The sequence below is a fragment of the Triturus cristatus genome, chromosome 9, assembly GCF_964204655.1.
Source record: "Triturus cristatus chromosome 9, aTriCri1.1, whole genome shotgun sequence".
NCBI classification, from domain to species: Eukaryota; Metazoa; Chordata; class Amphibia; order Caudata; family Salamandridae; genus Triturus; species Triturus cristatus.
Genome location: NC_140592.1, coordinates 556,183,920 through 556,760,635, shown reverse-complemented (window position 1 = coordinate 556,760,635; position 576,716 = coordinate 556,183,920).

The following is a 576,716-nucleotide window of genomic DNA, read 5'->3' as shown; positions in this document are numbered from 1 at the left end:
ATGACAGACTGGCAGGGCAAACACTCTGCTAAGTCTGTATGGGACATAATGGAGGTACATGACCTGATCGATGAGTGGAGGACGTAACACCCCTCTACTATGGCGGGAACGCACCTTTCATCAGCCCACAAAACATGCTCGAGACTGGACTACTGGCTGGTCTCAGGGGAGACAGGCACATGGCTTGGCTTTGTGTCACACTAAACTAGGATACTGTTGGAGCATTCCCCTGTGTTGTTAGAAATTAGCATACCCACGCACCGGCCCCTACCATTCCAGTGGAGGCTCCATGCCTCCTCTCTATTGGACCCGGTTTTCAGAATCAGCATATGGGAGGCAATTGTGCATTATGTTTCTGAGAATAGTGGCTCAGTTGAAAGTATAGGCATCCTATGGGAGACATTTAAGACCATCAATAGAGGGGTGTGTATGGGCTGGACTGCTGAGGGCACTTCACTCCAGAATGACAACTATTGAGAATAGACTTAAAGACCTTGAGAGGCAATATGAGGTGAAACCCTTGTCCAGCACTGTAGCAGAAATAAGAGTACAGATCACTGAATATAATGACACTGCTTCACAGGAGGTGAAACATACATCTAGATGCTGGGTGGCAAGAGCATATGGGGAGTACGGCCGGCCTGGAAGCAGTCCAGCCTCTAAAATCAATAAAAAACGGATGCAGACTTATATAGTGGAAATAGAATCCGAAGAGGGGGTGCTGCTCCTTGATACCCCAGATATTAAAACACAATTCATGATGTACTCCTCCCATTTATATGGGGCTCGAGATGCTGTAACTACTGCATAAACTTGCATAGCTCGATGAGATGACCATGGCATAACTCTGCCCAGGCCAGAGGAAATTCTTGGTGCAACCCATAACCCTAGACGAAGTACAAAAAGCTATAGCTGCTATGCCAAATGGTGAGGAGTTGGGTAGTGATGGGATTCCTAGCGAATTCTATAAAGGGTTTGTGGACCTATTAGCGCCACAACTACATGCAGTATATATAGAGGCATATGAAAAGCGAATGTTGCCCCAAACCCTGCGTGAAGCACTCATAATAAACCTCTTAAAGCCATGCAAATCACCTACACAATGTGGATCCTACAGACCACTATTTTTATTAAATATTGGCAAAAATGATTTCCACCAGGCTGCAACCACTACTTCCAGGATTGGTGTTGCCGGATCAATCTGGTTTTGTGCCAGACTGCTCCACCTCACACAATCTCCGTACATTGTTCGCGGTCCTTCATCAGTTCGACCACACGGTAAAAGCGGCAGTTATCTTATTAGATGCTGCTAAAGCTTTTGATTCTATTCATTGGGAGTATATGTTCGCTATCCTGCATCGGATGGGGATACCCAAAGGCTTTTCACACTGTTATACACAGATCCAGTGGCTAGATTAGGAATTAACAACAATATCACGCATTGCTGTAGATTAGTAGTTCAACGCAACAGGGTTGCCCGCTGTCTCTCATACTTTTTGCTATGGCACTAGAACCACTGGTGTGTATGATGTGCCAAAAATACTCAGACGACGTTCTGGGATTTTGCAGATGCCCCCTCGCCATCTTCCTCTGCGAAGATGACATGGTGCTGTATGTCCAGGACCCCCCCGAGAGGCTAGCTACTCTCATACAGGAATACAGAAAAAATTAAAGTTATTCTGGGGTAACTATAAATTGGGATACATTTGCCATATTTCCCCTCATGCCAAACACTGAGCCACACACCCTGGATTTCCCCTTTTAATGGAGCACGAAACCTGTCTAATATCTTAGAATATGGGTGTTGGACTTGGCCCTTCTGGCAGGTTCACCCCTGAAACTTTTTGCTTTTTATTGTGACCTGGTGTTAGTGATTTTTGGCTCCTGTGCACTTTACCACTGTGTCCCAGGGTAAAGTGCGTGCGTGTAGTGAGGTTGGCCTGCCCTCCCATAGGAATGCATGGGGGAATGTATGTGTCCCTGGTAGTTCCTGATGCGTGGGGAGTGCAGGTGTGAGTTTGGTATGTGCGAACTCGTGAGATTGAATGCTGCGAGATGATGTGTGCGGCGTCACTGTGGCTAGTGTAGAAGTGCCACTTCTAGACACTGGGGTAAATGTGCAGTGACTGTCTGGCGCGTGATTGGCCGGTGTGCCTGGCTCCAGGAGCCAGGTTGGGTCTGCCCCAGTGGTGGGTGGAGAGCTCTGCCTGTTGATGAGTGGGAGGAGTACACCTGGGACCTGAATAGGGCTGGGCTTTCCCCACACAATGCTGGCTCCGCCCCCTGTGGTGCGACTGATGACCCTGGCCTGTTCTGTGAATAGGGAGAGGGGCTGAGCAAAACAAAGTGCTCAAGAACCAGTTGCATCTAGTTCGCCCCTTCCCTGCACCTAGAAAGAAAGGAAACCTGTGTATAAAAAGGGGCTGTGACCCCATGTAAAATGTTCTCTGCTGATCCTAACTGGGGGGGCCTGCTGCTGCTGCTGGGCGCCAGGAGAGACCGCCACTGGGGACTGCCTCCCTGCCTGGAGTGCCCTGTGAGCTGGCCCCTGGGCCCAGCCCTTGCCCCCCCTTTTTCATCCTAGAAAGGGCTCCCTTTGGACTACAGCGCTGGGGAGCGCTTTACTTTGCCTTTCTGAAGAGCGCTTTACTTTTTGTCCTTGGGAGCGCTGTGTTCTGCCCCAGGAGGACTACTGGTGGCCTGCAGCCCAGGTTGCTTTGGGTGGGATTCCCCTGATTGGCGTGGGAAGGGCAGGAGCCCACCCCGCATCTATGTTGTGTTGTGTGGCAGACTTATTTCTAAAGCGGGTGCCCACCCCGCATTGCGGTGCCGTTGGCGGGTGCCCACCCCGCTTATTTCCTCATCTTTAACGTTAAAACGAAGGCGGGAGCCCACCCCGCGCTTCGGTGTAAGGAGAAGAAAGAAGATCACCGCCGCGGCCGGGCGAACCAGGAAGTCAGGTGCCTGGTGTTGGGACGTAGGCGGGGCTTAACCAGGAAGCGGACGGGAGCCTACCCGCGCTCCTGTGATCACCACCGCGAAGAAGCGACCTCGGGATTCACCGCGGCAACCCGGGTGAGGAAGACCAGGCCGTAGCCGACGGGAGCCCACCCCGCACTCCGGGGAACTGAGGAAGGCCGTCCAGAGGGGGAGCGAGAGAGCCCCCGAGGAGCGGGAGCTCTCTTGTGATTCGTACTGCCCCAGAAGAGTCCGGTGTGCCTGGAGCCTCGGAGGCTCCCCAGGAGAAGTACAGACCTGCAAGAGAAGGCGGAGGGGGCACAAGGCACCTTGTCGGGTGCCTGGCCACGCCGCATATCAGCCCCGTGCCGGCCGCCACCAAGAAGCGAGACGCCACCGCGGGAGACCAGAGGGAGCACCCTGGAGTACAGGTGAGGCGCCCTGTTGTGCCCAAAGTCCCCGTGCGTCTGGGGACATTTCCTGGCACCCCCAGCCTGTTCAGTGCCAGTGAAGAAACAGTGCAGTTCTGCCTCGCTGTTCTGCTGCGTGCGCAGCCCAACCCCGGGGGCATTATTTGTTTAGAGTCCAGAGGGAACTCCACCGAGGGGGGCATACTCGTTTAGAGCCCAGAGAGGCTCCAACAGTTGGGGCACATTTTCCTTTGAGGGCTCACAAGTCCCCCGAGCGGGACTCCAACCTTTTGGGGGGCATTCTTCTTTTAGAGCCTAGGTGGCTCCAGCGCAGCATAGTGTGTTTTAGAGCTTGCATGCTCCAACGTGTGGCATACTAACTTCCAGAGCCTAGGTGGCTCCCGTGCTGCATATTTGTTGTGAAAGGCACAGTGGTGCCCCGGCTCATTGTCCACAGCTGCCCAGCACTTCGTGGGCAGCTGCAACGTTTAGGTGGTGCCCCTGTGCGCTTTTGCTTGCGCAGTCCAGCCCTGACATTTGGACAAAGGGCGTTTGAACCCCTGGGAGGCCAGGTTGGCCTAGGGGACAGGTCTAGGTGATCTGTGCGCTATTTGTAATTATTGCCTAATGTGATTTATGCAATGCCTTGTGTATCCCTCTAGATGTATTTTTATACCTAGGCGGTTGTGTTACCTAGTATAGTGATACTAGTGAGTTCATGGGTCCCTGCGTAATATTTTCCTAAGGTGGTTAGGGTTGCGTAGGTGGTACTTACCTGTTACCAGTGGTTACTGGTTGTGCGCTACATTTTCTAATTGGTGCTACAGTGATTATATGTGCTATGTTCTAAAGTTTTATTCCTACAAAGTGCTTGTTCTATAAGTGCTTATTCCTGACAGTGGTCCATGAGGCCATGAGGTCCTGTCCCATGTCGATAATTCCCCTGTAAACTCTGCCCGTGTCAGTGGCACATTGTAAAGTGTGTATTTATTATCTAATGTGTTTGGTATAATACAAAGGCTATTTTCATATATAACCTTGTGTGGAGTTTCTTTTGTGGTGGGCCTTGGGTGTTGTTGCTGGGTGCGCGCGCAAACGCTTTACACATTGCCTCCGGGATAAGCCTGACTGCTCGTGCCAAGCTACCAAGGGGGTGAGCAGGGGTTATCTTTGGCGTGTAACTCCCCAGCCCTGACTAGAGTGGTGGTTTCTGCCTGGCTTTGGCGCAAGCCCTAGCCAACCAGAAATCCCATTTCTAACATTGGTGATCAGCGGTGGGATAGGACTTGCGTTTGCGCTGTACCGCAGCAGCAACTGGCTGCACTACAAAACTCTGCATTTTAGATAATCACGTATTTGTTCCATTATTTCTTCTCCTAAAGGTGTCCTTTGTGAATTGTGTACTCCTGTTTTAGCTCAGACACCTAGGTTCCTTGTGTTGAACTTTTCTCGAGAACGTCCGCCAAAATGGAGCCTGCTTTTAATTTCTGTGGTCTGTTTAGATACAGTATGTTAGAGTTGGTCAGATTCTGTGAAGAGAGAGACATAGAGGTGGGTGAGTCAGACACCCAGTCCAAACTGAGGGACAACCTGATCCTATGGCAAAAGGATGAAAGGGAACGTGAGCGCAGTGAGGAGGAGAGGGCCCGGGCCGCACGCCAAGAGGGTGGTGGGTCTGAGGGGAGCCCTGAGGAGTCGGAAGAGGAGGAAGAAAGTGACAGGACAGGGACGCCAGTAGATAGTGAAGACCCCATAGATAGGCAGTCCCTTGCTGGGTCCAGTGTCAGGGGCAGCGCCCCATCCCTTTTCCTGTCCCCAGAGGAGTGGGTAGATAGGAGGGAAGAAAGAGAGCATTAGCTGGCTTTGGAAACGCTCAGGTTAGAGCATGCCAAGGAGATAGCGCAGCTGAATGTGGAGGAGAAAAAGTTTGAGACCGAGAGGGTCTTAGCTCAGAAACAGATGGCGGAGAGGGCATTTGCCAGAGAGAAACTAGCTCTGGAGGGTAAGTTGTCCCCTGAGCGCAGTTGTAGTTGTCTGGATTCCCCAGGGAGGGTAGAGTCCAGTGGTGGCAGCGATATAGAGTCCAGTGCAGGACGCCCCATTCCCAGTTCCCCGAGTATGGTACCTTGTCCCCGAGAGGAGGAGTACAGGTTGAAGTTCAGGGACAGTAAGAAGCAGCTGTCTCACCAGGATTGGGGGGAGTTTGCGGATGAATGTAATGATGCACTGGTTGATTGGATAAGGGTTAACACGAAACAGGATTTTGAAGGACTGTTCAATCTGGTTATCAAAGAGCAGATGCTCAGTTGTTGTTTTCCCGGGTTGCGCCAACACCTGTTGGAGTGTGGGTTCACTAGTCCAAGGAGACTTGCAGAAGAAGTTGACCGCTGGGGAAGTGCCCAAGGTTCTGATGAGGTATGGGAGAGTACTTCCAACAGTAGTGGCTCAGGTATCTTCCCGTCCAGTATGGGGGAAGAGGCTCAGAGTAGCCCAGCTAGTTCCCAGAGTAGTGAGAGGGTTGTAGGGGCTCACGACCTATCTCAGTGGAGTAGGAGTGAGTGGGTGACTTCGAGTCCCCAGAGGCCCGAAACCCAGTCTCAGAGCCTGGATGGTTTCTTCAGGGAACACCAGGTTGGGGGCCTAGGCTGTCCTGTTAGTCCATTTGAGGAAGATCACCTAGTGTATGGAGAACCTGGAGCATCTGTAAGTAGAGCTCCAGTGCTTCTGGTGTCTGGCAGTGCCGCTCCAGTAGGGAGGGTACAGAAGTCCAGCGAGAGGGGTGGCATGGGGCTGTGTTCCCCAGTGGAGAAGCCAGTGGGTCAGGGACCAGCCGGGAGGGCTGAGTCTCCTAGAGGTGACCATGGTGACCACACGTCTGTCCTGGGGGATCTTCGCGCACTGTCAGGTGGACAGGGGACGGGAGATCTGCGCCAGGCAGACTGTCACGCAATATATGAGGCATATATTACCCTTGGGGGGATGGTGTGTAAGTCCCCAGAAGTCATATTCGCTATCCTGCATCGGATGGGGATACCCAAAGGCTTTTCACACTGTTATACACAGACCCAGTGGCTAGATTAGGAATTAACAACAATATCACGCATTGCTGTAGAATGGTAGTTCAACGCAACAGGGTTGCCCGCTGTCTCTCATACTTTTTGCTATGGCACTAGAACCACTGGTGTGTATGATGTGCCAAAAATACTCAGACGAGGTTCTGGGATTTTGCAGATGCCCCCTCGCCATCTTCCTCTGCGAAGATGACATGGTGCTGTATGTCCAGGACCCCCCCGAGAGGCTAGCTACTCTCATACAGGAATACATAAAAAATTTAAGTTATTCTGGGGTAACTATAAATTGGGATACATTTGCCATATTTCCCCTCATGCCAAACACTGAGCCACACACCCTGGATTTCCCCTTTTAATGGAGCACGAAACCTGTCTAATATCTTAGAATATGGGTCTACAGCGACCCTGAGGTTGGTATTAAACAGAATTATGGCCTAGCAATCTCCAGACTGGAAGACAGGGCCGGACTGGCCGTAGCGGGCACCGGGCAATCCCCCGGTGTGCCGCACGGGTGGGGACCGGTTTTGGGCCCCTGGGGGCTGTTTTTGTTACAGGGCCGTTTTTGCAGCATAACTGCAAAATCGGCCCTGTAACAAAATCGGCAGAAAACCGGCCCTGGCAAAGAGCTCGGTGGCTCCCCCAAGCCCCGGGGAGGGAGGGGGGCCGCCGTGCACTTTGCCAGGACCGGTTTTGGTTCCCAGTCCGGCCCTGCTCCTCATCTGAAAAAAACAGGGAGTCTGCATCTGAGAGTTCACCTTACTGGGGGGAAGACTGGCTGGGCTTGTCCATGTCACGGGCGCCTGCTGTTGCTAGCGAGTCACCTGTTGAACAGAGGTTATATTGTCAGCATGTTCAGTACATGGCACAACTTTGATGTTCATGTTTAGCACATTTCATTTGAGATTACGTGACTTTTGAGCTTGGCATTACTTGGAATTCATAACAGTTTGTCAGCAATCGGACATGATGTGGATGTAAATACATTGCTCATTAGCGATGTGACATGGCTGAAGCAACAATTTCATATGTGCAGATATTGTATTTCCGAAGACATGTCCTCAGGTACCAACTTGTTGCTCACCCACTTCACTTCATGCTTGGACATTTGATACTTTTCTATGAGTATCTGTCTAGTATGCCGCAACTTCTTGATTTGTGTCCCGTGGTTTGTGAGGTTTGACTGAGTCTCCATGCATGTGTTGTGTTGACCTGAGTCTTCCTGCTTTGAGGCACATTGGATTTTTGTGATTTCGTTCTTGTGTTTTGCCTGGTAGTTACATGTAACTTCATCAATGACACTGTGAAACATGTGACCTCTGGATGGGATTAGCTATATGTGCACTGCCTACAACTTATGGGGGTTTACAGAGTTGGTTACCAAGTGTGGGATGTGGTGGTTATATGGCTCCATGTTGTTTGGGAGTGAGGCCTGAGTGTTTGAGCTGGCTACCTACCTGTTAAGTGAAGCAGAGTAGGGTGATGGCTGCCACATAGCTGTGGGGTGGGGAGGGTGTTCCATGCTGTTTGGGAGGGAGGACAGAGGGCCTTGTGGGAGTAGTGGTCTTGCTGGCAGGTCCCAAAAACCCCCTCCCCAGTAAGATGGCTACCTGCCTGTTAGAAGGCAATGTCGACGGTGATGGCTGCCACATGGCTGTGGGGTGGGCAGGGTTCTCCATGCTGTTTGGGAGGGAAGACAGAGGGCCTTGTTGGAGTTGTGGTCTTGCTGTCAGGTCCCAAAAACCCCCTCCCCAGTAAGATGGCTACCTGCCTGTTAGAAGGCACTGTCGACGGTGATGGCTGCCACATGGCTGTGGGGTGGGGAGGGTGCTCTATGCTGTTTGGGAGGTAGGCCAGGGCGCATGAGCTGACTACCTACCTGTGAGGTAAAGCAGAGGAAGGAAATGCTAGCCTGTGAGACATTCCTATTGACAGCGTGCATTCTACATGAGTTTGATTTGCTCTGGCAATTAAGGCTCACTTGTTGTGTCCCTGCCCTAGTCCCAATTCATCAGATTGTTCTCCTGTTCTACCCACCGATCCTGTTTTAAATTTGTACATCACCTGTTGTTCACTGAGACTACCCTCGCTCTCCCTCGCAGCTTGGATAGGGCGTTTAATTCCTCACTCTCGCCCCCAATATACCTATGAGGTCTTCTGTGCCGCCACTTTAACTATCCCTAGTCTTCCTCTTGCACCCGGACAGCCAGTAGCCCCCTTGGATTCCTATTTGGACTATAACAGTCGGTTGTTGTCTGTTCTATACATACAGGTGCCCGTTGAGACGCTATAGAAGCGCACACGCAACTAGCGCTTGGACGCAACACTCATCTCTTGGACATCCATGAACCTGAGCATTGTGAGGTTCGTTTGCAACTCCTGCGCACCTCCTGGCGCGGCGTCTCTGTGACTGACAAGTATGTTGCCGTTTGTTGATATATACCCCCCTTGCCCATTCCTCTAGATGATATTGATCCATGGTGAAGTGAGGATAAAGTGCTGGCATTCTCTTTTATCTAACCTGTGCCCATCCTATATTTTTCCTTTAGATATGTCATCAGCCGTATTCTCATATCCTTTGAATACCCGTCCCTTGATCTGATCGGGCCGAGAATCTTTTCACGAATACGCCTGGCCACTATCTCTGACGTATAGCAGTTTCTTTGAATATCAGCATCATATTGATAATGTTCCCCTTGACCCCTATCTTGTGTTTCGAATTTTAAGTACGTATAGCGATAGATATTTTCTCACTCCTTTTACATGTTTATCTGCTGCATGATCTGCACGGGGATTTGGTTTGGTATTGGTGGCGTTTATTTGCTTTCGTCTGTGACTTAGCCTATATCTAGCTGCACATTTTTCTTCCTAAGTTCCCCTTTCTGTTCTCAGATATATCTTTTTCACTCCGTGTTGATCTTTTTACTCGGGGGTGTGCCCCTTTCCATGCTAACTTGGTACCTGTTGGACCTTTGTTAATTCTGATTTTTCCATACCCTTTGCCAACTGGAACTGATTCGGACAGACAGATGTATATTTCTATTTTGTATCACAATGCATCAAATTATATGTATATGTTTTTTAACTCACTTTGTTTGATTGTTCATTTATATCTGTTCGATTGATTCTAGGTATTGCTCATGTCCCCTACTATCTATTGGTCTAGGCCCTGATGAAGGTGGGGCCCTTGTGTGGGTCTTATACCGAAACGCGCGTTGGCGCCTGAATTGTCGGCCTTCCGTTTCCCATAGTATCGCCTATGTCCATCTGGATGACACAGTAGTCCACCACCTACTCGAGCACCACTGGATAGCTTTACCATCTTGACCGGAATTGTTGTTTTGAATGTTGTTTGGAATGAATGTCTGTGTACATGATTTATATTCACGTGTGGGACATTGAACAATGTATTGATTTACATATATATGTGTTGTCTTTATTTATTCTTGAATGTATGTGTATCCGTCGACTAAAAAGTATTTGGAAAAAAGGAAAAAATTCTATGTTTAAAAACAAAATAAACAAGAGATATATATTTTTGTATCCATAATCTTTGTCTGGCGCATTATGTTATCTGTTCTGTCTGCTCTGTCCCAGTTTAGTCTTATGTGGATTTAGGGACCTATATTTTAGGCCCACGTATATACCTTTTGGACAGGTACTTTTTCTGATTTATTCACTTGTTGTGCACAACAGTACATTACAGTGGGATGTGATCATTTTGTTTGTACTTACCAGCCTCCACTCCCCCCTCGATTCCTGTGAGACTCTCAGGATGCAGTATGGCAAGCACCTTCTCCTCCCATTCAGTGAAGGTTAGTGGTGGTATGGGAGGGCCGACACCAGTACTTTGGGCCGCCTAGTGGTTCCTCTGGGCCCGAGCCTTGACTTGGGCCTTGAGGTCGACCCACCGCCTTTTGATGTCACGCAGTGTGCGTAGGGTGGTCCCTACAGCAGTGACTTTGTTGTAGATCCTTGCCCACATCTGGTTTTTGCGCACAAGTGGGGTCTGTTGAACCAGTTTCCCATACAAATGAGGTTCTACCCTTATTATCTCGTCTACCATCACTTTCAACTCTGTGTAGGAGAATTTGGGCATTTTTTGTTTGGCCATAGTGCAAAGGTAAGAAAAGTGCAGGTTGCGAGGTGGTGGTGGAGATATGTGAAGTTTGTCAGGTGTGTGGGTGGGAAGTGGTGTTGTGTGGAGATGGGTGTATGTGATGTTGTGCAGTGTGAGTAAATGGTATCCTGTCTCTGTGTGTGTCTCTGTGCCAGCTTCTTCTGAGCAAAGGATGCTGGTCCAGGAAGTGGTTGGTTTTATACTGTGGTATGTGGGTGTGTCCATATGAGTGATGTCCTCCAGGTGTTTCTTCCATGCTGGGTATGGCTTTCATTGCCAATAGGCAGTTGGGGTGTATCATTGGGGCGTGTGTGATGTGATTGAGGGTATCGTAGAGTATAGGCACACTTTTAGCATTGTTGCTAAGTTTGTTCTGACCGCCATTCATTTTGCCTATGCGCGATCACAGCGATCGGAATGCAATGCTGGGTCTGCGAGCTCCGCAAACTCATCGTAATTAGCCGTGCGGTCATAGCGCACAAGGAGCGGACTTTTCAGTCTGTTGAACTGCTTTCCCCATCCGCCGTGGTCAGATTTGCAGCTTTTCTGACCATGGCAGACGGTCTTTTGTGAGTTCTGTCCACCGTGGTCGGATTTTCCGTGCATTGCATCATAATTTGACAGACGGAGATGCCGAGGGTCATGCGGGCGGATTTTTGCCGCGAGCATGGCGGACGGAAGCCTTTTACGTCCGGCATTGTAATGAGCCCCTAAGTTAAGTAGCTAGCCAGAAAATGTACAGCTCAGCTTCACACAATTTAAATGAGGCGTCACCTTTGGCCTGATGGGGAGGCAGATGATATTACACGAAAATCTTTGGTACACACAATGAAGGACCTTCATGGTGTTCCAACAAACACATCTGTCCACATCAATCCTACATGTCACTCACTAAGGCATGTTGTCTGTCACTCTATACACCTTCGGAGTACTAGTTTAATCTTCTTACACATAAACACAAAAATACTATCGAGAACCGGTGTGTGACACAGAAAACAAACTTGATTAACAAAGCCTAACATTGCCTCAGCAGTAGAACAGGAACTACAAGAGAGACCAATGTAACTAGCATTTACATGCAAAAACACCCATGTCTACACACTCCTGTGTGTAGGTACTGATGGAGTGGAAGTTTCATACTGCATTTAGTCATTTGTAGGGGAACATCATAATCATGTATAGAGTGCACCCACATATATTCGTGTGTTGTGTAAATGTGAGTTTTGAAATTGTGGACCGTTTTAATGTATCTATTTGACATATTTTAGTTTATTGATGAGTAGTATGAAGAGTTAACACAGGAAATAAATGTAACTAGCAGAAACCGTATTGTATAGTTTGACATTATTCATGTACAAGATGTGTTAATTTATTTTTTTTCTACGGAGTTTTATATAGCGCGAACTTGACCCGAAGGTATCGGGTATCAGAGCGTTTTACAGAGCACCAGATGTGTTACATGAGGACACATTAATTTTTGTTAGGCACGGGGAGATTAAGTGATTTGCCCAGAACCACCGGATGTTCAGCGTCATTGCCGAGACTCAAACCCAGTTCCCTAAGGACTCATTAGGATGGCGGGTGGAGGCACATCCGCGGTGCTGGCGGAAAATGTCATTTTCCGCACTCCAGCAGTGGTCCCCGCACCCGCCATATTACAATGGGTAAACATAGCCCATTTCCAATCTGCCGGGGTGCGACATAAACAGCCAAAAATTTGCCCCCGCCACCACGGCGGTGGGAGCCAATAGAGATCCACCGCTGTGCGGAATGACGTCCCGTCCGCCGTACAAATCAAGATGCTCCATACAGCCCGGCACACGGCAGCGGAAAAACCACCCAACTGGAGATGGCGGAAGCACAACAGCGGAGCGTGAAACCAAGCCTCCCGGTCCCCTCCACCTGGTCCCAACCACAATGGACCCAGCTCTACAAGCCTTTACGGTGCAGTACCTGATACACTACCAGCAAATAATGGACCGTTGTGGACAACGCCGCAGGTACGCAATCACACAACTCCGCACACAACCACAATACACAATTCCAGGGCTGAAATACGGTTCCTGTCCACATCAGACACTCTAGTGGGGACAGGAACACATCCCCAAGTGTACCCACACAAGCCCTACCTTTAAGAAAATCACCCCTCCTCATCCGTCAACCCATCAACTGCAAAATCACTGCACTGTTGCATTGTGCAGACGTGGGATAAACCTGTGCACAATGTAGTAGGTAGGGCCAGCACCAGGCATGGGCAGTCCACAAATATTTACAGGGCCCCACCTCTACCCTTCACACACTACGCCCCCCACACCCAGTTGGGGACATGTTGTGTGCTCCTCCTGTGCTCCCTGCACAATCGTCTGCCAGGTGTACCCAGACCCTGCACCACACACACCAAACAACCAGGGAACCTGTCTTAGAAGGTGGGGGTGAAGAGGAACACCCTGCACATAAGCTCAGGGGCAGGGCATCCCTCCTCACACCTACCTTCCACTCTTTTTCAAGCAAACTGAGTTGAATCACAAAATGAAGACTCACGCTGCATATGAACATCCACTGAACTGTCCACACTGCCTGTCAAGTCACTCAGACACACCCCAAACTGACACACAGCCACATACACATACCAGATGTCAGCAGCAATGGAGGACAATAAATTGGCTAGCCAAAAGTGAAGTGGACAGTGATGGAAAGCCATGGAGCAAGCCACAAAGCATGAGTACATCACATGCAAGAGAAGGAACATATCACACCACCCTTAGGCCATCAAATCAGACATTAGTGGCACAGTGAGTGACATCAAACCAAAGTGACCCCCATGCAACAACTCAGGGAGACATCAAGGCAAGCCATGCATCGGAACAGGAATGATAGGAAGTGTCTGAATTCAAACAGTGATCAGCCACACATCTGTTTCAACTTACTTGACATGTGTATGTCATCAGCACAACACACATGGCTCATTGTCACACTCCATGACTGTCAAGCCCAAGTTGGACCTTCACACATACGCGTCCTCTACCCACCTCACACCTGCAGCACTCAACACCAGTGTTAAACAAACAGAATGGTGCAAATGATGTCCTGTGAGTACACTGACAACCAATCACACTCCCTGGGGTGCATTCACAAACATCACACCCACACTCAGGGATACCTGAGCCGATGCAGACACAAAAACAATAGCCAAACACAAACCTCACAAACAACATACACAGAAGTCCAACAAGCCCACATATGGCCACCCAAACATTGGAAAGACAATGGGACCCCAGACAGAACAGGAGTACACAACATTGTCACTCAGGACCAATGCACAGACACCATACCCCAACAGAAACAAGAAGTGCATCATCTCAAATCAATCATGAACACAAACTGGGATCAATGGGACAATAAGCTAACAGAGACAGAGAAACCACACCACCCATCAAGTCAACATGGTGTCATAGTGTACCACAAGCATGCACATGCACAATTCTGACAATTGACAGGTCAAATATAGGAGGACACAACACTAGTGTGCACTCAAAAGAAGCCCAGTAACAAGAATACACCTTGCTGCATGTGACTGACACACAAGTAATGCACATTATATTTGCAACACATCAGAATGTATCACAATGCAAAACCTACTCACACACAATGTCATGCAAATAGAACATCACACACACAGAGCCTCTGTCAGCAGAAAGAACCAACACAGCCCAAACACTGCATACATCCACAACAAAAACACAACTGATGTACATGCCAATCCATCACATTGCAAACTCCGATGGACATCAGGGGGATGCACACCAGGCAAGTACAAGGCAACGTACACTGACAGCACTGCATGCAGGCCAAGCAGTGTGTGCACACCAACCAAATCAGTAGCACACACATCTCAGTGCCACAACATGTACACCCACAACACAAATCAGCACAGCACACAGACAATGTCACACTCAGGAATGGTAGCAGTACCTCAGCAAACACACATACAGCTTACCCAACACCCACAAAACAGTTGCACTGCACATGAGCAACCATGACTGCAAACCAGTACAAGAAAATCACACATAACTAATTGGGAAACTGTTCTGAGTGGCACATTGGTCCTGTGCACAGATCAGCATCACAAAGCATAGTGTAACAAATGAAGTGGTGGGGAGGCTCACACACTGGCAACCCAAGGGGTAGGTAACATGAGATTGAGGTGGTGTGTATGTCAGTATTCCACAGGTCAGGAATGTACTGTACACAAACACATAGAGGAGTCACTCACAATGGGTAGGCATCAGAAGCGCAGATAGAGGATGGTAGGACTCCACATCCCACATACCATACTGGAGCCAAAAATGCCTCAAGTGACAGCAACGCATGGGAAAACTCACCAACAATGTCAGTGTGGCTGAGCAGGTCTGCATAGTGAGCACACACAGTAACAAGACACTTGGCTGATCCACAAAACACAACACAGACTTGGCAGTCACACACTCTGCATACTCACAACTGGCAGCAACATCAAGTAGGTGTCCCCCAGGATTGCAAGGACACACCAACACACTGCACAGTGCACAACCTGCAACTCCTACATGTGCCCACAATCACAATCACAAGCACAGGGCTGACAATTCAAACACACAGGCACTCTGCTCCTAGGTCATACATGTGTGCAGTGGCATTGCAGGGGCACACACACATCAACATCACTGACCAAGTCACCTCTTCACACTTTATGACCACTCAAGTGCACACATTCAAATGTACCCATGTGACTAGAAAGACAGGCCATCACAAGATGACCATACATCAACACTGCTGTTCACATATCAAGAAAGATCAAACAGAAAATATGGACCCTGGCCAGCCTGCATGTAATCCTGTGGATAGAATTCCCTTCTGTGCTGGTAGTGCATCCTAACTAACATGCCATGTGTACAAATTAGCAAACCTGACCACAGAATGATTAGGATAACCGTAGATCATCACAAACAACCATCAATGCACCCTCAAGCTTCAGAGTCAAGAAGACCTGAAGTGCCTTGTCAGCTCTAGCAAACTCTGAAAAAGTGAAACACGCCATTGGCAATGTTAAAGTGGCATACAGAGCATGTGTCACATGAAACCATACCCATACAGAAAAGGTTTTATCAAGAAAAGACACTGCCAAAGCAGAGAACAGGAGTAACTGTCTTTATTACATATTACCCAGATAGGCAATAAAAGTAGACAACATCAAGGCCAGTGGCCAGTCCATAGTTCAAAGGAGGTACATGTGTGCATGACAACCTGCACAGGGAATGAGCATCCACATTACAAACAGCAAGGTCAGTGGCCAGTCCATAGTGCAAAGGAGGTACATGTGTGCATGAGAACATGCACAGGGAATGGGCATCCAAATTACAAACAGCAAGGCCAGTGGCCAGTCCATAGTGAAAAGGAGGTACATGTGTGCATGAGAACCTGCACAGGGAATGGGCATCCAAATTACAAACAGCAAGGCCAGTGGCCAGTCCATAGTGCAAAGGAAGTAAATGTGTGCATGAGAAGCAGCACAAGGGATGGGCATCCAAATTACAAAGATTAAGGCCAGTGGCCAGTCCATAGTGCAAAGGAGGGACATGTGTGCATGAGATCCTGCACAGGGAATGGGTGACACTGTATACTGCCATGGTCACCAACACAGCTAGGGCGATAACAATGTGCAGTCCAGGCACCGCTGTGGGAGAGATAGGTTTGGGAGGGGGACTTTTCCTCAGACTTGGCTGTCAGTCGAACTGGGAGGTGGCTGATTGTCGGGGCAAGTGACCTGGGAGAGAGAGGACCAACTGAGGCAGAGGCATCAGTGGCTTTGGGAGCGGGAGGCCTGCTTGAACCTGGCAGTGTGGTGGCAGGTGGAGGCGGAGACGTGCTGCCGTGAGACACAGTGTGTGAGGGAGAATGTGGAGGGCTGCCTTTTCACTTCTTGGGGATTTGATAGGTAAGGATTGTCTTGGTAGGAGTGGGAAGTGGGGCGGGCACAACTGCCTCACTCTCCATCACAGGTGCATCAGGTACAGGTGGTGCCCTCCCTCTGGGGACCTGCTGGATCTGGTGGTACGCTTGGTCTGGCCTTGCCTTTTCCCCTCCATCCCCTGTTGACCAGGTGAACCCCCCACAGTGCCCTCCTGTCCCAGCTTCACAGGGGTGTGGGGGGGAGTTGAGGTTGTGGGTGAATCTGCCTTAGAGGCCTTTTTCTGTGGATTCTTAGCAGGCACCAGCTTCACAGCAGGCACGGCAACTGTTTGCCTGTCTTTGGGAGATGCTTTTGGGATGGGAGTGTCCTTGGATGGGGCTGATTTTGAGGCATGTGAGCCTGAGGCCTGCTTCTTGGCTTGATGCCCCTGAGTGTCACCTGAAGGGCTTTTGCCTTTGCGCTTCTATGTGACTTTAGTTTGTTTGGGGGATGGTGTCTGCGCTCTGGCCTGCTTGGGGTGCTGCTGTTGTGTGCTGCGTGTGGTGTACCTGGAGCCTGTGGGCAGTAGTGTGTAGTCACTCTCGTCAGATGTAGCTACTGGCAGGGGAGTTGTCGAATGGACTGGAGCTGGACTCTGAGCCTGTGACAGCTGAATGGCTGCCATCACTGTGGAGGACAAAGACTGGACAGTCCTGTGTAGCCCACCCACGTCAGAATGAATGCCCTCCATAAAGACAACTACCTGTGCCAACTTCTTGTCATGGTCTTGGAAGGCATTCAGGAGAGTTGTCTGACCCACACATAGCTGACACAAAAGGTCCACAGCCTCAACACTGAGGGCAGCAGGGGAGACAGGGGCAGGGGCAGCGGTGCCGGGGAGAAGGACACTCTTACCTTCTTACTGATGCGAACACATGCAGCACTAGTGGAAGTAGCTGGGAGTGTGGGCACTGGACGATGTGTGGTAGAAGAGGAGGCAGATTTCCCACTCCCTGTTCCCGCCAACATCAAGGAGTCACCACTGGCGTCAGATGACGTTGAGGTTGGTGTTTCTGGGTGTGATTCCTCAAGGGCACTCCTGTCCCCCTCTGAGGTGCTGGTCCCATCAGTGTCAGTGAGCTCATGTGTAGCAGTTGTGCCCGAAGCTTCACCACTGGTGTCCATCCCATGTCCTTCTGTGCCCTCGGTAGATGCTGCAAGAGACAGAGACGTAGGTACAGTTTAGTACCACACACACAAACATCATAAGCAAGCAAAGCACAAAACAAGATCATGATAACCCCATGTTGCACACCACCCTGTGCAGTCTGCATGTGCAACCTTAATGCAAAAAGCAAAAGATGCACGGTAACCTGCATACTTGCCATTAATGACCCATGTGATGTTCACACAGCCAAAATAGCTTGCCCGTGCTTCCATGTAACCTGACATACAGATTCCTGTGAGCATACCTACATCCCTGTAGGTGAAAAAGATGTACATCAACATGTTGTCACAGTCACATATGGAGTCACCTTAAGGGGACAACACAGATACAGACTCCCAAATGTCCTTTTGCAATGGCCATAAACTCCTTCTATCCACCATGTTTTGCTTTGGGGCACAACTACAGTTGCATATTGATGTCAGATGAGTAGTTCTCACAATTTTGAGGTCAGTCACTGCACCCATCGACGAAAGCACACTAAGATGAGGCACACTGCCGTTCACTGCCAGGGGATGTCCATGACTCCCCTAATGCAGCCGATGCCATAAGGCCACATCTCAGCATGCAATGTCAAGCGCCATTACATTAAAGACATGAGACAGTACATGTAGCGTAAATGCATGACAGCTGGACTCAACACAAAGGCCACTTACAAGCCATAGCATCACACTAGAAACATCACAGAGCTCCGCACTGGCTCAGGGTTGGGATACATGCAGTCACTCACACCCAAAGTCACCCTTCGCAGAATACTCACCTGCAACTTGCTGTTGATGAGCCCTCAAGCGTCCATCCAGCTCTGGCTGTGTCACTGCCAAGATACGGGCCATTAGTGGTGTCATGTGAAACAGGGTGTGCTTCAGGATACCTTTGTCTTGTCGTCATAACATGCCGTTTCATCACCTGATAGCACCCCAATATAAGGACAAAAATTGAGAAGGAAAAGCAAACAGCGTGCTTCACGTCAAAGGAAGTTTACCTCGCTCGGATTACGGAAAAGTCACTAATAAGGACTGTTAATTTCTAATTATGTTCATTTGACATGCAAACACGTTTATGTTTATTACACTTGTATTTATACAACAAAGGGTGATTGTAGCTAAGGTTTCATTTGAAAAGGGTTGTGGTTAATGTAGTCAACACTTAAAGGGATTACACGGATTGGGAGGAGTAGCTGGTGAGAATACACGTGATGTTTTACACCAATGACCTCAGAGGTGGGGTGAGTAATATCTATTTAAAGTTTGGGAGAGTTAGCATGGTTGCAAAATAAGATCCAACAAGCGCGTTTGAGGAAGGCAAAGCACTGCGCGTTTTACATCAGGTATGCACGGGGAATGGGCATGGTGTTTGAATCTGTGATGGGTAGTGGTTTATATTCTCGGGGGTAGTTAAGCAGGATAGAGGTAATTAGAGGTTGATAGGGGTTAAGAGGTTAGAATGTCAGGGGGTCCGTTGATTTAGGGCGCACAGGTTAGAGGATATGTTTTTTTTAAAATTAGCATGTAATGTTCACCATTGGGGTTTGATGGAGGGTCACATGTTAAGATTTGGAGTTCGTTGTTGAGAAGGGTGATATGTTTAGGGGAATGAGATTTGGTTTGATAGGCACTTTTAGTAGAAACTGGATGGGATAAAATAAGTATGGGAAGTCAGGCAAACAACATCTTGATATCACGGGGGTTGTAAATGCAATGTGACTGACACACGTATTTTTAACTTGTAGATACTCCTGATGAAGGTTTTTTTCAAACCGAAATGTATTGAGTAAGTTGTGTATCGAACTGAGTGGAGGATTTGAAAATTCAGGACAAGTTCATGTATAGGCCTGGATGGGCAATACATAGAATATTAATACGCTAAAAGTAAACTGACAAATTTTATATCTTTTGACGTGATGAAAAATAAGGAAAAATGTTGAAAAAGAAGTAGAAAATAAAACGGATAAAAAACGGATTACTTTGGTGGATGTGTACTACTTTGACAACAATGTATATACGGCTGTGCAACCTGATTGTGACCTACTAGACGTTGGCCACTACTTTCAAATGAATTATGCTCAGGTGCGTAGGAACAGCGCACTATTTCAGGTGGTGCACGCTAAATGGGAATAAAATGAAAGGAAACACGAACTACACAAGAAGAAACAGGGTGTGCTTCAGGATACCTTGTCTTGTCGTCATGCTCCTGCACGCCAACTTGCCATTCCGAGGGAGCAACCCCAGCATCATCTCTGCCATGTTTTTGCTCAGCCAGCAGATGTCATCCCACCTCTTGTGAAAGTGTGTGTGCCGTCGGTTGGAGACACCCAGTGCCTGCACCTTGCGTGCAATGGCCCTCCATTCGGCCTTACGCTGGTGGACTTTAAGCTGCAGGCATGGGAGACAAGAGGAGGAAATGGATGTATGACGTTACAACGCGTGCTGTTACAACGCATGCTGTTACAACGAAACTGTTACAACGCAAGTGGATTTACAACGCATGCCATTACAACGCAAGTCTTTACATCGACTTGCGCTAGATGGCGTGCTAACATTAGAAAAGTGTAATTTACTATTCCAACTCCAGTCCACTTAACAGTAGGGAAGGTGTTGGGATAGTAAACTACACTATTTGTAATGTTAGCACGCCATCTAGCGCAAGTCGATGTAAAGACTTGCGTTGTAATGGCATGCGTTGTAAATCCACTTGCGTTGTAACAGTTTCGTTGTAATGGTAGTGCGTTGTAAAAGTTGCGTTGTAAAGGTTGTTCCCCAGGTATGAGGATAGACACAGTACCTGGCCATCTCATACACATGCAGAATGCCAACACGGAAAGCAAGGTGAAGATGGCCCAAATCTGCAATGCGGTATTTGAGGGAGCAAGACATACATTGGATTGCAAATGATGTTTTGGGGCAGACTCACTGTGTCCAACAGTGCACACCCCTCAATGTCTTTGGCCTGTGAATGGCTAACTGTGTCATGGAGGTCACATATAGGGACATGATCTTACAATCTCACACCCTAACACAGGGTCTGTCTTGTGCAATCCACAGGCCTAAGATAGCTCATTGAGGAATAGGGTAGCAGGCAACACATATGTCTCACTCTGTCCATTCAGTGATGGGTCCCTGACAAATTGGGCAGTAAATGTGCAGGCCAGGGGGGCTCATACTGTGGTCTAACGTGGGCCATCAGAACTGTCACATGCATGTACAATATGAGAGGGCAAACAGTGCCTACACATGCGAGTCAGTACACATTATGAAGAAAATGGAAGGGGGATGTTTCATAAGTACAACAATCTAACGTATCATAGGTGAATTTCCACCAAGAGTGTCACCCTCAGGCATTTCACTCTTGTGCATAATGCTGACATATCCATGGTGACAATATAAAGTCAAACACACTTCCATCAGTACCCTCTGGATGGAAAGTCTTTGTAATGTCACAGATGAGCCTGTGAAGAACCTCATGGACCCAAACATCCATTAGCACCTGCAATTTCTGTCCTGACTCCCACTTACCAAACTTGCAGTGTCACTGTATGGCTGCAAAAACACTGCATGTCCCTCCCATCATGGTATGCAGCCCGGGAAATGTGTAAATTAGGCTACAAGCCCCTTTCCCCTGAAGTCAGCATGCTATGCAGTGTATCACACAAACCCTCACTCTCAGGCACATACTGCAGCAGATCTACTTCATGTGTGCGGTCCCTGCACTCCCCTACTTTCACTCTGAAACACTTACCATGACATCAGGAGCACCATATAGCCTCTCATACTGTGTGAACACCTCGTCCACCAGGAACTCCAACTCTTCTGTGATGAAGGGACGGGCCCTGATGTTCCCAGTCCTCGACATCACTGGGTCCAGGAGACAGGAACAAAAGCAGTTGGTGGTGAAGGGTGTCAGTCAGCAGTGTCTGGAAGCAGTGGCTCTCTCCCACACATATATCACCCCCTGGGGTTGTTTCAGTGGCACTAAGCTGCTGCAATTGGTGTTCCAGCTCAGCTTTTTTCAAATGCATCCAATGACCGGCTCTGCGATTTTCAAAATTGCATTTGTTTACCGCTATTCCAGTTCCCATTGGCTGTATGGGTATGGGCATTGGCGGTGACACACTGCAGGGGCCAGGCAGTTGCTACCGCTATCGTTCATCTTACAATTGCATCCAATGACCAGCCTCACGGTAGCGGAGCACACCCACCGTGATCTTCAAAATTGCATTTGGCTACGATTGCGGTTCCCATTGGCTGTATGGGCATGGGCATTGGCGTAGACACACCGCAGGGGCAAGGCAGTCGCTGCTGCGATTTGGCCATTTGGTATTGGTGCCTATGGCCGTGATTGTGGTGGCGGAGCACTCCAACCGCCATTTCTCAATGTGTATATCACTACCGCGATTGGGGTTCACATTGGTTTGAGGGCATGGGCATTGGCGGTGACACACCGCAGGCCCAGGCAGTTGCTACCGTGATTTGGCCGCTTGATATTGGTGCCTATGGCCGTGATTGTGGTGTCGGAGCACGCCAACTGCCATTTCTCAATGTGATATCCCTACCGCGATTGCGGTCCACATTGGCTGTGAGGGCATGGGTATTGGTGCTGACACACCGCAGGGGCCAGGCGGTCGCTACCGCAATTTGGCTGCTTGATATTGGTGCCTACGGGCGTGATTGTGGTGGCGGTGCACGCTTATGGCACCTATGGACACATCATGCTGTGGCAATGTCAATGGCCAGTTCTCAACATTGTACAGTAGACACATGAATCCTGCCACCAGATAGTGCAAACCAATGCTAGTGTGATATTTGGCCCACTGATGACCACACATGCCATGTCAGTACACAGGATTACATGCACGGGCATGTACTCGCTCACATGTCACTTATGAAATAGTTGTGCATGTACACAGGTCTGTGGTGTGATGGACTCTCACATGTGTACACATTTCAATGTGTGAGATGGCTCAGCAACACGCAGTAATGAAGGTCTAGCCACATAATGTGCCTATTTCACTGTGTAGATTGCTGTACTCATGTTAATACGGTAAAAAGACATAATATCGAATTCAAAATATCGAGAGGACAGAACATCGAGTTTTTAATATAGAATGGACAGAATATCGAATTGCCAAAATATAGTGGTGAAGAATATCGAAAATCAGGTAAGAAATAAAATATCGATTTAAATAATATAGAAGTAAGTAATATCGACAGTTATAATATAGTTGTTAAAAATATCGATTTTTTTTATAGTGTTTTAAGTGTTAGTATATGTGTTAAAAGTATGTATAAATTTTTGAATGTATGTTTGAATATTTTTAAAGTAATGAATTTTGTTATTTAATTTTTGTGTAATTTAATTCCGTAGCGGGTTGTGGGTTTATAGGGGATTAGGGTGGGAAGTAATTTAATTATAGTACATTAAATAATAATTTTTAGGATTTATTAATTATTTGTAATATAATTTTGCGTTTTACTTCTGTAGCAGGTTGTGGGTTTATAGGGGAATAGGGTGGAAAGTAATTTAATTGTTATTAGCTAATTATTAATTGGTATTGAAAATTAATTGGTTGTTGATTAATTATTAATTGGTAAATAATTTGTATTAATTGGTAATAAATTAGTATTAATTGTTTAATTGATAATTATGTTAATTGTATTAATTGATTATTTGTAGCGGTTTGTGGGTTTATAGGGGAATATGGTGGGAATTAATTTAATTGGAAATAATTAATTATTGAAATAATTTTTGTATATTGCTAATTAATTTATTCCTAATTAATTATTAATTGGTATACATTTTATTTATTAATTTTTGGTATTGAAAATTAATTGGTTGTTAATTAATTATTAATTGGTAAATAATTTGTATTAATTGGTAATTAATTAGTATTAATTGTTAAATTGATAATTATGTTAATTGTATTAATTGATTATTTGTAGCGGTTTGTGGGTTTATAGGGGAATATGGTGGGAATTAATTTAATTGTAAATAATTAATTATTGAAATAATTTTTGTATATTGCTAATTAATGTATTCTTAATTAATTATTAATTGGTATTAATTTTATTTATTAATTTTTGGTATTGAAAATTAATTGGTTGTTAATTAATTATTAATAGGTTATTAATAAAAAACATTGGCATTTATAAAAAATTAATTTTTAAATATTGAGTGATTGGTAATTAATTTTAATATTTTTATTTGGTATTAATAATTTATTTATTTGTAATAAAATATTAAATTAGTATTTTCCCTACTATTGCACTCACTGGAGTGGGAATAGTAATTTTTTCCCCTACGCTATCCAACGCTTTCCCTACTGTTACACTCTTTGGAGTCGGAATAGTAATTTTTACCCCTACGCTATCCAACGCTTTCCCTACTGTTGCACTCTCTGGAGTGGGAATAGTAATTTTTACCCCTACGCTATCCAACGCTTTCCCTACTATTGCACTCTTTGGAGTGGGAATAGTAATTTTTACCCCTACGCTATCCAATGCTTTCTCTACTGTTGCACTCTTTGGAGTGGGAATAGTAATTTTTACCCCTACGCCATCTGACGTTTTCACTACTGTTGCACTCACTGGAGTGGAATAGTAATTTTTCCCCCTACGCTATCCAACGCTTTCCCTACTGTTACACTCTTTGGAGTGGGAATAGTAATTTTTACCCCTACACTATCCAACGCTTTCCCTACTGTTGCATTCTCTGGAGTGGGAATAGTAATTTTTACCCCTACGCTATCCAACGCTTTCCCTACTATTGCACTCTTTGGAGTGGGAATAGTAATTTTTACCCCTACGCTATCCAACGCTTTCTCTACTGTTGCACTCTTTGGAGTGGGAATAGTAATTTTTACCCCTACGCCATCTGACGTTTTCCCTACTGTTGCACTCACTGGAGTGGGAATAGTAATTTTTACCCCTACGCTATCCAACGCTTACCCTAGAGTTGCACTCACTGGAGTGGGAATAGTAAATTTTACCCTCCCGCTATCCAACGCTTTCCCTACTGTTGCACTCTTTGGAGTGGGAATTGTAATTTTTACCCCTACGCCATCTGACGTTTTCCCTACTGTTGCACTCACTGGAGTGGGAATAGTAAATTTTGCCCTCCCGCTATCCAACGCTTTCCCTACTGTTGCACTCTCTGAAGTGGGAATAGTAATTTTTACCCCTACGCTATCCAACGCTTTCCCTACTGTTGCACTCTCTGGAGTGGGAATAGTAATTTTTAGCCCTACTCTATCCACGCTTTCCCTACTGTTGCACTCTTTGGAGTGGGAATAGTCATTTTTACCCCTACGCTATCCAATGCTTTCCCTACTGTTGAACTCACTGGAGTGGGAATAGTACATTTTACCCTCCCGCTATCCAACGCTTTCGCTACTGTTGCACTCTCTGGAGTGTGAATATTAATTTTTACCCCTACGCTATCCAATGCTTTCCCTATTATTACACTGTCTGGAGTGGGAATACTAATTTTTACCCTCCCGCTATCCAGCGCTTTCCCTACTGTTGCACTCTCTGGAGTGGGAATAGTAATTTTTACCCTACCGCTATCCAACGTTTTCCGTACTATTGCACTTACTGGAGTGGTAATAGTAAATTTTACCCGCCCGCTATCCTACGCAAAAAATATAGCATTTTTGTAATAAATATTACGTTAATATATATGTATTATTATTATTTTTTTACTTACATTAATTCTTTATTAATTTTAAACTAATTTAAGTATTTTTAAGTATGTTTCAGTTAATTATATGTTTTATTTCATTAATTTCACATTAATTTTAAGACATTAAATTTTTTTCGATATTGTGACTAACTATATTTTTTACAACGATATTTAGGATTCTATATATTTGTACTTACCTGTTTGGAGATAGGGCTTCGATATTTTGGCATTCTATATTTTTCCTTCAATATTTTGGCAATTCGATATTCTTCTTCTCGATATTTCGTCAGTGATCCGTTAATACTTGCTCTTTATGCACACACTGTGCACATTGTGTGGTTAATGTGTGCCCTGTCTGACTTACGCAAGAAGATGTGGCAGGTACAGCAGCTACGTAGAAGATGGCAGTGTTGCTGTCTCACACATGTGCTGTGTCAACTACTCTCAGGGCTGGTGACACAAGGGGGCCGATTCCGATCCTGGAAAAATGTTCCCCGTACGAATCGTATCCGGATTTTTTACCGTACGAATCGTACAAGTAGCGTACAAACTGCCAAGGACGATTCGCATGGGAAAAAGTCCATACGAATCGCATTGGGAAAATTTCCCCACACGTCCTCAGGTCGGAAAATGTGTCCGACACATCCCCGGACGATTTACCGTACGATTCAGAAAAATGAAGTCCGACCGCGCAAGTACGATCACTCCCGTCCTTTCGATTTTACAACTGTATGGAGAAAACACCATACGGACCGAACTCCTATAGCAACCATGGAGACATGTGCCCGCATACGCGCCGAACACCCCACCCCAGACCCCGTATGTACGCGCAGAACACCCCCCCAGCCCTCGTATGTACGCGCCAAACCCCCCCATCCCCCGCATGTACGCGCCAAACGCGCCCCGGCCGCGGATGTACGTGTCGAACCCCCACCAGTGTATGTATGGAATGTACTCCCACCCGTGTATGTACGGACCGCACCCCCACCCGTGTATGCATGGAGCGTACCATCTTCCCACCCATGTATGTACGGACCGTACCCCCACCTGTGTATGTACGGACCGTACCCTCACCCGTGTATGCATGGAGCGTACCAACACCCCACCAGTGTATGTACGGACCGTACCCCCACCCGTGTATGTACGGACCGTACCCCCACCCGTGTATGCATGGAGCGTACCAACTCCCCACCCGTGTATGTATGGAGCGTACCCCCACCCGTGTATGTACGGACCGTACCCACACCCTACCAGTGTATGTACGGACCGTACCCCCACCCGTGTATGTAAGGACCGTACCCTCACCCGTGTATGTACGGACCGTACCCCCACCCGTGTATGCATGGAGCGTACCAACACCCCACCAGTGTATGTATGGACCGTACCCCCACCCGTGTATGTACGGACCGTACCCCCACCCGTGTATGCATGGAGCTTACCAACTCCCCACCCGTGTATATATGGAGCGTACCCCCACCCGTGTATGTACGGACCGTACCCACACCCCACCAGTGTATGTACAGACCATACCCCCACCCATGTATGCATGGAGCGTACCAACACCCCACCAGTGTATGTATGGACCGTACCCCCACCCGTGTATGTACGGACCGTACCCCCACCCGTGTATGCATGGAGCGTACCAACTCCCCACCCGTGTATGTATGGTGCGTACCCCCACCCGTGTATGTACAGACCGTACCCACACCCCACCAGTGTATGTACGGAGCGTACACCCAGCCCCCCTGTATGTACGGTGGGAAACACCACCACCGATGGACGGTGCGGACCAACACCCTGCCTGTGTCTGTACGCACCCTACCCCAGGCCCACACACCAGCACCCTCACCCAACATAGCGCATGTACGAGTCGTACTAAGCCATAGCAAAGGACAGCACTGTACAACAACATGGCCCATGTACGCACCGTACAGACGCAAAAAACACTCGTACTGAACCAGGACAAACCAAAAAAACACAAGGAGAGTCAATTCGATGCACACAACACCACTAAACATATCCAACAAGCCCAAATACATCCTATACACTGACCTGCAACTGACAAACAGCTAAACAGAGGCCCAAACCACTACCACTCCTTATAACACACCCACCCAAAGTTCAAACACAGCCACACCCACAAATGGACCAATAAAAAGGCCCAGCACACACAAACCATGATCCTTTGCAACAGATCCCCTACTGCCAGACCACAGAGAAAACGCACTGCACCATACTACATACATCAATACACTTGCACTCCTTCACACAACCACCATCACAAACACCCCCTCATCACATTCACACACACACCTGCACAACCACACTCACACACCCACAACCATCCACACCCACACCCCCACAACCATCCACACCCACACCCCACACCATGCCCACTAACAAGAATCCAAAGTTCACAAAGGAGGAGCTGGAGGTCCTTGTCGACGAAATCGTCAGAGTCGAGCCACAGCTCTTTGGAACATTGGTCAGACGGACCAGCATATCCGAAAAATTTGCCATGTGGGAGAGGATAGTCAATTCTGTGAATGCTGTTGGGTCCACCAGAAGGACCAGGCATGAGTGCCAAGCCAGGTGGTAAGCTCTGCGGAGGACGGTCCGCCGCAAAATGACGGACGAGCACAACCAGGCCAACATCACTGGAGGAGGGCCTGCCCGCAGACCGGTACACTACCATCCCTGGGAGGAGAAGGTGATGGCCACGCTGCTGCCGGTGGGAGTAGACGGAGTAAGAGGAGTCCGAGAGCCTGGTGAGTACACAAACAACTCACCTCACATGGGGGGAACGCCATACACAACCAAAATACCCATCATGCACGCAACCCCCCCAAAACCTGCACCGTACACAACCACACTCCAAAAACACACACATGCCACTAGCGCCTCCATGCCCCATGACCCAAGCAAGGCCATGCCAAGTCACAGGCCCCACAAAACACCAACACGAGACAGGATGTCCCCGATGCCGGGAGGGTGGGCCTCAAAACTAACATAGAGCAACTCTGAAGCACACAACAATGCCCTCAGCCCATATGGCTTAGGGCACAGCCATACAAACAGTGTGTCCCCACACAATACTGTTTTTCCTGCTAATGGTGGCCGCGTTGCAGGACAACATGGGTATGAAGGCACAATTTGCACATAACAGCAGCTAATGAAGACGCATCACTCTGAAAGAGTGTCAGCACACACCGCCACAGCAGCAGCGCAGACTCAGACACTCCGCCCAATGGGTGACCGCAGAGAAGAAACAAACCCACATGAACAAGCCAATGGCCTTTGAAAGACCTGCAAACTGTGTGTGCCCAGGAAGCTGGGCTGAGGTGACAGAGGGTGACACACAGAGGGAGGGAGAGGGGCAGAGAGAGGGACAGAGACAGAGGTGGACACAGGGAGACAGACAGAGGGAGGGAGGAAGCTGACAGAGGGAGGGAGAAAGGGAGACAGAGGGAGACGGACAGTGGGAGGAGGGTGACAGAGGGAGGGAGAAAGGGAGACGGACAGTGGTAGGAGGCTGACAGAGGAAGAGAGAAAGGGAGACAGAGGGAGACGGACAGAGGGAGGAGGCTGACAGAGGGAGGGAGAAAGGGAGACAGAGGGAGACGGGACAGTGGGAGGAGGCTGACAGAGGGAGGGAGAAAGGGAGACAGAGGGAGACGGACAGAGGGAGGAGGCTGACAGAGGGAGGGAGAAAGGGAGACAGAGGGAGACGGACAGAGGGAGGAGGCTGACAGAGGGAGTGAGAAAGGGAGACAGAGGGAGACGGACAGAGGGAGGAGGCTGACAGAGGGAGGGAGAAAGGGAGACAGAGGGAGACGGACAGAGGGAGGAGGCTGACAGAGGGAGGGAGAAAGGGAGACAGAGGGAGACGGACAGAGGGAGGAGGCTGACAGAGGGAGGGAGAAAGGGAGACAGAGGGAGACGGACAGAGGGAGGAGGCTGACAGAGGGAGGGAGAAAGGGAGACAGAGGGAGACGGGACAGTGGGAGGAGGCTGACAGAGGGAGGGAGAAAGGGAGACAGAGGGAGACGGACAGAGGGAGGAGGCTGACAGAGGGAGGGAGAAAGGGAGACAGAGGGAGACGGACAGAGGGAGGAGGCTGACAGAGGGAGGGAGAAAGGGAGACAGAGGGAGACGGACAGAGGGAGGAGGCTGACAGAGGGAGGGAGAAAGGGAGACAGAGGGAGACGGGACAGTGGGAGGAGGCTGATAGAGGGAGGGAGAAAGGGAGACAGAGGGAGACGGACAGAGGGAGGAGGCTGACAGAGGGAGGGAGAAAGGGAGACAGAGGGAGACGGACAGTGGGAGGAGGCTGACAGAGGGAGGGAGAAAGGGAGACGGACAGTGGTAGGAGGCTGACAGAGGGAGGGAGAAAGGGAGACAGAGGGAGACGGACAGAGGGAGGAGGCTGACAGAGGGAGGGAGAAAGGGAGACAGAGGGAGACGGGACAGTGGGAGGAGGCTGACAGAGGGAGGGAGAAAGGGAGACAGAGGGAGACGGACAGTGGGAGGAGGCTGACAGAGGGAGGGAGAAAGGGAGACAGAGGGAGACGGACAGAGGGAGGAGGCTGACAGAGGGAGGGAGAAAGGGAGACAGAGGGAGACGGACAGAGGGAGGAGGCTGACAGAGGGAGTGAGAAAGGGAGACAGAGGGAGACGGACAGAGGGAGGAGGCTGACAGAGGGAGGGAGAAAGGGAGACAGAGGGAGACAGACAGAGGGAGGAGGCTGACAGAGGGAGGGAGAAAGGGAGACAGAGGGAGACGGACAGAGGGAGGAGGCTGACAGAGGGAGGGAGAAAGGGAGACAGAGGGAGACGGACAGAGGGAGGAGGCTGACAGAGGGAGGGAGAAAGGGAGACAGAGGGAGACGGGACAGTGGGAGGAGGCTGACAGAGGGAGGGAGAAAGGGAGACAGAGGGAGACGGACAGAGGGAGGAGGCTGACAGAGGGAGGGAGAAAGGGAGACAGAGGGAGACGGACAGTGGGAGGAGGCTGACAGAGGGAGGGAGAAAGGGAGACGGACAGTGGTAGGAGGCTGACAGAGGGAGGGAGAAAGTGAGACAGAGGGAGACGGGACAGTGGGAGGAGGCTGACAGAGGGAGGGAGAAAGGGAGATAGAGGGAGACGGACAGTGGGAGGAGTCTGACAGAGGGAGGGAGAAAGTGAGACAGAGGGAGATGGGACAGTGGCAGGAGGCTGACAGAGGGAGGGAGAAAGGGAGATAGAGTGAGACGGACAGTGGGAGGAGTCTGACAGAGGGAGGGAGAAAGGGCGACAGAGGGAGACGCACAGTGGGAGGAGGGTGACTGAGGGAGGGAGAAAGGGAGACGGACAGTGGTAGGAGGCTGACAGAGGGAGGGAGAAAGGGAGACAGAGGGAGAAGGACAGAGGGAGGAGTCTGACAGAGGGAGGGAGAAAGGGAGACAGAGGGAGACCAAATAACCCTTGGGTGGTGTGGCCATGTCCGCTCGTCAGCAGGTGGACTGTGTGCATGTAGACAAGGTTTGGCAGTGCGTGAACCCCCCCTTCAACCTTTGATAAACACTGGGCCATGTGTCAATCTGTGCACGAGTACATCCGTGCCGCAGGCACAAACATAACCTTACACCCAGTATACCCACCCACTGTGTTTGTCAGAACCCTGTCACAAATGGTTAATTTACCTATCTGCATTCTCAAATAGCATGGAAAAAACACCATTTGGCCACGTACAGTGCAACACGTAAGGCGGCTCTGCATGGCTTGCTATGCCCGCTCACTACACTGCTGACTGCGTTCCCAAAAGATGCATCAACTAAGATTGTGTCACACATAGGTAAAGTGTCGAAAGCTGTGGCCAAGGGACATACCCATGCACAAGTGCACTGTGAGAGGAATGCTAGCCAAATCCAACCACCCAGAGGAACTGTGCCAACTCAAAAATGAATGAAACATGGATGTCGCATGTAACACAATTAACACTGTCTCTCTCACACACAGGTCAACGTCGTCGATCTCCCCCCAACACTAGGGGGAAAGACTCACAGGACCAGGCTCTGAGTGAAGAGGACCCCACCGGCAGCGACGATTCTCACCACTCCGTGGATGACCCAGACCAACCTGGCCCCTCTGGTGTCCAACCACCTGCAGCACCTGCGTCAGGTACAACTGTGCCAACCACCACCCCCATTCCTGCCACATCCCAGGAGACACCCAGGAGCCCTGCCCGCACACAACAACACAGCAAGTCTGTCCAGGAGGGACAAGGTTCTCCGGGCACCCAGGAGGAGGCAGGCGACACCGCAAATGCCATCCCTCAGGGGTCCCGGAGACCCGATGTGCCCACAACGGCAGGCCAGGCGCAAGTGGGCAGGAGTGGTGGGAATGGAGGACGGCGGAGGCGCGAACCTGACCAGTTGGCTCAGGAACCGGTGATGTCACACGTCAGCAACATCCTCGACTCATACCGGCGTGACGCCAGGGGCATGGTCCAGATTGCGTCCACCCTCACAGACATCAAGGGGACCCTCGAGGAGATGAAGACCCTGCAGGCCGAGCAACATGCCTGTCAACAGCGACACCAAGGACGGATGGAGGCAAGACAGGCTGAGCTCGTGGCGATGCAAACGGACATGACCCGTGTACTCCGTCGGATTGCCGAAAACATGGGCAACCCTCCCTGTGCCACCAGGTGAAGAACATCACCACCCACAGGGAGGGATCAGGAGGAGGAGGGTTCATCCGACGGAGCATCACAAGCATCGTCACGGCCTGCTTCTGAGGGTCCCCGCAGGAGGGTGGGTCGTCCACGCAAAAGACCGTGAGAGTCAGCGGAACATCACCATCTCCCAGGTCACCTGGCCTGGCACCTGGCCCTCTGGCCCAACAGCAGCACATCAGCAAATGACATTCTCTTCCACATGGCCTTGCTGGTCACTGTCTGACCAATGTAGACAAAGACTGTGGCATAGACTCTGATGACTTTCAATGGCAAGGATACTAACTCCCCCTGTGAACTTTGGATTCTACACTCCCGCCAAGCACCTCTTGTCATCCCCCCAAACACGTGCCCCACCACAAATAAAAATCATCATAATCACCAGATGATGCCGTCATTTTGCATTATTACACTACATGTGTGTGTTGTAAAGTCAAACCATGCTTGATTTCAGAAGTAACTCCAACCATCCATACCCTGGGGTCTGAGTCTGGCACAGGACACACATGGGTCACAATGTATCATCCAATACAGACATGGAGCACCATACTCACCCGTGATGGGCCCAACCAGCTGAGGGGGTGCCCGCACAACTGTGCCTACACACCTATTTAGAAGAGCAACAGTCATGCGCAGAGGTCAGGGATCATGTGGAGTCTCCTGGGGTGGGAGTTCCAGGTATGTGTAGACACGTGGCAGAACCATGTCCTGCATGCTTGACTCAGGTGAGTGTGGAGGATGGTGGGCCGGCCAAGGTTGGATGCATGGAGATGGCACAATGGGGTGTTGGATCACAGTGCCACAAGGTTGTGTTGTGGTTGTGGGCTGCATCCTGAGTGTGTGCGTGGATTGAGAAGGTCATCCTGCAGCTGGCAGTGATCCACTCCCCCCATCTCTGTTGGACGTTGATGTGGCCTGGTCGCCGGATGTAGAAGCAGAGCTGTGCAGATGCACCCTGGATGTGGACAAGTATCATGGGATTTGTAGCGTACATGTCCGTAGAGTGCAGGGTAGGATTAGACACGGATGTCGTAGTTGACCTGGGGGATGGTCTCCCTCTTGCCTTGAGGTGGATGGAACTGGGGATCTTGTGCATAATGCAGAGTGTGCTGCCGCATGAGGCACAGATGCTGCTGATCAGCATAGCACATGTCAGCAAGCAATCCATGATGAACACCAGCTCGTTTGCGTGGACACTGGGTGCCCTTGCTGCAGGGCCTGCAGCAGCATGCGCCATGTCAAGAAAACAATGCCACAAGTAGCACACAAAGACAAGGATCTCAGGAAGGAACTATGCAAAAGGTGTATGTCAAGGAAGGAATGTCTGGTTCAACATGGCACACACACACACAATGGATTCACATGCAGCACAGTGGCCGTCTTGGATACTGACATGCCACAATACCTACACAGCCATGGACATCATGCACAATACAGATTCTAATCCCTGACAAACAGCTTGCATCTTGCTACTCTACACATAGACTCATATGCACCATCTCTGAGAACAATGCCAGACATGCCGCATGCACAGTGGCAACAGACCACCATTGACAGAGATGAGGCACCTTGGAGGCAGAGGGACACCTTTATTACTCATGTGTGTCGGAATGCTAATGCAACTCTGTCAACACATACACAGGTCATGTGGATGAACACGTGGGACCAACACTGGCACCCCCCTTTGCACCACAGATGCTGGAAATCCATAGCACTGGCACACAAGTGACGGGTTACAGCTAAACACCCCCTGCTGCTCACAGAGAGGCTGGTATACACCATTGAGCCCCTAATGGGGAATTCACACACCATGTCAACCCGGTGCAACCCGTATGTTTCCGAGGGCAGTGTTACACACATTGATGGCTTCATCACAATCCACAATCCCATTACAGATGACTGTCACCAAGTCTGACCATCAATTCAGGTGAATTCAGCTCCATGTCATGTGCCCCATGGTGATTCTACATGTATGTAAAGTATCCAAACATGAACAGGAGCAGTGCACACACATTCAAAACAAATACCACTCCCAAAAAGCCGTGCTGCATCCCTTACCCTAGGAGATTTTCAAACTTGTCCGTGCATGTAACGCTGATTCAGCACATGTTGCTGTGTTCATGAGGAATAGCAGGAGCACAACAGTCAGCCAAAAGAAGCACATCCGCATGCATGTGCATGTACTCGACACTTATAAGGTTGTCTACATGCTAGGTGACAATGATGACTCTGGAAAAACATTCTTCCATTGCACCATCACTCGAGTGACACATCCAAACACACCTCTGACTCACTTGGCAGACATGCAGATGGACACACACATTGCAACATGCCACACACGGCCCAATGCGTGCACACTCAGACCCTGGAACTCACCATCAAGCAAAGAAGTTGCGTATGAGCCGTCTCCGGATGTCCTCTACCGCCTCCTCCTCCTCCACATCACTTGCCTCGTGACCAAGCCCTTCATCCTCCACGGGTGGATGGTCCTGCTCATCTGGATCCAGGATGAGTGGCACAGCTTTCTCCACTGCCATGTTATGCAGCATGCAGCACACGAGGAAGATCTTGCAGACCTTCACCGGTGCATATGGGAGTGCGCCACCGGTCTAGTGGAGGCAACGGAATCGGCTCTTCAGGAGGCCAAACATCCTCTCTATCACTCGCCTGGTCCGCCCATGGGCGTTGTTGTAGCGGTGATCGGCAGCCGTGCTGGGGTTGCGGAGAGGCGTGATCAGCCATGGCATGTTGGGATAGCCAGCGTCCCCTACATGGAAACATCATGGACAACAGTGGGTCAGGAGAAGCAGTAAAACAGGAAGATGACGTTAAATACAGGACTGCCAGAGTATACCCACCAACAATACATGCTCGTTCGTTGCGCAGCTGCAGCATCATTTCAGGCACCCTACTACGCCTCATGATGTAGGCATCGTGTGCTGATCCTGGAAAACGAGCACAGACATGTGAAATCACCATGTTGGCAAGACACACCACAAGGGCATTAATGGAGTGGTAATGCTTGCGGTTCCTATACGCTACCTCCTGTGCCTGTGGTGGTACCAAAGCCACATGTGTTCCATCTATGGACCCAATGACATGCGGCATCCCTCCCAGGGCATAGAACTCACGCTTGACACCTGTCTACTGCTCAGGAGTTGGGAATTTTATGAACTCATCCAGGTGATCTAACATGGCCTCTAAAAAATCATGCAGAACACGGCTGAACATGGTTTGGGACATGCCACCGACATGGGCAATGGTATGTTGAAAGGTACCCGTGGCAAAGAAATGTAGTGCTGCCATCACCTTCATCTTGTGTGTCAGTGCAGTAGGATACCTGTGTAGCGGTTGGAGGTGTGGTGCCAGCCGTGTCGTCAAGTCCTCAATCAAACATTGGGGGAAGCGGTAGCGGCGTATACAGTCATGTTCCCTCAGGTCAGCCAAGTCCGGAATTGGTCGAGGGAGAGGCGGAGCCCTGCAGTGAATTAGAAGGGACAACGAAGCGTGAGTACAGTACACCACCAATGTCAATGTACTGAGCACATGTTCAACCGGCAATACACATATGCTACATACAGAGTCAGGTCTGTGCAATATGCCCTGGACACGTATGCCAGGCAGGTGACACTCCTACCAAGAGCCAGCTACAAATGTTGATTCTTGTTAGAAGGGCGACCTCCGGGGAGTCAGATGGTATCGGACTGACCACCCCGAGAGGCACCGTTCCGTAAGGAAACAGCCGAGCGCCGCTGAGAAGCCTCCTGGGCGAGGTCCTTCTCCTAGGATCGTACAGCCAAGTAATCCCGGCGGGAGGCCCCATCGAAACTCCCCTCCTCCGGGATCTGTGGAGTGGCCACTCGACCCCCTTGGGTCGGGTCTTGGCGCCTTGATGTTGGGGCTTCGCAGGGACCGAGGCCCGGCGGGCCGCGTCGCGAAGGCTGGTGCGGGTAGCGGGGTACAAGCTCGGGGGGCCCCGAAGGGTTGGGGTTGCCCCCGTTTGGTCTGGTAGGAGGGTTCGGGACCACGACACGAGACCGGGTCCAACAGGCGTCCCCCCCAGTGGAAGGCAGGGAGAGTCACCCATCTTCTTGGGTGTTCTCCTCGCCGAGGCGGAAGAAGCGGGATAGGCCGTCGGCGTTGGCGTGGTCGTTGCCGGGCCGATGGTCTACAGTGAAGTCCATCCCCTGCAGAGAGATGGACCATCGCAACAACTTCGGGTTCTCGCCTCTCATCTGCATTAACCACCGCAAGGGCCGGTGGTCGGTTTGGACCCGGAAGTGGGTGCCGAAGAGGTAGGGCCGGAGCTTCTTGAGGGCCCACACCACGGCGAAGGCCTCTCGTTCAATGGTGCTCCATCTTTGCTCCCGGGGCAGCAGGCGCCGGCTGATGAAGGCCACCGGCTGGTCAATCCCCTCAGAGTTCACTTGGGACAAGACAGCCCCGACTCCGTATTCCGAGGCATCAGTCTGTACCACGAACTCTTTGCTGTAGTCGGGAGCTTGTTGCACGGGGGCGGTACACATCGCTGTCTTGAGGGTCTCGAAGGCCGCCTGACAGAGGGGCATCCAGTGCACCTTCTTTGGTTGCTTCTTTGAGGTGAGCTCCGTGAGGGGGCCCACAATGCTTCCGTAGTTCTTAATGAACCGCCTGTAATAGCCCGTGAGTCCCAGGAAGGCCCTCACAGCGGATTGGGTAGCCGGGGGCTCCCCGGCCATGATGGCGTCGATCTTTGGCTGGAGGGGAGCCACATGGCCGCTCCCCACTTGATGTCCCAGATAGGTTACGGATCCTTGGCCTATCTGACATTTGCTGGCTTTTATTGTGAGCCCGGCCCTTTGGAGGGCGGTCAGGACCTCCCAGAGGTGCCTCAGGTGTTCGGCCCAGTGGCTGCTGAACACCGCAATATCGTCCAGGTAGGCGGCGCTGAACGCTTCTAGGCCGGCCAGTACCTTGTTCACTAGTCTTTGGAAGGTCGCCGGGGCATTCTTCATGCCGAAGGGCATCACTCGGAAGTGGTAGTGGCCATCGGGGGTGGAGAAAGCAGAACGCTCTTAGGCGCCCGGGGTGAGCCTGATCTGCCAGTATCCGGCGGTGAGGTCAAAGGTGCTAAGGTAGCGGGCTGCTCCTAGGCGGTCGATCAGTTCATCTTCCCGAGGAATGGGATGGGCATCGGTTTTGGTGACGGCATTTAATCCCCGATAGTCCACGCAAAACCGGAGCTCCGAGGTGGTGCCCGGGGCGGCAGCTTTTGGCACCAGGACCACAGGGCTGGCCCAGGGACTGTCGGAGGGCTCGATGACCCCCAGGGCCAACATCTTGGAGACCTCGGCGTGGATGCAGGCCCGGACTCGGTAGGCTCGGTGTCGCACGGGGGGGCTGTCCCCGGTGTCGACGTCGTGGACGCACCATCGGGTGACTCCGGGAGTGAGGGAGAAGAGCGCAGCGAAGTGATGCAGCAGTCCTTGACACTCTTGGCGCTGCTCCGCAGTCAGGGTGGCGGAGAGGATGACTCCCTCTACGGAGCCGTCCTTTTCGGAGGTTCTCAGGAGGTCGGGTAGGGGCTCGGAGTCGTCCTCGGCCCCATCGTCCATAGCCATCAGCAGGCTAAGTTCCGTTCGGGCAAAGTGGGGTTTGAGCCTGTTGGCGTGGAGAACCCGGAGGGGGTTCCTGGAGGACTCCATGTCGACCAGGTAGGTGACGGGGCTCTTTTTCTCTACCACCTTGAAGGGCCCGGTCCATTTGTCCTGGAGAGCACAAGGGTCAACGGGCGACATGACCCAGACCTGCTGGCCTGGCTCGAACTCGATGGAGGAGGCGTTCTGGTCATACCAGCATTTCATTTCCTCCTGGCTGGCCTCGAGGTTGGCTTCGGCCAGTTCCCTGAATTTCCGGGTTTGATTCCGCAGGGTCAGGAGGTACCGGTAGACGTCGGGCGGAGCATCCTGGATGGTAGTCTCCCAGCCTTCTTTGACCAGGCTGAGGGGGCCCCGGACAGGGTGTCCGTACAAGAGTTTGAAGGGGCTGAACCCCAGAGACTTCTGTGGGACCTCCCGATAGGCAAACAGGAGGCAGGGCAGCAGGACGTCCCATTTGCGTCTTAGGGGCTCCTCCAGGCCCTTGATCATTCCTTTCAATGTCCTGTTAAATCGTTCGACTAGTCCGTTCCCCTGGGGGTGGTACGGGGTGGTGAACTTGTAGGTGACCCCGCATTGTTGCCACAGGGACCGCATATATTTTGAGATGAAGTTCGTGCCTCGGTAGCTCACGACCTCCCGGGGGAAACCCACTCTGGAGAATATTCCCATGAAGGCCCGGCCCACTACGGGGGCCGTCACTGTTCGGAGAGGGATGGCCTCAGGGTATCGGGTGGCATGATCGACCAGGACGAGGATGAAGCGATGTCCTTGGGAGGTTCGGGGGTCCAGAGGCCCCACGATGTCGATCCCTACCCGCTCGAACGGGGTGTTTACTATTGGAAAGGGTTGGAGAGGGGCTTTGACTTTTCCCCCACTCTTCCCGCTGGCTTGGCAGGTCGGGCAGGTGCGGCAATGATTGTCCACGTCCTTCCGCATTCGGGGCCAGTAGAAGTGGGTCACCAGGCGGCTGTAGGTTTTGTCTTGCCCCAGGTGCCCGGCGAGGGGCACATCATGCGCCAGATTGAGGAGGAAGTCTCGGAATCGAAGGGGGACCACCAGCACTCGGCCGGCCCCCAGTTCTGCGGTCTTCTGCTTGCTGTAGAGGAGGTCATTGTCCCAATAGACCCAGTGGGTCCCCGTTTGTTCTCTGGTGGCCTGGGCGGCTGCTTGCTGTCGGGTCCCTTCGAGGGAAGGGCAGGTTTTCTGTTCTTGGCGGAACTGCTCCCTGGTGGGGCCACCTTCTTGGCGCCATTGGGCGAGTTCGGGTAGGTCGCCGAGCGCGGCGACCTCGTCCGGGGGGATTTCTGGCAGCTCGGACTGGGCGTCGGCTTCTTCTTCGATGGAGGGGGGTGGCGGTTCGGGCCACTCCGGATCTTCGGGGGGAGCAGGTATGCTCGGCTGAATGGCCCGGGCGGTCGTGGACCGGGTGGTTGCGCAAACCCACTCGGGCAGTCCCAGCCTTCCCAGATGCTCTCGGCGCTCGACGTGGGCCCAGGGGGAACTTTCCAGGTCGTTCCCCAGGAGGCAGTCTACGGGGGCGTCGTCGCGGACGGTCACCTTCAGCATGCCCGACACTCCCCCCCACTCAAAGGGAATCCGGGCCATCTGGCACAAGCTCTCGGTGTTGTCTGCCGACCGGACGGGGCACAGTACGTTAGGCAAGATCTGTTCGGGGGTCACCAAGTGGCCGCGGACGGCTGTCACGCTGGCTCCGGTGTCTCGGAGGGCTTCGGCCCGACGTCCATTAATGGTGACCCACTGTTGGTACTTCTGGGTGTTGCTCGGGATGGGAGCCCGGGGCACCATTTCCCGGCTGCCCAGGCATACCAAGGTCATGGTGGCGGGTTCCCATTCGGTTGGCTCTGCGTCGTCGTTCTCTTCATCTTCTCCCCCTTCTCCCAGGGCCGCGGCCGCCAACTGGCGGGGGGGTGGCCCGGTGGTCCCGGCTCGTCGGTTCACGGGGCAGGTCGGGTCACTGGCATAGTGCCTAGGCTGTTGGCAGTTGTAGCATGTTACCGTCGGTCGAGGCCCTGGTCGGGCTAGGGGGGTCCCTCTTCGGGCGAGGGACGGGGACGTGCGGTTCGGGGGCGGTCCCCGGGGAGGACTCCGGGGCAGCCCTGTTGGAAAGTCTCTGTTTCGGTTCGATCCCCCTCCTCCTCTGCCGCGCTGGCGGGGGGGCCCCGGGTTGTTCCTCTGGTACTCCCCCATCGAGTTCCGAGGGACCCGGGTGTTCACCCATCGATCGGCCTCGGCGGCGAGCTTCCGCGGCTCGGTCAGCTTGCTGTCGAGGAGGTGCTGTCTCAGCTCGATGAAGCAGTTGTTGGAGAGGTGCTCCCATACAATGAGGTCGAACAGCTGTTCGTAGGAGGGGACTTTGCTGCCCTTGATCCACCCTTCCAGGGCTCTGCTGAAAAAATCTATGTATTCCACCCAGGTGGTACCGGGGAGCTTCCTGTAGTCCCTGGCGGTACATCTCTGGGGTGAGACCATAGCGGGTGAGCAGGGCCTCCTTCATATGGTCATATGGTCATAAGAGGTCATCACTGCATCTGGGAGCTGTAGCAGGGTGTCTCTGCCTTCGCTGAGGAACCGTCCCCATAGGCCGGCACCCCAATCTTTCCGGGGTACCCGATGGGCGGTCATGGCTACCTCGTAGGCCTTGAACCATTGTTGGATGTCGTCGTTCTTGTAGTACTCTTTGACCACATCCTTGGGGATATGTACCTTCGCCTCGGCCGGCGGAGGGTTGTCCCTGTTTCCGGGGGCGCCGGTCTCTCCATTTTTGGACTTGATTTCAAGTTCTTTAAGGCCCCGCTCATGCTCGAGGTTTAGCCTCCTCTCTTCCAGTTCTCGGTGCCGTTTTTTCTCCTCTATTTCTTCTTGCAACCGTAGTTGCTCTAGGGCCAATTTCTTTTCTGCTAGTAGGAGTTCGCCGTCGAGGCGGAGTCGGGCGAGCTCTAACTCGTGGGTCCGGACCCTCTCCCGTTCTCGCATCTCTTCCGGGGAGAGGCCGGTCTCCATGCTAGTTCTTCTCCCATCTGCTGGGGCTGCGGCTGGTTGCTGGTGCACGCTTGGCACCGGGTTTTCTTCGGTTTGGGGGGAAGCCGCTTCGGGCTCTACCCAGGCCCTTAGGGCTTTCTGCAGGTCTTCTTTTGTGTTTAATCCGGTGGTCGCGATGCCTTTGTCTTTACAAAACTGTTTTAGTTCCTTATGGGTATATTCCTCCAACCGTTCTTGTTGGAACTCCGCGGTTGGGGTGGTCTCTTGGTTGCGCATAGTTACTCTGTGTCTGGGTAGGTAGTGGGTGAGTTACTCGCTGTACGATTTGCGTCGGGCTCGGATCGCACCGCTGGCCACCAATGTTAGAAGGGCAACCTCCGGGGAGTCAGATGGTATCGGACTGACCACCCCGAGAGGCACCGTTCCGTAAGGAAACAGCCGAGCGCCGCTGAGAAGCCTCCTGGGCGAGGTCCTTCTCCTAGGATCGTACAGCCAAGTAATCCCCTCCCACCACAAAGGGACTCAACCAGGGTATCAATGCTCACAAGTCGTTTATCAGAATTAAGGGTAGGTCTCCGTGGCAATATTTACAGGCAGATCAAGGGATCCAAAAGAGTCTCAGGGTTTGGTTAGGAACGGGGGTAGTGGGACAGTCTCAGTATCAGCCCGGGACGTCGTCCGCAGGGTTCGAGGGGTCGCTTCGGTGAGGTCGAGCCGCGACGAGGTCAGCAGGGCTCCGGTGGTTGCTTCAGCGAGGTCGAGCCGCGACGAGGTCAGCAGGGCTCCGATGTTCCGTGAGGGTCTTCTTCCCAGCAAGGGGGAGCCGTGACGCAGTCAGCAGGGCTCGAGTTCTCAGTTCCAGGCAATGAGTCTCTCTCCGTAGGGTCAGCCGCGATCCGATCAGCAGGGCTCTGGACTCCAGGATACAACTGCCGTCCTGGTTGTGGGCTGCCCCAGATATATGGCTGGAGCCCTTTTATGTCCGGACACTCGTGCCTGGGGGGCCGGAGGGGCCGGGATAAGAGAGTCCAGACACCCAGACAGGTTGCGGAAAACTAGAGGCACAGGTCACATGTCATAGAAAAAGGACAGACCACACACCTTGCCATGAAGGATTACATGTCAAGACTGATCACACATACATTGAGAGTATGCAGATATGTCCTTGTTTTGAAACTCTGTGTCGATGCATATATACACAGCTTACGTTGGATTACACATGTGTGCTGGTGTGCGTAACAGTGTGCCATGCCCATCTACACACAGACACATGTTGGTTGCAGCAACTGCAGATGCATTTGACCAAACACCTACAGCAAACCTATGGGAACACATGACACACACATGACATAGTTACAGCGTGCAACGCGGGCATTCACATGTCAGGGGTGATATTCCGTGTAGCTGGCATCAGGGGACATTTGCGGGTGTCGGTGACTGTGCCATGCCAGTGACGCATGGCTCAACAAGTCTGTACTACATGCACACATGTCAAAGGAGTGAAGGGGATGTGTGGCACATAGGGCACCATCACACATGACATGTGTACACAGCTCATCATACTTTTATGAGCTTCACACCTCAGGAGTATAGTGCCACATCACAGCCTGACCCACCTGTGCCCGACACATGTAGTACTGCACAGACAATGCCTTGATGTCCAGCCTTGGCCAAGTATGACAGCTCAATTCCTTTCTGTGTGCCGCCTGTCACCACTGTCAGGTGTGAAACGCACCGTATGTAGGAAATGGGACCCCCGGCCGGCCAGGGCTTGCGCCACAGCCAGTCAGAGACCACCACTCCTATGAAAGGTCGACCCCTGCTCGCCCTCTAGGCAACGCGGCGCGGGCAGCCAGGCCTATCTCGGAGGACATGTGAAGCATTTGCGCACGCACCCACCAACAACAACCTCCCGGGCCTCCCACAAAGGAACTCCACACCAAGTATATATATATGAAAAATAGATTCTGTATTAAGCAGGACACATAGGAACACACATCGTACAAGGTGCCAGGGGCACGGGTAGGGGCTTCGGGGAAGAAGGTACAGCACAGGGCCAAGGGACCACGGCCAGGAATCACATAGGGGACATCTGGTATTCAAGGGGGGAAAATAGGACAAGGTACACAACAACAGGAGCACCCGTAGAGGTGCAACACAGAATACGTGTAGGGATCACATTAGACCTGGTCCATGGCAATCCACAGGCCAGCGGGCCTTTCTGGGGCAAGGTGCCCAAGTGTCTCGATGTTCATGGCAGGGAGCCCGGGGCAAAGCTAAACGTAGCAGTGGCCCACTAAGTGCTGGGCCACTGAGGGACCCCGTGGGAGCCTTACCGGCCCTGGGGAAAAGGGTGCCAACGGGTGGGGCCACTCGGGCTCTGGGGGCAATGATACGGTGGAGCCTCTTGGGCTCTGGGGGCAATGCCACAGGTGGAGCCTCGCAGGGCTCAGACCATTGGGGGGGGCACGCGGAGTCCCTCTCGGGGGACTGGGCTTCGTGGGAGGCCTCCTGGGCCTCGGGCACAACCGGAGATTCACTCGAGGGGGGGCGGACACCGACAACGTGTCCCGACGCCCCTCCTCCCTGGGGCTCGCAGCAGCACTCACCGGTTTTGGTGCGCCGGTCTCCTTCGCTGCGCCAGCCTTCTCCTTGTGCTCCGGGGCTCTCTCTCTCTCGGGAGCCCCGGGGAAGGTCAGCAGCTTCACGGGGGTATCGCAGGGGCGCGGAGTGAGCTCCCGCCGCTCCTGCTACGTCGTTTTCCTTCGGCCGGCCTCTCCTCCTTCTCCCGGGCCGGCAGCCAATCACGGCGCGGCCTGGGGGATGACGCCAGTGGGGAATCCCGGGCCGGCAGCCAATACCAGCGCGGCCCGGGGATGACGTCACTAGGGTCCCGGGCGGCGGCGGTGAACTCGGGGAGAAATCGACGAGGAGTGGGCTCCCTCGTAAGGCACACGGGCAGGGAATAAAGCGAGGTAGGCACTCGCTGGGGGTATCGAACACTGGGAGCACGGGGTAGACGCCGGGTGGGCACCGGCTCGTTGAATGTAGCGCTACCAGCGCTGGTGCAGGAGTGAAGGACCCCAAAGCGGCAGGGGCAGGGAGCAGCGCTTCCAGGCGCTGGGCAGAAGGGACAGCGCTCCCCCAGCGCTAGATGCAGGCTACCAAAGTCCGTCGGTAGTCCAGGACCTCAGGGGGGCCCAACAGCGCCAAAGAGGGGAAGGGGCCATCCTTAGTCCAGGAGTAGGGCAGGGCCCAGGGAGGCACGCCACCCCTGAGCCCCAGCAGCAGCAGCTCCGGGTAGATTCAAGTTGGAGAACAAGAACAAGTCCAGGGTGTCCCAGCACCCTTTTTATACACACATTCTTGGTCTGAAGGGGCAGGCAGGGGGAGAACCAGCTGGAACTGGTTATGGGGGATTCTTTACACTGGCCAGGCTAGGAACATCAGCCGCACCCCAGGGGGTGGAGCCAGCAGTGTCTGGGGAAAACCCAGCCTCATTCATGACACTCAAACCAGACGGTCAATCCACAAGCAGACCCAGGCTCACTCCTCCCCTCACATCAGTATGCTAAACACTCCATTCACCACCGGGCAGACCCTCCCAGATCCTGGGAGCCAGGCTCACCAGCCAGCCCCGGCCAATCATACGCCAGGCACATATTCCACAAATATGCCAACTTCCAAAAGAGGGACTTCTGCACTAGACACACTCATACCTCATATACCGTTGCGCAGCATTCAACCTCCCGAGTTCATCCATACCAGACTTGACCCTGCACACCCTACGCACCGGGAACTACTGAGGACTCATCCATTCCCCATGTATTCCTATGGAAGGGGAGGTCGCTCTCTCCTCACACTCACTCAGAGGGGGAATCACCATCCCCAGGTTACATATAGCATAAAAACTTCAGGGGCGGACCTGCCAGATGGGCCAGGTCCAACACACGTCCCTCCCAGCCCAAAGGCAGGGTAGACCAATCACTACCGTGATGGACTTCCCTGCTTGCAGGGCGATAGAACATGGACGTGGCCCGCGCTACCGAGCCACCCTCCAGTTCAACGCCTACCTGGACCGATAGACACACACAGGCTAAAAATGTGAAAAAAATGAAAAACAATAAAGACATAGGCCCAACCAGGCTATCCTACTGGTACGCCTTAGTTGTCTGTGACTAGGACCAGGCCCTGGGCTCCCCAGATACCACTGGTCCCTGCTAATCCGGAGTGGGGGGTGGTAACCCCGGGCCCACAATAGCCCTTCTCCACTCCCTTTCTCAGGGTAGCCACGCCTACCACTGTTCCTTCCACCTAGGGTCCGCACCCTCAGGCTTGCCAGAGGTCACGGGCAAGAATGCCCCACCCTACCTCTACTTCTGAGGTTCCGCGTCCTCCCAGGGGGAACACCCTCAGAACACACCTTCCTATCAGTTTTGGAACTTCCTCCCTCCACTGGTCTTCCACCTGGGAACTAAGCGTTCAGCTCTCCCCAAGGCAAGCCGCAGCAGCGCCAGCGGTCTCCCTTGTCCAGGATACAACTTAACATAAATTCAATAAAACGAGCCGCGGCAGCACTAGCCGGTCTCAAGGTTCAGCTCTCCCCAAGGCAAGCCGCGGCCGAGCCAGCAGGTCTTCCTTGTCCGGGATACAACTACCATAACTTTCACAAAACGAGCCGCGGCAGCGCCAGCAGGTCTCAAGGTTCAGCTCTCCCCAAGGCAAGCCGCGGCCGAGCCAGCAGGGCTTCCTTGTCCGGGATACAACTACTATAACTTTCACAAAACGAGCCGCGGCAGCGCCAGCAGGTCTCAATGTTCAGCTCTCCCCAAGGCAAGCCGCGGCCGAGCCAGCAGGTCTTCCTTGTCCAGGATACAACTTAACGTAAATTCAGCCAGGGCGACACCTGACGCCTAAACCATATTCAGCGGGGTACGGGGGGGACACCTGACGCATCAGACACATTCAGCGGTGCACGGAACACATGATGCCTCCAACACATTCAGCGGGGTAAGGAAGGACCCTGACGCATCAGACACATTCAGCGGTGCACGGAACACATGATGCCTCCAACACATTCAGCGCGGTAACGTAAATTCAGCCAGGGCGACACCTGACGCCTAAACCATATTCAGCGGGGTACGGGGGGGACACCTGACGCATCAGACACATTCAGCGGTGCACGGAACACATGATGCCTCCAACACATTCAGCGGGGTAAGGAAGGACACCTGACGCATCAGACACATTCAGCGGTGCACGGAACACATGATGCCTCCAACACATTCAGCGGGGTAACGTCAATTCAGCCAGGGCGACACCTGACGCCTAAACCATATTCAGCGGGGTACGGGGGGGACACCTGACTCGAACACATCTTTCACAGAGCGGACATTTACGTAACCCCTTAAAACAATAATCTCCTTTCTTTGCGACCATGTACAATACAGAGTTTTGCAGGGAGGCCAGTTATCGTTGGGGTACTGCGCAAACACAAGTCCGGATCCCACTTCTGACACCAGTGTAGGAAATGGGACCCCCGGCCGGCCAGGGCTTGCGCCACAGCCAGTCAGAGACCACCACTCCTATGAAAGGTCGACCCCTGCTCGCCCTCTAGGCAACGCGGCGCGGGCAGCCAGGCCTATCTCGGAGGACATGTGAAGCATTTGCGCACGCACCCACCAACAACAACCTCCCGGGCCTCCCACAAAGGAACTCCACACCAAGTATATATATATGAAAAATAGATTCTGTATTAAGCAGGACACATAGGAACACACATCGTACAAGGTGCCAGGGGCACGGGTAGGGGCTTCGGGGAAGAAGGTACAGCACAGGGCCAAGGGACCACGGCCAGGAATCACATAGGGGACATCTGGTATTCAAGGGGGGAAAATAGGACAAGGTACACAACAACAGGAGCACCCGTAGAGGTGCAACACAGAATACGTGTAGGGATCACATTAGACCTGGTCCATGGCAATCCACAGGCCAGCGGGCCTTTCTGGGGCAAGGTGCCCAAGTGTCTCGATGTTCATGGCAGGGAGCCCGGGGCAAAGCTAAACGTAGCAGTGGCCCACTAAGTGCTGGGCCACTGAGGGACCCCGTGGGAGCCTTACCGGCCCTGGGGAAAAGGGTGCCAACGGGTGGGGCCACTCGGGCTCTGGGGGCAATGATACGGTGGAGCCTCTTGGGCTCTGGGGGCAATGCCACAGGTGGAGCCTCGCAGGGCTCAGACCATTGGGGGGGGCACGCGGAGTCCCTCTCGGGGGACTGGGCTTCGTGGGAGGCCTCCTGGGCCTCGGGCACAACCGGAGATTCACTCGAGGGGGGGCGGACACCGACAACGTGTCCCGACGCCCCTCCTCCCTGGGGCTCGCAGCAGCACTCACCGGTTTTGGTGCGCCGGTCTCCTTCGCTGCGCCAGCCTTCTCCTTGTGCTCCGGGGCTCTCTCTCTCTCGGGAGCCCCGGGGAAGGTCAGCAGCTTCACGGGGGTATCGCAGGGGCGCGGAGTGAGCTCCCGCCGCTCCTGCTACGTCGTTTTCCTTCGGCCGGCCTCTCCTCCTTCTCCCGGGCCGGCAGCCAATCACGGCGCGGCCTGGGGGATGACGCCAGTGGGGAATCCCGGGCCGGCAGCCAATACCAGCGCGGCCCGGGGATGACGTCACTAGGGTCCCGGGCGGCGGCGGTGAACTCGGGGAGAAATCGACGAGGAGTGGGCTCCCTCGTAAGGCACACGGGCAGGGAATAAAGCGAGGTAGGCACTCGCTGGGGGTATCGAACACTGGGAGCACGGGGTAGACGCCGGGTGGGCACCGGCTCGTTGAATGTAGCGCTACCAGCGCTGGTGCAGGAGTGAAGGACCCCAAAGCGGCAGGGGCAGGGAGCAGCGCTTCCAGGCGCTGGGCAGAAGGGACAGCGCTCCCCCAGCGCTAGATGCAGGCTACCAAAGTCCGTCGGTAGTCCAGGACCTCAGGGGGGCCCAACAGCGCCAAAGAGGGGAAGGGGCCATCCTTAGTCCAGGAGTAGGGCAGGGCCCAGGGAGGCACGCCACCCCTGAGCCCCAGCAGCAGCAGCTCCGGGTAGATTCAAGTTGGAGAACAAGAACAAGTCCAGGGTGTCCCAGCACCCTTTTTATACACACATTCTTGGTCTGAAGGGGCAGGCAGGGGGAGAACCAGCTGGAACTGGTTATGGGGGATTCTTTACACTGGCCAGGCTAGGAACATCAGCCGCACCCCAGGGGGTGGAGCCAGCAGTGTCTGGGGAAAACCCAGCCTCATTCATGACACTCAAACCAGACGGTCAATCCACAAGCAGACCCAGGCTCACTCCTCCCCTCACATCAGTATGCTAAACACTCCATTCACCACCGGGCAGACCCTCCCAGATCCTGGGAGCCAGGCTCACCAGCCAGCCCCGGCCAATCATACGCCAGGCACATATTCCACAAATATGCCAACTTCCAAAAGAGGGACTTCTGCACTAGACACACTCATACCTCATATACCGTTGCGCAGCATTCAACCTCCCGAGTTCATCCATACCAGACTTGACCCTGCACACCCTACGCACCGGGAACTACTGAGGACTCATCCATTCCCCATGTATTCCTATGGAAGGGGAGGTCGCTCTCTCCTCACACTCACTCAGAGGGGGAATCACCATCCCCAGGTTACATATAGCATAAAAACTTCAGGGGCGGACCTGCCAGATGGGCCAGGTCCAACACCGTACATATGCTCTGAGGGCGTGTGTAGGGTCCCTATCACTGTGGGAGTGCTGGCGTATGCGTACGCCACAGTGATACGGACCGTACACGCGTGTGTAGGGTCGGTCCGTATCACTATGGCGTACGCATACGCCAGCACTCCCATAGTGATAGGGACCCTACACACGCGTGTACGGTCCGTATCACTGTGGCGTACGCATACGCCAGCACTCCCATAGTGATAGGGACCCTACACACGCGTGTACGGTCCGTATCACTGTGGCGTACGCATACGCCAGCACTCCCATACTGAAAGGGACCCTACACACGCGTGTACGGTCCGTATCACTGCATTTGGGGTGCCCTAGGGCCATGGAACGGACTGTACCTGTGTGTAAATATTGAAATAACATAGGGGACACATGAGGGACAAGTATAAGGGCCTAAATGCATGCTGGTTGTCATGGAGACCCAGTTAAAAGTTTGAATTATTGCATCAGGTGGCCAGCAGCAGTTGGTTGGAAACAATATACTTTGTTGCAAAGTGGTTGTTGACTTGACATCATGCTCAATTTTTAAACCATGCAAAACAACTCACTGGGGTAGGTTTGAAGGGATTGGAGGAAACGTAGGATGCTAATGTGACTGACCAATCACTCTGTACTCCTGTAAATGAAACAGGCCAGCAAGGCAGATATAAGGCAGCCAGGTCCCATGAGAGAGCACTTGCCTGCACATCCTTTCATTCCACAACACTGCTGCTGCTCGTGATTCCTCTGGCACCATGTCCAGGTCTGTGGAGAAGGTCCAGCCATTCACCATGGAGGAGAATATGGCGTTAGTGGATGTGATCCTCCCACAGTACACCATGCTGTATGGTCGACCAGGGGAGCAGGTGAGTGCAGACTCCACTAGCTTAGACAGTGCCCCTTTTTTGTGACTGTGACTTCTGCCATTGTGTCCCTGTGTGACAGACATGCAATGTTTGGAGTGGGTCACAGGGTGGGGAAGGCCTCATGTCTCCCATGCAGATCATGCTGTGGTTCCTGTATGCACTCCTCACTTGCATTGTGCTTACTGTGACAATCAATGCATGGTGCATGCCACATTCTGCCTGGCTACTCCTCCTGGGAATGTTGTTGCTACAGTCCTGATGTGATTCTGTGGTCCCCCCAGTGTGACAGGTGACAGTACCCATAGATGTGTGTTTGTTTAGTGTACCTGTGCTGTGAGTGTCCAAATGATGTGTTCGTCCCCTGGACATTGGTGTGTGTGTAAGTCCCCTGTCATGTGGGTGAGTGCATATGGGGAGTGTTGCACACCAGCTGCATGAGGGATGGATATACCCTGCCCATGTGATGTGAGCAGGGAGCAGTGCTGTGTGACTGCCGTGCTGAGCCAGCCCCACACCTGTGACACCCCCCAGTCTAGTGGCACATGGGCAGAGTGAGGTTTGTACCCGCAGTTGGCAATGGCAGGTGAATGTCCTGTGCCTGTGTGTGTCTGTGTACTCTGCTGAGGTAGCGTCAGTGGGCTGGGGCATGTGACTGCTTTGAGGTGCTGTACATAATCCTTGTGCAGCTTGTGATGCACAGTGTGATCCAGGATCATTGATTGTGTGGCACCCCTCATGCCACCTGTGTACTTTCAATGCCACGTAGTGCATTTTGCCTTCCACAGTGGATTATGTCCCTATGACAAATGTGCAATGAGTTGCCTGCATACCAGGGACTGTTCAAAGAAGACAATTTGTTAATATGTGTGTCTCTGTGTCATTGCTCAGGTGAAATAAAGTATTCTCACTTTTGCATCCTCACAGGTAGGCGTCCATGCCAAGGGGGAGATATGGAAGCAAGCCGTCAGTGCCGTGAGGAATACGGAGGGTCGGAAGTGGCGCCTAGCCCAGGTGAGGAAACGCTGGCAGGATATCCGGTGCTGGACGAGGAGGATTGCACGGGTCCTGCTGGGGGACTCACCTGAGAGCCGGAAGAACCGTGGGCGCCGGCGTCTGACCCACATCCAGAAGCGTGTGCTGGCGGTGGTCTTCCCCGACTTGGAAAGGCGCTTACAGGAGAAGCAGCAGCAGGAAGGGGGTAGGTACATGTGTGTTTGTTGTGTGTCACCAGCTTTTGGAAGTGCGCAGTTGCATGGATACACTGCCAGGGTTTACATGTGCAGTGCATAACCAGTTCCCCAAAGTAAACCGGTGCTGTTCTTCCTCTCTTCCCCTCCTTGCCATGTGTTCCCTGGTCTGTGTGTAGTCACTCTTGCACAAGGTAATATAGGCTGGCAGTCAATCCAAGTGCCCAATGCTTGCAGCATCATGTGTGGGGGTGGAGTGTAACAGGTTTTGGGACCTTGGCTGTGCCCTGGCCAGTTCAGTCATTGTGGGGTCCATGTCAGTTCGCACTGATGCTGAGTCCCATCATAGGAGTGTGTCTTTAAAGTGTACTGCCTTCCAGCATGCATGTCCAATGTTGTGCCCTCTGACATGATGTCCATGAGTGGGATTAATGCATAGTGCAGGGACGGTTGCTTCAGTTGCAGTCATATCCATCCAGGACCATGGAGGTGTGTGGCCACTACCGTGCCCTGGGGCACCTTTTCCTAGGTATCATGTGTGTCATCCAACTATGTGGACATTTTCTGTGTCTTCGGTATAGGTTGGGCTCTGTGGCATTGTACCCTGGCCTCATCTGTATTGACGTAAACTGTGCTACATGTGTCCACTGTACAGTGTGACCCAATTTTGCTTGTGCATACTAACAGTGGGCAGTGCCTGTGTGTCTTGGAACGACAATCTGATGATGGTTGATTGTCAATGATATATGTGGACAGGCGCACCAGGGGTAGTATGTGTACAATCAGGATTTAATGCAGGCCATGTGTTTTTACCATCCACACTTCCCACTCCCATGCCTGTCCAAAGCACACCCAGACGTAGCCATGCACGCACCCCACCAGACACAGGCACCACACCACCAGGGAAGGCCAAGCGCACACCTCCTGTCATGCACACACAGGGTGAAGTAGGCACACCCACTGGGTTGGGGGGCAAACGGAAGACACGCAGCCACAGTGGGAGTCCACATTCATCACAACCCACTACCTCCAAATCCACTCCCCTCAGCTCTCCTGGCCAGGATTCCACCAAAGAATCCTTAATGGCGGCTCTGTCCCTGAGCCCCAAAGTGACACCACCCCGCAAGCGGTCAAAGGAGTCCCCGGTCAGGGTGGTTGAGTCACCCCCCCTGTCCACACCCTCCCCCAGTAGCGCTGCGACCCATCCCTCTGACCCCCCCCTCCTTGGGGCCTGTGGTTCCTTCGGGTGCAGGGGAGACGCTGGGGGACCTTGCAACCGTGTGCAGCGCCATTCTGACCTCCACCTTTGGCGCTGCCCCACCCTCTGTGGTGGAGTCCTCCGTCCCTGCATCCACAACACCTACCCTTGCCCCTCCTGTCCCTGCGGTGCCTGGTCCTTCCCCCCACATGATGCCCCCCCCCTGTGGAAGGAAAGGAGGTATGAACTGTGCAGGCAAGCTAGGGGACACACGTCCCTATGTGTCCCCCACCAGGAATTGGACTATGGACTGCCCTATGGGCCTTGTACATATTCAACTTTTAATTACAAATCGTTTTTTTATGCTGAATAAAGCTATGTTTTGTTTTACCTGTGCACACTACTGCTTTTCTGGTATTGCTGTTGGTGGTGCTGCTCCATGCTTGGGGTGGGGATAATGTGTTAGGTGTCTGGCAAATGTAGTGGTGTGCTGCTCATGGGATGGACCCTGGTATCTGTGTGCCATCACAAGGTATTTGCCAAATAACTTTGTTCATGTATGGTCTTACTGCATGGTGACATTGTCCCAAGGTGTGTTCCTTCCTCTGTGGACCCTGACATCTTCCCTGCAGGGTGTTTCCTAAATGTTGTGCTGAGCTGTGTCTACATATCCTTGGTGTATGACGGATCCGTTCTACTTTGGCCATGCATGCTGGGCAATGTCTCCACCTGAATCATTTGTGGCATCCTTGGTGGTCACTGTACTTGTGTGTGGAGTGTACTGAAGTTACTTCATGTGGACATGTTCCCTTTTACACACTATGCATGTGTGTACTCCCAGCCTCGCACACATGTTACGTGTTCTGCAGGGTCTTTGAGCACCTGACTGACTATTGTGGGTATTGTATCTGTGGGTACTGCACCCTTTTTTATTTCCATGGGCACTACTGGGAGGACTCTGCACCCACCCCTCTTGTGTCTGGGCACTGCTGGGAGGATTCTGCACACACCCCTCCTATGTCTGGGCACTGCTGGGAGGACTCTGCACACACCCCTCCTGTGTCTGGGCACTGCTGGGAGTGATAGGCACCTACCCCTCCAATGTCTGGGCACTGCTGGGAGGACTCTGCACACACCCCTCCTATGTCTGGGCACTGCTGGGAGTGATAGACACCCACCCCTCCTGTGTCTGGGCACTGCTGGGAGGACTCTGCACACACCCCTCCTGTGTCTGCGCACTGCTGGGAGTGATAGGCACCCACCCCTCCTATGTCTAGGCACTGCTGGGAGGACTCTGCACACACCCCTCCTGTGTCTGGGCACTGCTGGGAGGACTCTGCACACACCCCTCCTGTGTCTGGGCACTGCTGGGAGGACTCTGCACACACCGCTCCTATGTCTGGGAACTGCTGGGAGGACTCTGCACACACCCCTCCTGTGTCTGGGCACTGCTGGGAGGACTCTGCACCCACCCCTCCTATGTCTGGGCACTGCTGGGAGTGATAGGCACCCATCCCTCCTGTGTCTGGGCACTGCTGGGAGGACTCTGCACACACCCCTCCTGTGTCTGGGCACTGCTGGGAGGACTCTGCACACACCCCTCCTATGTCTGGGAACTGCTGGGAGGACTCTGCACACACCCCTCCTGTGTCTGGGCACTGCTGGGAGGACTCTGCACCCACCCCTCCTATGTCTGGGCACTGCTGGGAGGACTCTGCACACACCCCTCCTATGTCTGGGCACTGCTGGGAGTGATAGGCACCCACCCCTCCTGTGTCTGGGCACTGCTGGGAGGACTCTGCACACACCCCTCCTGTGTCTGGGCACTGCTGGGAGGACTCTGCACCCACCCCTCCTATGTCTGGGCACTGCTGGGAGGACTGTGCACACACCCCTCCTATGTCCGGGCACTGCTGGGAGTGATAGGCACCCACCCCTCCTATGTCTGGGCACTGCTGGGAGGACTCTGCACACACCCCTCCTATGTCTGGGCACTGCTGGGAGGACTCTGCACACACCCCTCCTGTGTCTGGGCACTGCTGGGAGGACTCTGCACACACCCCTCCTGTGTCTGGGCACTGCTGGGAGATCTCTGCACACACCCCTCCTGTGTCTGGGCACTGCTGGGAGGTCTCTGCACACACCCCTCCTATGTCTGGGCACTGCTGGGAGGACTCTGCACACACCCCTCCTGTGTCTGGGCACTGCTGGGAGGACTCTGCACCCACCCCTCCTATGTCTGGGCACTGCTGGGAGGACTCTGCACACACCCCTCCTATGTCTGGGCACTGCTGGGAGTGATAGGCACCCACCCCTCCTGTGTCTGGGCACTGCTGGGAGGACTCTGCACACACCCCTCCTGTGTATGGGCACTGCTGGAAGGACTCTGCACACACCCCTCCTGTGTCTGGGCACTGCTGGGAGTGATAGGCACCCACCCCTCCTATGTCTGGGCACTGCTGGGAGGACTCTGCACACACCCCTCCTATGTCTGGGCACTGCTGGGAGGACTCTGCACACACCCCTCCTGTGTTTGGGCACTGCTGGGAGTGATAGGCACCCACCCCTCCTGTGTCTGGGCACTGCTGGGATGACTCTGCACACACCCCTCCTGTGTCTGGGCACTGCTGGGAGGACTCTGCACACACCCATCCTGTGTCTGGGCACTGCTAGGAGGACTCTGCACACACCCCTTGTTAGACGGACCGGGAGGGTCGGCCGAGGACAAGGGGAGAGGTCTCCGGGGAGAGCCGTCTCCAGCGATCGTACAGATGAGTAACTTCCCCCCCACAGATATACACCACACAAGGATAGGATTTAACGTTCTTTATAAGCGATTTCTTAAGGTACGATGGAATGGTACAAGGAGGTCTGGACTCAGGGGTCCCCTCGATTCTAGTCTCTTGGTTGGGGAAAGGGGGTAGCGGGACAGTCTGATTACCAATCTGGTAGCTGAGATGGAATGGTGGGTAGCTCACAATCCTCGAGCTCGATGTTCTAGCTTGGACGGGCCGCGGCAGCGCCAGCAGGTCCCGGTGAAGGTGGTCGTTACACGGTCCGCGGCAGCGCCAGCAGGTCCCGGTGAAGGTGGTCGTTACACGGTCCGCGGCAGCGCCAGCAGGTCCCGATGAAGGTGTTGTTGCAACGGTCCGCGGCTGCGCCAGCAGGTCCCGACGAGGAAGGTGGATGCAGAAGGCCGCGGCAGCGCCAGCAGGCAGGACGATAGTTCACAAGGTAGGGCTACGGCAGCGCCGGTAGTCCGTCAAGGCTGAGTTCTTCTCGGTGTCTCTTGACTCCAGGATACAACTGCCTTCCTGCTCTGGAGCCGCCCTAGTTATAGGTCTGGCGCCCTTTGATGTCCGGACCCTCGCACTTGGAGGTCGGGGGGTCCGGGATGAGGGAGTCCAGACACCCAGCAGGGGGTGGAGCCAGCGCCTGGGGGAGCTGGAGGGCGATCGGCACCTGGCGGGGGAGAGCCATCGACACTTCTTTCTCCCATTGACCTGCCAAGTGGTCCGTTCACCTCCTGGGTGGATGGTGGTGCCGGGATGTCGGGGCCGGGCCAGGCCCAGGGTTAGGGTCGGGCTGAGGCCACGCGGCCTCGTGGCGCAGTGTCCAAGATGGCGGCTGATCCGGCCGGGGGAGCCGGTAGTGGTTCGGCCCCATGATACATGGATGTCCGGGGGCAGGAGTTCCGTTGGGAGACGGGGTGTGGGTTGCCCTTGTGGGTAACACCTGGGAGTCCGGGGCTCGGGCCTTGTCATGCGGGGGGGAGCAAGCCCCTCATGTGGCCTGTCCAACATGCGTCCCCCCCAGCTGAAGGCGGGGAGAGTCACCCATCCTCTTGGGGACTCTCCTCGTCGAGGCGGAAAAAGCGTGACAGGCCATCTGCGTTGGCGTGGTCTTGGCCCGGTCGATGTTCCACAGTGAAGTCCATCCCCTGCAGGGAGATGGACCAGCGCAATAGTTTTGGGTTTTCCCCCCGCATCTGCATTAGCCACTGCAGGAGTCGATGATCGGTTTGCACCCGGAAGTGGGTACCGAAGAGATAGGGCCGGAGCTTTTTGAGGGCCCACACTACTGCGAAGGCCTCCCTCTCGATTGTGCTCCAGCGCTGCTCTCGGGCCAGGAGGCGTCTGCTGATGAAGGCCACCGGCTGGTCAAGACCCTCGGGGTTCAGCTGGGAGAGAACCGCCCCGATGCCGTGGTCGGAGGCTTCCGTTTGCACAATGAATTCCCGACTGTAATCGGGGGCCTGGAGCACCGGGGCGGTGCACAGGGCGGCTTTCAGCTTCTCGAAGGCCGCTTGACAGTCGGGGGTCCAGTTAATCTTCTTCGGGTGGTTTTTGGACGTGAGACCCGTGAGGGGCCCCACAATGCTGCCATAGTCCTTCACGAACCGCCGGTAGTAGCCGGTGAGTCCCAAGAAGGCTCGGACCTCGGTCTGCGTGACTGGGGGTTGCCAGGACTGGATGGCAGCAATTTTGAGTTGCAGAGGGGCCACCAGACCGCTTCCCACCTGGTGTCCGAGGTAGGTCACGGACCCCTGACCAATTTGGCACTTGCCGGCCTTGATTGTGAGGCCGGCCCGCTGGAGGGCTTGCAGGACCTCTCGGAGGTGGTGGAGGTGGTCGGACCAGTGGCGGCTGTACACAGCGATATCGTCCAGGTAGGCGGCGCTGAACTCTTCGAGCCCCGCCAAGACCTGGTTCACTAGTCGCTGAAAAGTAGCTGGGGCATTCTTCATGCCGAAGGGCATGACCTTGAAGTGGTAGTGGCCATCGGGGGTAGAAAAGGCGGACCGTTCTTGGGCTCGGGGTGTGAGACCGATCTGCCAGTAGCCCGCTGTCAGGTCGAAGATGCTGAGGTAGCGGGCAGCCCCCATGCGGTCGATCAATTCATCCGCTCGGGGGATGGGATGAGCGTCGGTCCTGGTGACAGCGTTCAAGCCCCGATAGTCGACGCAGAATCGGAGTTCAGGAGTGGTGCCGGGGGCAGCGGCTTTGGGGACCAGCACGACCGGGCTGGCCCAGGGGCTGTCCGAGGGCTCGATGACCCCGAGCATGAGCATCTTGGACACTTCCGCTTGGATGCAGGCCCGCACCCGATCTGGTACGCGGTAGGCCCGGTGTCGGATAGGGGGACTGTCCCCAGTGTCCACGTCGTGCAAGCACCAGGGGGTGACCCCTGGGGTGAGGGAAAACAGAGGAGCAAACTGCAGCAGGAGGTCCCGGCAGCCCTGGCGTTGCTCTGGGGTGAGGGCATCGGAGAGCCGGACTCCGTCCACGGAACCGTCTTTCTCCTGAGTCTTCAGGAGATCAGGGAGAGGCTCGGAGTCTTCTTCCGCCCCACTGTCTGTAGCCATCAGGAGGCTGAGTTCCGAGCGCACAAAGTGGGGTTTGAGTCTGTTGGTGTGGAGGACCCGGAGGGGGTTCCGGGGAGACTCCATATCGATGAGATAGGTGACGGGGCTCTTGCGTTCGACCACTTTGAAGGGCCCCGTCCACTTGTCTTGCAAGGCACATGGTTCGGTGGGGGACATCACCCACACTTGTTGACCAGGTTCAAATTCGACGGAGGAGGCATTCTGATCGTACCATTTTTTCATGTCCTCCTGACTGGCCTCAAGATTCGCTTTTGCCATTTCCCTGAATCGCCGGGTCTGATTGCGTAGGGCCAGGAGGTACTTGAAGACGTCTGGAGGGGTCTTTAGGGGGGGCATCTCCCACCCTTCTTTGACTAGGCTGAGGGGCCCTCGCACACGGTGCCCGTACAGGAGTTCGAAAGGGCTAAATCCGAGGGACTTCTGGGGAACTTCCCGATAGGCGAAGAGGAGGCACGGAAGTAGTACATCCCACTGGCGACGGAGGGGCTCTTCCAATCCCCCAATCATTCCCTTGAGGGTGCGGTTGAATCGCTCCACTAGTCCGTTCCCTTGAGGATGATAGGGGGTCGTGAATCGGTAGGTGACCCCGCACTGTTGCCAGAGGGACTTCATATATTTCGAGATAAAGTTTGTGCCTCAGTCGCTGACGACTTCTCGGGGGAAGCCCACCCGGGAGAAGATCCCCATTAAGGCCCGGCCGACCACCGGAGCTGTTACAGTTCGCAGGGGCACAGCCTCGGGGTAGCGGGTGGCGTGGTCCACCAGTACCAGGATGAACCAATGTCCTTGTGCTGTGCGGGGGTCCAGGGGCCCCACAATGTCTATTCCTACCCTCTCGAACGGGGTGGTGACCACTGGGAAGGGTTGCAGAGGTGCTTTGAGCTTGCGGCCGCTCTTCCCGCTGGCCTGGCACGTGGGGCAGGACCGGCAGTGGTTGAGGACGTCGTTTCGCATCCTTGGCCAGAAAAAGTGGGTCACCAGGCGACTGTAGGTTTTGTCCTGGCCCAGGTGTCCAGCCAGGGGGACATCATGGGCCAGATTTAGCAGGAAGTCTCTGAAACGGAGGGGCACCACCAGCACTCTACTGGCCCCTAACTCCGCGATTCTTTGTTCACTGTATAACAGGTCGTTATCCCAATAGACCCAATGGGCTCCGGTGGAGTCCCCTGCGCTCTGGGCGATGGCTTGCTGGCGGAGTCCCTCGAGGGAGGGACAGGTCTTCTGCTCCTGGCGGAACTGTTCCTGGGTGGGCCCCCCTTCTTGACGCCACTGAGCCAGGTCGGGAAGGTCCTGGGGCTGGGCGACCCCTTCGGGGGTTGGCTCTGGGGGGTCGGTATCGTCGGTGTCCTCTACTGGAGCGATCGGTGGAGGAGGTGCAGGCCATTCTGGTTCTTCTGGCCGGGGGATGGCACGGGCGGCCATGGACCGGGTGGTTACGCACGCCCAGTACGGGAGGCCCAGCATCCCCAGGTGCTCTCTTCTTTCGACGGCGGCCCACGGGGAACTCTCAAGATCATTCCCCAGGAGACAGTCCACGGGGGCATCATCCCGGACCGTCACCTTCAACATGCCGGAGACCCCTCCCCATTCGAAGGGGACGCAGGCCATCCGACATAGACTCTCGGAATTGTCGGCTGAGCGGACGGGGCAGAGAATGTTCGGCAGGATCTGCTCTGGTTTTACCAGGTGACAGCGGACGGCCGTCACACTGGCCCCTGTGTCACGTAGGGCTTCGGCCCGGCGTCCATTAATGTTCACCCACTGGCTATAATTTCTGGTGTTGGCGGGTAGGGGAGCCCGCGGGACCATGTCTTTTCCCCCTAGGCACGCTAGAACCATGGCGGCCGGTTCCCACTCCTGTTGTGCCTGCTCATATTCTTCTTCTTCCTCGGAGATTTGTTCTCCCCCCAGGGCGGCGGCAGCTACCTGGCGGGGTTTTGGCGTTTGGTTCTGCGGGCAGTTCGGGTCATTGGCGTAGTGGCCGACTCGCTGGCATCGGTGACACGTGACGTTGGCTCGGAACCCCGGGCGCATCGGGGGGTTGCCCCGGCCGGCCGGGGGCGGGGTGCTGGCCGCGGGATTGGCCGGGACGGTGTCTCTCCCTCGCCCCTGGCCTCCTCCTCCTCCTCGGGGACGGTGCTGACCTTGGTTGTTCCGGTTTTGCTCGTGTGGCCCTCTCCGGCCCACTCGGGTGCTTTCCCACCGGTCAGCTTCGGCGGCGAGTTGCCGTGGGTCAGTCAATTTACTGTCGAGGAGGTGCTGCCGGAGCTCGACGAAGCAGTTGTTAGACAGGTGCTCCCACACCATGAGGTTAAAAAGTTGCTCGTAGGTCGTTACGTGGCTTCCCTTGATCCAACCCTCGAAGGCTCGGCTGAAATAGTTGACATATTCCACCCATGTTGTACCCGGGATCCGGGTGCAGTCCCGAAACCTCTGGCGGTACATTTCGGGTGTGAGCCCATATCGGGTGAGGAGGGCAGCCTTCATGTGGTCATAGGATGACATCTGATGGTCTGGGAGCTGCAGTAGGGCATCGCGGCCTTCGTTGACGAACCTCCCCCATAGGCCGGCTCCCCAGTCACTCCGATCGATCCGGTGGGAGGTCATGGCGATCTCGTAGGCTTTGAACCACTGTTGTATGTCGTCCTCTCGGACATACTCTCGGACAACATCCTTGGGGATGTGGACTTTCTTTTCGGTTGCTCCCGGGGTGCGCGGTCGCTCGGGCACCTCCGGTTCTTTGTTCTGCTTCCGTAGTTCTATTTCTGCCAGTTTGCGCTCGTGTTCGAATGTTAGTCTTTTTTCTTCGAGCTCTCTCTGCCTCTGTTTTTCTTCCCGTTCTTCTCGGAGCCGCAGATGCTCTAGGTTCAGTTTCTGCTCGGCTAATTTTAGTTCACCGTCCATTTTGAGTGGTGCCATTTCCAATTCATGTAATCTGTTTTTTTCTCTTTCTTGGATCTCTTCCTGCGAGAGGCCCGTTCCTCGCTCTTCGGGAGCCGTGGCGTTCCTCTCCGATGCTGCACCGTTTTGGTCTGGGGATCCGGCGACCCCGGTTTCCGCCCACGACTCAATGGCGTGCTTAAGATCGTCTTTGGTACTCAGGCCGGTGGTAGCAATGCCTAGTTTTATGCAGAATTGTTTCAGTTCGCGATGGCTATACTCTTCCAATTTATCCATCTGGAATTTCTCGGTGGATCCGCTCTCTTTGGTTGACATCGTGGTTTTGTCGTGGGGTGAGCTACTCTCTGTACGATTACGCGTTGATTCGGATCGCGCCGCTGGCCACCAATGTTAGACGGACCGGGAGGGTCGGCCGAGGACAAGGGGAGAGGTCTCCGGGGAGAGCCGTCTCCAGCGATCGTACAGATGAGTAACTTCCCCCCCACAGATATACACCACACAAGGATAGGATTTAACGTTCTTTATAAGCGATTTCTTAAGGTACGATGGAATGGTACAAGGAGGTCTGGACTCAGGGGTCCCCTCGATTCTAGTCTCTTGGTTGGGGAAAGGGGGTAGCGGGACAGTCTGATTACCAATCTGGTAGTTGAGATGGAATGGTGGGTAGCTCACAATCCTCGAGCTCGATGTTCTAGCTTGGACGGGCCGCGGCAGCGCCAGCAGGTCCCGGTGAAGGTGGTCGTTACACGGTCTGCGGCAGCGCCAGCAGGTCCCGGTGAAGGTGGTCGTTACACGGTCCGCGGCAGCGCCAGCAGGTCCCGGTGAAGGTGGTCGTTACACGGTCCGCGGCAGCGCCAGCAGGTCCCGATGAAGGTGTTGTTGCAACGGTCCGCGGCTGCGCCAGCAGGTCCCGACGAGGAAGGTGGATGCAGAAGGCCGCAGCAGCGCCAGCAGGCAGGACGATAGTTCACAAGGTAGGGCTACGGCAGCGCCGGTAGTCCGTCAAGGCTGAGTTCTTCTCGGTGTCTCTCGACTCCAGGATACAACTGCCTTCCTGCTCTGGAGCCGCCCTAGTTATAGGTCTGGCGCCCTTTGATGTCCGGACCCTCGCACTTGGAGGTCGGGGGGTCCGGGATGAGGGAGTCCAGACACCCAGCAGGGGGTGGAGCCAGCGCCTGGGGGAGCTGGAGGGCGATCGGCACCTGGCGGGGGAGAGCCATCGACACTTCTTTCTCCCATTGACCTGCCAAGTGGTCCGTTCACCTCCTGGGTGGATGGTGGTGCCGGGATGTCGGGGCCGGGCCAGGCCCAGGGTTAGGGTCGGGCTGAGGCCACGCGGCCTCGTGGCGCAGTGTCCAAGATGGCGGCTGATCCGGCCGGGGGAGCCGGTAGTGGTTCGGCCCCATGATACATGGATGTCCGGGGGCAGGAGTTCCGTTGGGAGACGGGGTGTGGGTTGCCCTTGTGGGTAACACCTGGGAGTCCGGGGCTCGGGCCATGTCATGCGGGGGGGGAGCAAGCCCCTCATGTGGCCTGTCCAACACCCCTCCTATGTCTGGGCACTGCTGGGAGGACTCTGCACACACCCCTCCTATGTCTGGGCACTGCTGGGAGGACTCTGCACACACCCCTCCTGTGTCTGGGCACTGCTGGGAGGACTCTGCACACACCCCTTGTTAGACCCGGCCCTCGTAACATAGTCAGACCTGACCCCTGCACCTCACACCAGACCCGAACCCCTGGCCTAGCCGATCCTTCCCACCAGAACCCACACACCCGACCCGGACTTCCCCCGTCCGTAGGCCTTCCTCCTTCGGCCACCCCGGGCCCGCGTGCCCACTTCATGCACCAAGATGGCCGCCCGGCCCCAGCGCGACCCTAGCCTACAGGCGCCACTCCGGCTGGAGGACATTGCGCTCCCCTTGGGATGAGAAAGGGAGGAGCAGTTTCCATCACACCTCTGCGCTTCCCTGGGAAGGTGGGTTTCGATTGACCCGCCGGCCTCCCCGAGGGCTGGCTCCACGCCTGCTGGGTGTCTGGGGCTCCTCCCGACCCGGCCCTGAAAGGATCAAAGGACAATGGCAGGAAACCCCCAACAAGCGACCCCCAGATGACAAGACCCCTGCCTGCACAGACTCCGGACATCAAAGAGGAGTCGCCCTATAACAAGGGGTGCCCTGGGACTGTCCGGCAGATTCGCCTTGGAAACACCTGAGCCCTGCTGAGTGACTCGCGGCTCCCTGAAAGATCGTAAGACCTCCGAACTTGTGCTTGAGCCCTGCTGAGTGACTCGCGGCTCCCTGAAGATCGTAAAACCTCCGAACTTGTGCTTGAGCCCTGCTGAGTGACTCGCGGCTCCCTGAAGATCGTAAGACCTCCGAACTTGTGCTTGGGCCCTGCTGAGTGACTCGCGGCTCCCTGAAGATCGTAAGACCTCCGAACTTGTACTCGAGCCTGCTGAGTATCTCGCAGCGCCCCCAGACTCCCTTGGTCCCGCCGGACCCCACGACGACAAGCGTATCCCCCAGCTCGAGGATTGTGAGCTGTGCGCCGGATACGCTCCTGCATTTGATCCATTCCCCCAAAGACTGTCCCACTACCTCCTAACCCCCCTCCAAGACTTTGTGAGCCCGCGCTCTACTTGTATATATATTGCCTTGCTGATCATAAAGATCTTACCACTCCGATCTGATAAAGATTTGCTCTTAAGAACTCCCGGTGTGGTGTCTCTTTGTCGTGTGGTGCCGAGTGTACGATCCTAGATACGAGATTCCTCCCCTAAGGAGTCTCCCGCCAGTGCCCGGCTACGATACCTCGAGGGTTGGTCTCAGGACAGTCAGGGCCCCCTCCGGGCCCCTCTGAGGTCGCCTTCTAACATTGGTGACAAGCGACGGGATTCGGGCCCATAATCTAGAGATCGTACTGTGGAAATTTAGCGCCCCACTCTCTCCCCGCTCATTTTCGATCATTTTCGATCACCAGCGTTTTCCCCTAGCGCTGCGAGCATCCCCCCGCGCGCCGGCCACCCCCGCTCTCTCATACAGGCCATAAACTCTCTCCTTCTGCGCGACCCTGCTACGGAACCACATCCGACCGACATCCCATACATGGTCATGCCTCTCCTTTGATAAACCCCTTCCTCTGCGCCCCATTGTCCGAACTGGTCCCAGGCCATCACCTAGCCCTGCGGATGCAGTTTATTGCCCCTACTGTAAGGGAAACACCCCGCATCAAAGGGATTACAGTAGATCAAAGCCCCTACCCCCTGAGACCCGGCCGGTTGCACACACCCCCGGGAATTAGCGGAATTCCCTGCTGCACGATAGCCATCTCCCACTGTGGGTGGGGTGGGAACTTCTACTGTATCTATGTATGGGATCGGATCTGAACCGGGGCTTCAGGGGATATTCCCCCATGCATCAAGGGAATCTCAAGAATGTACTATGTGTAATAAAGCAATAAACCAGTGTATAAGAGACCAGGTCTCAGAGATGCAGTTAGAGCACCTCGTGACGATACCTTGCTGTCTGATCTGATGTGTTCTGCTCCGACGGAATAAAACCTTGTTTCCTGCCTTCCAGTCTCCGGCGCCTGCCTCTTTCATTGGTAAATTATCGAGTGGTATAAGAGGCGATTACCGCCGGGCAAATACTTGAAAGGTTATCAACTGAAACTGCCGCTACCATTTAACAATTGGCGCCCAACGTGGGGCCCATCAGCGACACGTGGATCCAGTGGGAGAGGTCCCGACGACAGAGTGAACGACTGCAACGATCGGGAGAGCTCCTGCCCAATAGACCCTCGTCTGGCAGCCGATCATCCGAACTTCACTGATTCCGAGCAGACCTCTCTCGAGTGATCTACGGTCCTGACTGGGAACCATCAGGAGTGCCGCGGTAAATACGGAGAGTAGAGGACGATCGGGCGCTGGAGGCGGAAGACGAGAAACTGTCCACGCGGTCCGGGTAAGGTCGTGATACACGACAAATTGAGAAATAATTGATTGATTGTTTGAAGCTTTGGAAATACTAGTATTGCTCATTGATTGTTCTTTTTGAGATATTCGCTGTCTACAAACGGGGAGGAGTAGAAATACTCTCTCTCTCTCCCTTTGCAGATAGTGAAGGGTAGGTAACGCAGACTTTTGTCCCCGTTGAAACCCGTCGTGCCTATCTTTATCTCCCCATTGATTGATTGTCCGAACATTGATTGTTTTGAAGAATAGTGCTTTTTGAGATATTCTCTGTTTGCAAATAACGTAGAATAGGAATATTCTGTCTAGTCTTTGCAAATAGTGAAGGGTAGGTAACGCAGACTTTTGTCCCCGTTGAAACCCGTCGTGCCTATCTTTATCTCCCCATTGATTGATTGATTGATTGTCCGAACACTAGTTGTTCGATATTGGTTCTTTGGAGGTATTCTCTGCTTGCAAATAATGAAGAATAGAGATATTCTGTCTAGTCTTTGCAAGCAGTGAAAAGATAGGTAGTGCTGACTTTTTTCCCCGTTGAAACCCGTCATGCCTATCTTCTCCCCACTGATTGGTAGTTGGTTCTGCCCGGACCGCTTATTAGAGGTGAACCACCCGGCTCCACTGGAAGGCACCCCTAATAAGGACATGTTCACTAAATATGGACTAGTCGCCGTAGCTTATAGCAAGCTGTGGCATAAATATACCAAGAAGGACCCCGAAAGTCAGTGGCCACTGATGGGATCCTTCGACGACCATAAGATAGAAGCGCTAGAAATAGCTCTGCGTAGCAATAAGACGACGCCTACTATGCTTGACAGTATCGGCATGTGGCGCAAAGAAGCAACGCAACGGAAAAAGAGGGAAGAAGTAAAAGCAGAAAAGGAATTACGAAAGGCAGCTCACCTTGCCGCTAGAAGGTTAGAAGAAGACATAAAGGAGAGAAGGGAAACTAAACTAAGACAGGAGCCCGAAACCTCAGGCCAGTATGCTGTTAGGACCCCTTCTTTGCTCTACCCTGAGTTGTCCTCCAAGCAGCGAACGAATGATGAATTACTGTTAGGTCCCCCGATCATTTACATGCCCCCTCCATATGCACCCTCCCAGTCAGTAGTGCAACATCTACAACCCCCGAACACGAGCGAAAGCAGTACAGAGGCCTCGGCCCTCACAGCCTCCGCGCCGGCTGAGCCTCTTGTGCCGAACCCAACGTCGACTACAACGCTAGACGACCATGAGATAGGAAAGAAAGAGTCCACCAGAATGAATCGATTAACTAAGGATGAACGAGCAGGAATTGACAAGATAGTAGGGACGCTGGTGGAGCGAAAAGAAAGTGAGGAGTATATAACAGACGTGTATAACTCGTATGCCGACAGCCGCAGACGACACTTCGTCGTACGGCTCTGTTATCACGCCCTGAATGCATATGAGGATAGGTACCACGATAAAGGTCCCGAAGGCTTAGCGGCCCTATATAGGAAGGTAGACATTGGGGAAGAAAGAGAGGGCGATGTAACAAACCTCTTCACTCGTACACTCGAGGTCTACCGACACCTTAAAGAACATGGACAAACCACCAAAACAGAAACCCCCATAGCAACTAAACCCCAGGGAGGAAGGGCTGATGCCATGATGCCCATCAAAGAAGCTGCCCCCTACTGGGTCCCCCCACGGGGTCAGGGAACACACGACGACATCAACCACCAAGATGCGAAGGGAAGGGTTGTATATAACTGGGTCTATCAGCCGTGGGACCGGCAAGATATTTTGACTTTTAGAAAGACTCTACCCGACTTAAGAAAGAACCCGACTGCCTTCTACACGGAATTGGGTACAGCCTTAGGCTCAACGATAATGACGTTAGCAGATATCGACTTGTTCTTTGGGCTATGCCTGCCGGCTGATGTGTGGAAACAAATCCGGAGAGTTGACCACGCTGAGCCGTTCGGATATACCTGGGTACAACTCGATACCATAGATAAACAGCGAGAACCAGGACAGAAACCCCCGAAAGCCATCTTAGAGCTCCCAGACAAGATTGTACAAAAGCTGAAGACTCTAATCCCAGAAAGAAAGGTAGACTGGTCGATAGTGACGGCTTGCCGTCAGAAACCCCAGGAAGATGTGTCTGAATACTTCTCCCGATTCGAGACTGTGTTTTCCGATTACAGTGGCCAAGACATGACCACCGCAACCGGACACCACCTCTTTGTCCAGAATTATGTAAAGGGTCTGTCACAAGAAGTTTCCCAGAAGCTACAGACCAGCGAGAGTAGTTGGGCAGCCTCCAAACCCGCAGCAATTCTCCAGATGGCCCAATACTACGAAAACCAGAAGAACGAGAACGATAGGGCGTCAGAGAAGAAGAAAAAGGAATTAAAGGAGAGGGTGATGATAGCACAGTTGCAAGGGGTGACCATAGGAAGGGAACCCCCAAAAGAGAATTACCAACCAACCGCCCCTAGAAAGCTACCCCCTAGAGACCATACACCTACACCCTACAACGGACGGAGAGACTTAGATGGGAATCAATGTGCGTTCTGTAGAGGGTTCGGACACTGGAAATCCCAGTGCCCGGTCCTTTTGGAACTGAACAAAAATAGGGACCCCAATAGACACAACCGGAAGTTTGTTGATACCCACCATCAACGTCACCACACTTGATTAGGATCACGTGCAATCGAACAACGCCATTTTCCGAATACGCTAACTAGATCGCTGATACGTACAACGCTCCAACAAAATAGTATGGTCAAACATTTTTAATAACTTATAAGTAAACCAACATTCCGACAAGATGAACAGGTTAAAACATGTTTTGAACAACTATTTACATGACAGTCTGCTGCAACCTCCATCCCAAAGCCTTAACGTCCACGTGACACCGTCCTCGCCTCTCCTTCCTCGAAATTGCAACATTGGCCTGTTTTGGGCGGTTCTTTTAGTCGGCTTTGGGCTATAAAAGCCATGCAAAAATCCATTGACCTCAGTGGCGGACGACTGTGCGAATAGGCCGGAGGCTATACGAAGCGCCGAAGTTCTGGCAACCCCAAGGCGGAGCCCGCCACGCTGTGCGGGCCTTTCCGCTTTCTCTTCTTCTTTCTTTAATGAGGGCTGATGCCCTGGCGGGGGGAGGCGACGCAGACGGGCCTCCCCCACCTCCCCAGGTGGAGGCTCGCCAGGCACCCCAACCGTCTTTGACTCACCGGCCAGCTAAGCTGCACCCAACCGTCTTTGACTCACCGGCCAGCTAAGCTGCACCCAACCATCTTTTTCATCGGTCTGCTGGATCGCACCCTGCCACGTCGAATGGATCCTCCCATTCTTTTCTTCTTCCTTCAATAACGGAGGGGTGCCCTGGCCGGGGGAAGCGACGCGGACGGGCTTCCCCCGCCTCCCCAGGTGGAGGCTCGCCAGCAGACGAGGGCACCCCAACCGCATCTTTCACACGTCAGCCAGCTGAGTTGCGCCCTGCCACTTCATTCGCCGTTCGGCTGAGCCGGCGCCCCTGCACGCGGCCGCCAGGCAACCACCCAAGCACCGGGTTCACCAGTACTGCCGCTAGCACCCGACGTGAGGAGTGGGCCCCCGCAGCAAGGTAATCGGGGACCCACCCCGGTGGTGATACCATCCAAACTGCTGTCGTCGCTGCTACTGGAATCACCCCGGTAGCAGTACCATCCGAACTGCCGCTGTTACTGCTGCTGGCTCCTCTCCGGTGACTGTACCGAAGAGCTGCTGCTACTGCTGCCCTTGAACTCCGGCGGTCGACTCCTCCGGATCCAGGCCTAAAGCCCACCGTGAGACAATTCTGGACTCGAAAGCTTGTCTGCTTGGGCATGGGCCCCACCCTTGACAAGATGCTCCCCTCAGCCTTGCAGAATCGGCTGGAGTCATTTGACACTCGACTCCCGCGGACTTCCGGTAAGGACAAACCGCCGCCATTGCTCTTTGCCCCGGACGGCAGCCACCTTGCCTCCGCTTAGTGCAGTGAGAAAGACTGGTTCGAAGCGTTGGCGGAAGAACCCGCCTCCTGCCCCGCCCCAAGAACGAACCATGGCATTTCTACGGGGTCGCAGTGACGCCATGCTGACGCAAAATTGACGCTAACGAAAGTTCTCGAACTACTGAAAGGGATTCTGGTCCAACAGCAAATTCATGGAAAGACTTAGACTGTACTCTGGCCCGACTTCGCCCCAAGATGGCGCCGATGTAGGAGAGGCCTACACACCCTTGTGGCGTCCCAGTCACGTGACATTTGTGTTAAACAGATATATATATATATATATATATGCGATGCTTCCACACATGATGGTCGGGGAGGGGCGGCAAGGGAACCGATTTTATGCCGTAGTAGCGTTGCTCATGACACTCGACGCCTCCCCACCACGTGGCCGGCCTGAACGGTTGTAGGCCCGTATCTGGTATGCTGACATTGTTTTAAATAAAGGGTCTCTTGAAAGAATTACGGAATCAGTGCCATGACTAATCACATAGGTTGATAGAGATCTCTTCATTTGATTAAATGATTGTTACCCCCAAGCAATAGAAAACAGATAATGCAGTCCCCATTTGCCTGAATCTTTTTGATTAACGGAATTTGTACCCATCACACCTATCTTTTCCAAGAGTTGTTAAACCATGGTCAACCATAGCTCAGGGTATATGCCGAACGCAAGGTATGGTATCTTGCATCCTAATACACGACCGATTGAGAAATGCATATATGACAAGGGAACCCGAATTTAGGAAATGAAATAAATTAGAGCATCTTTGTCTCGGACAAAGAGAATAATAGGTCTGTGGTATTCCTGCGACTAGCCTGGTACGTGGTAAGTAGAACTTTTTCGTGTCTACGCGCGCTGGGGTACTTTGAATACTGCACATCCCCTCCCCTCTTTTTTCCCCTCTATAGGTCACGACAAAGTTCCGACTGAAGAGTGGAATGGACATGGACCGCACAGAGTTCAATATCAGGGAAAAACATAGACAAACGTTGTGAGATAGTGCGTAAAATTACAGACCACCATTAGGAACATGAAAAAGTGTATGATATGATTGTGCGTGTGTTCTACGATTATACGGCATGAATGTGTATGCGTTTTATATTTGGGTCACTTGAAGAGAGCGTCACTGTATGATTGAAGCACTCGTCCACCGATCAAAGGGAGGAGAATAAAGGGTCCGACACCCCCTAGGATAAACTACAAAATACTGAAAGTACGCAGCATAGAAAAAGAGGACAGGAAAGGAGAGGTCCCGATGCTCAACGTAGCCCTGAGTCTCCATCTTAAGTTTCTGCACTTGATGCATGTACTGTCACACCCTATCCGGCATTTGTGTGTACGTGATCACCGAACTTATGTCTTTTCCCCGCTTGTGTTTTCTTACATGGAACAGACCCATGCTACTCCATGTTGTGTGTGCACCAAGTGGCCTATTTTCTTACCCATGTCTCTCTCGTTTTGTGTCGTATGTATGCCAAATAGCCTACTTGATGCACATCTCTCTCTCTCTCTCTCTCTCTCTCTCTCTATCTCTCTCTCTCTCTCTCTCTCTCCCACTCCCTCCCTCACTAAAAAGCCTTCTTACCCTCTTTTCTGTTTGAATAAATTAACAACACATACCTTTTCGGTAAGTGTATAATTGGCCTGAACACGGTGGTGTTCGAACAAATTGACATAAACAAAACGACCATACTTTACCACGTTACTACCTCTCCTTTTTGCAAATGTTGAGCCTAATCGGCTGAGAAAGAAAGGACAGGTAAGACGACTGATGTCCCCCAATCTGACCCTCAACACGGGGACTATATGTCAGTGGTTTTTGTTCTTAAAGGATACCATCTCCACCACCCAGAATTACCCCTGACCAATTAGCCCGAAATAGAATGTCTAAAGCACCCTGCTCTCCCAAAAATAATCCCAGCCCTATACTAGCCGTCTCAGAGTATTTCGAACGAAACGGCTGATGGCCCTATTTTCTAATAATCCATCGCCTAAACTGATACAGGGTTACCTATTGTCCCCAACAAAGATAATGCTTAGCTTATGTTCCTCCCCGAAAGGGATACTCGTGAACGCATGACAGTAGCACCTCGCACTTACTTTTTCATAAACTTAGTAGTCCTCGGAGGAAGATGTGTACTACCAAACCTTATGTTGAGGCGAATGAGCCTCCACCGGAGAAGCCGGTTCGAATTTTTAATAAACCAGAAAGTTGACAGATGTCAGGCTTCCTGCAACGATTATAGGGCGCAGAAACCGACACCTAGAAGGCCAGACGATGGACAGGGACACCCACAGAACCCTGCACCACAGCAGTAATTAATAGATTAGTAACACGCACATTAACATCAGAATTAATAGACACCAATGATATAGTAACAGATAAGAGCATTTCCGCAACTACTCGGTGGTTGGGAGAGAGGATGAAGTATGTAAATGTCTTCCCTGCCAAAATCTCTAAGACTTTCGTTTCTTATAACCCATTCAAAGATAACCTGCAGCCATCGGAAGAGAGGGGTCGGACGTGACGCACAGCCTGGCTGCGGATCATAAAGCATCTATGACATCGACCAAGGGGGAAGCGACGAAGCAAAAAGGGCGTGAGACGAGACACCATTATCAGAACGATAAGCGCGAAGGGCTACATCGAGGCCCCTGCTCACTGACCAGCGTGCCTGAAGTCTCAACCCGTCGGGCCCGATTGATGGGCCCAGTGCTGAAAGATTCTGCTCTCCTTGGTCCGCATTTTTGATCCGATCCCACGCCACCCCCTTATCTCTTCCTCTTTCATTTGGACTATGACTTTGACCTACTACCGAAGAACAAAAGGCAGGCACCCTGTCTCAAAGTACCTATGGTGAATTGTGTTAATGAACAGGGCTGTGATCGGAGAACAATGAATGATCACACCCTGCAACGTGAGAAATTGGATTTGAGCTGGACCTTAGCTCCACCGCCGGTGCTCAACAGTGCCAACGAAAGAAGAACAACAATGAGAGCTTACCAGTGATAGCTCTTCATAAAAAGGACACTGGAAAGAAGAACCCATGTCAAAGTCGAAAATCCTCTCCCAACCACCTTTTTATACTAACTATCTTCTTATCAAGTTTTTATGGTGTTGCATCAATCACTTCCGACTGTACACTGAGAAGTTAAGGAAATGTAACTTTGTATAGTAACATCCATACAACACCAGCCATGTACACGACTACACTGTAACTCTGTATGTATTACCTCCCCGCCTACTTTATCACCTGTAAATAACTATAAGCTAATATGTCAGATTACTCCTGCATGCCCTAAAAACTCTGTATCTTTAAGGAATGTACGAAAGACATTAACGATATTATAGCTGAAGGTTAACGAAGAATAAATGACGGCCAGGCAAGCTGGCGAGACATGTTAAAAGGGAGGACTGTGGAAATTTAGCGTGCAAACTGAACATTATCTGCGCCATCTTGCCTCTCCCCAGCACCACGCACCGCGAATGCACGGCCGCCATTTTAGGCACCCCACTCTCTCCCCGCTCATTTTCGATCACCAGCGCTTTCCCCTAGCGCTGCGAGCATCCCCCCGCGCACCGGCCACCCCCGCTCTCTCATACAGGCCATAAACTCTCTCCTTCTGCGCGACCCTGCTACGGAACCACATCCGACCGACATCCCATACATGGTCATGCCTCTCCTTTGATAAACCCCTTCCTCTGCGCCCCATTGTCCGAACTGGTCCCAGGCCATCACCTAGCCCTGCGGATGCAGTTTATTGCCCCTACTGTAAGGGACACACCCCGCATCAAAGGGATTACAGTAGATCAAAGCCCCTACCCCCTGAGACCCGGCCGGTTGCACACACCCCCGGGAATTAGCGGAATTCCCTGCTGCGCGATAGCCATCTCCCACTGTGGGTGGGGTGGGAACTTCTACTGTATCTATGTATGGGATCGGATCTGAACCGGGGCTTCAGGGGATATTCCCCCATGCATCAAGGGAATCTCAAGAATGTACTATGTGTAATAAAGCAATAAACCAGTGTATAAGAGACCAGGTCTCAGAGATGCAGTTAGAGCACCTCGTGACGATACCTTGCTGTCTGATCTGATGTGTTCTGCTCCGACGGAATAAAACCTTGTTTCCTGCCTTCCAGTCTCCGGCGCCTGCCTCTTTCATTGGTAAATTATCGAGTGGTATAAGAGGCGATTACCGCCGGGCAAATACTTGAAAGGTTATCGACTGAAACTGCCGCTACCATTTAACAGTACCATGAACGGCTGACGCACTACCGACAAAGATGGCAGAAGGAAACACCGTGGTTCTCGTAGAAGACGACGCCAGTACCATGTTCCAGGTGGAACAGCTGGAAGAGTACACTCACAGGGAACTAAAGCAATTCTGTAAGGAACTCAGAATCGCTACCACTGGTCTCAACACCAAAGAAGATATGCAAAAGGCACTGAAAGCTTGGGTGGATTCGGGAGCCCCCCGCCCAGAAGGAGCGGTGGAGCCCCACGACGAAGCAGGACCCTCCCAAGGAGAACGCAGCAGCAACCAGGTGCGAGGCTTCGTACCAGACGGGGGCCTAACCCCGGAGGAACTCGCAGACAGAGAAAAAAGTCGCCATCACGAGCTCGAATTAGCCAAACTCAAAATTGAGGGCGAGTTGAAATTAGCCGAGTGTTAGACCCGGCCCTCGTAACATAGTCAGACCTGACCCCTGCACCTCACACCAGCCCCGAGCCCCTGGCCTGGCCGATCCTTCCCACCAGAACACACACCCCCGACCCGGACTTCCCCCGTCCGTAGGCCTTCCTCCTTCGGCCACCCCGGGCCCGCGTGCCCACTTCATGCACCAAGATGGCCGCCCGGCCCCAGCGTGACCCTAGCCTACAGGCGCCACTCCGGCTGGAGGACATCGCGCTCCCCTTGGGATGAGAAAGGGAGGAGCAGTTTCCATCACACCTCTGCGCTTCCCTGGGAAGGTGGGTTTCGATCGACCCGCCGGCCTCCCCGAGGGCTGGCTCCACGCCTGCTGGGTGTCTGGGGCTCCTCCCGACCCGGCTCTGAAAGGATCAAAGGACAATGGCAGGAAACCCCCCAACAAGCGACCCCCAGGTGACAAGACCCCTGCCTGCACAGACTCCGGACATCAAAGAGGAGTCGCCCTATAACAAGGGGTGCCCTGGGACTGTCCGGCAGATTCGCCTTGGAAACACCTGAGCCCTGCTGAGTGACTCGCGGCTCCCTGAAGATCGTAAGACCTCCGAACTTGTGCTTGAGCCCTGCTGAGTGACTCGCGGCTCCCTGAAGAACGTAAGACCTCCGAACTTGTGCTTGAGCCCTGCTGAGTGACTCGCGGCTCCCTGAAGATCGTAAGACCTCCGAACTTGTGCTTGAGCCCTGCTGAGTGACTCGCGGCTCCCTGAAGATCGAAAGACCTCCGAACTTGTACTCGAGCCTGCTGAGTATCTCGCAGCGCCCCCAGACTCCCTTGGTCCTGCCAGACCCCACGACGACAAGCGTATCCCCCAGCTCGAGGATTGTGAGCTGTGCGCCGGATACGCTCCTGCATTTGATCCATTCCCCCAAAGACTGTCCCGCTACCTCCTAACCCCCCTCCAAGACTTTGTGAGCCCGCGCTCTACTTGTATATATATTGCCTTGCTGATCATAAAGATCTTACCACTCCGATCTGATAAAGATTTGCTCTTAAGAACTCCCGGTGTGGTGTCTCTTTGTCGTGTGGTGCCGAGTGTACGATCCTAGATACGAGATTCCTCCCCTAAGGAGTCTCCCGCCAGTGCCCGGCTACGATACCTCGAGGGTTGGTCTCAGGACAGTCAGGGCCCCCTCCGGGCCCCTCTGAGGTCGCCTTCTAACATTGGTGGCAAGCGACGGGATTCGGGCCCATAATCTAGAGATCGTACCATGAACGGCTGACACACTACCGACAAAGATGGCAGAAGGAAACACCGTGGTTCTCGTAGAAGACGACGCCAGTACCATGTTCCAGGTGGAACAGCTGGAAGAGTACACTCACAGGGAACTAAAGCAATTCTGTAAGGAACTCAGAATCGCTACCACTGGTCTCAACACCAAAGAAGATATGCAAAAGGCACTGAAAGCTTGGGTGGATTCGGGAGCCCCCCGCCCAGAAGGAGCGGTGGAGCCCCACGACGAAGCAGGACCCTCCCAAGGAGAACGCAGCAGCAACCAGGTGCGAGGCTTCGTACCAGACGGGGGCCTATCCCCGGAGGAACTCGCAGACAGAGAAAAAAGTCGCCATCACGAGCTCGAATTAGCCAAACTCAAAATTGAGGGCGAGTTGAAATTAGCCGAGTGTTAGACCCGGCCCTCGTAACATAGTCAGACCTGACCCCTGCACCTCACACCAGCCCCGAGCCCCTGGCCTGGCCGATCCTTCCCACCAGAACACACACCCCCGACCCGGACTTCCCCCGTCCGTAGGCCTTCCTCCTTCGGCCACCCCGGGCCCGCGTGCCCACTTCATGCACCAAGATGGCCGCCCGGCCCCAGCGCGACCCTAGCCTACAGGCGCCACTCCGGCTGGAGGACATCGCGCTCCCCTTGGGATGAGAAAGGGAGGAGCAGTTTCCATCACACCTCTGCGCTTCCCTGGGAAGGTGGGTTTCGATCGACCCGCCGGCCTCCCCGAGGGCTGGCTCCATGCCTGCTGGGTGTCTGGGGCTCCTCCCGACCCGGCCCTGAAAGGATCAAAGGACAATGGCAGGAAACCCCCCAACAAGCGACCCCCAGGTGACAAGACCCCTGCCTGCACAGACTCCGGACATCAAAGAGGAGTCGCCCTATAACAAGGGGTGCCCTGGGACTGTCCGGCAGATTCGCCTTGGAAACACCTGAGCCCTGCTGAGTGACTCGCGGCTCCCTGAAGATCGTAAGACCTCCGAACTTGTGCTTGGCCCTGCTGAGTGACTCGCGGCTCCCTGAAGAACGTAAGACCTCCGAACTTGTGCTTGAGCCCTGCTGAGTGACTCGCGGCTCCCTGAAGATCGTAAGACCTCCGAACTTGTGCTTGAGCCCTGCTGAGTGACTCGCGGCTCCCTGAAGATCGAAAGACCTCCGAACTTGTACTCGAGCCTGCTGAGTATCTCGCAGCGCCCCCAGACTCCCTTGGTCCTGCCGGACCCCACGACGACAAGCGTATCCCCCAGCTCGAGGATTGTGAGCTGTGCGCCGGATACGCTCCTGCATTTGATCCATTCCCCCAAAGACTGTCCCGCTACCTCCTAACCCCCCTCCAAGACTTTGTGAGCCCGCGCTCTACTTGTATATATATTGCCTGGCTGATCATAAAGATCTTACCACTCCGATCTGATAAAGATTTGCTCTTAAGAACTCTCGGTGTGGTGTCTCTTTGTCGTGTGGTGCCGAGTGTACGATCCTAGATACGAGATTCCTCCCCTGAGGAGTCTCCCACCAGTGCCCGGCTACGATACCTCGAGGGTTGGTCTCAGGACAGTCAGGGCCCCCTCCGGGCCCCTCTGAGGTCGCCTTCTAACATTGGTGGCAAGCGACGGGCTCGGGCCCATAATCTAGAGATCGTACCATGAACGGCTGACGCACTACCGACAAAGATGGCAGAAGGAAACGCCGTGGTTCTCGTAGAAGACGACGCCAGTACCGTGTTCCAGGTGGAACAGCTGGAAGAGTACACTCACAGGGAACTGAAGCAATTCTGTAAGGAACTCAGAATCGCTACCACTGGTCTCAACACCATTGGGTGGATTCGGGAGCCCCTGCCCAGAAGGAGCGGTGGAGCCCCACGACGAAGCAGGACCCTCCCAAGGAGAACGCAGCAGCAACCAGGTGCGAGGCTTCGTACCAGACGGGGGCCTATCCCCAGAGGAACTCGCAGACAGAGAAAAAAGTCGCCATCACGAGCTCGAATTAGCCAAACTCAAAATTGAGGGCGAGTTGAAATTACCCGAGAAAAAGCTAGCAGTAGAACAGTTGTGAGTGCAAGGAGAACTGGAAGAGAAGAAACTCCAACGAGAACACGAGGGAAGGAGACTTCACCTAGAACATGAACGCAGTTTGAAGGAAATAGAACTGAAAGCAAGAAGCGAAGAAGCGCGGCCCCCGGGGAACCGAGAGGCGGCCGCCCCGACGGAACAGAAGGTCCACATCCCCAAGGATGTGGTCAAGGAATATTACAAGAATGATGACATTCAGCAGTGGTTTCGGGCCTACGAGGTCGCCATGACCTCCCATCGGGTCCCGCAGAAGGATTGGGGGGCTGGGTTATGGGGACGGTTCCTGAGCGAAGGAAGAGACACCCTGCTCGACCTACCCACCTCCATGCAGACCTCATATGAACACATGAAAGCGGCCCTCCTCACAAGGTACGGCCTCACCCCGGAGATGTACCGCCAGCGGTTCCGGGACTGCCGGAAGATCCCGGGTACCACCTGGGTGGAATATGTGAATTTCTTCAGCCGTGCCTTCGATGGGTGGATCAAGGGCAGCAAGGTAACCACCCTGGAAGAACTAACTGACCTTATGTTATGGGAACACCTGGCTGCCAACTGCTTTGTGGAACTACACCAGCATCTGCTCGACAGCAAGCTCACGGACCCGAGAAAGCTGGCTGTCGAGGCGGATCGCTGGACCAACACCCGGGTCTCCCGGGGCCCTGTAGGAGAGTACCCCCGAGCCAGTCAGGGACCACCCCGCCAGAGAGGGGGGGGAAACCAGGGAGGGCAGAGAGAGCCCCAGACTAGTCCCCCGAAGTCCCAACCTCCGCCTTTCCCGGCACCCCCACCAGCTGTATCCGGCCCCCCCCTGAGACGGGGGCACCGGGTAACCATCACTTGTTTCCGTTGCCAGAAGCCCGGGCATTACGCCAACGACCCTGAATGCCCCATGGCCCCACGCACCAACCAGGCAGCACCCCCCGCTAGACAGATAGCCAATGTAGCCCTGGGGGAGGAGGTTGAGGAGGCCGAGGAGTGGGAACCCGCCGCTATGGCCCTAGTGTCCTTAGGAGATAGAGAGATGGTCCCTGGGAGCCTCCTGCCCTCTAACACAAAGAAATATGGGCAGCTCGTCACGATCAATGGCCACCAAGTAGAAGCCCTCCGTGACACCGGGGCCAGCATCACCGGTGTCCTCAGCCATTTAGTCCACGAGGACCAGGTCCTCCCCAACGTATTTTGCCCGGTCATTTCAGCCGACAACACAGAAAGCCTATGTAAGGTAGCCCTGGTGCCTTTCGAGTGGGGAGGGGTGGTCGGTAAACTGAAGGTCGCAGTGAGAACATCCCAGCCCGTCGACTGTCTCCTGGGGAACGACCTGGAAAGTTCCCCCTGGGGGCAAGTTGAGCGCAAGACCCACCTAGGGATGATGGGCCTCCCTGAGTGGGTGTGCGCCACCACTCGATCCATGGCGGCTCGACTGACCCCCCTGAGGGACGTCGACGACGCCCCGACCCCTGAAGATGGGATGGTCCCGGCCGAGGGCCCCCACATCCCCCCACCGGAAGAGTCGCTCGCCAGTGACGAACTGCCGCCTTCCGACTCCACCCCAGACACCGAGTTAGGCGATCTGCCCGAATTAGCACAGTGGCGCCACGAAGGGGGCCCCTCCCGAGAGGAATTCTGCCGAGAGCAGGCTACCTGTCCCTCCCTGGTTGGGCCCCGGCAACAGGCAGAGGCCCAGGCCGTAGGCGACCAGACGGGGACGCACCGGGTCTATTGGGAGAATGACCTTCTGTACAGCGAACAGAAGTCGGTGGAGCTAGGGTCCGGCCGAGTGCTGGTGGTACCACTACGCTTCCGAGACCTCCTCCTGGGCTTGGCCCACGACGTCCTCCTCGCAGGCCACTTGGGTCAGGACAAAACATACAGTCGCCTCGTGACTCACTTCTACTGGCCAGAATGAAAGCGGATGTAGAAGCCCACTGCAAGTCCTGTCCCACGTGCCAGGCCAGTGGGAAGAATGGAGGGAAGCGCAAGGCTCTCCTCCAGCCCTTCCCTGTCGTCAGTTCCACCTTTGAGCGGGTCGGGATCGACATTGTAGGACCTCTGGACCCCCCAACTTCCCAGGGGCACCGGTTCATCCTCGTCCTGGTGGACCATGCCACTCGTTACCCTGAGGCCATCCCCCTGCGCACCGTCACGGCCCCCGTGGTGGGCCGGGCGCTGATGGGGATCTTCTCCCGCATGGGTTTTCCCCGCGAGGTCGTGAGCGATCGCGGTACAAACTTTATCTCCCGATACATGAGGTCCTTATGGCAACAGTGTGGGGTGTCCTACAAGTTCACCACCCCGTACCACCCCCAAGGAAACGGCCTGGTAGAGCGGTTTAACTGGACTCTGAAGGGGATGATCACGGGCCTGGAAGAGCCCCTCCGGCGTAAGTGGGACCTCCTGCTCCCCTGCCTCCTATTCGCATACCGAGAAGTTCCCCAGAAATCCTTGGGTTTCAGCCCCTTCAAGCTATTCTACGGGCACCCCGTCAGGGGGCCCCTCAGCCTGGTCAAAGAAGAGTGGGAGGCGGCACCCCGAGGTACCCCCCGAGACGTGTTCCGTTACGTCCTGACCCTCCGCAATCAGACTAGGAGGTTCCGGGAAATGGCAGAGGCCAATCTGGAGGCGAGTCAGGAGGAGATGAAGCGCTGGTACGACCAGAATGCCACGCTAGTCGAGTTTCAGCCGGGCCAGCTGGTGTGGGTCATGGCCCCCGTGAAACCCTGCGCTCTCCAGGATAAATGGACCGGGCCCTTCAAAATAGTTGAGCGAAAGAGCCCGGTCACGTACTTGGTAGACGTCCAGTCACCCCGGGACCCCCTCCGGGTCCTCCACGTGAACCGCCTCAAGCCCCACTTTGTGCGGACAGAGCTGAGCCTCCTACTGGCCACTGATGACGGGTCCGAAGAAGAGTCGGATCCTCTCCCTGATCTTCTATGCACCAAGGAGAAGGACGGCTCCGTAGAAGGAGTGAACCTCTCCCCGTCTCTCACTCCCCAGCAACGTGAGGATTGCCGCCAGCTCCTAGGGCAGTTTCCGGACCTTTTCTCCCTGGTCCCCAAGGTCACCGACTGGTGTGTCCATGATGTGGATACTGGGGACAGCCCACCAGTGAGACACCGAGCCTACCGAGTCCCCGATTGGGTCCGGTCCTGTATCCAAGCCAAAGTCTCGAAAATGTTGACCCAAGGGGTGATCGAACCCTCAGACAGCCCCTGGGCCAGCCCCGTGGTCCTGGTCCCAAAAGCAGCCGCCCCCGGGGTCGCCCCGGAACTCCGCTTTTGCGTGGACTACCGGGGACTCAATGAGGTCACCCGAGCCGATGCCCACCCCATTCCCCGAGCCGACGAGCTCATTGACCGGCTCGGAGCTGCACGGTTCCTCAGCACCTTCGATCTCACCTGCGGCTACTGGCAAATTGCGCTCACAGAGGGAGCCAAGGAGCGGTCCGCCTTCTCCACCCCGGATGGGCGCTATCGCTTTCGCGTAATGCCCTTCGGGATGAAAAATGCCCCGGCCACCTTCCAGCGACTGGTAAATAGAGTCCTGGCCGGGCTGGAAAAATTCAGCGCTGCATATCTCGACGATATCGCAGTTTTTAGTTCCGAATGGAGCGAGCACCTCCAACACCTCCGGAGGGTGCTAACCGCCCTACGCCAGGCGGGCCTCACCGTGAAAGCCAGCAAATGCCAGATTGGGCAAGGTTCGGTAACCTACCTAGGGCACCAGGTCGGAAGCGGGCAGGTCGCCCCTCTACAGCCCAAAATCGACGCCATCCTAGCCTGGGAACCTCCCACTACCCAAACAGAGGTCCGAGCCTTTCTGGGCCTCACGGGCTACTATCGGAGATTCATCCGGAATTACGGCAGCCTGGTCGGTCCCCTTACGGGGCTCACGTCCAAGAAGCAGCCCAAGAAGGTACAATGGTCCCCTGCCTGCCAAGAGGCGTTCAATGCCCTGAAAACGGCCATGTGTACGGCCCCCGTCCTCCAGGCCCCCGACTACTCCAAAGAGTTTGTGGTACAAACTGATGCCTCCGAGCATGGCATCGGGGCCGTCCTCTCCCAAGTAAATGACCAGGGTCTGGACCAGCCCGTGGCCTTCCTCAGCCGACGGCTGTTGCCCCGGGAACAGAGATGGAGTACCATCGAGCACGAGGCGTTCGCAGTAGTCTGGGCCCTCAAGAAATTACGCCCTTACCTGTTCGGCACCCATTTCAGGGTCCAGACCGACCATCGCCCCTTGCGATGGCTCATGCAGATGCGAGGAGAAAACCCCAAGCTTCTGCGGTGGTCAATCTCCCTCCAGGGGATGGATTTCACCGTGGAACATCGCCCTGGTACGGACCACACCAACGCCGATGGCCTCTCCCGATTCTTCCGCCTCAGCGAAGAGAACCCCCAAGAAGATGGGTAGTTCTCTCTGGCTTTCAGCTGGGGGGGACGCGTGTTAGACCCGGCCCTCGTAACATAGTCAGACCTGACCCCTGCACCTCACACCAGCCCCGAGCCCCTGGCCTAGCCGATCCTTCCCACCAGAACCCACACACCCGACCCGGACTTCCCCAGTCCGTAGGCCTTCCTCCTTCGGCCACCCCGGGCCCGCGTGCCCACTTCATGCACCAAGATGGCCGCCCGGCCCCAGCGCGACCCTAGCCTACAGGCGCCACTCCGGCTGGAGGACATTGCGCTCCCCTTGGGATGAGAAAGGGAGGAGCAGTTTCCATCACACCTCTGCGCTTCCCTGGGAAGGTGGGTTTCGATCGACCCGCCGGCCTCCCCGAGGGCTGGCTCCACGCCTGCTGGGTGTCTGGGGCTCCTCCCGACCCGGCCCTGAAAGGATCAAAGGACAATGGCAGGAAACCCCCAACAAGCGACCCCCAGGTGACAAGACCCCTGCCTGCACAGACTCCGGACATCAAAGAGGAGTCGCCCTATAACAAGGGGTGCCCTGGGACTGTCCGGCAGATTCGCCTTGGAAACACCTGAGCCCTGCTGAGTGACTCGCGGCTCCCTGAAAGATCGTAAGACCTCCGAACTTGTGCTTGAGCCCTGCTGAGTGACTCGCGGCTCCCTGAAGATCGTAAAACCTCCGAACTTGTGCTTGAGCCCTGCTGAGTGACTCGCGGCTCCCTGAAGATCGTAAGACCTCCGAACTTGTGCTTGGGCCCTGCTGAGTGACTCGCGGCTCCCTGAAGATCGTAAGACCTCCGAACTTGTACTCGAGCCTGCTGAGTATCTCGCAGCGCCCCCAGACTCCCTTGGTCCCGCCGGACCCCACGACGACAAGCGTATCCCCCAGCTCGAGGATTGTGAGCTGTGCGCCGGATACGCTCCTGCATTTGATCCATTCCCCCAAAGACTGTCCCGCTACCTCCTAACCCCCCTCCAAGACTTTGTGAGCCCGCGCTCTACTTGTATATATATTGCCTTGCTGATCATAAAGATCTTACCACTCCGATCTGATAAAGATTTGCTCTTAAGAACTCCCGGTGTGGTGTCTCTTTGTCGTGTGGTGCCGAGTGTACGATCCTAGATACGAGATTCCTCCCCTGAGGAGTCTCCCGCCAGTGCCCGGCTACGATACCTCGAGGGTTGGTCTCAGGACAGTCAGGGCCCCCTCCGGGCCCCTCTGAGGTCGCCTTCTAACACCCCTCCTATGTCTGGGCACTGCTGGGAGGACTCTGCACACACCACTCCTATGTCTGGGCACTGCTGGGAGGACTCTGCACACACCCCTCCTATGTCTGGGCACTGCGGGGAGGACTCTGCACACACCCCTCCTGTGTCTGGGCACTGCTGGAAATGATAGGCACCCACCCCTCCTATGTCTGGGCACTGCTGGGAGGACTCTGCACACACCCCTCCTATGTCTGGGCACTGCTGGGAGTGATAGGCACCCACCCCTCCTATATCTGGGCACTGCTGGGAGGACTCTGCACACACCCCTCCTATGTCTGGGCACTGCTGGGAGGACTCTGCACACACCCCTCCTGTGTCTGGGCACTGCTGGGAGTGATAGGCACCCACCCGTCCTATGTCTGGGCACTGCTGGGAGGACTCTGCACACACCCCTCCTGTGTCTGGGCACTGCTGGGAGGACTCTGCACACACCCCTCCTGTGTCTGGGCACTGCTGGGAGTGATAGGCACCCACCCCTCCTATGTCTGGGCACTGCTGGGAGGACTCTGCACACACCCCTCCTATGTCTGGGCACTGCTGGGAGGACTCTGCACACACCCCTCCTGTGTCTGGGCACTGCTAGGAGGACTCTGCACCCACCCCTCCTATGTCTGGGCACTGCTGGGAGTGATAGGCACCCACCCCTCCTATGTCTGGGCACTGCTGGGAGGACTCTGCACACACCCCTCCTATGTCTGGGCACTGCTGGGAGGACTCTGCACACACCCCTCCTGTGTCTGGGCACTGCTGGGAGTGATAGGCACACACCCCTCCTGTGTCTGGGCACTGCAAGGAGGACTCTGCACCCACCCCTCCTGTGTCTGGGCACTGCTGGGAGGACTCTGCACACACCCCTCCTATGTCTGGGCACTGCTGGGAGTGATAGGCACCCACCCCTCCTGTGTCTGGGCACTGCTGGGAGGACTCTGCACACACCCCTCCTATGTCAGGGCACTGCTGGGAGGACTCTGCACCCACCCCTCCTGTGTCTGGGCACTGCTGGGAGGACTCTGCACACACCCCTCCTATGTGTGGGCACTGCTGGGAGTGATAGGCACCCACCCCTCCTGTGTCTGGGCACTGCTGGGAGGACTCTGCACACACCCCTCCTGTGTCTGGGCACTGCTGGGAGGACTCTGAACCCACCCCTCCTATGTCTGGGCATATACGGTCGGGACCTACACGGGTGTGGGTACGCTCCATTCATACACTGGTGGGGGTACGCTCCGTACATACACTGGTGGGGTGTGGGTACGCTCCATTCATACACGGGTGTGGGTACGCTCCGTACATACACTGGTGGGGTGTGGGTAAGCTACATTCAAACACGGGTGGGGGTACGCTCCATTCATACACGGGTACGCACCTTACCCAGGCCGTCAGAGCGTGGGTACGGGTCGTACCACGCGTACCCCTACATCACCCCAACAATGCTGGTACGGCCCGTACCCAGGCCTTTAGAACGTGGGTACGGGCCGTACCGCCATTGTTGGGGTGATGTAGTGGTGGGCGTGGTACGACCCATCCCCACGCTCTTAAGGCGTGGGTACGGTACGTACCGGAATTGTTGTGTTGCCGGTTTGCGTCAACATCCACTTCCGTTGTGGCGGATGCTTGCGTTGCTGGACACGCCCCCACCCCCTCGAGGTGACCAGGTCCTGCAGGTCAGGTATGTCCAGGGCATGTGTAATTTGTGACTTGGGTGGGGGTTATGTGTCCTGCCCCTGCCCCCCCCTTTGCCCCTGGGTGTTGTTCTGACCTTCTGCGGCGTCTGCGTCGGTTCCTGTAGAGCAGGTGGACTGCTATGAGGGCTGGGATGACACGTAGGTTCGGGTCCATAGCTGTCCGTCGCGTACAGGTGCTCCTTGTGTGCATCGTCCTGATTTCCCGGCTGTTTTTGGCAGGCGGAGAATTTTATCCGTGCGGGGTGACGTCGGTGCGGATCGTACTTCCTGGTTCGTGAACCGCAGCCTGAATGCGTCCCGACGTCACGTCGGCGCTGTCTCGGATCACATTGGTATGTATTTTTTCGTCGGTCGGTATTTTTTACGATTCGTATGGAAATGGTGTTTCCGTGGGAATCGTACTTGCATTTTTGTAATGTTTATTTCCCGGGTGCGAGTCGGACGGAGAAAACGCTCCGACCGACGGTTCGTACCCGGTTTCTCCAGGATCGGAATCGGCACCAAGGTGTTGAAATGTACCTTTTGGAATTCATATAGTCTGAATCAGTTTTGGGGGTACTCACTGTGTGAATACAGAACAAGTGTATGACTAGTTTAAATCAAGGCGTCCCTACATGTAAGTTGTGCTGTAAGCTGAAGTTTTTGCTAGTCATTGTTGTCACTGTCTCAGTCAATACGTTGGACACATCTCATTGGGGGATTGAATTGAACTGTGACGCCTTTCATCTCACCTAGGAGGCGACCAAATGTGCATCATTCATTCACAGTGCCGGCGGACATGGAGGATAAGGAAATCATTCGTAAATTGCGTCTGGATCAACCTACCCTTCAAGACCTATGTGCTCTGTTGGAGCCCCATCTGAGGCCTCGCAGAACCTATCCGACTGCTTTGACACCAACGTATAAGGTGATGGTGGCCCTGCATTTATTTGCTACTGGTTCATTCAAGTACACGGTGTCCAACGCAGGTGGGATGTCTCAACCTATGTTCAGCAGGGTGCTATGTGATATCCTGTCCGCTATGATGACCTACAAGGACAGATACATCCATTTCCCCAGGAGGCATGAATTGGGGGCTGTGAAGGGTGATTTTTTATGTCCTTGGCCACATCCCTAATGTTGGTGGTGCCATTAACTGCACACATGTTGGCCTGGTTCCACCAGAGGCACGTGAGCACATCTACAGGAACAGAAAGCATTTCCATTACATTAATGTGCAAGTGGTATGCCAGGCGGATACGATAATCTCACATATCTGTGCCAAATTTACTGTAGCAGCGCATGACTCCTACATCCTGCGTAACAACATTGTGGTACTTTGAAATTTGGGACCGCGTGGGAGACAGGGCCCTACCCCTGTCTATTCCGGTATTAGCGAACCGCGAATGGTCAATGCGGTATGTACAAGTGCTTTATATAACGTTTTAGCGATAAATGCACTATGTATACGTTATTATACATTGACTTCGTGGGTTCCAACTTAGAGCGGTGGCCATCTTATGGTTGCCCTCACATAGGCTACATATTATGAAGCAAATACGGGCCTTTAGAGCACATGTGCCTTCCTTTGACTTCTCTGTGACCTGGGCAGCTTGGCTCCGCTGCCCCAGGTCAGTCCGGTCTCACGAGCTCCCCGTCCTACGGCCACCTGTGATTAGCATCAGGGTTTGACACACCATAAAGCCTTTTCATCCCACACAAGCCTCCGGTGTTGGACCCGGCCTCGTAGAATGGCCCTCCGTGCCCCCGCACCACCGAAACCTGGTACCTGCAGCCCAAGCACACGGCCCAGCCGAACCTCCCCACCAGGACACACGCACCGACCCGGACGTCCCCGTCCATGGCCTCTCTCCTTTCGGCCACCCCGGGCCCGCGTGCCCACTTCATGCACCAAGATGGCCGCCCGGCCCCAGCGCGACCCGGGCCTAGAGGCGCCACTCCGGCTGGAGGACATCACGCTTCCAGGGGATGAGAGAGGGAGGAGCAGTTTCTATCGCACCTCTGAACTCCCCCGGGACGATGGGTTTCGATCGGCCCTCCGGCCTCCCTGAGGGCTGGCTCCGTGCCTGCTGGGTGTCTGGGACTCCTCCCGACCCGGCCCTGAAAGGATCAAAAGACTATAGCAGGAAATCCCGACAAGCGACCCCCAGGTGACAAGACCCCTGCCTGCACAGACTCCGGACATCAAAGAGGGGTCGACCTATAACAAGGGGTGCTCTGGGTCTGTCCGGCAGATTCGACGCTGGAACAACGAGAGCCTGCCGACGTGGTCGCGGCTCCTGGAACTTGGACCCACCTGAGCCCTGCTGAGTGACTCGCGGCTCCCTGAAGATCGTAAGACCTCCGAACTTGTACCTGAGCCCTGCTGAGTGACTCGCGGCTCCCTGAAGATCGTAAGACCTCCGAACTTGTACCTGAGCCCTGCTGAGTGACTCGCGGCTCCCTGAAGATCGTAAGACCTCCGAACTTGTACCTGAGCCCTGCTGAGTGACTCGCGGCTCCCTGAAGATCGTAAGACCTCCGAACCTGTACCTGAGCCCGCTGAGTGACTTGCGGCTCCAACCGACTCTCACGGTCCCGCCGGACCCCGACTACAACATCGTATCCCCCAGCTCGAGGATTGTGAGCTGTGCGCCGGATACGTCCCTGCTTGAACCTTTACCAGAGACTGTCCCGCTACCCCCTACCCCTTCCGAGTCTCTTGAGCCCGTGCTCACCTTGTACATATTTGCAGTGATAACCTACTTGATAAAGATTGTTTTCTCAGAATACCCGGTGTGGTCACTCTGTGTCGTGTGGTGCCAGAAGTACGATCCTAGATACGAGATTCCTCCCCCTGGGGAGTCTCCCGCCAGTGCCCGGCTACGATACCTTGAGGGTGGGTCTCAGGGTAGTCAGGACCCCTTCCAGGCTCCTCTGAGGTCGCCGTCTAACATTGGTGGCAAGCGACGGGATTCGGGCCCATCACCTAGAGATCGTACCGTGAACAACGGAAGCACTACCGACAAAGATGGCAGAAGGAAGCGCCGTGAGCCCCGCAGAAACCAGCGCCAACAGGGTGTTCCAGGTGGAGCAGCTAGAAGAATACACACACAAAGAGCTAAAGCAATTTTGCAAAGAACTTAAAATCGCTACCACTGGTCTCAACACTAAAGAGGATTTGCAGAAAGCACTGAAAACTTGGGTGGAGACCGGGGCCTCCCGCCCGGAAGGCACGGGGGAGCGCCCCGACGAAGCCGAACCCCCCCAAAGTGAAAGCAGTAGCAATCAGGTGCGAGGCATCGTACCAGACGGGTGCCTATCCCCGGAAGAGCTCGCGGACAGAGAGAGAAGCCGCAATCATGAACTCGAGTTAGCCAAACTCAAAATCGAGGGCGAATTGAAGTTAGCGGAAAAAAAGCTAGCAGTAGAGCAAATGCGTGTACAAGGCGAACTAGAAGAAAAGAAGCTCCAACGGGAGCACGAAGGAAGGAAGCTCCAACTAGAGCACGAACGCAGCTTGAAAGAAATCGAGCTCAAGGCCAGAAGCGAGGAAGGAAGGCCCCCGGGAAACCGAGAGACGGCCTCCCCAGCGGAACAGAAGGTCCACATCCCCAAGGATGTGGTCAAGGAATATTATAAAAACGATGACATTCAGCAATGGTTCAGGGCCTACGAGGTCGCCATGACCTCCCATCGGATCCCGCAGAAGGACTGGGGGGCGGGGTTGTGGGGGCGGTTTCTGAGCGAAGGAAGGGACACCCTGCTCGACCTACCCCTCTCCCTGCAGACCTCCTACAGCCACATGAAAGAGGCTCTACTCACAAGATACGGCCTCACCCCAGAAATGTACCGTCAGCGATTCCGGGACTGCAGGAAGATCCCGGGCACCACCTGGGTGGAGTATGTAAACTTTTTCAGTCGGGCCTTCGATGGGTGGATCAAGGGCAGCAAAGTCACCACCCTTGCCGAACTCACTGACCTCATGTTGTGGGAACATCTGGCTGCGAACTGCTTCATAGAACTACGTCAGCATCTGCTTGACAGCAAGCTCACAGATCCCCGGAAGCTGGCTGTGGAGGCCGACCGCTGGACCAACACCCGGGTCTCCCGGGGCATGGTAGGAGAGTACCCCCGAGCCGGTCAGGGACCACCCCGCCAGAGAGGGGGAGGGAACCAGGGAGGGCCGAGAGAGTCCCAGCCTAGCCCCCCGAAGACACAACCTCCACCTTTCCCGGCGCCCCCCCCACCGGTGACAGGGCCCCCTGGGAGACGGGGACACCGGGTGACCGTCACATGTTTCCGTTGCCAGAAACCCGGGCACTACGCCAATGACCCAGAGTGCCCCATGGCCACCCAAGTCTCCCCTACCACCCCTGCGAGACAGATAGCCAACGTAACTCTGGGGGAGGAGGTTGAGGAAGCCGAGGAGTGGGAACCCGCAGCGATGGCCCTAGTATCCCTGGGAGATAGAGAGATGATCCCTGGTAGCCTCTTACCCTCCAACACACAGAAATACGGGCAGCTCGTCAAGATCAATGGCCACCAGGTAGAGGCCCTGCGGGACACCGGGGCCAGTATCACCGGTGTCCTCAGGCACCTAGTCCCCGAGGAGCAGATCCTCCCCAACGTCTTTTGCCCCGTAATATCCGCAGACAATAGAGAAAGTATGTGTCAGGTAGCCCTGGTGCCGTTTGAGTGGGGAGGGGTGATAGGTAAACTCAAGGTGGCCGTAAGAACCTCCCAGCCGGTCGACTGCCTCTTAGGGAACGACCTGGAGAGTTCTCCCTGGAAGCACGTCGAGCGCAAGGCCCACCTAGGAATGATGGGACTCCCCGAGTGGGTGTGCGCCACCACCCGATCTATGTCAGCCCGACTCACTCCCCGGAGAGAAGTCGAGAACACCCCGATCGAAGAGACCAGTACAGTCCCCGCCGAGGGTCCTCCCGTCCCCCCATCAGAAGGGTCCGTCGCCCGCGACGAACCCGCACCATCCGACCCCGCCCCGGTCCCCGAGTTGGGAGATCTACCCGAGTTGGCCCATTGGCGCCACGAGGGCGGGCCCACTCGGGAAGAGTTTTGCCGGGAGCAAGCCACTTGTCCTTCCCTGGTCGGGCTGCGGCGCCAGGCCGAGGGCCAAGCCGCAGGTGACCAGACCGGGACACACCGAATCTATTGGGAAAATAACATCTTGTACAGTGAGCAGAAGTCGGTGGAGCTGGGATCCGGACGGGTACTGGTGGTACCCCTCCGCTTCCGAGATTTCCTCCTGGGCTTAGCCCACGACGTCCCCCTCGCCGGCCACCTGGGTCAGGACAAGACCTACAGCCGTCTCGTGACCCATTTTTACTGGCCTAGAATGAGAGCAGCGGTAGAAGCCCACTGCAAGTCCTGCCCCACGTGCCAGGCTAGTGGGAAGAGTGGGGGGAAGTGCAAGGCTCCCCTCCAACCCTTCCCGGTCGTCAGTACCCCTTTTGAACGAGTCGGAATCGACATCGTGGGACCACTGGACCCCCCCACCTCCCAAGGCCACCGTTTCATCTTGGTCCTCGTGGACCACGCCACCCGCTATCCGGAGGCTATTCCCCTACGCACCATTACGGCCCCCGTGGTGGGCCGGGCCCTGATGGGGATCTTTTCCAGGGTGGGTTTTCCCCGCGAGGTCGTGAGCGATCGCGGCACTAATTTTATCTCGAAGTATATGACGTCCCTGTGGCAACAATGTGGGGTGTCCTATAAGTTCACCACCCCGTACCATCCCCAAGGGAACGGCCTAGTAGAAAGGTTTAATAGGACTTTGAAAGGGATGATCGCTGGCCTAGAAGAGCCCCTCCAGCGTAAGTGGGACGTCCTGCTCCCCTGCCTCTTGTTCGCTTACCGGGAGGTCCCCCAGAAGTCCTTAGGGTTCAGCCCGTTTGAATTACTCTATGGACACCCCGTCCGAGGTCCCCTCAGTTTGGTTAAGGAAGGGTGGGAGGCAGCACCCCAGACCACCCCCCGAGATGTGTTCCAATACGTCCTGGCCCTCCGGAACCAGACCAGGAAGTTCCGAGAACTGGCCGAGGCCAACCTGGAGGCAAGTCAAGAAGAGATGAAGCGCTGGTACGACCAGAATGCCACTCTGGTCGAGTTCCAGCCGGGCCAGCAGGTGTGGGTCATGGCCCCCGTGAAGCCTGGCGCCCTCCAGGACCGATGGACTGGGCCCTACAAAGTGGTTGAGCGGAAGAGTGAAGTCACATACTTGGTGGACGTCCAGTCGCCTCGGGATCCCCTCCGGGTCCTGCACGTGAACCGCCTTAAGCCTCACTTCCAGCGGACAGAACTGAGCCTCCTGCTGGCCACCGATGACGGGGCCGAAGATGAGTCGGATCCCCTCCCGGACCTCCTGTGTGTCAAGGAGCAGGATGGCTCCGTAGAAGGAGTGAACCTCTCCCCAGCCCTCACTGCCCAGCAACAAGCGGACTGCCGCCAGCTCCTAAGACAATTTTCCGACCTCTTCTCCCTGACCCCCCGGGTCACCAACTGGTGTGTTCATGACGTGGACACCGGGGACAGCCCGCCGGTGAGACACCGAGCCTACCGGGTTCCTGACCGGGTCCGGTCCTGCATTCAAGCGGAGGTCTCGAAGATGTTGACCCTGGGGGTGATCGAGCCCTCTGACAGTCCCTGGGCCAGCCCCGTGGTCCTGGTCCCGAAGGCAGCGGCCCCCGGTGTCGCCCCCGAGCTCCGATTCTGCGTGGACTACCGGGGGCTCAATGACGTGACCCGAGCCGATGCCCACCCCATTCCACGAGCCGACGAACTCATTGACCGACTAGGGGCAGCCCGGTTCCTCAGCACATTTGACCGCACCTGCGGATACTGGCAGATTGCGCTCACCGAAGGGGCCAAGGAGCGGTCCGCTTTCTCCACCCCCGATGGGCACTACCGCTTCCGCGTAATGCCCTTCGGGATGAAAAATGCCCCGGCCACTTTCCAGCGACTGGTGAATAGGGTCCTGGCCGGGCTAGAACAGTTCAGCGCGGCATATCTGGACGACATCGCTGTCTTCAGTTCAGAGTGGAGTGAGCACCTCCAACACCTCCGGAGGGTGCTAACCGCCCTGCGCCAGGCAGGCCTCACAGTAAAAGCCAGCAAGTGCCAGATCGGGCAAGGATCCGTGGTCTACCTGGGGCACCAGGTCGGGAGCGGCCAGGTCGCCCCTCTACAGCCAAAGATCGACGCCATCCTGGCCTGGGAACCACCCATCACCCAAACGGAGGTCCGAGCCTTTCTGGGACTCACGGGCTACTACCGAAGATTCATTCAGGGGTATGGCAGCCTTGTCGGCCCTCTCACAGAACTCACGTCTAAAAGACAGCCAAAGAATGTGCAGTGGACGGCTGCCTGCCAGGAAGCTTTCGATGCCCTGAAAAAGGCCATGTGTACTGCCCCCGTCCTCCAGGCTCCCGACTACGCCAAGGAGTTCATAGTCCAGACCGATGCCTCCGAGCATGGCATTGGGGCCGTCCTCTCAAAAGTGAATGACCAAGGCCTAGACCAGCCCGTCGCCTTCCTCAGTCGGCGGCTGTTGCCCCGAGAACAGAGGTGGAGCATCATAGAGCGCGAAGCCTTTGCCGTGGTCTGGGCACTCAAAAAGCTACGACCCTACCTGTTCGGCACCCATTTCAGAGTCCAAACTGACCATCGGCCCTTGCGATGGCTCATGCAGATGCGAGGAGAAAACCCCAAGCTACTGCGGTGGTCAATCTCCCTCCAGGGGATGGATTTCACCGTAGAACACCGCCCTGGTACGGACCACGCCAATGCTGACGGCCTCTCCCGGTTCTTCCGCCTCAGCGAAGAGAACCCCCCAAGCTGATGGGCAGTTCTCTCCGGCTTTCAGCTGGGGGGGACGCGTGTTGGACCCGGCCTCGTAGAATGGCCCTCCGTGCCCCCGCACCACCGAAACCTGGTACCTGCAGCCCAAGCACACGGCCCAGCCGAACCTCCCCACCAGGACACACGCACCGACCCGGACGTCCCCGTCCATGGCCTCTCTCCTTTCGGCCACCCCGGGCCCGCGTGCCCACTTCATGCACCAAGATGGCCGCCCGGCCCCAGCGCGACCCGGGCCTAGAGGCGCCACTCCGGCTGGAGGACATCACGCTTCCAGGGGATGAGAGAGGGAGGAGCAGTTTCTATCGCACCTCTGAACTCCCCCGGGACGATGGGTTTCGATCGGCCCTCCGGCCTCCCTGAGGGCTGGCTCCGTGCCTGCTGGGTGTCTGGGACTCCTACCGACCCGGCCCTGAAAGGATCAAAAGACTATAGCAGGAAATCCCGACAAGCGACCCCCAGGTGACAAGACCCCTGCCTGCACAGACTCCGGACATCAAAGAGGGGTCGACCTATAACAAGGGGTGCTCTGGGTCTGTCCGGCAGATTCGACGCTGGAACAACGAGAGCCTGCCGACGTGGTCGCGGCTCCTGGAACTTGGACCCACCTGAGCCCTGCTGAGTGACTCGCGGCTCCCTGAAGATCGTAAGACCTCCGAACTTGTACCTGAGCCCTGCTGAGTGACTCGCGGCTCCCTGAAGATCGTAAGACCTCCGAACTTGTACCTGAGCCCTGCTGAGTGACTCGCGGCTCCCTGAAGATCGTAAGACCTCCGAACTTGTACCTGAGCCCTGCTGAGTGACTCGCGGCTCCCTGAAGATCGTAAGACCTCCGAACTTGTACCTGAGCCCTGCTGAGTGACTCGCGGCTCCCTGAAGATCGTAAGACCTCCGAACCTGTACCTGAGCCCGCTGAGTGACTCGCGGCTCCAACCGACTCTCACGGTCCCGCCGGACCCCGACTACAACATCGTATCCCCCAGCTCGAGGATTGTGAGCTGTGCGCCGGATACGTCCCTGCTTGAACTTTTACCAGAGACTGTCCCGCTACCCCCTACCCCTTCCGAGACTCTTGAGCCCGTGCTCACCTTGTACATATTTGCAGTGATAACCTACTTGATAAAGATTGTTTTCTCAGAATACCCGGTGTGGTCACTCTGTGTCGTGTGGTGCCAGAAGTACGATCCTAGATACGAGATTCCTCCCCCTGGGGAGTCTCCCGCCAGTGCCCGGCTACGATACCTTGAGGGTGGGTCTCAGGGTAGTCAGGACCCCTTCCAGGCTCCTCTGAGGTCGCCGTCTAACATCCGGCTAATCTCTTTCACACCTGACTCTTCCTGCTTTATGGCTTGTTTTCCAAACAGGAGATGCCCGTGTTTATTGGGGCCTGTTGATATCTGATGTGGGATCTGAGCCTTGCTGGGTAAATAATTGTGGGCTGGTTTAACTGGAATGTGGGATGGTCATCATGACTCTGCCTTTTCGTTTGTAATGTATACATGTGAATGACCATACCATAAAACAAGGAATGTGTGCCTGAAGCATGATATTTTGTATTTAAGGAGAAGCCCGTTTCTGTAACTTTAAGCAGTCTCCTGAGAACATACATTGTGTTGTACTTCTCGGATACCTGTAATTCGTCTGCAGCCAATAAATCGATCTTTGACTTCACCCAGAAGACTCTGTGTTTCTGTAGGTCCGAAACAGGAAGAACCCGAAGTCTTAGGGTGTGTTCCCCTGCACCGCTGGGCTTTAAATTCCCAGTACTTCAGTTGGCGCCCAACTCGGGACGATTTCAGTGGTACCGGTCCAAGCCAGAGGTTCGTGAGGAGCTTCGTGTGGAAATTCTGGAGGAAGGCCGCCACTTCATCGACCCCTGCATGTCGACGTGGTCCAAAAGTCTTTTCTGCGAGGTTCTCCGCGTCCCGACGGCTACGAAGGACTGCTGCCCTGATTAATCGCCCTGTTTTGGACCCTTGACGATTTTGGTAGAGCGAAATAATCGAGAGAGTCGTCTGGTGACGCCATCGATCATCGATATTCAGTTAAGTATAAGTGGAGCGTCTCCCAGTTTGTTTGGTATCCTTCGGGATTTTTGGTATCCTTCGGGATCGCTTTGATTTGGAGCTTGCAAGCGCCAAAGCCAGAGGACTCGTGTATTCACGAGACTATCGTAATCGATAATCCTTTGAAGTTTGAAACTAGACTAGTGAGCGAAGATGCCTGGTTCTAGTGTATTTGGAAGATTGTTTTGTTTGGGTTGTGGAAGGGATTTCCAGTTAGAGGATTCATGTCCGGTTCCTCCAATTGGAACTCCAACTTATGAGCTTTATGTAAAACATGGCGTGGGCCCCATTGCATATAATGAAGTATGGATTCGATACACCAGAAAGGACGGTGTTTTAAAATGGCCCCAAAATGGTAGTTTCGATACAGATATCTTAGATAATTTGGAAGTTAAATTGTTTAAAAAGAAAACCCGGCCGGCGATGTTTGATTCTTTCCGCCTATGGCGAAAGGAAGCCAAACAGAAGGAAATTAAGCTAGCGAAAAGGAATAAGAGAGAAAGAGGTATGTCAATGATGCAAGCAGCTGTGCAATTCAAAGATAATGAGGAGGAACAAATGAATGAGCAGTTACATAGACAGCGCAAACTAGGGATCGATAAATGTTACCCTGTTTTGTCACCCCTTGTGCAAGATAAAACAAAAGAGAAAGAGAAAGATTCCCTAATGTCCCATTTGCTAAGTTCGCCACCCCCGTATGCGCAGAATGCCACAGCACCTCCACAGCTTGTAAATGTGCAGCCTCCAGTTAATGTGCCGCAAGCCTTCCCACAGCCGCCAGCTCCTCTTCAGCTGGCTCCTATCCCTGCAGTGCAGCCCTCTCAAGGGCCGCCAGTTTTGTTACCTGTTGCCCCCGCGCTTCCTGCGACTTTGCCTAGCACATCAGCTGCCTCCCCTGGCGCTCTTTCTTGCACTACCCCGGTACCTGTATCTGAATCTGCTTTTCTTCCCTCTGTCTATCCCCCCGTTTTCGCCTCAACTTCTCCTTCAGCACGACAACGTCTAGCTAATGTAGTTACTAGTTTAATGTTGCCTCTCTTTGGGTCATCTAGTGCGACTCCTGGTTTACAGCGTAAGCAATTGCGTAGTCAGCTGCCTGGTCCCGACGAGAAAGAGGTGTTAGATCATCTGGCGCGTAGGTGGATTGGTTTCCCTTCACTCTATAATTTGGAATCAGTTGTTAACGTTTTCCACCAATGGGATGCCCCAAAACAGAGATATGTCTTTGACAAAATGTGTGAATTCCTCTGTGAGGAATTGGAGGATCATGGTACAAACACAATCCCGCAGGAATTGTGTCGAGTACGGTTTGATTTCGAAAAAGGTACAATTGTGGGTCCCGATGTAGATAAAGCGGTTGCGACTTTACTGTCTTTCAGGAATGGTGATTGTTGGACCCGGCCTCGTAGAATGGCCCTCCGTGCCCCCGCACCACCGAAACCTGGTACCTGCAGGCCAAGCACACGGCCCAGCCGACCCTCCCCACCAGGACACACGCACCGACCCGGACCTCCCCGTCCATGGCCTCTCTCCTTTCGGCCACCCCGGGCCCGCGTGCCCACTTCATGCACCAAGATGGCCGCCCGGCCCCAGCGCGACCCGGGCCTAGAGGCGCCACTCCGGCTGGAGGACATCACGCTTCCAGGGGATGAGAGAGGGAGGAGCAGTTTCTATCGCACCTCTGAACTCCCCTGGGACGATGGGTTTCGATCGGCCCTCCGGCCTCCCTGAGGGCTGGCTCCGTGCCTGCTGGGTGTCTGGGACTCCTCCCGACCCGGCCCTGAAAGGATCAAAAGACAATAGCAGGAAATCCCGACAAGCGACCCCCAGGTGACAAGACCCCTGCCTGCACAGACTCCGGACATCAAAGAGGGGTCGACCTATAACAAGGGGTGTTCTGGGTCTGTCCGGCAGATTCGATGCTGGAACAACGAGAGCCTGCCGACGTGGTCGCGGCTCCTGGAACTTGGACCCTCCTGAGCCCTGCTGAGTGACTCACGGCTCCCTGAAGATCGTAAGACCTCCGAACTTGTACCTGAGCCTGCTGAGTGACTCGCGGCTCCCTGAAGATCGTAAGACCTCCGAACTTGTACCTGAGCCTGCTGAGTGACTCGCGGCTCCCTGAAGATCGTAAGACCTCCGAACCTGCACCTGAGCCTGCTGAGTGACTCGCGGCTCCCTGAAGATCGTAAGACCTCCGAACTTGTGCCTGAGCCTGCTGAGTGACTCGCGGCTCCTTGAAGATCGCAAGACCTCCGAACCTGTACCGGAGCCCGCTGAGTGACTCGCGGCTCCAACAGACTCTCACGGTCCCGCCGGACCCCGACTACAACAACGTATCCCCCAGCTCGAGGATTGTGAGCTGTGCGCCGGATATGTCCCTGCTTTGAACCTTTACCAGAGACTGTCCCGCTACCCCCTACCCCTTCAGAGACTCTTGAGCCCGTGCTCACCTTGTACATATTTGCAGTGATAACCTACTTGATAAAGATTGATTTCTAAGTATACCCGGTGTGGTCACTCTGTGTCGTGTGGTGCCAGAAGTACGATCCTAGATACGAGATTCCTCCCCCTGGGGAGTCTCCCGCCAGTGCCCGGCTACGATACTTCGAGGGTGGGTCTCAGGGTAGTCAGGACCCCTTCCAGGCTCCTCTGAGGTCGCCGTCTAACATTGGTGGCAAGTGACGGGATTCGGGCCCATCACCTAGAGATCGTACCGTGAACAACGGAAGCACTACCAACAAAGATGGCAGAAGGAAGCGCAGTGAGCCCCGCAGAAACCAACGCCAACAGGGTGTTCCAGGTGGAGCATCTAGAAGAATACACACACAAAGAGCTAAAGCAATTTTGCAAAGAACTTAAAATCGCTACCACTGGTCTCAACACTAAAGAGGATTTGCAGAAAGCACTGAAAACTTGGGTGGAGACCGGGGCCTCCCGCCCGGAAGGCACGGGGGAGCGCCCCGACGAAGCCGAACCCCCCCAAAGTGAAAGCAGTAGCAATCAGGTGCGAGGCATCGTACCAGATGGGGGCCTATCCCCGGAAGAGCTCGCGGACAGAGAGAGAAGCCGCAATCATGAACTCGAGTTAGCCAAACTCAAAATCGAGGGCGAATTGAAGTTAGCGGAAAAAAAGCTAGCAGTAGAGCAAATGCGTGTACAAGGCGAACTAGAAGAAAAGAAGCTCCAACGGGAGCACGAAGGAAGGAAGCTCCAACTGGAGCACGAACGCAGCTTGAAGGAACTCGAGCTCAAGGCCAGAAACGAGGAAGGGAGGCCCCCGGGAAACCGAGAGACGGCCTCCCCAGCGGAACAGAAGGTCCACATCCCCAAGGATGTGGTCAAGGAATATTATAAAAACGATGACATTCAGCAATGGTTCAGGGCCTACGAGGTCGCCATGACCTCCCATCGGATCCCGCAGAAGGACTGGGGGGCGGGGTTGTGGGGGCGGTTTCTGAGCGAAGGAAGGGACACCCTGCTCGACCTACCCCTCTCTCTGCAGACCTCCTACAGCCACATGAAAGAGGCTCTACTCACAAGATACGGCCTCACCCCAGAAATGTACCGTCAGTGATTCCGGGACTGCAGGAAGATCCCGGGCACCACCTGGGTGGAGTATGTAAACTTTTTCAGTCGGGCCTTCGATGGGTGGATCAAGGGCAGCAAAGTCACCACCCTTGCCGAACTCACTGACCTCATGTTGTGGGAACATCTGGCTGCGAACTGCTTCATAGAACTACGTCAGCATCTGCTTGACAGCAAGCTCACAGATTCCCGGAAGCTGGCTGTGGAGGCCGACCGCTGGACCAACACCCGGGTCCCCCGGGGCATGGTAGGAGAGTACCCCCGAGCCAGTCAGGGACCACCCCGCCAGAGAGGGGGAGGGAACCAGGGAGGGCCGAGAGAGTCCCAGCCTAGCCCCCCGAAGACACAACCTCCACCTTTCCCGGCGCCCCCCCCACCAGTGACAGGGCCCCCTGGGAGACGGGGACACCGGGTGACTGTCACATGTTTCCGTTGCCAGAAACCCGGGCACTACGCCAATGACCCAGAGTGCCCCATGGCCACCCAAGTCTCCCCTACCACCCCTGCGAGACAGATAGCCAACGTAGCCCTGGGGGAGGAGGTTGAGGAAGCCGAGGAGTGGGAACCCGCAGCGATGGCCCTAGTATCCCTGGGAGATAGGGAGATGATCCCTGGTAGTCCTACCCTCCAACACACAGAAATACGGGCAGCTCGTCAAGATCAATGGCCACCAAGTAGAGGCCCTGCGGGACACCGGGGCCAGTATCACCGGTGTCCTCAGGCACCTAGTCCCCGAGGAGCAGATCCTCCCCAACGTCTTTTGCCCCGTAATATCCGCAGACAATAGAGAAAGTATGTGTCAGGTAGCCCTGGTGCCGTTTGAGTGGGGAGGGGTGATAGGTAAACTCAAGGTGGCCGTAAGAACCTCCCAGCTGGTCGACTGCCTCTTAGGGAACGACCTGGAGAGTTCTCCCTGGAAGCACGTCGAGCGCAAGGCCCACCTAGGAATGATGGGACTCCCCGAGTGGGTGTGCGCCACCACCCGATCTATGTCAGCCCGACTCACTCCCCGGAGAGAAGTCGGAAGCACCCCGATCGAAGAGACCAGTACAGTCCCCGCCGAGGGTCCTCCCGTCCCCCCATCAGAAGGGTCCGTCGCCCGCGACGAACCCGCACCATCCGACCCCGCCCCGGTCCCCGAGTTGGGAGATCTACCCGAGTTGGCCCATTGGCGCCACGAGGGCGGGCCCACCCGGGAAGAATTTTGCCGGGAGCAAGCCACTTGTCCTTCCCTGGTCGGGCTGCGGCGCCAGGCCGAGGGCCAAGCCGCAGGTGACCAGACCGGGACGCACCGAATCTATTGGGAAAATAACATCTTGTACAGTGAGCAGAAGTCGGTGGAGCTGGGATCCGGACGGGTACTGGTGGTACCCCTCCGCTTCCGAGATTTCCTCCTGGGCTTAGCCCACGACGTCCCCCTCGCCGGCCACCTGGGTCAGGACAAGACCTACAGCCGTCTCGTGACCCATTTTTACTGGCCTAGAATGAGAGCAGCGGTAGAAGCCCACTGCAAGTCCTGCCCCACGTGCCAGGCTAGTGGGAAGAGAGGGGGGAAGCGCAAGGCTCCCCTCCAACCCTTCCCGGTCGTCAGTACCCCTTTTGAACGAGTCGGAATCGACATCGTGGGACCACTGGACCCCCCCACCTCCCAAGGTCACCGTTTCATCTTGGTCCTAGTGGACCACGCCACCCGCTATCCTGAGGCTATTCCCCTACGCACCATTACGGCCCCCGTGGTGGGCCGGGCCCTGATGGGGATCTTTTCCAGGGTGGATTTTCCCCGCGAGGTCGTGAGCGATCGCGGCACTAATTTTATCTCGAAATATATGACGTCCCTGTGGCAACAATGTGGGGTGTCCTATAAGTTCACCACCCCGTACCATCCCCAAGGGAACGGCCTAGTAGAAAGGTTTAATAGGACTTTGAAAGGGATGATCGCTGGCCTAGAAGAGCCCCTCCGGCGTAAGTGGGACGTCCTGCTCCCCTGCCTCTTGTTCGCTTACCGGGAGGTCCCCCAGAAGTCCTTAGGGTTCAGCCCGTTTGAATTACTCTATGGACACCCCGTCCGAGGTCCCCTCAGTTTGGTTAAGGAAGGGTGGGAGGCAGCACCCCAGACCACCCCCGAGATGTGTTCCAATACGTCCTGGCCCTCCGGAACCAGACCAGGAAGTTCCGAGAACTGGCCGAGGCCAATCTGGAGGCAAGTCAAGAAGAGATGAAGCGCTGGTACGACCAGAATGCCACTCTGGTCGAGTTCCAGCCGGGCCAGCAGGTGTGGGTCATGGCCCCCGTGAAGCCTGGCGCCCTCCAGGACCGATGGACTGGGCCCTACAAAGTGGTTGAGCGGAAGAGTCAAGTCACATACTTGGTGGACGTCCAGTCGCCTCGGGATCCCCTCCGGGTCCTGCACGTGAACCGCCTCAAGCCTCACTTCGTGCGGACAGAACTGAGCCTCCTGCTGGCCACCGATGACGGGGCCGAAGATGAGTCGGATCCCCTCCCGGACCTCCTGTGTGTCAAGGAGCAGGATGGCTCCGTGGAAGGAGTGAACCTCTCCCCAGCCCTCACTGCCCAGCAACAAGCGGACTGCCGCCAGCTCCTAAGACAATTTTCCGACCTCTTCTCCCTGACCCCCCCGGGTCACCAACTGGTGTGTTCATGACGTGGACACCGGGGACAGCCCGCCGGTGAGACACCGAGCCTACCGGGTTCCTGACCGGGTCCGGTCCTGCATTCAAGCTGAAGTCTCGAAGATGTTGACCCTGGGGGTGATCGAGCCCTCTGACAGTCCCTGGGCCAGCCCCGTGGTCCTGGTCCCGAAGGCAGCGGCCCCCGGTGTCGCCCCCGAGCTCCGATTCTGCGTGGACTACCGGGGGCTCAATGACGTTACCCGAGCCGATGCCCACCCCATTCCACGAGCCGACGAACTCATTGACCGACTAGGGGCAGCCCGGTTCCTCAGCACATTCGACCTCACCTGCGGATACTGGCAGATTGCGCTCACCGAAGGGGCCAAGGAGCGGTCCGCTTTCTCCACCCCCGATGGGCACTACCGCTTCCGCGTAATGCCCTTCGGGATGAAAAATGCCCCGGCCACTTTCCAGCGACTGGTGAATAGGGTTCTGGCCGGGCTAGAGCAGTTCAGCGCGGCATATCTGGACGACATCGCTGTCTTCAGTTCAGAGTGGAGTGAGCACCTCCAGCACCTCCGGAGGGTGCTAACCGCCCTGCGCCAGGCAGGCCTCACAGTAAAAGCCAGCAAGTGCCAGATCGGGCAAGGATCCGTAGTCTACCTGGGGCACCAGGTCGGGAGCGGCCAGGTCGCCCCTCTACAGCCAAAGATCGACGCCATCCTGGCCTGGGAACCACCCATCACCCAAACGGAGGTCCGAGCCTTTCTGGGACTCACGGGCTACTACCGAAGATTCATTCGGGGGTATGGCAGCCTTGTCGGCCCTCTCACAGAACTCATGTCTAAAAGACAGCCAAAGAAAGTGCAGTGGACGGCTGCCTGCCAGGAAGCTTTCGATGCCCTAAAAAAAGCCATGTGTACTGCCCCCGTCCTCCAGGCTCCCGACTACGCCAAGGAGTTCATAGTCCAGACCGATGCCTCCGAGCAGGGCATTGGGGCCGTCCTGTCCCAAGTGAATGACCAAGGCCTAGACCAGCCCGTCGCCTTCCTCAGTCGGCGTCTGTTGCCCCGAGAACAGAGATGGAGCACCATAGAGCGCGAAGCCTTTGCCGTGGTCTGGGCACTCAAAAAGCTACGACCCTACCTGTTCGGCACCCATTTCAGAGTCCAAACTGACCATCGGCCCTTGCGATGGCTCATGCAGATGCGAGGAGAAAACCCCAAGCTACTGCGGTGGTCAATCTCCCTCCAGGGGATGGATTTCACCGTAGAACACCGCCCTGGTACGGACCACGCCAATGCTGACGGCCTCTCCCGGTTCTTCCGCCTCAGCGAAGAGAACCCCCCAAGATGATGGGCAGTTCTCTCCGGCTTTCAGCTGGGGGGGACGCGTGTTGGACCCGGCCTCGTAGAATGGCCCTCCGTGCCCCCGCACCACCGAAACCTGGTACCTGCAGGCCAAGCACACGGCCCAGCCGACCCTCCCCACCAGGACACACGCACCGACCCGGACCTCCCCGTCCATGGTCTCTCTCCTTTCGGCCACCCCGGGCCCGCGTGCCCACTTCATGCACCAAGATGGCCGCCCGGCCCCAGCGCGACCCGGGCCTAGAGGCGCCACTCCGGCTGGAGGACATCACGCTTCCAGGGGATGAGAGAGGGAGGAGCAGTTTCTATCGCACCTCTGAACTCCCCTAGGACGATGGGTTTCGATCGGCCCTCCGGCCTCCCTGAGGGCTGGCTCCGTGCCTGCTGGGTGTCTGGGACTCCTCCCGACCTGGCCCTGAAAGGATCAAAAGACAATAGCAGGAAATCCCGACAAGCGACCCCCAGGTGACAAGACCCCTGCCTGCACAGACTCCGGACATCAAAGAGGGGTCGACCTATAACAAGGGGTGCTCTGGGTCTGTCCGGCAGATTCGACGCTGGAACAACGAGAGCCTGCCGACGTGGTCGCGGCTCCTGGAACTTGGACCCTCCTGAGCCCTGCTGAGTGACTCGCGGCTCCCTGAAGATCGTAAGACCTCCGAACTTGTACCTGAGCCTGCTGAGTGACTCGCGGCTCCCTGAAGATCGTAAGACCTCCGAACTTGTACCTGAGCCTGCTGAGTGACTCGCGGCTCCCTGAAGATCGTAAGACCTCCGATCCTGCACCTGAGCCTGCTGAGTGACTCGCGGCTCCCTGAAGATCGTAAGACCTCCGAACTTGTGCCTGAGCCTGCTGAGTGACTCGCGGCTCCTTGAAGATCGCAAGACCTCCGAACCTGTACCGGAGCCCGCTGAGTGACTCGCGGCTCCAACAGACTCTCACGGTCCCGCCGGACCCCGACTACAACAACGTATCCCCCAGCTCGAGGATTGTGAGCTGTGCGCCGGATACGTCCCTGCTTTGAACCTTTACCAGAGACTGTCCCGCTACCCCCTACCCCTTCAGAGACTCTTGAGCCCGTGCTCACCTTGTACATATTTGCAGTGATAACCTACTTGATAAAGATTGATTTCTAAGTATACCCGGTGTGGTCACTCTGTGTCGTGTGGTGCCAGAAGTACGATCCTAGATACGAGATTCCTCCCCCTGGGGAGTCTCCCGCCAGTGCCCGGCTACGATACTTCGAGGGTGGGTCTCAGGGTAGTCAGGACCCCTTCCAGGCTCCTCTGAGGTCGCCGTCTAACAGTGATTGTCAACAATCATTGTTCGAACAGGAATTCCCTGTGGGGAAGAAGGTAAAAGCGCGCCAATATCCGATGCGTGAGGTTCCTCCAGTGTGGAGACCTGCTGATCCAAATGCTAATCCACCTGTCTTAGCACATTTTCAGCGTGTTTGGGTGCATGTCCCTTGGAAACGTTCTGAGGTGTTAGCGCTTAAGCAGACATTGCCTGACCCCCGTAAAAACCCTACAGGATATTATAAGGAGTGTTCACAAACTGCAGAATCGTGTGTAATGAATCTGGCTGACATAGATATGTTGTTTCGGAATGTGGTTCCACAGCCTTTATGGGGATCCATTCGTAATGTAGATCACGCTGCAGAATTGGGTAACACATGGGCTAATATCATTGCTGCAGACGCTGGACAAGTTGGTGGCGCGAAGCCTGACCCTTTGGTAGCAGAACTCCCTGGTAGAATTATTATATACATGAAAACTATAATGCCCGCGATGCGAGTAAATTGGGATAAACCGTCCGCATGCAAGCAGAAGAAAGATGAGACAGTGTTCGATTTCTTTACAAGGTTTGAAGAAACGTTTATCGACCACAGTGGTCAAGACATGAGTACTGAAGGTGGCCAACGGTTATTTGTGGATACATTTGTGCAGAATCTACTTCCCGAGTTGTGTAAGAAATTAAAAGATTCAGAAAGTTCCTGGGCTGTTTCCTCTTCAGCGCAAATACTGGCTACTGAACAGTATTATGAAAATAGAGATAAAGACGAGAAAGATAGAACAGATAAGAAAACGAAAGAACTGAAAACGAAGGTCCTTTTACAGCAGGCTTATCTGCCACGTGGAGGACAGAATAATTATAGGCAAACACAAGGTATCTATCAGCAACCCCAATAATTTCAGAATAATCAGCAAATTAATGGGTATTATCAACCACGTATCCCTGTAGGTCCCAATCAATGTTCATATTGCAGAGAGGAAGGTCATTTCAAGTATAGTTGTCCTAAATTAATGCAGCGTACTAGTAATGCGTATGGCGCAAGAGGTCGAGGTGGTCAACAAGCTCCTAGAGGTAGAGGGCGTGGAAATGTTCCCCAGAACGCGCGTCCTCTTCCGCCTCAAAATACCATAAATAGCTTTGATCAGCAAGCCAATGCTACTGGTAATACAGCTCAGTACTATAATAATGATTATTATGCAGAAGACGACAATGTGGAAGGTAATGATTACTAGGACAGCCTTAGACAGAGAGAGGGAGTTGTTTCAGTGCCAGTGAATCAGAGCGGACCATATGTTAAAGTGACTACAGCGGGTGTAACAGAGCCCTTTCTGCTGGACACTGGTGCTGCAAAGAGTTCAATTATCCATTCAAAACTCCCTGGCGCGCCTTTGTTTGGCAAAATGAATGTTTCAGTAGATTTTTCTGGCGCCCCAGTTAGGAACCCGATTTCTAGTCCTATGCCACTTTCTGTTGGACCTTGCGAGTTAAAAGCACCCCACATCCTAACGACAGGTTGTGGTGAGAATTTGTTAGGGTTGGACTTGTTAAAAAGATTGCATGCGACACTGTATTGTTCTCCCTCAGGAGTACAACTTACATTAGGTAAGAAAGTGATTTCCCCGATGTATTTGTCTAAGAATGCAATGCCACCTGAATTGTCATCCCTTCCGGATGTCCTTTGGGCTACTGGTCCCAATGATGTGGGTCTTTTGGAAATACCGCCATACGTGGTCACTTTAAAGGCCAATGTCAGATTGCCACGTATTCCCCAGTACAAGATCTCCAATGAAGGTCAGAAAGCGTTGTTTGCAATTGTCAGTGATTTGATTAAAAAGGGTGTAATTGAAGAAACAAGAGGCAACGTTTGCAATAGTCCTGTTTTACCTGTCTTAAAACGAACGGACCCTTCACAGCCACCTGTTTACAGATTTGTGAATAATCTTCGAGAGGTTAATAAGATTGTTGTGCCACAGTTTCCAGTTGTCCCTGATATAACTGCTTTGTTAACTATGATGCCAGCCTCCGCTGCATGGTTCTCAGTGATCGATCCAAAGAATGCTTTCTTTAGCATCCCAATTGCAGAGGAGAGCAGAGACATTTTTGGCTTCAGTTTAGGAGGTCGAAGCTTCCGCTTTAAACGCGCTCCCCAGGGCTACTGTGAAAGTCCATCAATATACAGTCAAGCTTTAAAAGCGCAGCTTGATGCACTGGTTTTACCTAGTGGCGCTATCCTTATTCAGTACGTTGACGATTTACTAATCGCCGCGGATACTGAAAAGATTTGTAAAGCCGCTACATTGTCATTGTTGCGTCATTTGTCTGCCTTTCATCACAAAGTGTCCCTCTCAAAAATGCAATATTGTCGACAAGAAGTGACCTACTTAGGTCATCTCTTATCGAAGGAGGGAAGGAAACTGACCCCAGAAAGAATTCAAGCCATTACACAGTTGAGTGTGCCAAGAACACAGAGAGAAGTGCGTGCTTTCTTGGGCATTACTTCATACTGTAGGCATTGGATACCAAATTTTTCTTTGCTGGCAAAACCTTTGTTAGCATTAACATGCAAAGACACACCGAATCCTATCCCATGGTCTGAAGAGTGTCAGAAAAGTTTTTTGGAATTGCGTAATGCATTATGTTCAGCTCCTGTGTTGGGTACCCCCGACTACAGCAAGCCTTTTACATTGTATGTTCATGAAAAAGATGGTTGCGCATTATCAGTGTTAACGCAGCCTTTTGGCGACAGACCGCGTCCATGCGCATATTTTTCGTCAACCTTGGACCCGGTAGCGAGGGCATTGCCAAGTTGTCTGAGAGCTACAGCTGCAGCAGCTATGTCTATTCGGCAGTCTGCTGGACTAGTAATGGATAATACATTGATTCTTATGGTTCCACATGCTGTGGACACATTGTTAAACAGGACCAAGACACAGCACTTAACTAGTGCGCGATTGTCAGGATATGAATTAACACTGTTAGCAAATCATATACACATAAAGAGATGCAACACGTTGAATCCAGCTACATTATTGCCAATTCCAGCAGACCTAGATGAGATTGAGCAACACGATTGTCTGTTCAGAACAGAAGAAGAGACGAAAGGGAGAGTGGATCTCAAAGATACTCCCCTGACTGAGTGTGATGGTACTTTATGGGTGGATGGTTCGTGTTTCAAGCTTCCAAATGGTGATACGACTGCTGCATATGCTATCACGACTTTGCACACGATTGTGGAAACTGCGCGTGTGCCACATAATTCGGCCCAAGCAGCAGAATTGATTGCCCTTACAAGAGCATGCGTGTTGTCTGAAGGAATGAAAGTGAACATATATACTGACAGCCAGTACGCCTTTGGCGTGGCCCATAGTTTTGGGCGCCTATGGAAAGAACGTGGGTTCCTGACTTCGCATGGAGCTAAAATTCAGAATGGCAAGTTGGTGAATGATCTCCTTGAGTCGCTGACCCTACCGTTACAAGTTGCGATTATGAAATGCAGTGCGCACAAGAAAGTCACTGATGATGTTGGTCGTGGTAATGCATTTGCTGACGAAGTCGCGAAAGAAACAGCAAAAGATGTGAAGACTCGAATGTATGTTGCAGGCCCTGCAAGATGGGTTGGTGATGTTGGAATGTGTGAAAACACAATAGAGAGTGTGAAGTCCCTTCAAGCTGAAGCCACAGAGAAAGAGTTGAGCAAGTGGAGAGAAAGTATGGGTAAATTGGATGAGAATGGTTGTTGGGTTGATTTGTCAGAACATCGGCGATGGTTGTTACCTGATGCATATGTGCTTCCAGTGGTTACTATGGCACATGGAATGGCACATATCAGTATGAAAGGAATCTGTAAATTGTTGGCTCCAGTATGGCAGAATGCTGGAATTCCCATGTGTGCAGAGAATGTGGTCAAGAATTGTATGGTATGTTTGAAATACAACCCTGGTAGAGGAACCCCAACTCCAGCTGGTCATTTCGCGCCTCCATCATATCCATTTGAAGTTTTGCAGCTAGATTTTATCCACATGGAAAGGTGCAACAACCTGAAATATGTACTGGTTGTTGTTTGCGCTTTTTCAAAATGGATAGAAGCATATCCCCTAAAAGACAACACTGCTTTATCCACAGTCAAAGCCCTTGTGAAGGAATTCTTTCCCAGGTTTGGAATGCCAAGAATGGTGTGGAGTGATAATGAGAGTGAATTTGTGGGTCGAGTGATGAAGAATGTGTGTGAGGGATTAGGGATTAAGCAGAAGTTTCACGCTGCAAATCACCCCCAATCAGCTGGATTAGTAGAGTGCTACAATGGCGCCCTGAAGCTAAAACTAGCCAAAATCCAGGCGAGCTCCGGTCTTAAATGGCCTGACGCTCTGCCTTTAGCACTCCTATCCACAAGAATGACAATGCATTCACGAGTGGGACTTAGCCCATATGAAATAATTTTTGGCCGCCCGGCCAATGTATGGGGTGTGCCAAGACCGACGAAATTCAACGAAATCGAACATCCACTACTGCTTGATTATTTGTCTAAATTGACGGCTAAATTGCGTGTTTTACACCAACAGGTGCATGATACTCTCCCTCAGGCCTCTGAAGCTCCAGGACACCCTATTGACCCTGGCATGTGGGTGCTCATCAAGAACTTCCAGCGAAAGAGCAACGATGAGCCCCGTTGGATTGGCCCTCACCTCGTACTTCTGTCTACAAGATCAGCTGTTCGAGTAAAGGGGAAGAAGAACTGGATTCACGGCGCCCACATCAAGAGGATCCCTTTGCCTCTACCATATGACCAGTGGGTCCAGGAGGGTATCGCCGACTCTGAAACAGACACTGTACCTCGTTTTGTACCATTTAGTGATGCACGCGTAAGAGGCACAACTTCAGCACAACAGAGTGATGATATTTTGCAAGAAGCTGTGCCACCGTCAATTCGATTGGACACCACAGAGCCTGAACTCTTGTTTCAAGACCAGACAGTACCTGGCCGTTTCCGCTACAACTTGAGACCAAGGCCTATGGACAAATAAATATTATTTTCCTTACCTTTTTGTTTTTGATACCATAGCTCTCCCATCTGAAGGACTTTCTTGATTTTTGTTTTCCGAACCACCATCCGGGTTCTGCCGCAGACTTTGGGGTACAGGCCGAAGACGTTAGGTCAACGGTTCTGGTTGGTCTAGGGCGTTCCCTGGACCGACAGACGTATTCCTTAGCTGAAGATACTCACCCGCCGCGAGCGGCACGATTAGAGGATGGAGTTTTTCAAGATGGAGAGACTCGCTGAGGAAATGAACTTTAAAGCGAAAATATGTAAAATAATGAAGAGCAAATGTTTTGTATTATTATGTCTGTTTATATTATGTAGTATGATAGCTAGTCATGAATACAACCAATTGCTGGGTGTGTGGGTTAATGCCACATACCATTAACAAGGGTATTCCATATCTAGTGCTGCCGTTTAGTTACAATGGATCGTCATGGGCATTCCAGACCATGTTTCTCTTTGCACTAGATGCCTACTCCCCGCGACAACCGCGTTTCCATCAGACCTAGCACCAATAATAAAGCTTTAATGAAAGGAGTTGCCGATATGAGCAGAGATATCGACGCATACTCATCTATACCCAAGGATGAATTGAGAGCTTATGTAGGGTGGAACGCGACGGGGTATAGTATTAGTCTGGGTGAAAGACAGCGGAAAATTTCATCCCCAATCTGGGTCGTACCCCACATAGGTCGGTTCTGTTTACAAGGTAATGGTCAGAATCCAAGAGCTCAACTGGGGAGAAGTGACTGTACTGAAACGTACACTTTTCCATCACAGTTTTCCCCTGCGTTTTTGGCTGCCAAGGGTACATATTTTGTCTGCAATGACCGAGCATATACATGGTTGCCCCCTGATTTCTCGGGTACATGTTATATTGCAAATTTGCTACCGCCAACATTTACTGCTGCCTCTGACTATCACAAGACCAGAGTTGTAAGAGGCGTGATTAGTAAGGAGGATACTGCCGGTCAGGAAGCGGGAGACTTCTTTTTGGGTTTCCTGCCGTTTTGGGGACCGATGGTCAATAGTAGGAACCTGAGACAACTGACTCGTGTGGTTGAATCCACTGTTAATGTTACGGCTGGTGCCCTTGGTAATTTGACAGCTGAGCTCCAAGCGGATCGCCTCATGACTTTGCAGAACCGCATGGTTCTAGACGTTATACTTGCAGACCGCGGTGGGGTATGTAAGGTTATCCAATCTAGCTGTTGCATTTTCATACCAGATAACGCTCCAACAGTTTATCAAGCCATCTCCAAACTGCATAAAATATCTGAATCCATACACGTGGATAAAGGAGATTGGTCACTGGTGGGGTGGTTCTGGGAACTGATATCTGCCTGGGGTTGGAAGATTCTGATGGTCATTGGAATGATCTTAGCCATTCTTTTCCTGTTCTGTCTGTGCATACAGTGTGCTCCTGCGATATGTGGCCTCTGTGCTACATTATGTGTAAGGAAACCTGTATCGAGGGACGAGCTAAGTAATAGGATGATGCTACAGCAACATCTCCATGACTTCGTGAATATTGACCTAGACTCGGATTGATGTGAGCATAGTTATTGCCTATGTAAGGGCAAAAGGAGGGTCTGTGGTACTTTGAAATTTGGGACCGCGTGGGAGACAGGGCCCTACCCCTGTCTATTCCGGTATTAGCGAACCGCGAATGGTCAATGCGGTATGTACAAGTGCTTTATATAACGTTTTAGCGATAAATGCACTATGTATACGTTATTATACATTGACTTCGTGGGTTCCATCTTAGAGCGGTGGCCATCTTATGGTTGCCCTCACATAGGCTACATATTATGAAGCAAATACGGGCCTTTAGAGCACATGTGCCTTCCTTTGACTTCTCTGTGACCTGGGCAGCTTGGCTCCGCTGCCCCAGGTCAGTCCGGTCTCACGAGCTCCCCGTCCTACGGCCACCTGTGATTAGCATCAGAGTTTGACACACCATAAAGCCTTTTCATCCCACACAAGCCTCCGGCTAATCTCTTTCACACCTGACTCTTCCTGCTTTATGGCTTGTTTTCCAAACAGGAGATGCCCGTGTTTATTGGGGCCTGTTGATATCTGATGTGGGATCCGAGCCTTGCTGGGTAAATAATTGTGGGCTGGTTTAACTGGAATGTGGGATGGTCATCATGACTCTGCCTTTTCGTTTGTAATGTATACATGTGAATGACCATACCATAAAACAAGGAATGTGTGCCTGAAGCATGATATTTTGTATTTAAGGAGAAGCCGGTTTCTGTAACTTTAAGCAGTCTCCTGAGAACATACATTGTGTTGTACTTCTCGGATACCTGTAATTGGTCTGCAGCCAATAAATCGATCTTTGACTTCACCCAGAAGACTCTGTGTTTCTGTAGGTCTGAAACAGGAAGAACCCGAAGTCTTAGGGTGTGTTCCCCTGCACCGCTGGGCTTTAAATTCCCAGTACTTCAACATCGTACCACAGCTGATGGCAAATCTGCATCTAGAGTGTGCGTCGATTGTGGGTGAGTATGCAGAGTCAAGTAGTGTGCTGTATGTGTGACATGCTGTTCTCAGCTACTGTTTAACTTACAAAATTGTTCTTTGTATCTCACAGGCCTTGCTGAGCCCACTGAGGAATCCCAGGACCCAGGGTGAAGTTCGCTACAATGATGCCCATGGGAGGACACGTCGTGTGGTGGAGCGTACTTTTGGTCTACTTAAGGCACGATTTCGCTGCCTGGACAAGACCGGAGGTGCACTGATGTACTCTCCCCAAAGGTTTGCGCAAAGAGACCCCCCCAGCTCCTGGACGATGATGAGCAGCCGAGGCCCCCGCCTGCAAACCCACCCATGTCAAGTGACGAGGATAGTGCAGAGGAGGAAGGTGTGTCAACAGCTCATCAACCGCTACTTCCCTTGAAGGTGAGTGAAAACGTACAACGGTGCCATTGTCTGCTGATTTTGTTGTTGGTGAAAAGGCCTAGCTGAGCTTTGTGACTGCTGCCTGTTGTTGACTCTGTGCTGGCTACTAATGTTTCTGGGACAGGGTAGTTATGCACAGCTACAGGATGTCTATGTTGATACTGTTGCTCATTGTAATGTGTGCAGATTTGAGTACCTTGATGACAAGTGTTGTGTAATGGCTGTGATGCCATGCATGTATGTATGTAGGAAATTTGTAAAGCGCAGGAATCACCCCCGCAGGCAAATCTCCGTGCTAGTATAGAAAACAGAGCAGACTGGCACATATTTCCATAACTCAAACCTTGAATAATTCCGTCTTCAGACGTTTTCTGAAGCGCATGAAGCTAGAACATTTACGAAGCTCCTCTGGCAGGGAATTCCAATGTTTTGGGGCCAGGAAGGCAACTGTTTTGCCTCCAGTTCGAATTTTCTTAAAACGAGGGACCGCCAGCAGCCCTTTGCCTTCCGATCTAAGACACCGGTTCGAGCAATACAATTTAAACTTATCCGCCATATAACTCGGGCATTTGCCAAAAATGGCTCTGTGAGCAAAGCAGCAAAGCTTAAACTTTATTCTCTGTCGAATAGGTAGCCAACGAAGAGACTTCAATAATGGCCCTGGGGTGGTACGAGGTGGTTTATTAAAGGTGGTTTATTAAGGTCTAAGCATGTGGTCACATTTTGAACCATCTGTAATCTACTAAGAAGGGCCTCAGTCGCAGAGGCCAGTAAGGCATTACAATAGTCGAGGCGACCTATGATCAGAGCCTGAACTAAGGTTCTACGTACTGCGAGGGGTAGCCAAATGAACACTCTGCGCAAAAGGCTCAAGGTATGATTGATTTGATTTGATTTGAATATTTATAAAGCGCACGAATGCCCATGGGCGTCTTGGCGCTAGGAAGATGCAGAGACATGGAGAGCTACCGAATCTATGAACTAGCCAACGTTGAATACCCAAGTTTTTATCTCTTTCCTGAATGAAAGCAAAGATGGGCTGTTCTTGATTGCTATTGGAAGCATATTCCACGCCCTAGCTGTGTGCAGTAGAAAGCTTCTTCCCCTCCACCTGACCTGTTTGTATTTTGGCACCTGTATAAGCTTTGATTGGCTGGATCTCAAGGTTCTGGATGGCTCATACCGTTTTAGACGGTTTTTCAAAAACTGAGAGCCCATCCCATTCAAGGCTTTGTAGGCCAGACACAATGCCTTAAACTTTATTCTTTTTCCTATTGGGAGCCAGTGGAGGGATTTTAATCTGTGTGTAATAGGTTCAGACCTGGGAACGTCCAGTAACAGCCTGGCTGCTGTGTTTTGGAGTCGTTGCAGTTTAGCCAGATGCTGGACCTGTATCCCTGCATATAAAGCGTTCCCGTAGTCCAGCCTTGATAATGCCAGGGTTGGCCCTGGGGTGGTACGAGGTGGTTTATTAAGGTCTAAGCGTGTGGTCACATTTTGAACCATCTGTAATCTACTAAGAAGGGCCTCAGTCGCAGAGGTCAGTAAGGCATTACAATAGTCGAGGCGACCTATGATCAGAGCCTGAACTAAGGTTCTACGTACTGCGAGGGGTAGCCAAATGAACACTCTGCGCAAAAGGCTCAAGGTATGATTGATTTGATTTGAATATTTAAAAAGCGCACGAATACCCATGGGCGTCTTGGCGCTAGGAAGACCAAGGTTCTGGATGGCTCATACCGTTTTAGACGGTTTTTCAAAAACTGAGAGCCCATCCCATGCAAGGCTTTGCAGGCCAGACACAATGCCTTAAACTTTATTCTTTTTCCTATTGGGAGCCAGTGGAGGGATTTTAATCTGTGTGTAATAGGTTCAGACCTGGGAACGTCCAGTAACAGCCTGGCTGCTGCGTTTTGGAGTCGTTGCAGTTTAGCCAGATGCTGGACCTGTATCCCTGCATATAAAGCGTTCCCGTAGTCCAGCCTTGATAATGCCAGGGTTGTTACAACTGTTTTACAGGAATCGTGGGGAATGAACGGCAAGAGTTTCACTATCATTTTCAGGATTAACCAGATGTTAGATGCTAATTTGTTTGACTGGGCATCGTAAGATAGTTTGTTGTCCAGAAGGACTTCCAGATTTTTTACCTTATTGACTGGGGATGGGCAATTACCTAAACTATCTGGCCATCAATCCCGGGACCAGATTTCCATGTCTGTTCTCAGTAGCATGACTTCGCTTTTATCTCCATTCAGCTTTAGGCAATTGCTTTGCCTCCATTGGTTAACCTGTTCCATGCATATTTTAAACCTATCTGCTGTTGCTTTGGCGTTGTTTCCGATTGACACCACAATTTGGGTGTCGTCAGCATAGGAGACAGGTAGAAAGCCACAGTTCCTTATTATTGCCGCAAGAGGTGCCACATATAAGTTGAATAGAGTGAGACTTAGCGAGGACCCCTGGGGTGTACCACACAGCGAGTTAAATGGTTTTGATTTAGCCTCTCCCAGCTCCACTGTAAACGTTCTGTCAGACAGGTAAGAAGCCAGCAGTGTTCGGGCTGACGCATGGACTCCTGATTCTGTTAGTCGGGTCAGGAGCGTATCATGGTTTACCGTGTCAAAGGCCGCCGAGAGATCCAAAAGGATCAAGGCGGCCTTTCCTCCGGCATCCAGTACGCTCCTGAGATCTTCAGTTGCCATGAGTAGGGCAGTCTCCGTTCCATGTCCCTCTCAGAAACCAAATTGCGAGTGGTCTAGGGCGTTTGTCTCCGAGAGAAATTGAGACAGCTGTATATTCAGTAGTTTTTCCAGTACTTTGGCGGTGAACGGGATTCTCGCAATGGGTCGGTAATTACAGGGTTCCTGTGGGTCTAAGCTTGGTTTCTTCAGCAATGGCAGCACTGAGGCTGTTTTCCATGCCTCTGGGAAGTGGCCAGAACTGATTATTCCTGTAAATAGCAACCCCAATTGCTCACTCAGTATTTCAGGAAATAAGTTCATTACCTTTGGTGGACAAGGGTCCGTTAGACCCCAGTATATAGTTAATCTAACCACCTGAAGAATCTGCTCTACTGATGGTGGCCGGAAGTGAAATAGAGGGTTCTCATTGGGTGGAAGTATTTCCTCATTAGGTTCTATGATGGACCGTATGGGCAGAGGTTTGGCTGTCATCTTAAAGGAATCATATACTGCGGTAACTTTATCTAAAAAAAATTGGCCCAAATTATTGAAAAATTCGGAGCTTAATGCTGTCTGTTCAGTGCTATCTATTTTCGTTAGTTTTTTTATTGTGGAGAAGAGTTCTTTGCTAGAATTGTGTGCCTCCTTTATTTTTTGTGTTAAGTATTTGCTTTTTTCTTCTAATATACATTTTTTGTAGATGACCAGGGAGGTTTTATAGTCATCTTTCAACCGATGATCGTAGTTGATCCTCCATCTCTTTTCTAGTTTTCTGCATTTTTGCTTTTGTGCCTTAAGTGAGACCGAATACCATGGTTGGGAAGGGGTTTTTCTCCTAGAGGTATCTTTTTTCTGAGGGACTGCTATTTTAATGGCTGAAATTATCCAGCTCGAAATTTGATTTGCGGCTAAATTACTGTCTTGTTCTAATTTAGGAATTGACAGTGCGAGATGCTCCTTTAAGATGTGTGAGTCAGTCTTTGACCAGTTGAAGTACATGGCGCGCCTGGGAGGCGGTGCTGATATAGCCGCTTCCCTTTCCACATTTATAGCGAATGTTATTGCCTTGTGGTCTGACCAGGGCACCGGTAGGATTTCAGTTATCTTAAGGTCTTTATTGGAGGTAAAGATCCCATCAAGTGTGTGCCCTGCCTTGTGCGTGTTATGCCTGACAATCTGTTCCATGGCTAGATTGGACAGTGTGTCTATCAATGTCATTTTGTTAGTATCAGAGCATTTTTCTAAGTGCATGTTGAAATCGCCCAGAACGGTAAAGTCTGAGTTCTTCACGCTTGATTCCAGAAAAGGGCTCAGTAATTGTAGCAGGGGTGTTTTGGCCCTAGGGGGTCTGTAGATCAGGAGGCCTTTGAACGTATAATTATTAGTAATGTTTATCTGGAAGAGTAGGGTCTCACAGTCTGGGTTGCTGCCTTGTTCTGAGCCCTTGGCCCTCAGTTCATTTCTATAAATGATAGCAAGTCCCCCCCCCCGTTTCCCATTTCTATTCGCCCTGATTATTGAGTATCCTTCCGGAATAGCTAGTGCAAGGTCGATGGAGGAGGCATCGTCAGCCCATGTCTCGGTAATGAAGATGAGGTTGAGGTGTTGGGTTTCTATTAGTTCTACCATTTCTGAGTTGTGTTTGACAAGTGACAGAGAGTTGATTAACCCGGCCTTGATGGTCTTATTGTTAGACCTGACCGGATGAGTCTGAAGAGCTGTCATCCTTCTGCTCTGTGTGACACTGAACGATAGCTGGCATGTAGGGCAGAATTTAACTTCATTCTGCATCAGCAGCGTAGGGCAGGAGGAAGTTGGCCTAAGGGCAAGCAGCTCATTCCTGCAGTAGCTTATTCTCTCAGGGCTAAGCTCAATTTGTGTAGGGAGTATGGCCCTAGGCCCGGTCCGGGCACGGACAGGCGCAGATGGGCTTGCCTTTGGCGCGCCTTTGGCGCACCGCCAGCGCGCCCGCTGCGCGCGTCTGCTGCGCGCGTCTGCTGGGCGCTTGCCATGCCATGGCTTAAATGTGTAAGTGGCGGCGAACGACTAGACCGCTCTGCGCGCCGAAAATTCCCCCAGCCCGGAAGTGAGTCACTCTGTCCCCCTCAGCACCCTCTGTTCAATCGGCACTTGCCGTGACGGACCGGGGTGGCTGGGTCAGAGCTACGATCAGCTTGCGGGAGAGTCTGGATGTGCAAATGAGCAAGTGAGTGCAAATATGCAATGGTGACAATAATCGATTAACTTTCTTTTAAAAGCATAAAAAACAAAACTGGCAGTAAAACGCCGTGCTCATGAGCATAGATTAAATGCAGCCTTCTCGTCTTGGCCGAGCCGCGTGGTCTCTAACATCAGACCCGCGACCGCTCTAACCAAGCCTTAAATGTGCAAGTGGCGGCGAACGACTAGACCGCTCTGCGCGCCGGAAATGCCCCCAGCCCGGAAGTGAGTCACTCTGTCCCCCTCAGCACCCTCTGTTCAATCGGCACTTGCCGTGACAGACCGGGGTGGCTGGGGCAGGGCTACGATCAGCTTGCGGGAGAGTCTGGATGTGCAAATGAGCAAGTGAGTGCAAATATGCAATGGTGACAATAATCGATTAACTTTATTTTAAAAGCATAAAAAACTTAAAACTGCCATTAAAACGCCGTGCTAACGAGCATAGATTAAATGCAGCTTTCTCGTCTTGGCCGAGCCGCGTGGTCTCTAACATCAGACCCACGACCGCTCTAACCAAGCCTTAAATGTGCAAGTGGCGGCGAACGACTAAACCGCTCTGCGCGCCGGAAATGCCCCCAGCCCGGAAGTGAGTCACTCTGTCCCCCATAGCACCTTCCGTTCAATCGGCACTTGCCGTGACGGACCGGGGTGGCTGGGGCAGAGCTACGATCAGCTTGCGGGAGAGTCTGGATGTGCAAATCAGCAAGTGAGTGCAAATATGCAATGGTGACAATAATCGATTAACTTTCTTTTAAAAACATAAAAAACTTAAAACTGGCACTAAAATGCCGTGCTCACGAGCATAGATTAAATGCAGCCTTCTCGTCTTGGCCGAGCCGCGTGGTCTCTAACATCAGGCCCTCAGTTCATTTCTATAAATGATAGCAAGCCCCCCCCATTTCCCATTTCTATCCACACTGATTATTGAGTATCCTTTCGGAATAGCTAGTGCAAGGTCGATGGAGGAGGCATCGTCAGCCCATGTCTCAATAATGAAGATGAGGTCGAGGTCCCGGCAGTAATCATTATTTGATCTTTCATTGATAGGCGTGCATCCAGCCGGAACCCTAGATTTTTTGCCACCAAGGTAGGAGAGGGTGCGGGCCTAGCACTGTCGGCCACCATGCAGGAGACCAGGAGGTAAGCGCAGGACCAAACAACAAGATTTCGGTTTTGGCCGCATTTAACTGGAAAAAAATGTTCAGTCATCCAATCAGCTATGGCAGACATGCCCTTAGCAAAACACTGATCGACTGCCTCCATATTCTTATCAAAGGATAGGAGTAATTGAGTGTCGTCTGCGTAAGAGAATGGCATGAAGCCGTACTTTCGGATGACTTTAGCAAGGGGGGCTACATAGATATTAAATAAGATTGTGCTTAAGCAAGAGCCCGGGGCACCCCCTTACTAAGCTTCATAGATGGTGATCGGTAAGGGCCCAGATTGACAGTTTGCGTGCGCTGGTCCAAAAGACTAACAAGCCATTTGAGCGCCAGCTCCTGCAGACCGGGCTCTCTCAGTCGAAATATCAATTTCTGATGAGAGACCGTGTCAAAGTATGCGGTTAGGTCCAACAGGACCAACATCACTCCTTTGTTATCATCTAAGGTCATTTTAATATAGCCTGTAACCCCAATGAGGGTTGTCTCAGTGGAGTAGTTGGATCTAAACCCGGACTGTGAAGAGTCAAGGATGCAGTTAGTCTCAAAGTAATCCATTAACTGCGTGTTAACATGGCTCTCCGCCATCTTGCCCATTAATGGAAGAAGCGAAATGGGACGATAGTTGGAGAGCAATTCGGCAGACACCTGATCTTTCTTCTTAATGGGTAGTACTTGAGCGGCCTTGCAATCTAAAGGCACACTGCCTTCATATAGTGACAAGTTTAAGATCTCAGCAATGGGGGCGGCCAAAGAAGGGGCTAGAAGGGCAAACTTATAGGCAGGCATAGTATCCAAAGGAGATCCAAATTTTGCCTTTTTGCATGGCTTCCACTTGTGAAACATCAATATGTTTAAACTGTTTCAGACCATCCCTGAGCCCAATCTCGGTGCTAATTCAGATTTAATAGGTAGCACCTGGTCCATATTTTGGGGAAATTGTTTAGAAATCAAAATGATTGTCGTCAACATATGTGGCTAGATTATCACATGAACCCTGGAGGGGGTGATCAGCTGTACACAGGTCGTCATCACCTGACAAGTGAATAGTGTTCTCTTGTGTTTTCCTAGGTCCCTTCAGCCTCCCAATGCCTCCAAACAATCAGTGTTCCTGGTACATTGTAAACAGAGTCAACATTGTACATCCTGTGATAAACATGGAGCGGACATAAAAACATAGGTGTGTAAGGAGTGTTTATTTACAATGGGTATATGTGACAGGGAAGTGAATATTTACAAAATGGTGAAAAGGGTTGTCAGTGATGGTAGATGAGACAATAGAGTAGTCACCACATTGATGTGGTGACCCAGTCCAACAGACGCATGCCATTAACCTGGCAGTAAGGACAGTCAACAAAGTCAATGGCAAGGTGAAGAGGGGTGCCATCATGGCTGGCTCCTTGACTGGTATTTGGCTGGTGCTTTGCAACATGATCCTCCCTGGGATTTCTTTGGACGGCCCCTTGAGAGTTTGGCAGTGGGGGCCTCTGCTGCAGGCTCAGCGGTGTCTGAGGACTCACCCCTCTCCGTGGCCACAGGGGAAGTGAGGGAACTGTCATCCTGCGGGCCACTGGAGGTAGGTTGAGCTGTTGTTTGGGCCGCAGGCCTGTCTCCCAGGACACCCACAAGCTAGCCCAAGAGGTCCACGATTTAGCCAATATGTGTATCTATGGATCTCAGCAGCAGGCGGAGCTCACATGAATCTTCTAGAGCCTGGCCTGTGTGTCCTTGGCTCGTTCATAGGCCCCAAGGACTCTGGCGATGTTGGCCAGGGCTTCGGTCCCAGTATGCGGTTGGTTTTGACACCCAGTTGCCCTATCACCTGCCCTGCTGTTCCGGACCTGTGGCGTCACCACTCTACGCACCCACGTATTCTCCCGCCCTCCTCAGATTGTGGGGTGGTGTGGTCATCCTCTGAGGCAGGGACAGTGTTGCAGGCAGCACTGGTGGTGGTGGTGGTGGAGGCCGCACAGTTCGTTACAGCAGGGCTCAGCGAAGTTGTTGTTGCTGAGGTGGCGGCGGTGGGGACAGAGGGGTCCTGGGACCTGTTGCGCCCTGGCATGCCTGATGGGCCGGCTTCTGGCTCCGCATCCAAGAAATCTAAGGAGTCTGCATCAGAGAGTCCATGTTCCGGGGGGCGGGGGGCAGGCTCTGCAGGTTGTGGTGGTCATCTGCAGCTGTTAATTCTTGGTCACCTGGGGAAATGGTCATTAAAGTGCACCCTTCAAGCATGGTGTTAGATGTTTTGTTGTTACATGTTATACACCACACAGTTTACATTGATATCACATTGTATGTCTGCTCAGTATTGTGCATCATGACATGATGTGGAGGTACATACATCACTTGTCCATGGTGTGACATGTCAATAGATACCATGCGCCTCGCGCAGCTTTTGTGATTACAAGGACATGTTGTCATATAACGACTAGCAGCACAACAACTTTATGTGAAGCATCTTTGTTGATTACTCTGCATGGAAGACGTTACATCTGAGCATGAACTAGCCATTGTAATCTCATGCATACCTTTGTCATGTCATGTGCTTTGCTTTCTTTTTACTACTGACCATGCTTGTTTTGTTTTCACATGGGCCTTGATGCTCTGCCCCCATGGCACTTACATCATGCAGTGCTGTGCATGATTGTGCCCTGAATTTTATGGCAAGACAGGAGGCTAGCATTATGCATAAATCATTTATTACTTCTTCTGACCAGTAACAACAACTCCAAAGCTTCCCAGAAAGGAACTAATACATCACAATCAAAAAGAATGTTCATCCCCTATAAAGACTCTGCAGCCTCCATCTTCTTCCTCTTTTGTTGCTGCTTCTGGACAGGATAAGTATTTTTTATCACAAATGTTTTAATGATTTGAATTTGGAATGAATAATATGCTTTGGGAGAATAAGAATGTGAATGTATGGTAAAAAAACCCAATTTTCGGGTAAATCGTGTGTTAGAGAGTGTGGAGGAATAATTTGGAAGTGAATTTAGTCGATAAAAAGTATTAAGGAATGACGTTTTTGATTAAATTTGACTAAGAATTTAGGCGGATTAGGAATAAAATTATTTTTATTATAACGAAGGGTTAATGTAAAAAAATGAGGAAAGGTTTTTGTTAAACTTACAGTTGATTTTTGAATGCCGATTCCGGTGCACTCTCGTGCAGCAGGAAGGCTGTATTGTAAAATGGTGGCGTGCAGTACAATAAAGGTTTTATAGCCTACCAACATTGTTATGTTGTTTGTTTTCTGTTTTCATAGGGGATATAGAAGTAAGCATGGATTTTTGGGCCGATTTTTAAAGGAGAAAGGTCATACTGGTTGCTAGGCAACTGAGAGTCAACCGGGAGTTTGTTACCGGTAGATTTCAGATTGTAACGTTGTCAGCTAGTGTAGGAGGATAAGATTAGTTATAAAAGAGGAGCTTTTTAAGAGGGATGGAGGACACCGACTGTCGATCACCCCCACACCTTGCCCTCATCCTGGTGACGCTTTAATTTCTTTTGTTGGTGACGGTGGCACTTTCAACGTCTGACAAGCAATCATACTGACTTCGTGTCCTGTATTTTCTGTCTGTTTTTTCTTTTATTGTTTTTGAGACAAAGGTGCCAGTCCCACCCGAGAGAGATAAAGAAAGAGGAGAAATCGCAAGAAGAGGTCACGAAAACTGGACAGAAGGAAGAGAGAGAGACATAACCTTCCCTAGGACAATCGCCTAGCTGCTTCTTGTCCAAACACCTTTTCCTTTATTGTTTTGTTTCTGCAGTTTGTTTTGGGACATTGTTCCTTTCCTAGCCTTCTCCTTATCGTTTGCACCAATAAACCGTTCTTGAGGCGTGAACAACCTCAGAATAAAAAAAATCACCGGCTGCTGGACGTCCTTTAAACCCTCTTAGGCAAAGCCCCAATACAACAAGTGGTGTCAGAAGTGGGATTCCTTCATCTGAAGCTGGAAGATGACCCAACCTATCACCCTCCAGGATATGATGAGTCAGCTGGCCGAAGGACAAAGACACTTGCAGCTGGTCCTTGAACAACAGAGCCAAAATGCCCAAAAAGAAAGGGAGGCGTTTCAAATAGCTCTAAAAGAACAGGCAATACTTCTCACTACTAATCAAAAAGTACAGGATACGGCTATACTACGCCTCACTGATGCCATTTCCAGTGCCAGGGTCCACCCCACTGTCCCCGGTAGTGTGCTACAAAAGTTCCAAGAAGGCGACGACCCTGACAATTTTTTTACTAATTTTGAGAGGGTAGCCACTACTGCCACGTGGCCCCAAGAAAGGTGAGGGCAGTATATTGCCCCATTATTATCTGGGGAGCTACAAGCAGCATACCAGGCTGCCAATCCAGCTGCGGTTACTCCATATCCAGAAATAAAGAAGGCGATTCTCGAGAGGTTAGGTTATGACCGTGACTACTATCGAACCCGTTTCCGCAAAGAAAAGTGGGTATCAGGAGACAACCCCAGGGCTCTCTATTATAGAATTCGCGATCTAGGAACACGTTGGTTACAACCCCAAACTTCCACTATGGAAGAGGTCACAGAAATGATCTTTCTGGAACAATACCTAGAAGCATTGCCTCTAAACACCAAAGCCTGGGTAAAGCAACACCCAAACCTAACAGCTCACACGGCAGTAGAGTTGGCTTGCGCCTATCATTGCGCACCTGCCTTTAAACCCTACATGGGAAAAGGACCAGCTGTTCCTCCCAGACCTACTCCCCGTACCGCTAGCGAGGGCGGGGACAGGCGTCCTCTGTCCCTAAGTAGAACCATAGCTAAAACCCCTCATAAAAAACCCCAACTACCCGTAGGACCCCAATGTTTTAAATACGCTGAATGGGGCCACATAGCTCGCAATTGCCCAATACAACCTGACTCCGTAGAGCCCATGGAGGTTGGAATATCCCAAAGTCGAATCCTTGGCACAGGAATAGGGAGAGAACGATATAAGAAATACATACGAGTAAACGGACGACCCCTGGAAGCTTTACTCGACACAGGTTGTCACCATACAGTGATCTCTCAAGACTTGGTTCCCCTTGTAAAAATACCTGGAGATGAAACAGTATTAGTGTCATGTATTCATGGAGATGTCAAAGCATTTCCCCTGGTTGAAGTTTTATTGGACATAGATGGCTGCCCCTAAGTGAGGAAGGTAAGAGTAGTTCCTCAGCTTCCTGAAAAAGCACTTTTAGGTACCGACCTACCACACTTTCCTGAGCATCTAGCAACAGTGACAAACTCGTCCCCTGAAAGTAAATGGTTACAAGAAGCCCCTTTTTCTGAGGAACAGATACAGGGTCCCCGAACCAGGGACAAGAAAACCCGGAATGAGAAAAGGAAGGACAAAGAAGCATACAACCAAGCTCGTCTTTTTTATTCCCCTTGTCTGTTTTCTTCCCCAGATGATGGGAACAAACCCTCCCGGAGTTTTCGAACAGCACAGAAGGAAGACAGCACATTAGGGAACGCTTGGAGTCAAGTACAAGAGTTGGATCCCCATAAGGTAGGCCCTTACTTTTTTATAAAAAAGGTTCTCCTATATAGAGCCACGACAGATAATGGGAAACTCCATAAACAGTTGGTAGTACCAATAGCGTTTAGGGAACAAGCTTTACATTTAGCTCATCAGCAGGTGGGGGGGACACTATGGACAAGAACTGACCCTGAGGTATTTGTTGGACCAGTTCTATTGGCCGGGGGTCTATATAGAAACTGCTAGATTCTGTGCTTCCTGTCCAAAATGGCAATTGATTAACCCTTCCCAAGATAGGAAGGTACCTTTACAGCCCTTGCCCTTAATTGACATACCGTTTCTGAGAGTAGGTATGGACTTAGTTGGTCCACTGATCCCCTCTGCAAGAGGCCATCAATATATATTAGTCCTGGTAGAGTATGCCACTGCCACTCGATACCCCGAAGCTATACCACTCACGAGTATGACTACCCTTGCAGTAGCACAGGCTATGATATCTTTCTTCTCCAGAGTAGGGTTTCCCCGGGAAATATTAACAGACCAAGGGACTCCCTTCATGGCAAAACTAATGAAAGACATCTGTAAGGTGTTGGGGGTACGGCATATTAGAACAGCAGTCTACCATCCCCAAACGGATGGCCTAGTAGAGAGATACAATAATAACCATACTTCGAAAATTAATTAGTGACTCAGGGAAAGATTGGGACCGTAAACTCCCTCTTGTTCTTTTTGCCATCCGAACTCATGAACAAAAATCAACAGGCTTTAGCTCCTTTGAGCTCCTTTTTGGCAGAAAACCCCGAACTCTACTTGAGATGGCAGCAGAACAATGGACGGAAGAGGAAGACGATAGTAGGCCCCTCCTAGGATATATGAAAACTCTGAAAGAAACGTTAGCTTCCTTCTGGGATACCGTCCATCAGAATATGGACAAAGCACAAAATACCCAAAAGAAATACTATGACCGACAAAGTAAGATGAGGTCTCTAGAGATAGGGGATAAGGTCTTGATTCTACTACCCTCCTCTGACATGAAATTATTGGCCACATGGCAAGGACCATATGTAATCACAAAACAAGTTACCCCTGTTTCCTATAGAGTTGCCGTGCCCCATACGGGGAGGAATGGGCAAACGTATCACATAAATCTCCTAAAAATATGGGAGGAACCTCTTGACCCTCCCTGAAGAGACCCAGTCGTTTCCATACAACAGGTGACTCTCTCTAAACCCCTAGACATACACGTAGGCAGTGACAATGACACGGGGAACGAGACAGCCAATATGGTACCAAATCTATCCCCCGAACAAAAGAACCAAATAGCACAACTACTCAGGGGGTTCCCGGGATTAAGTTCTAGCAGACCAGGACGAACTTCTCTAATAGAACACAATATCATAACGCCAAGAGAAAAGATCATCAACCTAAAACCCTACCACATACCAGAAGCAAGACGGATAGCGGTAGAACAAGAAGTAGAGACTATGCTTAAAGCAGACATCATTGAGCCCTCTCAGAGTGCTTGGCGTTCTCCCATTGTTTTGGTACCCAAACCTGATGGTAGCATCCGTTTTTGTATGGACTTTCGTCAATTAAACGCCTACTCAAAATTCGACAACTACCCAATGCCATGGGTAGATGAATTGGTAGAGAGACTAGGGGAGGCCCGAGTTATGTCTACTATCGACTTAACCAATGGATATTGGCAAATTCCCTTAACCCAAGCAGCAAGAGAAAAGACCGCCTTTTCCACCCCGTCAGGCCTCTATCATTTTAAAGTAATGCCCTTTGGGCTACACGGAGCACCTGCAACTTTTCAGCGACTAATGTATATAATACTCAAAGCCCACCATTCCTATGCTGTGGCTTATTTAGACGATATTGTTGTCTATAGCCCAAACTGGGAGACCCACCTACACCATCTACAAAGAGTGTTTGACACCCTAGCCCAAGCAGGGCTGAAATTCAATCCCCGCAAAACCCCACTAGGTACACATCAGATTGAGTACTTAGGGTATACCATCAGTAAGGGGGAAATTAAACCACAACATAACAAAGTAGAGGCCATACAAAACATCCCGCCACCTAAGAACCGGAAAGAGGTAAGGGCCTTTCTCGGCCTGGTCGGATACTACAGGAGATTCATACCACAATTCTCAGAGGTAGCCAGTCCTCTCACTGACCTTCTGAAACATGCCAACACCCGACATACGTTGGAATGGGGGGTGGCCCAGGAAAATAGTTTCAAGCCCTAAGACAGCTGATATGCAACGCCCCTGTCCTCACGTGCCCGGACTTCCAAAAACCCTTTGTACTGCAGACAGATGCTTCAGATCACGGTCTCGGGGCCATCCTGTCACAACCTGATTCCCAAGGACTTTTACGCCCTGTCTTATATCTTAGTAGAAAGCTGTTCCCAAGAGAGAGACGGTATGCCACTATAGAAAAGGAGTGCCTGGCCGTAAAATGGGCAATGGAGTCCCTGCAATATTACCTGTTGGGTCGTTCCTTCTTTTTGTTTACTGATCACGCTCCTTTGACCTGGCTAGCCACACACAAAGACTCGAATGCCAAAGTGTTGTGCTGGTTCTTAGCTCTACAGCCCTTCTCGTTTCAGACCCTACATCACCCCGGGAAACTACAAGGGAATGTGGACTATCTATCTCACTTTCCTGTCACTGAATGGCCCGAACGTCCATCCCAGAAGGGAAGGCAGTGTAATATGGTATCTACACTTACCGGGAGTACAGGCGTGGACCAGGAAGCCCCTGTCCCCAACGCGACGGTTGGCGGACTAGTCATCGACCGACGACTAACGATGACGTCAGACGCCGACGGGAAGGAGGCAGTGAAGACGGACTCGGCGTTCGCGGAAGGGGAGCGCTTGGAAGAAGAAGGAGACGAAAAATGACACAGAACACAAGATAGCGGAGGCGGCGGGCAGCACGGAAGGAGAAGACCACGGGGGAAGCACACCAACTGAGCGGAAAGATGCCATAGTGTCCGGACGTCCCAGAGTGGAGGAGGACGCCCCGATACCCACTGCTACGGTCCAGGAGGGCCGTAGCTCCAGGCAAGTGCACTGGACGGAAGTGTGGGGACGACTTATAGGGCAGGGTGGTAGGAAGAGGACCGGATAAGCCTGAAGCAGGGAAAAGAAGTAGTGGAGGAGGACACCGACTGTCGATCACCCCCACACCTTGCCCTCACCCTGGTGACGCTTTAATTTCTTTTGTTGGTGACGGTGGCACTTTCAACGTCTGACAAGCAATCAGACTGACTTTGTGTCCTGTATTTTCTGTTTGTTTTTTCTTTTATTGTTTTTGAGACAACGGTGCCAGTCCCACCCGAGAGAGATAAAGAAAGAGGAGAAATCGCAAGAAGAGGCCACGCAAACCAGACAGAAGCAAGAGAGAGAGATATAACCTTCCCTAGGACAATCGCCTAGCTGCTTCTTGTCCAAACACCTTTTCCCTTATTGTTTTGTTTCCGCGGTTTGTTTTGGGACATTGTTCCTTTCCTAGCCTTCTCCTTATCGTTTGCACCAATAAACCGTTCTTGAGGCGTGAACAACCTCAGAATAAATAAATCACCGGCTGCTGGACGTCCTTTAAACCCTCTTAGGCAAAGCCCCAATACAACAAGGGAATAATAAAATAATATAATTTCTGTTGTGAAATAGCAGTGGGGTGAATTTATTGATAATAAGTTGGAGAATGAGGAGTGCAGTAGAGTGGGAGAGAATGATAGAAATGAGAGTCTAAGGAAGATGGTGAGTGAAGAGGTTAAAACAGAGGTACAGGAGGCTTTTAAGAAATGTCTAGGGAAAAGAAATAGAAATGAAATGGATGAAGAGGAATTTTTTACAGTTTCAGAGGATGAAATAGAGAATAAGGGTCCAGGAGGAAAGTGTCTCCAAAAGAGGAAGCATTTGGAAAGGAAAGGAGGCCAAAGCGCCTCACAGAGTTGTGGTGTTCGAGGCGGCACAAGGAAAAGTCAGCGAGACGCTGAAAATGAAGAGGATAACGATGAGTTTTACTCATATGGAGGGAGATCAGGTATTAATATGGATGAATATATACTTGATTTAGATTATAATGATGAGTATGAAAATGAAGAGAGTACTATGAGTATAGGGACAGGACATTTCGAAGACAAATCGATCAAAGATCCTTTTGGGGAAAATGTATTCAATCCAAAGGAGATTAGACATCCAAGAGGAAAGGATTGGTGGCCGTTGGAACACGTTTCTCAGTATATTAAAAGTAGATTGCGTCAACCTCTAGAGAGAGAGAGGAACGTAATTTAATGAGGGCAGAATGTTCCAGGCCTGTGATTGATGAGAAAGTGACCCTTACTCCGAATTTGGACCCAGAATTAACAACTTATATGTTTAAAATGGGTAAGGACCCAAGAAAGGGTTTGGAGAGATCACTGAAGATCTGTCAGGATAAGCTGTTAGATATTCTAGGACCACTGGGAAGAATATTTGATACGGTAGAGGAGTCTTTTCTGAAAGGGAGTGACGTTGATTTGACCTTGTTGAGAGGATGGTGTCAAAGAGCAATTTGTTTTTTGGGAAACGCAAATGCGGGTCTTCTAACTGAAAGAAGGAGAACGCTGCTAATGTGAATAAACCCAAAATTAAGTGAATTGGCAAGGAAAGAATCAAGCGATGAGGCAAAAGGTTTGCTCTTTGGAGAGGGTCTAGTTAGATCCATGACTAAATATGTTCAAACTTTTACTAGTCTGGACAAGACTCAATCGAATATGAGAAGAGTATTTCAAAGGAATAGTTTTTATGGAAGGGCTGGTAGGAGAGGGCAAACTACTGGCCGGGCAGGATTTGGTGCCCAGTATCAAAATTCAACATTTCAAGGAAATGGAGGATACAGAGCACAGACTACGAATAGTCAGTTCTATCCACAGTGAGGAAGATCACAAGGTAGAAGAGGGTCTCGTACAAGGGGACAATCTTTTGGACGAGGACAGGGACAAACACAAGGTGAGTACGAAGAAATTTATTGGTTCTATCCCTTTAAAGATAGGAGGAAGGTTAAGATATTTCGTAGAGGTTTGGAAAGGAATAACTTCGGGCGCTTGGGTTTTGCAGACTGTTTCAGGTTTTGTGATAGAATTCGAAGCAGACCCCGTTCAGATAGAAGAACCAAAAGAATTGTTTTTACAAGAAGATTTAGTAGAGGTGATTCAGAAAGAGGTAGATCAATGGTGGAAAAGGGTGCAATTATTCGAGTGAAGGAAGATGTAAAAGGTTGGAGACCGGTGATAAATCTTAGGAGTCTCAATCAGTATGTGACGTATCGTCATTTCAAAATGGAGGGAATTCATATGCTAAGAGACTTGTTACAGGAACAGGATTGGTTGGTGAAGATAGACTTGAAGGATGCATATTTTACAATTCCCATGGCTCAAGAGAGTCGTCGATATTTACAGTTCAGGTGGAAGAATCAGTTGTATCAGTTTCAATGCCTTCCATTTGGGTTGTCGTCAGCACCATGGTGTTTTACAAAGGTGATGCGTCCAGTAGTTGGTTTTTTGAGGGAGAGAGGTATGAGATTGATAATTTATTTGGACGATATCTTGGTGATGAATCAGGATGCAGATGTACTTCAGGAGGAGTTAGAAGTGAGGATGGAGTTGTTGAGGAATTTAGGTTTTGTGATAAACCTAGAGAAGTCGGTGTTGTGTCCGTCCCAAATTTTGGAGTTTCTAGGTTTTGTGGTGGACACAAAGGAGTGTTGTTTGTGTTTGCCAGAGAATAAGATAAAAAAGATACAGAAGGAAGTGTGTTGCATGGCAAGGAAGGAGAAGGTGAAGTTAAGAGAGTTAGCTCGAGTGATTGGTCTCTTGTCTTCATTGATTCAGGCTGTATTTCCAGGTCCACTGCATTACAGATCTCTTCAACGTCTGAAGGCGCAAAGGCTGGCAGAAGGTTTTTGGTACGGAGACGAAGTCTTTTTGAACGAGGAAGTGAAGGAGGAACTAAGGTGGTGGAAGGAAAATTTGGAAGCTTGGAACGGGAGGGCGATCTTTGGATCTCAACCAGATTTTGTGATAGAGAGCGATGCAAGCATTCTAGGTTGGGGTACATCTTTTTTGAGAAAGCAGACAGGAGGTGTTTGGACTTGGGAGGAGAAGAAAGAGCATATAAATTGTTTGGAAATGCAGGCTGGTTTGATGGCATTAAAATGTTTTCAAAAGGATTTATTAGAGAGTTCAGTGCTTTTACGTATGGACAACGTTACAGCGGTTACATGTGTGAGGAAATTGGGTGGAAGCAGATCAAAGAGATTGACAGAGTTAGCGAAGGAAATGTGGTATTTTTGTTTGGAGCACAAGATAGAGTTGAGAGTGGAGTATCTTCCAGGAAATTTGAATGTGAACGCAGATTGGTATTTAAGGAATGTGATAGATTTCAGCGATTGGATGTTGAACAAGGATGTTTTCATGAAGATAGTAGAAATGTTTGGCCCATTGGAGGTGGATTGGTTTGCATCCCGTCTGACGTTTCATTTGCAGAAATATGTGAGTTGGAGGCCAGATCCAGGTGCAATGGCGGTGGATGCTTTCAATCAGAATTGGAGAGGGATAAGGGGATATGCTTTCCCTCCTTTTGCAATGATTCAGAGGGTTTTGAATCAGGTGAGGAGACAGAAATGTTGTTTGGTACTGGTAACTCCGTTTTGGAAGTGTCAACCTTGGTTCCCATCGGTAATGGAATTAGCTGTGGAGGAACCTTTTCTGGTTGTAGCAGAGAAGGCAATTTTAAAGAGTGTAAATGGGATGAAACATTCTTTGGTAACTTCAAGTTTACTCAACCTTCTAGTTTGGAGGATATCAGGCATTCTGAAGGAGTGTCAAGACTTTCGGAATCAGCTTCAGAGTTACTCAATGAGACTTGGGCATCTGGAACAAAGAAGAGATACAGGAGTGCATGGAGAATTTGGAGTGGTTGGTGCGTGGAAAGGGGTTTGGATCCATTGGAGGCAGATGATATAGAGGTTGCAAATTTTTTAGCAGATTTGTTTAAGAAGGGTTTGTCTTATAGAACAGTTAATTGTTATAGATGTGGCAGCTGGACATTCTTTGGTTCATGGTATCTCTATTGGAAGGAGTCCTCTAGTTTGTAGGGTGATGAAAGGAATTAGTTTGAGGAGGCCTCCCTTGGCAAAATATAAGTCTTTATGGGAGGTGAATTTGGTTTTAAAGTTATTTATGAATTAGCCATCAAATAAGTATCTGGGAACTAGGGAGTTGTCTTGGAAACTTGCGTCTCTTCTTTGTTTGATATCTTTTAGGAGGGTTTCAGATGTTAGGGCGCTTGATTGGACAAGAGGATTGTACCAACCAAATGGACTGGAATTTGAGGTTTGCAGAAGAACAAAGACTATGTCAGAATCGATTTTTTATCCAAGATTCGATGAATCACCTAACCTTTGTGTGGTGCGTTGTTTGAAAGAGTATGAAGCACGTATGTTGGATAAAAGAGGTGATGGTGTGGATCAGCTTCTGATCTCATATGTGAAACCCTTTAAACCGGTAAGTAATGCCAGTATTGCATCAATGAAGGAGGCTGGTATTGATTTGGCAAAATGTACCGCACATAGTGCAAGAGGTGCTATGGCTAGTAAGGTTTGCATGATGGGTGGTAGGTTGGAAGATATTTTAAAGGCAGCCGGTGGTCTTCTGCAGAGACTTTTAGAAGGTTTTATTTCAGAAAGGTTGATCATGTGTCAAAGTGTGTGTTGGGTAAGCTTTGAACATGCATAATGCTAGCCTCCTGTCTTGCCATAAAATGACGATTCTTATAGGTTTTACTGAATAAAGAATCAAGACTTTATTAAAGACAAGGAGGCTAGCATTATCCCTCCCACCCTTCCCTTGGGAGGTGAGGGAGAATTTTAAAATGTAAAAGAAAGAAGAGATTCTATGATAATTATGGTTTTAATTTGTTTTAGTTAAGAGTAAAGTACATTTTGACTAAGGATGTACGTTTTTTTCCCTTACAGATTAATGGTTTAATCTGGCGAGAAGTGTTTTAATTCTATGTTTATGAGAAGGGCGAACAAAAGAGGAAGAAGATGGAGGCTGCAGAGTCTTTATAGGGGATGAACATTCTTTTTGATTGTGATGTTTTAGTTCCTTTCTGGGAAGCTTTGGAGTTGTTGTTGCTGCTCAGAAGAAGTAATAAAAGATTTATGCATAATGCTAGCCTCCTTGTCTTTAATAAAATCTCGATTCTTTATTCAGTAAAACCTATAAGAATCGTCATTTCTTCAACATGTTCTTTGGCGAGTCACACTTTGCTTTCTTTGACAGTTACATACGCTTAGCTGTCTGCACACAGTAAGTGGCAGTTGGATCTATGCCAAGTTTGGTGGGATGTGAGGGCTAGTGTGGTCATATGGCTCCATGCTTTTTGAGAGAAATGGTGCGGTGCATGCATTGTCTACTTACCTGTTCTGTGGCACATTTGGGGGGAATTTCTTACACATCTTAATGGGTGTGTGATGGAGTGCTCCATCCTGCTCAGGGGTGGGACAAGGGGGTCTGTTGGGAGTTGAAGTGCTGGCCTCCCACCCACAAACTCCCCTCCCTGTGAAGATGGCTACCTACCTGTAAGTTTGGTTGTTGAAATACAATGGCTGCCACATGCTTCTGGTTGGGGGAGTGTTCCATCTTGCTGAGCTGTGGGACATGGGGGCCTGTTGGGAGTTGTAGTGCTGGCATCCCACTCACAAACCCTCCTCCCTGTTAAGATGGCTACCTACCCGTTAGTTTGATGAGGGCAATGTAATGGGTGCCACATGCTTCGGGTGGGGTGAGGTGGGTGCTCCATCCTGGTGTGCTTCGTGACAAGGGTGGCTGGTGGGAGTTGTGGTGCAAGCTTCATAACCCCAAACCCCCTCCCTGTGAAGATGGCTACATACCTGTAAGTTTGGTTGGTGAGGTACAATGTCTGCCACATGGTTGTGGGTGGGAGAGTGTTCCATCCTGCTCAGCTGTGGGATAAGGGTGCCTGGTAGTCCAGGCTGCCTATCCACAGACACCCCTCCCTGTTAAGATGGATGGCTCCCTGTGGAGGTGAGGAAGGGAATGGTTACATGTGGCTCTTGGGTGGGGGGAGTGCTCCATCTTGCTGAGCTGTGGGACATGGGGGCCTGGTGGGATTTGTAGTACTGGCTTACCACCCACAAACCCCCCTCCCTGTGAAGATGGCTACCTACCGGTAAGTTTGGTTGTTGAAATACAATGGCTGCCTCATGCTTCTGGCTGGGGGGGAGTGTTCCATCTTGCTAATCTGTGGGACACGGGGGCCTGGTGGGAGTTGTAGTGCAGGCTTCCTAACCACAAACACCCCTCCCTGTGAAGATGGCTACCTACCTGTAAGTTTGGTTGTGTTAATACAATGGCTGCCACATGCTTCTGGCTGGGGGGGGAGTGTTCTATCTTGCTGAGCTGTGGGACATGAGGGCCTGTTGGAAGTTGTAGTGCTGCCCTCCCACCCACAAACCCCCCTCCCTGTTAAGATGGCTACCTACCTGTTAGTTTGATGAGGGCAATGTAATGGCTGCCACATAAGTCTTGGTGGGGTGGGGTGGGTGCTCCATCCTGGTATGCTTTGTGTCAAGGGTGCGTGGTGGGAGTTGTAGTGCCGGCTTCCTAACCACAAACACCCCTCCCTGTGAAGATGGCTACCTACCTGTAAGTTTAGTTGTTGTAATACAATGGCTGCCACATGCTTCTGGCTAGGGGGGTAGTGTTCCATCTTGTTCAGGGGTGTGACAAGGGGGCCTGTTGGGAGTTGAAGTGCTGGCCTCCCACCCACAAACCCCCCTCCCAAAGAAGATGGCTACCTACCTGTAAGTTTGGTTGTTGAAATACTTTGGCTGCCACATGCTTCTGGCTGGGGTGGAGTTTTCCATCTTGCTGAGCTGTGGGACATGGGGGCCTGTTGGGAGTTGTAGTGCTGACCTCCCACACACAAACCCCCTCCCTGTTAAGATGGCTACCTACCTGTTAGTTTGATGAGGGCAATGTAATGGCTGCCACATTCTGGGTGGGATGGGGGTGGGTTCTCCATCCTAGTGTGCTTTGTGACAAGGGTGCCTGGTGGGAGTTCTAGTGCAGGCTTCCTAACCACAAACACTCCTACCTGTGAAGATGGCTACCTATCTGTAATTGTGGTTGGTGAGGTATAATGTCTGCCACATGGTTGTGGGTGGGAGAATGTTCCATCCTGCTGAGCTAAGGGACAAGGGTGCCTGGTGGGAGTTGTAGTGCAGGTTTCCTAACCACAAACACCCCTCCCTGTGAAGATGGCTACCTACCTGTAAGTTTGGTTGGTGAGGTACAATGTCTGCCACATGGTTATGGGTGGGAGAGTGTTCCATCTTGCTGAGCTGTGGGACATGGGGGCCTGGTGGGAGTTGCAGTGCTGGCTTGCCACCCACAAACCCCCCTCCCTGTTAAGATGGCTACCTATCTGTAAGTTTGATGTGAGCAAACACCCCTCCCTGTTGAGATGGCTACCTACCTGTAAGTTTGGTTGTTGAAATACAATGGCTGCCTCATGCTTCTGGGTGGGGTGGACGTTCTGCATCCTGCACAGCTGTGGGACAGGGGAGCCTGGTGGGAGTTGTAGTGCTGGCTGCCTATCCACAGACACCCCTCCCTGTTAAGATTGCTGGTTCCCTGTGGAGCGGAGGGGAGAGAATGGTTACAAATGGCTCTTAGGTGTGGGGAGTGTCCCATCCTGCCCAGCTGTGGGACGGGGGCCTGCTGGTAGTTGTAGTGCTGGCTGCCTGTACACATGCAACCCAGGGAATGTTACTAGCTACCTTTGGGGTGAATGAGAGGGAGTGAATGTTGGATCTGTGAGACATGTGTTGGGGAGTGTGTGGTGCACATGAATGGAATTGGGCCTAGGAGGTGTAGCTTTGTAGTTGTGCAGGACAGTACGTAGCAGTGTGATGGTAGACATGTGTTTGTACTTACCAGCCTCCACTCCCTGGGCTATTCCTATGAGACGCTCTGGATGCAGTATGGCAAGTACCTTCTCCTCCCATGCAGTGAATGTTCTTGGTGGAATGGGAGGGCCACCGCCAGTCATCTGAGCCAACTGACGGTTCTTGTTGCTCTTCTCTTTCACCTGCCTCTTGAGGTCATGCCACCGCTTCATGATCTCCCTCTTGGTGCGCGGGGTGGTCCCTACTGCATTGACCTTGTTGATTATCCTTACCCATATTTGTGCCCTGGTGGCTACTGGTGTCTGTTGGACCAAGTCACCAAATAATTGTGGTTCTGCTCTGATTTATCTCATCTGACATGACTGACAACTCATTGTCAGTGAATTTGGGCATTTTCTTTTGTGCCATGGTGTGTGATGCAGGTGTGAGGGTGGTGGGGGATGTAAGTGGTGTGTGTGTGTTGTTGTGCTGGTTAGATGTGTGGTGGTTTGCCGCTCCTTTGTTCTGTAGGTTTTAGTTCCTTCAGGGCTGGAGTATTCCAAAGGATTCTGGTTAGGGAAGGGGCTGGTTTTATACTCAGCTATGTGGGTGTGTCAAAATGGAGTATTGCTGTCAGGTGTGTTGTGTGGGTTGTCCTGGGATTTGTATTTTTTTAGTTGCCATGGGGGTGTGTCCTTGGGGTGTGTTAGGTGTTTTTGGGGGCTGAGCTAGTTTGATGTGTACACTTGGTGGCTTTGTTGTGTGTTTTTTTTTGTTGACCGCGATGATAGTTCTGGAGCGGCCGCGGCGGTGGTTATGCAACAGCCCTTCAGCCTGCTCTCCCATTCATCACTGTTAGCGATCGCGGCGGTCGGAAACAGCGGATCGGTCCGCTGTCACCTCAATGGTATGCTAATTGTGCATGCGGTCAATCCGCTGGCCTTGCGGCAGGTTTGGGTTTTTCCGCCGTGTATTCCGACTGCCGCGGATGGATTTTTACCTGCTCTGCCTGCTACCGGCAGGCTTTTGTTGCATCATTCCGCTGCGGTCAGTTTTATCTGGCGGTTGATCCTAATCTGACCGCCGGTTTTCCCGCTGTACCTGCGGACGGTTCATTTCTGCTACTTGGAATGGTTTTCCGACTGCCATCCTAATCGACCCCCTCGATTCGAGGTTGACCGCCCTAGCCGTTAGGCCAAATCCTCTCCCCAATTATTAATAATGTTTTCCATGATTAGGTAAATGTGCTAGTCGAAATGCAATATAGTGAGGCAAACTTGTAATGTTTAAATTATACGTTCTTATGTTAGCCAAAGCTGTAGGCCTGAAATGCAAAGCCCTGACAACTCTTGCTTTAGTATTAATATTCTGAATTTCATGTACACTGTGGAAGTTTTTCTTTCTCATGTTTTGCACTGCAGGTGGAGAAGCATTTTTATGCAAAATAATGTCTTTGTTTTAGCAGATAAGTAGAGAAGACAAGTAGAGAAGAAGTTACAATTGTATGGCTTGGAGGCGATAAAGGAAAGAAGTAGATTTTGCATCGGAAAAGGCAGGGGAACCAAGGATAAATTGTTGCAAGGGATGTACATAGAGAACACCTTGGTAAAGTACGCTCATGTGTGTGCCCATTGTGGAGTATGTGTGAGAAGTGCATCATGGGAATTCTACCTGTGGATAGCTGGCTGTTGGAATTAGTGATAGTGCCCACATCTTCCTTGCCTTTGGAGGGGGAGCATCTCAGGACAAGCTCTTTCTCTTGTGATGGTTGTTTTATGCTACTAGCCCCATCTCAACGGTGGGGGGACTTCTTAGGAAGACTCCACAACTTACACCTTTCCTCCTCATCCGAAATGCTTACTCATTAATGTAGGGATATCATCTTAGTGATAGAGTAGGGATGGATTTAAATGATCTTCATTCACCAACGCTCGATGCAGGGAAATTTGGACTCTTGTTTAATTGTCAGTATCCTCCTTCTCAAATTAATAGTCCTGTTCATGCTGGACCATCTGAACTGGGTGCGTAGATTTGGCTTCATGATGTTTCCTTTGTATTTCTATACCCTTGTATTGAGGTGTGTCTATGTTCAGTGTTTTTTGGCTTTGTAATAAATCAAACTAATCTTTCTCAATTTGTCCTTTGGTTATTATGTATCCGGTAGAGGTAACTCAAATTTGACTGTGCATTAATGATTTTCTCCCCTTCACACTTTCATGCTGCTTAAAAGACCCAACGGAGTGTGTCTCTAGAAAAGCTCCAGAACAAATTGAAACTGCTCTTTCAGTTAGTAGCATAGTAGGATGGTTTGCACATGAAGTATGGAGAGAATCTAGAATTGGTTTATCAAAGGTATAACCTTGAACCCCAAATGCCGTGAACCAGCGCCTAATGATCGAGAACAGAAGGCGACGGAATCCAGCGGAGTCTGACGGACTTTGATGATGCGGCGAGATCAGCGGTGGAAGGAGAAGTAAGTATTAACAGGATATGTGTAGAATGTTAGATTGCGGGAATGCTTTGATTGTGTGATGTCTTGTGGAGTTAGAGTGAGAGTCGATTGAATGCGGTTTCGGATCTGACATGGCCCAAGGGTTGAGATGTGAGTTGCGATCTCAAAGTGGCCTAAGAGGATATTGGAAGATGTCGAAGACACTACAATTATGATTGTCTGACTGAAGAATAGAGGAGTTGTTGTGAGACGTTATTGACAGTTCCACCTAAGATAGGGAATTCGATGTATAGGAATCGTCTAGTGGACCTTGTGTACAGGGGTTAACTACACCAATTTGGGTGATCCACGCTGGTCGAGGGATACTGTGTGTGAATGCTTTTGAGTGGTTGAATTCTATCAATCTTTTAGAATGGCAGACAATTAACTACTTAAGATGATTGTGTGAGTGAATACGTTTGAGAAATTGTGAAGGAGAGTGAGTTGGCGCGAGGAGTGAGAGTGACATCAGACTGTGCAGCGCTGTGATAGGTCGGTTGGTGTACCGCCACGCTTGGATTATTTGGTGGTCATCAGGAATACTCTGTGGCTGACAAACATCATTTTGCCATATCAATTTAACAAATATTTCATTTTTGTTGGGGAAAGTTCTAAAAAGTGTCAGAAATCATGCAATGCTTTACGGTGTTACAGGATCTTTTCAGAGGTGATGAAGGAATTGTTACTCGAGTGGGCGAAGAAGAGCCACACAAGGATACTCCAGCTCACTATATGGCGACAAAGGTTGGGCATGATACTATAATTTGTCTCCAAAATTGACACAAGATCATTGAAAAGGAGGGTGAATTGTTATTTCCATGCTTTGGCACATTCAGGCTAGAGGTATTGAACCAAATTAGAGGGACGATGTTTGGAATACGATCTATTAGCAGACCCACACAGTTAGAAGCTCTAAATGCATAGATGCGTGCAGCTCATGCTAAGCAGAGAGAGAAATATCAAGGGAGAAAGAAGAAAACCATAAAGGTGTATCTGGATGCACAATGGCATGCTAGGCTTAAGAGGTTGAGAGTGGATAACATTTAGGGAGAGAGGGTATATCCAGTATTGGTGCAGGATAGGGAATCACAGGACAAGGACAAGGGGAGAAGGGCGAATAGGAGTGACTGTAGTGATACAGAAGACAGCTTGTTGGATGGATTGATAGCTGAGCGAACACTACCTTACAATCTGCAACCAGGAGAAGGGGGATGAAGTCCTGATAGCAACGATAATGTGGGTGGTGTGTCAGCCTCAGTGGCCCCCGATTCAGGGGACATGGGAATGATATAAGCAGGAGCAAGGGGGACAGGAGTGTCCGTCTTGGGAGGTATGGAACAGAATGGTGCTGCCACTACTTCACAGTTGCCAGAAGCTCTTACAGTACCGGTCATCATTGGACCTGTCGTTCCGGTTTATGACTTAGGCCCAACAGGAAGCTTTAGCAAGAGACAACTCATGCACGCGCAAGGGACTCCTTTGGGAAGGGTAAGTAGTCATAATATTGAGTTTTTAATATTGTTGTTCTATAATATCGAGTTTTAAATGTCGAAAGTCAAAATTATCGTGGATAATATTGTCAAGAATATCGATTTAGTGTGTTGTACAAAATATCGTTGTTAAGAATATCGATTTAGAAAATGTGTTAATAAAAAATATCGATTTTGTAAATGTGAGATTTTTATTACAGTATATATTTGTAAATGTATTATTATTTTTTTAATAAATTGTATATGTTTTATAGAAAAAAGAATTTAGGAGCAGGGTGTTGGGTTTATAGGGAATAAGGGTGGAGAGTGTTTAAAAAAACATTTTTTAAATTTAACGTTTTAAAGTAATATCAAAGAAATGTAAAAATGTTTTTAGGAGCAGGATGTTGGGGTTTTAGGGGATAAGGGTGGGGAGTGTTTTAAAAAAGTCGTTTTACATTTTTTTAAATTACTGCTTAAGAAATTTTAAATTGTATTTAATGAGCATGATGTTAGGTTTATAGGGGATGAGGGTGGGGAGTGTTTTAAAAAAATGTTTTTAAAATGCATTAAATGTTGTAAAAAAATATATTTTTTTTTATTTAGGAGCGGGATGTTGGAGTTATAGGGGAGAAGGGCTAAAAGTGTTTTTAAAAAAATATTTGAAAATTTAAAAATACATTTATATTTTATAATAGATGAATTACAATGTGGATTTTAGGAGTGGGATGTTGGGGTTATAGGTGATGAGGGGGTAGTTTTAAAATACATTAACAAATTTAAATTAAAACAAATTACAAATATAAACATTTTGTGAAAATGTGTGAAATCAGCAGATCATTTTGTGGTGTAATGTTTAATTATTTTTTTTTTAATTAGTACAAGTGAAAATTTAAAAAGAAAAAGTAAAAAAGATATATTATTATTATTGTTTTAATATGGTATTATCGTAGTGACAATGAAAATTCCTAAATAAATAAATTGATATTTAAAGTAGAGTTGTTTTGTTTTAGGAAGGTATTCCCTTTTTAAAATAAAAAATGTATAATTATATTTCTTTTAAATGTAAAACATTTATAAAATAAGTAATAACTTATCAATTTTGAAGATGTTTAATGTTTAATTTTGAAAATAATATTTTTATAAAAGTGAAAATGTAAACATGTTTATGTTTAATATTTTAAAATAATATTATTCATTATATTTTATTTTTTTAATGATTTTTTTTATTATGAAATTTATAAATACAAGAAAAGTTATAAAAAATAATTTTAAAAGTCTTATAATTTTTATTTGGATATGTTTCTATAATTGGGAATAGGTTAATGTATTTATATATTGTGTATGTACATGGCACCGCTCGCCCACGTCACCAGACTACATGATCTCAACATCATCTCCTACGCCGATGACACCCAGCTGATCCTATCCCTCACCAAAGATCCCCTCACTGCCAAAACCAACCTCCACGAAGGAATGAAAGCCGTCGCCGAGTGGATGAAGAACAGCCGTTTGAAGCTGAACTCGGACAAGACAGAGGTCCTCATCCTTGGCTCCACCCCCTCAGCCTGGGGCGACTCCTGGTGTCCGACCGCACTGGGAACAGCCCCAACACCCACTGATCATGCACACAACCTGGGGTTCATCCTCGACTCTGCTCTCTCCATGGCAAAGCAGGTCAACGCCGTCTCGTCCTCCTGCTTCAACACCCTCCGCATGCTCCGCAAGATCTGCAGGTGGATCCCAACCGAGACAAGAAGAACGGTCACCCAGGCCCTCGTCAGCAGCAGGCTGGACTACGGAAATGCCCGCTACACAGGAACCTCGGCCAAACTCCCGAAACGACTACAACGTATTCAGAATGCCTCTGCACCCCTGATCCTCGACATCCCTCGCCGCAGCCACATCACACCCCACCTGAGAGACCTGCACTGGCTCCCCGTCAACAAGAGGATCACCTTCAAGCTCCTCACCCACGCACACAAGGCTCTGCACAACACCGGACCAGCATACCTCAACAGACGACTCACTTCTACACCCCCAACCGCCAGCTCCGATCTGCCGACCGCGCCCTCGCCACCGTCCCCCGCATCCGTAGAGTGACCTTCGGCAGCAGATTGTTCTCCCACCTCGCCGCCAAGACCTGGAACACCCTCCCCATCCTCCTACTGCAGACCCAGGACCTTCTAGCATTCAGAAGACTACTCAAGACCTGGTTATTCGAGCAGTAGCTTCTCCCTCCCGTGCCTTGAGACCCTTACGGGTGAGTAGTGCGCTTTACAAATGTTATGATTGATTGATTGTATTATTTTATATATGTTTATATAATATTTTTGGGAATATACCATTTTATGGGTATATTGTTTTACATTTTCCTTGAGTTAATATAGTTTCAGGTGGAAATAGTAAATTATATATGTTTAATGTAAAGGACCTTCCCCAAGTTAATACAGTTTGGAGTGGAAACAGTAAATTATATATGTGTAGTGTCCAGCACCTTCCCTGAGTTAATATAGTTTGTAGTGGGAATAGTAAATGATATATGTTTAGTATCCAGCATGTTCATTGAGTTAATATAGTTGGAGTGGGAATAGTAAATAATATATGTTTAGTGTCCAGCACTTCTCTGACCTTTTCTAGTTTGGAGTGGGAATAGTAAATTATATCTGTTTAGTGTCCAGCACCTTTGCTGAGTTGATATAGTTTGGAGTGGGAATAGTAAATTACATATGTTTAGTGTACAGCACCTTCCCTGAGTTAATATAGTTTGGAGTGGTAATAGTAAATTATATATGTTCAGTGTCCAGCACTTTTCCGGAGTTAATATAGTTTGGAGTGGGAATAGTAAATTATATATATTTAGGGGTCGATTAGGATGGCGGGCGGATCCTCGTGGTGTTGGGACTGGCCGCCAGACAAGAATAAGGATGCGACCGCCATTCCGCAGTTTAACATTGCGGCGGGTGATGCTGTAATGCCGCGATGTCAAATTGCCATGTTGTGCATTTCTATGCACAAGGTGGCAGGCACCGCGCGGTGCCTGACACCTTGTGCATGGATATGGAGGGGGGTACCATGGGTACCCCTCAAGTGCACCCCAAGCCCCCATGGGGGCCTACAACGGGCCCCCAAAGCAACTCCCTGCCAACCTTTACATGGCGGCATCACCGCCATGGAAATGCCTTTCTCTGTACACATCCTAATATGGATGGCGGTGCCTGCTAGGCACCGCCACCATATTAGTGGCCCAAGTCCGCCCGGCCGGAAATCAGAACGATTGCTGACCGGCAGAAAAGCAGCAGACGCACTTTGAGTCTGCTGCGATACCCCTCGCCATTATAATATGGCGAGGGTATTACTCGTTACGATGGTGTAACGTTCGCCAATACCGGCTTGACAGTGGCGATCGTTACGCCATCTTAATGACCCCCTTAGTTAATGTAGTTTGAGTGGGAATAGTAAATTATATATGTTTAGTGTCCAGCACCTTCCCTGAGTTAATAAAGTTTGGAGAGGGAATAGTAAATGATATATGTTTATTGTCCAGCACCTTCTCTGACTTTTTCTAGTTTGGAGTGGGAATAGTAAATTATATATGTTTAGTGTCCAGCAGTTTCCTTAATTTGGTGTAGTGTAGAGTGGGAATAGTAAAAAAATGAGTTCTTTATTTTGGAGTAAGGTTAATGATAATAATATATGTTTGTAAATACAGAAAAAAATAATATAGGAACTAAACGCAAAACAATATATATATTTTGTTATGTCTATTTTCATTCAAAGACTCAAGCAAAGAAATAGTATGCATTTATTTTTATTAACATTGTTTGATATATATATATATATATATTGTCATACAGAGAAATAAAAATATTTTTTTTATTTTTGGATACATTGCTTTTTTAGTACATATTTAAACATAAACATAAAGGGGCCTATTAGGATGCCATCCTTGCGGTGTTGGGACCGGCTGCCAGACGTGCAGCGGACACGCACCGCTAATTAGGATGCACCCTTGCAGTCGCATTCCACATGTTTGAAATTGCGGGGGGTGCTGCTTAAGGCAGAACCTGCCGTAATGCCAAAGTGCCATGGTTGCATTTCCATGCACAACGTGGCAGCCGCCGCACCACCAAGGGTACCTCCCAAGTGCACCCCCATCCTCCGGGGGCCCACAACAGGCCCCCAAAGCACATCCCGCCAGCCTTTCCATGGCGGCATCGCCGCCATGGAAGGGCCTTCCACTGCACTCATCATAATATGAATGGCGGTGCCTGCTAGGCACTGCCATCATATTGTGGCCCAAGTCTGCCCGGCCAACCGGCAGAAAAGCGGCGGACGCACTTTGCGTCCACCGCGATACCCCCGCCATTATAATATGGCGGGGGGTAAATCAGGTTAGGATGGCGGGCAGATCGCCTCCGCCTGGTCGGCAGTGGCGATCCACCCGCCATCGTAATCAGCCCCATAATATTCAAGTAAAGTCAGCATGAAACATTTTTAAGTTTTTTAAAATGGAGAACTTGATAAATATGTACATTTTTTACAAATAAAAGATGTAGTTGTCCACTGGTTTTTATAAATTTTTTTAATACATATTTTTAGGTAACTGTTATAGAATATTTATTTACATTGTAAATGTGCATTAAATAATTACATATAGGCGGCGATTCGGATCCTGGAAAAAAATTCCCCGTACGACTCGTATCCGGTCTTTTTACCATACGAATCGTACAAGTGCCGTACAAACTGCCAAGTACGATTCGCATGGGAAAGAGTCCATACGAATCGCATTGGGAATAATTCCCCACACGTCCTCGGGTCGGAAAATGTGTCCGACACGTCCCCGGACGATTTACCGTACAAATGTGAAATGTGAAGTCCGACCGCGCAAGTACGATCCATCCCGTGTGTCCGATGTTACAACCGTATGGAAAAAACACCGTCCGCACCGAACTCCCATAGCAACCATGGAGACATGTGCCCACATACGCGCCGAACACCCCCCCAGCCCCCGTATGTACGCGCCGAACCACCCCCCCAGCCCTCGTATGTACGCGCCAAACCCCCACCCGTGCATGTACACCCCTGTACGTACGGACCGTACACCCACCCGTGTATATACACCCGTGTACGTACGGCCCGTACCCCCACCCGTGTATGTACACCAGTGTATGTACGAACCGTACCCCCACCCGCGTATGTTTGGAGCGCACCCCCACCCCAACAGTGTATGTACGGACCGTACCCACACCCGCGTATGTATGGAGCGTACCCCCACCCCAACAGTGTATGTACGGACCGTACCCTCACCCGCGTATGTATGGAGCGTACCCCCACCCCAACAGTGTTTGTACGGACCGTACCCTCACCTGCGTATGTATGGAGCGTACCCCCACCCCAACAGAGTATGTACGGACTGTACCCACACCCGTGTATGTACACCAGTGTATGTATGAACCGTACCCCCACCCGCGTATGTATGGAGCGTACCCCCACCCCAACAGTGTATGTACGGACCGTACCCACACCCGCGTATGTATGGAGCGTACCCCCACCCCAACAGTGTATGTACGGACCGTACCCACACCCGCGTATGTATGGAGCGTACCCCAACCCCAACAGTGTATGTACGGACCGTACCCACACCCGTGTATGTACACCAGTGTATGTACGAACCGTACCCCCACCCGCGTATGTATGGAGCATACCCCCACCCCAACAGTGTATGTACGGACCGTACCCACACCCGCGTATGTATGGAGCGTACCCCCACCCCAACAGTGTATGTACGGACCGTACCCCCACCCGCGTATGTATGGAGCGTACCCCCACCCAACAGTGTATGTACGGACCGTACCCCCACCCGCGTATGTATGGAGCGTACCCCCACCCCAACAGTGTATGTACGGACCGTACCCACACCCGCGTATGTATGGAGTGTACCCCCACCCCAACAGTGTATGTACGGACCGTACCCACACCCGCGTATGTATGGAGCGTACCCCCACCCCAACAGTGTATATACAGACCGTACCCACACCCGCGTATGTATGGAGCGTACCCCCACCCCAACAGTGTATGTACGGACCGTACCCTCACCCGCGTATGTTTGGAGCGTACCCCCACCCCAACAGTGTATGTACGGACCGTACCCACACCCGCGTATGTATGGAGCGTACCCCCACCCCAACAGTGTATGTACGGACCGTACCCCCACCCATGTATGTACGGAGTGAACACAAACCCCACCAGTCTAAGTACGGAGCGCACCCCAGGCCCCAACACCAGCACCCTCACCCAACATCTCGCATGTACGAGTCGTACCAAGCCAGAGACAAGGACAGCACTGTACAACAAAATGGCCGATGTACGCACCGTACAGACGCTAAAAACACACGTACACAACCAAGGCAAAGCAAAACAACACAAGAAGACTCCATTCGAATCGCACAAAGCCACAAAACATGTCCAACAAGCACAAATACAACCTATTCACTGACCTGCAACTGCCAAACTCCCAAACAGAGGCCCAAAACACAACCACTCCTTATAACACACCCACCCAAAGTTCAAACACAGCCACACCCACCAATGGACCAATAAAAAGGCCCAACACACACAAACCATGATCCTTTGCAACAGACCCACTGCTGCCAGACCACACAGAGAAACAACTGCACCATACTACAACCTCCACTACACCTTACACCTGCACACCTTCACACAACCACCTTCACAAACACCCCCTCATCACATTCACAAACACACCTGCACAACCACACCCACACACCCACAACCATCCACACCCACACCCCCCACAACCATCCACACCCACACCCCTCACCATGCCCACTAACAAGAATCCAAAGTTCACTAGCCGAGAGTTGGAGGTCCTTGTCGACGAAATCATCAGAGTCGAGCCACACCTCTTTGGAACATTGGTCAGACAGACCAGCATTTCCGAAAAAACAGCCATGTTGCAGAAGATTGTCGATGCTGTGAATGCTGTTGCGTCCATCAGAAGGACCAGGCATGAATGCCAAGCCAGGTGGTACGATCTGCGGAGGACGGTCCGCCGCAAAATGACCGACGACCACAACCAGGCCAACATCACTGGAGGAGGGCCGCCCCGCAGACCGGTACACTACCATCTCTGGGAGGAGAAGGTGATGGCCATGCTGCCGCTGGTGGGAGTGGAGGGAGTAGAAGGACTCCGAGAGCCTGGTGAGTACACAAACAACTCACCTCACATGGGGGGAACGTCATCCACAACCAAACTTACAATCATGCACGCAACCACCCCAAAGCTATCGCATGACTCAACCACACTCCATAAACACGCACATGCCACTAGCGCCACCATGCCCCATGCACCCAGCTAGACAATGCCAAGTCACAGGCCACAGAAAACACCAACACAAGACACGGTAACCCGGATGGCGGGAGTGTGGGCCTCAAAAATCACATAGTGCAACTCAGAAGCAGACAACAATGCCCTCAGCCCATATGGCCTAGGTCACAGCCAGACAAACAGTGTGTCCCCACACAGGAAAGACTTGCCTGCAAATGGCGGACGCCTTGCATGAAGACATGGGGGTGAAGGCACTTTTTGCACATGACAGCAGCTAATGAACAGCCAACACTGTGAAAGAGTGGCAGCACACACCACCACAGCAGCAGCGCAGACACAGACACTACACCCAATGGGTGCCTGGAGATCAGAAACAAACTCACATGAACAAGCCAAGGGCCATTCAAAGATCTGCAAACAGTGTGTGCCTAGGAAGCTGGGTTGAGATGACAGAGGGTGACACACAGAGGGAGGGAGAGGGGGAGAGAGAGGGAGGGAGACACAGGGAGACAGACAGAGGGAGGAGGCTGACACAGGGAGGGAGGGAGAGGGGGACAGAGAGGGAGTGAGAAAGGGATACACAGGGAGACCAATTCAGCCTTGGGTGGTGTGGGAATGTCTGCTCGTCAGCAGGTGGACTGCGTGCATGTAGACAAGGGTGGCCAGTGCCTGAATCCCCCTCTCTTCTCCATGGCAAAACACTGGGCCATGTGTCAACCTGTGCACGAGCACAATGCCAGCTACCTGCATTATATAAGTGTGTGGAACAACTCCATTTGCCCACGTACAGTGCAACACGGAAGGCGCCAATGCATGGCTCGCCGCACCTGCTCACTCCACTGCTGACTGCAGTCACAATTGATGCAGCAAGTAAGACTGTGTCACACATAGGTAAAGTCTCAAAAGCTGTGGCCAAGGGACATACCCATGCACAAGTGCACTGTGAGTGGAATGCAAGACATATCCAAATACCCAGAGGAAATGTGCCAACTTTGAAACTAATGAAACATGGATGTTGCATGGAACAAAAATAACATTGTCTCTCTCACACACAGGTCAACGTCGTGGATCACCCCCCACCACTGGGGGGGAAGACTCACAGGACCTGTCTCTGCGGGATGACGATCCCACCAGCAGCGACGACTCTCACCACTCTGTGGACGACCCCGACCAACCTGGCCCCTCTGGTGTCCAACCACCTGCAGCACCTGCGTCAGGTACAACTGGGCCAACCACCACCCCCACTCCTGCCACATCCCAGGAGACACCCAGGATCCCTGCCCCACCACCACAACGCAGCCAGGCTGACCAGGAGGGACACGGTGTACCGGGCACCCAGGAGGAGGCAGGCGACAACGCAAATGCCACCCCTCAGGGGTCCCGGAGACCCGATGTGCCCACAAGGGCAGGCCAGGCGCAAGTGGGCAGGGGTGGTGGGAGTGGAGGACGTCGGAGGCGCGAGCCTGACCAGCTGGCTGCGGAACCGGTATATTCCCATGTAAGAAACATCCTGGACACATACCGGCAGGACACCACGGGCATGAGCCAGGTTGTGTCCACCCTCAACGAGATGAAGGGGACCCTCGAGGAGATCAAGACCCAGCAGGCCCAGCAACATGCGGAGCAACATGCCTGTCAACAGCGACACCAAGGACGGATGGAGGACAGACAGGCTGAGCTCGTGACAGTGCTCACGGGAATTAACCGTTCACTCCGTCGGATAGCCGACAACATGGGCAACCCTCCCTGTGCCACCAGGCGAAGAACATCACCACCCACAGGGAGGGATCAGGAGGAGGAGGATACATCCGACGGAGCATCCCAAGCATCGTCACGGCCTGCTTCTGAGGGTTCCCGCAGGAGGGCGGGTCGTCCACGGAAAATACCGTGAGGGTCGGCGCAACAGCACCATCTCCCAGGACACCTGGCCTGGCACCTGGCCCACTGGCCCAACAGCAGCACATCAGCAAATGACATTCTCTGCCACATGGACTTGCTGGTCACTGTCTGACCAATGTTGACAAAGACTGTGGCATGGACTCTGATGATTTCCAATGGCAAGGATACCAACTCCCCCAGTGATCTTTGGATTCCACACACCCGGAAAGCCCCTCTTGTCTTACCCCCCCAACACGTACCCCAACACAAATAAAAACTTACACGATCAAGAGATGATGCCTACATTTTGCATTATTACATTACATGTGTCTTGTAAAGTCTAACCATGCCTGAGTTCTCATATGACTTCAACCATCCATACCCTGGGGCCTGAGTCTGGCACAGGACATACATGGGTCACAATGTATTAGGAAAGACAGACATGGAGCACCATACACACCCGTGATGGGCCCAACCAGCTGAGGGGGTGGCCGCACAACCGTGCCGACAGACATATTGAGTACAGCAACAGTCATGCGCAGAGGTCAGGGATCATGTGGAGTGTCCTGGGGGGCACCCAGGTATGTGTAGACAGGTGGCAGAACCATGTCCTGCAAGCTTGAGTCAGGTGGATGCAGAGAATGGTGGCCTGGCCAACGTTGGATGCATGGGGATGGCACATGTCATAATACCCACACAGTCATGGACATCATGCACAATACAGAGTCTAATCCCAGACAAACAGCTTGCATCTTGCTACTCTACACATAGACACAGAGCCACTATCACTGAGAACCATGCCAGACATGCCGTATGCACCGTGGCAACACACCAGCATTGACTGAGAAGAGGCACCTTGGAGGCATAGGGACACCTTTATTAGTCATGTATTCCGGAATGCAGAGGCAACTCGGAGTATACATACACAGGTCATGTGGAGTAACATGTGGGTCCAACACTGGCACCCCCCTTCTGCACCACAAATGCTTGATATCCATGGAACTGGCACACAAGTGTCGGGTAACAGCTAAACACCCCCTGCTGCTCACGGAGAGGCTGCCATACACCATTGATCCTCTGATGTGGAAGTCCCACACCATGTCAAGCCAATGCAAACCGTATGTGTCCGAGGGCAGTGTTACACACATTGATGCCTTCATCACAATCCACTATCCCATTACAGATGACTGTCAACAAGTCTGACCATCTATTCAGGTGAATCCAGCTACATGTCATGTGTCCCATGGTGATGCGACATGTCTGCAGAGGAACCAAACATCGACAGGGGCAGTGTGCACACATCGTAAACAACTGCCACACCCAATACACCCCTGATGCGTCCCTTACCCTAAGGAGACTTCCAAACTTGTCCGTGCATGTAACGCTGAGTCAGCACACGATGAGGTGTCCATGAGGAATAGCAGTGCCACAACAATGCAACCAGCAGACGGCATGCGCAAGTACCTGGGGATGAGAGACACACAAGAAGTCAGCCACAAAAAGCTCATCCACTTGCATGTGCATGTACTCGACACATATAAGGATGACAAAATGCTAGGTCACAATTATGACTGCGGAAATACACTCATCACTGGCACCATCACTCGAGTGACACATCCACACATACCTCTGACTCACGTGGCATACATGCAGATGGACACACACATTGCAACACATGCCACACAAGGACCAATGCGTGCACACTCAGACACTGGTACTCACCACTAAGCAAAGAAGTCGCGTATGAGCCGACTCCGGATGTCCTCTTGCGGCTCCACATCCTCCACATCACTAGCCCCATTGCCAAGCCCTTCGTCCTCCACGGGTGGATGGTCCTGATCATCTTGATCCAGGATGAGTGGCACAGCTTTCTCAACTGCCATGTTGTGCAGCATGCAGCAGACCATGAAGATTTTGCAGACCTTCACCGGGGCATATGGGAGGGCGCCGCCGGTCTTGTGTAGGCACCTGAATCGGCTCTTCAGGAGGCCAAATGTCCTCTCTATCACTCGCCTTGTCCGGCCATGGGCGGTGTTGTAGCGGAGCTGGGCCGGCGTGCTGGGGTTGCGGAGAGGTGTGATCAGCCATGGCATGTTGGGATAGCCAGCGTCCCCTACATGGAAACCACATGGACATAAGTAGGACAGGAGAAGCAGTCGGGCAGGAAGTCTACGCAAAATACAGGACAGACAGAGTGTACCCACCAACAACACATGCTCGTTCGTTGCGCAGCTGCGTCATCATTTCAGGCACCCTGCTACGCCTCATGATGTAGGCATCGTGTGCTGATCCTGGAAAACGAGCACAGACATGTGAAATCACCATGTTGGACAGACACACCACAAGGGCATTGATGGAGTGGTAGTGCTTGCGATTCCTGTACGCTACCTCCTGTGCCTGTGGTGGTACCAAAGCCACATGTGTCCCATCTATGGACCCAATGACATGGGGCATCCCTCCCAGGGCATAGAATCCATGCTTGACACCTGTCAACTGTTCAGGAGTTGGGAAATGGATAAACTCATCCAGGTGAAGCAACATGGCCTCTAAAAAATCATGCAGCACACGGCTGAACATGGTCTGGGACATGCCACCAACATGAGCGATGGTATATTGAAAGGTACCCGTGGCAAAAAAATGTAGTGCTGCCATTACCTTCAGCTTGGGTGTCAGTGCCGTAGGATACCTGTGCAGCGGTTGCAGGTGTGGTGCCAGCCTTGCCGTCAACTACTCAATCAACGGTTGGGGGAAGCGGTAGCAGCGTATACAGTCATTCTCCCGCATGTCAGCCAAGTCCGGAATTGGTCGGGGAAGAGGTGGCGCTCTGCAGTAATTTGGAAGTGACAAGGAAGAGTGAGTGCACTACAACAACAATTTATATGTACTGAGCACATGTTAATCTGTCAATACACATATGCTACATACGGAGTCAGGTATGTGCTACATGCCCTGGACACGTATGGCTGCCAGGTGACACTCCTACCAAGACCCAGCTACACACGGGGATTGTGAACCTCCACATCCCATGGCATGGGACTAGCTGTGTCCCAGCGTAAGTGAACAGCCAGACGCAATACAGGAGTGACATACATCAACATATCAGCAGATGTAGGATGTTGATTGCAGAGACAGGTAGCGGAACACTAGAGCCACAGGTCACATGACATAACACTAGGACAGCCCACACACCTTGCCATGAAGGTGTACATGTCATGACTGATCACACATACATTGAGAGTATGCAGACAGGTCCTTGTTACGCTAATCCGTGTCCCATGCATACATACACACCTTACATCCGATACCACATGTGGCCTGGTGTGCGTAACAGTGTGCCATGGCCATCTACACACAGACACATGTTGGTTGCAGCAACTGCAGATGCATTTGAGGGAACACCAACATCAAGCTAATGAGAACACACCACACATACATGACAGTCACATCGTGCAACGTGGGTAGTCACATGTCAGGTGTGGTAACCCCTGTAGCGGGCATCAGGGGACACTTGCGTGTGTTGTTGACTGTGCCATGCCAGTGACGCTTATCTCAAGTGTTCTGTACGACATGCACACATGTCAAAGGAGTGAAGGGCATGTCTGGCACATAGTGCACCATCACACATAACATCTGTACACATCTCATCATACATCTATTGCCTTCACAACTCAGGAGTAATGTGCCACATCACAACCTTTCACACCTGTGCCCCACACATGTAGTACTGCACAGACAATGCCTTGATGTCCATCCATGGACAAGTATGTCAGCTCTATTCCTTTCTGTGTGCTGCCTGTCACCACTGTTATGTGTGAAAGGCACCGTACATTCGCTCTGAGGGCGTGTGTACGTTACCTATCACTATGGGAGTGGTGCCGTAGGCCTACCCATAGTGATAGTGAGCGTACAGGTGTGTGTACGGTCCGTATCACTATGGGTACGCATACGCGAGCACACCCATAGTGATAGTGAGCGTACAGGCGTGTGTACGGTCCGTATCACTATGGGTACGCATACGCGAGCACACCCATAGTGATAGTGAGCGTACACGCGTGTGTACGGTCCGTATCACTATGGGTACGCATACGCGAGCACACCCATAGGGATAGTGAGCGTACAGGCGTGTGTGCGGTCCGTATCACTATGGGTACGCATACGCGAGCACACCCATAGTGATAGTGAGCGTACAGGCGTGTGTACGGTCCGTATCACTATGGGTACGCATACGCGAGCACACCCATAATGATAGTGAGCGTACAGGCGTGTGTACGGTCCGTATCACTATGGGTACGCATAAACGAGCACACCCATAGTGATAGTGAGCGTACACGCGTGTGTACGGTCTGTATCACTATGGGTTTGCTCGCGTATGCGTACCCATAGTGATACGGACCGTACACAGCCTGTACGGCCCGTAGCTATGCATTTGGGGTGCCCTAGGGCCCCGGAACGCACCGTACCTGTGTGTGAATCTCCAAATTACATAGGGGACACATGAGGGACAAGTATGAAGCCAGAGATGCATGCTGGTTGCCATGGAGACCGAGTTTAAACTTTGAATTTGTTGAATGAGGTGGACTGCAAAAGTCGGTTTGAGATAATCTACTTTGTTGCAAAGTTTTTTTTTTTTTTTTTTTTTTTAAACCGTTTATTGCAATCTCAAATATATACAGGTACGGGCCTACAACCTTCCGGCCGGCCGCTAAAATGACAGGAATAAATGACATATATACAATAAGGCACTTGGCGTTACAGAGACGCTAAAGCAGGAGGTATCAGCAACGTGGGCCACATGACTCTGAGCCCACAATACGGTTTCGTTTTATACAACACAACAACATAAAACCACACCCGCAATGTTGCAAAGTTGTTGTTGAAATGACATCATGCTGAATTCTAAAAAAACCTAACCCCCTCACAGGGGTAGGTTTAAATGGATTGGAGGAAACATAGGATGCAAATGTGAGTGACCAATCACTCTGTACTCCTGTGCATGAAACAGGCCAGCAAGGCAGATATAAGGCAGCCAGGTCCCATGAGAGAGCACTTGCCTGCACATCTTTTGATTCAACAACACTGCTGCTGCTCGTGATTCCCTGGCACCATGTCAAGGTCTGTGGAGAGGGCCCAGCCTTTCACCCTGGAGGAGAATCTGGCATTGCTGGATGTGATCCTCCCACAGTACCCCATGCTGTATGGCCGACCAGGGTTTCAGGTGAGTGCTGAGTCCACTAGCACAGACTGTGTCCCTTTTTTGTGACTGGGACTTCTGACATTGTGTCCAGGTGTGACACACATGCATTGTACTGTAGAGTGGGTCCCGGGGGGGGGAATGCCTGATGTCTCCCAGCCAGAGCATGCTGTGGTGCATGTCTGCCGTCCTCACTTGCATTATGTTTACAGTGACAATCACTGCATGGTGCATGCCACATTCTGCCTGTCTAATCCTCCTGGGAATGTTGCTTCTACAGTCCTCATGTGATTCTGTGGTCACCCCAGTGTGACAGGTGACTGTACCCACAGATGTGTGTTTGTTCAGTGTACCTGTGCTGAGAGTGTCCACATGATGTGTTCGTACCCTGGACATCGGTGTGTGTGTAAGTCCCCTGTCATGTGGGTGGGTGCATATGTGGAGTGTAGCACCCCAGCTGCATGAGGGATGGATATACCCTGCCCATCTGATGTGAGCAGGGAGCAGTGCTGTGTGTCTGACGTGCAGAGCCAGCCCCACACCTGTGAGCCCCCCCAGTCTAGTGGCACATGTGCAGAGTGAGGTTTGTAGCTGCATTTGGCAATGGCAGGTGAATGTCCTGTGCCTGTGTGTGTCTGTGTACTCTGCTGAGGTAGCGTCAGTGGCCTGTGGCATGTGACTGCTTTGAGGTGCTGCACATAATCCTGGTGTACCTTCTGATGCACAGTGTGAGTCTGGATCATTTATTGTGTCGTACCCCTCATGCCACCTGTGTACTTTCAATGGCACATGGTGCATTTGCCCTTACACAGAGAAATATGTCCCTATGACAAAGGTGCAATGCGTTGGCTGCATACTATTCCTTGTTGAAACCAGCAAAATTGTTCTAATGTGTGTCTCTGTGACATGTGGCAGGTGTATTGATGTAGTCTCACTTTTTCAACCCCACAGGTAGGCGCCTCTGCCAAGGAGAAGATCTGGAGGGACGCCGTCAGTGCCGTGAGGAGGACGGATGGTCGCAAGCGGCGCCTGGCCCAGGTGAGGAAACGCTGGCAGGATATCCGGTGCTGGACGCGGAGGATCGCACGGGTCCTGCTGGGGGACTCACCTGTGGGCCCTAAGAACCATGGGCGTCGCCGTCTGACCCACATCCACAAGCGTGTGCTGGCGGTGGGCTTTCCTGACATGGACAGGCGCTTATGGGAGAAGCAGCAGCAGGAAGGGGGTAGGTACATGTGTGTTTGTTGTGTGTCACCAGCATTTGTAAGTGCGCAGTTGCATGGATACACTGCCAGTGTTTAAATGTGCGGTGCAGGTCCTGTCACCCACAGTATAGCGGTGCTGTCCTTCCTCCCTTCCCCTCCTTGCCATGTGTTCCCTGGTCTGTGTGTAGTCACTCTTTCACAAGGTCATCTGGGCTGGCAGTTTATCCACGTGACCAATGCTTGCAGCATCATGTGTGGGGGTGGTGTGTAACAGGTTTTGGGACCTTGCCTGTGCCCTGTCCAGTTCAGTACTTGTGGGGTCCATGTCAATTGGCACTGATGCTGAGTCCAGACATAGGAGTATGTCTCTGAAGTGTAATGCCTTACAGCAAGCATGTCCTATGTTGTGGCCTGTGACATGATGTGCATGAGTGTGCGATACGCAGAGTGCAGGGATGGTGGCCTGTGTTGCAGTCATTACCATTCAGGACCATGGAATATTGTGGCCACTACTGTCCCCTGGGGCATATTTTGCTAGGTATCATGTGTGTCATCACAATATGTGGACACTCTCAGTGTCTACAGCATAGGATGTGCTCTGTGCCATTGTCCCCTGGCACCATGTATATCTAGCCTGACCTAATTTTCCTCGTTCATTCTCACGGTGGCCAGTGCCTGTGTGTCTTGTTACAATTATCTGATGATGGCCATTTGTCAATGAGATCGTTGTACAGGCGCACATGGGGTATTTTGGGTCCAATATGGGTTTCTGGCAGCCCATGTATATTTCTCCCAGACTAAGAGATGCAAGTGCTTCCTCTGTCTCATCAAATTGTCTCATGTAGGGGGTGGTTGGTGCGGGCAAGGCCTACATGTCGACACCTGAAATCTCATTGCTCGGTCTGGCCAGTGTGTGATGTTTGTCTGGACATACACTCAAGGTGCAGTGACCCATTCATGTTGGGCATGTCTTTAAGAATTACCTTTGCAGCATGTGCCTAAAGTTCATGGAGATAGTCCCTGCTCATCCCTAGTTACGGCAACGCTGTGTGGTGCAGATGCAGTGCTGGATTGTCCCCAGAGCCTGGCTCCTCTGTCCAAATCCATATCATGTCATTTGCAATGTGTCATGCTCTCCATAGTTTCTCAGTGGCATGGTGGGTGAACCAACTGTGTGTTGCAGGGCCTATATATGTACCTTGTATTGTAGATGTTACTCATCTTTCATTTCAGGCTATGCACTGTAACCTATGTAGATTTGACTCATGTGACATATGTATACAGGTGTCTGATTAATTCCTGTTTATTCACCTTGCCCACAGCATCGTCGGGGGACACGGATGGAGACACCGGCACGGACCGTGCGGAGGGACCGGGCACCAGTGCCAGCAGTGACATCTTAGCTGGCACATCGAGTGGAACTGAGGCCGAGGGGAGTGAGCCGGAGGACCTGTCCACTGCCACCACAGAATATGAAGCTGTCAGGTCCGAGGCTGAGCTCTCCGAGGGGGCGGAGGCTGCTCCAACAGCTGACAGCAGCACAACATCTCTCCCCGCCCACTCCATTGCCATCACCGGCCTCCCACTTGCTCGTGTCCCTTCCTGGCGTGCTAGGTCACCACGTGTCTCCTTCCTGCCAGGCACCGCACCCCCTGCCCCTGTCTCCACTGCTGCCGCCAATGCCGAGTCTGTGGACATCCTGCGGCAGTTGCAGGTTGGTCAGGCTGCGATGCTTAATGTCCTCCATGGCCACAGCCAAGTGCTCAACAACATGGAGGCATACTTGGAGGGCATTTCAGCATCGCAGGCTCACCAACGCAACTTGCTGCGGTCTATTGACTCGACACTGACTGCAGCAGTGGGTCTCCTGCAGCACTTCGTCCCACCCCCTACCCATGCCCCATCCACACTTCCCACTCCCATGCCTGTCCCACGTACACCCAGACGTCAGCATGCACACACCCCACCAGACACAAGCACCACACCAGCAGGGAAGGACAAGCGCACACCTCCTGGCACGCACACACAGGGTGAAGTAGGCACACCCACTGGGTCGGGGGGCAAACATAAGACACGCAGCCAGAGAGGGAGTCCGCATCCTGCAAAATCCACTCCCTCCAAATCCACTCCCCTCAGCTCTCCTGGCCACAAATCCAGCAAGGACTCCTTCATGGCCGCTCTGTCCCTGAGCCCCACAGTGACACCACCCCGCAAGCGGTCAAAGGAGTCCCCGGTCAGGGTGGTTGAGTCCCCCCCCTGTCCACACCCTCCCCAGGAAGCGCTGTGACCCATCCCTGTGACCCCTCCCCCTCCTTGGGGCCTGTGGTTCCTTCGGGTGCAGGAGAGACGCTAGGCGACCTGGCAGTAGTGTGCAGCGCCGTGCTCCAATCCACCTTTGGCGCTGCCCCACCCCCTGTGTTGGAGCCGTCCGTCCCTGCACCCACAACACCTACCCTTGCCCCTCCTGTCCCTGCGGTGCCTGGTCCTTTCCCCCAACATAATGCCCCCCCCCCCTGTGGAGGACAAAGGAGTCTGACTGTGCAGGCAAGCTAGGGGACACACGTACCACTGTGTCCCCCATCCGGATTTGAGTCATGGACTGCCCTATGGGCCTTGTATATATTGACATTTATGATGATTATTACTTACATCCTGCTGAATAAAGCAATTTGTTTTTTCCTTGGAACACTACTGTTTATCTGGTATTGCTGTTGGTGGACCTGCTCCATGATTTTGGGTGGTGATAATGTGTTGGGTGTGTGGGAAATGTAGTCTTGTGCTGGTCATAGGGTGGACCCTGGTATCTGTGTGCCATCACAAGCTGTTGGCTAAATTACTTTGTTCATGTAAGCAGTTACTGCATGGTGACATCGTCCCAAGGTGTGTTCCTTCCTCTGTGTAACCTGACATCTTCCCTGCAGGGTGTTTCCACTATGTGATGCTGAGCTGTGTCTACATCAGCTGGGTGTGTGACGGACTCCTTCAACTTTGCACATGCATGCTGAGCGATGTCTCCACCTGCATCATTCGTGGCATCCTTGGTGGTCACTGCACTTGTGTATGTAGACTGTTGACATGACTTCATGTGGACATGTTCTCTTTTAGGCGCTATGCATGTGTGTACTCCCAGCCTCGCACACATGTGGTACATGTACTGCAGGGTCTTTGTGTACCTGACTGACATTTGTGGGCATTGTATCTGTGGCTACTCCACCCTTTGCGTTCCATGGGCACTGCTGGGAGGACTCTGCACACACCCCTCCTGTGTCTGGGCACTGCTGGGAGGACTCTGCACACACCCCTCCTGTGTCTGGGCACTGCTGGGAGTGATAGGCACCCACCCCTCCTGTGTCTGGGCACTGCTGGGAGGACTCTGCACCCACCCCTCCTGTGTCTGGGCACTGCTGGGAGGACTCTGCACCCACCCCTCCTGTGTCTGGGCACTGCTGGGAGGACTCTGCACACACCCCTCCTGTGTCTGGGCACTGCTGGGAGTGATAGGCACCCACCCCTCCTGTGTCTGGGCACTGCTGGGAGGACTCTACACCCACCCCTCCTGCGTCTGGGCACTGCTGGGAGGACTCTGCACCCACCCCTCCTGTGTCTGGGCACTGCTGGGAGGACTCTGCACCCACCCCTCCTGTGTCTGGACACTGCTGGGAGGACTCTGCACACACCCCTCCTGTGTCTGGGCACTGCTGGGAGTGATAGGCACCCACCCCTCCTGTGTCTGGGCACTGCTGGGAGGACTCTACACCCACCCCTCCTGTGTCTGGGCACTGCTGGGAGGACTCTGCACCCACCCCTCCTGTGTCTGGGCACTGCTGGGAGGACTCTGCACACATCCCTCCTGTGTCTGGGCACTGCTGGGAGTGATAGGCACCCACCCCTCCTGCGTCTGGGCAGTGCTGGGAGGACTCTGCACACACCCCTCCTGTGTCTGGGCACTGCTGGGAGTGATAGGCACCCACCCCTCCTGTGTCTGGGCACTGCTGGGAGGACTCTGCACACACCCCTCCTGTGTCTGGGCACTGCTGGGAGTGATAGGCACCCACCCCTCCTGCGTCTGGGCACTGCTGGGAGGACTCTGCACACACCCCTCCTATGTCTGGGCACTGCTGGGAGTGATAGGCACCCACCCCTCCTGTGTCTGGGCACTGCTGGGAGGACTCTGCACACGCCCCTCCTGTGTCTGGGCACTGCTGGGAGTGATAGGCACCCACCCCTCCTGTGTCTGGGCACTGCTGGGAGGACTCTACACCCACCCCTCCTGTGTCTGGCCATGTACGCTCCATACATACACGGGTGAGGGCACGGTCCGTACATACACTGTTGGGGTGGGGGTACGCTCCATACATACGCGGGTGGGGGTACGGTCTGTACATACACTGTTGGGGTGGGGGTACGCTCCACACATACGCGGGTGAGGGTACGGTCCGTACATACACTGTTGGGGTGGGGGTACGCTCCATACATACGCGGGTGGGGGTACGGTCCGTACATACACTGTTGGGGTGGGGGTACGCTCCATACATACGCGGGTGGGGGTACGGTCCGTACATACACTGTTGGGGTGGGGGTATGCTCCATACATACGCGGGTGGGGGTACGGTCCGTACATACACTGTTGGGGTGGGGGTACGCTCCATACATACGCGGGTGGGGGTACGGTCCGTACATACACTGTTGGGGTGGGGGTACGCTCCATACATACGCAGGTGGGGGTACGGTCCGTACATACACTGTTGGGGTGGGGGTACGCTCCATACATACGCGGGTGGGGGTACGGTCCATACATACACTGTTGGGGTGGGGGTACGCTCCATACATATGCGGGTGAGGGTACGGTCCGTACATACACTGTTGGGGTGGGGGTACGCTCCATACATATGCGGGTGGGGGTACGGTCCGTACATACACCGTTGGGGTGGGGGTACGCTCCATACATACGCGGGTGGGGGTACGGTCCGTACATACACTGTTGGGGTGGGGGTACGCTCCATACATACGCGGGTGGGGGTACGATCCGTACATACACTGTTGGGGTGGGGGTACGCTCCATACATACGTGGGTGGGGGTACGGTCCGTACATACACTGTTGGGGTGGGGGTACGCTCCATTCATATGCGGGTGAGGGTACGGTCCATAAGTACCCGTGCCCACGCTGTGGAATGCTTGTGCGGCCCGTACCCAGGCCTTTGGCACATAGGTACGGGCCGTACCGCCATTGTTGGGGTGACGTGGGTGTGGGCGTGGTACGACTCGTACCCACGCTCTTAAGGCGTGGGTACGGTACGTACCTGTATTGTTGTGTTGCCGGGTCGTCACCCACTTCCGTTGTGGCGGACTCTGGCGTTGCTGGACACGCCCCCACCCCCTCGAAGTGACCAGGGCCTGGAGGTCAGGTATGTCCAGGGCATGTGTGCTGTGTGACTTGGGTGGGGGTTTTGTGTCCTGCCCCTGCCCCCCCCCCCCCTTTGCCCCTGGGTGTTGTTCTGACCTTCTGCGGCGTCTGCGTCGGTACCTGTAGAGGAGGTCGACTGCTATGAGGGCCGGGATGACACGTAGGTTCGGGTCCATGTCTGTCCGTCGCGTACAGGTGCTCCTTGTGCGCGTCTTCCTGATTTCCCGGCAGTTTTTGGCTGCCGGAAAATATTCTCCATGCGGGATGACGTCGGTGCAAATCGTACTTCCTGGTTCGTGGAACGCAGGCTGCATGCGTCCCGACGTCACGTCGGCGCTTTTCCGGATGTCATTTGTATGTTTATTTTCCTCGGTTGGTGTTTTGTACGAATCGTACGGAAATAGTGTTTCCGTGCGAATCGTACTTGCATATTTGTAAAGTTTTACAACCGGGTACGAGTCGGACGGAGAAAACCCTCCGTCCGACGGTTCGTACCCGGTTTCTCCAGGATCGGAATTGGCACCATAGTGTACATTTTTAATAACTTAGGGGCCGATTAGGATGAGCCACCCTAGCGGTGCTGGGGCCGGACGCCAATGGTGCGGCGGTCCCGCACCTGCAATTAGCATGCCACCGCCACTGTGGCGGTGGCATCCTCCATTCCCAGCATTGTGGCGGGCGGTGCTCACAGCAACGCCCGCCACAATGCTGGGAATGCACTGTGTGCATTGTCATGCACAGGGTGACAGGCACCGCGCGGTGCCTGCCACCTTGTCCATGACAATGTAGGGGGGTACCTATTATGGGGGTTCCATAGGTACCCCCCATGTGCACCCCCCAATACCCTGGGGGCCCGCAACGGGCCCCCGAAGTCACTATCTGCATGCCTTCCTAATATCGATGGCTGTGTCTAACAGACACCGCCACCATAGCAGGCCCCTTTTCCGCCTGGTCACCTGTGTGACCGGCGGAAAACCGGCAGACGGTCTTTCCGTCTGCCGGGGTCCCCCTGCCAAACTAATATGGTGGGGGGGAAATGGGTGGCAGGCGGGGAAGGATGTAGGGCGGATCACCACCGCCATGGGGGCGGTGGCGATCCGCCCTACATCCTAATGGACCCCATAATATTTTTAAAAATCATTGTATAACTTTTTTATATACATTCTAATTGTTAGACGGTGACCTCAGAGGAGCCCGGAAGGGGGTCCTGACTACCCTGAGACCCACCCTCGAAGTATCGTAGCCGGGCACTGGCGGGAGACTCCCCAGGGGGAGGAATCTCGCAGCTAGGATCGTACTTCTGGCACCACACGACACAGAGTAACCACACCGGTTATTCTCAGAAACAATCTTTATCAAGTAGGTTATCACGGAAAATATGTACAAGATGTGCACAGGCTCAAGAGTCTCGGAAAGGTAGGGGGGTAGCGGGACAGTCTTTGGCAAAAGTTCAAGCAGGGACGTATCCGGCGCACAGCTCACAATCCTCGAGCCGGGGGATACGGGGTCGTAGTCGGGGTCCGGCGGGACCGTGAGAGTCTGGGGGAGCCGCGAGTCACTCAGCGGGCTCAGGTACAGGTTCAGAGGTGTCCGATCTTCAAGGAGCCGCGAGTCACTCAGCAGGCTTAGGCACAAGTTCGGAGATGTTACGATCTTCCAGGAGCCGCGAGTCACTCAGCAGGCTTAGGCACAAGTTCAGAGGTGTTACGATCTTCCAGGAGCCGCGAGTCACTCAGCAGGCTTAGGCACAAGTTCGGAGATGTTACGATCTTCCAGGAGCCGCGAGTCACTCAGCAGGCTTAGGCACAGGTTCAGAGGTGTTACGATCTTCCAGGAGCCGCGAGTCACTCAGCAGGCTTAGACACAAGTTCAGAGGTGTTACGATCTTCCAGGAGCCGCGAGTCACTCAGCAGGCTTACGTTGTTCCAGCGTCGAATCTGCCGGACCGACCCAGAGCACCCCTTGTTATAGGTCGACCCCTCTTTGATGTCCGGGGTCGGTGGAGGCAGGGGTCTTGTCACCTGGGGGTCGCTTGTCGGGGTTTCCTGCTATTGTCTTTTGATCTCGTTCAGGGCCGGGGCGGGAGGAGTCCCAGACACCCAGCAGGCATGGAGCCAGCTCTCAGGGAGGCCGGAGGGCCGATCGAAACCCATCGTCCCAGGGGAGTCCAGAGGTGCGATAGAAACTGCTCCTCCCTCTCTCATCCCCCTGGAAGTGTGATGTCCTCCAGCCGGAGTGGCGCCTCTAGGCCAGGGTCGCGCTGGGGCCGGGCGGCCATCTTGACGCATGAAGTGGGCATGCGGGCCCGGGGTGGCCGAAAGGAGAGAGGCCATGGACGAGGATGTCCGGGCCGGGTGCGGGTGTTCTGGTAGGAAGGACCGGCTGGGCCGGGTGGTTGGGGCTGCAGGTACCAGGTTTCGGTGGTGCGGGTGCACGGAGGGCCGTTCTGCGAGGCCGGGTCCAACACGCGTCCCCCCCAGCTGAAAGCCGGAGAGAACTGCCCATCATCTTGGGGGGTTCTCTTCGCTGAGGCGGAAGAACCGGGAGAGGCCGTCAGCGTTGGCGTGGTCCGTACCAGGGCGGTGTTCTACGGTGAAATCCATCCCCTGGAGGGAGATTGACCACCGCAGTAGCTTGGGGTTTTCCCCTCGCATCTGCATGAGCCACCGCAAGGGCCGATGGTCAGTTTGGACTCTGAAATGCGTGCCGAACAGGTAGGGTCGTAGCTTTTTGAGTGCCCAGACCACGGCAAAGGCTTCGCGCTCTATGGTGCTCCACCTCTGCTCTCGGGGCAGCAGCCGCCGACTGAGGAAGGCGACGGGCTGGTCTAGGCCTTGGTCATTCACTTGGGACAGGACGGCCCCAATGCCATGTTCGGAGGCATCGGTCTGGACTAGGAACTCCTTGGCATAGTCGGGAGCCTGGAGGACGGGAGCAGTGCACATGGCCTTTTTTAGAGCATCGAAAGCCTCCTGGCAGGCAGCCGTCCACTGCACCTTCTTTGGCTGTTTTTTAGATGTGAGTTCGGTGAGAGGGCCGACCAGGCTGCCATATCCCCGAATGAAGCGTCGGTAGTATCCTGTGAGTCCCAGGAAGGCTCGGACCTCCGTCTGGGTGATGGGTGGTTCCCAGGCCAGGATGGCGTCGATCTTTGGCTGTAGAGGGGCTACCTGGCCGCTCCCGACCCGGTGCCCCAGGTAGACTACGGAGCCTTGCCCGATCTGGCACTTGCTAGCTTTTACTGTGAGGCCTGCCTGGCGCAGGGCGGTTAGCACCCTCCGGAGGTGCTGGAGGTGCTCACTCCACTCTGAACTGAAGACGGCGATATCGTCTAGATATGCCGCGCTGAACTGTTCCAACCCGGCCAGGACCTTATTCACCAGTCGCTGGAAAGTGGCCGGGGCATTTTTCATCCCGAAGGGCATCACGCGGAAGCGGTAGTGCCCGTCGGGGGTGGAGAAAGCGGACCGCTCCTTGGCCCCTTCGGTGAGCGCAATCTGCCAGTATCCGCAGGTGAGGTCGAATGTGCTGAGGAACCGGGCTGCCCCTAGTCGGTCAATGAGTTCGTCGGCTCGTGGAATGGGGTGGGCATCGGCTCGGGTAACGTCATTGAGCCCCCGGTAATCCACGCAGAATCGGAGCTCGGGGGCGACACCGGGGGCCGCTGCCTTCGGGACCAGGACCACGGGGCTGGCCCAGGGACTGTCAGAGGGCTCAATCACCCCCAGGGTCAGCATCTTCGAAACTTCATCTTGAATGCAGGACCGGACCCGGTCAGGAACCCGGTAGGCTCGGTGTCTCACCGGCGGGCTGTCCCCGGTGTCCACGTCATGAACACACCAGTTGGTGACCCGGGGGGTCAGAGAGAAGAGGTCGGCAAATTGTCTTAGGAGCTGGCGGCAGTCCGCTTGTTGCTGGGCAGTGAGGGCTGGGGAAAGGTTCACTCCCTCCACGGAGCCATCCCGCTCCTTGACACACAGGAGGTCCGGGAGGGGATCCGACTCATCTTCGGCCCCGTCATCGGTGGCCAGCAGGAGGCTCAGTTCTGTCCGCACGAAGTGAGGCTTGAGTCGGTTCACATGCAGGACCCGGAGGGGGTCCCGGGGCGACTGGACGTCCACCAAGTACGTAACTGGACTCTTTCGCTCAACCACCTTGTAAGGCCCCGTCCATCGGTCCTGGAGGGCGCCAGGCTTCACGGGGGCCATGACCCACACCCGCTGGCCCGGCTGGAACTCAACCAGAGTGGCATTCTGGTCGTACCAGCGTTTCATCACTTCTTGACTCGCCTCCAGGTTGGCCTCGGCCAGTTCTCGGAACTTCCTGGTCTGGTTCCGGAGGGCCAAGACATATTGGAACACATCTCGGGGGGTGGTCTGGGGTGCCGCCTCCCACTCTTCCTTTACCAAACTGAGGGGACCTCGGACGGGGTGCCCATAGAGTAACTCAAACGGGCTGAATCCTAGGGACTTCTGGGGGACCTCTCTATACGCGAACAATAGGCAAGGGAGCAGGACGTCCCACTTCCGCCGGAGGGGCTCTTCTAGGCCAGCGATCATCCCTTTCAAAGTCCTATTAAACCTTTCTACTAGGCCGTTTCCTTGGGGATGGTACGGGGTGGTGAACTTATAGGACACCCCACATTGTTGCCACAGGGACGTCATATACCTTGAGATAAAATTAGTGCCGCGATCGCTCACGACCTCGCGGGGAAACCCCACCCTGGAAAAGAACCCCATCAGGGCCCGGCCCACCACAGGGGCCGTAATGGTGCGCAGGGGGATAGCCTCCGGATAGCGGGTGGCGTGGTCCACTAGGACCAAGATAAAACGGTGGCCTTGGGAGGTGGGGGGGTCCAGTGGTCCCACGATGTCGATCCCGACCCGTTCGAAGGGGGTACTGACGACCGGGAAGGGTTGGAGGGGAGCCTTGAGTTTCCCTCCACTCTTTCCACTAGCCTGGCACGTGGGGCAGGACTTGCAATGGGCCTCTACCGCTGCTCTCATCTTAGGCCAGTAAAAATGGGTCACAAGACGGTTGTAAGTCTTGTCCTGTCCCAGGTGACCGGCGAGGGGGACGTCGTGGGCTAAACCCAGGAGGAAATCTCGGAAGCGGAGGGGTACCACCAGTACCCGTCCAGATCCCAGCTCCACCGACTTCTGCTCACTGTACAGGATGCTATTCTCCCAATAGATTCGGTGCGTCCCGGTCTGGTCACCTGCGGCTTGGCCCTCGGCTTGGCGCCGCAGCCCGACCAGGGAAGGACAAGTGGCTTGCTCCCTGCAAAACTCCTCCCGAGTGGGTCCGCCCTCGTGGCGCCATTGGGCCAACTCGGGTAGATCGCCTAACTCAGGGACCGGGTCAGGGTCGGATGGTGTGGGTTCATCGCTAGCGACGGACCCTTCTGATGGGGGGACGGAAGGACCCTCGGCGGGGACTGTTCCGATCTCTTCGATCGGGGTGCTCTCGACTTCCCTCTGGGGAGTGAGTCGGGCGGACATAGATCGGGTGGTGGCGCACACCCACTCGGGGAGCCCCATCATTCCCAGGTGGGCCTTACGCTCTACGTGCTTCCAGGGGGAACTCTCTAGGTCGTTCCCTAAAAGGCAGTCGACCGGCTGGGAGGTTCTTACGGCCACCTTGAGTTTGCCTATCACCCCTCCCCACTCAAATGGCACCAGGGCTACCTGGCACATGCTCTCTCTATTGTCTGCGGATATTACAGGGCAAAAGACGTTGGGGAGGATCTGCTCTTCGGGGACTAGGTGCCTGAGGACACCGGTGATACTGGCCCCGGTGTCTCGCAGGGCCTCTACCTGGTGGCCATTGATTTTGACAAGCTGCCCATACTTCTGGGTGTTGGAGGGGAGGAGGCTACCAGGGATCATCTCCCTATCTCCCAGGGATACTAGGGCCATTGCTGCGGGTTCCCACTCTTCGGCTTCCTCCACCCCCTCCCCCAGGGCTACGTTGGCTATCTGTCTCGTCGGGGGGACTTGGGTGGCCATGGGGCACTCTGGGTCATTGGCATAGTGCCCGGGTTTCTGGCAGCGAAAACATGTGACGGTCACCCGGTGTCCCCGTTTCCCAGGGGGCCCGGTTACTGGTGGAGGGGGCGCCGGGAAAGGTGGAGGTGGTGTCTTCGGGGGGCTAGGCTGGGACTCTCTCGGCCCTCCCTGGTTCCCTCCTCCTCTCTGGCGGGGTGGTCCCTGACTGGTTCGGGGGTACTCTCCTACCATGCCCCGGGAGACCCGGGTGTTGGTCCAGCGGTCGGCCTCCACAGCCAGCTTCCGGGGATCTGTGAGCTTACTGTCCAGCAGATGCTGACGTAGTTCTACGAAGCAGTTCGCAGCTAGATGTTCCCACAACATGAGATCAGTGAGTTCGGCCAGGGTGGTGACCTTGCTGCCCTTGGTCCACCCATCGAAGGCCCGACTGAAAAAGTTTACATATTCCACCCAGGTGGTGCCCGGGATCTTCCTGCAGTCCCGGAACCGTTGACGGTACATTTCTGGGGTGAGGCCGTATCTTGTGAGTAGAGCCTCTTTCATGTGGCTGTAGGAGGTCTGCAGGGAGAGGGGTAGGTCGAGCAGGGTGTCCCTTCCTTCGCTCAGAAACCGCCCCCACAGCCCCGCCCCCCAGTCCTTCTGCGGGATCCGATGGGAGGTCATGGCGACCTCGTAGGCCCGAAACCATTGCTGAATGTCATCGTTTTTATAATATTCCTTGACCACATCCTTCGGGATGTGGACCTTCTGTTCCGCTGGGGAGGCCGTCTCTTGGTTACTTGGGGGCCTCCCTTCCTCGTTTCGGGCCTTGAGCTCGAGTTCCTTTAAGCTGCGTTCGTGCTCCAGCTGGAGCTTTCTTCCTTCGTGCTCCCGTTGGAGCTTTTTCTCCTCCAGTTCACCTTGTACACGCATTTGTTCTACCGCTAGCTTTTTTTCCGCTAACTTCAATTCGCCCTCAATTTTGAGTTTGGCCAGCTCTAGTTCATGATTGCGGCTTCTCTCTCTGTCCGCGAGTTCTTCTGGGGAGAAGCCCCCGTCTGGTACGCCTCCTCGCACCTGATTGCTGCTGCTTTCACTTTGGGGAGGTTCGGTTTCGTCGGGGCGCTCCCCCGTGCCTTCCGGGCGGGAGGCCCCGGTCTCCACCCAAGTTTTCAGTGCTTTCTGCAAATCTTCCTTCGTGTTGAGACCAGTGGTAGCGATTTTAAGTTCTTTGCAAAATTGCTTCAGCTCCTTGTGTGTATATTCTTCTAGATGCTCCACCTGGAACACCCTGTTGGCGTTGGTTTCTGCGGGGCTCATGGCGCTTCCTTCTGCCATCCCTGTCGGTAGTGCGTCTGTTGTTCACGGTACGATCTCTAGGTGATGGGCCCGAATCCCGTCGCTTGCCACCAATGTTAGACGGTGACCTCAGAGGAGCCCGGAAGGGGGTCCTGACTACCCTGAGACCCACCCTCGAAGTATCGTAGCCGGGCACTGGCGGGAGACTCCCCAGGGGGAGGAATCTCGCAGCTAGGATCGTACTTCTGGCACCACACGACACAGAGTAACCACACCGGTTATTCTCAGAAACAATCTTTATCAAGTAGGTTATCACGGAAAATATGTACAAGATGTGCACAGGCTCAAGAGTCTCGGAAAGGTAGGGGGGTAGCGGGACAGTCTTTGGCAAAAGTTCAAGCAGGGACGTATCCGGCGCACAGCTCACAATCCTCGAGCCGGGGGATACGGGGTCGTAGTCGGGGTCCGGCGGGACCGTGAGAGTCTGGGGGAGCCGCGAGTCACTCAGCGGGCTCAGGTACAGGTTCAGAGGTGTCCGATCTTCAAGGAGCCGCGAGTCACTCAGCAGGCTTAGGCACAAGTTCGGAGATGTTACGATCTTCCAGGAGCCGCGAGTCACTCAGCAGGCTTAGGCACAAGTTCAGAGGTGTTACGATCTTCCAGGAGCCGCGAGTCACTCAGCAGGCTTAGGCACAAGTTCGGAGATGTTACGATCTTCCAGGAGCCGCGAGTCACTCAGCAGGCTTAGGCACAGGTTCAGAGGTGTTACGATCTTCCAGGAGCCGCGAGTCACTCAGCAGGCTTAGACACAAGTTCAGAGGTGTTACGATCTTCCAGGAGCCGCGAGTCACTCAGCAGGCTTACGTTGTTCCAGCGTCGAATCTGCCGGACCGACCCAGAGCACCCCTTGTTATAGGTCGACCCCTCTTTGATGTCCGGGGTCGGTGGAGGCAGGGGTCTTGTCACCTGGGGGTCGCTTGTCGGGGTTTCCTGCTATTGTCTTTTGATCTCGTTCAGGGCCGGGGCGGGAGGAGTCCCAGACACCCAGCAGGCGTGGAGCCAGCTCTCAGGGAGGCCGGAGGGCCGATCGAAACCCATCGTCCCAGGGGAGTCCAGAGGTGCGATAGAAACTGCTCCTCCCTCTCTCATCCCCCTGGAAGTGTGATGTCCTCCAGCCGGAGTGGCGCCTCTAGGCCAGGGTCGCGCTGGGGCCGGGCGGCCATCTTGACGCATGAAGTGGGCATGCGGGCCCGGGGTGGCCGAAAGGAGAGAGGCCATGGACGAGGATGTCCGGGCCGGGTGCGGGTGTTCTGGTAGGAAGGACCGGCTGGGCCGGGTGGTTGGGGCTGCAGGTACCAGGTTTCGGTGGTGCGGGTGCACGGAGGGCCGTTCTGCGAGGCCGGGTCCAACACTAATAAATAATATATTTTGTATACTATTATTTAAATTTTAAATACCAAAACAATTATCAAGGTAAGAAAGCATTTTGAAAAAGAAAAATATTTTAACATGAATACATTTTTTCACATTTTTAGCAAGAAGTACAAAATTTTCTAACTCATTGGTCAGTTAACATATTTTATTTTAATGTATAATAATATATATTACTTATTTTCTAATATTTACGATTATAATTTAAAATTTTTAAACAACAAAGAAGAAACATTTTGTACATTAGTAATATTAAATAGTACTGTTAAACATTTTTTGGGATTATATTTCTAATGTACATGGAGTTTAATGTAAAAGAGTATTTTTATTATTTCAATTAGGAAGCAATTTTCTAATCTAAGGGTCTATTAGGATGGTGGTTGGAAAACCACCCCGACCGCCATGGAAGCGGAAAACCACCACCCGCCGGTACCATGGAAAAACTGGCGGGGAAATTAGGATCAACCGCCAAAAAACACAGATTGCGGCGGAACGGGGCCAAGAAAAACTGCCCGTAGCAGGCGGAGATGACCAAAATATGGCTGCGGCGGTCGCATTCGAGGCAGAAAAACACTGACCCGTCGCAAGTATAGCGGAGACACCGCACGGGAAATTAGGATATCCCCGATGGTCCCGCGGTACGTTCCACTGTCTCTGACCGCCGTGGTCGCAAACAGAGATGAATGAGAGAGCCAGCGAGAGAACTGCAGCATAACCCCCGCTGCGGACGATCCGTGAAAAATATGGCGGACGAATGAAAAACCCCACAATAAGGCTAAAAAGTGCACACAGCAAGCTAGCCATGCCCCCAAAAACACAGAACGCACCCCAATGACAGAATCACATAGCAAAAAGAAAAATACAAGTCCAAGGACAACACACACAACACACCTGACAGCAATACCCCATTTGGACACACCCACATAGCTGAGTATAAAACCAGCCCCTTCCCTGACCACTATCCTTTGCAACATTCTAAGACTGAAGGCCACTAACCCTGACCACAAAGGATAGGCAAAGCAACACACCAGCACTACTAACACCACACACAGCACCACTACCACTTTCACGCCTGCACTACTAACCCCCTGCACATCACACACCATACACTTCACAACCACACCCACCACTCACACTCCTGCACCCACAACCACTTTGCACACCACACACCATGGCAACACATAAAATGCCCAAATTCACAGAGAGTGAGTTGACTGTCATGGTAGATGAGATAGTCAGAGTGGAACCACAACTGTTTGGTAGCCTGGTCCAACAGACACCATTAGACACAAGAACACAAATGTGGGCAAGGATGGTCGAAAGGGTCAATGCAGTAGGGACCACCCCACGTTCCAAAAATGAAATCATGAAGCGGTGGCATGACCTGAAGAGGGTTGTCAAACAGAAGAGGAGCAAGAACCGTGAGCTGGCTGAGAGGACTGGCGGTGGCCCTCCCATTCCACCAAAACGATTCACACAATGGGAGGAGAAGGTGCTTGCCATACTGCATTCAGAAAGTCTCACAGGAGTACCCGGGGGAGTGGAGGTTGGTAAGTACAAACAAATGACTACCACCACACTGATATGTACTGTCTTGCACAACAACAAAGCCACACCACCTAGGACACATTCCATTCATCTGCACCACCCACTCCCAAAAACATGTCTCACAGATCTAACATCCACTCACTCCCATTCACTCCAAAGGTAGCTAGCAACATTACCATGGGGGCATGTGTACAGGCAGCCAGCACCAAACTCCCACCAGGCCCCCTTGTCCCACAGCATCAGCAAGATGGAGCCCTCTCCCCACCCCACCCAGAAGCATGTGTCAGCCATTACATAACCCACATCAAACTTACAGGTAGGTAGCCATCACCCTGGGAGGGTGTTTGTGGGTGGGAGGCCTGTACCACTACTCCCACCATGTCCCCTGTCCCACACTACAGCAAGATGGAGCCCTCCCCCCACCCCACCCAGAAGCAGCTGCAATCCATTGCAGTACACCAAACAAACTTACAGGTAGGTAGCCATCTTCACAGTGAGGGTGTCTGTGAGTGGGAGGCCTGCACTACTACTCCCACCATGCCCCCTGTCCCACAGCCTAGCAAGATGGACCCCTCCCCCACCTCACCCAGAAGCAGTTGCAAGCCATTGCAGTACACCAAACAAACTTACAGGTAGGTAGCCATCTTCACAGTGAGGGTGTTTGTGGGTGGGAGGCCTGCACTACTACTCCCACCATGCCCCCTGTCCCACACCTCAGCAAGATGGAGCCCTCTCCCCACCCCACCCAGAAGCATGTGTCAGCCATTACATAACCCACATCAAACTTACAGGTAGGTAGCCATCTTCCCTGGGAGAATGTTTGGGGGTGGGAGGCCAGCACTACAACTCCCACACTGCTCCCTGTCCCACACCTCAGCAGGATGGAGCACTCGCCCACCCAGAAGCAGTTGCAAGCCATTGCAGTACTCCAAACAAACTTACAGGTAGGTAGCCATCTTCACAGTGAGGGTGTTTGTGGGTGGGAGGCCTGCAATACTACTTCCACCATGCCCCCTGTCCCACAGCCTAGCAAGATGGACCCCTCCACCCACCCCACCCAGAAGCAGTTGCAAGCCATTGCAGTACACCAAACAAACTTACAGGTAGGTAGCCATCTTCCCTGGGAGGGTGTCTGGGGGTGGGAGGCCAGCACTACAACTCCCACCATGCCCCCTGTCCCACACCTCAGCAGGATGGAGCACTCCCCCACCCAGAAGCAGTTTCAAGCCATAGCAGTACACCAAACAAACATACAGGTAGGTAGCCATCTTCGTGTCTGGGGGTGGAAGGCCTGTACCACAACTCCCACCATGCACCGCTGTCACCCAGTACAGCATGATTGAGCTCTCCATACCACCCAGATGCATGTGGCATCTAATGGCTCACCTCAAAACAAACTAACAGGTAGGTAGACATATTATTCTGTCTTGTGACACCACTGAGCAGGATGTAAGCCTCCACCACGCACACACAGATGTGTCACATTAAGCCAAATGTGAGCACATAGCAGGTAAGTAGCCAGTACGTGCACCCACCCATTCGTCACAAAAGAAATGGTGCCATATGACAACACCAGCCCTCTCATTGCACAAATATGCACACTGACCCCATTGCCACACACAGTGTGCACACAGGTAAGCAAAGGAAACTGTCACAGCTACCAAAGTGTGACACACCAATGCACATGTAGAAGAAAGTCTGGGCACAATCATGCACAGCACCTACTGACATGTATAGTGCCATGGGGCCAGAGCAACAAGGACCGTTCAAAAAATAAGAAAGCATGTTTGGTGGTACAAATCAAGATATGCACATGACAGGACAAAGGTATGCAGGAGATGACAATGGCCAGTCCATGGCCAGATGTAACGTCTGCCAGGTTAGACAAATTAACAAAGAGGCCTCAATGGAATAATATGTTGTGCCAGTCCCTAGATGTCAACAGGTCCCTGTAATCACTAATTATGCACGTGGCACATGGTATGTATTGACACCTCACACCATGGACAAGTAATGAATGTACCACTGCATCATGTCAGAAGGCACAGTGAATAACACACAGCTAACACAAAGCTTGCGGGGTGCACTACAATGACCATTTCCCATCTGACCCACAGGTGACCAAGAACTCACTGCAGAGGACAACACCAGCAACCTGCAGAACCAGTCTCCCCCCCGGTACATGAACTCTCGGATGGTGACTCCCGGGATTCTCTGGACGATGAGCTCGAAGCCAGCCCATCTGGTGTGCCAGGGCACAACAGATCCCAGGACCCCATTGTCCCCCCCATATCTGCTGCAATACAAACGTCTCTGCAGACCCCTGCTGTCACGGCTTGTGCGTCCACCACCACCACCATCACCACCACCACCAACATCACCACCACAAGCGCTGCCTGCAACACTCCCCCTGTCCCAGAGGATGACCACCACACACCACCGACTGAGGAGGGCAGGGAGAGGATGCAGGTGCCTACAGTGGTGAGGCAACAGGTCCGTGGCAGCAGGGTAGGTAGGAGGGGCAGGGTCACCCATAGACAACAAGAGGCTGGGACCCAACCCCTGGACCACATCACCAGAGTCCTTGGGGCATATGAACGGGCCCAGGGACGAACGAGCCAGTCGGACGAACTGTTACGCGAGCTCATCCTGCTGTTGAGGTCAATCGACACCAGCATGGGACAAATTGTGGACCTCTTGGGCCAGCAAGTGGCGGTACTGAGGGACAGACCTGCGCCACAACCAACACCTCTACCTCCCTCTGGTGGGCAGCAGGATGACAGTTCACTATCCTCCCCTGCAGCCACAGAGAGGGGTGAGTCCTCAGACCCCACTGACCCTGCAGCAGGGCCCCCCTTGCCAAGCAACGAAGGGGCCGTCCTAAGAAAACTCTGGGAGTATCTGGAGGCAAAGCACCTGCCAAACGCCAGTCATGGAGACAGCCATGATGGCAACCCTCTTCACCACTGCATTGACGTTTTGGACTGTCCTTCCCCACACTGCCTTGTGAATGGCATCTGTCTGTTGGACTGGGTCACCACATCAACGTGGTGACTACTCGATTATCTCATTTACCATAACTGCCAACTCACTGCTCCACTAATCACCTCAATGTAAATGTTCACCGCCCCTCACATGTTACCATTGTAAAAAGAATATCCTTACACACATGTTGTTGTGTCTGCTCCGTCTTTATTCCAGGATGTAGTCTTCAACATGATCACAATTAGGGTTCCTGGTTTTATGGTATTAATTTTTGGGACATTTCCGTTTGTATTTAGCCGTATTTATTTTTTGCTATTTTTATCTGTATTTATCCATATTTATTTTGGGTTTTATGGAAACACGAGGCTGAAATTAGTATATTTCCACATTTATTTAGCCGGTAAATATGCTTGAATGCCTACCAGGTTTCATTGCTGTAAACACCCACAGAAGATAAATCAATGCACTTATAAGAAAATATGCACATTTCAGAATCAACCTTGCACTTATCTACGGCTGTTAAAGCCTCTTTAGTAAAATTCCTTTCTTTTTTTGCCCCCTTACCCATCAGCCCACACGCTATTGGCCTGGCAATCATGGCAGACAATATTGCGGTCATACTGAGATGCCGGGAGTCGGATTTAGGCTTTGACGCTGTTACTCACAGCGCGTCGTGGGCTCTTTAAATATATAGCCCTCACACTGGCATGAGTTTTACTTCACTTCGTGCATCTCTGATATATGTTATAATTAGGACTCTTCATGAGATATCTCGATTTGCCCAGCCATAGTCAGGCTGGGACGGAATTATAACCAGTCAGAAGGCGCATAGACTATTGCATTTACTGGAAGCCCTGAGGAAGTCGCGGGTGTCTTGTCCCGAGCGACGAAACACGTGTTGGCTGGAGTCTCGACAAGAAAAGCATTAAAATTATTCATATTTTCTATGTATTCGTCTTGATATTCAAGTTTTTGACTTCTTATAATCAGTATTTATGTGTGCCAGAGCATGATTTAAAATTGTGTACAGATCTTTTGATCTAAATGGTGAGGTGTTGGATGATTGCCTTCTCCCTGAGCACCTAGCATGTTAATTGAGCTGCCAAATATCTACTGCAAATAGTGAGCGCCATTTCATCCAGGATATAATCATCCCAACGTGTTTTCTTTAAAAATAAATACAGACAAGAAAATAAATGTTTTCTGTCTGTATTTATCTGTAAAAATCAGTAAAAACGGAAAACAGGGAGCCTTAATCACAATGTACCAGGAGTATGGACTGTAAATAGGCAAGGAGATGTTTGAAGGCACCTAGGAAAACACAACAGAACAACATTCACTGATCTGGGTGTGGCATCACAGACATCCCACAACACCTATAATCAAGATAATCCAACATGCACTCGTCACAATGGGCAACAAGTGTCAACATACACATCCTGTAGGACCTGTCCCAGAAACATTGCCAACCACCACTGAGTCTACAACCGGCTGCTGTCACAAATCTCACATACCCCTTCACAACAACAGCAACATCATCAGACAATGGGTACATTGTACATTGTCACCCACCTTCAAGTGAAGTAGCAGGTGATGAGTTGTTGACACAGGTCAACACCTTCCTCCTCTCCACTGTCCTCATCACTGGACATGGGTTGGTTTGCAGGCAGGGGCTTGGGTCCTCATCATTATCCAGGAGCAGGGGAATCTCCTTGTGAATGGCTAGGTTGTGGAGCAAGCAGTATGCCAATACAATCTGACTCACTTTCCCGGGCGAGTACACCAGTGCACCTCCGGTCTTGTCCAGGCAGAGGAAACATGACTTAAGCAGACAAAAAGTGTCCTCCCATGGGCATCATTGTAGCGGACGTCTGCCGGGGTCCTGGGATTCCGCAGTGGGCTCAGCAACCAGGGACGGTTGGGATATGCAGAGTCACCTAGGTTTGACAAACACAAATAAACATTGCAATGTCGCTGAGGCAGAGGGCAGCAGGCCACACACCCAGCACACCATACGACTAGGCAAACTCGCCCACAATCCATGAACGCTCTGGAAGCAGATTAGCCATCAGCTGGGGTACAATGCTGTTCTGCAGGATGTAGGAGTCATGGGCTGAGCCTGGGAATTTGGCACACACGTGGGAGATGATCATATCTGCCAGGCACACCACTTGCACATTTATGGAGTGGTAATGCTTACGATTCCTGTAAATGTGCTCACGTGCCTGTGGTGGCACAAGCCCAACATGGGTGCAATCAATGGCACCAACAACATGGGGGATGTGTCCAAGGGTATAGAAATCTCCCTTCACAGCTACCAATTCAGGACCCCTGGGGAAATGGATATATCTGTCCTTGTATATCATCATGGCGGACAAGACCTCACGCAGCACCATGCTGAACATCGGTTGTGACATACCACCTGTGCTAGCCACCATGTGCTGGAACAATCCTGTGGCAAAAAAATGCAGGGCGGCCATCACCTTATAAGTTGGGGTGAAAGCTGTTGGATATGTTCTGCAAGGCTGCAGGTGGGGCTCCAACATATCACAAAGGGTTTTTAGGGTGGCTCTATCCAGACGGCATTTCCGGATGATCGCCTCATCCTCCATGTCCTCCAGCACTGTCAAGTGATGAAGCAGATTTGGTCTCCTCCTAGTTGAGATGAAAGTGGACACATGTCAATGCAATACATCATGAGATGGGCACAGCATCTCACGTTCTGGATGACACAACGCCAACAATGACTGTCATCAAAATTGAGTTAGAGACCAGCTTACATGTAGGGACACCTTCAGCTACACAAATGGCATACCTGTCAACTTACACAAAACAAGTACCTCAAACAGCTCCTCGGTCAATGTGAATGCACATAGGGAAATGGCCACATTTATCATAGGCACACCTGGGAGTATAGCATCCTGCATATGTGTAACAAATCAACCCCACTGTCTCAAACCTAGCTGCTGTACCTGACACACCTTAATGCTTCATTTGAACCTGGCACACATCCACAACACAATGACCACAGTCTGAGCAGAAACGACGATTGTGTGCATGATCAGACATAAGAGGAATAACATCATTCATTGAGATGAACATTGCTGTGATTGTCACTGCACCTCAACACATTGACATGTGTACACATTGTAGAGTGCATAACAACACTGTCCTGCGTACACAACCATCAAGATCATAAGTGACATGTCAGGGAGTACAGGCCAATCTACGAAATCACATACACAAACATGGCATGTGTAGTCACCAGTGGAGTAAATGGAACATTGGCATTGTGTGCACAATGATGTGCCATTGACCATGTGGGCACTGTGCACTGTTGATGTTTGCCAGATAGCCATTGTGATTGTATGACACCCAAATCGCCGTAGCTACTGCCTGTCCCCAGCGGTGTGTCACCGGCACTCCCCAGATACACAAGTGCGGTAGTGATAGCCATGGAGACTTGCCCAAATGGTGGTTGGTATGCCCCGCCACCCAAATCACGGTGCCTCATGTCAATGTATGGCACCCAAATTGCGGTAGCTACCGCCGGGCCCCAGCGGTGTGTCACCGCCATGGAGCATGCCCGTACAGCCAACGGGAACCTTGATTGCGGTAGCATGATGCAACTTTGAAAATCGCGGTAGGCGTGCTCCGCCACCGCAGAGGTGGCCATTGGATGCTTTTGAAAAAGGCAGACCTGGACTACCAATTGCTGCAGCTTGGCACCTTTGAAACGACCCCACAGGGCTATATATGGGTGGGAGTGAGCCTCACATTTCCACTGCTCCCAGAGCCTGCTGCCAGAGACCCCTCACCTGCTGCTGCCAGAGACCCCTCACAACCCAAATCCGCCGCTGTTGTCTCATGTCCACAGTGATGGCAAGGACAGAGAAGATCCATGCCAGTCCCTTCACAAGCAAGGAGTCGGAGGTCCTGGTGGACGAGGTGCTCACACTGTCGGAACTCCTCGGAGGGAAGCGTTCAACGCCCAGGAAACCAATATCCACGGGAGCGAAGAGAGTATCTCTATACTCATGCAGGGTATAGGCTCCTCGAGATGATACACACTCAAAAGGCCTCCTAATACCCAACAGCTGAGGAGAGACCAAAAAAGAACCACCGGGAGGCAGGCAGCGCAGGAGGCCAAGGTCGATATACTCCTGCAAGGAGGAAACAGAAGACACATAAGAACATAAAGACCATACAGAATGCGCTGTGTATAAGCTGCTCGTGTTAATCTATATGCTTTCCCAAACTTACTTCGAACACAAAGCCATTGGTGATTAGTAAGGACCAACAGTACAGGATTGTTGCAAGGAAAGGACTGCTAGGATGTTCTCAGAAGGGGACCGCTGGGATAGTGATGGTTTCTGTCGCCAGAGTGATTCACACAAGTTGTAGGATGTTAGTCCCTTAAGAGGAGGCAAGCGTACATATCCTTGATTGTTTGAATGTCAGTGTTGTTGCGCGCTTAGGGCCTCTTGGTCTCTCCGTGTGAAAGAAAGGAAAACAGAAAATGTGGAATATCCAACAGAACAGGAGGGACTCAGGTACGTGCTGCAGCTCTACTCGTGCATCCTCAGTGTTACTCCAATCGTGACAGTTTATAATCCCACGTTATGTGTCGCTGGAAGCGTAAAAATTCCACTCGCGCATCAAGGCGCAGTCGGTAATCCACTAATAAAAAGAAAAATAGTTCAAGGCTAACGAGCTACCCTTGCTCGCATAGAGTAAGCACGACTTCGCGTGTTTAGTAATTAAAGAGACGTGACAACGCGTTAATTCCGACCACGCGTTACACAAACGAAATGAAAAAGACAGTCTTTGCTCAAGTTTGGCTTCAAGATGCACTCGTGGGAAGCTCTGCGTCTTACTTGGTAGTTTAGGAGCGGCAGCAGCTCGTTTACAGCACAGCAGGGTTCGGGGAAATCTCCAGGCGGGAAAAGCATGATAACCGGCAACAGCTGGGGAAGACGTCGTGAGAGGAGATGACTCCGTCGAGTTCGAGAGTTCTCAGGTTAACGAACAAGGGGCGTGGTTCTACATAGGAGGAAAGCCAAGCACCTGGGACCGGGTGAGGGCTGGCTTTATACGCTGTGGATATCAGCTGACCATTGTTCACTGTAGTAAGGGAAAGCATACAGGGTTGTACCCATTGCAATGTATTGTGGGAGCGGTAGTTTCTTGCCTGTTAGGGGACAGGAAAAGGGTGCATGAAGCCTGGAGGTTAACAGTTCTCCCCCCCTAAAGGCCCTCTCACAGGTTTAGGCTTTGCAGGGTGTAGTGAATGGAATCGTCTCACTAACCGTGGAGCATGAACATTTTCGGCAGGTTCCCAGGTTCTATCCTCAGGTGCATATCCCACCCAGTCTACTAAATATTGCAGTTTCCCTCTGAGTCTACGAGAATCCAAAATACAGCGGACCCCATACTCCTTTTCTCCTTCCAAAGTGACAGGGGGAGGGGGAGGTTCCACACAAGAAGGGGTAACAAAAGGCTTAAGCAGGGAAGTGTGAAAGACTGGATGTATTTGCATATCAGGCAGAAGGTCTAATTTCATAGCCACAGGATTGATCACTTGTAGGATGGAGAAGGGGCCTATGAATCGGGGTCGTAACTTGTGGGGACCGGGTAACGACAGATTTCTGGTGGACAGCCATACTCGATCTCCTGTCTTGTAATCAGGAGCAGGTCGTCTATGTTTGTCTGCCTGGGTTTTCATATCTTTCTTAGCTGTTTGCAATTCTTGTTTCGCCTGTTCCCATATGGACCGGATGTTTTTGTGATGTTCCGGAACCGCGGGGACTTGACACAACATAGGAGGCAAATGCAAGGGAAGGAATGTAGGGTGACAGCCAGTGACAAAGTAAAAAGGAGAGATTTTGGTAGCGGAGTGGGGAGAATTGTTATAAGCGAACTCTGCGAAAGGGAGAGCCAGAATCCAATCAGGGGCCGTGGTGCTGAGTAGACACCGAAGGAATTGTTCTAAGGTCTGATTGGTTCTTTCTGTCTGACCATCGGTTTGGGGATGGTAAGCAGAAGAGAGTCGGTGGTCGATATGAAGTTTGTCGCATAACCCTTGCCAGAACTTGGAGACGAACTGGGGTTCTCTATCTGACACAATCACTGATGGTAACCCATGTAACTTTACTACATGGTCCATGAATATTTCCGTGAGCTCTAGGGCCTTGGGAAGTCTTTTAAGGGGAACATAATGAGCCATCTTGGATAGCATGTCTACCACAACCAAAAGGACTGTATACCCCCTACATGCTGGTAGGTGTGTGATGAAGTCCATCCTGATGGAGGACCAAGGGGACTCAGGAGTTGGTAAGGGCCTGAGAAGACCTGCAGGGGCACAGTGTAGAGACTTCTGATGAGCACAAGTGGGACAGGCCTTCACGTATGTGGTAATGTCTTTGTTCATCCCCTCCCATCAAAACCATCTCTTACATATTTGAAGGGTTTTTTCTCCACCCGGATGGGCGGCCATCGGTAAGGCGTGACACCATTGCAAGATACTCCGTCTACTTTGTTCGGAGGGTAAAAACAGGCGATTCTGATGATAAAACAAACCCTCCACTATGGTGTTCAGAGGATCTGACAACCATTTCCCACGGTCCAGTTCAAGGAGCTCCTTTTCAAGTAACACCAAGAAAGGGTCTGTTGATCTCCCAAGGCTATGATCTTACTCTCAGGAATTATAGACCTAGGAGATTCTGTTATGTGCCTAAACTCACTCCCCAACCTTGATAGAGCATCCGCCTTGCCTTGTTTTGTGCCAGGCCTAAACGTGATCATGAAATCATATTCACTAAAAAGGAAACCCATCTCATCTGTCGGGGGGTAAGGGCTCGAGCAGATCTAAAGAACTGTAAGTTACGATGGTCAGAGTAGATGGTGATGGTGTGCGGGGAGCCTAGCAAATAATGGCGCCATTCTTGAAATGCCCTCTTGATCGCCAAGAGTTCTCTTTCCCCAATCGTGTAGTTCTGTTCTGCAGGGGACAAGGTTTTTGAAAAGAATGCCACTGGATGAAGCGCACCTGTCTTTACGTCTCATTGCGACAGCACTCCCCCTACTGCATATTGCGAGGCATCAGCCTCTACGAAATATGGTTGAGTCTCGTTGGTGTGTCTATGAATCTGTTTTTTAGTTCTCTGAAAGCGGTTTCAGCTTCAGGGCCCCAGTCAAACAGCACTCCCTTTTTCAATAATCGTGTGATGGGAGTAATGAGTTCAGAGAAGCGAGGTATAAAACGCCGGTAGAAATTGGCAAATCCTAAGAAGGATTGCACCTCTCGCACTGTCTTTGGGCTCTTCCACTGTGTTATAGCAGCCACCTTGGTAGGATCCATGTGGATTCCCTCAGGGGAAATAACAAACCCCAAGAAGTCTACTTTGTGGGCATGAAAAAGACACTTGTCCAATTTTGCAAACAAGTGATTGTCTTGCAATTTATGTAAGATTAGTCGTACGTGTTCAACATGTTCCTGTTCTGTCTGGGAATAGATGAGTATGTCATCTATATATACGATGACAAAGATGTCCAAGTACTCTCGTAGGATCTCGTTCACAAAAAACTGGAAGGCCGCAGGGGCGTTGCATAAGCCAAATGGCATTACACAGTATTCATACAACCCAAACTTTGTACGGAATGCGGTCTTCCACTCAGCTCCGTCCCGAACTCGAATCAAGTGGTAAGCCCCTCGCAGATCAAGTTTCGTAAATATCGTGGCTTTACGCACCTGATCCAAAAGAGTGGAAATGAGTGGAAGGGGGTATTTATTCTTAACAGTGACCTTATTCAAGGCTCTGTAGTCCAAGCACGCTCTCAAGCCCCCTTCTCGCTTGGGAATAAAAAATATAGGAGAGGACACGGGGGAGGTGGAATGTCGAATGAAGCGTTTCTGTAGCATATCTTGTAAATAGTCATAAAGGTACTTGGTCTCGGGTTCTGTTAAGGCATAAATTCTACTGACCGGCAAATGTGCTCCAGGAACCAAATAGATCCGGCAATCATAAGCCCTGTGCGGTGGCAGGGCCACTGCTTTGTCTTCATCGAAGACCCCCGCAAATTCCTGATAGTCAGGAGGCAAACTCGGGACATCTGTCTGAGAATGGGCACAACACAAGGGGGCTTGCCATAAGGTGGTTTCTTGATGACAATGCACAGAACAATAGGAAGACCGTAAAGTTACTTTTCGGGACACCCAATCTATATTCGGGTTATTAAATTGCAGCCAGGGTACCCCAAGAATAGCACCGAAGGTAGGAGTATCAATGAGGTCAAAAGAGATTACCTCTGAATGACCATTATCGCATAACATTATCAGATCAGGCGCATGATACGTTATTAACCTGGATGATAACTCAGTCCCATCCACCGCCCTTACTTTTTCAGGATGGTTTTTTGGAACAAATTCCAAACCCATTGCCTTGGCTATGGCTAAATCCAGAAAGTTTCCTGTAGCCCCTGAATCCAGTAAAATGGACATGGAGTGTCTATGTTGGGAGGGTAAAATAAGGACCACAGAAATGCAAAAATGTTTGGGAACGGGAGGTGACATATTAGCTGAAACATGAGAGATCTGCAATAAGGACGGACTTGGAGGAGCGACCTCTATCTTCCCCAAGTCAACTAGTTTTCCGTCGATACGGCAGCTCCTGATCTGACCACAGGGGTTTTAAGGGTACTTCTGGGTTTGACGGGACAGTCTTTAGCGAATTGCCCTTCCTTCCCACAGTAGAGACATAAGTTCATTCGTCTTCTTTTCTCCCTTTCCTCTGTGGTCAAGGGACCTCTTATTCCGCCAATTTGCATTGGTTCGCTAGGGTTTTTACTCTCTTTCTTTTCGTTGCGGGAAAATAAAAGCCGAGGATAGTCTCCCTTGGTCTTTTCACCTTTCCTCTCTTTGAGACGATGATCCAATTTAACTACTAAATCGATAAATGCTGAGCAGTCCTCTGGGGGATCCACTATCTGTGACAGAATGTCTTTCAGCTCGTCCCGTAGCCCTCTATAGAAGAGAGAAGTCCTCTTCTCCTCTGGCCATTGCGTTTCCGTGACTAACCTATTAAAGGTGGTAATATAGGATAGTAGATCTCGGGAACCCTGTTTGAGACTAAGCAGTTCATTGTCGCTCGCCTGCATATCGGAATGACGGGCGAACAAACTGCGCATTCGGTCTTTGAATAGAGGAAGGTTATATAAAACAGGATCGTCATTTTCCACCAACGGAACCGCCCAAAGAGCTGCGTTCCCACTTAAATATGAGATGATAAAGGCTACTTTAGCAGCGTGGTCTGGGAAGGAATCTGCCCGACACAAGAACTGAAGATGGCATTGATTCATGAATACTGAGAATTTATCACTATCTCCATTAAACCTTTCCGGCATGGCTAAGGGGGTATGTGGTGGAGTGACTACTGTGACATTAACAGGTGCTGCGCTGGTAGAAACAGGTGTACTGGATGAAGGAGTAGGGGTATGGAAATGTCCAGGTTGAATGTAACTGCATTTAAATCTAGGCTGTGTGTCAGCTAGGGTGTCTTCTATCTGTTTGTGGGTTTTTAGGACACCTAATTCAGTTACAAGGCGTTGGTTTTCGCTTCGTAACAGCTTGAGTTCGGCTTGCAAATGCAATACCGTTGTAGCCAACTCACTCATTGATACCTCGGGACTAACTATGGCCTGGGAAGGAGTCATACGAGCGTCTACCAACGCCCCCTGATCCATTTTCGCTCAGGGGATATTCCCTTCGTGGGCTTGGCTTTCTGTCGGGACTCCTCGGAGGGAAGCGTTCAACGCCCAGGAAACCAATATCCACGGGAGCGAAGAGAGTGTCTCTATACTCATGCAGGGTATAGGCTCCTCGAGATGATACACACTCAAAAGGCCTCCTAATACCCAACAGGAGAGGAGAGACCAAAAAAGAACCACCGGGAGGCAGGCAGCGCAGGAGGCCAAGGTCGATATACTCCTGCAAGGAGGAAAACACATAAGAACATAAAGACCATACAGAATGCGCTGTGTATAAGCTGCTCGTGTTAATCTATATGCTTTCCCAAACTTACTTCGAACACAAAGCCATTGGTGATTAGTAAGGACCAACAGTACAGGATTGTTGCAAGGAAAGGACTGCTAGGATGTTCTCAGAAGGAGACCGCTGGGATAGCGATGGTTTCTGTCGCCAGAGTGATTCACACAAGTTGTAGGATGTTAGTCCCTTAAGAGGAGGCAAGCGTACATATCCTTGATTGTTTGAATGTCAGTGTTGTTGCTCGCGTAGGGCCTCTTGGTCTCTCCGTGTGAAAGAAAGGCAAACAGAAAACGTGGAATATCCAACTGAACAGGAGGGACTCAGGTACGTGCTGCAGCTCTACTCGTGCATCCGCAGTGCTACTCCAATTGTGACAGTTTATAATCCCACGTTATGTGTCGCTGGAAGCGTAAAAATTCCACTCGCGCATCAAGGCGCAGTCGGTAATCCACTAATAAAAAGAAAAATAGTTCAAGGCTAATGAGCTACCCTTGCTCGCATAGAGTAAGTGCGACTTTGCGTGTTTAGTAATTAAAGAGACGTGACAACGCGTTAATTCCAACCACGCGTTACACAAACGAAAAGAAAAAGACAGTCATTGCTCAAGTTTGGCTTCAAGATGCACTCGTGGGAAGCTCTGCGTCTTACTTGGTAGTTTAGGAGCGGCAGCAGCTCGTTTACAGCACAGCAGGGTTCGGGGAAATCTCGAGGTGGGAAAAGCAGGATAACCGACAACAGCTGGGGAAGACGTCGTGAGAGGAGATGACTCCGTTGAGTTCGAGAGTTCTCAAGTTAACGAACAAGGGGCGTGGTTCTACATAGGAGGAAAGCCAAGCACCTGGGACCGGCTGAGGGCTGGCTTTATACGCTGTGGATATCAGCTGACCATTGTTCACTGTAGTAAGGGAAATCATACAGGGTTGTACCCATTGCAATGTATTGTGGGAGTGGTAGTTCTTGCCTGTTAGGGGACAGAAAAAGGGTGCATGAAGCCTGGAGGTTAACACACACAGTACCCAAGGCTATATGGTGCCCCAAATGTCGTGGTAAGTCCTCAACAGTGGGGGTGACGGGGGGCACACATGTAGGTGGACTGATGCAGTATGTGCCTGAGAGTGTGTGGTTGTGTCATGCACTGCCTAACATGCTGTCTCCAGGAGGAAGGTGTGTGTACCCACTGCCACAGGTTTTCCTGCCTGCACATGTATGCTTGAGTGTGTGTTGTGTTGTCAGCCATACAGTGACGCAGAAAGTTGTTCATGCAGGAGTCAGGACAGTGATTGCTTGGCTGAATGGCTGTATGTGCTCCTGTTGTCCATCTCAGTGTGAGCCCAGCTGGCCTGCACAGTCCCCGCCAAATAAGACATGGACACATCACTTCACTTACAGAGTATTAAATCAGTCTTTTCTCATTGCACTCCAGCTATGAGCCGTCTCAGCACTGTAGATTGCACACGACCGGCCTTGTGATGAGGATTTTGGATTTGTGAGATCATGTCCCTCAATGTGACATCCATGACACAGTTATCTATTCACAGGGCAGGGACATTGAGGGCTGCGCAGTCTTGGACACAGTGAGTCTACCCCCAAACACAGGTTGATATGTGATGTATGTGTTGCTCAACCTAAAAATGGACTGGAGATGTGGGCTGGCTAATACAGGGGTTTCAGTGCTGGCATCCTGCATGTGTGTGAGATGTGCAGGCACTGTGTTCCCCCTCACACCTGCATGCATTTACATCAGCTTTTCCCATGCAGATGTACCATGTGAGATGTATACTTGTCTCAGTTAGAAATATATTTGGATTAATGATGAGTTTGTATCTTGCTGCTGTACTGAGAGATGTAGGTACATAACACTGTGTCACTGATCATTCCCCCCTCTTGTCTCCCATGCCTGCATCTCAAGGTGCACCAGGGAACGGGGACTATGCATCATCTTCCACCACACAGCGGCCAGTGCCCACCCTCCCAGCCACTTGCTCTGGTGCTGCCCATGTTCACCTCAGTAAGAGGGGAAGAGTGTCCTTCACCCCGGGCACCGCTGCCCCTGTCCTCCCTGCTGCCATCAGTGCTGAGTCTTTGGACCTTTTGCGCCAGCTGTGTGTAGGCCAGATAGCTCTCCTCAATGCCTTCATTAACCACGACAAAAAATTGGCACAGGTGGTTGCTTTCATGGAGGGCATACATTCAGACGTGGGTGGGCTGCACCGGACTGTCCAGGCTTTGTCTTCCACAGTGACGTCAGCCCTTCAACAGGCACATACTCACAGTACAGCTCCGGTCCCTTTGTCCACCCCGCTGGCATTGGCCACGTCTGATGATAGTGACCATGGTCCACATACCTCAAAGTCACGATACAGCACATGAAGCACACAGCAGCAACAACCCAAGCGGTCATGTGCGCGGACACCATCCCCACAGAAGACAAAAGCCACCCAAGAGCACAAGGACAAAAGCCCGTCAGGTGACACCAGGGGAAAAATGCTAAGAAGCAGACCTCAGGCTCACATGCCTCAGTGGCATCCCCATCCAAGGACCGTCCTGTCCCTAAAACATCTCGCAAAGAGAAGCATACAGTTTCTGTGCCCACCGAGAAGGTGGTGCATGCCAAGGGTACACCTAGGAAGGGCTCCAAGGCAGATTCACCCACCACCTCGACTTCCATTCCAAGCCCAGTGAAGCAGGGGAAGGAAGGCACTAAAGGGGTAACACCTAGTAAACAGGGGATGGAGGGGCAAAGGCGAAGCAAGGCAAAGCGTTCCGCTGGATCCAGCACATCCCCGGAGGGAGTGCCAGCGACTGCACCTGATGCAGCTGTTGTGTTCACACCACTTCTAATTGAACCCAATGCAGGGAAGCCATTTGGAGCCCCAAGAAGTGTAAGGGCACCCTTCCACAATCTCCCAACCACACCGTGTCTCCCGTCTGCATGACTCTGCCTCCACGTGCCACTACACCACCTGGTCCAAGCAGCCCTCTGACTTGCCAAGCCACTGATAGCTCTATCTCAGCTTAGCCACTCTCTCCCCAGTCAGGTGCCCCGACAGTCCCCGAGACACAGCCAGCTCCCACTCCGCCGAACAGCCAAGTCTGAGTGGTATTCACCCTCATACACCTGTCTCTCACAGAGGTGGGCCTGTACTGCACATTGTTACCCCCTGACTGTGTTGCTGACCATGGAAAGGTACAGTTGCACACATTCCCTGTGCAGCCTCTCCTGGACATACTCTGCACTTCGTTTTTGCCACTGGCCTTGTTGTTCTTTGCTGTGTTCAAGTATTCCCTGTGCAGCTTCTCATGGACATACTCTGCAATTTGCCCTGCCCACTGGCCTTGTTGTTCGCTGCTGTTTTGCCCTTGCCTGTGCAGCTTCTCATGGGCATACTCTGCACTTTGCCCTGCCCACTGGCCTTGTTGTTCACTGCTGTTTTGCCCTTGCCTGTGCAGCGTCTCATGGACATACTCTGCACTTTGCCCTGCCCACTGGCCTTGTTCTTCACTGCTGTTTTGCACTTGCCTGTTCAGCTTCTCATGGACATACTCTGCACCCTGGACTGGCCACTGGTCTTGCTGTTTTGCCCTTGCCTGTGCAGCTTCTCATGGACATACTCTGCACCCTGGACTGGCCACTGGCCTTGCTGTTTTGCCCTTGCCTGTGCAGCTTCTCATGGACATACTCTGCACTTTGCCCTGCCAACTGGCCTTGTCATTGCTGTGTTCAAGTATTCCCTGTGCAGCTTCTCATGGACATACTCTGCAATCTGTGCCTTGCTCTTCTCTACTCATGGTGCCTATCTGTGCAATATGTGTGTTGGAGGGAGGCCCACCGGGTAGCCGGGGAGACTATTCCGGGCACCTTCCTACCGCAAAGTTATAGCCGAGCGCCGCTGAGAAGCCCCCTCGGGGAGGTCCTTCTCCTATGATCGTACTAGGCCCAGTAACACCACCACACAGGACTCAATAGCAGTTGCAAGATTAGATTCTTTATCGGCAGTAATACGGGCAATATTTACAGAGGGATCGAGGGATCCTATCAGAGTCTCAATGTTCGGTAAGAGGATAGGGTAGCGGGACAGTCAGCCAGGTACGGGAGGGCTCTGTGCCAGACCTTGGATGCTGGTCTCAGAGCGGCTCGGACGTGGAGAGCCGTGACGGCGTCTGCAGGGCTCGGATGGTAGTTCCGCTTAGGTCGAGCCGCGACACGGTCAGCAGGGCTCTGGTGGTAGGTCCGCTTCGGTCGAGCCGCGACGAGGTCAGCTGGGCTCAGGTGGTGAGGTTCAACAAGGTCGGGCCGCGACAGCGTCAGCAGGGCCCCAAAGGTTCGTGAAGGTCTTTAAGCACGGTGGAGCCGCGACGTCGTCAGCAGGGCTCAAGTGGTGGTTCAGGGTGAGTCTTCTTCCGTAGGGTCAGCCGCGATCCGATCAGCAGGGCTCTTGACTCCAGGATACAACTACTGCCCTGTTGTCGGGTCGCCCTAGATATAGGACGGGAGCCCTTTGATGTCCGGACCCTTGCGCCCGGAGGGGGCGGAGAGGCCGGGTAGGGAGCGGCCAGACGCCCAGCAGGAGAGGCACCAGGCCCCAGAGAGCTGTGGGGCGGTCACACCCAGGTGTGGAGAGACGGTTGGGGGTCCCATCGATACTGCCCTCCGCCGGGAGTGGGAAGGGCTCACGTGGTATCCCCCGGGCCAGGGGTCGGCGTCTCGATGTCGGGCCTCGCTGGGGCCGAGGCCGGGTAGAGCAGGGTCATACAGATGGTCACGTGGAGTGACGTGCAATCCAAGATGGAGGAGTCCCGATGTGCCTGGGACCTTGTGCGGCTTAGCACGGGGAAACAGGACCACGCCACGAGGCCGGCTCCCACACGCGTCCCCCCCAGCTGAAGGCAGGGAGAGTCACCCATCTTCTTTGGGGTTCTCCTCGCCGAGGCGGAAGAATCGGGACAGGCCGTCAGCATTGGCGTGGTCGTTGCCGGGCCGGTGTTCTACAGTGAAGTCCATCCCTTGCAGTGAGATGGACCAGCGCAACAGCTTGGGGTTCTCGCCCCGCATTTGCATGAGCCACCGCAAGGGCCGGTGGTCAGTCTGGACCCTGAAAAGGGTATCGAAAAGGAAGGGCCGGAGCTTCTTGAGAGCCCATACCACAGCGAAGGCCTCCCGCTCGATGGTGCTCCACCTCTGTTCTCGCGGCAGCAGTCGGCGGCTGATAAAGGCCACCGGTCGGTCGAGGCCCTTGGCGTCCAGCTGGGAGAGGACTGCCCCGACCCCGTACTCTGATGCATCAGTCTGGACTACAAATTCCTTGCTGTAGCCGGGGGCCTGTAGCACAGGGGCAGCACACATGGCCGCCTTGAGAGCATCAAACGCGGTCTGGCAGTGGGGCGTCCAGTGCACCGTCTTGGGCCGCTTCTTCGAAGTGAGTTCCGTAAGGGGCCCCACAATGCTGCCATAATCCTTTATGAAGTGTTGGTAGTAACCGGTGAGGCCTAAGAAGGCCCGGACAGCGGTTTGGGTGGCGGGAGGCTCCCACGCCTGGATGGCGTCGACTTTTAACTGGAGGGGGGCCACCTGGCCACTCCCCACCTGGTGGCCCAGATAGGTCACAGAGCCTTGACCGATCTGGCATTTACTGGCTTTAATGGTGAGCCCGGCTCTTTGGAGAGCGGCCAGGACTTCCCCAAGGTGTCCTAGGTGCGCGGCCCAGTGGTCGCTGAAGATAGCAATGTCATCGAGGTAGGCCGCGCTGAAGGCTTCGAGACCGGCCAGGACCTTGTTTACCAGCCTCTGAAAGGTCGCTGGGGCGTTCTTCATGCCGAAGGGCATCACCCGGAAGTGGTAGTGGCCATCGGGGGTAGAGAAAGCTGATCGTTCTTGTGCGCCGGGAGTGAGCTTGATCTGCCAGTACCCAGCGGTGAGATCAAAGGTGCTTAGGTAGCGGGCGGCCCCTAAGCGATCAATCAGCTCATCGGCTCGTGGCAAAGGGTGGGCATCGGTCTTGGTAACTGCGTTCAGGCCCCGGTAGTCGACACAAAATCTGAGTTCGGGGGCCGTGCCGGGGGCGGCGGCCTTTGGTACCAAGACTACCGGGCTGGCCCACGGGCTGTCGGAAGGCTCGATGACTCCGAGGGCGAGCATCTTGGCGACCTCGGTCTTTATGCAGGCTCGGACTCGGTCAGGCACTCTATAAGCGCGGTGTCGTACAGGGGGGCTATCCCCCGTGTCCACGTCGTGGACGCACCAGGGGGTCACCCCGGGCGTGAGAGAGAAGAGGGCAGCGAAGGGTTGCAGCAGCTTCTGGCAGTCATGGCGCTGTTCTGGTGTCAGGGTGGCGGAGAGGCGGACGCCCTCCAAGGAGCCGTCTTGGCTCGAGGACCCCAGGAGGTCTGGCAGGGGCTCGGAGTCACTTTCACCCCCATCGTCAGTAGCCAGCAGTAAGCTTAGTTCAGTTCGGGCAAAGTGGGGCTTGAGCCGGTTGGCGTGCAGGACCCGGAGGGGGTTCCTCGGAGACTCCATGTCGACCAGGTATGTGACAGTGCTCTTCCTCTCCACTACCTTGAAGGGCCCGGTCCACTTGTCCTGCAGGACGCAGGGGTCCACGGGGGACATGACCCAGACCTGCTGGCCCGGCTCAAACTCGACGGCTGAGGCATTCTCGTCATACCAGCGTTTCATGTCTTCTTGGCTGGCTTCAAGGTTGGCTTCTGCCAGGGCCCGGAACTTCCGAGTCTGGTTCCGCAGGGTCAGGAGGTACCGGTAGACGTCGGGCGGGGCACTTTGGACATTCGCCTCCCAACCCTCCTTGACCAGGCTGAGGGGCCCTCGGACGGGGTGCCCATACAACAGTTCGAAGGGGCTGAAGCCCAGGGACTTCTGTGGTACCTCCCGGTAGGCGAACAGGAGGCAGGGCAACAGGACATCCCATCTCCTCCTGAGGGGCTCTTCCAGGCCCTTGATCATCCCCTTCAGGGTTCGGTTGAACCCCTCGACCAGTCCGTTCCCCTGGGGGTGGTAAGGGGTAGTGAATTTATAGGTGACTCCACATTGTTGCCAGAGGGATCTCATGTACTTCGAGATAAAGTTCGTCCCCCTGTCGCTCACTACTTCTCGGGGGAACCCCACCCTGGAGAAGATGCCCATCAGGGCCCGGCCCACCACTGGAGCTGTCACAGTTCGGAGGGGGACAGCTTCTGGGTATCGGGTGGCGTGGTCGACCAGTACCAGGATGAAGCGGTGGCCCAGGGCGGTTCGGGGGTCGAGGGGCCCCACGATGTCGATCCCCACTCGTTCGAACGGGGTGTGGACGGCTGGAAATGGTTGTAGGGGCGCTTTCACTCGTCCCCCAGTCTTCCCGCTAGCTTGGCAGGTCGGGCAGGACCGGCAGTGCTGGTCCACGTCTCGTCTCATTCGGGGCCAATAGAAATGGGTCACGAGGCGGCTGTAAGTCTTGTCCCGCCCTAGATGTCCGGCGAGGGGCACGTCATGTGCCAGGTTCAAGAGGAACTCTCGAAATCGGAGGGGGACCACCAGCACCTGGCCGGCCCCTAGTTCGGCGACTTTCTGCTCGCTATACAATAAGTCATTGTCCCAATAGACCCAGTGGGTTCCCGTGGGGTCCCCCGCAGCCTGCGCGGCTGCCTGCTGTCGGGCCCCCTCGAGGGACGGGCAGCCCTTCTGCTCTTGCTGGAATTGTTCGCGGGTGGGGCCCCCGTCGTGGCGCCACTGGGCCAGCTCGGGGATCTCGCTGAGGGTAGCGGCCTCGTTGGAAGAAAGTTCGGACGGTCCGGCCTCCTCGTCAGGTTCCTCCGGGCCGGAGGAGGTGGATTGTTCGGGGCCCGCCGGCTTGTCGGGGGCCGGGGCCGCGGCTGGTTGGGTGGTCATGGACCGAGTGGTGGCGCAGGCCCACTCGGGTAGTCCTAGCATCCCCAGATGCTCTCGGCGCTCCACCTGGGCCCAGGGGGAGCTCTCTAGGTCGTTCCCCAGGAGGCAGTCCACCGGGGCGTCGTCGCGGACAGTTACTTTTAGGGTGCCGGACACTCCTCCCCACTCGAAGGGGATTCGGGCCATCCGGCACATGCTCTCGGTGTTGTCTGCGGCCCGGACAGGGCAGAGGACATGTGGCAGGATCTGTTCGGGGGTCACCAGATGGCAGCGGACAGCGGTCACACTGGCCCCAGTGTCCCGGAGGGCCTCGGCCCGTCGCCCGTTGATGGTGACCCACTGTTGGTACTTCTGGGTGTTGCTTGGGATGGTGGCTCGGGGCACCATTTCTCGGGAGCCTAGGCATACAAGTGACATGGCGGCTGGTTCCCACTCGGGGGACCCGTCGTCGTGGTTTTCCTCCTCGTCCTCTCTCTCCCCCAGGGCGGCGGCGGCTATTTGTCGGGGAGGTGGCCCCGTGGTCCCGTTCCGTCGGTTCACGGGGCAAGCCGGGTCGCTTGCATAATGGCCGGTCTGCTGACATCCGAAGCAGGTCACTGTCGGTCGTGGTCCAGACCGGGCGATAGGGGTCCCTCTTCGGCCCTGGGTCGGGGAAGCGGAGTTGGTTGCTTGCCCTCGTGGCAGACTTCTGGGCGGCCTGACTGGGAATTCTCGACTGCGGTGGGACCCCCCTCCTCCGCCTCGCTGGCGGGGAGGTCCCGTGGTACTCCGGGTGTAGTCCCCCACAGGGTTCCGGGGGACCCGGGTGTTGACCCATCGGTCCGCTTCGGCGGCGAGCTTCCGGGGCTCGGTCAGTTTACTGTCCAGGAGGTGTTGCCTTAGTTCCACAAAGCAGTTGTTGGCGAGGTGCTCCCAGACAATGAGGTCGAACAGTTCATTATATGAGGTGACTTTGCTCCCTTTTATCCATCCTTCCAACGCTCGGCTGAAGAAGTCCACGTATTCGACCCATGTGGTACCGGGGATCTTCTTGCAGTCCCGGAAGCGTTGCCAGTACATCTTGGCCGATAGTCCGTAGCGTGTGAGTAGGGCTTCCTTCATGTGGTCGTATGAGGTCATCACGGCTTCGGGGAGTTGCAGCAGGGTATCCCGCCCCTCGCTGAGGAACCTCCCCCATAGGCCGGTGCCCCAATCCTTCTGGGGTACCCGATGGGAGGTCATGGCTACCTCGTACGCTCGAAACCATTGCTGGATGTCGTCATTTTTATAGTACTCCTTGACGACATCCTTGGGGATGTGAACCTTTGGCTCGGTCAGGGGCAGAGCGTCCCGGGCTCCGGGGTTGCTGGTCTCCCCAGTTTTAGCTTTTAGTTCAAGTTCTTTAAGGCTCCTCTCGTGCTCGAGGGTTAGCCGTCTCTCCTCTAGCTCCCGATGCCTTTTCTTCTCCTCGATTTCCTCTTGCAGCAGTAGTTGCTCCAGGGCTATCTTTTTCTCCGCCAGTAGGAGCTCACTGTCCAGCCGGAGTCGGGCTAGGTCCATTTCGTGTGTCTGTGCCCTTTCCCATTCTCGTATCTCTTCGTGGGAAAGGCTGGTGTCTGGGACGGTTCGCTCCCCGTTTGTCGGGGTCGTGGTTGGCAGGTTTCCGTCCCGGGCCGAGGTCCCTTCGGCTCGGGGTGGAGGGGTCTCGAGTTCTGCCCAGGCTTTCAGGGCTCTCTGCATATCTTCCTTGGTGCCCAATCCTGTGGTTGGGATCCCTTTGTCCTTGCAGAACTGTTTGAGTTCTTTGTGGGTGTATTCCTCCAGTTTCTCCACCTGGAAGGTTGCGGCCACGGTTGCTTCTTGGCCATCCATGGTTTTCTTTTCCCGTCTGGTCCGGCAGTGGTTGCGTTACTTGCTTGTACGATTGCGTCTGGCTCGGATCCCGTCGCTGGCCACCAAATGTTGGAGGGAGGCCCACCGGGTAGCCGGGGAGACTATTCCGGGCACCTTCCTACCGCAAAGTTATAGCCGAGCGCCGCTGAGAAGCCCCCTCGGGGAGGTCCTTCTCCTATGATCGTACTAGGCCCAGTAACACCACCACACAGGACTCAATAGCAGTTGCAAGATTAGATTCTTTATCGGCAGTAATACGGGCAATATTTACAGAGGGATCGAGGGATCCTATCAGAGTCTCAATGTTCGGTAAGAGGATAGGGTAGCGGGACAGTCTTAGTACCAGCCAGGTACGGGAGGGCTCTGTGCCAGACCTTGGATGCTGGTCTCAGAGCGGCTCGGACGTGGAGAGCCGCGACGGCGTCTGCAGGGCTCGGATGGTAGTTCCGCTTAGGTCGAGCCGCGACACGGTCAGCAGGGCGCTGGTGGTAGGTCCGCTTCGGTCGAGCCGCGACGAGGTCAGCTGGGCTCAGGTGGTGAGGTTCAACAAGGTCGGGCCGCGACAGTGTCAGCAGGGCCCCAAAGGTTCGTGAAGGTCTTTAAGCACGGTGGAGCTGCGACGTCGTCAGCAGGGCTCAAGTGGTGGTTCAGGGTGAGTCTTCTTCCGTAGGGTCAGCCGCAATCCGATCAGCAGGGCTCTTGACTCCAGGATACAACTACTGCCCTGTTGTCGGGTCGCCCCAGATATAGGACGGGAGCCCTTTGATGTCCGGACCCTTGCGCCCGGAGGGGGCGGAGAGGCCGGGTAGGGAGGGGCCAGACGCCCAGCAGGAGAGGCGCCAGGCCCCAGAGAGCTGTGGGGCGGTCACACCCAGGTGTGGAGAGACGGTTGGGGGTCCCATCGATACTGCCCTCCGCCGGGAGTGGGAAGGGCTCACGTGGTATCCCCCGGGCCAGGGGTCGGCGTCTCGATGTCGGGCCTCGCTGGGGCCGAGGCCGGGTAGAGCAGGGTCATACAGATGGTCACGTGGAGTGACGTGCAATCCAAGATGGAGGAGTCCCGATGTGCCTAGGACCTCGTGCGGCTTAGCGCGGGGAAACAGGACCACGCCACGAGGCCGGCTCCCACAATGTGATTAAAGACAGTTGCTCCTGTTGTCTGTTTTGTCAGTGTCCTTACTGAATAAAATTATTTTGCTGTGTGTATATGGTTTACTGTGCCACATGGTCTGTGTGCCACTTCAACATAGCCAATGTCTTGGCTCACTTACTCTATTTTTTACAGGGGTGATAGGGACTTCAGTTCTTCCTGACCCAGATACTTGTGGGGGCAATGATGTCAATTTTAAATGGAAAGCAGTTGTCATTTTCTTACTTTGTTCATGTTGGCTATATTGTACACATGTCAGGTTGGGGGGCACTGCCATCACAGAGTGGGATTATCTCTACAGTTTTGCAGGCAGGCTGGCCAGGGTCATCATGTATGTGTATTCTTCCTTTATGTGTGCCCAGTGGTGTATGTGTGTGGTCATCTTGCGATGGCCAGTCATCCCAGTCCCATGGCTTACTTTCAATGTGTGCTCTTGGGTGGTCAAGAAGTGTGCAGTGAGAAGGGGGTGACATTGTCGGTAGTGTTTGGATGTGTGCATGCCCCTGCATTGTCAACTACACACATGTGTCACCCAGGAGTTGTATGCCTGTTGTTTTGATTGTTCAGCCCTATGGATGTGGTTGTATGCACATGTGTGAGTTGTATGTTGTGCACTGTGCAGTGTGTTGGTGTGTCCTTGCAGTACTGGCTGACTCCTACTTGTTGTTTTTGTCACATGTGAGTATGCAGAGTGTGTGACTGGTAAGTCAGTGTTGTGGTATGTTAATCATCCATGTGTCCTTGTTACTGTTTGTGGAGACTGTGCATACCTGCTGCTCAACACTGCCATTGTGGTTGTGTTTTCTCTGGCATTGCTGTCACATGGTGCCTTTTTGCCTCCAGTATGGCATGTTGTGTGTGTTGTCATACCATCCCCTATCTGTGCTTCAGATGCCTACCCATTGTGAGTCTCCACTCCATCTATTTGTGTATGGTACATTCCTGCCATGTCCCCTACTGACATGCAGTACACTTCACTTGGATGCCAGCTGTCCCCTTGCTTTACATGTGTGTGTGCCTCCCCATCACTTCATTTGTGACACTGTGCTTTGTGGTGCAGTTCTTTGTCCAGGACCAATGTGTCACTCAGGGCATTTCCCCAATGGATTATATGTGATGTTCTTGTGCTGTTTGGCAGTCATGGTTGCTCATATGCAGTTCAACTTTGTGTGCTGCCCAGCCCTCTTGTTTCCACCTTTCTGTCCCAGACTTGTGCATCTGTTGGTGTTGTGTTGGATGTATATGTGTTGGCTGTGGTACTGCTTCACTTCCTGGGTGTGCTGTTGTCTTTGTGCTGTGCTGATTGGTGTTGTGTGGGTTAATGTTATGTCACTCATGTCTGTGTGGGGCTGGTATGCTTGGTGTGCACACACTGCTTGTTGTGCATGCAGTGCTGTGTGTGTATGTTGCCCTGTGTGCTTCCCCTGATGTCCTGCTGTGTTTGCTATGTGATTTTATTTTTCCTGTGCATCTGTTGTTTGTTTTATGTGGCTGTGTTGTTCTGTGATGGTGCACTTCTTGTCTGTGTTGTGGTATGTTGTCTGTGCATTGTTCCTGAGTGAGGAAGTTGTGCACTCCTATTGTGTCTGTGCTCCCATTGCCTTACCACAGTTTAGCTGCACATGGCATGTCCGTTCTTGTTGTGGTTCTGTGTGTGTTTCTGTTGGGTTATGTGTTTGTCTGTTGTTTTTGTGCAGACATTTGTTCTGGCATCCCTGTGTGTGTGTGTGATGTTTGTGACTACCCCCAGGGTGTGTGATTGTTTGTCTGTGTATTGACTGGCAAGTATTGCCAGCCTTCAGTGTGTTTGACACTGGTGTTGTGTGCTGCTGGTGTGAGGGGGGTATGTGTGTAGATTCCTACTGGTGTTTGGCAGTCATGGAGTGTGTCAATGGGCCCTGTGTGTTGTGCTGCTAGTGTACTCCTGTGAAGTAGTTGTATACATGTGGGGCTGTTCACAGTTTGACTTAAGGGCCTTTCTTTCATCCTTGTGCCTATACATGGGTTGCCTTGCTGTCTCCCTGTGTTATTGCACTGAGCTGTCTGTAGTTTGACTTCACTCACTGTGCCAGCGATGTGTGCTTTGATGGACTGAGGGTGTTGTTCTATGTTCCTTGTCTTGATGTGATGTACATATGCTTGTTGTTTGTCTCCATGGCCTTCCATTTGTGTGCACCCCACTTTGGCGTTCCTATTTTTTGTGCTCCATTGCTGTTGGCATGTGGTGTGTGTATGTGTCTGTGTGTCAGTATGGGGTATGTATGTGTGACTTGGCAGGCTGTTTGTTCCTTGTATGTGTGTGTGTTCATTTGGTGCTTGTACTCATTTTTATTGTCCTGAGTGTGGTGGTGGTGTGGTGTGTGTGTTTCCCTGGCCCTGTGCTGTGTGTTCCTCTGCAGCCACTCCTGCAGTGGCTGTCTCCCTGGTTGTTTGTTGTGTGGTGCAGGGTGTGGATTTACCTGGCTTGTTGTTGTGCATGGGGGTGCACAAGAGGGGCACATGGCATGTGCCTTCAGGGGGTGTGCTAGTGTGTGGAGGTGTGGCCCTGTGCTCTTTGCGCCCTTCCCATGCCTGGCGCTGGCTCTGCCTTCTGCATTGTGCGCATGTCTTCCCTTGGCTTCACCGCTGCGGTGATGTGACTGGGACATTGCTGCATGATCGCGGAAAATGTGTGTCCAGGATGTGGAGGGGTGACTTGGTGGCAGGTGGGTCATATGTGTTGCACTTTGGAATGTGTTCCTGTCCCCACCAGGGTGTCTGATGTGGATTTGGGCCCTGTATCAGCCCATGTGTTGTGTGTTGTGTGTTGTGTTTGTGTTATTGCGTACCTGCGGCGGCGTCCGCGGCGGTCCATGAGTTGCTGGTGATGTATCAGGTACAGCACCGGAAAAACGTGTAGAGCTGAATACATGGTGGTCGGGACTGTGTGGAAGGGACCAGGACTCTGGTTTTGTGCTCCGCTGTCGAGCTTCCGCCGTCTCTGGTTGGGCGGTTTCTCCGCTGCGGTGCGTCTGCTTGGTTGGGGCATCCTAATTTGTGAAGCGGGATGGAAGTCATTCCGCACGGCGGCGGGTCTCCATTGGCTCACACCGCGGCGGTGGCGGGCGCACTTTGATGGTGGTTCGTGTTGCACCGCGGTGGACGGGAAATGGGCTATGTTTGGCCATACTAATATGGCGGGCATGAGGACCGCTGCTCGCGGGCGGTGAAATGCATTTTTTCGCACCGCCAGCACCGCGGTGGTGCAACCGCCCGCCATCCTAATAGGCCCCTATGTTGTATTTTGTAGGCTATCTGTGTTGTATTAGGTCATTTCTTAGGGGAGACGCTTGCGGTTGGAAGCTGTGTCGCATCGGTTAGGGTATGTTTAATTTAATTACTTTTAGGCTTAATTTAGGTGTAGGGCAAAGGTAGTTTAGTAGTCTATAGTGCATGTAATGTCTGTATTTTGTGTTTTACATGAGGTTTTGTTTGTAGGTTTCAGTAAGCGAAATGCGGTTAGTGCGTTGATAGGTAGGTGTTAGGCTATGTTCTATATGTTTAATGATGTTTAGAGTATGATGTTATTAGTATGTTTATGTGTGTTTTTCAATGATTTTATTGTATATTTGTGCGGGAGGGAATTTGTTGTTTTTTCCACAGGTTTTATTCGTTTGGAGGTGCCGTTGGGAGAAGTTTGCTTTTTTTTTTGAAGGAACTGTGTATTAGTTTCTAGAAAACCAATAATTATTGTATAGTTGCTTTATTTTTTGGGTTTTCCTGGCGCGTTTCTTTTTTTTATTTGCATTTTGCGTTTTTTTAATGGCTTTAAGTCTATGGATATGTTGCCGGCGGATTATATTTTACACAGTTGTATTTTTACATTTCTTTGGGGACTTTTAACTATGTTTTGGAATTTTTACACGTTCTTCAGCAACAAAAAAGTAAGCTATTTTAAATTATTTACAATGGGAGGGAAATGTAATTTTTTAAATTGTCATTGATATTTTTAAATATGTTAAATATATTTATGTCAATTATAATTTTTTTAAGTTACAATTATTTGACACAATATCTAGATTTTAGTTGTTTGCAAAGAAATGTTTATTCAAGAATTCATTTCAGAATTATGATTTTTCTATGTTTTTGTATTATTGTTTAAAGTAGAGATTTAGCAATTGTTTCTATATATTCTAGCCTTTTAGTGTTTAGGTAGTGTGACAGACTGTACAAATCTTAGAGGGTCACTAGGATGTCCGCACGCCACCCCAGTGGTAACGGGACCGCCCACCTGCCATGCGGCAGTCCTGCCACCCTAATTATGATGTGACTGCCACCGCGGCTGTCGCATCGGGCGATTTAACATTGCGGCGGGTGCTGCTGGTTGCAGCACCCGCCACAATGTGAAATGGCCATGTTGTTCATTTCCCTGCGCAACGTGGCAGGCACCATGTGGTACCTGCCACCTTGTGCTTGGAAATGGAGGGGGTACTATGGGTACCCCCCAGTGCACAGCCACCCTCCCCCGGGGGCCCGCAACAGACCCCAAAGCCAGTCTCCGCCTGCATTTTTGCAGCGGAGAATCGGCCACAAAAACACAGGCGGAGAGGCCCATTGCAATCACGATGGTGGTGCCTGCACGGCACCGCTGCAATAATTGCTTGGTTCCGGGTTCCGCAAGGCGGGTGGAAAAGGACCGCCTTGCGGGAACCGTGGCGGCCGCGGACCAATAGTGATTCCCACTGCCATCCTAATATGGCGGTGGGTAAATCACCTTTTTATGGCGGGCGGATCTTTACCGCCAGGCCGGCGGTGGCGATCCGCCCGCCATCGTAATCAGCCCCTAAGTTGTTGGTAGCTTTGTTCTTTTTGGATTGATTGTAGTAATTTATGTAGAGTCGGTTGGGTTCGGCCTGTTGTGGCTTGGAACCTGTTGTGGCTTGGAAAGCATTATGCCATCCTTCCATAGCGTTATTAGTTGTTGCTTCTTTGTTTAGGGTCTTGTTATATACATTCCACAATGGAATGTGGTATTTGGGCTGTCGCTTGTCTGCAGGTCTGTGTGGTCTTCCACCCAGGAAATAGTTGAGAAGGGGACTTAAGTTTTGTTCATTTGTTTGGTAGTAGAGGCTTTCTATTAATAGATTGTAGTGTTCTGCTTCATCAGGTATTGGGACGTATGCTAGTGCAATTAGCTTTTGAATTTTATATGCAAAATTACTATTCGTTGCATATTCTACGCTAAGGGGCTCATTACGATGCCGTACAGAAGCCCATCCGTAGTGGTGGTGGTGGCGGAAAACGTCGTTTTTTTCACCCCTGATGCGGTTTATAGCGACCACTATATTAGAATGGGCCAACAGAGGTCAATATCTGTCCGACGCGGTTTTTCCAGCTCCGCACGTTATTGCGTTACGCAAGGGTGGCGGATGGAGCTTATAGAGCAAGACCGGCATGCGGAATCACGTTCCGTCCACCAACCAGATTACTTTGTATCAAACAGCCCTTCCCACCGCAGCGTAAAAACCACCACATCGCGGATGGTGGAAGCACAACTACGGAAAGGAAAAGCCGACCCAGAACACATCCAGACCACCTGAGCCGCCATGGATCCTGCGCTTCAGGCCTCTCCACTGCTCTACCTGGTGCACCTCTGGCAGATAAGACGCCGCCATGCTCTACAGCAGAAGTACGTCCAAAATACCACCACACATGCAACCCCTGTACAACTACAACTCCCAGCAAGCGTGCAGGTCTGGCCGGCTCCACGATGTATGCGGCAACCTGCCAACTTTCATGTGTTTATGTGCCTCATTTAGGTGAACATGGCAATGTCTGTCACGCAAAATCCCCACATATTCACGATGGACTGACCCCATAATGTTCACATTTGTCTGCCCACCGTGCTGCATATCCATGTTTCGTGGTCCAGCTGACTGGCACTGCCCTCATTCCGTAATGTTGTTGTGTATTGTGGGACTGAAGTCTGAGGTAATGCACTGACAGCAGCTACATGCAAATCAGCATTGATGCTGCTAAACACAAGTACTGTGCCATCTATCCACAGGGTAGCTCAACCTTGATGTAGCAGAATACTATATAAATAACAGTACGAAACCCCGGGGTCTATCAAAAGCTAAGAAAGTGTGGAAACCACTACCTCAAAAATTAAATGAAACCAGAAACGTGGAACACAAACAATATCTACGCCCAATAGATATGTCTTTGGGCATATCCCTTTATAGGACGAAATCCCTCACTCACCAAAGGTGACATGCTTCATCATTTGGGATTCTCCTCCTAGAGGAAAAACCTAGTTCCTCTGGGGGCTACAACCCCCTCTCTGAGAGGGAGGAGCTCAGGGATGTTTTGTGATATGATGTTGGATATACTAAATCCACAAATGTAGAGCTAGAAGTATGAGTGAGGGTGCAGCACAAAAAAGAAATTTTAGGAAATGTGAAGGAAGGTGAAATATATAAAACTAGCTCAGGACATAAAGAAACTTTAATATAGTACGTTCTTGGCCAGGATTAAAAAATCGTGCACCAACAGTCGACAGATTTTTAGACCGTGGTGATGAAACAATTGGTCAACATGTTTCAGCCATCTAGCCTATAAGAAGGCTCGGCTTTCATCAGGACCTGTAGTGCTACTGCGTGCAAAAGAAATGTGTCATAAACACAAAAAAGGATACAAGGACACGCACTCTTTCAGTGTGTCCAAAAGTTGGTGACAATTACCTAAAAAGTAAGAAACATAAATGTAAGAATAACCAACAACTAGTAGTGTTCCACAAGAAAAAACTTTGAAAATTAAATAGACTTACCTGTGAACACTGGGTAAATCACCTCACCTCAACCTGGCAACCGCTCAGGAAGGGAGCACCGCTCTAGAAAAGACGGTGGTAATCCATTGTTAATAAGAATGTCTACATAGAGAGGGGGATTATTATATACATTTCTAAACCCTTTGAATGAGCATGTGAAAAAGGGAGCCAAAATTAATCGAGGGAGACCGATTTTATGTCAAAAAGGAAATTATAAAGTGAGCCGCTCATAAAGTGCTTTTCAAAAATGAGCTGGACACTATGTTAAAAATAAAAAATAATATTGCGAACCATGGAATGATTAACAGGACCCATGTTCGTGTAATCGCTTCAATGATAAGCTACACGCTGTATTTACAATAAAAAACAGAATTTAGGAAAAAATAGATGTTAGAGGCCATGCAGTAATCACATGGTTGAGCATGCTCTCTCCTTTAGGTAGTAATGAAAGCTGACACTAGCATATTGCCAACTCAAATTTAAAAAAGTATAATCTCTGTGCCTAAATCTGCTATCGATTCAGCAGAAGACAAACTAATTTAAAATGAGTCAGGCAAGGAAACTCTAATTGAAAATAGTAAGCTTAACACAATTGTTAGCAGGAGGACTTCGCAGGGCTTACCTATCCGTCGGTACGCCGGCGCCGTCTTGAGCCTGAAGCCGGAGGTACCGGGACAATGGAGCCATTTCCTCTATAAACCCCTCCTTGTCAAGAGTGTAACCAATCACAGCACAGAACGGCCGTGGTTAGAGCGCATGTCGGTGGCAAAAAACACTGTTCGTTGCAGCATGCGCATTACGATATATTTTAACGCGTGTGTGCAAAAAAGGGGGGGAGAGAAGGGGATCTCCATTGATTTCGTCCAGTCTCATTTGTACAAAAGAAAGCACCACAATGTCAATACAATCCGCAGGTACAACGTAGACCTCTCTTGGACCAAATATAACCAGCAACGGCATAGAGCGGTCATGGTTACAGCGCATGTCTGTAGCGGAAAACTCTTTATTTAAGCATGCGCATTGCGATGAATAACATGGGTGCGTCAAAGCGCATATGCAAAGAACAGACAACTCTGTAAGTGTTGTTCGATCTTTATTGTGCAGCAAAAACGGCCACACCTCCATATCAATGCAAATTATCCACGTATAAATATATGGAAAGTGTGTAAAACCTGCTTATGAATCAGTTAGATCAGTACAAAAAAGGGGTGGGGGAAGGGAATACCAATCGCAGATATAACCAAAACAATTTTTTGAAACTATATGAGCAAATTCAAAATAATTAGAAATGAACAAACCCCAGTCTAACAGTGATCAGTATGTGTATCATCAAATGTAGAGAAGATGTTTCATGGTGAACCAGGGTCATCAAAATATCCACTATAATCCCTGTGGTCAAAAAGATGTATCAAAGAAGTACCTGACACATAGGTTTGGACAAATGTCTACAAAAGCATTCCAATTTGAGGAACAGTATTTCCTCCAGGTATCTGATACATCTATGGGGAGCATTTTTGCTCCCAGCCTGGCAAATTGTATGTCCACGTATTTGAGCTAGAACACATCTTTGGTACTAACAATCCATACAAAGATCATATACGTGTATGGAAGAGATATATCGATGATATTTTTGTAGTATGGCGTGGTTCTTTATCATCACTTTTGGAGTTCAAGATTTGGTTGAATAACTGCAATGCCTTCTTCAACTTCACATGTGAATACAGCAAGACCCAATCACCTTTCTTGGATATCTTGATTTCACCTTCTGAAGGAGGTCTTATCACTGAACTGTATAGAAAACCCATGGCTAAAAATTCTCTTCTGTTATGTGACAGTTATCATCCGCAAGCTTTGCGTGACAATTTGCCTTTTGGACAATTTTTACGTGTTAAAAGGAATTGTTCATCTATTGAAAAGTATCAGGAACATATTCTTTTTTTTTTTTTTTTTTTTTTTGAAACCGTTTATTACAAGTCTCAATAGTATACAAGTATGGGCCTACAACCTTCCGGCCGGCCGCTAGCAATGACAGGAACATACGACATACATTAATGGAACATGTGGTGTTACGGAGGAGCATGCTCAGGAGGTAACAACGGCAAAAGCCACATCATCCAGACCCCATTATACGGTTTCATTTTAAATTAAGAACAACAAGAAAACCACACCCACAAGGCAACCCACAATCGGAAATAGCAGCACGTGCTCCCCTAGAGGGGGGATCCCAACTATCCACAGAAGTCTAAAGAGGTGGAAGAGAACAGAGCGAGGACTGGGGGAACCCAATGCCCGGCGGCGGGGGAATGAGTCGGCTAAGGGGATGGGGCTGGCGAGGTATTAGGTAGCAACGGTGGTGCACAGATACCCCCACGGTAAGCGTTCCAGGGGCCCCACACTTTCACCCATGTCCCAGGCTTACCCCTCGCCACATACACCACCTTTTCTCGAAACATGCACCAGTCCATGTGTTCTTTCCAGGCCGAGACCGTCGGGGGCCTCTGGGATCCCCACAGTTGAGCAATATCACGCTTGGCTATCATATATCCCAGAGTCACCCACCACGTCTGCGGCGCCGAGTAATCAGTCGGTTCCCACACATTCAACAGGCATCTCCTCGCTTCAGGCAACAGCGCCACATGCATAACCAGTCGCAGCACCTCATGTTCCCCACGCCAGAACCCTTCCACCTCCGGGCACTCCCACAAAATATGCAGAAAGGTCCCCAAAGCACCACACCCACGCTTACACAACCCATCTCCAGCATAGCCCATACGCAGAAGCTTTGGCCCCGTCATGTAGACCCGGTGGAGTATCTTGAGCTGGACGAAGCGAAGGCGAGCCGGTATGGCCACCTCCTTCGGGGAGGCCACCGCGGAGGTCCAGTCCTCGTCGTCCAACTCCAGCCCGTCGGCAACCCAAGCCGCACGAAGGGCAGTCAACAGGCCCGTGCGGTCATTTATCAGCTTTTTGTATATCAGGGAGATCGTGCTGTCCGGGACGTGCCCATCCAGCATTCTATCCTCCAGGGGGGAATATTCCGGGATGGAGGCAACGTCCGAGAAGACGGAGCCCAGCGCATGACGGACCTGCAAATACCGAAAGTATTCACTGCCCTGCAACTGAAATTCTGTCTGCAGCGTATCGAACGTTTTAAATCCTCCCCTCGTCCAGAGATCCCCCACTTTACTGATACCTATTATGTCCCACTTCTCAAAGCCCTTAGTGGTCCACAGGGAGCCTAACCGCTCAGACGCGTATAGTGGTGACGCCCGGGTCAAACGGTCCTTCCACCCCATAGCTGCATTGGCCGCGTGCCACACTTGCACCATGACACGCGTGGGGCCCGTCAGACGAGCGTCGGGCGCGCTAGAATAGAGCGCTCGATTGTAGTCGCCACCTGGCAGGAGCATCTTGTCCATTTCGAATGCCGGGTTTAAGGCGGGTCCGTATAGGCAAAGGTTAATTGCAGCGAGCTGGGAGGCCCAATAGTACCGTTTAATATCCAGGAGGGCAATCCCCCCGTCATACCACGGGAGCGTCAACTTCGCCAGGGCAATACGCGGCCTCCCGTCCCAGAACAGGCGGCGCTGCAGACTCTCCACGTCACGGAAGTAGCGCGCCGGGACTAGGTCCATAGTGTTCTGCAAAGCGTTCTGGAAACGCGGCAGAGACATCATCTTGAACAATGCCGCCCGGCCGAGCGGCGAAAGCGGCAGGCGCCGCCAGCGTGCGACATCTACCTGCAGGCGCTGGAGGGGGGGAAGCAGGTTCCGTTCATACCGGGCCTCCGGGTCCAGAGTAATGAAGACACCCAGGTACCGAAATCCCTGCGGGGCGATCTGGATCGGACAGCCCCGCGGGAGAATAGGAGCCTCCCCAGAGAGAACATACACGCACGATTTAGCCCAGTTGATGACGAGACCGGAGTTACGACCGAATGAATGTAGAACATCAACCAGCACTATCAGTGATTTACGTGGGGAGGCTAGGTACAGGAGGATGTCATCAGCGTATAGGGATACGCGGTCCTCATACTCGGGGGTCCAACGGAGACCACGGATGGAAGGCTCCCACCGCAGCCACTCCGCCAGGGGCTCCAAGGTAAGCGCAAAAAGAAGCGGCGATAAGGGACAGCCCTGTCGCGTGCCCCGGCCCAGCTCAAACGGGGCCGATACTCTTCCGTTCACCACCACCTGCGCCAATGGGCCCGAATACAACAATTTGACCCAACTGATGAATCCTGGGCCAAATCCAAACTTCGCAAGCATCGCCCAGATGTATGGCCACTCAAGCGTATCAAACGCCATGGTGGCGTCCAAGGACGCCAAAATGGCCGGTTCCCGTATAAATGGGACGCGTGCGAGCACCCCATGCAAACGCCGCAGGTTAAGGGCTGTGTTGCGATGGGGAATAAAGCCGGACTGGTCCTGATGAACCAGATCTCCCACCACACCGACCAGCCGATTGGCCAGTACCTTGGCGAGAATTTTGGGCTCCGCATTCAGTAGTGAGATAGGCCGATAGGAAGTAACCCGGTCCCGAGGTCTCCCCTCCTTGTGGATCACCACGATTGTAGCCAGACGCTGGTCAAGCGGGAGGGAGCCCAGCGAGTGGGCCACCAGGAACATTGCGCGGAGGTGGGGTGCCAGGGTATCCGGTCGCAACTTATACAACTCGATAGGGATACCATTCGGGCCCATGGTCTTGCCAGAAGCGATCGAGCGTATGGCGAGGGCGATTTCGTCGGAGGTGGGAGCGGCGTCCAGCGACACCCTGTCCTCCCCGGAAAGGGACGGCAGCGCGATATCCCTGAGCAGGGCACGGGAATCCTCTTCAGAGCAAGAAGAGACCGGGGAATACACCTCGCGGAAATAATCCGCGAAACAGGAGACAATTTCTTCTGGCTCAGTTACACACACACCATTCGTTTTCTCAATCAGCGGGACCACACGATTCGCTCTCTCCTTTTTATCCAACCACGCTATCAGTTTACCAGCCTTATCACCCACATCATACAGTCGCCCCTGTAGCTCTCTACTAAGGCCCCTGGCCGCCTCCGTGACGAGGGCCCTATAAGCCGCTTGTTTGAGTTGGAGGACATGTAGTGCAGCATCCGTCACCCCATCTTCTAGATTACCCTCCAACTCAGCTATTTCAGCCTCCACCCGGGTCACCTCCTCCCGCTCGCGCCTCCGGGCGTGGGAAATAAGGGATAGGGCCTCCCCTCTGAGTACTGTTTTGAAGGCCTCCCACAGGGAGATAGCCGAAGGCACTGACCCCACATTCTCATCAAAATATCGCTGGAGGGATTTAATCAAGTCAGCGCGAATGGTGGGGTCGCGCAAGTACCAGGAATTGATTGGGACCACCCTGCCCTCACCCCTCAGAAAGACATCGAAATGTAACAGGAGCGGGGAGTGGTCCGAGATACCCCGTGCCAAATGGCGCACCTCCCCCACCCTCCCGACATAGGCCGCCGGGACAAGGACATAATCAAGCCGTGAGAGACTACCATGGGCCCCCGAGTGGAAAGTGTACTGCAGCTGCGTGGGATGTTTTAAGCGCCAGCAGTCCACCAATCCCAGTGTATCCAAGAGGCCGGATAGCCACGCCTGTGCCCGGGGGAGGTCCCTAGGGGGGTGACGATCCACAGTCCCAGAAACCACCGCATTGAAATCCCCCCCCACCACCAGAAGCCCCCCCGGAAGGCCAAGGAGGAGGCGCCCCAGGTCTGCAAAGGTGGTCGACTGCAGCCCCGGTGGGACGTACACTGACACAAAAACAACCACTTTGCCCTCCATTCTCCCCACCAAGACAGTGTAACGTCCCCTATCATCGTGGAGCACCTCATCAATTTCTAACGGGAGCGAGTTCTTTACCATGATACCCACACCCCTTGAGCCTGACGTGAAGCCCGAGTGGGCCACGAGGCGGTAGCCACGCCGATTCATGGCACAGAAGGAATTGCCAATAAGGTGTGTCTCCTGCAGAAAGACTACATCGGGCGAGAGTCGCTTCAAAAACTGCAGGACCACACCTCGTTTGATCCTGTCCCCCAGTCCATTAACGTTCCAAGACAACAAAGTTAATTCCCTACCCCCCATCATACACAGAAACCATCATTCGTCCCCCCGAGAGCACCTTAGAACCAACACAAAAATAAGTTTGCCTTGTGATAATAACGAACAACACCCCATCCCTGCCCACCCACCCCAACAGAACTCCCCCCTCCCTGCACCCCTGCATGAGCCCAAACAGCCCCCCCAACGTGCAGTGTGCCTGTCGCCCCATAGATAGTTAAACTAACTAGACCCCCAGAGGAGGAGGGAGAACCCCCAAGAGACCCCACACAACCTCCATAGGAGGGGAACTTAATCGAACAGACGTATGGTCAAAAGTGGCATCATTTTTGTCCCGAGCGAGGCCTAATATTAGTCCCTCAGTCCTGATCCGGCGAGCCCTCTCCCCCCGCCGCTCCCCCCCCGCCACCCCAATCCCGATCCCCAGACAGAGTATCCAGCCAGTCCCCGGCCGCTTCGGGACGATCAAAAAAGTGCGTGCGACCATCCACCTCCACTCGCAGCTTAGCTGGGAAAAGCATGGCGTATTTGAGGTTTAGGTCCCGAAGACGGCGTTTGACACCGAGGAAGCTCAGTCTCTGCTTCTGGACCGCTGGGGTGAAATCGGGATAAAAATTAATGTCCATATTGTCAAGTCTGATCGGTCCCTGTAGTCTGGAGGATTGCAGGATAGCGTCTCTGTCCCGAAAATTAAAAATCCGGGCAATGAGAGGTCTCGGAGCGGCTCCGACCTTAGGCCTTCCCCCGGGAACCCTGTGGGCCCTCTCCACAGCAAAGAATTTACTCAGCCCCCGTGGCTGGAGATGGGTAACAATCAGGTCTTCCACGAAAAGGTCCGCCGCCGCCTCCTCACGTCCCTCAGGCACCCCGATGATACGGATGTTGTTCCTCCGGGCCCGACTCTCGGAGTCCTCCAGGCGGCGATCCATCAGCGCACTCGCCCGAGCAAGCCGGCGCACCTCCGTTTGTAGGGCCGCCACATCTGTCGTAAGGCCCGATGCGGTGTGGGCCAAAGAATCGACACGGTCGTTGGTCTTGGAGAGATCGGCCCTTACCAGGCCAACATCCACGAGGACCGAGTCGATCTTCTGCGCCAGTGTATCGAAACGCTGGCCCACCGAGGCCTTCATCTCGGCGATGGCGCCCATGACATCCCGCAGAGTCAGATCCGTGGGCAGATCGGGGGCATCAGTAGGGCCCTCAGGGGACCTGCGTGGCACCTCGGGAGATCCCTTCTGGAGGGTATATCGGTCCATGCTGTTGGACTGATGGGCTGCGCCACGCCGGGTCGATTTTACCTTTGCCCGGTCACTATCTTGTTTCGTGGCCATGGTCCCAGTCTCCCGGTCGCACCAGCCACGTCGTGAAGGGCAGGCAAGCCGGTCCACGGGCTCCGGGGGGGAGCAACCCCAGATCTGCGGGGCGGATCACAGCCGGCGGGCAGGCAGGGTCCCCCAGCGAGGCCACACCAACACACAAAGCCCCACGACCCAACCTCGCAGAGACAGCAAGGGGGGTGCGAAAGTGAAAGTGCGGGGTACGCAAGTCACCAAGCCCTGCCCGCCGCTGTTGTTCACTTTGTCACTGGATCGCCCCACAGCGCAAATCCGGGGTTCGGCTAGGAGAAGGCCGCAAACCTCGATCGGTGCTCAAGCCGGTGTACGAGGTCCGATTTGGAAGCGGAAAACGGGCGCCACCTCAGCTCAGGCTCACCAACACAGTCCCCTCATCTGGGACAGGATATGTTCAGGATAGTCATAGGAGGTCGCGGAGGTCCTCGGGAGCCTCGCACCTACGCGGCCATCTTGGTTGCGCCAGGAACATATTCTTAACTTGTCCAAACAATTACAAGTAAGACAGTACCCCAAAAAACGAGTAAAAAGATCTTACAAACGGGCCCTTAACAACAACCGTGAGGCTTTACTTGAACCTAGAATTGCGAAAGAGACTAACAACAGACTGACTTGTGTTCACACCTATTGTAATTTCTCCAATCAAATAAAAAAAAAGCATCTTATCTAATTGGAGAATTTTGAATATAGGTGATGAAACACTACCACGACCCCTGTTTGCATTCAAGAGGAGCAGCAATCTGAGGGACCGGCTGGTACACACTCGTCCCCGTGTCCAAAAGAAAGGCACACAGAACACCTTGTGGGGCCTTTCTCCAATACAAGGACACCATCCATGTGGTTCTTGCGCAGCTTGTTCTCATACATCCATCACAACAGAGATTGACATAGGATCTTCTAGGCCTTGGGTCCTTAAATGTCATACCAACTGTAACAGCGACAATTTGATCTATTTGATCACATGCCCCTGTCCGTTACGATATGTCGGGATGACCACACGACGGGTAAAAACACGCATCCTTGAACATAAAAGTACTATCCGTTGCGGTAGGGCCTCAACTAAACTGACCAACCACTTTCTCACAATCAAACATAGTCCTAATGACTTAAAGTGGACAGTTTTAGAAAAACCATTTATCCCGCCTCATCTCACTGACGTCACTGCCTTTTTGTTTACGCGAGAACAATGGTGGGTACATAAGTTACAGTCTGATACCTGTGGTTTGAATGATGACATTCCTTGGCTGCTTTTGTAGACATCTGTCCAAACCTATATGTCAGGTACTTCTTTGATACATCTTTGTGACCACAGGGATTATAGTGGATATTTTGATGACCCTGGTTCACCATGAAACATCTTCTCTACATTTGATGATACACATACTGATCACTGTTAGACTGGGGTTTGTTCATTTCTAATTATTTTGAATTTGCTCATATAGTACAAAAAATTGTTTTGGGTATATCTGCGATTGGTATTCCCTTCCCCCCCCCCCTTTTTTTGTACTGATCTAACTGATTCATAAGCAGGCTTTACACACTTTCCATATATTTATATGTGGATTAATTGCATTGATATGGAGGTGTGGCCGTTTTTGCTGCACAATAAAGATCGAACAACATTTACAGAGTTGTCTGTTCTTTGCATATGCGCTTTGACGCACCCATGTTATTCATCGCAATGCGCATGCTTAAATAAATAGTTTTCCGCTACAGACATGCGCTGTAAACATGACCGCTCTATGCCGTTACTGGTTACATTTGGTCCAAGAGAGGTCTACGTTGTTCCTGCGGATTGTATTGACATTGTGGTGCTTTCTTTTGTACAGATTAGACTGGACGACATCAATGGAGATCCCCTTCTCTCCCCCCCTTTTTTGCACACACGCGTTGAAATTTATCGTAATGCGCATGCTCCAACGAACAGTGTTTTTTGCCACCGACATGCGCTCTAACCACGGCCGTTCTGTGCTGTGATTGGTTACACTCTTGACAAGGAGGGGTTTATAGAGGAAATGGCTCCATTGTCCCGGTACCTCCGGCTTCAGGCTCAAGACGGCGCCTGTGTACCGCCGGATAGGTAAGCCATGCGAAGTCCTCCTGCTAACAATCGTGTTAAGCTTACTATTTTCAATTAGAGTTTCCTTGCCTGACTCATTTTAAATTAGTTTGTCTTTTGCTGAATCGATAGCAGATTTAGGCACAGAGATTATATGTTTTTTAATTTGAGTTGGCAATATGCTAGTGTCAGCTTTCATTACTACCTAAAGGAGAGAGCACGCTCAACCATGTGAATACTGCATCGCCTCTAACATCTATTTTTTCCTAAATTCTGTTTTTTATTGTAAATACAGTGTGTAGCTTATCATTGAAGCGATTACACGAACATGGGTCCTGTTAATCATTCCATGGTTCACAATATTATTTTTTATTTTTAACATAGTGTCCAGCTCATTTTTGAAAAGCACTTTATGAGCGGCTCACTTTATATTTTCCTTTTTGACATAATATCAGTCTCCCTCGATTAATTTTGGCTCCCTTTTTCACATGCTCATTCAAAGGGTTTAGAAATTTACATAATAATCCCCCTCTGTATGTAGACATTCTTATTAACAATGGATTACCACCGTCTTTTCTAGAGCGGTGCTCCCTTCCTGAGCGGTTGCCAGGTTGAGGTGAGGTGATTTACCCAGTGTTCTCGGGTAAGTCTACTTCATTTTCAAGATTTTTTCTTGTCGAACACTACTAGTTGTTGGTTATTCTTACATTTATGTTTCTTACTTTTTAGGTAATTGTCACCAACTTTTGGACACACTGAAAGAGTGCGTGTCCTTGTATCCTTTTTTGTGTTTATGACACATTTCTTTTGCACGCAGTAGCACTACAGGTCCTGATGAAAGCCGAGCCTTCTTATAGGCTAGATGGCTGAAACATGTTGACCAATTGTTTCATCACCGCGGTCTAAAAATCTGTCGACTGTTGGTGCACGATTTTTTAATCCTGGCCAAGAACGTACTATATTAAAGTTTCTTTATGTTCCTGAGCTAGTTTTATATATTTCACCTTCCTTCACATTTCCTAAAATTTCTTTTTTTGCGCTGCGCCCTCACTCATACTTCTAGCTCTACATTTGTGGATTTAGTATATCCAACATCATATCACAAAACATCCCTGAGCTCCTCCCTCTCAGAGAGGGGGTTGTAGCCCCCAGAGGAACTAGGTTTTTCCTCTGGGAGGAGAATTCCAAATGAGGAAGCATGTCACCTTTGGTGAGTGAGGGATTTCGTCCTATGAAGGGATATGCCCAAAGACATATCTATTGGGCGTAGATATTGTTTGTGTTCCACGTTTCTGGTTTCATTTAATTTTTGATGTAGTGGTTTCCACACTTTCTTAGCTTTTGATAGACCCCGGGGTTTCGTACTGTTATTTGTCTTGATTTTGGGGAATAAACCCTGTGTGGTCTTTAACCTTTCCCTCAGACCCTCCGGTTTCGAACCGTATTTTGTCATAGCAGAATACTATATGCCATACACATCGACTACTATGGATGTTGAAGTAGTGAGTATGTCAAGTGAGTGAAGAAAAGCAACGTCTATATGCATGTCACTTGTGCATTTCACGTGTCGAAGCGTCAAGGCAATGTTGTGCTTGGGTGAGTCTTCGCTTAAGCTGTTTACCACATCTCATATTTGACTCATCTCATGTACCCTGACAGAGTACGTAGGAGGAGATCACCTATCTTTTGACATGTCCCAGACCTGGCGACGATGGAGGACATCGATATCATCAGGAAATCCAGTTTGGATCGCCTCACACTACGAGACCTATGTGGTCAGTTGGAGCCCCATTTGAAGCCAAACAGAACATATCCTGCTGCATTGTCTGCTAAAATGAAAGTGATGGCTGCACTGCATTTCTTCGACACTGGGTCTTTCCAGTACACTGTTTCCAGTGCCGGTGGGATGTCACAGCCTAAGTTCAGTATGGCGTTGCGTGACATCCTGTCAGCATTACTGCTTTACAAGCTATGTCCACTTGGCAGTTCGGGCTGGACTGTTCCCACATGGAACAGGGTCAAGACTGATTTGCATATGGCTGGGTCCAAACTGGGGTGGTGTGGTGAGCAAAAGAATGATGGATTTAACACAGATCCTTGTGACTGCGGGTGAATGTTTGCATTGTCCAGCATTCCGTCCATCAATTGTTTCTTTTGCATATGTCGCCCTAAGTGGGAAGGGTATGCCCAGAAGTGAGTCCCATGCTCACTACACCACTGGATTCAAGCTAGCCTGGCTGATGACGGGTGGTGCCCAGAAACCGGTCCCAGGATGCTTGTTTCCGGTCCAGGTAGGACCTGGTTTGGCAGTTCGGGCTGGACTGTTCCCACATGGAACAGGGTCAAGACTGATTTGCATATAGCTGGGTCCAAACTGGGGTGGTGTGGTGAGCAAAAGAATGATGGATTTAACGCAGATCCTTGTGACTGGGGGTGTATGTTTGCATTGTCCAGCATTCCGTCCATCAGTTGTTTCTTTAGCATACGTCCACTTTCTGAGGCAGGATGAATTGTCAGCTGTGAAGGGGGATTTCTTTGATCTGGGAGGCATCCCAAATGTGGTGGGAGCTATTGGCGGAACGTACATTGGCCTCGTTCCACCACAGGCACGTGAACACATTTATCGGAACCGAAAACACCACCACTCCATCAAGGTGCTAGTGGTATGCCAGGCAGATCAGATAATCACACACGTGTGTGCAAAGTGTCCTGGTTCAGCACATGACTCCTACATCTTGCAGACCAGCAGCATACCACAATTGATGGCTAATCTGCACCCCGAGCGGGCCTGACTTTTTTTTTTTTTATAAATTCTTTTTATTCAACTTAGGTACAGTTCCAGCCGGTCAGCGATAGGAAATACAGCGACACCAAGGTACATAGAATTGGAAAAATGATACATGTTATGGTGAGGGGGGACTGTCACATTCGGGTTCATCGGGTGGGGTACATATGTAGCCTCGATATACATTCCAAGGAGACCAGATCTTGGACCACTTTCGGAGGCAGCCCCTGGCTGCATAAACTGTCTTTCCCCTCAGCATGCACCAGTCAAGGTCCACCTCCCAGTCCGCGACCATCGGGGGCAGCGTTGCCCCCCAGTGTTGGGCGATATTTCTTTTTGCTATCATGCATCCCAGTGTGACCCATTGTGTGGCGTGTGTGTTTAAGTCAGTGGGTTCCCAGATATTAAGAAGGCATCTCGGGGCTTCAGGCCGTATGTCGAGCTCCAGTACCTGGCTCATGATGCGGTGAATGTCTTGCCAATAAGCCTGTATTAGGTCACAGTGCCATATTATATGTATGAATGTGCCCATCTGGGTGCATCCCCTTCTACAATACCCATCTGTGGAGCCACCCATGTGCTGCAATTGGGGCCCTGTGATATAGATTCTGTGCAGTATTTTCAGTTGCACAAGTCGGAGGAGCGCCGGGATGGCGACCGTTTTGGGGGAAGAGACTGCAGTTTGCCAGTTTTCGTCGTCAAGCTCAATACCATCCTCAACCCATTTCTCTCGCAGCAGCGCCAGTGAGTCGTCCATATTGTTAATGAGTTTCCTATATGTTAGGGAAATGGCTCTCTCAGGTAAATATCCGTCTAGCAGTCTGTGTTCTAGCGGTGAATATTCGGGTAGGGTGGTGTCACGAGGTAATGCCGCTTGCAGTGCGTGGCGGACCTGCATGTAGCGAAAACGCTCCGTATCAGCCATGGAATATTGAAGTTGGAGAGAGTCAAATGACTTGATACCGTTCCTGTCCCACAGGTCTCTAATGCGTGAGATACCAATTAGATCCCATTTGTCAAAGCCCCGCGAGTCGCCCAAGTCCCCAAGTCTCTGGGAGTCCCACAGAGGCGCGGACAAAGTCAGTTTATTAGTCCAACCCAACTAAGCAGTTGCCGTATGCCAAACATGGACGGAGTGCTGAGTGGGGCCGGTGAGGGGGTCTGTTTGGCTTGGAGTAAAGGGCCCTGGCAAAGGAACCGCTAGGAAGAAGCAGTTTATCCATGCCAAACCCAGGATCATCAGGCCTCCCATACATGCTATGGTTTATTGCCGTTAGATGTGAGGCCCAGTAGTATTTCTTTATGTCAGGTAATCCGATCCCCCCATCGAACCAGCCGAGGGTGAGTTTTTTGAGAGCGATACGGGGTCTTCTGTTCCAGAGTAGGTCTCGCTGGAGGCCCTCTATTTGTTGGAAGTAGGAGTTTGGTACTGGGTCTGCCGAGTTCTGTAGGACATAGAGAAAGCGGGGCAGGGACATCATTTTAAAGAGGGCAGCTTTGCCCAGCAAAGAGAGGGGGAGCGTTTTCCAGTTAGTGATGTCTTGCTTTGGACGTTGTATAGGGGGAGCCAAGTTTCGGGTGAAACGGAGGGATCTATCCAGTGAGATATAAATGCCCAAGTATTTGAAACCGTCCGACACTATCGGTATGGGACAGTTTCGGGGTATTGGGGGGTCCTTCCCGGTTAGGACATAGATGAGAGATTTTTGCCAATTAATACCAAAACCTGAATATCTACCAAAGATGGAGAGGATGTCAAATAGCGCAATTAGGGATCTTTTAGGGGATGCGAGGTATAGTAGTATATCGTCTGCATAGAGCGATATTCGGTCCTTCCAGTCAGACGTCCACCGCAACCCGCGAATCATTACGTCCCGGCGGATCCTTGCCGCCAGGGGCTTGAGGGCCAGGGCAAACAGAAGTGGAGATAGGGGGCATCCCTGACGGGTCCCTCGGCTGGGCAAAAAGGGGTCGGATCTCCTGTTGTTTACGACTACTTGAGCCATGGGGGCGGTATAGAGCAACCGCACCCATTGGCTGAAGCCAGGTCCAAACCCTAATTTTGTGAGTACTGTGAAGAGATAGGGCCATTCAAGCGTATCAAAGGCCATCGTGGCGTCGAGGGAGACCACGATGGCGTCCTCACACAGGGTCGACGCCCTGGCCAAGACCCTATGCAATCTGCGAAGATTGAGGGCAGTGTTCCGTCGCGGCATAAATCCCGATTGGTCGGGATGTACCAGGCCCCCTATTACTTTAATCGCCTATTGGCAAGCACCTTGGCCAGTATCTTAGGCTCTGCGTTAAGCAACAAAATTGGTCTATAGGAGGCGCAGTGAGTTTTGGGTTTCCCTTGTTTATGAATCGCGACGATAGTCGCAACTCGCAGGTCCAAGGGAAGCGCGCCCTGTTCGAGACTAGCTTCAAACATCGATTTCAAATATGGGGCAAGTCTGTCTGGGTGGAGCTTGTAAAGCTCAATTGGTATACCATTTGGGCCAAGGGCCTTGCCTGGGCGGAGTGTCCTGATCGCTTGCAATCTCGTCCTCTATAAGGGCGCTATCCATGAATGCGCGGTCGCTATCAGACAATACCGGTAGAGATATATCTCGTAGCAAATCAGAGGAGTCCGCTTCGGTGTGTGGCGCAGTAGAGTGATAAATCGCACGGTAGTGGGATGAGAAGCTATCGACTATTTCTTGGGGAACGACTATGGCGGGTCCACCAGGATTTTCTAGCTCAGGGACAAGTCGGCTAGCCTGCTCCTTTTTGTCCAGCCAGGCGATTAGCTTCCCAGCTTTGTTGCCCCAGTCATATATCCTTCCCAGCTTGCACTGTCCTAGGAACTTAGCACGTTCTGTAACCAGGGCTCGGTATTGCTCCTGTTGGAGTTGCAGAGCGTGAAGAGCCTCCGGCGATGGGTCCGGGCCCAGGTCAGTTTCCAGGCGATAGATGTTTTGTTCTATCTCAGAGACCACCGCAAGCCTGTCTTTTTTAGACCCCGCTATTAAGGAAAGGGCTTCGCCCCATGCCACCACTTTAAAAACTTACAATAGAGTCTGCGGGGAGTCAACCGAATGTTCATTTTCCAGAAAGTAGGTATCGATGGATTTGATAAGACCGGTTCGAATTTTGGGGCACTTGAGGTGCCAGGGGTTGATTGGGGCAATACGCCCCACCAGGGAGTCATCAAGGACGATGTGGGCCCAGAGGGGAGAATGGTCAGAAATGCCTCTGGCTAAGTGTCGTATCTCACGTATGGTCTTCACCTGCGGGGCGGGGACTATGATGTAGTCTAATCGTGAGAGACTGTTATGGGCACCCGAGTGGAAGGTGTGTTGGATCTTGTCAGGGTGGTAAGCTCACCAGCAGTCCTCAAGTCCCATCGCCTCCAGAAAACTAGAAAAAGAGCGCGCAGTAGGCGGCAACGTACGTGGGGGGTGTCTGTCTAGCGTGCCCGATACCACTGAGTTGAAGTCTCCCCCAATCACCAGAGGTCCCTCCGGTAGCGTCAGCAACAGTGAACTGAGGTCGGAGAGTGTGGTTGCCTGTAGCCCCGGTGGGGCGTAGACTGACATGAAGGTGACGGTTTTTCCCTCCCATGTGCCCGTGATACTCACGTATCTACCCTGGTTATCAGTGTGGGTGGAAGCGGGCAAAAAGGGGAATGACTTCTTTTGCATGATCCCAACCCCTCTAGAATTGGATGCAAACCCCGAATGGGCTTGCATGATATATCCCCATCTGTGCATGGCTTTGCAAGTGTGGCCAATGAGGTGGGTCTCCTGGAGTAGGACAATATCCGGTGACAACCTCCGAATCTGTTGCAATACTATACTACGCTTGATCTTGTCCCCCAACCCATTCACATTCCAACTTAAGATCCTGACTTCCTTGTTACGCCCTACTCCCATCCCCGATGTTACGGAGAGCGGGGTTAAGACCCCTTAGGAAAAGGAACTGTACCATCGTGATAGCAATATTTGCACCAAACAAAAACCAATTAGTCAAAATGAACCCTAACCAACTGCCCCCACCCTGCTCCCCTGCCCTTCGGGTTTATAACTACCCATTAACAACTTGCAGAGTGCCTGTCACCCTAGAAATTCAAGGAAAGAAGGGGAAAAAAAAAACAATCCATGGGGGAAAAGCAGGGAGCTCCGCGCCCACGCCCACAGTATATTTCTATATCGCACCACAAGCATTACATTAACATGTGTCCAGGATCATGTCATTAGTCCCGCTGTGAGCTGTAAATCAAGGATCCCCCCCACCACCCAAACCCCACCCCCCCACCCCCAAAGCCGCTGCAAAAACCTGTCTTCATCGATGCGTCCCATCAGGTAGTCGTGTTGTCCTCAGGGCCGTCGGCTCTCCCCATCCCAGAGGTCTTGGTGTCTCGATACACATCCTCTGGCCGGTCAAAAAACCAAGCTCGCCCCTCTGCCTCGACTCGGAGTCGGGCCGGAAACAGCATCGAGTACTTGAGGCCTTTCTCCCTGAGGACCCGCTAGATAGAGATAAAAACTCTCCGCTGTTTCTGTACCCTTTGCGTAAAGTCTGGGAAGAAGGAGATTTCCGCGTTTTCATATCGGAGAGGGGTGCCGGTCCTGGAGTTTTGGAGGATCACATCACGATCTCGATAGTTGAGGACTCGGGCCAACATGGGCCGCGTGGGAGCGCCTGGCTTAGGTCGGCCGCCCGGGATCCTGTGAGCCCGCTCGATGACAAAGAACTTACTGAGTCCCTTGGGACGCAGGTGTTTGAGAATGAGGTCCTCGATGAAAAGGTCAGGGGCCTGTCCTTCCGCCTTCTCAGGAACACCTATGATACGGAGGTTGTTGCGCCAGAGGCGGCCTTCATAATCGTCCAGTTTGAGGTCAGCAGCATTTCGGGAATCTTGCAGGTCGCGGACCTCCCTCTGCAGTTGAACCACATCGCTTAACAGGCCCGCGGTGGTGACCTCCACCTGCTTAACCTTCTCGTTTAGTTTGCCCAAGTCTGTCCTGATGAGGTTTACGTCGATAAACACAGAGTCTAAAGAGGCCTTAACCCCGGTTATTGCCGCCATGACATCTTTGAGAGAAAGTTCTTGCTCCTCCGGTCCAGATCCGCCCCGGTCGTCGTCCCCCTGCTGGTGTCCCTGTTGCGGATCCCGAGAGACCGTGTATCTATCGAGCTTATTCGCTTGGATCAGCTTCGCCGCCTTGGTGCCGGAACCCCTGGCACGGTCCGCCATGATGTCCACCGTCCGCCAGCTCCAGGCCCGTGACGGAGGAGGGTGGGGGAAAGGCGATCAACCCAAACGGCGATCTCCCCGTCTCAATCAGGGCTCCGGGGTCACGTCCAAGCCACAAATCAGTGCAGTCTATATCACCAGAGCGCCGTCAGCCAGGCGCCAGACCGTGACTCCAGCCGAGCCTAGGCCCCGCACATCGGAGGGCTGTTTGATCAGTTCGCCGGTCACTCCGGGCGGGTAGGCACCCTCGAGGGCCTTCCGGGGCTCGTAGCGCCGCTGCGGCCAGGCCCTGTCCCAACCTAGGCACTTGTAATCAGCCACCCCACATGTATCACAGCACACTTCCGAGGTCAAAGCTCCACCGCGGTGCGCCGCGCTGCTGGAGCGTGAGGATCTTCACCACCAGTCGTCACCACAAAGGGCTGCCCTCCAGCTCGCTGCCACCAGGTTCGGGCCCGCCCCGATTCACCACTTGCATGCCGCTCCCAGCACTCTCATCCTCCCAGCCTCCTCCTCAGGTGAGGTCCGGTCCGTGCTCGCCACCCAGGAGTCAAGGTTCCTCACCTATGTTCCTTTGCTTGGTGCACCGTGAACCACGTCGCCTCTGGCGGGCACATCCGACACTGCATCGGCGCTTCCTACAGCGGTCACGCCGGGGAGCACTTCTAGATCCTTAAGGCTCACCGTGGAATCGAGGGCACCCCCGGCCCTCCGGATCGACCACTTCGTACTCAGCAATCGGGAGTCAGGTGGGGGGGGGATGGGCCCCCGCGCCCTTGTACAGTCCGCGTATTCAGCGGCAGGGAGGGAAGGCATAAGCCGGTCACCACGTCGGCTGCAGCCGCAACTCGAGGCCCTGGCTTCCGGGGGACAAGCAGGCCGCAGTCTCGCGGCGGCCCCCACCGCTTCGCCGTTCCTCCCCGGTGCACCGGGTCACAGCCGGGATGTTCCGCTATCGATCCGACATGCGGGATCGCTTGAAGGTGCTTCAGATCGTTGATCAGGATGTTTAGGGGCTGATCTGGGCTACGGAGCTCACGCGCTACGCAGCCATCTCTCGTCCCCGCTTGGCCACGCCCCGAGCGGGCCTGACTTGTTCGTGGTTGGTCTGTGTCAATGACTGTGATGTATGTGTGACACGCTGCTCTCCTCACATTTTCTGATTGCAATGTTTGTCTGTGTTCCTCACAACTAGGTGACGCAGGGTATCCCAATCATATGTGGTTGATGATCCCACTGAGGAATCCAACCATGCCCGGGGATGTACACTACAATGATGCCCATAGGAGGACATGTCGTGTGGTGGAGCGCACTTTTGGACCGCTAAAGTCTACATTTAGGTGTCTAGACAAGAGTGGTGGTGCACTACCCTACTCCCCACAGGTGTGCCAGATGATAGTCGCCTGTTGCATGCTACACAACCTGGCCTTGCGCAAGAAGATCTTCCTGATTCAGGACGATGATGAGCAGCAGCAGCCCCCTGCTCCAAACCCACACATGCCCAGTGACGATGACAGTGGTGAGGAAGAAGGCCTTGCGTCAACATCTCATCACCAACTACTTCCATTGAGTGTAAGTTAACAATGAGCGACTATGACTATGTGTCTGTGTGCTATGCTGTTGTCTCCCAAACTTTGAGGATTGTTGCAAGGATTCTGTCCACACACAGAACTATGTGCAGGATTAGAGGACTTGGGCAGGCACGGACTGAGTCATCCTACCACCTGAGCACCCTGAAGCACTGGACCTAATAGCTGTAGTGCCTCACTAGCTCTCCTACTCACTGTCAGAGATACAAGCGCTCAGACATCCCAGGACACAACACTCTCAGATCTCTCAGGAATAGAGGTAACAAGACACACCCTGTTGCCTTCACTCTTATATTTGTCCACAATAAGATCATTTGAAGACAAGAAACGGTCAAACATTTGTATTTTAACTACCGTGTTAGAACATGCAGAATGCAGCCCAAAAGATTGAGAAATGCATTTAGTACAAAAAAAGTTAGCAGAGTAACATGTCCATATATCATGAAGTAAGCTGCCATATCAATAAGCCCCCAGGAGGAAGTCCTACAAGCCCACCCCCTCTCCTCTTGCTGGAAGAACTTATATTAAATGTCCCAAAACTATGGGCTTTGTCAGCAGAACCCACTCCTCAGCCCATAGATGGTGAGGTGTACATCACATGTGCTGGGTCGCACTTCTCTCTGGATAGATCCCTCTCCATATGTGGGGCACCTAGCCCACCTCCCCATAACATCTAAGAAGCACCCGTGGTCTCTCACAGCTGCGAGACTCTGTTGAGTCATGGTGATAGGGCCTGACCAGAACAGAATTACAAAGGACATTGTTCTTCAACCATGGACAGAATGTTCAGACAATACTCCAGGAGTGCGGAGAGATCAAGCTTTGCAGACATTTCTCATGTGACAGACATAAACAAAGCTACTTGCAACACAACAAACCCATGTGAGTCAGCTGCATGATGGAAGCCGGGCTCATACTATGCGACAATGTCCCCGACAGTCATATGACAGCCTCCCCTTGCTCAGGTTTGTGGTACCAAGCGAAACAGACTGCAGAGGTCAACAAAGTCAAAGCTAATGCAGACAGGGCCAATATCAGAGATGAATGACGATATTTGTCATAAGGATGTAAAAAAAGTTAAGACACTATTGAATTAGTTACCAACAGTTCCGGATGCTGGTAAGTAGTTGTGAGAAGTTGGCCTGATAAATGCTGTCCACTAGTTATAGTGGGCACCCTGTACCAGTCCAAACAACCCCTTATTGGTTATAGGTTAAAGACAACCTTTATTGAAAGCTATCCTAGTGGTAGCTATGGAGAGCAGCCTTCAGGCTAAGTCTTGAAGGAATGTAAAGCAGCTTGTTTTACTAGTCTGTAATCTCTTGAGTTCCTAAATGAAAGATATCCACACCAGGTATATATATATAAAATATATGTATTTATTACTAAACACACCCTCCTAGTCTCTTTATGAGACTAGAAGTCAAAACACATAAGATACATTTCAAATATTACAGTAAAATAGCACAAATACACGTCAGGCCTTAGGGGGTGCCAAACCATATACTAAAATAGTGGCATAAGAACCACAACTTGGGGGGCGCTAGGTGGCGCACGGCAAGATGGCCGCACCGAGGTGAGGCTCCCGATGCGTGACCCCTCGCATCCTGCTTTTATCCGGATCCTGCCGTCCTAGAGGCGAATTGGCGGTCCCTACCTGCAGCGGGACCGAGGAACCACACTCAGTGGCACTTTTGGCCGCTTCCCTGCTCCCGAGCCCGAGTTCCGCCGCCCCTTGCTGAGAGGCCGCGAGAGCAGCGGCTGGCTGGTGCTGTGCCTGGCGAGAGATCCTGCGCGAGGCCCGCGGCGTCGGAGTGAGATACAGGCCGCGTGGTTGGCGGCGGCCGGCTGCACGACATGGGACCCGGGGGCACCCCAGAGCCATCCGGCTCTGCTGCTGGCGGGGTGGAGGGCCTGCCTCACCCCCCCACGGGCCGCTGCGGAGACCCTGCGTGACCAGGGGGCCCTGAGTCCATGGCGCTGAAGTGAGGACTGTAACCACAGTGGGACAGATACCACTGGTGACCTGTGGTGCGCCTGGCCGCTGGCGAGAGGTGCGGTCCTGTGTGGGCGGCCCCGGTGGGCCAGGCCGGCTCCTGACTTCTGCCCCCATACCACCTGGGGGCTGGCGCTGCAGGCGACTGGACGGAGGCCTCGTGGAGGGCCGCGGACGTGCTCGCACCGCGAGTGCCGGCCTCCGCCGCTGGTGTGAGAGTCCATCTTCAGTTGTTGACCGTTGGAGCCCCCTCCCCCGTCGCCGCTGGTTGGGGCCTGCCGCTGCTGGCCACGAGGCGCCCTGTCCCCCTCCCCCCACCTGGAGGGGTCCTGCTGAGGCCCGGGGCCGGAGGCGCTGCGGGGGTGTGCAGGTGGGCCCGTTGTGGGTGCTGGACACGGCACCGGACTTGCGCTGACGACGCCTGTGGGGGGGGCGCCGTTGGACTGGCTCTGTGGTGAGTCGGTGGCCTCCTCGGTGGACCCCTGGCCTCCCCCTGTGAGGAGGCGCCGACACTTCTTCTCCCTCTCCTTTCTCTCGGTCCCGGCCTCCCGCGGGCCGATCCCTTGGACGCTGGGAGAGGCCGGCCGACGGTCTGCCCTGCGGCGCCTGGACACCGGCGCATACTTCACGAGGGCGACCATGGGCAAGGACAGGGGCGCCAAGTCGACGGCCGCGCCCCACCAGACAAAGATCGACCGCTTCACGACCTCTGACCCCCCGGGCACGGGGGGGAGGCGGCGCCGACTCCTGGCACGGACCTAGCCGCCATCTTGCAGGCCATCACTGCCTCCCGTACGTCCCTGGAGGGGATGGTCGGAGAGGTGAAGGTGGACGTCGCGCTACTACGCCAGGACCTTCGTAATGCCACGGCCCGGATTTCGACGGCGGAGGATTACATTCGGCAGCTCCAAGACCAGGTTCGGGAACTCACGACCCATTCTCAAGAGTTGCATCGCCGGGCGGAGGATGCCGAAAATCGAGCCCGCCGCAACAACCTCCGCCTGGTGGGCTTTCCGGAGGGGGTCGAATCTGGCCGCACCGACGACTTCCTGGAGAAGTGGTTCAAGTCCTGGATGCCGGCGGCCAGCTTGTCCACCTGGTTTGTCATACAACGGGCGCATCGGTCATTGGCCGCCAAGCCTCCTGTGGGGGCCCCCCCGCGGCCCTTCATCTTGCGGATCCTCAACTTTAGAGACAGAGATGCTATACTGAAGGAGGCGCGGGTGCAGGCTCCCTTGACCTTCAACAACCACAACATCATGGTTTTCCCAGACTACACCCGGGAGGTCCAGGAGCAACGCCGCTCGTACCTAGAGGTTAAGCACAAGATGCGCTCTCTGGGTCTCAGCTATCAGCTTCAATTCCCAGCACGCCTCCGCGTTGTTTTCCAGAGTAAGACCCTGTTCTTCGACACTCCCCGGGCGGCCTGGACTTTGCTCACCGAAGAACGCCCGCTACAACAGGCCGGGCGGGCGTCGCCGGCTCGGCGGCCTTCGGGCCAGGCTGCGGCCGGGCTCCGGCGCCCGAGCCGCAGGCGACGCACGCGATCCCGGCGGCCCCGGGGGATGCTGGCGGCTGGGCTTCGTTCCGCAAGCACATCGGGGCTGAGACTGAGGGACTCTTCTGCCTCCTCCGGGACGTCCTCCCAGGCGGCTGGGGGCCTTGGGCGTCAGTCAGCCTGTCTGCTGGATCCGTCCCTGACCCCCCTCCCTGCGCCAGTGGACCTTTCTGATCTCTCCCGCAGCCCGGCCCTATGACTCTTCCTTGTCTTCTGTTTCGGCGGGGGGTTCGGCGGCCTAGTCCCGTTGCTGGGACCTCTACTACGGACCTAGACTCAGCGGCTTTCCGCTTATGTGTAGCACTCTAGGACCAGATACTCGCATCCGTACTTCTGGAGGGGTCCACCACGCTCTTGACACCCGAGCGCTTTGCTTGGGACCTTGTAGTTGCTGTTAAAGTTAGGGCGACAGATGCTTCAGTTCTCGAAGTGTAGGGTGGGGGGTGCGGGGTTGGGGGGGGGGTTTGTTCTGTTGGTTGTTCCTTCTAGGGAGGGTGTTTCCTTTAGTTTGGGTCTGGGTTCTTCTTAGCCGCGTCACACAGCAGTCCCCAGCGCGCGTCCCTGCAGCGCTCCGCACTGACATTCACATGCGCTCCACTCGCGCCTGCTCTCCACCTGGCCCCCCTGGCTCCCTTCCGTTTGTCGTCTGCTCTCCCCGCGGTGCATGGGCGTTCCTCCTCCTCTCCCCGTGCGTCGGCGTGGCCTTGGGCCCTCCCGGCGCCCCCCTGGGGGTTCACTGCCGTGGCGTACTATGCCTGTTGCTTCCATGACTGATTTGACCCCTGGGGCTCGGCTGCGTATACTCTCCTGGAATGTGAATGGCCTGTTGGATAGGCTCAAGCGCACTGCAGTCCTTAAATATGCTCAGCGCATAGGGGCCGACGTCCTCCTCCTTCAGGAGACCCATCTTCTGGGGGAAAAATGCCCTTTCCTTGCGCGTTATGGGTACGATCGGGTGTGGCATTCAGGGTTTGCCCGCGGCTCCCGCGGAGTGGCGGTCCTGCTGCGCCGCTCTTTCCCCTTCGACCTTACACGGGTGACCCATGATCCTCAGGGAACCGGGATTGCAGTTTGCGGCACGCTGGATGGTAGACCGGTCAGCTTCCTATCACTCTATGCGCCGCCCTCGGGACTGTCGCAGGCCTTGGCCCATGCTGCTTCTCTGCTGGCCACACTCCCGGGGGGCACGGTAGTTCTTGGGGGAGATTTTAATGCCGTCTCGACCGCTCGGATGGACTCGTCGGGACCGGTTTCGGATTCCCGCGTGGCCCGAGCACGGCAACTGGCGGGTTGGGCCGAGGCCCAAGGCCTCTGCGACGCCTGGAGGCTCTGGCATCCTCATGCCCGTCAGTTCACCCACACCTCGGCCGCTCACCATTCTCACGCCCGTATCGATATGATCTTTCTCCCTCCCGCCGACTGCGGGGGCGTCCAAGACGTTCGCATCCTCCCCAGGGGGATTTCGGATCACTCACCGGTCCTCCTGGGCCTAGGGCCTCCGCCGCACACGGCTCGGCCAATGTGGCGGTTTAGCGCCTGGTTCCTCCAGGACAAGGCGCTGCGCAAGGCAGTGGGCACCGAGCTTGCTCAATACAACTCCGCTAATGAGGGCTCGGTCTCGTCGGCAGGTACCCTGTGGGAGGCCTGCAAGGCGACCATCAGAGGGGCGGCTAAGGCGCAGGTGGTGCGGCGCCGCCAGTCGCGGCTGCGACAGCTCACTGCCTGCGAGGCCCGGGCGCTGCGACTGGAGCAGTCTCTTTCCGCGCCTGATGACCCGGCGGTGTCCCGGCAACTGAGGCTCCTTCGCCAGGAGATTTGTCAACGGTCCCTCGAGGCAGCCAAACTCCTCTGGCAGTCCTCGGTGGCAAGGGTGTATGGTTGGGGTGACAAGAACGGTGTGCTGTTGCACCGCCTGGCTACCTACCCCCGGGCGTCATGCATCATTCCGGCGATCACCGATTCCTCGGGTGTGCTCCGGTCCTCCTCTGTGCAGATGGCGGCCGCCTTTGCCCAGTTCTACTCTCAGCTCTACCGGGCTCGCGCACCAGATCTTTCCTTGGCCGCTCTACTTGCGCCTGGGGACGCACACCTCGGCCGGCTTCACCCGGCCGACTGGGAGAGCCTGGAGGCCCCCATCTCCCTCGAGGAGATTGGGGACGCCATCGGACGGACATCCGCGGGGAAGACCCCGGGACCTGACGGGTTCCCCCAAGAATTCTACGCCGCCTACAGAGACACCCTCGTCCCGCGGCTGCGCGCTCACTATGTGGAGGTGATTGAGAGGGGCTCCTTCCCCCCGGAGGCGGACCTGGCCACGATCGTGGTTTTGCCTAAATCCACGCCGCCGTCCACCGAACGGGCGGCTTACCGTCCCATTTCGCTCATTAAAACGGATGTGAAGCTCTACGCGGCGGTCCTGGCCCAACGGCTTCGGCCCCTGTTGTCGACCTTGGTCCACCCGGACCAGTGCGGGTTCATGCCCGCCCGGGGCACTCGCCACTGTCTTCGCCGTCTCCATGTGGCCCTGGCCCATCGCCATTGGCTGTCTCCGTACCTCGCTCTCCTCCTCGTTGATTTCGAGAAGGCCTTCGACTCAGTGGGGTGGACATACCTCTTTGAGGTCCTGACCCGCGTGGGTTTTGGCCCCCGGTTCGTGGGGATGGTGCGTGTCCTCTATGCCCAGCCCCGCGCCAGGGTTTTGGTCAATGGAGTGCTATCGAGGCCATTTCGGGTCGGCCGAGGGACGCGGCAGGGTTGCCCACTATCACCCCTTCTCTTCGCCCTCGCGATGGAACCCCTGGCCACCCTGATTCGATCTGACCCCTTCCTTCGGGGCTGGGAGTGGCCTGGCCTGGAGGCTAACAAAATCGCACTCTATGCGGACGACGTCCTGCTGTATCTGAGTGACCCGGCGCACTCCGGACCCCGTGCCCTCTCCATCCTGAGCCGTTTCGGCCGGGCGTCTGGTCTATCCCTCAACTCGCGGAAATCGGTCCTGGTCCCGCTGCACCCCTCCAGGGAGTGTTTTGACTGGCAAGAGCACATCCCTCTCCGCCGGTTGTCATTTCAATACCTGGGCATCTGGGTCTCCCTCCTCCCGGAGCTGTGCTGGGCACTTAACGTCACCCCCCTGGTGAAGTAAGCCAAGGCGGACTTGGCGCGTTGGCACCAGTTACCCCTCAATCCGCTAGGGAGGGTGGCCCTCTATAAAATGATGATTCTACCCCGGTTTCTCTACGTGCTGCAAAACACCCCCCTATCCTTTCCGCGATCGTGGTTCCGCGAGCTGGACGGGATGGCGACGGGATTCCTCTGGGGCAGTGGGAGGCACCGGCTGGCTCTATCGACGTGCCGCATACCCACCTTCGATGGGGGCCTGGGCATGTCCGACCTCTACCTTTATTATCTGGCCACCCGCCTTCTGGTCATTCATGACTGGTTTGGGGGGGGTTGGTCTGACCCAGCCTACAGAGTGGAACTCGGGGATTTGGGTTTCTCCGGTATTCAGGACCGCCTGTATGGAGCACCCGTCCCTGCCTCTTGCCCGGAGATCACCAGGGCCGTATTCCTGTCCTGGCGAGCGGCTCTCCGTCACACCCGCTGGACGGGGAGGCTGACCCGGATCACTCCCCTGTGGTGCGGGAGGTCACGGAGCTGGCAGGCTTTAGAGCGTGGGACTCAATTGGCATTTCCCAGCTTGGGGACGTCTGGCGGGGCGGGCGAATGTGTTCCTTTTCAGAGCTGCAGGCACGCTTCTCCCTCCATTCCTCCCAATTCTATAGATACCTCCAGCTGCGCCACGCCATACGCACCTACACCCCACTAGACGTCCGGCTACCGGACCACAGCCCTCCGGAGGCTCACGTCATGCTGGGCAATTTGGGGAGCGGGGGCGTCTCCAGGATTTACCGCTCCCTCGTTAACTGTACCCCTACATCCCTTGAGGGCCTTAAGGAGCGTTGGGAGGGCTGGGTGGGTCCCCTGGACGAGGCCGACTGGCGGGACGCCCTTATGACCCCCCGCTTGGTGACGGCCTCCGCTAGGCTGCGACTTGTCCAAATTTACTACCTACATGCTGCTTATCTCACGCCGGCCCGCCTTCATGGCGCTGGCCTCTCCGGGGACGCGGCCTGCCCCCGCTGTGGCTCCGAGCCGGCCGACTTCCTTCACATGGTGTGGTCTTGCCCGGGGCTGGAGGGGTTCTGGAAGGGCATTGAGTCCGAGCTTACGGAGGTCCTGGGGTGGGAGGTGCCGCACGAGCCTAGACATTCCTTATTGGGCATCACGGATGGTTTAGATGGCACGTGCCCGGAACAGCTGTTCCTCATGACGGCCTTGATGGTGGCTAAACGAGACATTGCGGCGGCATGGAAGCAACCACTGCCGCCAACCATAGCTAAGTGGGGCGCCGGGGTGGACTGGTGTGCGGCGCAGGAACGGACTCTTTATCTGGCACGTGGCTGTCCCAAGAAATACCGGAAGGTTTGGGGGAAATGGCTGGGCAACATACCTTAGCGGGGGGGTTTGGGAGATGGGGAGGGGGTTCGAGGGGTGGGTGGGAATGTGGTGCGCTTTTTACTGTACTGCTGAGTGGTGGGGATTTGGGGGGCCCGACAGTTTCTGTTGTTGCACTGCTGAAAACAATAAAAACTTGTTTATCAAAAGAACCACAACTTAACTAGACACAAGGCCTAGAGCCTGTAGAATCGCTGGGACCCCAAGGAACCACCCAAGGTAGTGACACAGGGGACCCACAGGGGCCTTGTGCAGTGTGTGAACACAGCCGCGAGCTTCCGTTAGCTTCTATGGGGAAAGTCGCAGTTAGATTTTTAAGATTAGGGACACTTAGAATTGAGTCAGGATCAAACCCTTTTGGACTTAGGAAGTTCTAGGAATAGCACCCACGGGAGCACCGGAGTACTTGTGTGACTTCAAGAGACGTCGAGAAGTCAATGCACTTGCAGAAATACATGGTGACCAGGAGTTCCGGTTCCACGCTACTCACGAGGGCTGCGGGTCTCAGCTTTGCTGGGGACTCGGGTTGGCCTCTGAGAGGTCTGGAAATCCTCTTCCTGGGCTGCAAATACTTCGGAGTCCGGCGGGAGCTTTGATAATGCAGACCGGCAAATTGCTTTGTTGGTGCCTGCCAAGCAGGGGAGTCACTCTTTGACCCCAGGGGAGATTGCTTCAGTCCTCTAATCTTGAGTAGAGCGTCGAAGTTCCAGGATTCAGCTTCAGAGTTTTGTCCAGGGATATCTAAAGTTCTGGTTACAGAGGTTCCTTACTTATACCTAAGGAATGGGTTGGACAAGCTCTGGGGACCCACCTATGGGAGGGTTTGGAAAGAGGGGTGCCTGCAGCATCCATTTTGTGATGCCAGGGCTCTGTTAAGTTTCTACCGGGTAAGCCAGTACTGTCATGTCTCTCCCTCTAGAAGGGTGGAGTTCTACCCCCGCTGCCAGAACTGGCTGGGGGGGTAGGATTCTTCATGTCTCTCCCTCTAGAGGGGTGGAATTCTCCGCCCACCGCCACATAACTGGCGGGGGGGGGGTAGGATTCCAAAGCGTTTGACACCAAACACGACATGTTTCTGTGCAGCCATCTCAAAGTTAGCATTTACTGCGAGGTTATAGTGCACTTAAGAGTATATGGTCAGGCTGCATTACAAACAGCAATTATACAAAAAATGGGGCGACCCTGTGTCCCTCAGAACCTGGGTATAGCGTAATATTCAAAGGTGGTTCTGTCGGGTTTCAAAATAATTCAAATTGCGCATTCACATGTCACAAGAGTATCTCAGAATGCCTAGATGAAGATAATAGTTTTACAAACAATAAGGCACATGACTCAAATTGCTGTCTGATGTGTTTATTTATCCAAATATTAGCATTCACATTCTTTACACATATATTGATGGCTGTCAATACAATAAACAATTAAGAAATAGGTGGTGGTGACATTAGTGCTCGGTGTACAGTGATGTGCAATATATACAGGGTGGTGAGAGTTTTTACAAGTGGGTAATGGGCCGGATAATACAAGGGAAAAACATAAGGACTGCCGGATGGTGATTCTTTCCTTGGGCAGCGCCTTTAGATGATCAGGACCTAGTGTGGTTGTCGACGTTTCGACCCAGTTATGCTCCCTTAGGTAGTCAAGAGCGGGTCTTCATCAGGACTGGAATGGGCGGGGGGGAATTGAAGGACAGCCTACAATTAAGGAGGAGTTGGATATTAATTATCTGGCCGAATGAGTTGCGACAATCGACTGGTAACTGGCGGTAAAAACTCACCCTAAGAGGACCAGAGTAAATCCTGGAGCGAGACCTGGTAGCACGGTAAGTGGAACCCCAGGCGGTGGTGATCTACAAAGTAGAAGGGTAAGGGAGTTATACCTGTCAAGTTTAGTATAACATCTAAGTAAGACCCCCTTGGTCTGGGAGCACTGCCCTGATTAGAATGGGGATAAATCGGCTGGAGTGCCTATGAGTCTTAGTAAAGAGCTGCTAAGAGTTCAGCTACAAGTCTAGTTCGGGAGGCTATGCTTATGATTAGCGCGAGGGGGGGAAGGGGGAAAAAGGGGGAGGGAAGAAGTGGGACGCGCTTAGTGCATACATGCTAGTATGTGAGGGCGCACGGCCTAGGACAGGTGAGGTGTGGGCGCCCGTTCACAGAAACCTGTCAAATTGTTCTTAACACGGTTGCTTAACATAAAAGTCTCCAGCTGCTATGGAAATTGATACAAAAGGGGTGGTGATGGACTGAGCATCAGAACCAATCAAACACTCACACCCAGTCAACAGATCTGGGTTTGATCCATCACCGTTCTTTAGCCCACTCTGCCACCCCAGTTCATACATGGCCATATGCAAATCAGTCTGACCCTGTGCCTCATGGGAACAGTCCAGCCCGAACTGCCAAGCCATGCCTTCCCTGGACCGGAAACAAGCTTCCTAGGACCAGTTTCTGGCATTTCAGCCGTCTTCAGCCAGGCTTGCTTGAATCCAGTGGCAAAGTGAGCAAGGGACTCACGTCTGAGCATACCCTGCCAACTTATGGCGAACAAAGCGGTACAAAAGGGGGTGGTGATGGACTGAGCATCAGAACCAATCAAACACTCACACCGTCAACAGATCTGGGTTTGATCCATCACCGTTCTTTAGCCCACTCTGCCGCCCCAGTTCAGACATGGCCATATGCAAATCAGTCTGACCCTGTGCCTCATGAGAACAGTCCAGCCCGAACTGCCAAGCCATGCCTTCCCTGGACCGGAAACAAGCTTCCTAGGACCAGTTTCTGGCATTTCAGCCGTCTTCAGCCAGGCTTGCTTGAATCCAGTGGCAAAGTGAGCAAGGACTCACGTCTGAGCATACCCTGCCAACTTATGGCGAACAAAGCGGTACAAAAGGGGGTGGTGATGGACTGAGCATCAAAACCAATCAAACACTCACACCCAGTCAACAGATTTGGGTTTGATCCATCACCGTTCTTTAGCCCACTCTGCCACCCCAGTTCAGATATGGCCATATGCAAATCAGTCTGACCCTGTGCCTCATGGGAACAGTCCAGCCCGAACTGCCAAGCCATGCCTTCCTGGACCGGAAACAAGCTTCCTAGGACCGGTTTCTGGCATTTCAGCCGTCTTCAGCCAGGCTTGCTTGAATCCAGTGGCAAAGTGAGCAAGGGACTCACGTCTGAGCATACCCTGCCAACTTATGGCGAACAAAGCGGTACAAAAGGGGGTGGTGATGGACTGAGCATCAGAACCAATCAAACACTCACACCCAGTCAACAGATCTGGGTTTGATCCATCACCGTTCTTTAGCCCACTCTGCCACCCCAGTTCAGATATGGCCATATGCAAATCAGTCTGACCCTGTGCCTCATGGGAACAGTCCAGCCCGAACTGCCAAGCCATGCCTTCCCTGGACCGGAAACAAGCTTCCTAGGACCGGTTTCTGGCATTTCAGCCGTCTTCAGCCAGGCTTGCTTGAATCCAGTGGCAAAATGAGCAAGGGACTCACATCTGAGCATACCCTGCCAACTTATTGCGAACAAAGCGGTACAAAAGGGGGTGGTGATGGACTGAGCATCAGAACCAATCAAACACTCACACCCAGTCAACAGATCTGGGTTTGATCCATCACCGTTCTTTAGCCCACTCTGCCACCCCAGTTCAGACATGGCCATATGCAAATCAGTCTGACACTGTGCCTCATGGGAACAGTCCAGCCCGAACTGCCAAGCCATGCAGAATTGAAATGTGACTCTTCACGGGACTCCCATACAGCATCGAATTAACAACAAATGGGGACCGCCTATAACGAGGTTAAAACGCGCCACGGTGCTATGTTTAGGGACAGGATACAATTATAAAGCTGCTGCTGCTGCTTTGGTGTAACAGCCGTGCATTATACACTTGGGAAACAAGTTAAGAATAGTTTGGGGTCCGCCTAATGGGAGGTTAAAAAAACGCGCTACAGTGCTGTGTTTGGGGACATGATACAATTATGTAACTGCCGCGTTAAAAGAACTGATACGCGGATGTAGCAGTACGCCTCGTTTCTTACCTTAAAAAGCGGCTATAAGTTAATACGAAGCTCGACGGGTGAGTACAGGCATTAGTCCTGTATCATCGCTGCGAAGTCAGGGACTGACACTGCTCACGGATCATGTACATATGAGCTGGGTGGACGTCTAGAACGTGCACGTATGCTCGCCTCAGTTTGGAACGTGGTAGCGGTCTGCCTAATCGATAATACTATGATGCATCGCTGATTCGGGTGTCATAGTGTTTGGTCTGGGCAGAAGCATGTGCAGTAGTGTGTCAACATATGAAAACAATTTGCTTGTGTCATATAAAATAACAATGAGGCTACCAGTGGTGGTTCGTTGTAAAATTATTCAGTATAATACATACATTTAAAAAGGCATGCTCGTGCATGATCAGTTAAGATAACATGTGTGAGATTAAAGTGTAAATACATTAGAACACATTTTGATGACGATTCAAGTACATATTATTGCACACAATATTGTTGGCTTGCTCGTGTATACATGGTGAGACAACATATATTAGAGCAAATTCACTACGATGCAAACTCATGTGGATCAGTGTTATAAGTTTTTTGGAGCTTCATGATCATAATATTACGCAAAAAATGGGCGTGCATGTGCATAATAAGTGAGACTTGAATGACAAGGGACACCGTGCTGCCGGTGCCAGCCTTCAGATCCATATGGCAGTAATTAGCATATTGAAACACATACGGTGTCAGCTCCAAGGAAAGCATAGCATGCAGTACATTGATTGTGAGGTGGTTAGGTCAGAGGCACCTAACCTAGGACATGAGGTGTATGTCATACGCGATTATTACAACGTGTGGGGATGTTAGAGCTGGCCCATCTGCTTTGCTGTCTCCTCATGTTCATTAAGGCCATTGGCCACTGAGTTGAGAGAATGAATCCACCTGCATTCCTTATAGTTAAGGGATTTGGAAACAGAACCACCCCTTGGATGGGGAAAAAGAAATTCTACTACTCTCCATCTGATGCTTTCTGGGGAATGATTGTGGGTGGTGAAGTGTTCCACTAAAGGCGCTCCCTGAGTCTTGCATCTAATTCTGCTCATATGTTGAAGGATCCTGACCTTCACCTTCTGTGTGGTCTGCCCTACATAAACTGAGTTACATGGGCAACAGATGATGTAGACCACATTCATACTATTGCTGTTGGAGAATGACGTGAGTTTGTGTGTCTGATTTTGGTGTGTGAAGCTAGCCCCTTCCATGGTCAGAGGGCACGCTTTGCACTGCCCACATTTGTAATGCCCAATTATGGCAGGGAGACCCAGTTGGCTTCTAAGATCCTGTTGTCTAGGTGGCTCCAGGTACGCTTTGACCACATTGTCCTTGATATTCCTTCCTCTCTTGAAGGCAAATACAGGACTTTCAGTGCTGTTTAGTTCGCTGGACACCAGGTTCCAACACTTCTTGATGATTTTCTTTATACCATTACTTTTTGAATTGAATGTAGTTACACATACAATATTCTCACTCTGGGTCTTCTTTTCTTTAGCTTGTAGTAATAGATCCCGTGGACAATACCAAGCCCGCTTCCTTGCCCGTTTCAATAGTCCAATCGGATAACCTCGTTCTCTTAGGCGTTTGGTCAAGATGTTAGTTTCCTTGAAGAAATCCACTCTCCGTGTACAATTCCTTCTCAATCTGAGGTATTGTCCATAAGGTAGGTTGTCCCTCATGTTGCGCGGATGGTGTGAATCATATTTCAGAAGTGTGTTTCTTTCTGTTGGTTTCCGGTATAAGTCGCAGTATATAAGACCCTCATCAACTCTGAATGTGAGATCTAAGAAGTCGATGGCTTCGTTGTTGTAGGACATCGTAAATTGGATGTCTTCCGATCTGTTATTGATCCAAGCTGCAAACTGGTTGAGTTCGTCTTCAGTGCCTGACCAAATCATGATGACATTGTCAATGTATCTTTTCCAAGCTGTAATGGACTCAATAAATGGATTGTCTATGCTGTACAGATGTTCCTACTCATAATCATCCATGAAGATGTTCGCCAGGCTTGGAGCATAGGTAGCTCCCATCGCCACACCTTTGCACTGAAAATAAAACTGGTTTCTGAACACAAAGTAATTCTTCATCGCTATACCCAACATTTCGATTATGAAATCGGTAGGTATCCAATGCGGTCTGAGTGTTTGTTAAGAGTATTTCTGACCACCTCCAAAGCCTTGGTCTGCGGTATCGATGTATAAAGGGACGAGACGTCAAGGGTCACAAGGAATTGTGAATGAGTGTTGAATGCCTGGCCCTCAAGAAGCTGGATGGCATGCATAGTATCTTTCACGTATGACTTAGTCTCTAGTACCCAGGGTTGCAGAAAATGATCAATGAATTAATTCAGGGGTTCAAGAATTGACCCACATCCTGAAACTATGGGCCTCCCTGGTGGCTTCTCCATGCGTTTGTGCACCTTATGGAGGGTGTATATAGTTGGGATTCTAGGCTCTTTTTTATTCAAGAACTCCATCTCCAGTTGGCTTAGAAAGCCTTTCTTCAAGCCCTCCTCAGTGAGTTTTCTAATAAGGGACCTGATCTCTGCAGTGGGATCTCTAAGTGTAGGGAGATAGCTGTCTAATGCTCCCAGTTGATGATCAATCTCTTCTATGTAGTCCGTAGTGTTTTGCACGACAACTGCTCCTCCTTTGTCAGCCGCTTTGATAATGATAGTATCATTTTCGCGTAGAGTAGTCAGTGCCAGTTTTTCTTCATTGCTGATGTTGTGGCTTATATACTGTCTTCCTTCCAGAAGTTCCATGGTTTCCTGTAAGACGACCTGCTCAAAGGCCAATATTCTCTGGCTCAACATATACGCCCCAAGTGTGAAGGTTGAAGGTGGTCTCAATGGGGTAGCAGCGGCTGATGGATTGTACACATTTCTGTTGAAGTCATATTTTTATCTTATTTTTCTGAAGAATTTTTGCATCTCGAGTTTGATAGTGAAGGCATCAGGCACAGTCGTCGGTACGAAGGACAGCCCTTTGCAGAGTACCGTATTTTCAGCAGATGACATATTGTAGTTTGAGAGATTGATTATCGGGTCCATGTTTAAAGCGGCATTAGCCACCGTGCGTGTCTCGCATTCAGTATTCACTACTGTGAGCTGCTCAATTCTCTGGGCATTGCTGTTCATGGTTGTATTTTGGGCATTCGAGGGGTCCCCCTCTATTGCTTGTAGGTCGACAAGGTCACTTACGCCTAACTGGCTTATGTGACCCGAACGAGTATCTGGGCCAGGTGTGTGAACCGCAAGGGATGTTAGTGAGGGAAAGACAAATGGAACGCCAGTGGGTCCGGGGTCAATTACGGGGGGGTTACGTGACACTACCATCTGTAAGTTTGCCTGCGTGTGGAGATCTCCCCATGTGTTTCTGATGGAAAAAATCTCACCCTTGGATTGCCCCGCTGTGGGTTCCTGCCCTTGTTCCATCCCCTTGGACGGCCCCAGTTTTGTTCTGCCCCACCTCCCCTGTTGGACTGGTGGTAGCCTTCTCCTAAAAAATGCAGGCCCTGGTTTCCCTGTCGGCTTGTGGATGGTCTATCTGAGTCTGAGTCAGAACCACTGCCAACGGAGGAGTCAGAGAAGGTATAAAACCTCCGTGGTCCCTGACGTCTTTTGTTTGAAAAGAAAACCTGGCTGTCCTGCTGGTAATACTCGTCTGACAGGTATGAGTAAGTGCACTTTTTATCGTAATTTCTTACGTCCTTGGCGAATTTGTCAAGTGTCCGATTAAGAGTCACGGTGTTGAAGTCTGCTAGTGTTTTTTCTGCTCTCTCCAATGCTTCCCTAGCGTTGGAAAGTACATTATCCTTTAATATTCCTTTTTTTAATTCAGCTATCTCTTGTGTCAGTATTTTTACATATTCAATTGCAGTCTCAACACCAAGCACCATCCAGTGCCTTGAACAATTATTGGCAACGTAGCTGAAGCCCTCCCTAAACTTAGGGACGTCAATGAAAATAGCAGGTTCGTTCCTAACCTGCAAACCCTTTGGGATTATGTTGGCCTGAAGGTATTTAGTTAATACATGGCCATGGAGTCGTGAGCGAATGAGCTTCTTTTCAAGTCTTTCTATCTTGGCTAATTTCTCATTGAGGCTAGCGTCGACAGATAATCTCTCTGAGCCTAGTAGGAAATTAGATGAGCCTTGGTCTTGTATGAGCTTTGCTATATAATCCTCGCTGTATGACAGTGTTTCTTTATCAGACATATTACAAGGAAGATATAAGTAATGGTATAAAGAAAATCATCAAGAAGTATTGGAACCTGGTGTCCAGCGAACTAAACAGCACTGAAAGTCCGGTATTTGCCTTCAAGAGAGGAAGGAATATCAAGGACAATGTGGTCAAAGCGTACCTGGAGCCACCTAGACAACAGGATCTTAGAAGCCAACTGGGTCTCTCTCCCATAATTGGGCATTACAAATGTGGGCAGTGCAAAGCGTGCCCTCTGACCATGGAAGGGCCTAGCTTCACATACCAAAATCAGACACACAAACTCACGTCATTCTCCAACTGCAATAGTATGAATGTGGTCTACATCATCTGTTGCCCATGTAACTCAGTTTATGTAAGGCAGACCACACAGAAGGTGAAGGTCAGGATCCTTCAACATATGAGCAGAATTAGATGCAAGACTCAGGGAGCGCCTTTAGTGGAACACTTCACCACCCATAATCATTCCCCAGAAAGCATCAGATGGAGAGTAGTAGAATTTTTTTTCCCCCATCCAAGGGGTGGTTCCGTTTCCGAATCCCTTAACTATAAGGAATGCAGGTGGATTGATTCTCTCAACTCAGTGGCCAATGGCCTTAATGAACATGAGGAGACAGCAAAGCAAATGGGCCAGCTCTAACATCCCCACACGTTGTAATAATCGCGTATGACATACACCTCATGTCCTACGTTAGGTGCCTCGGACCTAGCCACCTCACAATCAATGTACTGCATTCTATGCTTTGCTTGGAGCTGACACCATATTTGTTTCAATATGCTAATTACTGCAATATGGACTTGAAGGCTGGCACCAGCAGCACGGTGCCCCTTGTCATTCAAGTCTCATTTATTATGCACATGCACGCCCATTTTTTGCATAATATTATGATCATGAAGCTCCAAAAAACTTATAACACTGATCCACATGAGTCTGCAACGTAGTGAATTTGCTCTATTATATGTTGTCTCACCAAGTATACACGAGCAGTCCAACAATATTGTGTGCAATAATATGTACTTGAAGCGTCATCGAAATGTGTTCTAATGTATTTACACTTTAATCTCATACATGTTATCTTAACTGATCATGCACGAGCATGCCTTTTTAAATGTATGTATTATACTGAACAATTTTACAACGAACCACCACTGGTAGCCTCATTGTTATATTATATGACACGAGCAAATTGTTTTCATATGTTGACACACTACTGCACATGCTTCTGCCCAGACCAAACACTATGACACACGAATCAGTGATGCATCATAGTATTATCGATTAGGCAGACCGCTACCACGTTCCAAACTGAGGCGAGCATACGTGCACGTTCTTGACGTCTGCCCAGCTCATATGTACACGATCCGTGAGCGGTGTCAGTCCCTGGTTTCGCAGCGATGATACAGGACTAATGCCTGTACTCACCCGTCGAGCTTCGTATTAACTTATAGCCGCTTTTTAAGGTAAGAAAATAGGCGTACTGCTACATCCGCGTATCAGTTCTTTTAACGCAGCAGCGGCCGTTACATAATTGTATCATGTCCCCAAACGCAGTACTGTAGCGCGTTTTTTTAACCTCGCAATAGGCGGACCTCAAACTATTCTTAACTTGTTTCCCAAGTGTATAATGCGCGGCTGTTACACAAACGCAGCAGCGGCAGCTTTATAATTGTATCCTGTCCCTAAACATAGCACCGTGGCGCGTTTTAACCTCGTTATAGGCGGACCCCATTTGTTGTTAATTCCATGCTGTAATGGAGTCCCGTGAAGAGTCACATTTCGATTCTGCCTCAATTTCCATAGCAGCTGGAGACTTTTATGTTAAGCAACCGTGTTAAGAACAATTTGACAGGTTTCTGTGAACGGGCGCCCACACCTCACCTGTCCTAGGCCGTGCGCCCTCACATACTAGCATGTATGCACTAAGCGCGTCCCACTTCTTCCCTCCCCCTTTATCCCCCCTCCCCCCCCTCGCGCTAATCATAAGCATAGCCTCCCAAACTAGACTTGTAGCTGAACTCTTAGCAGCTCTTTACTAAGACTCATAGGCACTCCAGCCGATTTATCCCCATTCTAATCAGGGCAGCTCAGTGCTCCCAGACCAAGGGGGTCTTACTTAGATGTTATACTAAACTTGACAGATATAACTCCCTTACCGTTCTACTTTGTAGATCACCACCGCCTGGGGTTCCACTTACCGTGCTACCAGGTCTCGCTCCAGGATTTACTCTGGTCCTCTTAGGGTGAGTTTTTATTGCCAGTTACCAGTCGATTGTCGCGACTCATTCGTATCTCTGCCAGATAATTAATATCCAACTCCTCTTTAATTGTAGGCTGTCCTTCAATTCCCCCCCCCCCCCGCCCATTCCAGTCCTGATGAAGACCCGCTCTTGACTACCTAAGGGAGCCTAACTGGGTCGGAACGTCGACAACCACACTAGGTCCTGATCATCTAAAGGCGCTGCCCAAGGAAAGAATCACCATCCGGCAGTCCTTATGTTTTTCCCTTGTATTATCCGGCCCATTACCCACTTGTAAAAACTCTAACCACCCTGTATATATTGCACATCACTGTACACTGAGCACTAATGTCACCACCACCCATTTCTTAATTGTTTATTGTATTGACAGCCATCAATATATGTGTAAAGAATGTGAATGCTAATATTTGGATAAACATACACATCAGACAGCAATTTGAGTCATGTGCCTTATTGTTTGTAAAACTATTATCTTCATCTAGGCATTCTGAGATACTCTTGTGACATGTTAATGCGCAATTTTAATTATTTTGAAACCCGACAGAACCACGTTTGAATATTGCATTGCAAACAGCATCAGAGAAGGGTCTCCGAACGCTGCAGAGGGGCTCTGCTCATGCAGGGGCACCCTCTCACATAAGAACCAAGCACTCTGCCTTCAGGATTGATAAGGCCTGCCATAGGAGTGACTTAAAGGTTTATATGTGTGTATGTATGTGTGAACAAGGGCAAGTGGTGCCCGAAACGCATCATCAGGAAACAGCAATAAATATTGATTTTGCCGGAAATTTTGGTGGTTTGTTCATCCTTTGTGGCGGAGGAAGCGTTGACTACGCGGTCAGCTGACGAAGGATTATCGGTGATTTCTCTCTCTCTCTCTATATATATATATATATATATATATATATATTCCAAAAACAACCGTCGCTCCTTCTGAGGTGCTGGGACCCATGAAGGGTGGCATACACACCGGCGAAGCTCACCGGTAAATTCAGTGTCCCAAAATCCACGTAGTACAGTATGCTCTCAGTAAGAAAGGCACGGCAACTCCGTAGTACATGTCCAAATATTTATTACACAACGCGTTTCGGCAACAGCCTTGATCACGTGTAACCATGAACACAAACACCCAAAGTTAAATAAAGTTACGTGTGGAAAGCAAGTATCATGGAAATCAAGAAGGGACTAACGATGGCTCAAATGTTCCCTAGCATGGTCGCCATCTTGGAAGGGCAAAATGTTTCAATGGCAAAATTAACGTAAATCATACAATGAAATACATAATTTAGTTCGATCAGAGTGCCAATAATGAAAACAATAAACATTGCAAAGTATGCACATTTCATCTACAGAGCAGTTCAATCTACTTATAAAAACGATAATCCCTAGTCGGGTTCGCCATCTAAGAAAGGTCAAATCAAACGAGCAACACAGTTAAATAATCACAAATAGATGATTCTACAACAGATCTGGCAAAAAGAGTGTTGATCATAAAGATAATTCAAGAACACAAAATTCTAAAATACATAGTGTATACAGAAAGTTCGATTCTATCTGTTAAGCCTAGTCATTACATCAATATACTAATGTAAATTCATCAAAAAGGTAATGCCTCAGGAGCTGAATTTTCTCACAGATATAGGAGAAAAACCAGGTCAAATACCTGAAACAGTAACATAGCCCCACTCGGCATCGCATGTGTAGAATCTGTCTCAATGGACTAAAGTTCTATGATTCAAACATAGTGTTGCTAGTAAAAGAATAAATGTCCAATGACACTATACAGTGACCAAATCTGCACCAAGGTCTCATCTTAAATTAACATGAATACCAAAAAAAAAAGATATACCAAGATCCCAGTGCGAAGAAGTGTAAGTGTAGAACAGGAATGGAGGAAAGGGTAGGATGCCCGTGTCGGTGTGTGCCAGTGCAAGGGCTCCTTCCTTCACTCCTGTATAAAAACATACAAAATATTCTCATTAGAATACAGTGTACAAACATTCAACAGCGCAAAAAGAGGAAAAAAGGTTGCTGTTAGTGTTTTTTCACGACAAAATACAGTCAATTAAAATTATTATGCAGTCAATTCATAATCGCTGATAAAAATAAGCAAATGATACAATACAGTTAGAGTTAGAGCAGAGACCCTACTCTCAGTAGGAAATAAACCATGTCTTAAGATGAATGGACAATTCTTCATCTAAGTTCAGCCCCCCGGACTTTTGGTCAGAAATTCAATGATATATCTAGATTCACGTTGTCTCAAGGTCAGAACTCTATCACCCCCTCGAGGATTTCTGGGAATCTGTTCCAGGATCATATAGCTCAAATCTGCGACATTAGCAAAATGATGTTCATTAAAATGACGGGCCACAGGGTATTTCGGATCATTGTGAGAAATTGCTCTGAGATGTTCTAATATCCTCTTTTTAGCTGGACAAATCGTACTCCCTATGTACCACAGTTTACATGTGTAGGAGAGTAGGGTCTGCAATCCTATGATCACCCAGATTTTTTTTGCTTTTTGCTTCATTGGTTTACGACTTTTCCTGGCTGTGGGCCTGCCAATCAGTCCCACAGCCTAGCTGTTCTCTCTCGAAATTAACACACATGTACCTTAGGTGCATCCACTAATTGGAACTGGGCCGCCTTATCAGTCCCTGTATCAGCATACCACAGGTATCCAGGGCATCGGTGTACCCAGGCAGGGGCTGCAGCATGTATTATGCCACCCCTGGATGGCCGCCCAAATCTGACACAACTGGCTGCACGACAGCTGGGGCAAGGTGGTGTAATCACCCGTTGCTGTAGGTGTAGTATTCCTATACCTAACCCTAGAATGGACACATGGATTCCTATCAGTCACTCCTATGGCAGGCCTTATCAATCCTGAAGGCAGAGTGCGGGGAATCATGTGGGATGGTGCTCTGGCGCGAGCTGAGCCCGTCGACGGCTTGCGGAACCAAGCCCTAATAGCCGTTCCATGGTGACGCGGGCCAACTACCTCAAAATGCATTATAATCCTCGCGGTTATTTGCTAACTCTGGCATCGCATCACCACACATGTCGAGTAAGGTGTCATACGAATTGGAATACGAACCCCTCACCAATTCTGGCGACGGGGTTAGCATTCCCCCCTTTTAGAGGGGCACGACATGGAAGTAACCTTGAACCCCGGTTAAAGTTGACTCAAGCCTCAGCATCACAAAATGGATGCTGCCACCAGACACAAGTCTGACCTCCTGCTGCTGGGAGACCTTCCAGCGAGGGGAGCTTGGACAAAGGGTTTCCTGTCGAGGGCGTTGTTAGCACCATCCTAGACAGGGTTTGTGTATCCCAGGTAGGCAGGGCTGAAAGGAAGGTGATTGCAAGTGGCACCCCGGTGCTCACTGTGCATAGCCCGGCTCAAAACAGTTTCGGGGGCAACCATGCCCCTGAGCTGGGGCGAAGCCGGACAAAGGATAGGGCTGTAACCACCCCCCTCCTGGCCCCACCCATAGGTAGGACCTAGTCACGGGCCAGCCCCTTTTCCTAGAATAAAGGTAGGAGCGAGTCCCCTTCCCAAATTGGATAATTCTGAATCTTTTTTTTTTTTTTTTTTTTTTTTTTTTTTTTTTTGAAACCGTTTATTGCACGATGAAAAAGTTACAAGCATGGGCCTACAACCATCCGGCCGGCCGCTAGAGTAGCAAAAGGCATATAACATACATACAGTGAGAGTCTCTTGGCGGAGCAGATTGGCAAATCAGTTGATATCAATAGCGTAGGCCGCATAACTCCTAGCCCACAATACGGTTTCCTTTTGTCAAACAGAACAACACAAAAAAACCACACCCGCAAGGCAACCCGCGATCCAAGTGACAGTACATGCTCCGTAAATGGGGGATCCTAACTAGCAGCAAAACTCTGAAGAGGGGAATGGGAGTATAGCAGGGACTGTGGAGCCACGTGCCCACGGCTGAGGGAGGGGGTCGGCTAAGGAGATGGGGCTGGCGAGGCTGCCGGTAGGAGTGGCGGCTCACAAATACCCCCACGGTAGGCGTTCCAGGGGCCCCAGATTTTCACCCACGCCCCAGGCTTACCCCTCGCCACATACACTACTTTTTCACGAAACATACACCAATCCATGTGTTCTTTCCAGGCCAACACCGCCGGGGGCCTCTGGGATCCCCACAATTGGGCAATGTCACGCTTCGCTATCATGTATCCCAGAGTCACCCACCGCGTCTGCGGGACCGAATAATCATTTGGTTCCCACACATTCAGCAAGCATCTCCTCGCTTCAGGCAGCAGTGCAACACGCGTAACCACACGCAAAACCTCATGCACACCACGCCAGAATCGCTCCACTTTCGGGCACTCCCACAGTATATGCATAAAAGTTGCCAAAGCACCACAGCCGCGCTTACACAATCCGTCACCAGCAAAGCCCATACGTAGAAGCCTCGGCCCCGTGACGTAAACCCGGTGAAGGATCTTAAGCTGGACGAAACGAAGGCGAGCCGGGATGGCCACCTCCTTCGGAGAGGCCACCGCGGAGATCCAATCCTCGTCGTCCAGCTCCAGCCCATCGGCAACCCAGGCCTCGCGGAGGCCAGTCAGCAGGCACGATCTGTCATTGATCAGTTTTTTATATATAAGGGAGATCGTGCTGTCTGGCACATGGCCATCCAGCACCCTGTCCTCCAGGGGGGAGGACTCCGGTATGGACGCAACATCCGGGAAGACGGAGGCCAGCGCGTGGCGGACTTGTAAGTATCGAAAGTACTCACTGCCTTGCAGCTGAAACTCCGTCTGCAGCATCTCAAAAGTCTTGAAACCCCCCCTCGTCCAGAGATCTCCCACCGTGCTGATTCCGATCGTGTCCCACTTCTCGAAGCCCTTCGATGTCCACAGGGAGCCCAACCTCTCAGACGCATATAGCGGTGACGCCCGGGTCAAACGGTCCTTCCACCCCATAGCTGCATTAGCCGCGTGCCATACACGCACCATGACACGCGTCGGTCCCGTCAGACGGGAGTCGGGCGTGCCCGAATAGAGCGCTCGATTATAATCGCCACCGGGCAGGAGCATCCTGTCCATTTCAAATGCCGGGTTCAAGGCGGGCCCGTAAAGGCCATGATTGATTGCAGCTAGCTGGGAGGCCCAGTAATACCGCTTAATGTCCGGGAGGGCGACCCCCCCATCGTACCACGGGAGCGTCAATTTGGCCAGAGCAATACGCGGCCTCCCGTCCCAGAACAGGCTTCGCTGCAGGCCCTCCACCTCGCGGAAGTAGCGCGCTGGTACCAAGTCCATAGTGTTCTGGAGGGCGTACAGAAAGCGCGGCAAGGACATCATCTTAAACAAGGCCGCTCGGCCAAGTGGCGAGAGCGGAAGACGCCGCCAACGCGCGACATCCTCTCGCAAGCGCTGGAGGGGGGGCATCAAGTTCCGCTCATAGCGGGCCTCCGGGTCTAGAGTGATATATATACCCAGGTACCGGAACCCCTGGGAGGCAATCTGGATCGGGCAGTCACGCGGTAGGGCCGGAGCCTCCCCGGAAAGCACATATACGCAGGATTTCGCCCAGTTGATGACAAGGCCTGAGTTACGCCCGAAGGAGCGCAAAACATCAACCAGGACTATCAGCGATTTGCGCGGGGAGGCGAGATACAAAAGGATATCGTCGGCGTAGAGGGACACGCGGTCCTCATACTCAGGGGTCCAGCGGAGACCACGGATAGAAGGGTGCCACCGTAGCCACTCCGCCAAGGGCTCCAAGGCCAGTGCAAACAGGAGCGGCGACAAGGGGCAACCCTGGCGCGTGCCCCGCCCCAGCTCGAATGGGGCTGAGACTCGCCCATTCACCACCACCTGCGCCAGTGGGCCCGAATACAGCAATTTGACCCAGCTAATGAACCCCGGGCCAAATCCGAATTTCGCCAGCATCGCCCAGATGTATGGCCATTCAAGCGTGTCAAACGCCATGGTGGCGTCTAAGGATGCCAAGATGGCCGGCTCCCGCACAAACGGGACACGCGCGAGCACCCCGTGCAAGCGTCGCAGATTAAGAGCCGTGTTGCGATGGGGTATAAATCCAGATTGGTCTTGGTGGACCAAGTCGCCCACCACACCGACCAACCGGTTGGCCAACACCTTGGCGAGGATTTTGGGTTCCGCGTTCAAGAGCGAAATTGGCCTGTAGGATGTGACCCGCTCACGGGGTCTCCCCTCCTTGTGTATCACCACAATCGTGGCCAGACGCTGGTCCGGCGGGAGGGAACCCTGCGAGTGGGCCGCCAGGAACATCGCGCGCAGGTGGGGCGCTAGTACATCCGGGCGTAGCTTGTAAAGCTCGATGGGGAGACCATTAGGGCCCATGGCCTTGCCGGATGCGACCGAGCGAATAGCCAGGGCAATTTCGTCCGAGGTGAGAGGAGCGTCCAGCGAATCCCTGTCCTCCACCGAAAGGGAGGGCAGCGCTATGTCCCGAAGCAGGGAATGGGAATCTTCCTCCGAACAGGGGGAAACCGGGGAGTACACCTCGCGGAAGTAATCCGCGAAGCAGGAGACGATGGCTTCCGGCTCGGTGACACTCGTACCATCCATCCTCTCAATCAAAGGAACCACACGACTCGCTCTCTCCCTCTTATCCAACCACGCAATCAATTTACCCGCCTTATCGCCCACATCATACAATCGTCCCTGTTGCTCTCTACTGAGGCCCCTGGCCGCCTCCGTGACGAGGGCCCTATAGGCCGCCTGCTTGAGGTGCAAAACATGCAACTTGGCATCCGTTACCCCGCTCCCCAGGTCACCCTCCAGTTCCACAATCTCGGCCTCCACCCGGGTCACCTCCTCCCGCTCACGCCTCCGGGCATGGGAGATAAAGGAGAGGGCCTCCCCTCTGAGGACTACCTTAAAGGCCTCCCACAGGGAGATGGCCGAAGGGACAGACCCCACATTCTCGTCAAAATAGCGCTGTAAGGATTTAATCAAGTCGGCACGAATAGTGGGGTCTCGTAAGTACCATGCATTGATTGGGGCCACCCTGCCCTCCCCCCTCGGGAAGACATCAAAATGTAACAGTAATGGGGAGTGATCCGAAATACCCCGCGCCAGATGGCACACCTCTCCTACCCTCCCAGCGTGGGCCGCCGGGACCAGGATGTAGTCAAGTCGCGAGAGGCTACCATGGGCGCCCGAGTGGAAAGTGTATTGCAGCTGCGTAGGGTGCTTTAGTCGCCAGCAATCCACCAGGCCCAGTGTGTCTAAAAGGCCGGACAGCCACGCCTGTGCCCGGGGGAGGTCCCTAGGGGGGTGACGATCCATAGACCCAGAAACTACCGCATTGAAGTCCCCCCCGACCACCAGCAGGCCACCCGGGAGGTCCAGGAGGAGGCGCCCCAGGTCCGCAAATGTAGTAGCTTGTAACCCAGGCGGGACGTACACTGACATGAGAACAATCACTCTACCCTCCATTCTACCCACCAGGACAGTGTAACGTCCCCTCTCGTCATGGCGCACCTCATCAATCTCCAGCGGAAGTGAGTTCTTGATCATGATACCCACCCCCCGCGACCCCGAAGTGAAGCCCGAGTGGGCCACCAAACGATAGCCCCGCCGATTCATGGCATGGAAGGAGTTACCTATAAGGTGTGTCTCCTGCAAGAAGACAACATCTGGCGATATACGTTTCAGGAACTGCAGGACCACACCACGCTTAATCCGATCCCCCAGGCCGTTAACATTCCAGGACAACACAGCCAAGTCCCTACCCCCCATCATACGTAGAAGCAATCAGTCGTCCCCCACAGAGCATTTCGAGAACAGCAATACAGTAAAGGGTTTGCCTTGCGGTGCAAACAAACAACACACCCCCCCCACCCCCCCATCCCAGCAGAACTCCCCCCTCCCTGCACCCCTGCATGAGCCCAGTCAGCCCCCCCAAAGTGCAGTGTGCCTGTCGCCCCATAGAGAAAGACTAACTAGTACCCCAGAGGAGGAGGGAAGCCCCCAACAGACCCCGTACGACCTCCATAGGAGGGGAACATACACGATCGAGGAATGGTAAAGAAATATTGTCCCGAGCAGGGCCTATTATTCACCCCTTAATTCTGATCCGGCAGGCCCTCTCCACCGCCCGCACCCCCCCCACCCCCCCGGCCCCGATCATCCGGCAGAGTGTCCAACCAGTCCCCAGCCGCCTCGGGGCGATCAAAGAAGTGCGTGCGACCTTCCACCTCCACCCTTAGCTTAGCTGGAAAGAGCATTGAGTACTTTAGGTTCAGGTCCCGCAGGCGACGTTTAACACCGAGAAAACTGAGTCTCTGCTTTTGGACCGCCGGAGTAAAGTCTGGGTAGAAACGCACATCCATGTTGTCAAGCTTGACCGGTCCCTGTTGCCTGGAGGTCTGCAGGATAGCGTCCCTGTCCCGAAAATTAAAAATCCGGGCAATGAGAGGCCGCGGCGGGGCACCGGCCTTCGGCCTGCCCCCAGGGACTCGGTGAGCACGCTCAACCGCAAAAAGCTTACTCAGGCCCCGGGGCTGCAGATGGATAAGGATTAGATCTTCCACAAAAAGGTCGGCGGCCTCCGCCTCTCGTCCCTCCGGCACCCCCACAATACGAACATTATTCCTCCTGGCCCGACCTTCTGAGTCCTCCAGTCGCCGGTCCATCAGGGCGCTCGCCTGGCCAAGCCGGCGCACCTCCTTTTGGAGGGCCGCCACATCTGTCTCGAGGCCCGTTGTGGTGTGGGTCAGGGAATCGACCCGGTCATTAGTCTTAGAGAGGTCGACCCTCACCAGGCTCACATCCACAAGGACCGAGTCTATCTTTTGCGCTAGGGTGTCGAAGCGCTGGTCCACCGAGGCCTTCATCTCCGCGATGGCGCCCATGACGTCCCGGAGGGTCAGGTCCACCGGCTGGGCAGGCGTCTCCGTCAGGCCCGCCGGGGACGTGCGCGATGTCTCCGGAGATCCCTTCTGGAGAGTGTAGCGGTCCATACTGTTGGATTGGTGCGCCGGGCCACGGCGGGTCGTCTTCACCTTCGCCCGGTCGCCATCTTGTTTGGTGGACATGCTTGCTTTCCCACCGTCGTGCCAATCTCCTCGAAAGGGCCGATAGACCCGTTCACGGGGTCCGGGGGGGGAGGGCGGCCACCGCACCGCAGGACGATCCACAGCAGGCGGGTCAGCCGGGCACCTGGACAAGACCACACCACCGCACCCCGCTTCGCGACCCTACCTCGCTGGAGGCGAGGAGGGAGCAAAAGTGAAAGTGAAAGCGCGGGGTACGCGAGTCGCCCAGCCGTGCCCGCCGCTGTTGTTCACTTTGTCCCCGGATCGCCCCACTACTCCAATCCGGGGGGCCGGCACGGGGAAGGCCGCAACCTTCGATCGGCGCTCCCGCCGGTGTTCGGGGTCCGATTCGAACACGGAAAACGGGTGGCGCCTCAGCTCGGGTTCACTGACACAGTCCCCTCAAAAAGGACAGGATATAGCCAGGATTAATTCAGGAGGTCGCAGAGGTCCTCGGGAGCCTCGCACCTACGCGGCCATCTTGGTTGCGCGCTAGGCTCCTCCCCTCCGATAATTCTGAATCTTGAACTACTTTCCATGAAAGGAACTCTTGACTATTTCTGAAGACTCTCCCTTGTGGCTAAGGAGTAGCCACCCTGCACCAGCAGGCACCACCTAAGCGCTTGCGGTTTGCTGTACGTCTCTCCCACGGATCAAGACTGCCCAGCTCGACGAGACCCGGGTTCCCTGCCATCTCTGACCTCTACCTACATCGTCAGCCCAGCTGAGATTCGTAGGTGTGACGAGACCTGCGGGACCGGCCATCTTCAGGACCTACACGACGCTTATCTAGCACGCCCACCGAGGGACCCTCGAGTGAGTGCACCTAGGGTTTGAGAAGCCCTAACCCTGAGCGGCTCCAGCACCGAAGTCTGCCTCCCCAGCATCCACGAGATCTGCGTGGGGGCCCTTCTGCTCCTTGCTGCTCACCGCGTTGTCCGACCACTCGCTGACCGGCTTGTGGCCCTCTTCACGACGCACCACGACAGTCTTTCATCACTGGTCTGGTTGCTCCAGACTGGCTCTTGCTCCCCTTCAACAGAGGAGTACCTCGGACCCTCCTGGTCCACTCCAGACGCCATCTTGACTCCACCGCGTGGGTTTGCCACTGCCAAGACCTGCTGCCCCACTCCTGGGCCCAGCATCATCGACAGCAGACACCTTCGTGGGACAGCTCGCCCTCCATCCTGGTCACCGCCGCGCCTCCTGGTCCGAGGAACAGCCGAGTCCAACGTCATCCACCCACCTGGTCGAGGTGACTTCATCCGGTACCTTCCTCGTACCCACACGATCGCTGGCTAGCGGTTGAGAACTGAGTCCCCTCTGCTTTCAGGTTTCCTTCATCACCGATCCAGGCTTGGATCTCGCTGAACATCGACACTGGTCGCCTGCCAGCAACTTCTTCTTTCAGGCTCCTGAGACTACAGCGAGGACTCCCGACATCTTGCTGAACCCCACGCAGCCGCAGCCTCTGGGCTAGGTAACTCGAGCATCTCGGTGCTCCATCGTAGGTTCACTCTACAAGTGACCAGTTCCTTTTTCGTTTAGTCCCACTGATCGGATTCCTCCGGAATCAGTAACTTTAAACTTTCTAACCTCTCCCATTCCACTTGCAGTGTAAATGGTTTCGTGCCCTTCGGGCATTTGTGTAAATTGTGCAACCAGAAGTATTTTCCTAAGAGTTTTGTATTGTGCTTAGCTCCCTGACTCATAAAGAGCCAGGGTAGTCTTGTTATAAATAAATATCCTTTATTTTCATAACAACTTGTGTGGTGTCCTTTCACTTGGCGTTCAAGGGGTATATGTGATGGTAAACATCTGGCTTAACACGCCCTCTAGAGTTTGGCCTGAAGACTGCTCTTGTCCACGCTACTAGGATAGCTGGTCTATAAGGTTGACTTACAACCAATCATCAATAAGGGTCGTTTGGAATGATACACAGTGATCACTAGAATAGTGAGCACTACATATCAGGCCAACTTCTCACATTGGTGAGCAGCGGTTGGGATTTGAGCTTGCTGTTGTTTTACCACACACGTATCCTAAGAACATCAAGTTGAAAGATCACATAAGTACCCAGGTACATATAACTTAACTTAGAATACTCTGAGTTCTACTGAACCGGCTGTTGTAGTGTAACAGGGCTTAGCACACCCTGACTACAACTCTTAGCAAGGGATCAGTAGGTAAACACATAGTGTAGGTAGGTGCATCACTTACACCTCACTAGAAAGCATGTCGGTCCACGGAGAGTCTGCAGAGACTCCCTTAGTGGTCATTGACCCTCCACAGGTCATGTCACGATATGCAGCTCTTATCTTCACGGAGATGAGACAGCTGTGTGCCTCCAGGAAGCTAAACCAGGGTTCTAACCCTACCATCACATTTCTGATAGGTCTTTTAGAGACTTACGATGCTAGGAGGTCCTCTAACACAGGCCCCCCTAATGCTGATGGGAACATGCCTCCCTTAGAGGGAACCCTTGGTGACCCTGACCTCGACCTCCATGGTGAGGAGGAAGAGGAAGAAGAGTTAGCAGGAGACGAGGCAGACGGAGGTCCCGTAGTAGTCAGTAGGCTCACAAGGACCAACTTAAGCAGGCATGAGAATGGAACTGGGGGAGCCCCGGGCCCACGCTCAAGCAGGCTTAACCTTGGGAACGGACGAGCTAGGTCTCTCTCGAGAGGCTCTAACAGATCTGTTCGAACACATGTTTCTCAGGCATCTTCTCAGAGAGGAATGACGTCCCCTCAGAGAAGGGAGCACGAAGCGAAGATGAGGGAAGTCAATCTGAGGATCGAGCGGGAAGAACTTGCCCTCGCCAAAGAAAGACTTGCCTTGGCCCGAGAGCAGAAATTGAGTGGGTTAGATCCCACTGGTGGCAGCATTCTCATTAGAGAGAAAGACAGGGGTATATATACTAGACACCTGAGTAAAATAGTGCCCCCCTTTAAACAAGGGGACGACATCCACAAGTGGATAACTGCTTTGGAGAGGGCTTGCACTGTCCAGTGCGTCCCCCCAAGTCAGTGGGCAGCTATACTGTGGCTCTCCTTTGAAGGTAAAGGACGAGACAAGCTCCTCACTACGAGAGCTGAGGATGCTAACAACTACCAAGTCCTGAAGAATACACTGATTGATGGGTTCGGCTTAACCACCGAGCAGTACCGGGTGCTGTTCAGGGACACCCAGAAAATTCAGTCTAAGGATTGGACTGACTTTGTCGATTGTGCCACTAAGGCTTTAGAAGGTTGGTTGCTGGGTAGCAAGGTTACTGATTACACAGGATTGTACAATCTTATCATGAGAGAACAGATTTTAAACAACTGTCAGAACCAATTGTTGTATCAGCACCTTGTCGACTCGGAGCTGACCTCTCCCCAAGAATTGGGAAAGAAGGCAGACAGATGGGTCAGAACAAGGGTCAAGCAGAACCAGACTCAGAACCAGGGTGGTCAGAAGAAAGCGGACCAAAAGGGTAGTAACAAGAACGAACAAAATGACCAGAAGTCTTCGACAGGCCCCCAACAAACCAAAGAGGGTGGGGGTCAGGCTTCACAGCAGAAAAAGAAGACTCCAGAATGCCAGTCAAAAAGGTGGTGCCAATACTGTAAAAGTAAGACTCACTGGTTTAGTGAGTGCACCAAGAAAGGAGGGCAAACTCCTGCCACTGCAGCCCCTAAGGCACCTGCACCCCCTAGTACAGTCAGCAGTGGTAGTGCGCCTCCCAAGGCATTAGTTGGGTTAACCTTGGGAACTGAGGGGAGTGACGACTTAGTTGGCACGCTCACTCAGGCCGTCCTTGTCTGTACAGGGGATATGGATATGTCCCCTGATGCCAGTCCCAATACTTTGGGCAAATACAGGCAGACGCCTTTGATCAATGGAAAAGTGTCTCAGGCCTACAGGGACACTTGTGCCAGTGTCACCATGGTGACGCCTAACTTTGTGGACCCTGGACAGATCATGCTAGGTACCGATTACCTAGTGACCAACGCCAGCAATGTCACTACCAATCACAGTATGGCAGTTGTTGATTTCTCCTGGGGAGGGGTAAGTGGCCCGAAGAAAGTTGTGGTTAGTTCAGACCTCCCCGTAGAATGTCTGTTGGGCAATGATTTGGAAACGTCACAATGGTCAGAAGTGGAGCAGAGGACTCACATGGAAATGTTAGGCTTGCCAGCACATGTCCCTGCTGTGACCAGGTCACAGGCCAAAAGATGCTCCACTGAACAGGTGCTGGATCCTGGAAGAACGGACCAGACACCATCCAAGAAAAGGAGCAGTAAGGGTAAGGCCTCGCCTTCCCCCTTGCCCCAGGTCGTGGATCAAGTCTCTGAGGAGGCTGACCTTAAAGAACTAAGGGAAACTGAGCCAAAAGAGCTTGAACCTGGTCAGGTTGAGTTTCTGGGCTCAGGGGGACCCTCTAGGGAAGACCTGGGAAAGGCACAGTTAGACTGCCCCTCACTTGAACCCCTCAGACAGCAGGCTGCTGCTGAGGCGGCAGGGAACGCCACAGGTACCCACAAAGTGTACTGGGACGATGGACTCCTGTACTCCGAGGCAAGAGACCCCAAGCCTGGCGCGACCAGGAGGCTGGTCGTCCCCTTGTCTCTGAGAGGTTTCCTTCTTACCTTGGCCCACGAGATTCCCCTTGCAGGTCACTTAGGCCAGAATAAGACTTGGGACAGAATTGTTCCACACTTTCACTGGCCCCACATGTCCGAAGATACGAAGGATGTTGGACCCGGCCTCATAGTATGGCCCTACGTGCCTCCGCACCACCGAATCCTGGTACCTGCAGCCCCAAGCACACGGCCCAGCCGACCCTCCCCACCAGGACACACGCACCCGACCCGGACATCCCCGTCCATGGCCTCTCTCCTTTCGGCCACCCCGGGCCCGCGTGCCCACTTCATGCACCAAGATGGCCGCCCGGCCCCAGCGCGACCCGGGCCTAGAGGCGCCACTCCGGCTGGAGGACATCACGCTTCCAGGGGATGAGAGAGGGAGGAGCAGTTTCTATCGCACCTCTGAACTCCCCTGGGACGATGGGTTTCGATCGGCCCTCCGGCCTCCCTGAGGGCTGGCTCCATGCCTGCTGGGTGTCTGGGACTCCTCCCGACCCGGCCCTGAAAGGATCAAAAGACAATGACAGGAACTCCCGACAAGCGACCCCCAGGTGACAAGACCCCTGCCTGCACAGACTCCGGACATCAAAGAGGGGACGACCTATAACAAGGGGTGCTCTGGGTCTGCCCGGCAGATTCGACGCTGGAACAACGAGAGCCTGCCGACATGGTCACGGCTCCTAGAACTTAGACCCTCCTGAGCCCTGCTGAGTGACTCGCGGCTCCCTGAAGATCGTAAGACCTCCGAACTTGTACCTGAGCCTGCTGAGTGACTCGCGGCTCCCTGAAGATCGTAAGACCTCCGAACTTGTACCTGAGCCTGCTGAGTGACTCGCGGCTCCTTGAAGATCGTAAGACCTCCGAACTTGTACCTGAGCCTGCTGAGTGACTCGCGGCTCCTTGAAGATCGTAAGACCTCCGAACTTGTACCTGAGCCCGCTGAGTGACTCGCGGCTCCGACCGACTCCCGACTACAACAACGTATCCCCCAGTTCGAGGATTGTGAGCTGTGCGCCGGATATGTCCTTACCTTGAACCTTTGCCAGAGACTGTCCCGCTACCCCCTACCCCTTCCGAGACTCATTGAGCCCGTGCTCTCCTTGTACATATTTGCAGTGATAACCTACTTGATAAAGATTGATTTCTAAGAACACGGTGTGGTCACTCTGTGTCGTGTGGTGCCAGAAGTACGATCCTAGATACGAGATTCCTCCCCCTGGGGAGTCTCCCGCCAGTGCCCGGCTACGATACTTCGAGGGTGGGTCTCAGGGTAGTCAGGACCCCTTTCCGGGCTCCTCTGAGGTCGCCGTCTAACATTGGTGGCAAGCGACGGGATTCGGGCCCATCACCTAGAGATCGTACCGTGAACGACGGACGCACTACCGACAAAGATGGCAGAAGGAAGCGCCATGAGCCCCGCAGAAACCAACGCCAACAGGGTGTTCCAGGTGGAGCATCTAGAAGAATACACACACAAAGAGCTAAAGCAATTTTGCAAAGAACTTAAAATCGCTACCACCGGTCTCAACACTAAAGAAGATTTGCAGAAAGCACAGAAAACTTGGGTGGATACCGGGGCCTCCCGCCCGGAAGGCACGGGGGAGCGCCCCGACGAAGCCGAACCCCCCCAAAGTGAAAGCAGCAGCAATCAGGTGCGAGGCCTCGTACCAGACGGGGGCCTATCCCCAGAAGAACTCGCGGACAGAGAGAGAAGTCGCAATCATGAACTCGAGTTAGCCAAACTCAAAATCGAAGGCGAATTGAAGTTAGCGGAAAAAAAGCTAGCAGTAGAGCAAATGCGTGTACAAGGCGAACTGGAAGAAAAAAGCTCCAACGGGAGCACGAAGGAAGGAAGCTCCAACTGGAGCACGAACGCAGCTTGAAGGAACTCGAGCTCAAGGCCAGAAACGAGGAAGGGAGGCCCCCGGGAAACCGAGAGACGGCCTCCCCAGCGGAACAGAAGGTCCACATCCCCAAGGACGTGGTCAAAGAATATTATAAAAACGATGACATTAAACAATGGTTCCGGGCCTACGAGGTCGCCATGACCTCCCATCGGGTCCCGCAGAAGGACTGGGGGCGGGGTTGTGGGGGCGGTTTCTGAGCGAAGGAAGGGACACCCTGCTCGACCTACCCCTCTCCCTGCAGACCTCCTACAGCCACATGAAAGAGGCTCTACTCACAAGGTACGGTCTCACCCCCGAGATGTACCGTCAGCGATTCCGAGACTACAGGAAGATCCCGGGCACCACCTGGGTGGAGTATGTAAACTTTTTCAGTCGGGCCTTCGATGGGTGGATCAAGGGCAGCAAAGTCACCACCCTTGCCGAACTCACCGACCTCATGTTGTGGGAACACCTGGCTGCGAACTGCTTCATAGAACTACGTCAGCATCTGCTTGACAGCAAGCTCACAGATCCCAGGAAGCTGGCTGTGGAGGCCGACCGCTGGACCAACACCCGGGTCTCCCGGGGCATGGTAGGAGAGTACCCCCGAGCCAGTCAGGGACCACCCCGCCAGAGAGGGGGAGGGAACCAGGGAGGGCCGAGAGAGTCCCAGCCTAGGCCCCCGAAAACACAACCTCCACCTTTCCCGGCGCCCCCCCCACCAGTGACAGGGCCCCCTGGGAGACGGGGACACCGGGTGACCGTCACGTGTTTCCGTTGCCAGAAACCCGGGCACTACGCCAATGACCCAGAGTGCCCCATGGCCACCCAAGTCTCCCCTACCACCCCTGCGAGACAGATAGCCAACGTAGCCCTGGGGGAGGAGGTTGAGGAAACCGAGGAGTGGGAACCCGCAGCGATGGCCCTAGTATCCCTGGGAGATAGGGAGATGATCCCTGGTAGCCTCCTACCATCCAACACAAAGAAATACGGGCAGCTCGTCAAGATCAATGGCCACCAAGTAGAGGCCCTGCGGGACACCGGGGCCAGTATCACCGGTGTCCTCAGGCACCTAGTCCCCGAGGAGCAGATCCTCCCCAACGTCTTTTGCCCCGTAATTTCCGCAGACAATAGAGAAAGTATGTGTCAGGTAGCCCTGGTGCCGTTTGAGGGGGGAGGGGTGATAGGTAAACTCAAGGTTGCCGTAAGAACCTCCCAGCCGGTCGACTGCCTCTTAGGGAACGACCTGGAGAGTTCTCCCTGGAAGCACGTTGAGCGCAAGGCCCACCTAGGAATGATGGGACTCCCCGAGTGGGTGTGCGCCACCACCCGATCTATGTCAGCCCGACTCACTCCCCGGAGAGAAGTCGAAAGCACCCCTATCGAAGAGACCAGAACAGTCCCCGCCGAGGGTCCTCCCGTCCCCCCATCAGAAGGGTCCGTCGCCAGCGACGAACCCGCACCATCCGACCCCGCCCCGGTCCCCGAGTTGAGAGATCTACCCGAATTGGCCCATTGGCGCCACGAGGGCGGGCCCACCCGGGAAGAATTTTGCCGGGAGCAAGCCACTTGTCCTTCCCTGGTCGGGCTGCGGCGCCAGGCCGAGGGCCAAGCCGCAGGTGACCAGACCGGGACGCACCGAATCTATTGGGAAAACAACATCTTGTACAGTGAGCAGAAGTCGGTGGAGCTGGGATCCGGACGGGTACTGGTGGTACCCCTCCGCTTCCGAGACTTCCTCCTGGGCTTAGCCCACGACGTCCCCCTCGCCGGCCACCTGGGTCAGGACAAGACCTACAGCCGTCTCGTGACCCATTTTTACTGGCCTAGAATGAGAGCAGCGGTAGAAGCCCACTGCAAGTCCTGCCCCATGTGCCAGGCTAGTGGGAAGAGTGGGGGGAAGCGCAAGGCTCCCCTCCAACCCTTCCCGGTCGTCAGTACCCCTTTCGAACGAGTCGGAATCGACATCGTGGGACCACTGGACCCCCCCACCTCCCAAGGTCACCGTTTCATCTTGGTCCTAGTGGATCACGCCACCCGCTATCCTGAGGCTATTCCCCTACGCACCATCACGGCCCCCGTGGTGGGCCGGGCCCTGATGGGGATCTTTTCCAGTGTGGGTTTTCCCCGCGAGGTCGTGAGCGATCGCGGCACTAATTTTATCTCGAAATATATGACGTCCCTGTGGCAACAATGTGGGGTGTCCTATAAGTTCACCACCCCGTACCATCCCCAAGGGAACGGCCTAGTAGAAAGGTTTAATAGGACTTTGAAAGGGATGATCGCTGGCCTAGAAGAGCCCCTCCGGCGTAAGTGGGACGTCCTGCTCCCCTGCCTCTTGTTCGCTTACCGGGAAGTCCCCCAGAAGTCCTTAGGGTTCAGCCCGTTTGAATTACTCTATGGACACCCCGTCCGAGGTCCCCTCAGTTTGGTTAAAGAAGGTTGGGAGGCAGTGTGAGAAGTTGGCCTGATATGTAGTGCTCACTATTCTAGTGATCACTGTGTATCATTCCAAACGACCCTTATTGATGATTGGTTGTAAGTCAACCTTATAGACCAGCTATCCTAGTAGCGTGGATACGAGCAGTCTTAGGCTAAACTCTAGAGGGCGTGTTAAGCCAGCTGTTTACCATCACATATACCCCTTGAACACCAAGTGAAAGGACACCACACAAGTTGTTATGAAAATAAAAGGATATTTATTTATAACAAGACTACCCTGGCTCTTTATGAGTCAGGGAGCTAAGCACACTACAAAACTCTTAGGAAAATACTTCAGTTGCACAATTTACACAAATGCCCGAGGGGCACGAGAAACCATCCACACTTACAGTGAAATGCGAATGGATAGAGTCTGGAGGTACTGATTCCGGAGTGTTCCGATCAGTGGGACTAAACGAAAAAGGAACTGGACACTTGTAGAGCGAACCTGCGATGGAGCACCGAAATGCTCGAGTTACCTAGCCCAGAGGCTGCGGCTGCGTGAAGTTCCGCAAGATGTCGGGAGTCCTCGTGTAGTCTCAGGAGCCTGAAAGAAGAAGTTGCTGGCAGGCGACCAGTGATGATGTTCAGCGAGATGCAAGCCTGGATCGGGGATGAAGAAAACCTGAAAGCAGAGGGGACTCAGTTCTCAACCGCTAGCCAGCGATCGTGTGGGTACCAGGAGGGTACCGGCTGAAGTCACCTCGACCAGGTGAGTGGGTGACGTCGGACTCGGCTGTTCCTCGGACCAGGAGGCGCGGCGGCGACCAGGATGGAGGGCGAGCAGTCCCACGAAGGTGTCTGCTGTCGATGATGCTGGGCCCAGGAAGGGGCAGCGGATCTTGGCAGTGGCAACCCAAGCGGGGAAGTCAAGATGGCGTCGGGAGTGGACCAGGAGGGTCCGTGGTACTCCTCTGTTGAAGGGGAGCAAGAGCCAGTCTGGAGCAACCAGACCGGTGATGAAAACAATCTTGGAGCGTCGTGAAGAGGGCCACAAGCCGGTCGGCAAGTGGTCGGACAACGCGGTGAACAGCAAGGAGCGGAAGGGCCCCCACGCAGATCTCGTGGATGCTGGGGAGACAGACTTCGATGCTGGAGCTGCTCAGGGTTAGGGCTTCTCAAACCCTAGGTGCACTCACTCGAGGGTCCCTCGGTGGGCGTGCTAGATAAGCGTCATGCAGGTTCTGAAGATAGCCGGTCCCGCAGGTCTCGTCACACCTACGACTCTCAGCTGGGCTGATGAGGTAGGTAAAAGGTCAGAGATGGCAGGGAACTCGGGTCTCGTCGAGCTGGGCAGTCTTGATCCGTGGGAGAGACGTGCAGCAAACCGCAAGCGCTTAGGTGGTGCCTGCTGGTGCAGGGTGGCTACTCCTTAGCCACAAGGGAGAGTCTTCAGAAATGGTCAAGAGTTCCTTTCGTGGAAAGTAGTTCGTGGTTCGGAGTCATCCGATTATCTGATTATCCAATTTGGGAAGGGGACTCGCTCCTACCTTTATTCTAAGAAAAGGGGCTGGCCCGTGACTAGGTTCTACCTATGGGTGGAGCCAGGAGGGGGTGGTTACACCCCTATCCTTTGTCCGGCTTCGCCCCAGCTCAGGGGCTGGTGGGCCCCCGAAACTGGTTTGAGCCGGGCTATGCACAGTGAGCACCGGGGTGCCACTTGCAATCACCTTCCTTTCAGCCCTGCCTACCTGGGATACACAAACCCTGTCTGGGATGGTGCTAACACCGCCCTCGACAGGAAACCCTTTGTCCAAGCTCCCCTCGCTGGAAGGTCTCCCAGCAGCAGGGGGTCAGACTTGTGTCTGGTGGCAGCATCCATTTGTGATGCTGAGGCTTGAGTCAACTTTAACCGGGGTTAAAGGTTACTTCCATGTCGTGTCCCTCTAAAAGGGGGGAATGCTAACCCCGTCGCCAGGACTGGCGAGGGGTTCGTTTTCCCATTCGTATGACACCTTACTCGACATGTGTAGGTGATGCGATGCCAAAGTTAGCAAATAACCGCAAGGATTATAATGCATTAAAAGTAGTTGGCCCGCGTCACCATGGAACGGCTATTAGGACTTGGTTCCGCAAGCCGTCGACGGGCTCAGCTCGCGCCAGAGCACCGTCCCACATGATTCCCGGCACTCTGCCTTCAGGATTGATAAGGCCTGCGATAGGAGTGACTGATAGGAATCCATGTGTCCATCTTAGGGTTAGGCGTAGGAATACTACACCTATAGCAACGGGTGATTACACCACGCTGCCCCAGCTGTCGTGCAGCCAGTTGTGTCGGATTTGGGCGGCCATCCAGGGGTGGCATAATACATGCTGCAGCCCCTGGTAGGCCCTGGGTACACCGGTGCCCTGGATACCTGTGGTATGCTGAGACAGGGACTGACAAGGCGGCCCAGTTCCAATTAGTGGATGCACCTAATGTACATGTGTGTTAATTTTGAGAGAGAACAGCTAGGCTGTGGGTCTGATTGGCAGGCCCACAGCCGGAGAAAGTCGTAAACCAGTGAAGCAAAAAGCAAAAAATCTGGGTGATCATAGGATTGCAGACCCTACTCTCCTGCATGACCCCCCCCCAAACTTTGGGACAATAAGCTAACCTTGACCAGGTGAGTCTTCTTGTTCTAAGTGGAAATACCTGGAGAGCCCATCTGCATTGCCATGATCAGTGCCAGGTCTATGCTCCACTGTGAAGTCCATCCCCTGTAGGGAAATGGACCACCTAAGTAGTTTGGGTTTTTCACCCTTCATTTGATTTAGCCACAAGAGGGGCTTATGGTCGGTCTGAATCTTGAAGTGAGTGCCAAACAAGTATGGCCTCAACTTCTTCAGGGCCCAAACCACAGCAAAGGCCTCCCTCTCAATGGCTGACCAATTCTTCTCTCTAGGGGTCAGCCTTCTGCTAATAAAAGCTATGGGCTGGTCATGACCATCAAAATTCAGTTGAGATAGAACAGCTCCCACACCCAGCTCCGAAGCGTCTGTTTGGACAATGAATGGTTTGGAGTAGTCTGGACTCTTTAGAATAGGTGATGTGCACATGGCCTGCTTTAGGTCATCAAATGCCTTCTGACAGCTTGCTGTCCACTGAACTTTTTTTGGCATCTTTTTACTTGTCAGGTCGTTTAGCGGGGTCACAATGGATCCATAATTTCTGACAAATTTCCGGTAATAACCAGTCAGGCCCAAGAAAGCTCGAACCTGAGTCTGGGTGGTTGGAGGAGCCCAGTCCTGGATGGCCTGTATTTTGCTCTCCAATGGTTGAACCTGGCCTCCACCTACAAGGTGGCCCAGGTATTCAACCTGTGTCTGCCCTATCTGGCACTTGGTGGCCTTGATAGTGAGGCCTGCCTTTTGCAGGGCCTCTAACACTTTCCTCAGGTGGACCAGGTGATCCTCCCAGGTGGAGCTAAAGACAGCGATATCGTCCAGATACGCCGCACAGAAGTCGTCCAACCCAGTGAGAACTCGATTCACCAGCCTTTGGAAGGTGGCAGGTGCATTTTTCAAACCAAAGGGCATTACCACGAACTGATAATGCCCACCCGGGGTAGAAAATGCTGTTTTGGGCTTGGCCTCCTCAGCTAACCTGATTTGCCAATACCCAGCTGTCAGGTCAAACGTACTTAAGTAGTTGGCCGAAGCCAACCGGTCGATAAGTTCGTCTGCTCTTGGTATCGGGTGGGCGTCAGTCTTAGTGACTGCATTGAGACCTCTGTAGTCCACGCAAAACCTCATCTCTTTCTTACCGCCCTGGGTGTGAGGTTTCGGCACGAGAACTACGGGACTAGCCCAGGGGCTGTCCGAGGGTTCAATGACTCCCAGCTCCAACATTTTCTGCACTTCTGTCTTGATGCAGTCTCTGACGTGATCAGGTTGCCGATAGATTTTACTCTTTACGGGCAGACTGTCCCCAGTGTCGACCTCATGGGTACACCAATTGGTCTGACTGGGCGTCAGGGAGAACATATATCGAAAGGATTGAAGAACCTGTTTGCAATCCTTTTGTTGATGTCCAGAGAGGCTGCCACAAAAGACAACACCATCTACTGATCCATCGTCAGGGTTCTGAGAGAGCAGGTCCGGGAGAGGGTCACTCTCCTCCTCCTGTCCCTCATCTGTGGCCATGAGCAAGCCCATGCCCTCCCTGTCGACATATGCCTTGAGCCTGTTTACATGGAGCACCCTGTGGGGGCTCCGGGGAGTTCCCAGGTCTACCAGGTAGGTGACCTCTCCCTTTTGCTCAATGATCGTGTGGGGCCCAGACCATTTGTCTTTGAGTGCTGCTGGGGCCACTGGCACCAGCACCCACACCTTCTGTCCAGGCTGGTACACAGTCAGGACAGCCTTTTGGTCGTGCCAAGCTTTCTGTAATTCTTGGCTCGCCTAAAGGTTTTTAGACGCCTTTTCCATGTACTCCGCCATCCGCGAGCGGAGACCGAGCACATAGTCCACGATGTTTGATGCCGGCTTTCTGAGAGGTCTCTCCCATCCTTCCTTTACCAAACAAAGGGGTCCCCTTACAGGATGTCCGAACAGAAGCTCAAAAGGGCTGTAGCCAACCCCCTTCTGCGGGACCTCTCTGTAGGCGAACAAAAGGCAGGGTATCAGGACATCCCATCTCCGCCGAAGCTTTTCAGGTAGTCCGTGAATCATCCCTTTTAGGGTCCTGTTGAATCTCTCAACAAGCCCATTGCATTGTGGGTGATAGGGTGTGGTGAATTTGTAGTTGACACCACACTCCTTCCACATAGCAGTCAGATATCCCGACATGAAGTTTGCACCTCTGTCTGAGACGACCTCCTTAGGGAAGCCCACTCTGGAGAACACTCCAAGTAGGGCCCGTGCCACCACAGGGGCTGTAGTGGTCCTAAGGGGAATAGCTTCAGGATACCTGGTGGCGTGGTCCACCACCACCACTATAAACTTGTGCCCTGATGCTCTCTGGGGTTCCATTGGTCCGACAATGTCGATCCCCACTCGTTCAAAGGGTACCCCCACCACCGGTAGTGGTATCAGGGGGGCCTTTGTCATGCCACCTGACTTACCACTGGCTTGGCAAGTGACACAGGAGCGGCAAAACTCCTTCGTATCTTCGGACATGTGGGGCCAGTGAAAGTGTGGAACAATTCTGTCCCAAGTCTTATTCTGGCCTAAGTGACCTGCAAGGGGAATCTCGTGGGCCAAGGTAAGGAGGAAACCTCTCAGAGACAAGGGGATGACCAGCCGCCTGGTCGCGCCAGGTTTGGGGTCTCTTGCCTCGGAGTACAGGAGTCCATCGTCCCAGTACACTTTGTGGGTACCTGTGGCGTTCCCTGCAGCCTCAGCAGCAGCCTGCTGTCTGAGGGGTTCAAGTGAGGGGCAGTCTAACTGTGCCTTCCCCAGGTCTTCCCTGGAGGGTCCCCCTGAGCCCAGAAACTCAACCTGACCAGGTTCAAGCTCTTGCGGCTCAGTTTCCCTCAGTTCTTTAAGGTCAGCCTCCTCGGAGACTTGATCCACGACCTGGGGCAAGGGGGAAGGCGAAGCCTTACCCTTACTGCTCCTTTTCTTGGAAGGTGTCTGGTCCGTTCTTCCAGGATCCAGCACCTGTTCAGTGGGGCATCTTTTGGCCTGTGACCTGGTCACAGCAAGGACATGTGCTGGCAAGCCTAACATCTCCATGTGAGTCCTCTGCTCCACTTCTGACCATTGTGACGTTTCCAAATCATTGCCCAACAGACATTCTACGGGGAGGTCTGAACTAACCACAACCTTTTTCGGGCCACTTACCCCTCCCCAGGAGAAATCCACAACTGCCATACTGTGATTGGTAGTGACGTTGCTGGCATTGGTCACTAGGTAACTGGTACCTAGCATGATCTGTCCGGGGTCCACAAAGTTAGGCGTCACCATGGTGACACTGGTACACGTGTCCCTGTAGGCCTGAGCCACTTTTCCATTTATCAAAGGTGTCTGTCTGTATTTGCCCAAAGTATTGGGACTGGCATCAGGGGACATGTCCATATCCCCTGTACAGACAAGGACGGCCTGAGTGAGCGTGCCGACTAAGTCGTCACTCTCCTCGGTTCCCAAGGTTAACCCAACTAATGCCTTGGGAGGCGCACTACCACTGCTGACTGTACTAGGGGGTGCAGGTGCCTTAGGGGCTGCAGTGGCAGGAGTTTGCCCTCCTTTCTTGGTGCACTCACTAAACCAGTGAGTCTTACTTTTACAGTATTGGCACCACCTTTTTGACTGGCCTTCTTGAGTCTTCTTCTTCTGTGAAGCCTGACCCCCACCCTCTTTGGTTTGTTGGGGACCTGTCGAAGACTTCTGGTCATTTTGTTCGTTCTTGTTACTACCCTTCTGGTCTGCTTTCTTCTGACCACCCTGGTTCTGATTCTGGTTCTGCTTGACCCTTGTTCTGACCCATCTGTCTGCCTTCTTTCCCAATTCTTGGGGAGAGGTCAGATCCGAGTCGACAAGGTGCTGATGCAACAATTGGTTCTGACAGTTGTTTAAAATCTGTTCTCGCATGATAAGATTGTACAATCCTGTGTAATCAGTAACCTTGGTACCCAGCAACCAGCCTTCCAAAGCCTTAGTGGCACAATCGACAAAGTCAGCCCAATCCTGAGACTGAATTTTCTGGGTGTCCCGGAACAGCACCCGGTACTGTTCCGTGGTTAAGCCGAACCCATCAATCAGTGTGTTCTTCAGGACTTGGTAGTTGTTAGCATCCTCAGCTCTTGTAGTGAGGAGGTTGTCCCTTCCTTTACCTTCAAAGGAAAGCCACAGTATAGCTGCCCACTGACTTGGGGGGACGCACTGGACAGTGCAGGCCCTCTCCAAGGCAGTTATCCACTTGTGGATGTCGTCCCCTTGTTTAAAGGGGGGCACTATTTTACTCAGGTGTCTAGTGTCTATACCCCTGTCTTTCTCTCTATTGAGAATGCTGCCACCAGTGGGATCTAACCCACTTAATTTCTGCTCTCGGGCCAGGGCAAGTCTTTCTTTGGCGAGGGCAAGTTCTTCCCGCTCGATCCTCAGATTGACTTCCCGCATCTTCGCTTCATGCTCCCTTCTCTGAGGGGAAGTCATTCCTCTCTGAGAAGATGCCTGAGAGACATGTGTATGAACCGATCTGCCAGAGCCTCTGGAGAGAGACCTAGCTCGTCCGTTCCCAAGGTTAGGCCTGCTTGAGCGTGGGCCCGGGGCTCCCCCAGTTCCATTCTCATGCCTGCTTAAGTTGGTCCTTGTAAGCCTGCCGACTACCACTGGACCTTTGTCTGCCTCGTCTCCCGATAACTCGTCCTCGTCCTCCTCCTCTGTGTGGAGGTCGAGGTCTGGGTCACCGAGGGTTCCCTCTAAGGGAGGCATGTTCCCATCAGCGCTGGGGGGACCTGGGTTAGAGGACCTCCTAGCATCGTACGCCTCTAAGAGACCTATCAGAATTGCGATGGTAGGGTTAGAACCCTGGTTTAGCTTCCTGGTGGCACACAGTTGTCTCATCTCCTTGAAGCTAAGAGTTGCATATCGTGACACGACCTGTGGAGGGTCACTGACCACTAAGGGAGTCCCTGCAGTCTCTCCGTGGACCGACATGCTTTTCTAGTGAGGTGTAAGTGTTGCACCTACCTACACTATGGGTTTACCTACTGATCCCTTGCTAGGAGTTGTAGTCAGGGTGTGCTAAGCCCGGTTACACTACAACAGCCGGTTCAGTAGAACTCGGAGTATTCTAAGTTAAGTTATATGTACCTGGGTACTTATGTGATCTTTCACTTCGATATTCTTAGGATACGTGTGTGGTAAAACAACAGCAAGCTCAAATCCCACCGCTGCCACCAATGTGAGAAGTTGGCCTGATATGTAGTGCTCACTATTCTAGTGATCACTGTGTATCATTCCAAACGACCCTTATTGATGATTGGTTGTAAGTCAACCTTATAGACCAGCTATCCTAGTAGCGTGGATACGAGCAGTCTTAGGCTAAACTCTAGAGGGCGTGTTAAGCCAGCTGTTTACCATCACAAATACCCCTTGAACACCAAGTGAAAGGACACCACACAAGTTGTTATGAAAATAAAAGGATATTTATTTATAACAAGACTACCCTGGCTCTTTATGAGTCAGGGAGCTAAGCACACTACAAAACTCTTAGGAAAATACTTCAGTTGCACAATTTACACAAATGCCCGAGGGGCACGAGAAACCATCCACACTTACAGTGAAATGCGAATGGATAGAGTCTGGAGGTACTGATTCCGGAGTGTTCCGATCAGTGGGACTAAACGAAAAAGGAACTGGACACTTGTAGAGCGAACCTGCGATGGAGCACCGAAATGCTCGAGTTACCTAGCCCAGAGGCTGCGGCTGCGTGAAGTTCGGCAAGATGTCGGGAGTCCTCGTGTAGTCTCAGGAGCCTGAAAGAAGAAGTTGCTGGCAGGCGACCAGTGATGATGTTCAGCGAGATCCAAGCCTGGATCGGGGATGAAGAAAACCTGAAAGCAGAGGGGACTCAGTTCTCAACCGCTAGCCAGCGATCGTGTGGGTACCAGGAGGGTACCGGCTGAAGTCACCTCGACCAGGTGAGTGGGTGACGTCGGACTCGGCTGTTCCTCGGACCAGGAGGCGCGGCGGCGACCAGGATGGAGGGCGAGCTGTCCCACGAAGGTGTCTGCTGTCGATTATGCTGGGCCCAGGAAGGGGCAGCGGATCTTGGCAGTGGCAACCCAAGCGGGGAAGTCAAGATGGCGTCGGGAGTGGACCAGGAGGGTCCGTGGTACTCCTCTGTTGAAGGGGAGCAAGAGCCAGTCTGGAGCAACCAGACCGGTGATGAAAACAATCTTGGAGCGTCGTGAAGAGGGCCACAAGCCGGTCAGCAAGTGGTCGGACAACGCGGTGAACAGCAAGGAGCGGAAGGGCCCCCACGCAGATCTCGTGGATGCTGGGGAGACAGACTTCGATGCTGGAGCTGCTCAGGGTTAGGGCTTCTCAAACCCTAGGTGCACTCACTCGAGGGTCCCTCGGTGGGCGTGCTAGATAAGCGTCGTGCAGGTTCTGAAGATAGCCGGTCCCGCAGGTCTCGTCACACCTACGACTCTCAGCTGGGCTGATGAGGTAGGTAAAAGGTCAGAGATGGCAGGGAACTCGGGTCTCGTCGAGCTGGGCAGTCTTGATCCGTGGGAGAGACGTGCAGCAAACCGCAAGCGCTTAGGTGGTGCCTGCTGGTGCAGGGTGGCTACTCCTTAGCCACAAGGGAGAGTCTTCAGAAATGGTCAAGAGTTCCTTTCGTGGAAAGTAGTTCGTGGTTCGGAGTCATCCGATTATCTGATTATCCAATTTGGGAAGGGGACTCGCTCCTACCTTTATTCTAAGAAAAGGGGCTGGCCCGTGACTAGGTTCTACCTATGGGTGGAGCCAGGAGGGGATGGTTACACCCCTATCCTTTGTCCGGCTTCGCCCCAGCTCAGGGGCTGGTGGGCCCCCGAAACTGGTTTGAGCCGGGCTATGCACAGTGAGCACCGGGGTGCCACTTGCAATCCCCTTCCTTTCAGCCCTGCCTACCTGGGATACACAAACCCTGTCTGGGATGGTGCTAACACCGCCCTCGACAGGAAACCCTTTGTCCAAGCTCCCCTCGCTGGAAGGTCTCCCAGCAGCAGGGGGTCAGACTTGTGTCTGGTGGCAGCATCCATTTGTGATGCTGAGGCTTGAGTCAACTTTAACCGGGGTTCAAGGTTACTTCCATGTCGTGTCCCTCTAAAAGGGGGGAATGCTAACCCCGTCGCCAGGACTGGCGAGGGGTTCGTTTTCCCATTCGTATGACACCTTACTCGACATGTGTAGGTGATGCGATGCCAAAGTTAGCAAATAACCGCAAGGATTATAATGCATTAAAAGTAGTTGGCCCGCGTCACCATGGAACGGCTATTAGGACTTGGTTCCGCAAGCCGTCGACGGGCTCAGCTCGCGCCAGAGCACCGTCCCACATGATTCCCGGCACTCTGCCTTCAGGATTGATAAGGCCTGCGATAGGAGTGACTGATAGGAATCCATGTGTCCATCTTAGGGTTAGGCGTAGGAATACTACACCTATAGCAACGGGTGATTACACCACGCTGCCCCAGCTGTCATGCAGCCAGTTGTGTCGGATTTGGGCGGCCATCCAGGGGTGGCATAATACATGCTGCAGCCCCTGGTAGGCCCTGGGTACACCGATGCCCTGGATACCTGTGGTATGCTGAGACAGGGACTGACAAGGCGGCCCAGTTCCAATTAGTGGATGCACCTAATGTACATGTGTGTTAATTTTGAGAGAGAACAGCTAGGCTGTGGGTCTGATTGGCAGGCCCACAGCCGGAGAAAGTCGTAAACCAGTGAAGCAAAAGCAAAAAATCTGGGTGATCATAGGATTGCAGACCCTACTCTCCTACAGGCAGCACCCCAGACCACCCCCGAGATGTGTTCCAGTACGTCCTGGCCCTCCGGAACCAGACCAGGAAGTTCCGAGAACTGGCCGAGGCCAACCTGGAGGCAAGCCAAGAAGAGATGAAGCGCTGGTACGACCAGAATGCCACTCTGGTCGAGTTCCAGCCGGGCCAGCAGGTGTGGGTCATGGCCCCCGTGAAGCCTGGCGCCCTCCAGGACAGGTGGACTGGGCCCTACAAAGTGGTTGAGCGGAAGAGTCAAGTCACATACTTGGTGGACGTCCAGTCGCCTCGGGATCCCCTCCGGGTCCTTCACGTGAACCGCCTCAAGCCTCACTTCGTGCGGACAGAACTGAGCCTCCTGCTGGCCACCGATGACGGGGCCGAAGATGAGTCTGATCCCCTCCCGGACCTCCTGTGTGTCAAGGAGCAGGATGGCTCCGTGGAAGGAGTGAACCTCTCCCCAGCCCTCACTGCCCAGCAACAAGCGGACTGCCGCCAGCTCCTAAGACAATTTTCCGACCTTTTCTCCCTGACCCCCCGGGTCACCGACTGGTGTGTTCATGACGTGGACACCGGGGACAGCCCACCGGTGAGACACCGAGCATACCGGGTCCCAGACCGGGTCCGGTCCTGCATTCAAGCTGAAGTCTCAAAGATGTTGACCATGGGGGTGATCGAGCCATCTGACAGTCCCTGGCCCAGCCCCGTGGTCCTGGTCCTGAAGGCAGCGGCCCCCGGTGTTGCCCCCGAGCTCCGGTTCTGTGTGGACTACCGGGGGCTCAATGACGTCACCCGAGCCGATGCCCACCCCATTCCACGAGCCGACGAACTCATTGACCGACTCGGGGCAGCCCGGTTCCTCAGCACATTCGACCTCACCTGCGGATACTGGCAGATTGCGCTCACCGAGGGGGCCAAGGAGCGGTCCGCCTTCTCCACCCCAGATGGACACTACCGCTTCCGCGTAATGCCCTTCGGAATGAAAAATGCCCCGGCCACCTTCCAGCGACTGGTGAATAGAGTCCTGGCCGGGCTAGAGCAGTTCAGCGCGGCATATCTGGACGACATCGCTGTTTTCAGTTCAGAGTGGAGTGAGCACCTCCAGCACCTCCGGAGGGTGCTAACCGCCCTGCGCCAGGCAGGCCTCACAGTAAAAGCCAGCAAGTGCCAGATCGGGCAAGGATCCGTAGTCTACCTGGGGCACCAGGTCGGGAGCGGCCAGGTCGCCCCTCTACAGCCAAAGATCGATGCCATCCTGGCCTGGGAACCACCCATCACCCAAACGGAGGTCTAAGCCTTTCTGGGACTCACTGGCTACTACCGAAGATTCATTCGGGGGTATGGCAGCCTTGTCGGCCCCCTCACAGAACTCACGGCTAAAAGACAGCCAAAGAAAGTACAGTGGACGGCTGCCTGCCAGGAAGCTTTCGATGCCCTAAAGAAAGCCATGTGTACTGCCCCCGTCCTCCAGGCTCCCGACTACTCCAAGGAGTTTATAGTCCAGACCGATGCCTCCGAGCATGGCATTGGGGCCGTCCTGGCCCAGGTGAATGACCAAGGCCTAGACCAGCCCGTCGCCTTCCTCAGTCGGCGGCTGTTGCCCCGAGAACAGAGATGGAGCACCATAGAGCGCGAAGCCTTTGCCGTGGTCTGGGCACTCAAAAAGCTACGACCCTACCTGTTTGGCACCCATTTCAGAGTCCAAACTGACCATCGGCCCTTGCGATGGCTCATGCAGATGCGAGGAGAAAACCCCAAGCTACTGCGGTGGTCAATCTCCCTACAGGGGATGGATTTCACCGTAGAACATCGCCCTGGTACGGACCACGCCAACGCTGACGGCCTCTCCCGGTTCTTCCGCCTCAGCGAAGAGAACCCCCCAAGATGATGGGCAGTTCTCTCTGGCTTTCAGCTGGGGGGGACGCGTGTTGGACCCGGCCTCATAGTATGGCCCTACGTGCCTCCGCACCACCGAATCCTGGTACCTGCAGCCCCAAGCACACGGCCCAGCCGACCCTCCCCACCAGGACACATGCACCCGACCCGGACATCCCCGTCCATGGCCTCTCTCCTTTCGGCCACCCCGGGCCCGCGTGCCCACTTCATGCACCAAGATGGCCGCCCGGCCCCAGCGCGACCCGGGCCTAGAGGCGCCACTCCGGCTGGAGGACATCACGCTTCCAGGGGATGAGAGAGGGAGGAGCAGTTTCTATCGCACCTCTGAACTCCCCTGGGACGATGGGTTTCGATCGGCCCTCCGGCCTCCCTGAGGGCTGGCTCCATGCCTGCTGGGTGTCTGGGACTCCTCCCGACCCGGCCCTGAAAGGATCAAAAGACAATGACAGGAAATCCCGACAAGCGACCCCCAGGTGACAAGACCCCTGCCTGCACAGACTCCGGACATCAAAGAGGGGACGACCTATAACAAGGGGTGCTCTGGGTCTGCCCGGCAGATTCGACGCTGGAACAACGAGAGCCTGCCGACGTGGTCGCGGCTCCTAGAACTTAGACCCTCCTGAGCCCTGCTGAGTGACTCGCGGCTCCCTGAAGATCGTAAGACCTCCGAACTTGTACCTGAGCCTGCTGAGTGACTCGCGGCTCCCTGAAGATCGTAAGACCTCCGAACTTGTACCTGAGCCTGCTGAGTGACTCGCGGCTCCGACCGACTCTCACGGTCCCGCCGGACCCCGACTACAACAACATATCCCCCAGTTCGAGGATTGTGAGCTGTGCGCCGGATACGTCCTTACCTTGAACCTTTGCCAGAGACTGTCCCGCTACCCCCTACCCCTTCCGAGACTCATTGAGCCCGTGCTCTCCTTGTACATATTTGCAGTGATAACCTACTTGATAAAGATTGATTTCTAAGAACACGGTGTGGTCACTCTGTGTCGTGTGGTGCCAGAAGTACGATCCTAGATACGAGATTCCTCCCCCTGGAGAGTCTCCCGCCAGTGCCCGGCTACGATACTTCGAGGGTGGGTCTCAGGGTAGTCAGGACCCCTTTCCGGGCTCCTCTGAGGTCGCCGTCTAACAAAGGAGTTTTGTCGCTCCTGTGTCACTTGCCAAGCCAGTGGTAAGTCAGGTGGCACGACAAAGGCCCCCCTCATACCACTGCCGGTGGTGGGGGTACCCTTTGAACGGGTGGGGATCGACATTGTCGGACCAATGGAACCCCAGACAGCATCAGGGCACAAGTTTATACTGTTGGTGGTGGACCACGCCACCAGGTATCCTGAAGCTATTCCCCTTAGGACCACTACAGCACCTGTTGTGGCACGAGCCCTAGTTGGAGTGTTCTCCAGAGTGGGCTTCCCTAAGGAGGTTGTCTCTGACAGAGGTGCAAACTTCATGTCGGGATATCTGACTGCTATGTGGAAGGAGTGTGGTGTCAACTACAAATTCACCACACCCTATCACCCACAATGCAATGGGCTTGTTGAGAGATTCAACAGGACCCTAAAAGGGATGATTCATGGACTACCTGAAAAGCTTCGGCGGAGATGGGATGTCCTGATACCCTGCCTCTTGTTCGCCTACAGAGAGGTCCCGCAGAAGGGGGTTGGCTCCAGCCCTTTTGAACTTCTGTTCGGACATCCTGTAAGGGGACCCCTTTGTTTGGCAAAGGAAGGATGGGAGAGACCTCTCAAAAAGCCGCCATCAAACATTGTGGACTATGTGCTCGGTCTCCGCTCGCGGATGGCTGAGCACATGGAAAAGGCATCTCAAAAGGCTGTCCTGACTGTGTATCAGCCTGGACAGAAGGTGTGGGTGCTGGAGCCAGTGGCCCCAGCAGCACTCAAAGACAAATGGTCTGGGCCCCACACAATCATTGAGCAAAAGGGAGAGGTCACCTACTTGGTAGACCTGGGAACTCCCTGGAGCCCCCACCGGGTGCTCCATGTAAACAGGCTCAAGGCATATGTCGACAGGGAGGGCATGGGCTTGCTCATGGCCACAGATGAGGGACAGGAGGAGGAGAGTGACCCTCTCCCGGACCTGCTCTCTCAGAACCCTGACGATGGGTCAGTAGATGGTGTTGTCTTTTGTGGCAGCCTCTCTGGACATCAACAACAGGATTGTAAACAGGTTCTTCAATCCTTTCGACATATGTTCTCTCTGACACCCAGTCAGACCAATTGGTGTACCCATGAGGTCGACACTGGGGACAGTCTGCCCGTAAAGAGTAAAATCTATCGACAGCCTGATCATGTCAGAGACTGCATCAAGACAGAGGTGCAGAAAATGTTGGAGCTGGGAGTCATTGAGCCCTCGGACAGCCCCTGGGCTAGTCCAGTAGTTCTCGTGCCAAAACCTCACACCCAGGGCGGTAAGAAAGAGATGAGGTTTTGCGTGGACTACAGAGGTCTCAATGCAGTCACTAAGACTGACGCCCACCCGATACCAAGAGCAGATGAACTTATAGACCGGTTGGCTTTGGCCAACTACTTAAGTACATTTGACCTGACAGCTGGGTATTGGCAAATCAGGTTAGCTGAGGAGGCCAAGCCCAAAACAGCATTTTCTACCCCGGGTGGGCATTATCAGTTCGTGGTAATGCCCTTTGGTTTGAAAAATGCACCTGCCACCTTCCAAAGGCTGGTGAATCGAGTTCTCACTGGGTTGGACGACTTCTGTGCGGTGTATCTGGACGATATCGCTGTCTTTAGCTCCACCTGGGAGGATCACCTGGTCCACCTGAGGAAAGTGTTAGAGGCCCTGCAAAAGGCAGGCCTCACTATCAAGGCCACTAAGTGCCAGATAGGGCAGACACAGGTTGTATACCTGGGCCACCTTGTAGGTGGAGGCCAGGTTCAGCCATTGGAGAGCAAAATACAGGCCATCCAGGACTGGGCTCCACCAACCACCCAGACTCAGGTTCGAGCTTTCTTGGGCCTGACTGGTTATTACCGGAAATTTGTCAGAAATTATGGATCCATTGTGACCCCGCTAAACGATCTGACAAGTAAAAAGATGCCAAAAAAAGTTCAGTGGACAGCAAGCTGTCAAAAGGCATTCGATGACCTAAAGCAGGCCATGTGCACAGCGCCTATCCTAAAGAGTCCAGACTACTCCAAAACATTAATTGTCCAAACAGACGCTTCGGAGTTGGGTGTGGGGGCTGTTCTATCTCAACTGAATTTTGATGGTCATGACCAGCCCATAGCTTTTATTAGCAGGAGGCTGACCCCCAGAGAGAAGAATTGGTCAGCTATTGAGAGGGAGGCCTTTGCTGTGGTTTGGGCCCTGAAGAAGTTGAGGCCATACTTGTTTGGCACTCACTTCAAGATTCAGACCGACCATAAGCCCCTCTTGTGGCTAAATCAAATGAAGGGTGAAAACCCCAAACTACTTAGGTGGTCCATTTCCCTACAGGGGATGGACTTCACAGTGCAGCATAGACCTGGCACTGATCATGGCAATGCAGATGGGCTCTCCAGGTATTTCCACTTAGAGCAAGAAGACTCACCTGGTCAAGGTTAGCTTATTGTCCCAAAGTTTGGGGGGGGGGGGTCATGTAGGAGAGTAGGGTCTGCAATCCTATGATCACCCAGATTTTTTTTGCTTTTTGCTTCATTGGTTTCCCTGGCTGTGGGCCTGCCAATCAGACCCACAGCCTAGCTGTTCTCTCTCGAAATTAACACACATGTACCTTAGGTGCATCCACTAATTGGAACTGGGCCGCCTTATCAGTCCCTGTATCAGCATACCACAGGTATCCAGGGCATCGGTGTACCCAGGGCCTACCAGGGGCTGCAGCATGTATTATGCCACCCCTGGATGGCCGCCCAAATCTGACACAACTGGCTGCACGACAGCTGGGGCAAGGTGGTGTAATCACCCGTTGCTGTAGGTGTAGTATTCCTATACCTAACCCTAGAATGGACACATGGATTCCTATCAGTCACTCCTATGGCAGGCCTTATCAATCCTGAAGGCAGAGTGCGGGGAATCATGTGGGATGGTGCTCTGGCGCGAGCTGAGCCCGTCGACGGCTTGCGGAACCAAGCCCTAATAGCCGTTCCATGGTGACACGGGCCAACTACCTTAAAATGCATTATAATCCTCGCGGTTATTTGCTAACTCTGGCATCGCATCACCCACACATGTCGAGTAAGGTGTCATACGAATTGGAATACGAACCCCTCGCCAATTCTGGCGACGGGGTTAGCATTCCCCCCTTTTAGAGGGGCACGACATGGAAGTAACCTTGAACCCCGGTTAAAGTTGACTCAAGCCTCAGCATCACAAAATGGATGCTGCCACCAGACACAAGTCTGACCTCCTGCTGCTGGGAGACCTTCCAGCGAGGGGAGCTTGGACACAGGGTTTCCTGTCGAGGGCGGTGTTAGCACCATCCCAGACAGGGTTTGTGTATCCCAGGTAGGCAGGGCTGAAAGGAAGGTGATTGCAAGTGGCACCCCGGTGCTCACTGTGCATAGCCCGGCTCAAAACAGTTTCGGGGGCAACCCTGCCCCTGAGCTGGGGCGAAGCCGGACAAAGGATAGGGGTGTAACCACCCCCCTCCTGGCCCCACCCATAGGTAGGACCTAGTCACGGGCCAGCCCCTTTTCCTAGAATAAAGGTAGGAGCGAGTCCCCTTCCCAAATTGGATAATTATGAATCTTGAACTACTTTCCATGAAAGGAACTCTTGACTATTTCTGAAGACTCTCCCTTGTGGCTAAGGAGTAGCCACCCTGCACCAGCAGGCACCACCTAAGCGCTTGCGGTTTGCTGTACGTCTCTCCCACGGATCAAGACTGCCTAGCTCGACGAGACCCGGGTTCCCTGCCATCTCTGACCTCTACCTACATCGTCAGCCCAGCTGAGATTCGTAGGTGTGACGAGACCTGCGGGACCGGCCATCTTCAGGACCTACACGACGCTTATCTAGCACGCCCACCGAGGGACCCTCGAGTGAGTGCACCTAGGGTTTGAGAAGCCCTAACCCTGAGCGGCTCCAGCACCGAAGTCTGCCTCCCCAGCATCCACGAGATCTGCGTGGGGGCCCTTCTGCTCCTTGCTGCTCACCGCGTTGTCCGACCACTCGCCGACCGGCTTGTGGCCCTCTTCACGACGCACCACGACAGTCTTTCATCACTGGTCTGGTTGCTCCAGACTGGCTCTTGCTCCCCTTCAACAGAGGAGTACCTCGGACCCTCCTGGTCCACTCCAGACGCCATCTTGACTCCACCGCGTGGGTTTGCCACTGCAAAGACCTGCTGCCCCACTCCTGGGCCCAGCATCATCGACAGCAGACACCTTCGTGGGACATCTCGCCCTCCATCCTGGTCACCGCCGCGCCTCCTGGTCCGAGGAACAGCCGAGTCCAACGTCATCCACCCACCTGGTCGAGGTGACTTCATCCGGTACCTTCCTCGTACCCACACGATCGCTGGCTAGCGGTTGAGAACTGAGTCCCCTCTGCTTTCAGGTTTCCTTCATCACCGATCCAGGCTTGGATCTCGCTGAACATCGACACTGGTCGCCTGCCAGCAATTTCTTCTTTCAGGCTCCTGAGACTACAACGAGGACTCCCGACATCTTGCTGAACCCCACGCAGCCGCAGCCTCTGGGCTAGGTAACTCGAGCATCTCGGTGCTCCATCCTAGGTTCACTCTACAAGTGACCAGTTCCTTTTTCGTTTAGTCCCACTGATCGGATTCCTCCGGAATCAGTAACTTTAAACTTTCTAACCTCTCCCATTCCACTTGCAGTGTAAATGGTTTCGTGCCCTTCGGGCATTTGTGTAAATTGTGCAACCAGAAGTATTTTCCTAAGAGTTTTGTATTGTGCTTAGCTCCCTGACTCATAAAGAGCCAGGGTAGTCTTGTTATAAATAAATATCCTTTATTTTCATAACAACTTGTGTGGTGTCCTTTCACTTGGCGTTCAAGGGGTATATGTGATGGTAAACAGCTGGCTTAACACGCCCTCTAGAGTTTAGCCTGAAGACTGCTCTTGTCCACGCTACTAGGATAGCTGGTCTATAAGGTTGACTTACAACCAATCATCAATAAGGGTCGTTTGGAATGATACACAGTGATCACTAGAATAGTGAGCACTACATATCAGGCCAACTTCTCACAACATGTGCATTCAATCACATAGATTACGAAATTAGAGCTACAGGTCAGAAATTGCGTTAGTTTCTTACTGATCCCATTGTATTCTAGAGTACTGTTGGACCCGGCCTCGTGGCGTGGTCCTTAACCCCATGGATTGTGCCCGTTCCCCGCCCCGGCCTTCACGGGCCACCCGTCTGAACTGCACCAAGGCCCTTCACCCGAAGCCGCACGCGGTCGCATACTCCTCGTGGCTCCGCCATCTTGTTGGCATCTACGTCACACTGTGCACCAGCCAGCGCGACCCCGCTCAACCCGGCCTCGACCCCAGCGAAGCCCCGACATCGAGGCACCACGAACTGGCCAGGGGGTGCCGCAGGAACCATTCATCGCCCCCGGCGGAGGACGGTATCGATGGGACCCCCAACTGTCCTCCCCTCTCGAGGTGTGATCGCCCGGCAACTCCCTTGGGCCTGGCGCCTCTCCTGCTGGGCGTCTGGCCACCTCCACCCGGCCACTCCGCCCTCCCGGGCGCATAGGTCCGGACATCAAAGGGCTCCAGACCTATATCTGGGGCGACCCCACCACAGATCGGCAGTTGTATCCCGGAATCGAGAGCCCTGCTGATTGAATCGCGGCTGACCCTACGGAGAAGAACTCTTGTCGGAACCATCACGAGCCCTGCGGACTGCGTCGCGGCTCCCTCTTGTGAACGATCTGAACCACCTGGAACATCGGAGCCCTGCTGACGCCGTCGCGGCCCAACCTCGCTGAAACCTTCCTCGGAGCCCTGCTGACGACGTCGCGGCTCGAGCTGAGCAGAAGACCATCTTGAGAGCCCTGCTGATTGAATCGCGGCTCTCCACGAACTGTACGCCAGAGCCCTGCTGACGCCGTCGCGGCTCGACCCCTCCGAGATCGGAGGTCCTCCAGCTTGAGGATAAGAACTGGGCCCCAGGTACCCTGGTACCGCATTCCCGCCAAAGACTGTCCCGCTACCCCTACCCTTCCAAAGAGACATTGAGACTTTTGGTGGATCCCTCGATCCCTTCGTGTAAATATTGAACTCGTAAACCTTTTATTGCTGATAAAGAATTGCTTGTCGTAAAGACAACCTCCTTGAGTCCTGTGTGGTGGTGTTACTGTGCTAGTACGTGATAGGAGAAGGATCTCTCAGGAGACTTCTCGGCAGCGCTCGGCTACTTCGTGCAGTGTGAGGGCCCCCCTTGGTGGTCTCGCCGACTCCTCGGGGTCCGCCTTCCAACATTTGGTGGCCAGCGACGGGATCCGAGCCGAACGCAATACGTACCAGCCAGTACCCACTAGCTACCCATCCAAACGAACAGCATCATGAGCAGCCAGGAAAACAACGCGACAATGGAGTTCCAGCCCGAACGGCTGGAGGAATATACGCACAAAGAGTTAGAACAGTTCTGCAAGGACAAAGGCATTGCAACCACCGGCCTAGGTACCAAAGAGGAGATGCAGAAGGCTCTAAGGGCATGGTGGGAGGCCGGGGCAGGCCCCTCCCAGGAAGAAGGTCCCCTGCCCCTGACTGAGACCACATCAACCGCACTGACTCCGGCAACCGGAGGAAGAAAGAGCCTAGAAACCGGCCTCTCCGAAGACGAAATACGAGAGCGGGAGAAGGTCCGGAGCCACGAGCTGGAGCTCGCACGACTGCGGCTGGACGGCGAACTCCAGCTGGCAGAAAAGAAACTGGCCCTAGAGCAGCTACGGCTTCAAGAGGAGATCGAGGAGAAGAGACGACACCGGGAGTTGGAGGAGAAGAAACTGACTCTTGAGCACGAGCGCAGTCTCAAGGAGCTCGAGATCAAGGCCAAGAACGGAGGGACCAACACCCCCAGTACTAGAGACACTCTACCGCCTTCCGAGACAAAGGTACATATCCCGAAAGAGGTCGTCAAGGAGTATTACAAGAATGACGACATCCAACAATGGTTCAAGGCCTACGAGGTGGCCATGACCTCTCATCGGGTGCCCCGAAAAGACTGGGGCGCGGGCCTGTGGGGGCGGTTCCTGAGTGAGGGTCGAGACATGCTGCTCCAGCTGCCGGAGGAGGTGATGACCTCCTACGATCACATGAAGGAGGCCTTGCTCACCCGCTACGGGCTAACCGCGGAAATGTACCGCCAGCGGTTCAGAGACTGCAAGAAAATCCCGGGTACCACATGGGTGGAATATGTGGACTTTTTCAGCCGGGCCCTAGAAGGGTGGATCAAAGGGAGCAAAGTAACCACCTACGGGCAGTTGGTCGACCTCATCGTGTGGGAGCACCTCTCCAACAATTGCTTTGTGGAACTAAGACAGCACCTCCTCGACAGCAAAATGACCGACCCACGAAAACTCGCCGTCGAGGCCGATCGATGGGTCAACTCCCGGGTCCCCCGGAACTCAATGGGGGAGTACCAGAGGAACCCCACCGGACCCCCCCGCCAGCGCGGTGGAGGGGGAGGGCCGAACAGGAACGGAGACCCTCCCGCCGGGGCCCCCAGGAGCCCCCCTCGAGGGCCACCGCAGCAACAACTCTCTCCGAGCCTAGCCCGAAGGGGGGCGCCCCCGGCCAGACCCGGACCACGGCCACCAGTGACCTGCTACGGCTGCCAACAAACCGGACACTATGCCAGCGATCCGGTCTGCCCCCTGAACCGAAGAAACGGGGCCGGCGGGCCCCCGCCCCGACAGCTGGCGGCCGCCGCCCTGGGAGAAGGAGAAGAGGAAGAGGAGACCCTCGACCGAGGAAACACTGAGTGGGAGCCGGCAGCCATGTCCCTGGTCTGCCTGGGTAGCCGAGAAATGGTACCCTGCACCCCCATCCCAAGCAACACCCAGAAGTACCGGCAGCAGGTCACGGTCAATGGACAATGGGCCGAAGCCCTTCGTGACACAGGCGCCAGTATCACCGCTGTCCGCTGCCACCTGGTGACCCCTGAACAGATTCTACCGAATGTCCTGTGCCCCGTACGGACGGCCGACAACAGTGAAAGCCTGTGCCAGATGGCCCTGGTCCCCTTCGAGTGGGGAGGGGTGACGGGCCTGCTGAAGGTGACGGTGCGCGACGACGCCCCTGTCGACTGTCTCCTGGGGAACGACTTGGAGAGTTCCCCCTGGGCTCAAGTGGAGCGACGAGAGCACCTCCGCATGTTGGGACTGGCTGACTGGGCCTGCGCCATCACCCGGTCCATGACCGCCCGGGCCCCCCGCTCATCCTCGACCTCCGGGGCCGCCCAAGCCGAGGGGCTCACACCCCCTCCCACCAGCAGCGAGGAGGAGGCGGACACCGACCCTGGACCCAGCGAATCCTCCCCCGAAGAGATGGCGTCCCCGAGCGCCCTACCAGAACTGACACAATGGCGACATGAAGGGGGCCCCACCCGAGAGCAGTTCCAGCAAGAACAGCAGTCCTGTCCCTCTCTCGAAGGGGTCCGACAACAGGCGACCGCGCAAGCCGACGGTGACCAGACCGGCACCCACTGGGTCTACTGGGCCGAGGGCCTGTTGTACAGTGAACAGAAAGTGGCAGAACTCGGGGCCAGCCGCGTGTTGGTGGTCCCCCTCCGCTTCCGGGAGTTCCTTCTCAACCTGGCACATGATGTGCCCCTCGCCGGACACTTGGGGCAAGACAAAACGTACAGTCGTCTGGTGACCCACTTCTACTGGCCCCGGATGCGGAGAGACGTGGACAACCACTGCCGGTCCTGCCAGACCTGCCAAGCCAGCGGGAAGACGGGGGGGTCGGGTCAAGGCCCCCCTCCAGCCCTTTCCAGCCGTCAGCACCCCGTTCGAACGGGTCGGAATCGACATTGTGGGGCCCCTGGACCCCCAGACCGCCCTGGGCCACCGCTTCATCCTGGTCCTCGTGGACCACGCCACCAGGTACCCGGAGGCGGTCCCGCTAAGAACCATAACGGCCCCTGTGGTAGGCCGGGCCTTGATGGGGATCTTCTCCCGAGTGGGATTCCCCCGCGAAGTGGTGAGCGACCGCGGCACGAACTTTATCTCCAGATACATGCGGTCCCTGTGGCAGCAGTGTGGGGTCACATACAAGTTCACGACCCCCTATCACCCTCAGGGGAACGGACTGGTTGAGCGGTTCAACCGAACATTAAAAGGGATGATCCAGGGCCTGGAAGAGCCCCTCAGGCGGAGATGGGATGTTCTGCTGCCGTGCCTCCTGTTTGCCTATCGGGAGGTCCCGCAGAAGTCCCTGGGGTTCAGCCCGTTCGAGCTATTGTATGGACACCCGGTCCGCGGACCGCTCAGCCTGGTCAAGGAGGGTTGGGAGATGAAGCCCCAAGGCGCCCCTCCTGACGTCTACCGATACCTCCTGACTCTCCGGAACCAGACCCGCAAGTTCCGAGCCATGGCCGAAGCCAACCTCGAGGCCAGCCTGGAGGACATGAAGCGGTGGTACGATCGGAACTCCTCTACCATCGAATTCGAGCCCGGACAGAAGGTATGGGTCATGGCCCCGGTCGAACCCGGCGCCCTCCAGGACAAGTGGACCGGGCCCTTCAAGGTAGTGGAGAAGAAAAGTCCCGTCACTTACCTGGTCGACCTGGAGTCCCCCCGGAACCCCCTCCGGGTCTTACATGCGAACAGGCTAAAACCCCACTTTGCCCGGACCGAACTGAGCCTGCTGCTGGCGACCGACGAGGGGGGCGAGGACGACTCCGAACCCCTGCCCGACCTCTTGCAGTCCAACATTCATGACGGATCGATCGAAGGGGTCCAACTCGCCTCTTCCCTGACTCCGGAACAGCGCAACGACTGCCAGCGACTGCTGCGGGTTTACGCAGCCCTCTTCTCCCTCACCCCGGGGGTGACCCACTGGTGCGTCCACGACGTCGACACCGGGGAGAGCCCCCCGTGCGACACAGAGCCTACCGGGTGCCTGACCGAGTGCGGGCCTGCATCCAGGCCGAAGTAACGAAGATGCTGGCCCTGGGGGTCATCGAACCCTCCGACAGCCCGTGGGCCAGCCCTGTCGTCCTGGTGCCCAAGGCCGCAGCTCCCGGCCACCCCCCAGAGTTGCGATTCGGTGTGGACTACCGAGCCCTGAATGCAGTAACCAAGACAGACGCCCACCTGATACCCCGGGCCGACGAACTCATCGACCGCCTAGGGGCCGCTCGCTACTTGAGCACGCTGGACCTCACCGCCGGGTACTGGCAAATCCAGCTCACCCCCGGCGCCCAAGAAAGATCCGCCTTTTCGACCCCGGATGGGCATTACCACTTTCGGGTGATGCCCTTCGGAATGAAGAACGCCCCGGCCACCTTCCAAAGACTGGTGAACAAGGTTTTGGCCGGGCTTGAGGCCTTCAGCGTGGCCTACCTAGATGACATTGCCGTGTACAGCAACCACTGGGCCGAGCACCTCCTTCACCTGAAAGCCGTCCTGGCCGCCCTCCAGCGGGCCGGGCTCACAATCAAGGCCAGCAAATGTCAAGTCGGCCACGGATCCGTGACCTACCTGGGCCATCAAGTGGGGAGCGGGCAGGTGGCCCCCCTCCAAGCGAAGATAGATGCCATCCAGGCCTGGGAACCCCCCACTACCCAGACCGCGGTCCGGGCCTTCCTGGGCCTCACCGGATACTACCGGCGGTTTATCCGGGACTATGGGAGCATTGTTGGCCCCCTCACAGAGTTAACGTCCAAAAAGCAGCCCAAGAAGGTACACTGGACACCCCGCTGCCAAACAGCCTTCGACACCTTAAAGACAGCCATGTGTACTGCTCCGGTGCTGCATGCCCCGGACTACCAGAAGGAGTTCGTGGTACAGACGGACGCCTCCGAGTATGGGATCGGGGCCGTCCTATCCCAAGCCGACGAAAAGGGGCTCGACCGACCAGTGGCCTTCATCAGCCGACGACTACTGCCCCGAGAGCAACGCTGGAGCACCATTGAGCGTGAGGCCTTCGCTGTGGTGTGGGCCCTCAAGAAGCTCCGGCCCTACCTCTTTGGTACCCACTTCCGGGTCCAGACCGACCACCGGCCCTTGCGGTGGTTAATGCAAATGCGGGGCGAGAACCCCAAGCTGCTGCGGTGGTCCATCTCGCTACAAGGGATGGACTTTGACGTCGAACACCGGCCCGGCAATGACCACGCCAACGCCGACGGCCTGTCCCGCTTCTTCCGCCTTGACGAGGAGAATCCCCAAGGAGATGGGTGACTCTCCATGCCTTCGGCTGGGGGGGACGCCTGTTGGACCCGGCCTCGTGGCGTGGTCCTTAACCCCATGGATTGTGCCCGTTCCCCGCCCCGGCCTTCACGGGCCACCCGTCTGAACTGCACCAAGGCCCTTCACCCGAAGCCGCACGCGGTCGCATACTCCTCGTGGCTCCGCCATCTTGTTGGCATCTACGTCACACTGTGCACCAGCCAGCGCGACCCCGCTCAACCCGGCCTCGACCCCAGCGAAGACCCGACATCGAGGCACCACGAACTGGCCAAGGGGTGCCGCAGGAACCATTCATCGCCCCCGGCGGAGGACGGTATCGATGGGACCCCCAACTGTCCTCCCCTCTCGAGGTGTGATCGCCCGGCAACTCCCTTGGGCCTGGCGCCTCTCCTGCTGGGCGTCTGGCCACCTCCAACCGGCCACTCCGCCCTCCCGGGCGCATAGGTCCGGACATCAAAGGGCTCCAGACCTATATCTGGGGCGACCCCACCACAGATCGGCAGTTGTATCCCGGAATCGAGAGCCCTGCTGATTGAATCGCGGCTGACCCTACGGAGAAGAACTCTTGTCGGAACCATCACGAGCCCTGCGGACTGCGTCGCGGCTCCATCTTGTGAACAATCTGAACCACCTGGAACATCGGAGCCCTGCTGACGCCGTCGCGGCCCAACCTCGCTGAAACCTTCCTCGGAGCCCTGCTGACGACGTCGCGGCTCGAGCTGAGCAGAAGACCATCTTGAGAGCCCTGCTTATTGAATCGCGGCTCTCCATGAACTGTACGCCAGAGCCCTGCTGACGCCGTCGCGGCTCGACCCCTCCGAGATCGGAGGTCCTCCAGCTTGAGGATAAGAACTGGGCCCCAGGTACCCTCGTACCGCATTCCCGCCAAAGACTGTCCCGCTACCCCTACCCTTCCAAAGAGACATTGAGACTTTTGGTGGATCCCTCGATCCCTTTGTGTAAATATTGAACTCGTAAACCTTTTATTGCTGATAAAGAATTGCTTGTCGTAAAGACAACCTCCTTGAGTCCTGTGTGGTGGTGTTACTGTGCTAGTACGTGATAGGAGAAGGATCTCTCAGGAGACTTCTCGGCAGCGCTCGGCTACTTCGTGCAGTGTGAGGGCCCCCCTTGGTGGTCTCGCCGACTCCTCGGGGTCCGCCTTCCAACATTTGGTGGCCAGCGACGGGATCCGAGCCGAACGCAATACGTACCAGCCAGTACCCACTAGCTACCCATCCAAACGAACAGCATCATGAGCAGCCAGGAAAACAACGCGACAATGGAGTTCCAGCCCGAACGGCTGGAGAAATATACGCACAAAGAGTTAAAACAGTTCTGCAATGACAAAGGCACTGCAACCACCGGCCTAGGTACCAAAGAGGAGATGCAGAAGGCTCTAAGGGCATGGTGGGAGGCCGGGGCAGGCCCCTCCCAGGAAGAAGGTCCCCTGCCCCTGACTGAGACCACATCAACCGCACTGACTCCGGCAACCGGAGGAAGAAAGAGCCTAGAAACCGGCCTCTCCGAAGACGAAATACGAGAGCGGGAGAAGGTCCGGAGCCACGAGCTAGAGCTCGCACGACTGCGGCTGGACGGCGAACTCCAGCTGGCAGAAAAGAAACTGGCCCTAGAGCAGCTACGGCTTCAAGAGGAGATCGAGGAGAAGAGACGACACCGGGAGTTGGAGGAGAAGAAACTGACTCTTGAGCACGAGCGCAGTCTCAAGGAGCTCGAGATCAAGGCCAAGAACGGAGGGACCAACACCCCCAGTACTAGAGACACTCTACCGCCTTCCGAGACAAAGGTACATATCCCGAAAGAGGTCGTCAAGGAGTATTACAAGAATGACGACATCCAACAATGGTTCAAGGCCTACGAGGTGGCCATGACCTCTCATCGGGTGCCCCGAAAAGACTGGGGCGCGGGCCTGTGGGGGCGGTTCCTGAGTGAGGGTCGAGACACGCTGCTCCAGCTGCCGGAGGAGGTGATGACCTCCTACGATCACATGAAGGAGGCCTTGCTCTTGAATTTACTGTGTCGACATGCCTTGCAATGCCCACAAGGAAAAAATCCTACCAGGCCATGTCCTTCATCTGTAGGATACTGAGTAATGTCATGCTTGACTACCATGTCACGGATATGTTTGTCTCTCCTATATGTGATGGTAGGTCGGTCAGGTAATGTGGTTCCCAAAATACCATCAGATTTCAAAATACTCCAATGTTTGGTGAGTATATGTCTGATTCTTTGTGCCTCTGAGTTAAAAGTTAAAATCATCCGTGTCCCTGTCTTTTCAGTGTCCTCCTCTACACAAGGTCTATCTTTCAAGGTGTCGGTGCGCTGTACACCGTCCACTCGTTCTATAGCTTTTTCAAGAACCCAATTAGGATAGCCTCTACTCTGAAATCTGTTGATGATGACTTCTTGTTCCAGACAGAAAGCCTCAGAGTTATTGCAGTTCCTTTTTGCCCTCAGCAGTTCCCCATACGGTATACTCCATTTGAGGGCTTCCGGGTGGCTGCTAAGGGCATGTAGGATACTGTTATCCGCTGTCTCCTTCCGAAACAACGAGGTGCACAGTTTGTCCTCTTTAATCTCTAAGCAGACATCAAGATACTCAGCTTGGCTGGCATGTATGTTCCCAGACAATGATATGTTGTACTTATTGGTGTTCAATTTCACCAAAAAAGCCTCAGCTTCCTCCTGCTGTCCACTCCAGATGATATATAAATCATCTATATAGCGCAGCCATAAGATGACTTTCTGAAAGTCCTTCTGCAGGGTAGTGCTGGCGAAAATGTCTTGCTCCCAGTATCCCATTAAGAGATTGGCGAAACTGGGAGCAAAGCACGAACCCATCGCAGTATCCTTCACTTGCCTATAGAAGGCGCCATTGAAGGAGAAGATGTTGTTCTTAAGGCAGAAGTCAGTCATTTCCATTATCATCAGACTATGCTCCCGATATTTTAAAGGTCTGTGCTTCAAAAAGTAGTCACAAGCTTCAAGCCCTTGTTGGTGGTCAATAATCGTGTACAATGATTGTACATCGAGTACCATGAACAGATAATTAGATTTCCACTCAAGATTCTCTATCTTAGAGAGAAAATCCTTAGTGTCTCTCAGGTAACTTGGAAGTAGAACAACAAATTCTCTCAAGAAATGGTCAATGTATTTAGAGATGTGCTCGGTAACACACCCAATTGAAGACACAATCGGGCGTCCTGGAGGTTTAATCTTACATTTATGCAGTTTGGGGAGAAGATACAAAATGGGAAGTTTTGGGTGATCTTTCTTCAGATAGCAATATTCTTCCCACTCAATGAGACCTTTGTCTCTCCATGTGGTGAGTTTCTCCCAGATGTCAGTAATACTCTGGTTATATACATTGGTGGTGATCTGTATATAGAAATTACTGTCATCTAATTGCCTCATTGCCTCACTGATGTACTCTTCCCTATCCAGTAACACCACATTCCCCCCCTTATCTGCTGTGCGGATCCCAATGCTAGTGTCTTCAGCTAATGTTTTGAGTGATTGTCTTTGTGTAAAGGAAAGATTATTCTTGGTGTCAAAAGCACGTTTATGTGTATTTAATCTAAGCTTCATCAAAGATTTGATTATACAGTCTTGGAATGAATCGATGTTATCGTGCGGGAGAAGGGGTATGAAGGTGGATTGAGCCCTAAAGTGTGTGTGTGCTGCCGCTGCCTGTTCCACTTCCATATTATCCAAAGTCTGTGTGATGTTAGATGTTTCACTGCTGTTGTTGTTTACTTGGGCCAGTTCAGCTAAAGTAATCAGGGTATCTATATCACTAATCATCAAGTTACTGTCAGGTATACTGTCCGCTTTCTTGCATGGCTGTTGATGTCCCAATCTTTTTAATATGTGCCATTTTTTAAGTTTCAATTTTCTTACATATTTAAAAAGATCAATTCTAGTATCTGTGTACTTGAAAGAGGAAGAGGGGCAAAATGAGAGACCTAAGCAAAGTGTACATTTTTCTACATCAGTCATTGGTCTTTTAGACAGATTCACCACTGTTCTATTTACCATTTCGGTATCCATTAGTAATTTTTGTTTTAGCGTGTTCGGCGATTTCCCACTACGCCCCTTCCTCTGCCTGTGTTCCCAACGTTGTTGGATTCTCTTCTTTCTGTTACGACGTTTCCCCTGCCTCTTCCTCATCCACGTCCCCGTTATGTTGGGGGTTTGCTGTCCCTTGTAGATTGTCGATCCTTCTGCAGGACCCGAAACTCCTCTAAAAAATTAATTGGCCTCGAATTTCTTTCTTCACCAGATGTATTCCCACAGTGGGAATACATCTGGTGAAGTGAGAAATTCCAAACCGCAGCACAGGCCTCCATCTCAATGGTTGACCAACGTTTCTCTCTGGGGGTCAACCTTCTGCTTATGAAAGCTACTGGTTGATCCTGACCATCATTCAACTGTGACAGTACAGCCCCTACCCCCAACTCAGATGCATTTGTTTGGACAATGAACTTTTAGGAGTAGTCAGGACTTTGCAGAATGGGAGCAGTGCACATGGCCTGCTTCAGGTCATCAAATGCCTTTTAACAGCTAACTGTACACTGAACCTTTTTGGGCATTTTCTTAGAGGTTAAGTAATTCAGGGGTGTCACTATTGATCCATACCCCTTGACAAATCTTCTATAGTACCCAGTCAGGCCTAAGAAGGCTCTCATCTGAGTCTGGGTAGTGGGAGCAACCCAGTCCATTATGGTCTGGATTTTGCTCTGCAATGGTTGAACCTGGCCTCCACCTACAAGGTGGCCCAGGTATACAACCTGACTCTGCCCTATCTGGCACTTAGTAGCCTTGATAGTTAGGCCTGCTTTTTGCAGGGCTTCCAAAACATTCCTCATGTGGACCAGGTGATCCTCCCAGGTGGAGCTAAAGACAGCAATATCATCTAGATATGCTGCACTATAGTCTTCCAGGCCTGCAAGGACTTGATTCACCAACCTTTGGAAAGTGGCAGATGCATTCTTCAAACCAAAGGGCATTACCAAAAATTGATAGTGCCCACTAGGGGTAGAAAATGCTGTCTTTGCATTATCAGCTAGTCTGATCTGCCAGTAGCCAGCTGTCAGGTCAAATGTGCTTAGAAACTTGGCAGAGGCCAAAGTATCTATTAGCTCATCTGCCCTGGGGATGGGATGGGCATCAGTCCTAGTGACTGCATTAAGACCCCTGTAATCCACACAAAACCTATTCTCTCTCTTGCCATCTTTGGTGTGAGGTTTAGGTACCAGGACTACTGGACTAGCCCAAGGGCTATCTGAGGGTTCAATAACTCCCAAATCCAACATCCTTTGGACTTCTGTCCTTATACAGTCCCTGACATGGTTAGGTTGCCTGTAGATCTTATTCTTCACAGGTAGACTGTCCCCAGTGTCCACTTCATGAGTGCACCAGGTGGTCTGACTTTGAGTCAGAGACAACATATGTCTGTACTGACTGAGAAATTTTCTGCAGTCAGTTTGTTGCTGGTAAGTGAGGCTGCCTGCCAAGGCTACACCATCAACTGACCCATCATCACGGTTCTGAGAAAGCAGGTCAGGGAGTGGGTCACTCTCTTCCTCCTGTCCTTCATCAGTAGCCATGAGCAAGCCCATGTCTGCCCTGCCAACATATGGTTTTAGTCTGTTGACATGAAGTACCCTGTGGGGACTCCTAGGGGTTTCAAGGTCTGACAAGTAGGTGACCTCCCCTTTCTGTTCAATAAGTGTATGGGGGCCACTCCATTTGTCCTGGAGGGCTGCTGGGGCCACAGGCTCCAACAACCACACTTTCTGTCCTGGCTGGTAAACAGTCAGTATAGCCTTTTGGTCATGCCAGGCTTTTTGTAATTCCTGGCTATCCTCAAGGTTTTTAGTAGCCTTTTTCATTTACTCAGCCATCCTGGAGCGGAGACCAAGTACATAGTCCACTATGTCCTGTTTAGGGGGTTTGAGAGGTAACTCCCATCCCTCCTTCACCATACAAAGGACCTCTGACAGGATGGCCAAACAAATGTTCAAAAGGGCTGTAACCAACCCCCTTTTGTGGCACCTCCCTGTAGGCAAACAAAAGGCAAGGCAAAAGAATATACCATCTCTGCCTAAGCTTCTCTGGGTGACCTTTGATCATGTCCTTTAAGGTTTTGTTGAATCTTTCAACTAAACCATTGCATTGTGGGCGATAGGGTGTGGTGAACTTGTAGTTCACTCCACACTCCTTCCACATAGCAGTTAAGTAACTTGACATAAAGTTTGCATCTCTGTCAGATACTACCTCCTTAGGAAAGCCTACTCTTGAGAATACACCCAAGAGAGCTCTTACCACCACAGGTTCTGTAGTGGTCCTTAGGGGAATTGTTTCTGAGTACCTGGTGGCATGGTCCACCACCACCAGTATAAACCTGTGCCCAGAGGCTGTTTGAGGATCCAATGGACCAACAATGTCAATCCCAACCCTTTCAAAGGGAACCCCCACCACAGGTAGTGGTATCAGGGGGGCCTTTGTGGTTCCACCTGCCTTGCCACTGGCTTGGCAGGTTACACAGCAGCAACAAAACTCCTTAGTGTCATCAGACATGTGGGGCCAATGAAAGTGAGGGACAATTCTGTCCCAAGTCTTGTTTTGGACCAGGTGTCCTGCTAGGGGAATATCATGGGCTAGTGTCAATAGGAAGCCCCTACACTTTAGAGGTATAACCAACCTTCTGAATGCACCAGGCTTGGGGTCTCTACTCTCTGATTAATGGAGTCCATCATCCCAATAAATCTTATGGGGCCACTAGTATTCCCAGCAGCCTCATCAGCAGCTTGCTTTCTGAGGCGTTCAAGAGAGGGGCATGTTTTCTGCTCCTGGCTCAGATCAAACCCGGAAGGGCCCCCTGTCCCCAAGAACTCAACCTGGTCAGGTTCAAGCTCATCTGGGACAGTTCCTTCTTCAGGCTCAAGATCATCTCCCTGAGGAGACTGATCTGCATTCTGAGTCAGGTGGGAAGGCACTGCCTTAACCCTACTGCTTCTCCTCTTGGTAGACACCTGGTCCATTATTCCAGAATCCAGGGCCTGTCCAGTGTTAGACATTTTGGCCTGTGACCTAGTCACAGCAAAGACATGAGCAGGGATCCCTAACATTTCTGCATGTGTCCTGAGCTCTACTTCAGCCCAAGCTGAAGATTCTAGATCATTACGAAACAAGCACTGTACTGTTAGGTCTGCACTTACCACAACCTTCTTAAGGCCAGTTACCCCTCCCCAGGAGAAGTTAACAACCACCAGAGAATGGTCTGTTCTGACATTGCTAGCATTGGTCACTTGGTACATCTCACCAAGTATAATCTGCCCAGGATCCACAAGATCTTTTGTCACCATTGTGACACTTGCTCCTGTGTCCCTGAATGCCAAAGCCTCTATTCTATTTATTTAAGGCTGTTGTCTGTATTTGCCCAGATTACTGGGACTCACAAAGGAATACATATCCATGTCTCCATCCCAGGCTAGAACAGCCTGAGTTGGAACTCTGACTAGGCCAGAGTCCATCTCAGAACCCAGGGTCAACCCTACTACACCCTTATTCTGGACCGTACCACCACCAATTGTAGCTGTACTAGGGGGAACAGTTGCCTTAAGGGCAATGGAGGTTGGGGTAGATTCTTTGGACTTAGTGCAGTCACTGGTCCAGTGAGTTTTCTGCTTACAGATTTTGCACCATGGTTTCTTTTGGCCTTTTCCCTTGTTAGACTGTGAATCCCCACCTGAAGAAGATTTTTGGGGGCCTTGTGAAGACTTCTGGTCTTTACCCTTCTCCCCACCCTTCTCAGAGTTTTTAGGATCTTGCTTCTTGGGTTCACCACCTTGGTTTTGTACCTTCTGCCTCACCTTAGTTCTGACCCACTTGTCTGCCTTCTTTCCCAATTCTTGGGGAGAGGTCAGCTCCGAGTCTACCAGGTACTGGTGCAACAGCTGATTCTGACAGATATTAAGGATCTGCTCCCTCATAATTAAATTGTACAATCCTTTAAAGTCATGCACTTTGCAGACAAGTAACCAACCTCCCAGAGCCTTAGTAGCACAATTTACAAAGTCTACCCAGTCTTGATTCTGTGCCTTTTGGTTATCCCTGAACGTTAACCTGTATTGCTCAGTGGTTAGGCCAAACCAATCAATCAAGGCACTCTTCAGACTGTTGTAATCATCTGCCCCCTCCTCTCTAACAGTGAGGAGCTTATCTCTACATTTGTCTGCAAAGGAGAGCCATAAGATTGCTGCCCACTGCTCCTGGGGGACCCTTTGTACTTTACACACCCTTTCCAGTGCAGTTATCCATTTGTGGATGTCTTCCCCACTCTGGTAGGGAGGGACGTATTCAGGTTTCTATAGTCATGAGACCTCTCCCTATCTCTAGGGATGTTGCTGCCACCATGGGACTCTACTCTCATCTTTTTTCTAGCTCTGTAAAGCTCTAGGGCCTCCTTATCTAGGGCTACCTGCTTTCTTCTGATTTCAAGCTGAGCTTCCTCATTCTGGAGGAGTCTCTCCCTTCTCTCCTGAGAGGTTTCCCTCCTATGAGAGGAGATTGAGTTCCCTATAGATGAGTGAGAATGGTTAGACTCCACTGAGGGAGATCTTGACCTTCAAGGCCCACCACCAACTCACCCAGGATGGACAAAGAGGGGTCCATTGTGGTCCTCTCCATCACGGTCTAGGGGAATTGGATTTTCTAGGTCCAGATCATTGTCATCTGCCTGGCCAGCCTCAGAGGTGAGGTCATGGGGAGTTACACCCCTAGGCCTTTCCTCAGGTGCTGTCCCACCCACTCTGCCTACCTCTTCAGACCCTAAAGATCTGCTAAGGTCATCCAGCCTGAGTACCTCAATGAGATGCTGGATGGTTGGACTTGTACCTGTCTTCAGTTTCCTAGTTGTACATAATGCTCTCAGTTCCATCAATGGGAGGTTATCATGCTGGGAATTTAGAAGCCCATTGGCTTCTGGCAGGGACCTACTGGTTCCTGGCCTTGAAGACATTACTAGTGTGGTGTGGTGTATTGCACTACCTACTCTCGTGTGGCCTACTAAACTCTTTTGAGTTGTAGAAAGGGTGTGCTAAGCTCTTAACACACAACTCTAAGTTCAGTAGAACTTACTGTATTCTAAAGTGTGAGAAGTTGGCCTGATATATGCTGTCCACTAGTTATAGTGGACACCCTGTATCAGTCCAAACAACCCCTTATGGTGATAGGTTAAAGACAACCTTTATTGAAAGCTATCCTAGTGGTAGCTATGGAGAGCAGCCTTCAGGCTAGGTCTTGAAGGAATGTGAAGCAGCTTGTTTTACCAGTCTATAATCTCTTGAATGACCAAATTAAAGGACAACCACACCAAGTATATATTTAAAATATATGTATTTAAGATAAAACACACCCCTCTAGTCTCTTTATGAGGCTAGAGTTCGAAGTACTTAAGTTACAAGTCAGTATTCAACAGTAAAAGCACAAATACACGTTTGGGCCATAGGGGCGTTCCAAACCATATACCAATAAAATGGTATAAGAACCACGACTGAACTAGAAACAAGGCCTAGAAGTGCTTGGACCACAAGGAACCACCCAAGGCAGTGACACAGGGGACCCACGGGGGACGTGTGCAGTGTGAGAACACAGCCGTGAATCGCCGTTAACTTCTATGGAGAAAGTCGCGGTTGGAAATTAAGAGTTTAAGGACACTTAGAGGACGACTACAAGCAAACCCTTTTGGACTTAGAGGTGTCTAGGGCCAACACCCACGGGAGCACCGGAGTACTCGAGTTACCTCACCCAGGGAAGCCGGGTGCATAGGTGTTAAATGATGTCGGGTCGCGGCGTCGTTTTCAATGGAAGCTGCTCAAGAAGTGCTGCTGCCGTGAAGAGGAGAAGTGTCCGAAGATATCCAAGCCTGGATCGAGGATGGAGGAACCTGAAAGCAGAGGGGACAGAGTCTGGGTCACTTACCAGTGACCAGAGGCACGATAGTTCATGCCCACAGATGTCGGGTGCTTCAGGTGAGTTGACGGGTGTCTTGACTCTTCAGCCACGAGGTCCAGGAGGCGTCGACAATGACCAGGATCTGGATTCGAGCTGTCCCACGAAGTCTGTCGAGTGCTGCAGTGTCGATGACCCGATTGGACCCAACAAGCCTTGGCAACGGCAAGTCACTTGGAAACAGAGAAAGGACTTTGATGCAGACCAGCAAGATCTGGGCGACTCACCCCGTGAGGGTAAGTCGGGGCACGTCTGGAGCAACCAGGAAAGCCCAAGCAGAAGAAGTTGATTTCGTGGGGACCCACTAGCCAACGGGCTAGTGATCACGAAGGAACCTCGAGCAGTCGCATTGGAAACTGGCCCATGGGTCACTTGTGGAGTGGAGGCCAGAGATCTTCAGTGCTGTAGATGCCCAAGGCTGGAGCTACTCGGAACCCAAAGCACAACTTCGAGGAAGACCAGGAAGATGATGGACCGGCAAAAAATCACGGTGTCCAGGGGACGCGGTTCCACGTCACCCACGATAGCCACGGGCCTCAGCTTTGCTGTCGACTCTGTGGGGATGCAAAGACTTCGGCGTCCGGCGGGAGCTTCAGAGTTGCAGACCGGACAGTAGCTTCTTTGGTGTCTGCCAAGCAGGGAAGTCACTCCTTGACCCCAAGGGAGATTTCTTCAGTCTTCTAGTCGAAGTAGAAAGTCGAAGGTCCAGGATATATGTTGCAGAGTTTCGTCCAGGGTAATCTAAAGTCTCAAGGACTGGGTTCCCATACTTATACTAAGTTTGGGGGTTGGACATACTCTAGGGACCCACCTATGGGTGTTTGGAAAGAGGGGTGGTTACACCCATTTCCTTTGTCCAGTTTCGCCCCAGAGCAGGGGCAGGTAGCCCCTGCAACCGGTTTAAACTGGACTATGCATCAAGGGTGCCCCCAGTGCAGGACTTCAAAGCACCAGAGAGTGCTCGCGCCCAGCCCCAATACACATCTGCCTGTCTGGGGAGGTGGTTACACCTCCCTGGGACAGGAAACCTATTGTAAAGGCCTCCCCGCCGGAGTTTCGGTCATCAGCAGGAGGCCAGACCCATGTCTGTGGCATCCATTTTGTGATGCCAGTGCTTTAGAAAGTCTTTACTGGGTAGACCAGTGTGAACATGTCTCTATCTCTAGAAGGGTGGAATGCTACACCCGCCGCCAGAACTGGGGGTGGGGGTAGTATTCCAAAGTGTTTGACACCAAACACGACATGTTTCTGTGCAGTCAGTCCAAAGTTAGCATTTACCGCGAGGTTATAATGCACTTAAGAGTATAGGGTCAGGCTGCACCACAAACAGCATCAGAGGAGCTACTCCGAATGCTGCAGAGGGGCTCTGCTCATGCAGGGGCACCTTCTCACATAAAAACCAAGCACTCTGCCTTCAGGTTTGTTCAGGCTTGCCATAGGAGTGACTTATAGGTTTATATGTGTGTATATATATATAGTGATATAGGTAAACTATATCACAGTAAGGGGTGCATGCACCACCTTACCCAGGCTGCAGTAGCAGATCTGTGGTGTCATTTTGGGTGGCTTTCCAGGGGTGGCATAATACATGCTTTAACCCCTGGTAGGCCTCTGGGGTACCTATGCACTGGGTACATAGTGTACCACATACTAGGGCCTCACAAGGGTACCTGTATTGCATTTGCCATTTTACACGTTACACGTGCTGACCGGCATATTGACCTTGATTCAATGTGATGCTCTGGTCTTCCATTTTGTTGTACTGCATTTCCATTTTGTGCTGCTTTGACCTGTAGTTACACTTCAGCAGTAACATAAACATGTTTTTCACGTGAACCAGTACGAACTGGTGCAAGACATACCTCGTGAGGTTATTTTGTACCTTGAGCTTGTTTTTGTGCATTCTATGCTTATCTCTAGGACAGAGGGAGGATGCGCTGTGCAAGGCTCTCCAAGGTCGGAGACAGGAAAAGGAATGTCTTTTGCCTCGGCGCACCCAAGCAGAATCTGGCCAGGTCTGTATGGGTGGATCTGACGCAGAGATGCGGCCAGCACCTATGATGGATAGATGGGCGAGAACGCCTGCTAGAGATTTCTCGAATGTGTTGATTTAACTATAAAAAGCGGTGTCTGTGGGGTGGAGCTCAGGAACTCAGTCTTGGAGTGGACGCACTCGCGGGATGACTTTGGTGCCCGGAGAGATTACTTCCTGTACCCCAGTCTCTACAGGGTTCCTGACTTGGTGTTTTCGGTGCTTGGCCAGGGATGTTGAAGACTCCGGTGCAGACGCATCTGGTGAGGTGCTTTCTACATTAACTGTTTATATATCTATATTCAAGATCTCATATTTGTATATATATAGTGTGGTGTATTCATTGTTTCACTTGGTGCCTAAGAACTTAATAGCTACAGTGACTTATCGCCCTTGTATACGATACTAATAAAGCTCATTTTACCTCCAGAGGAGTGTTGGAGTTTCTGTGTAAGTAAGTGGTGTGTGTAAGTTTAGATTACGCAAGTGGGCAAGGCAATACATTTTGGCGAAGTCGGGCAGGATACGTAAATAACGAGGGTAGGAACATGTTTATAAAGACGAAAGGTGGTTTTGGTTCCTTGGCACCAAGTGAAATTCCTTTTGCCCCCATGCAAGTTCCTGGATGGGAGGCGACGCCGTACTCCACGCTGGTGCGTGAGTATTCTAAAAGCACAGGATTAAGTGAGAGTTGGTTTGACTGTTTGGGCGAAGCAACGCCAGAAGATGTTTTAAATTGTTTACAGAAGGTTCCTGTGGAAAAAGGTAAAGAATTATATACAGTGAGCCGCCGAGGTTGGGCTCTGTTGCATGCCTACCGTCAAGTTTTTGACAAATGCTTATCTCTGCAGCGGGAACAGTTGAGCTTAGAAAAACAACTCGTTGAAGCAAAGAATATGTCAACGATGCTTTCCTGTCAGAATAAGCTATTACAAGACAAATTAGAAACATATCAGACTATAGCAGAACGGGCTGCAGTCCGAGTCGCTGAATACAGATACAGGAAAAGGAGGGGTAGAGTGAGTAAGCGAAAAGTCCATTTAGCGATTGCCAAAGCAGGCTTAGATTTTGATCCATCCACCTGGGACTCTAACATCTGGGAATCATCAGAGTTCTCCTCAGAAGGAGAGCAGCCTTTTCAGAAAGAAAGACAGGAGGAGGAGGTAAATAATAGCAAGAGAGTGAAAGTGCAGCCCATTCTAAGACGGAAACTTCAATCCAGTCCACAGCACCTGGACAGGGTTATGTTAAATTGTCTGGAGGATTTTACTCAACAGGAGATCAGTGATATTTTAGAAAGATTTAGACAGAAGTCAAGCGAGGCACTATTAACTTGGATGGTGCGCCTCTATGATCAAGGCGCTTCTGGAGTAATGTTAGACAGTGGAGATGCTGCTAAATTTTGCACTCTCAGTACTGATCCCACTGTGCAGGGACATTTTCGGAATTACAATGGTAATGACCAAATTACCCTGTTGCAAATAGCGCAGGGATGTGGTTACAGGTATCCCACAGAGTCAGACTGGCCCGGGAATGAAAAACCATGGTTCACCCTGAGAGATGCCATGCAGAAAATTAAGGAGGAGGGAATGAAGCTCGCAATCCTTATAGGTCAGGCGCATGATTTGGCGGGTCAGAGAATGACTGTGTCAGTACGGAATAAAATAATTTGTTTAGCACCCCCGCATACAAAACGGTGATAATGACTTTGTTGATTAACCAAACTGGTAATACCATAGGAGAAGTAGTTGAGGCGATCCGTGAGTTGGGAGAGCTTGGGGAATGAAACAGGCCAGACAGGGCTTCGCGCTCAGAGTCCCGCACTGACAACAACCGAGTAACCCGACGTGATATGTTTTTGGCGCTGTTAAAGGATGGGGTGTCGAGGAGTGAGATTGATGGTATTGAGACCAAAAGCATGTGGGAAATGTACCGTAAGCGAGGACTGGATAGGAAGGAGGGGAGTAGGCATCTGAATAAAAAAGATTACAAGAAAGTAAGTCGCAGGGAAGCAGAGTCTGAGGAGAAGCACAACAAAGCAGGTCAGTAGAGGGAGAAAGAGAGGGAATCTCATGTGAAAGTGACAAAAGAGAAAGGTTGGGACCGAGACTGTACAGATTCAGATGGGGACCGGGAAGAGGAGGAGTTGTTCCCTGAGGGTTACCCGACATTGTATTCAGATCTGCGCCGGGACTTGCGCCGGGCAGATACAGAGCTGCGCAGGAGAAAATTAGATTAGGAAATGGGCCAAGCTCCGGTGCAGGGATGGGCTTGCAAAGATAATAGACCGCATGTGAGGGTTGAGATCTATTGGAAAAATAGAAACGTTCAAGAGGTGCGGGCTTTAGTAGACACAGGAGCGGAGGCCACGTTGATACATGGCAATCCACGAAAATTTAAAGGACAGTATTTTACTATCAGGGGTTTGGGTGGACAGGAGACACCAGCAGTGCAAACGGTAATTCAGATGAAAATAGGCAGTCTTCCCAAGAGAGCATACACTGTCTTGATTGTGCCCATTCCCGAGTACATCATTGGTATTGACATTCTGAAAGGTATGACCCTATATTTAGATGACGGATAATATCAGTTTGGGTCAAAGCAGTACCTCTCGGTGGCTGCTGTGAGGGTGGGGCGCTTGAAGATTCCCCCAGTGAAGGTGCCCCAAGCAACAAAAGTGGTTCATATGAAGCAGTACAGAATCCCAGGGGGACATGAAGAGATTACCACAAACATACGGGACTTGGTGGAGGCGGGGGTGGTGAGACCGGTTACCACGACGTGGAATAACCCTGTGTGGCCCGTGCGCAAACCGGATGGAAGCTGGCGCATGACTGTTGATTACCGCGAGCTGAATAAGCATACGCCCCCGTTGACGGCCGCGGTCCCAGACACCATCACTTTGATTGAGAAAATTCAGAAACACAATGGGACATGGTATGCGGCACTTGATATTGCCAATGCTTTTTTCACGATTCCAATTGCCCCCGAGTCCCAGGAACAATTCTCCTTCTTGTGGAATGGTAGGCAGTTCACATTCCAATCTTTGCCACAAGGGTATTTACATAGCCCTACAATCTGTCACCGGTTGGTGGCAGAGCATTTGGATGAGGTGTCAGTTATTCCTGGGGTACAACTTTGTCATTACATTGATGATGTGTTGATTCAAGGAGAGACCCAAGAACAGGTGCAAGCTCAGCTAGACCGAATTGTAGAGTATTTGCAAAGCAAAGGGTGGGTGATTAACCCAGAGAAGGTGCAGGGACCCTCCCAGAGTGTGAAGTTTTTAGGTATTCAGTGGCATCAGGGGCATAGAGAGGTGCTGCCACAAGTAAGGCAAAAGGTCAAGGAGTTTGCAGTGCCGCGAAACAGGAAGGAGGCGCAGCGTTTCATTGGATTGTTTGGTTTTTGGAGACAGTACATTCCTCATTTGAGTCAGATCTTGGCCCCTCTATACAAGGTTACACGGAAGAAGCATGAGTTTGAGTAGGGGGAGGCCCAGCAACAGGCATTTGAGTCAGCGAAGGAGGCTATACAGCGTGCCCTGTATCTATGGCCCATACGAGAGGCAAGCATCGATTTGAATGTAACGGTCCAGGATCAGTATGCGACCTGGAGCCTGTGGCAAAAACAGGGGAGACAGAAAGTGCCCCTAGGGTTTTGGACAAAGAAATTACCTGATGCTGGAGAGCGGTACACTCCTTTTGAAAAGCAGTTGTTGGCATGTTATTGGGCTCTGGTGGATACCGAGCAATTAACCCTGGGGCACAATGTATTTTTGAGACCTGATATTCCTATCATGCAATGGGTGATGAGCTCACCCAAGACACACAGGATTGGGCATGCACAGGAGGCTAGCGTCATAAAGTGGAAGTGGTACATACAAGACAGAGCACGAGTGGGTCCTAAAGGTACCGCAGTGCTGCATGAGCAAGTGGCGCAGACTCCAGTAGCAGATGCAGAAATGTTGCTAGATGTACCCAGAGTACGAGAGTCCCCAGTGAAATGGGGCGGGCCATTCTCAGAGTTGTCCGCGGAGGACAAAAAGCATGTGTGGTTTACAGATGGCTCAGCCAGATATGTAGGGACCAAGAGACATTGGAAGGCGGTGTCATACAATCCTGTGACCAAAAAGTTGCTGTCGACTACTGGAGAGGGAAGAAGTAGTCAGTTCGTAGAATTGTACGCGGTTTACCAGGCTTTAAAGCAAGAGCTCCCTGGTACATGTCACATTTATACTGATTCATGGTCTACGGCCAATGGGTTAGCCACTTGGCTTCCCACATCGCATGCTCACAATTGGATGATTCACAATAGGGAGGTTTGGGGAAAGGAGCTGTGGCAGGAGATTTGGGAATTGTTGTCCCAGAGTACAGTCACAGTTTATCATGTTGATGCTCATTGCCCGACTGACTCACTAGAGCGTTGGTGCAATTCCATTGCAGACCAAGAAGCGAAGATTCGTGAAGCTGAGGTGGCGACGCAGGATTCTGACTTGGTGGGCATGGCTAAATGGGCGCATCAGAAGAACGGACATTTGGGCGAGCGAGCCACTAGCAGGTGGGCAGAAAGTAGAGGGATGTGTATTCCACTAGATTTGATTAAAACTGCGATCATTCACTGTCCCGTTTGTCAGTATACCCAACACAGACCGGTTCCACAGGTAGTGAGAGGCCAGCTAGGCAGAGGGAAGTTGCCAGGGCAAATATGGCAAACTGATTTCATCGGGCCAATGCCAATGAGTCGAGGATGTCAGTATGCATGCACGGTGGTGGATACCTATTCTGGCTATCTCATCGCCTTTCCATGTAAGAGAGCAATCCAGTCTAACACTCTGAAAACTTTAAATTTGTTGATTTTGTATTACGGAATTCCTTTGCAAGTCCAGAGTGACAATGGGTCACACTTTAAAGGAAACATGGTGCAAGATTTTTGTGTGCAGTATAACATTGAGTGGATCTATCACATACCCTACTACCCACAGGCAGCGGGTTTGATTGAGAGAATGAATGGTTTGTTGAAAGAGCAGTTGAAAAAGTTGTCTGATGGTTCATTGAAGGGGTGGAGGGATCACTTGTCTGATGCATTGCAAATTTTGAACAACCGACCCCTTGCCAATGCAGAGACTCCTTTGCTGCGCATGTTGACCCCAGCTTTGCAGATCAAGCCCCATGTGGCCACAAACACGATTCTGTACTGGGAGACAGCTCCCGGAGCTTTAGCTCCATATCGTGCCACACCAGAGGCTGCTGGTCTTGATTTACATGCCCTGAAACTCTATCGATTGCAACCACGAGACATTACCTTGATTGAGACAGGAATTGGAGTTCAAATTCCCCCAGAGCATTTCGGACTGATCGCTCCTCGATCTTGACTTGCCCTTAAAGGCATCCAGGTTCTGGGGGGGGTGGTCGATGCCGATTACAAGGGGGAGATTAAAGTTATTCTATTGAACAGTGGAGACAATGATCTGATTGTGCAACCCGGTGACCGAATTGCCCAAATGGTCATCATGTCGGTTTATGGAGGAAATGTCATGAAGGGGACGGCCCCAGCCCTTCTAACTGTGCGAGGAAAGGGCGGGGTTGGATCTACTGACAAGAACCCAGGGGCGAAAGTATGGGTAGAGTCCCCAAACATACCTCCTGAACCTGCAGAACTAATCGCTAAGGGAAAGGATAATATCCTTGTCATCATGAGACCCGGACAGGAAAAGTGGGAAAATGTACCTGTAGAGTGATTATACCAGTTTGTTTTCTGTTTCTAGATCACAGTATGGCTTGCCGCTGCGATGCTTGCGCTGTGTGGTCTGTGTTTGGTTGTGTCCGGAGGGGTCCGGGAGGGCCCGGGGATGCCGAAGGGGATAAACCGCCCGAGTCGGATGACAGCATTGTTGCAGCAACCGAATAACATCTGGACCTACTTGGCCGGGAATGTGCTGAACACTTCCCACTTCTGTATGAGAAATCTTCAGAGTACAGCTGATATGATATCCACTTGTCTTGTTGCCGTACCTACCTCTGCACGTGTGCTTCTGCACATCTTCAACCAAACTAGCTTTGATGGGGTAGTGGAGGAAACTGATGTTCAAACACATCTGAGTCTTTATGAGTACTGTCGTTTTTGCCCGGAGGTTACAGATAACCTCAGGAGGAACATGACGAGTATTGTTACCTACAACATCACTACTGGAGACGTTTGCTATCAACTAACTTGTGACCCTGCCAAAATTGGCAAGTGTGGCCAATTGAAACTAGAGAAAAGCACACAGTTGACCACTGATCAACAAACATTATGTCAGTCACGACATGACAGCTTTTGCAGTAATGTTACAAATCATATGGTCTGTAATCATACAGTATTAACCGCTAGCCATATTAACCATGTGAAATTATCTAAGGGATGGCTGTTCTCGTGCGGCAATATTTCATACACTTACATACCAGCTAATATAACTGGAGGACCTTGTGCCTTATCACGATTAAGTCTTATGCTTTTTCCCATGCATTCTGTCACACATATTTGCTCTTCTAGAGCAGCTGTTCAATTACCTGAGGATTGTGACTCCAATATTGACTGGCTTTCTAGAGCAGAGTATACTAGCTTGGCTATTTCCATTGTAGGAGTGCCAGGACTGTCCGTTTATAATGCAAGAACTATTGCTAAGCTTGCCTGTTTAATTGTGAAGAATCTCAATCATACTTCTGTTGCTTTAGCTGATTTGTTATTAGATGTTCAAGGAACGAAAAAAGCTGTTTTGCAGAATAGGGCAGCTGCGGACTATTTGTTGTTAAAACACAACCACGGTTGCGAGGACTTTGATGGACTCTGTTGTTTCAATTTATCTGATCATTCTACATCTATCCATGCGCATATTAATTCTTTAAAAGATTTAGTGAAAGGGGTCACCCAAAACGCTAATCAAGGATGGTGGGATTGGTTGTTTGGGTGGCTACCTAACTTTGGACAGCTTCGCTATATCTTGGGTGTTATCGTAGTGCTTATTTGTGTTTCTATTTCATTATGTTGTTGTATTCAATGTATTCCTAATCTTCTCTCCCTTCTTCGTCCCAGATCCATAGTATTTAGGCCAATCGAGGGTCAAGGGGTGGAATGTATTGTATTTGCCATTTTACACGTTACACGTGCTAAACTGCATATTGACCTCAATTCCATGTGATGCTCTGGTCTTCCATTTTGTTGTACTGCATTTCCATTTTGTGCTGCTTTGACCTGTAGTTACACTTCAGCAGTAACATAAACATGTTTTTCACGTAAACCAGTACGAGCTGGTGCAAGACATACCTCGTGAGGTTATTTTGTACCTTGAGCTTGTTTTTGTGCATTCTATGCTTATCTCTAGGACAGAGGGAGGATGCGCTGTGCAAGGCTCTCCAAGGTCGGAGACAGGGAAAGGAATGTCTTTTGCCTCGGCGTACCCAAGCAGAATCTGGCCAGGTCTGTATGGGTGGATCTGACGCAGAGATGCGGCCAGCACCTATGATGGATAGATGGGCGAGAACGCCTGCTAGAGGGTTCTCGAATGTGTCGATTTAACTATAAAAAGCGGTGTCTGTGGGGTGGAGCTCAGGAACTCAGTCTTGGAGTGGACGCACTCGCGGGACGACTTTGGTGCCCGGAGAGATTACTTCCTGTGCCCCAGTCTCTACAGGGTTCCCAACTTGGTGTTTTCGGTGCTTGGCCGGGGATGTTGAAGACTCTGGTGCAGACGCATCTGGTGAGGTGCTTTGTACATTAACTGTTTATATATCTATATTCAAGATCTCATATTTGTATATATATAGTGTGATGTAGTCATTGTTTCACTTGGTGCCAATGAACTTACTAGCTTCAGTGACTTATTGCCCTTGTCTACGATACTAATAAAGCTCATTTTACCTCCAGAGGAGTGTTGGACTTTCTGTGTAAGTAAGTGGTGTGCGTAAGTTTAGATTACGCAAGTGGGCAAGGCAATACAGTACCTCAGGATCCAATCTGTGGTGTACCTAAATAACATGCAATCAATTTAGAGAGAAAGCAGCTAGGCTGGGGCCCTGAATAGCAGGGTCCCAGCCAGACTAAAGTCGAAAAACAGTTTCACCAGCAAAAAGTGGGGGTATACATGTGAAGCAGATCCTGCTCTCCTACAGTAGTTACGAATCCAAGAAGGGACATGCAGCTTCAAAGGCAACCAGTTCCAAAAGACAATCCAAATCAACTTCAGCAAAAAGTACCACCATCCAATCCAGTAGCATGAAGGAACAGATGTGCTCCTCGCACCACAAGGACGAAAGGAGTATTTAATGGCAACCTGGAAGAGGATCGATGTAGGCGTGGCACAGGAGCCGTTGCACATACGCACAGGTGCAACTGGCAGCCTGTCTGACACATAGAAGCGCATCCCACAAACGGCTATCCCCGAAACAGTCATGCTCGAGGGCCAACAAAGGACTCACCCACAGGTCACATTCCAGATCAGCAAGGGATGTGTTGGAAAGGCAGACATCCATGGCCCACTGTAGGGGGCATCGGTGACAGTAGAACACAGGTTGCACACATGTGAAATAGGCATACCTGAAGGTTAGCCTATTATTGATACGGAGCACAGCCAATGGTACACATCCAAGATGAGCTGCATCCGTTCACGGACAGTGGCAACTGACCGGTGTTGGCCTGGACCACAAGACGAGCAGCCATTGCGCGAGATCAGTCGGAGAACCAGCACTCTGCAGTACAGGCAAAGGGTTGATGTGAAACCGCCAAATGCAGTCGGCAAAATTTGAGGATTGACACCCGGTAGTACTCCAATAATAGTCTGAAACAAAGTAACAAGGCCAGAGCCCACAAGTTGCAAAAATTGTGCAGGGCCTTGAGTATCAGATGCTATTAATATTTTGTGTGTCAGTAGCCCAAAAACAAGTGTGAGAGTCGTGTCTCGCAGTGGCAGAATCGCACGGTAAGGTCAAGGCACCTGGAATTGGAATGTCTCACGGGCTGATGTGAGAGTGACTACTTGTTGAAACAAAAGCCCATTGAGCCTGCATCACTTATTGAAGTCTGCTTTCCTTGTGGGAATGTGAGGCCACAACTAACTATCTACAAGCACATATGGGGGAGTAAAGAGAACATTGCTACAGCAAGGAACACGTAGTGCAACTGTTCCTATTTACGGGACGCCTGCCCGTAAACCTCAGCAGTTGTGGCAATTCAAGATAAGATAACTTCCGTTAAGAAGAAGATTAGGCGTGGGTACGTCTTCAGGGACTGTTGTTCATGTGGGAACAAATGCAAAAATCGGACATGACACATTAAAAGCCCCGTGTAACAGTACTTGAGTTTGTGAAGGAGACAATGTCACCATTGGCCACATGACAGGATGTGTTTTGATGCTGCCTCTTGTGGGCACACTGCTAAGGATATTATCGATCAGTGCTGTGTGTTTTGTAACTTACGTCATATCAATATTGATGTTAGTAGGAGCATGGGAGCACACTGCTTCACCTCCCAGCACAGTTAACCCCTTAGCATTCGGGTAAATGCAGTTCAGTCAAAATGTTTACTTGTAATGTAGCTGAAGTGTTTCACCTGAGTTGGGCAGGGAGAGGTACAGAGACATTAGTGTATTGTGGCAGCTTTCTCAGCAGACATCGATCTCAATTTATCTTACCACTACTAATGTGTGAGAATTTCGAGCAACACATGTGTCTAGAGGTTGACAGCACAAACCTGCATCCAACCGTGGTGACTCACTTCAACGGACACACAAGTAAGCATTTCTCCTAAAGTGCATTTACCAGAATGCTAAGGGATAAACTGTGCTGGGAGGTGAAGTTGTGTGCTCCCATCCCCCTTCTGTCCATGTTGATGGTGTTGGCCTGTGTTAACTGGAATGCATCTTGTACAGTGTTGCCTAGTGGTGTGCTTTCGCTGTCATGGCATCATATGCCAACTCAATGTTTTTTTCTTGTGTCGTTCAGGTTCCTCCAGTCTCTCAATGGATTGTCGCATTCACATCTTATGATACATTGCAATGTGAGTTAATATGCTACTTACTATGTTAAAAATGCACTTGACACAAAGGCATGGGGGTGTGATTTGTTTTTATTTAGAAATGAGTGATAGGTGAGGGGTGAAGTTGAAAGTGATGGTACATGGATAGTTCGGGTAGAACACACAATGGTGGAATTCCACAGTCCAACAGAACACTCCCATCCTTGTGGCAATGTGAGATCAGATTTACAACAAAGTCAATGTTTGGTGTGAAACTGGTGATATCAACGGTGGCTCCGAGAACTGGTATAGCACGGTGCTTTGCCACAGGATCCTCCCGAGGTCTTTTTCGGATGCCCCCTCTGCCGTTTGGCCGGGGAAGATCCTGCTGCATGCTCAGAGGTGTCTGAGGATTCACTGTGATGGGACACTCCCCTCCCTGTGGCCGCTGCTGAGGTGTTGTGACTATCATCCGGCTGGCCAGCTAATTGAGCTGCATGCATGTCGCTCAGAACACCAACAAGCTGGCCCATGTACTCAGCAATTTGTCCCAAACAAGTGTCCATGGACCTCCGCAGCAGGCAAAGTTCACGCAGTTCATCAAGGACCTGGCCCATCTGTCCCTGATTTTGCTGGTATAAACCAAGGACAGTTTGCACAGTGGCCTGGGCCTCAGTCTCATTTTCCTCCTGTGACTGTCCCCTAGTTGGCCTCCCACTTGCCCTGCTGCCACAGACCTGTGGGGGGGGCTTGCGCTGCCGCCACACACTGTCCCCTGCATCCCCAGTCTGCCTGGTGGTATTGGCAATAACTGCCACAGGGACAGTCTTGGAGGCAGCGGTGGTGATGGTGGAGGTGGCTGCCACACGTCATTGCTGCAGGGGTCAGTGTTGTTGTTGCAGCTCTTGTGGGAGTCGTGGTGGGGGTGGGGACAGTGAGGGCAGGAGACTGAGTTTGCCTGGTCACGCCGGAGGGGCCAGGACGGTCCTAATCATCCGTAAAAACCAGGGAGTCTGCATCCGAGGGTTCACCTTCCTGGGGGGTAGGCTGACTGGGCTCATCCATGCCATGGGTGCCTGCTGTTGCTAGCGAGTCACCTATTGAACAGAGGTTAGATTGTCAGCATGGTCAGTATACGGCACAACTTTGATGTTGATGCTTAGCACATTTCATTTGAGACAACCTGACTTTTCAGCTTGGCATTACTTTGCATTCATAACAGTTTGTCAGCAGTCGGACATGATGTGGAGGTAAATACATTGCTCGCTAGCGATGTGACTTGGCTGTAGCAACAATTTCATATGTACAGATATTTTATTTCCAAGGACATGTCCTCTGGTACCAACTTGTTGCTCCTCCACTTCAGTTTATGCTAGGATATTTGTGACTTTTCTCTGACTGTTTGTCTACTTTGCCACAAATTTCTGATTTTTGTTCTGCTTTTTGTACTGTCCTCCTGTAGTTTGTGATGTTTGACTGAGTCTCCATGCATGTGTTGTGTTGACGTGAGCCTTTCTGCTTTGAGACAATGGGACTTGCGCATTGGAGTTTGGCCATTGCGTTCTTGGGTTTTGCTTTGCAGTTACATGTGACTTCATCAATGACACTGATTCATGTGATCTCTCAATAGTATTAGCTGTGTGTGCACTGGCTACAACTTATTCAGCTTTACAAAGTTGGCTAACAAGTGCGGGATGTGGTGGTCATATAGCTCCATGCTGTTTGGGAGGGAGGCCAGAGGACATGAGCTGACTACATACCTGTTAAGTGAAGCAGAGGAGGGTGATGGCTGCCATATGGCTGTGGGGTGGGGAGGGTGTTCCATGCTGCTTGGGACGAAAGACAGAGGGCCTTGTAGGAGTAGTGGTCTTGCTCTCAGGTCCCAACAACCCCCTCCCTAGTAAGATGGCTACCTACCTGTAAGGAGGCACTGTCGAGGGAGATGGCTGCCATGGCTGTGGGGTGGGGAGGGTGCTCCATGCTGTTTGGGAGGGAAGACAGAGGGCCTTGTGGGAGTAGTGGTCTTGCTGGCAGGTCACAACAACCCCCTCCCCAGTAAGATGGCTACCTACCTATAAGGAGGCACTGTTGAGGGAGATGGCTGCCACATTGCCACATGGCTGTGGGGTGGGGAGGGTGCTCCATGCTGTTTGGGAAGGAGGCCTGGGTGCATGAGCTGACTGCCTACCTGTGAGGAGAAGCAGAGGAAGGAAATGCTAGCCTTGTGAGACATTCATATTGACAGCATGCATTCTACATGAGTTTTATTCTGTCTGGCAATTGAGGCTCACTTGTGCACAAAAGGACATTACAGTGTTATGTGATCATTTTGTTTGTTCTTACCAGCCTCCACTGCCCCCTCGATTCCTGTGAGAGTCTCTGGATGCAGTATGGCAAGCACCTTCTCCTCCCATTCAGTGAAGGTTAGTGGTGGAATAGTGGAGTTCTTTGGACCGCCTCGTGGTTCCTCTGGGCCAGAGCCTTAACCCGGGCCTTGAAGTTGACCCACCGCCTTTTCATGTCACACAGTGTGCGTAGGGAGGTCCCCACAGCATTGACTTTGTTTTAGATTCTTGTCCACATCTGGTTTTTGCACACAAGTGGGGTCTGTTGGATTAGGTTCCCATACAAATGTGGTTCTACCCTTATTATTTCATCTACCATCACTTTCAACTCTGTGTCGGAGCATTTGGCATTTTTTGTTTGGCCAAGGTGCAAAGGTAAGAAAAGTGCAGGGTGCAGGGGGTGGTGGAGATATGTGAAGTGTGTCAGGTGTGTGGATGGGAAGTTGTGTTGTGTAGAGATAGGTGTATCTAATGTTGTGCTATGTGAGTGAATGGAGTCCTGTCTCTCTGTGTCTCTGTGTCAGCTTCTTCTGTGCAAAGGATGCTTGTCCAGGAAGGGGTTGGTTTTATACTGTGATATGTGTGTGTACCCACATGAGTGATATCCTCCAGGTGTTTCTTCCATGCTGGGCATGGGGTGTATCATTGTGGCGTGCGCGATGTGACTGAGGGCAGCGTAGAGTGCAGGCACACTTTGAGCATTGTTGTTGAGTTTGTCACCAACTCCATTCATTTTGCCTATGCGCAAGCGCAGCGATCGAAATACAATGCTCGGTCCGCCAGCTCCGCAATCTCTTCGTAATTAGCCGTGCGGTCATTCCCGGGTAGGAGCGACATTTTCAGTCCATTGAACTGCTTTCCCCGTCCACGGCGGTCGGATTTGCAGTTTTTTCGAGCATGACGGATGGTCTTTTATGAGTTCCGTCCGCCGTGGTATGGTAGATTTTGCTGCGAGCACGGCAGACGGAAGCCTTTTCTGTCCGGCACCGTAATGAGCCCCTAAGTGTAGATTCTCGAGGGTGTCTCCATATGCGTTGGTTAAAGTGGTAATAGCAACCTTGTATTGCTGTGTGAAGGTAGTTTTTCAGGATGGCTTGTATCATTGACTGTTCAAAGTCTATGATTTTTTTTGGGGAAGTAATTATTACATCCTTGCTTTACTTTTGTTTGTTTGGTAACAGGGCATATTTAAATGGGAAGTTGGTATTGTGATACAGTCCATGGATATTGTATAATTTGTAAATTGGTTTGGGACATATTTTAAATGTTCCTTCCATAATCCATGTGTCACAATTCTGTAGTTTAAGTAAGTTTGTGGGAGTTGAATATATTATAATCCTTTTTGTCGCTAGATTTATTGTCATAAAGTAGAAATTGCTCTTCATTATGAGTTACAGTGAATTCAGGTGGTATTTGAATTTCACTGAACGTTTTGGGGGTAAGTAGGGTGGTTAGCAGTTGATTTTTTGGTTCTAGCTATTAGCTTTTTTAACGTTGAGAAGAGGGTAATTGGCCAGTTACATGTTCTGGAATTCTGGTGAGTACGTCTTTTAGTATTTTAGTAGAAGGTTTTTGAGAGCTAGTGCTAGTTTCTTTCAGAATGTCGAAAGCATCTCTCACTTCGATTTCAGCTCTGTTACGGGGGTGGTTATGTTCCTTAACATTTAATACAGTAATTTATTTTGTTGGTATGTTCCTTAACATTTAATACAGTAGTTTCTTTTGTTGTAGCCATCCCATAACATACATTTGAATAATATTTGCTGCATTTCCAATTAATTTTGTCGCATGTCTGTTTTTGTTGGGTGTAGATATATCCCATATCGCATAATAAAAAATTTCCTTTCTGGGAAGTTATGAATTTTGCACCTTCAGTCATTCTGATGTTTCAAATGCTATGAGAAATGTATATTAAAAATATTAAATGCATTGTAATTGTTTTTATTTTAATACAGATTTTTATATACAAAATTATATTTATATGATTGAATATGTTGAACTTTTTTTGATGCTGGGGTGTTTCTGTAGGTGCTTGGCTTTAATGTTTCTTTTTTTTTCCTGCAGAAAAAATGATAACTTTAATATATGTGTTTAACAGCATTTTATGTATTTTGGGGTTTGTGTGGTTAGTGGGCGTTTTGAATTGGGATTTTTAACTGTTTCAAAAGTTGAATTTAGATTTATACTTACTTTTTTGGCAAGGTGGTTTTTTGATGATGCTTGTAGTTAGTTGAGTGTCTTTTGGAGTTTCTGTAGAGGAGATATAAGTAAAAAAATGTATACTTAATTATTTCATTATTGTATAAAGTGCTTACGATTATTTTATACAGTTGTAACATTAAGTAGGTATTTTATTTACTTTGTGAAGCTGAAGTCAGAGTTTTCAATGAGAAAGTCCAATGTTGCAGAAGCAATCCATCAGAGATTCTCCTTATTCTTCGTTTTGTTGTTGGAGCATAAAATAATGTTACATTTTCTTTAGTTTATATAGTGTTTGTTTGTTAGACCCGGGATACCTGGTTGGCTGAGGTAGGTACCTTAGGCCAAATAGGGACCCTCGTTTCCACGTCAGGGAAAGGAGGGACACCTTCTCAGATAGCCCCGCTCACCCCCTTGGTAGCTTGGCATGAGCAGCCAGGCTTATCTTCAAGGCAAATGTGTAAAGCATGTGCAGCTACGCTCACAGCTACCCAATGATGACACCACAAATGGAGTCCACATGAGTTTCATAAAAACGAGTATAAATTTATATTAAAAGATATACGATAAGACCACACAATATATATCCAACATATGCGTATTTGTAATATTCCTCCTGGTCGGCTGCTAGGCCAGCCAGCCCTTGTAAGTTCTGGCGATATTAATGAGCACTTCTAAACGTTCAACTGCAGTCCTACTGCAATGCTATGCAGTTCGTAATGCTCGAATCGGGCACGTTACAATGTAAAAATAATGCAGTCGTAATACTAAAATCAGGAACTCTGCAATTAAAAATAATGCAATGCGTAATGCAACAATCAGGTACTTCGTTATGCGGAAAAAATGCAATGCGTAATTCACTAATCCGGTAGTTAGTTATACAGGAATAATGCAATGCGTAATACACTAATCAGGTAGTTTGTTATGCAGAAACAATGCAATGCGTAACGCTACAATCAGGCACTTTGCAATGTAAAAATAATGCAATGCGTAACACTACAATGAGGTTCTCCGTGATGCAGAAAGAATGCAATGCGTAATGCAACAATGCTTAATACACTAATCAGGTAGTTTGTTATGCAGGAATAATGCAATGTGTAATACACTAAACAGGTAGTTCATTATGCAGAAACAATGCAATGTGTAATACACTCCAGCACCGATCACGGTGCCTTCGGCGGTCTCTCTGCCACTCGTGCCAACTCGCAGTCAGCCTCTGTCACAGTTGCCCCCACAGGGGTATGGTGGAAACAAAAGTGCAGTTCCGCACTCCGGCCCCCGGTACTGCCATTCCTTTAGCAAGTACGGGCCGCGATACGAGCCGAAGCAGAGGCTCGCGCTGCTGGACTGAGAGAGGCCGAAAGCGTCTCTCTCCGGACCCGCACCCTGCCCCAGGCTTCGACACACATTACCTGGAGGATGCAACCTCGATCTCCTCTTCCAGCGACTTGGGCCTCCGATGCAATCTTTCTGAATTCCGGGCAGTGGGACTCGGACCCTCCCTCGCCGAGGTTGGTTCGAGGTCCCGCTCTGGCAACTGCGGGCTCGGGCCGGCGGCTCAGCTCCTCCGGGGCGCCGGTCCGGGCCACTGATGCTACGAAGATCTCAGGCTGCCACAGGGCACACGTGCACAGCGTTGTTGAGACTCACTTGATCTTCGGGTGCACGATCACCGGGCACTCCTCACAAGGGTCTCAGGCTGCACGAAGCACATGCACACAGCGTCGCTGAGACTCCCTTAAACTCTGGGTGCACGATAACAAGGCAATCCTCACAAAGGTCTTAGGCTGCACAAAGCACACGCACACAGCGTTGCTGAGACTCACTTGGACTGCGGTGCACATGATAACAGGACAATCCTCAAGAAGGGCTCAGGCTGCAAAAAGCACACGCACACAGCGTCGTGGAGACTCGCTTGGACTCCAGGTGCCCAAGATCACAGGGCACTTCTTACGAGGGTCTCAGGCTGCAACAAGTACACACACCCAGCATCGCTGAGACTCTTCTGGAAACTTTTGTGTTCCTGATTTTCTGCAACAGGTAGCCAGCTCACCTCGGGCCCTTGGGGATAAGTTACTTCCGGACTCAGCACACAGCAAAGTCCTTTCAAGCAGGGGGACACAGCAAAGTCCCTTTAGCCTCTCCTTGGTTAAAACAGCAAACTGCAGGCCAGCCCCAGAACACACAGCAAGGGTCAGTCCTTTCCTTCAGTCTCTTCAGTTGTTTCTTCCTTGGCAAAGGTTCCTCTTGACCACGAAGTAGCTTCAGTCTTGTTCAAACTTGATCAATCATTTTCCCAAAGTTCAGGGGCTTCAGCTCTCATAGTTAGACCCCTAAATGTCTTTGAAGTCTTTGTATTCAGGGGGGCACTGACCCCTGTTCAAGCCAGTTCTGGGTGCCTCCCTGCCAGTGACACCTTCCTTTGATTAGTGGGGGTCTAGATTCTCAATCACTCAGCAGGAGATGGGACCATTGCTTTATGGCTGCAACCTCTAGGGGCTACTCCTCTCCCTACACTCCAGATGCAGGTCGGCCTGTTGCTGTCTCACCTCCTCCCCAGGGTCAAGACATTCCCCAGATCCTATCACTTTCAAATCCAGACAGTCAATCCACAACCAGGCAGAGACATACAGAAATGTTTAGAGCACAGAAACCCAGCCACTTCTAAAAGAGTGGCTTCTAAACGCACAATACAAAACCCACCTTCATAAAAAGATGTGTTATTACATTGTGAGTTCAGGCACACTAAACTTCACCTCTCCATCTTAAGCCTTTAGGAAGATAGGCTGGAAACATATTACACAGCCTCCCCATTCTGTCCCATGGACAAGATAGCCTTTATGTTATGTTAAAAGTTTTATAAAGCGCGACTGCTGCCCCAGCTAAGAGTCGTCCCGGCGCTGAACAGCAGAAGAATGGCCACACACGGAAAGGCACAGGAAGGCCTACAAAGAAGGGAAAAGAAAAGTTTTAATGGCTTTCCTGAATTGGAGGTAGTTAGTGAGCCCTCAAATATGGGCCAGCAGGGAATTCCAGAGGATGGCAGCTCTGTTCCGAAAGGAACGACCTCCGGCGTGAACCCTTCTCATGCAGAGGATCACTACCAGACATTGTCCCATAGATTGGAGCGATCGCGTGGAAGTATAGGTTAAGAGAATGTCGGTCAAGATTTGCGGTGATTCCAATTTGCAGATTTTTGTAGGCTATACACAGTGCCTTAAACTCGATTCGCCAGACCACAGGCAACCATTGGAGACGGCGAATGGCACTGGTCACTGAGCAGGTTCTGCGCAGACTGAGGAGGGATCTTGCGGCCACATTCTGGACTCTCTGTAGCCTTTCTATTTCTGACTTGTTGATTCCCAGATACAGTGATCTGGCATATTCGAGTCTAGACATGATCAAAGCCTGGATAATGATTTGCCTCGTGGGGGCATCAAAGAAGCCCAGGATGGGTTTAAGTCCGTGCAACAGACCAAAACAAGTTCCCGCCACCTTTTTAGTTTGATTCTGAAAGTTGAGTGAAGTGTCCATCCAGACCCCTAGGTTCTTCACTGCAGGCTTAGGGGCAGGGGCAGTGCCTAGGCTCTTTGGCCACCAAAGCTCGTTCCAACGGTCATGGTTCCCTCCCACCAACAACACCTCTGACTTGTTGGCATTCAGTTGGAGACAGTTGGTAGACATCCACTCGGCAACTGCCAAGAGGATGCCCCGAAATTTCATGGCGTCCCGCTCGAGATAGCCACCACCAACTGTGTATCGCCGGCATAAGAGACCACGGACTGTGAAAAACGAAATGGAGATTATTTCACTGTCAGGACATGGTACACACCTTAGTACATGTCCTACCTTTCAAATGCACTGCACCCAGCCCAGGGGGTACCTTAGACCTACCATGGGGGTGTCTGATGTGCATAAAAAGGGAAGGGCAAAGTCTGGCAAGTGGGTGCACTTGTCAGAACAACATGACAGTTTAACAAACTGCGCGCAGGCACTGCAATGGCAGACCTGAGTTTTCTCTTTAAGGCTACTTGTATGGGTGACAGAATTAGTGCTGCAGGCCCACTAGTAGCAGTTCCATTACCAGCCCTGGCACACATGGGGGCATATTCTCAAGGAACTATCGCCGCGTTATCTGCACTTTTTCGCAGCCAATGTTGCGATAAAACTAACGCCCCACTCACAAGCTGGTGATAACAGCCCTTCTCACCAGTTTACCTGCGATAGCAGCCTCAAAAAACATCACCACAGATGAGCCTGGCAACTATCGCTAGTGAGATGCATAGTAGGCATTCCCGTGCCAAAAGCCGCGACAACACCACTCCGCAACATTCTCAACGACCAGCCAGATTGGCGATAAGATCACAAAACAGGCGATAAGGCATGTTAGCAGCAGGAAATTAACACCTGCTCTGACCTGGTATAAAGTCAGACAGCCTGCACCAGAAAAGGGAGCCCAGCCCAGAGCCACACCAGAAGAACAACAAATGCCATGGAGCCACTGATCATGCAGCCCGGACACCTAAGAGGGCCACAACACCCACCGCCACAACCCCCAAGACTCCCCCACCCCCCCTGGACCCCCACTGCCCCCACCCGGACCAACACTGAGGCAGCGCAGACAAAGACAACGACCCCATGAAAACGCACCAACCTCACAGACCCAACACCAGAGAATGTCATTGCCCACTACAGGCTCAAAGGGACAACCACCCTCCGCATCCTGACCACCATTGCCCACAGGCTGAGGGGTACCAACACAGAGGACAACCAACATCCCACTTCAGACAAAGCTGCTGGCCATGCTGCACGTGTTGGCCTCTGGTACCTTCCAAACAACAACTGCCAGAGTCGGAGGAGTCTCACAGCCAGCCAATCCAAGTTCCTCACAACGGTCGTGGATGACATCATCACCTTGTTACCCCAGTATCTATACTTCCCCCACACTGTGCAGGAACAGCTGGAAACCAAGCAAGGCGTCTACGCCAATGCTGGCTTCCCTCACGTGTTAGGGGCAATTGACTGCACATGTGTCCTACTTGTGCCCCCTGGCAACACTGCACACAATAACCGCAACAGAAAGCACATGTAGTCCATCAATGTGCAAGCAATAGTGGACCACCGGGGACTCTTCAACAACGTCGACACCAACCACCCAGGTAGTGTGCATGATTCCTACATCTTCCGACAGTCCATCATCAACCAGTGCTTCCAGGATGGCACCTAAGAAAATGCACTGCTCGTTGGCAAGAACCAAATGAACACACCTCAACTCCACAGTCATGCAACTCACAACACTGGGAATGCACACGTTACAAACTCACATACAACATACTAAACATCATGTCCACCCACCAGACACAACAGCACAACTTACTGTGGGAACCTGGGCCAGCCATGCACAAAAGCCATCAACGGCATGGCACCTTAGCCACACAATAGCAGATTGAAGGAGGCAAGTGACCGATGAATGAGAATGCACACCATGCCAAGTGTGCCGAGGATGTGCAGGACAGACTGCAGTATGCAGACCACACGCATATCCATGTTGACATACACCGCTGGTGTTTGGAGTGTAGTGGACAGTGGATGCAACCATGTCACCCCAGCCAGTGGGGAAGGTTGCAGAAATGTAGCCAGTTACACCCCCCCCTTGAAAGCGTGAGTAGAGTGGGTGGCCCGGTGTACGGCGTACGCCAGGCCAGCATAAGGGTGTGAATAAAAAGCACGTAGCTCTGGGCGTGGTTCTTTTCCGGACTGCCCAACGTCTCTGCCAGGGCGGCGCCCCTCACCTCGCCACGAGGCTGACGCTGTCGCTGTGAGCGGTGTTGCCTGCAATTCTGTGCGCCTGCTGCACCCCAGGCTGCTGGTCCACGAACCAGTCTTGCCTGCCTCTGCACACCCAGGCCTCACTGCTCACCTGCCGACACCGGCTTGTCTCGAAGAGGGCCCACCCCGTGCCAGTGCAAGCTCCAAGCCCGAGGCCCGCGACCCTGGCAACCTGCTACTACCATCATGGCCTCCGCAAGCAAGGCCCGCAGTACTCCTTTCTCGTTGATGTACTCTACCGGCATACACAGTGGACTAGTAGGTCACACATTTGTAACTGAGTCTTGATTTTTCAATGGCAGAGTACATATCAATGCACGCAAGGAAGAGGATGACGCGTTTCAGTCATGAGGAAAAAAGGATAATCATTACGGAGGTGCTCGAACACTACCGACAACTGCCCTGGCGTCACTAACTCTGTTCATCTCGACCCAACGACACATGGCTGTGGGCCACCGCTGCCTCCGTACTACACTGCGGTTGAGTAGGACACACATTTGGAACTGAGTCTTAATCATGCAATGGCCGAGTACACATGGCAATGCAGACTTCAAATCACTATACTCCCTTCGATGTGGTGTCACCAAGTCTGTGTGTAGCTTTCCAACCACACGTGTCGGTGGGCCCACGCGGACCACTGCCCTCGTGCCATATTGCACTCGTAGGTCACACATTTGGAACTGAGTCTTGATTATGCAATGGCCGAGTACACATGTTAATGCAGAGTTCAAATCACTATACTCCCTTCGATGTGGTGCCACTGCATTACAACCACACGTGTCTGTGGCCCCTTTCTGGCAACGCCTTCGGCCCACACTGCGGTCGAGTAGGTCACACATTTGGAACTGAGTCTTGATTTAGCAATGGCCGAGTTCATATCATTGTACCGGCATCATCGCAGACTGCACCCCCTCTCAGCCCCGGTGCCACTAAGTCTGTTCCCCGACATTCATGGACACTCTCTGTTTGAACTTTGGTGGCGTATGAGTCTATGGACTTGGGGTTGTCTTCATCCTCATGTAGCTGATACCGACGTGCTGATAATGATGAGGCTGTAGCTTTCCACTTCTCCATTTGCCGCTTCCGGATGGCGTCTGCACTCTGCATCATGCCCTGCAGGACATCCTCCACTGTCCCCCGCAACTCTCCGCCACATTCACCTCAGACATTGATGAGGACCCGCTCAGTCCACGTGGCCCTACCTCAGTGCAATGCAAGCCACCGTCCCGTGGCGGTGTGCCTGTGCTGGCCGCAGTGCATCCGGGACCACTAACTCTGTGCGGCTGAAGTCATGGACCCTGTCTGATAGAATATTGGATGGCCTCTGTGACGATGGCCTTGTGGTCATCGACACCATGTGTATGTGGCCCTGCACTGTCTGCTGCCTCTGGCCTACACTGTGGTCCACCAGGGCTCACACATCAAATCGGGTCCTGACCTGCCCTGACATCGCATCACCGCAGGAGGCACACGTTACCACCACCAGGACCACCTCCAACCGCCAACTGCTAGAGTCGAGACAGTCGTATTGGCAGACTAACGGAGTTGCTCACACCGGTCTTGGATGCCATCATCTGCCTGGTACCCTGCTCAGCACTCCAGGTGCCACTAACTCAGTGCACCACGAGTCATCGTCCATTTCTGTTTTGGTTATGTGTTGTGGAGAGCTCATGCAGCAATGTCTCCTCAGGCAGTGTGCGAGGCCTGGGACGATGATGAGGAAGATGATACAGGTGTGACACCCACCACTGCAGCTGAAGCAGGAATATCCCGAAGGGACACAATCCTAGACATTTTCTTCACATGAGCGCGCTCAGCTCTAGTGCCCCTTCCTCAGTGCACTGCAACTCATGGACACTTCTGTTTGCTCATTGGGTGACCTCTGTACTTGCTCCGGCTAACACCATGATGCTCCGCTGTTGTCTCTGTAATGCTGGTGTTTTCTGTTTCTATTTTAATAGTGTTAACTATTGTAGTTGTTGCCAGCACCAACAACTCCGTGAGGGCTTGCTTACACTTACCCCACACACATCCAGCACAGGAGTCATTGTGCATGTGACCCTGCCAATAAAGGGGCCGCGCGCACGTGCCCGTAGCCAGTCTCACTGTGAAAATGTAAAATCAGATTCTTTCATTTTTTGATTAAGCTATGCTTCATCCATTCTTCACACCTGCCCTACTTTCAGTCTGATTCTCTTCTTGACACCGCATCTGTATAAACATTAGGTAAAGAATTGTAGGTTGGGACATTATAGGCTGTGTAAACATGCAGAGTCAGCTTGCTCGAAGGTTTTCAGGCAATAGTTAATCCTTAAGTAAAGTCTACTCAGAATAGCACATTTTGTTGTTCAGTCTTAAAACGTAGAAATTGCACAAGACACCGAGGCTGTCAGATTCTTGCCTTAGCTCATTTGTGTGTTCTTTCCAAAGTTCTATTTACCTCTGGGCGTTCCTTGTTTGTGATCTTCCCTATAAAAACCCATGTAGCCATTGCTGCGCCTTTCCTTGAGTAACTCCATAGTGCTCGTTGGATGGAGACCCATTCTGAATGCTTAATAAATTACCTATGGTTTGTACTTCGCTTCATTGTTGATTCCTCCTTACTTGATGAGGACCTGTGGCAAGAGTGGTGGCCCTGCACCAAGCAGATTAAAATTAATTGGTTCCACAAATTGGTGCCCGAACGCGGGGCCCCATCAAAGTCCTGCAGTTGAACTGGGGAGGAGATCAGGTCGGTAAGACAAACTTCGCTGAGGAGCGCACCACCTGATGAGATTAGTGTTGTTCGTGGGCCAAGGTGATTTTTCAGCTCTCCCACTCGGATCTTCCTGGCGGCTGCTGGCCTTGACTGGGACCTTTGGACGGTCATTTTTGGATCAGGGAGGATCGACAGGTGGGAGGCGAAGACTACGCATGAGGTAAATCTGTATTGAACCAGTTCATTTGGTTAGGATTTGTTTGGTGTTTGCTTGACTTGATATTCGTCTTGACTTGGTATTTGTTTGGTAATCCGTTCGCAATTGGTATTCCGTTCGGAAACTGTTTGGAATTTTGAAACCTAGGATTTGTTTGGTATTTTGAAACTTAGACTCTGTTTTGGAACTTGCTATTTGTTTTTGCTAACATTTTTTCTTACAGGTAATGTGAGAATATTTTTTATTTCTCTCTGTTTATAAGTTTTTTTATCTTATATAACATACCTGTGATTAGCACTCTTTGGAAGTTTTGTTGTTGCTGCTGCGATAAGCAGAGCATTTTGGAAGCAAGTTAGCCGGCGCCACCAGAAGGTATGCCAAATTTTGAGATGTGCATCAAATATGGTATTTGTCCCATCATGTATAATGCATTGTGGAACAAATATAAAAAAGGGGATCCCCAGTTAGAATGGCCATTAGAGGGAACCATGGACCCTCACAAACTTGAGTATTTAGAGAAACAATTGTTTTTAAAGAAAGTTAGGCCAGCTATGTTTGACAGTTTGCGTATGTGAAGGGGCGGCAGCTCAAAGCAGAGAAGGTACAAAGGAAACAGGAAAGGAAAACAGAGTATCAGAAGTATAAGATATTGAAGGATAAGGAAGTTCAGGAGAAAAAGGAATGTTTAGATAGAGAGCATTGCTTATTAATATCTAAGGAATATATAGTTAGACCAACTGTTGCAGTTCAGGTCCACCAAGAAGATGTGGATTCAGATATTGATGGGTTGTTAATAGAACGACCCCACCCCCATATGTACCGTTAACACTCTTCCCCCTGGAGCCCTAAATATCGCCCCCCTTGTACCCCCGGTTTCCCCTCCTTTGCCCGCGGTTGTCAAGCTCCCTATTTTCCAACCAGTACCGGTACATTCCTTACCCCCTCCAACCCAGGCTACTGCACACCCATCCCATGCCTCTGTGCCTCCACCTCAGGCCACTGCATTTGAAATGACTAATGATTCTGTGCTTCCTGCATCTGTCCAGACCCCTCGAGTTCTTCGCTCTACTGTACCTCAGTTTCGTTAGGACGCGATAAGATTGATGGTATTAAATTGGTTGAGTAATCTAGAAATGGAGGTAGTAGAAATGATAGATCAAATACAGGATTTCTCTGAGGGTGAGCTTCTTTGTCTTATAAGTAAGCTTTCTCATGAACTTATGGTTCAATGGGAGATGACTACAGGGCGAAATGGCCCAGATGATGTTAGAGCTATTAATCGCCAATGTCAGATAGGAGCCTTCTCTGTAAGTAGAGTTAATGCTGCCAAAGCAACAATAATTGGATTCCGGAATCAACTCTCTTCCTCTCCCCGAATAAGATCTATGAGGGAAGCTGCACCACAGTTCATTCCTGAAAGAGGGAATGCAGATAATGATAAACCTAATGGTCCCAATGCTACAGCCCCTTTTTTATACAATTGGATATATACGCCCTGGAAAAGGATGGATGTATTTACTTTAAAAGCCTCCTTACCAGACATAAGGAAAAATCCTAGGGGGTTTTATGATGATGTACAGGCAGCCATTGATTCTTGTATCATAACCTTAGCAGATATTGATCTGTTTTTTTGGTATGATCCTGCCACCAGATATGTGGCGACTTACCCGGAAACAGGATCATGCTGTTGATTTGGGAGGAGATTGGGCTGCCATATTAACAGCTGATAGGAAAACTGGTCAGAAACCTAGTCAGCTCATTCTGGATCTTCCTGGTAACATACTTACTTAAATAAAAACTATGGTTCCAGCTAGGAAAATAGATTGGGCCCTCCTTACTGCTTGTAAACAAAAACAGGGAGAGGCCGTCCCTGATTTCTTTACTCGCTTTGAGGTAGTTTCCTCTAATGTATGTAATAGCCCTATTCCTCCTGTCCTTAAAAGGGGGGATGGAATACAGGATAAAAGTTTATAAATTTGTGATTGAATTGAGAGAATAGTAACAAGATAGTAGTCCCTCAATATCTTGTTGTTTCTCAGGTAAAGTTAATACACCTGTGGGATTTTCTGGTATCCCTGTTCAAACCCTATTTCACAACAACTGAATGTTAGTACAAGCGTCTCCAATATTTTCTGTAACAAAAGTTACTACTAATGTAAAATGAGCACCCCATCCAATGCATTATCCAGGGTTTTCAGCAGGAATGAAAAAAAAGAGGAAAAAAAAGAGGTTTTGACAATTTGAACTGAAATATTACATGGGTACTAGATGCAAACAATAGCTGCAATACTCCCTTGTAACAAGGTATAAAAATGAGTGATAAATATCTCCAACTGAAATAATAGTTTTAAACACATTTTCAAAATGTCACCTATTTTCTCTGTAGGCATCACTTTATGAGTTGTGAAAATACAAAAGAAATGTTGTCTTAAATGCCTGAGGTTTTTTTTTTTTTTAAATACAGGTTGGACCGTACACTGGTGAGCTGCTGGTAGTTTATAAGCTACTCATTGGAGCAATACAGCAGAAGGTTTGAAACAAGTTACAGTGAAATGATTACATCACTTAGCCTTCTTGGGACAAAGTATCTCTTTGCCAATTACAGTATTGTCAACAGAAGGTTACCTATTTAGGTCTCCTCCTGTCGAAGGGGGTAAGACGCTACACCAACATAGGATATCATTAGTGCAGAATTTGCAGAAACCACTGGCTCAATCTAATATCCGTGCGTTTATTACCAAATTTTTCACTAATTACAAAACCCCTGCTTGCTTTAACATTAAAGCACGTATGCATGCTGCTTCCTTGGACTAATTAGTGTGAAGCTGTCTTTTTGTAATTGAAAAAAATGCTTTATGTAATGCTCCTGCTTCAGGTAAAACCTGATTATTACTAATTTTTGCATGGAAAATATGGTTGCAGCTTGGCACGGTCCCATGTAGGAAGGAATAGGTCATGTGCATATTTCTCCTCCACATTGGACCCCACAGCGATAAAGCAATCTGAAATGTATATTTAAGGTCACAATTTGACAGTTATGGTACCACATTTAGTGGATATCTAAAAATAAAAAAAGAATTCAGACCCAGCACCTGACCAGTGCGATATTAACAGGGTATGAGTTGACACTTTTTGCTCCAAAACATCACTCTGAAATGCTGTAACATTTTGAATCCAGCCACTGTACTACCCCTTTCTGAGTCCCAACAAGATGAGAAGCATGATTGCATATTTATTACTGAGAGGGAGACTAAGGGATGGGTAGACCTGACAGATACCCCTATATCTGACCCACTAGGGGAACTGTCCGTGGATGTGCATGTTACAAACTACCCGATGGCTCTAGTACAGCGGCCTATATAGTTACTCCCTTGAAATCTGTGGTTAAGTTATGTAAAATACAACAAATGTCAGAGCAATCTGTGGAGCTGACAGCTTTGACTAGAGCCTGTAAATTAAGTAAAGATTTGACTGTAAATATCGATATATATATACCTTTGGAGTTGCCCACTCATTCGGATGATTTGAAAAAAAAAAAAAAAGTGTTTTATTTTATTTTGGATAGTGATAAGATACAGTATGGGAAATAATAAGTAAAGATACTGGATACCTTGATGTTAACAGAAGAAGTATTGTTAAATATTTTGTCCACAAGAAAATTATAGATGAGGTAATACAGGGAAATACTTTTGCCAATGAACCAGTTAAACGAACAGCCTATTTAGAGTATAGTTTAATGTATATTGTAGGGACAGTTAGATGGACACCAGAAGTAACTATGTTTAATCAGACTCTAGATTTCATTAGGGAAGAACAGGAAGAAGCTACGGAGGAACAGAAGGAACAGTGGAAAAGACATGGGTGTCAGTATGTGACAGGATGTTCGATAGATCTGCCAGGAAAGCAAAGATGAATGCTTCCAAATTGTTATGTGAATGTTATTGTTACCATGGCCCACAGTTCAGCCCATATAAGTGCTAAAGGAATAGTGGCCACGTCAGATCATGAATGGTTCAATAATCTGATTCCCAGGGTGGCAGAGTTCCATGTCAAGAGGTGCATGGTGTGCCATACTTATAGCACAGGAAAAGGTACCCAGTTTCAACTGGATATTTTGCACCCCCGGCCTGCACTTTGAAGGTCTTGCAACCAGTTGAGATGGTATGGGGAGGCCAGCAAATGTATAGGGTGTACCAAGATCAAGGACAATCTGACATTGAATTTACCATTCTTGTTGATTACTGTGTTGACTAAAGATCTGCATTTGATCCATTCACAGGTGAAGGCCTGTTTCTCTCCCAGTCTTAAAGGTCCAGGTCACAAGCTGAGGCCTAGAGACGGTGTCTTTACCCAACAGTTTCAGAGGCCAGTGCATGTTTTCTTCGCCACCCAGACTGCTGTTAAGTGCACAAGGCACAGACACCAGATCCATGCCAGTGATGTGGAGAAAGCAATCGCCACTTCCTTTGCCATATGATCAGTGGATATCAAGAGGAATACCTGATTTATCATGCCTGAGCAAGATGAACAGATTCTGTTTGAGCATCCTGACATTGTTCAGCCTTGATACTAAGTGTGGTCAAGGACCAAAAGAACTATAGACTTTGATTGAACAAACTATCTCTGGAGAGGTGGCAACCCACGCCGGTGGTCAAGACCGCCAACGTCTGGACCAGTACATAAGCTTGCAAGTGAGGCTTTGAAGCAAAAGACATTTGGGACTTAATGCTCTTTGATAGAGTAGTAAGGGAATTTTAGGAGAATTGAGATTACATTGCTCTGTTTCTGGCTGATCGGATACGCTACTCTTTTTTACCTTGGCATTCAAACGACAAATACTACAGTAAGGTGAAGGAAGGTTAAGAAACATACAGGTTGGATATAAAAGATCAGTATAGGGAATAGTGTTAGGTGTTCTTCTGGAATAGGTATTTGTATATAGATGAGGTTGAAATGGGTAGAGTTGTCGATCTGTCATTAAGGCCCTTTGAGAAGGTGTTTTTGACCTATTAGGAGGAATAGAAGTACTTGCCCCGAATGCCCCTGCTAAAGGCTGACCATTTGAGATTAGAAAGAGAAAAATAGGGATATTTGTATGTTTTCTATTGTTAGTATTGGGATTTTTGGGTCTATTTTGGAGACTTGAAACATATTACCCTGTTCATAGCCTAAGTGCCCCCTACTTCTACTGCATCTGAACATTATCACTTCACCTTGAGGATTCACACTGTCAAATACATTAAACGCCCTTAATGTTAATTGAGCCACACAAAAGCTTCACCAAAATAACTGCAGAAATACACCAGGAAAAAGGAACATGGATTTGGTCAGAATGGTTTTTTGAGGTATTGTTTTTGCTTGGGGCTGGAAATTATTAATGGCAATAGTGATTATAGGAGCCATCCTTCTCACTTGCTGTTGCTGCATTCAGCGTCTCCCTGTGATATATACAGCTTATATAGCTATCTGTAACAGTATCAAGCCTTCCCCAATTAATGTTCATGAATTAAGTAGAGAAATGATGATGCATACTGAAATTTATGAATTGATGAATATTAAATGTGCAAGATTAATGTATGTACTTTTAAAATGGGTTCAGCATGGCTGAAAAGTAAGGGCTGTGAAAATGTAAAATCTGATTCTTTCATTTTTCGATTAAGCTATTCTTCATCCATTCTTTACCCCTGCCCTACTTTCAGTCTGATTCTCTTCTTGACACCGCATCTGTATAAACATTAGGTAAAGAATTGCAGGTTGGGACATTGTAGGCTGTGTAAACATGCAGAGTCAGCTTGCTCGAAGGTTTTCAGGCAATAGTTAATCCTTAAGTAAAGTCTACTCAGAATAGCCCATTTTGTTGTTCAGTCTTAAAACATAGAAATTGCACAAGACACCGAGGCTGTCAGATTCTTGCCTTAGCTCATTTGTGTGTTCTTTCCAAAGTTCTATTTACCTCTAGGCGTTCGTTGTTTGTGAGCTTCCCTATAAAAACCCATGTAGCCATTGTTCAAGTGTGCTTCTTTCCTTGAGTAACTCCATGATGCTCATTGGATGGAGACCCATTCTGAATGCTTAATAAATTACCTATGGTTTGTACTTCGCTCCACTGTTGAGTCCTCCTCTGTTCCACACCACCAACTATATAAGTGTGTCCGTGTGGTCATAATGTATGCATTCGGGCCCCGGGCCCTACAACATTACATTGTGCTGTGTACAGCGGACGCAACCATGCCCCCGCTGGCAGCGGGTACGACCTTGGACATGTAGCTTTGTCATCAGCCACTCAATACGTAATAGGAGTGGACTGGGCCATCGTACAGAGGTCCAGCATGGGTGTTTGAATGGTAATTCCGGGGCTCTGGGCGTGTTTTAGAACAGGAAATGGGCAAGTGCATTTGTCTCTGTCACAGTGTGGGTCCCCTTTGTGAGGTGTAGATGGTCACTGATTGGACTTAGACACCCCGTATGTGATGTAGTTCGGCTTCCATGAGCTCTGACCCCACAAACACCTGTTCAGACACCTCCTGTTGGCATTCTGACACCTGGGTTCTGAATGTGATGTGTGCCTCGGTGGAGTGTTGGGAGCCAGCAGTGGTGGCGGGTGCTTCCTGCTGTGTGGTCTGTGCAGGGGTTGTGGTCTCCTCTATGTAGCTTGGCTGCCCTGCTCCTGGGGGTGGGTTGCCTAAGATGTCCCTGAGCTGTTGTAGGGCGTCCGCGTCAAAGGTGTAGTGGTCGTCTCCAGCATCACTGATGAGTTGTCTGCTCTGCTGGAGGTGTTGTTTGTCCCTCTGCAATGTGAAGGGGAGATGCATGTTGACATTGTTTAGACATATATGTTGGCACATTGTTCTTGTTGACATGCAGACTGTATGACAATGTACATTGTGACTGTTTGGGAGGTGCTGCAAATTTGATGCGGGACAGTGGACATTTGGAGTACATGACGGATGTGAAGTTGTACACATACATTTCAATCTCACAGTTTCCTGCTCTGTTAGATTTGATTGGACAGTTTCTGCGCATGAGTGGACCCAGTTGTGTCCTCTGTTCTGCTGTGTCGGTGTTACACTTTGTACCACATTGTCGTGGGATGTGCTGTGATTGCTATGTGTGTGTGCTGCAGTGTGCCACAGAGATGAGGGACATGATCCTGGGTCATTGTGGGTGTGCAGTGTGCTACACATAGTTGTGCATGTGTGTCATTGTTACCATCTCCCCCCGTCCCCACAGTCCCTGGTCGTTACTCACCCTGTTGATGTTGTGTCAGGTCCTCTCGAGCTGTGTCTGTACTCCCAACTCCATGCACCGTCTCCACACTGATGACTATGACCTCCATTTTCTCCAGCTCCTCGTGTGACGCAGGACTCCCACCTCCTGTCGCCGTTGCTGCTTTCTTGTTGGCATTGGCTTTGTGCTTGGCTTTGCTTTTCACATCATGCCAGCGCCTCTTGGCCTCCTCGACATTCGACTGCATTCACGTTAGTCTAATTGTGGGTCAGTTGATGGTAGTGTACTGTCACCTCCGTGACGCTGATATAGTTTTGATGCAGACTGCACCCCGTCTTCCTCTTCTCCTTGGCCTTCCCCGAGGTTCCCTGCTGGTGGTCTGTGGGGCTTTTGGGGTTTGCGTTGGCCTCTGCACTCGGTCCGAGTGCATCCATGGTGCTACGCAGTTTGATTTGTTTTAGGTGTGTACTTTTTGTTGCTTTTATAGTGCATTTTCCCGCCTGATACGTGGGAGTTGCAGGCCTGTCGCTGGTTTTTACTGCTTTTTGTATCGCGATTGGCCTCATCGCAACTTTTTTGTATTGGTGTTTCGCATTTTTGCAGCGTCGCCTTGTCTTTATCGCGGACATTTGACGCGTTGTCGTGGGCCTATCACATAGTATCTCCGTGTTGTGAATACTGAGTTAACACTGCGCTGTTTTCCCGCGATAGACTGCGACATGAAGAGTTCCATTAAGCTTATTTTGTGGTAATTATCTCACGTTCTTGAGAATATCCCCCATAGTGCACTTTACTAGGGACTTACTAGTAAGGCAAACATACCAATCATGGACAACCAATTACCATTACACTTTATACAGGGAGCACTTGCACTTTGACACTGATCAGCAGTGGCAAAGTGTTCAAAGCATCTAGGATGGCAACACCATGTCAGAAAAAAGGTCTAGGGGGAAAGCAAAAAGTTTAAGGAATTTTAGCCCAAAAGGGCCAAGTCCAACATAACCCCCTCCCAGCCAAAAGCCAGGGTAGACCAATCAACTACCTTGATGGTCTTCCCTGCTTGTGGCGATAGAACACGGACGCAGGCCAGCTACTGCAGGGACACCCTCCAGTTCTATGCCTTCCTGACCTCAGGGGATTCTCTTAGTCACTACTTCCTGGGCCAACTATGCTGCTCCATTGGTACTTCCAGGCAGTTGGGGCCTCTCTAGGGGTGCTGGTCCCTTGCCAACCCCCACCAAGAGCGGTATCCCTGGAAGACCCATCAGTCAGGATACTGTTCCCAGTTATCCTGACCTCCAGGTTAGAAGTGGGTTTACCCTGGTCACTCACAGGGGACCTAGCCCAACTGGCTGGACACGGTCCCACGGGTTTACCCACGGGGGGACACCTTCCTCCCATAACTTTCCATTTAGACTTCTGTGCCTGCCATTTAGGAATGGAACCCACAAACTTTAGGACCATGGGAGCTCTGGTGACAAACGCCCCATGCCCTCCTGATGCTAGGTGTTCTTCCTCGCACAGCTGGCAAGTAGGCGCTAGACCTCCAACAGGGTGCTCCTCTAAGGAGCCCTCCAGTATCTGGGGTGGGGTGGTGAACCCCTGGGGACGTTGCTCACACTCCTTCCCTCCTCCTTGAGACAGGGCACTAGCCCGCATGCCCCCCCAACTACTCTAGGACCTAACTGTTCTACTTCGCCTCTCTTCCCTCTCTAGGGCCTTTTCAGACCCTTGGACCCATGACCAGAGGTCTGGCTCTTGTGCCAGCTCCTGGGAATCAGAGAGTTGGCACCGTAACACGGATTGGCGCAATCCTGGAAAACAATTACTGAGCCTAGGCTCCCTACGGGCTAAGTTGAGCAACCCCTTCAAATCATTTGCCATGCTCACCAACACCCAATCATCCAGTGCACGCTTGTACTCATCCACACTTGGCACTGGCTGTATGCTGTCACCATTTGAACTCGACTCTGCCTGTTTAACCTTAATGTCCAGTTCCCTTATGCTTAACTCATGAGCTAAGAGAATCTTTTTCTCTTCCAAGGCGAGAGTGTTCCTGCTCTCCTCTCTTCGCTTTTCACTTTCAATGAGCAGCTTCTGTCTCTTCTGCCTGAGTTTTAAGTTTTAAAACCCCTACTCATACTCTCTGACCCTTTGGTTTTCCTCCAGCTCCTCTGGTAAAAAAAAAACCCTCCCAGAATGGCTACTACCAACCCTGAGGCTGGTCCCACCACTGGCAAATCCTGTGGACCAAATCTATTCCCTGGGTCATCCTCATCCACCTCAACATCACCCGTCTCCTGAGCCCCTTTGACTTCCCACCAGGCCCTTAAGGCCATTTGCAGCTCCTCCTTCTTGGCGCTACTTTTCATGAGACATCCCAAAACTCTGCAGAATTGCCTCAATTGATCAACTTTGTAGGTAATCAATGCCTCAATGTCGAACTCTAATTCTGCAGCCTCACTGACTACTTGACTCCTCTGAGACATGATGTCTGGCTTAAAGGTCGCTCAAAAATAGAACCAATAAAATCAAAAACACAATATGTGGTTGCGTCGTGGCCTGCGCTAAACTTGTGATGTACACCAATCACTGGGAGTGAATTTGCAAATACAGGGTCAAATCCCAACCGCTGACCACCAAATGTGAGACCCGGGATCCCTGGTTGGCTGAGATGGGTACCTTAGGCCAAATAGGTACCCTCGTTTCCAAGTCAGGTAAAGGAAGGACACCTTCTCAGATAGCCCCGCTCACCTCCTTGATAGCTTGGCACGAGCAGCCAGGCTTATCTTCAAGGCAAATGTGTAAAGTATTTGCGACCACGCTCACAACAACCCAATGATGACACCACAAATGGACTCCACACGAGTTTAATAAAAACGAGTATAAATTTATATAAAAAGATATACAATAAGACCACACAATATAAATACAACATATGCATATTTGTAATATTCCTTCTGGCCGGTTGTTAGGCCAGCCAGCCCTTGTAAGTTATGGCGATATTAATGAGCACTTCTAAACGTTCCACTGCAGTCCTACTGCAATGCTATGCAGTTCATAATGCTAGAATCAGGCATGTTACAATGTAAAAATAATGCAGTTCATAATACTAGAATCAGGCACTCTGCAATGTAAAAATAATGCAATGCGTAATGCAACAACCAGAAACTTCGTTATGCGGAAATAATGCAATGAGTAATACACTAATCAGGTAGTTAGTTATGCAGGAATAATGCAATGCGTAATACACTAATCAGGTAGTTTGTTATGCAGAAAGAATGCAATGCGTAACGCTACAATCAGGCACTTTGCAATGTAAAAATAATGCAATGCGTAATACAACAATGAGGTACTCCGTGATGCAGAAATAATGCATTGCGTAATGCAACAATGAGGTACTCCGTTATGCAGAAATAATGCAATGTGGAATACACTAATCAGGTAGTTCGTTATGCAGGAATAATGCAATACGTAATACACTAATCAAGTAGTTCGTTATACAGAAATAATGCAATGCGTAATACACTCCATCACCGATCACGGTGCCTTCGGCTGTCTCTCCGCCACTCGTGCTAACTCGCAGTCAGCCTCTGTCTACAGTTGCCCTCACACGGGTATGGTATAAATAAAAAGTGCAGCTCTGCACTCCGGCACCGGTACTGCCACTCCTTTAGCAAGTAAGGGCCGCGATACGAGCTGAAGCAGAGGCTCGCGCTGCAGGACTGAGAGAGGCCGAGAGCGTCTCTCTCTGAGCCCGCACCCCGCCCCTGGTGTCGACACACGTTACCTGGAGGGGAATGACCTTGATCTCCTCTCCTCTTCCAGCGACTTGGGCCTCCGATGCAATCTTTGTCGATTCCGGGCAGTGGGACTCGGGCCCTCCCTCGCCGAGGTTGGTTCGAGGTCCCGCTCTGGCAACGGCGGGCACGGGCTGGCGGCTCAGCTCCTCCGGGGCTGCCGGTCTGGGCTGCTGATGCTACGAATATCTCAGGCTGCCACAGGGCACATGCACACAGCGTCCCTGAGACTCACTTGAGCTTCGGGTGCACGATCACTGGGCACTCCTCACGAAGGTCTCAGGCTGCACGAAGCACACGCACACAGCGTCGCTGAGATGCACTTAAACTCCGGGTGCACGATAACAAGGCAATACTCACGAAGGTCTCAGGCTGCACAATACACATGCACACAGCGTCGCTGAGACTCACTTGGACTCCAGTGCACACGATAACAGGATAATCCTCACGAAGGGCTCAGGCTGCAAAAAGCACACGCACACAGCGTCACTGAGACTCGCTTGGACTCCAGGTGCCCACAATCACAGGGCACTTCTTACAAGGGTCTCAGGCTGCAACAAGCACACGCACACAGCGTTGCTGAAACTCTCCTGGAAACTTGTGTGTTCCTGAGTTTCCGCAACAGGGAGCCAGCTCACCTCGGGCCCTTGGGGATAAATTACTTCCGGACACAGCACACAGCAAAGTCCTTTCAAGCAGGGGGACACAGCACACAGCAAAGTCCCTTTAGCTTCTCCTTGGTTAAAACAGCAAACTGCAGGCCAGCCCCAGAACACACAGCAAGGGTCAGTCCTTTCCTTCAGTCTCTTCAGTTGTTTCTTCCTTGGCAAAGGTTCCTCTTGACCACGAAATAGCTTTTCCAAAGTTCAGGGGTTTCAGCTCTCATAGTAATACCCCTAAATGTCTTTGAAGTCTTTGTATTCAGGGGGGCACTGACCCCTGTTCAAACCAGTTCTGGGTACCTCCCTGCCAGTGACACCTTCTTCCTTTGATTAGTGGTGGTCTGGATTCTCAATCACTCAGCAGGAGATTGGACAATTGTTTTATGGCTGCAACCCAGGCCTCTTCACCTCTAGGGTCTACTCCTCCCCCTACACTAGTAGCCGGGTCTGTTGGCTCAGTGGACTAATGAATCCACTGCAGGGGCCTGTGTTTGACCTCATGGTCACAGGTTCAAATCCCGGCAGGTCCACTCAGCCTTTCATCCATTTGAGGTCGATAAAATGAGTACCATTGAGTTCGGTAACAATAAACATCTGTTATTCAGCGCCTTGAGACCCATGGGTGATAAGTGCGCTTTACAAATACAAGTGTTATGTTATGTTACACTCCATACGCACGTCAGCCTGTTGCTGTCTCACCTCCTCCCCTTGGTCAAGACATTCCCCAGATCCTATCACTTTCAAATCCAGACAGTCAATCAACACCCAGGCAGAGACACATAGAAATGTTTAGAGCACAAAAACCCAGCCACTTCTAAAAGAGTGGCTTCTAAACGCACAATGCAAAAACCACCTTCATAAAAAGATGTGTTATTACATTGTGAGTTCAGGCATACTAAACTTCACTTCTCCATCTTAAGCCTTTGGAAAGATAGGCTGAAAACATATTACACAGCCTCCCCATTCTGTCCTATGGGCAAGATGTCCTTTCAACAGTGAAAAACGAAATGGAGATTATTTCACTGTCAGGACATGGTACACACCTTAGTACATGTCCTACCTTTCACATGCACTGATCCCTGCCCAGGAGGTATGTCTGATGTGCATAAAAAGGGAAGGGTAAAGTCTGGCAAGTGGGTGCACTTGTCAGAACAACCTGACAGTTTAACAAACTGCGCGCAGGCACTGCAATGGCAGGCATGAGTTCCCTCTTTAAGGCTACTTGTGTTGGTGGCACAATTAGTGCTGCAGGCCCACTAGTAGCAGTTGCATTACCAGCCCTGGCACAAATAGTGCACTTTACTAGAGACTTTAATAGTAAGGCAAACATACCAATCATGGACAACCAATTACCATTACACTTTATACAGGGAGCACTTGCACTTTGACACTGATCAGCAGTGACAAAGTGTGCAAAGCATCTAGGTTGGCAACACCATGTCAGAAAAAAGGTCTAGGGGGAAAGCAAAACGTTTAAGGATCTTTAGCCAAAAAGGGCCAAGTCCAACATAGCCCCCTCCCAGCCAAAAGCCAGGGTAGACCAATCAACTACCTTGATGGTCTTCCCTGCTTGGGGCGATAGAACACAGACGCAGGCCCGCTACCGCAGGGACACCCTCCTATTCTACGCCTTCCTGACCTCAGGGGATTCTCTTGATCACTACTTCCTGGGTCAACTATGCCGCTCCATGGGTACTTCCAGGCAGTTGGGGCCTCTCTAGGGGTGCTGGTCCCTTGCCAATCCCCACCTAGAGCGGTAACCCTGGAAGACCCATCAGTCAGAATACTGTTCCCAGTTATTGTGTCCTCCAGGTTAGAAGTGGGTTTACCCTGGTCACCCCTAGGGGACCTAGCCCTACTGGCTGGACACGGTCCCACGGGCAGCAGTGGCAAAGTGTTCATAGCATCTAAGTTGGCAACACCATGTCAGAAAAAAGGTCTAGGGGGAAAGCAAAAAGTTTAAGGAACTTTAGCCAAAAAGGGCCAAGTCCAACATTGTTTAATTGTGCTTTCATTCCTATTGAGTTATTTTAGTTGTAGGTGTTTTTTACTGGTTGTTTCTAATATTTTCAATTAATTTGGCAGTTGTTTCCTTATATGGGAAACGCTAATGTTCAGTTAAAAAATATTCTTACTTTATTTAAAAATATAGGGCCAATTCCGATTCCGGCCGCAAAACGAACCGACCGACACGGACCCGGACCGAATACCGACCGACACGGACCAGCGCCGTACGACCCGTGCAGTACGATGCAACGCGAGTGAATTACAACCGACACGTACGGAATACAAGCCGTACGACGAGCCGTAGGGAAAATAGTGATCTGTCCGGAAAACCGACGCGATTTTCACCGATCGACACGAACCCGGAATAAACCCGACCGAACCGTACCCGCGATGTACGATTCACGCAGTACGATGCAATGCGTGTAAAACCAGACCGACTCGCACGGAGACCAAGCCGCACAACCGACATGCACAGACAACTCGGCACACAAGCAATAGAGACCGCCGCGACCGACGCATACCAAACACAGAAGATAGGCAGCGTGAACGAGGCGGAGAAGCCCGCACGAGACAATAGCAGCGTCCGTTTCCGTCACATGAACGTCTCCTTCATGCCTACCAAACCCAAAGGAAAAAAGACAAAAAAAGGACCGACCAAGCAATGACAAAGCCAATAAATAGCAATGAAAAAAACATGGGACAGAGACACACCCACAACTCTAACTATATAAAGGACTACAATCACTACCATCATCCCTTGCAAACAGAAGGCACAGCCAGAAGCAAACACCAGTACACAGCAACCACAGACACACTCACAACTCACCCATCACACAACTCACACACCATCAGCACCTCATACAAAAGCGCACACACATACACCCAGCAAAACCAACACCAAACCACCCTCACTTGCACCCTCACACACACATCCCTCACCACCACCACCCATCACCATGCCCCCAAAGAAGAATCCAAAGTTCACAAATAGTGAGTTAGAAGTGCTGGTAGACAACATCATCAGAGTAGAGCCACATTTGTTTGGTACATTGGTCCAAAGGACCCCCATCTCACAGAAAACCAAGATGTGGGTGAGGATTGTGGACAAGGTGAACGCTCAAGCACCAGCAAGGCGCACAAAGGACGATATCCAGAACAGGTGGTATGACGTGCGCAGGAGGGTCAAGAAACTCATCGAAAAAGATCACGCCCTAAGTCAGTGCACCGGCGGTGGCCCTCCTGCCAAACCAATCTACTTCAGGACCTGGGAGGAGAAGGTGCAGCACATCCTACCACCAGAGAGCGTCCATAGCCTAACAGACATCCCAGAACCTGGTGAGTACACAAACAACATACCCAAGATTGTGTGGCAAGGGGACAGTGAAACCATGCACCGCAAGCAAAGCTACACTAACCAATAGATAATCATACAACGATGTGTATGCCAGTCAGACAAACACAATACCTGCCATCTCATAGTGACTGTGAACTCTGTCATGACATGCACCAACCTACAAACAAATAGAGCAAGCCAGTGGCACACAGCCAAATAGACCCTGCCAGACAGTTTGCCACCACAAACACACCACCTCACAGTGCAGCTGACTGTCAGGAAGAAATAATGGGGATGCAGGTGAAGTGAGCGTATCCAAAAGCATGATGGGGCCTGTAGTCACACATAATGCTCCCCCTCCTGATTGGCCCATCAAGACCTCTCTGAAACATGCCCACATCACAGGGAGTGGAAAATGACTGACAAGATGGCTGACACTGGGTCCTGCTGAGGGGAGCACAAGGCCCTGCTAGAGGTTGTGTGCAAATCAGAAGCAGGACACCACTGACTGACATCCTTAAAGACAACTTGAACGCCCTACAATGAAAGCACGTTTCATGATGGGAAGGAGGACTGACAGCCCTGACCATACTTACCAGCATATGGAGACACCCCCCCCCCTCAACACAAACTCCACACAACTCACCGGGTACAATGCATTGACACACACCTCATTGAAATATCAGCAAAAGAAACCCCGTACTGGGTGCTGCTGTGTGAAGCACAGGGGCTCACTTTGGACTTGTAGCCAAACAAACACCAGGATTTCACAGTCAGCCATCTTGCCACTGCTGTCACATCCCCTCACGGGGAAGCAGAGTCAAAAGGGAGGAAGTATGGGCATCCTGGGAAGGGGGTGTAGCCAAGAGTATGATGGGAGTCGCAGTCACAGACAATCTACACCCACCCACATGTCACAGGAAGCTCACACTGAACCATACTCGCCTCACAGGGAGTGGGAAGGGACTGACAAGATGTCTGACACTGGGCTCTGTCGTGGGGTTGGGGAGCACAAGGCCATGCTGGGAAATGGCCAACAACAAACACCAGGACTACACAGTCAGCCATCTTGCCATTGCTGTCACACCCCCACACAGGGAAGCAGAGTCAAGAGGGAGGAAGTATGGGCATGCTGGGAAGGGGGTGTAGCCAAGAGTATGATGGGAGTCGCAGTCACAGACAATCTACACCCACCCTCCCACATGGCCAAGCAAGCTCACACTGACCCATACTCGCCTCACAGGGAGTGGGAAGGGACTGACAAGATGTCTGACACTGGGCTCTGTCGTGGGGAGCACAAGGCCATGCTGGGAAATGGCCAACAACAAACACCAGGACTACACAGTCAGCCATATTGCCATTGCTGTCACACCCCCTCACAGGGAAGCAGAGTCAAGAGGGAGGAAGTATGGGCATGCTGGGAAGGGGGTGTAGCCAAGAGTATGATGGGAGTCGCAGTCACAATCTACACCCACCCTCATGGCCCAGCAAGCTCACACTGAACCATACTCACCTCACAGGGAGTGGGAAGGGACTGACAAGATGTCTGACACTGGGCTCTGTCGTGGGGAGCACAAGGCCATGCTGGGAAATGGCCAACAACAATATCAAACTCTGTCCGTGACAAGCAGGGAAAAAGCAGTGTACATGTAGGCATCTGTTCGAAAAGTAGAAAATGTCATGTTTGTGAACCATCGATGCATGTAGAAACATAACTCACATTGTGTGTCTCTTCCAAACACAGGTGGTGCTGGGCACCCAGCACCAAATGATGAGGATACCCAGTCCCCGACTCTGGCGTAAACTGAGCTCTCTGGTCTGACTCCCTCTCTGTCCTCTTCGGATGATGATGACCAACCTGGCCCCTCCAGTGTGAGCCATCATGCAGCACCAGCAGCATCAACATCTGCACCCCCTGTACCCATGCCTCCAGCATCTGGATACCAACAGGGCACCCCCGCCAACACGGACAGACCAAGGCCAATCAACACCCACAGCACAGGGACACAGGACCCCCCGGAAGCTACAGCAAACACCACCAGCAACACCACCCAAGGGGTCCCAGTGTCACCTGTGCGTCCCGCTGCTGGTCCTGGCCGTGTGGAGAGGGGTGCTGGGAGGGGTGGGAGGCACAGGGCGCGCCTTGCAGAGGGGTCTTAGATGCGTACCAGGATAGCACCGGAGGATTTGGCCAGGTAGTGGGGATCCTCAAGGACATGCAACACGAGCAGGTCGCCCACCATGCCCGTTTGGAGGCCAAGTGGGATGACATTACTGCGGTGCATCGGGACATACTCCAATGCCTCCTCCAGATCAACACCAACCTGTCCACATCCTCCTGTGTGGCCACAACATCTGTCTCAACACCATCTGCCAGCACCACAGGGAGGGAGGAGGACTCTGGCGGATAGTCCCCTGCACCGCAGAGGCCCGCTCATGAGGATCCCCTCCCCCCCGGCAGAAGATGGGTCATCTGAAGAAGGACATGTGAGAGGCAGATGACCCAGCACATCCCCCAGGGCCTCTAAACCTGTTCTGGACAATGTCCTTTGTGCGTAACCCGTTCACCTTGTCCAATCGCACACAACTCGCCCACATAACATGGAGGGTTCATGTTGGGCCAATGTAGCAGATGACTGTGGACTTTACTCTGGTCATTTCATCTACCAGCACTTCCAACTCCAGTGTGAACTTTGGATTCCCAAACCAATGTACAGCACTCACCATCCTGTGCACTTCCCTCACACATGTTTGTAAATAAACTCACCAGTACACCATACTTGCCTCTGGGAGATGTCGATCTGCTACACAACACAGTGCATGCCAAATACTGCAACAATGTGACCAACGTAAGGTGAGTCATGGTGATGTGACACATTTGAGGGAGACACACCACTATGGCAACACAAAACATACTCACCATGGCCATGTTACTCATCACACACAATGATGTTGACCTGAAACGCATTGGCATGCACAGACACAACACCAACCCCAGTCAGTGGTAACAAGTCCACAGGTGAGGTAAGCAGATGTCACTCAGATGTGGGAAGACAGACAACGCACATGAGAAAGCGTAGCACAGGTTCATTACACATCAGCAACACGTTTATTCCACAATAGTTGCACAGCAATTCTACGTAACAGTGGACACACGCTCTCAATGTGTTGGACAATGGAAGTCCAGGGATGTGTGGTACATCAGTTGATGGGAATTGTCAACTTCCACACTGGTGTTGGCTTCTGTGTGTTGGGGTCAGTGTTGACCACACAACAGGCAAAGTACCCTGGGAAGGACAGACACAAGACACAGTCAAAAGCACAGAAGAACAGGAGAGAAATGCAATACACATGCACAGAACATGTTGCAAGACACCTACACAAACACTAGTTAGCAGTACTACCCTATTGTGGAGTACACACCACCTGAATGGACACATCACAGCACGCATCCAGTCAAGTGGCACACAGACACACTCAGACAGCAACAGAGGTGGCACAACACATTCCAGGCTACCTCCATACATTCACATACCAACCCTGCAAACTCACATTCAGGTGAAGAAGTTGTTGATGAGCTGTGAGTGGACGTCACCCTCATCCTCATCATCACTGGCATCTTGGCCCAGGCCGGGATCCTCCACAGGTGCCGGAGGTTGGTCATCGTCATCCTGGATGAGAGGCACCTCCTTCCGCACTGCCATGTTGTGTAGCATGCAGCAGACAAGGATTATTTTGCACACCTTTGCAGGCTCATATGGGAGGGCCCCTCCGGTCTTGTCCAGGCAGTGAAAGCGGCTTTTCAGGAGGCTGAATGTCCGCTCAATTACCCTCCTGCTCCGACCATGTGCCTTATTGTAGCACAGCTCAGCTGGTGTCACAGGGTTCCTGAGGGGTGTCAGCAACCACGGCATGTTGGGGTATCCGGATTCACCTACACACACAAAAATGAACAAGTAGCTGAGTTTTGTAGGAGTACGGAATACAACATTGACAAACACACACAATGAGAAACAGTCAGTACACACCGACAAGCCAGGCATGCTGAGCTGGCATCTGTGACATCAGCGTTGCAATGCGACCACTCCTCATAATGTAGGCATCTTGCGCAGAACTTGGGAACCGTGCATACACATGTGTGATCGACATGTCAGCAAGACAGACCACCAGAGCATTGATCAAATGGTAGTGCTTCCTGTTAGGGTATGCCTGCTCATGTGCCTGTGGTGGTATCAGGGCAACATGTTTCCCATTAATAGATCCGATGACGTCCGGCATCCTCCCCAGTGTATAAAAGGCATCCTTTATTTCAGGGAGTTCAGCTGGGCTCGGGAACTTGATATACAGGTCTAGTAAATGCAACATCCCCTCCAAGACATTGCGTAGCACCCGACTAAACATCGTTTGCGACATCCCACCAGCAGTAGCCACAGTGTACTGGAAGGTACCAGTAGCAAAGAAGTGCAGGGCTGCCATCACCTTCAACTCTGGGGTCAGTGCTGTAGGGTATGTCTGGCCAGGTAGCAGATATGGCGCCAACTGCTCCGCCAACTCCGCAATCAGTGGCCTGGTGAAGCGGTACCATCTGATGCAGTCGCGTTCCTGCATGGTTGCAAGGTCTGGGAACGGCCGATGGACAGCTGGTGCCCTGCAGTACAGAGATGCACAAAGGAAGATTGTCAGTTCATCCACCCATGTGCCCATGACCACGATCAATATCACATGCTAGATCATGACATTACACAATGTACTGAGGTGTGTGCTGTTGGGCATGGACAGATGTCACCTACATGACCACCACCTCACATCTCAATTCCACATGTCCACATGAGTCCCATGTAGTGCAATGGCCAATCATTTGGCTGTGTCACCCAACCTATGTGCTGCTGCAACGTTCCAAACACCCACCACAGTGACAAGTGAGGCCTCATGTCTCCCAGGCATCACAGATCTTTGCCATGCAGAATCCCAGGGTCCCTGTATTGCCACATCGACACAGCAATGGACATGGCGTATCACGTACACACCACAAGGCAAGCGTAAGTCCCACAGGTTGTGGCCACTGTTGTTCCTGCCGGCCCTACATGTACGTCTCTTAGACACACACCCCATCAAGGGTGATGCATATACCACATGGATGTGGAGACTGTCACCCATTGGGCACATTTGATCAGACACATCTGAGACACAACATGCACACAGACTGTGGGTGCACATCAGTATTGTGGCTACAGGTCTCACTGTGACGTACATACCATCACCCCCAGGACTCAGGGTGTATGTGACCTGTCCTAAACATATCCAACCTGACACTGTGTCCGTGACTCATGCCCATTACTTTACAATTGCACATCACAGTGGTAATGTGCACAACACACAAAGGATTCTGCCCCCATGTACACGTGCACAGCCTGGGAGTGGCTGCACAAAGTGCCAGCTAAAAAAACAGATGTGGCCCCCCCAAACACCCAGGGAATGCAGCCTTACATGCCATGAGACACTGTGTGGCCAATGCTGTAGTGTGGTTGGTGTGCACAGGTGTCCCTGGCCAGTAAATGTGTGTTGCATCTGTATAATAGTCACACCAATGAGGTCCGACGCGGGTGACAATGCGTACGCATTGCACGGGTCATGACCGAGCCGTGCGTACGCTTTGTCATTGAATGCAATGAGGTCCGACGCGGGTGACAATGCGTATGCATTGCACGTGTCATGACCGAGCCGTGTGTACGCTTTGTCATTGAATGCAATGAGGTCCGACGCGAGTGACAATGCGTACGCATTGCACGGGTCATGACCGAGCCGTGCGTACGCTTTGTCATTGAATGCAATGAGGTCCGACGCGGGTGACAATGCGTACGCATTGCACGGGTCATGTGCGAGCCGCGCGTACGCTTTGTCATTGAATTGTATGGAGATGGGTGCATGTGTATATTCAAAATACGCGTTGTACAGTCAGTTGAACGAGCCGGGCGCACCCATTGGCTCCGGACTGTCATGGAGACGGATGCGGATTCAAAACTTGTACGAGTTTTGCATTGGAAATTCAGTTGGATGCCTACAACAATGTTGCAATTTCAAGTGTCCATGAAGGTGAAGATTTGAATGATGCGGTACGAGTCGTACATTTAAATGGATTGGCCAGATTCATAGAATGCAACCATGTTGAACCTATCACTTGGGACACATGGCACAGAGTCTGCCTCTGCAGCACAGATCTAAGGCTGGCTGGCCCCCAGGGAGCTCACTTGCCTGCACTACATGCTACTGGACCACATCCCTGCTACCACTGCTGCTGTCTCTGCATCCTCTGGCTCCTGCTATGGCACGTACTCTGGAGAGGGCCCCCGCCTTTACTGAGGAGGAGAACCAGGCCCTGCTGGACGGGCTCCTCTCACAGTACAGCAAGCTCTATGGGAAACCAGGGGAGCAGGTGAGTGTGCAGTCCACTGCCTTCCTAATTATGCATGTTGTCTGACTAGCAGGACTAGCAGTGTGTACACCAGTGGCAAGCATTCTCACTGACTACTTTCATCCCCCAAAGTGTGTAGGTATATGTACTGAATAGGTTTCCTGCTGTTCGTTCGGTGGGGGTCTACAAGTGCCGGATCCGCAACTGCCAGAAGAGGTGGCAGGACCTTCGGGGCTGGACTGGGAGGATAGCTAGAGTCCAGCTGAAGGTGTCACCTCCACGCAGGAGGGGCAGACACCGGACCCCGACTACCCACATGTTTCGGATACTGGCGGTGGTCTTCCCGGACCTGGATGGCAGCTGAAGACCATACAGCAGCAGGAAGGTGGTAAGTCCATGCCTGATCTGTGTACTATGTCTGACATGCTAATAGCAGTCTTTTGGCCTGGTCACACTTCCACATTACATAGGTCTTGTAGTCCAATACTCATGTCCCTCAATTATGTGATGCACCCTCCTCATCTGTTCCACAGGTGTGGCCCCTACAGTCTGTTGCTTGTGTCACTAGGGCACTGTGTCCCTGCAGTCAGCTATGCTTCAGCTACCGGTCAGCATCTGTTCCTGTGACTCTGTTGTGTGATTCATGGGTGGGTCAATTGTTTACACAATGCCTGAGATCTGACATGTGATATGTGTGTGCTCTTGAGATGTGTTCCAATTGCTGGTCTGACTCGCAACATGTGGCTGGGGTATTCCAAACAAACCCATGCAGCAGGGGACTCCAATTTTTGGGCTTCAGGAGCATGTATATCGAGTATGTCACACTTGCTTAGCCACCTGACTACTGTCCAGGGCCAAACACTGTTTCACGAAGACCTTGCCAGTCATGCCTCCTCAAGGGCATTTAGAAACACTCTGTAATCCCACTCCTGTTTATGAAATTGCAGGTTGTGCTTTGTGACATGAGCCCTCAGCTGTCTGCCTCTGTGTCATTAGGGTGTGGCTTGTTGTTACGTACAACTGGGGTGTCCATAATTCAGAGGGTCAGCATGACATCTGAGATGTGACTGTGAGAGACAAGACCTGTGTAACATATAGGTGTGTGATCATCTGACAGCGCACAATGGTGTATGCAACTGTGTCCTTCCAGCAGCTGGGTTACATGCATGGCAGACTGTGACGTGTTAATGTACAGGGATTTGTGTTTGCAGAGACTCAGATGTCTGATTTGCATGATGTGGGGTCTTCTGGCTCCTGGACATGTTGTTTGCATGGGATGGACAAGTGCGCCGGTCATCTGCAGAGTTAGCTTTACCCCTGAGCTAGGATTGTGAGTCAGTGCATATTGTGGTTGTCTGGATGCCCTACCCCTGTGACAGGAGACAGTGTTGACTGACTTTCAGGGCATCCCAGTGCCATGGCATTTAACTTGCTATGAGTGATCCTGCATTGTGTTCAAGTGTGCACCATGCACACCATTGTGGCATTGCCCATCAGGACATGAGAACATCATAGTGTGTGTTGCTGGCATGCATCACAAGCATGTGAAATGAGTCTCTGCCCATCCCTTCATCCGGACACCTGTACTGATTCAGTAGCAAGAGATGTGCTGTGTTTATAGTGACATACTCCTACATGTTCACTTGCATGTACAACTAATGTGTGGGTGGTGCGTGTTGGCACATTGGGGTGTTAGCATCCAACATTCAACAGACATATGTGTGAAACTCAAGGAGGGATATGTGTGCCATGGTTGATGTTGAGAATGACAATTGTCTTATCCTAAACAGTGTTGGCACTTTGAGCTGTGTTCAGCTGATGATGCCAGGGCTTGCCCTGTGATGTGATGTACTCACTGTGGTGTGTGCAGTCGGTGCAGGTGACTGATGTTGTTCTCTTACTTCCTATTCCTATCCAGATACATCCACGGCCACAGGAGGGGACAGCTCCACGGACCAGGAGGAGCCACAGAGCCTTACAGGGACAGAAGGAGAGGAGTCGGGTGGACCCAGTGGCACGATGGCAAGTGGAGCCACACAGAGGAGTCGTCAGCACCATCCCCCCAGCTGAGAGCCACAGCAGCTCTGAGGATGACTCCCTTGTGGAGGCGGGTGTCAGCAGCCACCAAACCCCAACTAGTAAGGCTGTCCCCGCCACCACCACCACCACCAATACCCTCCCATCAGCTCCCATCCCAGAGGTCCCTGTGGGCTCCCGTGTTTGTGAGCATGTCTCCTTCGTGCCTGGCACCGCACCCCCTGCCCCTGTGTCCCCTGCTGCCCTGAGTGAGGAGTCTGTGGACTTACTTCGACAGATCCATGTAGGACAGGCGTCAATGCTGAAGGTCCTCCATGCACACACAGGTCTGTTGACACAACTGGTGTCATTCATGGAGGGCATTTCCTTGGGCATGTCTCCCCTACAGAGGACCAATCAGTCCGTGGCCTCCTCCCTGATGGCAGCAGTGTCCCTCCTCCAACAGTCCCGTAACCCTCCTACCCCTGAACCACCCACAATTCTTAGCAGCCTACCTGTCCCAAGCACAGAAACACCCAAGCCAAGGTCTAGACGTGCACACAAGCAAGCGCAGGGGACTGATGACACACTCACAGGGGCTGGTTTGCAGACACACACACAGTCATCCACAACCACTCCACAGTCCTCCGAGACCTCTCCCTCCCAGCCCCCTTCTCTTGCATCACCTGCAACCCTATCTCCCCAGAAGCTCTTCCTCTGTGACCTTGGCCTCTTCCCCAATGACCCAGCAGATCCTGATTACAAGGGGAAGAGGAAGTCCCCACACAAAGAGGGGAGTGCCCCTCACACCCGGACACACTCCCCCAGGCGCAGTCAGACAGAGACCCCCACCCGCAAGTCCCCCCGGCGCAAGACGAGCAAGACCCCCCCGCTACCACGCAGCTCCAAGGCAAAGTCTCCATCCTCCATCCTCCATCCCCCAGGCCACCACTCCAGAGGTTCCCCCGCCACTCCTTGCCCCGGGTTCCCCCACCCACAGATACACCATCCCCAAAATGCTAAGGCCCTCCCCCCCCCTGGCACTTGCTCCTCCACACCTGGTCAGATGGTTAGTGCCACTGATGTGGGGACCGTGTCCCCCCCCTGCTCTGCCAACCTCACCTGCCCCCCATTCCGCTCCCATTGATGTAGGCACTGCATTGAAGTCCACGACCACCCCGTCTGACTTGGGCACTGCAGTGGTGACCCAATCCACTTCATCTGACCTGCCCATTGGAGTTGTGCCGGCACCCACCCCATCTGACTTATGCCCCACAGTTGTGACAGCATCCACCACTTCAGTCAGCTCCACTGCAGTTGCAAGTGTCTCGCCTGCATCCACCACCCCTTCACTGCCTCCTTCTGCTGCGCCCTGATCCTGTCTCTGCGGTGCCTGGCCTGATCCCATGTATGCCCCTCCGAGGAGATGACCCCGGTCCTTAGCAGTGCAGGCAAGCAAGGTGTGACAGTTGTCACTCTACTTCACTCCTTGGCATATGGACATGGACTGGCCATTCGCCTTTTGTTTGAACAGACGTTTAACTTTTAATATGCTGAATAAAGCTTTTTTCTTTATCCCTGTGAACTTGATTAAGCTGTACATTATGTTGATGATGTTTAACATACCCTTGCACATGTGATGCTTGGTTTCCAATGTTGAATACTGATGTGTTGCTGTGAGGTACTCCCTGTGGTCCATGAGATATGTATACTATTCTGGTGGGTATCCATGTCATCCTTTGCAGCTACCTGGGTGTGTCAGGATCAACTATTTGTGGACATCTCTGTGAACATTTCATTTGCATGGTCACATCTGTGGCTTGCACCCCTGCACATATGATGTGCTTCCCATTGTCCAATTTGTCACTTCAACAGACTTTGTGCTCCTCAACACTGGACCCACAGGTGTGGGCATCATTGGTATGGGAGCAACTGAGTCCTCTGTGCAACTTGCAAGACATATGTTTTGGGTATGTGCAGATGACTTAGGGGAGACTCACGTACCCAGGCTGTTGTGACCAGAGCCTTCATTGTGTGGTAACTGATGGCTGACTGACCAAGTGTTCTGCAGACATGAGTGAGACGTGCGGGGAATATGTTTGGCACAGCTGGGCTTCCACAGGAGTTGGGTCCCCTCAAGTAAGTGTGTTGTCCAGTGACATGGCCTGGGCCCATGGTGTGTGTTGTATGAGCATGTGTGTGTGACCACATCCCTGTTCATACACAGACAGTGTTCCCTTGATATGTTCCTGTTGTTCATGCTTGCTGAGTGGTACTGGGTGCATCCCACTACTTTTCCAATGGGGCACCAGATGTGTGGGTGCATGACACACTACTGTTAATTGGTGTATCATCATTGGGATTTGTCAGTTCTGAGTGGTGATGATGTTGTCAGACACAGATGGGACACAGTCAGGGTTCCCCAAGACACCTGTTTATTTGCAAAATCATGTAGTTGTCCCTAGGTGGTACCTTTCAATGATTGAGACATTTGTATGTGTGTGTGACTGCTCCCGCTTGTCGGGTTCATGGCTGCGATGCTTGCAGGTGTCAGCATGTGTGCCTTGTGGTTCTCCTTAGCTTCTGCATTGTCCTGGGACTGTGGCAGGGAATCTGAAGGTTACGTGAGCTTTGAGGTCATGGCCATGTACCGCATACTGTGCAGTATGTCTGTCATTCCCCAGGGTTGTAAACGGTCCTTGTGTGATGTGTCTGTGCACCTTAGTTCCTCCCAACATTCCTGTATTTGTCATGGGTGCATGTGCAATGTCACCTGTCCGTGTGGGCTTCACAGATACACATTGTTGCAGTTCAGGGTGTATGGTGTTGAGGGTGGACTGATGTAAATGTTTGCATGGATGGTCCCCTAGCTTCCGTTTGTCCATGGATGAGGGGCCATGCTGAGTGATTTGTGTTTGTGTATGTGTGATGTACGTTTGTGGCACAGGACACATGTCTGGGTTTCCCAGTTTGTACGACATCTGCCTTTGTCATCACAGTGGAGGTGTCATGCATGCTTGTGTCACCCCAATGTCTGGTCCCTGGGGGTAGTGGTGTTGTGTGTCAGTCTCTTGCTGTGTAAGTTTGTGTTCATTCAAGCTTGTATCACATGTGTCTGTTGTGCTCCCTCTCATCTCCCAATGCCTGATTGCCCACTGAGGGTGTCCCAATGATGGTTTACTTTTGTGTGGCACTGTGTCCACATCTGTGTCACTGTGGTTCAGCTCCCCTCATGTGTTGTGCAGTTGCCTGAGGATACTGTGACACACACACACATGCTGCGTCAGATGTGCAGTGTGAGGTTGCCTGTTTGTGTTTGTGCATCTTCACCAGTGCATTGGTACTGCTGTTGTGGGCCTTTGTCTGGATGGTGTTTCTGTGATTTTGCCTGCTGTCCCTGTGAGTCATATCACGTCATTGTGCACATTCATCCGGGTTGTTAGGTGCCATTGCTGGCATGGAATGTGTGTTTGTGAGCTGACACCCACAGTCTACACATGTTGTTTTGATTAGTGTGTCTATTTTCGAGATGTGTGCATGCCTGGCGATGGTCACCTCTGCTCTTGTGTCATTGTACACTGTATGTATTGTCAGCCCCCATGTGTGGTGCTTGTCTGCACATGGTCGAGAGTGTGTTATGTTTTCACAGCACTGTTAGCCTCACCACATCTCTGTGGGAATGGGACACAACCACTAGTTTGCCCCAGAAGTGTTTAATGTGTTGGGAGCAGGGATCATACATGCTGTTTGTTATTTGCAGCTTTGACCATGATGACACTTATCTTTTGGTCACTGTGATGAGGGGGGGGGTTTAGTCCCCATCACCACAATGCTCAACATCTGCTGTATTTTGGAAGCCCACGCTTAACTTCTGTTCTACACAGTGAGGGGGTGTTCTTTTTACATTGCCTCCGTGCTATGGTGATGCTTGCCTCGTGTATGTCACACTCATGTGATGGTCACACATGTGCTGTTAGTTACATTGTATGTTCGAAGTTATAATCACTGTTGTGGGCATTTGTCACAGATTACACACTGTTGTCATGATGTTAGGGGGATGTATTTTGCTGACATACCTGATGTTCTTGTATGCTGGATGTGTTGCGCATCACCCATCCTATGGCTGGGGGTGGCAGTAGTGATGGGCAACATAAGACCTATGGCTGGGGGTGGCAGGGGTGATGGGCAACATAGTCCCTATGGGTTGGGGTGGCAGTAGTGATGGGCAACAGGTACCCTATGGGTGGGGGTGGCAGTAGTGATGGGCAACAGGTACCCTATGAGTGGGGGTGGCAGTAGTGCTGGGCAACATATGCCCTATGGGTAGGTGTAGGAGAGTAGGATCTGCATTTATGTTGCCCCCACTTTTTTTTCTAATGTTAACACTGGTTTCTGGCTATAGTCTGGCTGAGTCTCTGCTAATGAGGGCCCCAGTCTCTCTGTTCTCTCTAAACAACTTGGAGTGCATATTAGATGCACTAGTGATTGGATACTGTGGTACCTTATGAGCCCCTAGTATATGGTACCTTAGGTACCAATGGCATAGGTACTTCACAGGCCTACCAGGGGCTGAAGCATGTATTATGCCACCCCTGGGAAGCAGACTAAATCTAACACCACAGGCCTGCTACTGCAGCCTGGGTGAGGTAGTGTTAGCACTCCTCACTGAGGTAAAGGTTCCTATATCTCACCTTACACATACATATAAACCTATCAGTCACCCCTAAGGCAGGCCCTATCAATCCTGAGGGCAGGGTGCTTGGTTTACAATGTGAGGGGGTGCCTCTGCCTGAGCAGGGCCCCTCTGCAGCTGGCAGAGTCTATTCTCTGTGGCTGTTTGTGGATGCGGTTAAACCATATATTCTTAAGTGCATTATAACCTCCCGGTAAATGCTAACTTTGGAATGACTGCATCAAAACATGTCGTGTTTGGTGTCAAACAACTTGGAATCATAACCCCACACCAGTAACTGGTGTGGGAGTATGATCCCACCCTTCTAGAGGGGACGACATGTACCTACTGTGGAAACACGGTAGAAATCTGAAAGAGCCCTGGCATCACAAAATGGATGCCACCAGCACATACACTGGGCTGCCCTCCTGCTGCTGACTGAAACTCTATGACCACTCCTCCCAGAGGAGTGGTCATAGAGCTAGTCCCTCCCTTCATTTTAGTATAAGTTAGGGAACCCTAGTCATTGCAAGTTAGATATCCCTGGACAACGCTTTACAAGAAGAATCCTGGCCCTTCGACGTTCCACTACCTTTGGAAGACAGAAGAATCTCCCTTGGAGTCAAGGAGTGACTCCCCTGCTTGGCAGGCACCAAAAACTTGAATCAAGTCGCAAACTTTCCCGCTACCGCCAGAGTACGAAGTCCCTGCAGCCCCAGAAGTGGATTTCCTGACTTCTCAATGGCTATTCTGAGTCCCCAGCAGAGCTGAGGCGAGTGAACCCCACGAGTGACGATCAACCGCAATACCTGGGAACCGTGCACTATTGTCGAGTGCAACCCCTTCATGACATTCTAAGAACTTGTGGTTTGGACCATGTGTGGCCCAAGCCACCAGCAGGATTTCCCTTGAAAATCAGAGGCCTACCTCATCCCGAGTGACCGTGGGCCCCTGTGAAGCAAATCCTCACGAGGCGTCTTCGCGATCCCTTGCTGGCTGGCTTGTGGGTCCCCTGAAGACTTCTTCATCAAACCAAAGGGCTCCCCTGGTTGCTGCAGGCCTGCCCTGACTTACTCTTGCTGGGTGAGTCCCTCAGACCTTGCTGGTCTGCACCGCTGACTTTCTTTGATTTCCACGAGACTTGCTGTTGCCAGGGCTTGTTGGCTTCAATCCGGTTGCCGACACCTCAGTAAGCTGCAGACATCGTGGGACACTCCGAATCCAGCTCCTGGTTGTCGTCGACGCCTCCTGTACCTCATGGGTAAAGAGTCAAAACACCCTTGATCACCTGAAATCACCTGACTTCCATGGGCATCCATCTTCCTGGCCCAGGGTCACTGGCAAGTGACTGTGAACACTGTCCCTTCTGCTTTCGGGTCATCTTCATCTTGAATCCAGCCTTGGATTCCACCGGACACTTTTTCAGTCTTCGCAAGCAGCAAAACTTCTTCGGCTTTCATTGAAAACGACGACGCGACCCGACACCACAAGACACCTATGCACCCGGCTTCCCTGGGTGAGGTAACTCGTGCACTCCGGTGCTCCTGTGGGTGTTGGCCCTCAAACTACTTACCTTGTAAGTGACTTGCTTGTAGACTTCCTATAAGTACCCTTAAACTTTAAAAATCTAACCGCGACTTGCTCTATTGAAATCAATAGGGAACCCGCGGCTGTGTTCTCACACTGCACGCGTTTCCCGTGGGTCTTTTACTTACCTGCCTTGGGTGGATTAGTGAAGCCCCAGCGATTCTACAGGCCCTAGGCCTTGTCCCCTTGCAAGTCGACTTTCCTAAACCTCTTTTTTAGTATATGGTCTGGTACGCCCCTAGGGCCCCAGCCATATTTGTGCTTAACTTATTGTGAAACGTTGATTTGTGCATATGTTCCTGACTTCTAATCTCATAAAGAGATTAGTAGAGTGTGTCTAGAAATAAATACATATATATTTGATATATATACCTGTGTGGTGTCCTTTCATTTGGTAATTCAAGAGAATATAAGGTAAAACAAGCTGCTTTACATTCCTCTGAGACTTAGCCTGAAGGCTGCTCTCCATAGCTACCACTAGGATAGCTTTCTTTAAAAGGTTGTCTTAAACCTATCTACCATAAGAGTCGAATTGGACTGGTGTAAGGTGGCCACTATAACTAGTGACCAGCATATGCCTGGCCAAATTCTCACAGTGGGGGTGGCAGTAGTGATGGGCAACAGGTCCCCTATGGGTAGGGCTGGCAGTAGGGATGGTCAACAGGTCCCCTATAGGTGGGGCTGGCAGTAGTGATGGGCAACATAAGCCCTATGGCTGGGGGTGGCAGTAGTGATGGGCAACATAAGCCCTATGGCTGGGGGTGGCAGGGGTGATGGGCAACATAGTCCCTATGGGTGGGGGTGGCAGTAGTGATGGGCAACAGGTCCCCTATGGGTGGGGCTGGCAGTAGTGATGGGCAACAGGTCCCCTATGGGTGTGGATGGCAGGGGCGATGGGCAACATAAGCCCTATGGCTGGGGATGGCAGTAGTGATGGGCAACATAAGCCCTATGGCTGGGGGTGGCAGTAGTGATGGGCAACATAAGCCCTATGGCTGGGGGTGGCAGGGGTGATGGGCAACTGGGCCCCTATGGGTGGGGGTGGCAGTAGTGATGGGCAACATAAGCCCTATGGGTGGGGGTGTTAGTGGTGCTGGCCATGCAACCCCTATGATGGGATGTTGTTAGTGGCCAGGATGTGGATCCCCTGTGTGTGTGTGCCATTTTGCGGGTACGTGTCGTTTGTTTATGTGGTAGGTGTCTGACTTACCGCCTGCGCCGTCGGCGTCGGTTCCTGAGCCGGTCATAGATGTAGAGTACTGGTATGACCTGCACAATGGGATTCATGATGTGTTTGTGTCGTACACGCTGCTTGTTGCTCCGTCTCGTACCCGCTGCAAGCTGGTCCGTCTCGTAGCCGTGTATTGAGTTGTGGCGCGAATCGTAGCTGATATGCTTGTTTTCTGGATGCTGTGACGTCTCGTACGTGGTGACCCGTCCGGTGCGTAGGAAGTACGCATCGTACTTGTCATAGCGGAAACTGCTATGGATACTGCTTCCGGGTGACTCGGTTCAGCATTAGGAGTTACGGCTCGGACGGAGAATGGAGCTTCAATCACAGCCTACGTGTCGGTCGGGTTTTTGGCAGTTATGCGCATCGTACTTACTCTCCAGGACGGAACGGCTCCGGGTACGTGTCGGTCACATGGTAAGGCTACGGACAGCTGTCCGACCGGGTATCGGAATCGGCCCCATAATAGTATATTATTTGTAATTTATATTGCATTGAATGTATAATAAAAAATATTTTTCATATATTGTGTTTGTAAGGAGTAATTTGTTTTGTAAATCTAATTATGTTAAAAGTATTTTTTTTAATTATAATGTATTTATCTTTAATTTTATTTATTTCATATGTTATGTGTGTTTGTTATACTGTTATTTTTTTTAAATGTATATTGTGTTAGTAAAAATATTTTTTACTTGTCGATATTTTGTTTTTGGCAATAATTTTGTAGTCTATATTTTTGATATCGATATTTGTGTCATTTTGTATGTTTATTTAATGTTTTCGATATTAGTTATAACGATATTTTTTCATCGATATTAGTGATATCGTTGTTAATGTTTGATGATATTTTTGTGTATTTTTTTAACTAAGTATAGTATATCGATATTTATGTTATCGATATTTGTGTGTCGATAAACTTTTAGGTCGGTATTATGAGTGTTGATGTAATGTCAGTGATCCTTTAGGAAGAACAGGAAGCGTGAATGGGGGTTTCCGTCCTCTTGTGCTTATGGAATCCAGTACCCCTCTACAGGCTACTGCCGATCCTTTCGCAGTACAGATTGGTTCCAGCACCATAAGATCTGTACCTATGGTAAGCACCAGTTCAGATCTGTGAATGTGGGAAACTCCTGTGAGCGGACCGAATGGTATGTCTCAAGAAGCAAGTATAAGTCAGAGAACATCTGAGAACCAGCACGTCTTAGATGTCACAGACTTAAAGTCATGGTTGAGGGACCATAATGACAGTAAAGAAAGCCAGAATAGTAATCAGAGTCAGGATGCCATTAAAACTGCAATGAAGGTGAAGCTAGTGGATGTGGTCAAAATGAAGGTGGAATTAGATTAGATGATCAGTGGGAGTCTAGCTCTAGACAGAGTAGAAATCTATGAGCCAGATGAATTGTTGTTTATGGCTAAGGATGTACCCTGGAGGGCAAGACAAGCACATGAGAAGTTGTGGGATTTGGCTCAGAGGTATGGAGTAGATTTATCTCGAACAAAAGCATTGCAGGGAAATCACAGTCTTACCTACAGTGACCAAGAGATTGAGGAAAAGAGAGTGCCTGAATTGAGGATGCACATCCTGGAACTGGTAATAGGAATAAGGGCTTGGAGTATGCTGGATAAGTGGGAAGAGAGGTGGTTGATGAAGAAGAGCGCAAGAAAGGTGACAGGAGAGACGACTCCTCCAGGAGGGGAATGCAGTGAATAGAAATATACCCATTGCGGGAGGTTCCTTGTGGAGGGTATGTGTATGTCTTTGGAGTCGGGGTGATCTTGTTGCGTTCATGAATGATTTCCCAAGATTAAGAGAGAAAACAGCTGAGTGGTATAAGCAAGTTGATCGCTTTAAGATCTCAAACGCAATTTAAACACCTTGTTCGAAATTGTAGTTCCTAGTGATCTATGGTCTGCTCGTAAGATAGCTGTCGAGTGGCCTAGTGCTGAGCCAGAGAAGGCTTCAGTAACTCATGGTTCTTCACCGTTGGTCATGAAAAAGTAAGATCTGGTGATCACGTGGTTGCAGTCCTAAATAGCCCCACAGGACATCGATTTGGTCAAGATAGATCGAACAACCCAGGAGCCTAACGAGTCGGTACATGCTTATTATGAAAGGCTGTTACAACCCTCAAGCTGTACACTGGGTTAGACACTGATGACCCGAAAGACATGGGACAACTCGTTTCCAAATTTGTGACTGACCTTAGACCGGAGATCCAACACCAGCTGATCTGCTGACCAAACAAATCAGTGGACGAAATCATACAGTATGCCAGGTACCCTAGTGATGAGGTGGACTCCAAACATAGGAGGATGAAGGAAAAATTGATGTTAGTCCAAATGCGAAATGTCCAGAAAGTAAAGCAAGTGCAGGGAATGATGGGAGCTGTACCACGAGGTCAGGGGAATGCCCCAGGAGGTATGCAAGTGAAACAAGTTGGTTGGTTGATGAGTATGGTAAGAGGCTGAGGGATCCCTATAGATCCAAAGATAGGGATAGATGTCTCCACCCTGAAGAAGTCTACTGCAGGTCATTTTTGTCACAAGATTGGGCCCTGGAAACACGAGTGTCGCCTCAATCCTGCGAACCAAGAGCAGGGAGGAAAACTCATACATATGGTAGAGGGTGTGAACCAGTTATAGACAATGATCAGGCCATGATCATTTAAGGCGGGAGAGAATCAAAACCAATTAGTGCAGGTGCCTCAGCCTCCAAGAATTCCACAGGGCAATCGGACATCCCACCAGATGCCTTTGATGGAGTCTGTGGATTGATTTGGTCTGGACCCGAACTTATGACGGTGCCTGAGAGGGGAGGAAGACTGTACACTTGGCGCAGTCTTAGCGGTAGACCAGAATGGACCCTACGAAGAAGCAGACGTGGATGATCATCCCATTATGTTCTTGATTAATACTGGTGCTACCCATTCTGCTGTGAGATCTGCAGTAGCCCTAAGCCTGCCCCTCTCAGGCAAATCAATCAAAGTTGTAGGAATCACTAACAAATAGACCATTCAGGGTCTTACCAGTATTGTAAATCCACTGGTTCTCCAAACACTCGTAAACTGTAAAAAGCAATGTTCCAATATAAACAACTGTAATCCTTCTTTGTAGATAGTGAATATGCTTCAGTCAAAAATGTTCCAGCATGACAAGCTGAAACGTCTTGGAGTCAAAAAGCACACTGTACTGCGAGTCCGTGGTCAGTCCTTGCATTCACTTAAGTATGTAGAAAAAGAGAAAGAAAAAAAAAAGGGGGGAAAGGAAAAAGTAACACACAATACAAAAATATCTGAAATGTATAACCAAAATTCTCAGCACCAGCTCCTTTCTCATAGTTGTATTATTATGCACATTGCACTTAAGCCAAAGAATTATATTGGGCAGTGAAAGCATGCACAGACCTAAATCAAGGTGCATGGTGGTACCAACGTATCACTGGTGTCTTAAGTGTCCTTACAACCCACTGGAGCTCCATGTGTCTTTAAGTAAATAAAATACAATACGTGGACCTGAGATGGAAACACAACTACCCCGTAATATCCTGTCCACATGCGCGCTTCCTAACGTTTGCGATGCATAATGGCAACGAACTGCACCTCAATCCGAGGCTTAAGGGGTCATCGGGTCTGGCTATCGATGTGCTTAGAAAAAGGAGGGGGGGAGAAGGACCTTATTCAGATCTACACTCACTGAATTGTTACTTCGAATCTTACAGAGACCTGGAGTTATTAAAACATAAACGGGGAATATACATAACCAGAAGGGGCATGAACCTAGACACACCCCAAGTGTGAGCGCCACTCCACTGAAGCAGAAAGCCTTTACTACTCACCCCAGCTCCCGTCACACGTACCCACAAATATCCAGAGTGCAAACATCGATACTGCTTAAAAAGCTGCAAATGGGTTGCACCCATATAAACTCACCCATGTACAGCACAGACAGATTGGTAGCCTAGTGTCCTCTACCGTAATATGAAAGGTTACGCTCTCTCGGGCGTCTTATAGCCCCAATGTCCCGCCTATTCGGCAACTACACCGTTGTAGTAGTACTTCTGAAACAAGCCGGTAGTACTCATCGGAAACCAGTGCATACTACGTTCTTGTGCAACATTTCATGTATACAATTCATGCCCAAACTACAAAACCCCATTCCGCCACAAATGTGATCACAAAAATGAAAAGGAGAACAAAAACAGTATGCATATGTTGTACAGCATACTGTATGTGAAGAGTGCACTGCCTGGCACGCGCATCCTTTCATGCTAACTCGAACAGCCGGCGTTATTCCCGTCAGACGTGGCTGTATTTTTAATGCAAATATGTGTCCCAGCCAGTCATCCGTAGCATGTGCAGTTTGCATAGTGTAACCATAACCGTGCACGAGTTGCAATCTTTGACTCCAACCCATACTTTTGACCTTGACCTGTTACCCATTATTCAGATGTACTTTATGACATGGATGCGATCAGAGTCGTAGGACAAATGCTAGCTTCGACCAACCACCCCATTGGGGGGGCTAAACAATCATATTTGAGCTTTGTTACTAGGCCCTCTCATAGGTTCGTTATAACCAGACTGCGCTTCGGAATTGTCCACCATTTGGTGGCGTTTCCTAATACCAAAAAATACCCTATTGGTCCTTGCCCTTGTGATGGAACTACAGCCCAAAGTACAATGCACTTTCTATTGTTCTGCCCACTATATGGTAACTACCGTATTGCTTTTTTAAAACCCCTGTATAAGAAACTCGGTGTCAGAACAGTTAAGGATGTCATGAAATTGATATTTAACCCCTCTCCCGATGTCTGTTTCTTTACAGCCACATTCCTTTTAAAAGCTATCAAGGCTAGGCCTAGTATAATCATCTTTTAATATTGTTATTGTAGTTTTTATGTATTACCTGTTTTAACTCCATTGATGAAGTTTTTATGAATTATTCTCTATGTGTAGCATTGATGTTTTTTATGCATGATCTGCTTTTATGGACTTTGTTGTCAAGCTCCGAATAAAGCTTTATGAATTGATTGACTCCAACCCATACTTTTGACCTTGACCTGTTACCCATTATTCAGATGTACTTTATGACATGGATGCGATCAGAGTCGTAGGACAAATGCTAGCTTCGACCAACCACCCCATTGGGGGGGCTAAATAAACATATTGTCTATAAAAGGAAATTACGGCTAGCATTTCCTGTTTTCCATTTTTATAACCATAGTGCAACAACTCAGCCCTACAGGAGGCACGGTCACTTTCAACTTACAAGTTGAACCACTAAAATTCTTTCACAGTGAAATTAAGTTTAAGTACTCTGCCCCATGTTCACCCAAACACTAGGTTATTTTCATTGCACTGGTTAGAGAGAATGACACATAGGGGGAAAACAAAGAGCATAACCCAAAAATGGTGATTGGATAAGCACTACCTTATACCTGTCCAGCTCGTTATGGTACATCCTAGTGCAATCAGTATTATACTATGCAGTATTTCCAGGCATGTCAACAACAAGCATGCATGTCACACAGCAAAAAAGAGAAGAAATGAAAAGAGAGAGGAGGAAACAACCCAACAACTTAGTCATATTCCGTTAGGAATATATGACAGGCTCCTAAAACAAAGGACATGGAGCACTCACCACCCCCAAGCTTGAGCACAGTTACCACATACCAATACTGGTAAACATGTACTTGAAACACCAACAGCTCTAGATGTTTTTAGCCCCTACAGAAAATGGTGTAACTCATTGTTCGGATTCAATCCCTTATTGACCTCCCATCGTCTGCATATCAATTTAGCTCCTAATATCAATGGGCTTAATACCCTGTCACCCTCTCTCCTCTGGTTGTGCTATATTAATGCCACGGAATCTGAAATTGGCTCTGCTCGCCCCACTAGTACAGCTTTGTGGTACTTGTGAGTAGGAAGCTTCTAGAGGTATTCTTGGACACAAGCTCTAAGATGACATATCGTGATGCCAGCATAAATTCTGCTGCAAGCATAGATAATGACATATACCACATGGGTTGGTTGGCAGTTAATAAAGTGACAGATGCAATACCTCTTATCAGTGTTATATGAAAAACCTTTCGTCCTATTCCTGCCAGATGACATACATTATATTCATCACAGGTCTAGAAACCCTTTTCAGCCAGGAATTGAAGTCATATGACTTGGAAGGATATATCTTGGGCAAAGAAATTCCTTGATGGTTTTACTTCTTCTGTCCATTATGGACGGTTTGTTGGGAATCAGCGTGCCAACACCCAGTACCCCCTTTAGTAAAGGCCAATGTCTGTTCAAGATCTTAAAGACCTTCTGGTTCAACTTGGAATACTTGGCAATAAAGGACAAACGATACTTAGCTCATTGTTAGGTTTAACTTTAAGGGTCATGTTTCTTTTTACCCCTCCCACTTTATTGTCCAGCTCAGTCAGATATGGCTTGTTTTAGCCTCCAGCCTATTTACAGTCTGATTCACATGTTCAAATGACTGTTCTCACTTCAGTTTCTCCGCATTCTGATAATCTCCCTAAAGCGGATTGCACGCTTCGTGCATGGAGAATGTGCACTTTCATTGTGTAAAATACTATCAACAGCAGTGCTCTTCCTGAAGAGTGTGTTTTGTAGTCTACCACCTATCGTGTAAAATTCTACAACCAGAATATATATTCAGGATTGTGACATATTAAGTGCAAATCGTACATTGAACTAGTTTATCATTAAGGTAGTCAAAGTATGCCCTTATCTGTCTCTCTGTGCCTGGCCATATCAAGATCACATCATCAATGTACCGCTCCCAATAGTGGACCTACTTGGTCCACTCTACTGCTGCTTGGACCCAGACATAGGGTTGCTGTACACAGCCCATAAATGATTTTACATAAGACTGCACACATTTTGAACCCATTGCCGTGCCCTGGAGTTGCTAAAACCATTCTTTATTGTACAAGAAAAAATTATTAGTCTGGATCAAGTCAATCATTTCAAACAAAATGTTTTTGTGTTCAAAATAATTAGATCTCTGTGTGGACAAGAAATATTCCATGGTCATGCATCCATAGTCCAATTTTATACATGTATATAGGGACTCCACGTCCATGAATACAACCCACATGGTTTCATTCCACACAAGGTCCTCAAATTTGTTGAGGATATACGTGGTATCTCTTATAAAGAATGAAAGATTCACAACCAATGGTTTAAAAAATAAATCCACAAATTGGGACAGGTGCTCCATTAGTGAGCAATCCCTGAAATTATGGGACGTTCAGGGGGAAACTGTCCTTCCTTATGGACTTTGGACAGAAGGAGGAGACAAGGGAACCTAGGACAGTCAATTTGTAAAAATTAAAACTTAGTATCAGACAAGCCATCCTCTTTCCAATGAGCTAACTTTTCATTGATTAGAGGCTTCGCAACTATATACAGATTCTTTTGTAGTCTCCTATAACATGTTGGTATGTCGAGTTGTCTATAAATCTCCCTCTCATAGTCAGTCCTGTTCATCAGGACACCATTTCCACCTTTGTCTGCTTCACGTATGATGACAGAAGCATCTTCTCCTAGACGTATCAAGGTGGCTCTCTCCTCTTTAGATAGATTATCTGCGTAATGTTTATTGCAGCCTTTCAATAGATTATAAATTAGATGAGGTATACTCCTGGGCAGAGGTTTATGCTCAGAAACGCATTTACCATAAAACTGGCACAACCTCTTTGGAAGAGAGTTTAGCATCGGTTAGTGACACACGCATGACGAGAGCACCAGTTCCATCTGATAGTGGATCTAATGATACAGAGGCATCCACATCCACAGCTACTAAGGTCTCTTTTTTAGGGGTCAGCCCAGCTGCCAACAAATCCTCCATTAGAACAAGTAGTGTCACAATCCGAAGTACAAAGACCCGCAGAGGCCACGGAGGTAGTAAAATCAACGAGTGCAGGACGCAGACAAAATAAATATTAGTAGGTAATTCATCTGTTCAGCTGACAGATGGTCAAACGAAGCTTTTGAATAAAGCCATTACGTTCGTGCCGACTTTTCATACAAACTCATTGAATACCGCGATTGACTTTACAAATTTATCAGGAAACTCAGGTTGCGATATTTTTTCAGCAGCAAAGAATTGGTTCAAGAAAGTACGATAAGATCGGATTCCATAGAATTCAAACCGAAAAGTACTTTCATAGCGCCGACAATCCATAAAGTTTTGGACTCATTTGAAATGTTGGTGAAAAAAGATCTGTCACAGTTACCGGTTCCCTCCAGGAAGAGACACAATTTAACTTTTGCTGATAGGAAGGCACTCAGAAATTAACGTGATAACGGTTCAGTTTTCGGGCGTGGCTAGCCAGCCAACATGGCGGACACCGGTCCGTGAAGCTTGAGCCGTTAATCCCCCAATCCTGGCAATTTCTCCTGAAATCCCCAACATCCAGGCACCTGCCAGCTGAAAACCGGTGGCGCGGAAGCGCTCCTGCACCAAATAAGCTGTACGCTGTGCCTCTTGGACCGCCGGTGCCGCGGCAGTGACGATCACGCGGCCCTGCCTGCTGTTAGCCCGTGCGCGGTGTCCCCACATCGTAAAATGGCCGCCTGCGCTTGAACGCATTAATTAGCGGCAGCGGAAGAATCTAGCCCCAAGCAGAACCAAGCAGGCTGTGTGGTGGAGACATCATGATCGGCGGTAAACATCGGAACGCGCTGCTCCCCTTCCCGAAGTTCAGTCCACGGTGGTGTGTGGTACGTGGCCTCGCCTGGTCAGCGAAGTGCTTCCCATGCAGACAGCGCAAGCGGAGGTGAGCGGGACAGACACTCGCACTGCCCCCCCGGGTGAATCCGGGCGGTAGTGGCGCTGCACCTGACGGGGCCCAACCTGCTCACGCAGTCCCTCTGGGGATGATACAGCCCAGAGGCCAGGGGGCCTGCCGGCGGTGGTGGCTGACTGGGACTGTGCCTGCCCGGGCTTCGCTGCGTGGCGCCGGCGAGACCTGGCGCTGGAGGGCAATGACATACTGCGCATAAGACGCCTCCCGGAGCCTTGAAGGTGTCATTCCTGGCGAGTCTCTCCTGTGGCGAACGTGTGGCCCTAAGGTGGCGGGACTGTGGAGGTCGGGCGCAATCAACGGAGATCCTGGAGGGGCCAAGGCAGAGGTAGGCCACCCCGCGCCAGCCTGTAGCGCCAACGGTAGCGGCCCTTGGTTGGAGCAACGAGGAGCCACGCCCACGGAGCGTCACCTGGGGGTCCCCGCTGGGACTGCCCTGCTGTGATCCGGCACCCATCACTCACAGTGGTCACACCCGTACCGACTGGTGCCTGGACATGTGACACCCCGGCGCCGCACCTAAGAAACAATCGACAGAGTGGGGTGATGAGGATGGGAGTCCTGGGTGCGTACCACACACAGGAGGACGCTGATCAGCGATCGATGCTTATGCAGTGGCAGCCTCGGCAGAATACCCTCGGAGTGGACGGAGACCATCCTAGGTGAGCGCCAACGATAGCAAAACCCAGCGTTCTGCGCACCTGAGGCTCAGCCACTAGAGAAGCAGCCGCCCGCGGGGACCTGCACACCACCTGATCTGGCATATAACTGTGCGACCTGACGGCCCCACGCCCCGGCCTAAGGACCGCCGTGACCAGCCGCCGCGTCCTCGCTGGCCCATTTAAATCGGAGTCTATCCACGTCCCCCACGGGTTATCATTTGAGCGCTGGCCACAACTAACAGGGTGCAGTCGCTACGCGTTACCCCACTGGACCACGTCCACGTGCAGCTACCACTGGTCCGGCCTCCCCTGTCAGTAACCTCCTTGCCGGCATACCGCCTCGGCTGGTGACCGCCTGCGAATGCCCACGGCGCAACAGCTTGTGATGGGCCGATTGAGAACCAAGATGCAGCAGGGGCACTTGCGCGGGAAGAGGAGCAACGGAACCCACGTCCACGACCAAAAATACATAGGAATCTCAGAGACCCCCTGTTTCGCCCCATAGTCTCAGGCTGTGGGTCGATTCATGAGCCGTTAGGCCATTATTTGGACACCTTTTTTCAGCCAATAGTTCAAACAGGCACTACATATTTACAAGACACGACACAGTTTTTGACATTGTTAAGAGATCTTGTATTACCAAAAGGAGTTGAGATTTGGTTATGCACAGTAGACGTGGTGGCATCATATACATCCATACCACATGTATAGGGAATTGAAGCCGTTGAGTGGGCTTTACTTCAACGAGAGGACATACAAGCTGACAGAGTTTTTCTTTTAGAACTCTTGCAGTTTTGCCTGTACCATAGTTATTTAAGGTGGCAAGACAGGTACTTTCTACAGACTACAGGAACCTCCATGGGTTTTTCCGGGACCCCAGCTATGCGAATATATATATGATGAGGTTTGACCAGGAACATATTTTGAACGACCCAGAGTGGACAGCACATCTGATACTGTATCGTCGATATATTGACGACATATTTATCATTTGGCAAGGTACGTCAGGCGAACTGGAGAAAAAACTCGGTCAACTAAATGACAATAACCCCAGGATACAGTTCACACACACAAGTGACAGACAGACCATTTCCTATTTGGATGTGCAAGTTGAATTTAAAGGCCCAGAGATTTCCACAAAGGTTTTTATCAAACCGACAGATCGCAACAACACGCTGTTGTATACCAGCTTTCATCCCGAGTCAATTAAAAAACATCTCCCATTCTCGCAATTCTTGCGCATCAAGCGCATCACATCTGATACCAGTCAATATCAAACCACTTTGCAACAATTTAAAACAGGTTTCATAGTCAGGGATTATCCGGAAGAGATTGTGGAAGCAGCAGTCAGGCGGGCGGACAGTATTCCGAGATCTGAGTTGATCATTAGGAAAGAAAGAATTAAAGATCAAAGTGAAGTATTTGTATCTATTTTTTCTAGTCAGTCGACAGCTATTAAGAGAGTGATTCTTAATCGCTAGGAGCTACTACAAATGGAACCAGACTTTGGTAATCTTTTTCAGGATCCTCCTATGTTTGCCTACAAAAGGTCAAGTAACATTAGAGAGATATTGAAGAAGAGAGAGGGTAATAGTCTGGAAGATTTTAGAGGCATGCAAAAATGTTACAATTGTTCACATTGTAATAATGTGTTACAAGGGGTAGTAATTTCACACCCTTGGTCAGGTTAGCCCATTAAATTTATGTTTACAGCCAATTGAAATACCCAAAATGTAATTTATGCCATACGTTGCCAGTGTGGTCTATATTATGTGGGCAAGACAGAGGTCATTGCGAACACGAATAACTGAACACAAAAGTAGAATTAGAACTAGGGCGGTGACTTCTCCTTTAGCTAGCCACTGAATTGAATTTCACCAAACAATAGCTCAACTCAGATTCACTGTAATGGAGACTATTCTGAGTCGTACAGATAGAGACATGTCGAAACACATCACACAATGTGAGATATTTTGGATAAGGTACTTTGATACCATGAGTCCCAAGGGACTCAATGATAAATTGTAACTCTCGTGTTTCCCGTGAGGAAGCATACAGCAGAACACACAATAAACAGGTCCACTATATCATTATGTACATTGACATGAGGTGCCCCAGAGTTAGTGTAGGTAGAGTTTAGTTCACACAAGCGCTCATCTTTTATTAGTTACACAAAGCATGTATTATTCACCTCTTTATTAAATTTTTAGAGATAGGACAATTAGGATCCAGTTCACGTAGATATTACCATTATATTGCAAACCACTTTATCCTTGTTTTATATTTAGCATAGGTTTACATGACATTTAGTTATTAGGTATTATGTACTGTTGTATAGATTGTCACAGCAATGTGTGTAGAGGTTTTATTATTTGTGTTATTCAATGTTGGAAAATGATTGATTGTACTTGGTTAAGATTTCACTATTAAGTGACAGCTTCTGTATCAAGATTTGACTAACACGCATAAGCACACATATATATACAGTGATGCACCGTGTTTTGATAATTGTTGAGTTCATATTTGAATTGTATGATAGGTTTTCGTTAATCATCATAATTAATGTATGTATATTAAGGGGTTTTTCACAACCATAATCGCAAATACAATGTTAGTTTAAATCAGTAGCTTTATTTCACTGTTTGGACATTACCTCATGAATAAGTGACTGAATTCATTGATGAAATTTGTGTTATATCTTTAGCACTTTTATGTCATTTCATGTTCACGATGTAAAACGATAAATTACACTAAGCAAACATAACTATTTGTTAAGATGGCCGCTTCTCTCGGGATCTCTTAACTTTAATCTCACACGTAGTCCTATTTCTACTGCCACGAATGCACGCAGCGTCGGGAAGGGCAGGTTTTCACTTTATTAAGCGTTACTCAAAGATTTTCACCGTAACTAACCAGGATCCACAGAAGTTGCGGGCACGATTTTCTTCAGAGATTGGGTGAGTGCAATGCCCCCACCCCTCTGCCACCATTACAGCCTTTCTGCGGGGCAGATGGGGGCAGTACCCCCAATCTGCCCCCCCCGGGGGAGCAGAAAGCCCACTTGATGCTAGGGATTTTTTTTCGTGCAATTATTTTAGGGTGGGGCTGCCCGAAACGGGCACGCCAATGCCTCCACCCTGCCACCATTACAGCCTTTCTGCCCCCCCTGGGGGGCAAATGGGGCAGTGGCCCCCAATCTGCCCACCCGGGGGGGGGGGGCAGAAAGCCCACTTGACGCCAGAGATTTTTTTTTGTGCAATTATTTTAGGGTGGGGCTGCCCGAAACGGGCACGACAATGCCCCCCTGCCACCATTACAGCCTTTCTGCCCCCCCGAGGGGCAGATGGGGGCAGTAGCCCCCAATCTGCCCCACCGGAAGGACAAAAACCCCACTACACGCCAGGGATATTTTGGGGCAAATCTGAATTAGGGTGGGAGCTGCCCACCCCTCCCCACAAAAATGACAGCCTTTCTGAAAGAACATTTGTAGAGCGCGATAGCTACCCTGAGGCATCCCCCCCGGGGGGCAGATGAGTAGTAGCCTCCAATCTGCCCCACGGGGGGCAAAAAGCCCACTAGACACCAGGGATGTTTTGGGGCAAAATTTTATTAGGGTCGGGGATTGGCATGCCCGTTTTTGGCAACCCCCATCCTAATTAAAATTTGCTCAAAAAAATCCCTGGCTTCTAGTAGGCTTTCTGCCCCCCCAGGGGCAGATTGGGGTATTAGCCCCCAATCAGCGCCCCCGGGGGTGGGCAAAAAGCCCAGGAAACGCCAGGGATTTTTTAGGCAAATTTTAATTAGGGTGGGGGCATTTGCATGCCCGTTTTGGGCATCTCCCACCCTAATTAAAATTTGCCCAAAAAACTCCCTGGTGTCTAGTGGACTTTTAGACCCCAATCTGTCCCACTGGGGGGGGGGGGGGAACCCACTAGAGGCTAGGGTTTTTGTAGGGGAAAAGTTGAATTAGGGTGGATGCTGGGTGGTAGGAAATTTGTGTCAGCCCGCAGATGTCACAACTTTCCCACACAAAAATGTATGAAAAAAGTGACTTTTTCAGCTAAATTTGAGGTTTGCAGGGGATTCTGGGTAAGGAAACGTTGGGGGATCCACACAAGCCATACCTCCCTGGAATCCCCCGGGTGTCTAGTTTTTAGAAATGTGTGGGTTTGGTAGGTTTCCCTAGGTGCCGGCAGAGCTAGGGTTAAAAAACTACAGCTAGGCACTTTGCCAAAAAAGGGTTATTTTTCACTGTGAAATTGTGGTGTGTCCACGTTGCATTTTGCGCCGTTTTCTGTCGCGGGCACCCGGCCTACCCACACAAGTGAGGTACCATTTTTCTCTGAAGACTTTGGGGAACGCGGGGTGGGTGACATTTGTGAATCCACGCAGATTCCAGAACTTTCCCCACAGAAATGTTAGGAAAATGTGTTTTCTTTGTCAATTGTTTTAGGTTTGCAAGGGATTCTGGGTAACAGAACCTGGTGGGAGGCAGTCAAGTCACCCCATCCTGGATTCCCCTGGGTGTCTAATTTTCAAAAATGTATAGGTTTGCTAGGTTTCCTGTTGGAGAGTAGGATCTGCACTTATGTTGCCCCCACTTCTTTTCTGATGTTAACACTGGTTTCTGGCTATAATCTGGCTGGGTCCCTGCTAATCAGGGCCCCAGTCTCTCTGTTCTCTCTAAACAGCTTGGAGTGCATACTAGATGCACTAGTGATTGGATACTGTGGTACCTTATGAGCCCCTAGTATATGGTACCCTAGGTACCAAGGGCATAGGCACTTCACAGGCCTACCAGGGGCTGAAGCATGTATTATACCACCCCTGGGAAGCAGACTCAATCTGACACCACAGGCCTGCTACTGCAGCCTGGGTGAGGTAGTGTTAGCACTCCTCACTGAGGTATAGGTTCCTATTTCTCACCATACACACACATATAAACCTATCAGTCACCCCTAAGGCAGGCCCTATCAATCCTGAGGGCAGGGTGCTTGGTTTACAATGTGAGGGGGTGCCTCTGCATGAGCAGGACCCCTCTGCAGCTGGCAGAGTCTATTCTCTGTGGCTGTTTGTGGATGGGGTTAAACCATATACTCTTAAGTGAATTATAACCTCGTGGTAAATGCTAACTTTGGAATGACTGCATCAAAACATGTCGTGTTTGGTATGAAACAACTTGGAATCATACCCCCACACCAGTAACTGGTGTGGGAGTATGATCCCATCCTTCTAGAGGGGACGACATGTACCCACTGTGGAAACACGGTAGAAATCTGAAAGAGCCCTGGCATCACAAAATGGATGCCACCAGCACAGACACTGGGCTGCCCTCCTGCTGCTGACTGAAACTTGCAGTGGAGGAGGTCCAACAATAGGCATCCTGTCACAGGGAGGTGTCACCACCTTCCAGACAGGATTTAGTGTATTGGGGCTGGGTGGGTGCACTTCTAGAGTGCTTTGAAGTCCTGCACTGGGGGAGCAGTAGGCTCCTCTGTGCATATGTCAGCTCAAACCGGTTCAGGGGCTACCTGTCCCTGATCTGGCGTGAAACTGGGCAAAGGGAAGTGGGTGTAACCACCCCCTACCCTGACCCTCCCAGAGGAGTGGTCATAAAGCTAGTCCCTCCCTTTCTTCAAGTATAAGATAGCAATACCCGGGTACCGTGCACTATTGTTAAGTGCAACCCCTTCACAACGTTCTACGAACTTGTGCATTGGACCATTTGTGGCCCAAGCCTCCAGCAGGTTGTGCGCCGAAAATCAGAGGCCTACCCCGTCCCGAGTGACCGCGGGCTCCTGTAAAGCATTTCCTCACGAGGCGTCTTCGCGATCCCTTGCCCGTTGGCTTGTGGGTCCCCTGAAGACTTTCTTATCAAACCAAAGGGCTCCCCTGGTTGCTCCAGGCCTGCCCTCACTCACCTTCACTGGGTGAGTCCCTCAGACCTTGCAGGTCTGCACCATTGACTTTATTCACTTTCCACGAGACTTGCTGTTGCCAAGGCTTGTTGGCTCCAATCCGGTTGCCGATACCTCAGTAAGCTTCAGACATTGTGGGATACTCTGAATCCAGCTGCTGGTCATCGTCGATGCCTCCTGGACCTCGTGGGCGAAGAGTCAAAACACCCTTGATCACCTGAAATCACCCGACTTCCGTGGGCATCCATCTTCCTGGCCCCGGGTCACTGGCAAGTGACTGTGAACACTGTCCCTTCTGCTTTCAGGTCATCTTCATCTTGAATCCAGCCTTGGATTCCACCGGACACTTCTCCAGTCTTCGCAAGCAGCCAATCTTCTTTGGATTCCATAGAAAACAGCGACGCGACCCGACACCAAAAGACACCTATGCACCCGGCTTCCCTGGGTGAGGTAACTCATGCACTCCGGTGCCCTAGTGTGTGTTGGCCCTCGAATTACTTACCTTGTAAGTGGCTTGCTTGTAGACTTCCTCGAAGTACCCTAAAAACTTTAAAAATCCAACCGTGACTTGCTCCATTGAAATCAATAGGGAACCCGCGGCTGTGTTCTCACACTGCACGCGTCTCCCGTGGGTCTTTTACTTACCTGCCTTGGGTGGATTAGTGAATCCCCAGTGATTCTACAGGCCCTAGGCCTTGTCCCCTTGCAAGTCGACTTTCCTAAACCTCTTTTTTAGTATATTTGTGCTTAACTTATTGTGAAACATTGATATTTGAATGTGTTCCTGACTTCTAATTTCATAAAGAGATTAGTAGAGTGTGTCTAGAAATAAATACATATATATTTGATATATATATACCTGTGTGGTGTCCTTTCATTTGGTAATTCAAGAGATTATAAGGTAACAAAAGCTGCTTTACATTCCTCTGAGACTTAGCCTGAAGGCTGCTCTCCACAGCTACCACTAGGATAGCTTTCTTTAAAAGGTTGTCTTAAACCTATCTACCATAAGAGTCGAATTGGACTAGTGCAAGGTGGCCACTATAACTAGTGACCAGCATATGCCAGGCCAACTTCTCACATTGGTGGGCAGCGTGCGGGATTCCAGCTTGCCATTGTTTTACCAGAAAATCTCTATTTGAATTACTAACTGAAAACCACTAAAGGTACTCAAGGTACATATAAAGTCAAGCTTAGTATCAATAAGTTCTACTGAACTTAGAGCTGTTTGTGAAGGGATAGCACACCCTCGCTACAGCTCAAGTTAGGATCAGTAGGCCACAAACTAGTGTAGGTAGTACAACACTGCATAACACTAGAATGTCCTCAAGGGAGCCAGTGGGTCCACCCAGCCTCAGTATAAGGACATGACCTTCTTTGACCTGAAGGCCATGTGTGTTGCAAGACACCTGAAGCTAGGACAGAGTCCCTCCACACTATACCTGATAGAGCTGCTGACAGCAGATGCTCTTAGATTAGCTCTAGGAGCTAATGGGTCTGGATCAGGGGGTGGGTCAGCTATAGTCTCTGGGTCAGATGAAAATCAAGATGACCTGGACTCTGTAATTGAAGGGCCAGATCCAGAAGGGTCTGAACAGAACAGAGGAATTCTCCCTAAAAGAACTGACAGAGTAGAAGATAGGGTTAGGTCCCCTTCAAGGGAATCTGACCACTCAAATCACTCTGGAAGAGAGTCTGTTCATCAGAGGAGCTCATACTTTAATAGAAGAGAGACCTCCACTGAAAGAATGTACAAACTGCCACAGTATGAGGAAGCAAGATTTGTGCTTAAGGCTAAGCAGTTGGCATTAGATAAAGAAGCCTTGGGGCTCCAGAGAGCTTCTAGGAAAGAGGAGTTAGAAACCCCTGGTGGCAGCAACAGTGGCCCTAGAATCAGAGATTATATCCCAGACCATAGGAACCTGTCCAAGGTTGTTCCTCCCTACCAGAGTGGGGATGATATCCACAAGTGGATAACTGCTATGGAGAGGGCCTGTAAAGTTCAACAGGCCCCCCAGAAACAGTGGGCAGCAATCTTGTGGCTCTCCTTTTCAGATAAAGGTAGAGACAAGCTCCTCACTGTTAGAGAAGAGGATGCTGATGATTATGATGTCCTGAAAAGTGCATTAATAGATGGGTTTGGCTTAACCACTGAACAGTACAGGTTGAAGTTCCGAGATACCCAGAAAGCACAGAATCAGGACTGGACTGACTTTGTTGATTGTGCAACCAAGGCTCTGGAGGGTTGGCTGGTTGGTAGTAGAGTTACTGATTTTAACGGATTGTATAATCTTATGATGAGAGAACAGATCCTTAATAATTGCCAAAACCAGGGTGAGGCAGAAAATCCAGAACAAAGGGGGTGACACTAAGAAGTAGGATCCTAAAGGCTCTGAGAAAGGTGGGGATAAGTCAAAAGACCAGAAGTCTTCACAAGGGCCCCAAAAATCTGCATCTGGTGGGGATTCACAGTCTACAAAGGGAAAAGGCCAAAAGAAGCCCTGGTGCAAATTCTGTAAACAGAAAGGGAACTGGACTTCTGATTGTACCAAGTCCAAAGACCAAACCACCACCACTCCTGCCCCTAAGGCAACTGTTCCCCTTGTGCAGCTACTGGTGTAGGTGGTAATCAGAATAAGGGTGTAGTAGGGTTGACCCTGGGTTCTGAAGTGGTCTCTGGCCTCTTCAGAGTACCCACTCAGGCATTGCTGGTTTGTGAGGGAGACATTGATATGTCCTTCCTAGTGAGCCCCAGTAATCTGGGCAAATACAAACAGCAGCCTGTAATTAATGGCAAACAGGCTTTGGAATTCAGAGACACGGGTGCTAGTGTCACCATGGTGGCAGAGATTCTGGTGGACCCTGCACAGATCATCCTGGGTGAAATGTACCAGTTTACCAATGCAAGCAATGTCTGGACCAACCATAGTCTGGCAGTTGTGAATTTCTCCTGGGAAGGGGTAACTGGCCTCAAGAAGGTAGTAGTCAGTGCAGACCTCCCTGTCGAATGTCTATTGGGCAATGATCTAGAAACTTCAGCCTGGTCTGAAGTAGAGTTATGGACTCATGCTGAGATGTTGGGCACACCTGCAGAGGTATTTGCTGTGACCAGGTCACAGGACAAAATGCATTAAGCTGAACCAGCTCTGGATCCTGAAACTATGGACCAGATGCTACCCAAGAGGAGGAGCAGTAGGGTTAAGGCAGTGCCTTCCCCTCTGTCTCAGATCTCAGATTCCCCTCCTGAGGAAGGAGAAGCAGATTCTGAAGAAGGAACTGCCCCAGAGGGAATTGAGCCTGATCAGGTTGAGTTATTGGGGGCAGGGGGACCTTCCAGGGAAGATATGAGTAAGGAGCAACAGTGCTGCCCCTCTCTTGAACCCCTCAGACAGCAGGCTGCTGCTGAGGCTGCTGGGAGTGCTAGTGGGTCCCATAAAGTTTATTGGGATGAGGGACTCCTATATTCTGAGGCTAGAGATCCTACCCCTGGAGCCACCAGGAGGCTGGTAATACCTCAGACGTTTAGGGGGTTCCTCTTGACCCTAGCACATGATATCCCATTGGCAGGACACTTGGGCCAAAACAAGACCTGGGATAGGCTTGTTCCACATTTTCATTGGCCACACATGTCAAAGGACACAAATGAGTTTTGTCACTCCTGTGTCACTTGCCAAGCCAGTGGCAAGGCAGGTGGCACAACAAAGGCCCCCCTGATACCACTACCTGTGGTGGGGGTTCCCTTTGAAAGGGTAGGGATTGACATTGTTGGTCCCCTTGACCCTCCAACAGCATCTGGGTACAGGTTTATCCTGGTGGTAGTGGATCATGCCACCAGGTACCCAGAAGCAATTCCCCTCAGGACCACCACAGCCCCTGTGGTGGCAAGAGCCCTCATTGGAGTTTTGTCCAGAGCGGGTTTCCCTAAGGAGGTCATATCCGAAAGATGTACCAACTTCATGTCAGGGTATTTAAAAGCAATGTGGAAGGAGTGTGGTGTAAACTACAAGTTCACTACTCCCTATCACCCACAATGCAATGGGTTAGTTGAAAGGTTCAACAAGACCCTAAAGGGAATGATTAAAAGTCTCCCAGAAAAGCTTAGGCGAAAATGGGACCTTTTACTTCCCTGCCTTCTGTTTGCATACAGGGAGGTTCCACAGAGGGGGTTGGCTACAGCCCTTTTGAACTTCTGTTTTGGCACCCTGTAAGAGGTCCATTATGTTTGGTGAAGGAGGGCTGGGAGTTACCTCTCAAACCTCCCAAACAGGATGTGTTGGACTATGTACTTGGTCTCCGCTCCCGGATGGCTGAATACATGAAGAAGGCAACCAAAAACCTGGAGGCAGTCAAGAACTGTAAAAAGCTTGGCATGACCAAAAGGCTGTACTGACTGTCTATCAGCCAGGACAGAAAGTGTGGGTGTTGGAGCCTGTGGCCCCAGCAGCTCTCCAAGACAAGTGGAGTGGCCCCCATACAATAGTTGAGAAAAAGGGAGAAGTCACCTACTTGGTGGATCTTGGAACTCCCAGGAGCCCCCTTAGGGGGCTCCATGTCAACAGATTAAAGCCATATGTTGACAGGGCTGACATGGGCTTGCTCAAGGCAACTGATGAGGAACAGGCGGAAGAGAGTGACCCTCTCCCTGACCTGTTCTCCCAGAACCCTGATGATGGGTCAGTAGATGGTGTTGCTTTGGCAAGCAGCCTCACTGACCATCAGCAAACTGAGTGCAGACAAGTTCTGCAGCAGTTCAGACATATGTTTAGCCTGACCCCTAGTCAGACTTCCTGGTGTACCCATGAGGTGGACACTGGAGACAGTCTGCCTGTCAAGAGTAAAATCTACAGGCAACCTGACCATGTCAGGGACTGTATCAGGACTGAAGTCCAGAAAATGTTGGAACTAGGTGTGATTGAGCTTTCAGATAGCCCTTGGGCTAGTCCAGTAGTCCTTGTGCCTAAACCTCATACCCAGGGTGGTAAGAAAGAAATGAGGTTTTGTGTTGACTACAGAGGCCTCAATGCAGTCACCAGGACTGATGCCTTTCCAATTCCCAGGGCAGATGAACTCATTGATACTTTGGCCTCAGCCAAATATCTGAGTACATTTGACCTAACAGCTGGCTACTGGCAAAGTAAAGTTAGCTGAAGATGCCAAGATCAAAACAGCATTTTCAACCCCTGGTGGGCACTACCACTTTGTGGCGATGCCCTTTGGTTTAAAAAATGCACCTGCCACTTTTCAGAGTTTGGTGAACAATGTTCTGACAGGTATGGAAACTTATTGCTCAGCTTATCTAGATGATATTGCTGTCTTTAGTTCCACCTGGCAGGATCACCTGGTCCACCTCAGAAATGTTTTGGAGGCCTTGCAAAAAGCAGGCCTCACTATAAAGGCCACCAAGTGCCAGATAGGGCAGAGTCAGGTTGTGTACCTGGGCCACCTTGTAGGTGGAGGCCAGGTTCAACCTTTGCAAAGAAAAATCCAGACCATAATGGAATGGGTAGCTCCAACCACCCAGACACAGGTGAGAGCCTTTTTAGGCCTGACTGGGTACTATAGGAGGTTTGTTAAGGGATATGGATCTATAGTGACCCCCTTAAATGATCTTACCTCAAAGAAAATGCCAAAGAAGGTTCAGTGGACAGCTAGCTGTCAAAAGGCATTTGATGACCTAAAGCAGGCCATGTGCACTGCCCCCCTCTTACAGAGTCCAGACTACACAAAAAAGTTCATTGTCCAAACAGATGCTTCTGAGCTGGGTGTGGGAGCTGTACTGTCTCAACTGAATGATGAAGGTCAAGATCAGCCAGTAGCTTTTCTAAGCAGAAGGCTGACCCCTAGAGAGAAACGTTGGTCAGCTATAGAGAGGGAGGCCTTTGCTGTGGTGTGGGCTGTGAAGAAGCTGAGGCTATACTTGTTTGGCACTCACTTCATAGTTCAGTCTGACCACAAGCCCCTCCTATGGCTCAAACAGATGAAAGGTGAAAATCCTAAACTGCTAAGGTGGTCCATTTCCCTACAGGGGATGGACTATACAGTGGAACATAGACCGGGGACACAACATGCCAATGCAGATGGACTCTCAAGGTATTTCCACTTAGAACACGAAGACTCAACTGGTCAAGGTTAGTTTAGTGTCCCTACATTTGGGGGGGGGGTGTGTAGGAGTGTAGGATCTGCACTTATGTTGCCCCCACTTCTTTTCTGATGTTAACACTGGTTTCTGTCTATAGTCTGGCTGGGTCCCTGCTAATCAGGGCCCCAGTCTCTCTGTTCTCTCTAAACAACTTGGAGTGCATACTAGATGCACTAGTGATTGGATACTGTGGTACCTTATGAGCCCCTAGTATATGGAACCTTAAGTACCTAGGGCATAGGCACTTCACAGGCCTACCAGGGGCTGAAGCATGTATTACGCCATCCCTGGGAAGCAGACTAAATCTGACACCACAGGCCTGCTACTGCAGCCTGGGTGAGGTAGTGTTAGCACTCCTCACTGAGGTATAGGTTCCTATATCTCACCACACACACACACATATAAATCAGTCACCCCTAAGGCAAGCCCTATCAATCCTGAGGGCAGGGTGCTTGGTTTACAATGTGAGGGGGTGCCTCTGCATGAGCAGGACCCCTCTGCAGCTGGCAAAGTCTATTCTCTGTGGCTGTTTGTGGATGCGGTTAAATCATATACTCTTAAGTGCATTATAACCTACCGGTAAATGCTAACTTTGGAATGACTGCATCAAAACATGTCGTGTTTGGTGTCAAACAACTTGGAATCATACCCCCACACCAGTAACTGGTGTGGGAGTATGATCCCACCCTTCTAGAGGGGACACCATGTATCCACTGTGGAAACACGGTAGAAATCTGAAAGAGCCCTGGCATCACAAAATGGATGCCACCAGCACAGACACTGGGCTGCCCTCCTGCTGCTGACTGAAACTCGCAGTGGAGGAGGCCCAACAATAGGCATCCTGTCACAGGGAGGTGTCACCACCTTCCAGACAGGATTTAGTGTATTGGGGCTGGGTGGGTGCACTCCTAGAGTGCTTTGAAGTCCTGCACTGGGGGAGCAGTAGGCTCCTCTGTGCATATGCCAGTTCAAATCCGTTCAGGGGCTACCGGTCCTTGCTCTGGCGCGAAACTGGACAAAGGGAAGTGGGTGTAACCACCCCCTACCCTAACCCTCCCAGAGGAGTGGTCATAAAGTTAGTCCCTCCCTTTCTTTTAGTATAAGATAGGGAACCCTTGCCATTGCAAACTAGATACCCCTGAACGACGCTTTACAAGAAGAATCCTGGCCCTTCGACGTTTCACTACCTTTGGACGACAGAAGAATCTCCCTTGGCAGGCACCAAAAACTCTAATCAACGGTCGCAAACTTTCCCACTCCCGCTGGAGTCCGAAGTCCCTGCAGCCCCGGAAGTAGATTTCCTGATTTCTCGATGGCCATTGTGAGTCCCCAGCAGAGCTGAGGCGAGTGGACCCCACGAGTGACGAGTAACAGCAATACCCGGGTACCGTGCAACCCCTTCACGATGTTCTACAAACTTGTGCATTGGACCATTTATGGCCCAAACCTCCAGCAGGTTGTACACCGAAAATCAGAGGCCTACCCCGTCCCGAGTGACCATGGGCTCCTGTAAAGCATTTCCTCACGAGGCGTCTTTGTGATCCCTTGCCCATTGGCTTGTGGGTCCCCTAAAGACTTTCTTATCAAACTAAAGGGCTCCCCTCGTTGTTCCAGGCCTGCCCTCACTCACCTTCACTGGGTGAGTCCCTCAGACCTTGCTGGTCTGCACCATTGACTTTATTCATTTTCCACAAGACTTGCTGTTGCCAAGGCTTGTTGGCTCCAATCCGGTTGCCAACACCTCAGTAAGCTGCAGACGTTGTGGGACACTCCGAATCCAGCTGCTGGTCACCGTTGATGCCTCCTGGACCTCGTGGGCAAAGAGTCAATACACGTGATCACGTGAAATCACCCAACTGTAGCGATCACCAGCGCACGAGCGCCAACATTGGGCCAACAGCGAGAAATGCGCGAAAGAAACTACGTTTCCCTGCATGCTCTGGGGCGCAAGTCCCGGAAAGGGCTACTTAAGCACTTCCGCGGGAAGCGGAAGGTGCTTGTCAACTGTTTTCAGTGGAGACCTGTGGTGGAGGGTGTTCCCCGCCGGATTTCAGCTAGAAGATTTTTACAGCGTTTCGAGCCGAGGACAGCCCCGTTCCACCTAAAGGGTGGCACCGAGTGGAGAACGCGACAAGTCCCAGGAACCCGCGGAACAGATCAGGTAACCCGGGAGAGACACCCGGGAGCTCCTTTCCCCAGTCCGCTTCCTGCTTTACTTTGGTTACTCCGAGACTCGCACTCGTGTGCTGATTCCATCCCGTGAGGAGACTTAGGACGCACGCTGTGCGCTCACGTTGTGGCCCCAGGGAGAGACGCCCGGGAGCTCCTTTCCCAGTCCGCTTCCTGTTTTACTTTGGTTACTCCGAGACTCGCACTCGTGTGCTGGTTAAATCCCGTGAGGAGACTTGTGCGCTCACGTTGAAGCCCCTGGTATTTCTTTCGAGTGTGAGTTAACACTCCTTCCCGTAGCACGATCGAAACATTGCGAGCAGTGCTAGAGTATTGTTTCATCACCTACAGGACCAGTGGGGGAAGGCATTCCAGAATTCCCACTAGACGCTACCCAGAACTAATTGCATCCCTAGAGGAAATCCCGTAGTGTTCCAAACCTCCTGTGTCGTAACAGGTGGGTACTTAACCAGGGAACGTGAAGCGGAGTCCGTCCGTGTACAGAACACCCCTGCATCATTGACTCTCGCTTTCTCGTCCCTGCAGGTTGTCCGTCGCCCCGGAGAGTCTCCCTACTTCCCTGCCACGTCTCTGAAGGGATCCTCCTCCTCCCGGTCCTGTGTGTTTCCCTTTCCCCCTGGGTCCAGCCCCCGGTAGTCGAGTTCCGTTCTCCTGCCGGGGTTGTACTCCGGGGGATTTGGGGATCTTATCTGCAATCCTCGTCCCCGCTGAGATCAAGACAGCAGGTCAGTGGTGCGTGCCTGTGTGAGCGACTGACAGTCTGACACCCTGACAGATTGACAAGCCCACGTTTGCACCCAGCCTGGACGATGGATACTAACGTGGTGCTGACCTCGTTGTTAGAGAGCCTGACGGCTCTGCAGCAGGAGGTGCAGACCACCCGGTTAGAGAACCGGAATGTACAGAGAGAGGTGAGCTCGCTACGAAGGGAGGTGGCGGGTCTTACACGTAGGGGCCCCGGGGAAGGTTCGTACATAAGGCCAGCTACTCTACCACCACCTGGGTCGGTTCCACCTCCAGCCCATCCCGTTGATACTAGAGGGGGTTTTTTCACAGCCACCACATATCCCCCCACAACCTCAGACTCTGTGCCCACTGTCCACGTATTACAAAACACCGGTATTCCTTTAGCCCCCCCAGAGCGCTTCTATGGGGACCCTAAGAAGTTCGAAAGCTTCCTGAACCAATGCAGACTGCATTTTCTATGCAAACCAGCCGTGTTTCAAGGAGAAGCCGCTAAGACGGCATTCATGATGTCCTACATGGGGGGTAACGCCGCAAGTTGGACCATCCCGTTAATGGAAAGAAATGATCCGGTTTTGCACCATTTTCCAGATTTTTGCTTAGCCTTAAGGAAATTGTTCGATCGGAAGTCCCACATGCTGTCATTGGATCGGGAACTCCTCACCTTGAAGCAGGGATCCCAAGACTTACTGACGTACATTACCACCTTCAATCGGTTGGTCGTAGAAACAGAGTGGCCCCCTGAAAAAAGAATCACCCTGTTCTACCAAGGGCTGCGGGGGGAACTCAAGGACGTCCTTGCACAAGTGGTGCAACTACCACAAACATGCGAAGAGCTTATCGACTTAACCGTACAGCTCGACCATCGCCTTCTGGAGAGAAAAGGTGACAAGAGCCGAGGAGAGATGAAGTTTTCTGTCCCGAGACCAAAGGACACGGTGGGTGAACCACCGAAAACCGTAGAGGGGCCAGAGCCCATGCAGTTGGGTGGAATCAGAGGCCCTCTCACGTCCGAGGAAAGAGACAAACGTCGAAGAATGAAGTTGTGCCTGTATTGCGGAAAAGGAGGGCACTTTATTAGAGAATGCCGGGCCCGAACCCCGATCAATAGCAGACCTTCCATTCCCAGGGTACAAGCCACATCCAGACAAGACGAACCGGCGGAAAACTAAGAAGCCCAAGTCAGAATGAGGTCTCTGAATTGGGTAGGACAAGCGAAATGATCTCCTCTGTCTTAGCGAATACCCTACAACCCGCTGTGGCTCATTTGAATCTAGGAGTATCACTATGGCTCACTTCCCGGGATGTGCTGGAAACGGATGCCCTATTAGACTCCGGAGCAACGGGCAATTATATCGATCAGGGTTATGCCCACCGACTCGGACTCCCCTGCGAGAAGAAAGAGGTCCCTGAACTAGTAAAAGCGGTCGATGGGACGACCCTCTCTTCTGGGCCAGTGAAGTACAGGACGCAGGCTCTTCGGATGGTGGTGGGTCCTGACCATTACGAATGTATCCGATTCGACCTCATTGACGCTCCCCAGTTCCGGCTCATCCTGGGCATGCCCTGGTTGACGTTACACGACCCCGTAATCAGTTGGACTGATCGCACCGTTACCATGGCTTCAGTGTATTGTCAAGAACATTGTAAACACCAAGAAGAAGAGCCGAATCACGAGGAAACACCAGCCACGCACTTAGCGGCTGTCGGTCCCCAAGAGCGGTACTGTTGTGCCATAACCCTGCCAGAGCACTATCGAGAGTATCGGGAGATATTCGATAAACAAAAGGCGACCAGATTGCCTCCTCATCGGGAGTACGACTGCCGGATAGAGCTCATTGCAGGAGCAAGCATCCCTTGCAGCCGAGTGTACGCCCTGACGGAACCTGAAACGCTATACCTCAAAAAATACTTCGAAGACAACATGGCATCCGGATTTATCAGACACTCTTCCTCACCAGCATCCTCTCCCCTTTTCTTCATACCGAAGAAAGACTGCGAAGAATTGAGGACCTGCATTGATTACCGTGCCCTCAATCGGATCACGATAAAGAATCGGTACCCTCTTCCCCTCATACCAGTACTTTTGGATCAATTAAAAGGAGCACATTACTTCACCAAGCTCGACCTCCGCGGAGCATATCACCTTGTGCGAGTCCGAAAAGGCGATGAGTGGAAGACCGCCTTTCGAACTAAGTTCGGTCTGTTCGAATATCGTGTGATGCCTTTCGGACTCTGCAACGCTCCGGCGGCCTTCCAGTTCTTCATGGATGAGGTGCTGCGTGGATATCTGGATGTGTTCTGCGTGGTATACATTGATGACATTTTAATCTATTCAGCTACTCTTCCAGAACACATCACCCACGTACAAGCCATCTTGGAGTGACTGCAAAAGCATTCCTTATATGCTAAACTTGAAAAATGTCTCTTTCACGTTCAGGAGGTCGCGTTTTTGGGCTACATCATCAATTCCCAAGGTTTCCAAATGGAGACGAGTAAGGTGGAAGCCATCACCCAGTGGAAAACCCCGCAGAATGTCAAGGCCGTGCAAAGCTTTCTCGGTTTTGCCAACTTTTATCGGCGGTTTATTCAGGACTTTTCAAAGATAATCCGCCCCATTTCCCAACTGCTACGGAAAAACGCCCCGTTCGAGTGGGGAGAGGAAGCAGCCCGCTCATTCCAGATGCTGAAGGATAGATTCACCCGGGCTCCCATCCTGCGTCACCCAGACCCTCAACTCCCATTCATTCTCGAAACAGACGCATCACAGCACGCCCTGGGAGGGGTACTCTCACAACGACATCCGGTTAACGGGCAGCTCCACCCTGTCGCGTTTTATTCCAAGAAGCTTACACCCAGTGAGATCAATTACACCATCTCCGACAAGGAACTACTGGCCATCAAGAGGGCGTGCGAAGAATGGCGACACTACCTTTTAGGAGCCTTGCACACGGTGGAAATTTATACCGACCACCGAAATCTACTGTTTCTGAAAACCGTAAAGGCGCTGACGCCTCGTCAGTTGCGTTGGACTTTATTCTTTTCAGATTATGATTTTGTCATTAAATACCGATCAGGACCTCAAAACGGGAAGGCAGATGCCCTCTCTCGTATAGGAGAATGGGAGAACGATACCTCCATAACCCCACAAAATCCACCGCTCATACTAACTGAAACCCCATCACCCAGTGAGGTCATTGCTCTTATTACCTCCCAAGACTTTCTCGAAGATGTAAGAGTAACAGTAGCGGACCTAGACGTACAAGCATGGATCCAAGAAGAATCAGAGCACCGATCCGAAGTAGATGGACTAGCCTATCACTATCATGCGCTGTACGTACCACACAAGACCCAGCAACGACAAGTCCTGATGTGGAGCCACGATTCGGTCCTAGGAGGACACCTAGGAATCCATAAGACCATTGCCTGTGTGGAATGCTCCTTTTGGTGGCCCGGACTGCGGAGAGATGTAAAGGAATACATCCAGGGCTGTGCTATTTGTATGCAGGGGAAGGCCATTCATACAAAACCAGTGGGCCTCCTACAAACCTTGCCTACTCCCCCACGACCCTGGCACACCATATCCATGGACTTCATCGTGGAGATGCCCCCCTGTGATGATAAAACAGTAATCTTGGTACTGGTGGATCACTTAACGAAGATGGGCCATTTCATAGCGCTAAGAAGGCTACCCACATCCTCAGAGCTCGCTATCGTTTTCCTCCAACATGTGGTCCGGGCTCATGGAATCCCGAACGTCTTGATAACTGACAGGGGCACGCAGTTCACGTCGCGCTTCTGGAAGTCCTTATGCAGCACTCTTCACATAGAAGCACGACTCTCCTCCAGCTACCACCCACAGACCGATGGAAAGACCGAACGCCTGAATCAAACCCTTGAACAATACCTACGCTGCTTCACCCTGCAAAACCCCATACACTGGCCCACCTTGTTATGGTTAGCCGAATTCGCCTATAACAATGCCAAACATGCCACACTAGGATGCTCTCCGTTTTACTGCACTTATGGGTATCACCCCAACATGCTTCCATTTGAATGGCCGGTTCACTCCCCCATACCCAGCATCCACGAGCACCATGCACATCTCAGGGCGGTCTTACTAGAAGTCAAGCAGAATCTAGCCACGGCACAAACCATGCAAAAGACCTATGCAGATAGGAAAAGAACCACGGAGCCAGAGTATCAAGTGGGGAACAAGGTATGGCTCTCAACAAAGCATCTACATTTAAAGGGGGTGGATAAATTGAAACCGAGATATGTGGGTCCCTATAGCATAGAGGAGATTATTAATCCCGTGGCTATGCGACTCTCGTTGCCTAGCTCCTGGAGAATCCACCCTGTTTTCCATGTGTCCCTGCTCCAGCCATGTCCCAGCAGTACTCGTTTACCATCAAAACCACAGCCTATCAATATAGACGGGCAAGACGAGTACGAGGTAGAAGTGATTCTTGATTCCCGACTAGTGCGGGGAAGGGTTCAATACCTGGTCGATTGGAAGGGGTTTGGGGTGGAGGATAGGACATGGGAACCCGAGGAAAACCTACATTGCCCTGAGTTGTTGGAACAGTTTCATGAGGAACATCCAGGTAAACCGGGACGACCGCCGAGTCGTCGGTCCTTGAGAAGGGGTACTGTAGCGATCACCAGCGCACGAGCGCCAACATTGGGCCAACAGCGAGAAATGCGCGAAAGAAACTACGTTTCCCTGCATGCTCTGGGGCGCAAGTCCCGGAAAGGGCTACTTAAGCACTTCCGCGGGAAGCGGAAGGTGCTTGTCAACTGTTTTCAGTGGAGACCTGTGGCGGAGGGTGTTCCCCGCCGGATTTCAGCTAGAAGACTTTACAGCGTTTCGAGCCGAGGACAGCCCCGTTCCACCTAAAGGGTGGCACCGAGTGGAGAACGCGACAAGTCCCAGGAACCCGCGGAACAGATCAGGTAACCCGGGAGAGACGCCCGGGAGCTCCTTTCCCCAGTCCGCTTCCTGCTTTACTTTGGTTACTCCGAGACTCGCACTCGTGTGCTGATTCCATCCCGTGAGGAGACTTAGGACGCACGCTGTGCGCTCACGTTGTGGCCCCAGGGAGAGACGCCCGGGAGCTCCTTTCCCAGTCCGCTTCCTGCTTTACTTTGGTTACTCCGAGACTCGCACTCGTGTGCTGGTTAAATCCCGTGAGGAGACTTGTGCGCTCACGTTGAAGCCCCTGGTATTTCTTTCGAGTGTGAGTTAACACTCCTTCCCGTAGCACGATCGAAACATTGCGAGCAGTGCTAGAGTATTGTTTCATCACCTACAGGACCAGTGGGGGAAGGCATTCCAGAATTCCCACGAGACGCTACCCAGAACTAATTGCATCCCTAGAGGAAATCCCGTAGTGTTCCACACCTCCTGTGTCGTAACAGGTGGGTACTTAACCAGGGAACGTGAAGCGGAGTCCGTCCGTGTACAGAACACCCCTGCATCATTGACTCTCGCTTTCTCGTCCCTGCAGGTTGTCCGTCGCCCCGGAGAGTCTCCCTACTTCCCTGCCACGTCTCTGAAGGGATCCTCCTCCTCCCGGTCCTGTGTGTTTCCCTTTCCCCCTGGGTCCAGCCCCCGGTAGTCGAGTTCCGTTCTCCTGCCGGGGTTGTACTCCGGGGGATTTGGGGATCTTATCTGCAATCCTCGTCCCCGCTGAGATCAAGACAGCAGGTCAGTGGTGCGTGCCTGTGTGAGCGACTGACAGTCTGACACCCTGACACCAACTTCCGTGGGCATCAATCTTCCTGGCCCCGGGTCACTGGCAAGTGACTGTGAACACTGTCCCTTCTGCTTTCAGATCATCTTCATCTTGAATCCAGCCTTGGATTCCACCGGACACTTCTCCAGTCTTCGCGAGCAGCCAATCTTCTTTGGCTTCCATAGAAAACAGCGACGCGACCCGACACCAAAAGACACCTATGCACCCGGCTTCCCTGGGTGAGGTAACTCGTGCACTCCGGTGCCCTAGTGTGTGTTGGCCCTCGAGTTACTTACCTTGTAGGTGGCTTGCTTGTAGACTTCCTCAAAGTACCCTAAAAACTTTAAAAATCCAACCGCGACTTGCTCCATTGAAATCAATAGGGAACCCGCGACTGTGTTCTCACACTGCACACGTCTCCCGTGGGTCTTTTACTTACCTGCCTTGGGTGGATTAGTGAAGCCCCAGTGATTCTACAGACCCTAGGCCTTGTCCCCTTGCAAGTCGACTTTCCTAAACCTCTTTTTTAGTATATGGTCTGGTACGCCCCTAGGGCCCCAGCCATATTTGTGCTTAACTTATTGTGAAACGTTGATATTTGAATGTGTTCCTGACTTCTAATCTCATAAAGAGATTAGTAGAGTGTGTCTAGAAATAAATACATATATATTTGATATATATAAACTTTGTGGTGTCTTTTCATTTGGTAATTCAAGAGATTAGAAGGTAAAACAAGCTGCTTTATATTCCTCTGAGACTTAGCCTGAAGGCTGCTCTCCACAGCTACCACTAGGATAGTTTTCTTTAAAAGGTTGTCTTAAACCTATCTACCATAAGAGTCGAATTGGACTGGTGCAAAGTGGCCACTATAACTAGTGACCAGCATATGGCAGGCTAACTTCTCACATTTCCCTAGGTGCCGGCAGAGCTACGATTCCAAAACTACAGCTAGGCACTTTGCAAAAAAAGGGTAATTTTTCATTGTGAAAATGTGGTGTGTTCACATTGTGTTTTGAGCCGTTTCGTGTCGTGGGCACTATGCCTACCCACAGAAGTGAGGTACCATTTTTATCGGGAGATGTAGGGTAATTCAGATTTTTGTAAAGCAACTGTTATTATCCAATGGACTTTCAATGCAATTCTGCCTTCCAAATGAAAGACAATGTGTAAAAAAGAAGTCATTTTGAAAAATGACCGATAATTCTCATGCTAGTATGAGTGTTCCTTATTTCGGAAATGTGCAAATATCTACTGTTTCTAAACTCTATATTTTGTTCCCATTTCAGAAAAACATAGGTGTCTTTCATACCAATTTTTCCATTGATACATTTTCGCAGAGTAATTGCTATATACCCGCTACATAATAAAAAAACATTGCAAGTCGCTGCTCAGTTTTTGGCTCTGGGTCGTCGGGTTCTTGGTGAACCTATAAGTCCTATATATACCCACAACCAGTAAGGTCCTGCAGATGTAACGGTATATTGCTTTCAAAGAGCTGTCATAATTAGAAGTTACAGGTGAAAATGTTGACACAAAAAGCTGTTTTTTTCAACTAATTTTCAATTTTTCCTATATTTAACTGTTAGTTTCTATCAAGAAACCTTGAAGGATCTACACAAATGACTTCTTGCTGAATTCAGAATTTTGTCTACTTTTCAAAAATGTATAGCTTTCCAGGATCCATTACTGCTTTCATACCCATTTCTACCATTAACTGGAAGGAGGTTGAAAGCACAAAAAATTGCAAAAATAGGCTATGTCCCAGAAAAATGCAAAAACTGTGTAAATATTTTTGGTTTTCTGACAAAAGTCTGTCATGCCCTAAAAGCTGGAAAAATTGTGATTTCAGCCCCACAAACCCTTTTTTGATACCATTTGCAGGGAAAAACCCAGACGCTTTCATTTGCAGCACTTTTTTCCAATTTTTCCCCAAAAAAGCACAATTTAGCTGTATTTTGGCTAATTTCTGGGACCCTCCAGGGGAATCCACAAACCCTGGGTACCTTTAGAATCCCCATGATGTTGGAAGAAAAGGACGCAAATTTGACGTGGATACCTTATGTGGTCAAAAGGTTACAGGGGCCTAAGCGCAAATAGCCAAAAAAAGGCTTAGCACAGGGGGGCAAAAGGCCTAGCAGCGAAGGGGTTAAAGGTTTCTTGATTAACATATAGTTTACACACTCATTGTGAGTAATATAGGTAGTGCGCAGTCTGTCTAAGACTCATGTCCCAGTTGCATTTTTCTATTGTGCAGCCTTTCAGCATTTTATCTTCCAGACAAAATAAGCCTATTGTTACCTGTTTCCAAAACACATCTGCTATTCAAATGTAGTCCTTGTGGCATGAATTTATTACCACAGTGCAACCCATTTTCATACGTATAATCCTGTTTTATATCCAAATCATTTAATAATTCTTCAACAGTTTTATTGTCTTCATCATTCAGTGAAAATAGCATAGAAATGCCTTTCAGTTGGGCAAAGACAAATCTGTCAACATTGGCATGAGGCCTATCTGTATCTTTTTTTAAATCGTAGAAGTGGCATTTTATCTTAACCTTACGTACAAAATTGAAAACATCAATGTGCACATCTTAAAAAGCACCATGATACAAAGGACAGAATCCAAGCCATTTATTCAAGACAGATATTTCATATTCATTCAGGACACAATTTGATAAATTTACAACCAAACTATCATTTATTACAGCTCTTAGCCAGCGCCCCAAAGGCAAGCCCGTCTGCACCCGTCCGCGCTGGACCGTGCCCAGCGCTAGAACCCCTGCTTGTTTCACCCCAAAAATGTACGCGCGGGAGGAACTGATTGGCCTGAATAAGGGTGAGTGCCAAAATCCCTAACTACTGGTTGCGGGAAACTCTATTTGTAAACATCCTGCGGTCCGTTTGAATTCATGGGCGGAAAACAATGAGTTTACTGTCCAGGAATACATCCAAATAACCCACACAGCATTTCAATTTCCATAAGCACATTGAGGGAGCATCGTTTAATCAATGACTCCATGGTGCGTATTGCCCGTAGTAAACTACGATCTGAGTGCCAACTGAACCAAGGAACGACCCGGTCGTGCAAACAAAGTTCTGCCAGCTGTGCCTTGAGAAACCCGGCTGTGAGTCCGGACAGAGACCGGGAGGAAGCTTTGGCTGCGATAGCATCCGGACCCGCTCTCCGTGAGACCCGCTGCTGCCGTGGGGCCTGCAAGTCCGGGGGGTGGGTTTTCATCTGCACCTCTGTCCTAGGGAGCCAGTTGTTCATTGCCTGCGGTGGCGTTGACAGACATTGCGCTGTGCCGGACAAGTTCCAGCAAGCGTGAAGACAACAATAAAGTGTATTGCGGCGGGCTGTGAGGACCTGTGAGTGCAGAATGGTGTTCCTCTCCCGGCTCCGTGACATGTGAGTTCACCGGGTCATGATTTGTTTCCCTGGGGACCCTAACCAAATACAGCCTGCGGTGAGCAGCCATAGGTATTGCGCTGCAACGGGTGGGTTCTGGTGCGTGTGAAGATCCTTTGAAGTCTCTGGCGCTGTCGGCCTGCTTCAGCTGCAGCGGGTGGGGATTGGGAGCAGTGGTACTGAATTCCTCCCCCCGCAGACAGTCCAGCAGACAATTTCCACCGATTGGAGCAATTGGCATTTCGTGTGGCTGGGGCCCGCCATTGTGCATCCATGCGACGTTCCTCCTCCATTCTGCTGGAGAAACTCTAATGCAATTCCTGGGTATGGTGCACGGAGAAGGATTGTAGAGGTGGAGAGTGCTAGCTCTGAGTTGTTGGTGAGAGTGCGCCACTGAACTGGACTTGATATTTTGATTTTGATTGCCTGACACGGAGTCGGAGGCAGAGGCGGAGGCGAGGAGATCGCCGGGGAAGCTGCTGCATGAAAAGACAAGAGGGGCGCACATTTTAATTGGAGTCCTTTTTGCTGTACACACCTGCCCCTGGGATAGAGCAACGCCTCCCCTATTGACGCTACTTACTCCATCACTACTTCCGCTGCGCGGGAGCGCACAGGAGCAGCCCGGGACAAGGCAGGGCCGTCTGTGGGCCGTTCGAGGGTTGGAGAGGCCAGGTTGGGCCTTTTCCTATTCTCTATTCTCCATTCTCTTTTCGCCTGTGGCTTCAGAACTGTACTACATCTGCCACAGTAAGTGTTGCTGGGGGACATCATTAGCATCATTAATATGGCTGCTCGGGGGACAAGGAGCAATACATTGGCCAGTAGAGGGTTGGTTACTGGCACTTTAGACAATTTTAACATTAGAGCAAACTCAGTGATTGACCAGGGTATTATCCTTATGGAGCACAGAGTGTCTCAGGACCTAGCAATGGCTAAACGATCTTCCTTGGGCCATTTTGCCAGTGCTCAGACGCCTGTGCATGACAATCATATCAATCATATCAATACTATCTGTGTCCCAACCCCGGTACATGTTCCTCAGGACGACGGCCACATCCTTTCAACTACAGGTTTCCCAACTCCAGATGTAACTGCGGCAATTGTGGTACCAGAGGTTTCATCTTTGTCTATCATGCCCGTGAAATCTCCGGCAAAACCAGCGAGGGGGGACCAAAGAGTGGCTAAATGCAAGAGGAAGTGGGCTGCCACTAAAGTGATCTGTCACAGGAAGACCAGAACAGCGAAGGGCCGGACTAGCAGTGTTGCATCCTTAAAACCCAAGGGTGGTCCTACCTTGAATGACTCAATTGGCTCGGACATTTTCTTACCCCTGTCACCTCCAGCTTTAAAAGGACTCATGATTCCGGAGCAGGTTCAGTGTATGGGGGAGGCTAAGGGGGTGGACGACCTCCTCATAGAGAGACTAGGGTCCTTACTAAAGACAGCGCTTGATCCGTTAGATCAGAGACTTGCTCACATGGAATCTCAGCTTTCCCAGCTACAACAGGCTATGGCTGGGAACGGGGTAAAAAGAAAGAAAAAAATGCAGTCGACGGACATAGTCCAAACCAGTTCTGTGCCCAGTTCTGTGCACACCCCAGATGCGATAGCACTAGAGGAGGGAGAGTCTCTACCCAATTTTATACCCCAGGTTGTGAAAAGAATTGATTTACCACCAGAAACCAGTCCGTATGTGGTGGTTTTGACAGGTATTCCTGAAATTAGCAATCTAGGTCAGGAATCATTCATGTCTTTAAAAAATAAAGTGACCCAGTGGCTTAATCATAACAGGCCCCTACCGCACAATGTCAAAAGTGAAGTCCTGATGGTACGTAGGATAGCTTGGGTGGGATGCAGTAGAAAAACTATCCCAGGCGATTGTGTTCTGGTTAATTTTAGGGACCCGCGCCCAGTTGAACACATTTGCAACTGGTTTCCCGACAGTGTAGGCTCAAGGATCAAACCCTATCCTGTGTCCTTCTTTTACCCTTGACCTGCAACGCCAGTTTGCGCATCGGATTGGTCACTGGTGATGCAAAGGCGGGGTCAAAGGGTGAACAGGGGCGGTCACAGAGACTTAAACACCCAAAACTACCCTGTGACCCATAATAGGTTTAGTTCCCTTGAAATGGTGGACTGACTTTATGCGGATAGGGAGCTGAGGGTGGGCAATTCCCAGACTATGGATCCTAAAAAGTCTACTGAAAGTGTTGAGGATTCTGAGGGTGGTCCAGAAAGCGTGTTTCCATCTATCCAGACCTGGGTACCTAAAACGGCAGAGGGGCTTGCGACTCAAGAAAGTGTTGAGCTACAGCATCAAGCTCAACCTGATTGTGGGGCACAGAGTGTAAGTGAGATACTAGGAAGTGCTCCAGTAACCAAAGCAGCCACGGCACTGACTTCAACTAAAATACTGTCTTGGAACATGGCGGGTATAACAAACAAGCTACATTGCACAGAGTGGGGTGCCCTGGTAGACCAGATGGACTTATGTTTGTTCCAGGAGACTTGGGCCAGGGAGGAACACTCAAGTGTGGGATTTGCCACTTATCATGTACCTGCAAGGTGGGGAGGGAAAGGAAGACCTTCTGGGGGATTGGCTATATGGGTTGCTCTTCACCTGGGTTGCGTGGTGGAAAATATGCCGACCCATTCAGAAGATGATCAGTGTTTAGTGCTAAAATGGGAAAATGCCTATGGACTGGCGGTTGTGAATGTCTACTCGCGGCCAGTTCGGATAGGGCTTGAGTCATCTACAATCGATGATTTATCCCAATTCTTGAGTACATTGCCAGGGGATTTTAGGCTTTTGGTGGCAGGGTATGTGAATTGCCAATATGAGCCTTTTTTTGGAAGTAGTGAAGGTGCGCTTATGGGTGAGGATGACTACTGGGCGATCCCCCAATATCAGTCCCCACGCCCCAAGGTGTGGTCCCCATTGGCTACTCAGATCACAGCCCTTGTATTAAATAATTCCCTTAGGGCTTGTAATGGCCGTTCAGTGTCCGATAGCCCGTCAGTATGCAATTATAACAAGAAGGGGCAAGAGTCCCGGATCGATTATATCATGGTGGAAACCCGGATGTGGTCGATGCTCATTGATTTCAGGGTAGTTGAGAGGGTTGACAGTGACCACAACGCGTTATGCCTGGAGTTGGTGAATCCAGGCCAACAAGAAACAGACTCACCTAATGTAGGAGGAGATGATGAGGGTCTGGGTCTGATCTTATCAAGTAACAGGCGTAGGGTAAAATGGGGGAGAATAGTAGGCTCGGAAGAGAACCTAGCTAAAGTCTACAACATAGTTCTACCACGACTCCTGGAGGTCGAAACTCTAATCTCCCAAAATGCTCCCAGTGACTTCAATGGAGAATTTAGTGTAATCCATTCAGATTTGGCCAATAATCTGGATGAAGTCTTCTACCCCCAGGCTTCCACGAGAAGGCCCAGACAACCTGCCTCTTCCTGGTACAATTCAGCATGCAGGAGAGCAAAGAGTAATCTTGTTATAGCAATTAAGGCAGGGCACAGCAAAATGGCGATTCAAGATTACAGATTGCAGTCCAAAGAGGTCATGGGGCATGCAAGAAAAGAATGGGACATGGAAAGGTGGATGAACCTAAAGATAGCCCTGGACACAAAAGATGCGCACAGATTTTGGTCACTTGTTAACCATGGTTCCGGTGACCTAAAATCTGCCATTGAACCGAATATTGCGCCATCAGCATGGCAGGCCCATTTTAAAGGTTTCTACGGCGGGGAGGCCGCGTTGTGGAGTTTGCCCGACTCACAAGTCCCAGAAGATCAGCAGGAGCCCCTGGAGTTTTCCTTGGGGGAGGTGATAAGTGTAATAGGCAAACTTTCAGAGGGAAAGGCCCCGGGACTTGATAAATTACCAGGGGATCTTTTTAGACATCAACCTGAAATTTGGGCCCCCTATCTCCTTGTATTTAACGCTATCTCGAGAGGCATAGAAATTCCCAGTACTTGGCTGGGGGCAGAGATAGTCTCGATATTTAAGAAGGGGTCACCTCTGCTCCCAGTCAATTACAGGCCAATCAGCTTGATCGACGTCCAACAAAAAATATTTGCAAGATTGGTCCTGGACCATTTGTTGACGTGGATGGAGGATCACGATGTACTGAGCCCCTTCCAGGCGGGATTCAGAAGGAATACGTCCACTATGGATCAAATTTTCCAACTGATCCTACTGTACTGGAAGACGGTAAAGGTAGAGGGTGGCAGCCTCTATATGGTCTTCGTGGACCTCCGGTCCGCGTTTGACCTAGTTCCTAGGGGGAAACTGTGGGCTGTCCTCCAGGATCTGGGCCTCCCGCACCAGATTTTAGTGCTACTCATGAGATTGCATGAGGGGAACTTTGCCCAGGTTCGCTGTGGCAAGAATGGGACGCTGTCACCAAGGTTCCCCGTTGGCAGGGGGGTGAGACAGGGTTGTGTCTTAGCACCGACCCTGTTCTGCCTTTATGTCAACGGGGTAATCTCTCATCTGGACAGTGTCCCTGACAATGACGCACCAAGACTGGCTTGCAGGAGGGTGCCGGCAATCATGTTCGCGGACGACACCCTCCTGCTTTCCAAATCTCCCGTGGGGATTGGGAGGATATTGAACGGCTTTGGGGACTTCTGTCAGAGCAGAGGTCTTGAGATCAATGCTGATAAGACAAAATTCATGATTTTTAACCCGCCAGTGTATACTCGCGCTAATCCATCATTGGGTGATGTATGCTTAGAAAGGGTTACGACCTTCCAGTATCTGGGTGTTACAATTCATGAAAATTTGTCATGGGGTCCGCAAAAGGCCAAATCCCACATGAGACTTTCACAGCTGTCGGGTGCTATTTTAAAAGTCTCCAACTCATCAAGCTTTAGACCAGTGAGTCCTGCCCTGGAGATCTATAAGATGCAAGCAAGGGCAGCTGCTCTCTATGGGGGTGAGCTTTGGGGTCACTGTGTTGCCCCAGAAATTACTAAAGTTGAGTCCAAATTTGCAAGGCAATTATTATCGCTTCCTCAGAGCACTCCATTAACACCGCTAAGGTTAGACCTGGGACTGTCGCCTATTGCAAATGAGTTAGCCGTAAAGCCCTTAAGGTTCTGGCACAGATTATGGACCACTCCAGATCTTGTAAACTACCGGGACGAACTCAAACAGATCCTTAGTCTCAATTGTGCAAGCAAAATCCCCTTGCTTGCGTTTATTAAGCGTGAACTTCTAAGTCTAGGACTACAATCCATGTGGGAAGACCCAGATAGGGCATGTGGCCGGATATCACGGAAGATGCTTACCAAAATTTATAAAGGGCAAAAGCTGGAACTTCTAATCACGGCCCCTAATGTGGGTTTCCTCACTAATTCGTTTTTAGAATTTAAACATTCTTATTACTTTGAGGACTTCATGGATGTTGTTTTCCCGATTTTAGCGCGTGAACTTTTTATCCAATGGCGACATGGCACTTTACCCCTCAAGGCCGTCACAAGTAAGTGGACGGCCTCCTCTAATAAGTCTTGTCCGGGCTGTAGCTGTGATTTTACAGATGAGCTTCATATTCTCTTCTTTTGTCCAGCATATTTTAAACCAAGAAAATATTGGCTGATTCCATTGTGCGAAATCTGGGTTTTAAACACTGCCTGAGTGCTTTTAGAACTTTTAAATCTAGTTCATCGAGCCCTATTGTTTTTGCACTCTCCAAATTTTTGCTAGCTATGTGGTGCAAGCGGCATAAATTAATTGACATTGATTGCTAGTTTTAATGTTTTTGAAATGAGTGTTTGGAACTTGTCGCATTTTAAATTTTTTTAAATTTTTTAATGAGAGGGTATTTTTGCCTGTACGAAATTACTGCCCTGTGTATATAAATGGATCTTAAATGTTACTGCCTTCCCTTTTTCCCTTCTTCCCTTTTCTGTTTTATTCTGTACTCTTTTATGGCCAAATTAGCCGAAATAAAGAATTTTTGACTGACTGACTATTTGTAAACGGAGATGTGATTCATGTGGTCTAAATGCCCTCTGTCAGAAGAGTAAATATATAAGTGCCAGGGAAAGTGGGGATAATATCCTTCTACCCCTACCGGAAACTGACCAGTGTAATGCCAGTGAGAGGGGGGAATTCCAAGGACCTCCTGGTGATAACATCCCTCGGCAGACACAGGCGGGAATTACGAGACCACTGGCCGACACATTCGATAGTACCAAGTGCATTCTACTGAATACAAGATCAATGGGGAAACATAAATATGAGATTGAAGATATGATACAACTTTTAAAACCTGGTTTGATTTTCTTAACAGAAACCTGGGCTAATAATGCCTGTGACCCAGATTGGAATGTTGCTTACCCCCTGGTTATCAGGTAGCTTGTGCTGACAGGGTCGGGAAAAAAGGGGGAGGCATTGTTATAATACACAGGTCCCAGTTCATAGTGGGGACAGAGCTGGTGACTGTAGTGGAAGCAAAGGCAATGACTTTTAGCATCAAAAAGAATAACGCATTGCTTCTTCTGGGGCTCCTTATTTGAAGACCCCCGGGGGCGCGCCCCCGTTCCCCATGGCACTCCAGACTTTCCTCGAGTCATGCTCTGATACCTCGTCGTTCACGATTCTAGGGGACTTTCATTTCCACTTAGAAGCTAATAATGATGTGGAACTGATACGCCGATGGACAATCTTGTGCGATATGGGTTGAAACAGATAGTACTGGGGCCCACACACTCAGCTGGCCACACCTTGGATGGCATTTTCACGAACAACCCGGATTTAGCTCTGTCAAGTGTATTACCTATACCTTGTTCTGACCATCATGTAATACATTGCAAACCCTAGCATCAGTAAAGATCAGAGGAATAGACAACCTCTGGTCAAGTTCCGCCGTTGGAAAGATATCCATAAAAAACAACTGGCAGCCACACTGGCAGCTAATCCTCCTAACACTAGGCTTGACCCTGATGCTGCAACAAACAATTACGATCATTGGATTAGGTCATCAATAGACCAACTTGTCCCTGAAATACCCAAACAGCCCCAAAAAAACGAGCAACAGCGCCGTGGTACGGGGCTGATCTCAGACACATAAAAGCCAAACGCAGGCGCATTGAACGGCTTTGGAGGACGGACTATAGTGGGAAACATAAAACAGTCTATAACATGGCCCTAGAGGAATATAAGGAAGCCATTAAACAGGCCAAAGTGACTTATTATACAACCAAAATATTTGATGCTAAAAACTCCTCGAAGGAGCTTTTTAAAACAGTCACAGCCCTAGCCAGACGTCCACAGGATAGCCTTTTTAAACCGGACCAAAACTTCATGGATAAAATTGCCTCCTTTTTTCAAAATAAAGTACAGGCTGTATATGGTAAATTACAGAAGACTGTGCCTATGACAAGGGATAAAAATGACGATTCCCAGAGTAGTCTGTTAGATTTCTCTGTTTTAGCGGCCGAGAAAGTCAATGACTTACTACTCTCCACAAAATCTGGATCGCCTTTGGACCCGTGTCCTCCATCAATTCTGCACCTGGTTTCTGACCTAGTTAGCACACATATTACACCTCTCTTGAATGAGGTAATTAACACCAGTGTATACCCTCAGTGATGAAAAAAAGGCCTGCATCAGGCCGATCATTAAGAAAGCCACCCTAGATCCTGCTGAGGTAAAGAACTACCGCCCGATATCTTGTCTCCCACTACCATCTAAAATTCTAGAAAAGGCCATCAACATAGAACTTATGAATTATCTGGATGTTGGCTTACTTCTTAATTCCTCCCAGCATGACTTTAGAGCAAGGCATTCCACCAAATCGGCCTTGATAATGGCGACAGATCAAATTTGTAAAGTGGTGGATGAGGGGGGAAGAGCCGTTCTCATCCTGCTAGATCTATCGGCAGCATTCGACATCGTGAATCACACGGTGTTGGTGCAGCGGCTGAAGACAGCAGGTATTAGAGGAACGGCTGTAGCTCTCCTGTCATCCTTTCTGGCTTCTAGGGAACAACTGATCCACTGGGAAGGTTTCAAGTCTGCAAACCTGTGCCTTCCTTGTGGTGTCCCGCAAGGGGTCAGCTCTGTCGCCAACACTTTTTAACATCTATGTTACCCCTCTTGCCAAATTAAATAAACAGCATGGATTTAACCTAGTGTCATATGCTGACGACATGCAGATAGTGGTGTAGGTCTCACAGAGGATGTCTTACTGCAGTCATGGCCTGGACGAACGCAAACTTCCTTAAACTTAATACTGATAAGACCGAGGTTATTTCAGTTTGGGAAGGGCACCTCAATCTGGAGTCAACATTGGTGGCCTGCGGAGGCTGGACGCTGTCTAACTCCGATGATGAAGGCTAAGAATCTATGCTTCACATATGACTGCGAATTAAAGCTCGGGCAGCAAATCAACCAAGTAACCTCTGCTTGCTTTTTCACCCTGAAAGTTTTGCGCAAAATCCTGCCGTTGATCCCATTCACGTTAAGGAAAACGGTAATTGGAGTCCTTGTACTTTCTCAAGTCAACTACGGGAATGTGCTATACCTAGGTATAGACAAAGGTCAAATTGCAATATTACAATCCATACCTAATGCGGCGGCCGTGTGCTGCTCGCTCTTCCCAAATACCATTCCACGTCTACCAGCATCAGACAGCTCCACTGTCTTAACATCCCAGAAAGAGTAAAATTTAAAGCCCTCTGCCTAGTGCACAAGGCACTATACGGAGGTGGTGCTATTAACATCCATAAACTATTCTCCTGTTACAATCCTCTGCGTAGCCTGAGAACCGCCAACACAGGGTTGGTACTGGTGCCCAGAATAAACAAGCATTTACAATGCAATGGTCTCGGCATTGTTAAAGTTAGAGCTATTGGCATTGCTCATGACATTATTTTTATGTTTTTGTTTTTAAAACATTTAAAGAAACGGCATTGTTATTTACAATGTCAATAGTTTAATCACTCTCAAATGCGAGACCTATTGCATTTGCACCCACACACAGAGCCACACACACAAAGCCACCCACACACACAGAGCCACCCACACAGAGCCACTCACATAGAGCAACCCACACTCAAAGAGAGCCACCCACAGAGCCACCTACACACACACACAGTTACCCACACACAGACAGAGCCACCACAGTGAAAGTGAGTTAGTGAGATAGAAAGAGTGAGGTAAAGAGATAGAGAGTGAGTGATGTAGTGAGTTAGACAGAGAGTGAAGTTGTGATATAGAGAGTGAGGTAGTGAGAGAGTGAGGTAGTGATATAGATAGAGGGGATGTAGTGATGTATAGAGAGTTATGTAGTGAGAGAGAGTGAGGTAGATAGAGAGTGAGGTACTGAAAGGGTGAGTTAGTGAGTGAGAGGTATTTTCTGATGTAGTGAGATAGAAACAGTGAGTGATGTTGTGAGGTAGTGAGATAGAGAAAGATTGAGGTAGTGAAAGAGAGAGCATTTATCATAAACAAATCAAATAGACATTGAACAGCGACAATAGTTGTGGAAGCCTCTTCAAAATGTAGGCTGTACTTAAACATCTGCAATGTTTCAACTCAATCAAAAAACAAATTCTGAAGCCAAACGATGGATAGACAATCCCTGAAAAAGGACCTCACCACTCAAGATCTGAAGAGTTAAAACTGGGTGGACAAGCTGAGGGCAGAAATCCTTTTTTTAATTTTTAATTTATATTTTGTTACTCGCAGACTATGTGGTTACATAATCCAGGTATGTATATTAAATCACTAGTGGTAGAATCAGTATTCCAAGATGATACGGACAACTTCCTGACAGGACCTCGCTCCGTGTGAGTGCACATTGGGTTTGGACGCAGCACTGCAGGAGTGTGGCAGGTAAATGAAGTGGCAGGAAGGGAAAGTGAGAGCGATTCCAGAAGGAGGGATAGTAAATTAAGAAGAAGGAGAGGAGGAATCCAGACTAGCAGAATGACGGCCAGGAGAAAGTGACTGGGAATATAAAAGGGGAGCAGGCTGACAAGAGGAAGAGGTAAGGGCAGAGAGACCCCCAGAGACGGTGATTGGAAACTCACAAAGGAAAAAAATACAGGGGTGGTATGTTGCAAAAAAACAACACAGCAAGACAATGAACCTTGACGAAGAAGCCCGGTGTGATGAAGGAGGAGGGGGAGGAACGTGGAAATGATGGAGTTCTCTCGAGCCTCAATTTCAATACACAACTAAGGAAAAAGGAGTCGGGGTGGGGGGGGTGGAATAACGCATCATGCACCAAATCAGCAGTGTGAAACCTGCAGATGTTGGTGCTGCTGTGCCAAAGATAAACCTAACATTTGAGAAGCTTTAGAAATAGCCTTGCTCAGTGCAGTTTCTTCTGCAATTTTTGTGATCTATCAATTTAAAAAGTAAAAATGAGAACATTTCTAAAGTAGTGCTCGAAGCGTGACTGTAAATCACCCACACGTTTATTCTTTAATATAGTCTCATACTGATACAATTAATATGCTACACACACACAGTGACTCTATACCAATGTATATATCTTCTGTACAAGATATGTATTACACCCGTTATTTATAGGTGTATGGTGCGATAAGTTACTAAGACCGGATATTCGATTTTGTGCCCCCAAAAAATACTGGTTCATACAAATACTATTTTGCAACTCTACTCTTAACATGCAAATAATAAATTGCCGCTTTGAGAAAAATGTGACATAAGCATAAATCGCCTGAAAATAACCAGTGGAATTAAAGTTCTCCAATCAAAAGGATGGTAAAGAAACTGCTCTGGAAGGAACAAGTACACGAAAAGGAAGTAAAGATATCTAATCGGAAGCACCAAATTATATTTACAATAAAGCCAACCAAATGTGAACAATACAACTCAAACGCGACTGCTTCTGTTTCTGTCCTAAACATCCCACGTGGGTATGGTTAGCAAATGAGTGTCTAAAGCAGTCCTGGCTTTCTTTTTGAAATCTATACTATCTAGTCAGATACCACGAAAACACGACTTTTTTTTTGCATCTTTATATAGCGCGAACTCGACCCGAAGGTTTTGGAGCGCTTTACATAGCACCGTATTTACATTACACATTCAGGCACGGGGAGATTAAGTGATTTGCCCAGAATCACAGGATGTGGACGCGACCTCGAGGCTCGAACCCTGGTTTCCTGCACCAGGAGGCGGCAGCGCAGCCGACGGAGCACATCCTCTCCCTATGACATGGTTGCGTTCAGGAGAAAGGGTGGTCACTCTACTCATGGGTATTTCATGGCGTTAAACAGCAGGGTGGTGCTAATCTCACCTGGTTTCTAACACCACGGTGGGCGGTTGCCATGAATCTGGTGGGATTCCCGCAATGGATTCACAAGGAGCAGAAAACCACCGCCGGGAACTCTATGGCTCCTGTATGTTCAGTGACGCCTCTCTTGCGTGCCAAGCCTCGGTTTGAAATAATTCACAGAGTCGAAACAATGTGTAAACTGTATGCACCAGTAAATTGCTTCCGGTAGTGTGTGGCTAAAAAAAACCACACTGCCGGGTTGGGCGAAGCTCACAAGACGGCCGTCTAAGAAAAGCCATCAGAACTCCATTTGAACCGAAACGGAAATATTGCTACTTTAAAACCACCGTGTTGTTTTTTTTTATTGCATAATTTATATTGCGTGAACTCGACCTGAAGGTATTGAAACGCTTTACACGAGCACCGTATTTACATTACACATGCAGGCACAGGGATAGTATGTGATTTGCCCAGAATCACAGGATGTGGACGTGACCCCGAGGCTCGAACCCTGGTTTCTAACACCAAAGTCAGCAGTGCAGCCAACGTGCCACATCCCCTCCCAAGAGCCAAATACACAAAGGAGGCAGGGCAGAGTGACGACGTTTGTTTGACATGGAAGATAGACCAATGAAGCAAGCGAATTTCGAGCTAGATACGTTTGGCCATCTAAAGACCGCAAAATGTCCACGTTCAGTTATAGAAAGGTATAGTGCTGTTAGGGAAGAAATGACCACAGATATGGATTCTATTGCAAATGGTGTTAAGGAGTCAACATGAAGCAAACGTTCCTCATAGAATAGTGTACACGCAACGCATCCCCTCCCGTTAAATATTACAACCATACGAATAACAGCATAACTGACAAGGAGCATTTTGAACACATAACAAAAGCAAGAAACGCATATAAAAGAAAATACATATGTTCTCAGAGTCCTAAAAAATAACCTTTAAACAAGCACACCACTGCCTTTCTCCGAGGCGAAGCAGAAATGCCTCGGAGAAACGCAGCGGCGGTTTTCAGATTCGGGGGCGTGGCAAGTGGAAAGAACAGCACGGAACACGCCCCCGAATCTGAAAAAGACGGAGCCTATTTGGAGGGACGGCTCTCTCCTCCAATGGCTGGCCTCCGTTTAGGAAGCCAGCCAATGGAGGAGAGACAAAAAGAGAGGCGGGCTAAAGAGCCACTCTCAGAAACATAAGATCTCCGGACTTCCGGTTCTGCCTTCGGCAGACCGGATGGTCCCTCGACCTAAAAAGGCTAGATGGGGTGGTAAGAGCTTTTCCCATCTAGCCGCAAAGCTGTGGAATTCCCTCCCCCCACAGCTGAGACTGCAATACAACAGGAATATCTTCAGGAAACAGGTTAAGACCTGGCTGTTTCCTAAGCGCTCTTGAATAATTAAACACCCGGGGTAGTATGAACCTATCTTAGCGCCAAGACGCCCCGGCAATCGATCGCTTTATAAATACATTAGTCAGTCAGTCAGTCAGCCAGGGAACTCAATGCAGCACCACCTGGAGTAATCACTGTAACAGTGCTCCCATATTGCCCACCTCGAATGGTCAGCTGCTCATTGACCATAAAATCAAATGTTTTTTGCATAAGAAAAAGAGGCAACAAACACATCTGAGCGTAAATTAACAATCAACATAATTCATAACTCCTTGTCAAAGTGGTAGTTTTTTGCTTTCTATATTCATTACATTTCTTCATCCACATTACAAGCACGAAACCCACACTTTTCACCCCACAAAGGCTTCCTCAGGGCTGCAATCATAAAAAAGCACTAATATGACAAATCACCACATGTAAGACAACATAAATTCAAAACACTATTTTCTGTCTCTATCACACATCCCTAAAACACATTGCTCAACAAATGCACTAACATGACATAGAACACTGTGACATCAGCTGAGAAACACATATAAATATAAAAGCAATGGTCAAACAATTAATTCAAAACCTAGTTGTGAAAACCACAGTACCACTGAGAAAATCAACAAAAGAGTTAAGTTAAAACAGTACAAAAAGGTAAAAAAGCGGGGCGGAGCTTGGCTCGCGACGAACATGGCCGCCTGAGCCCGGAGCTCCTCCGCACCGGCCTACTATCCTGTATTTATCCGACACCCCCTCAGGCATAAATCATCTTTGGACGACTGCTGTTGGGTCCGGGGGCCTCGGCGTCCCAGATCTGGCCTTTCGACTCTCGGTGGCCCCCCCGTTCCGGAGCTTTGAGGCGAGGGCTTTGGCGCGCTGCTGGGCCTTGCATCCCCGGGGCCTGGTAGACAGGGGGCGTGGCTGCGTCGCCTTGCGTGCGGCCGGGCTCTGTTGGGACGGGCCGGTCCCCGGAGCGACCTGTGGCAGGAGTCGGGGGCCCTCGGCTGACTCGCGCCAGGGCGAAGGCGGGGTGCTGATCTGGCCCCGCGGAACGATCGTGTGAGCTGAGCCACTTGCAGCGCCTCCTCGAGTGGGAACCCTGGTCCCGCCGCCCGTCCATCTCCGTGCCTAGAGGGGCCTGGACAGCGGCCCGTGCCTCGAGGCAACCGGCATTGAGGAGGAGCAGAGGTGGACTCGCCGGCTACAGGGAGGTTAGTGGAGATCGGTCTTTGATTTGACCTATGCGGGGCTGGCGGCGCCCTGCCGCTTTGGATTACGGCCTCCCTGCGGCCTTCTGAGGGAACTGTGAGCGCCTAACCCGAGTGGAGCCCTCACGGAGACTGCCGGCCAGCACGTATACTCCTGGGATACAGTGCATCGCCCTAGTGCCTGCTGCCTACACTCTGACCTTTTGCTGTAGGGACTGTCGCTTTGCCTGTGGCTGGCCGGCGCTGGGGCGCCTCGGACATCGGCGGCCGCGCCGTGGGGGCGACCTGGAGATATCTCGGCCCACTGCGGCTCTCGGGGTCGGGCGGCGCCGCCCTTGGGCCTGCCCTGCACGTGGGTCGGACGCTCCTGCGGTAGCCCTGTGCCTGCATCGGCCGGGAGTGGTCGCGGAGACGGCCTGGCACCATGGGAGGGAAGGGCCACCGCAGTGGGGCACAGGCGAAGCTTGAAAAGTACGCTTTCTGTCAGGATCAGAAACGGTCCCCCCCGGACGGGCCTGCGGAGTACACGCTGGCGGACGTCATGGCCACGCTGACACAGATGCAGGCCTCGATCGGCACTATCTCCACAGATGTCGCGCTCCTCCGGGCGGATGTCGCCAAAATTAACTCCAGACTGACTGAGGTCGAGGCCACCACGGAGACCCTCACGCGGGGCACGGCAGATTACCACAAACGCATACAAGCCCTTGAACTGGTGCAAAAGCAGCTGCTGGCCAAGTTGGACGACCAGGAAGGCCGATCCCGACGCAACAACGTGCGGGTCGTGGGTGTGCCTGAGAGTGAACGCGGCCCTGCCTTAGACCTCTTTGTTGAAAAACTGATCACTGAACAGCTGCAGCCCCGCGGGCTCTCCAAGTTCTTCTCGGTCGAGAGGGCGCACCGGGTGCCGGGTGGGAGGCCTAAGCCTGGGGCCCCCCCGCGCCCGATCCTGGCCCGCATTTTCAACTTCCGCGACCGTGATGCGATCCTCCAGGCGGCGCGTGCCGCCCCCCCACTGCGGGTGGACAACGCTAAGGTCACCCTCTATCCGGACTACACCGCTACAGTAGTGCGGCAACGTAAGGACTTCATGGCAGTTAAGGCAGACCTCCGCTCCCGAGAGCTAAAGTATTCAATGTTGTACCCAGCAAAGCTGCGAGTGGAGGCGGAGGGGCGCACATGGTTCTTCACATCGCCGGCGGAGGCCTCGGAATGGCTCGAGGGGTGGCGTCCAGCAAGAGTGAGGAGCAGAGGAGAGCGCGCCCCGGGCGGCCTTCCCAACTCTCACCAAACCCTGAACGTTGAGGACTCGGGCGCGGGGGACGAGGTGCCCTGAGGCATGGTGCTGTGATGTGACCGAACTGTTGGACGCTTGGCGACCTGGGGCCTTGCTGTGGCTGTCGGCCCTTGGGGCCTTGAACCTACAGGGGGCTGACGACCCCGGGCCCCCTTTTTCCTTTTCTCTCATCTGACAGTCTGCTGCTTGAGGGGACAAACTCACGGTATGGGGAGCGGCGGCTGTGTGCTGAGCGGCTTTCCCCCGTACGCACGTACCAAGTTTATGGGAACTAAGCACTCTGCTGTGTTGGGGTGGCGGGTAGTTGTGAATCCGCTGGGCAGGGAGGCAGGGAGGGGGGTGGGGGGATGGGGAGTTCGTTTTAATGTTGATTTGTGTTTTGTTTTAGGTTCACCGACCACTCAGGGGTGCATACGGAGGGTTGGGCAGGTACAGGTGCACAGGGGTGGCACAAGGCAGGACGCGACTCACACACCCTCCCCTGGAGATGGCGTCACATAGCTCGACTCGGGCGACCACTGATTCACTGCCAGGTGCCCCGGCTCAGCAGCGTTCTCCTTCTTTTGCGGTCCTCTCCTGGAACGTTAATGGCCTGGGAGACAAGATTAAGAGGGGGCTAGTGCTTCAATATCTCAAGCGCAAGGGGCCCGCGGTGGCGCTCTTGTAGGAAACACACCTAGTGGGTACGTCCACCAAAGCCCTGGATAGGTGGGGGTTTAAGATGGCAACACATTCAGAGTTTACGACAGGGTCCCGGGGGGTGGGCATACTGGTGAACAAGCGTGTCCCCCTGATTCTTCTTGATTCCCGTAAAGACGACTATGGTCGCTTCGCGGCACTAACCTGTCAATGGGAGGGGAGGGTTTATAATCTGGTTTCTGTCTACATCCCCCCGACACTACAACAAGCCTCCCTCAGGGCACTGGGCGAATTCCTTTTGGCGTTCCCGCCTGGGGAGCTCATCATGGGCGGGGACTTCAATGCAGCCATGGACCCTGCACTGGACAGGTCTGCACACAGGACTCTCGGGGCCGAAGCCTCCACGCTCGTAGACTTTGCTACCGCGCTTGGCTTAGTAGACACGTGGAGGACATACTGGCCTGATGAGAGACAATACACCTTCCTCTCCGGGGTACACCACACCCTCTCCCGTATCGACTACATCTTCACCTCACCGGCCGGGTACAAAGGGGTGACTGAGGTGTCGCACCTCCCTAGGGGCATCTCGGATCACTCGCCGGTGGTCATCACGTTTGCGTCCGGTGACCCGGGTAGGCGCACATTGTTCCCGATCCGCCCCGGATATCTTAAAATCCCTAAAATTGCTAAGACCCTCAAAAAAGCGACCAAGAACTATTTCACCGAGAATGCTGAGTCTGTCGAGAGCGCAGCAACCCTCTGGGAGGCCTTTAAAACCGTCCTCCGTGGCCAGGCCATCTCCATCATTACGGACCACACTAAGACCCAGCGGCTCGCTGTACTGGGGCTGGAGCGGGCGATAGTGGAGGCGGAAGCATCCCATACACTGCAAGGGGACGAAGATTCGGCGCATACCCTCCATATGGCGCAGCAAGAATATAGGTCCCATCTTTGGGAGGGGGCCCGAGCTCAACAAGTAGCCACCCAGCACACCATCTATGAACTCGGTGATAAGGCTGGCAAACTCCTGGCATGGTTGGAGAAGGGGGACCGTGCGTCGCGGTGGGTGGCGCGGATTCGCCTGGGCGACGGGGACTTTACCTCGGAGCCCCAGCGCATAGCCGGGGCCTTCGCGGCCCATTATCAACGCATCTATGCCCCTGAGGCCTCTGCCGCCGTGGCAGACAATGAGCTCTTCCTCAGGGACATCGCAATGCCTCGGCTGGCCGCTTCGGGGGCTGAGGCCTTGGAGGCAGATCTGACGGCGGAGGCAGATCTGACGGCGGAGGAGATCACGCTGGCGATTTTGGCCCTCCGCAGTGGTAAGGCAATGGGGCCTAACGGAATCCCAATCGAATACTACAAGCAAAATTCCGCTCTTGTGGTCCCTCACCTATTAGCCATGTATGGGGACAGTCTATCGACGGGGATTCTCCCCCGTGATCAGAGGATGGCTACAATAGTGGTGATCCCGAAACCCAACAAGCCGTCCCACGAGTGCTCCTCTTATCGCCCGATCTCGCTGCTTAATGCCGAGGCGAAGATTCTGGCCAAGGTGATTGCAACGCGGCTGCAGCCTTACCTTTCGACCCTAATACACCCGGACCAGTCGGGATTTATGCCCCACCGGAACACCGCTTTGAATCTGCGGCGTCTCCATGGCATCATTGCTTGCCGCTCCTCGATCGAGGAAGATGCGGCCATACTGTCGTTAGATGCGCGGATGGCGTTTGACAGAGTGGAGTGGCCTTTCCTCTTCGCCGTCCTCCGCCATATGGGGCTTGGCCCCAGGATTTGCGCGTGGATCCAGCTGCTTTACACTAAGCCACTTGCGCAGGTGGTGGTCAATGGCCGCGTCTCTGACGCCTTTCCGCTGGGTCGAGGGACTAGGCAGGGTTGCCCCCTCTCCCCGCTCCTATTTGCTATGGCTCTCGAGCCATTGGCGGCGTGGGTGCGACAGGATCCGATGATCCGTGGCCTCAGGTGGACGGTGGACTGGGAGGATCGCATATCCCTTTATGCGGACGATGTGCTCCTCTATCTCGCCTCGCCGGCGCGCTCTATCGCCTGTCTCCTCAACATATGTGAATCATATGGTAGTAGGTCCGGATACGAAATAAACTGGGAGAAATCCATCTTATATATGCTCCGAGGCTCCCCACCGCGTCTTCCGCCAGGCTGTAACATTCTAGTAGCTCACGACGGGTTCAAATATCTTGGCGTGTACGTTACGGCCGACCGAGACAAATTTGTCGCGGAAAATCTAATGAGGCCCCTCCAACGGCTTCGCACCGACGTTAAACACTGGCGCGCATTGCCACTGACATTGCTTGGACGGGCTTCGCTCTTTAAGATGCTCGCCCTCCCGAGATTCCTCTATGCGCTGCAAAATACCCCCTTCCCGATTGCACCCTCTTACTTCACTGCGGTCAACGCTGAGATCACTCGTCTTCTCTGGGAGGACAAGTCGCCTCGCATTGCCCTCCATAAGCTTATCAGTGGCTGGTATGATGGAGGTATTGCCCTCCCAGACATTAAGACCTATTACTGGGCGTCGCACCTCATGGTTATTAACCAGTGGCTCCATGTGCCGGGGGATGACCCCGCATACCGTATGGATCGACAACTACTCGGCCCCGGAGGGGTGATGGGAGCCCTTTACAACCCAAAAAGGAGTCGCGTTCCGGCGGGGCCCACAGCCCATACCCTCCGGATATGGCACGCGGCGCAACGGGCGATGGGCTGGGCTGGAAAGATTACCCAGGCAACGCCGCTTTGGGACACTAGGCAGCTCGGGGTACTTCGCACTACCAAGGGGTTCCACCAGTGGGATCTTATTGGTATCTCCAGGGTGGGAGACCTCTGGCGCAAGGGAGAGGTGACCGCTTTTGCCCAACTGCAAGCGGATTACGACTTGGCGGACACCGAACACTTCCGATATTTACAAGTTCAACACGCTCTTCAGGCGGCGATTCCACGTGGGACTCGGCTCCCTGAGTCATCGCCCTTGGGGGACCGGCTCCTCATGGAGCATCTGCTCCAGAGAGCGACGTCCTTAACGTACCGGAAGATAATAAATAACCGCCCCGACCCTTTTTCCGCCCTCAAGGGGAAGTGGGAGGCAGAACTTGGAGAATTTGATGAGACGGACTGGAATTCCGCGCTCTCATCCCCCAGGGAGGTGGGCATATCTTCCAAGCTCAGACTGGTCCAACTCAAAATTTTGCACCGCACATACTACACCCGTACCCTCCTATTCAGACTCCATCGGGTGGAGTCCCCGCTGTGTCTCAGGAACTGTGGCCACGAGGGGACCTTCTTGCATACCCTATGGGAGTGCCCTGTCGTGGCGACTTATTGGAAAGGGGTGTTGCGTATTCTCTCCCAGGTAACAAAAATTCCCACACTGCCGGAACCTCGGCTGTGTCTCCTCAATGTCTGGGAACAGACGGACCACAAGAGGGTGACCCAGCTTTGGGTGACTTCGGGGCTCATGCTCGCTAAGCGTAATATAGCCCAGAAATGGGGATCGGGGCAGGCGCCTACCCTGACGCATTGGATCCGAGATATGGACCTTGTAATGGTGACCGAAAAAACTGTGTATGTCCATAGAGGGTGCCCCAAGAAATGGTCCCAGGTCTGGGGTGGATGGAATGTCTACAGGGGAAATATCTGTGAGCCCCCACCGGATGCAGCGGACTCGGATCTCAGTGACCAGGACTAAAGGCTCCACTGCTGGAGATGGGTGGGGAAGGAAACGATGGTGTGATGTCATTGGGCTGTTTATTTCTCTCTGTGACACCTGTATTGTCATTGCTCCGGTACCTCGTAACCTTTGTATGCCATGCCTTGCACTAAACGAGTGGTGTTTGTTTTATGTGTTGTTGATAAACCCAATAAAAATATTTCAAAAAAAAAAAAAAGGTAAAAAAGCGACATTTAAATATAAAATCTCCCATTTAGAGTAGCAAAGTGCCAAAACTGAAAAGCAATAAGAAAAGAGGAAAAAGAAAAACAGAAAAGAGGAAGGAAGAATAAAAATGAAAATTAATCCTAAAAAAGGTCAGTAGGAGACCCATAAATGGTCTAAACAGAGCCAACGGGTCAAATCAATACAAGTTGATGCTTAAAGATACATTTCTCACATGTAGAAAAGAAAAAGAAAAGCAGACACCCATTCGGTCACTTAAGTTACTCCATGTGAATATTTCACTTTCAACTTCTACTTTAAGGGACACAAACCAGATTAGTGTACCTCACAGACCATTCAGGGTCTTAACAGTATTGTAAATCTATTGGTTCTCCAAACACTCGTAAACCGTAAAAAGCAACGTTGCATATAAGCAACTGTAATCCCTCGTTGTAGATAGTGAATATGCTTCAGTCAAACATGTTCCAACATGACAACCTGAAACGTTTTGGAGTCAAAAAGCACACTGCACCACTAACCCACGGTCAGTCCTCGCATTTACTTAAGTACGTAGCAAAAAAGAAAAAAGGGAAAAAGTAGCACACAATTAAAAAAAAAAACTCAACTGTATAACCATAATTCTCAGTACCAGCCCCTTTCTCACAGTTATATTATCATGCATGTTGCACTTACGCCGCCAAAAGATTCAATCGGGCAGCAGGCCTGGTTCTAGCAGCTGAGCCAGGTGGGCCAGGCCCACATAAACATGAGCCTGGCCCATCCGAACATGAGCCTTGGCCCTGGCAGTGATGGCCTAAAGGCAAATAGAAAGTAGCCTCTTTAATTTAGAACGTTAATCCGAGCGTTGTTTTCCTTCCTGTTCTGGGAGTTGGGCCTGGGCCCTTTTTCACGGGCACCCCCAACCACGCATCTCCTTTAAGAAAGGTGCGCTATGTTGTGCAGGTACAGTAGGGCATGGCGAAGGGGACAAATTATTTCTTTGGCACCAGCTGCATGGATATTTCTTTTTCTATTTAGTGCTGGAGAAAAGAAGTTTGTTTATCCTGATTCACCTTTCCTGACTCCTGCAGCTGCTTATCAGATCAGGCTGTGAGGCAGAGTTCCATGGATCGAGTAGGAAACAAAATGTGTGACTATTTGTTTTTATTTTTAAAATCTTCCAAAGGCCCAGCAAGGCACATACTTTGTGTATGCTTCATTTAAATCGTTTTTATCATTATCGTGGCCATGGATGCAAGCAAAACGATAAAAATGTCCAGATAACTGGTGAATTATGATCCTGCTGGAGAGAAATCCTTTATGTGTTGGTAGTTTGAAAGGCAGATACATGTATAGTTTCTTACCTGTCTGTGTAGTTTTGCAGCTTGAAGACTTTCTGGATTCAATATGCTGTGCATTATTCCGCCATCTAGTGGTTGGGTCCGGAATTGTAGTATTTCTCGTCTTTTTTTTTTTTCGTGGCCCAGGTGGGCGTCGACATACCACCATTTTGTGTCCTTCGTGACGTCGACGCGCTAGTGAATCCAGAAAGTCTTCAAGCTGCAAAACTACACCGACAGGTAAGAAACTATACGTTTGCAGCGTGAATCTTTCTGGATTCACTATGCTGTGCATAGACTTTGTAGCGGTTTGTCCTTATAGGGGTGGTTGGGTGGAAGATGAGCACTGGTTACTGAAAATGTGTTGCAAGACCTTCTGTCCCACTTGCGCTTCTTTGTTCATTTGGATAGCCACACAGTAGTGCTTTGTGAACGTGTGCACTGAAGACCATGTAGCCGCTTGGCAAATGTCTTGAATTGGTGTGCTGGCTAGAAACGCAATTGTTGCTCCTTTCTTCCTTGTTGAGTGAGCATGAGCTGCTCCTTGTAATGGTTGCGCTGCCTGGTTGTGGCAGAGCAGTATGGTTTGTGCAATCCATTGTGCAATGGTATTTTTGGTAACTGGTCGTCCCAAAAAACTGCTGGCAAAGGATACAAAGAATTGTTTTGTTTTCCTGCACTCTTTTGTCCTTTCCATATAGTGCATCACTGCCCTCCTGGCGTCCAGTGTGTGTAAGGCCTCTCTGTCTTTGTGGAAGGTTTTTGGAAAAAACTTGGTATTTGAATTGTCTGATCGATGTGGAACTTAGACACCACCTTCGGCATGAAATGTGGGTCTGTTCTCATGCCAATCCTATTACTGTGTATTTGCAGGTATGGCTCTTGGAGCGTTAGCGCTTGTAATTCACTTACTCTTCGCAGTGATGTGATAGCTACTAGGAAGGCTGTCTTCAGCGTGAACATGCAGTGTAGCTTTGTGAATGGGCTCAAATGGTGCCTTCATCAGTTGTGTTAGCACTACATTGAGGTTCCATGCTGGTGCTTGCATTCTTTTTGGAGGTGTAATCCTTTTTGCCACTTCTAGGAATCTTTTTACCACCTGTGAGGTGAAGAAACTTTTCCCTGTTTCTCCTCTTGTGTAAGCCACAATTGCCGCTAAGTGGACCCTTAGGGATGTGTAGCTTAGTTTATTCTGCAGTAGATGCGTTAAGTGTCTTAGTACTGTTGATTCCTTAGTAATCTTGTTTGCAGTTTCTCCCTACTGCACCATTCGGTGAATCTTTTCCACTTTGCTATCTAGCACGTTCTTGTGGTCGGTCTCCTTGCCTCTCTGAGTACCGCCATCGTGCTTGCCGGTAGTTTGAGGTGTGCGAACTCTAGGTCCACAGGGGCCATGCAGCTAGGCTGAGGCTTTCTGCCTCTGGGTGTAGTACTCTTCCGTTTTGCATCGTTAGCAGGTCCTTCCTGGCGGGGAACCTGTGTGCGTGCGTTTTTGCCATCTCCATGATTTGTGAGAACCATGTTTGTCTGGCCCACTGGGGTGCTATTAGGATGAGCGTCATGTTGCTGAACCTGCACTTGTTCAGTACCCTGTGTAGTAGCGGTATCGGTGGAAAATCGTAGGCAAATGTCCCTGACCAGCTTATCCATAGCGCATTCCCCAGGGACTGTTTGCACGGTACTCTGGATGCAAAGTTTTGGCATTTTGCATTTTGGAGTGTTGCAAATAGGTTTATTTGTGGAGTTCCCCATTTGTGGAATACCTTCTGTATTTCTTGTTGGTTCATCTCCCATTCGTGGGATGCTGACGTCTGTCTGCTGAGCCAGTCTGCTTCTACATTGTCCTTCCCTGGTAGATGTAGTGCTAACAGGTCTATTTTCCTGGGGATTGCCCATCTCCATATTTCCTGCGCCGATTGCTTGTTGATGTAGAACATGGTAGTTGTATTGTCTGTTTGTATCAGTACTCTGTGTCCGTACAGCAGTTTCTGAAAGGCTTTTAAGGCTAGGAACACTGTTTTGAGTTCTAGGTAGTTGATGTGCTTTATTGCATCCTGATGTCCCCACAACCCCCTTACTTTGAGGTTGTTTGTGCGCGCTCCCCACCCCTTCTGGGAGGCTTCTGTTGTAATGGTTACTGTTGGAGTTGGTTGTGTGAATGATCTCCCCTGTGCTAAGTTCTTCTGGTTCCACCACGCTATTTCTTGCTCTACTGCCTGCGTGACAACCACTAGATCCTCCCAACTCCCTGTCGCTTGTGACCATTGCTGCTGGATCCATTCTTGGAATGGTCTCATGTGTAGGCGAATATTTGGCACCAAATGATGCCATCATCCCCATCAGTTTGCTCACTGTCCTCACTGTAAGAGCTTGCCCCTTGTGGTAAAGACGCGTCTCTTTACATATTGCCAGAGTCCTCTTTGCACACTGTGCTCTGTATGGTGTTGATCTTCGCTCCTAAGAATAGCTTCACTTGTTCTGGTTCTATAGACGTTTTCTCCCAATGGATTGAAAACCCCAGTTAGGCAAGCGTCTGTATCACTATCTCTATATGCCCTTTGCACTTGTGGTATGAGCTTGCTTTTACCAGCCAGTCGTCGAGGTACGGGTATACATGTATCCCCTTCCTCCTTAAGTGTGCTGCTACTGCTGCCAGACATTTTATGAAGACCCTTGGTGCAGATTTTAGTCCGAAAGCCAGTACTATGAACTGGTAGTGAGTTTTGTTGATCATAAACCTGAGGAGGTGTTTGTGTTTGCTGTTGATGGGGATGTGCAAGAAGGCGTCCTTCAAGTCGATAGTTGCCATGTAATCTCCCTTTTGTATTTGAGGTATGACCTCTTGGAGTGAGGTCATCTTGAACCTTTGAGTCTTTATGAACTTGTTTAAAAATCTTAGGTCTAGAATTGGACGCAATGTTCCGTCTACCTTTGGTAAGAGGAAGTAGGTTGAGAATACCCCCTTGTTCCGTTGTTTTTGTGGTACCATTTCTATGGCTCTTTTCTTTAGCAGTTCTCTTGCTTCCTGTATCAAGTGTGTCCACTCTTTTGTTGAGCGCACTCTGACCCTTAGCCTTCTGTTTATCGGTGGCTTTTCCGGATCTATACAGTACCCGTATTGTATGAGGTTTAATATCCATTTGTCTAATGTCATTTCCCTCCACTCCTGGAGGAAGTGTCTTAATCTGCCTCCTACTGGTGTTGCGTGTTGGAAGAAGTTTTGAAGGTTTTGATTTTTTCTCGGTCCTTTCCTTGACTCTTTCTGCACCCCCTGAGGTCTTGTCCGGGCATGCGTTGGTTTTGCTGGTGAGTCACTTTGTTGCGGGAGGCTGACTCCCCCTTTGGCCGTTACCCCTTCCTCGGCCGCGCCCTCGAAAGGATTGTCCTCGGGGCTGGTACTGCCAGTTCTGTTGTTGCTGCCCCTGCTGCTGTCTCTGGTTACCTCCCTGATAACCTTGCTGGGAGGTTTGGTGTTGTGCCACAGGTTGATGATATCCTCTGCCTGTTGGCCTCCTGGAAGGTGTTCCCCTTCTCATACCTCGGAACTGCAGTGCCCCCATGGACTTTGCTGTTTCGTTATCTTTTTTCAGCTGGTTCAATTTGTCATCAACTGGTGCTCCGAACAGTTGTTCCCCATTGAAGGGTGTGTTGAGGATGTTGTTTTGGACTTCATATTTGAAGCCTGAAATTCTTAGCCAGGCATGCCTCCTTTCTGTGATCCCCAGAATCATCTTCCTGCTAGATGTCTCTGCTGCGTCTAGGGCCGACCTTAAACATGTATTTGCCATGTTCTTCCCCTCTTCTACCAGGTGGCTTGCCGTTCTCTGGTATTGCTCTGGTACGTGCTTGAGGAGTTCCCCCACTTCTTCCCAGTGCTGGTATGCGTGTCTGTTGATGAGTGCATTGGAATTGGCGATGCGCCATTGTATAGCTGCGCTCCTCTCCATCTTCCTACCTATCAGGTCCATCCTCTTGCTTTCTTTGTCTGGTGGTGGGCCAGAGTTTGTGGGTATATTCGCTCTTTTCCGAGCCGTGGATGTGTTGATCGAGTCGGCTGGTACTGACCCTCTAATGTACATGGGGTCTTTTGATGAATGTTTATATATTTTCTCTGCTCGTGGAGTCACTGCTCTACACATGGCAGGCTCCTTGAATGCCTCCTTCCCCTGGTCCAGAACACTAGGGAGCATGGGCAGGAACCGGCTCCTAGTCTGGGATGGCAACAAGGTCTCCAAGAGGAAGCAAGACTGGGGTTTTTCTTCTTCCAGCTGCACTCCATATCTGTCTGCAGCCCTTTTGATGACTTGGTTGTAGATCCCCATGTCGTGCAGCGGCGAAGGCCTCGACGGATATGATTCAACACCCTCTTCCGGGGATTCGGCATCGAGATCTTGCCACGGCAAGTCTTGAGCCTCCGAAGACGTCGAGTCTTGGTAAGTGTGCTCGTCTTCCTCCCCTTCAGCGCCCCCGTAATACAGGTCTTCTTCCTGTTCCTCTCCAGGTTCAGGTGTGATCGGCGGTTGGAAATCCTCGACGCACCCTTCTGTTTCGGCCGTGGCTTTTGATGGTATGCTGTAGAATTTCATTTTTTTGGCGAAGTGTTTCTTGCGTTGCAAGATGTTCGCCATTTCGGCCTCGAGCCTTTTCCTTTTCTTTTCCATCTTGGCCGCGTGATCGGCTTCGAGGGATTCGGCTTTCCTTTTCGGGGTTGTCGACGCTGAAGTCCAAACCGTTTCTGGGCCTTCGCCTTTCGACGCCGAGGCCTCTCTTTTGTGGCTGCTCTTCGGCGCCTTTCCCTTGTCTTGGGATTTTGCCATCTGGGGGTCCTTCTCAGAGGATCCGATGGTCTGCTTGTCCCTGGATGCAGTAGTCGACGTCGAGTTCTTCGACGGCCCTGCTCCCTGCGAGGACTTTGGCTTGCTTTTGCGAGTATCAGTGGAGTGTTTAGGGTTCGCTGCAAAACTGTATTTTATGTGGATAGCTAAGTGGGTTACTGCCTTTGTCACAGAGAGTCTTGTGTTACTTGCAGTTCAGACGTTACAATCCTATCATAGGACAGTGACTTATGAACTTTCATCAAAGAGCTTCATACAAACCTGAATGGTATAGTTAGAACTTCACTTTATTTTGGTATTGCAATATAGTTAGAACTTCCTCAGTCTTTCATCTTTCTAATTTTGCAAAAAAGAGTTTGTTTGGGCAGATATTCATTTTTATCAGGAAAGCGAACCCTCCAACCACTGGAGTATGCTTTAAATCCTGAGTTTGTGCTTCTCCAGATCAAACCCTTCTTGAGATATACTGCCACCAGTATGGATGGCATGTGATTCCTACACCTTGTAATCCTCATTGGCTTATGTGACATTCCCTATAGACTGATTTACATACTTGCATGATTCAATGTCTCTGTATAATGTGTGTTTGATGTAAAGTACTGTGACACCCTACACTAATATGACTAGTGCAACAAATAGTATACAACAAATAAAATGCAAATGAGAGAAGGGCTACGGAGAGATGAAGGGCACTGTTGGAGGGTGGTAGTAATGGTATCTGCGGAGAAAGAAATTATTGGTGGGGCGCCAAAAAAGACTTTCGCTCTAGCACTGAATCCGGCCCTGTCATGGCCTTTCTGTTTTTGTTTATTTAATTAGCAGTCCGGTCATTAGGGCAACTGTGGCACAGAGTTTAAAAAGCATGCTAATTATATTTACTGCTATATTCAATGTTTTAAGTTTGAAAGTGATTTTATTAATGTTTTTTACCGGAAATAATGAAAGTGGAGCTGGATGATGGCTGATATGGCGTTGGGGCCCAAGTCAACTGTGAGATAAGGTGCACAGGAGAGGAATGGTAGAAAAGTGGATAATCAGGCCTAAGAGTACTTGTGTTGAATCCAGGCCTGCTGGAATTTTAGGGTTTGCACGTAGGTACAGACATTGCTCTTACTTTCAAATAACTCTCCACATTCTCTGTATACACACAGAATCGATCTGTTGTATCATGGTGACTGTTTGCAAGTAGATATGATGTAATCTAGGGCTTGTGGGCTAGCTCCAGAAGCGACAAAATGGGCCCACAGTGGGCCACCCGAATGCACCCTTGGCTCACCGAATAAAATATTGCTGGAGCCAGGCCTGTCAGGCAGTGAAAGCATGCACACATCTAAATCAAGGTGCATGGGGGTACTAGCAATGTTTCAGTAGTGTCTTAAGTGTCCTTACAACCCCCTGGAGCTCCATGCGTCTTTAAGTAAATACAATACAATATGTGAACCTGAGAAGGAAGTGTAACTACCTCGTAATATTTTGTCCACAGGTGCATTTCCAAATGCTCTCGATGCGTAATGGCAACAAACGGCACCGTGATCAGAGGCTCATGGGGTCATCGGGTTCGGCTATTGATGCTCATGGTAAAAGGAGGAGGGGGAGAAGACCATTATTTACATCCACACTCATTAAACGGTTACTTTGAATCTTATAGAGACCTGGAGTTATTACACTACAAACAGGGAATACACATACCCACAAGGGTCATTAACCTAGGCATACATACCCCAGTTGCGGCCTGCATGACTGGTGGGCGGGGGTCGCGCGGGGATGGTTAATTTATTTTAAAAAATGTCAAACTTACCTTTGGATGCCTGGTCCGGTCCAGCGTTGCGTCCCTCCCAGTCCCAGGAAGCAGGCAGGCTCCCTATCCTCCCCTAAGCCACAACATTGCAATGGCAGGGTTGTGATTGGCTGAGACACCAACCACACAGGCGTCAATGGGGAGGCCATTTTCTCCATGCAAGCTGCATGGAGCCTACATGGAGAAAACGGAGAGTGCGTATGACTGGTTTGGTTGGCCCTGGGGCTGACCAAACAGTCAGCGCCCACAACAGTGGGGAAGCCACTCCTCCCCTGCCCTGCAGAAGCAGAAACATAATATGATATTCATAATACCATTTTATGTTCCTGCTTCTCGCACTGCGAGAAAGCAGTGGGACGAAGCTCCTTCGCCCACATGGAGGAGCAGCTCCTGAACATGCGCCAGCCCAATGAGGCAGAGAGCTGTTACAACTGAACCCAGCTACAGCCACACATACCCACAAATATCCACATTGCAAACAGAGATGCTGCTTCACGAACTACGAATGGTATGTACCAATATAAAATCATCTGTGTACGGCACAGACGGATTGATAGCCTTGTGTCCTCTACCATAGTATAAACGACTGCGCTCTATCATGCGCATTATAGCCCCGAAGTCCTGCCCATTCCAGCAACTAGACAGTTAGAGTAGTACTTCCGAAACAACCAGGAAGTACTCGTCGGAAACCGGCATATACTTCGTTCTTGTGCAACATTCCAGGTATACAATGCACATCCAAACTATAAAACTCCATTCCACATGAACGCGATCACAAAAATTGAAAGTACAAAAACAATATGCATACGTTGTACAGTATACTATATGCGTACGTGCCGAGTGCACTGCCTGGCATGTGCATCCTTTCATGCTAACTCGAACAGTCGGTGTTATTCCTTTGAGACGTCGCAGAATTTTTAATACAAATATGTGTCACAGCCAGACATCCCTAGCATGTGCTGTTTACATAGTGTAACCATAACCATGCGTGAGTTGCAAGCTTTGTCTCCAACCCGTACTTTTGACCGTGACCCATTACCTATATTCAGATGTACTTTGTGACATAGATGCGGTCATAATTCGTAGGACAGATGCTAGCTACGACCAACCACTCCATAGCGGTGCTAAATACACGTATAAAAAGCAATTGTGGCTACTGTTTTCTGTTTGATTTTTTTTTTAATCAGAGTACTACAACTCAGCCCTACAAGAGGCAAGGTCACTTTCAACTTACAAGTTGAACTGCTAAATTCTTTGACAGTGAAATGAAGTTCAAGTACTCCATCCCAGATTCACTCTAAGAATAGGTTATTTTCATAGCACTGGTTCGAGAGAAAGAAAAATAGGGCAAAGACAAAGATGAAGATTGGGTAAGTACTACCTTATACATATGCAGGTCATTATGATACATCCTAATGTAATCTGTATTATACTATACAGTATTTCCAGGCATGTCAACAACAAGCATGTATGTCATATAGCAAAAAAAGAGAAGAAATGAAAAGGGGCAGGCAACCCATCAACTTAGTCATATTCAGTTAGGAATATGTGACAGGCTCCTAAAACAAAGGACATAAAACAATTACCACACCCAAGCTTCATCGCAGTTACCACACACCAATACTGGTAAACATGTAGTTGAAACACCAACAGCTCTAGATGTTATTAGACCTTAAAGAAAATGATGTAACTCATTGTCCGTATTCAATCTCTTCTGGACCGCCCTGTGTCTACATATCTATCTAGCTTCTAATCTCCATAGACTTAATACCCTGTCACCCACTCTTCGATCTGGTCGTGCTTTATCAATGCCATGGAATCTGAAATTATCTCTGCTCACCCAATTAGTTCAGTTGTGTGGAATTAGAGAGAAGGAAGCATCTCAGAGCACTGCACTGCCCGCTCTGCGGCGTTCTTGGACACATGCTCTAAACTGACGTATTGTGCTGCCGGCATAAATTCTACTGCAAGCACAGATAATGACATATACCACATGGCTTGATTGGCAGTTAATAAATTGACAAATGTCATACCTCTTTTCAGTGTTATACGGAAAACATTTCATCCTATTCAGGCCCCCAGAATACATATATTACATGCACCACAGGTATAAAAACCCTTTGATCTTTTCAGCCAGGAATTGGATTCCTGTGACTTGGGAACTGTATAGCTTGGGCAAAGAAATCCCATGATGGATTTACTTCTTCTGTATGTTATGGAGGGTTTGTTGGGAATCATAGTGCCAACACCCGGTGCTCCTTTCAGTGAAGGCTAATGTATGTTCAAGATTTTAAAGACCTCCGCGTATGTGTATTACCCGTTTGTGGTTCAATAACTCCAGGTCTCAATAAGATTTGAAGTAATAGTTCAGTGAGTGTGGATCTGAATAAGAGTCTTCACCCCCACTCCTTATTAGGTCTCGCCCACGCAGCGCGCAGGCATGCGCTGCATAGGAAAAAGACCTTTAGCAATCGGTTCATTTTTGCAGGCAAAAACGTGCACGCGTTGCATTGCTTTCAATGGCAACACGTGCACGTTTGGCGATTCCCTTGCGGGAGTGCGCTTTAAAACCATCTCGTTTTAATTAACATATGGTTCCTGCTCGCTCCTGCAAGGAAAACAGGCGCAGGCCCCCCCCTCTCTCTCCTCCCCCTGCTGCCAGCGCGCGCGCTTGTTTGGATAGCACAAGTGAAAAGAAACATTGGCAGCAGGAGTGCTCCTGGGCGCACTGGGTTGCCACCTTGCAAAATGTATTCGGTGGGTTAGTCATGTGAGAATTCTGGAACACAAATCTGTTAGGAAGGGAAAGATGAAATGCGTCAACATCTAGCTCAAACAGTAGGGATTGTAGCCTTAAAACCGGAAACTATTGTGACCCCGAGAGACGCCTGTGGAACGCCTCGTGTTCTGTTCACATCTAATTGAAATGAGGGTTGCGTGTTTCAGAGCAGCTTGGTGCTGTGGCAGATTTTGTTGAGGCTGGGAGAGGAGCCGCTGTCAGTTCTCCAAGGCTAAGCGGTCTCGTGATAGCAAGCTGCGGTAGCATGCGTTCCATTAGAGACAGTGAAAGGGTTAAGGAGTCAGGCAGAAGTGGGAGGTGCCTGCTCTGCTTCAGCTGCAGGCATAGGAAGTTTAGAAATGGGGTCGAGTTGCTGCCGGACTGGGTTGGTGTTCTCATTGCAGCCAGAGCTAGGGGTGCTCTTGCCATGAGAGTGCACCTCACCCGGTATTGCTCCCCCAGCTACCCCCAGCTGTCTCCTCTTTCCTCACAGCAGTCAGTGCTGGCGTACTGGCCCCATGCAGAGATACCCACCGCATCATGCTTCGCCGCCCCAGGGCAACGAGCTGCTCATACCTGGTTCTAAGACTCGGGCTGCTTCTGCTGTCATGTACCGCACGCTGCAATCTCGCAGCGAATGACGTCACTCCAGGTGAGAAAGCATTATGTGCGAGAAGATGCTAGGGGTAGGTGCTGTCCTGACAACAAACGCCAAACGAGCTGTCTAATTCCAGGGTAAGCTGTATTTCTTCTATGAGTACTAAGGGATTTGTGTCAGAAAACGAAAAAATGTTTATCTCTGTTTTAATCTTTTGTTCAGAATTCACTTTTATGGGGACATGGTTATAAACTAAACCAGTTGTTTATGGAGTCCGCACCACTTTCACGCCCAATTCCTAAAAAGGTGTGAATCGAGATTTCTTACCCAGAATTGTATAAACACAGTAAAAGTCCAAACCGCTCACCGGGCTTCTGGTTGCTTCATTTTAAATATTTTTTTAGGGAACTCCTGCATGTCAAATTGATGTCTATTAGTAGGTGCAGAGCAAGTACCTCATGAAGGTATGACATGTATTCTGCCGTTCCTTTCTAAACTGCAATGGTCAGTAGTGTTGAGAGGCAGCACAGAGACCTGTGGTTGATAGGGGCCACTGTTGTTCGTGCTGTAGCTTTCTGCGTGCCCAAGGCAGCCATGCTTCCATCGAACACCGCTTTAATTTGAAACCGTTAATATTCACAGCTGTAATTTCTTTTACAAGTGACAGTGACATTTTCTCCTCAACGGTTGGATCTTGACCAGGTCCATGAATTTATGTAGATTGTTGTGCTCTGTTCCACAAGTGGTTTAAAAGCATGGACTTCCAGGGTAGTCCTATGCATTTGCAAAGGCCCTGTAAAGGCAATAGAAAAAATCTGTTAATTAGGAGTGGACACACCTTAAACCACAAGACCCTGCTCAGAGTTTTCTTAGCCCGGTGATTTGAGTATTGGTTGTGCATAATTTCATGCAGTGACTTGGGGGAACCTCTTCATTTTATATAAAAGATATCATTCGTCGCTCCAATGATTTCTGCGGCATGTGTATATGTATATATATTCACTTAAAAAACCTTAGGTTTCACACATGTTATAGTTAGCTGGACATTTCCCTCGTAAAAAACCAATGAAATTCCCGCGTTATAGTTAGTGCAGGCAACTATAACTCACGCGACCGCAATCCTCTGCTGATGACGTCAGATATTACATCACTGTATTTAGACACCTATTTACCCATGTCTTCTTCCATTAATCTTTAGCTATACATATATTACAAATATTTATTTTTCAGAAAGACACATATGTAATCAGTGATGTGATATATGACGTCATCAGCAGAGGATTGCGGTCCCGTGAGTTATAGTTGCCTGCACTAACTATAACGGGGGAATTTCATTGGTTTTTTACGAGGGAAATGTCCAGCTAACTATAACATGTGTGAAACCTAAGGTTTTTTAAGTGAATTTGCAAGGTTTTTTAAATGCTAATTCCTAACTATAACGTGTGTGAAACCTATGTTTTTTTAAGTGAATTTGTACGGTTTTTTAAATGCTAAGTTATGTATTTATTATTATATATGTTTTTCAGGTTTTTCACCGCGCGCGCACCGTGCTCGCACCGTGCGCTTCGCGCACCGTGCTCGCGCTGTGGGCGCTCGGTGCGCTTCGCGCACCGCGCACCCACGATGCGTTGTGCGTGCCGTGCGCGCACTGTGCGCGCGCCCCGCGCTTTTTTGTAAAAAAAAAAAATGATTTTTTCACCCTTGGGGGTCCTTCAGTGACCCCCTGACAAAGGCTAGGGGGTCAGGAACTGTCCACCCTGCCCCCTTTTCACGTTCTCCACCTTTGTTTTTCACTGCCTCAGACTGCGAGAGACAAAATGGCGGCCGACACTTCCTGATTTCGACCGATTCGAATGTTTACTGACATCTAACAACCAATCAGAATTGCGCTCGCGCACGGCACCGTGCGCGCACCGTGCGCGCACGGTGCGCGCTTATAGATATATATGTACTTTTAACTGAAATTTTCTCAGGAACTACTGAACAGATGGACTCCAGATATTCAAAAGGCACATCCCTGACCTGAGGACTACCTCTCTGCCAAATTTCAAGTAATTCTGTTCAGCCGTTCGGGCTGTACCTTGGACTGAAGGTCCCTATGGAAAAATGCATGGGGAAAACGCGTTTTGGGACCCCCCTTTTTTCTCAGCCCCCGCTTGACTAATCACCCTGAGACTTTCAGGGTAGGAGCGGAGCGGAGCGCCCCACCTATTTTGAAAAATTCACGAGGATTCGTCAACCGGCACCAAAGTTATTCAAAATAGAATTTTGTCCCTCTCTGTCTTTTTCTGGCCCTACTTCTTCAGGTGTAATCTCAAGTGGATTTTCAACCTCCTCATCTGATTCAGGAGTAGTCTCTGTGGAATTGCTCCTTTCTCTTCTGTCTTCTCCACTGCTTGTCAGAACTTCAGGCACCCTTACAGAATCTGATCTTTCCCCTGAAACTCTCAATGTTTCTCCTGAAGCTTCTCTTGGAAAGAAAGAATCACCTGACTCTCTTTCTCCTTCAGCTCTTTCAGGATTCTTTCTCCTTCTCACTGACTCAGTCTCTTCATCATCACTCGAATCTGACTCTTCAAAATACTCTTTACCAGTTCCCTCTTTTGGATTTGGAACTCTCAGAGTATGACTCGCATGCACCCAGTTTTTCACACCGGCACACTTCACTGCAGTTGTCGTAGTCAGAATAACTTGTCTTGGCCTTCCCCACCTTGGAACCAAGCAATTTCTTCTTCTGTGTACCTTAATCCTCACCCAGTCCCCTGGACTCAGATCATGGGCTTGCTTCTTCTCAAGTGTGGTAGCGTCTCCTCCAACCTGGTGAAACACAGAATGAACTGCGTCAGCCAGGCCTTTACAGTAATCCAAAATCATGTCATCAGTTATTGTCATCAACTTGTTGACAGGCACAAAAGCATGTCTCATCGCTCGTCCCATTAAGATTTCGTGCGGACTCAAACCTGTGGTTCTATCTGGAGTAGACCTAATGGTCATTAGCACTAGAGGCAAGACATCAGGCCATTTCATTCCAGTGGCTAAACACATCTTACCAATTCGGTTTTTTATTGTGCCGTTCATCTGCTCTACGACTCCAGAAGCCTCTGGTCTGTATGCACAATGTAGCTTCTGCTGTATGCTCAATGCTTCACAAATTAAACCCATGAGCTCATTGTAGAAGTGTCCACCTCTGTCTGACTCAATTGTCACTGGGAACCCGTACCTAGGAATCAACTCTCTCAACAGTAACTTTGCAACTGTTATTCCATCATTTCTCCTAGTCGGATAGGCCTCCACCCATCTTGAGAACAAACAGACTACCACTAGAACATACCTCAATTTATTCACTTGGGGCATTTCAATGAAATCTATTTGCATTCTGGTAAAAGGACCTCCTTCTCTGCCTATTGTTCCTAGACTCACCACTGTCTTTTTCCCAGTATTGAACTGTTGACAAATCAAACATCTCTGACAGATGCTTTCGGCAATCAACCTGAACTTTGTATTGTACCAGGTCTGCTTGAATGACCTAATCATCGCGTCCCTTCCCAGATGTCCCTGGCCATGATACATTCTTGCCATTGTCGACAACATGCTATTTGGCATGACTGGTCTACCATCTCTATAGATCCAAACATGATCTGTCTCTCTTGGGGCACAACCTGCCTTGATCCAATCTCTCATTTCCTCATCTCCTGCCTCATCCTGCAACTGTTTCACTTCATCCAACGTTTCTAGGACATTAGTAAACATCACAGAACAAAAAGACATTTCCTTTTCTCGTGCCCTATTAATCGATTGATTTGTTTTCGCACAATACTGCGCTATGTCATTGGCAAATCTATTACCAAGAGTAACAAAATCATCTCCTTGTCCATGAGCAGCACACTTCACAACTGCTAGTTCTTTAGGCAGCTGTATCGCCTCAAGTAATTTTCCAATCACTTCAGCATTCTTTATTGGAGTCCCACTCGACGTCAAGAAACCTCTCTGTAGCCAAAGCTGGCCAAAGTCATGAACGACTCCAAATCCGTACTGACTATCAGTCATTACAGTCACTCTCAGATTCTTCCCAATCTTGCAAGCTTTCGTTAATGCCACCAATTCAGCTACTTGTGCAGATCTCACTCCTTTCAAAGGCGAAGCTTCCATAACTTCTGAAACCTTGCACACTGCATAAGCTGCACTCAACACACCATCATCAGTCCTCAGACATGATCCATCCACAAACAACACATGATCACTCTCAGGCAATGGTAAATCTCTTATGTCTGGTCTTGGTTTTGTGCAGTAATCAAGCACATCCAAACAATCATGATCAACATCATCTCCAACATTCACATTTTCAGCATCTGGTAGAAGTGTTGCTGGATTCACATTCACACATCTCTCAAGAGTCACATTTGATGCTCCCAGAATGATTTTCTCATATTTAGTCAATCGACTATGTGACATGTACTGAGTCCTGCTTCTTGTCAAAAGAATTGCCACATCATGAGGTACGAATACCCTTACAGGATATCCCATTATTATACCCTCACTCTGTTCCAAGCTTCTGCATGTAGCAGCTACTGCTTTCAGGCAACCTGGCAAACCCACAGCTACGGGGTCAAGTGTCGATGAGAAGTACGCAATCGGCCTTCTCAGTTGTCCATGCTTCTGAATTAACACTGAAAGTGCACACCCATTTCTCTCACTGCAGTACAACTCAAACTCTTTCTCATAGTCTGGCATTCCCAAAGCAGGGGCTTCACACATTCTGCTCTTCAACTCTTCAAATGCTGCCATTTGTTCTCCATCCAATTCCAATGGGTCTCTCACTTCACTTTTTGTCAGCTTAATCAGTGGCTTTGCTATCAACGAAAAATTACTTATCCACTGATGACAATAACCCACCATCCCCAGACACATCCTCACTTCTCTCTGGGTCATTGGGGCTCTCATTCCTCTGATAATTTTGATCCTGTCATCGGTCACCTTTCTCAGACCCTTTTCAATATTATGTCCAAGATAATGCACCTCTTTCTTGCAAAATTGCAATTTGGCTGGAGATACCTTTAACCCTCCATCTGCCAGATGATTCAGTAAAGCCATGGTATCTACTTCACAAGCTTCACGTGTCTTCGATGCCACAAGTAAGTCATCGATATACTGCACTAGTACTGAGCTTTCAGGCATGATCAAACTCTCCAATGATTTCTTCAATAACTGATTGAATATCGAAGGACTCTCTGTATACCCCTGTGGGATACGACACCATGCTAAAATACGCTGGCCAAACCGGAATGCAAAAATCGGCTGGCTATCATGATGCAATGGAGTTGAAAAGAAAGCATGACACAAATCAATCACCGTGTACCACTCAGCATCATGGGGAATCTGATACAAAATCACTGAAGGATTTGGCACAATGGGACAACATGCCACCACAATTTTGTTAACTTTTCTCAAATCCTGTACAATCCTGAACTTCCCATTAGGTTTCTTCAGCCCCATTATCGGTGAATTACACGGGCTACACAGTATCTCTCTCAAAACACCCTGTTGAATCATCTTGTCAATTATAGGAGTTATTCCCTCAATTATTTCTGGTGTCAATCTGTACTGAGGAATATTAGGATAAACAATACCCTCTTTCACTGAAATCTTCACTGGATCTACATTATTCATCAATCCCACATCTTCTCCAGTAAAATCCCACACTGCTGTTTTCACTGTGTGTCTCAACTCCTGAGGCAAATCATCTGGATTAAACACAGCATATGTACCAACAATCTCACTCTCTCTATTATCTAGAGTCATCCGGTACAAAACATCCTCATCTGGTGTCTCAAAAGCTATTCCATCCGGAGTACAAAAGATTGTACAATTCATCTTGCACAATAGGTCCCTACCTAATAAGTTCACCGGACTAGTGTCACAGACAACAAATCTGTGCATGTCTGAAAATTTCCCTATACTCACCCTTACTGGTTCAGTAAGACGAGTCTTAATCTGTGTATTGGCTACACCAACTACTTGGATTGCTTCGTCCGAGAGAGGAAGATTTCTAATATCTGCTGACCTGACAGTTGATCTCGTCGCTCCTGTGTCTACCAAAAAAGTACCACACTCCCCATTTATTTTCCCATCTACAAATGGTCCTGCCTGGTCTATTTCTAGAGTTGCACCAAGTATGCACTCTTCCTCCTCTCTTCGGCACCGTCAATAGTCCCCTTCAGACTCACTCCCCTCATTCTTTAACCAGTACTGTTGTACCAGATTTGAACGTCTCGGTTTGTTTACCTGCTCATCATTGTAGAATCCTGAGTCCTGGTTATACTTTTGGGACCCTCTATTCTGCGGCAAGGGCGGTTTTGGCTCTTGACTCTGCTGTCTGACAACCTTCTGCTGTTGCTGCTGTTGATTACACCCCTCGTTCTGCACCTGTTGATTTAATGGTTTATTTTCATTACTCACTAATGGTGGATTGGTACACTCGGATCTCCAATGCCCCAATTGTCCACAGTTGTGACAAGGGAACTTCTTCTTGGCCTCCTCTAAATTTCCCTTTCCTTTTCCCGCATATCTGGGTCTATTTCCTGGATTATTTGCCTGTTCCATCAACTGTGCTTCTTGTCTCTCAGCAACTTTCACTTGTGCCCACATTGCCTTTTCTTTTAACTTTCTCTGTTTTGCTTCAATCTCATCACTGAAGTATTTTGCATGTCTCAGGATTTCATCAATCTTTTTACTCTGCCAATCAACTGTATGTTCACGAATCCTTTCACTGATTTCAGGTCTCAGGCCATATACAAATCTGTATACAAATTGACTCAAATCCTTGTCACCCAGGTGTTCATCTCCTCTAAACTGTTTAAAAGCCAGTATCAGCCTTTCGTAAAAAGCATGAACCGATTCTTTTGCTTCTTGATGTGTTCGATCTATCTTAACCCAGTCTGTCTCTTTCGGGGGTACTTTATTTTTCAGGAACACAATAACCTGATCATACTTTTTCATAACCTCTGGATCTGGTGCTCCTGTTTTCTGATCTCTTGGATACTCCTTTGCAGGCCAATCTATAACTATTTTACACTCAGCCCACAAGTCTGCTGGAACAATTATATCAAACAGACTATTCAGATCAATCCACAGCACTTTTGACAATTTCACAAACCTGTCTACCTGCCTATACCACTCGACGGTCTTTTCTCTCAGTCGAGGGAAATCATTCGTAAATGATAAAATATCCTGTCTAGTCCATGGGACATGTACATATCCACCTCCAGGAATCTCTCTCATAGGATAAGCATCCACTGTCTTCTCTTTTTCTCTCACAGGGAAAGCTGAATAAGTCCTGTCCACTGAATCTTCCCTTTTCTTGTACCATCTATCTTTCCATTTTTCTACATCACCCCATTTTCGCAATAAGGCAATCATTTCCTTAATCTGTCCTGTTCTACCAGCACCATTTAGATTTTCAATATCTTTGTCAGTGAAATCAATCCTGTAAGACTTCTGCAAAGCTTTCACCTTATCCATGTCAACTCCTTGTTCACTCGCTATTGCTCTTAACCTGTCATGTGTACTCTTAGCCCTCCAGGTGATGCTTTTACACATGAATAACAACTCCCCATCACGATGATTTTTGAGTATATCTGTAGGAATTGTCCCTGCAATAAGCTCCTCCAGTTCTATGCACAACCTTGCTACATCAATTGCCTGTGAATCTTTATCCTTCTTTTGAAGAACCTTCAACCAATCATTCAAATCCTCAGCTGTTATTTCAGTAGACTTTTTCACTGCACCCACTCGTTCTGTCACCCTCTGTGGTTCCAGAATTGTTCCTCCCAAACAACCAGTATTCAATCCTGAATTAGGCTGTACATCTAATCCTCCACCACAGGTGTCATGTCTCAATTGACTCAAATTATTTCCTCCCGTTCTCATTCCTGATTCCTCCAAAGAACAAGTACCAACCAAACCATTTCCAGCATAGGGAACTGTCAAACCATTTTCACCCATTCTTTGCTTATCAAAAATAGGCACAACCGGACCAATAGTTACAGGTACCGTGACCGCTTCAAGATTTTTCGTTAGCTCTCTAATTTTCTCAGTCAGCTCAGATGTCGTTCTGGCTAATTCTCTTGTTTTCTCGTCACTGACTCCTCGATTCCCTCTCTCCCGCTCTCTCTCTCTTTCCCTTTCCGTGAAAGAGCTATCACTTTTCAGATCAGGTGTCACTACTTCAGTTTTAATAATTCGCAAAGTATCTCTTATTGGAGTAGCAACTGGCGTACTCTCTTCTGATTCTAGTCTATACGGAGGTGGTCTCTTGTAAATCATGTCATCCAAGACCTCATCCTCGTAATCATTAGCTCCATACCTTCTCACTTCTGCATCAGACACCTTCGCTGCACCTTTCCTCCCTTCCGCTTCTTCAACTGTCCTCATGGGATATAATCCCTCTGACATACTAGCATCTCGCCATCTCCTCATGCGATCATGATGAGTTTCACGATCATATTTCCTCCCAAAAAAGTACCTATAATTATTTCCACTCCTCTGCTTTTCTCGCTCATGCACCTCATCTTCCCATTCCACTAACGCCTCGAACTGTGTCGGCCTTGGTCTAGGCTCTAGACACATCATCTTTTCCCATAAATTTCTCAACACGGCCAAATTAAATGAACCATGTTCCGGAAACGCTAAGACACCATCTTCCTTAGTATACTTAGCCCAGTTATCTAACCAAATACAGGTATGATACCCATATTTCGCAACCATGAAGGATGCAGGAGTTCTCGTCGGAGGTAGCAATTCACCCTCTCTGGTTATTATGCTCTTATCCTTGTCGAACCACCTCTTTATTTTACCGAACAAGGATTTCTTCTTCTTTTCCTCCGGTTGGTAATACATTGTAATGTTTACCAATATTCTCTATTCCCTTCCGCGCAGTTGCGATCTTTTGTCCAATAACAGCGCGACTCACACCAACGCACCAATCCTGGAGCGTCTACGTCACTCTGTACTCCTTCCAATCCCTGCGCGGCTCACACTAACGCACCAATCCTAGCGCGAGCACTGTTCTCATTCACTACCCAATCAGAGCGCGGTCTGTATGACGTCAGCAGTCGCTGCAGTCGCTTCTGCTCTGTCTCCTGTCACTCGTCTACCCCTCCTTTACAAAGCCTTCTTAGTAGACTTAGTTACAACATATAAACATCTCCATTGTCTGTTTCGCTAACCACAGAATAGTAAAAGAAATCTTTTTCACAAGAATCCCGCTTCTCTCTAGAACTGCGCTTACCTCTGCTCCATTACGGAATTATTACTATCGTTGACACAGTAGCACATCCCTCTACTCTTCTAACATGCTTCCATTAACTGTTTCCTCTAGGACTGCTCCAAAGAGTCTTACAATCAATTAAATGCTCATACATTCACGCACTTTCACACCAGAAAATGTAGCACATGCACACAGAATCCTGCCTTTCCCGAGAACAGCGAACAGTATGTCCCACTACAGAATTATAACACACATTAACCAAGCAGCGCTTACCTCTGCCCAGTCCTTCGGACAAGCTCAGAGAATACCTATTACTCCTCCCGTGATACGCTTTAACGGCAAACCTTACGGATCCCTGGGACTTATGACCAGAGTTTCACAGATAACCTTCCCTACCATACACACTCCTTTTATACCGAAAATATATCCCTAATAGTAACACACGACAATGTGACTGATTCCGAACCCAGACAATGTGACGCGCAACTTCAATTGTCACACGTTTTTCCTGCATACGTACAGGTAATTCCAACAATCCCGTTTTTCCCGAGAGCAGCACACACTTCCCTCTGCCCTACTACGGAACCGTCACCAGCTCCCAAGTTCCAGAAGCACTACATAAAACTCAATACGACGACTTCAACATATAGTATTAGTACATATACCAACATCAATCAATAATCAATGAATCAAAAGCCAATGTACAAGCAATCTAATCTGATCAAGACAATAATCTAACCATCATACTGCTACCAGGAAACTGTTGTGTTGAAAAAGACATTTTCGATTTCTCCTAAAAATTGGGACTAATTTTTTTTTTTTGGGTTGGTTTTTGTGGTGATAAGATATCACCAAAGGGGGGATTGCTGGAGCAGAGTTTTCTGTTGAAAATTTATCGTGTTTTAAGCTCCAGTTTTGTCTATATGTTATGATTTAAATAACTAATTTGAAAACACACTAATAAATAGTTTGTTTTGTTAAAGTCTGAACTAATCAACATTACTAATGAGAGGAAACGATTACACGTGGGTCGCATATATGTTGCTTAATAATAATGTGCGGTTTTACTAAATGAGTGTTGTAAAAGTGCTATTTGTTTCATGTTTATGCTTTTAAAATAACGTGTACTAATGCTTTATTGCGTTGCAGAAGGCTAGATAATTACATACACATATGGGTATTAGTGGGGATTAACACTGTTTAATCATTATGCTGTGGTAACGTTGTTTTGTGTTTCTTTTATTTAAGATGGTCCGTTTTCGCCTAAACCATGATGGCTGCCTTTTACAGCCTGCACTCGAGTGATTGAATTTTGATGGGAGGCCTTGCTGAACATGGTCGAGAGTCACCTGACCGCAGCCTTTGCCTGGTTAGAAAGCTTTCCGTGAGGACAGCAGTTCTGGGAACGTTTCCAGCTGCCCTTGGACAAGGATAAAGTCACAATGAACACAATGAACAATTGCGGTGACTCTGCTAAGATATCAAGGAAGAACATTTACGAAAGATACATTTGCAAACTCGAGTTTCCTTCTTCCGTCTTTTTATTTTTTGTGATTTTTCCTGAGCGGAGGTTTCCTAAATGTAACCGAGAGACTTCCTTTCCTGCTTGCTCTGCTCAGTAGCTCAACGGATATCTAATATTTGTTTGTTACTTTTATTCGCAACATACCCTATAAATATGTTAGACTAGAGAGGGTCCATGTTGGTTCGTTGGTTCGTTCGTTCGTTCATTCATTCTTTCCTGGTGATCATCGCGTTTGGACGTTACCCATACTGAGGACGGCAGCTCGAGAGACTTTACTGAGATACCTGTCCTGACCCTTTTAGCTAGAATAGGTAACTATGAGAATAATGATTTCGCTAATGATTGACTTTCATTTGAACTAATTTAGATAAATAAGCATTGATTGAATTATGGTGTTGGGTGTTCATTTCTTGTCATTTATTGAGTTTCAAATGTATTTCCTATGTTTTAAAATCATGACTCAAGACAATGATTTTCTGGTTGCATTGACCTCATAGTAGATGCAGATTGGTTCTCCTATATTCAGTGTGGATAGAGTAGTAGTATGAATTTTAGTGTGATGGGCCCTAGCGTATGATGTGTGTATGTGCGTGTGACTGTAGGTTTACTCTGTCCGTGGAAGCAGGGAGAATTTATATGCGCCGATCTGCAAAATCGACTTGCCCTTGATATTCTATTGGCCTAGGAGGGTGGAGTCTGCGGAATGCTGAAAGTTCAACATTGTTGCACTTACATTCCTGACGAAGGCAAAGACCTAAAGGTCTATATCAAAAATATTACTGATTTGCATGAAGAATTAGTACCACTGGAAGCAGAAAGTGTCTGGACTAAAATAGCTAATAAGATAGTTGCTGTTAAGAGTTTTATTGCTAAGATAGGTAGTACCTTTATTGGTAAAATATTATTTCCTTTGACATGTGTGATTGTTGCTTTATTGATACTGAAATTGGGGTGTTTGTGTTGTAAAAACAGGAGAGGGAAAAAGAAAATAATTAGAGGAAATAAATATTACTGATTTGCATGAAGAATTAGTACCACTGGAAGCAGAAAGTGTCTGGACTAAAATAGCTAATAAGATAGTTGCTGTTAAGAGTTTTATTGCTAAGATAGGTAGTACCTTTATTGGTAAAATATTTCTCTTCTCCAGTAAAATCAAGCATGTGAAAAAGCCTTCTGCTGGGATATCATGATTGAGAGAAAAATATGTTCTCATGCTTTTCCCACAGAGGTTTGGAAGGTGATCTATAAGCTAAACTGAGAGCTTATTTTCTGTAAATTCACATTATCTTTCTCAGTCATGTGAGAATGAAGTCTGACATTCTCAGTAAAACATGTACATCCAACAAGAGCAGAGACTGTCAGTTGATTCCTTTGTGTTCTACTGCAGCTTCCCAGAGTGTTCCAAAGAACAACTAGAGCGCTAACAGTCCTACTTATGATAAACGTATGGCACACCTGAAGCCATCTTGCTTGGATTAAAGTGGTAACTCTTAAAACATTTAATCTAAAAAGGAACAAAATGAGGGGGTTCATTTTTCCATAAAAGTATGATTAGTGCTGCAGAAAGAAAAATTAGGGCACATTTTGAGTGACTTCTCAAATCCTCTTCTATTTCATTAAAAAATTCTGACATGCAGACTGAAACATGCACTTTCAATACCAGCAGCAGTTTTCCCTGGTGAGCAGTAGCTTTACTACAGTGATCTAATGAGCAAAAAGAGTGCTAACATTCTGAATTTATGGCAAATGTGTGACACATCTGAATGCCTTCTTGATGGAATCAAAGTAAAAAACTGAAAGTATTTCCTACTGAGGAGACTGCAGTAAATGAGGAAATTAGGAAACTTCATAACAAATAAGTCTGCCAAGATGGCCACCAGAGACAAAAGAGCCCAAATGTAGCCCAAATATCACCCAGATGTAGCCCAAGTATAGCCCAATGACAGAATGTCCCAGAGTGTTCTTAAAAACAACTAGAGCGCTTACTGTCTTCATTATGACAAAAGTATGGCACACCGGAAGCCATCTTGATTGGAATAAACCGGTAACACTTAAAACATTTAATTTAAAAAGGAACACAATGAGGGGGTTCATTTTGCCATAGAAATTATGATTAATGCTGAAGAAAGAAAATGAGGGCACATTTTGAGTGACTTCTCAAATCCTCTTCTATTTCATTAAAAAATTCTGGCATGCAGACTGAAACATGCACTTTAATACCAGGAGCAGACTTCCATGGTGAACTAGAGTGCTAACATTCAGAATTTATGGCAAATGTATGACATATCTGAATACCTTCATGATGGAATCAAAGTAAAAAACTGAAAGCATTTCCTACTGAGGAGACTGCAGTACATGAGGAAATTAGGAAACTTCATAACAAATAAATCTCCCAAGATGGCCACCGGAGACAAAAGAGCCCAAATGTAGCCCAAAATCTCCCAGATGTAGCCCAAATATAGCCCAATGACAGAAGTGTGCAAAACACTTATTATTTTGTGTTTTTGCAGTGTTATATAGTGCAGACTTGTCAGGTATTGGAGTGCTTTACATGAGCATTGGTTACATCACACAAGAACAAATTCATTTTGGTTGTAGACATGGGGAGACTAAGTGATTTGACCAGAATCACAGAATGCCGAGCTGAAGCAGAAACTCCAACCTGGTTCCCCAGTTGCAAAGTCTGCAGTTCTGCAAGTAACACCACATCCTCTCCCCTAAGTGCAACAGTGGTCAACTGGATAAAAAAACATAAAGGTAACAAATAATTTAAAAGTGCTTTCTCGCTATTTGAAAACTCAGAAAATATGTCCTTTTTTTAGTCTTTTAGCGCACTAACCATAATTTTGATGCCAATAAGACCCTCTCATATATGTAATTTCTAAAGGAAATGCTCTAGGTATTACAGTTTTGATTACATCAAGATGACTTCAGGCGTTCCACACTTTTGTAGTAAATATAGAATGTTAGCAATCTAGTTGTTCATTAGGATACTGTTGAGAGGCAGAGGCCAGGGGCACAGACTCTGAAAATTGAAGGCAGGTAGGAGGGTGCAAAGGCAACAATTTAACCACACTGAGCAGGCAGGAAGGGCCGTGGCAGCACAACAGACTATGGAGGGCAGTGGAAAGGGGGGCAGGGGCAACAAACCAACAATACAGGACTTGCAAGAGAGGCTGTGGCAATGTAATAGACCATTGTGGGCAGAAGGAAGAGGCAATGGTAGTACAACCATACATGCCAACAGACCCGATTCAGCCAGGAAACGTCCAATGTTTTTAAGCTCAAATCGGCTTTATTTTATCTGTCTACAATCTCCTCTTTTTCAATGTAACTCAAAGGGTAAAATCCATACCCCAGTTTTTTTTCAAAATCTCCCTCTTACCAAGTTCAAAATGTTCGCAAGTATGGTACATTGGATCATGGAAGGAAATGGGGTAGGTACATGGACTTGGATAACAGAGGACAGGAGGGACATGGAGAGGTGCACCAAACTGACCCTGCAGGGCAGGCATCAGGGTTTGCAGCAGCACAATACACCACACAGGGCATGCGGGACTGGAGTGCAGCACAACAATCCATAGAAAGCAAGAGGGAGGGGACAGGACCATGCAAATGGACAACAGAGAACAGAGGGGCAAGAGGCAGGACCATAATGGACAGACAGGAGAGAAAGCTGCAGCATAACAGACTATAAAGGGCAGGAGGGATGGATCAGGGGCATTACAATGGAACAGACAAGCCAGGAGGGAGGGAGTAGGGGTCTGCACATGTAAACAGAGGGCTGGGGGCAAGGGGGCAGGGCAGGAGCAGCAAGATAGCCATGGAGGTCAGGCAGGATGGTCACTAGAAGCAAGACACACCATGAAGAGCAACAGTGAGACTGTGATGGCATACACATAGACCATGGAGGGAAGGGGGGAGGGGTTCAGGGGCAGCTAACTGACCACACAGGGAAGGTGGGAGGGGCCATGGCAGCACAGAAGACCATGCATGGCAAGTGGGAGGGTTATTGGTAGCACAATGGCTATGATGGGCAAGAAGGAGGGTGCAGGGGCATGCACAAAGGACGATGGAGGATAGAAGGGAGGGTCAGGACCTGTGCACAGACAAGAAAGTTCAGGGGAAGGGGCCTCACAACAGACCGCACGGGGCAGGCAGGAGGAGCAGTTGCAGCACAACAGACCAGGGAGGGCAGAAGGGTGTGGCAGTACAATGGACCATGTAGGACAGGAGGAAGAGGATAGGGGCATGGCATGTGGACAGGCAGGTTGGAGGTGGCAGGGACAGGTTACAGTCATCTGACAATGCTAGGCAGGTGGGAGGGGAGTGGCAGCTCAACAGAACACTCAGAGTAGATAGGAGTGGCAGGTCCATGGAACATGGTGGGCAAAAAGGATGGAGCAGGGGCATGCACAAAGACATCGGAGGGCAGGGGGAAGGGGCATAGGGGCAGCAAGCTAAGCACAGAGTTTAAGCAGGAGGTCAATGATGGGGCATAGAATTGGGCAATGGAGGGCAGGAGGAGTGGACTTGTACATCTTACTAAATTGAGGGCAGTGGCAGCACATCAGACCATGCATGGCAGGAGGGAGGAGGCTAGTCCATGGATTCACACAACAGAGGATAGGGAGGAGGGGGATGGGGCAGCAAGCTAACTGTTCAGAGAAGGCGGGTATTAGGAACTTTATTGTTTTTAAAACGTGTGTCTGTGCAAACTACTTAATATGAACAAGTATGCAGCATAATCTCACTTTTATTCAGGAAGAAGAGGACGTTTGTGACTGTGACTCCGGGCTCACTTGGCAGAAACAGCCCCTGACCCTCCACCCCCTATCGCAAAATGTAATGCCCGTGAAAAGGGTAGGTGAACACAGTGTTATATAGAACATAGTCCTGAGAGCACGATTGAAAATGAAAACTAGATATAGTGTATGGTATAAACTATGCACCAAAAAGTGTGATATATGATGAACCGGGCGTGAAATATAATATGCAATACATTGTGCGCAATGACAGATTCATTGGAGAGCGCGAGATAGCACAGGCACTAGCGCGTGCTATGCGATATGCGCCTTGGAGTGTAATATGCACAGGGCAGTGTTGTGTAACCTAACTAGTCTCTAAAGTTGTAATATAAAATATGTGCTGGGGAGTGTAATGTTGCATATGCACTGTGACAAAGATATGGGTCCCAGATTGTAATATGTATGGCATAGCACTGTGCGTTATAACATAGGCATCGAGGAAGGCACGTTAGATGGGGCAATATAACCCGTGCGAAGACAAGTGTGGCATGACATATTCACGGGGTGGTGTTACAGTGCACATGGGCTAGAGAGTGTCATAGCATATGCACTAGCTAGTGGAATACAACGCAGAGGTGTGTGGCACTCAGCAGGCAATGGTGGGTGTAACACAGCATTGGGCTCTGCCAGGAGCGCGCTGTGACTCTCAAGTGATGTTCGTCCCCTTTCCAGAGAGTAAAATAAAAAGTATTACACATCCGGCAGTGGACGTGTGTTTTATTAACCGTGAGGGGGGTTTCTTGCATAGTTTTGGTTGAATTTTTGTCGAATCCCCTTTGAATGGCTTGGTGTGCATGTGTATTAAATGTGCCCGTCAATAGCTACCCATGTTTGTATAAATAAACGACAAGGGTGTCTACCGGGATTAGGCACGGTAGGGCATCGGACATGTCAGAGCTTCACTAGTGGTGTAAATACATTCCACGTGGATTCATTGTATGCATAGTCGCCTTTTAATGAATATCATGCAAATCGTCATGGTGATAGGTACGTACGGTTTGTCCATAAATATATATTTTTTTAAAATAATAAAAAACAGTGGCCGGCCCTGGGGATTGGGGTCAAAAAAATATAATTAGGAGACAGGCCCTGGGGGATGGGGTCATCAGGGCCAATAAATTAGAATAAGAAGGGGAACCACACAGCCCCCCTTCTTAAAAAATTAAAATAAATAAAAGACTGGCATCGTGCCGGAGGCCACGCCCCCTCCTTGCAGCACTCTGTAAACACGCCCCCTGGCGAGTTGTAAGTTGGGGAATTAATTCCTCTTCAATACTGAGGGTCCCTGAGGGCCAACTAGCCCAACAGGCATCTCCAGTATGCACCAGGGAGCTGCACTGCAGACAGGTGTTCTGAGGCCAAGCCCCTTTTTACACCTCTCTGCAACGCAGCTCTGTGGCGCTTACTGGAGGTACCTAGTGGTCTAGTTTGACCCTAGGGACCCTTAGGATTCAAGGGGACTTAATCTCTCAACTTAGAACAGCCACAGGGCGCGTTTACACAGTGGTGAAGGGAGGGGACGGGGCCTGAGGTGACGTGTGCAAACACGCACTATGGCACGTTTTAAATTGGGGATATAATTTTCCTTCAATACTGAGGGCCCCTGGGGGCTAACTAGCCCACCAAGTGCTTCCAGTAAGCGCCACTGAGCTGCATTGCAGAGAGGTGGTCCAGGCTGTGCCACTTTTTACACCTCTCTGCAACGCAGCTCTGTGGCACTTACTGGAGGTACCTAGTGGGCTAGTTGGACCCTAGGGACCCTCAGGATTCAAATGAACTTAATCTCCCAACTAAAAACGGACACAGGGCGTGTTTACACAGTGGTGAAGGGAGGGGACGGGGCCTGAGTTAACGTGTGCAAAAACGCCCTGTGGCGTGTTTTAAGAGGTAGTTTTAATTCCCTGCCCTATTATATACTAGGGGCTTACAGAGGAGGTCATGTTAATCACAGGGGGACCCCAACGCATAATGTTCCCTAGTGTATGTAGGTGTTTTCACTGTATTCTAAGTGTCTTTTAGCACTGGCTCTAGGACTGGTTAGTCAGACTCAGTTACCACCAGTATCCGTCTGAAACAGTTGAGGGTACAGGATGATTTTGCAACAAGGCTTCTTTCTGCTCTTCTTTTTGTTCTTTCTGCACGTTATCCTTCTTCCTGCACTTTTCTTCGTCTTTGAGGACTTCTGTTGCTTCTTTCTGCACTTCTTTTTTTTCTTTCTTTGCATTTTTTCTTCTTTCTTCACATTTCCTATCTCTGTAGGCATAGTTAGAAATTAGCATTTAAAAACCTTTGAAATTCACAGAAAAAAACATAGGTTTCAGGCATGTTATAGTTAGGAATTAGCATTTAAAAAACCTCAGAAATTCACTGAAAAAACCATAGGTTTCAGGGGTGTTATAGTTAGCTGGACTTTTCACTTGTACAAAACCATTGAAATTCCCCCGTTATAGTTAGTTCAGCTAACTATAACTCGCGCGCCCGCAATGCACTGCTGATGACGTCACATATTACATCACTCATGACATGGTCAGTGACATCACTCATGACATCACTGATGACATCTCAAATGACATCACTGATGACATCACTGATGACATCATCCTTGTGATAGCGTGGCAGACCTCCTCTCACCCTAATATAACCTTTGATACACACATTCAAAAATAGAGACTAAACTTTTCAAAACAATGGACATACCAATACCAGTTACAACAACCTCTTCAGTAATTCTAAGATCCACATACACATCCACTCATTCACCAACAGTCCTATACAGTCACTCATACATGTATTCACTCATCATATGTACTCATACACCTATACATCCTGTTACACAATGCCACTCATCCATAGAGTTACTCACACACATAGTCACTCATGCTAATAAAGAATCAAACATATATTTATTTGCATATACAGTTATACACACCACCACACTTACTTCTACGGAAACTTACACATACTTAGTCTTTTAAACAATCACTTATAGAAACACATACTTATTCATACAGGAACTCTTTCAATCTCTCACTCTCACATATACTCACTTATATACACCAATAGTCACATATTCTAGTTTAAAACATATGTAGTTACTCATAAAGACACTATTGAGACAGTCATTCTCTCACTAACACACCCATACACACACTCATCCACCCATACAGTCCTGCACACATGCTGTCTTCAACACATACAAAGAGTGAGTCACTCATTCATGCACCTATGCACTACGTAATACCCCCCACCGAACCATGCAGACACTCAGACTGATACTCAAAAAACCAACTAATAACCTATATAGACACCCATGTAGCTACTCACCAACCCATGAAGCCACTTACACACAAAGTGAGAGACTGGTACAGATATTTACATATTTAAACATTACTCACTAAGCCATGTATTCACTATGATACACTTAATCAGTCAGTTACACAATCAATTTTTCAAAAACAAATCATCCATTTAGACACTTATATACCCATTTATTCTTCCATCGACCTTGAGATATACATATATAAAACATATTTAATTTTCAGAAAAACACACATTCACTGGATGATGTCATCAGTGATGTCATTTGAGATGTCATCAGTGATGTCATGAGTGATGTCACTGACCATGTCATGAGTGATGTAATATGTGACGTCATCAGCAGTGCATTGCGGGCGCGCGAGTTATAGTTAGCTGAACTAACTATAACGGGGGAATTTCAATGGTTTTGTAGAAGTGAAAAGTCCAGCTAACTATAACACCCCTGAAACCTATGGTTTTTTCAGTGAATATATATATTTATATGGAACAAAACTTCTCTCAGGCTTCACCCCGAGTCCCAGGGTTCGTCGCAGCAAAGGAAAGCACGGCACCACAGAGAGTTCACCTTTAGTATTTATTCAGTCAAAATCTTCAAGGACACGCACAAAAGGACGGTCGACGCGTTTCGGCACTCAGCCTTCAACTGGACCATAGAGTCCTAATGTCCAGAATGTCTCTTTTAAAGCAACATTTTCAAATTAAGTAGTAGAAACTGAAGACATACTGGACATGCATCGCAAAGTCAATCAGAATATATTATTTACAAGTAAATGAAACTATAAATCAATTTAGAATCACAGTAGTTCAAGCCACCATGGTGGTTATTTGTTGATGTGAATAAAGTTTTACAAAGTTCATTACGATTAAACTCAGAGAGTTGTGAATTGATGAATGACAATCAGGGTAAAGTACCGTATGAAATAGACGTTTACATCGACTATGTGAGTTCATGAGTAAAGTACACATTATTGTCTAAATCCATTACGTTCCCACTTTTGAATCAAGAAGAGATTATATTGAATTAATTTCAGGTGAGTTTCATATATCTATACCAACAAAAAGTAAAAGGTTTTAGAAGAGATGCAATGAGAATAATGGACAACTGACAATTGTTCATCAAACGTGGAAATATGTACAAGTGCAAAATAGCAAAAAAGACCAAAAAGACTGAAAGATGCCCATCATAAATTTTCAGTTTGAGAGCCATTACAGGTGTACATGTAATTCAGCATCCAAGTTATGTCCCAATGGGTTTTCGGTACCCATTAGTAGTATCAATCTTGACTCTGCTCTCCTCAAGGCAAGCATGCGATTTCCACCCCTTTCTTTCAACTTGACAATTTTGATGCCAGAATATTTAAGCTGACTATTGTCACCCGAGTGGAAGTCATAGAAATGTTTTGCCATAGGGTATGTAAAGTCCTTATTCTTGATCGCACGCAGATGCTGTAGGATGCGAAGTTTAAGTTTGTTGATCGTGCTACCTATATAATATTTCTGGCAAGGGCATTCCAGTCTGTAGACTACGTATTTTGATTCACAAGTAATATGGTCTTTAATCATTTCATGATGGCCATTCTGTAGTTGATAAGAGGTGATGTTCTTGCCATGTTCGCATGCCTTACATTTTGGGCATTTCCAGAATCCAGGTGTGGTTAGCCAAGACTTGGTGATAGGTAGTTTAATTTCAAAGTGGCTTTGTGTTAGTATGTCGCCCAAAGAGGCTGTCTTCCGATAGGTAATTCTGGGTGTGGGAGGCAAGATTTTCTTTAAGGTTTCATCAAGCAGTAGTACTCCCCAATGTTTAGAGATCATTTTTTGTAGTGCATTGCTTTGATTGTTGAAATCAATAATGAGTCTCGTGATGTTGGCAGTATCATCTTTGTGCCGACCCACTTGGAGTAATTCTGCTCTATTTGTGTTCTGTACCCTATTTACTGCTGTCAGAATCACTTCCAAGGGGTAACCACGTTGTAAGAACCGTTGACTCATCTCCTCAATTTGTAGATTGAGGTCTGACATCTCTGAGCAATTTCTTCTGGCTCTCAACATTTCCCCATAGGGGATACTCCATTTGAGATTCGCTGGATGCCCACTGTTAGCGTGAAGTATGCTATTACTGGCCGTAGGTTTTCTATGCATTTTGGTGCAAAATCTGCCATTAAGTATGTATACTTCGACATCCAAGAAAATAATGTTGGAAGTGCTGATGGTAAATGTAAAAGTCAATTGGTATCTGTTAATGTTGAGAGAGTCCAGAAAATTCCTAAGGAGCTCAGAGTCACCTTCCCAGACGATGAACAGGTCATCAATATATCTTGACCAAAATTTGATGTTCTTTGCGTGGTCGTCTTTTAAGACTTCGGTTTCCCATGATGCCATCAGAAGATTGGCATATGTTGGGGCAAAAGATGTACCCATCGCGGTCCCTTGTTTTTGTAGGAACACTTCACCTCTGAACAAGAAGACATTATGAGTCAAACAATAAGTCAACATTTCAATCAACATAGCAGAGTGTTCCAAAAAACAAATTGCTCTGGTATTGAGGAATTCTTTTCCTGCTGTGATTCCATCAATATGGCGAATGGAGGTGTAAAGTGAAGAAACATCAATGGAGGCCATGATGTAATTTTCTTTCCACTGTAATTGATCAATTTTTTGCAGAAAATCCATTGTATCCCTCAAGTATGATGGGAGAGCTGTGACATAATTCATTAAAAAGATATCAATAAAACGAGATGTGGATTCCAGTAAAGAGCCAATGGAGCTAACGATAGGTCTTCCTGGTGGGTTGGTTATGGATTTGTGAATCTTTGGTAAGAAATAAATTGTTGCCGTGATAGGATGATTGGTCTTAAGATATAGATATTCTTCCAAATCAATAAGTTCTCTCTCTTTCCAAGTCTTGAGTTTCAAATGATATTCTTCTGTCCAGTCTTTGGTTGGATTCTGGTTAAGCCTTTCATAGTGATCCTTATTGTCAAGTTGTCTAACAGCTTCTGTAATGTAATCCTCACAATTCTGAATAACTATGTTGCCGCCTTTGTCAGAGGCTTTGATAATGATGTTTGGATCATTACGTAATTCTTTTAAAGCGTTGTGTTCTTCAAAAGTGAGGTTCCATGTTTTGCTCTTCTGCTTGTGTTTGGTAATAAGTTTACCCTTTTTGATGGATGACATAGGACAATTGGTAGACATTTTGTTGATCTCCTCTACCATGATTTCCTGGAAGAGATCAATTTTATTACCAGGAGGGAATTGTGGACAAAACGTCGATCGATTTTTTGAGCCACTGTCACCTCCTCTGTTAGTCTCAATGCCTATGTTCTGACAATATTCTAAATCAGACATAGAAGAGTGATCGCTGGTACCAGCTTGTGTGGATGACTCAGTTTGTAATAAGGTAGCTGTTCTTAATGCTGGAATATCTTTGATACTCAAGGGTTGGATAGTGGGGCTTGGTGAAGATGCAGAAGATAATTCTGAAGGTTTCTCTTCAAAATATTTATTAAGTTTGATTTTGCGGCAAAATTTGTACAAGTCAATCCGTATGTTGGCTAAGTCCATATCTTTGTTAGGACAGAAGGATAGACCTTTGTTAAGCAGTGAGGTTTGTGCTTTGGTGAGGATTTTGTTGGAAAGATTAACAATTAAATTGAGATCTTGTGATTTTAGTTTTGTTTTGTTCTTCCTCTTCCTCTTTTGGGTCTGGCCACCTCTCCTGGTTCTCCGTTTCGGGGTTGCTGGCGTCCCCTCCCCCGTGATGGTCCTTGGCCGCGTCCCCTCTGTCGCGTTGTCATTTGCATGAGGCGCATTTCCCCGGAAAAATCCAGGCTAGAGGTGGGTTGATCCTCATCCGCTGAGCTTAATTCCGAGCTCTCTTCTGAAACAGGAGTTTCTTGTCCACTGATTTTATCCATTACTACACGATTTCTAAGTGTGTCATATTTTCTGGCGAAGGTGTAAATTCGGCCATGAGTGTAGTCGAGTCTGTCCCTATTAAATTTGTTAGCTTTACGTTTTTCCACATCATCTTCGTGTTTATTGATTTTCTTTTCCATTAGCTCAATTAGTTTAGTAGTATCCTCATCAGTGGGGATTTGATTTAATTCGCTCTCCAATTCTTTAATGGTTGTAGCAAGAGTTGCAAGTTTTCTTTCAGCGTGGGCAATCAGTGTGGTCATTAATCTGAAAGAGCATTCATTGGTGTCAGTTTGCCATTGTTTAATTAAATCAGCATCCAAGTCGTTTAGTGTGGGCATAATGAGAATCCTCAACCCTCTGGGAATTCTTTTAAATTCAATGTACTTCTCTAACGTTGTTTTCTCCCACCATTTATTTATTTCTTGGATGCGAGCAGTTTGTAATTCTTTCAGAATATAAGAGAGAGTTCTCTTGTTTTTGTCTCCACTGGATGCACCATCCGCAGTTTTATGAGAAGAACTGGAGTCGTCGTTAAGGAGATCGCATGCTCTCTGTGCACGATTTTTTACTCTTTCCGCCATGGTGGATTCTGGGTACTGTGGTTCTAGAGATTAAACGATGCAAGTGAAGTGATTCTTGAAGTGCGTGTTGTCCAATGATTAGTCTTATACAACGGTGTCTCTGTTACTTGACCAATGACTCGTTATTGGTCAATTCCGGGAATATGCTCGTAATAATGCCGTAAAGGAGTATAATTGCGGGAGAAAGTGTGACGAGGCTCTGAGTATAACAATTCACAAAAACAGTTCCTCCGCACTTGGACAATGTTTGGAAAGCGAGGGGTTACCGAAGGTGTCGGGTACAAGGCGGGGGCAGCTCGGAAACCGCGCTGCAGTCTCTAGGCGCCACCCACCATTGCCCCGTAGCCTCACTCACCCGAAGCTATATATAATATTCTACAGACACTGATGCTATTTTGTGAGCAGAAACCCATAAACATTTACACTTTTAACCTATCATTTTGCTAAACAGACATCAATATTATAAAACCGCTTTTGTTGAGCTACAGCCCAGGTTGTCACACATTGTTGTCAGTACATGCTTGTTTGTGAAATGCATTGTTTTTTTAAATATTCTAAATTGTGACACTTTTTTTCCGCTATCCATCTGCTTGCCCCCAGTACCTCCCTTGCATTCTCTGTTTGTATACTTGCACCCAGTACCTCCCTCTCACTGGCCATGGTCTGGGTACTTGCTTCAAGCTCCTCCCTACAACTCTATGTTGTCAGTATTGTCCCCCTAGCTGGCCTCTCTCAGTTGTCTGTGTTGCCCCTGTTGTCTGTGTTACCCCCTCTGTTGTCAGTGTTGCCCCAGACATAACAACAAGCATTTGCAATGCAATAGGTCTCGCATTTACGCAAGTTTGAGCTATTGACATTGCAAATAATAATGCCTTTTTTTATTTTATTTTTAAAAGCATTGGCATAGCCAATAGGTCTTGCCGATGGGACATTATAAGTGTTTAGCCATGCAACAGTTGATGTTGTTGCACCAAGGATATTGTGCTGCATAACTAAATACTTATAAGGTCCCAAAAGCAATACCTGTTGGCTATGCCATTGCTTGTTCAATGTGCATTTATAGCCAGAACCAATGACCCCATGAGCCTTGGATCAAGGTGCCGTTTGTTGCCATTATGCATTGCAAACGTTTGGAAACGCACCTGTAGACAACATATTACATGGTAGATATATTTCTATCCCAGGTCCACATATTGTATTGAATTTATTTAAAGACAAAAGGAGCTCCAGGGGGTTGTAAGGACACCTAAGATACTAGCAAAACATCGCCGGTACCACCATACACCTTGATTTAGGTGTGTGCATGCTTTCACTGTCCGATAGAATCTTTTAGCTTAAGTGGAACATGCATGAAAATAGCAATACCACTGGTGGTACTACCGGTAGTGCACCAGAAGACTGAGAGTGAAGATGCTGATCTTCATAAACTAGTCGAGAAGATGGCCCTAGAGGCCAAAATCTTAGCTATAGAACTAGAAAAAGCTGAGAAGGCCATAGGACCCATCTCTGGTGACAGCAACATATTAAATTGGGAGTAGAAGAAGCTTTTAACCCTAAGATCCCCTAATACACAGAGGGTGATGATATCACCAAATGGTTTGCAGCCTTTGAGAGGGCTTGTAAAATGAGGCAACGCAGCCAAAAGTATTGCGGATCTGTTCTCTGGGAGCTGTTCTCAGGAAAGTGCAGGGATAGGTTCTTGACACTGAATGAGGCAGACGCTCAGTCCTATGACCGAATGAAGGATACCCTGATCAGGATCAGGTTCCGGGAGACTTAAAAAACCCAGAGTCTGAGGTAGATTTTGTAGAGTTTTCTGTGAAAACACTAGGTGGCTGGTTGAAAGGTATCAAGGTGCAAGAATATGATGGGCTTTATAATCTTATTATGAAAGAGCATCTGTTGAGCGGGGGTTTGGTTAGCTAGCCAAGATGGCGGATGCAAGCTAAAACTGCTCCAAGTCTTTCCCCTTTTTATCCTGATCAATCCCGCACATTCCAGTCATCAGCAGGTGTGGGATCCCTCCCGGAGCTCAATGCCCCAAAACCTGTAGAGATGTGGCTGTGGATCAGCCCTCTGCAATAAGACCGGGAAAGAAGTCGCAGCTCACCTCAGATGAACGAGGTCTACAACCAGTGCAGAGCTACTTCGCAGAGTCAGCCTTTACAAAGACCATAGCATACAGGGAGGTAGCAGGTGCTCCGATGGACCCACTGCAGCAGTGGAGAAAAGTGAACGTACCGCCATGACTGATGCCCAGAAACCCAGTGAAGAGCTGTGACTGGGGTGAGTTGGCCAAGCCTGAGCCTGAGACATGTGCGGTTGGCCGAGCCTGAAACGTGCACAGTGGTCTTGCTGCCCAGACCCCGAGACTACTGAAGTGGCTCTCGAAGGCCACAGCAGTCTGTGATGTGGAAATAGCGGCCGGACACTCACTGACAGAGCAGAGCACAGAGGTGGCGGCCGGGCCTGATCTGCTTGCCGCCTCCCACACTTGAACGGAAACAGTGAAGGTGGCCGCGAACACCTGTGGCCTACTAGAAGCGGTGGTGGACCGCAGAGAGAGCGGAGACTTCCTACAATAGCCCAGAGACACTCTGAATATTCAGAGGTGAGTCCCCGCTGTGAGGCGACTAGCTGAGACCCAAGGACATCGGGCAGGGCTTGGAAGTCGTTTCCGGCCTCGGTCCCAATCCAAGGGTGCGAAACAACGTGGAAGCATCGGCACCACATAGGGCCCTTCCCCACCTGCCTTAGGGTCGGATAAGGTCCCAAATGAATTAATTAGTGCCTCACGGAATTCTGATAGCTGCAGACCACGCAGTAAGGCACAACTCAGCAAGCAGAGTCACGCACCACCGAGCTGCGCAGTCAGTCCTTAGATCTAATTGAGCCAGGGGTATCCCGGGCGTATCGTCGGGCCTAGGCCGCCCGCCTATAGTGCACCCATACCAGAGCATGAAAGCCCCCTCCCTGGACTGGTCACACCCAACTGCAGACCGCATCATACCCACATCGGTCAGGCCTTGCTGACAGCTCATTTCGGATTAGGACACCACAGGGAACACATCATAAAGAATAGATGCCAAGATAAGACCACCCATGACCAGCTCATAGACATTTGAGTGATCATTAGCCCACGTAGGAAGCTGGAGGGATAGCAGTTCACCACTGGACACGGTCCCATACGACACCCGGTTGACAACAGTACAGTCGCCCTTCACTGGTGCCGTGCCTGAGATATGCTCATTAACTTGCCATGGGTGTCTATGGTCAAATAATCCACAGGAAGTGACAAACTCGAAAGTGGGTGAGGCATCACAAGCAGGAAACGACAGAACCCGGGAAACCCCGCACTCTTAAGTTGGGCACTATATTAGATTCAGTCCTAGCAGCAGTCGTAAAAATAGGTATAACACTAGCCCAACATCTCATCTGACTTTACATTCCTAAGGGCTGACCACCATAAACTAGCTGAAAAAGTCCACGCCAAAGAACTTGCATTAACAGATTTACAACCAACAGACCAACGTCATGCCGCAGCACTGCAAGACTTACTGGACCGGGTGAGCATCTTAGCAGACAAACTAGAAGATGCGGAAGGGTGCTCATGCCGTAACAATGTGAGAGTGGCAGGCCTACCGAAGGGAATGGAGGAGCAGGATCCAGTGGCCTATGTGGAGCGCTGGTTGAGGGAACTCCTCCCAGAAGGGGTGCCGTCACCCCAGTTCATGGTAGGACAAGCGCACAGGGTACCAGACTGCAAACCTCCGCCCAGGGCTAATCTGCGACCGCTCTTATTCAGAATGCTGAACTACAGGGATACCATCCTGAAGGAATCCCGCAAACTAGATGATCTTAAGATCCAAAATGCCCAGGTTATGTTGTTCCCTGACTACTCTGCTCAGGTACAGAAGCGGTAGGGGTCCTTCAGTCCTGTGAAGTGCCAGCTCTGAGAACTAAATACACGTTACTCCCTGCTGCTTCCGACCCGATTGCGAGTGGTGGTAAATGGAGCCACACCCTTTTTTGATACACCATCGGATGCTTTCGACTGGTTAGAAGGTGCTAGCCTCGCAACTGGACCTAAATCACCAAATGAACCACTGGCATCAAAGTGAAACATAAGAGGCCGATGCAGAGGCAGGGGTGGAGGCTCAGACCTCCGTGCCCTGCCATCGGAGGCTCCTGACCTTGAGCAAATATTGAAGGAAAGACAGGAAGCCCTTTATGTGGCGGCAGCACTCCGAGCCACACTCAGGGGCATATTCTCATCGCCGAGTTAACAGCACCTTACCGTAGTCAAAGTGGTGATAAAACTATCGCCCCATTCACAAGCTGGTGAGAACAGCCCATATCACCAGTTTACTCTGCGCAGCCGCAAAAAACATCGCCACAGATGACCCCCGCAACTATCGCTAATGAGATACAGAGTAGGCGTTCCCGTGCAAAAAGCCACGACAACACCACTTCGCAACATTCTCAACGACCAGCTAAACCGGTAATAAGATCAAAAAACACGACTTAAGGTGCGTTAGCAGCAGGAAACTATCACCTGCTCTGACCTGGACAACAGCCTGCATCAGAAAAGGGAGCACAGCCCACAGCCACACCTAAAGACAAACAGAAGCCATGGAGCTACTGATCGTCCAGCTCGGAGCCCATACAGGGCCACAACACCCACCGCCACCACTCCCAGGCCCGCCACCCCCCCCGGCCCCCTACCGCCCCCCCCAGACCACCACAGAGGCAGCGCATACACAGACAGCGGACCTTCAGAAAACGCTATAGCCTCACAGACATAACACCAGAGTATGTCATTGCCCACTACAGGCTCAAAAGGACAACCATCCTCCGCATCCTGAACATCATTGCCCACAGGCTGACGGTACCAACACAGCGGACAACCAACATCCCACCTCAGACACAGCTGCTGGCCGTGCTGCACCTGTTGGCCTCTGGTACCTTCCAACCAACAACCGCCAGAGTCGGAGGAGTCTCACAGCCAGCCCTATCAAAGTTCCTCAAACCTGTCCTGGATGCCACCATCAGCTTGGTACCCCAGTACCTATACTTCCCCACACTGCACAGGAACATCTGGAGACCAAGCAAGGCTTCTACACCATAGATGGATTCCCGCACGTGTTGGGGGTAATCGACTGCACACATGTCCTACTTGTTCCCCCTTCCGACACTGCACACAATTACCGCAACAGAAAGCACATGCATTCCATCAACGTGCAGGCAATAGTGGACTACCGGGGACTCTTCACCAACGTCGTCGCCAACTACCCAGGCAGTGTGCATGATTCGTCCATCATCAACCAGCGCTTCCAGGCTGACACCTACGGAAATGCACTGCTCGTTGGTAAGTACCAAATGAACACACTACACACCTCAAATCCACAATCATGCAACTGACAAATCTGGGAATGCACACACCACAAAGTCACATGCAACATGCCAAACAACATGCCCACCCACCAGACACGACAGCGCAACTTACTGTGGGAACCTGGGCTAGCCATGTACATAAGCCATCAACGGCATGGCACCTCAGCCACACATTAGCAGCATGTGGGGTGAGTTGGAAACCAGGCATGTGTGAAGGAGGCAAGTGACCTATGAATGAGAATGTACACAATGCCAAGTGTGCCATAGTTGTGATGGACCGACTGCAGGATGCCAACCACACACATATCCATGTCGACATACACTGCTGCTGTTTGGAGTCTAGTGGACAGTGGTTGCAACCACATCACCCCAGCCAGTGTGGGAGATCACGGAAATGTAGCTTGTGACGTCCCCCCCCGTAAGCGTGTACGGAGTGGGCTGGCCCGGCGTACACCAGGCCAACGCAGGGGTGTGAATAAAAAGCATGTAACTCTGGGCGTGGTTCTCTTCCGGAATGCCTAACGTCTCTGCCAGGGCGGCGCCTCTCACCCCACCACGAGGCCGACACGGTGAGCGGTGGCGTCTGCGATCCTGTGCGCCTGATGCACACCGTGCCGCTGGTCCCCGAAACCGTCTTGCCTGCCCCTGCGCACCCAGACCCCACTGCTCTCCTGCCGATACACAGGCGTGTGTCGAAGTGGGCCCACCACGTGCCTGTGCAAGCTCCAAGCCCGAGGCCCGCAACCTTGGCAGCCTCCTCAGACCATCACGGCCTCCGCGAGCAAGGCCCGCAGTGCTCCTTTCTTGTTGACGTACCCCACTGGCTGACACAGCGGACATGTAGGTCACACATTTGGAACTGAGTCTTGATTACACAATGGCAGAGGACATTTTATTATGGCTGTGTTTAAATCACTATACTCCATAGCATAGCATTCCAACCACACAAGTTTGTGGACCCTTGCAGTCTTCGGCCTTCTGCCTACACTGCGGTCCTGCAGGTCTCACACCAATCCAATGTAGTCCGTATTAGGCAGGACACGGCATCGTCCCTGGCTAAACACCCGCTCAACTCTGGTGCCACTACCTCCGTCAGCCACAAATCTGCTCCTCATGCTATTCCAACGTCGTGTGTTAGGGATCCAGGAGGAGATGGCTGGACAGTGGTTGACCCACGCTGACCTCTGCCTCTGGCCTACACTGCGGTAAACTAGGTCACACATTTGGAATGGAGTCTTAATTTCTTCATCGCAGTGTTCATGTCATTGTACAGGCCTCATCGCAGACCGCATATCCTTCCAGCTCTGGTGCCACTAAGCATGTGCCCCGAAATTCATGGGCACTCTCTGGTAAAACTTTGGTGGCGTCTGAGTCCATGGGCTGGTGGGTTGTCTTCATCATCATGTAGCTGATACTGACATGGTGGTAAGGAGGAGTCTGTAGCATTCAACCCCACCATTTGCCTGTTTCTGCTTGCTTCTGCCCTCTGCATCATGCCCAGAAGGACACCTTCCACTGTCCCCCGCAACCCTCCGTGACATTCACCTTGGACACTGACGAGGATCCGCACAGCTTGCGTGGCCCCACCGCAGTGCAGCGCAAGTCACCGTCCCGTGGCGGTGTGCCTGTGGCGGCCGCAGTGCATCCTGGGCCACTATCTCTGTGCAGCTCAAGTCATGGACCCTTACCGTTTGAAGCTTGTACTGCTGATTGCCTGATCACTGTTGTGGTTGTTGCCAGCACCAACCAACCCCTGAGGGGTGGCTTACACTACCCAACACCCATCCAGCACAGGTGTCACTGGACCTGTGACCCTGGCAATAAAAGGGGCCGGGCACACGTGCCCATAGTCAGTTCCACAAACTCACTCAGTGTCTCCGTGAGGTCATTATGTATGCATGAGAGCCACGGGCCATTCCACATTACATTGTGCTGTGTACAGCGTGCACAACCATGTCACAGCAGGTAGTGGGGTAGACCTGGGACATGTAGCTGTGTTGTTCCTCGCTGTGAGTGTAAGCGGAGTGGACAGGTGTACGGCAGTACAGCGTAGGAGTGTGGCTCTTCTACACGTGGGTCTGGGTGTGGTTAAGTTTAGGCCTTGCCAAGGAAGTGACTGATGCGTGTGTCTCTGTTGTAGTGTCTGTGCCACCCGTCCCGCAATGGACAATGTTGCTGTGTGGCATGCCCCTGGAGTGCGGGCTCAGCTGAAGGGGTACATGAGGGAGGGCATGCCCGCTCGGGGTCAGGGATCACACATGCCAACTGTTGTGTGTGTGTCGCTATCAGCGCCGCATGTGCCAAATGTCTACCCACAACCGCATGGCGAGTTCAGCCAGGCAGGTGCTCTAACTCTGTGTCAGTCCTGTTGTTACAATGGGCCTACACACACATGGCCGGCCACCTTCAGCGCACATCATCACTGTGTCGTAGTCAGGCTTGTGGACATGCACAGACAGGCATGACAATGGAGTGCCGTAGGGGTGCAAGTGAAGCAACTGTGCTGTGCACACTAGTGAATAGGCTCAGGGGGTGGGAGAAGCAGCAGTGAGGCTACGTAATACACATTGATGGCGCTCATTTTCAACAGGCAGTCCATGTCATACAGGAATCACTAAATCACACATATCACACACGATTGAACCAGTGAGCCTGCCAACACATCATGCAGTACGTAGTCTTAACTCATGTCTCTCTGCACTGTCACAGGTGAGCAAAGATATGCACTCTGCCCTTGGATGATGAAACCCCTCCGAGCCCCAAACACACAGGCCCAGAGGCAGTACAATTGGCCCACAAATGCACCAGGGGCATCGTGGAGCGCACATTTGGCGTGTTGAAGTCACGTTTCAGGTGCCTAGACGTCACGAGTGGAAGGCTCCTGTACAGCCCAGACATTGTGTGCGAGATGATCATTGCATGTTGTGTGTTGCACAACATATGTGTACACAGCAATGCCCCATGGATACGAGTGCCAAATGCACCGGACGATGATGATGAAGATGAGGCAGGTGGACCACACCCCACTGCAGCCGCAGCAGGAATTGCCCATAGGAACACCATCATTGACAATTTCTTCTCATGTTGACGTCACATTGTGACGGTCCTTGGTAATCAGGGGACAGTATGATGAATGACCACAGGCACAGCATGTGCAAATAAATGTATTCCAAAAAACATTCCCGGCGTGCATGTCACTCATCTGTACAGGCACATCACTCAGACAAGTGTGGGTGCAACATGTAGTGCTTGCAATTTAGTAAATTGGTAATGGATGGTGGGTCACCACTGTGCAGTGAGGCTGTTTAGGGTGTCACGAATTGGAACTGCCAATTCTGTGTGTCAAAGTTGGAACGGTATCCCACTCTTCGGCGTTTCCCTGTGTTCCAATTTATTCCATTTTGGCTGTCAATTGTGGCCTGCAATTGACAACAGGGCTTCTTTTGATATGTGCCGCCATGATGCAGGGATGCACCCTGCGACTCAAGTCCCACGACATGGGCAACATGTATGTAAGGGGGTGTCACTGCCCCTACATTAGTCCATGCTCTCATTATTGTTTGGTCATGGACATGGCACGTCTGTGTGCAGGGGGTGTTGTTTGTTCCTCTGCAATGTGAACAGGAGATGCGGTTTCACAGTGTGTCCCATGTATGTTTTCGCATTGGCGCAGGTTACATAGAGAATGCATGTCAATGTGTATTGTGCCTGTTTGTGAGGGGATGCCTATCTGATGCGGGACAATGGTCATTTGTTCTACGTCACGGCTGTGGGGTTGTGCTCGTACGCTGTCATCTCACCCTATTTTTTACTCTGCTTTTATGGGGCATTTCCATGCATGACGCGTGGGAATCGCAGGCCTGTTGCTGGTTATTGCTGATGTTTGTTTCGCAATTGGCCTCACCGCTATTATTTTTGCGTTGGTGTTTCGCATTTTTGAGGCATCGCATTGACTTTAACACGGACATTTGACGCGCTGTCATGTGCCTTTCGCATAGTACCTCCTTGTTGTGAATACTGAGTTAACACGGCGTAATTTTCCCACGATGGACTGCGATATGAAGAGTTGCGTTAAGCTAACTTTGCGGTACTTATCACACGTTCTTGAGAATATCCCCCTCAGTGTTCCGACCAAGAGGCGGAGTACACCAGATCACAGAGCAAAGATGATTCCACCCCTATTTAGTCTGGAGACCTGGACTCACCACACCTGCCGGTTGTTACACCTCAAACATCAGATGATATAATTTAAGTGAATGTAAGATGACAGCAAACTGAACTGTAACACACTCTTTACATATGTAGCAGGGGGTTGGTCACCAGCCGGACACTCCGCATGATGCACGACTCTTAGGTGGTGAGCTGCTTTACTAGATGAGCCAGGGGAGGGAAAGGCCTAGGTGCGGTGCTCCCCCTTGCTTGATGATACACACACTAACATTTCCCTATGGGACACACTTGGTACCTGAGTAAAGCATTAAAGGGGTAGACCGAAAAACAATAACACGCAGCACACTATCCCCATAACCAGACATATACATATGTGGTAGTTGCCATGGGTGGGCAATATTGTTTGGGCAAACTCCTGTTGTGAGTTTGCTCTCATGAAGTTATGCAAATTGCACTTCAAACACCAGTTTTGCTTTTGCAACCCCACAGAGCACCGACTGCCTGGTTTCCCACTGTGTACACACACCCCTTGACGATGGTAGTTGCAACCACCCCCTAACGTGACACATGCAAATATCATCACATGAAACGTGAGAGGTCTACATGCATTTGCGAGTAGATACTCCATATATTCATATTTACAGTGTAGATCCACCAGCACAGCTCTCTTGCAAGAAACCCACCTGACACAAATAGAGGCGGGTCGCCTCTGCCTGCGCTGAAGAGGGCAAGTACATAGCATTAACTACTCTTCTCAAGCTAGAGACGCCCAGGTATGAGTAAAGGCAGGGGTTCCATATGTGGTAGAGGAGGTGGAAACCGACACAGAGGGCAGATACGTACTAACAAAGGGTAGACTAAAGGGCCAAAGTCTCCTTATCGGCTCCGTCTATGCCCCCAATATGGAGCAAAACTCACTCCTTCTTAAATTGACATAGATTCTAGCCCGCTGGAGCAGAATTCCTTGGCTGATAAGCAGCGACTACGATTCAGTATTGGATGTGACACTAGACCAATCATTCACACCCCTGACATGCATCACAGCCTCATCAAATGTGCAGGCTGACCCACTGGTCCCTGGTTGATATATGGCGTACTCGCAACCCAGATGCACGCATATACTCATTCTATTCCCCACTACATGGCCTACACGTACAACTAGATTGCATTGTGAGGCCTCTCTCTCTGTTTCCCTTAGTTGGAGAGACCGAATACCTGGGGCGAACGCACTCCGATCACAACCCTCAACTCTTGCAGCTCAAATGGGAGGTAGGTCCGCCACCCATTCCCACCTGGGACCTCCAACCTATTGCACTGGAGGATCAGGCGTTCCAAGCATCCTTGGGGGTCGCCACAGCGAATACTTTGAGTTAAACAACAACTCCACTGGTGACATACACCTAGAATGGGATGCTTTGAAAGTAACTATCAGAGGGCATAGTCTAGGACTCACCTGGAACAATCGCAAACAACTGAGTGAGTCACTCAGCAGAATAGAACGCAAGCTCCTCCGGCACAAAACTGATGCTGCTACACATATGGGGGGGACATGGCGAACATGTAGATTTATTGGAAAGGCTTCGGTGCCACAACTATGCAGCATTTGCTGCACGCACACATGCAACATCCAATAGAGCAGGTCCAATGCTGGCATGGCTACTACGCTAAGAGCAGACTCACCAACCCATATCCGCTCTACACGATGACATGGCCCACATGTTATACATGCAACACGAAATACACACAGCAATGATGAGACACCATGCAACACTATACAAATCATCTGGAAGCTGTGACAGAGAGCAGTTGAACGACTTCCTAAATTCAGTGAGCCTACCCAAGATAACGCCTGAACAATGCATGGCACCTGAAGCTCCAATTGCTTCTGATGAAATCCGCGACGTTATCATGGCACTGGTGACGGGTAAGACCCCCTGGGCCGGATGGGCTCCCAGACGAATATTATAAGACATATGCCGCAACACTGACTCCGCACCTATACACCCTCTACACCACAGCACTGCAAGAGTTGGAACTTCACTCATCGATGCATGAAGAAGCCTACTGTCTCTATGAAAACCCGACAGCGATCCCACAGACCTGGGTTCCTGTAGGCCATTGGCCATACTGAATGTGGACTACAAGGTACTGGCGAAAATCCTAGCGGACTGAGAAACACCAGTGGTCCCTACCCTAGTCCATGCAAACCAAAATGGGTTTGTACCCTCTCGTAGCACCTTCTTAAACCTGAGGTGCTTCTTCAGAGTTGCTACATAGCCATTCACCACACTTAGGATGTTTAATAGTAAACCTAGAGAAATCCTCTACTCCCTGGAATGGGAGTTCTTGTTTGCCCCACTAGCCAGCTATGGCCTTGGCGCAACTTTCATTGGCATTGTTTTATTGCTATATAGGAAGCCAATGGTACGGGTGAGGAGGGGCCCATATATATCTGAACCAATCATGGTGGGACAGGGAAACAGACAAGGATGCCTGTTACCCCCACTCCTCTTATCCTTATCTATAGAGCCTTTGGCGGAGGCCATTCATGCGGGAGTGGTTGGAGGTGTCCCACTAGGAGATGGAGTAAACAAAATCTCCCTTTATGTGGATGATTTCATGGTGTATATCAGGGATATTCAACCGATTCCCCCATCATTGGCGTGCATCCTGTGAGACTTTGCGGTCTTTTCGGGGCTGCGAGTCAACTTGGCCAACTCATGCTTGTACCCTTTATTGGCACATGTTGTGTATATACTTAATAGAGTGTGTGTGCAGTGGAAAGCTGATATCTTTCGCTACCTTAGCATATGCATTTATCGACAACAGGCAGACCTATTGGATGGAAACCTAGGCAGAGCGTTGGCTGCCGTCCGCCCTCAAGTATCCTTCTGGGGCACACTCCCACTATCCGTGACAGGCCAGGTGGCCCTCACCAAAATGGTGATCCTAGCATGACTTGCATACTGTTTTGCAAACATGCCCTTATACATCCCTCCGTCATTCTTTCACACCCTCGAGAAGACAATCAGAGACCCCATCTGGGGCAACTCCCACCAGCGGGTAGCCATCAAAAAGCTTTACCTACCTACAGACCTAGGAGATCTAGAGACACCAAACATGGAACAATATTATCTTGTGGCACAGCTACAATGGGTGGCAAGATGGCTGGCCAACCACCAACTCTGCGACACAGCAATCACACAGTCACCCTGTCCCCTAACCACCCTGATCCACCTGTTTTACCCATGTGCAAAGTCAAAAGCGCCGGAGCCTCTGGTACTCAATGTGGCGTACAGATGTTATCGCAGGTGCCTATATATCACCCGGAACACAATGCCATATGCACCCACTTTACCGCTCCGGGGCACGCCTAGGAGACCTGCTGTAATCACAGCAGCTGAACTTCATGGTTGGTGGGAGGCGGGGATCCAAGACATGGGGGACCTGTACCAGGAGGGCGTCCGAATTCCATATGCCACATTAGTCGAGGAGGATGGGTTACACCCAGGCCCGTTCCTGTTGCACCATTTGGTCCTGGCAGCCCTGACCACTGAATGGGGAGACATAACTAATGAACCCCCAACACACCTCATGATCCAGTTCCTGCACGTGATGGGACGTGGTAGGCACCTCACACAGTGGTTTGCCGCTTCCCTTAGGCAGCACACCACAATCACGCTGGCATCATTTAAGCTCCATTGGGAGGGGGACATGAACCATCCATTCACGGACCCCGAATGTGCTGCTGTATTGGAGGGCCCCACACGCATCCCCCGAAATATGCACCAGATACAATACAACATCAAACAGAGAGCATATATATTAACCAGAGATCAGGGTCGGAGCTTTTAAAGGACCCAGCACCAGACGTCACCAGTAAGTCAGCCTATGATATTGATATTGAACCTCGGTGCAGTAAGATCTGGGATGTGACCCACATGCATCCCAATTTGGTGGTTGAAAACCACCGTTAGCAAACTACACACTGACCCTGCACCCGAGAAATGTATAACTACTCTATAGCCAATAAAATGTAACTTATTATAATAGAAACATAACAAAATAATACAATCATTAGGCTTCCCAAGCATGCATGTATCTATGAATGACGTAAGTTTTGATTGTAGCTTTTTTATTCATTCTTTATTGTGAATCAGTTACCTTCTTTTAAAATCATCATACAATTGTTTTGCCAACGCGTTTCATCCCTCTTGGGACTTCTTCAGGGCTAGAAAGCAATTTACAAAACACTATTTACAAATATTATATACAATATTTACATGCTAAAACATTGTAGTGGGTCTCTATGTACCACCTAAATATCAATTTATATAAAACAATACTCTGTTGTTAACAGTTAAACATTATTCATGTTTACACATGAAAAATATTCTCAATACAAAATTGGCAGGCTGGGAAGCCACTTGATATGGTACCTAATATTCCACAATTTAAATTCATCAAGGGAGGAACACATCTACTCTATATTGCTTAGAAATATTGCATTGATCGTATTCGCTCTATGGACAGTATCCTCACTACTTAAAAACACCCAATTTGATTTCCCTGTCTCATAATCCATAAGTGAATTCATAGATCATACATTGGATCAACTATGGCTAATCAATCATTCTGATTTAAGTCAAAATATTATCTATGTTAACAAATCACTTTGATAATGTTATCCATATCTCATCAGCGTGCTGTCTCTGTTAGTAATGAGTATAGTACCAGGCCAATGTTGACGGCACCGCAGGTGAAACTCTGTATGTCTATAAACAAGCACAATTTTGCCTCAACTCTTAGGCTTTAATTCAATGCATATTCATAATAAATTCCAACATAAATAGCCAAATATTCAATGTATCAAAAAAAGCAATATCATAATATTCAATGTATCAACAAACGTAATATCGTATTGTACAAAAAAATCATGTCAAACAGTAATACATTGAAAAGTGCATGGATTTCTACTTATTGTTCATTAGTATTCTTATTTGTATAATTTTCCTAAATCATCGTACCTATCTGTATTTAGTAAGGCAGTTAAAGAAAATCAGTATTTAATTAGTTTTCTTACAATATCATATCTATCCATATTGGGTAAAACAATTTAAAGAGAACTTCAAGTATTCTAAAGAAAAACTAAAGAAGTGAACAATTATAAACTCTTCTAATGTGCATGTCTATATCATCCATTAGATTGTATTCTAAGACGCATCTAATAAGGTACATTTTCATTCCATTGTAATCATCAGACCAGGATATCCAAGAGAGTGTTAAATGTCCAAGTCATAAAAAACTATATTGAGAAAGAATGTATCCATGTCTTAATTCGAATACAGAGACTATATTTAGTAACCTGTCTCTAATTTAAACAAAAATAGAAACACTTACTAGTAGAAAGGAACGTAGTTCATTTACGTAAGTCTCCGTGCGGCCAATAAATGTTTTGAGTATGGACTTCGCTTTATGTACAAAAGACGCCAATTTGTCTCTAGTGTCAGTCTGAAAAATACATATAAATGTGACCTGAGACTTAATTGTCTTCTATCAGAGTCATATTTCTATCGAATTCAGTGGCAAAACATTAGGGGCCTTATGTAGGTGGGCTTGCATTTACCACTTCATAAATACCGAATCATACCGATTCGGTATTTATGAAGTGGTAAATGCAATGTAGGTAATGAGTCGGTAAATATTACCGATTCGGAAAAATTCGGTAATTACCGAATCGGTATTTACCGATTCGGTAATGAGGCATACCTTCCCATTGATGGGAAGGTATGCCTCATTACCGAATCGGTAAATACCGATTCGGTAATGGGGGGAACACATGCAAGGGTGGCAGGGTGTCACATTGACACCCTGTTGCACCCCTGATTCGGCCATGTGTGCACATGTGGCACACATACATGCCCTAAGGGCATGTATGTCTGCCACATTGCACACTTCTAAGCGCTTTAAAATGCTTTTACACATCCATTCTTAATTTACCACCAACTATTAGTTGGTGGTAAATACCGACTCCAGACAACACCCACACACTCCCCCTACATCTCATTTCTGTATTCGGAATTTACCGAATCGGTAAAATTACCGAATGGGTAATTTTACCGATTCGGTAAATTACCGAATACAAAAATGATCCCCCTACATAGCAAAAGCCTAAATACCGGTCGGTAACGGTATAATTACCGAAAATCGGCCGTTACCGACCGGTATTAGGCTACCTACATGAGGCCCTAAGAGTGCGATACGAAAAAAACGCATAATTTAAAAGAACTTTCAAAAATTATAAATGTAATGCGTCTTGCTCGAGTAAATAAACACGCCCTTTATTAAAATCAAGTAATGCCACAAAAAACACACCATTTTCAGGGGCCACTTACATCAGTATTGCCCCCCACATGGACTCATATGTCATCCCATTTGCATGACAAACGGAGTACTGATGCGTGGCAGACCATCGTACATTTTCCAGTCAAAAAATGAAATCGACTTCTACTCGATAGCCCACGAACTCAAATACAAATGCATCTCGCAACTTCAGGTTTGCAGACCATAGAAACTGAAATAATACTACACAGAAATGCACCTTATCAATTTAAAAAGACAAGGTCGACCAAACGTTTTTTCATAAACACTAACTCTACCAACTACATTTTTTTTTAATATATATACATCAAGAAGTTCCCAATTTCTCAAACAATGTTGAACATACCCCACATTAATGAACAATTCTAAAGCATCCATATTAATAAGACACTTTCCCAAAAGCACCTAATATCACGTGAAAGTAAATATGGCAAAAAGTTATCGCCGTCTTCACCATAATGTTTGTAACCCGTAATGCGCCTATGTGTGTTACTTAACGGAAAGCGTAATTAAACTTACAATGCTATGTTGGCTTCTCCATGCCCATGCTGCACTCAAATCGTAACCTCAGTTTGAAAACACGAGCATCACACTTCATTGTCTTTTATCTTCTCTCAGTGGTGTTCACACCTGTAGTCTGTCCAATTAATTCCGTAGTCACATGACTCAACGCGTATTCGTGGGTGCCATCTTAACGTGGATAAATAAATAATTTAGACATTATATGAATATGTTGAGAGATTATTATGTACACTCATTATGGCTTTTTAACAATATTATATGGACGTCTATATTTTATTTTCTCCTTTAGAAAAGTATAGGATTAACATAGAATCTTTTTGAAAACTACATCCGATGTCAATATAAAAGTCCCGTGATCACATGACCCTGAGCATAGCGTCATCTAAGCATGGGTAAATAAGTAATTTGAACATTGTATGAATGTATTGAAAGATTTTATATATAATCATTGTAACTTTTAAAATAAAATTAACACAGAATCTTTTTAAGATTTGCACCCGATATAGATATATAAAGTCATCACGATCACATGACCCTAAGCTTGACGCCATCTTAGAATGGATAAATAGATCATTTAATTGAACAATTTATGAATGTATTGAGAAAGTTTATGTGCAATGATTATAGCTTTTTTAACAATATTGTATAAATGTCTATATTTTGATCTCTCCTTTGTAAAAACAAAATTACCACAGAATCTTTTTAAGAACTACACCCATGGTGAATGAAGAGAGTCCCGTGATCTCATAACCCTAAACAAAACAATGGGCGCCATCTTAACATGTACATGGAACATAATTTAAACCTCAAACAAGTACAATGTCTAACTCACATCCTCAACAATATAAAGAGGAAATAGTATGTATTTATATTGGTGCACTATATCATTGTCTCCATAATTTTATGTTTGCATCAAGCAATATGATACCACACAAACTTTTTTTATATAGAACTTGTGTCATGCCAAATAAGCAGGTAAGTTTACCCAAGAAATTTATTTTATCAACCTAATTAGTAGATTATCAACCTTATCTATATACTGACAGTGTGTATCAGCAATGAAATCCCTGTAGATTACATATATTATATATCCAGGAAAATGAGAAAAAAATGTATGTTTATTAGAATAACTCAAAGACACAAATAATAATGTGTGTGTCAAATATATCCCAACAAAGTGATAACATTCATTCAACTTACCACGTCAAATCATTAAGCATTCCCTGCTCCTACCAGGTCATCTTTTCTAGCCGTTTGAGCAGTTCTTAACGGTCTTTGTTATTATCTTATTGTTATACTAATAGACTCATGATTTATTATAAAATAATCCAGTAACAACCCAGAGAGCATATCTCACCCCAGCAAATATTAACAGACATTTCCATTGTGTTAATGCAGCCTGCTTTCGCTGTCACCTTGTTGACGCGGACCTACTACACATGTTGGGAGCATGCCCCTGTCTTTGAAGATATTGGAACCTGGTGGTGAGCACCATCTTTTGCTGCAGAGCGCAACATTCATTTTGAGTGGTAACTTACATCCTACACCTCTATAGTAGAAGTAAAAAGCCTCTTGCTTCCTAGATTTAAGACTGGCAGTAGCTAAGAGGCTGATCACTAGGAGATGGAAGCCCCCTGAGCCCCCACATCTGTTGGCCTGGAGGCGTTCCCAACTGACATGGGCTAAGGTGGAGAGGGTTGCGCTACACCGGAAGGACATACTGGGCATTCGTAAGATCCAAATCGGTACAAGCTGGGATGTATTTATTGGCTGAGCTACAAAACACTCATAACGCCGAGATAGACATGCCAGCCTCGAATGACAACAATACCTCTGAACATGCGCCAGGGTAGGAGCATAGGGCCTGAAATGACTGTAACCGAGAGTTCAAGGCTGGTGGTGCGCTCATGCAACGCTTCAAGCGGGTCTCAGAGCAAGCACCAAAATAATCTAACACACAAAAAGCAGAGTGGACGCGTAGACATGGGGGACCGGGAATTGCCCCAGTTTGACCCACAACTCCTCGTTATGTTTTACATTGTCCCGGTTCATTACTGCCAGCCTTCCCTGTTAACAGACCGCCACTAAGTAGACACTCGGTGAAATAACCACCAAGATGTATTTAGTTGCTCAGAGACTGAAGATAGCACCTGTAGTCAACCTGTGATACATTATTAAGTTGAGCATATACACATGATTATTGTCACTGAAAACGTGGACATGTCTTGGTTGTATTTATAACAATGTATACTGTCTACGTAAGTAACTAACCTATAATGGCTGGTGCAGAACCTGATTTACACTGTGTAAGTCAGTGATGTTAATCAAGAATTAATAAAACGCATTCAAACAAAAAAATGAAAGAACATCTTTTGAGTAATAGTGTTCCTGAGAAATTACATCAGTACCTGGTAGACATAGGTCTAATTTCTCCATAAGATTTGGGGAAGAAGGCAGACCACTGAGTCAAGACGAGGGTAACCAAGACAACTCATGGTGGGGGTGACCAAAAGAAATGGGTCGCTAAGCCCCCAAATGGAAAGATGGTGTCCAGTTGAAAAACAAAATCCTAGAGACTTCTCAATGCCCTCAAAAACCTGTTCAGGAGTGTGGGCCCCTAGCCAATACAGAGTCTAAAGGTGAGTACCAGGATAAGAACTGGGATCCCAAGAAGGCTTGGTGCTTTAATTGCAAGGCCAATGTGCACCAAACTAAAGACCCTAGCTCTTTCAACAAAAAGAGTCCCTAGTGCACCAACAGTAAATGAAGTGGTAAGTCTCCAGATCTGATCCCAAGTTAGCTCTGAGCATGTCAGAACACTCGCCAAAGCAACTTTAGTCTCAGAGAGTGGGGTGGATGTAACTGCCCTGGAGACAACAGCCTCATATAAATGGGGTCAGAGTTGTAGCCCTGAGAGATACAGGTGCATGTGTCACCATGGTGAATGGAAAACTCGTATCACCAGGACAACACCTGACTGGTGGGACATTCACAGTCCTCAATGCTGATAATCAGGCTAAGGTCCATCCTATGGCGATGGTGTCTTTAGAATGGGGAGGGGTTACTTGCCAAAAGAAGGAAGTGGTATCCCCTGCTATTCCTATAGAATGTCTGCAAGGCAATGATCTAGAGACCTCAGTGTGGGTTGAGGTCAAAAGAAAGACCCATGCAGCTATGCTGGGTATACCTGAATGAGTGTGGGAGAAAACAAGAGCACAGTGCAAAGCACAGGGAGAAAAAGAGGAACCTAGAATATTGACACAGCCCTCCAAGAGAAAATGCAGGAAGACTAGGAAACCAGCTTCAAATCAGCCACAAGCTCAGGTCCCCTCACCTCAGGGAGAAGACCTGACAGCTCTAGAGTGAACTGAACCAGAGGAACTTGGGCCTCTACATGGCAGAGCTCCTAAGTTCAGGGGGACTTTCTAGGAATGAGCTGTACCAGGGACAGATGACCTGTCCCACTCTAGAAAGCCTAAGACAGCAAGCGGCTGCTCAGGAAAAGGGTGATGTCAGTAGCTCCCACAGAACCTATTGGGAGGAGGGACTCATTTACACTGAGGTCAGAGACCCCAAACGTGGTGCCACTAGGAGAGTGGTAGTGCCCAAGTATAGAGTTCTTACTCCGTTTGGCTCGCGGTATCACCTTAGCTGGGCATCTTGGCCAGGCAACAACTTGGAGTCGATTAGTCACCCACTTCTACCGGCCCAGTATGTCCCAGAAGATGAAGGAGTTTTGCAACTCCTGTGCCAGCTGCCATGCCAGTGGCAAAGCAGATTGTCACCCAAAGGCCCCCTTAATTCCACTTCCAGTGCTTGGGGTTCTCTTTGAAAGGGTAGGGGTTGACGCTGTTGTACCCCTAGTCCCTCCAACAGGATCAGGGAACAGATTTATAATGGTGTTGGTGGATCACGCCACCAGATACCCTGAAGCAATACCTCTTAGGACTACTACTACTTCTGCAATGTCTGGAGCCATCATTGGTGTCTGTACCAGAGTGGGTTTTCCTAAGGAGGTGGTGTCAGACAGAGGTACAAACTTCATGTCTGATACCTAAAACACATGTGGGCTAAAAATGGGGTGACCTACTAGTTTACTACCCCATATCAACCACAATTTGTTTATTAGAGAGATTCTTCAAAACCATGAAAGGAGCGAGTGAGTTGAAAAACTCAGCAGAAGATGGGACGTCTTGCTACCATGCCTGCTTTTCACCTACAGAGAAGTCCCCCAGAGTGGGAGTAGGGTTTTACCCCTTTGAACTTCTGTTTGGTCAATCTGTAAGGGGACCATTGTGTCTAGTGAAAGAAGGTTGGGAGAGACCACTCAAAAAGCCTAAGCAAGACATAGTGGACTATGTACTTGGCCTTTATTCCTGAATGGCTGAAAACATGGAAGAAACATCCAAAAACCTTGAGGCCAGAAGGCGGCACTGGTGGAGTACTAACCAGGAGAGAAGGTGTGGGTTTTGGAGCCTGTGGCTCCTAGGGCCCTCCAGGACCAGGAAAAATGGAGTGGACACTCCCCTATCCTGGAAAAAAAGGTGGATGTCACCTATCTGGTGGACCTTGGCACTTGAAAGAACCCCAAAAGGGTCATCCATGTTAACCGTCTTAACCCTATCATGATAGGGCTAATGTGACCATGCTGATGGTCACTGATGAGGATCAGGAGGAAGAGAGTGAACCTTTCCCCCACCTCCTCTCTCACAACTCTAAATATTAGTCAGTTGAAGGAGTTATCTTTTCAGACACCCTTTCTGCCCAACAGAAGGCTGACTTCAGGCAAATCCTGCAACAGTATGCTGAGCTCCTCTCTTCGACCCCAGATCAGACAAGCTGCTGTATATAAGATGTGGACACTGGAGACAGCCTACCTGTCAAAAATAAAAATTCTACAGGAAGTCTGACCATGCCAAAGAGAGCATCAAAGCTGAAGTAAGCAAGATGATGGAATTGGGAGTCATTGAACCCTCTGAGAGCCCCTGGGCCATCCGGGTTGTCTTAGTCCCCAAACCTCATAACAAGGTGGTAAAACAGAGCTGAGGTTTGTGTGGACTATTGGGGCCTCAATGCAGCACTCAAGACAAATGCACACCCAATTCCAAGGGATGATGAATTGATTGACAAGCTGGAGGATGCTAAATGTTTCAGTACTTTTGATTTGACATCAGGGTACAGGCAAATTTGGTTGTACCCCTGGAGCAAAAGAAAAATATGCATTCTCAACTCCATCTGGGCATTATCAGTTCACTGTGATGCCCTGTGGATGAAGGAATGCCCCTGTCACCTTCCAAAGGTTGGTGAACAAATTACTTGCTTGGTTGGTGACTTTTAGTGCAGCATATCTTGATGATATTGTGGTCTACATCTCCACTCAGCAGGATCTCTTGATCCAACCTTGGTAAGTTCCTTGAGTCCCTGAGAAATGCACGCCTCGTTATCAAGGCAAGCAACTGCCAGCTAGGGCAGGGCTCTGTTGCATACTCGGGCCACCTTGTAGGTAGAGGCCAAGTTCAACCCTTACAACCGAAGATCCAGATAATTGTGGATGGGGTAGCTCTAACTACCCAGACTCAAGTCAGGGCATTCCTTGGTTTGACTGGATACTCCAGGAGGTTTGTGAAGGTGTATCTGTCCATTGTGACCCCCGCAACAGAACTAACCTCTAAAAAGATGCCAAAGAAAATAAATTGGACCGTGAGTTGTTGAAAGACTTTTGATACTCTAAAGGAAGCAATGCGCTCAGCATCCATTCTGAAAGCTCCATATTATTCAAAGCTATTCATAGTGCAGGCCGATGTCTCTGAGCATGGGACAGGAGTGGTCCTATCCCAAACCAATGATGATGGTCATAGTCAACTTACTGAGACTAGATATAATGGATCACCATTTAACTTAGGACAGCATTTTGGGATCAACTGAAGAAAATGTATCCTGTCAGGCCAGATATTGATTCCCTCATGGGTCAATCAATGCAGCCAAATGAGAACCCCGATCAGTTTCTTAGTAGGATGAAATAAAAAAATGGACCCAAGAAGTAGGTTAGGGTTGGGAAGTAACAGAAAGAAATGATGTGTTATTTTACAACGTAGTGAAGAAAGAGTTACCCTCTGATGTACAGGATGATCTTAATAACATAGTGGCTATGGACAGAGATACAGGCACATATAATCCATTTTTGTAAGAAAAAGCAGGAGAAATAGAGAAACAATCAGAAAGTAACAGAGAAGGCAGCAGCTAAGTTAGTGCAGCAAAAGTTGGCAAAGAAAGGAACAGTGGAAGGAGTTGAGGTAGCAGCCACCACTCATATGACAGCAATGTCTGTGGGATGGGTTCCAGGGACCATCCAACAACAGTACCCACAACAACAGGATAATGTGAGGGCACAAGTAAATAGTAGAGGGGAACGAGGAGGAATAGAAAGAGGTAGGATAGGTCCCCAAAGGATGGGCAAAGTATATTGTTACTGTCACATATACGGACATTTTATTAGAGACAGCAGAACTAAGAGATGGGATGAACAAAATTGAAGGACAGGAGTCTACAATCGGCAAGGAAATACAGCAGTACAGCCACAGTCAAACCAGCAGAAAATATATGTGCCTCTGACATCACCACAAAATGTGCAGCAATCAATATTTCCTCAAGCACAACAAGTGCTGTCACAGCAAAGTTACCAAGCACCCCCAATGGTGGCTCCACATCAAAGTGGACAGGGAGGTCTAATTGTGAGAGGAGGAGATTCTTTCCATACAAATTATGAAGGAGTATATATGCACTAAAGGTGCTCACAGAGTATTTCCATGTGTACAGTTTTGTCAGATACAACAGCAACCCCATATTGTATTAGAGACCTTCCAAGTTCTAATAGATCAATGGACACAGAAGGATTCTCTTTGGAAGTAATCAGGGTTCCATTTACTGAACCAGTGGATATGGAAATAAGATGGAGGTACATTGATTGCTGTTTACTGTTTTCTCCAGTTGCCCTAGTAAATGTGTTGGGGAAAGATCTTTTGGACAGGTAAAATATGACCATTTATTTTGAGGCTGATGGTACTATGATTTGTTCTACCCTGGAGTTTCACCTTCCAGGATCATGGCAGTAAAAGTAGATTCTTCTGTTGGAGATCAAATCAGAGTGTGACCCGCTGATATGGAGGCTGTGAGAAGTTGGCCTGGCATATGCTCGTCACTAGTTAAAGTGGCCACCTTGCACCAGTCCAATTCGACTCTTATGGTAGATAGGTTTAAGACAACCTTTTAAAGAAAGCTATCCTAGTGGTAGCTGTGGAAAGCAGCCTTCAGGATCAGTCTCAGAGGAATGTAAAGCAGCTTGTTTTACCTTATAATCTCTTGAATTACCAAATGAAAAGACACCACACAGGTATATATATCAAATATATATGTATTTATTTCTAGACACACTCTACTAATCTCTTTAAGAGATTAGAAGTCAGGAACACATTCAAATATCAACGTTTCACAATAAGTTAAGTGCAAATATGGCTGGGGCCCTAGGGGCGTACCAGACCATATACTAAAAAAATGGGTTAAGAAAGTCGACTTGCAAAATGACAAGGCCTAGGGCCTATAGAATCGCTGGGGCTTCACTGCTGCAGTGAAAGCAGGTGAGTAACAGCCCCACGGGAGACGCATACAGTGTGTGAACGCAGCCGCAGGTTCCCTATTGATTACAATAGAGCAAGTTGCGGTTTGATTTTTAAAGTTTTAGGGCACTTCGAGGAAGTCTACAAGCAAGCCACTTACAAGGTAAGTAATTCGACGGCCAACACATAGGTGTCTTTTGGTGTCGGGTCGCATCGCTGTTTTCTATGGAGACCAAAGAAGACTTGCTGCTTGTGTCGACTGAAGAAGTGTCCGGTGGAATCCAAGGGTGGATTTGAGATGCAGATGACCTGAAAATTGAAGGGACAGTGTTCAAAGTCACTTGCCAGCGACCGGTGGCCAGAAAGATGGCTGACCACGGATGTCGGGTGATTTCAGGTCGTCAATGGTGTTTTGACTCTTCGCTCACGAGGTCCAGGAAGGATCGACAATAACCAGCAGCTGGATTCGGAGTGTCCCATGACGTCTGCAGCTTACTGAGGTGTCGGCAGCCAGATTGGAGCCAACAAGTCTTGGCAACAGCAGGTCTTGTGGAAATCAAAGAAGGTCAGTGTTGCAGACCAGCAAGGTCTGAGGGACTCACCCAGCAAGGGTGAGTGAGGACAGGCCTGGAGCAATCAGGGGAGCTCTTTGAGTTGATAAGAAAGTCTTCGGGGGACCCACAAGCCAACGGGCAAGGGATCGCAAAGACGCCTCTTGAGAAAATGCTTCACAGGAGCCCATGGTCACTCGGGATGGGGTAGGCCTCTGATTTTCACTGCAAAACCTGCTGGAGGCTTGGGCCACAAATGGTCCAAAGCACAAGTTCGTAGAACATTGTGAAGGGGTTGCACTTGACAATAGTGCATGGTTCCCTGGTATTGCAGTTCCTCGTCACTCGTGGGGTCCACTCGCCTCAGCTTTGCTGGGGACTCACAATGGCCATCAAGAAGTCAGGATATCTACTTCTGGGGCTGCAGGGACTTCGAACTCTGGCAGGAGCGGGAATGTTTGCAAACATTGATTAGAGATTCTGGTGCCTGCCAAGCAGGGGAGTCACTCCTTGACTCCAAGGGAGATTCTTCTGTCTTCCAAAGGTAGGGGAACGTCGAAGGGCCAGGATTCTTCTTTGTAGAGCATCGTCCAGGGTTATCTGTTTTGCAATGGCAAGGTTTCCTATCTTATACTGAAGATAGGGGAGGGACTAGCTCTAGGACCACTCCTCTGGGAGGGTCAGGGTAGGGGGTGGTTACACCCACTTCCCTTTGTCCAGTTTCATGCCAGAGTAGGGACAGGTAGCCCCTGAACCGGTTTGAGCTGGCATATGCACAGAGGAGCCTACTGCTCCCCCAGTGCAGGACTTCAAAGCACTCTAGAAGTGCTCCCACCCAGCTCCAATACACTAAATCCTGTCTGGAAGGTGGTGACACCTCCCTGTGACAGGATGCCTATTGTTGGGCCTCCTCCACTGTGAGTTTCATTCAGCAGCAGGAGGGCAGCCCAGTGTCTGTGCTGGTGGCATCCATTTTGTGATGCCAAGACTCTTTCAGATTTCTACCATGTTACCACAGTAGGTACATGTCTTCCCCTTCTAGAAGGGTGGGATCATATTCCCACACCAGTTACGGGTGTGGGGGTATGATTCCAAGTTGTTTGACACCAAACACGACATGTTTTGATGCAGTCATTCCAAAGTTAGCATTTACCGTTGGGTTGTAATGCACTTAAGAGTATATGGTTTAACCGCATCCACAAACAGCCGCAGAGAATAGACTCTGCCAGCTGCAGAGGGGTCCTGCTCATGCAGAGGCACCCCCTCACATAGTTAACCAAGCACCCTGCCCTCAGGATTGATAGGGCCTGCCATAGGGGTGGCTGATAGGTTTATATGTGTGTGTATGGTGAGATATAGAAACCTATACCTCTGTGAGGAGTGCTAACACTACCTCACCCAGGCTGCAGTAGCAGGTCTGTGGTGTCAGATTGAGTCTGCTTCCCAGGGGTGGCATAATACATGCTGCAGCCCCTGGTAGGCCTGTGAAGTACCTATGCCCTAGGTACCTAAGTTACCATATACTAGGGGCTCATAAGGTACCACAGTATCCAATCACTAGTGCATCTAAGATGCACACCAAGTCGTTTAGAGAGAACAGAGAGACTGGGGCCCTGATTAGCAGGGACCCAGCCAGACTATAGCCAGAAACCAGTGTATACATCAGAAAAAAAGTGGGGGCAACATAAGTGCATATCCTACTCTCCTACAGAGGCATTTACCACAGCAGTGTATATCGTCATAGTAGAGACACCAGAGTTACTGGAAGGGAGGTCCAGTACCTAAAGAATTCCTTCTTCGGGAACAAGGGCAATGTTCTTGGATAGCTGGCACTGAGTTAATATTGGAAATAGAGGCCTCAGAGGTTACACCAACCTATGCCGCTCTAATAGCCAGTGGTCATAACCATGTCTTATGGGCATGTGTTATATTCATTGAGCCAGGTAAAATGGTTGGGGAGATATTAGATGATCAACTGTTTGATGATGATTTTAAGATTCCCCCCGCACTGTGCCCACTCCAAACTGACATGCAACCATTACCCACATACATACAATGAACTGCCAACATGTGTTGTCTCCTATTATATTGTGGTCTATGTTGGCCGCAGGTTTATGTGCATGACATGTAAAACAGCTCTTACAGTACAGTGCCCTGGTCATCATGCTATGACCCTGGCCATGAATCATAGTCGCGGACTGTCATAAATGACTGCCCTAAATCATTTTGCTCATCTTGCAGGTCCGTAAATCATTCTATGACAGTTTGTTACTTCTCTGCTTTTGTAGTCATAACTCATTCTTTCCTGGTTTTGAGAGCATACATTTTTCTGTTGGTTTTCACATTGATTGCATGTGGGGGTAGCCTCTCCCTGGAGTTAGGACCCAACTCGCTACCTTTTTAGTCCCTTTTGTGCCCTGCCATCCAGTGGGTCTGGGTTGAGATTGCTGTCTCCGTTTGCTATCCCGTTGTCCGGCCTACTCACCCTGCCGTAAGGCATCCCCAAGTGAGTGACCCTTCTCCTACACACCGACACGCAGGTGTGCCTCAATAACCAACCAATGCACCCCCCTCTTATTCGTCACACCGTGAAGGAGGCTTCCGTCTCCCGGCGGCTCCCCCCCAACTCCTTTGTGAGTATTGTTTTATTTTATTTTTTAAATGTCCAACCTGCCAACGTAATCACTCCCCACAGGTTGGCTCAAAACACTTGGATCCCTTCTTCTGACAGGTTAACCCCATCCTGTGCGTAAAGCTCCAGTCTCCCCGGGTTGATCTTGCACTTTGAAAAATGCAAAAAAGTGCATTTTTCAAAGAAATCGCAAATTAAGTTGGTGGTAATTTGCGATTTCTTAGGGCAAAATCGCACAACTTGGGTGCTTCCTGCATTGCATTTAGCATGGATTCCCTAAGCATATTGTCCGGAAGTCTATTCCAGATCTGGGGGATCACGACTGAGAAAGCCCGTCCCTCCAAGGTGGTTCTATTGAAGCACGAGCAGGCCAGCAAGCTGGCCTCAGCTGACCGGAGGTGCCTAGGCACATAGGGCTTCAGGCGATCTGTAATGTATTTTGGCAGCCTTTCATATTTGGCTTTATGCGCAATGCACAGACCCTTGAACTTGACCCTCTGCTTAATAGGGAGCCAGTGTAACAGGGGGTGATGTGAGAAGTTGGCCTGGCATATGCTGTCCTCTAGTTATAGGGGACACCTTGCACCAGTCCAATTTGACTCTTATTGATAATAGGTTAAAGACAACCTTTAAAGAAAGCTATCCTAGTGGTAGCTGTGGAGAGCAGCCTTCAGGCTAAGTCTTGAAGGAGTGTTAAGCTTATTGTTTTACCATAGGTAACCTCTTGACAGACCAAATGAAAGAGTAGTCCACACAGGTATATATATAAAATATATGTATTTATTCTAGGCAGAATCCCACAAGTCTCTTTATGAGGCTAGAGGTAAAGTTACAATTCAAACAAGCATTTATAGATACAATAAATAGCACTGGAATCACAGGGCCCCAGGGGGGGACCAAACCATATATTTAAAAAGTGGTATAAGAACCACGACAATTCTACAGACAATGCCTAGGGCATTTAGGATCGCTGGCCCCTTAAGAATCCACCCCAGGGTATGAGGAAGGGGACCCACGGGAGACGCGTGCAGTGCAAATAGCTGTTATCGGGATCTCTATTATAGCCTATGGAGAATGTTGCGGTTTGATTTAAACAGATTAAAGACACTTCTAGCAGGAGTTCAAAGTTAAGGGCTTAGAGTTAAGCCTTTGAGGAGCCCACCACCACGAGAGTACCGAGGTACCACTGTTACCTGCCCCAGGGAAGCCGGTGCATAGGTCGTTTTCGATGTCGGGTCGCGGGCTGATTTTCAATGGGAAAATGTACAAAACTGCTGCTAGCCAAAAGCGTCGATGATGCCGTGAAGAATGAAGTTGTAGATCTTGAAGAGAGGAACCTGAAAGCAGAGGGGACAGAGTCTAGGTTATGGCACAGTGACCAGGGAGCTCAAATGAAAGACCCCTTCAATGTCGGGTGCTTCAAGTGGAAAGAGGTGTAGCTTGGATCTGCAGCCACGGGCTCCGGGAGGCTTCAAGGAAGGCCAGCTTCTGGAGGGCAACTGTCCCACGTTGGATGAGGGTCACTGCGGTGTTAGTGTCCGGATTGGATCCACTAAGCCTTGGCAACTGCAACCCTCGCAAGATAAACAAATCAGCTACTGGTGCAGACCCACGAGATCTGTGAGGGGTCTCCTTTGGAGAGACGGTGGAGCAGGCCTGGAGCAACCAGAGGAACTCTTTAATGTTGAGATTGATCTCTGCTAGGGCCCACAAGTCGAGAGACAAGGGGCCGCAGGAGGCAGCAATTTGGAGTGCGTAAAAGGGAGCCCACGGGCCACCGGAGGGGGCTAGGGTGCTGATCTTTGGCACAGTTGCAGCTTGGTAGTTGGCTCAATAATGAGCCAAAGCACAACTTCCCCACTGGTCAGGGTCGTGTGCTATGCAAGAGGTGGCTGGTGTCCTGGGGTATTGGGAATCTCGGCACCCACGCGGTCCACGGTGCTCAGACTTGCTGTGCACACTCACTGGCCTCTGGGATGCTTAGGAAACCCACCTCAAGGTTGCTAGGAGTCGACAAAGTCTGTAGGAGCAGTGAAGTTCCAACCGGGTCACTTGCAGTGTTTCAGGTGCCTGCCAAGCAGGGGCATAACTCCTTTATCCCAAGGGAGATTTCTTCAGTCAGCTGGGCAGCAGCTCGTCGAAGGTCAAGTCTGTAAAGTCCAAGATTAATCTGAGGCTCTGGGGACACAGTATTCACCTTTATCCCCAAGATTAGGGGAGGGTCCAGATCAGAGCCTACCAATGAGAGTTGAGGTGGGAAAGGGTGGCTACACCCACTCCCCTTTGTGTGTTTCCCACCTGGGCGATGGGCAGGATACCCCTGAACCGGTTCCAGGCGGTGTATGCAGAATGTAGGCACTGTAGCAGCCTACGTGCAACTCTGAAAGGCAACATATGGTGCACCCACCAAGTTCCAATTCACATATCCTGTCTGGGGAGGTGCTAGCACCTCCCTGCCACAGGAGCCCTATTGTCCAGCTGGCGAGGCTGGGATTTTCCCCAGCAACAGCCAGCCAGAGTCGTGTGGGTGGCGGGTAGTGGCCATTTTGTACTACGTGTGCACTTTTAAATTGGTGTCTAAATTCTGCCGCTTTTCCCATATCGCCCCTCTAGCAGGGGGGAATCATGCCCTCATGCCCATGGCTGGACTGGGGGTATGATTCCTACATGTTTGACACCAAACACGATATGGTTCTGTGTAGCCATTCTCTAGTTATCACGTTATCGCGATATACTTATAATGCGGTTAAGAGTATATGGTATGGCTACCCTACAAAAAACCCAGCAATGATTTTACGAAGGTTGCAGAGGGGCCCTACTCAGGTAGGGGTCCCCCCTCACACATACCTCAGCACCCTGCCTTGTAGGATTACCAAGACCTGCTATAGGAGGTGACCTATGAGAGTATATGTGTTGTAATAGGGTGGGATATAGGGTACCTATATCCCTGTAAGGGGTGCTAGCACCACCTTACCCAGACTACAGTAGTGGTCTGGTGGTGTCAGTTTGTATGCCTGTCCCAGGGTGGCACAATAAGTGCTGCAGCCCTGGTAGGCCTACTGAGGGACCCGTGGCCTGGGTACCTAGGGTACAATCTACAAGGGACTGGTAGGGTATCCTCAGTATCCAATTAGGTTGTACCTAGAGTACTCACATCATTTAACAGAGGAAGCAGATAGGCTGGGGTCCTGGATAGCAGGGCCACAGCCTGGCTAGAGTCATAAAACAGTCAAAAGATCGGCAAAACGTTGGGGGCAGCTATGCAGTCGATGCCACTCTCCTACATAACCCCCCCCCCCCCCCCAGACGCAGGGACATTAAAGTAACCTTGACCAGTTGAGTCTTCATCTTCTAAGTGGAAATATCTGGAGAGGCCATCTGCATTGGCATGGTTGCTCCCAGGTCTATGTTCCACTGTATAGTCCATCCCCTGTAGGGAAATGGACCACCTGAGTAGTTTGGGGTTTTCACCCTTCATCTGTTTTAGCCATAGGAGGGGCTTACGGTCTGTTTGAACTAGGAAGTGAGTGCCAAACAAGTATGGCCTCAGCTTCTTCAAGTCCCAGACCACAGCAAAGGCCTCCCGCTCTATAGCTGACCAACGTTTCTCTCTGGGGGTCAACCTTCTGCTAATAAAAGCGACTGGTTGATCCTGGCCCTCCTCATTCAGTTGTGATAACACAGCACCTACCCCCACCTCTGAAGCATCAGTTTGAACTATGAATTCTTTGGAGTAGTTGGGGCTTTGGAGCACTGGAGCAGAGCACATTGCCTGTTTTAGGTCATCAAAAGCTTTCTGACAGCTGACAGTCCACTGAACCTTTTTGGGCATCCTCTTAGAGGTTAGGTCATTCAAGGGGGTCACAATGGATCCATATACCTTTACAAACCATCTATAGTAACCAGTCAGGCCCAAGAAAGCTCGAACCTGAGTCTGGGTGGTTGGAGCAACCCAGTCCATGATGGTCTGGATTTTGCTCTGAAGTGGTTGAACCTGGCCTCCACCTAAAAGGTGGCCCAGGTACACAACCTGACTCTGCCCTATCTGGCACTTAGTAGCCTTGATAGTGAGCCCAGCCTTTTGCAGGGCTTCCAAAACTTTCCTCAGGTGATCCTCCCAGGTGCAGCTAAAGACAGCAATATCATCTAGATATGCTGTACTAAAGTCTTCCAGGCCTGAGAGGACTTGGTTCACCAACCTTTGAAAAGTGGCAGGTGCATTTTTCAAACCAAAGCGCATAACAATAAATTGATAGTGCCCACCAGGGGTAGAAAATGCAGTTTTGGCTTTTGCAGATTCAGCTAACCTTATCTGCCACTAGCCTGCTGTCAGATCAAATGTGCTCAGATACTTGGCTGAGGCCAATCTATCTATGAGCTCATCTGCTCTGGGAATTGGGTGTGCATCAGTCTTAGTGACTGCATTGAGTCCCCTGTAATCAACACAGAACCTCATCTCTCTCTTACCATCCTGGGTGTGAGGTTTTGGTACAAGGACTACTGGGCTAGCCCAAGGGCTATCTGAGGGCGCAATCACGCCTAATTCATGACATGACATAACATGAAGTACCCTGTGGGGACTTCTGGGAGTGCCAAGGTCCTCCAAAAAGGTGACCTCTCCCTTTTTTTCCAAAATGGTATGGGGTCCACTCTACTTATCTTGGAGAGCTGCTGGGGCCACTGGCTCCAACACCCATAACTTCTGTCCTGGCTGGTACACCACCAGAACAGCCTTTTGGTCATGCCAGGCTTTCTGTAATTCCTGACTTGCCTCCAGGTTTTTAGTTGCCTTCTTCATGTACTCGGCCATCCGGGAGCGGAGACAAAGTACATAGTCCACAATATCCTGTTTAGGGGGTTTGAGAGGTAACTCCCATCCCTCCTTCACTAGACAGAGTGGCCCTCTAACAGGATGGCCAAACAAAAGTTCAAAGGGGCTATAACCAACCCCCTTCTGTGGCACCTCCCTGTATGCAAAGAGAAGGCAGGGCAGAAGAACATCCCATTTTCGCCTAAGCTTTTCTGGGAGCCCTTTGATCATACCCTTTAAGGTCTTGTTGAATCTCTCAACAAGGCCATTGCATTGAGGATGGTAAGGGGTGGTGAACCTGTAGTTGACACCACACTCCTTCCACATTGCCTTGAGGTAACTACTCATAAAGTTTGTACCTCTATCAGACAGTACCTCCTTAGGAAAACCCACCCTGGAAAAGATTCCCAGGAGGGCCCTTGCCACCACAGGTGCTGTGATGGTCCTAAGGGGAATAGCTTCTGGGTATCTGGTGGCATGATCCACTACCACCAGAATGAACCTGTGCCCAGATGCTGTTGGTGGGTCTAGGGGACCAACTATGTCAATCCCCACCCGTTCAAAGGGCACCCCCACCACAGGCAATGGTATCAGGGGGGCCTTTGTGGATTTACTTGCCTTGCCACTGGCCTGACAGGTAATGCAAGAGCTGCAAAAGCTCTTACAATCCTCACTCATTTGGGGCCAATGAAAGTGAGGGACACTTCTGTCCCAAGTCTTGTTTTGGCCCAGGTGTCCTACTAAGGGAATATCATGGGCCAGTGTGAGTAGGAAACCCCTAAACTTCTGAGGTATGACCAATTTCCTGGCTGCACCAGGCTTGGGGTCTCAACCCTCAGAATAAAGGAGCCCATCATCCCAATATATCTTATGGGTCCCACTGGCATTCCCTGCAGCCTCAGCAGCAGCTTGCTGTCTGAGGGGTTCAAGAGTGGGGCAGCTCTGCTGCTCCAGGCTCAAGTCTAGCCTAGAAGGTCCCTCTGCCCCCAAGAACTCACCCTGATCAGGTTCCAGTTCATCTGGGGCAGTTCCTTCTTCAGGAGATAGATCCTCCTCTGCTAAAAGAGTCTCTACAGACTGTTCCTGGAGGGAAGGCTCTGCCTTACCCCTGCTACTCCTCCTCTTGGAAGGTCCTTGGTCCATTCTTCCAGGATCCAAGGCCTGTTCAGTTCCTGTCAGCTTTGCTTTAGACCTTGTCATGGCAAATACTTCTGCTGGTATACCCAACATTGCTGCATGGGTACTTAGCTCCACCTCAGCCCATGCTGAGGTCTCCAAATCATTCCCTAGTAAACATTCAACAGGTAGGTCTGCACTCACCACAACTTTCTTGAGGCCAGTTACCCCTCCCCAGGAGAAGTTCACAACTGCTAGAGCATGGTTAGTACTAACGTTGCTTGCATTTGTCACTTGGTAAGTTTTCCCAAGTATGATCTGGCTAGGGTCCACAAGGTCCTTAGTCACCATGGTGACACTGGCTCCTGTGTCCCTGTAAGCTAATGACTCCCTTCCATTTATTTTAGGCTGTTGCTTGTATTTGCCCAGACCACTGGGGCTCACAAACAGAGACAAGTCCCCATCACAAACTAGTACAGCCTGAGTAGGAGTTCTGACTAGGCCAGAGTCCTCTCCAGATCCCAGGGTCAACCCTACTATGCCCGTGTTCTGTGCACCAACACCTATAACTGGACTAGGGGGAACAGGTGCCTTAGAGGCAGGTGTGGTGCTTGTGGAGTCTTTGGCCTTATTACAATCAAAAGTCCAATGGGTTTTCTGCTTACAGACCTTACACCATGGCTTCCTTGGCTGCTTAGCCTTGTTGGACTGGGTATTATCAGATGCTGCTTTTTGGGGGCCTGTTGAAGACTGCTGGTCTTTTTCCTTTTCCCCACCCTTCTCAGAGTTCTTGGCATCTTCCTTTTTAGTTGCACCCCCCAAGGGCTGGACCTTCTGCTTAATCCTGGTTCTGACCCATTTGTCTGCCTTCTTTCCCAATTCTTGGGGAGAGGTCAGATCTGAGTCCACCAGGTGCTGATGTAAGAGCTGATTCTGACAATTATTAAGGATCTGCTCCCTCATTATGAGATTATACAATCCTTGGTAATCATTTACTTTACTGCCAGTTAACCAACCTTCCAGTGCCTTGGTAGCACAATCCACAAAGTCTACCCAATCTTGATTCTGTGCCTTCTGGGTTTCTCTGAACTTAAGTCTGTACTGATCAGTGGTTAAGCCAAACCCATCTACTAAAGCATCTCTCAAGATATAATAATCATCTGCATCCTCTTCCCTAACAGAGAGGAGCTTGTCTCTTCCTTTGTCTGCAAAGGAGAGCCACAAGATTGCTGCCCACTGCTCTACTGGGACCCTCTGTACTTTACAGGCCCTCTCAAGAGCAGAAATCCATTTGTGGATATCATCCCCTGTATGAAGAGGGGGGACAATCTTATGGAGGTTCCTATTTTCTCTCTAACTCTAGGGGTTTCATTACTGCCACCAGGGGTCTCTAGACCCCATTTTCTTGAAGCTTTCTGAAGCTCCAGGGACTCCCTGTCTAATGCTAACTGTTCTCTCCTGAGCTGAAGTTTAGTCTGCTCATATTGAATCAGTCTGCATTTCCTCTCTTGGGAGGATTCTCTTCTCTGAGAAGAGGCAGAGGTCTTCTTGGATCTCTCAGAATGGTTGGACCCCTCTGAGAGGGATCTGTTCCTTCTTCTTGGACCCACCACTCTCCCATTAGGGATGGAGGGAGTGCACCTTGGGCCATCACCTCCAACTTGTGAGTGGTCTTGTTCTTCCAGGTCAGGGTCATTATCCTCTTCCTGGTCCTCATCAGAGTCCACGCCTAATTCTAGCATCATTTGGACTTCTTTTTTTTTTTTTTTTTTTTTTGAAACCGTTTATTACATGTTAAAAAGGTTACAAGTATGGGCCTACAACCATCCGGCCGGCCGCTAGAGTGGCAGAAGCATATGACATACCTACAGTAAGAGTCTCTTGGCGGTGCAGATCGGTAAATCAGGAGATATCAATAGCGCAGGCCACATAACTCCAAGCCCACAATACGGTTTCCTTTTTTCAAAACAGAACAACACAAAAAACCACACCCGCAAGGCAACCCGCCATCCAAAGTGACGGCACGTGCTCCTTAAGTGGGGGATCCCAACCAGCAGCCAAACTCTGAAGAGGGGAATGGGAATAGATCAGGGACAGGGGAACCACATGCCCGTGGCTGGGGGAGAGGGTCGGCTAGGGGGACGGACCTGGTGAGGCGGCCGGTAGCAGTGGCGGCTCACAAATACCCCCGCGATAGGCGTTCCAGGGGCCCCAGATTTTCACCCACGCCCCAGGCTTACCCCTCGCCACATACACTACCTTTTCACGAAACATACACCAATCCATATGTTCTTTCCAGGCCAACACCGCTGGGGGCCACTGGGATCCCCACAATTGAGCAATATCGCGCTTAGCTATCATGTATCCCAGAGTCACCCACCGCGTCTGCGGGACCGAATAGTCATTTGGTTCCCACACGTTCAGCAAGCATCTCCTCGCTTCAGGCAACAGCGCAACACGCGTCACCACACGCAGGACCTCATGCACACCACGCCAGAATCGCTCCACCTGTGGGCATTCCCACAGAATATGCATGAAAGTTGCCAAGGCACCACAGCCACGCTTACACAATCCGTCACCAACAAAGCCCATACGTAGAAGCCTTGGCCCCGTCACGTAGACCCGGTGGAGGATCTTAAGCTGGACGAAGCGAAGGCGAGCCGGGATGGCCACCTCCTTCGGAGAGGCCACCGCGGAAATCCAGTCCTCGTCGTCCAGTTCCAGCCCGTCGGCAACCCAGGCCTCGCGGAGACTAGTCAGCAGGCACGATCTGTCGTTGATCAGTTTTTTATATATAAGGGAGATCGTGCTGTCCGGGACATGGCCATCCAGCACTCTGTCCTCCAGGGGGGAAGACTCCGGAATGGACGCGACATCAGGGAAGACGGAGCCCAGCGCGTGGCGGACTTGTAAGTACCGAAAGTACTCACTGCCTTGCAGCTGAAATTCCGTCCGCAGCGTCTCAAAAGTTTTGAATCCACCCCTTGTCCAGAGGTCTCCCACTGTGCTGATTCCGATCGTGTCCCACTTCTCGAAGCCCTTCGATGTCCACAGGGAGCCCAACCTCTCAGACGCATATAGCGGTGTCGCCCGGGTCAAACGGTCCTTCCACCCCATCGCTGCATTAGCCGCGTGCCAGACACGCACCATGACACGCGTCGGTCCCGTCAGACGGGAGTCGGGCGCGCCAGAGTAGAGCGCTCGATTGTAGTCGCCACCGGGCAGGAGCATCTTGTCCATTTCAAATGCCGGGTTCAGGGCGGGCCCGTAAAGGCCATGATTAATCGCAGCTAGCTGGGAGGCCCAGTAATACCGTTTAATGTCCGGGAGGGCAACCCCCCCATCGTACCACGGGAGCGTCAATTTAGCCAGAGCAATACGCGGCCTCCCGTCCCAGAACAGGCGCCGCTGCAGGCTCTCCACCTCACGGAAGTAGCGCGCCGGAACCAAGTCCATAGTGTTCTGAAGCGCATACAGAAAGCGCGGCAAGGACATCATCTTAAACAAGGCCGCTCGGCCAAGCGGGGAAAGCGGAAGACGCCGCCAGCGCGCAACGTCCTCCCGCAAGCGCTGGAGGGGGGGTAGCAAGTTCCGCTCGTAGCGGGCCTCCGGGTCTAGAGTAATATATATACCCAGGTACCGGAACCCCTGGGAGGCAATCTGGATCGGGCAGTCCCGTGGTAGGGCCGGAGCCTCCCCGGAGAGCACATACACGCAGGATTTCGCCCAGTTGATGACAAGACCTGAGTTACGACCGAAGGAGCGCAAAACATCAACCAGGACAATCAGCGAGTTACGCGGGGAGGCGAGATACAAAAGGATATCATCGGCGTAGAGGGACACGCGGTCCTCATGCTCGGGGGTCCAACGGAGACCACGGATAGAGGGGTGCCACCGCAGCCACTCCGCCAAGGGCTCCAAGGCCAATGCAAACAGGAGCGGTGACAAGGGGCAACCCTGACGCGTGCCCCGCCCCAGCGCGAAGGGGGCCGAGACTCGCCCATTCACCACCACCTGCGCCAATGGGCCCGAATACAACAATTTGACCCAGCTAATAAATCCCGGTCCAAATCCAAATTTCGCCAGCATCGCCCAGATGTATGGCCATTCAAGCGTGTCAAACGCCATGGTGGCGTCTAAGGACGCCAAGATGGCCGGCTCCCGCACAAACGGGACACGCGCGAGCACCCCATGCAAGCGTCGCAGATTAAGAGCCGTGTTGCGATGGGGTATAAAGCCAGATTGGTCTTGGTGGACCAAGTCGCCCACCACGCCAACCAGCCGGTTGGCCAGTACCTTGGCGAGGATTTTGGGCTCCGCGTTCAAGAGCGAGATAGGCCTATAGGATGTAACCCGCTCACGGGGTCTCCCCTCCTTGTGGATCACCACGATTGTGGCCAGACGCTGGTCCGGTGGGAGGGAACCCTGCAAGTGGGCCGCCAGGAACATGGCGCGCAGGTGGGGCACGAGTTCATCCGGTCGCAGCTTGTAAAGCTCGATGGGGATTCCATTGGGGCCCATGGCCTTGCCGGATGCGACCGAGCGAATAGCCAGGGCAATTTCGTCCGAGGTGGGAGGAGCGTCCAGCAAATCCCTGTCCTCCACCGTAAGGGAGGGCAGCGCGATGTCCCGAAGCAGGGCATGGGAATCTTCCTCCGAGCAGGGAGAAACCGGGGAGTACACCTCGCGGAAGTAATCCGCGAAGCAGGAGACAATGGCTTCCGGCTCGGTGACAGGCACACCATCCATCCCCTCAATCAAAGGAACCACACGACTCGCTCTCTCCCTCTTGTCCAACCACGCAATCAATTTACCAGCCTTATCACCCACATCATACAGTCGCCCCTGTTGCTCTCTACTGAGGCCCCTGGCCGCCTCCGTGACGAGGGCCCTATAGGCCGCCTGCTTGAGGTGCAGAACATGCAACTTGGCGGCTGTTACCCCGCTCCCCAGGTCACCCTCTAGTTCCGCAATTTCGGCCTCCACCCGGGTCACCTCCTCCCGCTCGCGCCTCCGGGCATGGGAGATAAAGGAGAGGGCCTCCCCTCTGAGAACTACCTTAAAAGCCTCCCACAGGGAGATGGCCGAAGGGACAGACCCCACATTCTCCTCAAAGTATCGCTGTAAGGATTTGATCAAGTCGGCACGAATGGTGGGGTCACGCAAGTACCAAGCATTGATTGGAGCCACCCTGCCCTCCCCCCTAGGGAAGACATCGAAATGTAACAGTACCGGGGAGTGATCTGAAATGCCCCGCGCCAGATGGCACACCTCTCCCACCCTCCCAGCATATGCCGCCGGGACAAGGATGTAATCAAGCCGCGAGAGGCTACCATGGGCACCCGAGTGGAAGGTGTATTGCCGCTGCGCGGGATGCTTTAGTCGCCAGCAATCCACCAGGCCCAGAGTATCTAAAAGGCCGGACAGCCAGGCCTGTGCCCGGGGGAGGTCCCTAGGGGGATGGCGATCCATAGACCCAGAAACTACCGCATTAAAGTCCCCCCCAACCACCAGCAGGCCACCCGGGAGGTCCAGGAGGAGGCGCCCCAAATCCGCAAATGTAGTAGATTGTAACCCAGGCGGGACGTACACTGATATAAAAACAAGCACTCTACCCTCCATTCTACCCACCAGAACAGTGTAGCGTCCCCTCTCATCATGGCGCACCTCATCAATCTCCAACGGGAGCGAGTTCTTAATCATGATACCCACCCCCCGCGAGCCCGAGGTGAAGCCCGAGTGGGCCACCAAACGATAGCCTCGCCGATTCATGGCATGAAAGGAGTTACCTATAAGGTGTGTCTCCTGCAGGAAGATAACATCCGGTGAGATACGTTTCAGGTACTGCAGGACCACACCACGCTTAATCCTGTCCCCCAGGCCGTTAACATTCCATGACAACACAGTCAAATCCCTACCCCCCATCATACGTAGAGGCAATCAGTCGTCCCCCACAGAGCATCTCGAGAACAACAATACAGTAAAGGGCTTGCCTTGCGGTGCAAACAAACAACACACCCCCCCCCACCCCCCCATCCCAACAGAACTCCCCCCTCCCTGCACCCCTGCATGAGCCCAGACAGCCCCCCCAAAGTGCAGTGTGCCTGTCGCCCCATAGATGAAAAACTAACTAGTCACCCAGAGGAGGAGGGAAGCCCCCAACAGACCCCACACGACCTCCATCGGAGGGGAACATAAACGATCCGTAAATGGTAAAGGAATGTTGTCCAGAGCAAGGCCTATTCTTCACCCCTCAGTTCTGATCTGGCGGGCCCTCCCCTCCAACCGCACCCCCCCCACCCCCTCGGCCCCGATCTCCAGGCAGAGTGTCCAACCAGTCCCCAGCCGCCCCGGGTCGGTCAAAAAAGTGCGTGCGCCCATCCACCTCCACCCTTAGCTTAGCTGGAAAAAGCATTGAGTACTTAAGGTTCAGGTCCCGTAGGCGACGTTTAACTCCGAGAAAACTCAATCTCAGTTTTTGGACCGCCGGAGTAAAGTCTGGGTAGAAATGCACATCCATGTTATCAAGCTTGACCGGTCCCTGTTGCCTGGAGGTCTGCAGGATAGCGTCTCTGTCCCGAAAATTAAAAATCCGGGCAATGAGAGGCCGCGGCGGGGCACCGGCCTTAGGTCTGCCTCCAGGGACCCGGTGAGCACGCTCCACCGCAAAAAGCTTACTCAGCCCCCGGGGCTGGAGATGGGTAAGGATCAATTCTTCCACAAAAAGATCTGCCGCCTCCGCCTCTCGTCCCTCCGGCACTCCCACAATGCGAACGTTATTCCTCCGGGCCCGACCCTCGGAATCCTCCAGTCGCCGGTCCATCAGGGCGCCCGCCTGGCCAAGCCGGCGCACCTCCTTTTGGAGGGCCACCACGTCCGTCGTGAGGCTCGTTGTGGTGTGGGCCAGGGAATCGACCCGGTCGTTGGTTTTGGACAAGTCAGCCCTCACAAGGCTAACATCCACCAGGACCGAGTCTATCTTTTGCGCTAGGGTGTCGAAGCGCTGGTCCACCGAGGCCTTCATCTCTGCGATGGCGCCCATGACGTCCCGGAGGGTCAGATCCACCGGTTGAGCAGATGCCTCCGTCGGGCCCGCCGGGGATGTGCGCGATGTCTCCGGAGATCCCTTCTGGAGGGTGTAGCGGTCCATACTGTTGGATTGAGGCGCCGGGCCGCGGCGGGTCGTCTTCACCTTCGCCCGGTCGCCATCTTGTTTGGTGGACATGCCTGCTCTCCCACCGTCGTGCCAATCTCCTCGAAAGGGCCGATAAACCAGTTCACGGGTTCCGGGGGGGGGGAGGGCGACCACTGGGCCGCAGGACGACTCACGGCCGGCGGGTCAGCCGGGCACCTGGACAAGGCCACACCACCGCACCCCGCTCCGCAACCCTACCTCGCTTGAGGGCAAGGAGAGCGCAAAAGCGAAAGTGAAAGCACGGGGTACGCGAGTCGCCCAGCCCTGCCCGCCGCTGTTGTTCGCTTTGTCCCCGGATCGCCCCACTACTCCAATCCGGGGGGCCAGCGCGGAGAAGGCCGCAACCTTCAATCGGTGCTCCCACCGGTGTCCGGGGTCCGATTCGAAAAAGAAAAACGGATGGCGCCTCAGCTCGGGTTCACCGATGCAGTCCCCTCAACAAGGACAGGATATAGCCAGGATTAATTCAGGAGGTCGTGGTGGTCCTCGGGAGCCTCGCACCTACGCGGCCATCTTGGTTGCGCGCTAGGCTCCTCCCCCCATCTTTTGGACTTCTGTCCTTATGCAGTCCCTGACATGGTCAGGTTGCCTGTAGATTTTATTCTTGACAGGCAGACTGTCCCCAGTGTCCACTTCATGAGTGCACCAGGGGGTCTGACTTGGAGTCAGAGAAAACATATGTCTGTAAGACTGAAGAACTTGTCTACAATTTGATTGCTGCTGGTCAGTGAGGCTGCCTGCCAAGGCTACTCCATCAACTGACCCATTGTCAGGTCTCTGAGAGAGCAGGTCTGGGAGAGGGTCACTCTCTTCTTCCTGTCCCTCATCTGTTGCCATGAGCAAGCCCATGTCAACCCTGTCCACATATGCTTTCAATCTATTAACATGAAGTACCCTGTGGGGACTTCTGGGAGTGCCAAGGACCTCCAAAAAGGTGACCTCTCCCTTTTTTTCCAAAATGGTATGGGGTCCACTCTACTTATCTTGGAGAGCTGCTGGGGCCACTGGCTCCAACACCCATACCTTCTGTCCTGGCTGGTACACCACCAGAACAGCCTTTTGGTCATGCCAGGCTTTCTGTAATTCCTGACTTGCCTCCAGGTTTTTAGTTGCCTTCTTCATGTTCTCGGCCATCCGGGAGCGGAGACAAAGTACATAGTCCACAATATCCTGTTTAGGGGGTTTGAGAGGTAACTCCCATCCCTCCTTCACTAGACAGAGTGGCCCTCTAACAGGATGGCCAAACAAAAGTTCAAAGGGGCTATAACCAACCCCCTTCTGTGGCACCTCCCTGTATGCAAAGAGAAGGCAGGGCAGAAGAACATCCCATTTTCGCCTAAGCTTTTCTGGGAGCCCTTTGATCATACCCTTTAAGGTCTTGTTGAATCTCTCAACAAGGCCATTGCATTGAGGATGGTAAGGGGTGGTGAACCTGTAGTTGACACCACACTCCTTCCACATTGCCTTGAGGTAACTACTCATAAAGTTTGCACCTCTATCAGACAGCACCTCCTTAGGAAAACCCACCCTGGAAAAGATTCCCAGGAGGGCCCTTGCCACCACAGGTGCTGTGATGGTCCTAAGGGGAATAGCTTCTGGGTATCTGGTGGCATGATCCACTACCACCAGAATGAACCTGTGCCCAGATGCTGTTGGTGGGTCTAGGGGACCAACTATGTCAATCCCCACCCGTTCAAAGGGCACCCCTACCACAGGCAATGGTATCAGGGGGGCCTTTGTGGATTTACTTGCCTTGCCACTGGCCTGACAGGTAATGCAAGAGCTGCAAAAGCTCTTACAATCCTCACTCATTTGGGGCCAATGAAAGTGAGGGACACTTCTGTCCCAAGTCTTGTTTTGGCCCAGGTGTCCTACTAAGGGAATATCATGGGCCAGTGTGAGTAGGAAGCCCCTAAACTTCTGAGGTATGACCAACCTCCTGGCTGCACCAGGCTTGGGGTCTCAACCCTCAGAATAAAGGAGCCCATCATCCCAATATATCTTATGGGTCCCACTGGCATTCCCTGCAGCCTCAGCATCAGCTTGCTGTCTGAGGGGTTCAAGAGTGGGGCAGCTCTGCTGCTCCAGGCTCAAGTCTAACCTAGAAGGTCCCTCTGCCCCCAAGAACTTACCCTGATCAGGTTCCAGTTCATCTGGGGCAGTTCCTTCTTCAGGAGATAGATCCTCTTCTGCTAAAAGAGTCTCTACAGACTGTTCCTGGGAGGGAGGCTCTGCCTTACCCCTGCTACTCCTCCTCTTGGAAGGTCCTTGGTCCATTCTTCCAGGATCCAAGGCCTGTTCAGTTCCTGTCAGCTTTGCTTTAGACCTTGTTATGGCAAATACTTCTGCTGGTATACCCAACATTGCTGCATGGGTACTTAGCTCCACCTCAGCCCATGCTGAGTTCTCCAAATCATTCCCTAGTAAACATTCAACAGGTAGGTCTGCACTCACCACAACTTTCTTGAGGCCAGTTACCCCTCCCCAGGAGAAGTTCACAACTGCTAGAGCATGGTTAGTACTAACGTTGCTTGCATTTGTCACTTGGTAAGTTTTCCCAAGTATGATCTGGCTAGGGTCCACAAGGTCCTTAGTCACCATGGTGACACTGGCTCCTGTGTCCCTGTAAGCTAATGACTCCCTTCCATTTATTTTAGGCTGTTGCTTGAATTTGCCCAGACCACTGGGGCTCACAAACAGAGACAAGTCCCCATCACAAACTAGTACAGCCTGAGTAGGAGTTCTGACTAGGCCAGAGTCCTCTCCAGATCCCAGGGTCAACCCTACTATGCCCGTGTTCTGTGCACCAACACCTATAACTGGACTAGGGAGAACAGGTGCCTTAGAGGCAGGTGTGGTGCTTGTGGAGTCTTTGGCCTTATTACAATCAAAAGTCCAATGGGTTTTCTGCTTACAGACCTTACACCATGGCTTCCTTGGCTGCTTAGCCTTGTTGGACTGGGTGTTATCAGATGCTGCTTTTTGGGGGCCTGTTGAAGACTGCTGGTCTTTTCCCTTTTCCCCACCCTTCTCAGAGTTCTTGGCATCTTCCTTTTTAGTTGCACCCCCCAAGGGCTGGACCTTCTGCTTAATCCTGGTTCTGACCCATTTGTCTGCCTTCTTTCCCAATTATTGGGGAGAGGTCAGATCTGAGTCCACCAGGTGCTGATGTAAGAGCTGATTCTGACAATTATTAAGGATCTGCTCCCTCATTATGAGATTATACAATCCTTGGTAATCATTTACTTTACTGCCAGTTAACCAACCTTCCAGTGCCTTGGTAGCACAATCCACAAAGTCTACCCAATCTTGATTCTGTGCCTTCTGGGTTTCTCTGAACTTAAGTCTGTACTGATCAGTGGTTAAGCCAAACCCATCTACTAAAGCATCTCTCAAGATATAATAATCATCTGCATCCTCTTCCCTAACAGAGAGGAGCTTGTCTCTTCCTTTGTCTGCAAAGGAGAGCCACAAGATTGCTGCCCACTGCTCTACTGGGACCCTCTGTACTTTACAGACCCTCTCAAGAGCAGAAATCCATTTGTGGATATCATCCCCTGTATGAAGAGGGGGGACAATCTTATGGAGGTTCCTATTTTCTCTCTAACTCTAGGGGTTTCATAACTGCCACCAGGGGTCTCTAGACCCCATTTTCTTGAAGCTTTCTGAAGCTCCAGGGACTCCCTGTCTAATGCTAACTGTTCTCTCCTGAGCTGAAGTTTAGTCTGCTCATATTGAATCAGTCTGCATTTCCTCTCTTGGGAGGATTCTCTTCTCTGAGAAGAGGCAGAGGTCTTCTTGGATCTCTCAGAATGGTTGGACCCCTCTGAGGGGGATCTGTTCCTTCTTCTTGGACCCACCACTCTCCCATTAGGGATGGAGGGAGTGCACCTTGGGCCATCACCTCCAACTTGTGAGTGGTCTTGTTCTTCCAGGTCAGGGTCATTATCCTCTTCCTGGTCCTCATCAGAGTCCACTCTGGGAGTGTCTTCTTCAGAGGGGTGCCCACCCAACCTGTCTACCCCATCAGACACTAAAGTCTGCTTAAAGTCTGCTATGAGCAGGATTTCCCTGAGACGTTGAGTATTGGCACCTTTGTTTGTCTTACGTTTCCTAATGGTGCACATCTCCCTAAGCTCAGCAAAGGAGAGACTATTACATTTGACGACTGGGACCCTTTGGGGTCCTTCCAGAGCCTTATGGGCACCTGAACTTAAAGACATGTCTAGTGTAGTGGTATTGGTGTATCTACCTACACTAGGTGTGGCCTACTGAACCCGTTCTTGAGTTGTAGTCAAGGTGTGTTCAACCCTCTACACACAACTCCTAAGTTCAGTAGAACTTATTATATTCTAAGCTTCAATTTATATGTACCTTTAGTACCAAGTGGCTTTCACTTTAGAAATTCAATTTGTTATCTGGTAAAACAATGGCAAGCTTGAATCCAACCGCTGCACACCAATGTGAGAAGTTGGCCTGGCATATGCTGTCCTCTAGTTATAGGGGACACCTTGCACCAGTCCAATTCGACTCTTATTGATGATAGGTTAAAGACAACCTTTAAAGAAAGCTACCCTAGTGGTAGCTGTGGAGAGCAGCCTTCAGGCTAAGTCTTGAAGAAGTGTTAAGCTTATTGCTTTTCCATAAGTAACCTCTTGAATGACCAAATGAAAGAGTAGTCCACACAGGTATATATATGAAATATATATATTTATTCTAGACAGAATCCCACAAGTCTCTTTGTGAGGCTAGAGGTAAAGTTACAATTCAAACAAGCATTTATAGATACAATAAATAGCACTGGAATCACAGGGCCCTAGGGGGAGACCAAACCATATATTAAAAAAGTGGTATAAGAACCACGACAATTCTACAGACAATGCGTAGTGCATTTAGGATCGCTGGCCCCTTAAGAATCCACCCCAGGTTATGAGGAAGGGGACTCACGGGAGACGCGTGCAGTGCAAATAGCTGCTATCGGGATCTCTATTATAGCCTATGGAGAATGTTGCGGTTTGATTTAAACAGATTAAAGACACTTCTAGCAGGAGTTCAAAGTTAAGGGCTTAGAGTTAAGCCTTTGAGGAGCCCACCACCACGAGAGTACCGAGGTACCACTGTTACCTGCCCCAGGGAAGCCGGGTGCATAGGTCGTTTTCGATGTCGGGTCGCGGGCTGATTTTCAATGGGAAAATGTACAAAACTGCTGCTAGCCAAAAGCGTCGATGATGCCGTGAAGAATGAAGTTGTAGATCTTGAAGAGAGGAACCTGAAAGCAGAGGGGACAGAGTCTGGGTCACGGCATAGTGACCAGGGAGCTCAAAGGAAAGAGCCCTTCAATGTCGGGTGCTTCAAGTGGAAAGAGGTGTAGCTTGGATCTGCAACCACGGGCTCCGGGAGGCTTCAAGGAAGGCCAGTTTCTAGAGGGCGACTGTCCCACATCGTATGAGGGTCGCAGTGGTGTTAGTGTCCGGATTGAATCCACTAAGCCTTGGCAACCACAACCCACGCAAGATGAACAAATCAGCTACTGGTGCAGACCCACGAGGTCTGTGAGGGGTCTCCTTTGGAGAGACGGTAGAGCAGGCCTGGAACAACCAGGGGAACACTTAAATGTTGAGATTGACCTCCACTAGGGCCCACAAGTCGAGAGACAAGGGACCGTGGGAGGCAACAATTTGGAGTGCGTAAAAGGGAGCCCACGGGCCACCGGAGGGGGCTAGGGTGCTGATCTTTGGCACAGTTGCTGCTTGGTGGTTGGCTCAGCAATGAGCCAAAGCACAACTTCCCCACTGGTCAGGGTCGTGTGCTATGCAAGAGGTGTCCTGGGGTATTGGGAATCTCAGCACCCACGCGGTCCACGGTGCTCAGACTTGCTGTGCACATTTACTGGCCTCTGGGATGCTTAGGAAACCCATCTCAAGGTTGCTGGGAGTCGACGATGTCCGTAGGAGCAGCAAAGTTCCAACCGGGTCACTTGCAGTGCTTCAGGTGCCTGCCAAACAGGGGCATAACTCCTTTATCCCAAGGGAGATTTCTTCAGTCAGCTGGGCAGCAGCTCGTCGAAGGTCAAGTCTGTAAAGTCCAAGATTAATCTGAGGCTCTGGGGACACAGTATTCACCTTTATCCCCAAGATTAGGGGAGGGTCCAGATCAGAGCCTACCAATGAGAGTTGAGGCGGGAAACGGTGGCTACACACACTCCCCTTTGTGTGTTTCCCACCTGGGCGATGGGCAGGATGCCCCTAAACCGGTTCCAGGCGGTGTATGCAGAATGTAGGCGCTGTAGCAGCCTACGTGCAACTCTGAAAGGCGACCTATGGTGCACCCACCCAGTTCCAATCCACATATCCTGTCTGGGGAGGTGCTAGCACCTTCGTGCCACAGGAGCCCTATTGTCCAGCTGGCGAGGCTGGGATTTTCCCCAGCAACAGTCAGCCAGAGTCGTGTGGGTGGCGGGTAGTGGCCATTTTGTACTACGTGTGCACTTTTAAATTGGTGTCTAAATTCTGCCGCTTTTCCCATATCGCCCCTCTAGCAGGGGGGAATCGCGCCCTCATGCCCATGACTGGACTGGGGGTATGATTCCTACATGTTTGACACCAAACACAATATGGTTCTGTGTAGCCATTCTGAAGTTATCACGCCATCGCGATGTACTTATAATGCGGCTAAGAGTATATGGTATGGCTACACTACAAACAACCCAGCAATTATTTTACCAAGGTTGCAGAGGGGCCCTGCTCAGGTAGGGGTCCCCCCCTCACACATACCTCAGCATCCTGCCTTGTAGGATTACCAAGGCCTGCTATAGGGGTGACCTATGAGTGTATATGTGTTGTAATAGGGTGGGATATAGGGTACCTATATCCCTGTAAGGCTTGCTAGCACCACCTTACCCAGACTACAGTAGTGGCCTGGTGGTGTTAGTTTGTATGGCTGTCCCAGGGTGGCACAATAAGTGCTGCAGCCCTGGTAGGCCTACTGAGGGACCCATGCCCTGGGTACCTAGGGTACCATCTACAAGGGACTGGTAGGGTATCCTCAGTATCCAATTAGGTTGCACCTAGGGTACTCACATCATTTAACAGAGGAAGCAGATAGGCTGGGGTCCTGGATAGCAGGGCCACAGCCTGGCTAGAGTCATAAAACAGTCAAAACATCAGCAAAAAGTTGGGGGCAACTATGCAGTCGATGCCACTCTCCTACAGGTGGCATGTGCTCTTCTAGGTAATTTAAAAATCATCCTTGCTGCATCATTTAAAACCACCTGGAATCTCCCCAGGAGTTTTTCAGGGAGTCCTATGTGTACTATGTTGCCATAGTCCAAGCGTGACAGTATTAGGGCCATCACGACGGTACGCATGGTAGAAAATGACAGCAGAGTATCGAGCTTTCGGAGTTGCCGCAGCAAACTTGTACAGCTTCCCACCACCGCTGACACCTGATTGTTTAGAGTAAGTTTGGTGTCTAATTTGATGACGAGGCTCTTTACAACTGCTACTGGTGTCGAGGTGGTACTGAGCTCTTGGGGCCAGAAAAGATTTGACCAGGGTGAGGTGTTGTATTCCATGTTTGGAATACTCTTGTGTTCTGTGCTCCAGGTTCGAGCGTTCAGGTTCGGAGATAGGCAGTTGATGGATATCTCCGGACCTGAGTGCCACGTTCTTCCTGAGGCTGCGTGTTTGGCAAATAAAGAACCTCACTTCTTCATCATCACTGAAATTCCTGTGGTATTTCATATACTGAACCGGATTTAACATATGGCGACGATCGGGATTTTGCCAATCACCCGTGCAGCATCCAGCTACATTTCGGTGGACAAGTGCTAATAGAAGGAATCATATTTGAACACGGATCGCAAAGGAAAATAAGTACAACCGGAAAATACTTCAATCTTTGGCACAGGTTGGATTTCTCCCTCTATTTTCAAACTGTGTGTGTTCAATTCGACAACTGCCTTCTATCGAGTGTGGGCGCGAGCGCAATCCTGTGAGCGCTGCTCTCACACGTTCTTTTGTTGATCTGCAATATCCGACGTGAGCGTCATACGTAATTAAACGTGCCGCCATCTTCAGATATTTTTATGCTGGGTCCTAGCACCGCAGAGCGTATTGCTTGCTGAAATTGATTTGAAGCCATCATTTTGCGCGGTGACGCGCACACCTTATATTTAAAATACTAAGCTATGAAATTGAACATTATACACCTTCGGCGCACATCTGAAAATTTAAGTCATAATTATTAAACAAGTTTTGGAGGTCGTTTTCAATTGATTTAACTTCTGGAAAATACTTTATTTATTATTGTGAGTTATTTACAATTCCACCATGGCCACAATGCAAAATATTTCTGTTCCTCCACATTTTTTAGCAGAACCAGGTCCAATTAAAATAAAATGGAAACAATGGTTCAAAGGTTTTGCTAGCTATATAATAGCTTCAGATGGCACAAAATTTGACCCAGTCAGGAAATTGGCGCTATTATATAACAATTTAGGGTCTGAAGGACAACGTATATTTGATCATTTACCTGTTGTCACTCAATCTAATGAAGGTGATTGGGATGTTTACAAGGAAGCAGTTTGTAGACTCTCCAATCATTTTAAAGATGAAACTAGTGTTATAGTGGAAAGGCACAAGTTTTACACTAGACGTCAATTTGAATATGAAACCATTGAAACTTTCTTAACTGAACTAAGAGTCTTAATAGCTACATGTGAATTTGATGGCAGTATTGATTCTTATCTCCGGGATCAATTAGTAGTCAACTGTTTCAATAAAAAGGTTCAAGAAAGACTCCTCTGCTGCAGAAATCCCTCTCTTGAAGAAACTCTAGAATTAGCCAAAGGGATTGAAAGATCTGTAGTTGCACAGAAAGAACTAAATAAAAAAGAAACCTCTATTGAACCTGTTATGGCGATTGGTGCCAAATCCAAAGCTTTTAATCTCAATAAAACTAATGATGTAAAAAAACAAAATGTATGCAATAGGTATGGCTCTTCTACTCATTGGGCCAATGCTAAAAATTGTCCAGCTTTTGGTTAACTTTGTGTCAATTGCAAAAAAGTTGGACACTTCTCAAAAATGTGCAAAGTCCCTCGTAAGGTTGCCACCATTGGAAATGTTGAAAATGATACAAGAGTTCATGACTCTACAGTTTGTTCCATTATATGTACAAAAAAGATTATTTTAGCAGTGGATGCAGAACCTTCTGAAAGTGGTCCGTTTTGTGACATTTCCATAAACAATATTGATTTACAGGTGACAGTGGATTCTGGTTCGCCTGTCACTTTCATCACTGATGTTCTCTTCTTCAAACATTGGAGTCATGTACATCTGAATCCCCCAGATATTCACACCATTGCTTTTGGAGGACACAACATTGATATGTTAGGATTTTTCAACGACTACATTAAATTTCAAGACAGATCTATTTTTACAAAAATTTATGTGGCAAAGAAAGGTTACAACATATTAGGTTGGAGAGATCAAGGTAAATTTGGAATGGTTCTCAGACCGGGTACTTCCTGTCCTATATCGTTAATTGACATTTCGAATCCAGACAACGATCTTCAACAGCTTTTGTCTCTTCATGAACTGCTTTTTCAAGATAAACTCGGTTCAGTACATAATTTTGAACATAAAATTGTATTAAAAAAGAATGCTATACCTGTTATTCATAAGGTACGAAATGTACCCCTCTCGATAAGAGATCAACTTAAAATACATCTTGAAAAGCTAGTATCGGAGAAAGTAATTGAACCAATAAATTCTTCAGAGTGGATTTCTCCGATTGTTTTGGCAAAGAAAAAGGATACCAACGACATCAGATTATGCATTGATTTGAGATCACTAAATAAGAACATTTTAGTTGATTGTTTTCCTCTCCCAAAGATACATGAAATGTTAGCTCAACTGGGTGATGCAAAAAAATTTCTTGTTTAGATCTTAGATCAGCATACCACCAAATAGAACTGGCAGTGGACTCACGTTCACTTACTGCTTTTAATACTCCTTTTGGTGCTTTTCAATTTTTGAGAATGCCTTTTGGCCTTGCTTCGGCTGCTTCGGTTTTTCAAAAATTGATGTACAATTTATTTGGTGATGTTAAGAATGTTTTAGCATATCAAGATGACATTCTCATCTTTTCCAAAACAAGGGCATATTGAAATTTTGCGTGATGTTTTGAACACTCTTGAGAAAAATGGGTTTACAGTAAAAAGAGAAAAGTGTAGGTTTCTTCTTAACAACATTGACTATTTAGGCCACCATATTTCTGAATTGGGTATCCAACCTAAATCAGATTTGGTTAAAGCAGTTGTAGACAGCCCCACTCCAGAAAACAAGGATCAGCTTAGATCTTTTCTTGGACTCTGCGAATATTATTCGCGCTTCATAGACAGTTTTTCTTTACAAACGGAGCCTTTAAGGAGACTACTAAAGAAAAATGCAGAATTTACTTGGGATGAAACACATTCTGTAGTTTTTTCTAATTTAAAAAAACTAATTGTGAAAGCTCCTGCTCTTCATTCATTTAGAGATGACATTCAATCTATTCTCACAGTGGATGCTAGTGGTGTTGGTTTGGGTGCTGTACTAACTCAATTGGTGGAAGGTGTTGAACACACCATAGGGTTCGCTTCAAGATCTCTTTCTCGAGCTGAATGCAACTACAGCACTATAGAAAGAGAAGCACTAGCTTGTGTGTGGGCTGCTAGACATTTTGAAACATTTCTTTGGGGGAGGAAGTTCGTTTTAATCACGGATCATAAACCGTTGGTTTTTCTTCTATCTAAAAGTGATCATGACAAACTTAGTCCCAGGTTGGTCAGACTTCTCTCAAAAATGTAAGAATTTAATTTTTCAATTAAGCACATTCCTGGAGGTAAAAATACTCGTGCGGATTTTCTTTCTAGATGTCCTTTGTTGGACGAAGCCTCTTCCGTATTGTGTGATGACAATGAATGTGTAGTAGGTTTAATTGATGGATTAGTAGTATTGGATGGGGCCATTACTTATTCTGAATGGACACAATGCTCTGCGGCAGACAATCTGCAGTGTTTGATTAAGAAATTCATTGTCAATGGCTGGCCACAGGAAAGAATGTTAAGAGAAGTTTTAAGACCTTTTTATAAAATAAAAGAGGATCTCACTAGTGAAGGTGATATTGTATTTAGGGGGAATCTTTTAATTCCTCCTGCTGAACTAAGGCTTAGGTTAATCAATTTTGCACACCAGGGTCATCTGGGTATGACAGGTACAAAAAACGTTTGAGATGATTTTATTGGTGGCCTGGGATGGATGTGGAGGTAGAAAATTTTGTAGGTCATTGCAATAGTTGTGCTATGTCTGACAAGTCCCTAAAAGTTCGGAATACACCTCTTCATCCTGTTGACTTCCCGGATGGTCCATGGGAAAAATTAGGCATTGATTTCATAGGGCCAATGTACAATGTTGATTCCAAATTAAGATATGCCTTAGTTGTTGTCGATTATTTTTCAAAATGGGTGGAGTGCAAATTTCTTCCACAACCTTCCACGTTAGCTGTTATTGATTTATTGAAGGATTTATTTCATAGGGAAGGAATTCCTAAGAATTTAATTTCTGATAATGGTGTCCAGTTTAAATCTCATGCTGTTTCACATTTCTTGGAAAATTTAGGCATTAAACATTTGACTGTTGCTCTTTACAGCCCACAAGGTAATGGGATGGTAGAAAGGGTAAATAGAATGATTAAGGAAACTATCCAACTTGCGTCTGTGCAAGGGGATAACATAATTGAGGCTATCCAAGATAGACTTTGGAGTTATCACAACACTCCTCATTCTGTCACTGGTACACCACCTTTTGTTCTTCTCAAGGGACGTTTTGGCTCGTCTAAGTTGTCTCCTTTCTGGGTTTTGGAACAAACAAATTCTTCTGGTAATTTACCAGACATCAACCGTGTTCGTCATTCAGTAGAAATGGCACAATCTAAAATGAAAAGGGTTTATGATGCAAATAAAAAGGTCACAGAACTCCATTTTCAGTCGGGAGATCTAGTTAAAGTTAGAAGACCTTTTGGTTCTAAAAAGGCCAAGTCTAAGTTTTTTCCTACTACCCGCATTGTTAAAGTTTCCAAGAATGCAGTTTTGGTTGAAAATGGGAAATGGTGGAGTAAAAGGAATGTGGTTTTAATAAAGAATAATGTTCAGCATGACCTTAATGGGGAGAATGATATCAATGAACATTTTTCTTCTAATCTACATTTTTCAAAGAGTTGCGTTGGGCAAAGCTGTATAACCAGAAATGACAATGTTGTTACTCATGATGTGGATGTTGATGAACACATTTGTGAAAATAATGATTCAGATGTTCTGTTTACTGGAAGGGAGGAGAGTTTAGAGCTTCCACATGGAGCTCAAGAAATTAGAGGTAGCTCAAGAGTTATTCGTCTCCCTCATTATTTGAAAGACTATGTATTACATTGATGTTTTTATTGTAAGCCCAATTTGTTGTTTAGTTATCATTTCAGATTATATGGCAATTGCTTGTTTGCACCCACCATTTATGGGGTTTTATGTATCATTACTGATATTTCTTTAGAGTTTATTATTTTGATTCATTTTCACTGTATTTGGGAACATTTTGTGTTTGATGTTTAAGGGGGAAGATGTGTTGTATTCCATGTTTGGAATACTCTTGTGTTCTGTGCTCCAGGTTTGAGCGTTCAGGTTCGGAGATAGGCAGTTGATGGATATCTCCGGACCTGAGTGCCACGTTCTTCCTGAGGCTGCGTGTTAGGCAAATAAAGAACCTCACTTCTTCATCATCACTGAAATTCCTGTGGTATTTCATATACTGAACCGGATTTAACATATGGCGACGATCGGGATTTTGCCAATCACCCGTGCAGCATCCAGCTACATTTCGGTGGACAAGTGCTAATAGAAGGAATCATATTTGAACACGGATCGCAAAGGAAAATAAGTACAACCGGAAAATACCTCAATCTTTGGCACAGGTTGTATTTCTCCCTCTATTTTCAAACTGTGTGTGTTCAATTCGACAACTGCCTTCTATCGAGTGTGGGCGCGAGCGCAATCCTGTGAGCGCTGCTCTCACACGTTCTTTTGTTGATCTGCAATATCCGACGTGAGCGTCATACGTAATTAAACGTGCCGCCATCTTCAGATATTTTTATGCTGGGTCCTAGCGCCGCAGAGCGCATTGCTTGCTGAAATTGATTTGAAGCCATCATTTTGCGCGGTGACGCGCACACCTTATATTTAAAATACTAAGCTATGAAATTGAACATTATACACCTTCGGCGCACATCTGAAAATTTAAGTCATAATTATTAAACAAGTTTTGGAGGTCGTTTTCAATTGATTTAACTTCTGGAAAATACTTTATTTATTATTGTGAGTTATTTACAATTCCACCATGGCCACAATGCAAAATATTTCTGTTCCTCCACATTTTTTAGCAGAACCAGGTCCAATTAAAATAAAATGGAAACAATGGTTCAAAGGTTTTGCTAGCTATATAATAGCTTCAGATGGCACAAAATTTGACCCAGTCAGGAAATTGGCGCTATTATATAACAATTTAGGGTCTGAAGGACAACGTATATTTGATCATTTACCTGTTGTCACTCAATCTAATGAAGGTGATTGGGATGTTTACAAGGAAGCAGTTTGTAGACTCTCGAATCATTTTAAAGATGAAACTAGTGTTATAGTGGAAAGGCACAAGTTTTACACTAGACGTCAATTTGAATATGAAACCATTGAAACTTTCTTAACTGAACTAAGAGTCTTAATAGCTACATGTGAATTTGATGGCAGTATTGATTCTTATCTCCGGGATCAATTAGTAGTCAACTGTTTCAATAAAAAGGTTCAAGAAAGACTCCTCTGCTGCAGAAATCCCTCTCTTGAAGAAACTCTAGAATTAGCCAAAGGGATTGAAAGATCTGTAGTTGCACAGAAAGAACTAAATAAAAAAGAAACCTCTATTGAACCTGTTATGGCGATTGGTGCCAAAACCAAAGCTTTTAATCTCAATAAAACTCATGATGTAAAAAAACAAAATGTATGCAATAGGTGTGGTTCTTCTACTCATTGGGCCAATGCTAAAAATTGTCCAGCTTTTGGTAAACTTTGTGTCAATTGCAACAAAGTTGGACACTTCTCAAAAATGTGCAAAGTCCCTCGTAAGGTTGCCACCATTGGAAATGTTGAAAATGATACAAGAGTTCATGACTCTACAGTTTGTTCCATTATATGTACAAAAAAGATTATTTTAGCAGTGGATGCAGAACCTTCTGAAAGTGGTCCGTTTTGTGACATTTCCATAAACAATATTGATTTACAGGTGACAGTGGATTCTGGTTTGCCTGTCTCTTTCATCACTGATGTTCTCTTCTTCAAACATTGGAGTCATGTACATCTGAATCCCCCAGATATTCACACCATTGCTTTTGGAGGACACAACATTGATATGTTAGGATTTTTCAACAACTACATTAAATTTCAAGACAGATCTATTTTTACACAAATTTATGTGGCAAAGAAAGGTTACAACATATTAGGTTGGAGAGATCAAGGTAAATTTGGAATGGTTCTCAGACCGGGTACTTCCTGTCCTATATCGTTAATTGACATTTCGAATCCAGACAACGATCTTCAACAGCTTTTGTCTCTTCATGAACTGCTTTTTCAAGATAAACTCGGTTCAGTACATAATTTTGAACATAAAATTGTATTAAAAAAGAATGCTATACCTGTTATTCATAAGGTACGAAATGTACCCCTCTCGATAAGAGATCAACTTAAAATACATCTTGAAAAGCTAGTATCGGAGAAAGTAATTGAACCAATACATTCTTCAGAGTGGATTTCTCCGATTGTTTTGGCAAAGAAAAAGGATACCAACGACATCAGATTATGCATTGATTTGAGATCACTAAATAAGAACATTTTAGTTGATTGTTTTCCTCTCCCACAGATACATGAAATGTTAGCTCAACTGGGTGATGCAAAAATTTTTCTTGTTTAGATCTTAGATCAGCATACCACCAAATAGAACTGGCAGTGGACTCACGTTCACTTACTGCTTTTAATACTCCTTTTGGTGCTTTTCAATTTTTGAGAATGCCTTTTGGCCTTGCTTCGGCTGCTTCGGTTTTTCAAAAATTGATGTACAATTTATTTGGTGATGTTAAGAATGTTTTAGCATATCAAGATGACATTCTCATCTTTTCCAAAACAAGGGCATATTGAAATTTTGCGTGATGTTTTGAACACTCTTGAGAAAAATGGGTTTACAGTAAAAAGAGAAAAGTGTAGGTTTCTTCTTAACAACATTGACTATTTAGGCCACCATATTTCGGAATTGGGTATCCAACCTAAATCAGATTTGGTTAAAGCAGTTGTAGACAGCCCCACTCCAGAAAACAAGGATCAGCTTAGATCTTTTCTTGGACTCTGCGAATATTATTCGCGCTTCATAGACAGTTTTTCTTTACAAACGGAGCCTTTAAGGAGACTACTAAAGAAAAATGTAGAATTTACTTGGGATGAAACACATTCTGTAGTTTTTTCTAATTTAAAAAAACTAATTGTGAAAGCTCCTGCTCTTCATTCATTTAGAGATGACATTCAATCTATTCTCACAGTGGATGCTAGTGGTGTTGGTTTGGGTGCTGTACTAACTCAATTGGTGGAAGGTGTTGAACACACCATAGGGTTCGCTTCAAGATCTCTTTCTCGAGCTGAATGCAACTACAGCACTATAGAAAGAGAATCACTAGCTTGTGTGTGGGCTGCTAGACATTTTGAAACATTTCTTTGGGGGAGGAAGTTCGTTTTAATCACGGATCATAAACCGTTGGTTTTTCTTCTACCTAAAAGTGATCATGACAAACTTAGTCCCAGGTTGGTCAGACTTCTCTCAAAAATGTATGAATTTAATTTTTCAATTAAGCACATTCCTGGAGGTAAAAATACTTGTGCGGATTTTCTTTCTAGATGTCCTTTGTTGGACGAAGCCTCTTCCGTATTGTGTGATGACAATGAATGTGTAGTAGGTTTAATTGATGGATTAGTAGTATTGGATGGGGCCATTACTTATTCTGAATGGACACAATGCTCTGCGGCAGACAATCTGCAGTGTTTGATTAAGAAATTCATTGTCAAAGGCTGGCCACAGGAAAGAATGTTAAGAGAAGGTTTAAGACCTTTTTATAAAATAAAAGAGGATCTCACTAGTGAAGGTGATATGGTATTGAGGGGGAATCTTTTAATTCCTCCTGCTGAACTAAGGCTTAGGTTAATCAATTTTGCACACCAGGGTCATCTGGGTATGACAGGTACAAAAAAACGTTTGAGATTATTTTATTGGTGGCCTGGGATGGATGTGGAGGTAGAAAATTTTGTAGGTCATTGCAATAGTTGTGCTATGTCTGAGAAGTCCCTAAAAGTTCGGAATACACCTCTTCATCCTGTTGACTTCCCGGATGGTCCATGGGAAAAATTAGGCATTGATTTCATAGGGCCAATGTACAATGTTGATTCCAAATTAAGATATGCCTTAGTTGTTGTCGATTATTTTTCAAAATGGGTGGAGTGCAAATTTCTTCCACAACCTTCCACGTTAGCTGTTATTGATTTATTGAAGGATTTATTTCATAGGGAAGGAATTCCTAAGAATTTAATTTCTGATAATGGTGTCCAGTTTAAATCTCATGCTGTTTCACATTTCTTGGAAAATTTAGGCATTAAACATTTGACTCTTGCTCTTTACAGCCCACAAGGTAATGGGATGGTAGAAAGGGTAAATAGAATGATTAAGGAAACTATCTAACTTGCGTCTGTGCAAGGGGATAACATAATTGAGGCTATCCAAGATAGACTTTGGAGTTATCACAACACTCCTCATTCTGTCACTGGTACACCACCTTTTGTTCTTCTCAAGGGACGTTTTGGCTCGTCTAAGTTGTCTCCTTTCTGGGTTTTGGAACAAACAAATTCTTCTGGTAATTTACCAGACATCAACCGTGTTCGTCATTCAGTAGAAATGGCACAATCTAAAATGAAAAGGGTTTATGATGCAAATAAAAAGGTCACAGAACTCTATTTTCAGTCGGGAGATCTAGTTAAAGTTAGAAGACCTTTTGGTTCTAAAAAGGCCAAGTCTAAGTTTTTTCCTACTACCCGCATTGTTAAAGTTTCCAAGAATGCAGTTTTGGTTGAAAATGGGAAATGGTGGAGTAAAAGGAATGTGGTTTTAATAAAGAATAATGTTCAGCATGACCTTAATGGGGAGAATGATATCAATGAACATTTTTCTTCTAATCTACATTTTTCAAAGAGTTGCGTTGGGCAAAGCTGTATAACCAGAAATGACAATGTTGTTACTCATGATGTGGATGTTGATGAACACATTTGTGAAAATAATGATTCAGATGTTCTGTTTACTGGAAGGGAGGAGAGTTTAGAGCTTCCACATGGAGCTCAAGAAATTAGAGGTAGCTCAAGAGTTATTCGTCTCCCTCATTATTTGAAAGACTATGTATTACATTGATGTTTTTATTGTAAGCCCAATTTGTTGTTTAGTTATCATTTCAGATTATATGGCAATTGCTTGTTTGCACCCACCATTTATGGGGTTTTATGTATCATTACTGATATTTCTTTAGAGTTTATTATTTTGATTCATTTTCACTGTATTTGGGAACATTTTGTGTTTGATGTTTAAGGGGGAAGATGTGTTGTATTCCATGTTTGGAATACTCTTGTGTTCTGTGCTCCAGGTTCGAGCGTTCAGGTTCGGAGAAAGGCAGTTGATGGATATCTCCGGACCTGAGTGCCACGTTCTTCCTGAGGCTGCGTGTTTGGCAAATAAAGAACCTCACTTCTTCATCATCACTGAAATTCCTGTGGTATTTCATATACTGAACCGGATTTAACATGAGGCCTCTGTGGTTAGGGCCAGCACCTCTGTCTTATCTGGGTTTACTTTTAGTGAGTTAGAGGTCATCCAATTCATGGTGAGCCGGAGGATGTTCTGGACGTTGAGCTGTGCTTGGGGACAGTTGTTAACTCAGACAATTAGCTGGGTGTCGTCAGCATAGTTGAACACCTGGCAGTCTAATTTTGCCAGTGCTTCCACTTGCGGCTGGAGATAAATATTAAATAGTAGGGGGGACAGCGTTGAGCCTTGTGGGACCCCCCAGCGTAGAACACCCTGCCTGGACCTGCATTCCCCTAGTTGTATTTTCCAGGAATTAGGTAATCCACTGAAGCACTGTCCTGGAAACTCCCAGCCGCCGGACACGGGCCAGCATCTGTGTCAAACGCGTCTGAGAGATCCGACAGGATCAGCGCAGAGGGGATCTTCTTGTCAGCTGCCAGCCTCAGTTCATCTAGCACTGAGAGTATCACCAACTCATTGCTGGTATGGGCCCTAAATCCTGCTTTTCATGTGTGTAGCAGCTGGTGTTCTTCTAGGAAGGTCGAGTGGGGTTTGAGCACATGTTGCTCAAGGACTTTCGCCAAGAAAGGTAGCTGGGAAATAGGTTGAAAGTTTTTCAAATTGTTCAGGTCCGCCCCAGCTTTTTTGGGCAGTGGGATCACCGTAGCTTCTTTAAATTTTTGAGGTACCTTCCCTGTGGTCAAAGAGAGATTTATTAGGGATAGTACCTCTGACTCTACTGCCGAAATGACCTTTTTAAACACCAGAGGTGGGCAGGGATCTTCGGGAGACTCAGATTTTACTTTGGCCACGATGTGGGCTAGGCCTTTTGGATCGAGGGTCAGGAGGGATGAGAGTGAAATATCTGGGAGCTCTGGTGAGTCCACCACTACTAGGGGACAGGGGGTAATGCAGGTATTGCTTATTTCAATGATAATGTTTTTAACCTTGGTTAAAAAGAAGTCGTGTACCTTTTCGCATTCTGCTTGATTCGCGACCATCCTTTGTTCTTTTGTACGACTTAATTCCTTGAGTATGTTAAAGGTCTCTCTCTGGACATTTGTCGCTTCATTAATCCTCCGTTCATAGTACAATGATTTGGATCTAATGATTGATTTTTTATAGAGGGCGAGGGATGTTTTATACTTATCCTGGGATTCTGGGTCGTATGATTTCTGCCAATGCCTCTCGCATTGACGGAGGGCCTGTTCTAGCGTGTACCAGGGGGCACCCTTCATAGTGTTTGTTACCCTTTCCCTTTGCATAGGGGCCACCAGATCGAAGGCTGACCTTAGTGCGGAAGAGAGGGCTTCGTAACGCCCGGTTCGGATCCCCGGTCTGAAAACCCACGTGTAGCGTCTTTTTTAGTGCTTCCCCCAACTTGGCGTCCTCTATTTTACGCCAGTTCTGTGCTGCCCTCCAGATTGGAGGGAAGTGTGTCGAGTGGCTGTCCACCGGAAGATTAAAGCTGATCAGATTGTAATCTGACCAGCTGCACGGTTTGCAATCAGTGTATATCTTGGCTGAGGACGTGGTCCAGATAAGGTCAAGGGTCCCTTCTCGTGGGTGGGGTATTCCACAAGTTGCTGCAGCCCTAGCATAGTTATGGTCTCTCCGAACCTGCTAGCTACATGATCCCTGGGTAGTGAATCCCAATGGTAGTTGAAATCCCCTTGTACCAGGATCTGCGGGTATCTGGAGCATAGATCACTGATTACTTTGTGGAACAGATCATTGAAGAGTGGGGTTGGTTGGGGGGGGCGATATACCACAACCACTATCAGGCAGGATGATTTGAGCCTAATCTTGATCCCCAGTACCTCCGCCCAATCCAAGCTCTCCTCAACTATTTTCTCAGTGGTAAGCGACCTACGGCTGCAAACTGCGACTCCACCCCCTCTTTTGCTGGCCTGCCGGTTGTACGTTAAGATATCATAGTCTGGGGGAGGGAGGCCACTATGTCTGGACCAGATGTTTCCTCTAACCAGGTCTCCGTTATTGTGAGGAGGTCCATCTCCTTTTCCTGGAGCAGTGTAAAGATTTCTACATTGTGCTTTTGGAGAGACTGGGTGTTCAGGAGAGTAGTCTTTAGGTAGCATGGTGCCTCCAACCCTGGGTCGATGGCCCTATCACCTAGCACATCACTCCTCCGTAGGTCTCTAGTGTCTACAAGTAGCTTATTTAGATGGGAATTTCCTGCTAGTGCTTCCGGAAGGGCTAGCGTGTGTGTTTTAGTTCCATTGCTAGAGCAGAGTTTTCTGTTGAAAATTTATCGTGTTTTAAGCTCCAGTTTTGTTTATATGTTATGATTAAAAATATTAATTTGAAAATATTAATTAATAGTTTGTTTCGTTAAAGTCTGAATTAACCAACATTACTAATGAGAAGAAACGATTACACGTGGGACGCATATATGTTGCTTAATAATAATGTGCAGTTTAATTAAATGAGTGTTGTAAAGTGCTATTTGTTTTATGTTTATGCTTTTAAAATAATGTGTACTAATGCTTTATTGCGTTGCAGAAGGCTAGATAATTACATACACATATGGGTATTAGTGGGGATTAACACTGTTTAATCATTATGCTGTAGTAACGTTGTTTTGTGTTTCTTTTAATTAAGATGGTCCGTTTTGGCCTAAAACAAGATGGCTGCCTTTTACAGCCTGCACTCGAGTGATTGAATTTTGAAGAGAGGCCTTGCTGAACATGGCCGAGAGTCACCTGACCGCAGCCTTTGCCTGGTTAGAAAGTTTTCCGTGAGGACAGTAGTTCTGGGAACGTTTCCAGCTGCCCTTGGACAAGGATAAAGTCACAATGAACAATAACTAGCCTGCGGTGGCTCTGCTAAGATATCAAGGAAGAACATTTACGAAAGATACATTTGCAAACTCGAGTTTCCTTCTTCCGTCTTTTTATTTTTGTGATTTTTCCTGAGCGGAGGTTTCCTAAATGTAACTGAATGGCATCCTTTCCTGCTTGCTCTGCTCAGCGGCTCAACGGATATTCAACATTTGTTTGTTACTTTTTATTTGTTATTTTTCCTATAAATATGTTAGACTAGAGAGGGTCCGTGTTCATTGTGTTCATTGCGTTCTTTGGTTCCATCGCGTTCAGTACGTTCTTCGCGTTTTGGACTTCTTCCTGAACCTATGCTGAGGACGGCATCTCGAGAGACTTTACTGAGAGACCTGTCCTGACCCTTTTAGCTAGAATAGGTAACTATGAGAATAATGATTTTGCTAATGATTGATTTTCATTCTGAATTAATTTAGATAAATGAGCATTTGTTTGAATTACGGTGTTGGGTGTTCATTTCTTGTCATTTATTGAGTTCCAAATGTATTTCCTATGTTTAAAAATCATGACTCAAGGCAATATCATTCAGGTCGCATTGACCTCATTGTAGATGCAGATTGGTTCTCCTATATTCAGTGTGGATAGAGTAATAGTGTGAATTTAGTGTGATGGGCCCTAGCGTATGATGTGTGTATGTGCGTGTGACTGTAGGTTTACTCTGTCCGTGGAAGTAGGGAGAATTTATATGCGCCGATCTGCAGCAGTTTCCTGGTAGCAGAGGATGGTTTAATTTTTGCATTCCGGTTTGGCCAGCGCATTTTAGCATGGTGTCGTATCCCACAGGGGTATACAGAGAGTCCTTCGATATTCAATCAGTTATTGAAGAAATCATTGGAGAGTTTGATCATGCCTGAAAGCTCAGTACTAGTGCAGTATATTGATGACCTACTTGTGGCATCGAAGACACGTGAAGCTTGTGAAGTAGATACCATAGCTTTACTGAATCATCTGGCAGATGGAGGGTTAAAGGTATCTCCAGCCAAATTGCAGTTTTGCAAGAAAGAGGTGCATTATCTTGGACATAATATTGAAAAGGGTCTGAGAAAGGTGACCGATGACAGAATCAAAATTATCAGAGGAATGAGAGCCCCGATGACCCAGAGAGAAGTAAGGATGTTTCTGGGGATGGTGGGTTATTGTCGTCAGTGGATAAGTAATTTCTCGCTGATAGCAAAGCCACTGATTAAGTTGACAAAAAGTGAGGTGAGAGACCCATTGGAACTGGATGGAGAACAAATGGCAGCATTTGAGGAGTTAAAGAGCAGAATGTGTGAAGCCCCTGCTTTGGGAATGCCAGACTATGAGAAAGAGTTTGAGTTGTACTGCAGTGAGAGAAATGGTTGTGCACTTTCAGTGTTAATTCAGAAGCATGGACAACTGAGAAGGCCGATTGCGTACTTCTCATCGACACTTGACCCCGTAGCTGTGGGTTTGCCAGGTTGTCTGAAAGCAGTAGCTGCTACATGCAGAAGCTTGGAACAGAGTGAGGGTATAATAATGGGATATCCTGTAAGGGTATTCGTACCTCATGATGTGGCAATTCTTTTGACAAGAAGCAGGACTCAGTACATGTCACATAGTCGATTGACTAAATATGAGAAAATCATTCTGGGAGCATCAAATGTGACTCTTGAGAGATGTGTGAATGTGAATCCAGCGACACTTTTACCAGATGCTGAAAATGTGAATGTTGGAGATGATGTTGATCATGATTGTTTGGATGTGCTTGATTACTGCACAAAACCAAGACCAGACATAAGAGATTTACCATTGCCTGAGAGTGATCATGTGTTGTTTGTGGATGGATCATGTCTGAGGACTGATGATGGTGTGCTGAGTGCGGCATATGCAGTGTGCAAGGTTTCAGAAGTTATGGAAGCTTCGCCTTTGAAAGGAGTGAGATCTGCTCAAGTGGCTGAATTGGTGGCATTGACGAAAGCTTGCAAGATTGGGAAGAATCTGAGAGTGACTGTAATGACTGATAGTCAGTACGGATTTGGAGTCGTTCATGACTTTGGCCAGCTTTGGCTACAGAGAGGTTTCTTGACGTCGAGTGGGACTCCAATAAAGAATGCTGAAGTGATTGGAAAATTGCTTGAGGCGATACAGCTGCCTAAAGAACTAGCAGTTGTGAAGTGTGCTGCTCATGGACAAGGAGATGATTTTGTTACTCTTGGTAATAGATTTGCCAATGACATAGCGCAGTATTGTGCGAAAACAAATCAATCGATTAATAAGGCACGAGAGAGGGAAATGTCTTTTTGTTCTGTGATGTTTACTAATGTCCTAGAAACGTGGGATGAAGTGAAACAGTTGCAGGATGAGGCAGGAGATGAGAAAATGAGAGATTGGATCAAGGCAGGTTGTGCCCCAAGAGAGACAGATCATGTTTGGATCTATAGAGATGGTAGACCAGTAATGCCAAATAGCATGTTGTCGACAATGGCAAGAATGTATCATGGCCAGGGACATCTGGGAAGGGACGCGATGATTAGGTCATTCAAGCAGACCTGGTACAATGCAAAGTTCAGGTTGATTGCAGAAAGCATCTGTCAGAGATGTTTGATTTGTCAACAGTTCAATACTGGGAAAAGGACAGTTTTGAGTCTAGGAACAATAGGCAGAGAAGGAGGTCCTTTTACCAGAATGCAAATAGATTTCATTGAAATGCCCCAAGTGAACAAATTGAGGTATGTTCTAGTGGTAGTCTGTTTGTTCTCGAGATGGGTGGAGGCCTATCCGACTAGGAGAAATGATGGAATAACAGTTGCAAAGTTACTGTTGAGAGAGTTGATTCCTAGGTACGGGTTCCCAGTGACAATTGAGTCAGACAGAGGTGGACACTTCTACAATGAGCTCATGGGTTTAATTTGTGAAGCATTGAGCATACAGCAGAAGCTACATTGTGCATACAGACCAGAGGCTTCTGGAGTCGTAGAGCAGATGAACGGCACAATAAAAAACCGAATTGGTAAAATGTGTTTAGCCACTGGAATGAAATGGCCTGATGTCTTGCCTCTAGTGCTAATGACCATTAGGTCTACTCCAGATAGAACCACAGGTTTGAGTCCGCACGAAATCTTAATGGGACGTGCGATGAGACATGCTTTTGTGCCTGTCAACAAGTTGATGACAATAACTGATGACATGATTTTGGATTACTGTAAAGGCCTGGCTGACGCAGTTCATTCTGTGTTTCACCAGGTTGGAGGAGACGCTACCACACTTGAGAAGAAGCAAGCCCATGATCTGAGTCCAGGGGACTGGGTGAGGATTAAGGTACACAGAAGAAGAAATTGGTTGGTTCCAAGGTGGGGAAGGCCGAGACAAGTCATTCTGACTACGACAACTGCAGTAAAGTGTGCCGGTGTGAAAAACTGGGTGCATGCGAGTCATACTCTGAGAGTTCCAAATCCAAAAGAAGGGACTGGTAAAGAGTATTTTGAAGAGTCAGATTCGAGTGATGATGAAGAAGCTGAGTCAGTGAGAAGGAGGAAGAATCCTGAAAGAGCTGAAGGAGAAAGAGAGTCAGGTGATTCTTTCTTCCCAAGAGAGGCTTCAAGAGAAACCTTGAGAGTTTCAGGGGAAAGATCAGATTCTGTAAGAGTGCCTGAAGTTCCAACAAGCAGTGGAGAAAACAGAAGAGAAAGGAGCAATTCCACAGAGACTACTCCTGAATCAGATGAGGAGGTTGAAAATCCACTTGAGATTACACCTGAAGAAGTAGGGCCAGAAAAAGACAGAGAGGGACAGATTGCGGAAGACCCCCGAGGAGGTGTAGGGAACATTCCTGATAAGCTAGGTGAAGGGACAAGTAGACAGCAAGAAGATTGCGTGTCAGAGACCCGAGGAGGGAAAGAAATAGGGAAGTCTCAATCAGTGGTGGTAAAGACTGTGGAGCAAAAGAAAACTGCTGAAGAACAAGAGGCAAATGAGACAGAATCAGATGAGAGTGAAAATGAGAAATCAGAGGGTCGAGTTCTGAGAAAGAGAACTTGGATTGGAGAAAGAAATAATAAAGAAGTGAGACCAAAGAGGGTTGTAAGAGGAGATCTTTGGCTTAACAGGATAAAGAGGCTGAGATACAGACTGACACGAGCAAATTCATCGAAAGCTGAGCAAGTGAACGAAGTGTCGAGTCAGAATCAAGCCAAAGGTGAAAAACAAAAGATCACAAAGGAACCGGAGGAGATCAAGAGAATAAGAAAACCTAACCAGAAGTATAGGTCACCGGAATGGACGTATGTGGCACTGTCTGAAGGTGAAGAGACAGAAGGTCAAGGAAATCCAGAGGGGACCGTAAGAGAAGTGGTTGAGGAGAAAACTGTTTGAATCCTGAAAGTAATCTTGACTGACATTGGAGAAGAGTCGGATGCACAGGATGTTGTTGATGATCTGATACAATTTGATGTTGCTGAAGAAGAAGTGAAAAGTGATGAAAATCCAAATTGAGTGAACTAGAAGAGTCACTTGGAGAAGTGAAAAGATAAAATCTGAATTAGCTGTGTGAAATAATCTAAGGTTCTAAAAATTCAGTAGTGGAGTAGAAGAGGCTAAGTCAAAAGACACTGCCAAAGTAGTAAAATGGCTAACACAGAGAATAATCAAAGTAGATGTGCCTTCTTGAAAAGATGGTGTAGAATGTGCTGCTGCTGTACTGGATTATTAATGCTATTATGGGGTGTACTAGCTTTACTAGTTACTTTTAGAGTTACAATAGATACTTTTGGAATACATACCGAGAATGTGACTAATGTAGAGAAAAGTTCACAAAAAGTAGTTCCAACAAGAATTAGTAACATTTACATACATAAAGATAGGTCAATTAATGATTTTTCTAGCAATGTTTTTTCAAAATTGTTGTATGAATACGTAAAGACAATGGAAGTTAGGGATTGCTACGTCTGCATGCAATTACCTGCATCCGTTTCTGAAGGTGTTACTTATCACCATTTACGAGCTACGTATGGAATTTCATGTAGTGTGTTAAGTAGTGTTTTTTATTTGTTAGGGAAAATAGATTATGAGATGTCTAACAAAGATAACATTTTTGGGCAATTGCCTATGAACCAAAAGCTGAATCTAGCTAAAGAAGCTAACATTTTTGGTGAGATTTTTATTGAGAAAGAAGAATTAACATTAGATTACATTTTTAGAAACAATTTAACTTGTAGTTTGAAAGAAGAGGAGAAAGCTTTCTTAAACATGGTAGAGGAAATGAGAATGAACATGCATGAGAAGACAGGGAAATATAAAGTGAGTGAGACTATTTGGGACATTGAAATGGGAAAGGAGTTGAAGAATGGGGCTAGTCCAACTTTAGCTTTAGATGCACCACAGAAGGGTAAACTATGCATTACCAGAAGAAGTCTCAATATGATACATATTTTGTTGGGACTAGTGAATGTCATGATACATACTTCATTGCAACAGGATGGGGTTTTAAAGGTGGAGAAGATCCAGTTTTCCCAGGAGTGTATTATGTTTGTGGGAACAAGGCTTATTACAAGTTGCCTGACCATTGGTATGGCACGTGTTATGTGGGCCTGGTTTTTCCAAAGATTTTTCATATAGATAGGATAGAAGATGTAGAACACAATAATTTACTAACACGTTTTAAGAGAGAAACTTGGTCAGAGATAGTGGGTGATATTTTTGGTGCTTTAATTCCAGCAGTGGGAATTTCTTTGAATGCATATGGGATTCGGAAACTGTCAACAGTGGTGGATCGCTTATCGACAAGTACCGCTGGAGGGTTTCTTTTGGTAAATACGGAAATGATTGCCGTACGTGCCATGTCTATGCAAAATCGACTTGCCCTTGATATTCTATTGGCCAAGGAGGGTGGAGTCTGTGGAATGCTGAAAGTTCAACATTGTTGCACTTATATTCCTGACGAAAGCAAAGACTTAAAGGTCTATATCAAAAATATTACTGATTTGCATGAAGAATTAGTACCACTGGAAGCAGAAAGTGTCTGGACTAAAATAGCTAATAAGATAGTTGCTGTTAAGAGTTTTATTGCTAAGATAGGTAGTACCTTTATTGGTAAAATATTATTTCCTTTCACATGTGTAATTGTTGCTTTATTGATTCTAAGATTGGGGTGTTTGTGTTGTAAAAACAGGGGAGGGAAAAAGAGAATAATTAGAGGAAATATTGACAAGAGACCAAGGAGAGATCAGCAAGAAATAGAATTAGAAGAATTGAGGGAGAGTGTTTATTTGGAGTCAAAAAGAGATGATGTGAGGGAGTCTGGTGTTTAATGTTGTGTTATAAAAGACATTTCCGATTTCTCCTAAAAATTGGGACAACATTTTTTTTTTGGGTTGGTTTTTGTGGTGATAAGATATCACCAAAGGGGGGATTGCTGGAGCAGAGTTTTCTGTTGAAAATTTATCGTGTTTTAAGCTCCAGTTTTGTTTATATGTTATGATTACAAATATTAATTTGAAAATATTAATTAATAGTTTGTTTCGTTAAAGTCTGAATTAACCAACATTACTAATGAGAAGAAACGATTACACGTGGGACGCATATATGTTGCTTAATAATAATGTGCGGTTTAATTAAATGAGTGTTGTAAAGTGCTATTTGTTTTATGTTTATGCTTTTAAAATAATGTGTACTAATGCTTTATTGCGTTGCAGAAGGCTAGATAATTACATACACATATGGGTATTAGTGGGGATTAACACTGTTTAATCATTATGCTGTGGTAACGTTGTTTTGTGTTTCTTTTAATTAAGATGGTCCGTTTTGGCCTAAAACAAGATGGCTGCCTTTTACAGCCTGCACTCGAGTGATTGAATTTTGATGAGAGGCCTGGCTGAACATGGTCGAGAGTCACCTGACCGCAGCCTTTGCCTGGTTAGAAAGTTTTCCGTGAGGACAGTAGTTCTGGGAACGTTTCCAGCTGCCCTTGGACAAGGATAAAGTCACAATGAACAATAACTAGCCTGCGGTGGCTCTGCTAAGATATCAAGGAAGAACATTTACGAAAGATACATTTGCAAACTCGAGTTTCCTTCTTCCGTCTTTTTATTTTTGTGATTTTTCCTGAGCGGAGGTTTCCTAAATGTAACTGAATGGCATCCTTTCCTGCTTGCTCTGCTCAGCGGCTCAACGGATATTCAACATTTGTTTGTTACTTTTTATTTGTTATTTTTCCTATAAATATGTTAGACTAGAGAGGGTCCGTGTTCATTGTGTTCATTGCGTTCTTTGGTTCCATCGCGTTCAGTGCGTTCTTCGCGTTTTGGACTTCTTCCTGAACCTATGCTGAGGACGGCATCTCGAGAGACTTTACTGAGAGACCTGTCCTGACCCTTTTAGCTAGAATAGGTAACTATGAGAATAATGATTTTGCTAATGATTGATTTTCATTCTGAATTAATTTAGATAAATAAGCATTTGTTTGAATTACGGTGTTGGGTGTTCATTTCTTGTCATTTATTGAGTTCCAAATGTATTTCCTATGTTTAAAAATCATGACTCAAGGCAATATCATTCAGGTCGCATTGACCTCATTGTAGATGCAGATTGGTTCTCCTATATTCAGTGTGGATAGAGTAATAGTGTGAATTTAGTGTGATGGGCCCTAGCGTATGATGTGTGTATGTGCGTGTGACTGTAGGTTTACTCTGTCCGTGGAAGTAGGGAGAATTTATATGCGCCGATCTGCAGCACCATAAGTTCATCTCGGAAATAGACCACATTTTTACTAGGGTTCCTGGCCCCTGGGCCCGGTCGGGTGCTTACGGGCGCAGATGGGCTTGCCTTAGGCGCGCCTTTGGCGCGCCCGCTGCGCGTCCTTCTGAGCATCAGTCTTATGACCATGAATGAAGCTGCAACTAGCGCGCTGACCCTGCGCAGACCAGAAGTGTAGCCAATGCCTCCTCCACACAATCAGCACACAGCTTTGGTGGACCAGGAGACGGCTTAGGAAGGTGGGCGGAAGCAGGTCAAAGTGCAGGTATGCTTTAAAAATGCTTTATAAGAAGAGAGTGCGTACAAATAAACAATTTAGGAGCAGTACTTAAAAGCTTTTTCTAAAAGTTTTACTGGTGCTTTGCAAGAGCAGCAAGCAGCGGCGTGGTCGGCGCGAGAGGGCACCAGCTACTGATCAGCTAGGCGTCCGTCGCAGCATTGGTCTTATGACCGTGAGTGAAGCTGCAACTAGAGTGCTGACCCTGCCAAGACCGGAAGTATAGCCAATGCTTCCTCCACACAATCAGCACACAGCTGTGGTGGACCGAGAGGCGGCTTAGGAAGGTGGGCAGAAGCAGGTCAGAGTCAAAGTGCAGGTATGCTTTAAAAATGCTTTAAAAGAAGAGAGTGCGTGCACATAACAAACAATTTAAGAGCAGTACTTAAAAGCTTTTTCTAAAAGTTTTACTGGCGCTTACTTTGCAAGAGCAGTAAGCAGCGGCATGGTCAGCGCGAGAGGGCACCAGCTACAGATCATGCAAGGCAACATGGCTGACATGTCTTGAAGAGGCTCCGCCCCTAGGGCCTGATTATCTTGCGCAATCATCCGACTACAGGCGGCATTTCATCACACGAGAGGGCTCACAGTGCAGCGGACAGCAGCATGTGCCTTGTGAGTGGTCGAATACAAAACAGATGGCAGCCTGGACCCCGCAGGCTGCCGATGCTAGTGGCGCAATGGAGGAGACTGGCGGCCATCTGAATGGATGCGGCAGCCATATCAGTGAGAGGATTGGCAGGTATTCTGTGGAAGCGGACCCTGCAGAAGCCTACTTCTAGTTTGGCTGCCTCCGGGGGCACCGTGTGGGGGAATCCCGAGAGGAGCCCAGATAGAAATGGCCTAGTTGCTTCCCCGCGATTGATGCCGGCAGGAAGCACATCCATGCAGCAGTGTACTCACTACTAGGCTGATTCAGACCTAACCTTTCTAATTGATATATTGACCGTGTATGCGGTGCCATCCCCACCAACCTCTTGCAGGTTTGACCGCACCAGGTCCGGAAACGCATAATCTGCCCCAGCCCGGGCCGCTCCAGCCCCTATGGCGTATCCATGCTGCTCTCTTCTGGACATTAGGCAAATGTACCCAGGCATGCTAATGAAAATTTCCTGATGATGATCCGAATATGTTTTGTAAGGAACTAAATGCCATCGACTTAATGCACACCATATACACTTCTCAACTAAATATCGTTTATGTGTAATGGTGTCCCACTATATTTTGTTTCAAACATCAGTATGTGCTACATACAAACAACTTACTCTGCCTTAACCTTTTTAGTTACACGTTGTTTGTCCTATTTTTCTGAGTTGGATGCAGGCTTTTGTCCCACTTCAAATGCCGTTTGTTCATTTTTTGGAAACTAATTGAATATTAAAGAATATTAAAATATCTGTCCGGCTGGACAGCTTCAAATATAGTACTGATTGAGTCTATATTCATTGTTTGTTTAATCTTCTGTTTAGGGACCATTGTGTTTGAAACTAGTGGCTGATTGAGCAGAGTCGTGTGGGCACATGACTGGACCCGGGGGCTGCGCCGAGCCCAATCCTGGTTGCGAGAGGCGTAGAGCACATATTCAGATGCTAACTGATGCCCCGTGGCTGGCACCTGAGGAGCAGTGAAGAAATTTGTAGACGGACGTGCTGAGCGAACACTTGTGCTCGGACCTGACACAGCAGGCCTAGACTTTCAACCCCATAGTGTAGCACACCCCAGTATACATAAGAGCAGGAACCTGTGTATCGTGTGCCGTCGCTGGGGTAGAGGACTGGTAGTGTACTGTGGGGGATTTGCGGGGTGCAGCCCTGTATCGGAGCGGACAGGAGCGCGCATATCTCTAGCTGAGCCCAGCGGCTTTGTCGAGCCTAGGTCTGGCTACAAAGGGCATGCAGACTGCATCCGGAGAGTGTGGAGCATCTAGCCCGGCACTGCCAACAAGCCCGACCCTTGCTAAACGGCACACAGCAGACACGTAAAAGAATGGGCAGACAGCGCACTGAGATGGGCGCAGTAGCCATGCAGCCGATGGATGTCACCAAGCAATCCGGCCCCGGGCAGGAGGGGAGAGACCCTGTTGGTCCCTTCGCATTAGAAATCAAAAGAGATTCAGTGCTCAGGTGGGTTGAGCAGAACGGGACTTCCCTATCACAGACCCACTCGTCACTAGAGGGCCACATCGACAGAATCACGTCTGCTGCACATGGACAACCGCAAGCTGGCGGGGAGAGTCGCCGAAATGGAGGCAGAAATAGAGGAGGCCCTCCCAGCTCTAAAAACCACGTCTGCCGAAGTGCGGGCCCCGACAGAGCAGCTGAATGCACTGGAACGCAGAATGGATGATTCCGAAGGCCGCTCTCAGCACAACAACGTTTGTGTTGTTGGCCTGCCGGAGGGAGGCTGAGATGCAGTCGCGTACATGGAACAATGGCTGAGAGCTTTGCTGCGGACAGAGGTGCTATCCCCCTTCTTTGCAGTAGAAAGGGCCCACAGGTGACCCTCGGGTTGCCCGCTGCCAGGCACCGGTCTGTGGCCCATTCGGATCTGTTTACTCAACTTTAGGGACCGTGACACAGTGCTCCGGGAATGCGGAAATTGGAGGTAGTCATAGTTGACAATGCATCTGTCCTCTTCTTTCCAGACTATGCCCTTGGAGTACAGAAGAAGTGAAGTACCTTCCTGGCAGTGAAGAGATGGATGTGGGAGCTCGAAATTCGCTATTCTCTTCCCTGTGCACCTGCAGGTAACCGCGGAAGGCTCGACTCACTTTTTTTATACTGTTGACGAAGCCTGGAACTGTCTGGAAGCAGTGGGACATTGCACGTCACCGGGCAGATGCAACGACCTCCACAAGACAAACCCCTAGCAGTCGGGGCAGACAAAGACGGAACTGCAGGAGGGCCAGAAAATCGCCTGCACGGCGGCATCCAGTCCCAAATCTGAAACAGATCATGCGTGAGAGATGTGAGGCCCTGCAGATGGCAGCCAAGATACGGAACTCCAGGGCCACTGGAGACTCAGATGCCTCTTCAGTATGCTCCCTAAGCGAAGACAGTTCATCTGCGGTATGGCCACTTGGGGATGATTCCCAGAGACTCCCAACAGTGACTCCGCAGACTCCTGATGATCTCATGTGGTAGCCACTGTATGCGCCGGCATTTTCTCATATTTAGCCATATCAATTCACACTCTATCAGCACACGCACACAGCATGTATACATGAGTCAGTAAAATGCCTGAATTATTGTCCCTGGATGACTGCAACCGTTGGCTGGGGTAACGATAGTCGAACAGGCGCCACACCAAAACATACTTGTCATAAAGTAGACACACCCACCCATATGCCGAGACAGGGCCTAGGTGCTAGCGGAACCTGCCTTCCCACAGCACCCTCAACTTACCCCCCAGTAGGAAGTGCAGTGCACACAACCGGCACATGCCATTTGGCACAGTTCATAGTTTGGGCAGACACACGTTGTCTCTCTGCTCGTGTTTCATTACAAAACAAAATGTTTAGCACCCAGTTAGTCGAATCACATAACACTGATAACATAACATTGTTGCATCCCCTAATTGAAGGGTGTGCGCGCTGCCCGTGGCCTGCCTTGCGTCTGCTGTGTCCCCCACACTCCCCCGCCTTTATTTAGGATTCCATGTTGTCTACCACCATAGTCACCTGGAACGTTAGAGGCATGCACACGTCAGCGCGCAGATACGTATCATATGCCTACATAAAGCGTCATGCCGCCCACATGGCACCGCTCCAAGAAACGCATTTAGCGCAGCCTGAGGTCCGTAGGCTCCAACACAGATTGGGGGGGCAAGTTTTGGCTACAGGCTATTCCTCCTATGTCAGAGGTGCCCTTATCTGCATACGCCCGGGTACTCCGTACATGTCCGAAGAAGTAGAAATAGATGCTTATGGACGATATGTGTTGTCACTGGGCAGGCTAAATAGGAGGCAGATTGTCCTAGGGTCCATATATGCCCCAAACACAGATGAGACAGCATTCTGGCAGATGCTCTCCAACATCTAGCCCCGCTGGTGCGACATCCCCTGGTTGCTGTGAGGAGACTTCAATGCGTTGCTAGATACAAACTTAGACAGGTCCTTTCGACCGCTGCAGCTCAAATGCCAAACCGCTGGGGGAGTGGATGCGTCACTGGGGTCTTACCGATATATGGAGGGTACTGAACCCACTGAAGCGCATATATTCAAACTACTCTCACCCACACAGATTACATGTACGTATTGAACAGTTTATAGGGAGCACAACGCTTCTAGTCAAATACCCCAGAGCAGAGTATTTGGGCCGCACGCACTCGGACCACAATCCACACATAATGCAAATTCATGATGTGCAGCCTGCTCAGGTCACCTGCCTGTGGAGGCTGCAGCCTGTGCCTTAAAAGACTCCCCCTTTAGAACTTCCTTAGCCGCTACTATTGAAAACTACTACGAAGTTAATGAGGACTCGATCCCCAATGTGGCTGGCATGTGGGATGCGTGCAAAGCAGTGGTCCAAGGACAATGCATGGGGCTCAAATGGTGTCTGCGCTGTTAACTAGCTCAGGAAGCCTCACGTGTTGAGAACGCCCTCATCCAACTAGAGTCCAGAGTAGCGACTGGCACTCAACGCGCACTAGATAAACTGCGGCATGAGCATGCCGAAATCATAGAGAGGCTGCGATGCATAAATTACGCGGCACATGCAGCGTGCACGTATGCAGCAGCACACAGGGCGGGGAGACTGCTGGCAAGACATTATTATTTAGAACCAAACCATTTCTTTAAACACAAATTAATTATAACCAACCACCCTGAATGCACCACACCTACAGCAATTTAGCAAATATATATACATTTATTTATTTAATTGTTTTTCTGTCTTTCTCATAGGATTTTTTTTCTTTAAAACAATTTTGTAAAGTCAATAGATATGGGCTGTCAGACAAAAAAGTAACAAACTAACAATAAGAAGACAATTCAATAAGTGACTGGTGAAACAAGTGACGTTTCAGATTCAAAAATAAACAAGACAATAACATAGATTCTCTGTCCTTCTCTGGTCTTTCACTGTAGCATGCACTGTCTTATTAATTTCTAGCTATACTGAGCCTGGACATGGACATTTCGACCCTCCAGATACGTGTGTATGTAGATACATCAAACAGGGTCTTCCTCGGGACAAAGCAGACTAGTGACAGCCTATTATAAATTAAATGAAACTACTATTAGTGTGGTGTGCATTAAAATAAAAGTATGTGTGCGACGGACATATACAGCACGCCATTACACTAACTGCAACACGAAGGAAGTCATATATGCAATAAAGTGTCCCTGCAACAAAATCTATGTAGGTCAGACTAAGCAAAAGCTCAAGCAACGCATCTTCCAACATTGTTGCCGGATTAGAAGCAGAACACAGGGAGCACCAATGGTGGAACACTTTCACCAACAGAAACATTTGGTTGAGAGCCTAAGGTGGAGGGTCCTTGAGAAGGTAGTAGGTGACCCAAGAGGAGGGTATATGGAGTCCAAACTGAACACTAGGGAATGTAAATGGATACACGTTTTCGAATCAGTCAACCAGGGCTTGAATGAAATTGAGGAAACAGATAGACAGATTGGCCTCTTGATGCATATCTGATTCCTGAGTTAGACCAAGACACCGTTCACATCACTTGCTGAATATGTTTATCGCGTTGATGAAGAAAGAGCTCCAATTGATAACTTGACACTATAAGATGGCCGACACCACCTTGGAAGTGGATGATACAGTAAATGACACCCACATGACAGGGTTTGGTATGCAGGATGATAATGTATTCACACTATCACGGGACGGTACAAACTTTTCTACATTTTGACAACGGAGACTCAACCACCCGTAGACCATAGGTATAGACTTGCAAACACGCATTGCTAGCTACGGCACAGCAGTCTTTTAACAGGTTTTAAAATGGCGGCTCTTGTAACTCTGGAGAGCTCTAGGTCAGATAGGAAGGTTTGACGCGATTACGTCACGCGCAAACCAGGAACTTGACTTCAAGCAAAAGGACGCTTCTCATGTCCCTGATCATTGAATAAGAGTATTATTCGATTGCATGACAATAATAATATATCAAGATACGTGTTAAGCTTTACTAGTTTCTGCGATGCACCAGTATTCAGGCTCCCACGAAGGTTTACATTACACTTGTGTTTGGCATAGCATTTGTTTTATGTACGCGTTACTGTGTGTGTGGGGTTTGGAGAGTCGACGTTCGTGTTTGCATATATATGATATGCATCACATACAGGGCATTAAGTGGAATGAAAAACACTGGGGAGGGGGGTCCCTTGAAGAAACGTGGCTGATGTAATTAAGAGCGTGGCTTAAAATACCTGACCTAAAAATCAGTGCTAAGCATAATGTGCCGTCCGTATTGTATTTTGCTGTTTCTTTCATCGCATTTAAACATATAATACAAGTAACATTGCACTTAGAAGAAGCCATGACAATTGACTGTCAATGGTTATTAGATGCATAAGATAAAGAAGCAACAACTATCGCTTCGTTGTATGTAATATTGAAAATGCTTCAGTCCTGAACTGATGAGACTGAGAAAGAACTAAAACCAGTCTCTTTGAAGTTACCCAGGGCGAGACTGGCCGTAGCGGGCGCCAGACGTTTCCCTGGCGGGCCGCTAGGGTGGGGGCCGATTTTGTTACAGGGCCGTTTTTAGGTCACGCTGGCTATCGCGTAAGCGATCGCTCAGCGAGACTCTTGTAAAGGGGCTCCCAAAAGTGCTCCCAAAAGCGGATTGCATGGCGAGCACGCGCACAATCACGTGCATCGTGCCGCCATGCAATCCGTTTGGCATCCTACTTCAAAGGGTCCGCTCCCCCGCCTGGAATGCGCTCCCCCGCCAAGCGCGCGCGCCACGCTCTGCCGGGCTTGTCTTGGTGTTTTTTCCTTTGTTCCTTCCAAACTTCCTTGTCTTCTGCTTTCTCTTTTCCTTTCATCTTTCTTTCCTTGCTTGGATTCCTTCCTCCCTTGTTTTGTGCTGTCTCTCCATGTGCCTCTTACGTTTTGTTTCTCACTGTGTCCTTATTGAGTTTCTATGCCACCCTTCGGCCCCGCCAGACAGACTCCCATGAGGAACCTGCGGTGTGATTTCTTTGCTTTGCTTTGTCCCTTGGAAGACAGTTCACAGTATAAGACAGTCACGTCCCCCCATGTAATCTGTCCAGTGCCCTCGCTGCGGGAGGCGCTGTGAGGCTGTGGAGTCTAGGCGCCTACATCGCAGCCAGCTGGGCTGCAGCAGTTTCACATTAAAACTGTTTACCACAACCCCCCCCCCCACACCCCCCACCCCTTTTTCGTCAGGTCTGCATCAATAACTCACACGAGTGTCTTGTCTGATGACACCGCAGCCTCAGTGCTTGCGCCTCTGCCGGAGCACTTCTTGTCCCCACTCGAGCTTTGCAACAACATATCATTTTACAACGCACACCCCAGGCTTGGCGCTCGAGCTTCGCAGACCTCCAGGTCCTCCCCCCCCCCCACCCCTCCTGCTGTTGGGATGCTAGCGAGCTCCAAACTCACTATCGCAGGCATAAACCAGGGCTTCTAACAGGATGCGCACAGGCGTGGGTCTATCCGCAGGATACGCACAGGCATGTGTCTACTCACAAGACATGTACCGACGTGGGTCTACTCACAGGATACTTAAAGATGTGTCTCACTTACGCTGCCCTCTCCTGTCTCCTCATGTACCAGAAGATCCAGCTAAAATATGTAAGTTACTCCCAGATGTTGCACTGTGAAGGTTCCGCCTTTACAATATATTACAGTCGTAGCTCACAGCGCCTCGCACCCGTCCCGCCCCGAGCGCTGCTGTTCCTATTTTAGCATTGCACCCGCTTTAACTTCATTCATTGAGCTGCGCACGTAAGAGTAAAGTTAAATGTAACTTGAGTGTGTTTCTATTATATTATATATTCACTGAAACCTGCGCAGATGTCTACAATCAATGAATATCAACATCTGAGTTTGCTAATCCCTCTCTGTGATGGCAAAATTAAAGATTAACTGCCCAGCTCTTCAATAACCAATAGCAATTACAAAGCGCACTGAAGACAACTTTGTCCGAGTAAGCACAAACCCTCGTAAAAACGTAAAGGTCTTGCTGTGTCCCAAATAACTATGCGTTACTCTGGCATTATGGGGTTTCGGCTGTGCACTGTCTAATGTAGCGATCCTGCCAGTATGCCGATTTTTGGGCTATATCAGAGCGCTTTGAAGCTGCCATGTGGAGCATGTGACGCAAAGAAGTCGTATTAATAACTGTATAAATAGGCGATACCCTTACAGAAACGAGGTACCCTGTTGAATGAAACTATCTGGCCAAAAATAGGACGACAAAACAGACACATTATGTAAATATATATATTTTTCCATAACAAGGACAAACACTGCTGATTTCATAGTAGGACCCAATATTACTGTGATGCACAAATCAAAAAAAAGGAAAGCGCTGCTAAATCTATGGCCTAACATATATTGATATGGATGTTAAAATCAAATAAAGATGGCATCTTTCTAATCTATGTAAGTCTAGTGCTTGAAACTGAAATTAAATGCTTACAATTGTTATCGGTAAGATAACTAAACACGGGGAAAGAAAGTAATTTGCCCACGGTCACACAGTTGAGTAAGTGGTGAAGCTCAAGTTGCAAGTTTGGAGGTCTGGTACTGCAGACATCAAAACAAGCGACAAACCAGCCTCTGCCTTTGGTGTTTGGAGCTACAGCCACAGTTGAGTGTATTCAATATCTCACATGAGTGCAACAAGCCTATTTGCACATTGGCAGCAGTAAAGAATTGTGTTAATTGAGTACTAACACATGCAACAACCAACCTTCTTAAAATAAACACTTCTTTAGCTTGCCCAATGCAGGTCTCTCATTCAACAGAAGTGAGGTTTGGGGAACAATGTTGGGGCTGTTGAATTTCTATTTGCAGTAAATGTTCATGCTTTGTGTTCCTGCATTCACCCTTTCCCTTGCAGCGGCCCGTGAGCCACCTTTGCGGGGAGTTCTGAAGAGCTGCTCGGCTTCAGGCCACCGTGACCCTCTCCCCCCCACACAAACACTTGATTGCCAGGTTGCCAAGGGAGCGTTGCATGTTTTCCGCCGCCTCCTGCGCAGAGCCTGGTGGGTCACCGTGTGGCCGGACTTCAGTGCAGACCCTGTAGTCAGCCGGGAACATCAGGCGATGTCCCAGAAATGTGCTGTGTGTGGGAGGCGGGCAGAGGCCCCTTATCATGCCACAGTTCGCTTGATGACTCCATAGAGCATGACTTGCAGTCAATGTTCATGCTGTATGTGTTCCTGCATTCCTTCATAATAAGCCAAAAACTTGTCAGTTCATTATCGTTTTTTCCCCTCAACCATGCCACTATTTTACTATTACGGGAAAACAACATTTCGGGCAAAGATTAACTTTAATGGTTTGATTACATGCCCAGGACTAGTAATGTGCATTTTGGATTGCTGATATTAGTGCTAAAGAGGGAACTGGGAATCATATGGATTGTACTTCATAGAGGTAATGTGAATAAACTTAGGTGGTTGCATTTATATATATATATTTTATACCATCACTTATGTTGTACTGTATTTGTCCCAGGACAATGTGCTGCATAGCTAAACACTTATGAGTCCAAAAGGCGAGACCTATTGGCTGTGCCAATGCTTGTTGTAGAATAGTTGCAATATCGGCCCCTGTAACAAAATCGGCCGAAACCGTCCCTAGCAAACAGCTCGGCCACACCCCCAACCACCAGGGTGGGCCTGCCGAGCACTTTCCCAGAGCCGGTTTTGGTTCCCAGTCCAGCCCTGAACTTACCTCCAAGGCAGTGAGGGGGTACTACTCTGCAGAGTTAAGATGTTTTTTTTCATTCTAAGGGCGACGGCAAAAATGGAGCGCTCGAGAGGGACCTGTCTCAGCATTAGCGTTTTTAGAACTATCGGTGGGCAGGACCCGGCTCACTTAGAGCCCTATTCGCTCTTGCCTGTGTGTGTGTGTGTGTGTGTGTGTGTGAGTATATATATATATATATATATATATATATATATATATATTACCTACTGGCGGTCGCCAGTAGGTAGTTATAGTTAGGACCCCTTTTCCATAGGAAATCCGCAACATTCTATTTTGAATAACTTTGGCGCCGGTCGACGAATCCTCGCAAATTTCTCAAAATAGGTGGGGCGCTACGCTCCGCTCCTACCCTGAAAGTCTCGGGGGGATTCGTCAAGCGGGGGCTGAGATAAAAGGGGGTCCCAAAACGCGTTTTTCCCATGCATTTTTCCATAGGACCTTTAGACAGGGCTACAGCCCGAACGGCTGAACAGAATTACTAGAAATTTGGCAGAGAGGTAGTCCTCAGGTCAAGGAAGTGCCTTTTGTAGGTTTGGTGTAAATCTGTTCAGTAGATTCTGAGAAAATAGCCTTTAAATCAATATATATATCTGAGCCAGCTTACGGTACGCTTACCGTAAGCTTACCGTACGCGTACGGTGGCGTGCGCGAGCGCGATTCTGATTGGCTGTTACATCTAAGTAAACATTCGAATCGGTCGAAACCAGGAAGCGGCGGCCGCCATTTTCTCTCTCGCACTCTGAGGGGGGGGCTGTAAATAAAGGCAAAAAACATATAAAGGGGCTGTTTAGACAGCGCCCATGCACATAGCCATGTTAGTTGAGTCCTCAAAGGCCAAAAACGGTAAATTTTTATTTTTTGAAAATTTCGCCGATTACGCTTACCGTATGCGTACGGTGCGCTTACGCTAAAAATTTTAATAAAAAAACACTCTCTGTGCATGGCATATTATTGTCATCACTTACAAATTAAATTTAACAGATTACCTAAACGAACTGCGTTAAGTGGGCGTGAACGCCACGAATGGCGTAAAGTAACTTAGCATTTAAAAAACCGTACAAATTCACTGAAAAAACCATAGGTTTCACACACGTTATAGTTAGGAATTAGCATTTAAAAAACCTTGCAAATTCACTGAAAAAACCATAGGTTTCAGACATGTTATAGTTAGCGGAAATTTTACTGATAAAAAACCAATGAAATTCCCCCGTTATAGTTAGTGCAGGCAACTATAACTCACGCGACCGCAATCTTCTGCTGATGACATATGTGTCTTTATGAAAAAAAAATATTTCTAATATATGTATAGCTAAAAAATTATGGAAGAAGACATGGGCAAATAAGTGTCTAAATACAGTATTAGACACTTATTTGCCCATGGAAACACGGTCCTAACTATAACTATCTACTGGCGACCGCCAGTAGATTATATATATATATATATATATATATATATATATATATATATATATATATATATATATATATATATATTCACTGAAAAAACCATAGGTTTCACACACGTTATAGTTAGGAATTAGCATTTAAAAAACCTTGCAAATTCACTTAAAAAACCATAGGTTTCACACATGTTATAGTTAGGTGGACATTTCACTCGTAAAAAACCAATGAAATTCCCCCGTTATAGTTAGTTCAGATAACTATAACTCGCGCGACCGCCACTCTATCAAAAGGATGATGTCATCAGTGATGTCATGAGTGATGCCACTGACCATGTCATGAGTGATGTAATATGTGACGTCATGAGCAGTGGATTGCGGGCACGCGAGTTATAGTTATCTGAACTGACTATAACGGGGGAATTTCATTGGTTTTTTACGAGTGAAATGTCCACCTAACTATAACATGTGTGAAACCTATGGTTTTTTAAGTGAATATATATATATAATACCTACTGGCGGTCGCCAGTAGGTAGATATAGTTAGGACCTATTTTCCATAGGAAATCCGCAACATTCTATTTGGAATAACTTTGGCGCCGATTGACGAATCTTCGCGAAATTTTCCAAACTTTTGGCCAGCTCCGGTCCGCTCCTATCTTGAAAGTTTCACGGTGATTTGACAAGCGGGGGCCGAGAAAAAAGGGGGGTCCCAAAACACGTTTTCCCCATGCATTTTCCCATAGGATCTTTAGCCGCAGCTACAGCCCGAACTGCTGAACGGAATTACACCAAATTTGGCAAAGAGGTAGTCCTCAGGTCAGGGATGTGCCTTTTGCATATATGGAGTCAATCTGTTCAGTAGTTCCTGAGAAAATTAGAGTTAAAAGTACATATATATCTATGGCCTCGGTAGAACCGAGGCACAAGAAAGCCACAAAAAAAAAGACGCAAAACGCGACAAGGGGGCAGGGTAGAAACACCCTGACCCCCTAGGCCCGCTCAGGGAGTCCCACAAGGACCCCCAAGGCCAAAAAATTATTATTATTATTTTTTTTAAACGGGAGGATGCTCGCTGGATGCCGGAACCTCCCGATAAGAAAAAAAAAATCAGCGCGGGCTCCCGCGCTGAATATGCTAATTTGCCCCGGGGGGGCCAAATCCCGGGGGCATAATACAAAAATAAGTGTGGGGGGGTCCCAATCCCCCCCACACTGCCCCGGGGACCGCCACCCCCCGGGGCTCTAACATAGCATATGCGGGGGGGCTCACGGCCCCCCTCGCAGCCCCGGCGAACGCCACCCCCAGGGCTTCTTGAAAATGGGGGGGCTCTCATCCCCCCCAGCCCCGGGGACCGCCCCCCCTGGGGCTTGAAACTATTTGGTGTGGGGGGGCTCTCAGGCCCCCCCAGCCCCGGGGACCACCACCCCTAGGGTCCAACTAGCCCACCAGGTACCTCCAATAAGCGCCACGGAGCTGCGTTGCAGAGTGTTGTAAAAAGGGGCGTGGCCTCTGAACGCCTCTCTGCAACGCAGCTCCCTGGCGCATACTGGAGGTACCCGGTGGGCTAGTTGGCCCCCAGGGGACCGCAGGATTGAAGAGGAATTAATTCCTCAACTTAAAACGCGACACAGGGCGTGTTTGCACACGTCACCTCAGGCCCCGCACCCTTCCTTCACCATTGTACAAATATTCCTCTAAAATCAGCCGAACTACAAATTCCGATTTACTCAACTGTTATCAGGAGAGAACCCAGTGCTGCATCTTTTAGCCCAGCACTGACCCTGAAAAGTAATTCTAAGTGTACTTACCAGTAACTTGTATTTCCTTCCATAGGAATCCATTGTGTGGTTTTGAGCAGAAAAGTTTGTGTCTATTTTCACAAACTAAAAATATTCCTAAAAAATCGTCTGTATGACTTAAACACATTCTTTCAACTGTTTACAGGAGATTCGCCAGTGCTGGATCCAGGATCCACCACTGAGTAAGAAAAAGTAACGATAACACTACTTACCTGCTAAGTGAATTTTCTGCCGTAGGATAACATTGGTGATTCTATGTGAAAAATGTTATGTGTCAACTTTTAAAATACAATAATATTCCTTAAAAATAACTACTGTAACCAAAACGCATTTACTCAACTGTTTACAGAAGATGTCCAAGGACTGAATCTAGGATCCAGTCCTGTGGTTAGAAAAGTAATCCATAAAGTAACTAATTTCATTTAACTAGAAATTCCCATTGAGCTCAATGTTGCATTGGGTTTGAAATTGTGTTGCCCATTGCAACAACTGTAACTACTTTACTTAAAAGTCTATTGCCTATTTGCAAAGTATTTAAACTAAAGTAATTCATTCTGAGAAAGTATATTTTGTATTGTAATGTATAATGTAATTAAAAAAATAAAATATCTAAAAATAAACAGTTTAAGAAATGTAGTAAATCAGTATAAACAAAAATCAGTATAACAATTAATACATTAACAATTGTCATTTACAAAACCTTTGAAATTCACTGAAAAAAACATAGGTTTTAGGCCTGATATAGTTAGGAATTAGCATTTAAAAAACCTTTGAAATTCACTGAAAAAACCATTGACACACCAAAACAAATGTTTTTAAACACACACTCAGTGATTCCTAGATCTATACACACATCTAATCACTTACCTATAGATTCACTCATACATGCTGTCAATGATCAATAGAACACTATCAAATATACTTATACACCTATATCGACATTACACACCAGCACACATCCTAATCAATTATGAAGTCATCCTACTCACTTATGCAAACAATGGATCATACTTACTTTTACTTAGCTATACACTTATAAAAACACCACTTCATCTATTCATATAGATAATAACTCATACTTAGTGTACAAGTATACAGTTATCCATACAGTCACTCATACAATCACTGAGTCTGATGTATACTTATTTATATACAGCAACTGACACATACACTGACTTTTATTTTTCTAGTTTGTTGGACATGTACCATTGAGACATATATTGGCTCATCACCACACCCATAAAGATATTCACTCACCCAAACAACTGTTATAACATGTAGTTTTAACTTCATATACCTACTCAATCAACTATTCACACATCTTTGAGCTGTCACACCCCCCCCACCGAACCACACACATTCACTCTCCCATACAAATACTCAGTTAACTAATCTATAACTCATAGACTTTCACGTAGCTAGTAACCAACTGGTGCAGCAGTTTACACAACAACTGACAAAGTGATACAGATATTCACACAGTTTAGTCACTATCCAATATATTTAGTGAGACACTATAAATTAGTCAAGTAAACAGTCAATCACACTGCTACTAAATCCTCCATCCAGATATTTATATTTATATATCCACTCATTCTTCAATGCAAATTGCTATATGTATATATAATACATATTTAAATAACGAACCAATCCACATTCACTGGATGATATCATCAGTGATGTCATCAGTGATGTCATTTGAGATGTCATCAGTGATGTCACTGAACATGCCATGAATGATGTAATATGTGACATTATCAGCAGTGGATTGCGGGCGCGCGAGATGTAGTTAGTACAACCAACTATATCGGAGGAATTTCAATGGTTTTGTTCGAGTGAAATGTCCTGCTAACCATAACACCCCTAAAACCTATTGTTTTTTCAGTGAATTTCTAAGGTTTTTTAAATGCTAATTCCTAACTATATCAGGCCTGAAACCTATGTTTTTTTCAGTGAATATGTATATATATATATATATATATATATAGTGCAAAATGTATTCCACACAAGTGCGGCTATCATCACAACCTATAAGCTAGAGCGCAACATTTTGCCTGACCGAACAGGAAACCGAAACAATCATTTTGTCAGATCAGCCCCCACGATAAGCAGAGCAAGCAAAAGGAGAAGCCCGACAACTGCATGGAAAGGGGTTGGTGAAGGTGCGAAGGATGGAGGAGAGTTGGTGATAGTGAGTGGGTTTCCCTCCAAGAACATTTATGGAAATTAGTGCTTTTTTCAAAACATTTATCAGCATATACTGTATCTCCTTTCCACCTCACCCCTTCTGTTGCATCCTATAAAGGAGATCAGTGGGTTAATGCACCTAATGCATCATGGAGGTCAACGAGTTAAATCACTGACAGAGATAGGGGTATATTTATCAATATGTCACGCAGCGCAGCCCAGCAAGTCACTTTCCTGCGCTGCATGGCAGGGAAAGGGCAGGAATGTGCCTTATTTAACATCGTATGGCACAATCCTGCCTTTTACTAGCACTGGTGCACAATGTGCTGCCTAGCTCCAAAAAAGGCACCCTTGCACCATGGCGCAAGGGTCCCTGCATTGTAATCAGGATTGTTTTTGTGCAGGAAGGAACTCCTTTGTGCAGAAAAACAATCCCCTGAGGCATTTGCCTCTTTCTATGTGTGCTGCAGAGAGTAGCACACTGAAAGAAATTGATACTTGTATAGCGCACTACTCACCCGCAAGAATGCCTCCCTTTGGAAGGCGTAGCATTCTGATGCATTCCCAGGTCTATCAGTATTGGTAAATCTGGGAATGCTTCAGAATTTATGGGTGGATGGTGAGAACAACAATGTTCCACCTATGGAACGCCTTCCCAGGACAGCCTAACGCAAGCAGCGTTTTGAGCTGCGTTGCATTACTCTGGATTTATCAAGCCACTCGGAGCTATGCAAGGTGGCCTTGTGTGGTCTGACGAATCCTGCGTAGGTTTTGTGTCGCCCTTCCAGGCTCTAGCATGGCGAAAGGGTGACAAACAACCTACGTAAATATGCCCCCCAGTGGATTGTCCTGCTTTAACAGTGCTGTAATAATGTCAAACCTGGTGCCTCTTTGAGCCAATTAACTCTCTTAGGACAGCTCAATGTTCCGGTTTTGAGTAGGCAGCAAAAAGGGAAAGTCAAATGGCAGAAGCTGCAGGTGCTACTCTATTCCTGTGCTACCAACCACAGTGCAGAAAGTTCAGTCAGCCCCTAACTGATAGAAAGGCAGGCGTTAAACGAAAAACGGCATTGAGCGTATTCAGTGATTTTGGGAGATGGCATGGAACTTATCACTCACATCGAACTTCTACTTTAAGAACATGCTGCGTTTTATCAAAATTACCAAGTAAGTGTTGAGAAGGTCTTGCCTTAATTTCAGAATAGCAGATATGACAGCATTAGTTGTATGAGGGGGCAATAGATGAATTTTCATCCCTCTCTTGAGGGCCATGTAGGAAGGTGCTGTTCTGAGTGCTGGATGAATGTTGTTCTAGATTCGATGTAGTGTACCAGAGAAGAATTAGCATTTTTTGTGTTGATTGAATCCCTTCAAAGTTGGGGCCTTATTTTTGGGTTTTGGGGTATTTACGCCAAAGTGGAAGTGCGGGAATGCACTGTATTTAAGCAATACAGTGCATTCTGTTCTTTCCCCCTACGCAGGTGCTGTTTCAGAAGCCTAGTGCCAACGTACACACCTTTGCAGCAAGGTGCAAGGGTGCCTCTGTTGCATGCAGGACTGTTGACGGGGTGTAGGTCGGATGTGAAGGTTTTGACTTTTATCCTTTGGAAGCGGTTGTGAAAGAAGGAGGAGAACCATTGTAGGACCACCTCATCTGCACCTACTCTGTCTTGAAGAGCCTTGATGATTGTGATCCACCGTGTCAAAGGCTGCTGATAGGTCTAGGCAGCATTTGTCAGCATCAAGAGATTTTTGGATGTCATCCACAATGGTAAGGATCGCGGTTTCAGTGCTGCAGCCTTTTCTGAAGCCCGATTGGTGGTGATCTAGCAGGTTGATGTTGTCTATGTGCTGCGTCAGTTGTTTGAGAACGCACTTTTCACGGATTTTGGATAGGAAGGGGAGGTCAGAAACAGGTCTGAAGTTGTTCAGGTCGGTGTTGGCTAGGCCTGGCTTTTTCAGTAGTGGTGTGACTTGGCCGTCTTTGAGGCAGTCTGGTATGATGCCGGTTTTCAAGGAGCGGTTTATGATTTCGCTCCAGAGTGGGGCGAGTGAGAGTTTCAGCTTTTTGGTCAGTTGGGAGTATAGGATCGAGGGTGTGGGATGCGGGCTTGGAGGAGGAGATTAGTTTAAGAATCTCAGCTTCAGGTACAAGGTCGAAGGATTTCCAGGCTTTCGAGGGGGGCTTGCTCGTGGTGGTTTCGATTGTTGGGATTTGGTTTTTGCAGGAGGGGTAGAGGTTGGTGTCAAGAGTTAGTTCAATCTTGGCGATTTTGTCGTTGAAAAAGTTGGCGAAGTTGTCACATAGGTCTTTGGAGGCCTGAACTGGGGTAGCAGAGGTCTTGGAAGTTTGTTGCCTGATGATGTTAAAGAGTTCTTTGGGCCTGTTTTTCGTGTTGTCAAGGGCGGTGCAGAAAAAGTTGTTTTTTTCATTGTTGATAAGTTTTTTGTAATTCCTTCGGGTTGCTTTGAGTTGCTCGCAGAGGCTTGTGGAGGGATTGTTTCTCCATAAACGTTCTGTAGCTCTCAGTTGTCTCCTTTCAGCATTAATGTCCTTGTTGAACCAGGATCTGGAAGGAATATTCCTAGTTTTTTTTTGTTTCAGGTGGGCAAGTTGGTCTAAAATGGACGCCATGGTTGTGTTGTAGTGGGAAGTGAGTTCTGTTGTGGCGAGACCGTCAGGGGAGATTGGTAGGATCGTGCTTATTTGTTCTTCTAGGTCGACCATGTTGATCTGTGATAGGTTTCTCGTCCACGTGGGAGGGTTTTGGATGGGAAGTTGATACATGATCGGTTGCGTGATGTGGAATAGAATTAAATGGTGGTCTGACCAGTCGACTGGTAGGATGTGGCCTATTGTTATTGCGTCATGTTGGGCGATGATGGCATCCAGGATTGCCCCTTTGTTATGGGTTACTTCTGAGCAGTGCTGGGTAAGGGTGTTGGTTTGTAATAGCTCGTTCAGGTTTTGTATAGGTGAGCTGTTTTTATCATTCCAATGCAAGTTGAGGTCACCCAAAATTAGGTTGTTGTTGTCTCGGAGTGCACAGTGTGCAATCAGGTCTGCTAGGTGTTCAGTGAAAGTGGGGGTGTTGCTTGGGGGATGGTATAGGAGGTGGCATTGTATTATTTTGTTGTTGCTGGTGTTGATGTTGGCGGTTAGATATTCAAAGGTGTTGTAGTTGAAGGTATCTATTTGAGTCACAGACAAGTTGTTGTTGTGAACGATTGCTAAACCCCCACCTCTTTGGTCTTTTTGGTACTTGTTGATGATTGAGAAGCCTGGGGGTACAAGGGTGTCCATGATTGGAGGCCAGCAGTCGTTAAACCAGCTCTCTGTGATGAAGGCTATGTCTATGTCATGGGTGAGGATGGATTCTGCAAGCTCTGTGGCATGTTTGGTGGCTGATCTGCAGTTTATGAGCATGCAGTTGGTAGGTGGTGTCTTTTTTATTGGTTTTTCCCTTAAGGGTGCAGTGGGGATGTTGAAGAAGGAGGCTGGGTGTCTACGTGGTTTGAGAGGAGTGATCTCTTCTGAATCCAGTGATTACCTGAATCATGGATTGAGGAAGGGAAGCAGCGGGGGTGTTGTACGAGGATGCCAGTTCAGCCGCTTAATCCGAGGACATAGCCTCCACAGTTCTTTTAGGCCTCAGTGTATGACTCAAGAGGGGGGGTGAGGTCCCACTGGGTCGCGTAGCCTTGCGGAGCCTTTGGTGTGTAGGGTTAGAGACAGTGGGAGTACCGTGGTGGTTTTTGGAGGGCTTGCGAAGCATAGCGAGGTTGTTTAGTATTTCGTTAAAACCCTGTGTTATAATAGCTCATTGGCTTTCAAGCAGAGAGAGCCGGCTACCCGTCTCATCTTGGGTTAGGGTGGGTGGGTTCTGGGCGGGGTTTTCCTGGAGGGGAGAATGCCTGATGATGTTGTGTTGCCTTCTGGTGGATCTTGCGTTATCAGTGAGGGCTTTGAGGAGGGTCGTGGGCGTGGGGTGAGGGGGGTCGTGTTGTGGCAGCTGCTTTCTTTTGCAGGTGGGTATAGGAGGGTGGTTGGAGGTCTTAGATTGTACAATGAGGGTGGACAGTGTTGCTTGAGGAGGGTTATGAGCGGGCGGCTGTTCGCGGGGACGAGCCGGTGGGGGCGTCTTGTTCTTGGTGCCAGAGGTGCTGGTGGTGACACGAGTAGGAAAACGGGAGTTTATGATAGCGGGCGAAGGAGTGGTGTGGGTGTTCCTCTGGGGGGTTGGATGTCGGAGTAGAAGGGGTGGGTTAGGTGGGGGAGATGAGTATGAGCAGAGGCAATCCTAAGTGAGGGGCAGAGGGAGTCAATGCCTCAAGGTTGTCGTTGTTGGCTTGGATCAGGATAGTGCCATTGGAATAGATGGTCACAGAAGTGTTCCCCCTTCTTGTCGAGCGGTTAGGGATAGGAAATGAAAGTTTGCAGCTATGGGGTGTATTCATAGTTTTGGTAATGTGGAGTTGTGATCTGAGGGTGGAGATCCACTTTTCGGGTCTTTCCGTGTGAAAGACGAGGTCCATTTTTACTTGGCCTTCATAAGAGCAGTGATATATGTCCGCAAATAGAGATTCAGGGTATTGCCTGATCAGTTTGAGGTTTTTTCTCGTTTTGGGTGAGAGGTTGGGGGGGGAGACTAATCGAGAAGGAGTTTGGGCCGTTTGTTTTAACTTAGCTCGACGGGAGGGGGTTGGCGTAGGTTGGTGCGATAGAAGGCATTTTAACTAAGCTGGGGGAGGGGCTAGTTCCTTTAGGGCTTGGCGTGCTACGCTAACACAGGGGTCAGGTGGGTTGGGTGGTGGACTGGGCTGGTAGGGAGGTGGTAGGCTCTGTGCTGTAGTGGCCGTTGTTGCTTATTCTAGACGAGGCCGGCAGGAACAGAGTGTATAAGTAGTGATTGGGGTGAAAGGGGACTCACCAGAGCAGTCTGATCCTCAGTGAGAAGAACTACTTCTGTGTGGCACTCTTGGGGTCAGGTATTGCAGAGTCCCTTGATTGCTCGCAAATTGATTGCCCAGTGGCGGATTAGTGTGCTTTTCCTGGGGTTATTTGTCTTGTGCTTCAGTATTGGAATGCTCTACAAGGCGGCCGTTTCCTTGGAGGACTCACATAAGCGTGGGTACTAATGCTGGTTTAGGCAGCCATCTTGGGACAGGCGTTGTGGAACTCTGTGTGGTGCCTTGAAGTTGCGAGAAGTCTAGTGATCATGGAGGGTTACTGTTGTCTGATCCACATCGGGCAGCCATTTTGGGGCCAGGCACTGCGAACCTCAGCAGTAGCTCGTAGTGAACTAACTGAAGTCCCTCCGGTGCCAGTTTGATGATCCTTGCAAGTCGGAACTCTCAAGTGACCATTTTAGAGTGTCTTTGATTAGCTTGCAGTCCGCTAACCAAGCCTGTTTTCTTTTATTGCTATAACATCCTGTGCGGCCATTTTGAGGTCAGGCCTTGCGGGGCTCAGCAGTAGCTCACGCTCCTTTTTCCCCGTTTTCTCTGATTTCATAAAGGGCCTCAGCTGTCAGGGCTAGCTTGTGTCCACTGTGGGGTGTTTTTGTGTAACGAGCAGTCTATTGCTCATGGTGGGCTACTCTTATCTGCTCCATGACTGGGCGGTCATTTTGGGGACAGGCGCTGCGGGGCTTGGCAGAGGCTCGTAGTTGGTTATCTGAAGACCCCCCAGTGTCTCTTTGGTGATCGTTGCGGGTCAGGATTCACATGAGTCCACCCAGGAGTGACTATGAATTCCTTGCAGTCTGCTGGCCGAGCCTTGTTACATTTATTACAACTTGTGCGGACATTTTGGGATCAGGTGTTGCGGAGCTCATCCGCAGTTCGCGCTCCGTTTTCTCACGGTTCTGTCCGTGCCAGCTATGTGGAAGTAGCGGTCCAGTTTCGGGGCAGTCGGGACTCTCGCGGGTCTGAGATGGGGTGTTCTTAAATCAATAGAGATCTGTTAGCTGCCGATCACCTTTGAGGTAACAGTTTCCCTCATCGAGATGTCGGGGCGCAGATCCTCTAATCTTCGGTTCCAGCTGATGAAGGGAGCTCGATTCAGGCGTATCCATCTTGGGGTTATACCGGTGAGTCCTTGTTGTCGGGTTGCGGAGATGGTGGGGAAGGCAGCATGGGTTCTCCTTGCAGTGGAGATCCCAGTGCCTGGGAGCTCGATTTCAGTGCTCACTACCGGCGGCCATCTTGAGCCCTATCCTATTCATGATTTATGAGGCCACAGGATGGATTGCGTGGCTTCATAAATTGAAATGAGACCCCTGCTTCATGAATGTACCACTTTAAGTGGTGCAAAATTGATGCAGGGCTCTCATAAATAATCCCCTAAGTTTGGTTGAAAACACTGAGAGTCATGATTATGGCAAAGTGACGAAACGCAGCAAGTCACCTTGCTGCACTGCTTCACAGAGAAAGGACAGGAATGTGCCATGTTTTTCCCCAATACAGCACATTCCTGTCCTTTCCCCAGCGCTGGCACACAAAGGGCTGCCTAGGGCTGGCGCAGTCATCCTTGCCCCATGGTTGTAGAATGCAGCACACATAGAAAGAGGCAGTAACAAGAAGGAATCAAGATATTTCTCCTTGTATTGCATCCCCTGGGAAGGCCTTGCATTCTGTCGCATTCTCTCGAGCCTGCTTCCCGAGCTCCAAAGTCGGCAGATGTAGCCATTATGCCACAATCTTCTACACAAAGAAACCATAGTTGTTGCTAATTTATTTTATGCAACTAACAACCATTGACGAAGCCAATTGTCCTGGTTTGTTATAGGTGTATTGTTACTTGTTGAATTATATATCTGGATGCAATGACAGAAGCAGCTAAATACCAGACAGGGGTACCCTATGCCAGGCTCAGATTTTTAGCTTAAGTGTTTTAAGCGACACCCTTAATTACATCGGTCACACCCCTTCGAGAGACCCCCTAGTTTTTTCAGCCCACTTAAAGCCCTGGGTAGAAGTGTATTTATGAGGGGTAAAATGTATGGATGATGGGTGAATGTGTGAAGAGGGGAGGTGAGGGTGCAGAAGGACAGGCTGATAATGGGTCAGAATTGCAAAAGAGGTGAGTGAAACCCAGACTGCAGAGGCTTGGGTGGGGGCTCAGGAGAACAAAGGGTAACTGAAGCACAAAGGAGGAGCCTCGTGCATCTGCACTCCGCAGCACTCCAAGCCTCCCAGATGAATGCAAGAGAAGAGCAGGGGTCTGGAGTTTTCACCACAGCATTGCAAACAGTGTGCACTTATGTTCCCAGAAGATGCCAATTCTGCAGAGAACACTGGGCAACTGACAGGAGGGAACTGCAAGTAAGGCATACCCGACCTCCCAAGATGCAGACAGATATGTACAAGGAAATGAGCAACATATGTTTTAGCGCACATGTATTTTAAAGTGTGGCCTGTGTTTTACGCAGAACCCTGCAAAAAAAAGAGTAAGCTATGCTCTGCAGTTCACAAGGCCTATTCTCATGTCCATGATCGGTAAATAAGAGCATTATTCGATTGCATGACAATAATAATATAGCAAGATGCGTGTTAAGCTTCACTTGTTTCTGCGAGTATTCAGGCTTGCACAAAGGTTTACATTACACTTGTGTTTGGCATAGCAATCATTTTATATACGCGTTACCATGTGTGTGGAGTGTCGACGTTCATGTTTGCATATATATGATATGCATCACATACAGAGCATTAAGTGAAATGAAAAAAACAGGAGAGGGGGTCTCTCGAAGGGACTTGGCTGATGTAATTAAGAGCGTTTCTTACGGGGGCGTGGCCAAGACGCACATTGAGTGAGACGCATCCCACCGGGTCTCCGCTCCGCCGCGTCCTGCAACTGCTAGTATTCCATGTCATTGGGCCCGCTACCCGGGGCAGGGCATTTCACCCATCGTGCTAACGCTGTGGTGATACTGCTGTTCTCAATTGAAGACGACCCCGTGAGCCTTCCATGACCGTGAGCTAAGATCGGCTGCGACTGGGATCCTTCTGGCCGCCACCTTGGGCCACAACTGCTGTGAGGGCCTGCTGGCCGAGCATCGGCCCTACTACTGCACCCTGAGGGCGATTGGCTGGTGTCTTCGGCTGCCCCGTGCTCCTGGACGCTGGTTGGGGGCCCCTCGACCCCTGGGGCTCCTTTAAGAAAACGTTGGCTTCTTTGTCGCTCCGGCTGCCCGGCCTGGTGGGCAGCCTGCAGACAATCTGCGCACATTTCATCACCCCCGGAGTACCATTGCAGAGCCGGGCCTGAGGGACACGCCGGCTGCGTCGAGCGGTGGCTGGGAGGGCCCGCTTGGATCCGGTCCCTTCGCCTTGTGCCGCCGGGCCTCCTGTGGCCTACTTGTGACCCGGGGTGCTCCTGCCCTGATGATATAGCTCCCGGCTTGGATCCCGGCCGCGAGAGCTCAGCTGTGCGGGGCTCCTGGAGCGCGTGCCTTCCTCGCCTTGTCCTACCTGTCTGTGGTGAATCTCCACTCCCCACTATAAGCAAGGGTGTCCGGCGATGGCCCCGAGCCATCTGGTGCTGCGGAGGGACCACGTTCGTCGAAGACAGCGGTGAGTGGTACTTGCGCTTTGCCTGCGGGGGGCCCTGGGACGGCGGGGACACCTGGTACCACACTCCGCCCTGTGGTACTACCTCCCCCCTGAACTGTGACTCTTGGCTCTTGCTTGGGGGCCCCCTGGATATTCGGGGCACTGCGGCTGCTCGCTGGAGGGGTCTCCCTTCTGGCGGTGCTGCGACTGTCTCTTGACCTTGCTGGAGACCCTACATCCCGTTGATGGTCGTCCTCTTTAGCCCTGGGGCACGTGGCCCCTGAACTTTGCCTCTGCACTGGTGAGCCCTGGGGCACGTGGCCCCTGATATTTGCCTCCCCACTGGTGATACTGGTTCTGTCAAGACATTTTGCAGTTCTGCCTTGGGACAGTGTGCATTACTACCAGGATTGACCCTGTACAAGCGTTCCTTCTACACTGTCCCCACCCTCAATATATGGATCTGTCTTCCCGCGGCGGAGGGCCCCGGAACATCATGCCCTAGCTGCTCTTGGGCTGGCGGTGCCATTGTGGATGCCTGAAAACTCTAGTTTGTCTCTTGCTGTTCTGGGCTGATGTTAGAGTGGTGCTTTCTACAGACTGACACCTATCTACTTTCGCCTCCTGGGTTGGTCCCTGGTTGGTCCAGCAGTCTTGGTGTGGAAACGGCTGTGACCCCCCCTCTTGTCCTTGGTCGGGCAAGTCCTATGGTGTTCCACGTGGCCCCTAAACCTTGACCCTCTATCTGTGGTTTGCAGGGCGTGGCGACACTTGGCAGCTCGGCCCTGGGGCACGGGGCACTGATGGTTGGAGGGACTCAGGGACAGAGCCCCTTGGGAATACTGCCTACTCCTGTTATATGTCCGTGTATCCCTATGGCGGAGGGCTCAGGAGATGCCTCGCCTTAGCTGTCTCTGTACTGGGGGTGCTGCTGTGGAGGCCTGGTAACCCTTGATTGTGCCTCTGCACTTCAAATAGACATTAGTGGGGTATCCACTGTGATCTGCTGCCCACCTGTCTCCCTGGCTGGGCCCTGCAGTCTTGCTTTGGGGATTACACAGACCCTCCACTTACCTTCTGGTCCGGCTACTGCACAGTGTTCTCTAGCCTAAGTCCAAAACTGCACGGAACACTTAGAGTGCAAGGGTCTGGTCTGTTGCTCCACGTTGCATTACTGCCGCTCTCTCTGGGATCCACCTCCTGCTGCTTCTCTTTGTCACTGAGCCCTTGGCTATCTCTGAGATCGCTGTCATGCCACACAAGCATAAGGCTAACAAGGGCGCTGACCTATCGGCCTCTCGAGAAAATCCAGTCACATCACTTTGGTCGAAGACAAACTCTCAAATCAAGAATACCCTAACTCCTCAGCAGCGCCGTCTGGGAAGCCTACATGCGACGTGCCAATCACTGAAGCCTTCATGTCATCCTTTCTGCACGAGATTAAGGATGAGATTGGCTCCCTCCATCAGGACTTTAAGTCTTGGTTCCAAGATATACGCAGGGAAGTTACGGAGATAGGCGACAGGGTTGACGGCCTTGAGCGCACGATGGACACCAGGACGGAAAACATCGAAAACCTCTGGAAGAAGATGGCTGAAATAAAAGATCAAAATATCACCCTACAACTAAAACAGGAAGACCTGGAAAACGCAGTAGGCGGAATAACCTCCGAATCAGAGGAGTCTCTTTGGGAACGGAAGCGAACGGCTTACTAAGGTACACGCTGGACCTCCTGCACGCTGTACGGGAGAACGAAGATGCCTCTCCGCCCGTGCTCGACAGGGCGCATCATGTCCCTTGCCCTCGCAATCGCCCTGACTTTGTCCCAGACATCATTGCATGGGTCCACTATTTCACAGACAAAGAGGCTATCTTGAGAAAGGTGCAGGGGATCCACTCGGTCTCTTATAATGGCTTATCGATACACATTTTTCAAGATTTGGCACCAGCTACACTCCGACAACGGAAGGAATTTAAACCCATTACAAACAAATTAAGAGGCCTTGATATTAAATATCAGTGGGGCCACCCTTTTGCGCTGATGTTCTCCTGGGAGGGCAAACAACAGATGCTTTGATCCCTGAGAGAGGCGCAACGGCTCCTCCGTTTGCCTGTGGACTCTGAGGAAGAGGATCTCCCATCTTCCCAAGAGAGTTGGGCTGGCGCTCTTCGGTCGCTCAACCCTCAATCTAAACGCTGCCTGCGGGGGCTTGACTCGTCGCAAACCGAGCAAAACATCATACGCCATATCCGCTCCTTAAGTAACTCTCCTGCTTCAACCAAATCACTGCCAATTGAACGATACTCTATAATTTGAATTAGTCTCTGATCTATGCGTGACTCCTCTAACAGATTAGGCCCCGAGGCCCGATAGAATTGTCTTCACTTCATTTTCACACGTGATGCAGGTGGCGGAGACTTTTGAATTCCTGTCTCTGCCTCCCCCCTACATTAGAGTTCTACAGGAAGCCATACTCGCTCTTTGAGTAGCTCTCCAACTTTGATGATCTGTCCTCTTCTGGCTGAATTACTCTTTGCAGATAGATACAAGCAAAGGGTCTCCCTATGTAGATTAAGGCCCTAGAGGAGGGAGAAGGCACATGAAAAAATGTAATAGAAACCTCTAAGCTGGCCTATATACTTAATTAACTGATCTATTCAGATTCTGCATTACCCAATTTGCATGCCAAAATTCATTTCATGTTATAACATTATTTACATAGAACCACTGTCAGTCCGTTAGAATTTTTATACAAAGAATAATTTTTATTATTTCTTTTTTTTCCTTTTTTTCTGTATAATGTGTTTTATAATTTACACTTGACTTAGAACAGACAAAAACATTTTTTTGGTTTTACAATTATAATTTTAGTGCAGACATGTTACATAATTGATGTAAAAAATACATCCTAGACATCCGACACATAAAAACCATTTACTAGCCATTCATACTTGCATTCATGCAAAAAGGGATAGAGAGAAAAAAGTATTTTTTCCCAAACAAAATTGAAAAAAAGAAAAAAGTATAGGACTCTTGGATTGGTCAGATTTCTCAGATTGACAAGATGAAAGATGTCAATTTTCAATAGCACTGTGTTGTAAGTAATGTCGCGGTCAACGGACCAACTGCATAATATTAGAAGATGAGATATATATAAAAGATGTCTGGGTGTCTTATGAGTCATAGAGCAAGGGGCATATGACCCGCTGTGAGATTCATCTGTGCTGTGTAGTACAGCGATAACAATTTCTCAAACAGCTAAAATTGGGAGGTACGTTCACACTGAGAAATTTGTTTATGTATCTCCAAATATTTTATGACATCGGCTGCGGTAATGCTTTTCAGAACATGAAAAAATCATAAGAGTAGAGCTAGGCAAAAGTCAGATTCAGAGTCTCTCTGTGTTTTTTTAGAGATGATTTCTGTTTATTATGTTCGGTAAGCATATCCAATCCCGACTTGTCTGTTCACGTTGGGGTTTTGCCGAGAAGTATCAGTGCCGAGCTTTTTCATTTTTTCATTTTGAATGACTCTTTGCAGCATTGTTTCATCTGCGACCTATGCTTGGCGTTTTCTTCGGCTCGGGCCGATGGCCTGGATGAACTTTGCTTACTCCACTGCACCACAGGATGCAGGCGGCGGAGGCCTTAGACCTTCTGTGTGTCTGCCGCCCCCCACATCGGAGTCCCACAGGAGAGTGACTTCTCCGGAATGGCCCACCTGACTGATCCCGGGCTGTCCCAGTTAGACTCTGTATTTTTTGGGCCCAGTTGGCCTTTTGTTTATATTTTCCCTACATTTTCCTTCTCTTTCGCCTTTATTTTTCTCCTTGTGTGTCGTTCTCTCTTGGTTGTGCCTCTGTCAGGGGCTGTAATATTGCAATCCCTTGGGGGTGCGCTGTAGGGTCTCTCTGCTCAAGTCTCTCTTTCAGCTTTCTCGTCTTCCCTCTTGACAGTATGTCTTCTTTCTCTTGATGCGTGGCTCTGGGGGGCTGCCCTCTCTCACTCTTTGGGGATTACCCTTCTGACACCTGCCAGGGCTTGCCTTGTTGGTTTGGGGAGTTGGACTGTCCTTCTTGCTTTTTCGTGGTGGTGGGTAGTGATTGGGGGGAGCCGGGGGGGCTTAGGACCCTGCTGGGTGGAGGAGATGCGACGTATTTCCCTTTTTGTATTATGACAAGCCCTGTTAAGTTCCTCTCTCTTAATGTGAAGGGGCTAAACTTCCCTAACAAGCGTCGCCAGATATGGCGCTATTTGCTCCAGCAGGACCCTGACGTGATTTTCCTTCAGGAGACCCACCTGCTCTCCTCTGACACCCACCTTATGTCCCACCCGAGATACCCCATCCAATACTGGGCGTGCTCTCCCTCCAAGACTAGTAGGGTGGCCATCTTTTTTAAGTCCCACTGGCGAGCAGCGTCCCCTGGATGTATGGCTGATAATGGGAGGAGGTTTCTCATGGTCCACATGGTTTGGGGCCGGGGCTCCTGCACCTTCGTCAACGTATATGCACCCAACTAGCATCAGGACACATTCCTTCGCCTGCACCTGGGGAACCTTCTGCGCTCACTTTCTGCCCCTATTGTCCTTGGGGGCGATTTTAACTTGGTCTGGAACACTGAGTGCGATTGCACTGCGCAAGCGCCTCATACTGCAGGGGTGATGTCAGCGACACTGCGGAATACCATCACCGACTTTGGCCTAGTCGATGCCTGAAGACATTTACACCCGGATACTTGGGATTACTCTTTCTTCTCTCACGTGCATCACTCGTTCTCGTGCATTGACTATTTTTTTCTTTTGCTCCCCTTGGTCCACATGCTGTGCAGTGCGGAGATTTCTGATATATCCATCCTGGATCACGCACATGTCCTGCTCACACTCCAACCTTCTGACGCACGCTGAGAACCACTTCCTCGGTGGAGACTGGCCCCCCCAGGCCCTCCGAGACCCTGTGGATGTGGCAGACATCCGCAGGGAGATTGAGGCCTTCTTTCTTGCCAATTCCCTTTCTGATACCCATGAGGACGTCCGTTGGGACACCTTCAAGGACACTAATCGGGGGGTCATTACATCAATACCCATCGCCCGGTCTAGGGAAGCGCGCCTGGTTGAGTCCAACCTTTCTAGAATATTAAAGCCTTAGAATGTAGCGACCATCTGCATCCGTCCCCTTGCAACAAGCGCCTCCTCGCTGACCTACGGGGCCAACTGCGCTTACAACGCACCAACAAGGCAGAGCGGCTTTTAGTCAATCTCAAACAGAAAGTTTACACGGGAGGGGATAATGTTGGAGCTCAGACTACCCGAGCTCATATTGGTAAGCTCAAGCGACCGGATGGTTCTTGGGCCATCCCAGAGGCAGACAAGTGTCTTGCATTGGAGACCCTTTATAGGGACCTCTAAGCACAGGCTCCTTGCCCCCCGGACGCTGCCACTGCTTTTCTTGACTCTTGCCCCGGGGATCCTATTGATCCTTATTTTACGAAATTACTTGATGATCCTATCTCCCATGAGGAAATAGCTAAAGCACTGAAGCAGCTTCCAGTGGGTAAAACCCCAGGCCCTGCCGGCCTGCAGGTTACTTTCTATCGGGTCTTCTATCTGCAACTTCGGGAACATATGCTCCATCTCCTTATAGCTTCACTGATAGCTCGCGTCTCTCCCCCACGACGAATGAGGCGGAAATAGTGCTTATCCCCAATCCTGGAAAAGATCCGACGCTACCCGCTTCCTTTTGCCCCATAGCTTTACTAAACACTGACGCCAAGATATTCACAAAAATCCTTGCAAATTATTTAGAACCTCATCTCCCGGGTCTCATTGAACCTGACCAAGTGGGGTTTATTCGCCACCGTCAGTGCGCGGACAATATCTGGCGGATAGCTCATCTGGTGGAGAAAGCGCGATTCAGAAACATTCCAGCCTGTCTGGTGTCATTCGACACCGAAAAGACGTTCGACCGCGTAGACTGGGGCTTTCTTAGGGTGGTCCTCCAGAAAGTTGGCCTGGGACCTGGGATAAATCCAAACTGTTGGCCCCTTATGCGAAGTCCACCACTTGCATTCGCTTTAATGGTCGTCTCACGGACCCCATCCCTATTCATCGCGATACCCGACAGGGGTGCCCACATTCCCCTTATTATTCGCCCTTGTGGTGGAGCCCCTGGCTATTGCTATATGTCGCGACCCAAATATACCCATGGGTGGCTATGAACATAAAGCCTCTCTCTTCGGGAATGATCTTCTCCTATCCCTGTCCTCTCCTCCTACCTCCCTCCCTGCCGTGGCGACGCTCCTGGGGTCCTTTAAAGCCACCTCCGGCTATCGGATCAATCTTGCAAAATCCCACGCCCTTAATCTTACACTCTCAGCCTTGGAGGTCCAGGAACTGATTCCTGTGCAATGGACCGATAGGTCGATTTGCTACTTGAGCCGGGATCTGACCCCCACACTTTTGTCCTGGACTTCGTCTAATTGGCCCCGATATAGGAAGTCCATACGAGAGGAAATGCGTAGATGAGAAGGTCTGCCCCTGGCATGGTTAGGACGCATCAACACTATTAAGATGTCTCGCCTTCCTAAAATTCTTTATCTCTTTCAGACCCTTCCCCCACATACCATGAGCAGATATTCTGGCCCGGCAACGAAATTTTACAAAATTTTTATGGGGAAAGTCTCGCCCTAGCTTATCTCAGAAGATTCTTAAGCTTCCCAGATCCCAGGGTGGGGGGGGGGGACCTCGCCTGTCCCAATCTGTTGTAATACTACTGAGCCTGCCACCTTCGATTTCTGTCGAAGTGGATGTTTCCCGAAAACGAGAAACATTGGTTACACTTGGACTGGGCGGTGGCCTGTAGACCGGGGGGACTTAGCTTAGCTCCTGCGTGACATCCGTCCCTGCAGCGCCTACATAGCTACCCCAACTAGAACGGTCTTGGAGATTTGGGATAGGCTGGCAATACCCCGGGGTCTCACGACGTTTCCTCTCCCAACACTCCATTAACGTGTAACCCTGAGTTTCCTCCTGCCTTACAATCTCATGCCTTTGAAACCTGGACAGTGGAGGGACGGCGGGTTATCCAGGACTTTTTTTAGGGCACCACCCTCCGCACGTTTAAACAATGCAAACAAACTTTCCACCTCTCGGAAAGCATGCAATATTATCAGCTGCGACATTGGCTTAGCTCCCCGACAGACACCCAGGACGCAACCCGACAACTCACTCCCTTTGACACCTTGGTTCGTGGGTTTGAGGGGTCAAGGGGCTTGATTTCTAAAACTTACTCTGTTTTACAACACTCTCAGCAACCCACACCTCAGGGCTATCAGACACGTTGGGCCTCAGACCTAGTTGACGACATCCCCCCCGAGGGATTGACCCGCCTGTGGAGGAACATCCCTAAGGTATACCGCAGTACACCACAGCGCGAATCAGCATACAAACTGATGACACAATGGTACTATACTCCCACTCGCCTTCACCGGATGTTCCCGAATTCCTCCCCACTTTGTTGGAGGTGCCAGTGTGATAGAGGAGACTTCCTGCACATTTGGTGGTCTTGTCCTGGGCTCGTGATATTTTGGAAGGAGGTCCTCAGCCACATTAAGGGAGTGGTGGGTTTCCCGGTTCCCTTTACCCCGTCACTTGCGATCTTCGGCATTAGGCGTGCCACGTTGAAGGCCAAGACTAGCACTGTTCCTTCACCTGCTGGGAGCGGCGAGACAGTCCATTGCCTCCTGTTGGAAAAAGCCTCACCCTCCCCATATTGCTGATAGGTTTCTTCGGTTGTGAGATGCCCTGGCCTTAGAATTGCTAACAGCATGCCTTAATCACACGGACACATGATTCAAGCGCATTTGGAGGCCACTCATAAGCCACCTCACCAAGACGGATCACTGCCGCCTGATGCCCCCCAGACTGCGCCTTACAACTTTTTGCAAATCCCTTGGAGCCTTCCTCACGGGGTCGCACATTAGAATCCCTGGGACTGCCCACTTGAATTAGCAGGAGGGTCTTATTGCCTCCTGGGGTCTCCCCTTCGCCCCCCCATCCTTGGCCCTGGTTCCCCACAGCGCAACTGGCCTTGACCTCCCCCCCCCAAGGAGGGACACATCCTCCGATGGCCCTTTTTCTCTCTTTTTCTGTCTTCCTCTCTCTCGTTTCTTTCTTTCTTTCTTTTGTTGTGTGTTTCTGTTTTTGTTACATATAACAATGGTTGTCTAGTATTGTTACAGTGCGAGGTACCTGCACTCCGGGAGGAGAAGGTTCTGTTGTCGTCTGGGTTAGCCTATTATGACCCTATTATATGCCCAGCTGTGATGCCCCCTGGATTTGATGGGTTGGTTTTGTACCTATGTTTCAACCTACAGCTTAGCCTATGATGCCATCTCACTGCTGTTCTTGCTGAGACGTGTGCCTTCTATATGCCTGGCCTTTGTTTTCTTCTTTGTTTTGTCTTTAATAAACAGATATTACACAAGAGTGTGGCTTAAAATACCTAACCTAAAAATCAGTGCTAAGCATAGTGTGCCGTCCGTCTGGTATTTTGCTGTTTCTATCATCGCATTCAAACATATAATACAAGTAACATAGCGCTTACAAGAAGCCATGACAATTGACTTGGTCAATGGTTATTAGTTGCATAAGATAAAGATGCAACAACTATCGCTTTGTTGTATGTAATATTGAAAATGCATCAGTTCTGAACTGATGAGTCTGAGAAAGAACTAAAACCAGTCTCTTTGAAGTTACCCAGGGCCGGACTGGCCGTAGCGGGCACCAGGCGTTTCCCCGGTGAGCCGCTAGGGTGGGGGGCGATTTTTGCCCCCTGAGGGCCGTTTTTGATACAGGGCTGTTTTTGCACCATAGTTGTGATATCGACCTCTGTAACAAAATCAGCCAAAACCGGCCCTGGCAAACAGCTCGGCCACACTGCCAACCCTCAGGTGGGGCCAGCCGAGCACTTTGCCAGGGCCGGTTTTGGTTCCCAGTCCGGCCCTGAAGTTACCTCCATTGCAGTGAGGGGGGTGCTACTGCAGAGTTAAGATTTTTGTTTCATTCTAAGAGCAAGGGCAAAAGTGGAGCTCTCGAGAGGGACCTATCTCAGCATTAGCGTTTTTTAGAACTGCCGGTGGGCAAGATCCGGCCCACTTAAAGGAGAGAGAGAGAAGTGCAAAATGTATTCCACGTGAGTGAGGCTATCATCACAACATATAAGCTAGAGCGCAACATTTTGCCAGACCGAACAGGAAACCAAAACAATCATTTTGTCAGATCAGCCCCCACGATAAGCAAAGCGAGCAAAAGGAGAAGCCCGACAACTGCATGGAGAGGGGTTGATGGGGGGGCGAAGGATGGAGGAGAGGTGGTGAGAGTGAGTGGGTCTCCCTCCAAGAACGTTTATGGAAAATAGTGCTTTTTTTCAAAACATTTATCAGCATATACTGTATCTCCTTTCCACCTCACCCCTTCTGTCGCATCCTATAAAGGAGATCAGTGGGTTAATGCACCTAATGCATCCTGAAGGTCAACCAGTTAAATCACTGACAGAGATAGGGGTATATTTATCAATATGTCACGCAGCACAGCCCAGCAAGTCAATTTGCTGCGCTGCATGGCAGGGAAAGGGCAGAAATGTGCCTTATTTAAAATCGTATGGCAAATTCCTGCCTTTTCCTAGCGCTGGTGCACAATGTGCTGACTAGCTCCAAAAAAGGTACCATTGTGTCATCAGTTTGTATGCTGATTCGCGCTGTGGTGTACTGCGGTATACCTTAGGGATGTTCCTCCACAGGTGGTAGCCGAGCAAGTACAGAGGTCATCCAATGAGCAAACAGAAGTGTCCGTGAGTTGCTGTACACTGAGGTTGGGGCACCAGGGCTGAGCGCGCTCATGTGAAGAAAATGTCTAGGATTGTGTCCCTTCGGGATATTCCTGCTGCAGCTGCAGTGGTGGGTGTCACACCTGCATCATCGTCCTCATCATCGTCCCAGGACTCCCACACTGCCTGAGGTGACATTGCTGCGTGAGCTCTCCACAGCACACGACCAAACCAGAAATGGACGATGACTCGTGGTGCACTGAGTTAGTGGCACCTGGAGTGCTGAGCAGGGTATCAGGCAGGTGATGACATCCACGACAGGTGTGAGCAACTCCGTTAGTCTGCCATTACGGCTGCTTCGACTCTCGCTGTTGCCGATGGGAGGTGGTTCTGGCGGTGGTGGCGTGTGCCTCCTGCAGTTATGCGACGTTGGGCTGGACAGGATTCGATTTGATGTGTGAGCCCTGGTGGAACGCAGTGTTGTCCAGAGGCAGCGGACAGTGCAGGGCCACAGACACACGGCGTTGATAACCCAAGGCCATCATCTCAAAGGCCATCCAATATCTCAGAAGACAGGGTCCATGACTTGAGCTGCACAGAGTTAGTGGCCCCAGATGCACTGCGCCCCCCACATCTACATTTCCACGAGCTTCCCCACTGGCTGGGGTGACATGGTTGCATCCACTGTCCACTAAACTCCAAACACCAGCGGCGTATGTCAACATGGATATGTGTGTGGTCTGCATACTGCAGTCTGTCCAGCACATCCACACCACACTTGGCATTGTGTACATTCTCATTCATGGGTCACTTGCCTCCTTCGCACATGGCTGGTTCCCACCCCTCCCCACATTCTGCTATTGTGTGGCTGAGGTGCAATGCTGTTGATGACTTATGTGCATGGCTGGCCCAGGTTCCCACAGTAAGTTGTGCTGCCGTGTCTGGTGGGTGGGCATGTTGTTTGGTATGGTGTTTGTCAGTTTGTAATGTGTGCATTCCCAGAGTTGTGAGTTGCATGATTGTGAAGTTGAGGTGTGTGGTGTGTTCATTTGGTACGTGCCAACGAGCAGTGCATTTCCTTAGGTGCCATCCTGGTAGTGCTGGGTGATGATGGACTGTCGGAAGATGTAGGAATCATGCGCACTGCCTGGGTGGGTGGCGTTGACGTTGGTGAAGAGTCCCCGGTGTTCCACTATTGCCTGCATATTGATGGACTACGTGTGCTTTCTGTTGCGGTTATTGTGGGCAGTGTTGCCGGGGGCACAAGTAGGACATGTGTGCAGTCAATTGCCCACAACATGTGCAGGAAGCCAGCTATGGCGTAGGCGCCTTGCTTGGTCTCCAGCTGTTCCTGCACAGTGTGGGGGAAGTATAGATAGTGGAGTAACAAGGTGATGATGTCATTCACGACCATTGTGAGGAACTTGGATTGGGCTGGCTGTGAGACTCCTCCGATTCTGGCAATTGTTGGTTGGAAGGTACCAGAGGCCTACACGTGCAGCACGGCAAGCAGCTTTGTCTGAGTTGGGATGTTGTTGTCCGCTGTGTGGGCAATGGTGGTCAGGATGCGGAGGATGGTTGTCCCTTTGAGCCTGTGAAGGGCAATGACATTCTCTGGTGTTGGTTCTGTGAGGTTGGTGCGTTTTCAGGGGGTCGCTGTCTTTGTCTGCGCTGCCTCAGTGTTGGTCCGGGGGGGGCGGTGAGGGTCCGGGGGGTGTGGGGGGTCCTGGGGGTGGTGGCAGTGGGTGTTGTGGCCCTCTTTGGTGTCCGGGCTGCATGATCAGTGGCTCCATGGCATCTGTGGTTCTTCAGGTGTGGCTCTGGGCTGGGCTCCCTTTTCTGGTGCAGGGTGTCCTCCGACTTTACACCAGGTCAGAGCAGGTGTTAATTTCCTGCTGCTAACGCGCCTTATCGCCTGTTTTGTGATCTTATCGCCGATCGGGCTGGTCGTTGAGAATGTTGCGAAGTGGTGTTGTTGCGTCTCTTGGCACGGGAACGCCTACTCTGCATCTCATTAGCGATAGTTGCCGGGGTCATCTGTGGCAATGGTTTTTGCGGCTGCTATTGCAGGTAAACTGGTGATATGGGCTGTTATCACCAGCTTGTGAATGGGGCAGTAGTTTTATTGCAACTTTGGCTGCGATAAAGTGCCGATAACGCAGCGATAGTTTCTTGAGAATATGCCCCTAAGTGTGCTGCAGAGAGTAGCACTCTGAAAGAAGAAGTAACAAGCAGAAATACAGATATTTCTCCTCATTACGCCTCCCCTGGGAAGGCGTAGCATTCTGATGCATTCCCGGGTCTACCAGTATTGGTAAATCTGGGAATGCTTCAGAATCTATGGTTGGATGGTGAGAACAACAATGTTCCACCTATGGAACGCCTTCCCTGGACAGCCTAACGCAAGCAGCGTTTTGAGCTGCGTTGCATTACTCTGGATTTATCAAGCCACTCAGAGCTATGCAAGGTGGCCTTGTGTGGCTTGATAAATCCTGCGTAGGTTTTGTGTCGCCCTTCCGGCCTCTAGCATAGCGAAAGGGTGACAAACAACCTATGTAAATATGCCCCCCAGTGGATTGCCCTCCTTTAAAAGTGCTGTAATGATGTCAAAACTGGTGCCTCTTTGACCCAACAAACTCTCTTATGACAGCTCAATGTTCCGGTTTTGAGTAGGCAGCAAAAAGGGAAAGTCAAATGGCAGAAGCTGCAGGTGCTACTCTATTCCTGAGCTACCAACCACAGTGCAGAAAGTTCAGTCAGCCCCTAACTTTTGTGCTATACAAAACCTTATAAATAAATAACTGATATAATGGCAAGCGTTAAATGAAAGGCGGCATTGAGCGTATTCAGTGATTTTGGGAGATGGCACAGAATTTATCACTCACACATCGAACTTCTACTTTAAGAAAATGCTGCATTTTATCATAATAACCAAGTAAGTGTAGAGAAGGTCTTGGCTTAATTTCAGCGTAGCAGATATGACAGCATTAGATGTATGAGGGGGCAGTAGATAGTTTAATATGAATTTTCATCCCTCTATTGAGGGGCATGTAGGAAGGTGCTGTTCTGAGGGTGAACAACCTAAATATCGATTCCAAAATATAGAATGGACAGAATATCGACTCCAAAATATAGATAGGTCAGAATATCAAAATATCAAAATATAGATAGGTCAGAATATCGAAATTGGGGTACGAAATATCGATTTCCATAATATAGAATTTAAAAATATAGATTTCCATAATATAGAATTTAAAAATATAGAATTCCATAATATCGAATTTAAAAATATAGAATTCCATAATATCGATTTTTTTTTTAGTGTTATGTATGGTAGTATATGTGTTAAAATTATGTATTATTTTTGTAATGTATGTTTAATTTTTTTAAACTAATGCATGTTATGTAATTTAATTTTTGCGTAATTTAATTCCGTAGCGGGTTGTGGGTTTATAGGGGAATAGGGTGGGAAGTAATTTAATTATGGTAAATTAAATATTAATTATATTTATATGTTTTGATAATTAATTGATTGACAATTAATTATTAATTGGTAATTAATTTGTATTAATTTATAATTAATTTATATTAATTGATTAATTGATAATTATGTTAATTTTAATTTTTATTATGAGCAGCGGGATGTGGGTTTATAGGGGAATTGGGTGAGAAGTAATTTAATTGTAATAAAGTAAATATTAATTTTTGTATTTATGTGTATTGATAATTAATTGATAATTAATTATTTTTTTTTTTTTTTTGTTTGAAACCGTTTATTGCAGTCTTCAAATATATACAAGTATGGGCCTACAACCTTCCGGCCGGCCGCTAGAGTGACAGGAGAATATGACATACATACAAAAAAGGGCTCTTGGCGTTGCAGAGAGGTAAATCAGGAGGTATCAACGACGTGGGCCACATAACTCCGAGCCCGCAATACGGTTTCATTTTATAAGAACACAACAACACACAAAAACCACACCCGCAAGGCAACCCGCAATCCGAAGTGACAGCACGTGCTCCGTAAGTGGGGGACCCCAACCATCCACAAGAATCTAAAGAGGGGAACGGGAAGAGAGCACGGACCGGGGGACCCTGTGCCCGGGGCCGGGGGAGGGGGTCAACTAGGGGGACGGAGCTGGCGAAGCTGCCGGCAGCAGCGGCGGCTCACAAATACCCCCGCGGTAGGCGTTCCAGGGGCCCCAAACTTTCACCCACGCCCCAGGCTTACCCCTCGCCACGTACACCACCTTTTCTCGGAACATGCACCAATCCATGTGCTCTTTCCAGGCCGACACCGCCGGGGGCCTCTGGGACCCCCACAGCTGCGCGATGTCACGCTTAGCTACCATATATCCCAGAGTCACCCATCGTGTCTGCGGAACCGAGTAGTCAGTTGGTTCCCACACATTCAGCAAGCATCTCCTCGCTTCAGGCAACAGCGCGACACGCGTAACCACTCGCAGGACCGCATGCACACCACGCCAGAATCGCTCCACCTTCGGGCACTCCCACAGAATATGCAAAAAAGTCGCCAAAGCACCACACCCACGCTTACACAGCCCATCCTCGGCATAGCCCATACGCAGAAGCCTTGGCCCCGTCATGTAAACCCGGTGGAGGATCTTTAGCTGGACGAAACGAAGGCGAGCCGGTATGGCCACCTCCTTCGGAGAGGCCACCGCGGAAATCCAGTCCTCGTCGTCCAACTCCAGCCCATCGGCAACCCAGGCCTCGCGGAGGCCAGTCAGCAAGCCCGAGCGATCATTAATCAGTTTTTTATATATGAGGGAGATCGTGCTGTCCGGAACATGGCCATCCAGCACTCTATCCTCCAGGGGGGATGACTCCGGAATGGAGGCGACGTCTGGGAAGACGGAGCCCAGTGCGTGGCGGACCTGCAGGTACCGATAGTGTTCGCTGCCCTGCAGCTGAAACTCCGTCTGCAGCATCTCGAATGTTTTAAATCCCCCCCTCGTCCAGAGGTCCCCCACTGTACTGATGCCGATCGTGTCCCACTTCTCGAAGCCCTTCGAGGTCCACAGGGAGCCCAACCTCTCGGACGCATACAGCGGTGACGCCCGGGTCAAACGGTCCTTCCACCCCATAGCTGCGTTAGCCGCGTGCCATACTCGCACCATGACACGCGTAGGTCCCGTCAGGCGGGGGTCGGGCGCGCCAGAGTAGAGCGCTCGATTGTAGTCGCCACCAGGCAGGAGCATCTTGTCCATTTCAAATGCCGGGTTCAAGGCGGGCCCGTAAAGGCCATGATTAATTGCAGCTAGCTGGGAGGCCCAGTAATACCGTTTAATATCCGGGAGGGCAACCCCCCCGTCGTACCACGGGAGCGTCAACTTCGCCAAGGCAATACGCGGCCTCCCGTCCCAGAACAATCGACGCTGTAGACTCTCCACCTCACGGAAGTAGCGCGCCGGGACCAAGTCCATAGTGTTCTGGAGAGCATATAGGAAGCGTGGCAGCGACATCATCTTAAACAATGCCGCCCGGCCAAGCGGCGAAAGCGGCAGGCGCCGCCAACGCGCGACGTCCTCCTTCAAGCGCTGGAGGGGGGGAAGCAAATTCCGCTCGTAGCGGGCCTCCGGGTCCAGAGTGATATAGATACCCAGGTACCGGAACCCCTGAGATGCAATCTGGATCGGACAGTCCCGCGGGAGGACGGGAGCCTCCCCGGAAAGCACATACACACATGATTTAGCCCAGTTGATGACAAGGCCTGAGTTGCGACCGAATGAACGCAAAACATCAACCAGGACAATCAGTGATTTACGCGGGGAGGCGAGGTACAAAAGGATATCGTCAGCATATAGGGACACGCGGTCCTCATACTCGGGGGTCCAACGGAGACCACGGATGGAAGGGTGCCACCGCAGCCACTCCGCCAGGGGTTCCAAGGCCAGTGCAAACAGGAGAGGCGACAAGGGGCAACCCTGTCGCGTGCCTCCTCCCAGCGCGAATGGGGCCGAGACTCGCCCATTCACCACCACCTGCGCCAATGGGCCCGAATACAACAATTTGACCCAGCTGATGAATCCCGGTCCAAATCCAAATTTCGCCAGCATCGCCCAAATGTATGGCCACTCGAGTGTATCAAACGCCATGGTGGCATCTAGGGACGCCAAGATGGCCGGCTCTCGCACAAACGGAACACGCGCGAGCACCCCGTGCAGGCGCCGCAGATTAAGGGCCGTGTTGCGATGGGGTATAAAGCCGGACTGGTCTTGGTGGACCAGATCGCCCACCACACCGACCAGCCGGTTGGCGAGCACCTTGGCGAGGATTTTGGGCTCCGCATTCAAGAGCGAGATAGGCCTATAGGATGTGACCCGTTCTCGGGGTCTCCCCTCCTTGTGGATCACTACGATTGTAGCCAGGCGCTGGTCCGGCGGGAGGGAGCCCCGCGAGTGGGCCGCCAGGAACATCGCGCGAAGGTGGGGCGCCAGCACATCCGGTCGCAGCTTATACAGCTCGATAGGGATGCCGTTTGGGCCCATGGCCTTGCCAGATGCGACCGAGCGGATGGCGAGGGCAATTTCATCCGAGGTGGGAGCAGCCTCCAACGACTCCCTGTCCTCCACCGAAAGGGAGGGCAGCGCGATGTCCCGAAGCAGGGCATGGGAATCCTCCTCCGAGCAGGGAGAAACCGGGGAATACACCTCGCGGAAATAATCCGCGAAGCAAGAGACAATGTCTTCTGGCTCGGTGACACGTACACCATCCATTCTCTCGATCAGCGGGACCACACGATTCGCTCTCTCCTTTTTATCCAACCACGCAATCAATTTAGCAGCCTTATCACCCACATCATACAGTCGCCCCTGTTGCTCTCTGCTGAGGCCCCTGGCCGCCTCCGTGACGAGGGCCCCATAGGCCGCCTGCTTAAGGTGTAGAACGTGTATTGTGGCATCCGTCACCCCACTCCCCAGGTCACCCTCTAGCTCAGTGATTTCGGCTTCCACCCGGGTCACCTCCTCCTGTTCGCGCCTCCGGGCATGGGAGATAGAGGAGAGGGCCTCCCCTCTAAGAACTGTCTTGAAGGCCTCCCACAGGGAGATAGCCGAGGGGACAGACCCCACATTCTCCTCAAAGTACCGCTGCAAGGATTTAATCAAGTCGGTACGAATAGTGGGGTCGCGCAGGTACCATGCATTGATTGGGGCTACCCTCCCCTCCCCCCTCGGGAAGACATCTAAATGCAACAGGAGCGGGGAGTGATCTGAAATACCCCGAGCCAGATGGCGCACCTCTCCCACTCTCCCAGCATAGGCCGCAGGGACAAGGACATGATCAAGCCGCGAGAGGCTACCATGGGCACCCGAATGAAAGGTGTACTGTAGCTGCGCGGGATGTTTTAGTCGCCAGCAGTCTACCAATCCCAATGTATCTAAGAGGCCGGGCAGCCACGCCTGTGCCCGGGGTAGGTCCCTAGGGGGGTAACGATCCATAGTCCCAGAAGCCACCGCATTGAAGTCTCCCCCAACCACCAGAAGCCCCCCCGGGAGGTCAAGGAGGAGGCACCCCAGGTCCGCAAAAGTGGTAGATTGTAACCCCGGTGGGACGTACACTGATACAAAAACGACTACTTTGCCCTCCATTCTCCCCACCAAGACCGTGTAGCGTCCCCTCTCATCATGGCGCACCTCATCTATTTCCAGCGGGAGCGAGTTCTTAACCATGATGCCCACCCCCCGCGAGCCTGACGTGAAGCCCGAGTGGGCCACCAAGCGATAGCCCCGCCGATTCATGGCATAAAAGGAATTACCAATAAGGTGTGTCTCCTGCAGAAAGACCACATCTGGAAAAATTTGTTTCAGATACTGCAGGACCACACCGCGCTTAATCCTATCCCCCAGTCCATTAACGTTCCACGACAACAGAGTCAAGTCCCTACCCCCCATCACAAACAGAAGCCATCATTTGTCCCCCCAAGAGCACCTCAAAAACACCAACACAGTAAAGGGTTTGCCTTGCGGTAAAAACGAACAACACCCCACCCCAACCCACCCGTCCCAACAGAACTCCCCCCTCCCTGCACCCCTGCATGAGCCCAGACAGCCCCCCCAAAGTGCAGTGTGCCTGTCGCCCCATAGATGAAAAAACTAACTAGTCCCCCAGAGGAGGAGGGAAAGCCCCCAAGGAACCCCGCACAACCTCCACAGGAGGGGAACATACACGAGCAGTCAATGATAGCAGCAATATTGTCCCGAGCAAGGCCTACTATTTGTCCCTCAGTCCTGATCCGGCGGGCCCTCCCCACCAACCGCACCCCCCCCCACCCCCCCGACCCCGATCCCCGGGCAAAGTGTCCAACCAGTCTCCGGCCGCCTCGGGACGATCAAAAAAGTGCGTGCGGCCATCCACCTCTACCCTCAGCTTAGCTGGAAAAAGCATTGCGTACTTAAGGTTCAGGTCCCGTAAGCGACGTTTAACTCCGAGAAAACTCAGTCTCTGCTTTTGGACCGCCGGAGTAAAATCAGGGTAGAAATTGACGTCCATGTTGTCGAGTCTGACCGGTCCTTGTAGCCTAGAAGTCTGCAGGATAGCGTCCCTGTCCCGAAAATTGAAAATCCGGGCAATGAGAGGCCTCGGCGGGGCTCCGACCTTAGGTCTTCCCCCGGGGACCCTGTGGGCACGTTCCACCGCAAAGAGTTTACTCAGCCCCCGGGGCTGGAGGTGGGTAAGAATCAGGTCCTCCACAAACAGATCCGCCGCCTCCTCCTCTCGTCCCTCCGGCACCCCAAGAATGCGGACATTGTTCCTCCGGGCCCGACCCTCGGAATCCTCCAGTCGACGATCCATCAGGGCGCTCGCCTGGCCAAGCCGGCGCACCTCCTTTTGGAGGGCCGCCACGTCCGTAGTGAGGCCCGAGGTAGTGTGGACCAAAGAGTCGACCCGGTCGTTTGTTTTGGACAAATCGGCCCTTACCAGGCCCACATCCACGAGGACCGAGTCTATCTTCTGCGCCAGAGTGTCGAAGCGCTGGTCCACCGAGGCCTTCATCTCGGCGATGGCGCCCATGACGTCTCGGAGGGTCAGATCCGCGGGCAGAGCAGGAGCATCAGTCGGGCCCGCGGGGGACGTACTCGATGCCTCAGGAGATCCCTTCTGGAGGGTGTAGCGGTCCATGTTGTTGGACTGATGGGCCGTGCCACGGCGGGTCGATTTCACCTTTGCCCGGTCGCCATCTTGCTTTGTGGACATGGTTGCAGTCCCCAAATCGTGCCAATCTCCTCGAAAGGGCCGACAAACCAGTTCACGGGCTCCGGGGGGGGGCGACTACAGGTCCGCAGGCCGAGTCACAGACAGCGGGTCGGCCGGGCACCCGGGCAGGGCCACACCACCACACACCGCCCCGCAACCCTACCTCGCCCGTCAGCAAGGAGGGCGCAAAAGCGAAAGTGAAAGTGCGGGGTACGCGAGTCGCCCAGCCTTGCCCGCCGCTGTTGTTCACTTTGTCTCCGGATCGCCCCACTACTCCAATCCGGGGGGCCGGCGTGGAGAAGGCCGCAAACCGCAATCGGTGCTCCCGCCGGTGTTCGAGGTCCGATTTGGAAACGGAAAACGGGTGTCACCTCAGCTCGGGCTCACAAACACAGTCCCCTCATCTAGGACAGGATATAGTCAGGATTAATGCAGGAGGTCGCGGAGGTCCTCGGGAGCCTCGCACCTACGCGGCCATCTTGGTTGCGCGCTAGGCTCCTCCTGATAATTAATTATTAATTGGTAATTCATTTGTATTAATGGGTAATTAATTTGTATGAATTGCTAATTAATTTTTATTAATTGCTAAATAATTTTTATTAATTGATTAATTGATAATAATGTTAATTGTATAGTTTATTATTGGGAGTGGGTTGTGGGTTCATAGGGGAATTGGGTGGGAAGTAAATTAATTGTAATAAAGTAAATATTACATATTTTAATTTATGTGTATTGATAATTTATAGATAATTAATTATTAATTGTAATTAATTTTTATTAATTGGTAATTTTTTTACCAATGGTAATTAATTTTCAATAATTGTAATGAATTTTAATTAACTTTTTATTGGTATTGATAATCAATGTAATCTTATTTTAAAATTAAATCATTACTTTCCCTACTGTTGCACTCTCAGGAGTGGGAATAGTTTTTTTTTTACCTTCCCGCTATCCAACTCTTTCCCTACTGTTGCAGTCACTGGAGTGGGAATAGTAATTTTTACCTTCTCGCTATCCAACACTTTCCCTACTGTTGCACTCACTGGAGTGAGAATAGTAATTTTTACCTTCCCGCTATCCAATGCTTTCCCTACTGTTGCAGTCTCTGGAGTGGGAATAGTAACTTTTACCCTCCCGCTATCCAACGCTTATCCTACTGTTGCACTCACTGGAGTGGGAATAATAATTTTTACCCTCCCGCTATCCAACGCTTTCCCTACTGTTGCAGTCTTTGGAGTGGGAATAGTAATTTTTCCACCTACACTATCCAACGTTTTCACTACTGTTGCACTCTCAGGAGTGGGAATAGTATTTTTTCCCCTTCCGCTATCCAACTCTTTCCCTACTGTTGCAGTCACTGGAGTGGGAATAGTAATTTTTACCCTCCTGCTATCCAACACTTTCCCTACTGTTGCACTCACTGGAGTGAGAATAGTAATTTTTACCTTCCCGCTATCCAATGCTTTCCCTACTGTTGCAGTCACTGGAGTGGGAATAGTAATTTTTACCCTCCTGCTATCCAACACTTTCCCTACTGTTGCACTCACTGGAGTGAGAATAGTAATTTTTACCTTCCCGCTATCCAACACTTTCCCTACTGTTGCAGTCACTGGAGTGGGAATAGTAATTTTTACCCTCCCGCTATCCAACACTTTCCCTACTGTTACAGTCTTTGGAGTGGGAATAGTAATTTTTCCACCTACACTATCCAACGCTTTCCCTACTGTTGCACTCTCTGGAGTGGGAATAGTAATTTTTACCCTTCCGCTATCCAACGCTTTTCCTTCTATTGCACTCTTTGGAGTGGGAATATAAATTTTTTCTCCTACGCTATTCAACGTTTTCACTACTGTTGCACACTCAGGAGTGGGAATAGTATTTTTTACCCTTCCGCTATCCAACTCTTTCCCTACTGTTGCAGTCACTGGAGTGGGAATAGTAATTTTTACCCTCCTGCTATCCAACACTTTCCCTACTGTTGCACTCACTGGAGTGAGAATAGTAATTTTTACCTTCCCGCTATCCAATGCTTTCCCTACTGTTGCACTGTGTGGAGTGGGAATAGTAATTTTTACCCTCCCGCTATCCAACGCTTTCCCTACTGTTACAGTCTTTGAAGTGGGAATAGTAATTTTTCCACCTACACTATCCAACGCTTTCCCTACTGTTGCACTCTCTGGAGTGGGAATAGTAATTTTTCCCTTCCCGCTATCCAACGCTTTTCCTACTATTGCACTCTTTGGAGTGGGAATAGTAATTTTTACCCTCTCGCTATCCAACGCTTTCCCTACTGTTACAGTCATTGGAGTGGGAATAGTAATTTTTCCACCTACACTATCCAACGTTTTCCCTACTGTTGCACTCTCTGGAGTGGGAATAGTAATTTTTACCCTCCCGATATCCAACGCTTTTCCTACTATTGCACTCTTTGGAGTGGGAATAGTAACTTTTACCCTCCCGCTATCTAACGCTTTCCCTACTGTTGCACTCACTGGAGTGGGAATAATAATTTTTACTCTCCCGCTATCCAACGCTTTCCCTACTGTTGCACTCACTGGAGTGGGAATAGTAATTTTTACCCTCCCGCTATACAACGCTTTCCCTACTGTTACACTCTTTGGAGTGGGAATAGTAGTTTTTCCACCTACTCTATCCAACGCTTTCCCTACTGTTGCACTGTCTGGAGTGGGAATAGTAATGTTTACCCTCCTGCTATCCAACGCTTTGCCCACTGTTGCACTCTTTGGAGTGGTAATAGTAATTTTTACCCCTACGCTATCCAACGTTTTCCCTACTGTTGCAATTACTGGAGTGGGAATAGTAATTTTTACGCTCTCACTATCCAACAAAGGGGCCGATTCCGATCCTGGAAAAATTTCCCCCGTCCGAATTGTATCCGGATTTTTTTCCGTACGAATCGTACAAGTAGCGTACAAACTGCCAAGTACGATTCGCATGGGAAAAACTCCATACGAATCACATCGGGAACATTTCCCCACACGTCCTCGGGTCGGAAAGTTTGTCCGACACATCCCCGGACGAATTACCGTACGAATCAGAAAAATGAAGTCCGACCGCGCAAGTACGATCACTCCCGTCCTTTCGATTTCACAACTGTATGGAAAAAACACCGTACGGACTGAACTCCCTTAGCAACCATGGAGACACGTGCCCGCATACGCGCCGAACACCCCACCACAGACCCCGCATGTACGTGCAAAACGCCCCCCGGCCGCGGATGTACGTGCCGAACCCCCACCAGTGTATGCATGGAGCGTACCCCCACCCATGTATGCATGGAACGTACCAACTCCCCACCCGTGTATGTACGGACCGTACCCACACCCCACCCGTGTATGTACGGACCGTACCCCCACCCCACCCGTGTACGTACGGACCGTACCCCCACCCCACCCGTGTATGTACGGACCGTTCCCCCACCCCACCAGTGTATGTACGGACCGTACCCACACCCCACCCATGTATGAATGGAGCGTACCAACACCCCACCCGTGTATGAATGGAGCGTACCAACACCCCACCAGTGTATGTACGGACCGTACCACCACCTGTGTATGCATGGAGCTTACCAACTCCCCACCCGTGTATGTACGGACCGTACTCCCACCCCACCCGTGTATGAATGGAGCGTACCAACGCCCCACCAGTGTATGTACGGACCGTACCCCCACCCCACCCGTGTATGTACGGACCGTTCCCCCACCCCACCAGGGTATGTACGGACCGTACCCACACCCCACCTGTGTATGAATGGAGCGTACCAACACCCCACCCGTGTATGAATGGAGCGTACCAACACCCCACCAGTGTATGTACGGACCGTACCCCCACCCGTGTATGCATGGAGCGTACCAACTCCCCACCCGTGTATGTACGGACCGTACCCCCACCCCACCCGTGTATGAATGGAGCGTACCAACACCCCACCAGTGTATGTACGGGCCGTACCCACACCCCACCAGTGTATGTATAGACCGTACCCCCACCCATGTATGTACGGACCATACCCCCACCCCACCCATGTATGTACGGACCGTACCCCCACCCCACCCGTGTATGTACGGACTGTACCCCCACCCATGTATGCATGGAGCGTACCAACTCCCCACCCGTGTATGTACGGACCCTACACCCAGCCCCCCCTGTATGTACGGTGCGAAACACCACCACCGATGGACGGTGCGGACCAACACCCTGCCCGTGTTCGTACGCACCCTACCCCAGGCCCACACACCAGCCCCCTCACCCAACATCGCGCATGTACGAGTCGTACTAAGCCATAGCAAAGGACAGCACTGTACAACAACATGGCCCATGTACGCACCGTACAGACGCAAAAACACTCCTACTGAACCAGGACAAACCATGAAAACACAAGGAGAGTCAATTCGAGGCACACAACACCACAAAACATATCCAACAAGGCCAAATACATCCTATACACTGACCTGCAACTGACAAACAGCTAAACAGAGGCCCTAACCACTACCACTCCTTATAACACACCCACCCAAAGTTCAAACACAGCCACACCCACAAATGGACCAATAAAAAGGCCCAGCACACACAAACCATGATCCTTTGCAACAGATCCCCTACTGCCAGACCACAGAGACAACGCACTGCACCATACTACATACTTCAATACACCTTACACTTGCACTCCTTCACACAACCACCATCACAAACACACCCTCATCACATTCACACACAGACACCTGCACAACCACACTCACACACCCACAACCATCCACACCCACACCCCCACAACCATCCACACCCACACCCCACACCATGCCCACTAACAAGAATCCAAAGTTCACAAAGGAGGAGCTGGAGGTCCTTGTCGACGAAATCGTCAGAGTCGAGCCACAGCTCTTTGGAACATTGGTCAGACGGACCAGCATATCCGAAAAATCTGCCATGTGGGAGAGGATAGTCAATTCCGTGAATGCTGTTGAGGCCACCAGAAGGACCAGGCATGAGTGCCAAGCCAGGTGGTACGATCTGCGGAGGACGGTCCGCCGCAAAATGACGGACGACCACAACCAGGCCAACATCACTGGAGGAGGTCCGTCCCGCAGACCGGTACACTACCATCCCTGGGAGGAGAAGGTGATGGCCACGCTGCCGCCGGCGGGAGTAGACGGACTAGAAGGAGTCCGAGAGCCTGGTGAGTACACAAACAACTCACCTCACATGGGGGGAACGCCATATACAACCCAAATACCAATCATGCACGCAACCCCCCCAAAGCCAGCACCGTACACAACCACACTCCAAAAACACACACATGCCACTAGCGCCTCCATGCCCCATGCCCCAAGCAAGGCCATGCCAAGTCACAGGCCACACAAAACACCAACACAAGACAGGATGTCCCCGATGCCGGGAAGGTGGGCCTCAAAACTAACATAGAGCAACTCTGAAGCACACAACAATGCCCTCAGCCCATATGGCTTAGGGCACAGCCATACAAACAGTGTGTCCCCACACAGTACTGTTTTGCCTGCTAATGGTGGCCGCGTTGCAGGACGACATGGGTATGAAGGCACAATTTGCACATAACAGCAGCTAATGAAGACGCAGCACACTGAAAGAGTGTCAGCACACACCGCCACAGCAGCAGCGCAGACTCAGACACTCCGCCCAATGGGTGCCGGCAGGAAACAAACCCACATGAACAAGCCAATGGCCTTTGAAAGACGTGCAAACTGTGTGTGCCCAGGAAGCTGGGCTGAGGTGACAGAGGGTGACACACAGAGAGAGGGAGAGGGGCAGAGAGAGGGACAGAGACAGAGGTGGACACAGGGAGACAGACAGAGGGAGGGAGGAGGCTGACAGAGGGATGGAGAAGGGGAGACAGACAGAGGGAGGAGGCTGACAGAGGGAGGGAGAAAGGGAGACGGACAGAGGGAGGAGGCTGACAGAGGGAGGGAGAAAGGGAGACGGACAGTGGGAGGAGGCTGACAGAGGGAGGGAGAAAGGGAGATAGAGGGAGACGGACAGAGGGAGGAGGCTGATAGAGGGAGGGAGAAAGGGAGACAGAGGGAGACGGACAGAGGGAGGAGGCTGACAGCGGGAGGGAGAAAGGGAGACGGACAGAGGGAGGAGGCTGACAGAGGGAGGGAGAAAGGGAGATAGAGGGAGACGGACAGAGGGAGGAGGCTGATAGAGGGAGGGAGAAAGGGAGACAGAGGGAGACGGACAGAGGGAGGAGGCTAACAGAGGGAGGGAGGGAGAAAGGGAGACGGACAGAGGGAGGAGGCTGACAGAGGGAGGGATAAAGGGAGACAGAGGGAGACCAAATCACCCTTGGGTGGTGTGGCCATGTCCGCTCGTCAGCAGGTGGACTGTGTGCATGTAGACAAGGTTTGGCACTGCGTGAACCCCCCCTTCAACCTTTGATAAACACTTGGCCATGTGTCAATCTGTGCACGAGTACATCCGTGCTGCAGGCACAAACAGAACCTTACACCCAGTATACGCACCCACTGTGTTTGTCAGAACCCTGTCACAAATTGTTAAGTTACCTACCTGCATTCTCAAATAGCATGGAAAAAACAACATTTGGCCACGTACAGTGCAACACGTAAGGCGGCTCTGCATGGCTTGCTACGCCCGCTCACTACACTGCTGACTCCGTTCCCAAAAGATGCATCAACTAAGATTGTGTCACACATAGGTAAAGTGTCGAAAGCTGTGGCCAAGGGACATACCCATGCACAAGTGCACTGTGAGAGGAATGCTAGCCAAATCCAACCACCCAGAGGAACTGTGCCAAAAGTGAATTAAACAAGGATGTCGCATGTAACACAATTAACACTGTCTCTCTCACACACAGGTCAACGTCGTCGATCTCCCCCCCAACACAGGACCAGGCTCTGCGTGAAGAGGACCCCACCGGCAACAACGACTCTCACCACTCCGTGGATGACCCAGACCAACCTGGCCCCTCTGGTGTCCAACCACCTGCAGCACCTGCGTCGGGTACAACTGTGCCAACCACCACCCCCATTCCTGCCACATCCCAGGAGACACCCAGGAGCCCTGCCCGCACACAACAACACAGCCAGTCTGTCCAGGAGGGACAAGGTTCTCCGGGCACCCAGGAGGAGGCAGGCGACACCGCAAATGCCTTCCCTCAGGAGACCCGATGTGCCCACAACGGCAGGCCAGGCGCAAGTGGGCAGGGGTGGTGGGAGTGGAGGACTGTGAAGGCGCGAACCTGCCCAGTTGGCTCAGGACCCGGCAATGTCACACGTCAGAAACATCCTGGACGCATACCGGCGTGACTCCAGAGGCATCGACCAGGTAGTGGAGACCCTCAATGAGATGAAGACCCTGCAGGTCGAGCATCATGCCAGTAATCTACAACACCATGGACGGATGGAGGCAAGACTGGCAGAGCTCCTGGCGGTGCACAGGGACGTGAGCCAATCACTCAGTCAGATCGCCCAAAGCCTGGCAAACCCTCCCTGTGCCACCAGGCGTAGACCAGCACCAGAAACAGGGAGGGAGGAGGAGGAGGATTCATCTGACGGAGCGTCCCTAGCATCGTCAAGGCCTGCTTCTGAGGGTCCCCGCAGGAAGGTGGGTTGTCCACGCAAAAGACCGTGAGAGTCAGCGGAACATCACCATCTCCCAGGTCACCTGGCCTGGCACCTGGCCCTCTGGCCCAACAGCAGCACAGCAGCAACTGACATTCTCTGCCACATGGCCTTGCTGGTCACTGTCTGACCAATGTTGACAAAGACTGTGGCACAGACTCTGATGACTTTCAATGGCAGGATACCAACTCCCCCTGTGCACTTTGGATTCTACACTCCCGCCAAGCACCTCTTGTCACCCCCCAAACCCGTACCCCAGCACCAATAAAAATCATCACAATCACAAGATGATGCCGTCAGTTTGCATTATTCCACTGCATGTGTGTGTTGTAAAGTCAAACATGCCTGATTTCAGAAGTAACTCCAAACATCCATACCCTGGGGTCTGAGTCTGGCACAGGACACACATGGGTCACAATGTACCATCCAAGACAGACATGGAGCACCATACTCACCCGTGATGGGCCCAACCAGCTGAGGGGGTGCCCGCACAACTGTGCCTACAGACCTATTTAGAAGAGCAACAGTCATGCGCAGAGGTCAGAGGTCAGGGATCATGTGGAGTGTCCTGGGGTGGGAGTCCCAGGTATGTGTAGACACGTGGCAGAACCATGTCCTGCATGCTTGAGTCAGGTGGATGTGGAGAATGGTGGGCCAGCCAAGGTTGGATGCATGGAGATGGCACAATTGGGTGTTGGATCACAGTTCCACAAGGTTGTGTTGTGGTTGTGGGCTGCATCCTGAGTGTGTGCGTGGATTGAGAAGGTCATCCTGCAGCTGGCAGTGATCCACTCCCCCCATCTCTGTTGGACGTTGATGTGGCCTGGTCGCCGGATGTAGTAGCAGAGCTGTGCAGATGCACCCTGGATGTGGACAAGTATCATGGGATTTCTAACGCACATGTCCGTAGAGTGCAGGGTAGGATTAGACACGGATGTCGTAGTTGACCTGGGGGATGGTCTCCCTCTTGCCTTGAGGTGGATGGAACTGGGGATCTTGTGCATAATGCAGAGTGTGCTGCCACATGAGGCACAGATGCTGCTGATCAGCATAGCACATGTCAGCAAGCAATCCATGATGAACACCAGCTCGTTTGCGTGGACACTGGGTGCCCTTGCTGCAGGGCCTGCAGCAGCATGCGCCATGTCAAGGAAACAATGCCACAAGTAGCACACAAAGACAAGGATCTCAGGAAGGAACTATGCAAAAGGTGTATGTCAAGGAAGGAATGTCTGGTTCAACATGGCACACACACACACAATGGATTCACATGCAGCACAGTGGCCGTCGTGGAGACTGACATGCCACAATACCTACTCAGCCATGGACATCAAGCACAATACAGAATCTAATCCCTGACAAACAGCTTGCATCTTGCTACTCTACACATAGACTCATATGCACCATCTCTGAGAACAATGCCAGACATGCCGCATGCACAGTGGCAACAGACCATCATTGACAGAGATGAGGCACCTTGGAGGCAGAGGGACACCTTTATTACTCAAGTGTGTCGGAATGCTAATGCAACTCTGTCAACACATACACAGGTCATGTGGATGAACACGTGGGACCAACACTGGCACCCCCCTTACCACCACAGATGCTGGAAATCCATGGCACTGGCACACAAGTGACGGGTTACAGCTAAACACCCCCTGCTGCTCACGGAGAGGCTGCTATACACCATTGAGCCCCTGTTAGAAATGAGGGGGCTCTGGTTGACGCAGGTGTGAACCCACAACAAGCAGGGACCCTTTACTTCTCGTCAGGGCGAAAGATGACTCCCCAGAATAACCCCTGCTCACCCTCTAGGTGCGTGGCGCGAGCAGTCTAGGCTAAGTCTCAGGCGTACACGGTTAAGCAAATGCAATTACACATACAGTAAACCCCTTGCATGCACCACAAACGGACACCAATCAGGAAGTATATAAAAATAAGCTTTTATGTAGATTCAGCAGATTCAAATACAAGGCCCAGTAACGTTGAACTGATGGGGCCACAATTCTTGGAAATACGATAAAGTTCTCTTTGTTTACGGAAAGTTCTTGGGGCGGGCACAAGGTAACTGTAGGCCTCAGCGCACTTCGTGCGGAGGCAGCGCCCAGGAAGCACACAGCAGATGACAGGGAAATAAGAACGTTGCGGACCCTGGATCCGATGCGAGCTCGCGGTCGAGTTCGTGAGTACAGTACCTCGTTTCTTGACGCAAAGGCGGGTGCGGGATTTCAGCGGCTCTTCGACAGAAGGGCGAGGCGGCGTCCGAGGCTCCCACACTTCACGATGGGGGTCTGATCTTCAGGCTCACGACAGAGCGGGGTGTTGCAGGTGGCGGGTGAACAAAGCGGGGCAGCCGGGCACGCAGATACGTCCGGGCCGTCCGAGGCTTGGAGATGCTCACATACGCCGATTCCGGCGGGAGGGTGAAGGTGCGCAGCGAGCCTCCGACGAGCGAGGTGACAGGGGCAGCCCAGCACAGCGTAGGGGGAGCGGCTCAGATCGAGCGAGGCTCTTCCCAAGGCGGGGGCGGCTAAGCAGTCCTGGTCACGGCTCAAGGAGGGACTGGGGCACGAGGGTCACAGCTCCGGCGAGGGAAAGGACACCACGGTCCAGCAGCAGGCGAGTGAAGATCAGGTAGAGCCCAATGGTCCTGGGGCTCAGTTCAGGGGGCAAGCTCAGTTCCAAGCCCTTGGAGATCGTTTTGGAAAAGCACAAGTCTTGAAAGTAAAAGTAAAGTAAAAGTCTTCAGCAACAGTTTCTCTTCTCCCCTTTGGCAGCAAGGTCACCACTGCAGGCCAATCCCCCAGGATAGGGACCGTCTTCCTCCTACAGCTTTCCCGGTGCCTCCTCCTCAGGCAGAGATTCTTCTTGGTCAAAAGCGGATCTAGTTTCTCAGGAGCAGGGCTCCTCCATTTATACAGCAAATCTTTTGTTCTCCCAGGCCAGGGGGGCCCTTGCCTGGTTCAGTCCGGTTTCTGAGCACTTTGTTTACGCGATGCAGGCTTCTTCTTTCAGAGTGCAGGGCAGAGTCATCAGACGCTCCACAGGGGGCGGAGCCGGCATTGAGGTAGCAGAGCACTGTCCTATTCAGAGCCTAGGAGCACTCCTCCCACCCATCTACCTGTCGATCGTCCTATTCATTACCAGGCTACCTAGCCCTGCCCATCTGGGTTCCCCCAGCCCTGTCACTCATACCAGCCAGACATCAGATACACATCACGCAGAGGCGGCTGAAAGGTTTAGGCAAGCAAAGGCCAACTTTCTAAAAGCGGCCTTTGCAAACCCGGAATATTAAAATAAACCTTGCGAAAAGATGTACCTTATTATTCCGAGTTCAGGCATACTAAACTCGATCTTCTACCATGTTCCCTGGGTCGGTTAGGATCATAGGGTGTAATAATCCAGGCCGCCCATACTGGCCTATGAGAACAGGGTAGCCTTGCAGTAGTGAACAACAAGATGGCGGTAATTCACTACTAGGACATGCCACGCATCCAGGCTTGTCCTACCTTAGGCTTACAACGCACCCTGCCCGCGGGCCTACCAGAGGGGTGACTAACATGCAGCTAAGGGAAGGTTTTAGGGACCGGCAAGTGTGGGCACTTGCCGGTCAGCATGTCAGTACCAGACTGCACGCAGGTTCTGCGATGGCAGACCTCAGACATATTTTACCGGCCGCTTCTGTGGGTGGCACAACCAGTGCTGCAAGCCCACCAGCGGTGTTCGCATTTACATGCCCCGGCGCCCCCGGCGCACTTTACTGGGGTCTGACAGTAAATCAAACAATCCAATCATGGAATCCAACCAACATATACAATTTACATAGGGAGCACTCGCACCGCGACACTGGTTGGCAGTGGCACAGCGCGCTGAGCGGCCAACACCATAAAAACACATGAGGCACAGCGACAAAAAGAGGAAGGGAGACTCACGCCAAGGTGCCAGGTCTAACAGCCCCTAATGGGGAATTCACACACCATGTCAACCCGGTGCAACCCGTATGTTTCCGAGGGCAGTGTTACACACATTGATGGCTCCATCACAATCCACAATCCCATTACAGATGACTGTCACCAAGTCTGACCATCAATTCAGGTGAATTCTGCTCCATGTCATGTGCCCCATGGTGATTCTACATGTATGTAAAGTATCCAAACATGAACAGGAGCAGTGCACACACATTCAAAACAAATACCACCCCCAAAAAGCCGTGCGGCATCCCTTACCCGAAGGAGATTTTCGAACTTGTCCGTGCATGTTACGCTGATTCAGCACATGTTGCTGTGTTCATGAGGAATGGCAGGAGCACAACAATGCCACCAGCAGACAGCATGCGCAAGTACCTGTGGATGGGAGACACACCAGAAGTCAGCCAAAAGAAGCACATCCGCATGCATGTGCATGTACTCGACACGTATAAGGTTGTCAACATGCTAGGTGACAATGATGACTCTGGAAAAACATTCTTCTATTGCACCATCACTCGAGTGACACATCCAAACACACCTCTGACTCACTTGGAAGACATGCAGATGGACACACACATTGCAACACTTGCCACACACAGCCCAATGCGTGCACACTCAGACACTGGAACTCACCACTAAGCAAAGAAGTTGCGTATGAGCCGACTCCGCATGTCCTCTACCGCCTCCTCCTCCTCCACATCACTTGCCTCGTGACCAAGCCCTTCATCCTCCACGGGTGGATGGTCCTGCTCATCTGGATCCAGGATGAGTGGCACAGCTTTCTCCACTGCCATGTTGTGCAGCATGCAGCACACGAGGAATATCTTGCAGAACTTCACCGGTGCATATGGGAGTGCGCCACCGGTCTTGTGGAGGCAACGGAATCGGCTCTTCAGGAGGCCAAACGTCCTCTCTATCACTCGCCTGGTCCGCCCATGGGCGTTGTTGTAGCGGTGATCGGCAGCCGTGCTGGGGTTGCGGAGAGGCGTGATCAGCCATGGCATGTTGGGATAGCCAGCGTCCCCTACATGGAATCATCATGGACAAGAGTGGGTCAGGAGAAGCAGTAAGACAGGAAGATGACGTTAAATACAGGACTGCCAGAGTATACCCACCACCAATACATGCTCGTTCGTTGCGCAGCTGCAGCATCATTTCAGGCACCCAGCTACGCCTCATGATGTAGGCATTGTGTGCTGATCCTGGAAAACGAGCACAGACATGTGAAATCACCATGTTGGCAAGACACACCGCAAGGGCATTAATGGAGTGGTAATGTTTGCGGTTCCTATACGCTACCTCCTGTGCCTGTGGTGGTACCAAAGCCACATGTGTTCCATCTATGGACTCAATGACATGGGGCATCCCTCCCAGGGCATAGAACTCACGCTTGACAGCTGTCAACTGCTCAGGAGTTGGGAATTTAATGAACTCATCCAGGTGCTCCAACATGGCCTCTAAAAAATCATGCAGAACACGACTGAACATGGTTTGGGACATGCCACTGACATGGGCAATGGTATGTTGAAAGGTACCCGTGGCCAAGAAATGTAGGGCTGCCATCACCTTCATCTTGGGTGTCAGTGCAGTAGGATACCTGTGTAGCGGTTGGAGGTGTGGTGCCAGCCGTGTCGTCAAGTCCTCAATCAAACATTGGGGGAAGCGGTAGCGGCATGTACAGTCATGTTCCCTCAGGTCAGCCAAGTTCGGAATTGCTCGAGGGAGAGGCGGAGCCCTGCAGTGAATTAGAAGGGACAACGAAGAGTGAGTACAGTACACCACCAATGTCAATGTACAGAGCAAATGCTCAACAGGCAATACACATATGCTACAAACAGTGTCAGGTCTGTGCAATATGCCCTGGACACCTATGCCAGGCATGTGACACTCCTACCAAGAGCCAGCTACAAACGTTGATTCTCAACCTCAATATGCCATGCCATGAAACTAGCTGTGGGCCAGTGTAAGTGAGCAGGCAGACACATTACAGGAGTTACAGACATCCAAATATGTGCAGAAGAAGGATGTTTATTGTACAGACAGGTTGCGGAACACTAGAGGCACAGGTCACATGTCATAGAATAAGGACAGACCACACACCTTGCCATGAAGGATTACATGTCAAGACTGATCACACATACATTGAGAGTATGCAGATATGTCCTTGTTTTGGAACTCCGTGTCGATGCATACATACACACCTAACGTCGGATTACACATGTGTGCTGGTGTGCATAACAGTGTGCCATGCCCATCTACACACAGACACATGTTGGTTGCAGCAACTGCAGATGCATTTGACCAAATACCTACAGTAAACCTATGGTAACACATGACACACACATGACATAGCTACAGCGTGCAACGCGGGCATTCACTTGTCAGGGGTAACATTCCGTGTACCTGGCATCAGGGGACTGTTAGACGGCGACCTCAGAGGAGCCCGGAAAGGGGGTCCTGACTACCCTGAGACCCACCCTCAAAGTATCGTAGCCGGGCACTGGCGGGAGACTCCCCAGGGGGAGGAATCTCGCAGCTAGGATCGTACTTCTGGCACCACACGACACCGAGTAATCACACCGGTTGTTCTCAGAAACAATCTTTATCAAGTAGGTTATCACGGCAAATATGTACAAGGTGGGTACGGGTTCAAGAGTCTCGGAAAGGTAGGGGGGTAGCGGGACAGTCTTTGGCAAAAGTTCAAGCAGGGACGTATCCGGCGCACAGCTCACAATCCTCGAGCCGGGGGATACGGGGTCGTAGTCGGGGTCCGGCGGGACCGTGAGAGTCTGGGGGAGCCGCGAGTCACTCAGCGGGCTCAGGTACAGGTTCAGAGATGTTACGATCTTCCAGGAGCCGCGAGTCACTCAGCAGGCTTAGGCGCAAGTTCAGAGATGTTACGATCTTCAGGAGCCGCGAGTCACTCAGCAGGCTTAGGCGCAAGTTCAGAGATGTTACGATCTTCCAGGAGCCGCGAGTCACTCAGCAGGCTTAGGCGCAAGTTCAGAGATGTTACGATCTTCAGGAGCCGCGAGTCACTCAGCAGGCTTAGGCGCGAGTTCAGAGGTGTTACGATCTTCAGGAGCCGCGAGTCACTCAGCAGGCTTAGGCGCAAGTTCAGAGATGTTACGATCTTCAGGAGCCGCGAGTCACTCAGCAGGCTTACGTTGTTCCAGCGTCGAATCTGCCGGACCGACCCGGAGCGCCCCTTGTTATAGGTCGACCCCTCTTTGATGTCCGGGGTCGGTGGAGGCAGGGGTCTTGTCACCTGGGGGTCGCGTGTCGGGATTTCCTGCTATTGTCTTTTGATCTCGTTCAGGGCCGGGGCGGGAGGAGTCCCAGACACCCAGCAGGCGTGGAGCCAGCTCTCAGGGAGGCCGGAGGGCCGATCGAAACCCATCGGCCCAGGGGAGTCCAGAGGTGCGATAGAACTGCTCCTCCCTCTCTCATCCCCCTGGAAGTGTGATGTCCTCCAGCCGGAGTGGCGCCTCTAGGCCCGGGTCGCGCTGGGGCCGGGCGGCCATCTTGACGCATGAAGGGGGCATGCGGGCCCGGGGTGGCCGAAAGGAGAGAGGCCATGGACGGGGATGTCCGGGCCGGGTGCGGGTGTTCTGGTAGGAAGGACCGGCTGGGCCGGGTGGTTGGGGCTGCAGGTACCAGGTTCCGGTGGTGCGGGTGCACGGAGGGCCGTTCTGCGAGGCCGGGTCCAACACGCGTCCCCCCCAGCTGAAAGCCGGAGAGAACTGCCCATCATCTTGGGGGGTTCTCTTCGCTGAGGCGGAAGAACCGGGAGAGGCCGTCAGCGTTGGCGTGGTCCGTACCAGGGCGGTGTTCTACGGTGAAATCCATCCCCTGGAGGGAGATTGACCACCGCAGTAGCTTGGGGTTTTCTCCTCGCATCTGCATGAGCCACCGCAAGGGCCGATGGTCAGTTTGGACTCTGAAATGCGTGCCGAACAGGTAGGGTCGTAGCTTTTTGAGTGCCCAGACCACGGCAAAGGCTTCGCGCTCTATGGTGCTCCACCTCTGCTCTCGGGGCAGCAGCCGCCGACTGAGGAAGGCGACGGGCTGGTCTAGGCCTTGGTCATTTACTTGGGACAGGACGGCCCCAATGCCATGTTCGGAGGCATCGGTCTGGACTAGGAACTCCTTGGCATAGTCGGGAGCCTGGAGGACGGGAGCAGTGCACATGGCCTTTTTTAGAGCATCGAAAGCCTCCTGGCAGGCAGCCGTCCACTGCACCTTCTTTGGCTGTTTTTTGGATGTGAGTTCGGTGAGAGGGCCGACCAGGCTGCCATATCCCCGAATGAAGCGTCGGTAGTATCCTGTGAGTCCCAGGAAGGCTCGGACCTCCGTCTGGGTGATGGGTGGTTCCCAGGCCAGGATGGCGTCGATCTTTGGCTGTAGAGGGGCTACCTGGCCGCTCCCGACCCGGTGCCCCAGGTAGACTACGGAGCCTTGCCCGATCTGGCACTTGCTAGCTTTTACTGTGAGGCCTGCCTGGCGCAGGGCGGTTAGCACCCTCCGGAGGTGCTGGAGATGCTCACTCCACTCTGAACTGAAGACGGCGATATCGTCTAGATATGCCGCGCTGAACTGTTCCAACCCGGCCAGGACCTTATTCACCAGTCGCTGGAAAGTGGCCGGGGCATTTTTCATCCCGAAGGGCATCACGCGGAAGCGGTAGTGCCCGTCGGGGGTGGAGAAAGCGGACCGCTCCTTGGCCCCTTCGGTGAGCGCAATCTGCCAGTATCCGCAGGTGAGGTCGAATGTGCTGAGGAACCGGGCTGCCCCTAGTCGGTCAATGAGTTCGTCGGCTCGTGGAATGGGGTGGGCATCGGCTCGGGTAACGTCATTGAGCCCCCGGTAATCCACGCAGAATCGGAGCTCGGGGGCGACACCGGGGGCCGCTGCCTTCGGGACCAGGACCACGGGGCTGGCCCAGGGACTGTCAGAGGGCTCAATCACCCCCAGGGTCAGCATCTTCGAGACTTCATCTTGAATGCAGGACCGGACCCGGTCAGGAACCCGGTAGGCTCGGTGTCTCACCGGCGGGCTGTCCCCGGTGTCCACGTCATGAACACACCAGTTGGTGACCCGGGGGGTCAGAGAGAAGAGGTCGGCAAATTGTCTTAGGAGCTGGCGGCAGTCCGCTTGTTGTTGGGCAGTGAGGGCTGGGGAAAGGTTCACTCCCTCCACGGAGCCATCCTGCTCCTTAACACACAGGAGGTCCGGGAGGGGATCCGACTCATCTTCGGCCCCGTCATCGGTGGCCAGCAGGAGGCTCAGTTCTGTCCGCACGAAGTGAGGCTTGAGTCGGTTCACATGCAGGACCCGGAGGGGGTCCCGGGGCGACTGGACGTCCACCAAGTACGTAACTGGACTCTTTCGCTCCACCACCTTGTACGGCCCAGTCCATTGGTCCTGGAGGGCGCCAGGCTTCACGGGGGCCATGACCCACACCTGCTGGCCCGGCTGGAACTCAACCAGAGTGGCATTCTGGTCGTACCAGCGTTTCATCTCTTCTTGACTCGCCTCCAGGTTGGCCTCGGCCAGTTCTCGGAACTTCCTGGTCTGGTTCCGGAGGGCCAAAACGTATTGGAACACATCTCGGGGGGGGGTCTGGGGTGCCGCCTCCCACTCTTCCTTTACCAAACTGAGGGGACCTCGGACGGGGTGCCCATAGAGTAACTCAAACGGGCTGAATCCTAGGGACTTCTGGGGGACCTCTCTATACGCGAACAATAGGCAAGGGAGCAGGACGTCCCACTTCCGCCGGAGGGGTTCTTCTAGGCCAGCGATCATCCCTTTCAAAGTCCTATTAAATCTTTCTACTAGGCCGTTTCCTTGGGGATGGTACGGGGTGGTGAACTTATAGGACACCCCACATTGTTGCCACAGGGACGTCATATACTTTGAGATAAAATTAGTGCCGCGATCGCTCACGACCTCGCGGGGAAACCCCACCCTGGAAAAGATCCCCATCAGGGCCCGGCCCACCACAGGGGCCGTAATGGTGCGCAGGGGGATAGCCTCTGGGTAGCGGGTGGCGTGGTCCACTAGGACCAAGATAAAACGGTGGCCTTGGGAGGTGGGGGGGTCCAGTGGTCCCACGATGTCGATCCCGACTCGTTCGAAGGGGGTACTGACGACCGGGAAGGGTTGGAGGGGAGCCTTGAGTTTCCCTCCACTCTTTCCACTAGCCTGGCACGTGGGGCAGGACTTGCAATGGGCCTCTACCGCTGCTCTCATCTTAGGCCAGTAGAAATGGGTCACAAGACGGTTGTACGTCTTGTCCTGTCCCAGGTGACCGGCGAGGGGGACGTCGTGGGCTAAACCCAGGAGGAAATCTCGGAAGCGGAGGGGTACCACCAGTACCCGTCCAGATCCCAGCTCCACCGACTTCTGCTCACTGTACAGGATGCTATTCTCCCAATAGATTCGGTGCGTCCCGGTCTGGTCACCTGCGGCTTGGCCCTCGGCTTGGCGCCGCAGCCCGACCAGGGAAGGACAAGTGGCTTGCTCCCTGCAGAACTCCTCCCGAGTGGGTCCGCCCTCGTGGCGCCACTGGGCCAACTCGGGTAGATCGCCTAACTCCGGGACTGGGTCAGGGTCGGATGGTGTGGGTTCATCGCTAGCGACGGACCCTTCTGATGGGGGGACGGAAGGACCCTCGGCGGGGACTGTTCTGATCTCTTCGATCGGGGTGCTCTCGACCTCCCTCTGGGGAGTGAGTCGGGCGGACATAGATCGGGTGGTGGCGCACACCCACTCGGGGAGTCCCATCATTCCCAGGTGGGCCTTACGCTCTACGTGCTTCCATGGGGAACTCTCTAGGTCGTTTCCTAAAAGGCAGTCGACCGGCTGGGAGGTTCTTACGGCTACCTTGAGTTTGCCTATCACCCCTCCCCACTCAAATGGCACCAGGGCTACCTGGCACATGCTCTCTCTATTGTCTGCGGATATTACAGGGCAAAAGACGTTGGGGAGGATCTGCTCTTCGGGGACTAGGTGCCTGAGGACACCGGTGATACTGGCCCCGGTGTCTCGCAGGGCCTCTACTTGGTGGCCATTGATTTTGACAAGCTGCCCATACTTCTGGGTGTTGGAGGGGAGGAGGCTCCCAGGGATCATCTCCCTATCTCCCAGGGATACTAGGGCCATTGCTGCGGGTTCCCACTCTTCGGCTTCCTCCACCCCCTCCCCCAGGGCTACGTTGGCTATCTGTCTCATCGGGGGGACTTGGGGGGCCATGGGGCACTCTGGGTCATTGGCGTAGTGCCCGGGTTTCTGGCAGCGGAAACATGTGACGGTCACCCGATGTCCCCGTTTCCCAGGGGGCCCGGTTACTGGTGGAGGGGGCGCCGGGAAAGGTGGAGGTGGTGTCTTCGGGGGGCTAGGCTGGGACTCTCTCGGCCCTCCCTGGTTCCCTCCTCCTCTCTGGCGGGGTGGTCCCTGACTGGTTCGGGGGTACTCTCCTACCATGCCCCGGGAGACCCGGGTGTTGGTCCAGCGGTCGGCCTCCACAGCCAGCTTCCGGGGATCGGTGAGCTTACTGTCCAGCAGATGCTGACGTAGTTCTACGAAGCAGTTCGCAGCTAGATGTTCCCACAACATGAGATCAGTGAGTTCGGCCAGGGTGGTGACCTTGCTGCCCTTGGTCCACCCATCGAAGGCCCGACTGAAAAAGTTTACATATTCCACCCATGTGGTGCCCGGGATCTTCCTGCAGTCCCGGAACCGTTGACGGTACATTTCTGGAGTGAGGCCGTATCTTGTGAGTAGGGCCTCTTTCATGTGGCTGTAGGAGGTCTGCAGGGAGAGGGGTAGGTCGAGCAGGGTGTCCCTTCCTTCGCTCAGAAACCGCCCCCACAACCCCGCCCCCCAGTCCTTCTCCGGGATCCGATGGGAGGTCATGGCGACCTCGTAGGCCCGAAACCATTGCTGAATGTCATCGTTTTTATAATATTCCTTGACCACATCCTTCGGGATGTGGACCTTCTGTTCCGCTGGGGAGACCGTCTCTCGGTTTCCTGGGGGCCTCCCTTCCTCGTTTCGGGCCTTGAGCTCGAGTTCCTTTAAGCTGCGTTCGTGCTCCAGCTGGAGCTTCCTTCCTTCGTGCTCCCGTTGGAGCTTTTTCTCCTCCAGTTCGCCTTGTACACGCATTTGTTCTACCGCTAGCTTTTTTTCCGCTAACTTCAACTCGCCCTCAATTTTGAGTTTGGCCAGCTCTAGTTCATGATTGCGGCTTCTCTCTCTGTCCGCGAGTTCTTCTGGGGAGAAGCCCCCGTCTGGTACGCCTCCTCGCACCTGACTGCTGCTGCTTTCACTTTGGGGAGGTTCGGTTTCGTCGGGGCGCTCCCCCGTGCCTTCTGGGCGGGAGGCCCCGGTCTCCACCCAAGTTTTCAGTGCTTTCTGCAAATCTTCCTTCGTGTTGAGACCAGTGGTAGCGATTTTAAGTTCTTTGCAAAACTGCTTCAGCTCCTTGTGGGTATATTCTTCTAGATGCTCCACCTGGAACACCCTGTTGGCGTTGGTTTCTGCGGGGCTCATGGCGCTTCCTTCTGCCATCCTTGTCGGTGGTGCGTCCGTTGTTCACGGTACGATCTCTAGGTGATGGGCCCGAATCCCGTCGCTTGCCACCAATGTTAGACGGCGACCTCAGAGGAGCCCGGAAAGGGGGTCCTGACTACCCTGAGACCCACCCTCAAAGTATCGTAGCCGGGCACTGGCGGGAGACTCCCCAGGGGGAGGAATCTCGCAGCTAGGATCATACTTCTGGCACCACACGACACCGAGTAATCACACCGGTTGTTCTCAGAAACAATCTTTATCAAGTAGGTTATCACGGCAAATATGTACAAGGTGGGTACGGGTTCAAGAGTCTCGGAAAGGTAGGGGGGTAGCGGGACAGTCTTTGGCAAAAGTTCAAGCAGGGACGTATCCGGCGCACAGCTCACAATCCTCGAGCCGGGGGATACGGGGTCGTAGTCGGGGTCCGGCGGGACCGTGAGAGTCTGGGGGAGCCGCGAGTCACTCAGCGGGCTCAGGTACAGGTTCAGAGATGTTACGATCTTCCAGGAGCCGCGAGTCACTCAGCAGGCTTAGGCGCAAGTTCAGAGATGTTACGATCTTCAGGAGCCGCGAGTCACTCAGCAGGCTTAGGCGCAAGTTCAGAGATGTTACGATCTTCCAGGAGCCGCGAGTCACTCAGCAGGCTTAGGCGCAAGTTCAGAGATGTTACGATCTTCAGGAGCCGCGAGTCACTCAGCAGGCTTAGGCGCGAGTTCAGAGGTGTTACGATCTTCAGGAGCCGCGAGTCACTCAGCAGGCTTAGGCGCAAGTTCAGAGATGTTACGATCTTCAGGAGCCGCGAGTCACTCAGCAGGCTTACGTTGTTCCAGCGTCGAATCTGCCGGACCGACCCGGAGCGCCCCTTGTTATAGGTCGACCCCTCTTTGATGTCCGGGGTCGGTGGAGGCAGGGGTCTTGTCACCTGGGGGTCGCGTGTCGGGATTTCCTGCTATTGTCTTTTGATCTCGTTCAGGGCCGGGGCGGGAGGAGTCCCAGACACCCAGCAGGCGTGGAGCCAGCTCTCAGGGAGGCCGGAGGGCCGATCGAAACCCATCGGCCCAGGGGAGTCCAGAGGTGCGATAGAACTGCTCCTCCCTCTCTCATCCCCCTGGAAGTGTGATGTCCTCCAGCCGGAGTGGCGCCTCTAGGCCCGGGTCGCGCTGGGGCCGGGCGGCCATCTTGACGCATGAAGGGGGCATGCGGGCCCGGGGTGGCCGAAAGGAGAGAGGCCATGGACGGGGATGTCCGGGCCGGGTGCGGGTGTTCTGGTAGGAAGGACCGGCTGGGCCGGGTGGTTGGGGCTGCAGGTACCAGGTTCCGGTGGTGCGGGTGCACGGAGGGCCGTTCTGCGAGGCCGGGTCCAACAGGGACATTTGCGGGTGTCGGTGACTGTGCCATGCCAGTGACGCATGGCACACCAAGTCTGTACTACATGCACACATGTCAAAGGAGTGAAGGGGATGTGTAGCACATAGGGCACCATCACATGTGACATGTGTACACAGCTCATCATACTGTAATTAGCTTCACACCTCAGGAGTATGGTGCCACATCACAGCCTGACCCACCTGTGCCCGACACATGTAGTACTGCACAGACAATGCCTTGATGTCCAGCCTTGGCCATGTATGACAGCTCAATTCCTTCCTGTGTACCGCCTGTCACCACTGTCAGGTGTGAAACGCACCGTACATACGCTCTGAGGGCGTGTGTGGGGTCCCTATCACTATGGTGGTGCTGGCGTATGCGTACGCCATAGTGATACGGACCGTACACGCGTGTGTACGGTCCCTATCACTATGGTGGTGATGGCGTATGCATACGCCATAGTGATACGGACCGTACACGCGTGTGTACGGTCCCTATCACTATGGTGGTGCTGGCGTATGCGTACGCCATAGTGATACGGACCGACCCTACACACGCGTGTGTACGGTCCGAACTACTATGGCGTACATGTACGCGACCCCCCCCATAGTGATAGGGACCGTACACACGCGTGTGTACGGTCCAAACTACTATGGCGTACACGTACGCGAGCACCCCCATAGTGATAGGGACCGTACACAGCGTGTGTATGGTCCCTATCACTATGTGGGTGCTCGCGTACGTGTATGCCATAGTAGTTCGGACCGTACACACGCGTGTGTACGGTCCCTATCACTATGGGGGTGCTCGCGTACGTGTACGCCATAGTAGTTCGGACCATACACACGCGTGTGTACGGTCCCTATCACTATAGGGGTGCTCACGTACATGTACGCCATAGTAGTTCGGACCGTACACACGCGTGTGTAGGGTCGGTCCATATCACTATGGCGTACGCATCCGCCAGCACCACCATAGTGATAGGGACCCTACACACGCGTGTACGGTCCGTATCACTATGGCGTACGCATTCGCCAGCCCTCCCATAGTGATGGGGACCGTACACACGCGTGTACGGTCCGTTGCAATGCATTTGGGGTGCCCTAGGGCTGTGAAACGCACCGTACCTGTGTTGTGACATAGGATTGACATAGGGGACACATGAGGGACAAGTATAGGGGCCTAAATGCATGCTGGTTGTCATGGAGACCGAGTTTCAGGTTTGAATTTTGCATCATGTGGCTAGCAGAAGTCGGTTGGAGACAATATACTTTGTTGCAATGTGGTTGTTGACATTACATCATGCTCAATTTTAAAACCATGCAAAGCCTGTCACTGGGGTAGTTTTAAAATTATTGGAGGACACGTAGGATGCAAATGTGACTGAGCCAATCACTCTGTACTCCTGTAAATGAAACAGGCCAGCAAGGAAGATATAAGGCAGCCAGGTCCCTTGAGAGAGCACTTGCCTGCACATCCTTTCATTCCACAACACTGCTGCTGCTTGTGATTCCTCTGGCACCATGTCCAGGTCTGTGGAGAGGGCCCAGTCATTCACCATGGAGGAGAATATGACGTTGGTGGATGTGATCCTCCCACAGTACACCATGCTGTATGGTCGACCAGGGGAGCAGGTGAGTGCAGACTCCACTAGCTTAAACTGCCCCTTTTTGTGACTGTGACTTCTGGCATTGTGTCCAGGTGTGACAGACATGCAGGGTTCTTCATAGTGGTTCCCGGGGGGGGGGAAGGGCTCATGTCTCCCATGCAGAGCATTCTGTAGTTCCTGTGTGCACAACGCACTAGCATGGTGCTTACTGTGACGATCACTGCATGGTGCATGCCGCTTTCGGACTGCCTAATCCTCCTGGAAATGTTGTTTCTACAGTCCTGATGTGAGTCTGTGCTCCCCCCAGGGTGACAGGTGCCAGTACCCACAGATGTGTGTCTGTTCAGTGTACCTGTGGTGAGAGTGTCCAAATGATGTGGTCGTCCCCTGGACATTGGTGTGTGTGTGTGAGTCCCCTGTCATGTGGGTGTGTGCATATGTGGAGTGTTGCACCCCAGCTGCATGTGGGATGGATACACCCTGCCCATCTGATGTGAGCATGGAGCTGTGCTGGATGTCTGCCGTGCTGAGACAGCCCCACATCTGTGACACCCCCAGTCTAGTGGCACATGTGCAGAGTGAGGTTTGTAGCGGCAGTTGCCAATGCCGGGTGATTGTTCAGTGCCTGTGTGTGTCTGTGTACTCTGCTGAGGTAGCGTAAGTGGGCTGGGGCATGTGACTGCTTAGGGGTACTGTTCAGATTCCTGTTGTAGCTTGGGATGCACAGTGTGAGCCTGCATCATTGATTGTGTTGCACCCCTCATGCCACCTGTGTACTTTCAATGGCACCTACTGCATTTGTCCATTCCCAGGAGGATGCTGTCACTATGACAAAGGTGCAATGAGTTGGTTGCATACTATGGGCAGTTCAAACATGCATAATTTGTAATATGTGTGTCTCTGTATCATTGATAGGCTGTGGGGTTTTAGGTTTAAACCTATAATAACTGATAAAACCCCACTGACAGAGAAATAGCGCTTACCAGTAAAAACATATAAACACTGAAAAAACACCTGCACATCCACAAACTAAATGCCATTCAAAGAAAAGAAAAGGAGTGTGAAAGAGTCATTTTTTTTCTTCCTGAAGCGGCCAATAAAATATAACTTTGTTATACAAGCTAGCAGTAAGAAAGACTGGACTAACATGACTCTGCTTGAGTTTTGTTGTTTAGGGATGCCTCTAAAATATTGTTTCTTGTTCCTTTTGTTTTTTTCAGTTTTGTGGTCTTTGGTCTAAAGATGCAGGGTTTAGAAGCATGTTTTAGGTCTCGTTTAATTATTTTATAAAACTGTAGAGAATCAGGAAACATCAAAATCATATTTGATATTTTGGCTGCATTTGATTCTTTCGCTGATAGGTAAAATGGCTGGTTTCATAAAAATCTTTCCTAATATGTGTCATCACATTTACCAACAGAGAATGGGTAAAAACCCTTAATACATCAGCCACCAGTTTCTAGCGGGTCAGTATTGATAGTAGGTGAATTGCCAACACCTGAGGCTTTAAACATTCAATGCAAGGTATAGTGACAAGTATATGTATAAAGAGTGCTATCACCAAGCATCTGGGATAGTGGTGAAAACATGGCACCAGACTTTTGGAAAGCATAAAAAGTGGTGTCACTTGGAATGCTCTGCAAAAAAAGGTTCTTTCCAAGTTCAACAAAGATTGGAGTAATATTGTTTGTATTTGCAGTGATTCACTACATATATGAAAAAGTTGGATGATGACCTGTCAAAATTGATTCCCGAGCTGAAGTGATTGCCGGAAGAAGATCCTTGCCACTTGTTAGATGGTATGCTGAAAGCATCTTTACAATCTTCAGAGTGATTGAGGGATGCTACTGACTTTTTAGTCCATTCTGGTGCACTGTTTTCTTATGCACAGGAACTAAAACGCAAATATTTATAATTGGGTGCTTTGTGTGTGGCCTCAAAGAAAGAGTCATCCCAACTGTGTCCAATAACTGATGGTTCTAAGTCCAAGGGCCTATGAATGCTATATTATCCATGTGGCAACAGTTTACAGAATTTTTGCTGAGTGATGATGCCAAAGGCAAGAAATGTGAGGATCTTTGATCATTTTTGACCACTTCAATAACTCTGAGGGCATAAGCGCCCAGCTCAATGCAAATGTTGCAGAGAATCGCAATCTTCAAGTGCACCAGTATTGGCATGGAAAGCTATGTCAGTGGCCAGAGTTAACAAATTGTGTACTGGCTGTTTTGGTGTTGCCCGTCTCAAGTGCCAATGTTGAGAGGGCCATTCACAGAAGTTTACAAGGGAAGGAAAGAGCGAGCGCACATGGCCAAAGACTCACTGAAGAAGTATTGCATGGTGTACTACAATAAGTTTAATTTGCAAAAATCTATTTGGACTCATACACTATACATAGACTGTCTATATACCATGTTCTATCAGCAGGAATAATAAAAGCAAAACGTTCTATAAACACCGGAGAAACACTTTTTCTGTTGTTTTTAGTGGCGCGAAAATGTGTAACCACTGATAACAACTGTTTTTTTAAGGTATTGAAATCACTTGAAAACACTGAAAAACCCCCACCAGAATTTACCAAAAATAGAAACTGAAAACAGGAAAGCCTAATCATTGATAAGGTGGATTGATGTATTGTCACTTTTGCATCCTCACAGGTAGGCGTCTGTGCCAAGGGGGAGATCTGGAAGCAAGCCGTCAGTGCCGTGAGGAGGACGGAGGGTCGGAAGCGGCGCCTAGCCCAGGTGAGGAAACGCTGGCAGGACATCCGGTGCTGGACGCGGAGGATCGCACGAGTCCTGCTGGGGGACTCACCTGTGAGCCACCAAAGCCGTGGACGACGGCGTCTGACCCACATCCATAAGAGTGTGCTGGCGGTGGTCTTCCCCGACTTGGACAGGCGCGTACTGGAGAAGCAGCAGCAGGAAGGGGGTAGGTACATGTGTGTTTGTTGTGTGTGACCAGCTTTTGGAAGTGCGCTGTTGCATGGATACACTGCCATGGTTTAAATGTGCAGTGCATATCCTGTTCCCCAAAGTAAAGCGGTGCTGTTCTTCCTCCCTTCCCCTCCTTGCCATGTGTTCCCTGGTCTGTGTGTAGTCACTCTTGCACAAGGTCATCTAGGCTGGCAGTTACTCCAAGTGCCCAATGCTTGCAGCATCATGTGTGGGGGTGGTGTGTAACAGGTTTTTGCACGTTGCCTGTGCCCTGGCCAGTTCTGTCATTGTGGGGTCCATGTTAGTTGGCACTGATGCTGAGTCCCGACATGGGAGTGTGTGTTTCATGTGTACTGCCTTACTGCCTGCATGTCGAATGTTGTGCCCTCTGACATTATGTGCTTGAGTGTGAGATATGCATAGTGCAGGGATGGTGGCTTGTGTCCCAGTGATATCCATCCGGGGCCATGGAGTAGTGTGGCCACTACAGTCCCCTGGGGTACCTTTTCCTAGGTATCATGTGTGTCATCAGACAATGTGGACATTCTCTGTGTCTTCAGCATAGTTTGGGCCCTGTGGCATAGTACCCTGGCCTCATTTGTATTCACGTATACTGTGCTACATGTGTCCACTGTACAGGGTGACCTAAATTAGCTGGTGCATACTCACAGGGGCCAGTGCCTGTGTGTCTTGGTACAACTATCTGATGATGGTTGTTTGTCAGTGATATATGTGGACAGGCGCACCAGGGGTAGTTTGTGTGCGATCAGGATTAATTGCAGGCCATGTGTTTTCATCCCAGACTAAGAGGTGTAAGTACTTCCTCTGTCTCAATCACATTGTCTCAGGTAGGGGGGGGGTTGGTGCGGGCAAGGCCTACATGTCCAAACCTGAAGTCTCCTTGCTCGGTCTGGCCAGTGTGTGATGTTTGTGTGGCCAAACACTCAAGGTGCAGTGCCCCAGTCATGTTGGCAATGGTTTTCAGTATTACCTTTGCAGCATGTCCCAAGAGTTGATAGACATGGTTCCTGCTCATCCCTTTCTTGGCTACGCTGTGTGTCGCAGATGCTGTGCTAGATTGTCCCCAGAGCCTGGCTCCTCTGTACAATTTGATATCAAGTTATTTGCTATTGTGTCATGCTCTCCATATTTTAACAGTGGCATGGTGGGTCAACAAACTGTGTGTTGCAGGGACTACATATGTACCTTGTATTGTAGATGTTACTCTTGTTGCTTTTCAGGCTATGCACTGTGACCTATGTAGAGTTGACTCATGTGACATATGTATACAGGTGTCTGATTTCTCCTGTCTCTTCACCTTGCCCACAGCATCGTCGGGGGACTACGAGGGAGACACTGGCACGGACCGTGAGGAGGGAGCGAGCACCAGTGCCAGCAGTGCTGAGTTGGCTGGCACATCGAGTGGCACGGAGGCTGACGGGAGTGCAGCGGAGGACCTGTCCAGTCAAACCACCACCGACTATGACGCAGACGGGTCTGAGGCTGAGCTCTCCGAGGGGGCGGAGGCTGCTCCCACAGCTGACACCAGCACTCCATCATTACCCACCCCTCCATTCCGATTACCGGCCTCCCACTTGCTCATGTCCTTTCCCGCCGTGCTAGGTCACCACGTGTCTCCTTCTTGCCAGGCACCGCACCCCCTGCCCCTGTCTCCACTGCTGCCACCAATGCCGAGTCTGTGGACATCCTGCGGCAGTTGCAGGTTGGTCAGACTGCGATGCTTAATGTCCTCCATGGCCACAGCCGAGTGCTCAACCAGATGGAGGCATACATGGAGGGCATTTCAGCTGTGCAGTCTGACCAACGCAACTTGCTGAGGTCCATAGACTCGACACTGACTGCAGCAGTCGGTCTCCTGCAGCACTACGTCCCCCCCTACCCCTGAACCATCCACACTTCCCACTCCCATGCCTGTCCAAAGCACACCCAGACGTCCCCATGCACGCACACCACCAGACACAGGCAGCACACCACCAGGGAAGGCAAAGCGCACACCTCCTGGCACGCACACACAGGGTGAGGTAGGCACACCCACTGGGTCGGGGGGAAACGGAAGACACGCAGCCAGAGTGGGAGTCCACATTCCTCACGACCACCACCCTCCAAATCCACTCCCCTCAGCTCTCCTGGCCAAGAGTCGGACACAGGGTCAGTCCTGCCCAGTGTGTCCATCAGCCCCAGTGTGGCACCACCCCGCAAGCGGTGGAGGCAGGACACCGGCAGGGGAGTTGAGTCCCCCCACTGTCCACACCCTCCCCCAGTAGCGCTGCGACCCATCCCTGCGACCCCCCCTCCCTCCTTGGGGCCTGTGGTTCCTTCGGGTGCAGGGGAGACGCTGGGCGACCTGGCAGTAGTGTGCAGTGCCGTGCTCAAATCCACCTTTGGCGCTGTCCCACCCCCTGAGTTGGAGTCGTCCGTCCCTGCATCCACAACACCTACCCTTGCCCCTCCTGTCCCTGCGGTGCCTGGTCCTTCCCCCCCACATGATGCCCCCCCCTGTGGATGACAAGGTAGTCTGAACTGTGCAGGCAAGCTAGGGGACATGCATCCCAATGTGTCCCCCACCTGGATTGGAACTATGGACTGCCCTATGGGCCTTGTGCATATGGAACTCTTCATACAATACATTTTAGAACTTTGCTGAATGTTGGACCCGGCCTCGTAGAATGGCCCTCCGTGCCCCCGCACCACCGAAACCTGGTACCTACAGCCCAAGCACCAGGCCCAGCCGAACCTCCCCACCAGGACACACGCACCGGCCCGGACATCCCCGTCCCTGGCCTCTCTCCTTTCGGCCACCCCGGGCCCGCGTGCCCACTTCATGCACCAAGATGGCCGCCCGGCCCCAGCGCGACCTGGGCCTAGAGGCGCCACTCCGGCTGGAGGATATCACGCTTCCAGGGGATGAGAGAGGGAGGAGCAGTTTCTATCGCACCTCTGAACTCCCCCGGGACGATGGGTTTCGATCGGCCCTCCGGCCTCCCTGAGAGCTGGCTCCACGCCTGCTGGGTGTCTGGGACTCCTCCCGACCCGGCCCTGAAAGGATCAAAAGACTATAGCAGGAAAACCCGACAAGCGACCCCCAGGTGACAAGACCCCTGCCTGCACAGACTCCGGACATCAAAGAGGGGTCGAACTATAACAAGGGGTGCTCTGGGGCTATCCGGCAGATTCGACGCTGGAACAACGAGAGCCTGCTGACGTGGTCGCGGCTCCTGAAACTGGAACTCACCTGAGCCCTGCTGAGTGACTCGCGGCTCCCTGAAGATCGTAAGACCTCTGAACTTGTACCTGAGCCCTGCTGAGTGACTCGCGGCTCCCTGAAGATCGTAAGACCTCCGAACTTGTACCTGAGCCCTGCTGAGTGACTCGCGGCTCCCTGAAGATCGTAAGACCTCCGAACTTGTACCTGAGCCCTGCTGAGTGACTCGCGGCTCCCCCAGACTCTCACGGTCCCGCCGGACCCCAACTCCGACCACGTATCCCCCAGCTCGAGGATTGGGAGCTGTGCGCCGGATACGTCCCGGCTTTGAACCGTTACCAGAGACAGTCCCGCTACCCCCTACCTTTCCGAGACTCTTGAGCCCGTGCTCACCTTGTACATATTTGCAGTGATACCTGTTTGATAAAGCTTGTTCTGAGGATACCCCGTGTGGTCTCTCTGTGTCGTGTGGTGCCAGAAGTACGAACCTAGTTGCGAGATTCCTCCCCCCTGGGGAATCTCCCGCCAGTGCCCGGCTACGATACTTTGAGGGTGGGTCTCAGGGTAGTCAGGACCCCTTTCCGGGCTCCTCTGAGGTCGCCGTCTAACATTGGTGGCAAGCGACGGGATTCGGGCCCATCACCTAGAGATCGTACAGTAAACGACGGACGCACGACCAACAAAGATGGCAGAAGGAAGCGCCACGAGCTCCGCAGAAACCAACGCCAACAGAGTGTTCCAGGTGGAGCATCTGGAAGAATACACACACAAAGAGCTAAAACAATTTTGCAAAGAACTTAAAATCGCTACCACTGGCCTCAACACTAAGGAAGACTTGCAGAAAGCACTGAAAACTTGGGTGGAGACCGGGGCCTCCCGCCCGGAAGGCACAGGGGAGCGCCCCGACGAAGCCGAACCCCCCCAAAGCGAAAGCAGTAGCAATCAGGTGCGAGGCATCGTACCAGACGGGGGCCTATCCCCGGAAGAGCTCACGGACAGAGAGAGAAGCCGCAGTCATGAACTCGAGTTAGCCAAACTCAAAATCGAGGGCGAATTGAAGTTAGCAGAGAAAAAGCTAGCAGTAGAGCAAATGCGTGTACAAGGCGAACTGGAAGAAAAGAAGCTCCAACGGGAGCACGAAGGAAGAAAGCTCCAACTGGAGCACGAACGGAGCTTAAAGGAACTCGAGCTCAAGGCCCGAAATGAGGACGGGAGGCCCTCGGGGAACCGAGAGACGGCCCCCCCAGCGGAACAGAAGGTCCACATCCCCAAGGATGTGGTCAAAGAATATTATAAAAACGATGACATTCAGCAATGGTTTCGGGCCTACGAGGTCGCCATGACCTCCCATCGGATTCCACAGAAGGACTGGGGGGCAGGGTTGTGGGGACGGTTTCTGAGCGAAGGAAGGGACACCCTGCTCGACCTACCCCTCTCCCTGCAGACCTCCTACAGCCACATGAAAGAGGCTCTCCTCACAAGATACGGCCTCACCCCAGAAATGTACCACCAACGGTTCCGGGACTGCAGGAAGATCCCGGGCACCACCTGGGTGGAATATGTAAACTTTTTTAGTCGGGCCTTCGATGGGTGGGTCAAGGGCAGCAAGGTCACCACCCTTGCCGAACTCACTGACCTCATGTTATGGGAACATCTGGCTGCGAACTGCTTCGTAGAGCTACGTCAACATCTGCTGGATAGCAAGCTCACAGATCCCCGGAAGCTGGCCGTGGAGGCCGACCGCTGGACCAACACCCGGGTCTCCCGGGGCATGGTAGGAGAGTACCCCC